This window comes from Oryx dammah, unplaced genomic scaffold, assembly GCF_014754425.2.
Source record: "Oryx dammah isolate SB20612 unplaced genomic scaffold, SCBI_Odam_1.1 HiC_scaffold_17, whole genome shotgun sequence".
Taxonomy (NCBI): Eukaryota; Metazoa; Chordata; class Mammalia; order Artiodactyla; family Bovidae; genus Oryx; species Oryx dammah.
The window spans coordinates 24936770-25513485 of record NW_024070201.1 but is presented as its reverse complement, the minus strand read 5'-3'; the positions used below and the strand labels follow the sequence as shown (position 1 = coordinate 25513485).

The 576716-nt window shown below is 42.7% G+C and overlaps 1 protein-coding gene and 1 long non-coding RNA gene across 7 annotated transcripts; one reads left to right on the top strand and one right to left on the bottom strand.

The window, feature by feature from the left end:
* Positions 1 to 199570: 199570 nt before the first annotated feature.
* Positions 199571 to 552879, top strand: CADM1 (cell adhesion molecule 1). Of its 6 annotated transcripts, XM_040258041.1 has the most exons (12): positions 199571 to 199736; positions 484238 to 484384; positions 485933 to 486085; positions 493039 to 493176; positions 495652 to 495810; positions 509143 to 509242; positions 512491 to 512663; positions 517115 to 517195; positions 527758 to 527790; positions 535338 to 535391; positions 547756 to 547887; positions 549911 to 552879. In XM_040258041.1, exons 1-12 carry the CDS (start codon positions 199592 to 199594, stop codon positions 550027 to 550029), a joined length of 1434 nt encoding a protein of 477 aa, XP_040113975.1. In that variant the 5' UTR covers positions 199571 to 199591; the 3' UTR covers positions 550030 to 552879. The 6 variants fall into 6 exon arrangements, with proteins under 6 accessions (XP_040113975.1, XP_040113977.1, XP_040113976.1 ...); XM_040258043.1 differs by lacking the exon at positions 517115 to 517195; XM_040258042.1 differs by lacking the exon at positions 535338 to 535391.
* On the bottom strand, positions 344550 to 361403 carry LOC120876284. The gene is made up of 3 exons (XR_005724139.1): positions 361392 to 361403; positions 357397 to 357399; positions 344550 to 344692 (listed from the first exon to the last, which is right to left on the bottom strand). It is a non-coding gene; the product is annotated as an uncharacterized LOC120876284 (long non-coding RNA).
* Positions 552880 to 576716: the final 23837 nt, after the last annotated feature.

Below are 576716 nucleotides of genomic sequence, written 5' to 3'. Positions count from 1 at the left end.
CCAAGAAGGCGGAGTTTGAGCCATGAACTCATGTCGTGGAGGTTCATGGAGGTTCACATCTGTCTCCAGCACTTTTAGGCTGTGCCCCTGAACAAGTCACTCATCTTGCCTGGCCTCTGTTTGCTCATCAGTAAAATGGGAATGGTACACACCCTACCAGATCGCTGGGAGGATGAAATGAATTGGTAGCCATAAGGCATTCAGAACAGCACCAAGGGCTAATAAGCAGGAACTATAGAACCCAACCCAGAGAAGAAGGGCTGTGGGAAAGTGCCCCTTCCACCCTCACCAGCTCTGAGCTGACGAGGACTCAGGAGCTGGGGCAGGACCAGCAGGGCAGGAGGCTAGGAAAAAGTTGGAAAGGAACTCTGGTCCCCAGGGGCACTGCCATGGTACCCTGTGGGAGGGACTTCCTGCTGACGGAATGCTCCAGAGAAACAAGGAAAGAGCACAGCGCCCCGCTCTGACATCCTTGAGGGAAACACTTTCCGAGTTGATCCTTCTTTTTTTTCCCATCAACACAGGGGATCAAGGGATTAAAGTGACTTCCTCCAATGTCTCTATTCATTTGTTTCATATAAAACAGACAAAACCAAGTCTAAGCACTAACAATGGGTCTTTGGGTGTCCACCAAGGGGATGAAACCCTGTTTCTGGCCATCTGAGGTGGCCAGAAGGAGGTGGGGGAGGTGGTACCTGATGGGCCTGGACACCCTGAGCCCTTGTGACAGCAGAAGGAGGGGCTGAGGGCTTTGCTCTTCCCTCTCCCTAGTCTTCTCTGGAGGAGAAAGAGCAACCCCCTGCAGAGTTTGAATCCCACCACAGCAACTTGCTATCTGAGTGACCCTGGGCATGTTGTGTGACCTCTCTGAGCCTCAGTTTCTTCTTTTATAAATCAGGTCTCATAAAATGATTAAACAATCTTTCATGAGATTGACAAAAGGATTCCATGAAATAATGCACTGAGCTCAGGGCCCTGGCGCATCAAAGAACTTAACCCATGGCCATCCATTCCTTCATTATTATTATCGTTATTATTTCATGGTGCCATGATTAGTCCTACCACCGTAGACCAGATCTTAGAGGGGTGTCAGGAGCGGGTGACTTGTGAAGGGGTGGGTTCCAGGCCACTGCACATAGCCATAAGGTCTTCAGAGGAGAGGGGAGGGGGCAATCAGGAAGAGACAGGAATAAAGAAAATTCTAACAGTTGCAGAAGATGGGGCGGTTCAGAACCAGGGTTGCTGTCCCCGTGAGTTGCCCAGATATGAGAGACCGACTGGGACCTCTCTGAAGAAGGCAAGCTTCCACCCAATAGGGAGGAAATTCTACCCTCTTCTTTCCAGCATCCTCCATGTGCTGTGCTTAGTCACTCAATCATGTCCGACTCTTTGCAACTCTATGGACTGTAGCCTGCCAGGCTCCTCTGTCCATGGGATCCTCCAGGCAAGAATACTGGAGTGGCTTGCCATGTCCTTCTCCAAGGGATCTTCCCAACCCAGGGATGGAACCCAGGTATCCTGCATTGCAGGTGGATTCTTTACCAGCTGAGCCACCAGAGGAGCCCAGCATCCTCCATAAAGCTTATTTCCAGGAGATCCCTTGTGGTCTTGGGGTAAGAGCCACTTGTTCTCTGACAGAGGCTAACCTCAGAAAACTGCATTTTTAAAGATTTTCTGGTATTGACCTTCGGCAAACCGCCTGCCCATGGCTCATCTCCCTTCTTTGTCCTCTTGGCTCCAGTTCATGGGGCTCAGCCTGGGCGTGTTCTGCTAACCAGGGCTCCTGCTGTGGCCACGATCCCACCCTGCATTTGCTGGACAGCTGGGTTTAGTGTCCTCCGTCTGCTTTCGCAGCCCCTGATGCCAGCCCGGCCCCTCTGTTGCCTTTGCTGCTGCCCCCTCATGGCCTCAGCCACCTCCCAGCCAAGGCAGGTGTCCCCACCTCACTCTGTGTTGTCCTTTTTCCCAAGCAGCTACAAGGTCAGGCAGCAAAGAAGCCAGGGAAGCCAGAGGGAGATCAGCCACACCCCTAGTCTCTGGGTCCAATTTCAAGTTTAATTCAATGCAATGGATATTTATAGAGCGTCTAACACCAGAAGGCTCAGAACCTGTGAGTGAGGGTGTGTGTGTGTTGAGGGATTCTCTGAGGGGATAGATGGAGACTTACCTTTGTTGGTTCAACTCATATCTTTCAAAAAATGAAATTCAGGACTCCTTTGAATGTTCTGTAGAACGCACTGCAGCCAGCCAATACTGACCGATAGATGAACTGAGTTTTTGAATCCCAGGGCTTTCTCGCAAGTTGGGTCCCCAGGGTCGGGAGGAAACCCTACCCCAGCAGACTCCAGCTGCTCCAAATCTCTCCACTAAGCCTTGGCTTTGCCTCCTGTGGCTCACTGGCTGAGAGCTGGTAGTAATCAGGATAAGTCTGCAATTAACAAGGTCTCCCTCCTGGTCTAACCTTAAGAAGGACAGAGACAGCCAGCGCGCAGCCTGCCCTCGCTGCCTCCGCAGTGCTGTTTGTTAGCCTCACAGATTATTATTAGAGGCGCCGCAAAGCTAATCACCTCCCTGGTGGACACCCCGCCTCCCCCCACCTCCCCCGGCTCCTGCTCCTACATCGTCTGCATTTGACCTGACATCCCTGGGCTCCCAGGCTGCCTGCTGGCAGCTCCCAGGGAGGAGCAGAGGTGAGCCCACCTGGGCAGGCCTGCAGGATCATCTCCTCCAGGAGGATGACCTTTGCCTGGAGCCCCCAAGGACCGGGGCTGGGGACATAGAGGGGTGGGGAGGAAAGGGAAAGGGGAAAGGAGAGGGAGGAGGGATTTTGGAGAAGTGCTGTAAGCTGGAAATGCCTTGGCACTTATTCATCTCTGGTTAAGCCCTTGTTAGTACATCCAGAGGGATACACACAGGGAAAGGCAGGAAGACTAGGCGACAGCCATCTCCCCTCCCACAGATCAATGTTGGGTAATGGAGGAAGGTCATTAGCGATTCTCTCCTTCCCCCAAAGACTGCAGAAGAGAAAAACAAACTTCAGTTCCAGCAGAAGAAATTTAAGTAACCCAGGGGAACGACTTCCTTGTTGTGAGGAGGATTTGCATCCCTAGATAATTTCCATGCCTCCTTCTGCAGCCCAGCGAGCCCTTACCAGTTTCCACCTGGCTTTTCCCTGCTCAGACCTCCTGGGTGGCCTCCAGTGGGTGAGAGGAAGTCCAGAGGCAGGAACTTAAATCTGATATAGCCATGCCCTTGTCATTGTCACCTCAGGGCACTCTTTTAGCCTATCTAACCTAATCTAATACCAGACCACCTGACCTGCCTCTTGAGAAATCTGTATGCAGGTCAGGAAGCAACAGTTAGAACTGGACATGGAACAACAGACTGGTTCCAAATAGGAAAAGGAGTACATCAAAGCTGTATATTGTCACCCTGCTTATTTAACTTCTATACAGAGTACATCATGAGAAACGCTGGACTGGAAGAAACACAAGCTGGAATCAAGATTGCCAGGAGAAATATCAATCACCTCAGATATGCAGATGACACCATCCTTATGGCAGAAAGTGAAGAGGAACTAAAAAGCCTCTTGATGAAAGGAAAAGAGGAGAGTGAAAAAGTTGGCTTAAAGCTCAACATTCAGAAAATGAAGATCATGGCATCCGGTCCCATCACTTCATGGGAAATAGATGGGGAAACAGTGGAAACAGTATCAGACTTTATTTTGGGGGGCTCCAAAATCACTGCAGATGGTGATTGCAGCCATGAAATTAAAAGATGCTTACTCCTTGGAAGAAAAGTTATGACCAACCTAGATAGCATATTCAAAAGCAGAGACATTACTTTGCCAACTAAGGTCCGTCTAGTCAAGGCTATGGTTTTTCCAGTGGTCACGTATGGATGTGAGAGTTGGACTGTGAAGAAGGCTGAGTGCCGAAGAATTGATGCTTTTGAACTGTAGTGTTGGAGAAGACTCTTGAGCGTCCCTTGGACTGCAAAGAGATCCAACCAGTCCATTCTGAAGGAGATCAACCCTGGGATTTCTTCGGAAGGAATGATGCTAAAGCTGAAACTCCAGTACTTTGGCCACCTCATGTGAAGAGTTGACTCATTGGAAAAGACTCTGATGCTGGGAGGGATTGGGGGCAGGAGGAAAAAGGGACGACCGAGGATGAGATGGCTGGACGGCACCACTGACTCAATGGACATGAGTCTGAACGAACTCCAGGAGATGGTGATGAACAGGGAGGCCTGGCGTGCTGCGATTCATGGGGTCGCAAAGAGTCGGACACGACTGAGCGACTGAACTGAACTAAACTGAACTGAACTGAATCCCCACCATTCCTGCAAAGCCAGCTCAGGATCACTCTAGCATTCTTCTGGCCTCAAGTTCATCTGCCCCAGCCTTGTTCCCAGGGTAGGACCCATGCCTCACATATCTCTGAGCATCCTCCCTCCTAAGAGCAGTATCTTACACAGAGAACGTGATCAACATATACATGTGCTTAATGTGAGGGTCAGTGTGAGTCCTGGTATTCTGGTCATTTTAGGATGTTATAGAGTTTTAGAATCACATGGAAGGAGAGCAAGAAAGGGAATGATCAATCAGTGACAGGACTTTACATCTTCCTTGTGACCACCCTATTGGGTAGGCATTATTATTCCCATTGATGGGCTTCCTTGATAGGTCAGTTGGTAAAGAATCTGCCTGCAATGCAGAAGACCCCAGTTCAATTCCTGGGTCGGGGAGATCCGCTGGAAAGGGGATAGGCTACCCACTCCAGTATTCTTAGGTTTCCCTTGTGGCTCAGCTGGTAAAGAATCCGCCTGCAATGCAGGAGACCTGGATTAGACCCCTGGATTGGGAAGATCCCGTGGAGAAGGGAAAAGCTACCCACTCCAGTATCCTGGCCTGGGGAATTCCCTGGACTGTATAGTCCATGGGTCACAGAGTCCAACTCAACTGGGCAACTTTCACTTTCAATTTCACTTTGATGTATTTGCAAACTGAGGCTTAGAGAGGTAATTTGCCCAGGGCCATATAGCCAGTAAGTAACAGTTCTGGGATATGAATTGAGGCCTAACCCAAAAGCCTAACTTTCCTTCACTATGGGATGTCCGCCTTAGTCCAAACTCCCTTAGATGTGAGGCCAACTTGACCTTGTTGTTGTTTAGTCACTAAGTTGTGCCTGAGTCTTTGCAACCCCATGATCTATAGCCCACTAGGCTGCTCTGTCCATGAGATTTCCAGGCAAGAATACTGGAGTGGGTTGCCATTTCCTTCTCCAGGGGATCTTCCCGACCCAAGGATCGAACTGGGGTCTCCTGCATCAGACAGATTCTTTACCACTGAGCCACCCAGAAAGCCCTGACTTGACCTAGCCTCCTATTATAGAACTCACACAGGATTTACAACAAGGCGAAACAAGTGAGATATCACATTTCATATCACATCCATAGCCTCACCGCCCCTTTGGAAGAATCCCATTTCAGTTAGTGATTTCTGAAAGTGAAAGGTACTCACTAATTCAACAAATGTTCAGTAAGTAAACTGAGTGCATACAATGTGCCAGGTTCTGCTGCAGGTGCCAGGAATACAGCAGTGAACAAGACAGATAAAATGCCCTACTCTCTCAACAACAACGAAACAAATAACCTGATTAAAAAATGGGCGAAGAACTTGAATAGAAATTTCTTCAAAGAGGAAATACAAATGGCCAATAAGCACATGAAAAGATGCTCAACATCACTAATCATTAGGGAAATGCAAATCAAAACCACAATGAGAAATCACTTTACGCCCATTAGGATGGCTATTACCAAATAAACCAAGCAACAAACAAAAACAGATGAGGATGTGGAGAAATTATAACCCTTGTGTCCTGCTGGTGGGAATGTAAAATGGTACAACCCCTACAGAACGCAGCGTGGCAGTTCCTCAAAAATTAAAAATAGAATTGTCACTGAGCCCACGCCTGCACTACTTGCCACAGGACAGGCCGATAAATTGAGAGATAAATCTGGGGGGTGAGGAATAGCGACTTTATTTGCAAATCCAGCAGACAAGAGATGATGGACTAGCATCCCCAAACACCATCTCACCTGAGTCAGAATTCAGGCTTCTTTTATACTACAAGGGTAGGGGGTGTGGTTGGTGGGTGACAATTTCTTGGTGTCAGAATCCTTTGTTCTTGCAGCTATCCATGTCGATCTGGTCATAACGTTCCTCAATCAAAACAAATGTTATTCTCTCTTCTGCAACTTTTTGTCTCTGTATGAATGAGAAAGGGTTATACCTTTCAAAGTCAGAGCCCTGAGAATAGGCTGCCCTGTATATTTCAGGCTATAGGCAACATTCTTTTACAAAGGTGCAGAGCCAGCATGACTAAGCACAAGCAACAAAGCACAAGGGTTAGAGCTAAAGCAACAAATCCAACATGGAGTCAGGTTTGTTCTGTTACAGAATCATCGTATGATCCATCAATTCCACTTCTGGGTATTTATCCAAAAGAACTGAAAGCAGAATCTTGAAGAGATATTTGCATATGCATGCTCACAGCAGTATTATTCACAAGAGCCAAGAGGTGGAAGCAACCCAAGTGTCCATCCAACTGTAAACAAACAAAATGTGTGGAATTTACATACAATGGAATATTGTTCAGTCCTAAAAAGGAAGGAAACTATGATTCATGCTACAATATGGATGACCCTTGAGGATGTTACGCTAAGTGAAATAAGCAAGTCACAAAAAGTCAAATACTGTATGATTACACTTACATGAGGCACCTAGAGTAGTCAGCTTCATAGAGACAGAGAGCAGAGTGATGGATGCCTGCAGCTGGGGGAGGAGGGCTGCAGAGTTATTGCTTAATGGATCCAGAGCATCAATCTTACCAGATGAAAAACTTCTAAAGATTGGTTGTACCACAGTGTGAATATATTTGACACTACTAAACCGTACACTTAGGGACAGTAAAGACTGTAAACTTTATGTGTCTTTCACGTAATTTAAAATTTAAAAACAGTATTTTAAAGAAATCCCCTGCTCTCATGGAGCTTCCATTCCTGCACTGAGTGCATGCCCTGCTGACTTTCTCCTCCCAGACCTCTCCCTTCCTTTCCCCTTCCATGAGTGGGAGGGGTCAGGCAGGAAGTTAAGCAGCCATCAAGGTTCATAGCCCTGCCCTGCACACTCACACGTGATACCCCCACTTTCTTTGTGTTCACGCATGCTAAGTCACTTGAGTCGTGTCCGACTCTTTGCCACCCTATGGACTGTAGCCCACCAGGCTCCTCTGTCCATGGGATTCTCGCAGCAAGAATACTGGAACGGGTTGCCATGCCCTCCTCCAGGGGATCTTCCCAACCCATGGGTCGAACCCTCATCTCGTAAGTCTCCTGGGTTGGCAGGCGAGTTCTTTACCACTAGTGCCACCAGGTCTCAACAGACTGGAAGGGTCAGGCCAGCTCCTCTCCTGACCCCCTGTTGTTTGCTCACTCTCACTGGGACCTCTGGAGGAGAGTTATCACAGCCAGTTATCACCTCCACTATCGTGGAGGATAGTGGTCATCACAGCCCCGCCGGAGGCTCCTTGAAGGTACAGCTCGAGTTCACCTCTGGAAACCAGAGGCCTTCTTGTTCTCACGCCTCCAGACTCTTGGGGCCAGGAGTTTGTTAGCTTGTCACAATCACTCGAGGGGTGTGTATGTGTGTGCACACACACAGCGTAGGGGTGGGAAGGTGGAGGAGGGAGGGGTCCTTCCAGTAGGACCACAGATGTAGCCAGCTGCCCGCAGGCCTCCAGCAGCCTGGCCACTCTCCAGAGAGCCCACCTGCCGCTAACTGTTTGTTGTTCTGCAGCCGAGGCAGCCTCTCCCCCAAAGTCCTCTCTGTCCAGATGTTGTCGTCGGCCAACCCCATCAGGCGGGGCCGGCCGGGGGTCTGGCTCTCGCCTGTCAGCCCTGACATCTTCAGTGGATAATGGAACGCAAGGATGTGAGAGGCAGAGCAGGTGCATGCTAATGAGGAGATCAATTTTAATTATGATTTTAATTAAACACCCGATCCAGTAGGAAATATGACAAGAACTGGGCTGGGGTTGTGCAGCCTGGAAGGAGGGAGGGCTGTGTGGGGAGGGAAGGCGCCTCAGTCATCCTCAGGATTTAAAAGAATAAAGGGCAGCACTGATAGGAAATCGAGAAAAACCTGTGCCACCTGAATTTTGCACCCAGTGAGGCTTTTCCTTCAAAGAGCGCTCAGAGGGAGACCTCGGAGAGGGCCAGGCCTGCTCTCTGTTCACCTGGGGAAATCGAGGCCCCAGGGGCAGGGGGATGTGACTGTCTCTCCTCTGTCCCTATAACGTGCTGTCCGGGCCTCTGATCAAGTACTGATCACAAGCATGTTCCTTACCTCCTCCCAGCCCCCATCTGCTTACATCAAGTGTCTACAAAGCAAGGGCTGTTTGTGCAATGCAAGCCCTTCAGGGGCAAAATCACGAGCGGACAGAGAGAGTAGCTGATGCTCATGGTGGTCATGCCTCCTCTACCGCAAAGGAATTTGGTGTCATAAAGGATCATCCCCAAACTCCACCTTCCAGTGGTACTCTTGAACAGTACCCAGCATGTAGTAGGCATCCAGGAAATGATGTGCAGTGAATAATTACAGGACAAAGAAAGTCCCTGAAATGTAAGGAGAAGTCAGGAGTGCACCTGATTAATCAGTTATTCTCAAGTCAGGATATCAAACTTCTCAGTGCTGCTTCATGGAAGAAAGCACCATGTGCCCTAGGTGTGTGCAAGTCTGTATGCACATTGCCATGTTTTGTGTGCACACGTTGCTATGTGTTGTGTGCTGTGTAAGTGGTGGCAGATGACAGCAGCTGGTGGGGTGAAAACCCAAGGGGCCAATGGAACTAATGCTGCAGGACTCTTGATAGCAGATAATTCAAGAACAATAGAATGGCAGAATTGCCAGAGACCCAAGTAGAACTTTTAGCAGTGACAGAGATGTTCCATGTCTATACTGCCTGATACACTAGTCAGTGGCCACATCTTACTATTGAGCATTTGAAATGAATTCTGTGACTGAGCACTTGAATTTTGTATTCAATATCAATTCATTTCAATTCAAATAGCCACACGTCGCCAGTGGCTACCATATTGGACAGTGCAGTTGTAGATCACCTAGTCAAATTCTCTCTTGGTCCAGCAGAGGAAACTGAGGCCCACAGAAGTAGCCCTTGGACATCACCCAAGCTCATGCAATGGCCTTCACAGGCAGTGTGTTAAAACTCCTTTCTGAGACTTCCCTGGCAGTGGTTAAGACTCCATACTTCGAATGCAGGAGCATGGGTTCTATCCCTGGTTGGAGAACTAAGATCCCACATGCCTTGTGCTATGGCAAAAAAAAAAAGACTCCATCCTGTGTAGATTTCTGGGTACATAAACAGAATGCCTGTCAGGGGGTTTCACTCCTGGGAATGTTGATAGAGTCCCTTTGTAAGGCCTAAGGACCACTGCCAAAAAGATTCTCTTCAGTTCCCCAGATAAACTTGCCAGAGAACTGGCAAGAACCCAGTAATTGCTTCTGCCTGGTCTCCATCACCACCAGTGCCCCAGCAGGCAGGGCCCATCTGGTTCTTCCCATCTAGGTAATGTGAGGTCTTCCTAGACTCTCAACTCACAGCTAAATTCTTGTCACTGGAGTGAACAGAGAAGCTGAGATTGGAGATGGTGGCAGAAGTTAATTGGGATTAGATGCGTATGTTCCATGGTTAACAAAAGCACAGATGGTCCAGAGCCACTTCTTAAGCCAGATCATCTTCTAACTACTCTCCTCTCCTCCCTCTCTGCTTCTTCCTCACCCTACCTCCAGTGATCCGCCTCCCCAGGTGCTCTGAGAGGTATCGATTGGGCTGTTTCTCCTCCTTGCAAGCTGTGACTCAATATCAGTTAAACCTTTTCCATAATAAATGAGGTCATCGCAAGAGGAATGGAGAAAAAGGGGACTTCAGGCCTCACTCGGACACACCCATCAACCCCTTCTTCCCTTCTCTCATGTCTCCTGCTGTCTGCTTCACTCCTTGAGCTGCCAGTGGAAGAGACAAAGCCAGGAGACCCACAAATCACTACTTATAGTCAGGACACGAAGGATGTCTGCTGTCAAAACACATTTTAGACTCCCAGACTGGCAGCGACCGCAAGTCAGGGAAAAGCATTGGCTACAAATCCCCAGAGAATTCCCCCAGCCTTCCCCAAGGCCCCTCACTGTTGGGGCAATTGAATTCCAAGCTTCAGATGAACTCTGGTTCTCAGTCTGGGAGCCAGTTCACCTTCTCAGGAAAGACCAGTTCCAAATTCACTGTTTGTTTCATGTAAGTAAGGGATCAAGAGGGCTTCCCAGTGGCTCAGTGGTAAAGATTCCACCTTCAGTGCAGAAGACTCACCTAGACTCACCTTCCATCCCTGCATCAGGGAGACCCCCTGGAAGAGGGTATGGCTCCTACTCCAGTATTCTTCCTGGAGAATCCCATGGACAGAGGAACCTGGCTGGCAAAGGTCCATAGGGTTACAAAGAGTCAGACATGACTGAAGCAACTGAGCACGCACACAAGGGATCAAGAAGAACAGAAAGTTAAGCAATTTCCATCTGTGATCCAAATTGTTCCTTCCAAGTCTGAGCACGTTCCCTAGCAGCTGGACCCTGGGGTGTGGTCACATTATCCTTAGACCTGACTCCGATTCGTGAGTTCAGGACTCATCCAAGCAGATCCGAGGCAGCCTCGCTGTGGACACGGCAGTCTTCCTGCAAAGGAAGGACCCTGCCTGTCAGAGACCTGTTAGCAGAAACGGACAAAAATGTAAGAGACAGCCTGCTGACCTTCTGGAGCACGAGGGGAGAGAGGCGCATGCACGGCGAGGAAGCAGCGTGGCGGCAGGCGATGATGTCATCATCGTGCGAAGGGCCAGGGCCAGACAGAGCTAGTCACCTTGCACACTGGCCCTTCTCACTCTAAGGGAGGGGGGGGGGGTCTCCGTAGAAGAAAGAAATTCTCTCTCTAAAAGAACTGACAGAGAGGTTTTACAACTCCCAATCAGCAATTCCTTTTATCTCTGTCTTAAGGAACTCCTTTCTGAGAGCAGAGTATCCACTAAAGGAACCAGTCAGTGACCCTCTGATGCCGGGGCCCAGCGCTCCTGCCTTTTCTCCATTTATTTCAGTAAAGTCATGGAGCAACTGCTCTGGGCTTTCTTCTTCCCCACACCCAAGGACCTCTTCCCTTGCTAGAACAATGTCTATTTCTTTTTCAATAGGATTCCAGACTTCCCTGGTGGCTCAGATGGTAAAGAATCTACCTGCAGTGCAGGAGACCCAGGTTCAATCCCTGGGTCAGGAAGATTCCCTGGAGGAGGACATGGCCAGTATTTTTGCCTGGAGCATTCCACGGACACAGGAGGAGGCTACAGTCCATGACGTTGCACACAACTTAGTGACTAACATGCTCACACAATAGGATTCCACTTCTGGAGAACAGTGGCTCTGGAGAGTGAAGTGGGAGTGGGGCTGTGGGTGGGGAAGCAAAGGGAAGAGCAGAAATGGAAGCAAAGAAGAGGAGTGATGGATGCCATGTCTTAACTAGTGTTCAGATTCTTGCCTGAATCAGTTTTGTCCCCAGCATTAGCCTGTCTCCGAGGGTTCTTCTGCTTTGGTCGACCTTGAGCACCCCTGAAGGTGAAGGCTAAGCTCTGGAAGACCTGGATGGCCACCCCAGCTCACTTGCATGTACTCAGTCAACTGGAGATGACGCCAGGCTCCAGACCAGCTCCAGGTGGGCATGCTTGCCACACATCTCCAGGGTACTGCTTTCAAAGCCAAACAAACACACTGTTATTTTAAACTGCACGCCTACACAGTGCTCCTAGGAGAATCTTGGCAGGGAGACCGGCAGAGAGACGAAGATTTCAGCCTGACAGCCAGAGAGACCCACATCTTGCCCCTGACCCTGAACGAACATGTTTTTTTTTTTTTTCCTGCCTGGAACTGTCTTCCCATTACCATGCTTTGCTGGCAATTAGCAAGCCCTGACCAACACGCAAGAACTTTATTAGGACTGATAACATCTTCCATCATCCCAGGCTTTCTGCCCAAGATCACCATATGCCCCATAGACAAGATCCTCTTCTGCCCCTCTCCCCTGGGTGGGGCAGGTATGAATGGAGTTGCTCCTCTCCCAAATAGAAGATGTTGCAACCAGGGCTCAGAGCTTAAGGAAAATGCTGCCAGTGAGAGAATAAATCCAAGTGGAGTCTTGATATCCTCATCTTTGAGCTTTTCTCACACCTACTGACTGCAGCAAATCCATCAACTAGTATTTAATAAGCACCGATTACAAATGAATGAGGCATCACCGGAGACGCACAGATGTCTAAGATGAGACACCCCTTCTCACTTAAAGAAATTTACACTTGTTTTTTGAGGAGATATAACCAGGGCACACTAGTGGCTGCTGCTGCTGCTAAGTCACTTCAGTCGTGTCCGACTCTGTGTGACCCCATAGACGGCAACCCACCAGGCTCCTCCGTCCATGGGATTTTCCAGTCAAGAGTAGTGTAGCTTAGAAGGTTGATTTGGGATGATTTGGTTGAATTGGAAGGAGATGGATGCAGAAGATATTGCAGTGAGTAAAATCCCCTGAGACAGGAGATCTGGTTAGAAAAACCCAGAAAGAGTTCAAGAGCCACTGAAAAGAACCATTTGGCTAGAAAGAAGAGCTTATGCAAAACCTGTTTGCAAATGTAAACTGAGGGCCAAACAACCACTACCGCACAATTGCACTCACCTCACATGCTAGTAAAGTAATGCTCAAAAGTCTCCAAGCCAGGCTTCAGCAGTACATGAACCATGAGCTTCCTGATGTTCAAGCTGGTTTTAGAAAAGGCAGAGGAACCAGAGATCAAATTGCCAACATCCGCTGGATCATCGAAAAAGCAAGAGAGTTCCAGAAAAACCTCTATTTCTGCTTTGTTGACTATGCCAAAGCCTTTGACTGTGTGGATCACAATAAACTGTGGACAATTCTGAAAGAGATGGGAATACCAGACCACCTGACCTGCCTCTTGAGAAATCTGTATGCAGGTCAGGAAGCAACAGTTAGAACTGGACATGGAACAACAGACTGGTTCCAAATAGGAAAAGGAGTACGTCAAGGCTGTATATTGTCACCCTGCTTATTTAACTTCTATGCAGAGTACATCATGAGAAACGCTGGACTGGAAGAAACACAAGCTGGAATCAAGCTTGCCGGGAGAAATATCAATAATCTCAGATATGCAGATGACACCACCCTTATGACAGAAAGTGAAGAGGAACTAAAAAGCCTCTTGATGAAAGTAAAAGAGGAGAGTGAAAAAGTTGGCTTAAAGCTCAACATTCAGAAAACGAAGATCATGGCATCCGGTCCTATCACTTCATGGGAAATAGATGGGGAAATAGTGGAAATAGATGGGGAAATAGTGGAAACAGTGTCAGACATTATTTTGGGGGGCTCCCAAATCACTGCAGATGGTGACTGCAGCCATGAAATTAAAAGACTCTTACTCCTTGGAAGAAAGGTTATGAGCAACTTAGATAGTATATTCAAAAGCAGAGACATTACTTTGCCGACTAAGGTCCATCTAGTCAAGGCTATGGTTTTTCCAGTAGTCATGTATGGATGTGAGAGTTGGACTGTGAAGAAGGCTGAGCGCCAAAGAATTGATGCTTTTGAAGTGTGGTGTTGGAGAAGACTCTTGAGAGTCCCTTGGACTGCAAGGAGATCCAACCAGTCCATTCTGAAGGAGATCAACCCTGGGATTTCTTTGGAAGGAATGATGCTAAAGCTGAAACTCCAGTACTTTGGCCACCTCATGCGAAGAGTTGACTCATTGGAAAAGACTCTGATGCCGGGAGGGATTGGGGGCAGGAGGAGAAGGGGACGACAGAGGATGAGATGGCTGGACAGCATCACTGACTCGATGAACGTGAGTCTGAGTGAACTCCGGGGGCTGGTGATGGACAGGGAGGCCTGGCGTGCTGCAGTTCATGGGGTCGCAAAGAGTCGGACACGACTGAGTGACTGAACTGAACTGAAACAACCACTACAGAGCCCCAGGCTGAACTCTGTGCTATTAGAGACCTGCGTCCTAGACCTTCCTAGAAATGGCAAAGGGACCTTGGGTTTGAGTTGAGCCTCGAGGCTCAGATGGGGATTAGTGGCAGATACCCCCGGGTGGCTGCCCATGGTCGTTGGGCTGCAGGGCTCTGTTCAGCCTCCATCTTGAGGCCATCTCCCTGCCTCCTCCTTGCCTGGAGTTTCATGCCCAGCATCTAAGGACGGCAGGAGCAAGCTTTGCCACTCACCACATTTCCACACTTCCAGTAGAGCCCTGCCTCTTCTTCCTGCCCAGCAGCTCCCTGGCATCTGCACCCTCCCTGCCTCCCTCCCATCCCAGTGGAGGTAGAGGCCAGCCCTCTCTCTGTTTCAGATCTCACTCAAACCACTGATTTTGAGTGAGGGAACTGTTGCACTGATTATGCTTTCTCACCCTCGAATTATCAATTTCCCTTCCCTACTCGAACTTTCCCATCACTATTCAGATATGCTGTAGAATCCCCCGTTTTAAAATCAAATCCTTCATTGACACTGCATCCACGTCTATCGTCCTATCTCTGTATTTACTCCCTTCACAGCCAAACTGCCCCCAAAGGCTCAGACCCAGATGCTTCTCCCAGTCTTACTTCACCCTCCCTCCCGCTGCGTCCTCCACATTTCCTCCACACACACCGCGCAACACACAGGCCTCGGAAACTGCTTTCGCCAGGACTACCAGTGACTTGCGAGCTGCGTGTTGAGTCGCTTCAGTCATGTCCGACTCTTTGCAACCCCATGGACTGTTGCCAGCCAGGCTCCTCTGTCCATGCGATTCTCCAGGCAAGGATATCAAGCAGATTGCTGTGCCCTCCTCCAGAGAAACTTCCCAGCCCAGGGATCAAACCCACATCTCTTTATGTCTCCTGCACTGGCAGGCAGGTTCTTTACCACTAGTGCCACTAGTGACCTCCAGGTGGGTAAATCCCATGCCGTTTGTGGTATCTGCATCCTCTTGACTCTTCAGTAGCATCTAACCGGTGAATCCCTCCCCCCTTCTAGAAACACTCTGCTTTCAGTTCCTATGATGTCACATTCATTCCCCTGGATTTCCTCCTAATGCTGTTGCTTTTTGCAGCTTTCCTTTTCTTGAACAAACATGACTCCCTATTATTTACACAATTCCAAACACTTTATATTTTAACTTCTTTAATCCTCCAAACAATACTATGAGATGGATAGTTTTTCCCCTGTTTTCTAGAGGAGAAAACCAAGACACACAGAGAACCTTTCCCCTAGCTTGCTTAGCTAGAATTGCAAAAGACAAGGTTTGAACAGACAGTTAGGATCTGACTTATGTTATTGGTCTCTACATCTTGCTGTCTCTTTAACAGATGATATTAATAAGGACAGAATAGAATAGGCTGCAACAATAAACCACCTCAAGATCTCAGTAGCTTAATGGAATGAGAGTTTATTTCCATCTCATGGTATCTATCCAAGACATCTGTGAAGGATCTGCTCCACACAGCCACAAGGACCTGGCAATAAAAGTCTTGCCATCTTATAACTGCAGGAAGGAAAGGAAAAGACTGGGGACTCATATTTGGGGCTTTCTCCATCATTTCTACTCATGTTTCCTCGAATAGAACCAGTCACAGGGTCTCGCTTAACTGCAAAGGGATGGGAAATACTGGGGCGTAAATGGCATATTTACCGAGATAACTCCACTTGCAATCACAAACTTTAAATGTTGGAGCTTCTCCAGCCTCAGTCTTAGGCCCTCATCTTTCTTCCCTCTGTACTCATCTGTTCCCAGGGCTTTGGTTATCTCCATACTGAGACTTCCCAAATGGATGTTTCAGCCCAGACCCCAGCCTCATTTCTGAGCTGCAATCTTGTCTGCTTACTTGATACTGTTTAAAACTGTACCTCAAAATCTTCAAAAAGAGGAAATGCAGATGGCCAACTAATCATTAAGGAAATACAAATTAATCACAATGAAATATCACCTCACACCTGTCAAAATGGCTATCATCAAAAAGACCACAAGTAACACGTGTTGTCAAGGATGTAGAGAAAAGAGAATTCTCCTGCGCTGTTGGTGGGAATGTAAATTGGTGCATCCACTATGGAAAATGGTATGGAGATTTCTCAAAAAGCTAAAAATAGAAGTACCATATGACTGAGCAATTCCATTTTTGGATATATATACCCAAGAAAAAACCAGAACAGAAATTCAAAAAGGTGCACACACCCCATTGTTCACACTAGTGTAATTTACAATAGCCAAGGTGTAGAAGCAACCCAAATGTCCATTAACGGACGAATGAATAAAGAAGATACGGTGTGTGTATATATATGTATATGGTATATATATGTGTATATATTCTACTGTGTATATATATATATATATATATATGTTGCTACAAGTGGCAAAATTTCATTCTTTTTATGGCTGAGTAGTATTGTATTGAATATATCCCTATACACATACTGTATATATATACATATATATACTATATATACTTACTGTACTGTATATATATATATGCTGTATATATACATATATAAATATGGCATTTATATGTATATATACAGTATATATATGTATATATACTGTATATATATATGTATACACAGTACAATACTACTCAGCTGTTAAAGAGTGAAATTTTGCCACGTAGCAATATAGACCAACTTGGAGGGCATTATACAAAGTGAAATAAGTCAAACAGAGAAAGACAAACACTGTATGGTAGCACTTACATGTGGTATCAAAACAAATACAACAAATCAGTGAGTAAAACAAAAAAGAAGCAGAATCACAGATATAGAGAGCAAACTAATGATTGCCGGGGGAAGGGGGAGAGGCAAAATAGGGGTTCAGTTCAGTTCAGTCGCTCAGTCATGTCCAACTCTTTGTGACCCCATGAATCGTAGCACGCCAGGCCTCCCTGTCCATCACCAACTCCCGGAGTTCACTCAGATTCATATCCATCGAGTCAGTGATGCTGTCCAGCCATCTCATCCTCTGTCATCCCCTTCTCCTCCTGCCCCCAATCCCTCCCAGCATCAGAGTCTTTTCCAATGAGTCAACTCTTCGCATGAGGTGGCCAAAGTGCTGGAGTTTCAGCTTTAGCATCATTCCTTCCAAAGAAATCCCAGGGTTGATCTCCTTCAGAATGGACTGGTTGGATCTCCTTGCAGTCCAAGGGACTCTCAAGAGTCTTCTCCAACACCACAGTTCAAAAGCATCAATTCTTTGGCGCTCAGCCTTCTTCACAGTCCAACTCTCACATCCATACATGACTACTGGAAAAACCATAGCCCTGACTAGACAGACCTTAGTCGGCAAAGTAATGTCTCTGCTTTTGAATATGCTATCTAGGTTGATCATAGCTTTCCTTCCAAGGAGTAAGCATCTTTTAATTTCATGGCTGCAGTCACCATCTGCAGTGATTTTGGAGCCCCGCAAAATAAAGTCTGACACTGTTTCCACTGTTTCGCCATCTATTTCCCATGAAGTGATGGGACCGGATGCCATGATCTTCGTTTTCTGAATGTTGAGCTTTAAGCCAACTTTTTCACTCTCCTCTTTTACTTTCATCAAGAGGCTTTTTAGTTCCTCTTCACTTTCTGCCATAAGGGTGGTGTCATCTGCATATCTGAGATTATTGATATTTCTCCCAGCAATCTTGATTCCAGCTTGTGTTTCTTCCAGTCCAGCGTTTCTCATGATGTACTCTGCATAGAAGTTAAATAAGCAGGGTGACAATATACAGCCTTGACGTACTCCTTTTCCTATTTGGAACCAGTCTGTTGTTCCATGTCCAGTTCTAACTGTTGCTTCCTGGCCTGCATACAGATTTCTCAAGAGGCAGGTCAGGTGGCCTGGTATTCCCATCTCTTTTAGAATTTTCCACAGTTTATTGTGATCCACACAGTCAAAGGCTTTGGCATAGTCAACAAAGCAGAAATAGAGGTTTTTCTGGAACTCTCTTGCTTTTTCGATGATCCAGCAGATGTTGGCAATTTGATCTTTGGTTCCTCTGCCTTTTCTAAAACCAGCTTGAACATCGGGAAGTTCATGGTTCACGTATTGCTGAATCCTGGCTTGGAGAATTTTGAGCATTACTTTACTAGCGTGTGAGATGAGTGCAATTGTGTGGTAGTTTGAGCATTCTTTGGCATTGGCTTTCTTTGGGATTGGAATGAAAACTGACCTTTTCCAGTCCTGTGGCCACTGCTGAGTTTTCCAAATTTGCTGGCCTATTGAGTGCAGCACTTTCACAGCATCATCTTTCAGGATTTGAAATAGCTCAACTGGAATGCCATCACCTCCACTAGGTTTGTTCATAGTGATGCTTTCTAAGGCCCACTTGACTTCACATTCCAGGATGTCTGGCTCTGGATGAGTGATCACACCATCGTGATTATCCAGGTCATGAAGATCTTTTTGTACAGTTCATCTATGTATTCTTGCCACCTCTTCTTAATATCTTCTGCTTCTGTTAGGTCCATACCATTTCTGTCCTTTATTGAGCCCTTCTTTGCATGAAATGTTCCCTTGGTATCTCTAATTTTCTTGAAGAGATCTCTAGTCTTTCCCATTCTGTTGTTTTCCTCTATTTCTTTGCATTGATCGCTGACAAAGGCTTTCTTGTGATGGCATTCCAGTTGAGCTATTTCAAATCCTGAAAGATGATGCTGTCAAAGTGCTGCACTCAATATGCCAGGAAATTTGGAAAACTCAGCAGTGGCCACAGGACTGCAAAAGGTCAGTTTTCATTCCAATCCCAAAGAAAGCCAATGCCAAAGCATGCTCAAACTACTGCATGATTGCACTCATCTCACATGCTAGTAAAGTAATGTTCAAAATTCTCCAAGCCAGGGTAAAATAGGGGTAGGAGACTTTAAAAGGGGGTTATTATGGGATTATATGAAATAATGTGTGTATGAAGCCCTGTAGAATTTAAAGAATCTTTCATTCAATAGAAAAAAGTGTTTTTAACATTTATTTTATTTAAATATAGTTGATTTACAAACTTGTATCAATTTGTGCTGCACAGCAAAGTGATTCAGTTATATATATTATATGTGTATATATATGTATATACACATACACATACATTCTTAAGAAAAAATATACTGAAAAAATAAAAATATATTTTTTTGGAAGCTTCTTCAATTTAATATACTCAAAACAAACCCCCTGGAGCTCTTCCCCCACCACACTCTCTCTCCTCCCCCAACCTGTCTCATTTCATCCACATTGTCACTTCTGTCAGGAATCTAGAAATTACTCCTTCTCCCTCCCTTGCTTCCCATATCCAACCTACGGTCAAGTCTGGATGAGTCTATTTTCAAAATAATGTTAAATCTACTCAGTTATCACCAATGCTGTCATTTTTCTCTAAGCCACCGTCATCTCTTGCCTAGACTTCTCCCGTAGCCTCCTTTCCCTTCTCATTATTTCTTTCCTTATCTTCTTCTGGAACATCTTTACAAAGTCCCATTTGGACATGCCACTCATTTTTCTCCATAAGGATGCCCATAGAGCTCAGGGTTGTGTACAACACCCCCTACAGTCTATCCCTTGCCAACCTCCCCAGCAGCATCCTATGCCTCTCTTCTGCTCTGGCACCAATTTCCAGTCCCACAGGTCTTCTTGGAGGTCCTGGACTACGCCACACTCTTAACCAGATGCCGGCCTTCTGACATGATGTTCCCATTACTTGGAATGTTCTTTTCACACTCTTTACAAAGTCTTTCTTCCACATGGGTCCAAGCCTAAATGTCACCTCCCAAGGGACCTTCCATGAAACCCCCAATGTAATTGAGGTCCTCCTGTTGTATTATCACACTCTGTTATTTTGTTTTGTAGCACTTACAATAGTTTGTAAATATACATCTACTTTGACTTTTGTTTAATATCTCACTGCCACAGAACCATAAGCTCTATGACAGCCATGGAGGAGTACACAACCACTCACCATTATATCTCCTGCACACAGCATCTGACATATAATACGTCAACTGTGGATAATTGTTAAATGAACAATCCAATGAAAAAATCACCACTTTCCCCAGAATATAAAGTCAATGATCAGCAGATGCAGCCTGCAGCAAACTGGCTTAGCATCTCCCTATCCCTTCATTCCCATCTGATGTGGTTATGACCAAGTAACAGTGATCTTTTGTTTCTGAACTCTCCGAAGAACTTGCAAGTCTTGACAACCTAGAGTGGGCTGTCTGAGCCTGGTTCATGGGAGACTTTGGGTAGCATCTCTAGGGCTGACCTGCTCTGGGCCACAGACAGACTCAGCAGGGTTGCAGCCTTTTTGTTAATTTCTTAACTGATTAATAAGCAAATTCAGTTGAATATGTAAAGTCTTTCACAAGCTGACCTATTCTGCTTTCCAACTCCACTGCTCCTATAAACAGTTGCTACAAATGTAGTGACTTAAAACAACACAAATTGATTGTCTTGTAGAGAAACATTGGGCTTCCCTGGTAGTTCAGATGGTAACGAATCCGTCTGCAATGCGAGACCCCAGTTCGATTCCTGGGTCAAGAAGATCCCCTGCATAAGGGATAGGCTACCTACTCCAGTATTCTTGGGCTTCCCTGGTGGTTCAGACAGTAAAGAATCCACCTGCAATGAGGGAGACTTGGGTTCGATCCCTGGGTCAGGAAGATCCCCTGGAGGAGGACATGGCAACCCACTCCAGTATTCTTGCCTGGAGAATCCCCATGGACAGAGGAGCCTGGCAGGCTACGGTCGTAAAGAGTCAGACATGACTGAGTGACTAAGCACAGCACATTGTTTCCAGAGTTCAGCAGTCCAAAATGGATCTTACTGGGCTAAAATCAAGATGTTGGCAGGGCCACATTCCCTTCTGGAGACCAAGGGAAGACTCTATCTCCTTGCCTTTTCCAGCTGTTAGAGGCCACTCGCACATTTCATATCAAGTCCCATTTTTCCATCAAAGCCAGGACGATGTGACAATGTGGTCATGTCAAAGCCTGGTGGTCGAGTCCTTCTCATACTGCCTTCTCTCTGCTTCTCTCTCCCTTCTGTCTCCTCTTTCTACTTATAGGTACCCTTGTGATTTCACTGGGTCCAGCTAGACAAGCCAGGATAATCTCCCAGCCCAAGGTCAACCGATTAGCAACCTTAACTCCATCCGCAACGCCTTTGCCACATAACCGTTTATCCACAGGTTCTAGGGGCTAGGACAGTGGTACCCTTGGAGAACCATTATTCTGCCTACCATCAATCTCACTTCCCTCTACCTCTTATTCCAAACTCAACATTAAAAAAATTTTTTTTTATTAGACTATAGTTGCTTTACAATGTTGGGTTAGTTTCCACTGTATAGCAAAATAAATCAGCTATATGTATACATGGGACTCCTTTAATTTCCTTCCCATTTAGGTCACCACAGAGCACAGAGTAGGGTCCTGTCTACATTAAACCACAAAGAATTCGAGACTTTGAGCCATTGTTCTGAAGAGCCAGGGTTTCAGGAATGAGGATCTACAGAAAATCACATAAGGTATCTCTGAAGATTTCTCTAATATCGTCTGCCTCTTTTAACTCTTCCTACTGTGGGTCATCATCTCCCACTTCCAATTTTCTCACCTGAAAATGAGGAGAAAGATGCCTGCTTCTCTGGGTCATGTGAGGATTAAATGTATTAACATTTGTACAGTGCCTAAAAAGTCAGTACAATGAATAAAAAAAAAAGCTTATGCTCTGACTTCAGAAGTCTGGGTTACAATTTTTATTTCCAACACTTAAGACTTATGTGACCCCAACAGAGTATTTAATCTCTGTAAATTCCCTTGAAACCTCTATTTCCTTAATTGTAAAGAGAGGGTATCAATAATACCTATCTTAGAGGGTGCAGTGAGGATCAAATGAGATAAATTATGCAAAGTGTTTTGGCATATAGTAATTGCTCTATAAGATTGGGTATTATGATTATTACACCAGAATCCCTAATAAATTGTAGCTGTTCTTTGTTGTGATGGCACTTTATTTCATTCCTTTATCTAACAAACTCTCAAATCTCAGCTTAAGTATTACATCTTCAGGAAAGCCTTCTCTGCCTCTCCCAGCCAGAGGTAGTTAGTTATTTCCCCTGTGTATTCCTACAACACCCAGCCCACGTGTCTATTACAGCATCAGTACACTAGATTGATTTAGTGTCTGTGTACACCCCACTCCACCACCACCACAAATGCAGGAGGCTGAGCTACTTGAAAGTAGATTCCAGGCCCCGTTCACCGGCATATACGCAGTGCCCACTTCAGGCCCTCGGCAATACTGGTGGTCCAGTGGCTAAGACTATGCTCCCAATGCAGGGGGTCCAGGTTCGATCTCTGGTCAGAGAACTAGAATCCATATGCCCCAACTAAAAAGGTCCTGTATGCTCCAACTAAAGATCTCTCATGCCACAGCAAAGGTCTAAGATCCCATGTGCTGCAACCAAGACCTAGACAGCCAAATAATAAATAAATACAAATATTTAAGAAGGAATGTCTATTGACTGAACAAACAGAATTCTAGGTTACTGATTAGAAATTACCATAACATAAAATGCTTGCTAATTTATGTGTCTAAACATACGTGTGTATGTTAGGTCGCTTCAGTCACATCTGATTGTGTGACCCCACGGACCGCAGCCCACCAGGCTCTTCTGTCACGGGATTTTCCAGGCAAGAATACTGGAGTGGATTGCCATGCCCTCCTCCAGGGGATCTTCCCAACCCAGGGATGGAACCCATATTCCTTTGTCTCCTGTATTGGCAGGTGGGTTCTTTACCACTAGGACCACTTGGGAAGCCCCTAAACATACATAATATTACTCTATTCATATTCCAATAGGTGAGGTGCACACTTCTTTCCCTGCGAGCAGCATTCCTTGGCAAGCGAACAGAACTGGATCCCCGAGGGAGCTGCAGCCGGAAAGGAAGTTTCCCGCCTGTCCGGCCCAACCCTGAGAGGAACCCTCCGGGCACGGCTCCCCTGACCATTGCTCCTACCTGCAGCTTTGGGGCTTCCCTGCTTCAGCAACTACGCCCTGCAGAAAAAGTCTGCCCCAAGCAGAACAGGGCTGAAAATCATATTTTCACGGGATGTCAAACCTCCTCTCCTACCTTAAATGAAAGGTATTATTTTTGAGAAGAGAATGTCACACTCTACCACCAAAATTCTGCTTCCTCGGCAGAAACCCTGGCAGTTTCTCTGCACGGCTGGCAGCTCTCCATCCAAGGCCAATGCTGGGAAATTCACCAGGCCCAGCGCAAATCATGGGAGCACAATTCCTCTGTGATTCAAACAAGGGAAAGCAGTCAAGAGGCCTTATTCCCTTTGCAGAAATGGGGCAGGAACAGGAGGTACGGTCCAGCCACTCCACCCCAGGACCCAGCGCAGGTCCTAACTCTTCTTGGGAAATTCACCCATCACTTTGCCAAATAAATAAATTATCCCCAGCTCAGCAACCTCTGGGCCTTTCCTGTAATAGATGATATCCTTTCAGCTTCATCTTTGGTATCTATAAAAATATACCCTTCGTAGCTGCCAACAAGCTATCAGTCCCTCATCTCTAAGCAATTCATTCTAGAGACTGAGGCCTCTTTCTGATTCACCCACACTGAACCTGCCCTGGGATAAAAGGCTTTGTGCGGAGCTGGGAGGGTGGAGAAGGTGTCAGGCAGCGAGTGGATTCGAAGAAATGGGAAACTGTCTCTACTTTTTAATGAGTGAGAAGGTGCCTGGGAGAACAGGACAGAAGCAGCCTTCTGTCCCTTGAGCTTCCTGTTGTGTCAACTTCTGTGTGTGTGGCCTGGGGGCTGATCAGGCACCAAGGCCCCTGGAGTCCCAGCAGCCCTGGCTGCTTACCTAGCTGCCAGGCCTGAGTACGGATGTGTGGCCACGGTGGTTACCTTTTCCCAGATCTGGGGGATTTAGGCCCTACTTAGCCTCTGCAGCTACTCCCAGAGGCTCCTGTGTCCTGACAGAAATGTGAGTCAGCTCTGGGCAAAACCCAGATGATAAGCTCAGGCGTTCTGTGTTTCTGGGGCTCTGTGGCTGGGCTCAGGTGCCGACCTGCTCCATGCTGGCATCCTCCATGTCACAGATCCAACTACTCTGAGACCAGGAGGCCAGATGTTTTGCCGAGATGGGTTCAGGGGCACAGGTGGTGACCTGTGCATGGCCTTTGGGCTCTCGTGACGAGGCATCTACATCAGGATGCTCCCCCTGGCAAGTACCTGGGCACACCACGTTCTTGCTCAGCGCTTTCCAAGGGACCCATCTCTGAGACCACAAGTGCCTCCCTTACCAAGGACTCTCCACTCAGAACTCTCCAGCCTGCTCCTCAAGCTCCTCACTCCACTGCGTGATGGGGCTGTATGCAAACATTTGCTTTGATTTGTAAAATGATCCATATAATTAGGGAAAAGAGTTAAATAAAGGGACTGATTTCAGAGAGCAGGCTCTTAATGACACTAATACCTGACAAAAGGGGTCATTATGATGGGCTAATGGGCCTTGCCTGGCGTTCAGTTCTCTCAGGACACAATCCAACACACTCAATTATCTGCTAATCAGGGCCATTTTGTCAGAGGTTATTGCCCTGAAGTATCAATTATAGGAACATTATTAATACTTTATGGAGAAACCACTTGCATGAAAGTGTTAAACTCATGGGGCGAGCCCTTCACCCCTCCCCTCCCCACTAGGACCCACCATCTGCCATCTCTTTTCACCCCCATTCAATTCTCCAACTGGGGAATCCCATTTCCATGACCCACTGGGTCTCCTGGGAAGGAGCCAGGGCCACGATGATGTTCCAAATCCTGTCACCTGTGACCGGACTAGCATTCCCATCTTTTAATGCCACCAGCTGACAACAAGTGGCTTAACCCGAAGCCAAGCCATCACTGTCTTGGGATGAGGGAGGGAAGCTGAGGGCCGTGGGGCTGAAGGAACAAGATGGCTGTGTGTGTGTGTGTGTGTGTGCGTGCGTGTGTGTGCACCTTTCTCTTTGTCTCTGTGTCTCTATCTCTCTCTCTTTATCCATCTCCCTCCCTCTGTCTTTGTCTCTGTGTATATGTCTTTCTATCTTCCTCTCTCTCTCTTCCTCCCTCCCTCCATCCTCCTCCTTCTCTCTCTCTCTCTCCAATATTGTCCTTTCAAAGAAACAAAAAATAGATACACAGGGACTCTTATTGCAAAATACTGCCTGTTCAGGATGCTGTCTTTTCTGTTCCCTAGAACCCACTTCTTCTCCATACTGGACACAGATTTCTCACCATTGTGGAGGCACCATCAACACAGAAACTGGAGGAATGACTCTAAAAAAACCAGTGTGATGTAGAGGACCAAACATGAAAAAGACTTAAGAGAAAGATCAATGAGAATTCCAACCCCACAGCTGGCAGTGGGATCTCAGGCAAGTCGCCGAACCTCTCGGAGCCGTGGTTTTCAAATCTCCCAGGATACAGAATAACTTAGAATGCCAGCTGGACCACTTACTAATTGTGCAAACTTGAGAAAGTTATTCCACCTCTCTGAACCTCAGCTTTTCGCACATAGGATAGAAATAGTTCTGTCCATATGCTGGAGCTATGATGAAGGTTAGATGAGAACGTGCACAGAAGCACTGGCCCAGCACCTGACGCATTCCATCCACAGGGAGCAGGATACTCAATCTGCAATGGAGCCCTGGGGTTGAAATACTTGCTTTGAAATACACAATGAATGTAAATGATCAATGGCAGTAAGTTCTCTCAGCTCCTACATCTGTGAATAATTACATAACTGCCAGGAGGGGAAGGGTTAAAGGCTTTTCCCACCTAGAACAGAGAGCAGAAGTAACCCCTGGAAACCCCTTCCAGGGTTCTGGCATGTGGGGTGGTGCCCAGACTGCCTGGGAGGAGTTGGCTTTCAGGAATGGATGAGAATCTCCACTGTCATGACCCAGCAAGCCTAGACCTGCCCTTCACAATCAGGCACCTCACCAGCAGAAAGGAGATTCGACCCCATGTGGGAATCTCCTATAATCTGGCTCATAGGCCAAGTTTCGTCTCATGAGAAAAAAAGAAAGGCAGGGAGAATTTGCTAGAACTTTGATAGAATTTCCTAGAAAGGAAGGGAGAATTTGCTTTGGTATTTAGTGGTCTCTCCATCACTGTCAACCCCATTCTGTGGTTTAGAAAAGAGACGTAGAAACATGGTGTGTTCATGCGTTCACTGATAGTTGATGAGTCCAGGAGTATGATCACGTGGGAATGGGGAAAACCAACTCAGGAACAGATCAGTTAATTATCTATGCATGTTTAAAGCTTCTTGTAACTCCTGATCAACCTAAAGGACTATGAGTTAGTCCATTTGGGGAGGCAAAGACCAAGAACAGGAATGCAACACCCAAGAGTTGGAAGAATGTCCAAAATTTTTCATCATTCCCAGTTCAACTGGGTACAGATATCAAAGACTGAATGTCATTCATCACTGTGAGGTTCGGGGTCAAAAATGTCAACCCGAACATAGCTTAAAGTGCAGAAACAAGTCTGCCATCTCTTTCCTGGAGACCGAGGGCAGTCAAGGTGTTTGGCCGACTTTGGGAGAAGCCCATCCAATGAAGAGAGATGGCCGACACGACATGCAGCATCCACGGCATGGGACCAGAAAGGAGGAATGGACACTTATAGACAAAAGACCTCCACATCATGCTCGGGGCAGCCCGACCCGGTGAGCTGTGTTGGTTGAAGGCCTAAGGTGCTGAAAATCAGTCCTTCCACTCCTTGATCACGGGGTATAAATGTGCTGTTCGGTGGGCCTGGGTAATTAGCGTTGGTGGCAAGCAGTTATAGGGTTAAGTGCTACCAGGGGTTTGAGCTGGGCTGACAGAGCCTGAGCCGCAGAGTGGGGTGGTTGCCTAGCAACACCACCTGTAGCACATTAAGCAGCCAGTCAGCTTTGTCAACTTCTAGCAGGGGCTTTGTAGAGCGGAAGGTGGGGGTGGAAGAAGGATCAGGAGGCACAGAAGTGGAAAGCTGGACAGTGGCTCTCAAGACGGAAGAGGGTGCAGAATTGAGAGTCCCGCCAACGAGGCTCTATGCCTCTTTTCTTCAAGCAGAAGCAGGTAGGCAGCTAGGGTGGGAGTCCAGAGTAGGTGTCAGTAAGGCTCTTATATCTTCCTAAAGACCCTCACGGGAAACACCAAGTGAAGCTGGAACCCCCTTCTTCAACCCAAGCTCTCAAAGAAGGCATTTTGGGATTTGCTAATTTGGGGAGGGTCTGGGAGAATGAGGAGGAGGCATTCTGTGGTTTTGTTTTCAGATCCGGGAGGACTGGGAGCTCATTCTGGTGATTCATCTTTGAGGAAGGACCACAGAGAAGCAAAGACTCTGAGAGGGTAAAATCTTTCTCACCGCTTTCCTTTCACACCTTCCCACGAATCTCTCTGGACCCCATCTCATGCACACATGAGATACAGCTGAAAAAAAAGAAAAGATTTGGGGAAGGACAGAGAATTTAATAATATTGCTCTTTATAGAATTCATGGTCTAGCTAGCCCCTTGATTTTTCTCACAATTTCCAAGCTGCCTGAGAAGGCGGGGGGCAGAGAGTGGTGTATTTGAGGGGAGGGGCCTATTCTTTTGTAGCCCTGACAACCAGAAGATTTGGAGTCAACCCCAGCATCACTTGTAAGCCATGTAGCTTTTGGCCAATACCTGCACTGAGGCTCAATTTTCTCATCTGTAAAGTAGGGGGTTATTACAGCTGTCCTACTTACCTTATGGGAATCAAAGAACGCCACCTTCTGCTCCTTCTCATTCTCCCAGGCCCTCCCCAAATTAGCAAATCCCAAAGGCAGTTTAAGTAGAAGCATGTTACAAACACTATAAATTCTCCTACATGTATAAAGCATTGTAATGCAAAGATGCCCATGTATCTGCTTTTTCGGTCTGACCTATTTGCTGTTTGACCCAAAGCAGACAAGAGAGGGGCAGCCTCGTGGTGGTTGCTGGGTAACTCGGTGGCAGAAGGGCTCTGAGAGAAGGCCTATTCAACTATTCTGCTCTAGGTTCACTGGTTTGAATCCAGCCCTAGCCCAACCACTATGGTAATCATTGGGTTTGGAATTCAGAGGGTCTGACTTTCAGAAGACATTTGGCTTATCTACTACACACTGAATTTTCACCATACACTCATGCATGACGTTAATGAGGGAGTCTGGAGAACCTGGTTCATGGGCCCAAATGTGCATCTAACCCTCCCTCCCCTCCGCAGATCAAGCTTCTCTTTCTCGATTATTGTAAAAGGTGGTCCAGTGACTTCCCAGGTGGCTGAGTGATAAAGGATCCGCCTGCAATGCAGGAGACACGGGTTTGATCCCTGGCCTGGGAAGATTCCCTGGAGAAGGAAACGGCACCCCACTCCAGTATTCCTGCCTGGAAAATCCCATGGATGGAGGGGCCTGGTGGGGTACCATCTATGGGGTCTCAGAGTCAGACACGACTGAGCATGCACGCGCCAGTGAGTAGGGGCGCGAGTGTGTCCCCTTGGATATCCACATCAGCATGCCAGCCACAACTGCCGCCGCCTGAGGATCCCCCTCCTACCTTGATCCTCCCTTTATGTCTGAAAAAGCAGGCAAGTCTCCCTTTCCACACATCAGTTAAGATAGATGCTCCCCAACCCTTGAAGTCACACCACATCTGATTAGGAAAAAGGAGAATGTGTGCGGAAACCAGTAGTGTGAAGCCCACCCAGGCCAATGTAGCTTCTTACCCGCCCAGGAGCGACCAGACCCCTGCATGGTTCTGTGAGCCTTCTGCCTGAGTGGCCGTGGGGTCTGCGGATGCCCCGCCACCCCCAGGGTGACAGATAGTGTGACTGCGAGATGCTCACTCCACGGCTTCTCCAATCCCCATGTTGTGCCGTTATTTTCATGCTCTGGGTTATATTTAACTCAAGTCATAATATTTGGAGGGGGGTGTGTGTGGTTGGAAGCCTGCTGTTTCACCAAGAAAGGCATTTGAATATTCTCGGTTCCAGAGAATTCCAAGGGCTCCGGGAAGAGAGTGAGGCGGCTGCCCCAGATTTGTCTGACACATCGCGGTCACGTGGACTCCATTAGTGGATGACTGAGGCAGTGAGCAGGCAGCCTAAAGGAATGTTGTAGAAACGATGAAGAGGAGTCAGTGAGTGATGTCAGCAGGAGGCTGATGCCTCTGGGGGTCCCAGGGCACTCGCCCCACACATCCCCACAGGGAGGGAATCTCTTAATTGGCAAGAGCGCCTGCCTTGTCAGCCACCCCACTCTTACAGCTGATGTCAGTCTGAGGGGGAGGCAGAACCAAGTCCCAGGTGACGTGAGTAGCACGCTCAGCTCATCAGCCACAGAGGCTCTCACTCCCGATGCCTCTGATAAGAAAAGGATGCATCCAGAGGGAACCCATCCTCATCCTGGGGGGGAGGTCAATGCTTCCCCCCAGAGAAGCCCCAACAAGGTTGTTTGTGTGCGTGCTCAGTCACTTCAGTTGTGCCCGACTCTGTGAGACCCTATTGTCTGTAACCTATCAGGCTCCTACGTCCATGGGATTCTCCAGGCAAGAATACTGGGGTGGAGGTTGCCATCCTCCAGGGGATCTTCCTGACCCAAGGATCGAACCTGCATCTCTTACATCTCCTGCACTGGCTGGCAGGTTCTTTACCACTGGCACCACCACCACGGGGCAAAATCCAGGGCAGTTCAAAAACTGTAGAAACACAGCTTCCTTCCAAGACAAAGATATCCCTGAAGACCTAAATTCACCTGTTTCCAGATTGTATGGACACCCCATAGTTACTTTTAAATTCCGAATCTCTAAGTATATTTTCCAAAAGTTCTTTGTGTGTTACGTTACACAACACATTTCTCTGGGAGACTCCAACTTTGGCTTTTGGGGTTTTTTTTGGCATCACTTCCCTGAGCCAGGAAGGGCAGTTTGGGCGGAATCGCAAACGCACGGAGGTGGCGTCTCCGAGTAGATGGAGAGTGAAGACAGGCGGGCCCGCCTCGTGTTTCTTATTATGGTGTCTAGACATGGGTGGGTCTCGAGCTGCAGGAGACAAGAAGTGTCATGTCCCAGAGCACCAAACACTTTCCAGTGTGAGCAGACTCCAATCCCCTCACCAGCGAGGGCAGCTGGCAGGAGACCCGCAGAGTGTTCCGTGAGGACAGGTCCTACTCATGCCTCTAAGGGTCTTGCCAGGCAGAGGAGTCCAGGATTCAGTGACTCAGGGGTTGGAAATTAAGGAGGCCCTTACAGTTGGGGGCTACCCCTGTCCCTGGCCGTGGAGACCACCATCTCCACTCCAGTCAGAACGAAAGCACTAAAACCAGCCTCTGCTTCACATTCATGGGAACTGACATATGGTATAATTTTTTTTTAAATCTTCCGAGTTCCCTAGGCAGCTTTGACGTGAATATTAATACTAACATAATTTCATGATGATTAGAGAACACAATTAGGGGCTATTAATAATGACACAAATAATGACATTTAAGGCCTCATTTTTAATTTGAGTAATATTCTGTCTGGTGGTATTTAAACAGTCCTGTCTAGCACAATTAGGGCAGTGCCAGGGTATAGTCACTGCTCACAGAATCCATCAGGCCCACCTCACCCACCCACCTGTGTGGCAGAGGGGATGGATGGGGGGTGCTGGACCTCAGATGTCCCAGCCGCGGCCCCTCAAGACAGAGGGCCTTGTGAGTGGATTGCAACACAAGAGTCCAACTCAAGAAAGTTGGGTGGCAGCTGGAGTGGAGCCCACGAGAAGCGGTCACTTTCATCCTGAAACACTGCTCTCCTCCTGAGAGCTGGAGGGACCAGAATAGGTGTCCACGTTTGCATGTCAGTCCTAGTTGTGCTGCAGAAAGTAGCTCCCATTTCCTCCCGGAAACCTCTCCAACCCATCTTCCGTCACATTGCCCTGTCTTAGCATCCAGCACATTTGATTCTAATTATCTGTTTGCTCACCCACCTCCCCAGCAGTCTGCTCACTTGTTGAGGGCTGGAGTGGCTATTTGCTTTTACCTTGTCTCTTTGCCCTCAGTTTCCAGGCACATAGTAGGCTATCTGTGAATATTTGTTGAATGACTTAATGACCAAATGACAGTGTTCTGCCTTCCATCCATTGGGCACATGTTGGAAGCTGAAATCCCATGCCTGCAGGAGCTCTAAACCGCATCATGTGGGCATTTCTGCTGCTGCTGCTGCTAAATCGCATCAGTCGTGTCCGACTCTGTGCGACCCCATAGACAGCAGCCCAACAGGCTCCTCTGTCCCTGGGATTCTCTAGGCAAGAACACTGGAGTGGGTTGCCATTGCCTTCTCCAGTGGGCGTTTCTAACTAATGCTAAACATGTGGAAGATGATTGGGTTGGTCGATGGGCTGCACAGAGAGGAAATGTCTGTGAAATACAAAACTTCAGGCAGAAGCCAGGGATGGTTAGGATTTAACCCAAAGTCCTTGACCTTGGTTAAATGGCATTGGGAAAAAAACATACTCTAATTTCATGATGTATTTTGGTGTTATAGACTTGATTCTATATGATGAAAATTGACAGCTAAGCCTGAACTAAAAGCTGGATTTTTTTTCTCCCAGTTTGGGATTCTGCAGCAGAAAGGAGGAGCCAAAATAACAAACTTTCTGTTGAGTGAGACTCTTCAGTGAAAAGTAGGAAGAAGACGGGGAGGAGGAGGAAGGGAAAGGGGAGAGGAGGACGAAGAGGTGGGGGCTGGGGAGAGGAAAGAAAATCAGTGAGCGTTTATCCTGGGCCGGCATCTCAGGCACTTGACACCCACTGTCTTCTTTAATCCTCATAGTAATCCTACGAGATATAGATTATTATTACTGTTTTCGTTTCACGGACGGTAGAACTGTAGTTTAAAGAAGTTAAATCAACGTGCCAGGTCCCACAGCAACGGGTGCTGATCCCAGCCGCAAACCCATGTCAGTTCGACTCCAGAAGGCAGACGGTCACCACCCCACTGAACTCAGACAGGTGACTGAGGGGGAGGACAGGTGGGGTGCTGAGCCTCGGCAGAGGGATGGGAGAGGAGGCAGCTCCTCGATGCCCCTCCCACCTGAGGCTCCTGTGGGGTCTGCAGGGGGACAAAGGGAAATCCACTGGCCCCGGGACAGAGCAGGCAGCCCTAGGACCAAAGAGGGCAGGAGCCTGGGCTCCTGGATGGGTGTCCCCAGACATGTCCGAGGACAAAGCTGGCAGGCAGCCGGCTCCAGCGCAGGCCGATGGGGCTTTGGCCGAGGCCAGTGAGGCCACAGAGGCCGGGGCAGGGTGTGCAAACAGCAGGGGAAGTTAAGTGGAACCTTTCTGGGTAATTGACTCTGTCTGCCCACAGGACCCCCTGCCAGGCCCAGGCAGGCCCAGGCCTGATACGCTGCAGCCTGTCTGGAGTCTGTTCTGCGAGGCGGAGCGCCTGGCTGACAGCAGGCTGGTAATTTTGTTATAAGACTCCCCCCTTCTGTCTGCAAGCCTCCTTTTGTCTGAGTTCCTGTGCCCACAGGCAGGATGGGACTAAATGGAGGATGGGGGGCTCAGGGGTGAGGAGTCCAGGCTGAGCCCCCACACCCACCAGAGGCCCTCCAGCCTCCTTCAGCATCCTTTCCAGGTGTTGAGCTGGTCCCCACACCCCTCCCAGCAGCAATGCGGGCGTGGGGTATTCAGAAGGGCACTGGGTTCCCATCAAGGGGTTCTTGCAGCAGCAGGAAGCCCTCGACAGCCCCCAGAGCTGGTCACTTATCAATGTCCTCCTCCTAGGGTTGAACACTTATTTTCTGCTGCTACTTACCACCATCCCCCAAATCCTTCCCTCTCCTTCCTGGTCTGCACAGCCTGGGCATTCTGCCCACCCAGCCCTCAGACTCAGTCTCCCAAGGTAGCAGCAGGAAACGTGGTCTGCCTAGCAGGTGATCTTGGGATCACCATGCCTGATCATTTGGAGAAGTAGATGGAGAGGTTCATGTAGGGGGCTCGGGAAGGGCCCAGAGGAGACGGGAACACCAGAATCAAGGGTGGCATGAGGGCAGAGCTTCCTAGGACCCAGGTGGGGAACAAAGAGGCAGAGCAGCCATGTAAAATAAGGCAGGGGCAGGGCTAGGCTACCCACCTCCCACTCCAGCTCCTCTACTGGCTCTGGGGTTGCTTTCCACTCTAGGTTTATATGGGTTTAAATCAACATTCTCATCTTCCTCTGCTCACCTGTAGCTTCTCCCAGTGCCCCGAGGTCTATGACTGACACTGCCATTCTCCCAGCTGAGAGACTCCTGATGCGCTCCCACAGTCAATCAGAAGCTGAGTAACATGGATTCCCCCTTCTCCATGTCTCCCTACATTCCATGGGTACCAGTTAAGGAGAAGCCCTTAGACCATCTTGCCCAGACTGTCACAAATGCCCCCTTGCCCACCTCTGGGACTTCTAGTTCTCCCCTACTTCACCCTCTTCTACCTATACCATTATCAGAATTAAATTCACAAAAGGTAAAGTTATCATATGTTCAACATTTACAAAGAGCTGACCATGTGCCGGGCATTATTCTAAGCACTCCACAGACATGATTTATTTGATCCTTACAACAACTTCATGGAGGTAAGTACTGTTTATCATTCTCATTTTACAGATGAAAGAACTGAGGCACGGAGAGATTAAATAACCTGCCCAAAGATGCATAGTTAGCTAAGCAACAATACAGCCAGGAATCAAAATCTCCACTCTTTCTCCTAAGAGTAGCAATAGTCACATTACCCTCTTTTTACTCAGCAAATTTTCAGGGTTTTCTCACTCTCTGCTGCTGCCGCTGCTAAGTCGCTTCAGTCGTGTCCGACTCTGTGTGACCCCAGAGACAGCAGCCCACCAGGCGCCCCCGTCCCTGGGATTCTCCAGGCATGAACACTGGAGTGGGTTGCCATTTCCTTCTCCAATGCGTGAAAGTGAAGTCGCTCAGTCGTGTCCGACTCTTTGCGACCCCATGGACTGCAGCCTACCAGGCTCCTCCATCCATGGGAGTTTCCAGGCAAGAGTACCTACCCCAAATCCATCTCCTTAGCTTCTACACCTTCAAAACCCTGTCCTAACCTACCTTCCTACTCTTATTCTCAACCCCCACGTTCCAGCCCGAGCCGCTGCATCTTCTTCCCCAGGTGCTATTGAGCCTGGGAAACCTTGATCTCAATGTAGCTTCTATCACCCCGTTTCTGCTTGCCCAAATCCCTCCCTTCTCATCCTCCAGCCCAGCCAAAAGTCAGGCTTTGCCCTTTTTGAACTCTTCTTAGATTGTTACAATGGCAAGAGGATTGGCCTGGGACCTACCAGGTTAAAATACTTAATCTCCTTAATGGTTCCGTCACCTTAAGAAAGCAAATTCACCTCTCTGAGTGTCAGTTTCCTTGTCTATAAAATGGGAGTGATGATAGAGTACTTTATTTTCCAGAGTTGCAATGGCTAAAGGAAGTGATTTGGGGAGAGTGTCTGGCTCCTAGTGGACCCTCAGTAAAGGTTAACATCCACCCCCTGCCTCCCAGCTTCTTGCCCTCACAGCTTTCATCATGTCTCCCTGGCATTTCAGCTGTTCAAATTCTCAGGAAACTAAGTTATCTAAGGGCAAGGATAACCCATCAGTCTCCGCATTCTCCTGCACTACTTGCCAAGTGCCCAACATCGCTGGTGCTCCATCAATGAATGAATAAAGGTACGAATTCATCTAAATGTTTGGCCAGGGTCAATTTAAATGTTAGAAAGGGGACCCACCTACCAAAGGAGATAGATCCAGATGATCTCTGAGCTCTCTTCAACAATCTCTTTCTAAAGAGAATTTCTGTAAAACACAAAATTCTCTCCCTATCTCATCAAGACATGAGCATGAAGTCACATTGACTCCTCAAATCCATTTCCAGCCCACTCACACTTTTTCTCCTCCAAATTCTTTTTTCCAGGGGTCTGGCATTTCCAGTCCATACCAGGAAGCTGAGGTTCTCCGGTGGCCCAAAGCACGGCGGCCCCTGGCGGAAAAGTCAAACCAGCAAATAGAAATGTCACTCAATCATTTCCCCGTGCTTTCCTCTCATTGGCCTTCTCCACCACATATAATGAGAACTGCTTTTTGCCCAAATATTGTTTGAATTTCAAATACACAATTTCCCCCAGGGGTGACCAGATGAAAAGAGAACTCTGGTTTGCAACATGAGACCTCTGTGTGGAAGTTGCCTTGAATGAACACCGAAACGAAATTTTTATTGAGCTCCTTGAAATGACAGAAGCACATCAAGGCAACCAGGCTCCCTTCCCACTGTGGTGTGCTAAAATTATTTTAAATGAATACCAAGGAAGCACCCCTCAAGGGGTGAGGAAAGAAGGAAAGGATTTTAAACGCAGTGGGCAAAGTAATAAATCCGTTCATGGCATCTAACCCATCCCTACAAGCACCCCAGCATGTGTCTTCCGATGTGTCTCTCTGTACAGACTCTGACTGTCCACAGCTGGGGCTCTTAATCGGAGGGAGAAGGACAGTCTAAGAGGCCCTAGGGCAATGATTCTCAATCCTGACTGCATTAGAATCTCCTAACGTGTTATAGAAAAAACAGATGCCCAGATCCCACCCTGGACCATGTAAATCAGAGTCTCTATGTGTAAGGCCCAGGCCTCAGAATTATATAAAAGCTCCCAGAGGATTCAAATGTGCAGCCAGGGTAGGGAGTATGCTTCAATTCAGAGGGTGTAACCCCCAGAAATGGCAGCTAAACTTGTGTATGTGTGAGAATAGGTGTGTGCTTCTGGGGCAAGACATCATAGTGAAAGTCACTCCGTCGTGTCCGACTCTGTGACCCCATGGACTATACGGTCCATGGAATTCTCCAGGCCGGAATACTGGAGTGGGTAGCCGTTCCCTTCTCCAGGGGAATCTCCCCAACCCAGGGATCAAACCCAGGTCTCCTGTACTGTAGGTGGATTCTTTACCAGCTGAGCCACCAGGGAAGCCCGAGGGGTCAGTTTCAGACAATTCTTTAAAATATCTGCAACTCTAAACAGGTTCTCATAATACGACTATACCTTATGTCACGGGTTCCTTCCAACTAGAAAATGATGTGTACCTAAGATGTTGCTGAGGGTTAGGAGCTAAGGGGCAAACAAAAGTTCTCTGGTTCCTTGAACAGTGAGCTTGTTGATCAAGATCCCACATGGCAACAAGCTGTCAGTGAGGGGCTCAGGGACACTGATGAGGGAAGGCCCACTGAAGAACAGAGGGAACCATTCTCACAGGCAAAAACTGGGCCCTGGTGTAATTTACTATTTCGGCAGCCCTGCCTGAGGCTCAGCTGACAGCTGTGCCCAGCTTGGCCTTCAAATCTGGACATCAGAAGCCATGACCAGAGAGAGGGTCGAGTGCCCGGGATCTCCTATTTTGGGAGCTCCATAGCTCTGGCTGGCCACTGCACTCCATAAAACTGTCCTGAGAGCCAGCTAATAAGTGTGTGTTGGGGACCGGAGGGAGGCAGATGATGGTGGAGTCCCTAAGCAGCATCCGCAAGACTAAGAGGCCCCTTGGAGTTTTCAGTACCATCAGAACATGATTTCAATAAATCCAGGGAGGAGACAGGGCAGGGGGCAGAAAGTGGGGCAAGGAGGGAAGATGCTGGGCTCACCAGCCCCCCAGAAACCCTCCTCCAAGCCCTGGAGCCTATTCTGTTAACAGCACCACTCGCAGCCCCTCCTCCTGCCCGGCTCCCACCCCCACCACTCAAGGCTTGGTGGGATATCAGAATTTAGGCTCCTCCAGGGTACAGCCAGGCCTGCCTGTGGCACCGCCACTGCCAAAAGGCAAGAGGGCCAGCCTCGGGGGCTGCCCAGCCCCAAGTCAGCTGCCTAAGTGCTCAGCCCCGCTCATGAAAGGGCCCCCTCTTCCTCTCTTCTCAGCCCTGTGCTCTAATTTATCCTCGCCTTTGATAACCAACTCCAAACACATTGAGTCGAGGCCCGGCCATCAGCGCACAAAGGCCTGTGCTCTCCCGGCTGAATGCGCACTTCACTCTTGGGGGGATTTCTATAGAAGGCGAAATCCACCAAACAAGCTATTACACTTAAATCAGACAATGCCCGAGGTGACGGCGAGGAGACCAGCGTTAATGACTCAGCTAGCAGCGGGCTTCTCTGTGTGGAAGCTCTACCGCAGCGTGGCAGAGCAACCCGCTGCCCTTCCCAGCCTCGCGGCCAGATCCCTCTCCTGCTCCCGCACTAGAAAGTTGACCCTCTGTGTCTGCCAGTTCTCTGAATCCTGAGTGTTGATTCCCCCAGGCCCACGTAGACTGACTCTTGATTCCCTTTTTTGCTTAGGAAAAAGAACTGAGAAATGAGGCCTGCCTGCCCCCTTCTCTCGCCTTCATTCTGAAGATGAGGAAACCATGGGGATTGTTGAAAATCACATAGGCAGCTGGAGACAAAGCCAGGATTAGAATCTCTTGTTTCTTGCCTCGTCCAATTAATACAAGAACTAATATAAATTAAGTGATGCACATAAGGCACTTTGCATAGTTTCCGGCACAGGAAAAAGTGCTCGATAAACATTGGTTGTTATTCGTTGTAGTAGTAGAAGCATTTTTATAAGTCGCCCAACTACTCAAGGAGGGCTTATCATGAGCCAGACAGTCTTAGGGTGCTGAGCACAAACAGTATGCAGAACGCAGCCCTGCCCTTCTGGAGCTCCTACTCTCATGGAAGGTTCAAATTGAAAAGACTCAGACAATTATATAGTGTATAGTGGTATACAGTGGAGAGTGACAGCACAGGGGAAGTAAAGGATGCTTCGGGGTGTGCAGGGAGAGCTCCTGATGCAGGCTTAGGAAGAGAATCTGGTGTCTCAGCTGAGAGGGAAGGAGGAGTTGGATCTAGCCAGGTGAAGGGAGGTGGGAAGGAGAGAGACTGGTTGGGGAAAACAGAGACTTCTAGGAGGAGGGTACAACTGAGTTGTAATTGAATGTGAGAAGGCAAATAAGGAATGTAAAGGTACATGAGGGCAAGATGCGACAGGATAACTGACTTGGATGTATCAGGGGAAGCACACCGACTGAAACCGCCCATCCTGGCCAGACAACCATAGTAACCATTTGCCTGGGTTATTTTATGACAGGATGTCCCAGTCAGGAACACGGAACTAATAAGCCACCACCAACCAGAAAAATTCAGGAAAGGTCAAAAGGAGAAGCCACGTGTCCTACCACCTCCCAGAATCCTTCTTGCTGGCAACCATCTTGGCTGAGCAACCGTCTTGGCTGAGCAACGCATTCGCTACCAGGAAAGACCCTGCTGCTGCTGCTGCTGCTGCTGCTAAGTTGCTTCAGTAGTGTCCGACTCTGTGCAACCCCACAGATGGCAGCCCACCAGGCTCCCCCATCCCTGGGATCCTCCAGGCAAGAACACTGGAGTGGGTTGCCATTTCCTTCTCCAATGCATGAAAGTGAAAAGTGAAAGTGAAGTCGCTCAGTCGTGTCCGACTCCTAGCGACCCCATGGACTGCAGCCTACCAGGCTCCTCCGTCCATGGGATTTGCCAGGCAAGAGTACTGGAGTGGGGTGCCATTGCCTTCTCTGAGGAAAGACCCTGGGTCAGAGTAACTGACCAAAGAAAACCCAGAAACTAATCCCATCCACATAAAACCCGAGACTAAGCGCCACATGGCAGAGTAGTTCTACTGGGTTCCCTTACCCTGCTGCTCTCCGCCCAGGTGCCCCTTCCCAATAAAGTCTCTTACTTTGTCTGCATGTGTGTCTCCTCGGAAAATTCATCTCCAAGTGTCAGACAAAAGCGCACTCTCGGGGCCTGGAAGGGGTCCCCCTTCCTGCAACAGATGGGGTGAAGACAGGGTGGTACAGGGAGGAAGGCCAATGGTTGTGAGCTGTGAGACTGGAGACGCAGGCACAAGTCATCTCACGAATCACATGAGAAGCCATAGGAAGGAGCCTGCGCTGGAGGAGTCAGGGGATCACAGGATCCACAGGCATGCAGAGGTCACAGGGAAATGGGCTTGAGGGTGGTGGTGGGTGGGTACGCACGGAGCAGTGCAGGGAGACCACTCAGCAGGTCAAGGCCCAGTTTAGCACTCGTTCCAAGTTTCATTTCAACCCACTGCATGCCTGCAAGCATGCTAAGTCGCTTCAGTCATGTCCGACTCTTTGAGACCCCATGGACTATAGCCCACTAGGTTCCTCTGTCTGTGGGGTTCTCCAAGCAAGACTACTGGAGTGGGTTGCCATTCGCTCCTCTGGGGGATCTTCCCGACCCAGGGATGAAACCCGCATCGCATGTCTTCTGCATTGGCAGACGGGTTTCCTTCACCACTAGTGCCACCTGGGAAGCCCTTCAACCATTGTGCGGTTCTAATCTTGAGTCACCAAACAAGGCCCACCATTAGGAGAACTCATGGGAGGGGGAATAAGCTGAAAGTAGACAGCTCTGGCCACAGGAAGAGAGAAATCAAACAACAACAGGTTTCCCTGGCCACTTGGACCATGATCCAAAGCTTGGAGCATCCAACAGTGAGAGCAAGTTCTTCCCCACCAACCAGATATGTGACCTTGGGCCACCTCCATTTCCCCATCTGCACAATGAGGACATTCACTAAGTAAGTGGTAAGCTGCCTTGCAATTCTCCCATTCTGTTGTTCTATTACTCGAAATATAGATCATATATTTTTATTCTAAGAAGGCTTGCTTTGCATTTTAATGTTTATAAAAACAAGACAAATGGTTTGCATGCTATAATAAGGAAACATAGCACATCCAGATCAAGTGTCATGCACAGCAGACATTTCCTCTTCTGGGTCCAAGAGACCCAGCTTTGACAAGGTCGAGGAAAGGCTGCTTGGAAGCTGTGGTTCTGAATGTCCAGGCTTCTTCTCACAGCCTGTGCACAGTTCCCTGGTCTTCAGGGAACCCTCTTCCCAAGGCCATTGCCCTGAGGAGCGAGGTTCTACAGAAGGCCATGTCTCTCTCTCTCTTACACCCAATAGCCCTGGCCGCTGCTAAGGCAGATACCAAAGTTCCAAGGACTGGGGGCAGGCGAACAATACAGTGAATTCAGGCTGGGGTGAGAAAAGAAAAAAACCGTTATCAGAGCTGTTTTTGGCTGGAAAGTTGCTCTCTATCCCGTAGCTTTAGGACGCCAGCAGCGTAGCATCCAGAGGCACACAGCTGCATGGAACAATTCAAAAATTGCCTTGTTGGACTACAACGTGCCAATTTTTCAAATCTAGAGCCATTTTCACTATTACAGTCTGTGCCGCCTAAGCCCAGAGAATTTTCTTCTGGGAGGGAAAATTGATTCCGAGGTTACCATTAACCCCCATTAGCACAGCATGCCCCATTCCAAAACCATTCTTGGGAACCAAGGGGGCCAGAGGAAGCTCGAGAGACCCACAGCGAGGTTGGTGCCCAACATCTCGGGTGCTAACAGCCAAAGTCCATTAGCCCCATCCTCAGGAGGGCAAGAGAGTGCATGAGATGGAGAGAGGTGAGCGAGAGGAAGCAGAGAAGAATCTGGGCATGAGTTTTCCCAGGAATTCCTAGGCTTTGGGAGTTTCCTGGCACAGCTCACTTCATTTGGGTGGCTTGGGAACTTACATGAGCCAAAGAGCAGGAACCAAGGCTGAAATCTGCAGAGATCCTCTGGATTTCGATCTGCAGCTCTCACCTGTGACTCCGCTCTCTAATAGGGGCCAGCGCCTCAGAGGGAAGTGTTCTCCAGGAACTGGTTTGGAGGTGCCCATCCACCCCCATTCCTTGCACCCAGCTGCTCAGGGCCCGGGTCTCTGCCAGATAACACAGCTCTAAGGCTTTGTCTGCCCTGGTGCTGTATATGGAAAACCACTCCAAGCCATTCTAAGCAGTCAAGAGCCAGCTGCCTTGATCATGGGATGTGCTGTGACCTCCATCTCCCCAAACATAGAGCAAAGACCCACCAGTTCAGCAGAGAAGGCAGCGGTGACAGCGACTGCTGCAAAGCAAGGAGAGAAAGACAACTGTGGGAACAAAGGGGGAACAGCGGGCGACCGAGGAGAGCAGCACATCCACTGATCTCTCAAGCGTTATTTTTCACACGCCAGTGAAGAGCAGTAGGCGCTGGTCTTGGATCCGGCGAGCCCGAGAAGGAATTCTGGCTCTGCCGCTTGACCTTGGACAAGTTACTTACTCTTTCCGAGTCTCTGTTTCCTCTTCCCTAGCCTAGGAAGTAAAACATAGCCACCCGGCAAAGTGGATGTCAATATTAAGTGAGATAATATAGGAAAGGAGTGATTATAAAATAGTTTGCTCCAAAATATGTCTGTATGTACATACACGAACAACTAAGGAAGCCCACCCTCCATTCGAAAACATCTCTCGCTTGTTTACAGAATGACATTGCTTCGTTCTTCTTGCAAGAGTTGGCCTCAGTGCCTGAGATTGTGACTAGGTGGATGACCAGCTCTGAACTGGTCAGAGAGCTTATCAGCTTCCTTAGGGCTCCAGTAGTGCCTCTCCAGCACTATTGGAGAGAGGAAAGCGCTCTGATACAGCATGGCTTCCCTCCACAAATATTGAGAGCATCTTCCAGATGTTAGGTCCTCTGCTAGGCACTGGGGCTCCAAGACGAACCATATCTGGGCCACTCCCAGCCCTCCAGGGTGCCAAGGAAGCCAACACAGCAGACCCATAAATACAGCTCATCACAACCTTGCCGGGAGAGGGCAGGGAGGGCTCATAACAGGGTCAATAGCAGGGTGGGTCAAAGAGGGCGCCCCCAGGGGCGGGACCCGGCACAACGGGTGCGTCTGTCCCTGCAGACACTGGGAAGTTGACCTCTCTGAGTCATGGGGTGATTTGTGCGGGAGGGGAGGGGAGCGCGCAGGGCTAAGTGCTGACGGGACGTCCCTGTCAACACAATGTTCCGCCTGGCCGGGCCTTCATATATAAAGATATTTAATGAATTAGTTAATTAATGAGAGGAGTTTGATTGATAGATCATATGGCGCTCGCAGCAGGGTGAGTCTGACCCTCGATATCGCCGCCTCGGCTGCAATCCGTCCCCCTCATTGGTCGGGAGAGCGCGGTCGCTCTGGCAATTTGCATGCATTTAATGTAGCTCTTTAATAGGATGTAATGTTAGCAAAAGCCAAAAGCGCAGCAGCTGTAACTTAAAAGACAGCCCCATTACTGCAAGCCTTATAATTAGGGTAAGAGGGAGACTCGGTCTGCCATATGTTAAACTCTTTTGAGGTTAATAGCTCTGTAAGATTTTTGCAATTTAAAAAAATTTCACTTGAAGGATGATGACAAGCCTCATCAATGAGGCACCTCTCCACCGGAGGAAAGGGACAAGGAGGAGCCCAGGTCCCCCAAGACCGTCTTCCCTGGGGGACGTGACCAGGTGGCCCCTCTCCCGCCGCAGGGCACCCCGTCCCCGCTGGCTTCCCGCATCCCGGCCCCATTAGCGCGGGGCAGCCGCCTCAGCTTGGCGGAATCGGAGCTCGCCCACCTGGCTCCGCGCAGCCCCCCCCGCAGCCTCCGCAGCCTCTGGTCCCCGCATCCTCTCGGGGAGGCAGGGCGGACGCCAGGCGATCCGCGCGCCCCAGGCAGAGGAGCAGCACGGCGCGTGCTTACCTTGCAAAGTCCCGGGCAACTCGAGAGCAATTACGGGTCCCCGCAGATGCCCCGGGCACTGACTGTACAGCCGGGACCCGAATCAGGGAACACGCGGCGAGCGCTGCCCGGGGTGGGAAGAGGAAGTCGCCGGGAATTTGCTTGGTAATTACCGGGCACAAGGCCTTGGGGGTGTTTGTCACCTCTGTGCCACAGCCCACGGGGCAAGGTTGGGGACGGAGTGAGGGGCGAGTGGTAAGGAGCCCTGGCCTGCGCCCGAGGACCCTGGAGCGCTGGCCCCTGCACCCTGGCCGCGACGTAGAACAGAAAGGCCTCCTCACCAAGCCCGCATGAGGCCGACTGCACCCTCCCAACCTCTGGTGTCTTTCCTGAGGGTCCCTTCCCAGCGACCTAGGGGCACGAGTGGAGGGGGTGGGGTGGCAGGCAGCGGGAGTCAATCTCTGGATACCTGAGCAGCCTCCTCCCGCGGCCCCTCCCGCCGCCTGCGCTCGGCGGGGAGCCGGGGCCGCCAGGCACATTTTCTCCCTGAGGAGTTCTGCCTCCCGCATCTTTCCCTTCTCCCTCGCTGCCTCGCGGAGTGCGTGGGAGTCAGACCAAATTCCCGATGACAGACACTCCAGACAAAACAACAACAAGGAAAAAAGAAGTAATCCCTCTTATTTTCTTTTAAAGGGGGCTCTTGTTAAAAGGAAATTACAGGAGAGATCAAATTACTGCTAATTGCACAATTACCTGATTATCTCTGATACCAAAAATACATGAGATCTTTTTCCCCTTCCCAGCCACTTTAAGAAGTCTCAGGGACATCTCTGGGGAAAGGACACCAATCTCTTTGGCCCAAACACCAAAGAATATGCAGAAAGGGGGCTTGTGGGTAAGGGTAGCAAAGAGAAGCTTCAGCGGGGCCAGGGTAAGACCCCCAGAGAGGAGAAGGAAAGGTTCTGAATTGGGGAAGAGTTGGAGCCGGGGAAGAGAAGTGGGAAAGATCATAGAAACGCGTCTTCCAGTGAAGTATATGTCAGAGCTCACAGGGCTTCAATCTGGTGAGACCCATGGCGATCAGGTCAATTGCTCACAGTTTTTGGAGCTCTCCTCAAGGCATGGGGGCCTGAGTTTGAGCTGGTGTTGGGTGGAGAGCTGAGGAAGCTGTTGAAACCTTCTAAACTCTCATTGCCTTTTGGGGAAAGAGATTATTATGGTTGGCTTCTGCAACCCGGGTACAAAAACCTTATTCATATTACAAATCCTGATTTGAAAGGCTGCTGATTGGGAGCTGCTAAAAACAAACAAAATAGTAATAGCCAACTTTTGTTCAGGCTCTATGGTTTATAAAGCATTTTCCCATCTGCTTTCTCACAATTCTCTCACCTACCCTGTTCCGTCGGAATCCCCATTTTCAAACGCGCTAACAGAGACCCAGATGATGTGAAGAACTCCCCAGACATCTCATGAGTTGTCATTGGAACACCCAAAGCTCCAGGCCCTGCATCTTTACCCTGAATCTCAGAGCCTTGTCTTGGGGAGACAAGTGAGGGCTTAAGAGGATTTCTCTGTGTGGGACTGAGGCCGCGTAAATAAGGTGCTGAAGTTGGGCTTTATTATCTTCTTTACCTTCATTATTTTTTTTTTTAAGTTAGTGGCCCAGGCACTCTCTGCTTGAATCTGGAGCCTTTTTTCCCATGGGAAAGGACTTCAGTTGACACACCAGCCTGAAATGTCACTTTCAGGTCACCAAAGATGCCTTGGCTCTTTGATGAGGAAAGGCGGAGCAGGTCCTGGTTGAAGAGTTTGCTTCCTGTTCACCCCCTCCCATTTTGCCAGCCAGTCAGAATGAGGAATGAGACCCTTCCCTCAGTTCCCCACCCTCTTGGCTGCCACAAACAGGGGAGCAGCAGGTGAACAGGCTTCAGCCCCAAGAGCCGTCAGAGCCATGCAGACATGAGGGCCACTGCAACTTTCCAGAGGCTCCTTGGCAGTCAAAGCCACTCCTCCAGAAGCACCACATCTCGCACCCGCCTCCCTATGGAGTAGCCATGGCAGCTTCAGACTCACCATCCACAGATCAATAGCTGGGCAATTACGGACCTTGCAAGCAGCCGGCTGGGCCCTCCTCCGGAGGAGCATGGGGTGATGGGCAATTACGGACCTTGCAAGCAGCCGGCTGGGCCCTCCTCCGGAGGAGCATGGGGTGCATGCAGGAGCAGGAGCGGAGGTTCCCTTCATTAGGGCAGCCAGTCTCAGAGTGACACCAGAGCAAGACTGAAGACACCCACGACTGGGGGCTGGGAGGCATCTTCCCAGGAAGAGCTTTGGACTCAGGAGGAGTGAGGAAGATGAGGGGGTGAATTGGCCCAAGAGGGTCTCTCAGAGGAAGAGGCTGACCCCAGGCTTGTCTCCCCTTGCCACACCCCCTCTCTCTGTCTAACCAGCTCACAGCATCCTCTACCCCTACACACAGACCACTGGAGGGAAGTTAATGAAAAGTAAACAAACTGATTTTTCCCATCAGCTTCCCTTGGCTAGAAGGTCCTGTGGCAGAAGGGGTCAATGGGCAGTCATGCAGGCTGTCTAAGGCCAGAGCAGGCAGAGGGCTTGAGCCTGGGCCTGTTTCCCAATAAAGGCCTGCTTGACAAAGGCCCCAGGCTCTAAGACAGGCCCTTTTCTCGAAGACCAAGCCCTCCATCTATGTATTAAACGTGGTCCCCACAATATAGATGCTGAGGATTAAAGATGAATCAGACTTGCCCTGCTTAGAGTCTAGAGTCTTGTGGAAAAGGCAGACACATGACTGCTAGACTTGGAGAATATCAGATATCTCAAGTCATTGAGAGGACGAAACAGAGGTTAGGAGTGAAATGCTTTGAGCCAGGTTTCCCAACTGGCAGCTGGGTCTCGCTGAGAATCAGGTGTCCTGAGTCCCTGTCCAGTCCTCCTCCCTCCACAAGGCGGAGCCGAGTGGGAGGCGGTACTGCACTTAGCCCCTGTCGGAGCAGCTCACTTTCCTTGCTTTTGCCCACTCCTGCCACTTTCCTCACCTGCTGCTTTCTCCTGGGTGAAGATGCATAATTAGCAGTTGCTCCTCAATCCTTCCTGCCCAGCAAAGGATTTGATAACATTTAAATTACTCCATTTATAAGGAAATTTCCTCAACACTTTCTATTCTCAGGCAGGAGAGCTTGGCCAGGATAAGACACAGGAAGACTGGGGACACAGGTCCATAGAGGGGTGATGGACCACAGCAGGAGTCCTCTCCTGGCCACCCGAGGGGAATGCATTTTTGTACTGTGCTCTCTTTTTCAGCGAGAATGGGCTTGGGAATTCCTTGCTTTTCTGCCATGTCAGCCTGCCTCCAGCCTCAGGGCCTTTGCTCTGGCTATCCCTCTATCTAGACTTTCCCAGCTATCAGCATAGCTTACTCCTTGACCTCCTTTAAGTCTTTGCCCCAAAGGCAGCCTGTTGAAGGAGACCTCCCTTGACCTCCCTACTTAAAACTGAAATCCCCTTCTCCCAGTGTTCAGCATCTTCACCCTGCTTTCCAGTTCTCCATAGCACCTGACAGCTTCTAACTTATTGTATAATGTATTCATTTGTCATGTTTTGTGTATGTCCCACTTCTGCCACCCCTAGAAAGCAAATATCAAGAGGGCAAGGACTTCCTGTGTTTTGTTTACAGTAGTTAGAACACTTAGCAAATAGTAGATGCTCAGTAAATAAAGATAAAGGGGAGAATGAAGTAATGAATCAAGAGTCTTCAAATATGAGAGCTAGGAAAGACCTTGAAAATGAGCTAACCTCAAAACCTCGAATTGTGGATGAGGAAAATGGAAGCTGGAGAGGATAAGAGGAGGACTCCTGGAGGAGGTGAACTGGACATGAAACAATGGACTGGTTCAAAATTGGGAAAGGAGGAAAGGAGTACGTCAAGGCTGTATACTGACACCCTGCTTAGCTAACTTATATGCCGAGTACATCATGCAAAATTCTGGGCTGGATGAATCACAAGCTGGAATCAAGATTGCTGGGAGAAATTTAATAACCTCAGATATTCAGATGACACCACCCTTATGGCAGAAAGGGAAGAGGAATTAATGAGTCTCTTAATGAAGGTGAAAGAGGAGAGTGAAAAAGCTGACTTAAAACTCAGCTTTCAAAAAACGAAAATCATGGCATCTGGTTCCATTACTTTATGGCATATAGATGGGGGAAACAATGGAAACAGTGACAGACTTTATTTTCTTGGGATTCAAAACCACCGTGAATGGTCACTGCAGCCATGAAATTATAAGACGCTTGCTCCTTGGAAGAAGAGCAACCAGACCTAGACAGCATATTAAAAAGCAGAGACATTACTTTGCCTACAAAGGTCTATATAGTTAAAGCTATGGTTTCTCCAGCAGTCATGTACAGATGTGAGAGCTGGACAATAAAAGAGGCTGAGTGCCAAAGAACTAATGTCTTCGAACTGTGGTACAGGGAAAAGACTCTTGAGAATCCTTTGGACAGCTAGGAGATCAAACCAGTCCATCTTAAAGGAGATGAACCCTGAATATTTATTGGAAGAACTAATGCTGAAGCTGAAGCTCCAATACTTTGGCCACCTGCGGTGGAGAGCCGACACATTGGAAGGGATCCTGATGTTGGGAAAGACTGAGGGCAGGAGGAGAAGGGCGCGACAGAGGATGAGATGGTTGGATGGCATCACTGACTCAGTGGACATGAGTTCGAGCAGACTCCGGGAGATGGTGAAGGACCGGGAAGCCCGGCGTGCTGCAGTCCATGGGGTCACAAAGAGTCAGACACAACTGAGGGACTGAACAGCAACAACCTGGAGGAGGTGACATTTGAGATAGACCTTCTTTCCCATCTTCTTCTTTTTCTGTTTCTTCAACTAGTTCATTTCATGCATTTGTTTTTTCATTTATACATATTCATTGGACATTTACTACTTTCTAAACACTGTGCAAAACATAATTGTAATGTGAGACACATATCAATCCCTTTATTCCATTATCTTATTCAAACAAGCCTATAAGCTTAGTACTATCATTATCCCCATTTAACAGATGATAAATTAAGGCTCAGAGAGGTTAAGCGACCTGCCTAGTCACACAGCTAGAAAATGGCAGAGGTGAGACCTGGACCAAGGTCTGTCTGACTCCAAACTTGTATATTGCACTACAACATCTTTTTTTCCCTTTTTTTCTTTGCCTTCCTGTCTGTTGGGTCAGACTAAATGGCCCAACCAAGGTGGCAGCCAAGGTCACCCAGATTAAAACCCTTCTCAAGCAACACAATCCTCCTTCTCCAAGTACCCGCATGAAAACCCCTCTCTCAAACCCATCTGCTCGCCTCCTCCTGGCTCCACACTCTGAGCCCCACATACCGGCGCTGGTATGATTCACAGCACCAAGATCGGTCCCTGGGAAGGAAAAAAGGCTCATAAAACCTTACAGCAGTTTTATGACATATTCTTAGCTTTTACAGGCGGTCTGGGCAGCCAAGGCAGGCGAACAGCAAGTGTCTTGGGCAGATGAGTGGACCCCATGAGCCCAGCTCTGGTGAGAACAGCTGCAAGATTTTTGTGAAGACAGCACCATCTTTTAGTGCCCAAATGGGGAAGGGCAATATAAGAAACAAACTTATCTCTGGCTCTCTATTGTTTAAAGAACACTTTGATGTTTAATGCTACCAGGCAAAGCAGGTATTATTTCAGATTCACAGATGAGGAACCCTGCAGAGAGATTGCAGAGACTCCAACTTTCCTTTCTGAGTTCAGATCTGTTGCTGTGTTTCTGGGACCCCTGGCACAACACTAACTCTCAATGACCTCTGCTGTTTCTGCCAACAGAGGACAGGTCCCAGGCAGTCACTTTTTATACAATCTCGGTCCAGATGCCATCACTCGGACATCCCAGAGCAGCTCTTGAGTAAATAATTTCTGCTACTAACATCCAAGTCTTGGGGAACCTCTTACCCATGTCTGTGACCCTGGAGCTCTTGCTCGACTCTTCCACCTCCCTCCATACTACTGCTCCACTTCTATTTTGCAAGCCACCCCATCTTGTCATTTCCAATGCACAGCTCATGGCAGCATCAGATGAGGGGGACTCAGGGAGATGGCAATGCCTCACGGATGCAATCACCTCCATTCTCTGATTTATTTGGATCATTCCTGAATTTCTAATGAAAAATAAATAAAGCGGGTCTTGTCATGCCTCTTTGACAGATGAGGATACAGGTTCAGAGAGGTCAAGCAATTTTCCCCAAGTTACACACCTGGTGATAGAGAAAACCAGGGTCTCAATCAGGCATCCTGACTCAAGTCCATGTCCCCTCCCTTTCTCCTAGCTAAGTTTCTGAGAGTCTCAGGTTACTCCTAGCTGTTTAGTGCGGCAATATTTCAAATTCAATGGATGTCTTACTTCCTCCTCAGTTGCAAGCTAGGGCCAGTTTTCTTGGTTACTTTGACCCCGTGTGTCTGGGCATATTTTAGCTTGCGGTTTTTCCAGTAGGTGGGTGGTCTTCCTTAGGTATCAGATGCCAACACCAGCCCCCACTGAACACAACTGCCACCGCGAAGACCTCCTCACGGCGTGGCCTGAGCTAGGGGCCCAGTTAATCCTCCGTAGGGCAGGGATGCTGTACCTTTGGATTACTAAATTCAAGAGGTGTCATAAGTGTGAAAATCATTGCCTCAGTCATCTGGCATGGTTAAACTCCTCTTCCGTGGGAGCTTCTCAGTGAGGCTTTTCTGGGCGCGGCCCCTTGACACCCCCTGAAGTATGGTGAACAGGACCTCACACTATTCTGGGCCTCTGCTATCCCTGAAGCCCCATCTCTCTGTGCTTTTCTCCCCCTCTCTCCTCTGGCCCCCAACTTCCCCCTCACTGGCACTGCCTGCAGCCTCTCAGGGACCTCTTGCTGCCCCACCCTCCAGCCCATGCTGCCCCCTCACATCTATGTAGCCCTCCTGCCTGGATACCCTCCCTGTCTCCTTTGCCTGCCAATCACCTACTCATCTGTCAAGAGACAGCTCAAAGATTGCCTCCTCTGTGAAGCCTTTCCTGACCCACACCCCAGTCTCTCCAGCCAGAGAACTCCACCACCCCTCGTGTGTGCAGCCCTCACTGTGCTCCAGTGAGGGAACTAGCTCCCTGCCTGGGTCTGGGAACACGTGGAGAGCAAGGATGCTGTTTGATTTCTCTCGTAATCGTATCAGAGAACCCAGTACATGGGAGATGTTCTATGGGCACTCACAGAGTACAGAAACACACACATGAACGGATGACCACGGCTACAAGCATGTGGAACAAGAAGAAACTACGCCATCAGGGAATGTAAATCTTCACCCGCGTGTCCACTGATGGGTGAACTGAAACAAAATATGATCTATACATACAATGAGGTATTACTCAGTCTTGAAAATGATGGGAATTCTGACTTGTGTTACAGCCTGGATGAACCTTGAGGACATTGTGCTAACTGAAATAAGCCGGACACAAAAAAGACAAATACTACTGATAAATGTGCAGGAGAGGGGAGGCTGTAGGCCATTTACATGAGGTACTTATATGAGGTACTCGGAGTAGTCCAATTCAGAGACAGACAGTAGAATGACAGCTGCCAGGGGCAGGGGGTGCAGGTCGAGTGGTCAAGAAGTCTCCCAGGAGGGAAGGACATTAGACGGGAGCTTTTGGGTATTCCCTCAAAGCCCTCCATGGTAGTGAAGCAGTCTGCCCCTCCTCCACAACCACAGAACATCCCATAACATTGAGCATGCCCGTGTGGGATTGAGCTCTACACTAGCCCTCCCCTTCCTCAGTGTAACCAGTGAAAAGCTGCATCTGACCTCTGCCTTGAAAACCAGCGTTCAGCAGATATAGACACACCCATTTCTCTTCCATGAGTTGCACTAAAGTACCGTGGTGCTCAACTGGCAGGCTTTGCATTTCTGGGCTGTCTTGCTTTGCTTGCCTCAAACCATTTAGCCCTTGAGAATGATGGAAAACCCAAACAACAGTAGTGTCCTTGGCCTGAACCCTTGAACTCTTACCAGGTTTTCCTCATGTGCAGCTCTGCGGCCCTCCGCCATGGATGGCCGGGTGCTGGCAGCGAAGTGATGGGATCCAGGCGAGCCTCTACTCAGGGGCAGCAGGGGAGGGCTGGCCTACAGCCTGCCCTTTCCTGCCTAGGCCATGAGGAGGAAAGATAGTTAGGGCTGGAACCTCAAATACAAACTGCTTGGGAAGAACCCGTCACACAGGGAGCTCCTGCCAGGAAACTCTGATCCTGAAAAGTCAGTGTGGTACCAGAGGGCTTGTTTACTGAGAACCTATTATTTCAAATGCCCTGGACTGAGGTGTACCTATAGTCTAGAAAGGCAGATGCCAAGGACCCAACTGGTTGTAATACAGGGCCAGTTACAGTGTCAAGAGGTGAATTTCAAACACTGGGCTCAAAGGGTTCAAAGTGGAGTCGGTTGCTCAAATCCTGGTAAGGTCTCCAAGCCAAGTCAGCCTATAAATACAATTAGCCTGAGGGGCTGTCTTTCCAGGAGAGCAGGGAGAACACTGAAACACAGGCAGGATCCATTCTTCTGGAATAGAAGACGCATTATTTGACTACTCCTCCCCAGGCAGGCAGCTGGGTTTTTCCAAGCCTTGGAATGTGAAGGAAAGAAGATAATGATGTCCCAACCAGTCTGGAAAACAAGATTTAGGCTGGGCAGAAACAAAGCCTGTCTTTAGGATCAGGTAGACGTGCCTTCAGTCTTGGCTCTTCTACTTGCTAATTGTGTGGTCTTGGGAAGGCTATTGAACCTCTTTGAGCCTTAAGTTCTCCATCTGTAATGTGAGGATGACAACCCTTCCATCCCAGGGGTTGTTACAAAATAAAGAGGTGTATGGAAAGCCTCAGACCTGGGAAGGAGTAAGTACTCAGTGAATGAGAGTTGGTATTTTTATTGGTATCCCTAAAATATGCTTGGGTGTTCTTTTACGGCCCCTGGTTGATTTATCTGGTATCCAGGTAGGCCTTGTAGCCCTAGAAGTTTCCCAGTACTTTTGGGAGATTCCATATTTCTGAGCATAAGACATTGGTGAAGATGCCCCATGGTCCAACATTAGTTAGTACTAACATAGGATCCTGATGAGGCTGGAATGAGCTACCTTGTGTAAAGAATGTCTAGCAGTATTAGATACAGAGGAAGTCCCAGATGGTGTAGATGTGCAGAATGGATTCTGGAAGCAAACCCTGGGTTTGAGCTACAGTGTCACTAGTCACTAGTTGTTATTTAAGCTCTCGTGACTTGGTTTCCTCGTCTGTGAGTTGAGGATAGTAATAACAGTGCTCATTTCGCAGAGTTGTGGAGAGTCAATGAGAAAATAGCTACAGAGCACGTGGTAAAGTCGTTCTCAGTAAGGGCTCTGTGAGTGTTTGCTATCATGATTATGAAGTCCTGTATCCGTCTTTGCTGCTGTTGTTTGGGGCAAGAGCAATGGACTTGAATTCGGAAAACCCAGGTTTGAGTTCTGGCTCCAACAATCAATGGCTCCCTAACAGTAGGCAGATGACAGCTTCTCTGAATCCATTTCCTTGTCTGAAAACCAGGGACAATAATGTTCACCCCTTACCTTGATGGCTTAAAGTGAGAATGAAAGCACTTTGAGTTTATAAACTGTAAAGAAAAAGAAAATTATAATAGACAAATGAAAAATAAAGTTGTAGTACAGTGTTGAAGTATCTTTTAAATTTGTGTATGTGTGCTAAGTCGCTTCAGTCATAGCCAACTCTTTGAGACACTATGGACTGTAGCCTGCCAGGCTCTTCTGTCCATGGGATTTTCCCAGGCAAGAATCCTGGAGTGGGTTGTCATTTCCCCTTCCAGAGAATCTTCCCAACCCAGGGATCAAACCCAAGTCTCTTTATGTCTCCTGCATTGGCAGGTGGGTTCCTTACCACTAGCACCACCTTGGAAGTCCCTTTTCATTTGTGGGAAAAAGAGAAATGCAGAGATAAACATGCATGTTTATACAGAAATGGGAAACTTCTCAAAGGATAACTAGTGGGACCTCAGTGATGAGAATGGGCTTGAGGACTTTTACATTTTACTTGAAACCCTCTGTACCACTTGAATATATTTTTTTGAAACAAGCATGTTTTCCTCGCCCAACTTAAAACCAAAGCCATATTTTTCTGGACATTATGGATTGTTAGTAGATTGCCTAGAACTTCAGACAATTCGAATGCGTGTCCCGGTTCTGAAGTAGAAATGAACTCGTGGCCTCAGTTTTTTCCATCTCTGAAATGGAACAGCCATCCCCTTGTCACCACTCAGCTTTTCAAGGCTGAGGGGAAGATAAAGATATGATCCCAAGTGCAAATTAACATGAAGACAGCTCAAAACCTTTTTCAAAAGTAACTTGATTACCTCTAACCAAAAATCTGTGAGATTCTAGGCCTGTCCAGATACGGTACAGCTCCCACCCAGAGCCTGAGGGAAAGAAAATGCACTATTGTTCCTAAACTGGGGCTCGGCAATGGTGTTCACAGTGCCTCTGACCCTGCACACAGCCCCTGAGCAGGCCAGGGCCCTTCCCTCCCACGCAGATTGCCAGAGGAACCCACCCCCTACTCACAGAGCCAGTTCAAGGATCCCGAGGGAGCGAGCCCAAGACCCACTGCATCACCTCCAACCTAAAAGCATCTAAAGATGGAGCAGCATCTCTGCTGCTCCAGAGAGGAGAGGGGAAGCCAGGCTGGGGAAGTGGCTTGAGCCCCCAAACCTCAGCCCCCACACCAACCCACGCCCCCTCTCCTCTCCCAGCGCCTTCTAGAAGCCGGTCCTCTTCCCTTCCCTGGGGCAGTGGCTGCTTGGTATTCACGCCATGTCTTCCTTGCCCGTCTCCGTTTGGAAAAGTCTCTTTTTAACCTCTCTGTATCTCTCGGTTGCCTTTGTCGGGGGGAGGGAGTGAAGGGGAAGGGAGAGAAAGATCATCTCAGCATTTACCCAATTAGTGGTAATTAGAAGGCAAGGCCCCGGGCGCGCTCCTCACAGCTGCTCCGAAGGGCAGAGACGGCTCCAGAGTAGCTGCTAAATGGCCAGTGGACACACTCTGTCTGCAGGAGCTCCGACCAGCCTGCTCCTGGCCCATCAGCCCTGCCTCACTCCCCAGCCAGAGGACACCCTCATCTTTCTCCCCACAACTGCTTCTCCCAGGTTATTTCTGGAGCTTGCCCTGAATCGTCAGTCCCCAAGAAGCAATCTTGGGCTGTGTCAACCAGGGCCCCCTCTGGGCCTGTACCTGGGTTTAGGCCTGGTTCCCATGGTAGCTGAAGCCCCACCCCGAGAAGAGTGCAGCTCCCTGAAGTGGACATCTATTTTCCCAGGGCACTTACTGCTTTGATTTCTAGCTAGCCTTGAGGTGCTCTGGTCTGAGGTAGGACAGCTGATCTGAACTCTATACTCTTGGATCACAGTTGGGTGACCTTCAGCTCACTTGGGTCCAGACAGCAGGTCTAGAACTGTAGTGAAACTTTCAATGTGATGGTATCTCAAGAGGTCAGCATGCCTACCCCTTCTCAGCAGGTAGATCTCAGTAGGCGGAAGGGAATTGAGAAGACATTTTTACTAGGAGCATGGCCTGCCCTGACCCCAACATAAGTAGCCAGCTGTTTGGGACTGTCCATTCTTATAAATGGCTCTGATTACCCTCCTTGGAGATCCATTATCTCCATGCCAGGGACTATATTATTAATTCCCATCTGTGCCGGATTACTTACAGTTAGTGGTTGGTACTTTTCCACGGTCTCACAACACATCTTAATCAGATGGTGAGTGGGTTTAATTAGCCGAAGTATAGGTTTTATTTTTTTATTCATATAACTACTTAATCTAATGGAAGCCTATTATCTGTGGCTTTTTTCCCATGCATAATTATTGCCATTTTTAATTGATGGTGCATCAGGGGTTGCGGCTACAATATGGCAGCTGGAACACAAAGTCGCCTCTCCCCAGAATGAAGGTTGAGAAAATGAGTTGTCAGTGAGGCATCAGATTTCTTGTTTTCACTGAGATGTGAACTCTCATGTGGAAGCTGCTGGCTCCTGCCAAAAGGAAGAAAATGTGGATCTCAGCTGGGCAACCCCTGGGCTTCACTGCTGCAAAATGCCCTTCAGGAGCCCTGGGGCTGGAGCCAAATCAGGAACAGCTGGGGAAGGTAGCTATTTGTCAATCCAACCAGATCATAAGCAACCCCAGGGCAGGAACCAGGTCTTTTTCTTGTTCTGCCTCCTCCATCTCACGGGCCCTGGGATGGGCTCAGGTACCTGTGTGTTCTCCATAGGCAGGCAGTGAATTAAACTCAGGGCTGAGATGGTGCAGGAAACTCAGACTCTTGCAGAGAGAGTCACTGTCTTGAATGTGAAGATGATCCTCAAGTTCTCCCCGCTGAGAGAAGGAGCGACGTTCAAATGTGAACTGGGACTCTCAGCCAGTCCATGAAAGATCCTAGCCGTTCCCATTCAGAAATCAGAACCTGGTCTTTAAATGGGATGGGCTGCCAACATTCCAGTGATCATTTGGGACAGCGTAAGATCTCTAGGAACCAAAAAGTGCCCATTTACCCAGATTGTAAGGGAAATGAGCAGAAAAGTGCAATGATACCTGGTCAAAAGTAGGAATCCATCCATTTTCTTTGTGTCTGCGTGTATATGTGTGTGTTTATTGAAGTATAGCTGATTTACAATGTTGTGTTAACGTCTGCTGTACAGCAAAGTGATTTGGTTATACATATATAGACATTCTTTTTTATATTCTTTTCCATTATGGTTTATCACAGGATATTGAATACAGTTCCCTGTGCTATACAATAGGACCTCGCTGTTTACTGTTCCATATATAATAGCTTACATCTGCTAACCCCCAGTTCCCACTCCCCCCTAAGCCCAACCCAACCCCCTCCCATTTGGTCAACTGCAAGTCTGTTCTCTGTGTCCACAGTCTGCTTCTGCTTTGTAGATACGTTCATTTGTGTCCTAGGGAATCCATTCATTTTTCTTTTAATAACACTAGAAGGCTAGGGCTTCCTAGAGATAAGCTATCTTGAAGGCTTGGTAGGAGAACCTGGCAGCCAGTTAGCAAATCTCCTAACTGACCCAGAATGAAAGGATTCTGGGGTCTTTGATGAATTTCCAGAGTCCCTTGGGCTGAGCAGGACAGGGAGCCCTATTCACCCAAGAGAGGAGCTGAGGTAGTGTGCACAGGAAGTGGTCTCCCTGACTCACCCTCACGTGCCCACCCTCACTCTGCCTCTTGCCTCCGGCTCTCCCTGACCTGTTAGCTCCAGTCAGAGGAAATCTGCACAGCTGGGTTCAAAGTTTTATTTCCCCTCCTGCTTGTCTTTTCTTGTTAAATAATGTGACACAGAAAGGAGGCCACGAGAAGGAAAGGTGCTGGGGCTTTGGGGTTGTACCGTCTCTTCCAGGAGCCTCCAAGTTACCAGGGCAGCAGGCATGGACTTTCTCTCCTGGCCCCCCGGCTCTGGCGGGCTACAGAGCTCTGGTGGCTCTGGTGGTGGCATTGGGTTTATTCCTTCCTTCCCATTTTGCAAAAATATGTGTACAGAGACTCCTATGCCTGACCCACAGTCAGCAGCAGACAGGAGCCATGGATTCCTCTTGCAGCGTTTTACAGGGTGACGGATCAGATAATGTACACTTAGCGAGTGCACAAATAATGTGAATCAGGGTTGGCATAGTGCAGTGAGGTGTAAAAAAAGCAATTTGAATTGTTCTTGGGAGACGCCAGAGCCGCTCTGACATGCTTGCTTGCCAGAATGCTGCCCTATGCCCCTCTGGAGGGCTGAGCTCCAGGCTCCGGCCGAAAAGGCAACGAGGCTGCCCAGCATGGCTGGTCTGGAGGGGAGCTCCCCTAGAGACAGGAGAAGCTCTGCACACATGGAAGGGAGAGGGCAGAAGTGAGCAGATGAAACAGAGCTTCAATTTGTGCTGGAGGGGACAGTTGGACCCACAGAGCTGTCGAGACAATTGTAGGAAGGAGGGAGGGAAAGAGGAAAGAGAGAAAATTCTGCATCACTGGCAATGGCCACACCTGGGCAGCAAGTTGATGTGGACATGTGTGTGCTGGGGTAGACCTATTCTTAGCCTCCTTGGACTCCATAAGTCTTCCAGTCCATCTCCCTGCCTCCAGACAGAATGATGCCTCCTCTCCCACACAATAATGGGTTTTGAGTTTGTTTCAAAGCCTCTTCAAGAAGAGGAGATTTCACATCCTCTCTTAGTCACCTGTTCCAAGCGTCTGAGAACACCCATCCTCCAGAACTTCTTCGCATGCTAAGTCCTCCAGCAGCCTTCAGCTAACACATTTTCACAAGGGTCTGGCTACCCTTAATCTATTGATGGCAATCAAGATTACCTGTCCCCAAGCAGAGACCTGTCCCCAGTGCCATGGCCTCCCTCTCCTGGTAGGAGGGGGGCTCACGAGGGGGTAACCAGCTCATCTCTCAGGCCAGCTTTCCCCTCGCTGTCTTTCCAACCACCCTGGCTGCCCTGAGCTGCTGTCGGGCTCCCCTCGCAGTCTGGCTCTGCAAGCCGATTGCCTGATGACACTGTGCAGGTTGACGAGGCCGATCCTCCTCTGGTGCTGTCCCCATCAGCCTCTGTCCTCACCGCCCCTCCTCCCCCTATGCTGCTTCCATGAGGTTTCCTGTCCTGAGCAGGAGACAGGCTGCTTATCACTGGGACACCCACTGGGCAGCCTTACCTCACAGAGCCTCAGTGTCTCTTCAGTCCTCCCTACCCTCACCTCCCCCAGCCCTGACCATCATTGTCTTCTGGCTCCTGGGGCCAGGGAGCCCAGTCTCTGCACACAGAAGATGATCAATAAAATGGTTTGGATTTATTTTTCAATAACAGCAAGCAGGCATTGCCAACCGCCTCCATTAAGTGCCCCAGTCAAACCAAGCTCCAAGCCCGAAACTCGGCATCTGGGTGGTTTACGAGACCTGGTCAGAGGGGAAAGTGGTAGGAAATCTCTTGATTGTTTCAAATGAAAGCCGATTACAGGGAGCAAGGGAGTTTCTTGGTGGCTCAGGAAGCTGAGAGGTTCCGGATAATGGATGGCCGGGCTGCTGCCTGCCCACCTGCATTAGTGACTTCAGAGTGGCCGCAGGGAGCCCAGAGCAGATTAAGAACCCAAACAAAAGGGAAGATAGGACAGGCCTGGGGACACGCAGCCTGCTGAGGGACTGGCTGAGGCCTCCAGATTTTTTTCCCAGGAAATCTGGGGACACATTTCCATGTTGTCTTTGCATAAATTTGTATGCTGATTTGCATTCATTTGCATTTTTGCCTTCAAAACACCCAAACTCCCAGAATATAAAATAAAATGCAATTAATTAATTAATTGGTATGATGAATGGCAAATGCAGCCATACTAAAAATACAGGATCGGTGAGGGACCTTGATCAAGGGACAGATTTTTGAACTTGTTCCCCTAAGCCAGGATGGATCCCGGGGATATGGCACAACCTGTTCTGAAGTTGTCTGTCTCCCTGGCTAACAGTAAGCCCTGGGGAGCAGGAACAGACAGAACTCTTTGATCCCTGCATCCCTGGGCTCCAGCTCAGGGCTTGTCATATACGAGACTATTAATAACTGTTTGTAGAATATGTGACTCAATGACCAAGTGCATGAGTGACTCCCCTGCAAACTTATGATCAGAAGATAGGATCAGAAAGAACTGACAATCCATCCGCCTAGGAACCTACTGGATGGGTTTCAGAGTTGCCCTCAGAGGAAGAAGTCTTCACAGGGCGGCTAATCAGGGACGTGGCTCAGAACAAACCCTCTGGGAAGGAGTTCTGGGAGCAGATTGGGGGTGAGAGCAGAGCATGTGGGCTGCCCAGCCCAGGGACTCTTGGTCCTGAGTAGATGTAGACACTGATCTGGACCCCGTGATGGCATAAACCAGAGGATGAGGTGAAGGCAGTGGAGTCTTCCCTCTGTGCCCAAACAATGAGGCTTTAATGGTTTTTTGAACCAAGAAAGGACCCATTAAGTGACCTGGCCCATCTGCCCTCTGTTCCTAACACAAGGCTTTACACGGAAGTGACTCTTAGCAGGTTTTTACTAAAGCACCTTCTACTGAATACTCAATGAATATTGATTAATCTATTGATTGGCTGACCAATCGATTCTCTGGTCACCTTTCAGCAGTCCTTAATCTTCTCCCCAAACCCAACAGCTCGCTCAGTAGATCCCAGCCCTCCCCCACACTTACAGATACAAGGTTTTCACGACTCCAAGAGAGCTACCATCTGGTACCAGGTAGCCCACACATATGATGCTGTTGACCCTACTGTTAATTCTTTGAAATAGATAGTTCTACCTGGTAGCTCACCTAATCCCACTTACTATGACAAAAGTCTGTTCTTTCTGATTCCAAATTTTGCAGAAGTATCAAGAAGAATTGCTTTCTGTCCTACACATATCCTCCATATGTTGATCCACTGTGAGAGTCAAGAGAATGGACTTCGGAGCTGGGTGGCCAGATAATTAATAGAATCCTGGCTCCACCCTCCCTTGCAGAACAAGTTAACTTCATCTCATCTGTAGAATGGAGGTAACAATGATGTGATTCCATAGGGTTGTCATGGGGATTAAATAAGACAATATCCACCTCTTAGAACAGCGCTGGGCACATAGTAAATGCTACTCTAGTGTTAGCTCTTCTTATTGGTTTACAATAGACCCCTTCGCCCTCTCTTTGGAGAAAAAGAAGAAACAGAATTGAAAGTAATGAGGAGATGAAGGGAGTTTCACAGAAGTCACTCCTCAGGATGCAGAGGGGAGACTGAATCATTTTCTCTTCACTATGTATCACTCAAAATATAAACTCAGAACCTCACGCCTGGAGAGAAGCCAGGATACTGTTTGGATAAAGAGGTGAGAGGTTCTCAGAAGCTGACCCAGGCATCTTTGGCAGGCTGGGACAGGTGGCCTAATCAGGGACACCAGTAGAGCCTGGGATTTGGGGATGTGCCCTCCGGCTTCGGGGATCAGGCTAATATGAGGCTTGGAGAGTGGCTGCAGAGGAAGCAAGCCTGCCCCAGGATTAGCAACCTGGGCATCCTCAGGCTTTGGGTGTTGGGAAAGACAAATAAGAAAATCCTCAGTTAGAGGAGCCTGGAAAATACCAGAAGAGGCACTGGTGTTGACACTGTTTCTCTTCTTGCCTGGCTCTAAATGCAGGTTGGACACATGACCAAGAAAGAGGAGAATTTGAAGAAGAAACCAGCTTATCCATAAATTCCAAGGAAAACACCAAGCAGGGATGCCAGAGACTCAAAAATTTCCTTACTTGATGTGAAGGGCATCAAGAAATAATCAGGTTTCTACCATGAGGCCAGGTCCTTTTTTGCTGACTTTACTTCATTCTTTGCAACAACTCTGAATTGTAAGTATTATTATTCCCATTTTACAGATGAGAATAGGAAAGACTATAGATTTGGTGAAGCTCAAAAGAGCTAAATTGAGGATGCCATATTAGAGGCTAGGTCTACCTAGTTCCAAAGCCTGTGTTCTGTTTACTACTCTGAAGGAAGAAGAGTACAAATTGGAAAGAAAAACAGGAGCAGAGGTGTTGAGAAAGGAAGGAGATGAAAGTACTTCGTAGGGGTTGGGGAGGGGAAGAAGCAGGAGCTAGGAAGTTGTGCACATATGACGTTATGTGAGATGTATGCAAATGAGATGCAAACAACATGCAAATGAGTAAGTGGGAATTTTTTTTTTTTTTTTTAGCCAACCACTCAACTCCATTTGGCACAATTGCAGCATGAGGCATACCTGGCCAAAGCTAGCATTATCTGTGCTTCAAACAAAAATAATGTCTAGGCTGCTGAGGTCTCCTTCCTCCCTCCTCCTGCTCTGGTCCTTCACTCCCTCACCCCTGAGGCCAATCACACCAGCATCCCTCCCTCCAGACACCCTAGAAGATAACTGGCCTCGTCAACCTCCTAATGGAGTGACCTCTCACCCCTGATCTATCTCCACTTCTGTTTACCTTCACTGGGAGGCTTTCTGGCCACCTGGGATCAACAGCTGCCATTTTCCTGACCCCGCTTGTCAAATGAATCTCCCAGCCCAGTGCCTTCCTTTACCAAATGGCAGCAGAGATGAAACATACCCTTTTAAGGGACTGCCTCTGACCCTGACCACACTCAGCAGCTTCTTAAGCTCAGTGTGACAGCTGCTTCCCTGCTGCTAGTCTCTGGGGAATCTGGAAGAAAACTTACAAGGTGATCTTATGATGCCTTAGGTAGACAATTGTTGGTAGCCCCTCCCTTTCTTAAAGGTGCTTGAAAAACAATCCAGGGCCAGTCCTGGCTATCCATGCCAATTTTAATCCTTTCCTTTCTATTTAGAAGTTCTTGCCAATGTCTACCTTATATCCTCACATTCATATTGCTAGCCTATTCTCCGCTATTTTGTCCTTAGAGGAGATGGAGAATCTCTGCTCTCTCACCTTTTAATGTAAGAAAGGAATGGGGAATTGGAAAGAATACACTTAGCAAAACAGAGTTGAAACACTTATTGACAAAATACTGGGCTTTTATTTTCTCCTGCCTGCCCAGAAACCATAGCTTATGTCAAGGGCTCAATGCCAATGGTCCCAGAGACCTCCTGGCTCTTAGCGTGGGCAAATCATGGAATCCAAGGAGGACTGTGATCTCTTTGCACTATGTTCTTTATGTTTCCAAAAGGAGCTCAGGGTAATCATTTTGTTTTTAAAGTCAATGTCAGAAGAGCCATTTGCAAGATAGACTGTCCATGAGGGAGGTCACTGGAAGGCAGTATCTTAGTGGCCAAAATGTTCTTAGCAGTTGACCTGGTCCAGCTTAGAGGCCATTTTCTTTGAGAAACCTTCCTCCTTTCTCTAGGATTCAGATCCAGATTCAAGTAACAAATATTAGTTGTATTTTGTACCAACCACCACTGTGTTAGGTACCTTCACATACATTATCTTTAATAAAAGAAAAAAAAACTCATCATCATGGGGGACTTCCCTGGTGGTCCAGTGGTTAAGAATCTGCCTACAAATTCAGATGACACAAGTTCAATCCCTGATCCAGGAAGATCCCACATACCGAGGAGCAAGTAAGCCCATGTGCCCTAGCTACTGAAGCCCACTCACCCAGGGCCAGTGCTCGGCAACAGAAGAAGCCACTCAGGGAGAAACCTGTGCACCACAACTAGAGTGTAGCCCCCGACTGCCACAACTAGTGAAAACCCACATGCAGCAACAAGGACCCAGAAGAGCTGTAAATAAACAAATAAAACTGGGAAGCTGTAATAATATAGTATGGTTTAGACACAGGAATGACTGACAACCAGTGGAATAGAATGGCCAATTCAAATACAGATCCATAGTTGTGAATAAATTTAATAAAAAAGAAAGAAAAATCTCATCTTCACAAATGCGTTCAAGATAGGTAATCTTATCCAGACTTCACAGAAGAAGAAACCAAAGGTCATGGCTAATTTAATAATTCCTCAGTCTCTTTGGGGACCGTAATATAGGCAGTTTAACCAGATATCTACCTAAATGCTTTCTTAATGATGCTTTCTTCTCATCACCTTCTGTTCTATTTATAGAAATCAGACAGTAAGCTTAAACTATCTTGGTGACACAAGGTTGGAGATGGTTGCAAATCCCATTCCTCAAACCCTGCTCCATCCCCCAACATTCAAACCCACTCCTCCATCTCCACTGGAAGGAAGGCAGCTCCCCAGAGAAAGTGAGTGAGTGGTGGTGGAAAGACCCTGTGGCAGGGTCACCAGCAAAGTGCCAATCCCTTGTGACTCTGTGGCTTCTTTCTACAGTGACTCGTGATTCCAACTTCAGTCATCATCTCTTTCTTTTGATCTTGCCATTCCTGGCATCTTCAGCAAAGAGGCTGGGGAAGCAGGCTGGAATATTAAGGGGACACACGTAGGCTGGTGACTGCATTAAATGCTGTGACTTTGGCATCAAAGTAGACTGCCGTTTTGATAAATAGAATTTCATTTTCTGAATCTTTCCATCATTGGGCTTCTGTCGATCTAAGGTTGGGCTGAACTATGTATGAAGTGAGTGATACAGATACTGTTCTGTCCTCTGGGAGTTGAGGTCTGACCCCTCAAGATGGAAAACTTCATCAGTTGACACAAACACCCTAAATGCATTGCAACTACAAAGCATGAAAGAAATTAAAGTTATTAAATTGGGGTAGAGCAAAAATTATGAGGCTTCCTCTAGGCCATTAGAAAATTTCCATTTTCCCCTGAAAATTGTCCTATACTGATTCTTCTCCATACGTGGGGTCTCAGGAGCTAGAAAACGTTGGGACACAGAGTAGGCAATGCATATATGTTATGAATGGCTAGATGAATGGATCTTAGGTGAATGAATAAATACAGCTGAATCAAGAGACGGTGTAGAGAAAGTCTTCTCCAATCTTCTAAAACACCATCCACATTTGGGCAGATGACCTTGTCTTATCCTCTAAGTCCATCCACGCTCTGCCTATACCAGCCACCAGGGAACTTGGCTGTGTCTTCCTCACATCTCTGCGGAGAGACACTTTAGACACCTCTTTCTGCCTGGGGAAGCTTGTCTCTAAGCCTGGGGACATCTGGGATTATCCCTGGCCCGAAGTTCTTTATAAGGAAACCGTAGACAATGGAGGCCCAGTTCCTTGGGAGCAAAAAAGCTTTGTTTAAAAGACAGCTAGTTAGAGAGTGGACAGTATTTTTAAACACATGAATGTGCTGAATAATTAAGCAAAAAGTTTTGTTTTCATGGAAAAATTTCCTCCAAATGTTACATCAAGGAGGGTACTGAATTTGCCACAGGCAATTGTTGGCAAAGATAGTGAGGCTGTGTTTCTTCCAGTCCAGGGAAAGGGAATTCAGATCAGACCTCCAGGCTATGGCCCCCAGTTCAAAGACAGCCCATTCTTACTGATGCAGAACAGTCACTCTGGGAAAATCAGATAAGATCTTCCAAAGATCATTAAGCCTTTCTCCTGCCTGGTTACCAAAATCATTGAAACTCTTCCCCTGTCTAGATTTTCATTGGGTCATAAAATTTTGAAGCAATCCATCCAGTCCCTCATTTTACAGAAGAAAACATTGAGCGCCAGAGAAGTTAAGAGATTTGCCAAAAGGCCCACAGCAAGTGGATGGCAGAACCGATTATTTTAAATGTCTGATTATTACCTTTTGCTATCTTCTCTGCCAACAGAAATGCAACCCATCATTTAATACCATGCTCAAGTCTCCCCTCCTCCTCAAATACTTTTTGAACCGAGCACCTTACAAATATCTCTCCCCTGTTCTCTGAATTCTTACAACAGATACTTCTTAAATTCTTAAAACAGAACGTCTAGGGGCTTTCCTGGTAGCGAAGCTGGTAAAGAATCCGCCTGCAATGTAGAAAACCCCGGTCCGATTCCTGGTTCGGGAAGATCCTCTGGAGATGGGATAGGCTACCGACTCCAGTATAGTTGGGCTTCCCTGGTGGCTCAGATGGTAAAAAATCCACTTAACAATTCGTGAGACCTGGGTTTGATCCCTAGGTTGGGAAGATCCCTGGAAAAGGGAATGGCTACCCACTCCAGTATTCTTGCTTGGAGAATTCCCTGGACAGAGGAGCCTGGCGAGCTACAGTCCATGGGGTCACAAAAAGTCAGACACGACTGAACGACTTTCACTTTAGAACGTCAACCCTCAGCATCATTCATGAGATCATTGATTCCCACTAGGCCGTATGATTAGTGAACAATCATCTGTCCATATCTTTTTTCAAAATTTATCTGGGGTCTGGGTCTTCATTGCTGTGTACAGGCTTTATCTAGTTGCAGCAAACAGTGGCAGGGGGGCGGTGGGCAGGGCTATTCTAGTTGAAGTTGTGGCGGACAGGCTTCTCATTGTGGTGGCTTCTCCTGTCGTGGAGCACAGGCTCTAAGTGTTTGGATTTCAGTAGTTGCAGCACGCAGGCTTCAGTAGCTGGGGTACACAGGCTTAGTTGCCCCATGGTATGTGGAATCTCCTGGACCAGGGAGATTCCTGCATTGACAGGAGGATTCTTATCCACTGTGCCACCAGGGAGGTCCCTGAACCCATCTTTTTGATGAACAGATTCCAAGGTCTTAAAAGGAAGGAACTCTCTCTTACACCTCTTTTGTATCTCCCTTCATGGTAGAGCATGTAACTGATACTTGATGGATATTTGTTGAAAATGTAGCTCAATGGGCAGATGGATGGATGGACTAAGAATGAATAGAAATATTTTAAAGGCAGTTAATAAATGAGAATAAATAAAATGATAAAATAATAAAATTATTCCACATAGTCTAGTGTAAGCATTTGCTTAAAGACGCAGCATCTCTTTATTGTAATATATATGCGTGTATAAATGTACAATATATATGTGTACCTATGTATAGGTACATACACACACACACTTATAGTGACTAAGAATAACAGTCCTCAGCCCATTTCACCTTATATTCATTTTCTAGGTAATGAAACTAAATCACAGAGTAAAGGGGAGAAACCAGCCACCCTCCCATGGCCAGGAAAAGACACAGGAGGAATGAGAGACCCAGTTGGAAATACACAGTGCATAGTCTACCGTGATGAATTTTTGTTTCTTTAGAATGAAGGATGAATAATAACCTAGGACACCTTCCCATGGGTGCTCTCAGGCCCTGGGGGGCTGAGAGAAAATCTGCTCTTCAGAAAAAGAAAAAAAAAAAAAAACATATAGTTACCGTTTCTTCTTTATACCCCAGATTACAGGTATGACTGGTGGGTCATTAATTATAAAACTACCTTCATAAGCTCTGATGGAGGCATTTTTAAAAAATTCTCTAAGTAGTTGTAGCAAATTTTAGCATTAAAAATTACTCGAGTCAAAATTATTTACCAGTATGGTAATTCTTTCCAAGACATCTCTAGGCTTGAAGTCATTTTCCTTACCAGTACCACCCGATAGAATCATTGGCTGCAATTAGCGAATGACTTTGTCATTCCTCCCAGAATCTGGCTTCAGCATCCGTGAAACACTCGGATTCTTTTCTCTTTCCCAACAGGGACTCAGAGCTTCTGCAAATCTTGTCCTCCCTGTGCAATGCATCACAGAATCACAGAGATGGAGGGGGCTTGCCATCGCTCAACTCAGAGTTCCTCAGAAGATGGGACCAAAGGTAATGTAGGTGATACACAGATGGGCTTTGAAGAAAATTAATAATTAAGTTTCTTGTAATCCACATTAGAAAAATAAAAATGACTTGCACACCAAACCTGCGTATGTTGCATAGAATGTTTAGAGCGAGGACAAAATTTTTAACTAAGCCCATTGAAAGAAACATTTAAAGTTCTGACAAAACTTATAAAAATACTACTTAAATAAATTGAAGTTTGGAAAATACCGATAGCCACATACCCTCATCTTTTGGGACCAGAAATGAAGCCCAGAGAAGCAGCTACAGGACCAGAATTCAGCTCTGAGAATTGCCAGACCAGGCTTCCTCTCCTCTAGAGCCTGTAACATCTCCCTTCACCCCGGAACAGCTGTCAGTAACAATGTGAGGTTGGCAGAGTTTCCTCGGTGTCTAGGAAGCCACATTTCAGGATTGTTCCTCCCTTTCTCAGTCTTCACCCACTCTTTTCCCCATCCCCCAAGGTTCTGATCCCCCAGGGAATTAACATATGTTCAGATCGTTTCAAAATCCACCATCTTATACACACACATATATACCACAGCTTCTGTATCCATTCATCTGTTCATGGACATTTAGGTCTTTTTAAAATAATGCTGCTATGAATATTGGGGTGCATGTATCTTTTCAAACTTGAGTTTTCATCCTTTTCTGAATATATGCCTAGGAATGGGACCCCTGAACCCTATCATAACTCTATTTTTAGTTTTTTAAGGAACCTCCATACTGTTCTCCCTAGTGGCTATACTAAATACCAATAGGTTAATGTGCTGCTTCCCAGGTGGCTTAGTAGTAAAGAATCCACCTGCAGTGCCGGAGACCTGGGTTTGATCCTTGGGTTGGTATGATCCCCTGGAGACATGAATGGCTACCCCACTCCAGTATTCTTGCCTGGAGAATTCCATGGACAGAGGAGCCTGGCGGGCTATAGTCCATGGGGTCGCAAAAAGTTGGACACAACTGAGCAACTAATACTTGCTGGTTATGTCAATTGGATGATGCTATCTCAACTGGCTAGGTTTGGGGTTTTGGTGATCCATTCTATGAAACAGTTGCTTGATTAACACTGCTTTTCAGATAGTTTCCAGCTAGGGGACCCTTCTTGCTGGCATTATCCTTCTTGCCCTCTGGTTTGAACTGCACAGACTGTATTGATGACAGTTTGTAAGGTTTACATACATCTCATTGAATCCAAATACAGGGACAACCAGGTCACTGACCCACCAGGCCAGGACCTTCCAGGAAGCCAGAAGAAAGACAGCACTGGTTGATTAGCCCAATCCACTGACTAGCAAAGGATGCCTCATTTGGAGTTGGGGCCTCAAGGACACCTGTCCCCTTTCAGAGTTTGGTCATCTAGGGGAGTGTCAGTCTCATGATTGCTCCTTAACCATCTGGCCAGTGCTGGCCTCCTTAAACCTCTTTTTATCCCAAGTCTGGGTCTAACAGGGGAAGATGTCCAATTCCTGGCCTCCCCCAGCCAATTCTCATGCAGTTTCCAGAAGGTGAAGTAGAGCTGTCTGGGGGCTGCGGCTGTATCAGCATGTTTCAGCTGCCAAGTGAAGGCAGGGATGAGACCCACCCCTCCCAGGCCTGTTTCCTTGACTTTAAAATGAAGGGATTTGGTTTAGAGAATGTCTCGGGTGCCCATCCAGCAGTCCTTGACCTCTCCCTATCACCAGGCTTTCAAACATTTTTCTCTTGCGGTTTCCTTTCTGTGTCTCGTAATCGCATTCCCCGTGAATGATAAAAGCGCTCCGGGTCCATCCATTAGATATCTTGACAAAGAGCTCTTCAGAGTTGCTTCTTGGCCTTGACAAAGACTTTAAAGCTGAAAGAGTGACAGCATTTTTTTTTTCCCTCTTGAAGGCCCAGGTGTTAGAGAACAGAGGGCATGAAGGAAGAAATTACCCTAGTTGGGAGGACAGGCTGTGGGGTCAGGCAGACCTGGTTTCTGAGCCCAGCTATACCATTGCTGGTTGAGTGCTGGGAGCAAGTTACTTAGTCTCTGTGGGCCTCAGTTTCCTCGTGAGTGAAATAAGGAAAAAAATGGCACCTAGTAACAGAGTGGCTGTGACCGTAAATGAGATCACTTATGTAGCCGATACATGGAAGGTGCTCGGCTGGTGCCAACTGTTGGGTTTGAACAACTCTGCCGAGAACAGAACTGATCCCCGTAAAATCAGCCTGCTTTGGTTAAAGACATTCCCCCAAACCCCAGACTTGTATTGAGTTTTATCCCAAAATAAACGAGGGAAGGGGGAAAGACTGGATCAAATAGATAACAAAAATAACAGTGTTGGGGCTTCCCTGGTGACCTAGTGGTTAAAACTCTCCACTCCCAGTGCAAGGGACAAGTTCGATCCCTGGTTGGGGAACTAAGATCCCACATGCCATGTGTCATGGACAAAAATCATATAAATTAAAGGATGTCTATCACTTCTATTCTCATAATGTAAAAATAAGGAGCATTACTTTCTTTAACATTGACAAAAAAAAAATACAGTGTTGCTCCAACTCAAATGACAAGGAACTGAGAGGGTCCCCGGAAGTCTAGTTCCAGGTTTCAGAGTTGCTACTTAAATCTGGAATCCGTATGCCCACCACTATCCACCCCCATCATCCCTTTTCATCCCTCTCCTTTCAATCAAACACTTCAAAGAGGAGCCTGGAGAAGAGAACTGTGAATTCTCCGCTCACTAGTTTTCATGAGACGAAACCAAAGAATGTTTCTTTTTGAAACTGCATCTGCTCATCCAAACCAATTTTACTAGCTAGGGGACCTGAGCTCACAGGCAGGCTCAGGGGCTGATGAAATTCAGATGTGAGGCTGCAGAGAGACTTCAACACTAACAGGAAAGTGGGGGAGCCCAGCGTGGCTGGGCAAGTGTCCAGGCAGTGGGGGAGGGGATTCGGAGATGGAGAGAGAGGTACCCAGGAAGAGACAGAGAAGAAGAGAGGAAGGGATGAGACAAAGCCCAAGAAAGCATTTTATTTTTCTTCTTTAAAGAACAAAAAACAAACATGCTGTTTCAACTGATGGGAAATGTTCGTCTGCCGAAGGCATTATTAGGACGAGAGATAAGGAAACTACAGAGATAGGAAATAATTATTTTGTATCTGTCTTTATAAATGAAAATGAAGGACATTAACTGAAATAGGATTTAGATTTTCAGGGACAGAAGGGAATGAATTAGGGAATATTCTGATAACACAGGAAATGTTTATTAACAGGTCAAGGGAGGGGGACTCTTGAAACTGACAAGGATTCCTGGGCCAGATAAAAACCAGCTAGACTAAAAAGGAGACCAAGAGGACCAGAGCTGTGGGGTCAGAGGGCACCACTTGTGCGAGATAACTCAGATCTGGATGAAGGATGGATGGAAAAGGTGACTGACCCCTTCACCCTACTTGGCAGTTGGTGACCTAACATAACAGGTGTGGGTCAGGCAACTGTACCCTGAGCAAAGCAGATGTGGACAGAGGTATCCAGGGCAGAGGCATCCCTTCTCCTGATTTCTGCTCTCCCTGTAGCTTGTGGATGGGTGGAGTTTGGAGAAAGTGTGTGGAAATGAAGAAAGGGAGGGAGCCATATGAGTGAGAAGGCTAAGCTCACAGTCTCAGAGAATCCCACACTCTTTAGAGACTCACTAACCGACGAAGTCCTTAACACACGTCTCTTTGTCTTCTAGGTGTATACCCAGCCAGGCCAGACAGAACTATCTTCCCTATTTCCCCACTCTGTCCAGGGAGACAGTGGAAGGCAGCAGTTAGGAGTCCAGGCTCCGGCATCAGATTGCCTGGGTCTAAATTCTGGTTCTGTCCCTTTCTAGCTGTTGGCCTTGGATAAGTTATTCAACTCATCTGAACCTCAGCTTTCCTAGCTATAAAATGGAAATCTAGTGGGCATATCTCTTCCATAATGTCATTGGCGGGATTAAATGATGCCATAAAAGAAAGTTCTTAGACTAGCAAACAGACTATACAATAAAATATAGTTATTATAACAATTTCTAAAGGCGTTCTGGCTTACTTTCAAAGCCTAAGTTCTTTATGTCTAAATTTCATCCCTCTTGCTGCCATTTGAGCCTCTCCTGATTGAAATAAACACCTGCTCATGCCCACCTACACAGCTTCCTGCCTTGGACCTGGAGTTCTGTCTGTCCCGAAAAGGGCTCTTCCTCACACCCTCCTGTCCACCCACTCTGACATCACCTTCAAAACCCCAGCAAGGCTGCAGGTGGAAAACTTTTTGACCACTGAAACCAAATGTCTAGTGGTGTTAAAGTCTTTACAGGAGAGAGAGCCAATGGATGGGGTTTAGGATGGAGGGAAGCACAGACCTGCCCGCTAACCTGCCTGAAAAATCCCAGAACCCCTGGAAGATGATCACTGCTTCCACCTCCACTTCTGCACAGGACCTGGCGATGCACGCCCAGGATGCTTCCCAGAGGCAAGACTCACACAAGGACCCTCTGCAGGTGTCTAAGCTTAGCGTCTCCTGGAGCAAATCTGGGGGCTGGCTCCTTGGACTCGCTGAAAGCTCTCTGCTGACAGAATCAGATAATCAGCTAATACCCGACCCCGCGGCATCCTGAGCCTTGGGATGGATACATAACAATGTCATCAGGCCTGCCTTCTAAGAGCCTTAGCCAGCTTACTGCCTTTTTGAGTGAGTCTGCCCTGGGTAATTACTCCAAATTCTGCCCGTGAGGAGGGCTAAGTGTCATGTCACCGTAATCCTCTGGAAAGATCTGCCATTGGCACCATCAAAGGGGCTGCACACAGCCTCTTCTCTACATACAGCTCTCCTGAATTTCTGTGGTAGTTCCTGGAGAAGGTAGCTCACCCCTGATTTTCTCCATAGATTGTTTCAAAGAAAATGGGTGAAAGGTTGCTTCTGGGGTCCACAGGGGGCAGAGTCGGACCTCCAAAGTACCTCCCATTCCAGAAGTCTCAAGCTGGAGTCAACACTTCCCAGCCAGCCTTACAAATAAATAGCCTCTGGCCCACTCCTTCAGGTCCAGGAAAAACTGGTACAAACTGAATCAGGACATCTGACTGCCTCCTTCCAGGGCATTCTTCTTCTTCTTCTTCTTTTTAATTTTTAGCTGCATCAGGTCTTAATTGCAGCATGTGGCTTCTTCTTTGTGGGGCCCACAGGCTTCTCTCTAGTTGAGGCTTAGTTGCCCCTCAGCATGTAGGATCTTAATTCCCTGACCAGGGATCGAACCTATGTCCTCTGCATTGGAAGCTCAGAGTCTTAACCACTGGACCAACAGGGATGTTCCCAGTCCAGGGCATTCTGAGGAAGGGAAAATCTGTGATATGGTGGTAAATCAATATTTGTGTTCGTGTGCAAAACTGAGAGAGTAAACTGCTCTTCCTTCTGCAGGGAAGAGCAAGATATTGATGTGATGATACAGATAATGACAATGATCATACCCCGCTGCCGTAGTAAGAATGGGGTCTCGGGAGACAGTTCTCAGCAGAAATCCCAGCTGGGCCCCTCCCAGGCTGTGAACTTCCTTCCCTTCACTTCTCTGAGTCTCATCTGTAAACAAGGGGATAATATGGTACCAACCTCACAGGGAGTTTTGAGAGGATTAAGTGAGCACGTGCACAGAACATAATGGCCAGCACATCGTGAATGCCCAATACATTTTAGCCTTCCTTAATTGCTTTTACAGTCATTCAGTATTTTACAGTTTACTAAACACTTTTACATGTATTAACTAATGTAGTTCTCACCTCATCCCCGGAAGAAAGTCATGATGGCTCTAAGTTTTACGTATGGAACACTGAGGCTCAGAGAAATCTAATGACTTGTCCCAAAGGTCCATAATTCACATTTTAAAACAATCAAATAGATGCCAGAAGCTTGGGTAAGATTTTGACCATTTGGTTCAGGCCTTGAGCGTTCAACACCAAACGAGCATCATGACCCACTCCTTGAAGGTCTGGCCCTCTGGTGTGACAGAGATTTTCCCGTTCTCCGGGCCTGCAGCTGTACCAGTCAGACCAGAACGCAGCTTTGTCAGGGCTATTTGCAGGCCTGGGGAGAGATAAGTGTCACAGAGCAAAGTAGTTCAAAGCCACTAGGATTCTGGGCTCTGTTGTAGCTCAGCGGAGAGTGTGCCGAGGGCGTGACAATGTCACACATGAATAATGCATAGAAGGTGCTAAGCTTCAGTTTCAGTACGATCCAAATGCTCATTTCATCTTTGATTTTCCCTTCTGGCTGCGCCATTCCCTACAGCCACTGATCCCGGGGGCTTCGCTGGAGCCGTCCAGCTGCCCGCTAAATTGGCTGTTCTTGATGGTGAATAGAAAGTGGGGGGGCGCTGGGGACAGAGAGAAAAAGAAAGATAAGTTGAGGGGAGGGGATTAGGGAAGATGAAAGAGGGAGATGAGAGAAGGAAGATCTTTCGCTGGACTCCTCTTACGCAGACCTCCACGGCCCCCGAGAACTTGGGGAGGTTTTGTTCCAGGAGAACTTTCCTGGTCTTCTCACTGTGCGGTTGTCACAGACTGAACTCTCATCTTCCCAAGAAGTGGGAGGGGTGGAGGGCCAGGCTCCTGCCAGAGACGGAGATCAGAGGAAGATGCCTGCCATGGTGTGCAGGGGAAGGAGAGGAGAAAGAAGACCCTTCTGGCAGGACAGGACTGACCCAAAGTCCAGCCCAGCAGCTGTGTACAAATACAGGAGGAGCAGCATGGGTCTGGGGATGGGATGCAGGTAGCGTCTGTTCTAGCTGCAAATCTGAAAACAAGCAAGGGCTACAGCCTGACGTTTTGGGTCTAGTGAGAAGGCAGACACTAAAGCAGCAAATGTCACCCTCCCTAAGATTCCCACCAGGCCTGGGAACGTGTTGAGGCCTCTGTGGGGTCAGAGGGTCAGAAGGTCAGAGCCCACAGCAGCATCAAGGGGAGGGCCCAGAAAGCCTTTTGAGTCGAGTCACCCCTTTGTGGGGGATAGAGGGGGTCTTCTTTAAGGAGGTACTGTAAATTCAAACCCAAGGCAGCGGGGTTTGACAGTCACAACTGAAGATACTTCCTGTTGTCCTGTTCTTAAAAATCAGTAGGCAGCCTACTCCAGGGTAAACCTCCCATCGCTTTCTTTTCTTGGGGCAGCCAGATGAAGCAGCTGCAGCTGATTTTAATGAGATGTAATAATATTCTCTCAGTTCTGTGAGCTATAGACTGAGCCCACCAAGGGAACCTGCTCAACCCCCCAACGGATCAGACTTGTCAAAATATGATCATTTTGTTCCTTATTATAAATGAAAAGAAGATATGATTTAAGTGTCATCCTCTGGGCGTGTAAGCCAGATTCCTATAAATCAATCATCCAAAATAAACTCTTTGGAGTGATTTCACTACAAATGTGCTGGAAACAATTTCTTTAAACAAAGCATAAAAGTATTACTGTAGCTCTCCAACATCAAAATGGCTTTAGACATGCATTATTGGGTTGCTGGTGTATTCTTTGCTTAATATATGTTATTTATGGTTTTGTGCCTGACAAGCAGTGTCAATGCTTGTCTGCAAGAAACCTCCTGCTTACTTCACGTCAGGTCCCCACAGTGAAACAGGGAGAGATGGCAGGAATGGCTAGAGGTCTAAAGACCAGGCTGGGGTCCCTAACCTCTGCAGCTGGGACACTCCATTTCCAAACTGGGTCCCAGTGAGTGGAAGAATAGTAAGCCTTTAGTGGCAACCTACATCCTGCTAGGATACGATTTCCAGGTGTGTTACTTACTAGCTCTGAGATTTGGGCAAATCTTTCTTTCAGTTTTGAATCTTCAAAATGAGAACAATGAGGACAGCATGCATGTGTGCGTGCTAAGTCACTTCAGTTGTGTCCAACTCTTTGTGACCCTGTGGACTGTCCGTGGAATTCTCCAGACAACAACGCTGGAGTGGGTTGCCATTTCCTTCTCCAGGGGGTCTTCCCATCCCAATAATTGAACCCACATCTCCTGCACTGGCAGGCAGGTTATTTACCGCTAATGCCACCTGGGAAGCCCGATGAGGACTGTAATAGCAGGTAATTCATGAAGTTGTCCATGGGTTACAAAGAGTGGAACACAACTTTACGACTAAACAGTGACATGCAGTTGTCATAAGGAGCCAAGAGGAGTTAATACAGTAAAGCACCGAGAACAAAGTCAACCATGTGTTGGCACTAGTAACCTTCAATTGAGTTCAGTTTAGTTCACTCAGTCATGTCTGACTCTTTGCGACTCTATGGACTGCAGTACACCAGGCCTCCCTGTCCATCACCAGCTCCAAACTCATGTCGCCTGAGGCAGTGATGCCATCCAACCATCTCATCCTCAGTCATCCCCTTCTCCTCCTTCCCTCAGTCTTTCCCAGAATCAGGGTCTTTTCAAATGAGTCAGCTCTTCGCATCACGTTGCCAAAGTATTGGAGTTTCAGCTTTAGCATCAGTCCTTCCAGTGAATAGTCAGGACTTAACTTCCCTGGTGGCTCAGATGGTAAAGTTTCTGTCTACAATGCAGGAGACCCGGGTTTGATCCCTGGGTTGGGAAGATCCCCTGGAGAAGGAAATGGCAATCCACTCCAGGACTATTGCCTGGAAAATCCCATGGACGGAAGAGCCTGGTGGGCTGCAGTCCATGGGGTCGCAAAGAGTCGGACATGAATGAACGACTTCAATTTAATCAGTTTCCTTTAGGAGGGACTGGTTGGATCTCCTTGCAGTCCAAGGGACTCTCAAGCGTCTTCCCCAACACCACAGTTCAAAAGCAACAATTCTTCAGTACTCAGCTTTCTTTATAAGAAATCATAGCTTTGACTAGACGAACCTTTGTTGGCAAAGTAATGTCTCCGCTTTTTAACATGCTGTTTAGGTTGGTCATAGCTTTTCTTCCAAGGAGTAAGCATCTTTTAATTTCATGGCTGCATTCACCATCTGCAGTGATTTTGGAGCCCAAGAAAATAACGTCTCTCACTGTTTCCATTGTTTCTCCATCTATTTCCCCAGAAGTGATGGGACCGGATGCCATGATCTTCGTTTTCTGAACGTTGAATTTTAAGACAACTTTTTCACTCTTCTCTTTCACTTTCATCAAGAGGCTCTCTAGTTCTTCTACACTTTCTGCCATAAGGGTAGTGTCATCTGCATATCTGAGGTTATAGATATTTTTCCCAGCAATCTTGATTCTAGCTTGTGCTTCATCCAGCCCAGCATTTAGCATGATGTACTCTGCATACAAGTTAAATAAGCAGGGTGACAATACACAGCCTTGATATACTCCTTTCCCTATTTGGAATCAGTCTGTTGTACCATGTACAGTTCTAACTGTTGCTTCTTGACCTGCATGCAGATTTCTCAGGAGGCAGGTCAGTTGGTTTGGTATTCCCATCTCTTGGAGAATTTTCCTCGGTTTGTTGTGAGCCACACAGTCAAAAGCTTTGGCATAGTCAACAAAGCAGAAGTAGATGTTTTTCTGGAACTCTCTTGCTTTTTCTATGATCCAGTGAATGTTGGCAATTTGATCTCTGGTTCCTCTGCCTTTTCTAAAACCAGCTTGAACATCTGGAAGTTCACAGTTCACGTACTGTTGAAGCCTGGCTTGGAGAATTTTGAGCATTACTTTGTGAGTGTGTGAGATGAGTGCAATTGTGCAGTAGTTTGAGCATTCTTTGGCATTGGCTTTCTTTAGGATTTCTTTAAGACTGGAATGAAAACTGACCTTTTCCAGTCCTGTGGCCACTGCTGAGTTTTCCAAATTTGCTGGCATATCGAGTACAGCACTTTCACAGCATCATCTTTCAGGATTTGAAATAGCTCAACTGGAATTCCATCACCTCCACTAGGTTTGTTCGTAGTGATGCTTCCTAAGGCACACTTGACTTCACATTCCAGGATGTCTGGCTCTAGGTGAGTGATCACACCATCGTGTATCGGGGTCATGAAGATCATTTTTGTATAGTTCTTCTGTGTATTCTTGCCACCTCTTCTTAATATCTTCTGCTTCTGTTAGGTCCATACCATTTCTGTCCTTTATTGAGCCCATCTTTGCATGAAATGTTCCCTTGGTATCTCTAATTTTCTTGAAGAGATCTCTAGTCTTTCCCATTCTGTTGTTTTCCTCTATTTTTTTGCATTGATCACTGAGGAAGGCTTTCTTATCTCTCCTTGCTATTCTTTGAAACTCTGCATTCAGATGGGTATATCTTTCCTTGTCTCCTTTGCCTTTTGCCTCTCTTCTTTTCACAGCTATTTGTAAGGCCTCCTCAGACAGCCATTTGGCCTTTTGGCATTTCTTTTTCTTGGGGATGGTCTTGATCACTGCCTCTTGTACAATGTCACAAACCTCTGTCCATAGATCTTCAGGCACTCTGTCTATCAGATCTAATCCCTTGAATCTATTAGTTATTTCTACTGTATAATCATAAGTGATCTGATTTAGGTCATACCTGAATGGTCTAGTGGTTTTCCCTACTTTCTTCAATTTAAGTCTGAATTTGGCAATAAGGAGCTCATGATCTGAGCCACAGTCAGCTCCTGGTCTTGTTTTTGCTGACTGTATAGAGTTTCTCCATCTTTGGCTGCAAAGAATATAATCAATCTGATTTCAGTATTAACCATCTGGTGATGTCCACGTGTAGAGTCTTCTCTTGTGTTGTTGGAAGAGGGTGTTTGCTATGACCAGTGTGTTCTCTTGGCAAAACTCTGTTAGCCTTTGACCTGTTTTGTTTTGTACTCCAAGGGCAAATTTGCCTGTTACCCCAGGTGTTTCTTGATTTCCTACTTTTGCATTCCAGTCCCCTATAATGAAAAGGACATCTTTTTTGGGTGTTAGTTCTAGAAGGTCTTGTAGGTCTTCATAGAACCATTCAACTTCAGCTTCTTCAGCATTACTGGTGGGGGCGTAGGCTTGGGTTACTGTGGTATTGAATGGTTTGCCTTGGAAATGAACAGAGATCATTCTGTCATTTTTGAGATTGCACCCAAGTACTGCATTTTGGACTCTTTTGTTGACTATGAGGGCTATTCCATTTCTTCTAAGGGATTCTTGCCCACAGTAGTAGATATAATGGTCATCTGAGCTAAATTCACCAATTCCAGTCTATTTTAATTCACTGATTCCTAAAATGTTGATGTTCACTCTTGCCATCTCCTGTTTGACCACTTCCAGTGTTCCTTGATTTATGGACCTAACATTCCAGGTTCCTATGCAGTATTGCTGTTTACAGCATTGGACTTTACTTCCATCACCAGTCACATCCACAACTGGGTGTTGTTTCTACTTTGACTCAGCCTCTTCAGTCCTCCTGGAGCTATTTCTCTGCTCTTCTCTAGTAGCATATTGGGCACCTACTGACCTGCAGAGTTCATCTGTCAGTGTCCTATCTTTTTACCTTTTCATGCTATTCATGGGGTTCTCAAGGCAAGAATTCTGAAGTGGTTCTGAAGTGATTCTCCAGTGGACCATGTTTTGTCAGAACTCTCCACCATTACGCATCCATCTTGGGTGGCCCTACATGGCTCAGCTCATAGTTTCATTGAGTTAGACAAGACTGTGGTCCATATCATCAGTCTGGTTAGTTTTCTGTGATTGTGGTTTTCATTCTGTCTGCCCTCTGATGGATAAAGATAAGAGGCTTATGGAAGCTTCCTAGTAACCTTAGCCACTCTTGTTGTGTGTTGTTTTTGTTAGTAAGCCAGGCATTTCCTGTCCCAGGGAAGTGCCATGGAACAAAGCTTTGCTTGGATTTCCAAGGACTCTGTCATTTTTCTTGACTTTGATGTTTTCACTTCATTCTATGAAGGGAAGTAGACTTGCAGAGGACAGTGAGTGGCCCAGTGCCATGGAGCTTTGAAGCCCCATTGGTGTTAAGAAAAAACAGTACAGTGAATGGGCAGGGTCCTCAGAGGTCTTCCACAGAGTAGGATTTGTCTCTTGAGCCCTCCGTCTCACCCCTTCCCATCTCTCTGTGCTCACCAGGAGAGGCATCATCTCCACGCTGCATTTTGTAATGCTCCAATCCATCCGCATTTTAACAACCTTGTACCTCAGTCGAGATAGAGTCTGAAAAGTTTAATATCATGTCAAATGAGAGAGCCAATAAAACTTGACATTATTAATAGGATGTCAAGGGTTTTTTTCCAACTGCTTAGGGAAAAAACATTGTGTCCCATTAAGTGTAGCTCCTTGCACTGAGAAATATTAAGTGACTTTTCAATGACTACCAGCTGGAACTATTAGTTTTTCTTCATAAGCGTTGATGCTGTCGATTCTGAGAGGCCAGTTGAGAACCTTTCAGGAAGACGCGGGATGAGCCCATGCAATCAGAACAGCTTTGAGGTTTCCCTGGGACCTTCTCTGTAAGTGGGCCTGAATATGGAAATGGGGCTGTGAATCATAGAAAGACTTAAATACCCTGGGTCGAGTAAGCACGAGATTTCAGACTCCCTTTTGTCCATTTATCCCCTAAAGAGTGCGGTGACCTATCAGGGCGATTTGGTGTAGACTTAGAAACAAGGCCAGTGCCTCGAGAAAGAGGGAAAAAACAGGGCCTCCTGTCCCTGCCCTGCTGCCCCACCCCAGTGCCCCAGCCTTCAGTGGGCTCTCCATGGGCCCAGAGCTGCTGGCACTGCCCCGGGGAGGGAGTGGGGTTGGTGTCAGATGTTGCCGCCTCGGCCGACACTGGGCTTAACAAGGAGGAGGCTGGCAGGGAGCTGCAGGGGCCTCTGTTTCCCTTGGCCTGGGGCCATGGTCGCCTTCCAGCACGTGGCTTTCCAGGCCAGAGTCCCTTCCCCGGGAAGAGGTCAGGCCTTAAAATAATCTGGCGTGACTCATGTCTGAGTTGGGAATGCTTCACACAAGTGCCAGCCTTTCAGGAACTGCAGCTGGAGCAGCTGAAAAGAAAACTCCAGAGGCTCAGACCTGCGATTCTGGAGTCTTTGGGCTGCTCAAGCCCAGCCAAAGTTGTTTTGTCTGTTCCCACCTAGGTTACCTGGGAGCCAGCACCTTTCAGCCTCCCTGTGCATATGTACTTAGCCATATCCGACTCTTTGTGACCCCATGGACTGTAGCCTGCTAGGCTCCTCTCTCCATGGGATTTCCCAGGCAAGGATACTAGAGTGGGTTTCCATTTCCTTCTCCAGGAGATCATCCCAACCCAGGAATTGAACCTGCATCTCCTACAGCTCATGCAGTGCAGGCGAATTCTTCACCACCAAGCCCCTCTAAGCCACCGCATCCCCAGAGAAATAGATTCAATAGCATTTATCCCCGTTTGCATGCCACCATTTGGCCCCACTGTCTCTCTACCTTCTCTGTGGGATGTCTTTCATGGTTCCCAGCCCAGCTGCTACAGCCTCCTAGGGCATGTACCTGTGTGTTCATTCTTAGGAATCCAGGGCACTGGCTAAAGAGATGGTCAAAGGCCAGTGCTTATTTACATAAGGCTGCAGAATTTATTGGAGAGTTGTGTTCCTTTCAGAAGATCAAAAGGAAGGCCTGGACGGCCAATAGGACAGTCCTTATTTATCCTCTTCTGATGTTCTAATCGACATGCTTCTCTTTGCCTTTTGTCCCCTGTCCTGTACCATTTGGGGGCACCTGACCCCTAGAGTGGACAGATGGAAGGCAGCTTGTGCTTCTTAAATGTCACCCGAGACTTGGGAGACCCTGGGGAGAAAGCCCTTGGGATGACCCTCATGGCACCCGGAGCGCTTACACCGCAGCTGCAGCTGTCAGGATCAGCGACAAGGAGAATCTCCACTGGTCGATTCCTCTTTTCCCCATGGAAGCTCAGGACTGAGAGATTCAGCCAAGAGCAAAGGAGGCTGAGGGAAAGGTCTGCCTTTTACAGCGTAAATGGCAGTGGCAGCCCCTCTGTTCCCACAGAGCTCAGGACAAGGGGGAAGAAAATTATTACGATTGTGGAAGAGACTTAGGTCAGATGCTAGAAGGAATCTCCCAGCTCATAAGATGGCTCCTGGATGAAGCTATGGAATTGCAATTTCAGGTGTAATTGGTCCCTTTGCTCTGAGCTCCTATCTGAGCTCCTAGCACCCCAGCTCACATCTGATAGTGACTAACTGGCCCCTTTCCTTTTATGGAACATGATCTAAGAGGTTCAGATAACTGACTTGGGACTCTCAGGCGGAAACTCCAAGAAGATGGGAAAGAGGTAAGTGATCCTGGGATAAGAAATGAAATATTCCGTTGGCCCAAAAAATTTTGTTCTAATTTCTCCATAAGATGTTATGGAAAAACCTGAATGAATATTTTGGCCAACCCAATACAACCAGTGTTACGCACCTGTGTTAGTGTGGAAGCAGCATGGTGTTGTAGAGAGGATGGAGACTGGAAGCAGGAGGTCAATAGATCAGGAGCAAACTCATCTCTACTCTCTCGGTGTTGATGTCACTCTCAGCAAAGTGAGGAAAATAAGACCCGCCTGGACCTACCTTAGGATGATTGTTATGATCATGTGAGATAATAGATACAAACTCTGAAGGGAAAATGATAAATTACTTTAAAAATATACTCTAATCAGCCCACCCTTCCACTCAGAGGTAGAAGCAAGGGTGTCCTCTGATGTCAGGTGGCAGAGTCAGGTGACATTTAAGCCCCCTTGTGGCTCTAAGGGTCTGTAGAGACCTCCTCCTCTCCCCCTACTCTAAGTTTCCCTTAACCCACTCTTCATTTGAGGCAGGGCGAAAAACAGTGCATAAGCTGGCAACCCTCCGTTTATTAAGAGGAAAAACCTGACATTAGGGGGTACATCCTGTAACATGGATAAATCGTGAGGACATTGTGCTAAGAGAATTAAACCAGTCACAATAGAGAAATGCAGTATGATTTCACTTGCATGAGATACCCAGAGTGTCAGATTCATAGAGACAGAAAGCAGAACAGTGGTGGCTGGAGGCTCGGGCGGGGGTGGGGGGGTTAATATTTAAAACCATGATCCCCAACCTTTTCAGCATCAGGGATGGGTTTCATAGGATGGGTTTCATGGGGATGGTTTCAGAATGATTCAAACACATTCCATTTATCGCGACACCACTGATTTACTGTGGCTGGAGGCGGAGTTCAGGCAGAAATGCGAGCGATGGGGAGAGGCTGTAAATACAGATGAAGCGTCATGCCCGCCCCCACCACTCACTTCCTGCTTATGGAGCTGGGGACCCCTGATTTAAAAGGTAGAGAGTTGTAGTTTGGGAACATAAACTAGTTCTCAAGATGGATGGTGGTGATGGTAGCACAATGGGGTGAAAGAATCCAATGCCCCTGAACTGTACGCTTAAAATGGCAACTGTTACGCTATGCATATTTTACCATAATAAAACCAAACACTGGCATCAGGTCAAACAGCTATCGAGTCATTAATTCTGATTGATTCGCACTAGGACTAGCTTTAGCCACTAAAATGCACTCTCATAACAAAGTGACCTGCCACAGTCCCTTTGTTGGGAAGTTGGGAAGGCTATCCTATTTGCTGTCCTGTCGGTGAGGGAGTAAGGCAGGGTTCAACATTGGGGTGGGGTGTCCTTGGTGCCCCTGCACATCCCACACAATCCGGGGTTCTCAGAAAGCGCCACAGCTGCACCATCATAGCTGGGAAAGCCCAGTACCATCCTGAGCCCAGCAATCGGAGCCTTTCTCCAAGGCGAATGGAAGGGAATTGTTCCCACTCCCTCTCACTGCAGCTCAACCTTCCTTCACCTTCCTGCTTTAATGTCTTAATCAAGTGGCAGATGAGAGGAACTGATCCATGCAAAGGACAGAAGGTTCGACAAGATGTGTGGAACCTACTGCTGCTCTTATCCCCCTCCCGAGTCCCCGCCCCACCAAAGCAAAAGACAGGGGAGCCAGCAAAAGAAAGAGAAAAAGGCGAGAGAGATTTTGTACCCTTAAGCCTCCACTGCCGCAGTTCAAAAGACCAATCTTTACTGAAAATAAATTTAAAGGAGAATTTTTGATGTATATTACGGTCTCTGGTGGTAGACAAGAGCGCTGCCGGCGGTATATGGAGTTATGCAAAGCCAAAGTGGGATTACTTAAAAGTGTCTGTAGTGCTTTGATTAACTGGTGTGTGTTTTATTTTTTATACGACACAATCACAGGCCTACATTGATAGTATCTTGCTATTATTGTTTGACACTTGAAGCTCTATTTTTCCTATGACTTGGAAGTGGGCCTTGTTCAGTTTAGGGCAAGGGTCAAAGGATCAAGATGATCCCAAAGGGGATAAGATGGAGACATGCCCACCTTACTTTTTTTTTTTTTTAATGCAATGAGCAAAAGCCCTAAGACCTACCAAAAGTGAAGAACTGGGAGAGCAGACGTGGTGACTCAAGGAGCACCTGAGTGCATGGGCTATAAGAGAGTCCAGCTACCTTCTGAAGTTCCTTACGTCTGTCTGGAAAATGTCCCCCCATTAATCCATCTTCTGGGAATAAGGCTCCAGGCTGGTCATGAAGCTGCAAACCCACCTTTCTGTGTTTTGCTTTGTAATGCTGGGACTGGGACTCTGTCCTGGGCTGGGACTCAGCACACTGATTTTCTCCTGCCACCCCACCCCACCTCCAACCCTTAACCCCCACCCTCACCCCCCCAGATCTTGTTTGGTTGCCAATAGAGGGAGCTAGAGGGAGACTGGAATGCTGAGGCAGGGAGATAGCTCTTTCCTGTTCACTTGCTGCTTCTTCCCCAGAATAGGAGCCCTTTGCCCAGAGGCTGTAGCGTTTCCAGGCATCCCCTCAGAGGTCTCAGCACCAGCCAGGCAGTGCCCCTTCTCAGCAGATGGAGTCCCAGCTCTGCAGAGCCTCTCCTCTGAACTCCTGAGACACGGGCAGCCCTGGGGCCCTCCTTCAGGCTCTAGTGTGTCAGAAGCCTGTTTGCCCCCACCACCTCTCCACCCCTATTAAAGTCTAGATCCCAGCTGTGCAGGGCCCGTCCCAGGAGCTTCTGGGTTGGGACAGCCCCAAGCTCTATTCTCATCCAGACCTAAGTAAAAACTGTCTGCGTCTGTTAAATCAATCCCCTGTGTCAAATCATTTCTGTTAAAATGCCTGGCTTGGTTTCCATCTGCCTAACCAGACCCCAACAATATAAACTCCTTGAAGCAATGTTATTCTGAGCACAGAAGGTACCATTCTTCCTCGTCCCTGAGGCAAAGATGATGCAGACTGATGCTTGGGAGTGGCTGGGCTGCATCTCTGAAGCTCACAAAACCCAGAAGGAGAGGCCCACAGAGCCACATCAGAGAGGAATCGGCCGGTGGCGGAGAGTGGGGCGGTGCCGGGAAGGGGGGTAAGTGCATCAATTTGATGGCCAAGAGGCTTGGAAGGAAACGAAAGGATGGCTGCACCTGTACAATGAGGCCGGGGCAAATCCACCCTGGGAGCCCCTCTGACAGCAAGATGGACCCCGGACCACATCTGCTCCCCTTGTCCAGTGAGGCAAAGCTGCTGTCTTCCTGCCCAGCTTTCCCTGCCTGAGTCTCCTGCCACCTGCCTGTGGCACTCACAGGACAAACTTGGAGACGATTTTCCTTCTAATTTCCAGAGCCTTCTCAAGGACAGATCTGCTCTCCCTAGACCCTTGCTCCTCCTCTATCCCCACTCGTTATTCTCATGAGCTCACACAGGGCACCACGGAGTCTTGTCTGAAGCCTGGGCAGAGAATTCTATTGCGGACTCCGACATCTTCGTCCACTGGTCTCTGCAAAAGGAGCAAACCTCTGTCCTCACTGGGCTACGAGGCATGTGTTTGAAGCCACAGAAGTCACACTTCTATGTCCATGGCTATGGCCTTCCTGCCTGCCCAGCTACCCTGGCATGAATGTGGGGCCTTCAGGGGTCATTTCATTCCCCCACCCTCAGCCAGAGTCTCTCTCTAAAATTCATCCAAACACAGGAAGGAGGCCCCTGTTCTTGAAATGCACCCATGAAATTCCTTTAGCTTTGACCTGTGTCTCTTTCCTCCCACTCAGGTAGAACTGCTTTTAGCAGAGTGAAGTCAGGAGATGGAAAATCTGGGTGAAGACTGACTATTTCACAGGGTTGTTGTGAGGGTCAAATAGGATAATATATGTGAAAGCATTTTGTGCACAGTCAAGCTCTGTACAAATGGGAGGAAATATTATCACAACAGTTGCTACCCAAACCACTCACTACATTATTATTATCTAAGTCCTCCTTCTGGTGCTTTAAACTCATTTCTTTTTGCTCTGTCTGCTTGGGTAATGGCTGTAGATTTCTCCCTGGGGCTCCAGCTGCACAGATAGAAGAAGGCCGAGGCAGCCATGTGTCTCCAGCCCCGATTCTCAGAAACCCCTCCAGGCCCCGACCAGCCCAGCTCCCCAGAGCGTGGCCCCGGCGGTCCCAGGGGGACCGTATTTTCAGGCCTATCTACTTCCAACTGTGGAGCCTCTTCAGGCCAGTCTGGCAGGAGCCCAGCCAGCAACTCCATGAATCATCTGTGCCCGTGCCCTATTGTGCAGGGCAGGGCGGCTGCGGAGGAGGCCAGGGCCCTGACCTCAGAGGTTGCTGGATTATTTATTACCTTTGGCGTCATAGGCTAATTTGGGTCTGTGCTCAAGCCCTGGGGAAATGGCTTCATCCCCCTTTCTCCCCATGAGCTCAGGGAATTCCTCTGTTTATGTTCTGCTGCTGCTGCTAAGTCACGTCAGTCATGTCCGACTCTGTGTAACCCCATAGACGGCAGCCCACCAGGCTCCCCCGTCCCTGGGATTCTCCAGGCAAGAACACTGGAGTGGGTTGCCATTTCCTTCTCCAATGCATGACAGTGAAAAGTGAAAGGGAAGTTGCTCAGTCTTGTCCGACTCTTCACAACCCCATAGACTGTAGCCCACCAGGCTCCTCCATCCATGGGATTTTCCAGGCAAGAGTACGGGAGTGGGGTGACATTGCCTTCTCCACTTTATGTTCAGCCTCATAGGAATAAACAGTGGGGAGAAAGAAAAAATGTAAGCACTCACATATACTATACCGAATTCTGCAGTTTAAAAGAAAAACAGCAACAACAGATTGAAGGGACACCAGCCTTCCAAGAGCTTATAAGGAGAGTGAAAATAATCACCCATGGGAACCATGCTAGACCCTTGCAATCAACCCAACCCAGCACCTGTGCTGAAACAGTACCAAGCAGTTGGGGCCTTCTGATCTGGGGAGGATTAAGGGAGAGAAGAACCCACCTGCTAATGCGGGAGACATGGGCTCAATCTCTGGGTTGGAAAGATCCTCTGGAGAAGGAAATGGCAACCCACTCCAGTATTCTTGCCTGGAGAACCCCATGGTCAGAGGAGCCGGGAGGCTACAGTCCAGGGGTGGGTCACAAGAGTTGGACACGACTGAGCACACACGAATGAGAGGTAAGAGTAATTAGGGAATATTTCTTAGAAAATGTCCATTTATCTTTCTTTTTGAACATGTACTTTGCAGAAAATGAGAAAATGAATAAGTAAAAAGAAGAAAAAAATTACCCTTAATCCCTACCTGAAGATAACCATTGTCTACAGGTTGATATATGTTTTTTTAGACATTTTTTGATGCATATATTTATATTCATACAATTTTAATAAAAATCGAATTATTCTGGGTGTACTATTTTATAACCAACTTTTTTCACTTAATTTCCTATGTCAATAGATATATATATCTTCATTATTTTTAATGACTACTAAGTATTCTATTGTGTGACTATAAAAGAGAATGTGTAATTTCTTTAACCAATCCTCTCTTATTGGACATTCTGGGGATTTGTTTTGTGCCATCTTAAACAATGCAGCGGTGAACATCTTGGCATTTACCTCTTCTTGTATATGTGGTTTTTTTTTCTTTAGAATAAACTCCTAGAAATAAATCACTGAGGCAAGGATTAACGTATTTCTAAGGTGCTTGGAGAAGACTTTGATGCTGGGAGGGATTGGGGGCAGGAGAAGGGGACAACCGAGGATGAGATGGTTGGATGGCAACACTGACTCGATGGACGTGAGTCTGAGTGAACTCCGGGAGTTGATGATGGACAGGGAGGCCTGGCGTGCTGCGATTCATGGGGTCACAAAGAGTCGGACACGACTGAGCAACTGAACTGAACTGAAGGTGCTTATAGGGGTTCCCAGGTGGTGCTAGTGGTAAAGAACACTTCTGCCAATGCAAGAGACATAAGAGATGCGGGTTCAATCTCTGGGCTGGGAAGACCCCCTGGAGGAGGGCATGGCAACCCACTCCAGTATTCTTGCCTGGAGAATCCCATGGACAGAGGAACCTTGTGGGCTACAGTCCGTAGAGTCACAAACAGTCGAATATAACTGAAACGATTTAGCACACATGCAAGGTGTTTATTATACTTTGTCAAATTTTGGCATATAATATAATATATAGTTTAAATTTTGCACCAAGATCCACTTCTAACCAACAGAAAAATATCAAGTTTTAACTTAGGCTTTGAGGGTATGGAGGGATATGGACTGGACACTAGTTGGAGACAAATTTGGCAGCTACAAGGCACAGAGATGCGATCTAAACAAGCCGTTCCTTTATTCAACAAACATTTGTTTAACCCTAATTGTAAGCCAGGCACTATGTCACTCAGCTCCGAGGTACAAAGACAGCAAGACCTTTGAGAAACTCACAAAAGAATGGGAGTTGGAAGAAGTATGAGTTTGGCTTAAACAGAACATATATGTTGAAAGAATGGTATGTCGTGGGAAGTGCCTGGCAGTGATGGGCTTTGAGGACATGGCCGAGGGATGGGATGCCAGTCAGGTTCTGATAGTCTGTGGAGTGATGCTGAGCGGTAAGAAGGAGGTGGTGAGTTACATAGACCTGGGGTGCAATCCTGGTTCACCCACTGTCTAGCCCTATGGTCCAAACAAGTAATTTAACCTTTTGAGTCTCATTTCTTCTACTATAATATGGGGAATACTGCTGCTGCTGCTGCTGCTGCTAGGTCGCTTCAGCTGGGTCTGACTCTCTACAACCCCATCAACAGCAGCCTACCAGGCTCCTCTGTCCCTGGGATTCTCCAGACAAGAACACTGGAGTGGGTTGCCATTTCCTTTTCCAATGTGTGCATGCATGCTAAGTCACTTCAGTCGTGTTCACTCTGTGTGACCCTATGGACAGCAGCCCACCGGGCTCCTCTGTCCACGGGATTCTCTAGGCAAGAGTACTAGAGTGGGTTGCCATTTCCTTCTCCAATGGGGAATACAATAGCTACCATATCTGGGTGTTGTGAAGGTAAAACAAGGTGTGCTAAGGGCATAGCATGGCATTAGCCATCGTTCTTGTGTTGAACAGAGGTGGACAGCAGGTTGATGTGGATCTGAGAAGGTGTAATGGCCCCACATGTGGGGCCCAGAGGCAGGCTGTGTTTTGGTCAACCTATACTTTCTGTAATCTTAGGGGCCCCTTTCATGTGGACCTTATAAGGGTTGATGTGAGGTGGTTAGCTCTCTGAAAAAGGAAAGAAAAAAGCAAAAAGAAATAAAGCTGGCAAAAAAGAAAGAAAGAAGAACATCCCTGACCCTAAGAGACCCATGAAGTCCTTGGGACAGGAACCCACGCTGGGTGACTCCTGCTCCACCCAGCACGCCTCCTGCCCACCTGTCACAATGCTGGCAGAGTTCTGTGGAACCCCCACCCTCCAGAGCCTGGCCTCGAGTTTCCCAAGCATCAGGCCTTCCAGGCATCTCCTATGAGTCTGTGATCTGTCTATTTGTCCAGTGACTACCTGTCAATCTCCCACGGTGTCACTTCTGATAAACAACTTGGAGAGAGTGACACCTTGATACATCAATTCCATCTGAGGTTTCTCTGACAGGCCTCCCAGCTCCTGAATCACCATGGATGATTCATGGCCAGGCATGAGCACTGAGGGACCCTTCCCTCCTGGCTGGGCTCCGTGTCAGCCTCACATTGTCAAAGCAAACTCCAGCCTTCTCCTCAGGCTAGTTTTACCATCTCTTGCCTGCATCCCAAGGAGGAAGGGGGTTCTTTTCTGCATGCATGCACCCATCCACCCACCCATCCATCCATCCATCCATTTAGCAAATGTGTCTAGGAAAGAGCAATGTTATCAGGAGGCTCAGAGGGGAGGGAAGAGAGCTGAAGTCTGTCACAAGATCTGGGTTCCGCCAGCTCTTGAAAAGTCATTTAACCTCCTTTAGAAGTATGTGCTCAGTTGGATAGCCTGCCAGGCTCCTCTGTCCTTGGGATTTCCCAGGCAAGAATACTGAAGTGGGTTGTCATTTCCCTTCTCCAGAGGATCTTCCTGACCCAGGGATAGAACCCATGTCTCTTGCATCTGCTACACTGGCAGGCAGATTCTTTACCACTGGTGCCACCTGAGAAGCCCCTCCTTTAGATCGTATAACTGCAAACACTTCTGCTCCACAGATAAGAAGATATATTATGCAATCACAGAATGTTAACCTAAAAGCGGAGATCTTCAGGATTGTCAGGTTTAAGTGTGTTTATATTCACCCATTGAACAAATATTTATTGAGTGTCCATTTTGCATCAGGCACTATTTTAATACTGGGAATATTTCAGTGAACAAACAGATGGAAAAATCCTACACTCATGGGGCTTATAGTCTAATGGAAAGAGACAGACAGTAAATGAAATGAATAAGTACAATACATAGTATATTAGGTAGTGATAAGTGCTAAGGAGAAAAATAAAGCAGAAAAGAAAAGAAATGGAGAGCATTTGGATTTAATTTTAAATAGAGTTGTTGGAGAAGACCTCACGGAGAAGGTGATCTTTGAATGGAGGGAGGGGGAAAAATCACGTGGCTCTCAGAGAAAGGAGCATTCCATGTGGCAGAAGCAACAGCCAGAGGAAAGATGGCCGTGGGTGCCGGGAAACGCAGGCCCCAAGTGACTGAAACAGAACGCACATGGGAGAGGTACAGCTGATCAACACTCACACGGTCTTGGAGGAAAAGGACTTTGGGTTTTATCCTGAAGGAGATACTGAAGATTTTGAACAGAAAGGTGACAGGGTCTGATTTATACGTATATTATTTTTGGCTGCACTGGCTCTTTGTTGCTTCACAGGGGCTTTCTGCAGCTGTAGTGAGCAAGGGCTACGCCCCGGTTGCCGGTTGTGGTGCACAGGCTTCTCTTTGTGGTGGCTTCTTTTGTTGCAGAGCACAGCTCTAGGCACACGGGGTTAGCAGCTGTGGTAAACAGTCTTAGTTCCCCTGCAGTCCATGGGATCTTCCTGGACCAGGGATCGAACCTGAGTCCCCTGCATTGGCAGGGAGAATCTTAACCAGTGGACCACCAGTAAAGTCCTGACTCATATTTTAACAGGATCATTCTGGTGCTGTGTTGAGACTAATATAAATCAATAATAACAGCTAATACTTACATAGCACTTCTTATGCAACAGCCGCTGTTTTTTTCTAAGTCAATCCTCACAACAACCCTATGAGGTAGAGTCTATTGTGACTCCCATTTTATAGATGAGAAAAGACAAGCATGGAGAGATTATCGAGAACCTGGCCCCACAGCACAGATTTCTCTGGTGACTTCAGATGGCAAAGAATCTGCCTGCAATGCAGGAAACACAGGTTTGACCTTTGGATTGGGAAGATCCCCTGGAGGAGGGCATGGCAACCCACTCTAGTACTCTTGCCTGGAGAATCCCATGGACAGAAAAGCCTGGAAGGCTAAAATCTATGGGGTCACAGAGTCTGGCACGACTGAGTGACTAACACTTGTTTTCTTTTTGCCTTTGGCCACACAGCTAGTCAGTGACTGAGCCAGGGATGGAATCTAAGAAGGGGGGCTGCAGATTCAGAGCCATCCACATCCTACCCTACTGCCAAAACACACCGAGGGTGGAGGCAGTTAGCAATGCCAGTGGTCTTCACCATGGGGCTGCTGGTAGAGAGAATGGCGAGCTGTATTTGAAGGTAGAATCAACTCGTTTTGCTGTCAGATCAGATGCGGGAGCGGAGTCATATTGTTGTTGTTGTTGTTGTTGAACTTGATCAACTGGACAGATAGAGTTGCTTTAAATTGAAGCAGAGAAAATGGAGGAAGGGAAAGAGCAGGAGTTTGGGATGCTCTGATTGGAATCCCTGTCAGACATCTAGGTAGTGGGAGATATAAGCTTAAAAGAAACAAAGGACCTGAGAGTCTGGAATATTTGCTCCATGTCAAAGAACTGGTTAGTGAAAGGGGGTTAAGCCTTCGAATATGACCTTCTCCCCCTCTTCGTGCTTCTGAGCACCTTTCCACTTGCCAGTCTACTGTGGCTCATCGTTTGTTTGTCAAAGTGGAAGTCAGGTGCTAGCGAAAGCTTCTCCTTCCTCCTCTTCCCAGGCTGGGGTGATGGTGTGTGCCCTTGGTGGTCTGGGAGGGATGAGGGCACTGATGGAGATGGGTAACCCAGGTAACCATCTCCTCGGGTGGTGAGGGAGAGCCATCCCTAAATGTTTACAGTATTCTACCGTTTCTCCCTCCTCAGAGGGAGGGACCCCTGAACCCACTGGAGCTGGGTGTTTGGCCACCCAGACGTCCATCCCATGTTAACTGAGAGGTGGGCGATTGTGGGGTACCACAGCAGCCCCTGGCGTGCAGAGCTGGAGGGAGCTGCCGGTGTTTATTTGGGTGGCGAGTTGCTATTTAAAATCAGGCTTTGTTTCTGAAAATGAGACAGCTGGGGCTACATTTGGTGGATAAAGACATTTTGTTGAACTTTCAAAATGGGGTATTATTTTCCATTTACACTTATTTCACGGAGAATTGTAAGAAGATGAGATTGTAGACGTGTCTGTGATATGCAGTAATGAGTGATGGATCTTTGAAGGTAAAAATATCTCTAGGATATTCTTTTTCTTTTTTTTCCTTTTTCTCTCCTCTCTCTCTCCTCCGGGCCTCAGGTTGGGAGTGTTTAGGTTTGGTTTCGTTTTGTTTTTAATATCGAAATGGAGAGAGTATCTCTGGTGGGAGTATAGACTCCTCTCAGCTCAATGTTTGTCTTAATAAAGGTTAAAAGAAATGAAATAATATTAAAAAGGCTCTCAGAAGACAGGCACACCAGATGCTGCCTACTCCCTAGATTGTTGGAGGAGGAGGCAGAATAGCAGAGCTAGGGAACCCACAGGTATCTGGAGCAGTTGATCCCACCAAGGCAAAGAACCTCCGGGAACAAAGAAACAAGAGAAGACCAAGAGGACTAGAGAAGAAGAGGACAAAGAGGGAGAGGAAGTCAGAGTCCAACAAGACACCACCATCTTCTTCCACATTCAAAGCTCTCTCCTTCTCTAGGCCCTGCCATTGCAAAGGGTCCACATTTCAGAGGAGCCAAATTCAATATCTCACCCCCTGATGCCCTCTACCTTCTCTTAATTGCCTTGGAAGGAAACCAAGAAAGAGAAACTAGAAAGATGGATAATGTTCAGCTTGATTTTCTTGCATAAGAACTTAGATAAGGAAATCCATGAGTGTTTACTGAATAAATAAATGAATGGATCATTAGCCTATCAGCTACTATAGCAAAGAACCAATACTTGAATCGGGGAATGAATTACAGAATCAGGGAATCTGGCACAAACTCTCAGATTTCTTAACCTCCTGCTCCTGAACACAGACCTCTTTATCTTTGTCTATTGACAAAGTTGACATTCTCAAAAAAAAAAAAAAAAAAAAAACCCTTGGAATTTATCACCATCAAAGGCCTATGTCCAGCTATGGCCTCATAAAAATACTGTACATAAGTACTAGGTATTAGAAACAAAAGTTTTAAAGCAAGAGAAGCAAATATTTTCCACTATACTGAGTTCAGCCCTGGGATATCTTTGGAAGGAATGATGCTAAAGCTGAAACTCCAGTACTTTGGCCACCTCATGCGAAGAGTTGACTCATTGGAAAAGACTCTGATGCTGGGAGGGATTGGGGGCAGGAGGAGAAGGGGACGACAGAGGATGAGATGGCTGGATGGCATCACCGACTCGATGGACGTGAGTCTGAGTGAACTCCGGGAGTTGGTGATGGACAGGGAGGCCCGGCGTGCTGCGATTCATGGCGTCGCAAAGAGTCGGACACGACTGAGCACCTGAACTGAACTGACACTGAGTTCAAACCAGACACTGCACACTTGCAGTCTAACTTAATCACTGGGCAGGGTTAAATTTCAGAGCATTGCCACTCATGAATGTCCCTCCAACTGTGCTTTCCGCCTCAGTGTGTTTCAGCTATAACCATCTTCCAGGTGACCAGTACTGAATGGTGTCATCAGTATTCCCTTCTTCTTCACGAGCTCCTCTGGGAACAAGTCTGTGTCTTTCTCCTCTTGGTGTTGCCCAGCATCTCCAGTGCCCAGTGATGGCTCCAAGGCCATCAGTAGCTGCCTCTTGAACTGAGCGTAGTGATGTCCAGAGTTCCAGTTTTCTCCCAAAGACCATTCTTCATTAAGCTTCAGCAGATGTCAATCGATGGTCAATTGTAAATAGCAACTTTGTTTTTCAAAGGCCAAATACCCTGGAGTCATACTTAACTTCTCCCTAGGATATAATCCATAAATTCCACAGGCACTGGTAAACCAGCCTGAGAGTCACAGAAACTCGCTAATTAACTCTTCCTAACTTGAGATAGCTGAGAACTTGGATACCTAAGATCCCGTGAAGAGAATGCCTTGAACTTTCATCTGAGAACAATAGACCATACACAGAGCAAGAAAGGAAAAACTATTTGTCTTTGAGAGCAAAATTTATATTCAATAAATTGAGAAGGACCACCTGGAGGTCAAATACCAAGGAAGGTGCCAAAAGAAATTCTCCAGTCTGGGAGGAACTCCCTGAAATCAGAAAATGAGCTGGAGGTCCTGAACAGGAAAGATCACATTTGTGGATTTGGGGGACAGAGGATAGAGTGACTTGCTTTAAGTTTTCACCTGTGTTTAATGGGAAAAGGGAGGGAGACCGAGTGGAAGAAAAAGATGGGAGAGAGGCAACAGGCTACATGGGAGTAACACTTAGGGTACCCCAATTCCTTTTCCTTATCTAGAAGCAGAAATGACCGCCTTCTTTGATGTTAGGCCATGCGGGGGTGGAGACATTTGGCCTGAAGACTAGAGAATCCCAGGCTGTCAAGTAAAGAGCCCCAAGTGATCATCTCCCAGCTCCTCTACCTTATAGATGTGGAGGCTCAAGCTCAGAGAGGGGGCAGTAAAGTGCTCCACCTAGAATCACCTCCCCTCACAATGGCCTCTCCAAGGTCCTCCCCGCCATGCCCATTCTCAATCGGAGGAGGAGACTGATGCTTCTGGAGAGCATACCACATCTCTGGTCGCATTTTTTTTTTTCCCTACTGCCTTTCAAAGGAGTCCTGGATTTTGAATATAGTCTCCAGCCCTGACAAGTTTGAAACTGGTCCCCTTGAGTCCTCTATTAAGAAAGTAAGAGGGACAGCAAGGGTGTAGGGTTCCCAAATGCCAGTCACCTAGGAAGTAGTTGGAAAGCCTATTAAAAATGCAGAAGGGGCTTCCCGGATGGTCCAGTGCTTAAGACTCTGCACTCCCAAGCATAGCGGCTTCCCAGATGGCACTAGTGGTAAAGAACCTGCCTACCAATGCAGGTAGATGTAAGAGACGTGGGTTCAATCCCTGGGTCGGGAAGATCCCCTGGAGTAGGAAATGGCAACTCACTCCAGTATTCTTGCCTGGAGGATCTCATGGACAGAAGAGCCTGGCAGGCTACAGTCTATAGGATAGGGCAGAGTCAGACAAGACTGAAACAACTTAGCATGCACACACGCACTCCCTGTGCAGGGGGCCTGGGTTTGCACCTTGGTCAGGGAACTAGATCCTGCACGCTGCAACTAAAGATCCCACAGGTGGCAACAAAGATCTCACGTGATACAACTAAGACCCAGCACAGCCAAATAAACTTTTTTTGTTAAAAATGTTACTTTAAAAATGCAGATAACCTTGCCACACCCCTGAAAACTGACTCCGTACACCTAGCGTGGAGTTCTATAGTTTCCACCAGCACGTTTGGTGACTCCCATCCACTGAGTTTGGGAACTCTGTCCTAGAGGAGAGCAGGTAGATGAAACCCTGTTTGTGGATGGATGGAGCTGATTTCAATTGTCCATCCATACCATGGGACCTGCCCTGTGAGTGGGTAAAAACAAACACAATCGATGGATCAAAACAAGACCCTGAGCTGCTCTGAAGATGCTCTGCATACCTACGTATTATTGATTCCAGGGTCAATTATCATCAGGTTTATCGTTCATTCCTTGAGGGAAGGCTAACCTGAGACAGCACCATAACTGCTCCAAAGTGACCCTGCACTCCACGGTCCACCTTTCGCCAGCCCCACCCAAAACACATATTTCAGCAACTGACCCCCATTTTGGATTAGCCCTTGATTTAAGGCCATGGGGAAGTAATTAAAGATAATTGAGGGTGCAGCTTGTAAATGAAGACATACTGCCAACCGGGCAGTAATTAATCATCTCCTCTACCCTCCCCCACTTCCCTCCCCACAGCTGGCATTTGGTTGAGACCAAACTGGGCTCTTGTATCCACAGACTTCCAGTTTTCTCCTAAACTTTGACATGGTTGACAGGCTTTGATTACCGCCACCACTCATCCTCCATGCTCCTCACTTAAAACTCACAGTGCTCCCCACACAACATGTGCATGAGCAGAAGCCCCCACCATGGTTTCTGACCATCTTACTTCCCTAAGTCTACTGTGGAACTTCCAGAAAAGATAAACAGCAATGTTTTCTGGTTAGTAAAAGTCAACCACACAGGTTCTCTGCACAAGCCCTGGGTTTTACGTGCCCCACAGTATACTAAGCTGATAATAGTGATAACCCATCTGGCCATGGCCTGCCTTCCCTCCCAGGGTGGGCAAGGGATTATGGCTGTTTTAACACTGGGAGACTTGGAGCTTGTAAAGAGCCCTGTGCTCTGAACAGGGGGACTGTTATATAAGTCCACCGAGTTTGGCACTGCGGGACGGCAGGCTCCCAGTGGCATCCAATTACTAGGAGGCTGATGGCCACAACTGAAGATACTGTCATAGGACCGGGGTCTTGGCCCGATGATGTCCCGCCAGCAGTTGCAGTAAAACGGAAATTAAGTGCAGTGTCATGGCCATTTAGGGCATTAGGAACGGAAGGCGCTCAGGATCTGCTTCCTGGCCCCGTGCCCACCTTATTAAAAAGGTGCAAACAAGGACCTCTGCTGGGAGAGGGGAACAACTGGAGAAAAGAGACTTTCTCTGCAGGTAGAGATGTGAGGGGAGGAAGGAGATGCAGGGAGGCTATGTCCCAAATCACCTTGGCTGAGAAGGAAACTGGCTTGATAAATGAAGAAAAGACATCGAGCTCTAGATGGAAGTCTTTAAGGAACATTTTCCAGGTTGCATATTTTCTCCAGGTCCTGAATTTCCACTCTGCCCACAACTCCTCACCCCAGCACTCACGGATGCACAGCGAGGTGCTGGGGAGAAGCTTAGGCAGAGGATCAAGTCTGCATTCTTTGACACCACCCCTCACATCATCTGCAACTTGCTGGAGGCCTTGAGGCCCTGCAAGCCTTCACCAGCCTGCCAAGTTCTCTAGCTCTGAATCTGGGGAAATCCTGCCCTTGGCCACCAGCCAGCCCTGGATACTGGGGCTATTTGCTAAATAAAGACCAGAGGTCCCAGCGCTGGAGGAGGGGCTGAGGGCTGCCTGCTTGCTGCTCACTTGCCATGCCTGTCCCCATTCCCATACACTCCAGTTTCCTCTTCTCACTCATCCCTCACTCATCCTGACATTTTTCTTTTATTGAGGTAGAGTCAATTTACAATTTTGTGTTAGTTTTAGGTGTATAGCAAATATATATATTTTTTCAGTTATATATATGTGTGTGTATATATATATATGCACATTGTGCTAAGTCACTCAGTCGTGTCTGACTCTTTGAGACCCTATGGACTATATCCCACCAGGCTCCCCTGTCCATGGGATTCTCCAGGCAAGAATACTGGATTGGGTTGCCATGCCCTCCTCCAGGGGAACTTTCCGGCCCAAGGATTGAACCCACATGTCTTATGTCTCCTGCATTGGCAGGCGGGTTCTTTCCCACTAGCACCTTCCAAGAAGCCCATATATATATATATATTATTATATATAATCATTATATATATATATTCATTTTCAGATTCTTTTCCTTTATAGATTGCTACAAGATATTGAATATAGTTCCCTGTGCTAAACAGTACCTTCTTGGTTTTTTTTTTCATTTATTTTTAACTGGAGGATAATCATTTTACAATGTTGCATTTGTTTCTGCTGCACAACAACCTGAATCAGCTATAAGCATACAGATGTCCCCCACACTCTTGAGCACCATGACCTTTACTTCGGGTCTTGGTTGATTCCTCCTAGAAAAGGCAGATCAGAAGATTTGGGGAAGGCAGCAGAGGGAGGGAACACCACGGTCCCCTCTGCCTCTTTTTCAGCCCACTCCTACTGAAACACACACACACTTCAGGGGCGTGTTTGTCGCCTCTTGCCCAACTCAGTCTGGCCTTGAGAGGACCCAGAAGCCCCTACACAGCCAGCCCGAGCCTTCCATTCTGTGCTCTGCTGTCTTATTTCTTTGCCAACAGCTGTAACAGAGGTGAACTGGGGCAGGGGAAACGCCAGCTCCCTTTGGATAGGGGAAAAAAATTAAAAAGCCCGTTTTTCTGTCCTGTCAGGTCTATTTAAGTATTTAATGAGGTGAGATAGTACCAATAAATTTAACATGGCACAATAACTCTGATGATGTGGGCCACAGACTAATAAGCTTCCATCCCAGGGACAGGAGAGTGATCTCGCCTTCGCTAGATCTTATCGGGTTTGATTGCTTTGTTCAGATATTAAAAAGGTTGAGCAAGGACTTTCGGGCACTGCCACAAATCTGTGCGTACCCTCCCGGGCGAGATAGATTGAAGCCAGGCCTCGGAATACAAGGCTGTTTATTTTAATTGACAATCGAGAGGAGTGGAATAGGTGGAGGGTGGTGGCAGCCACAGGGGCGCCCGCTGATTAGGTGGCTGGATTGTGTGTTTTCTCCTTCTCTTCAAAGCTGTGGCCCAGCTTCAAATCTGAAAGTCTGTTCCATGGAGTGTCTGCTCCCGAGGCTTCACAGAGTCTTTTCTCCACTTGTCTTGAGCAAGGAGACAGGCCATGGACCCATGCTGGTGACCCATGCATCACCAGTGGTCTCTGTCCTCATCTCCCGTGGGTGAGGCCTGTAGCAGGCGTTGCCCAGGGAACTCATGTCCAGCCCAGTCTGCTGCCCCTAGGGGCACAGAGCCTGATCTCCCAGTCGTCTGCAGATTCATGGGTCTCTCACTAAAGCTCTTTGAGGCCAGAGACCACATGCCCCACTTCTAATCCCCCCACCACACACAGCAGAGACCAGAACTTCTAGAGGATGACAGGAGGCACACTCTGGGGGCAAGTGCAACAACTTTACACTCTTGGCCAAGAGCATCCCCTTTAAGTTACCATTTAGGTATATGTCTTAATATTAATGGTGTATAAAGCCTAGTACCACAGATTTGCCAGTGGTCATCTATTTGTCCTACAGTTTTCTTTCCTAGAACTGGTTGTTAACCACCCAAAGCAGTTTTGAACTGTACATCTGACCAGATCGTTAGCTTTTTCTGTTTCACTTCTTTTGAGAAATCTGAATTAAAAACATCTCAAAAAATTTAAAAACTATATATAATTATAGCTTATTGTGTATATATATGTATATATACATATATACAATTGCACACACACACACACACACACACACACACACACATAGTCACAAAGGCTTCCCTGGTGGCTCAGACAAGAAGGAATCTGCCTGCAATGCAGGAGACTCAGGTTTGATCCCTGGGTCAGGAAGATACCCTGCAGAAGGGAATGGCAACCCACTCCAGTATTCTTGCCTGGGAAATCCCATGGACAGAGGTGTCTGGTAGGCGACAGTCCATGGGGTCACAAAGAGTCAGATACAACTTCAAAATCACACAAAACTTCACAGATATTATTATTCAGGATGAGGCAAATGTAGACCATAAGTTTTAAAGATGAGTCAAGTTCAAGTAAATTACTACAAGAAGAATACAAAAGAATCAAGTTTGGGAAACACCATATTAGCTGATTTACTAATTGACTCGTTGGTTGGTTGCTTGGTGGCTTTTTAGTTGACAGATATTCTTTCCCCAACATTTTATTATGAACATTTTCAAACATAGCAGAAAAGTTGGAAGAATTGTGGGGTGAACACCCATACACTCAAGAATTAGATTCTGAAATTAACGTGTTGATGTATTTATTACAGAACTGTCCATCTAGCCATTTCCAATCAATCTGTCTTATGTTTTTTAATGCATATCAAGGTAAACTGCAGACATCAGTACACTTCACCCTTACATACATGAACATGCGTATCAATAGAGTTCAATATTTGTTTATGGCTGTTCCTTTGTTGTTGTTGTTGAAAGTAAAATTTATATACCACAAAATGAGTAGGTCTTATGTGTATCAATCAATGAGTTTTGATAAGTGCATCCACCTGTGTAATCCGAAACCCTATAAAATTACAGAACATGACCATCACCCCAGGAAGTGATAATCATGGCCCTTCTCATGCCCCTTCCTTCCTACAGAGACAAGCACCTGTTGTGACTTTTTTCACTGTATATTAATTTTGCCTTTTGGAGAACTTCATGTAAATTAGAATAGTACACTGTGTACTCTTATGTAAGACCTCTTTCAAAATGCAAGGCAAAATATTTTGCCTGGTGGTGTATATGTCAGCAGCTTGTTCCTTTTTATTGCTGTTTGGCATTCCTTTGCATGTATCTGTGCTCCCATTGATGGACACCTGAGCTGTTTCCAGGTTGCCGCTATATAGTCAATAACGTTATTATGAACATTCTCCTACAAATCTCTTTGTAAATACATATTTTTGTTTCTCTAGGATAAATCACTGAGTCATATTAGTGACCATAAGATAGGAGTATGTTTGGTTTTAGGAAAAAAACTCCCAAATCTTTTTCAAAGTGGTTGTGTACTGCCATCCACAATGTCTGAGAATCACTGACACTCCAGTTTCTTTGCCAACATTTGATGTTGTCAGTCTTTTTAATTTTAGTCACTCTAATGGATGTGTAGAAGTTGAGCACATTTTCATGGGCTTGTTGGTCAACTGTAAACTTTCCTTAGTGAAGTATCTGTTCAAATCTATTTGCTATTATATTTTTTATCTTTTCATCATTGAGTTGTAGTAGTCCTTTTATATTATGGATACCAGTTCTTTGTCAGATGGCTTTTACACTTTTGTCAAAAATCAAAAGTCTCTATATGCCTATTTCTGGGCTCTCATTTTTGCTCTACTGGTTGATAGATTTTTAAGAACAAATCCTTAGAATGTTGGAGCTTGCAGAAGAGGTTGAAATTCCTTAGTCTATTGGTTTGTAAAAATTTCTTGAATAAGACCTCTTTTAAAATGTAGTGAATATTTTGGATCATCTCTAAAGAAATTGTATACAGATATATATGTTTGTATATAATTGGGGGGTCATATAACTTTGATACCTATATCTCAACTCTCATATTAGATAGAAGAGAGAACTGATGTGATTTAGCCAAAGCTATAGAGTTTAGCTAACAAGAGAGCTCAGGCTAGGTCCCAGAGTCTTTCACTGTGCTATACTGTCCCCCTCAAAAATGAATGGCACATTCTCTTTTATCCAAGAGCTTATGTTTTAGTGACAGAGTCCAACATATTCACAACTAACCATTAGAGAACATGTTTTCAAATAAGAATCAAACCAGGAGTATGTGCCACAGGAACATGGAGATTCTGGGTCAGAAGGGAAGGGTCCATGGAGAAGGAGGCCTCTGAGCTGGACCACAGATATGCAGAAAGAACACTTCAGTCCAGGGTACTGCAAAATGAGCAAAAGCTCTGGGGTAAAAAAAGACTAAGCTCTGCAATGCTAACGTCTAGATCCATGTAGGTTTGAAGCAATAGACACTGGCATTTTAATAGAAGCATTTTGATGGTCATAATAATCCTCCTCACATTCCTTCTGATGGAAAAAAAAAGTCGGTGGCTTGGGAAAACTTCCTACAGGTTGATATTTTTTAACACTCTGTCCCTGAGATTATCACAACTCTGAGTTGAAAATCCTGTGTTTCTGAGCATATTTAGAAAGGCAGGTTGACCAATTTCAGGGTAAGAAAAGTGGAGGCAGCGGAGCAGAAAGAATTCATAGGCTGGTGTCGACAGACCTCAAACTGAAATCTGTCTTTTAAATTTACTAATTGTGTGATCTTGCACAAGTCATGAAATCTTTCTGACCTCTCATTTCCCCATTTGTAAAATGGGACTAATCTTAATACCAGCTTCCCTAACCTGTTGTGATGTGTCAAAGAAATAAAATTTGTGAAAGCACATTATCGTGGGCAGAAACATGCAAAAGAAAAGTAAGTCATAATTATCATAAGGAATTATTTGGGCCTCAGTTCTAAGAACTCAGACTACTGGGCAATGATTCAGGCAGGGAGTAGGGACCAAAGAAAATGAAGGTGCCCATAGTTACAGCCAATCCCTGAACAATGCCTTTCTTCCTCAAAGGCAAAGAGTTGGTGAATACATACATGGATAGGCTTTGCTTTTCATCTCTTCCATTTAAAGCTGTCTTTCACATTTATTTAACTCTGTCTATACTGTGTCTTAGGGTCAGGAGTGGGGATGGTCTTAGGAGAGGAGAGAAAATAAAACATGTCATTATTTCCCCAACTGCTTTTACTCCATCAGTTAGAATAGGCTAGGTTATGCTGAAGCAACAAATAAACACAAAATCTTACCAACCTGGAACAACAAAGGGTATTATTTTGTAAGCACTATCATAAAATGTAGAACTTAGCTGGAGACTTTGTTCTTTATATCCTCACTCCAGGACTAGACTAACAGCACAGTCACCACTGCAAATATTACTAGTCAGTGCGCCAAAAGAAAAGCCAGTTTGGGAAGATCTTGCATCAGTAATAATATGCTCTGGCCCGGAGTGACACTGCTCACAATTCATTGTCACATGGTGAAACATTCGAACCCAACTCTAAGGAGGTCAAGACGTGCAGTCCCACCACGTGTTTAGAAAGTGCAGAACTGGAAACGGGATAAATACGTATTACAACTGCCCTCTTCACTGGGCCCATCACGCTGTTTCACAGTCAGTGGCTTTGTATGTTCTGTTTCTTCTGTTTGGAATGCCATTATCTCTTCCCAGAAGGCAGCTATTCATCCTCCAAGACTCATTCAGATGTGTCCCCCTCTCCAAGCCACTCTACAACTCCTTATCACATTGCATTGCAATGTTGAATTTATCTGTATGTTTCTCCACTACACTGAGAATCCCTTTAGAGAACAAAATAAATACCTGTAGGCTGAATAAATGGATTCTGATCCTCCTTGCCCAACATGGCCTGATCTGAATTCCCCCAACCCCATGGTAGAAATGGCCCAGAATGTTATGGAAGGAGTTTTGCCAAGTCCTTTCCCTGTGCTTTCATCGTAATAGCTCACATGTAGGAAGCACAAGCTTGTACTGGGCACATTTAAGAGTGCTGTTTATATCATCTCATTTAGCCCTCCCAACATTATAAGGCCCATTGTGTTAAGAGATTACAATATGAAATGTTTAGAGAGGTTTTGCGACCTGTCCAAGGTCACACAAATCGTGAGTGAGAGAACCAGGCCTGGAACTTGTTTGATCAGAGGATAAAATTTGTGCTTTTAACCATTCACTGGGTTGTGTCCACAGGTTACAGAGATACACCATTGATACAGGCCCATCCCTGAGGGACTCCGATTGTTCCACTTTTCCGAAGCATGCCGCTGGCAACAAAGACAGAGAAATCCCTCGTTCATTGTCCCTAATCAAATGTGTGCAAAGTTTAGAGACTGAGAATATACTAGAAGCCTCACCCCATCACAGTTCCATTTGGTTGGAGCCCAAAGGAAAACCCAACATGGAAACTAGCCTGCTTGGACCACAACAAAGAGAAGATTGGAATGAATAGTTCATTGAATTGAGATTATTTAGCCTGAAAAACGAAAGCTAAGAGTGACTTAATAAATGTTGGTTGATGACCAGCTGTTCACTAAACCCACTGAGGATAAAAAAGACAGCACTTAAAATTCAACGTGGGGGATTTCAATTAGGCAGCAAGAAGACTTTAAAATATCTTTAACTAGTGAGGGGCGATGGAGTCTTCTCTGAGTCTAGAGGCCTATTTAGTTATTTATTCGTTTATGTGTTTAGCTATTTATTCATTCTTCAGCAATCATTTATTAACCAGATACCAGAAATACAAGTATGAGTAAAAAATAATTCTCTGCCTTTGAGACTTTCTTCCTGGAATCTTTTTGCAAGAAGTAAAATGTCTTTGAAAGATACACAACAACTCAAACACTTGAATGCAAATACGTTGTTACATTTCCCAGAGAGGCCTTGGTTACCAGACAGGTGTATATTGCTGAAAAGGGTAGAGGCTGAACAGAAAGGGAGAGGAATTTTTGGGGGATTAGAATTCTACTGGTTTCCTATGGCTGCTATAACAAATTACCACAAATTTAGGGGCTTAAAACAACATGTTGTTTAGTCTCTTACAGTCCTGGAGGCCTGAGTCTGAAATCGGTTTCACTGGGCTAAAGTCATTTCACTGGGCTAAAGTCAAGATGTCAGCAGGGCTGACTCAGTCTGCAGCCTCGGAGGGGAGAATCTTTTCCTTGACATTTTCCAGTTCAGGTGGCTGTCTGCACTCCTTGGCCCCTTCCTCCATCCTCGGAGTTCATCACCCCAGTCCTTTCCTTCTATCATCACATCTCCTATCTGTGACTCAGATCCCTCCTCTTTCTCTCTCAGGACTGTTGTGATTACACCCTGCCCATGGTGATCATCTCAAGGTTCTTCACGTTGTTATATCTGCAAAGTCTGTTTGCCGTATAAAGTCACGTTACCGGTTTCTAGGGATTCGGATATGGACACATGGTGGGGGGTGGGGTTGGGCATCATTCAGCCTTCCACAGGAACAGATTGACTATTACAGCAACTTTGCCCATTTGACAGTTGAATCGGGATTGACCCTGACGTTCTACATCACCGAGGTCACCATGGATTATGGGAGAATGTCTTGGCCAGTGGCACATAACCAGCGGATCCTGGCAGATTCACTGGATTTACCCCATGATATGGTCAGCCCTGTAGTGGAGTTTAGGTATTGTACTGGTTAGAGGCAAGAGAATAGATGAAAGAAAACTTTACATCCATTCCAGTTCTAGAATGATGGCTAACACTTATGAAGCATTTATTTTGTGCCAAGTACCATGCTAAGCATCTTACAGCTTTTGAAGTTATTTACCAAAGTAATGTGCATACAAAGTAACCTTATCAAAGTCTAAAACAATAAATAGTGCTAAAAGACTCAATCAGGGGCTTCCCTGGTGATTCAGTAGTTAAGACATCACCTTCCATTGCAGGGGGTACAGGTCGGATCCCTGGTTGGGGAGATAAGATCTCATATGCCTTGGGGCCAAAAAACATAAAACAGAAGCAATATGGTAACAAATTCAATAAACACTTTAAAAATAAAAATGGTCCACATCAAAAAAGTCTTTAAAGAAACATATGATTTTTTTTAATAAATAAAAGAGTCAAACAACAGTAGTCATCTCTTCTACCCCTCCTCATCTCCTCTGTCCCACAGAATTAATCTCTCTCAACTCAGTACTTCCTACTGGCCTTTACCTCCAATTTTAAATAGCATGCTTACACTGCTATTTCTTGAGTTCTCAGATTCATACAGTCTCTACTAAATTCCTATCATTGCAGTTGAGGATTTCACTCTCTCGGACAGTACCATCTTCTTTCTATCGTCTCTCCTCTATTCTTCTAGTGTAACTATGTAACAATTTGGGATTAAATTAGTAGCCTGTTTTTATACCATCATGACTGCATGAGTATTATTCACTGTTGAGCCAGATAGCTTACCATAATTATGTGTCATTTCTCATAGATTGTTTTTCCTGGAGTTTCTAATTGCCTACTTTTTAAAAAAAATTGCTGCTTTATGAGAACCAATTATTCTGCTCTTTCTTCCAAATGTTCCAACTGATCAATCACCTAGCAATAATTTTCAAAATATTTACATCCACCAATTTCTTTTCTCCCCATGGTCCTCCATTCTCCCATTCCAACCTGCACTTTTCCTGTTGAGGTAGGTGCAGGACTGTTGCCCCAGGACTTGGCTCTTACCGTCTTCCTATACTAGATATCCAAAGGCCCCACAGCAGGTAAGTGTTAGACTTCAGATTTGAACCTAAGTGTGGCTACATGAAAATCTCATACCCATAGCTACCATGCTATATGGCTTCTATAATTCAAGCATTCTAAAGAGTGGCTATAGTTTGAGCTGGAGGCAACTATTATATGGAAATAGTTACTGTTGGTGATTGTGTTGCTTCTGAACTCTACACTTGCACGAACTTTCAAAACAAATGACAGTTCTCAAAGTGTTGGGATTTGCTCTTCACACCTGGAATAAACAGCATGCAAACAGGGAATTTTTTTTTTAACCTTGCAGACATTTCCATGTGAGTTTGTTACCACTTTGGGAATCCTTCTTTCTTACTGTAAGGCTTTGTTCAGAAGCAACATCTGGTGGCTGTGGGGTGTTTTTTCCTTCCTGATTTATTTATTTTCTCTACCTTTCCCCTGAGGTCTAGGAAGATTTCCAGTGGGCATATAGTCTGCCCAGGCAGAGAGGCAATGTAGCTTCTATCTGAATCAAGTATACCTCTCCCTACCTACCCCCTCTCACTGTGTACTCACACAAATACAGACTCCTGGGCACTCAACTCCAATGCTGTTGAAGACAAAAGAAGGGTCTGGTCAGTGTCAGAAGATAGGAGTCTTGTCAACTTGTTTGGACTGCAATCATGAGAGTGAGGGACACAAGGAGGAAAAAGAGAAAGAAACTAAGAGGGGATTTAAAGTTGCTGCAAATATTCCTAAACGCCATTCTGCATCTTCTGTTCGATACTTCCAACTCCACACAAACCTAGACCAGATACCATGGAGAAGCCAAAGGTACAATCAGATTTTACCATCTACCTAGGTGACACCTCAGAGTCCCCACGGGGGATAAATCCTTTTGGAAGCAAATGACCACTGATGCATTTCCACTGCTCCAGCTCCACAGAGCTCTCTCCTACTTTCTCTTTTGTCCCTTCTCTTCCCCCTTCATTTTTCCTTACTCTCCTTCCCTGTTTTTCTCTGGTGCTCCTTTCTTTAAAAATTTTCAGTCACCCTCTTGTTTATCTGTGTGTGCTCTGTGCAGGGAGCTCGGGAACCTCCCCAGAATAGTTTATAATGGCTTTTCTGTTTAGCTCGACTGCAGTCTAGCAGAGGTAATACAATCATGTCTCAGCTCCATATGGTCTCGGAGGCTGACAAGCAGAACAACCTCTGCTTTGTTTGTGTTTTACTTATGGTATTATGGGAGCCACGTGGGGCTGCTGGGCTAGGTTCCTCCCGCAGGACATATCAGAGAAGGAGCCAGGCTCCATGTCATCCCTGCCTGCTGCCTTCCACACACGCACACACGTGCACACATACACACACACAGTCCACAGCAAATCAGGGCATGGTGGAGGTGAGAGAATAAGGGCCAAACCCAGAGAACATCAGGGGACACACAGGGAAACAGGGAAGGCAGAGTTTCAGGGACGGTGGAGGTGAGAGGGGAAGTGAAGTCATATTTATTGAGGCGTACACATATTCTGCTAGATTCTTATGTAATAATACTCATACATCTCCTTGGAATATATATTGTGCCCCATTTTCTCTCAGAAAACTGAGGTCAGGAATCTACTTGGCCTTTTCCCTATTAACTAGGAGACCTGGCATTGAACCCTTGTCTGTTTGATCCTCAAAGTCATTCACAGTTCACTACAATGTTCCTGTGTAGAGTGGGTGGTGGGTACAATTCTTGATAGCTCTTCTCAGTGAAGAGCCCAGATACTATAGGCAGTGACATGGGATAGATCAGCACGCTCCCAAACTTGAGCCAGAGCATGGTTATGCAAAGTCACAGAGTTGTACCATCATCTTTAGACAAATTCCGGCAGGTACAGGCTCCCCCAACCCCAGTCACTAAAACAAATGAGGTTCTGTGTCACAAAAGCATTTTGAAAATGGTGAGATTTCAGTGCCGCATGCTCACAAGGTGGTGTTATCATTGCTGCAATTACAGTAATGAGGTTTCACCTAAAAATGCAGACTATGACTTGGTGGGGAGGAGTTAGGAATATGCTAGAGATGAAACAATGGAAGACTCAAGCCACAAGTAATTACTGAGGTACTGAGGTAATTAAGGTACTCTTTGTGACCCCCTGGACTGTAGCCTGCCAGACTCCTGTCCATGGGATTTTCCAGGGTAAAATACTGGAGTGGGTTGCCATTTCCTACTCCAGAAATAATGGGAGACTCAAGCCACAAGTGATTACTCAGTGTCTTTAAGGTACGAGGTGCTAAAGAAAAAAAATTAATTTTAAGTCATGTGGTAGGTAGATCCATGGACCACATTGCTTAGATTTTTCCGGACAATTCCAATTCTAAATATTCTCTTTAATGGAAGAGAACCAATGACAGGCACTGGAAGGTCCGCAATCAAGCATCTGAGCCATATGAAAAAATAACAACAGGTAATATCTGTTCCAGGCTCTCTGTGGGCAGGTTTTGTGCAATTCATTCGCTATGTCATCTAATCCGTGCAACTACTTGTGATGCAGATACTATTATTAAAATTACCTAGCTCACAGAAGTGATCAAAAAATATTGTTAAATGAACATCACCCCTGTTTTCTAGACTAGACCCCAGAAAGATTTCATAGCATGCCCAGCATCACACAACAGATGAGGGCTGCGTGAGATGTAAACCCAGGTAACCTAACTGCCACCTGCCCCCTAGGTCCCCACCTGGCACAGCCTGCATTTCTAACCCCCTCACTCTGCTGTTTCCCCATAAGGCTCTCAGATGGACCTTTCCACCTGAAAGATCATATGCTCCAGTTTCTAATTTACAAAATCTGACCACCCTATGTGCAAAAAAAAAAGGGGGGGCAAAGGGATCCTGTGCGGCTCCAGGGACAATGGGAAGCCTCCAAAAGTTGAAGAAACATTAAAAGGGTGAGAGCTGCTTTCCAAGTAGATGCAAACTGTTTCCCTAGAGAATACTGAGACCAGCTTAGGCTATGCGCACCACCATTTGGGAAGACCCAAGGGTGGCTCCTGGGCTTCCCTGGTGGTTCAGATGGTAAAGAATCTGCCTGCAATGTGGGAGACCCGGGTTCGATCCCTGGGTCAGGAAGATCCCCTGGAGGAGGGAATGGCAACACATTCCCATATTCTTACCTGGAGAATTCCAGGGACAGAGGAGCCTGGTAGGCTACAGTCCACAGGGTCCCAAAGAGTCAGACATGACTGAGTGACTAACAGTTCGCTTTTCTTCTTTTCAACGGTGGCTCCTACTGATTCTGGGCCTAGAGGAGGAATTGGAGGAGAGCGTCTCTGTTCTCAGGAGGGTGCCAGCTCAGCTCAGGAAATGCCCCGGTCCCAGCCATAAGCAATGACTATCTTCTCCTTTCCTCTTTGAGCCTCAGGCCTGAATCACAAAGGGTGGTCCTAACCGCACATTTGTATCTAGAAGCCTTCATCAACTTTACTCGCAGCAATGGTAGTGTTAAGAGTCAGCATTCACAGGGCACTTCTTATGCGTTAGTAACTATTTACATTGACTCGTTCATTCTCCTCACCCGCTTTACGAGATCGATTTTATGAACACCATTTTGCAAATGAGGAAACTGATATATTAGAGGTTAAAACCAAGGTTACACAAAGAGTTCAGCATCCAAATAGGAATAAATAAATGTTATGGGTAGCCTTGAAGAAGAAAAATAATTTTTTAAAATCATACTTAGGACCTTAAACATGGGAGAAAGTAAGAACAGAGGGTTTTTTCCTTTCCCCTGGAAGCAGGAGAGGGTTATGGGAGGGTGACAGGTACTTGAGCACCTGTATTTTTTAGTACAAGCTAACTGAATGCCCTGATTCTCCTCCACCATCTGTGTGCCAGACGTACAATCTTCCTCCTACCTACCCCCTCAGCAGCCCATCACTATAGTAGCCTGGAGCCCACTGTAGCTCCTAATCTCACCAGAGCCAAGAAGAAAGTTTTGCACTCTCTGCACCCACAACTGGGTGCTTCTATAAGAGTGTGCCCACAAATGAACTTATCTACAGAACAGAAATAGACTCATAGACATAGAGAACAGACTTGTGGTTGCAAAAGAGAGGGGCAATGAGGGAGAAATGCATTGGGCTTTGGGGATTTGCAGATGCAAACCAGTATATATATGTAGGATGAATAAACAACAAGGTCCTCTGTATAGCACAAGGAACAATATTCAATATCCTGTGATAAATCATAATGAAAAAGAGTGTATATATATATATATGAGTATATGTGTACATATATAACTGAATCACTTTGCTATGCACCAGAAGCTAACACAGCATTGTAAATTAACTGTACTTCAATAAAATAAATCTTAAAAAAGAGGGTGCCCAGCATTCATTCATGCTACAAATATTTGTTGAATCTCTGCCATGTACCAGGCACATTTCTAGGTACCAGAACAGACCAGCGAACAAAGAAAAGAAAAAAAAGACTCTGCCTTCATGGAGATTATGTTCTACCAAAGAGATTATAGCACTGGGGACCATCAGCCCACTCACCTTCATCCAAGAAAAGTCAATCCACCAAGGAGCCCAGAGATAGTGCTAGAGCTTTAGGTGCTAAAGCTCTACATATGGCGCCTGTTGCCACATATTCTCAGAGCTGCCCTTCCCTCACCAGCCTTTCGTTCCAACAGGGTAAGGAAATTCCAATTCCCCCAAGTCAAATTCCGCCCTCCAGAGCCTCTGACTCGGCCCCTCTCAGCCCCTGTTCTGGAACCCTGTCTCCTCCAATGGTTTGCATCATAAATGTATAATGCCAGTCGAAGGAAGGCACCCAGCCCAACTTGCTCTGCCTTGCATCCATAACAACCTTATCAAAGGGTTTTTTCCTGAGCACGAAGAACAGAGAGCCCTCCAGGTTTTGATTCATAGCAGGTGAAGGCTGGATGTGCTGAAAGCTGATTGAAATCAGTGAGGTCAACAAAATACAGCTGAGAGTGCACAATAATTGGGCGAGAAGCACTGCTTCCTTGTTTTTTTTTTTGTGATCCCCTGCACTTTAGAGCTCCCGCTCTTAAAGGGAAGCCTTTGTCTTACACGCTTTGTAGCATCGGTGTGTGCTGTATTTGTATAAACTCTGGGTTTTGCTGACCCACAATTTCCTCTCCCTTTGTCCTGCAGTCGACTGGGTATTTTGTTTGGGGTGGGGAAATGGAGACTGAAGAGGGAGGGAGCTTTAGACTCTAGATTTTCATGATGGGAGGAAACACACCCACACATCTTCAGGTTTTGATTCAGGAGAAGAAACTCAGTGCTCCACCGTAGCCCTTTGGTGTTGATAAGAGTACTGTATAGCAAGGGCGCAATTCTAACCAACTCAAGGGCATATTCAAAGTCTGCATCCACACATCCTCACACACACACACATACACTCCATTTAAAGTGGTTTTATCTGAACTGAGCGGTCCCTGAAGGTAGGATCTTGGTCTTGCTCAGGGTCTCCCGAATACATATCACAGAGCTCAGCACAGGGTAGTTGCTTGAATGGATACCTGCCCAGCTGAACCTCAGTGATGCTTCTAAGTATCTCCTGAGCCTCTGCTATGTCAGGAGAGATGCATCTGTCGGTGAGCTTTTGTCCTCAGAGGAAAAGAGAAAACCATCATGCGGCCACTGCATTGAGGGGGGATACTGGTGAGGCAGCAGCTAACCCAGAGCCTTGGAGGCAAGGCAGTAAGGACTTAAATGGAATGTGACATTCTCTCAACCAGGTCAGCACCTGGGGAAGTAAATGCTACGTGTTGGAAGGTGATGCTGATGGGGAGGATTGTTGAGACTGGTTTAGGCAATTTTATCTGTTGGATTCCACCCAATCTGAAGGAACTCAACATCCTGCTCTCCAATGTGCTGATGATTTATTGCATCTCATTCTCCACCTAAAGAAATCTGCTGTCTATTTGAGCCCCTCTATGTGAAGACAACGCCTGCCACCTTAATCCCTGGTCACAGAGCTGAACTAAGGAAGTTCTCACAACCATCTGACCCCAGAATCTGTCAATAGCAAACCCAGAAAGATGTTCCTTCTTTGATTAAAAGCTCTTCTTGCTGGCTTAAAAGGGGGCCTGAAGCACATGCTGCCACTCACATAGAGGAAGTGGAAACTTCATTGTCATGGTAGAACACTCACCTCCCCCTTGGTAAATTGCTTAGAGATTAAGTCAAGAAGTTTCTTCAGTCAGTAATAACTTGAGCCACATAAGCAGCCATTCTGCCATCATCATTCACATAAGCCATGAAAAAGACCTCCTAAGGGGACTCCCCCTGTGCCTGTCTATGTTTCAAACTGCTGCCCTGTAATACTCCTGAGAAACAAGTCTGGCAGATAATAACAAGTGTTGGGAAGGACATGGAGAAACTGGAACCCTTAATATACATTGCCAGTGGGAATGGTACAGCTGTTTTGGAAAAGGTTCAAAAGGTAAAACAAAGTTACCATATGACCCAATGGTTCCACTACTTCCTAGCTAAGAGAAATGAAAATGTTGTTGTTCAGTCAATAAGTCATGTCTGACTCTGCAGCCCCATGGACTGCAGCATGCCAGGCTCCTCTGTCCTCCAGTGTCTCCCAGAGTTTGCTCAAATTCATGTCCATTGAGTTGGTGATGCTATCTAACCGTCTCATCTCATATGCTTACCTTAGAACTTGTACATGAATGTTGACAACAGCATTGTTCACAACAAACAGAAGGTGGGAAAAAAACAAACATCTGTCAACTGATGGATGGATAAATAAAACGTGGTATAAGACTTCCCGGAGGTCCAGTGGTTAACAGTCCTCCTGCTAATGCAGGGGACAGGGGGTTGATCCTGGTCTGGGAGGATTCCACATGCCATGGGACAGCTAAGCCTGTGTGCCACAAATGCTGAGCCCGTGCTCTAGAGCCTGAGCTCGGCATGAAGAGAAGCCATCTCAGTGTGAAGCCGGTGCATCACAGCTAGGGAAAGGCTTCGTGCCTTAACCAAGACCCAATACAGCCAAAGGTTTTCTTTTTTTTTTAATGTGGTATATCCATCAATAGAATATTACTCAGCAGTATGAAGGAATCTTGAAAGCAATATGCTGATGAAAAAAATCAGTCAGAAAAGGGTACATGTCATTTGAGTCCATTTATATGAAATGTCCAGAGAGGGCAAAGCTATAAAAACCAAAAGTAGATTAGTGGTTGACTACACACACAAAAAAAAAACATTGCATAATAGGTGAATTGTATGGTGTGCAAGTTGTGTCTCAGTATTGTTGTTGTTCAGTCTCTCAGTGGTGTCTGACTCTTTTTGACCCCATGGACTGCAGCACACCAGGCTTCCCTGTCATTCACCATCTCTCCCCGAAGCTTGCTCAAACTCATGTCCCATTGAATCAGTGATGCCATCCAACCATCTCATCCTCTGTCGTTCCCTTCTCCTTTTGCCTTCAATCTTTCCCAGCATCAGGGTCTTTTCTAATGAGTCGGCTCTTCCCATCAGGTGGTCAAAGTATTGGAGCTTCAGCATCAGTCCTTCCAATGAATATGCAGGGTTGATTTCCTTCAGGATTGACTGGTGTGATCTTGCAGTTCAAGGGACTCTCAAGAGTCTTCACCAACACCACAGTTCAAAAGCATCAATTCTGTGGCACTCAGCCTTCTTTATGGTCCAACTCTCACATCCATACATGACTCCTGGAAAGCCATGGCTTTGACTAGATGAATCTTTGTTAGCAAAGGGGTGTCTCTGTTTTTTAATATGCTGTCTAAATTTGTCATAGCTTTTCTTCCAAGGGGTAGTATCTCAATATAATTGTTACCAAAAAAAAAAAAAAAAGAGGTAAAAAGTTAAATCTGCTCATATCCCTGCTGAAGACTTTTCTGACTTCCCATCACCCAAACATAAAACTCAAGCTCCTGGGGATTTCTCTCGTGGTCCAGTGGCTAATACTCTGGGCTCCCAATGCAGTGGGCACTGGGTTCAATCCCTGGTTGGTTGGGAAACAAGGAGTTTGGTCGCGGCAGTTTAGTTGCTAAGTCATGGACTGTGGCCCACCAGGTTCCTCTGTTCATGGACTTTTCCAGGCAAAATTACTGGAGTGGGTTGCCATTTCCTTCTCCAAACTAGGAGTTTACATGCTGCAACTAAAAGATCCGACCTGCCACAACTAAGACCCAATGCAGCCAAATAAATAAAAATAAATATTAGAAAAAAAGAAAACAAGCTCCTTGGCCTGCCACCAAAAAAGTCCCTTAGCAGTTTGGCTCTACCCTATTTTTCAGCCTCATCTTCCACTCTACTTGACAAGTACCCAAACCCCAAGTCTCTTTTGTCCTGGAACAGAGAGTGCTGGTGGTGTCCTGAGAACGTGCACTTTCACCTTGTGCGATTGCAACATGGACTGCCTTTCCCCAGTCTGCACCTGAAGATGCTGCTTTATTCTTCAGGATCCGAGATGAACATCACCTCTTCTGGGAAGCCTTCCCCAGCTTTGCCAGGGATAGCTTCTCTCACTTCAGGGCTGCCACAATATGCTTTATGGTCTGTTCTGGTGCTTATCACATTTTATTTTAATTAGCTGTCTACATAATGCCTTCCCCACTAGCCTGAGCTGTGGCCACTTCAAGGACAGAATCTTTGCCTTGTTTATCTTCATATCCTCCTCTCTGCCCCACTCCCACCACATACCGATAAACAAGTGCACAAAGAGAGAGAGAAAAAGAGTTAGGACCTTGCACAGCTACCATTCAACCCATAAGTAGTTAACAAATGTAAGAGGCAATTTTTTTTCTTTTTCTGTAATTGAAGTACATTGACTTACAGTATGATGTTAGTTTCAAGTGTACAGCATAGTAATTCAATGTTTTTATAGGTTAAACTCCATAAAAAGTTATTATAAAGCCTTGGCTATATTCCCTGTGTTGTACATCACATCCTTGTAACTTACTTATTTTATACCTAGTAGTCTTACCTCTTGATCCCTTCACCTAAGAGGGAGCATTAAATATTCCCAATGTTAAGGAAAGCAAGTGAAGGAGACATTGGCACAGAGAAATAGGATTTGCATCTCATCCACTTGTTTAGACTGAGTTACCTTGGTGGACAACTTCTATTTTCTGTCACGAAAGATAATACATAGCTGGGTGGACTGATGATCACACATAATAACAGTAGCTGAGTGGTGACCCTGTGTTGGTCACTCGAGTTAAAGGAGTCTACATTAATCCCTGCAACAAACCTTTGAAGGTTACTGTGCCCATTTCACAGGTGGGAGAGCTCAAGGCATTCAGAGTTCTGTTTCTGGCCTCTAAAGCTAGAGTTTTTAAACACCTTGACAATTTGCCTGTATAAACTGCTACAGGCTACTGCTTATTCCACTTTCAGAGGATCCTAGTAGTAAAAAGCACTGGATACCATCCTAAGAACAGCTTCCTGACTTGGACTGGATTCAGTTCCAACTGAGCATTGGTTGACCAACCCAGGTCTTCCAGACTTTACCCCAAGGCGAAGTACAATGTCAATCTGCCTGCCCTGCTCTCTGCCCAGCCAGGCCTTACTGACTTTAAGGACCCAACTCAACGCAGTCTCCTTGTAGACATCTTCTTAAACACTCCTGTATTTTTCAAGGCCTTACACTCGGAATCACTTATTTTAACCACAGCCTCTAAATTTCTTCTTCCATTCATAGACAAAATTGTCGACTTATATATCTACTTCCATCTCCTAACTTCCCACTGATTGGCTCGCACCCTGCAATATAGATTGTATTCCTCACCACCCCATTAGAACTACGCTCCGTGATGTCAGCTGCAGCCCCGCCTCAGTGCATCCTCGGAGCCAGTCTGACACATCCTCCAGGGTGCTGCTGCCTGCTTATCTCAGCATTTGACACATGAGAGCCCTGACTCTGCCTCCTGGACCCTCCCCCCTGCCCCCCTCATCTGACATCCCTCCTCCACTGGCCCTCCCTCCCCATTCCCGCACTCCTTCCCCTCCCTGGGCCTGCCCGAGGCTCAGGTGTATAGTCCTAGACCCTCCAGTCTGCACACTCTCTGCCTTGAAGTGCAACATCTTCTGTACCTCAGGCTCCAGCCCTGTCTTCCTTCATTATCTCCAGTTGAGCATTCTCCAACTGCCTTCTGGATATTTCTACTCAGATACCTCACTGTCACTTAGCATTCAATCTTTCTGGACCCTGTGAGTGCTACTTTTGTATAATAAGATCTGTAAATATCTTGAGAAAATATAAAACACCTCTCTCGTTTTTCATTAGTCCACAGTTCAGTTCAGTTCAGTTCTGTTGCTCAGTCGTGTCCGACTCTTTGTGACCCCATGAATTGCAGCACACCAGGCCTCCCTGTCCATCACCAACTCCCGGAGTTCACTCAGACTCACGTCCATCGAGTCCGTGATGCCATCCAGCCATCTCATCCTCTGTCGTCCCCTTCTCCTCCTGCCCCCAATCCCTCCCAGCATCAGAGTCTTTTCCAATGAGTCAACTCTTCACATGAGGTAGCCAAAGTATTGGAGTTTCAGCTTTAGCATCAGTCCTTCCAAAGAACACCCAGGACTGATCTCCTTCAGAATGGACTGGTTGGATCTCCTTGCAGTCCAAGGGATTCTCAAGAGTCTTCTCCAACACCACAGTTCAAAAGCATCAATTCTTCGGTGCTCTGCTTTCTTCACACACTAACCTGGTCTCTATTAAACCGTCACATTAACTTGTTTATGCTACCAAATGAGTCAGCTGAGATGAGAATGTTCACTTTTTCAAGAAGATATCTAGACCTATCTAGATCTGTCTTAATATTTATCTATCTAGATCTAGATCTGCCTTGATATAATATACCTATACCTAGATCTATATCTATATCAAGTGTTAGGCATTCAATCATGTCCAGCTCTTTGTGACTTCATGGACTGTGGCCCACCAGGCTCTTCTGTCCTTGGAATTCTCCAGACAAGAATATTGGAGTAGGTGACCATTCCCTTTATCAGGGGATCTTCCTGATCCAGGGATCAAACCCAGGTCTCTTGCATTGCAGGAAGATTCTTTACTGTCTGAGCCACCAGGGAAGCCCATCTATATATCTATATCTTTATCTATATCTGTCAGTTCAGTTCAGTTCAGTTCAGTTCAGTCGCTCAGTTATGTCCACCTCTTTGTGACTCCATGGACTGTGGCCCATCAGGCTCCTCTGTCCATGGGATTCTCCAGACAAGAACACTGGAGTGGGTTGCCATGCCCTCCTCCAGGGGATCTTCCAAACCCAGGGATCAAACCCAAGTCTCCTGCATTGCTGGTGGATTCTTTACCATCTGAGCCATCAGGGAAGCCAAAAATACTGGAGCGGTGAGCCCATCTCTTCTGCAGGGTATCTTCCCAACCCAGGAATTGAACCAGGGTCTCCTGCAGGGTATCTTCCCAACCCAGGAATTGAACCAGGGTCTCCTGCAGGGTATCTTCCCGACTCAGGAATTGAACCAGGGTCTCCTGCTTTGCAGGTGGATTCTTTACCAACTAAGCTACCAGGGCAGCCCATCTATATCTATGTGCTATGTGCTAATCTCTTTAGTTATGTCCGACTCTTTGAGACCCTATGGACTTACCTTGCCAGGCTCCTCTGTCTGTGGAATTCTCCATTCAAGAATACTGGAGTGGGTTTCCATGCTCTCCTCCAGGGGATCTTCCCAACCAGGGATCAAACCTGTGTCTCTTATGTCTTCTGCATCAGTAGGTGGCTTCTTTACCACTAGTGCCACCTATATCTATATCTATGTCTCTATCTATATCCCTATCCATATCTATATCTTGTCTGAGATATCGGGGCCTGTATTTTGTACCAGGACTCCATCAACAAATCATCAAGAAATCATTTGGTACCTACTCCGTGCCTGGTATTGTGCTAGATACATCTTGAGACACAATGGTGACTGCTACATAAAACCTATCATCAAGCAGATTACAGTGTGTGCCATCTCAAAAATAGCATCATATAAAACCAGATTCACCATCTTCCCCCATGGCTGACCATCATTTCAGTCATCCATGTTTATAACATGAAGTTTTAAAAACAACACCAGTTTAAAAAAAAAAAAAAGAGTGTTTTCTTGGTTTTGCTTTGTTTTGTTTTTTGGTCCATTGCTTCTTGCCCCAAATCTGATCAATCCCCTAAACCTGTCGGTGCCTCTTCCTTAGCATCCCTTGTACCCATCCTTTCTTCCTCTTCACCTTGGCACATGAATTTAGGCCCTGCAATTGAGATCTTTCCCCTGCACATTTTTCCACAACATCTTACTCTCCTAAAGAAACTGTTGCTCAGATCTTCCAAATTAATCTTCCTAATCCACCAGCTCCAGGAACTCACACCCTCTCATTAGAGCAGCCTGCTCAAACTATGGAATCCTATGTGCAGGGAAAACCATGTGGGTCTTTGAGTCAAAACTCCTGCCCATCATCACTGTCCTTCTCTCTACAAGGCAGCCCCCTCTGGAATTTACCCAGAAATTAGGAACTCACTCAATCTCAAGTGGCCCATTCTATTGTCAGCCCTGAATGTTAGAAAAACCTTCTCAAGCTGCTTTGACTGTCATCTTACCATTTCCACCCATTGGTTGAAGTCCTCTATTCCCTCTTCCTACTGCTTTCTTCCATTGCTTTCGTCTAGTTCCCTAACCCCTCAGAGACATTCTCTGCCCTCAGATTGCACTCCACCCAGCCTCTGCCTGCCTCAAATCAGCTTTTATCCTCTTTGCCCCCATCTGTTGGGCAAAGAAAGGAAAAGGGCAGAAGGCTGATTGTAAAAAGAACATGGTATCTGTAATGCCAACATGGGAAGCACCGCCTTCCTCCCTCTATATCTCCCCTGCCCATCTCTCTCTCTCTCTGTTGGTGTTTGATGCACTTGGCATGTAGTCTGTGGATTCCTATGCATGCAGCTCTGTTCAGCTGAGTTCCATTTTCCATGTTCAACCAGTGTTCTGGAGGATGAAATCACACATAAGCAATGCAAATGTTGCATGATGCTGAAATTGTTCACTAAAATACCAATCACATTGAAATAAATCCACCTTTAATCAGAGAAGACTCTTCCAGGCATTTACAATTGCACCCACCCACACACACGCACACAGAGTACCTTATAAGAGCCAAGTTTAAAAATAGAGCCATAGGTTAATACTAAATAAATAAATAAAGCTGAGCTGTTGTTTACTTCACTGTTTACTATGGTTGAATCTGTAATACTCTAGACCAGTGGATCCAAGACAATTACCTCCACCACCAGGGTCACATGTGGCAACGTCTGAGGACATTTGCGGTTGTCACAACTGCGGGAAGTGCTTGTGGCATTCGGTGGTCAGGGATATTGCTAAACATCCCAGTGCTCAGGACAACCTTGTCTCCAAAACAAAGAATTATCTGACCCAAATTAGAGTAAGTCGAGGAACCCTGCTATACACTTACTCCTCTATTTTTATTTTCTTCTCTTGGGTTGCCTAGGTTTGAAATCCTGTGTAGCTGGGATGGGTCAGAGCACTGGGAGATGGCCAAGGGAACGCCCACTCCCAGGGAACCTGGAGGTTTGTGGTGTGACCTCTTGTTCATGCCCTGACCTTCCAGGCCCCAGGCAAGCCCATTCAGATAATCAGGTTAGAAAAACAGGCGCTTGGCTGACTACCAGCTGCTGTGCCCTGGCTGAGTTTCCCCTGAGGGAGTGAGGGCAGAGGGCAGAAAAGAAAATAGGCAGGAGAGCAGAGTGGGGGAGAAGCCCAGGGAAGGCATGTGGACGAGCTTGCGACATTACGGGACGCCTGAAGGTTTCTCATCAGCTAATATTCATGGGAAGGACTGATGCTGGAAACTGAAGCTCCAATACTTTGGCCACCTAATGCAAAGAGCCAGCTCACTGGAAAATACCCTGATGCTGGGAGAGACTAAAGGCAGGAGAAGAGGACAACAGAGGATGAGATGGTTGGATGGCATCACTGACTCGATGGACATGAGTTTGAGCAAGCTCTGGGAGATGGTGAAGGACAGAGGAGCCTGGCATGCTTCAGTCCATGGGGTCACAAAGAGTCAGACATGACTGAGCAACTGAACACCACCACCAAATCAACTAATGATAAAAACTTGTCTCCTTACAGCTTAGTCAAGCCTTATAGGTTGCAAAGTGTTCTGCACCTATTAAACCTCATTTAATTCTCATAACCAGCCAGCAACACAGTGAGGTGGTCACAACTGGCCTGTGGATAGACGGGGAACCAACTATTGGGGAGACTCCAGATCCCAAAGTGAGCTCAGCACCAAGTTGGTTCAGAAGAAGTACTTAGAAGACAAAGAAAAGGAGAAACAGAGGGAAGAGAAAAAGGAAACGAAGTGAATGTCAAGCAAGTAGAAATTCTTTGACTATAATAGATGCTCCATGAATGCTTAAGCTTCACTCATCATTTGTCTTGCAGAAGATGAACTCTGTGTTAAGAAATGAGATCATTACCTTAATAGCACAATGAAAGAACTCTAGACTGGGAACTTGAATCCTGGGGGATACCCCACTTTTGCACTCCCTGACCTGCTGCCTTACCTGGCTGGAGCAGGTTCATCTGAAGATGGGATAGTTAAGTTCTACCATTTCAGGGGGCACCTTTCAATTCTTCGATCTCCTAGCTCCTCTTTTTTCAACCTCCCAAGCTTCTCAGCCCCGACTTCACTTGGCCACAAGGTCTGGCCTGAGTCTGCAGCAGCTGGACAAGGATGACAAGGCAATAGCTGATACCCATATTTGTAAACAGAGCTTGCTACCTTCCAAAGCACCGTCACAGGCATTGCCTTTCCACGGGATCGTAGGCCCCTCCCTTTCTGGGCAGAGGCAGCGCAGAGTAGCAGGAAGAACATCAAATGAAGCATCAAGAGGTGTCCTCTTCCCAGGTTGGCCCATTCCCTTGCTCTTGCATCCTTCCACACTTATAGCACTCCAGAGATTCTGTTTGCCATTAGCATGACACCTAGTCTCTTTGCCTGGACCCACAAAGGGTCCCCAAGACCCAGACCCTGCTTATCTTTCTGATTAGGTCTTCCATCACTCCCTGCTTTGCCGCTCACTCCAGCAACATTGGCTTTCTTTCTATTCCTTGAAGACACCAAGCTTAGTCGCTTTGTAGAGCCTTCACCCTGGTTGACTCCTATCTTGAGAGTTTTTCCCCAAATATTCAAGGGGTGGCTCTTGCCCATTATTTGGGTTTCTGATCAAAAGTCACCATCTCAGGAGCCTTTCCTAACCACTCTAGCTAAAATAAGCCCAATGTTCCCATGCTCACCTGTTATTTTCTAGCCTCTGATTTTATATTATTTCTTCACAGATTTAGGAGGGAACACCACTGATGTTTCCTTACATGTAGGGGGTTCCTTGCATTAGACAGGGTAACACTACTCATCTCTCTCCCTAGCTTTTATTCACTTCTCCCCGGGGCAAGTGTCTTACCTGATTGGTGAGCTTGGAGAAGATGTTGGGACCATCTGGTGTGGTCCTCTCTTTCTAGGATCTGCTGCACACAGAGGGCGTGAGTACTGCTCTGCCCTGGACCAAGAAGTAGGCTTCATGGTAAAGGTTCTGACCCTTGGAGGAAGGCTTGTGACTGACCATCTCTGCCTGGGACTGGATTACAAGTCTCTCTGATTCCGGGGTCAGCACCATGACGTCAACCCATTGCTACTGCACTCCAGAGCCTCATCCTCCAGCCTAGCTTTGATGAGCCATAAAGCTGCTATTTGTGTCTCCTCTGACTCATGTGTCTGTCTCTCCAGTGGTTCAGAACTCGGTCTGGGAACAGCTCTGTCATTAATGGGCTCCACTAAACCACAATATTTCCCTCTTCCTGAAATCATATTTACTGGTTGATTCATTTGTTTATACATCTATTGCTTTCATTCACACACTCCCCACTCCACCAACACACACACACACACACACACACACACACATAAACACCTCCCTCTTCTACCATCCTCTACAGAAAAATAAACAACAGGAATTCTCTTTTGCTCATAGATCTTATGCCTGGAACAGTACATGGCTCAAGTAAGAGTTAGAAAGTGTCTGTTGAATAAATGAAACAATGTCCCAATGCCTTGGCCCTGCATGAGATCCCAGGGATTCTGCATCATCCTGAGATGGGGAGTCTCATTGATAATTAAGACTAAATTTCCAACTTGCTCAGAAGAATGGAAACTCAGATTTGGATTCAAGTTGATTTAAAGAAATTTTTAGAATATGTCTTATAATCCTAAACTGCAGATGAGATTGCTATCTGTGAAATATGATTTCCCTGAGATTAGGAAACCGAGGCACACTGAGGTCCACTTGCTGAGGACCCTCAGCCAGTGGTCAAGCCTGGATGGCTGCTGCTTTTCTCTTCATCCTTCTGCACCTGCAGAGGCAGGCTGGGCTCCTGCCACTGCCTCATCCAGAGAACCAACAAGGCTGATTTCCCTCAGTCCTCGCCTTCTGCTGGGTCTCTCAGTCCCGGCAGGGTCTTCATTCCATTGAGTCATGTGCCCTGAGGACCTTTACTCTGCAGGCCCAGACTCTTCTACTCTACTCTTCCGGGTAGAAGCTGACTTCACTCAGGGGCACGTGAGAACTCCACCCGCACCCAGAGGAAGGGCCTGGGTTTTCCCATCCTAAACCCAGTGTCTCGGGGCTTAGGTCCCCCATGTTCTCCCTGAGCTTCAGCAGGCCCTACCCGTGCTGGCCTGGGCAATGCAGTGGGTTCCTGTTCCTATTTCCTGCCTGAGTCTGGGGCTGGAGAATGACCCTGACCCCTTCCCCACTTGGCCAAGGGTCCACCATCTTACCCAGCTCTGCCAGTTTCCTGGCTCCTGCTTAAGGACTGTGCCCACTCCTGTTTCTGAGCTACTGCAGAGGGCTGTGTGTCAGACTCCAGAGGCCTGCCAGAGGCCAAGTTCTATCTTCTGACTCACGTGCAGAATCTCCACTGTCTACATCGTCCAGCTGTGGGTGAAAGGCCCAGCGTGGCACTAATCTGACTTCACCCCGGGGGTGTGGGCCTAGGATTCCTACACCCATCATTGCTCTAGAGGAAACACTTCAGGACCGCCTGGTCCACCTGCCAGCCTCATCCACAGCTGCCCTTCCTGTGCATCGGGCCTTCAAGGGGCCATTTCTATTTAGGGCCTGCTGTCTGGCCAGCCAGAGGAGCAGCCCTGCCCCCCACTTTCTCCCTCCACTGGCTGGCCATTCTCCAAGAAGGCTCTCTTCCAGAGCATTCCAGCTCTCTGCCTCAACTTCTCTCTCCTCCCCCAAGTCCTTCCTGTAAATTTCACATTTGAAAAAAATATCGACTTCCTTACTAATGCCCATATCCAGGGAAGTAAGACACACACACACACACACACACACACACGCACACACGCACACAACACAGATTGCCGCAGAAAACAAAAAACATGGGCCTGCTACCACTTTTGGAAATGAATGAGGTGCAAATATGGAAAACACAGAGAAAAAACAATGTGGTTTCTAGCAGAACACAGCAGCTGCTATTATTTTCTAAGTTTCTCCCTGACCCTGGCACTGAATTAAGAGCTCAGGTGGTGTGGTGAGTGTTGACTGGGAATGAGTGACCCAAGAGGGTTGTTTTTCCATAAAATTAAAAACAAACAAAAACAAAAAAAGTGTTGTAACTTTTCCCTCTTGTTATCAGAAATGAAGAGAAAGCCCACATTCTGCTTGGATTCCGTGGCGGCAAGACTCCTGGCCTCGGCTCTCTGCCCTCCCCCTCCCCCAACTCCCTTTTCCCTTGGCTAATAAGTAATCCTGAGAAGGTTTGTGCACTTTGCTTATTGTATTTGGCTCAGAATACATTCCCTTTATCACCCCCAACCTCAGGCAAATGCTTTCTGCTATCCATTTATATGCCTGAACACACGGAGCAATTGGGTTTAATGTCATTTTCTGGGTAACAGCAGGAAGCGGAAGGTCACTGGGCACAGGGCGAACCTGGCCCCCCTGGGGGATTCGAGGCCCAAGGCCTGGCCAGTTCTTGTCTCAGGCTTAGCCACCTTCTCCCAGCCCCATTGACAGGCCTCCAGGGCACCTAACCAGTTCTACATCTCCAGCCTGCTCCCCTCCTGGGTAAGTCTGGAATCTGGAATCTGCCAAAGACCACCTCACCTACCAAGGAATTTGCAGAGAGTAGGCAATTTATTGAGACTTTAACAAAGCAGAATAACTGATTCCAAAATTACCTGAGTCTTGTTTTTCTCTGCAGTACACAAAGGCACGAGAGGTATTTCCTTCCCTCCTCCCACCCCTCCTTCCAAGCCCTCCCCAGCCTTTTGTGTCCTTGAGGTCTGAATTTCTTCACTTGGTTAATAATTTTTACCTCTGTTTTGCAGCACAAAGGAGGAGTTGCCAGGGACAATCTAGTGATTAAAGGGGATTTGTCCTCCAGGGGACAAGCCTGGTGGCTTCCAAGTTCAGGGTTTTGAAAAGAAAGGGCTGGTGGAGAAGGGCCTGCCACTGACCCCAGGGAGGATGACTGATGCTCAGGAGTGGGAAGGAGAAGAAGGAGGAGGCCAACAGCTTCCAGAGAAGCAGAGAACTGAGCCCCGAGCCCTGAGCCCCAGAGAACACAGACCTCTGGGTAGGGAGGAGTCAGAGCAGGAGAGCTCCCTGGGTGCCTGTGAGAACCAAGCACCCTGGCTGTGTCCTTGGGAACTTTCATGAAGGGCCCCCCCCGGCTGAGCTAGCACTTCTGCATCCATTCATCTGTGTGGATCTGGACAAGGAGCACAACCACCATGAGGCAGCAGGCAGATTGGCCCCCCCTCCCAGGGTAAAGCGATTGGAGATTCATTCACTATGGACTGAGACTCCAAGACAAGAACAGCAGGACAAGTAAGGGGAAAGGCTGGATCCTGCCCAGACTACATAGTTCTCATTCTCAAAGTCAGGAGAACCACACAGGCACAGAAGAGCTCCTTGGAGGTCAAAGGGAAATGATGCTACCTAATGCCAGGCTACCCACAGGTCTCTTTGGTAGAATCCAGTTTGGCTAAGAGATGTGTGCACACACATGGGAGGATCCTGAGATATACCAAACATAAACTGTGAACCGGGCAAGTCAAAATGATTGGCCAAAGGAAAACCTGAAGAAATATCCCAAAAAAGTAATTCAAGCTGCCATGAGAGCACATGGGATGAGATCGTTGGATGGGATCACTGACTCAATGGACATGAGTTTGAGTAAGCTCCGGGAGTTGGTAATGGACAGGGAAGCTTGGGGTGCTGCAGTCCATGGGGCCGCAAAGAGTTGGACATGACTGAGTGACTGAACTGAACTGATGAGGGCACAACTAAGAGACTTGCCCTCTGAGCATGTCTATCCACACGTACTGTACTTTTTTCCCCTTTTGTTGTTGTTTATTTGCTAAGTCGTGTCCCATGGACTGCAGCATGCCAGGCTTCCCTGCCCTTCACGATATCCCGGAGCTTGCGCACACTCATGTCCATTGAGTCGCTAATGCCATCCAGCCATCTCGTCTTCTGTCGTCCCCTTCTCCTGCCTTCAGTCTTTCCCAGCATCAGGGTCTTTTTCAAGGAGTCAGTTCTTCGCATCAGATGGCCAAAGTATAGGAGCTTCAGCTTCAGCATCAGTCCTTCCAAATGAATATTCAGGACTGATCTCCTTTAGGACTGACTGGTTTGATCTCTTTGCAGTCCAAGGGACTCTCAAGAGTCGTCTCCAACACCACAGTTCAAAAGCACCAATTCTGCAGTGCTCAGCCTCTCATCCATACATGACTACTGGAAAAACCATAGCTTTGACTATACAAAACGTTCTTGGCAAAGTAATGTCTCTGCTTTTTAATATGCTGTCTAAGTTGGTCATAGCTTTTCTCCCAAGGAGCAAGCATCTTTTAATTTCATGGCTACAGTCACCATCTGCAGTGATTTTCGAGCCCAAGAAAATAAAGCCTGTCACTGTTTTCATTGCTTTCCCATCTATTTGCCATAAAGTGATGGGACCAGATGCCATGATCTTCATTTTTTGAATGTTGAGTGTTAAGCCAGCTTTTTCACTCTCTCTTTCACCTTCATCAAAAGGCTCTTTAGTTCCTCTTTTCTTTCTGCCACAAGAGCCATGTCATCTGTATATCTGAGGTTATCGATACTTCTCCTGGCAATCTTGATTCCAGCTTGTGCTTCATCCAGCCCAGCATATCCCATGATGTACTCTGCATAGAAGTTAAATAAGCAAGGTGACATTATACAGCCTTGAGGTACTCCTTTCCCAATTTGGAACCAGTCCATTGTTCCATATTCGGTTCTAACTGTTGCTTCTTGACCTGCATGATGTTTCTTAGGAGGCAGGTCAGGTGGTCTGGTATTCCCATCTCTTTAAGAATTTTCCAGTTTGTTGTAATCCACACAGTCAAAGGCTTTAATGTAGTCAATGAAGCAGAAGTAGATGTGTTTCTGAAATTCTCTTGCTTTTTCTATAATCCAACGGATGTTGGAAATTTGATCTCAGGTTTCTCTGCATTTTCTAAATCTAGCTTGAACATCTAGGAGTTCTTGATTCACATACTGTTGAAGCTTAGCTTGGAGACTTTTGAGCATTATTTTGCTTGTACGTGAAATGAGTACAATCATGTGGTAGTTTGAACATTCTTTGGCATTGCCCTTCTTTGGGATAGGGATGAAAAATGACCTTTTCCAGTACTGTGGCCACTGCTGAGTTTTCCAAATTTGCTGGCATATTGAGTGCAGCACGTTTTTCCCCTCTTAATAAATGCTTTACTGTGTCAACAAGTTTTTTCTCTAAGTCTGTGTCTCCTTTGCGGCCCTGCAAATAGGTTCATCAGTGCCATCTTTCTAGATTCTGTACACGTGCATTAATATACAATATTGGTGTTTTTCTGACTTACTTCACTCTTATAATAGGCTCTAGGTTCATTCACTTCATTAGGACTGACTTAAATCCATTCTTTTTCATAGCTGAGTAATATTCCATTGTGTATATTTACCACAATTTCTGTACACAGTAGGGAAAGGAGAGGGTGGGATGAATTGAGAGAATAGCACAGAAACTTATACATTACCATATGTAAAATAGATAGCAATCAGGAATTTGCTGTGCCAAGCAGGGAGTTCAGCCCAGTGCTCTGTGATGACCTAGAGGGGTGGGATGGAGTGAGAAATGGGAGGGAAGTTCACAAAAGAAGGTGCATATGTATACTTGTGGCTGATTCATGTTGATGTATGGCAGATGCCAACACAATGTTGTAAAGTAATTAGTTTCCAATTTGAAAAAAAAAAAATACTTGTTCCACTGCTTTCCATCTTTGTGGGAATTCTTTTCTGCAAAGTCGAAGGCCAGGGCCCTTGTCTCTGACCGCTGGTCTAGTGGCTAGGACCTGGTGCTCTCGCCACCGTGTGCCACCTCAGTCTCTGGCCGGGAACCCAAGCCCCGCTGCAAACCATTGCAAGCTGAGGTTACTCAAGATCAGTGTGACTCCACAGACCAAGGACTTCCGACCAAGGATACCTCACCTCGACCTTCTGACATCTGAGAAGCCCACCTCCATTTTTACTAAATGAGAGGATGCCCCAAAACATACAGACATTGGCAGCCTGGGAGTTTGTTCTGGGCTTGTTTGTATTACATGCTCACCCACCACAGACCCAGGGAGTTAGGGGGTTGCTGCTTGTCCCTGGAGACCCAGCAGCAGTGGCTACCCTCTGGGGCAGAAGTAAGAGGGGCCTCCAACAGTCACGCAGGTTCCCAGGAGCTGCTTCAGGACGTCTGCAGCTGGAGCCAGCAGGCATTTAACTGGATTCCTTGTTAGTCTGACGCTGTTTATCCGATTACTGGACTTTGCCATCTTTATTTCCTCCCTGTGTTCTGTTGCTTTCTGGTCTGTGTTATTCTCTGATCTTTGTGTCTGTGATCCTATTACCTCCCAATTAGATCTTCATGTATCCCCTATTAGTTTCTGACTTCAACCTACTTGCCTTTAGGATTCAATATATGCTTTGGGTCCTTCTTATATTAAATTTTAGCTACTCTTGTTTTTCAGCCTTGGGAGCCTAGCTTCACACTGGAACAAATATCTGTGCTCAGCTTTCCTCCTCTCTGGAGCCTTTAAGCCTACTTCCAGGACCCACAGTGGTCATCTGCTGACCTCAGTCACTCTCAGAGATTACTGAAGATCTTTGACCTCTGGCTTCCTCCCACCTGGACCTCTGTCATCATCCCCACAGCTTCAGTCTTCAAGTGAATGACTCATCTAATAACTCTGAAGTTTCTTGACTTCTTTTACTTCGACAAATTTAGCCTCCATTCCATTTAAGTGATCCACTCTTGCAGCAGCACCCTCGAACTTGTCATCACCTAAAATTGTTCCATTCCCAACTCCTAAGTTCAAAAAGCCCTCTCTCCAAACCCAACCTTTTATCTTTTCATATGACTCCTTTAGAAATTTCATCCTTTTATTTTTTTTTGTTTTTTCTTTTTAAATTAATTAATTAATTTATTTTTAATTTTTACTTTACAATTCTGTATTGGTTTTGGCATAGATTGACATGAATCCACCACAGGTGTACATCCTTTTAAAAAACTTTCTTTATTACTTGTGTGTCTGTAGATCAAATGTAAATTCCTCCCCCCACCTCCCCAGGAAATGGATAGATTCACAGGATTTCCAAAAAGATTCTTTAACCAACTCAGATAATGGAATCTGCGACTGGTTGTTGGAAGAAACCTTGACTGCATTCCCCAGACAGTCACCTAGAGATGAGAACAAAGATCTGACCAAATCTTTGGCCAAAGGCATTACTCCAGGGAGCCTTGACCCCATGTTTCCGTTTCAACCTGCTGCTTAAGGAAAACAACATCAGAAATCCACTGATGAAGGTAGGAACAGGGGATCAACCTTCCAGAAGAACACAAGGCAGTGAGCTTAGGAAAGATATTTTTAACTACATTAATAGAATCAGGATTCAAAATTTTAAAAAACACGGGATTCTATATCAACAAAGCCAATAAGAGCAGGCTCTCTTTTTGATCAGTTTGGTTTATACCAAGACCCCAAGACCGCCAATCTCTTAAATTCTTCCATCTTCTCTTGGCTGGTCTTTCTGATTTCCCTTCCTTTAGCTCCAGTCCAGCTACATAGCTATTTGTCTAAAAAGAGCGACAAATGCCTGGCATTATTTGTGGCTAAGCCTAGTGAGCGCCCTTTCTGTATATTAACTTCCCTCATCTTTTTCATCAACTTACAAATGAAGAAAATGAACTTGAGTAACTTGCCCAAGGCCCCAGCCAGAGCTAGCTACATAATTTGTAAGGTCCAGTGAAAAATGAAAATACAGGTCCCCTTTCAAAAATCAGAGGGAGAAAGAGCCCCTAAAATACTAATATATAAGGGTTTTCCTTTGAAAGACTTTATTACTTACAAAACATAAGGAGATAGGTCATCATTCTAAATAAGGTAAGAAGTTTAAATTATTAGCACAAGTTTTACTGTTTATATTGTGTAATGCCAATTTTAAATGCAAATAGAAGTGTTTAACTCTCATGCAGCTTGTGCATGCATTTGCATTTCACTCTTATCAGAATAGTGAAAACGCTGCACAAAACTAGCTATTTTTATTTCACTTTTTGATATGCACACATTCTATAAACACTTCTTATCTTCAACTGGAAAGACTTAAAACTACAAGCAACTCTACCTTTTCCTCATAGGTCATGATTTTCAATGTAAGTGACTGGCTAACGCAGGAATGTGATGCAAGTAAGAAAGGATGTGAGTGGGCTGCTCCGTTGTTTGGAAAAACGCCATTGCTTTTGTGTTCCCAGTAAGTTCTGGTTGATAGGAAAGTCACACCTGGTTGGGGCTGTCAGTGCTCCATTTGCTCAGTTCTAGATTTGTTGGTATGAAGCATAAGAATACAATTTAGTGGACCCGCAATGCATGTGAATTCAGCAAGACTCAGTGATTAGAAATCTAAATATGTTATGGAAGCTGCAGGGCATCTGGAATGCTACCTGCAAGCGAGACAGCAAGTAACCAGGGCCATGCACATGTGCTATTTCCTCTGCTCATATGCACACTCCGGGGTCCCATCCACCTTAACAAAATACAACTTCAAAGGCATAATTATTAAGAATTTCAAAACAATGTCAGCAGGGCTTTTAACCAAGTGCAGGACCTTTCGGAGAGCAGGACCCTTTCAATGGCACTTTTTGCACCCAACAAACCAGCACTGTCCTTAATTAAGTGGTGGTATCAGGATTTGACAGGTGGTGCTCATGGTAAATGCAGGAGATGTAAGAGATGCAGGTTCGATCCCTGGGTGGGGAAGATCCCCTGGAGAAGGAAATGGCAACCCACTCCAGTATTCTTGCCTGGAGAATCCCATAGACAGAGGAGTCTAGCAGGCTACAGTCCATAGGGGTTGCATACACAACTGAAGCAACTTAGCACTCCTGCAAACAAGTCAGGATTTGAACCCTAAGTCCAGAGCCTAGGCTCTGAAGCACTATATAGCTACACACTCTCTCAATGATATCACTTTTCTTACAGTGTTAATTTAGCTTTGTCCTCCTCATCACTGCTTCTCTGTCAAAATTATTGGCAATAATCATATCACTAGTTGTTTGGGACCATCAGGCTACTTGGCATTCCATTTATCAGACTCCAGCAAGCTCCCTTTCGTGTTTCCATGGTGGCGATCCTAAATCAGTTTTCAAACCTCTTCTCTAGATTTGAGTTGCCTCTTTCCTACTAAACCATAATTGTTCTGTGTTGATACATTGTTTTCTTAATTACCGCATATTTTGTCCAAATGATATACCAGAATTTTCTCAGCCATTTACCTATTGCTGTCTATTTAAGTTATTTTTACTTTTTCTTTTAACACTACAGCACTGCAATGGAAGGCACGCATCCCTTATGAGATGAACTTGCTTTCAATTTCACAGAAGAAAATGGAACATTACATGAATGAAATCCTTCTTTCCTAAATGTAGATACATTTCCATCTAAGTGAATTCTTTCTGTCACTGGCTGGGTTCACTGGGAAGCAGACTCTGAGAAGGAACTTAATATTCAGGAGATTTTTTAGAGGAAGTTGGTCTCAGAGGCAACACCTGTGTGGGGAGGGACGCAATCAAGACTGGGCAGAGGGAGAAACTGGGCTGTGGAGCCATGACTGTGTGGTCTCAGCCAACCCTGCAGAGGCTCTGGAGCTGGGATGGTCCTTAGAATTGTCTGGGTCAGAAGGGTGGAGCTGTCAACCTTCAATGGATGCCAGATGCCCCAGAGCAGGGCTGGGCTTGCTTGAAGTGACTCCTTTCAACTGAGGCAATTCTCAAAGAAGCTGGGAATGCCCAGCCATGGAAAAGATAAATAATGCGGTCCTGAAGGGCAGCTGTGGGCAGCACAACCTAGCATCCAAGACACACCCCCACCCCAACCCAACCCCCGTGAGAGAGACGTCCTTCCTCCTGCACTTCCCTCAGATCTTCTCCAATTAATTGTCCCCATTGTTCCTTATCTCTTCAATCTCTTCTCTCATAACAGCTCCTTTCACTCACTCTAAAAGCCTCAGTTCAGTTCAGTTCAGTTCAGTCGCTCAGTCGTGTCCGACTCTGTGCGACCCCATGAATCGCAGCACGCCAGGCATCCCTGCCCATCACCAACTCCCGGAGTTCACTCAGACTCACGTCCATCGAGTCAGTGATGCCATCCAGCCATCTCATCCTCTGTCATCCCCTTCTCCTCCTTCCCCCAACCCCTCCCAGCATCAGAGTCTTTTCCAATGAGTCAACTCTTCACATGAGGTGGCCAAAATACTGGAGCTTCAGCTTTAGCATCATTCCTTCCAAAGAAATCCCAGGGCTGATCTCCTTCAGAATGGACTGGTTGGATCTCCTTGCAGTCCAAGGGACTCTCAAGAGTCTTCTCCAACACCACAGTTCAAAAGCATCAATTCTTCGGTGCTCAGCCTTCTTCACAGTCCAACTCTCACATCCATACATGACCACAGGAAAAACCAGAGCCTCATCCCTTAATATCCACAGGGGACTTGTTCCAGGACCCTTGTAAATACCAAAATCTATAAATGTTCAAAGCCCTTGCGTAAATGATGCAGTATTTGCATGTAACCGACACACATCCTCCAATCCTCCCATCCTTCCATGTACTTTAAATCATCTCTAATCACAATACTTAATACAATGTAAACACTATGTAAATAGTTGCCAACTGAGTGGCACACTCAAGTTTTGTTTTTTGGAATTTTCTGAAATTAAAATCTTTTGTAAATAATTGAATGATTTGAGTTGGCTGAATTTGTGGATATGGGGGATGTCCTATTGTTCTCAAATTTCCTCTCATTAAAAATGTCCCATTATTCATCTCTGCTTTAATGCTAATGTCCTTTCATCATTCTGCCCACAACCATCCTTCAAAGAGTAGTTCCCACGTGTGATCTCCAATTCCTCACAATGCGTTTACCACCCAATTCATAGTCATCTGGCTTCTGTCTCTTGAGCTCTCCTGAATCTTCACTCACTAAAGTTATCTGCTCATTTTTATGTCCAGGAATTGCTCTTCCAACTTTCCTGACTTCCTTGCTGTACACAATAGAATCGATCACCTCTTTATTTAAGACTCCTCTTCTAAGACTTGTGTTTGCCAAGGGAGATGAGGGGTGAAGGAGAGATGGATTTGGAGTTCGGGATTAACATACGCAAACTATTATATATAGAATGGATAAAAAACAAGGTCCTACTGTATAGCACAGGGAACTATATTCAATATCCAGTGGTAAACCATAACGGAATGTGAAAAACAATGTGTATATATGTGCAACCAAATCACTTTGCTGTATAGCGGAAATTAACACATAATTATAAATCAACTCCACTTCAATAAAATAATTTTTCAAAAAAGACGCCTCTCCTGTTTTTATTCTTTGTCACAGTACACTTTTGCTCTTGTTCTACCATCATTTCTCCACTGTTCCTTCTCAGGCTTCTTCACTGACTCCTCTTTATTAACTGCAAAGGTTGATGTTCTCCAGGACTCAGTTTTGCTCCTCTCTGCTCTTCCTAGTTGATTTCATCCACCTTCACCTGTAAGTCAATGACTCCCAACTCTTTGTCTTCAGTGCCCATCTCTTCCTAAGACTCAGATCTGTTCATTTTGTAAAGAATAGTCTTGATTATCCAATGCTTTAGATTTTAAGCCATTTTTAAAAATAACACCAGTAACACTTGGTTTCTACCAAAGATTGGGACATGTAGGAAAGCCAAAAGAATATAAAATGCAAAAAACTGAAAGTCAAACTTCCAGAGATAAGCGCTATGATATTCTGATGTATCAAATACAACTGTTAGTCCATACCTAACTTTATGGACTTTTTCTGTGCAAAATATTGAAATTTTGGCATAAAAATGTCTCATTTAAAAAAATGTTGGTCATACTTTATATATGACTTGGCAATCTTTTTTTTGTTTTTGTCTTTCAATTACTAAATATAATTCTACAACATCATTTTAAAGACTGTACAGCATTTCAAGGTACAGCTGTATCAAAATTCTTTTAAATTTTTCTTCCAATTTTTATACATTAACCTCATTTCAACATTTTCCACTACTATAAACAACACAGAGTAACCATCCTTGTGACTGAATTTCTGGAAGCAATCATACAAATATTTTTAAGGTCATCTATAGATATTGTCAAATCACTCTCAAATAAGATTGTATCAATATATATACCAGCAGCAGTGAATAAGCGTACCAGTTTTCCCAAAACCTTACCAAGAATAGATAACAGTATTGTTTTTAATCTTATCTATATATGTTCCTCATTACTTCAATAGTATTTCTTAATTTTTCCTATTTGTTGTCCATTTGTATATCTTTCTTTGAAAATTGCCTGTCTGTTTTCTTTGTCCATCTTATTCTATAGATGTTCTTTTATTTATGGATCTATATGGAACACCTATTCTTTTTAAGGACTTACAAGTTGGCAATAACTAGGTTTTCCCAGACCACTCTCAGACCAAAATTTCCACAGCCAAATTGATTGTCTCTTCCATGAAGACCAGTTAGCCCTGTTTCCCCTCTCCCTCTGTTAAAAGCATCACCATCTCTCAAGTCAGCCAAATAGAAAGAAGCATATCTCCTCCCCTGCCTCTTCTAATCCAGTTACAAAGTCTTGTCCATTTGCTCTCAAAGAGTCCTCAGGTCTCTCCCATCTCTCCTATTCTCCCCACCACTTCTTTAGCCTGGCAGTCATCACATGTTAATCTCATCTCTTGCTCGAACCCCTGCAAAAGCCTCCTAACGATAGCCAGCTGTAGCCTCCTCTGTTTTACCCTCATTCTGACTCAAGAGTACTTTTTATCCTGATACAGAATAGGAAAAACAAATATAGTGGTGTCGGCCCCCTCAAAGTCCTGCAATGTCTCTCCATCACCTCCCATGTAATATGACCGTCCTTAGCATTGCACATGAGGCCCTGTGCAACGCCATTCCCAGTTACTTTCACATTCCTCTACACTATTCTAGCCTTTGCACCCACAGCCAGTCCTACTAAATACTGTTCCCTCCAAATGTCATGCTTTTATACAACTTCATGTCTAAGCATTTTTGCCTGAAGCCATCTGGTCACGATTCAAGACAGCATATCTTGCCCCTGGAAACCCCTAAGAAATAAGTCAAACACATACAGACTTTGGATCTCTAGCTAACTGGGAACTCGGATAAAACCTGACTCCTTATAGCTGCAAACTTGACTCCAAACAGCTGAAGGCGTTATCCTCGGCACGCACAGTATCTAAGCAACAAACTGCTTGAGTTCAAACCCCAGCTCTGCATTGTACTGATCCAGGGCAAGTTACTTAATCTTTCTGTGTCTTAGTTTCCTCATCTTTGAAATGGTAATCACAATTATTATTCCCTATAGGGTCTCTTAAGTTAATACATGTAAAACACTTAGAAAAGAGACTCTCATGAATTAGGGTGAGCCATTACTCAGTGTCACTCAGACAGATGATATACTTGGGGCAACTAATGTTTCTGCCATCTGACTGTACATGTAAGTGGTTAATTGGATGAAATGGTAAAATGTGAATCCAAGTTCTTTGAAAACTTTAAAGCACTAGGGAATTTTCCAGTATTACTATCACAATACCTCTCTGTACATCCAGGAACGTATACATCAGGATCTAAATCATAAGAGTTAGATCTCATTACAAGAATTAGAGATTTAAAATTACATCTACACCTATATACAATAGAATATTATTCAGCTATAAAAATAATGAAATAATGCCATTTGCCGCAACCTGGATACCTAGAGGTTATCATACTAAGTGAAGTGGGTTAGACAAAGGCAAATATCATATGATATCATTTACTTATATGTGGGATCTTAAAAAAATGATACAAATAAATTTATTTACTAAACAGAAATAGACTCACATAGAAAAGAAACTTATGGTTACCAAAGGGGAAGTGGGGGGAGGGATAAATGAGGAATTTGGGGTTAACAGATACATATTATTATATATAAAATATAACAACAAGGACTACTGTATAGCACAGAGAGCTATATTCAATATCTTGTAATAGCCTATAACACAAAAGAATCTGAAAAAGAATATATGCACATAGCATTCCTAATCAGGCATAAATGCTAATTGAATGGTAGATGTATATGTGCGTGTGTGTGTGTATATTTATATATGTAGATACTTTCATGCTAAGTTGCTTCAGTCATGGCTGACTCTTTGCAACCCCATGGACTTCAGCCCACCTGGCTCCTCTGTCCATGGGGTTCTCCAGGCAAGAATACTGAAATGTGTTGCCATTTCCTTCTCCAGAATCTTCCCCACCCAGGGTTCGAACCCACCTCTCTTGTGTCTCCTGCACAATGATTTCTCCAAGGTCTAAAGATATTTGTGAGGCACTGGGCGTTCAGAAATGATCATTGTTGTCATTTGGTTGAAATACCACATCAAGACAATCTTGGCAAAAGAAATAAGGCAGACACTCAGAGGAAAGGATTAAGTGTTGAGGGATGTTGAGTGAGTTCAGAAGAACTGGAGGAAAATGACCACACTCCTCAGGTCGCCAACCACTCAGCCCAGATTCAGATAGCAGCAGACTGAATCTCCAGGCAGAAATCATTTCAAATGCTGCTATTTAGGGTTATTCCATCCAGCCTTCTATCATAGTTAATTATTTCTAGGTTTGTCTTCTCCATTAAACTGTATCTTCCTTGAAGTCAGTGACCTCATCTTTGTAAACCCAATACCTGCAGAGCACATGGCATTCTGAATCAGGCATAAATGCCTGCTGAATGAATGGTAGAAAATAATACCATCTGCCCGGTGAACTCTTACACATGTGTTCAGGCCAGTTCTTTCTAAATGAAATGAATTATGCAAAGAATACAGAATTCTTGCTTGAAGAGAGAAGTAATGAAGGACTTGGATGGAAAAATCCTAATTCTTAGAGAAATGTTTCTGGAATCATGGGGATTCAGAAAAATTCTGCCAAACTGGACTCTACATTTATACATGTAGAGCTGGAACATGGCTGGAAGAGCAGCTGGTGTTCTGAGATCTTGCACAATGGCAGAGACAAGCAAAACTACAGCTACACTGTAGTGCTGACTATGGTCCCAGGAGAGCTTGGTGGGTGAATTCTGCTACCACCCCCAGCCCATCCCCAGCATCCCCCACTAGCTTTGAAACACACTCATCGCCATGAGAGTCAAAAATCTCCAGTCTGCCAGATAAGTTTCGGGTTCCTAGAGTTTCCAAGGGACACTGGATTTCTGTATCGATGTTCTTTCTTCGGTTACTCCCTTTCCTTTGTTTTCTGCTGATCCTGTTCAGCTTAACAGTTGCCCTTCCGAGAAATGGTCAATAATCAGAGGTAAAGTTGCTTAAAAAAGCAACAAAACACAGCTACTGAAAGTTTCAAAGTATGTGTACCTCCAGGGGTAATAAGGAAGTCCTATCTTATTCCGTGGCTTCCCTGGCGACTCAGTGATGGAGAATATGCCTGCCAGTGCAGGAGACGCAGGGCCAATCCCTGGGTAAAGAAGAGTCCCTGGAGGAGGAAATAGCAACCCACTCCAGTAGTGTTGCTGGGAAAATCCCACGGACAGAGGAGCCTGGCAGACCACAGTCCATGGGGTCACAAAAGAGTCAGACAGGACTAAACAACTAAACAACAAATCTTATTCCACAACTGTGGAACCATTTCTCCCTGCTAGGGGGGACTCTTGATCCATAGCTGATCTGGACTCGGGAGATCAAGCCTGATCAACTCTGATCAGGAGATCAAGTCTGATCTAACTGGATCAAGATCAGCAGCTTGATCCTGATCCAATTAGATCTGGACTGATATAATCTCAGGGATCTAGAACGTTAAGGATCCCCTGGGTGATCCCAGTGATCTCCAGAGGTTGCATCTGACCAGGAAGCTGGTGGAGGTAAGACAAGGAATAAGCATTGATCCTACAGAATGCAATACAGCCAGTCTGGGCAAAATGGGGTCCAAAGCCACACATCCCTGTGTGTTTTCCTTTCCCTTTTCTTCTACGTTCCTTTTCTCCTTGTGAATGTTTTCTTTCCCGGAAGTGGGGAGTCAGATGAAAATTGTTCTTTTCTTCAGTATTGTAGCAACTTGCATTCAGATTGGCCCTACCGGGTTTTTTTTAATATAAATTTATTTATTTTAATTGGAGGTTAATTACTTTAAAATATTGTATGGGTTTAATCCAAGACATTTGCAATTCCTGACGCCTTGGGTCCTTGGAAAGCCAGCCCCAGATCACATCTCTGTGGTCTGTCAGGAGTGTGTCAGGGCCAGATGGGGGAGCGGGTCACACATAGGGACCTTTTGTCCCTTGGACTCTGCATTAAAGTGAGTACAAACGTGACATTAAAGAAGAGATAAAAGGCGAAGCTGTGCTGCATCCCAGTGTGAAGAAAACAGCCTGTTCTGAAGTTATCGGGGTCCAAATACAATGTAACTTCTCTTTGGGCAGGGCTCCGATAGCCTGACCAGCAGGAAGGGCTGGATGCCAGGCACCCTGACTGAGGGACAGGGTACAGTGGGCCTGATGTTGCCATCCCCAGCCCTGGGCTCAGGTTCCTCTTGGATCCCTCTTGGGGCACAAAGACCACTGGTGCCTTCCTTCTGGGCTTGAACTCAATCTCCAGCAAACCTCCTCTAAGTCCAGCCATGCCTGCCTCCCCCTTGCCTGCTCTTGAATCCCAGCCATACTTTGCCGCTTTGGTCGGGACTGTAAAGAGTCCTCCAGACGCAGAGATGATGTGGGCACCTGAAGTTAGAAGAAAATTTCTGCGAAGAATTCCAAAAGATCCAGGGATTAGGGAACACAGGGAGTATTCGGGTAACTCACTGGTCCTTGTGGTAGCTTCCTCTAAAACCCTTGGGGAGACTTCCCTGGTGGTCCAGGGGTTAAGAATCTGCCTTGCAATGCAAGGGACAGGGGTTCGATCCCTGGTGGGGCTCTTTTCAGGAACAGAGGAAGGGAGTGATACTCACACCTCTGGTCCCCTGCCTGCCACAAGCTCTAGGAGGAAATGGCTCCAACGTGGAGTGAAGGACTGTGGGGCTGAACTAAGATCCCACATGCCGTGGAGCAAGTGATCTCCAATTGCCACAACTGGAAAGTCCATGTGCCGCAATGAAAGATGCGGCAACGAAGATCCCTCAGGGCATCTCTAAGACCCGATGCAGCCACATACATGAATAAACATTTTAAAAAAAATCACACCTTGGGGGTATGATTTCTTGTTAAAGCCTTCACACAAAGATTCATCCACCCCACTCTGTACCCCATTCTAGCACCTACAGACCTCCACATAAGCACCTCCCCTTCTCCCTTCACCCTGAGTCCCCTCCCTACTGTGCTGATCCCAGAGAGCATCTCGTAAGGAAGAACATCTCCACCCATATATACAAAAGTTTCCACTACCTGTAACAGGACCCAGAAATCTGGGAAATTCAGAAGAAACTAGCCACAGACGGGTATGGCCAGCAGCATCCGTTGTTTGTCGTGGCTCAGCCTAGGCTGAGTGAGGTAACAGGGGCACAAGCCAGGTGTCACTTCAGTTATCTGGGTCATCGTGTCCGAGCGACCCTGGTCACAGAAGCTGCCTCTCCTGCCCTGCCAAGTCATGAAGGAGAAAACACTCCATGGCTGGGTCTCCGGGCTCCTCTTGGGGAACAGAAGGGAAGGACTTGAATGACTCCCCCAAAAGAGGCCTGAGACTTAGGAGTCCAGCTGGGGCCCATGACACCTCCTTCAGCAGGAAGAGGGGTGTGGGGCTCTTTTCAGGGATACAGGGAGGGAGTGATGCTCCCACCCCTGGTCCCCTGCCCACCACCAGCTCTAGGGGAAAATGGCTCCAACGTGGGGTGAAGGGCTGTGGGACTGAACTGACATGAATCTGTGGCTTGGCTGTGGGCAGCCCACAATTTTTCTTAATTAGCTATGGCATCTTGCCCATCATCGAAATAAATAACAGGTGTCCCCTAAGGACACAACATGAGAGGCGCCATTTATCGCCGCTCTGAGAGGAAACTGACAACATGACGGCTGACATAGCAGAAATAATGAAGAAAAATGGTGGCGTGCAAAGAAGGGCCCCATGGAGGAGCCTTGCAATCAGTCCCCAAGGGGAAGCCTCCTGGCCAGCACCTCCCTCAGGGGAGCTGTGCCACCCAGGCTGACCCTCAACTCCCGGCGAAACTGACGTCTCCCATTAGCGTCAGGCAAGTGCCTCGTGGAGCACTGCTAGGTGACCTGCCACCCCTCCTGTCCCAGCATGGGTCACTGTGAATGTGGGTCAGAGTCCTTGATGTGCTACTTGGAAAGTTTCATTCTCTTAGGTATTTCAAGTTCAGGCCACGCTTATCTGTCTGTTGTGGATTCTCTCTGCCAAACAGTAGGCCACTGACCAGCCACCTGACATCCTCTGGTCCCTCGCCTCATCCAATGGTTGCTAGGTCGAGTCCAAAGGCAAGAAGGTGGCCCTCTCCTGGTGAAGGCGTAGTTCACCACCTGTGCTCGGCATCCCAGGCCTGCTGCTGCACCAACCATTTCTCTCCATCAGTCATGCTCTCTTTAACTGTTACCGACCAGGGCTCCTGGCCTTCCTTAATCAATAGAAATTGATAAAAGGCCAGACAAGAAATTCAGGCAAGGCTTTATTAGCGCTCCTGCTGCAGCAGGAAGGAGTGAAAATAAGTAACAGATTCCCTTGCTTGTTCACTAAGAGGTGGGGCATGCGACATTGCTCCCCGCACCGCCCCCCCCCCCCCCCGTGTACAGATGTTGGGCTGCAGGCATTGCTTCGGTGGTTTGCTCACTTCTCTGGTGGTGTTGTATGACGTGTTTATGCCCAGCACCCTGCTTTTGCTCTCAACACCCTGCTTTTGCATGGGGCTCTTCAGAGGTGGCAGTTGGGTTTTTTATCTTTTTGTATCTTGTTGTACACAATTTGCCTCAACTGAGCATGCATGCAGTTATTTTTAGTCTCTAATAGTTTCTTTGTATTCTGTTGTTCAAGGAGACATTTATCTTGCAGGTGCAAGCACTGCAGCAAAGGACCCTAAGCCCCAGGTTCCAGCCTGTCTCATAACCACTATATTTAACTCTCTGCTGCTGCTGCTGCTGCTACTAAGTCGCTTCAGTCGTGTCCAACTCTGTGCAACCCCATAGACGGCAGCCCACCAGGCTCCCCCGTCCCTGGGATTCTCCAGGCAAGAACACTGGAGTAGGTTGCCATTTCCTTCTCCAATGCATGAAAGTGAAGTTGCTCAGTCATATCTGACTCCTAGCGACCCCATGGACTGCAGCCTACCAGGCTCCTCCATCTATGGGATTCTTCAGGCAAGAGTACTAGAGTGGGTTGCCATTGTCTTCTCTGTTTAACTCTCTACTTCCTTCAAAAGACACCACCCTTATGGCAGAGAGCAAAGAGTAACTAAGAGCCTCTTGATGAAAGTGAAAGAGGAGAGTGAAAAGTTGGCTTAAAACTCAACATTCAAAAAACTAAGATTATGGCATCCAGTCCCATCACTTCATGGCAAATAGATGGAGAAACAATGGAAACAGTGACAGACTATTTTCTTGGGCTCCAAAATGACTGCAGATGATGACTGCAGCCATGAAATTAAAAGACCCTTGGTCCTCAGAAGAAAAGCTATAACAAACCTAGACAATATATTAAAAAGCAGAGATGTTACTTTACCAACAAAGGTCCCTATAGCCAAAGCTATGGTTTTACCAGTAGTCATGTATGGATGAGAGGCTGAGATCAAACCAGTCATTCCTAAAGGAAATCAGTCCTGAATATTCATTGGAAAGACTGATGCTGAAGCTGAACTCCAATAATTAGGCCCCTGATGTGAAGAACTGACTCCTTGGAAAGGACCCTGATGCTGGGAAAGATTGAAGGCAGGGGAAGAAGATGACAGAGGATGAGATGGTTGGATGGCATCATAGACTCGATGCACATAAGTTTGAGTACACTCCGGGAGTTGGTGATGAACAGGGAAGCCTGACATGCTGTAGTTCATAGGGTCTCAAGAGTTGAACACGACTGAGTGACTGAACTGAACTTCCTTCAGGGCTCAAAAATATATCAATCCTTTCCATTAAAATCAAAACAATCAAACCAGCCCTCTTTGTAGTTTAAACTCCTCTTCAGCTACTACCCCCCAACATCCCTTCCTTTCTCAGTCAGCTTTTCCCAAAGTACCCTCTCTTCTTACACTGACTCCACGGCTGACTTCAGGTAGGCTCTTGCCCCTCAACCACTGAAACAACTCTTTCCAAAGTCACCAATGACGTCATATGACTAAATCCAGCAGCCACTCTTCAGCCCTTATGTTACTTACCATTCCTCTTTCTGGAAATTCTTTTTCCTCAAGGATTTAGGGCAGCCATTCTTTTCCAATTCTACTTCAACTTCTCCAGTTACTTCTCAGATCCCATGGTAACTCCTTTCCCACCCCACATCCAGTAAGTGCTGGGAAAAAGAGTCAGGCCTCAGATGTCGCTTCTTCTCTTTCTGTGTGGTCCTCAAAAACAGACACCCAGTTTCAACACTCTTCCATGCCTTGATGACGACTAGGTCTGAGGCCGCAGCCCAGACTTCTGCTTTGAGTCCTGCCCTCGTATATCAAATCACCTACTGAATAATCTCTATGTGAATGTTCTAGAAGCACCTCACTTTGACTACATCTCAAACTGGAGTCCTCATTTGCTCTCTTCACACTCATGTACATGCATGTACACACACACATCAGCCAAACCTCATGCTCAAGAATGATACCATCAGCTACCATTAAACAGGGGAAGGGTGGAGAAAGAAAATCAATAGCCACACAGTTGTCACACTGCTTCACGTAATCAGAGCCCTGAGAGCAGCTGGACAAACTTTGCTGGCTGGAAATTTGAGATGGACCCCAAAAGTGTGTATATGTCTGCTCACACAAAACTGGGCTGACACCTCCCAAAGATCAGAGATCAGCAAGGCCAAAGGGAAGGGATGCAGCACTGATAATCTAGCCACATGTAACAAGACTCTAGTAATGGGCAGAGGGATGCAAAGAGATGGAATCCACCCCAGGAAACACAAACAAGAACTTTTAGACCCCAACATGGATGAGTTTCAGGGCAGCAGTCCCAGTTGGGGAAAGCTTGGTCTTTCCAGACAAGGAGTCCAGAAGAGAAAGTGCCAAAGGGTGGCATTAGAGCTGGACAATGGACTGAGTCATAGCAGACACATAAGGACACGCTCGGACTAGCAGGCTCCCGGGCACCCAGGACTCACTGAAGGGAACACAAATCAGTAGCAATCTCAGCAGACTGTCGGACTGATGCCATTGCATCGGTGAAGATTGCCTTGGAAGCTAGGGAGGCTCAGCTGCAATCCCCTTTAGAAGATGGAGGGATGGGAGAGAACTAAGACAGGATAACAAGTTAGGGAGACTGAGAGCCCATGTGCTCCACAATGGGTGACTTGTCTGCGTTCTCCACTGTGGCATGTGAGGGTCAGCTCTCTGTGGTGAGCTGGCCTTCTCTCCCCCTGTGTGCAGTTTGGTTGCGTGTCACATGTTTGAGGAATGAGTCGCCCAGGGTGCCTCAGGGCACTTTCTATGGGCAGCAACAGAAGGGTGTTGTCCTGCCAGAAGTTTTGGCCTTGGACCCATGGATGGGCCAGGAGGGGCTTTCTCTTATTTCAATTGAGTCCATTGAAGACAACATCAGGAAAAAATAGCCTTGGTGATGTAATAAATGTGGACGCCGAATGCTAAGTATGGACACAGCGGGGATCTTTATGTGTTGAGGACGTTTTTTATGGGGGTGAGCTGCACTCCAGGCTCCACTCTGCCTTCTGACAGCAGCACAAAAAGGAGAGGCCTGGGAGGGGAAAATTAAGAACTAGGGACAAGAAAAATAAGTAATGCTTTCCTTTTCTTTCAATTTTCTGTTCCATTACTCCTGGATGTAAAGCTACCAGGTAGATAACTTGGCTTCCCTTGTGGTTCAGCTGGTAAAGAATCCACCTGCAATGCAGGAGACCTGGGTTTGATCCCTGGGTTGGGGAGATCCCCTGGAGGAGGGCATGGCAACCCACTCCAGTATTCTTGCCTGGGGAATCCCTATCGACAGAGGAGCCTGGCAGACTACATTCCATGGGGTCGCAAAGAGTCCGACATGACTGAGCAACTAAGCACAGCACAGATGTTACAGGAAAAACCTCTGCTCTCAGACAAGTCACAGATTTGGGGAAATGGACATGTAAATGGAACATCCTGATAGTACAGCACCACGTGACAATTGCAATAATACAGTGATGATGACACCTGACATGGACTGAGCCCTTATGATGTACCAGCTACCATAGAAAATGCTATAAATGCACTCAGCTCTTTAGCCTTCCTACCAGCCTTGTGAGGAAGACGACATTATTATTTCCACGTTGCAGATACGGATGTTGTGGCTTCCACAGGTCTAGGTCAGGGAACTCGTCTGTCTGCCATCACTTTGCTACAAGTTGAAGCGCTAACACTCAAACCCATGATTTGCGTACCTGGTGGTGGTTTAGTCGCTAGGTTGTGTCTGGCTCTTGCAACCCCGTGGACTGTAGCCCGCCAGGCTCCCCTGTCTATGGGATTCTCTAGGCAAGAATACTGGAGTGGGTTGCCATTTCCTTCTGCAGGGGATCTTCCCAACCCAGAAACTGAACCCAGGTCTCCTGCATTACAGGCAGATTCTTTACCAACTGAGCTACAAGGGAAGCCTGGAGCCTATACCATCAACTCCTCCACCTGCTGCTGCTTCCCTAGGTAAAGGCAGAGGAAAACAGAAGAAAAAATGAGCAACTTTTCCCAAAGAGTTCAGAGATGGCTACAAAGAGGCGGACTGAGTTGAATCTTGATAAATTAGTAGAAGGGTGGGGAGCAAAGCGCCCTCCAGGTAGAAGGAGAGCTGAGTAAAAAGGTGAGGTCCATTTGGAGGACTAGGAAGTATCTCCGCCCCAGCACACACACAGACACACTCACATGCTCACACACAGACAAGTATATATTCACACATTCATGTATGTATGCACACATACACATATTCTTTATTGGAGTATAATTGCTTTACAATGTTGTGTTAGTTTTTGCTGTACAAGGAAGTAAATCAGCTATGTGTATACATATGTCCCCTCCCACTTAAGCCTCCCTCCCTCCTCATCCCACCCCTCTAGGTCATCAGCGAGCACTAGTTAAGCTCCCTGCACATGTATGTGTTGTTCTTACACATTCTTTCACATATATATGCACTCACTGTCACACACAATTACACACACAGTCAGACCTATGGGCATGCACAGATGTATGAACACACTACTTGGTCTATGACATAGCTGCCTGAAGGGAATGTTCATTCTCATTATTCCTCTCTCTTTCCCAGTTTCAACTCCACTGCTCCCATGAGAGTAATAATAATTGTCCATCGAGTGCCTCCATGTTCCAGCCACTCTGCTAGGTGTTCTCTATACATTCTCCTAACACAAGAAACCAACAAACTAGGTATTGTGATCCTTTTCACCTGAAATGCAGGAGACCTGGGTTCAATTCCTGGGTTGGAAGATCCCCTGGTGAAGGAAATGACAACCCACTCCAGTATCCTTGCCTGGAGAATCCCATGGACAGAGGAGCCTGGCAGGCTACAGTCCATAGGGCCACAAAGAGTCAGACATGACTGAATGACTAACACTTTCAATTTACAGATGTGGTTACAGGACCTCAGGCATGCTTAGGATCTCCCCAGGGGCCACATAATTCATGAGTGACTTTCAAACCCAAATACATCTCTTTCTAGAGCCTGAGCTCTTTAAACCACCAAGCTGACTCTCAGACGATAACAGCCCCTAGAGCAGACTTTGTCCCAGGAGAGAGTGCTCCAGCCCATACAGCCTGGAGAGCAATGAGCTTGAGTGGGATGTGGAGTGTTGGACCCCATCAAGGCCTCCCCTTCTCCCTTCTAGCTGTGGCTCCTGTCAGTGACAGCCTAGATGTTGGAGAGTCACTGAGAGATGTGAGTGCTTCATATCACTGTGGAGACAACAGCCATCATCACAGAAGTCTGGAGTTCAAACTGACCTTAAAGGATGAGGAAACTGAGGTGCTAGCCAAGGGTTGCTGCTGCTGCTGCTGCTGCCAAGGGTTAATGGATTGGAAAAGACCCTGATGCTAGGAAAGATTGATGGAAGGAGGAAAAGAGGGCAACAGAGGATGAGGTGGTTGGATAGCATCACTGATTCTACGGACATGAACTTGGACAAACTCCGGGAGATGGTGAGGGACAGGAAAGCCTGGCATGCTGCAGCCTATGGGGTCGCAAAGAGTCAGACATGACTTGGTGACTGAACAACAACAGGTCCAGAAATCCAGAGAAAACTAGGAACACATCTGATTCCAGACCCATTCCACTGGCCACACTGCCGCCCAGCATTCCCAGGGCACCTTAGAAGTCTTTACCATGGGTACTTCTGATTAATTAACTTGCAGGAGTAAATATGTAGGGTTGGGGTCATTTGCATGTACGAATTTGTTTTGTTTCTCTAGCACATGCTCTAGTTCCCAGGAAGGCACAAGGCTGAGCAAGACCTGGAGAGAGCCCACCTGAACAGATGGCCTAGTTGTAGCCCAGTGAGATTAGCTGAAACAAGAAGCTTAGAATAACATCTTGAAGACCAGAATCTAGATCTCCTTTGTCCCAGATCTGGCCCTGCTGGATTGGTACAATTTTTTTCTCTTCTTGTTATTTCCTCAAAAGATCACTCTTCTTCCTTCCTCTGATATTCCAGGTCCCATACCTCAGGTCTGTATCCTTCCTAAGTGGTTATTTTCCTTCTTACTGGATCCCTCCTTGAGTTTCTCACTCTGTACTGAGCTGATTTATAGGCCAGAGTCATTCCCTTGGCTGGGGCAGAAAAATAGCAAGTAGACAGATTAATGATCCTTTTAGCACCCCCAGGAAAATGCCAGCCCAGGAGTGAGACACTGGTCCAGCAGAAGCTGAAACAGCCTGCATCCCAGTCCTGCGTGTGACTCACCGAGCCTGATGTACTCAGCTCAGGCCAATGCATAGTCATGGGAGAAGGGAGGAAAGATTTAGAGTAGCTCTGAGCATCAACTCTATCTACTGCTTCCTTTATTATTAAGGGTGAAGGGAAGATCTGGGAGAGCAGTGAGAGAGCTGAAAAAGGGGATGGTCCATAGGGATTCCCTAGAGAATCTGAACTCCCAAAGTTGACATAGATTAAAGTTTCCAGATAAAAACCTTTGCTACACGGCTCCCCAGTGGCACGACACATCATACATTCACACCCGCAGTTGTAACACATCTTAACACACACACATTTTTCTATACACATATCTGCATGCAAAGCCATGGTTCCTGGCCTTGGATCCTCCTTGACTTGAGGACAGGGTCTGCCGTGTTGGGAGGCACCATGGCTGGAAGAGAAGAAAGACACGGACACCTTGGCAGCCCCGTGTCCCCAGCACGCAGCCCTAACTCCCTCCGAAGCCCTGGTGGGCTAGGACAGCTCCCCTCCTTCCTCCTTTTCTAATTATGACAGGCCCCGGGGGGCCAGAGCGAAGAGAGGGGAAGGCTGAGTGAGGACTGCGAGTGGGAAAGGAGGGCACAGGAAGCGGGGAGAGAGGGAAGCGCTGAAGCTGTCGTTTTGTTCTGGGGAGAAGAAACAGGACGCGGCTCGAAGACACGGAGAGTGGCCACTCCTCACCTTCCCTGCCCCCTCGGGGCTGTGAACCCGTAAGAATCCCATGGCCATGTTTGCCGATGGAAAAGGGAAGATCCTTTAGACCTGAGGTTCCATAGTAGGCTGATTTGTCTCAAAACCATAATTAGGTTGAATGTCATTTATTCCTCCAGTCCCTCTGTGAAGCTGGGAGACACAAAGGGTTTTATCATTACTTACATGAAGGTAGCCTGAGTTGCCAGAACCACTTGACTAAAACCACAGGATCCAGGCTCTTTGCTCCCAGCCCAGGGGATATGTCATTGCTCTACCATCTTGGAGAAGGACTGGCTTCCTCTTCCATCCTTATAGGTGAACAAACAGATGTGCAAAATCACACACCACGGTTTATTAATATAAACAAATTCATAGTCACTGATCTAAACGAGCATATTTTTAGTGAGCATCCTATTTGCCAAGCATTTTGCTAAGTGCTGGAATGAAGGTCTGGATGAACCCAATCTTGCCCTCATGGCCTTTGTGATCTCATGGAGAACAGATGAAATAACAAGCTGTTATTTCATGCACAGTCTTAAGAGCCCTACTAGGGCTGGGACCACAGAAAGATGCTCACACCTTCTTAGCTAGAGACGGAAGGCTTCCCTGGTGGTCCAGTGGTTAAGAATCCGCCTGCCAATGCAGGGACATGGGTTTGATCCCTGTCTGGGAACTTCCACGTGCCATGGAGCAACTGAACCTGCGTGCTGCAACTATCAGGCCAGCGTGCCCAGAGCCAGCCATCCGCAACAAGAGAAGGCGCTGTAATGAGAAACCCGAGGATCACATCTAGATAGAGTAGCCCCCACTTGCTTAAACTAAGGAAAGCCCGTCTACAGCAACAAAGACCCAGCACAGTCACAAATAGATACATCTTTTTAAAAATTAAAAAAACAGAGAGAAGGATAACACTGGGGAGGAGGAAATCACCATGACACCCACTACTGTCTCGGCAGCTCCTGGTTAACCCAGTTCCCCAGACCCCTTGTCGTCCCCAAGACCTAGAATTAAATCAGAACATCAACTCCTCTCCAGAGGATGGAATTTCTTCTCTTCCCAGATCTATTTTGTTGTGGTCATGAAGACCTACCGGCCAAAGATTCGGAAATAGCAACTCTCCCAATTATGTAAAATGTGATTAAAGGAAGTGTCATGGCCCTTCCCAGGCGCCTTTCACTTAATTCTTGCCTCGCCACCCTTGCTTGGGCTGACAAGCATAATAGAGCTGCTTGATACATCTTGTGCTAAAATAAAATGTCTGGTCAAAAGTGCTTAGAATCCGTCAAGGCTGGGGTTGGCTAATGATGTCATTACTCCACAGGGCCCAGCGTTATTTTTAGGATGGCCATTTCCTCCCCCATTAAGGCTCATTAGGATTTTTTTTCCTCTGTAGTACTCAACCCACACAATAGAGGTCACACACAGGACTGAGGCTGAAGCGGGCGAGGGTCACTTAGCCTTTCTGAACAGCTGAGTTAACCAGGAAGGCCACTTGATGCTGAAGGAAGCTTTTCTTTAAGAGTAGGAAATCAGACCAAGGTCAAAAGCTGTCTGGGATGGGCTTGCATAGTTGGCTTCCAATATTGCAACAGCCAGGTTTAGGTCACCTATGCCCCACTTACCTCTTTTGCCTTTATTCCTCTCAGGTACTAGCCTCTATAGGTCTTTCCTAGTGGCTCAGTAGTAAAGAATCCACCTCTTATTTCAGGAGATGAGTGTTCGATCCCTGGGTCAGGAAGATCCCCTGGAGGAGAAAATGGCACCCCACTCTAGTATTCTTGCCTGGAGAATCACATGGACAGAGGAGCCCGGCAGAAAATGACAACTCAGCCTTTGATCCTTCTTCCGTTGCTTGAAACTCGATGTGTGGGAGGAGTTTCAGGATTGCACTGGTGGCAGAGGTGGTTGTTTTGAGTGGGTCTGTAGCTGTGCTCCTTGTTTGATCTGATGAGATCATTTGAGCATGAAGGCCAAGAAAAGGAGATTCAGTAACCTTGGCACTGAACCCACTGGTGAGTGTTCAGAGGGATGCTCCTCCAGCACGCAGCGTGCTACACTGGAGTTGCAAAGAGTTGGACACAACTGAGTGACTGAGTGTGCATGCACGCACACACACACACACACAAGCATCTTTAAGACACTTCCAGCCTGGCTCAAATCACAGAGTTAAAATAGTCCTGCAAATATTCCATCATCCACAAGATGAATTCTCTGCACTCCAATGTAAGGCAACCTCCCACCATGCAGAGAAAAGCATTAATCTGTATTTCTACCAGCATTGACTTTGCAATCAGGTTGTATCTAAGTTCAAATCCTAAGGCTGCCATTGACTGTCTGTGTGACTCTGGTCAAGTTTCTTAATATTTTTGAGTTGATTTGCTCTCTCACTAAAAGGAAAGTAATAATACCAACTGCCAGGACTGTTGTTGGAAAGTAAATAAGAAAATATATGTAAGGCACTTAGAATCTCTGGTACCAGAAGAATACTTGTTACATGCAACCGTTGTTGTTATTCATCATCATCTCTAGTATTATTATAAACCACCAATCTGCAATTTTGAAACCCCAAAGCGCTGAATATTGAAAGATCCCTTGTAACTCATTTGGCAATAAAACCTGACCCAAACTGACCTGGGTTTCTTTGTAGACCTCATTTATTCCGTTTCAGATGAATATTTGCTGCAGAAATCGGCATGATTTTTCCAAGTTGCTGCTCCTGACTCTGCTGCAGGTTTTATGTAACATCTAAGATCTGTAGCATATTACTTTTCAAAAATCTAAAGAATTCTGAATTCTGAAACACATCTGGCCCCATGGGGGTTTGATAAGGGATTGTGGCCAATATTCTTTTTCAAGTCAGACAAATCTCACAATGCAGGACCCACACCAGCAATAGTCCTTCTGACCTAGAAAAATAGTAAGGATTTCTTTACGGTTGCATCTTCCTGAAAAATCACAGGGAGCCCCCAGGCAGAGAAATCTTCCCACTTTGTTACTCACAGACCAAATATATTACTAAACCTATACTGGTAGCTTTTGGCAAATCTGAACCAAAAAAGCAACAGAACATCTTGGAATCATATATTCTCATTGTGCTCCCATATAAGTAGCATTTCCATTTACTGAGCACCTCAGAGGTTAAAGTGTCTGCCTCCGGTGTGGGAGACCCGGGTTCAATCCCTTGGTCAGGAAGATCCCCTGGAGAAGGAAATGGCAATCCACTCCACTATTCTTGCTTGGAGAATCCCATGGACAGAGAAGCCTAGTAGGTTACAGTCCACGGGGTCGCAAAGAGTTGGACACGACTGAGCGACTTCACCTTACCTTATCTTACCTTACCTTACCTTACTATGTGCTTGACTCTTTACATACACTTTAACCTCTAAACAAGAGAAAAGAAGGCATTACTATCCCCACTTTACAGATTTGTAAATGGGGACACAGATTTGTAAATGGAGACACATTTGTAAATGGTGGAAACTCAGTCAGTTTTCACTCTGATTTCAAAACCACTGTTTTCCTCTATAGCATTGCTTGCTGATTCTCAAAAATCACAGAAAAAGAACAAAAAGGGAAAGCTTATTTCAAACTGATGTTAGTCCCATTGCTATTATATTTTACATCTGTAGCATTAAGACCCAGACCCCAAATAAGGGGTCAGTTTGTAAGTTTGGGAAATAGTGACTTTTCTACTGCCAATGGTACCCATGTTCTCAGAAAATGACAACGGTCTGTTATTACTCAGCCTTTGATCCTTCTTCCGTTGCCTGAAACTCAACATGTGGGAGGAGTTTCAGGATTGCACTGGTGGCAGAGGTGGTTGTTTTGGGTGGGTCTATAGCTGTGCTCCTTGTTTGATCTGATGAGATCATTTGAGCATGAAGGCCAAGAAAAGGAGATTCAGTAACCTTGGCACTGAACCCACTGGTGAGTGTTCAGAGGGATGCTCCTCCAGCACGCAGCATGCTACACTGGGCACGAGGCTCTATCCATGACAACTTGTCTCCCTGGAGCTGAAAGTAGAAATCAAAGGCAGCAAAAAAGATTAAAAAGCAAGTGTTCAAAACCAGAGAAAGCTGCTCACCCTCCCTCATGACACTCGATGAGACAAAGACCACGAAGTAAAGATGTCGTGCCGTCCGCAGATTAATCTACCCTATGCAGAAGTGGTCAGAGTCCTCCTTTCCCCCATAATAAGATGCCTGGGAAGCCTCACAATGAATGCTTCAGTCAACAAGATAGCAAGAACTCCGGCAGGCGGGCAGTGGATTGTTTATCGGCTACCTGGGGCTTTGAATTATGAAAAGATGTCTGAAAGAGACTTTGTTATCTCATTGTACTTCTGCAAGTTGCCGCTCAGTTCCATGAGCAGCAATGCTCCTCTTAGAATTCCTGACTTTTGATTTGAGGATGTGATTGTTCCTCAGACTGACAATGGTAGGTAGGCTTGAAACTCAAGGGTGGCCACCCAGCCTGTGGTCGCAAAAATGGAGGTACAGCTGGGGCTTCTGACAGGCCCTGGTGAATTCCAGGCAGCCTGCCAGGTGGCATGGCTGTCAGTGATCCATGAGGTCACTAAGGTATGAATCAACGTTGGCGGCATCCATGGTTGCATCCATAATGTAGATGGTTCATGTAGCATGTCACAGGCCAATGAGAAAGTGACTTGTCTTGAAGAATTTTTTTCTTTTCTTTTTTTTTTTTTATTCCAGTAGCAGAGAAAGCAATCATCCAAGAAATGGAGAGTGTGAAACAGAAAGCCCTATCCAAGTGGGATACTCCTGTGGCTCTGATATGTGGTCTTGGAAGTGGCATAAGTTCCAGTCACTGTGCCCCAAACTATAAAAACGTTATGACCCCTTTCTTTCCCTATCACAAATAGTTAAAGCCATTCCCCAGCTCTGCTTTCTCAGTAGCTGCAAATCTCATCAAATAACCACATTCACAAATGCAGAAGCTGAGGACCATAGAAACAAAAGGGACTTTACCCAGGTCACAAAAATACATGGTAACAAACCAAGGTGAATGTCCTCTTTTCTGATTCCCAGTGCTTTCCTTAGCACCACCCCCTCAGAAACAAAGACCCTGAAATTTTCTAAGCCTGAGAAAAGAAGCATTTAAGCAGGAGAAGGTTGTAATTTAAAATGGAAATCTGCTCTAGAACACTGATGACAACTGGTGACTACTGAGGCGTCTGCAGATAGCTCGACACTGAGAAAACCAAGTGTTGAGCTGTGAATAAGTGTGATGCTAACAGACGATTCTCCACAATACAGTTTTCATGAGCAAATGAGACGATAGGAAATATATATTGCAGGAGGCTGTGTTAATGTTATGTTTGTTTATGCTGTAGCAACCGGATATTCTTTGCATTGTGCCTTCTCTGTGCCTGGAGATGGTATGATGCTGAGAAACCTGAAGCCGGCGACAAACTTTTCACAAATGCAACCGAGGGTCTGTCCCCACCATATACACACACATCCACTGAAGGCTGGCTTCAAAAGACGGGTCGATAGTTTGGCAAACTGGTAAACGGTAAAGAATTCCCTCCATTGTGGATCATCATCTAAGAGTCCTAGCTGGTTGCCATTTCACTTTGGAAACATCCTTCCCAAAGCTCCAGTTCTCTTCTGCCACCCCTTACACTACTTGCATATTGTAGTCACTCAACACAGCACTGCTCAGTGCTCAACCCCAGGCCAGAACTCCTCAGGGGAACTACATACGCTGTGTGCAGGAGGAGGAGCCAGTCTCTAGTCTCTGGGTGAAGCCCCAGATGTCCCCAGTGAGGCCCTTGGCGGTGGTGGCAGTGGCTCCCTCCTGGGACATCCCTCTCTTCTGGCACCAAGGAAGGCAAAGTTAGACTGACAACAACACTAACAAAGATTAATTCCTGTGTTTGATGAGAGTTAATTTCTCTGATTAGAGGACTCTCAAAGATGTGCAGTGACTAAATCCTGACTGGAAATATTCAAGTGGCAGAATGATGGGGCCCAGAGCCACAGTCACACACCAGCGGCAGACAACAAGACCCTTTGGGGACCCGGCACGTTCTGAATCAAACAAAGAATGAGCATGCAAGGGCAAGCTGGTAGGTGTTTATGTATTTATCTATCTCAGTCCATTTGTTTGTTTATTATTTATTTTCCTCTCCAGAACTTCTTGGAAAGTCTTGTCTGGAACTGCATGCATTCAGAAAGAAGAGATGAGAGGTGAGGAGGGCATCCACCTGGAGAAATACTCTCTGGTCCCCGGAAACGGATGACTAGAAGGCCTGCTGCACTGGTCCATCAGTCACCCCCTCCCCCAGAATTTGCTTTGGATCATGGAAGGGGGAGAAATTGATGGATACCTGAGATGATCCCCCTCTAGACACTACCTAACTAAGGGCATGTGCCCATTAGGCAGGCAGGCGGAGAAGGTCAGCTGTTTAGAAACAGTTGACATTCAGAGTGACCTCGGAGGGATCCGTGGTCAGAAGGAAAGTGGGAGGTGTTTAGAGAGATGGGAGCTTGGAAGGCAGACCAACTTGGATTTCAATTCTGGCGCCATCATTTACATCTGTGTTAATCTGGACAAGGCATAATTGCTTCTGAGAGGCTTAGTTATCTCACCCAGAAGGAATATCACCCCATCTCTGTTAATTCCTTGGCATACACAGTTTGTAAAGAGCCCAACAACAAGGTCCCCCCTGTCCAAATGCCACTCCCCACCTTTAGAACTTAAAAAGAGAAAGGTCCACTGCCTTCACTCCAGGGAGACAGGGAGACCATGGCATCTGTTCCTTAGCAGAGAACCATAGCTATTTCTGGTTAAGGGAGAAATAAAGTCTTCCTACTTACAGGTGCGGGGCTTCCCAGGTGGCACTAGCGGTAAAGAATCTCCCTGCCAATGCAGGAGACGTTAACACACATAGGTTGGATCCCTGGGTTGGGAAGATCCCCTGGAGGAGGCCATGGCAACCCACTCTAGTATTCTTGCCTGGAGAATCCCATGGACGGAGGAGCCTGGAGAGCTGCAATCCATGGAATCTCAAAGAGTCAGATGTGACTGAAGCGACTGAGCACGCAGCCATGCACTGGCAGATGCAAGGCCGAGGGAAAAGCTACTTTTCCTTATCACTCCCCATCTCCGCCCTCCCCTTCCCCTTTAGCCCTCCCTGCATTCATTCACCTCATAAGCACATACTGAGTGCTTACCCAGGGCCAACACCATGCTAGGAACTGTTCATAATGTGATGCTCCAACTCCTTTGAACAGAAGATTCCCCACCTTCCAAAGATGTTTGCTAATTCTGTCAGCGTTTATTAAGAGTCTATTTTGGGCTAGGTACCAAACTAGTATCCCCCAAGATAGGGAGACAAAGTCTCTCTCCGAAGGAGCTCGTAGACTACTGATAGAAAAGAAGCTGACTTCTGTCTGAAGGTAGTTCATTCCTTGGGGTTTGGGATGTGAGTGTCCAATGCTCCGCTCTTGAACCGGGCTAGTACAGATGTAAAGCTGCAGTCAGCACACCGCTAATGGGGCTTTGAAAGTCTCTGCTTTATTAGGGCATCCAGGAAAGCCGATTTCAGCTGCAAATGCCTTCATTGCCTCCCCAGCAGAAATGGCTAATACCTGCTTTCTGGGACGCGCTCATCAAAAGGAGACTCTCAAAGCCCCATTAGCAGTGTGCTGACGCTGGCTGTACATCCTGAAAGAGCAAAGTCCAGCGGCGTTAAAGGAATCTAGCCTATTTGTCAACACTTGCGTGAGTCAGAGCTCCCCACACATCCCAGCCCACACCCCATTCCTTACAATTTCTCAGCAGGGGGCTCTGCAGTCCTACAACCCACACACTCCCCCCCAACCCCCACCCGCCCTCTTTCAGCTCTCCAGCCTCCCTCCCTGCCTGTCTCAATTAATCCTACAATCCTGCAGAAGCCGAAACACCCAGCGCAGAGCTGCACACCCAGAAGTTCCCCTTAGCCATCGTCAGACTCCACCTAGAGAAGCTCTTGGGCTCTGCTCCAAAATCACCTTCAGGAGCCCCCCCAGGCCAGAATCTTGAGTTTGGATGGGGCCTTAAAAGTCAGCACCACCCATATGTGGTCAGTTGGTTTCCTATGGGGCAAAGATGGCAGTCACCAGAAAGCCACTGGAAGCACACAGACTTTCAGGTCCAGATTTGCACACAAGCTGTGAGAACACCCTGGTGCACACGGGGCGAGTAGGGAGAGCTGCCATTACTGCATGGAGATGCTAGGAATGCCATTAAGATGGTCTTGTCTGAGATTTCCCCTGCCAGTTCTTCCCCACCCCAGACCTCCTAAGACATCATCTCAATTTCTGCAATGGTCCAAGCTCAATGAAAAGGATACCCAGTACTGAGCAAGACTGTTCTTGCAGACCTCAAGAAGAAAGAATTGAAATTCTCTCCACTTTGTTTATTGTCCCATTATTCAGTAGACAAGCAGGGTGACGTGGGCTACTAAGGAACCAGAGTCATTAGAAAGTCTAGCTACGAAAATAAGATTTCAGCAACACAGAGCAAGCCCTGCTGTGCCGCAGGCATGTGCAAGCCCCTGGGTGTACGAGGCTGAATAATAAACTCGAACTTTTACGTTGAGGACTCAGAGCTTAGTGGGTGAAGACAGGCAGAAAGAGGAATTATACGTAGCCTGAAACACGCTTTGTTAGCCGTATGAACAACTGGCTCTGCTTTGTTCCTTATCTGATTGGATGTTGCCATGGCATTTGTCACTGTTGACCGCAGCCCATTTCTTAAAATTCTCTACCTACTTAGTTTCTGATTTCACTTTCTCCTGGGTTATCTTTACTTCTGAGACCACTCCTAAGTCTCCTTTATTGAATCCTCTCCCTCTGCTGACCCCCTAAATATCGGTACTCCCTAAAGAATCCATTTTCTCTCTTTACCATTCACTCTGCAGCTGACATTCTTCCTGGAAAATATCTTTTGCTCCTAAGTCCTGACGACATGTATATACTGACAGTTCCCAAATCCACATCTCCTACCCTCACTTTTCTTGGGTGACACCTCCAGGACATATATTCTTTGAACAAACATTCTTTAAAATACCAATATCAGTAATATTCTAAGTGCTTTACAAATGTTAACTCTAACAACATAACAACCCTATGAGGCGGGTGCTATTATTATCCTCATCTTAAAGACAAGGAAATTAAGGGACAGAAAAGTTAGGTAACTTGTCCAAGATCACACAGCTAAGGAACACTGAGGCTGAGTTCCAAACACGTGTAGTCTGGCTCTAAAGGGTGTCATGCCAAGCTGCCTCTTCACCTCTACATATTACAGGAATATGACATATATTAGGCAAGTATAAATTGGTTATCAAGAAAATTTATGGACTGAAATAACATAAATATGTGTGGGGAAAAAAAGAAACTTGGTTATCTTCTCCCCAAGTCTCCTCTTCCATTTGTATAACCAAATCTTCCACTTCTATAAATGGCATCATCCTCTCTTCAGGCTCAAAGAAAGAAACTTAAAACCTGACATGTTCAGTGAAGGCTTCTGAGTTATATTGAATTGAACTATTCTAAACTGAATTGAACTGAAGCATGAAGGGAGCTCAGAGTGAGGACTTCCACTGGAGAATTCAGAAAGATTTTAGAGAAGTGACATGTGAGCTGACCAAACTATAACACATTATATCAAACATTTCATATTCATAGGCCTGAGAGATCAGGCAGATCTAGACTCTCATTTTACAAATCGTGAATTTCGGGGAGGTAAGAGGAACCAGCAATGGCAGCAAGTTGAGAACTGAGTCGAGTAGCCCCTTATTATTGAACGCCTTGTCCACAGGCTGGTGGGACCGCTGATATTGTCATCACATCAAAGCTTCTTCCCAAAGACCTTGTCAATCAGAATCTGCATGTTAGTACATCTCCAGGTAATTTATCTGCATGTGAATGTTGGAGAAGCATCTCCGGAAGGAATCAGATTATTTAGTCAAACCTCAGGATCCTCCAGATCTCATTGCTCCTAGAACTCCTCTAAGTGTTGCTAAATACATCTGTTTTCTCTCTGCTTCCTGCCCCTGACAACCTCATGGAGATTAAGAGCAATATGATTGCATGCGCACCTATCTCTACTCCGTAGAGAAAGTTTCATCCTCAGCTGCTCAAAGGAAGCACAGCTGTGAATGACGTTGGTAAATGTTCAGCAGTTGGCTTTGACAAAGGAGGGTGGGAGGCAGAAAGAAAGAGGAGGGGTTTGTCCATGGCATTAACCCAGTCCCTGGTACTTGCAGTTCGTGGCGATACTGGGCCGGCTGCAGTCTGAAATTAAGTGCGAGGAAGGAAGTGAAGAGATCTTGCAAGAGCCAACTGCTTGATTAATGTGGTTGGGGGCAGGGGGTGTTGGCTAAAGTCCTGGAACCTGGAGCACCAGGACGACCTTAGCCTCGGAGTATTAATGAGAGCTGGATGGAGACTTGAGGCTCCCAGTGGAAAAGAAACTCAGGTCTCGAGGCCTGGGTTTGTATCAAAGGTGGATGCCATCAGGATGGGAAGGAGGGAATGCCTGATAGAACCAACAATGAAGGGTGGCAAACAAGATCAGGAATCAGGGGAAAGTGTAAAAGAATAGGCTACAAATAACAGGGAGGAGATAGTTAATTAAAACAAACAACCTTCAGCCACAGGGGCTGTGTCTGAGGTCCATTCAGTGATTGAACACAGATCCAACCTTCTTGGGGATAGAAACTGTTACTGATAAAAGGGGGAGTCTTTCAGACAAGCTCTTCACCCCCAAAGTTAACTCTTTTCCTGTCTAAATCCACAGAAGATGATAAAATCCCTTCTTCAACAGCTGGGGAAGACATTCATAGACACTTTGCAGAAGCATTTTGTTGCAGAAGGCATTCATGGAACAAGTTTAGGTTGGAAGACAATTGCACCTCCTGAAATTCCTGCATTTGCATGAATATGTGCACTAGCAAACACAAGCAGAAATAGCTAAAGTGGAAGAAATTCAGGCATCTGGGAGTGAACAGTTAGAAGCTGACTACAGTTCTGCAGTTGGCCTATCAACTCTGCTGCAAGGAAGGGATGGGTCCAAATTCCACTGGCTGGGGATGCAGAAGGGGACTTGTGGCCAGGGCTAATCCAGCAGAATACAATTTAGGGAACATGAGGACCAGAGGTCTGGGGGTATCAGGCATAGGATGGAATCCGAGTTCTATCGGTGTAGTAGGTAGAGTTGTTACCTGGAGATAAACTGTATTATTCTTTCCACAAAGTAGAGCCTGAACTGATGCTCCTTGTTTCTGCTCCTAAAGAATTTAGAGTTTGGGGGGGAAACCTTTCAAGTGTTAACAGCTGATGGATATAATCTCCAAGACAGAAGATTAAAAGGGTAGCATCCGTCTTCCTGTCCCACGCAGTCTCCAATCTCCTTCCCTTACCTCCCTACCCCCATCTTTTCTCCTTTTCTTGGCTTTCTTCTGACTCTTCTGGCTATAAAACTAAACCAACATTTTTTTCTTATTATTTATCACAGAGAATTTTATGTTTCCTGGTCTTGGTTTAGAAAATGCACAAGCGAAGCCGCTTTATTTATTGATACATTTAACTAGACTAAATTAACTCGACTTTTATATTTTGCGTTCCTACCCCTCCCACCCTTTGCCCTAAATGATGGCACTGTCAATGCCAAGATGGCATCTGCCCGGGTCTAGTACTAACACAGCACTTGCAAAGGATGTTTACAGAGAATGGTGTTGTAGATGTCTCCTGAGCTTGCCTGGTAATTTCAGCCCTTCGGAGGGTAACAGAAAACCTCCTATCCAACACAATGAACTGGGGATCGAGCCAGGGCATATAGACAGGCAAGTCAGGTAGCAATTCAGCTGTGTCCACTGATTCTAGGGTTCCCTGTTTAAAGGTCACAGAATTCCTACTCACTCACCTCTTAAATCATTTGCTTCCATCTGTAGGTGGTGACAGAGACTCCAATAAAGAAAAAAATGAAAATAGTCATCTTTCAGGGTTAACAAGGAGCTGCTTAGAAGCCCCAGCATGATTGTCAATAGCCAATCCAAGGGAGCTGTCAGCGGCTCCCCTGAGGAAGGGCTTCAGCTAATGCAGAGAGTAAGGCTGGGGAGCCCACATGTGGGGAAGAACCAGCTATTTGGCCTCCAGGGTGGGACCCCAAAGCTGAAGGCAAAGGGGTTGGGCTTTGCCATTCCCCCAAGCAGAATGGACCAGAATGGGCCCCATGGGACGTCTACAACCAGGGAAAACTTGCTACGGCCTGGGGCTCATTCAGTGAAATCCACTGCCCTTTCCACATGATAGGGGTTCTCAGTTAAATTTCTCCTGTGGTCCCTTTTCTCCCCTAGTGATCTGGTTTTTTGCAAAACTTTTTTTTTTTTTTTTTCCTCAGCTACTGCAAGGTTGACTCAAATGGATATTATAATTGCAGTTTGGGATCAGATTTATAAACATAAGTTTCAGTTTCCTTATTTATAAAATGACAGAGTGGGCAAATCCAAAAGGAAAACACAAATCACTCAGCCCAACAAGAACATGATCAGGAATTTTTTTGGAAAGAGAGTCATTTGAGACTAATGAAAATTAAAAGCTTTTCCTTGGGGCTCCTCCATAATCTTTCATCTTCGAATTCAGTATAGGAAGAAAAGGAGAAGAAGAGCAAGTGACATCATGTCAATTGACAGCAGAAAGAGAGCAGAACCTCTCAGTTCCTTTTACTTCCACCTTCTCTTCTTCCACAGAGACTAATCTAGGTCTGGGAAGGGTAGGATGAACTCAAGTAGAAACAGCCTGAAACCTACAATGGGCGAGGAGACAGTAAAACAGTTCAAGTCTTCAAGCCTAGAAAAACTGCCTCCCAGACAGAAGGGGCTAGGGAAACTACAAGCTGTAATCTTAGAGAAATAGTCTAAACGAAGAGGTGCCAAGTGACTGGCAATAAGCACATTTGTCCCAGTTTTCAAAGAGAGGGAAAAGCTGCATGCTGGAAACCATAAGCTGCTGAGCTTCATAACCAACCCCTCACAAACTTCTAGATTGCAGGATTAAAGAGAAGATTGGGAACAGTTAGTAAGGCAAACAAGAAGCTTCAGACGCTGGCCTGGGGCCATTAACACAAAGTCATTCCAGGGATGGTTGTTCTGATAGGATGTCAAGTTGGGACAAACAAGCAGGATGCTTTTAAAGTGTCTTTACTAAAGATTGTATTTAAAATGCTATTCATTCATTAATAAACTTCTACTAGAATGTAAGCTTCATGTGGGCAGGGATTTTTTTGTGTGTGTGGGGTGGGGGGATCCTGTTTTATTCATTAGTATACCTAAAACCAATGCTTGGAGTATAGAAGGTACTCAATAAATATTTTTGAATAACTCAATTTATGTGCATAATAAAATACTGGAAAGAGACATAGCAACAGTTAATTGAGATTATCCCTGGGTGGTTAGAGCTTGGTTGGTTTTAATTTTCTTCTTAATACTAGATTTTTTTTCTCTCTATTTCCCATTTTCTATAATAAGGCTAGGTTGCTTTTGTAACCACAGAAATAAAAATACTATCCTCTTTGAAAGAGTCATAACAAACTGGCTTCATTTTGTTCTCTTTATAAGTATCATTGTGGGCTTCCCTGGCATCTCAGTGGTAAAAGAATCTGCCTGCCAATGCACATGACATGGGTTTGATCCCTGAGTTGGGAAGATCCCCTGTATAAGGAAATGGCAACCAACTCCAGGATTCTTACCGGGGAAAACCCATGGACAGAGGAGCCTGGCAGGCTACAGTCCATGGGGTCACAAAGAGTTAGACACAACTTAGAGACTAAACAACAAGATCACTTTACTGGTAAGCCAGGGGAATGTGGATTTCCATGAAGTGTTTCTCAAAACCTCCTCTGTTATCCTTTGACCAAGATGGAGAATTATGGACTCAGTGATGGCTTCCCTGGGTAGATTTGTTAAATGACTAAATCTAAATAGTATTGATTAAAAGATCAATGCCAAGGAAAGTCTCCAGTGGTTTGATAGAGGGATCTGACTCATTCAGCATGTTCTTCAGAGGCTCAGATGAAGACTTTCCTTGGAGAAAGACTGACATACTTAAGACGCAGGCAACAGATAGGTGGGAAACCTCGCTCATATGTGGGAGGGTAGAATTCAGATCAAGAGATCTCAACAGATATTATGGACCAAAACCAATGAAGTTAAACTTGATAGGCACTATGCTCAGGTTCCAAAAATATCTACAGCTCAGATTCTGAAAGAAAAAGACCTGCTTAAGGATGGCTATGTGGAAAAAGACCCAAGCAATTTAGCCAGCCTGAAGCTCATGATGAGTCCACAGAACTGTGTAGATGCTTGAAAAGCTAATGCAATCCTGAGTCCCATTAACAGAGTTCTTCTCTCTAGATTTAATCTTGATTCCGGATATAGCATTTTATGATCTATGACAGCCTTTTCCAAAGTCTTCTGGAATATTCCATGTTACATGGGAGTTTGATGGTTACAAACCACTTTTTCTGGGTTCCCCTTTAGGAGATGCACAGAGTTTATTAGCATCTTAAAGGTGGTGACAAGTGCTGTAACAAAGGTCTTCCTACATTATTTTGCCAGGAAATGGCTATTTGGTTTTTGTTTTGTCTTTTGTGTTGTTGTTCAGCCTCTAAGTCATGTCTGACTCTTTGCCATTCCGTGGACTGCAGCACATCAGGCTTCCCTGTCCTTCACTATCTCCTGGAGTTTGCTGAAACTCATGTCGATTGAGATGGTGATGCCATCCAATCATCTCATCCTCTGTCTCCTCCTTCTCCTCCTGCCCTCAATCTTTCCCAGCATCAGGGTCTTTTCCAATGAGTTGCCTCTCTGCATCAGGTGGTCAAATTACTGAAGCTTCAGCTTCAGCATCAGTCCTTCCAATGAATATTCAGGGTTGATTTCCTTTAAGATTGACTGACTTGATTTCCTTGCAGTACAAGGGACTTTCAAGAGTCTTCTCCAAGACCACAATTCAAAAGTATCATTTCTTCAGTGCTCAGCCATCTTTATGGTTCAGCTCTCACATCTGTACGTGACTACTGGAAAACCATAGTTCTTTTGTGTGACATCTATTAACAACCAGAGCAGGCTTTGGGAAAGCCAGATCTACCCTAAACTACACTAGGCATGAACTATATCCTATATATCTTTGTCCTCCTCATCAAATAGCACAGGGTAGGGCACAAAGCCAGTCCTCAGTGCATACTTATTGAATGAAAGAAAAAGAACATACCAGAGCACAACAGGATCACACAATCTCCAGATCACATTGTGGAGAAGGCGCACAGACAGCTGGTGCATGTCCAAAGGAGAGCTAACAGGGTGTTAATTTGGAACCTTGGTTATCCAGGGTAGGCTTTGCCTGGAGAAGAAAAGATTGGTCAGAGCAAAAGCCCTGGTAGTAGGAGGATGGGCTAGACTGAGCCTGGTTGGGATCTGCAAGTGAGAGAGACCCACCAGGAAACAGTGGAGCATCACAAGTGATTAGTAAAGTCCCAAGGTGAAACCTGGGTTGGGAAGGGCAGTTTAGATCCCCACGGTGCTGGTACTTCTGGGGAAGAGACCCCAGAGAGGTCATTTGGTCCAGTGATTCTCAACTTTGGTTGCACATATAAACCCCCGTATCATATTTTTAAAAATACTGGTATCTGGGCATCTTCCTGAACCAAATTCATTAGAATCTCTGGGTGTTGGCCTTGCAGTCCCAATCTGGCAGAATTGAGACTAGGATGAAGCAAGCCAGACTCCTGTGGCACAAAATGTAAGGAAATATCATTCTTGAGGTCATACAAGTGAGACGTGGGCCCCAAGAGTGATGCCCTATTACCCTAAGGGCCTGATTCACCTCATCCTAGTCCTTGTCATGGGAACTGGTACTCTGTAAAGTTTCCCTCAGCTGTTTCTAAGTCGTGGCTTCCCTGGTGACTCAGACATCAAAGAGTCCGCCTGCAATGCTTCAATGTCTGGGTCAGGAAGATCCCCTGGAGAAGGGAATGGCTAGCCACTCCAGTATTCTTGCCTGGAGAATCCCATGGACAGAGGAGCCTAGAGGGCTACAGTCCATAGGGTCACAAATAGTCGGACATGACTGAGCAACTAACACATACATGCATAAAATTTCCCTCAGCTGTTTCTAAGTCGTGGCTAGTTTTTATAACACTGATATACTCAAATGCATCCTATGTATGGGCTAGAAATAGGGAATCAGAGGTCAAGTAGGAAGTTGATGTCAACAGCTGGGCCAGAAAGGATCAGTGGAGTCTGGCAGCAGGTAAGGGACAAAGGAGAAAAACTTGGCATCAAACACTGGGACTCAGCCACAGGGATGGGGTTTGACTCCAGTTCTAGGAAGGCTTTGTGAGGGAAGATCCAATCCAAGGTGGGGAGTCCCAGGCAGGGAGCTGAAGCAGGCATCTGGGCACGAGAGAATAAACATAGCTTTAGGCACAGGAGCTGGACCTCATCATGAGCAGACATGACCTAGTGATGGGCTGCAAGGGCAGTGCAGGAATTGGGACCTGCAGTTCAGGGACCCTCCGAGCTCCTTCCTGCAGTCCAGCCCCTGAACAGAGCTGAGCTGGCAGGACAGGGCTCCCCAACACAGTGGGAAATACAAACATTTGGATGGAATCATATGGAAAAAGAATCAGATTTATTCCAGGGCTGGGGTTGAAGGCCGGACTCAGACCAACAAGAGAAATGCGACTTTGCCCCATGATGAGGCATTTCTACCAATTAGAGATTTCCAAAAATGGAGTCAAGCAGTGTGTGTGATTCAAGTGAAAGGATTAGGGGATGTTTGAAGAAGGCGACTCCACTGTCTTGGTGGGGGAGGGGGTTGGTGGTGGCACTGCTTCATATTAAATGGCTGCTGCTGCCTTTCAATTCAAAGATTCCAAATCCCTGTTTTTAATTTTTTCTTACCCCAAGGAGCTCTGCTTGGATTCTCCAAAATGCTCTATCCAGGTACACAAGCTTGTAAGGAAGACCACATGAGGTATTTGCATGCAATTAGATTATGAAAGACTGAAGTTTGAATACACTGTGCAGTCTATTCACAGATAATTTTCAGGTTAAAATTACATCACTGCTCCCCTTATAGTCATCATCCTTTGATTCTCGCTTCTGTTTCTCCTCCTGTACCTATTTACATGGACCCAGATCAAAGCTAATCAAATCAGCCAGCATTCCTGGCGTGTTTGCTGTGAACCGGGCGATGCACTAGACGCAGAGAGAAGAGGGAGCCCCTGCAATCGGGTTGTTGTTATTCAGTCGCTAAGTCTTGTCCGACTCTTTGGGACTCCATGGACTGCAGCACGCCAGGCTTCCCTGTCCTTCACCATCTCCTGGAGTTTGCTCAAACTCATATCCATTGAGTTGGTGATGCTATCCTACCATCTCATCCTCTGTCATCCCCTTCTCCTCCTGCCTTCAATCTTTCCCAGCATCAGTGTCTTTTCCAATGAGTCAGTTCTTTGCATCAGGTGGCCAAAGTACTGAAGCTTCAGCTTTAGCATCAGTCCTTCCAATGAATATTCAGGGTTGATTTCCTTTAGGATGGACCAGTTTGATCTCCTTGCTGTCCAAGGGACTCTCAAGAGTCTTCTCCATCACCACAATTTGAAAACATCATTTCTTCAGTGCTCAGTCTTCTGTATGGTCCAGCTCTCACATCTGTACATGACTACTGCAGTCAGACTGAGGGGGAGTAAAGAAAGTCAGAGTCTTAGGTGAGCTTCCTGAAGCCATGAACCTTCTCTTCAACCTCTAAGAGCCAAAGTCAAGACCATGATGCATCCTGGGAAAACCAGAGTGTACCCACGGAGCTTCTGCAACAGAGTGCAAAAAGGAAGGCTCTTGGGCCAAAGAATCAGAGTGGTCAGCTACTGGGCAGAGAGTGTGAGTAATGCTGAGTATGGAGGAAAGATGTGGATCAAGACTGACCTGCCCCAGGACAATTGCCCATGCTGCTCCACTGAGCCTAAATCACTGTCATGCCCTCCTGTCTCCCACACCAGCACCCAGAATCCCTTCACCTTACTTCCTAAATCCCTTCCTCCTCAAAGCATTCTTGATCCGCCAGATAAAGTTGATCATCTCTCCATAACGGCTTCAAATTTCCCCATGTAATGTTTATCACAATCATACCCAGTAACCAGTTGTATCATTTTCTTCTCTCTAGACTACAAGCTCCTGGAGATGAGGAATCTTGAGTGAATAAATGAATGAATACCATGAGTCAGGGGTGTGGGGAAGAGGAAGCAGCAGCTGGAAGCAAGAGAAGCAGGCAAACTGAGGCACCAAAGCTGAAGTCTTGGCTGGAGCTAACAGGAAAGCAGAAGGGCAAAGCCTGGGGTCAGATGCACATCACATAAGGAAGGAACAAGGGCTATCTGGGTAGGGCCATTAGGACAAAGCCTGCAAATACCAGATTGCAATAGTATCCCTTGGAGGGAAAGTTTGGTGCTCCTTTCTTGGCACAGGGCAGGCTTTAGAGAGGAGGGCTCACACTGGACACCCTTGCTTCCACCCCAGGCAAGATAACCTTCCCATGGAAGAACTAACCATCCAATATAAATTAGGCTGCATGCGGGTTTATGGGACATCTGTCTTCACACCACAGGGATTTGAGATCCCTACTTAGCAAGGCTGCCATGTCTCGCTTACAGCTGCCCTAGCCTTCTGTTGACTTTTTTTTTTTTTTCAACTAGAGCTAAAGGAACTCTGTCAGCCCCTCTCTCTGTACCTCGGATATCTGATGCCCTGAGTACCTCTTGATTACCCAACTGAGACCTCTGTGGGAACTTAAAGATAGGAGAAGGACGGTGAGTCCCAAGGGAGAGGCAGAGCCATATCTGAGGACACAGCTGGACGTGGACTGATTAACTGCATTAGGACAGGGAAGACAGCAGGAGTGTTGCAATCTGGAATTAGGTTCATCTACTCAGGTGGGGCAAACACTGACGTGAGAGCAGAATGACCAGCCCAGTGCAGGGAGCACAGAATGCAGCGTTTGACAGATGTGGTAAGAGGCCACACGACAGTGGGAATAGAAGTTAGCTGCGGGGTTTCCTTGGAAAGTACCGGGGGCCACCTCCTGGGTGGATGGGCACAGCGATGCAGCTGAGAAAGAGCTCAAATAAGGACAGCACTCAGGAGTCCCGAGAGGCAGGAAGCCATCTCCAGGGATGCCTGTTTGCAGGTACAAGGGCAAAAGGCAAGATGCAGACCCCAAGGGGACTGGAGACCGCCACAGCAGGACACTCAAGCAAGGAATGAATGTTCTCGGCCTCTGAGGGCCTGAGAACCAAGAAAATAACCAAGGCAGTGACTTGGGGACAGAGGTATATGTCAGATCATCCACTTGTCAGAATGAGTCACAAGATGTGGGAAAAGAAGCAAGTAGCCAGGGTGACAAGAGCCAATTGATATTGTTGGATGACAGCAGCTTGAATTCTCCCAGCCTGAAGTCAGAATTGCTCCTGGAACCTGGGCAGAGCCGAGGCTGCAGACCTGGCAGTCAAGTGGATTCAACATTGGGAGGAGAGGGGCACCAAGTCTGGGTACCAGGTAAGGCCTGATGGGACACAAAGGATGCCAGTTCTGCCCCAGCTCTTTCTGATAGCCTGACTTCTTGCTCAGTGGTTCAGGAAGGACGAGGAGTGAGCTGACTTGGGCCTTGGAAGGTAGATGCTTCCGGCCAGGAGTAGGAGAACGGGAAGTGAATGTGGGTTTGTCAGAGTGCCTAGGTGTCCTGAGGTGCTGAGAGGGCCCTATCATCTGAGAGACCTGTGATTCAGACCCACAAGAGGGTAAGTCCTTCATCTGTGGGAAGAATGTGACTTCTCCATCAAGACAGAAAAGACTTCTCACTTGCTGAAATTGTTTTATACGTGGTTTCTTATTTTTCTTTTCTGTGTATTTGCTCAGCTTCTTTTTTTCCCACTAGAAGATGGCAAGGGTTTGGGCCTCCTTGGTTTCTATAACCTTGATGTCTATAATGCTGCTGCTGCTAAGTCGCTTCAGTCGTGTCCAACTCTGTGCGACCCCATAGACAGCAGCCCACCAGGCTCCCCCGTCCCTGGGATTCTCCAGGCAGTAACACTGGAGTGGGTTGCCATTTCCTTTTCCAACGCATGAGAGTGAAAAGTGAAAGTGAAGTCGCCCAGTCATGTCCGACTCTTAGCGACCCCATGGACTGCAGCCCACCAGGCTCCTCCATCCATGGGATTTTCCAGGCAAGAGTACTGGAGTGGGATGCCGTTGCCTTCTCCAGATGTCTATAATAGTTAGGCATAATAAGGATTTGCTGAAGGAAGGAAGGAAAGAAGGAAGAAACTTATAGTTCTGCAGTCATTATGCAGACTTCAGGATTCATGAAGAAAACTTTCTGCCATGTTTCATGTTTTCTGGAGTGCCCAGATGCACTTGGACCAGCCCTAGGTCTAGAAGTGCTGGCCTCTATAACGGAGCCACCTTCCTCCTCATATGAAGTGAGGGCAGCAAAACCCACATCCAGAATCAGGCTCCACATGCAGGTGTCCAAGGCTGCCTCCTCCTTCTCAGGTATAAGCCATCCGGATGTGCTTGTGAAAATGTGGAGCAGCTGCAGAGAAAGACGCGCTGACCAGCTGGGAAGGACTGGCTTTTCATTACCCTCCATGGCCAGCCAATGCGTGGCACGTGCCAGCATGCAGAATTCTGAGTGAGAGATCCAAGAACAGTTCGTCATTCATCCTGCCAGGTAACTCTGGGCTGGAGGGAAGGAGGGTCACCACTTGAAGTGAAATGTTTCAAGGAAAACAAAAACAAAAAAGCAACAACAATGACAAAACGACGATCGGGGTTAGTGTTGGCAATTGATTGATTTCCTTTGTATGTGTAAATTATAAATGGGGTGGGAAAGGCCGTCCCAGCCGGCAGCCCAGACTGTTCTATACTCACAAATCTTGTTTCCTTTTCCTCCTAGGCAGATTTTCCCCAGCTCCTTAGAGAGAGGTGCTACCATATGACTGAATTCCCAGCACTGAAATGTGGACAGAGAAGATGTTTTCCACTTACAGGTCTGACCCATAGACCTCTTCTCCTGTAATCCACTGTTTCCATTTCCTTTTTCTAGTTGCATGAGGAGGATTTTGAAGTTCTCCTTCCATAAGAGGGAAGGAGCCTTAGTCCCTTCATGATTACCTAGACTAGAAGCAGCTTCACTGACATATAGTGTGAATGAGGAATGAACTTCCATGGTTAAACTACTGAGATATGGGGGCTTATCTGTTACAGCAGCCAGCCCTACTTATCCCAACTAATACATAGATTGCCTTCACCAAATTCACTCCAACAAGCCCCAAGAAGAGTCTTACTCTATGCCAGGCTGTCTAATTTCAGATGAGAAGAAACACCACAGTGCATAAAATGCCCATTTCTCTCCTTGAACAGCATTCTACCATTGGAAGTTTCCACAGATTCCACCACTCCCTCTCAAACTTAGAAGAGCCTCAATATCTCTTCTGGAACATTTTGGATTGCCTGTTCTGATGCCCAGTTGATGGGATTACAAATAAAGTCTCTAAACAGAAATAAGCAACTAAAACAAGTCCTTTAATTCTATATTTTTGCTGAATATAAATGTTCACATGAATGTGACCGTGAAATTGTTCAGGAAAAACCACCTAGAGATGAAGTAACTAATGAGAGAAGACTCTTGAGAGTCCCTCGGACTGTGAAGATCAAACCAGTCAATCCTAAAGGAGATCAACCTTGAATATTCACTGGAAGGACTGATGCTGAAGCTAAAGCTCCAATATTTTGGCCACATGATTCAAAGAGTTGACTCATTGGAAAAGACCCTGACTCTGGAAAAGATTAAAGGCAAAAGGTGAAGGGGCCAGCAGAATATAGTATCATCAACTTAATGGACATGAATTTGAGCAAACTCCAGGAGATGGTAAGGGATCGGGAAACCTGGCGTGCTACAGCCCATCGACTTAGCAACTAAGAGTTGGACTTAGCAACTGAACAACAGCAAACTAACGGGAGACATAATATAGTCAGTGAGTTCTAGATATCAGGGAAAACTTGTCTAGCTACAGATAAACTGAGCAGAGATTCGCTTCTAACCAACTCCCCCTGCCAAAATAAGTCAGACAGCATCATCTCTTCCCAGTGCCCCTCACATTAGCTCACAGAGCACACAAAGCACAGCGTTCAGCTGGGGTCTGTAAAAAGATAATATTCTTGGGGTTTTAGGTAATTTCATAGAAAACTCATAGAATGATTATAGAAATGGTTCTGTATTGCATGGATCAACACAGTGGCTATTATAAACAGCGGTAGCTAGACCTACAGGAATACAGTGAATGCAGATTCTGTACTTGCAGAGAAAACTAAGAAGTTGCTGCCAGAGAGACTGAGAATTTTTTACAATTAGCATAAAAGGGGACAAACATTCAAAATTAGATGGACTGTCTATAATAGCAGGGAATATAGTCAAAGATCCAGAACAAAAGAAGACGAAAAAAAAAAAAATTCAAACCAAAACAGGATTTGCTTGGCTAAAGATTTTTAAAAATTTCCTCCTGAAAAGGGAACTGGAGTTAGAACCACATTAAACATGACATTCTGCTTGAGGTATGTTTACAGTTAATTGGATCAGGTATCATTCAAGATGCATGCCTGAACCCGTAGACCTGGGTGAAAATTGCAATCAGGTTTCCTGTGTCCCACAGTGGGATATTCAACCCTACAGCTCTCTAAAAGAAAGAGAATACTACCAGGTTTTATTCTGTGAGTATGCTGCACATATTACATAATTTCTTAAAAAAACACCTCTAGATTATCAAAGCTCTTACCCCACAGATAGCCTTTGTAGAATGCCCAGTTAAATGTCAGTCATAAATGTGACTTGGGCAGTAAGATTAGGAAGTGTTACCTAGATTCCAACAAAGCCATCTATCAATTCTCATTTTTCTTACCTTGTTCTCCTTTCTCTCCCCAAATAATCCCCACCTTTCAGACTCCCTCTCACTTTCCCATCTTCTTCTCCAGCCCAAGTCCTTGGCTTTCCTTGTGTAGAGATTCTAGAAAGGATGACCCTGGACTCCTAGTCTATATCACATTGAATATGTCCCAGTGTACCTGACCTGACTAAATGGGAACACCTTTCTGCCACAAAGGACTGTGACCTTCTGCTGTAATTGACAACTATCCGTGATGGCCCCTCCTGCCCCTTAAGGCCTCAGCAACTGGTGTGAGAACAACTCTGCATCAAAGGACCCAGGATGAATACCAGCGGCTCAGCTAGGCCCTCAGCAGACCTAAGGGAATTTGGCTGCTATCCTAAGAGACAGAAAGAGCCGAAGGGGCAGGAGAAAGCAGCAGGCAGAAGGTTGGGAGGTAGACTCGAGGGAAGGGGGTCCTTGTGATAGAACCTTCCAGAAGAAGCAGGCTGTGATGAGCTGAGAGTAACTCTCCCTCTGGGTTGATAATGCAGAGGAAGCCCTATCCCTGCCTTCAGAAAGAGAACGATTTCAACACTCTATTCCAGGACTTCAAAGGATTCCTTCAACTAATTATTATGGAGATGTGTATTAATTGGGAGGCTGCAGCAGCTTCTTAATACTTGCTCTATTACTGGCTTGAAAAGGAACTCTGAGGAGAAAATCCAGTCCAAGGTGATTGGGGTGGTGGGTAGCAGAGGTTGGAAGGGACTGATGCTAACCCTCAGAGCATTAGCAGAACAAAACAAGATCTTAGCAGATTCAGCAATAAGATCAAAACTACGGCCAGTATGAAAAAATGGACTTGTCAGCTTCAAAGTCCTACCATACCTCCAGCCTTCCTGACACCGCACAACTATGTATTCTAAGCAAAATAAGCCAGACACAAAAGAACAAATAGTGTGTGATTTCACTTACATAAAATATCTAAAATAGGCACATTCATAGAGACAGACATAGATTAGAGGTTCCTGGGGGGCCTGTGGGTGATTGCTTAACGTTACAGAGCTTCTATTTGGGTTGATGACAACATTTTGGAAATGTACATGATGATTCTACGTTGTGAGCATAATTAGTGCCACTGAATTGTATCCATGTAAATGGTTAAAATGACACATCTATGTTATCTATATCTTACAATTAAAAAAATTAATAATGTAATTGAAGCATACCCATTGGATCCTATACTTTAAATAGATGAATTCTATGGTATAGTGAATTACATATCAATAAAGCTATTTTTAAAAAAAGAAATCTACTAATGACCCTCAGCTGTAGGCAGATTCAAGCCTCTTCCAGCTTCTTCCTCATTCAATGAGAACTTTTTATCTGCCAGGTACTCTGCTACACATGGATGAACAGAACAGACACAGCAAGAATTGTTTAAGTAGCTTACATCTTCTTCTTCTAACCATCTGATGGTTTTAGTATTGAGTATCCTTTTACATTAATACTCAGGTTTAAATGGCAACCCACTCCAGTACTCTTGCCTGGAAAATCCCATGGACTGAGGAGCCTGGCGGGCTACAGTCCACGGGGGTCACAAAGAGTCGGATACGACTGAGTGACTTCACTTTCACTTTCACTTTACTTTCCTAATGTGAAAATCGCTCAGTCATGTCTGACCCTTTGCGACCCCATGGACGACACAGTTCATGGAATTCTCCACGTCAGAGTACTGGAGTGGGTAGCCTTTCCCTTCCCCAGGGGATCTTTGCAACCCGTGGATTGAACCCAGGTCTCCCGCATTGCAGGTGGATTATTTACCAGCTGAGCTACCCAACAGCATAATTATATACTTCCAGCTTTATTTCTGAGTTTCAGCTCACTGGCAGCCCCTTATTCTGGTACAGAGGTCTCTGTTTTCACCTCCACCCTGGGTTCCTATTCCACCACCGGACCAATCTCCAGTTGCCCTAGAAGACTATTAGTAAGTCCCTTTCTAACCACCCAAGGACAGTAGTTCTATCTTAAACTTCATCCACTGTCTGGGTCCCCAAATCCTGTAGAGAGACCTCATTGATGCCCGTCTGTCTGATTTTTAACACCCAGCTCCAGTTCACCATCTTGTTTTTACCATATTCTTTTCTTTTGACAGGTAAGTAACTTTGCAACTTTCCCATGGACCCTCTGTTATTGACTCAGCATCTGTAGTGCTATTAGAAGGACTGTTTTTCAGTCTTTCTTGTAAATAAGTTACTCCCTCATCACATGTCCCAAAGAGTGGGTCTTGGTAGAATCTCCTCCCTCTTGACCCACTCTGTGTATTGAACCATGGCCACAGAATCTCGAGATATGGCAATTGTGTCCAGTGCTATATCTGAAACACGGCCCTACTTAAGCTTAGAGATTCCTTACAAACACACTGATGCATCTGGAACAGTATCTCCCAATCCTTGCTCAGATTAGAATCACCTGAGACTTTTAAAAAGTGCTGATTCTAGGGAGCAGACAGTCTTCAAGTTTTCATTTGCACTGTGTACTCTCCTGGGTCTCTCGCCTTCTAGCCTTCACAGAAGATTTTGGATTTGCCAGATTCCATAATCATATGAGCCAATCATATATATATACTGACTATACTGATTCAATCCTAAAGGGAATCAACCCTGAATACTCATTGGAAGGACTGATGCTGAAGCTGAAATGCCAACACTTTGGCCTCCTGATGTGAAGAGCTGACTTATTAGAAAAAACCCTGATGATGGGAAAAATTGAAGGCAGGAGGAGAAGGGGACAACAGTTGGATGAGATGGTTGGATGGCATCACCAGTTCAATGGACATGAGTTTGAGCAAACTCTGGGAGATGGTAAAGGACAGGCAAGCCTGGTGTGCTGCATTCCATGGGGTCACAAAGAGTTGGACACAACTGAACGACTGAACAACAACAGCTAGACCTTATCCTCAGAAATGCTGACTTAAATGGTCTGGGATGGGGTCCAGGTATTCAGTTCGATTCAGTCACTCAGTTGTGTCTGACTCTTTGCGACCCCATGAATCGCAGCATGCCAGGCCTCCCTGTCCATCACCATCTCCCGGAGTTCACTCAGATTCACATCCATCAAGTCAGTGATGCCATCCAGCCATCTCATCCTCTGTCTTCCCCTTCTCCTCCTGCCCCCAATCCCTCCCAGCATCAGAGTCTTTTCCAATGAGTCAACTCTTCTCATGAGGTGGCCAAAGTACTGGAGTTTCAGCTTCAGCATCATTCCTTCCAAAGAACTCCCAGAGTTGATCTCCTTCAGAATGGTCTGGTTGGATCTCCTTGCAGTCCAAGGGACTCTCAAGAGTCTTCTCCAACACCACAGTTCAAAAGCATCAATTCTTCAGTGCTCAGCCTTCTTCACAGTCCATCCATACATGACCACTTCTCACATCCATACATGACCACTTCTCACATCCATACATGACCACTGGAAAAACCATAGCCTTGACTAGACAGACCTTGTATGGGAATGTTTTAAAAGTGCCTCAGGAGACTCTAGGGTATCCAGGGTTAAAAGCTACAAATCTCAAAGGACCAGATGATATACAAATATATTTATTCACTTAACAAGTGCTTACTGAGTATCTACTATGCACCAGCCATAGAGCCTAAAGATACAGTGAACTAATCAGTAAAGTTTCCTATTCTTCTGGAATTTTCAGTGTTTGGTGGGGAATGGGACGGGGGAGAAGTATAATTAAAAATTTTTAAATTAGAAAAAAGTATAGATAGAAGTAAGGCTTCCCAGGTGACTCAGTGGTAAAGAATGCAGGAGACTTGGGTTTGATCCTTGGGTCAGGAAGATTCCCCTGGAGAAGGAAATGACAACCCACTCTAGTTTTTTCTTGCCTAGGTAATCCCATGGACAAAGGAGCCTGGCCAGCTACAGTCCATGGGGTCACTAAAGAGTCAGACTTGGTGACTAATAACAACAATAGATAGAGATAGAGCAACTATGCACTCTATAAAGTGGATTTGAAAAATACGTACACGCGTCTCAGGTACCCTAGATTTAGGTTATGAGAACATACTAGTGGATGACTGGCACTGGGGATGGAGGTATCTCAGTGGAGACCAACCAGGATCCCACTAACTTTGGATTTAAGTGCGAAGTAGGAACGTCTTCCTTTAGAGAGTCAGAAACTCTTTCCCTGTGTCTTATTGTTGGTCAGTCGCAAAGTGTGTCTAACTCTTTGTGACCCCATGGACTGCAGCATGCCAGGCTCCTCTTCTACTGTCTTCCTGAGTTTGCTCAAATTCATGTTCCTGCGTCTTCCTGAGCTTTAAGCCATTCATAAAACAAGGGCAGTAGTTGGAAGACACAGCAGCTGTGTTTTCATGGGAGAACGAGCCAATGACAAAGCTCTCCTTGGTACAGGGCTTAAAAAAAAAATCAACAAAACAGGATAAACAGGTTTGATGGCAGCCTGTGGAAGGCAGAGGGGGACTGAGCCTTCCGCTTCCTTCATTCCACAACTGACACTTTCTTTTTCTTCCATTTCAAGCTGTTAAGAAGGAAACAATAGGGAAGGGGCAGGTTTCTTCAGCTCATTCTCCCTCCCCTGAACTCAGCAGGGCTTTGATTGGAGATCCCAGGAGACCCAGACTGACTCAGACCATGCCAGCCTATCCAGGCACCAGATCCTGTCAGTCTGAACTGGGATCTGTGAGGTAAAATTACCCAAGCAAGATAGCAGTTAGCTGGTGTGCAGACAACCATTGGAGCCAGTGTTTGACACGGCCATTGTTGCTTTGAGGAAACCCTTGCTCTCAGGGAGCTTATAGTCTGGTGGGAAATTGAAAAATAAAGTGCTAAACCAATAGAACATTGGATATTTGCAGGAAAGTGGACTGAGGACAAAGTAGAGTTCCATTTTAGATGGTGTTTTCAAGGAAGCTTTCTCCAAGGAAGTGATATTTAAGAAAAGGCCTGATCGAAATAATAGATCCAAATTCCCAATAAATAGAAAGCCTCTCACCAACATATGGCGCTTCCTTTTACCTACGCAAATAAGAAAATCTGCCCTCCTCCAACTAGCCCCAATCCCAAGTCTTCTCCCCAGAAACTGCTTTCCAATGGTTTGGGGATATAAGCCTCCTAAGTCTGGGATCTTGCTCCACGCATCCTTCAGTGAATATCTCCATCTACCCCTCATCTACAGTCCCTAATTCCTGCTCTGAGTTCAAGTTTTCTTAGAGAGTTGTGACCTTCCAAACTGATGCTCTTAAGGCTTCGAGCCAGCTCTAACTCTTCTTCATAGATGGAGCTGGAAACCCCTTTCCAAGTGCTCAGATTCCTTACATGTCCTATGTTATCAGGGAAGGATGGTTTCCCCAGATTAACAGAGCTGATCACAGTCCTCAAGCCATCAGCCTTGATGCTCATTGTCAGCCCTGTTAGCTAGAAGTGAGGGAATGAGGGCACAGTGGTACCTCCTCTGACAGCCTCCTTCTCCCAGAGTCTGGGCTGATGAGGCCACAGTCTCTTCTGTTCCCCAAGGAATGACCTTGGGAAGTTTTTCTATGTACTTAACTCCAGTCTCTTTTCTTCGGACATCCCCTCTTCTATTGCCTTTACCTGTGTCTCAGCAATGAGCTAGACATGGAAGGGGCAGGTCTTGCCCAGCCCAGTCTATGTGTGCTCAGTTGCTCAGTCATGTCCAACTCTCTGTGACCCCATGGACTGCAGCCCACCAAACTCCTCTGTCCATGGGATTTCCCAGGCAAGAATGCTGGAGTGGGTTGCCATGCCCTCCTCTAGGGTATCTTTCTGATCCAGGGATCAATCCCGCATCTCTTGCATCTCCTGCGTTAGCAGGGGGATTCTTTACCACTGGGAAGCCCTACCCAGCCCACATTCACCCCCAGACTTCTCATGATTCTTCTGTTGGTGAAGAATAGACCTGAGAAGAGGCTGGCGGAGAAGGGAAGGGTGGATTGAGGCCCTCCCAGCTGCTCTTTCTAGAGCGATGGAATTCAGGGCTGGTGGGCATGTCACAGCCAGAAGGATGATATAGACAAATTAGATAAAACTCAGGAAAGAGCAACACACCAAAAAAAAAAAAAAATGATGAAGAGGCTGGAGGGATTGAATGATGAGGAGAGATTAAAAGAACTAAATATGGACAGACTGGCTAAACGCCGATTAAAAGCCGCGATCAGAACTGTCTGCGGGTATCTGAACACCAGCAGGGGAGAGGGGCCTCGCTGGCAGGTGTGGGGTCAGGCAGGGGGGAGGTGAGGTGGACTGAGAATAAATGAAGGGAAAGTGTAGCAGCAAACTGCTTGGCGGTGAGAGCCTCTATTAAGGGAAAAGGAGGGGGTGGGGAGCAAAGCAGGGCAGTGGGCCTAGAAGAGGGGACCTTTAATACCTGGATCTCCCTCGGAGACTTCTAAATATACCCGGTGATGTTAAGCCAACCCTAAGGGAATAGAGTGCATGCCCCAGGAGACCCTAGATGTGTTACGTGGACTGTGTCCTTATGTAACATCTAAAGCCATAAAGGTGAATTCCTGCCAGCCAGGGTTCAGGATGGTCAGCAACCAGGAAGGACAGGATCACTAGTTGGAGCACTGGGACAGCGTAAAGATCAGACTGTGTGACTGTCCAGTGGATACTGACCTCTCATGCCCCCTTTTTGTTTTAAAAGTAAAATCCTGAACCAGAAATATTCCCCCTTCTGCAGAGAAAGAGGCAGCGGGTCAGCTTGACAGGCGGAAACTGCAGCTTTCTCGTTAATGTGCAATCCTGAAACGGTGATGTATGGCTGGTGATAGATCATGTTGGGTTTCCGGAGAGCAGGGAAGGCTAAAGCCAGAGCCTAATTCATGATGCATGAACGCATTGATCTTCCTGGCTCTGAAAATACAGTGTAATGAACCCCCGCTAACACATCATTTTTATTCCACTGCACCTTGCTAATATCTAATGATTTCACCTTCTACTGTGATCAAACATAATTGTATGGGAGTTTCAACTTTGTTCTTTGATACGGGAACACCGCTGCCCAGCTCTGTTTTGCTCTTTGCTAGTGGAGAGCCAGTCTGAAACTTACATGTGCGATGATTAAGATCCTACCAATGAGCTGCTCTGTGGGCTTTTCAGGGGCCCTGTGTGTATGTATGGTCATGTGTGTGTGTGTAGGTAAGCACAAAAATGTGTTATATGTCTGTTGAGCCGAAAGCTAATTGAAGGGGGGAAGATATTCGGAAGCAGGTGTATCTTCCTTGGAAAGGCTATACTCTTTCCCACCATCCGGCTCTTGGGAAATAACAATTACTTAGAATGGAGATTATCTTGTAAATGTTATTGTTTGTGGAATCCCATCTGCTGATTGAAATCTCTGTAATAATTTGGTTTGAAGTCCATGAAGCTTCCTGAGGGCCTGGTGCCAGCCTGTCCTTGACAGCAGCCCATCCTGTGTGCATCTCATGTTTCTTGGATAGAGCTTTCAATTGCACGGCTCCATTCTTCATTCTAAAAAGCACCTTTTGGAAAAAATTAATAATAGTTTTATCACTCTAGCCATCTGGCCTGAAGGTAGTTGGTTTCTGCTGGAGGAATTGACATTTATAGCCCTTCTGTGAATGAGTTGAGCTCTCCTTTGCCAGCACTGTAGTTGGAGGCAGTGGCAGGAGACCACTTCTGACCTTGGATAAATCACTTGACCAGTCACCTCTTCTGGATCCCAGTTTCTCCCAGAGAAAAGGTAATTCTGATGGTCTTTCCTTGTCTGAATGCAGGTGGCTGAACCGGATGATTTTTTTAATGTATCTTACAGCTCAAGGATTCATAGTTCTATGACATGGCACCCGTCCATCCTGAAACTCCTTTCTCCCTTGTGTCTATAATGTCAACATTCCTTGGGGATCCTGACCCTTCCCACAATCAGAGTTGGATATGAATAAACTGTAACCTCATAATTCGAAAAGCGAGAGATCTGTGCTTCTGTTGTCTTTTTTTTCTTAGTCTTGTTTTCAAAAAGAAGAATGACAAAACAAGAGTGAATTAAACAGAATGGTTGCCCAATTATTTAGATTCTTTAAAGAATCTGTAGCAATATTAAGTTAATGCAAAACTCAGTTCTCAAGGTCAAGTTCCAGCACAGCTTAGTAGGTGAAACTCTGACCCCTGTCCAGGCCTTTAATTTTGGCCTCTGCTCTGTTCCATGAGTTGCTGCTAGAAGGTTAATACATAAAAAGCTGGTATTCCAGAGAAATACAGTCCAGAGCTTGAGATGTGGGTCAGGGTACAGTATCCGACTGCAATCAATATGCACTTAAATGTTTGGATCATCTAAACCTCCACTTGGCACAAAGGATCTCCAGAGAGAGCTTTCTTAGGAGCAGAAAAATTGCTATTCCAGAGGTGACAGTGGGTCTTCTCAGCCCATTTGTGTTTCAAGGGAGATGCTAGTGAAAGGGGCAAAGGAGGTTCATTTGGAATGAATTGGCTGGAAAGTAAATAGACCAGGGAGTAGGCAGCCTTGACTCTAATTCTGATCAACAGTGCTGAGAACAGTTTGGCCCAACTCCTAATTACCGTCTTTCACTCTCTGCCTCTGCAATGGGGGAATTATTGAGACGTGTTAACCAGGTATGTTGAAACCATTAGATAGAAGACAGACAGTATTGTTTATAAAAACTCACAGACCTTGACAGAGCTTGAAGAGAAAACACTTGGAACTTCCAGCCATCCATTGTTCTAACTGCAGGAGAATGGAAAATGTCATCTATTTATTTTTATCCTTGCACTCCCAAATCCAGCTAACCCCTGACCAGAATTGGATTAGAATTCTTTATTTTAGTTTTCAATGGATCACAGACCAGAGCTGGATTAGAACTAGAATCTTTTTCTTATTACTTTGCAATTTCTTGAGAGACGTAAGGAATCAAAAGTGGAAAAGAAGTAGATAGACCCTTTAGAAGCTTGGGATCATGACCAAGAATAGGGAACAGGGGTGCAGAGTTAGCCTTGGGGTTGAAGGAGAGAGACCCTATGGGCTCCTGGTTTGGTGAGAAACAGAAAGAACAGACCTATAGCAAGATGAATATGTATTACATTTATCATATATGGATGTCAATTTATATATTTCCTTAAAAGTTCAATGATATTATTAGGAAGATCTTTGGATGGGAGTGAAGCGTAATTACAGGCAATATCCCAGATCAGAGCAATGTGGCTGGTGGGTGTTTTGGAAGAAGTTGAGAGAAATGAAAAGGATAGATTAGCGGCAAAATCTTAAATTGTAAGGCAAGAGTTCAAATAGGCAGAATCTCCTGGTGTTACTTACAGACCAAATCAGAGCAAGCAACTGCAAAAGCTAGAAAATCTCCTTCCATGATCATTTGGAAATGTGACACCCTTTCCTGAGTGGCTTGGGTTTGCTCCCACCTAGACACTTGGTATTTGACCAGACAATCTTGTGAGGTGACTTTCAGATGTAGAAGCAATGAAGGTAAGCCTTGGTTCAGCCCGTGGATCAGCGATTCACCTTTTCCCTTCCATTCATTATCTGGCCTTTTTATTTCACTCCATAAATATGTTTAAAAAAAAAACAAACTCAAATGTGAATGCAAAACTTGGAGACGCAGGAAGGATGTCAAATATACAAGCATCAATCAGAAGACATGATGTCTTTGCTGAAGGATTTGACCCCAGTAATCTAATTTGCTTTAAATGTGAAATGATCCTTCATTCTCTTATTATAAGGCGCCATGTCGTTGGCTTTTAAAGATTACAATTTCTTTTCTTCCAATTGTAATAAATCCAATTGGCACACCCTCTTGACTTGGAAGTCTGCACAACAGCATGCAAAGGGCTGCGTATCCCTGAGGTGGCTCTTAGGAGGGTGTGCTTGTCTCTTCTGCTGGAGAAAGATGATGCCAGACTATAAAGTGAATCTCTCTCCCTTCCCCTCTCTCTCCCCATCCCACAAACCTCAATATAATCTGTGAAAAGAATACTATGTCTAAATTATAGCTGATTCCTCATTATCCGGCAGTAAAAAGGTTAGGAGAGCCAGAAAGCCAGACTGACTGTAGCTTCACATTTTATCTTTCCGCCTGGGAACAGTTCAGTTTCTCAAATCCATTTGAAAACACTTCAGCTCATTCTATCCAATCTAGGGATTTTAACCTTTTTCTTCCTTTCTTTTCCTTAAAAAAAATTTTTTTTTTAAACTGGCAGTTTAGAATTATAACTGACCAGCCTATAGCCTGCATATCTGTCTATCTGTCTATTGATCAGTCATGGGTCTAGTGTCTTATAACTGAACTTGACTTTTGGATAACATTTGGTATTGATTCGGGGCTAAATTGGATGGATCTTTGAAGGACTTGGTTGTACGATCAAGGGTTTTTTGAGTGATAAATCATCACAATAATTATAACACTTGATATGAACTTAGTAACCATAAGGCCTCTGGCACTCAGCAATCTTGTTTACCAACCAATAACTCTCTTTATACAGATGAGAAACTTGACCTCCAAACTACCACAATTTGTTACAGTATTTAATATGAAACAAAGGAACCCAAGTGCTCTGATCAGACCTGAAGCTGGAGGGCAGAGGGCCGGGAAGGAATCCTGGTGCTCTAGGAAAACAGTAGCTCTAACCCAGACAACACGGTTCAGTCTACAGGTAGAACCGTTATTAACAACAAAGACGCATCTCAATGACAGAGCTCTCTGTCATAAACATTATTACCTGACATAGAAATATATAGACAGAAGAAGTGTGGGTGCCAAGATACTAGACCACAAAGATTATGACCAAAACAATATTAAATACGAACTAAAATATAAAATGGTAACTAAAATAACAAAGGATGGATCAGAATACCTAAACTGTGCTGTCTCCCCGGATAGAGGGAAGGCTGGGGGAGAGCACATTTAATGTTGTGGGGGGACCAGGAGAAAGTAAGAGGAGAGATTGAACCCCCAGGATGATTCTGTGTTGGGTGCTCACCAGAATCATCAGCAGAGCTTTTGATAAATCAGTTTCCTTCCCAAAGACTCCAAGTCAGGAGGTTTGGGGTGGGGTTCAGGAAAAGCCCCCTCCACAGAGGCTCTGATGTATTTGGAGCCAGCTTGAAACCACTGCACTAGACCATACATGCTGTGGGGAGAACAAGTGTCTGCTCACCATTGGCCAAAACGTTTGTTTGGTTTCTCTGTAAGATGTGGTGAGAAACCTGAATGCACTTTTTGGCCAGCCCAGTAATTTGTTCACGTTCACATCCCAAACTGGAAAAAGGAGTCAAATCTAAGGGGCCGGGGAGAGGGGCAGAGAGAGGGTCTGGAACATTGACCATTTCAGAATTTCTATAAAGAAAGGATGTGCAGACGACAATCTGAGTGGGGTTTGCAGACTAGCCCCCAAATTCTGTTGGCCATGCAAAGCATTGACTTTTACCTCTCTGTTTCCTTGGGGAACTTGACAGGGGAATGAGTTATGGAAATTTGGGGAGAAACATTCTCCCGCTTCATCTTATCCAACTCCCCAGCAAGTCATTGGTTTGGAGGAAAGAGCTTGACAGTTCCCTGCATTCTCTTAATGTCTCAGGGAGACAGAAACGATAGCTCAGGGTTCTTTTAACTTCCCTCATTTCTCTCTGTCTGCCAGCTAATGCCTGAAATTTATGTTAATGAAGAAAAAGTTTTGGTTCTCGTAATTAAATATGAAAGCCTTAAAATACAAATGTGATTATATATTGCAACTCATTCACACTAAAGTCAATCTACCGATAAGAGTAAATGACTGATAGCAGACACTTTCTTATTTTGAAAGGCAGAGGGAGGAAAGAGCATGCCTGACATTTGCTACCAAGGTGGAATAAAGAAATCTTCCACTTCTTCAACAGAGTTGCCTGGGATGAGCCCTATTTACATTCATCTGGGAAGGGACAAATAGAAGCTGTGCTCAGAGGTATTTTTGTCATGGGCAGCTGTGAATACATGCAGCTTTTCTTCAAATGATTTATGAAGAGTTTTTTGTTTGCTTTTAAAACGTGAAATAAAAGAGCTCCATTCCCCGAGGCTTCATTAACTGAGGTACCACCATCCCCAAAGCTGCCTATAGAATCTGCCACGTGCTGAAATCACCTAGACGGGAATCGGGGCTTGGAATTCAAGAAGCTCAGCTCTGCCCCCACAAGGCTAGGGTCCTTGAGCAAGTCCCTTATTCTTTTAGGATGAGAAGGATGGGACCTGTGTTCATGAAATAGTTATCAAATATCAGTGTGGGAAGTATTTTCCCTGCTTTATCTCAATGAATCCTCATAATAACGTGACAAAGTACATACTCACATTTTTCAGTTTTAGAAATGAGGAAATAAGTCTAACTGAGTTGTTCAAAGGAAATAGAAATGGGAAGACAGGGTTTGAGAACGTAAGTCTGTCTGACCCTAGAGTCCATTGCCTTAGATACACAGTGTTATGATACTATTTCACAGGGAAGTTATGAGGATAAAAAGAAGTGATCTGAGCTAACATGTTTTGGAAAGTTATGTTAATACATACATGCTCACATATTGTGATACACATACATATATACATATTCATGCTATATATTATTTATATGTGTGTGTGTGTGTAGGCTTCCCAGGTGGCACTAGCGGTAAAGAACCTGCCTACCAATCAGGAGACATAAGAGACACAGGTTTGATCCCTTGGTCAGGAAGATCCTCTGAAAGAGGGCATAGCATTCTCCAGTACTTTTGCCTAGAGAATCTAGGAACAGAGGAACTTGGCGGGTTACAGTTCATAGGGTCTCGAGTTTGTGTGTGTGTGTGTGTGTGTGTCTGTCTGTCTGTCTGTGTGTGTGTGTGTGTGTATACATACATATTCATTTAACACTGTCCCATGCAGCCCAGATTGGTTATGTTATTTAGTTCTAAGATAGGCATATAAATCCATTTCTTGACACCGGTGCTTTTCAAAATGTGGCACCCAGCTCAGCAGCATCTGGGAACCTGTCAGAGATGCAAATCCTAGAGCCCCCACCCCAGGCTACACAATCAGAAACTCTGGAGGTGGCACCCAGCAATCTGTGTTTAACAAGCCATCCGGGTGAATCGGATGTCTATTTCAGACTTAGAGCCACTGAGTACCATTAAGCAAACGTGCTGAGGGTCTGTTCTCAACCAGTGACTATAAAGACACCAGACTGCGATGTGCTTATCCACTGAGCTCTCTGCTGTCCTACAGAGGAAACAAAGGCTTGTCTTCTTGCCAATTATTTGTATTGTTGTTTGGACCTAAATGACCAAGAAAACATTGTGCCTGTAATAGTACTGAATTTACCTTGGAAAAAAAGAGAATGACTATTTTCCTGAGTGTTAAAAACTTGAAACAGAATTACAGATGGGTACATTTTTTTATATTATGGAGGCCATGGTAATTTGCACTGTATCCTGGGACAATTGACCAACATTTCTAGAAAAAGTGGCAGGAAGAAGCTGGTTGAAGGCTTGTCATGACATCCAAGGATCTGGTGAGAAGCAAAGAGCTATTGTAGAGAACCATCTCCATAAAGATGATGTTGAAGAGAGTACATATGTGTCTGTGCGTGTATGTGTGCTGTGCAGTTCAGTTCAGTCGCTCAGTCGTGTCCGACTCTTTGTGACCCCATCAGCACGTCAGGCCTCCCTGTCCATCACCAACTCCCGGAGTCCACCCAAACCCATGTCCATCGAGTCGGTAATGCCATCCAGCCATCTCATTCTCTGTCGTCCCCTTCTCCTCCTGCCCTCAACCTTTCCCAGCATCAGGGTCTTTTCAAATGAGTCAGCTTTTCACATCAGGTGGCCAAAGTATTGGAGTTTCATCTTCAATATCAGTCCCTCCAATGAACACTCAGGACTAATTTCCTTTAGGATGGACTGGTTGGATCTCCTTGCAGTCCAGGGGCCTCTCAAGAGTCTTCTCCAACACCACAGTTCAAAAGCATCAATTCTTCGGCACTCAGCTTTCTTTATAATCCAACTCTCACATCCGTACATGACCACTGGAAAAACCATAGCCTTGACTAGACGGACCTTTGTTGGCAAAGTAATGTCTCTGCTTTTTAATATGCTGTCTAGGTTGGTCACAACTTTCCTACCAAGGAGCAAGCGTCTTTTAATTTCATGGCTGCAATCACCATCTGCAGTGATTTTGGAGCCCAGAAAAATAAAGTCAGCCACTGTGTCCATTGTTTCCCCATCTATTTCCCATGAAGTGATGGGACCAGATGCCATGATCTTCATTTTCTGGATGTTGAACTTTAAGCCAACTTTTTCACTCTCCTCTTTCACTTTCATCGAGAGACTCTTTAGTTCTAAACTTTCTGCCATAAGGGTGGCGTCATCTGCATATCTGAGGTTATTGATATTTCTCCCAGCAATCCTGATTCCAGCTTGTGCTTCTTCCAGCCCAACGTTTCTCATGATGTACTCTGCATATAAGTTAAATAAGCAGGGTGACAGTATACAGCCTTGACGCACTCCTTTTCCTATTTGGAACCAGTCTATTGGTCCATGTCCAGTTCTAACTGTTGCTTCCTGACCTGCATATAGGTTTCTCAAGAGGCAGGTCACGTGGTCTGGTATTCCCATCTCTTTCAGAATTTTCCACAGTTTATTGTGATCCACACAGTCAAAAACTTTGGCATAGTCAAGAAAGCAGAAATAGATGTTTTTCTGGAACTCTCTTATGTGTGCTGTACATCCATACTATTTACCATATATCTGACAATATAGAATGAATTTCAGACTTAGACACACTTAGTTCCAAGTTCCTAACTGGTTCCACCACTTACTACTGGTTATCTTAAGTAAACTACTTAGTGTTATCAACCCACAGTTTCTTTATCTGTGGTTAAGGAAATGTGGATAAGAATAGTGTTTCACAATAAAACATAATGTTAGATATGATAGATAAACCCTGGTGTGTGTATGGCAAGTGTTCAACACATTTTCATCATTCTTCTTAATAGATATAGTAGCAACATTAATATTGTTCCCCAAATTAGAAAAGTTTCTTGGGAAAGATGAAGTTTTAGTTGAATCTCCAAGGAGAAAAGGGTGGTACTGAAGAGAATCCACTGACAGGGCCCCAGAAGTTCTACCTGAGCTTGTTCATGGCTGATGCCCGTCTCCTTTGTGAGAACACTGGCTTTTCAATCATCGTTTTCTCCTAATCTGTGGATTGCTAAGCATGGGCCGTTTCCCTCAGCCTTTCACAGAGTCTTTACTAGATTCACTGCAGGCTGTATCTCTTTCTTCCTTTCAAAAGTTTCCCCTCTTGCATTTGATTTTGCTCTTCTTCCACTCTTTGATCCCCTGCTTTGGTTGTTTCCAATTATCTTGTCAGTATAGTCCAACTGTCTCTTGTGGACTTTTTTTTTTTTTTTCCAATTGCAATCTTTGGTATCTAGGTGTGTCTCCTTTAGTAGGAAGCGGTCCTCTGAAAGGTTTTTTCTTTTTTTTCTTTTTCCTACAAGAAAAGCTAGGTTGGATCCTATTCACAGCCCTTTGCTCCTTCTTATAGCCCCTTCCACTCACAGCCATTCTGGCTCTCTTCTTTGGCACCAAGCTATGCCTTCGGACAGTACAAACCTTAACACATGGTATGCTATACTGTAGGGGCCTGATGAACGCTTGTGGCTTGAATAGGCCATGTAGCAGTTTGCAGTTTAATAGACAAGAAAGAAGGAGACCTAGAGAGCTCAGCCCCTAAAACTGCAAAAGGATTGGGAAAGAGGGTGGTGGGGAGAAGTGGGGATAAAGGCACAAAAGGAAAGAGATGAGGGGCTTTTCCTCTTTTTCCTGCCATCACAGATAACGACTTCAAGAATGGAATATCGTCTCAGAAGACAATGCTGGGAGTCAGAAAACCCTCATCCAAAGCCGATCCCTGTTTAGGGCCTCACAGGCAGCGTACCAGTTGGGACTTGTTATCTGACAGCTCCCCATGTGAATTACCCCAGGGAAGAAGTGTTGCCACAGGGCACACCTCCCAGGCTGGGGAGGGAAGGCAACAGCCCTTCCATATTCTGCCAGTGGTTTCTGGGCAGCTGGCATCCCCTCCCACCATGCTGTGTATTTACCCAACTTCAAAGGCCAGGGCAGTCATCAAAGGGAGGAAGAGGAAACAGAGATGAAATTAACTGCCTCCCCCCATCTCAGCCTCCCTGCTCTATTAGAAAGCCTCCTTTGCCAAAATGTTAACTAGCAACGCACGCTGTCACCATCAGATATGTGAGATTTGCAGCAGTAGTGCAGGAGGAAATTTGGAGTTTGGGGCCAAGATACAACTCCTGCAGCCAGGTAAGGGTTAAGCCACAGTGCCTGTCCCAAAGGGGACCTTCAGCCCCAAATCATTGTCAGTTTCCACAGCAAGAAGGCAATGGTGTTTTGTTTTGTCAGGATCTGAGTGTATGTGTCGGGTTAGAATAGAACCTGTGAAGTAGACAAAGGGAAAGAAATCTACACATGTATGTGTTGAAGCTGGTTCTGTTTCACCTCAGGCTGGGTTATCCTCCCCTGACACAAGCATGACTGCCAATCCACAGGAACGAAAAGCACTGAGAAAATATGACCTTATATGAAGAGCATGGGCTTGTGAACTGAGATAGATCTGTGCAAATTGTTTAACCTTTCTGAGCTGCATTTTTCTCATCCACATAATAATACTACAACTCAGTTGTTGCAAGAATTAAATGAGATGTTTTATAGAGAGTAACGGACTCGCAGCGAACATTCAATAAACATTAGTGTCTGTATTAGTTTCTTGAGGCAGCTGCATCAAATCACCACAAACTTGGCAGCTTAGAAAAAGAGAAATGTATTTTTCTCACAGTTCTAGGGGCCAAAAGTCTGAAGTGTGTTGTTGCTGTTCAGTCACTAAGTCGTGTCCAACTTTTTGCAACCCCATGGGCTGTGACATACCAGGCTTCCCTGTTGTTCACTATCTCCCCAAGCTTGCTCAAATTCATGTCCATCGAGCTGGTGATGCTATCCAACTGTCTAATCCTCCGCTGCCTTCTTCTCCTTTTGCCCTTAATCTTTTCCAGCATCAGGGTCTTTTCCAATGAGTCAGCCCTTTGCATCAGGTGGCCAAAGTATTGGAGCTCTAGCTTCAGCATCAGTTAGATACTGAAGTGAGTACCACTGCCAAAAGCAAGGTGCTGGCCAGGCTGCACAGTCTCCAGAAACTCTAGGGGAGAATCTGTTCCTTGCCTCCTCCAGCCTCTGGGTGCTACTATTATTTTTTTGCAGTGGTCTTCAACATTTTTGGCACCAGGGTCCAGTTTTGTGGAAGATAATTTTTTCACGGATCATGGCAAAAAGGATGTTTTCTGGATGATTTTCATAAGGAACGTGCAATCTAGATCCCTTGCATACACAGTACACAGTAAGCTTCCTGCTCCTACAAAAATCTAATGCCACTGCTGATCTGATAGAGGTGGAGCTCAGGTGGTAATGAGAGCTATGAGTGAAGCGAGCAGCTGTAAACACAGATGAAGCTTCATTGGCTCGCTGCTCACCTCCTGCTGGGCGGCCCACTTCCTAACAATTGGGGACCCTTGATTTCTTGGTTTGAGGCAGCGTCACTCCAGTCTGCAAGACTAGCATCTTTCAATCTCCCTCTGCTCCTTCTATATACAGTGAGCTTCCCTGGTGGCTCAGACGGTAAAAGCGTCTGCTTTCAATGTGGGAGATCCAGGTTCCAACCCCGGGTTGGGAAGATCCCCTGGGGAAGGAAATGGCAACCCACTCCAGTACTCTTGCCTGGAAAATTCCATGGATGGAGAAGCTTTGTAGGCTACAGTCCATGGGGCTACAGAGAGTCAGACAAGACTGAGTGACTTCAGTTTCTGCTGCTTCTTTGCATCTCCTCCTCTGTGTGCATGTTCCATCTCTTTCTGCCTCCCTTTTATAAAGATAACTATAATTGCATTTAGGGCCTACGTGGATAATTGACCCAACTCATGATCCTTACTTTAATCACGTCTGCAAAGATCACTTTTCCTTATAATATGAAAGTTGCTTGTGAAGGAATGTTCACAATTTCCAAGAATTCAGTTCAGTTCAGTTCAGTTCAGTTCAATTGCTCAGTCGTGTCCGACTCTTTGCGACCCCATGAATTGCACCACGCCAGGCCTCCCTGTCCATCACCATCTCCCAGAGTTCACTCAGACTCACGTCCATTGAGTCTGTGATGCCATCCAGCCATCTCATCCTCGGTCGTCCCCTTCTCCTCCTGCCCCCAATCTCTCCCAGCATCAGAGTCTTTTCCAATGAGTCAGCTCTTCACATGAGGTGTCCAAATGGAGCTGGAAATTCTAGGGGGGCATTCATCAGCCTACTACAATGTCCTTCAGGCTTTTGAATGGCAGGAAAGGAGTGAGAAAAGAGTAGAAAAGAAGAGGATACCTTGTCCTATGAAATGAAACTATATGTAAACTTTGCATCCTGTTCTGATTTTTTTCCCTCAAATTGGCCATTCAGAATAATAAGGTAGATATGGGCTTCCCAGGTGGCGGTAATGGTAAAGAACCTGCCTGCCAATGTGGGACATAAGAGACGCAGGTTTGATTCCTCGGAAGATCCCCTGGAGGAGGGCATGGCAACCCACTCCAGTATTCTTGCTGGGAGAATCCCATGGACAGAGGAGACTGGGGGGCTACAGTCCATGGGGTCGCAAAGAGTCAGACACTTAGCATGCATGCATGCTCATGAGTAGATATATGATTTGGATGTACAATTATAGTAATGTTTTCTAAAATTTGACTGTATTTATGGCCAACTACATTGTATAAAACTTTTCATTTTATTTATGTAAGAGACATAAGCAGTTTCTTGAAATAACTATATCTGTACGATAAGAAATCATTTAACTGGATTCTAATATATTTGCCTAGCTTTTCCCCTTCTACATATCAGATGTTTTTCATATACTGCCTGAAGCAGTTACTTAACTTTCCACAGATCTTGCCTCTTTAATTCAATTATAAATTCTTCAAGATAAGATATCATGTCTTGTACACTTCATATCTTTCTTAGTGCCAGAACTGGTATATTCGTCAATAAGTATTTGCTTGATTGATTAATTTTAAAATACCCAGGAAAGCAATTGTAAAGGAAGATGAAGGCAGAACCATTTAACTTTTGAGCTTCATGAAAAGAGATATTAGGAAAAAGTACTTTAACCCTTAAGGGAAATATTGATGCTTTTCTCTCTTAGTCCATGTGTCTCAGCCTTGATTAAAACGTGTACACCTCTGTCAAAATGAATTTCAAACTAACCAAAGAAAAATAGTTCTAAAGCATTTGAATACAGATTTTCTCTTATATCCATTATATCCAGTGATAAATCCAGTGAAGCAGTTTGACAATCTGAATCCCCTCAACAAAATTTCAAATAACATTCCATTCACCTTTTTTTTTTTTTTTTTTAGGATCAGAATGAGCCTATTTCAAATTTGTCTGCCAGAAGGGACTTTTGTATGATACGCTTATCAGTGGAGAGCTTTCAAAAGAGAGTGCATGACTCACGTAAGGCAAAGAAGCACATAGTCTGGCACATTGTGTTCTAAAATATCAGTTTCTTCCTGTTGTCCTGCGTTTTCACCCTAATAAACAAATTTAAAAGTCAACGTAATGAGCAACTAACCTTCAGAAAAATAATAATTTCTTCTAGAGTCAAAGGTTTAACTGAAATGCAAAGTGTCTAAAATGATGCGTTTTATCGCAACTGCAAGACCTAAAAAGACATCCTGTAAATACTCTGAAACAAAAAAGACTATTTAGTAGTGACTAGGGTGCTATGGTGGGATTCTCAGGTGGTGCAGTGGTAAAGAATCCACCTGCCAATGCAGGAGATGGAAGAGACAGGATTTTGATCCCTGGGTTGGGAAGATTCCCTGGGGTAGGAAATGGCAACCCATTCCAGTATTCTTGCCTGGAAATTCCATGGATAGAAGAGCCTGGTGCAGTACAGTCCATGGAACCACAAAGAGTCAGACACTACTGAGCAACTGAACACACACAGACACACATACACACAGGGGGCTATGGTAACCATCCTTCTAATGTGACTTCTAGGTTGTTCTCCTGGTGTCCTTTCAGTGATTTTGAACTGGGGCGCTTTGTGAGAATACCAGGATCAAGAGTACTAAGCTCTCTTGGATAAAGAAGATGTGTACATATACAGTGGAATATTAGCCATAAAAGGAACAAAACTGCTATTTGCAGAGATGTGGATGGACCTACAGACTGTCATACAGAATGAAATAGTGAAGTAATTCATAAAGAGGAAAAGCAAAACAAACGTGGCATAATATCATTTATATGTGGAATCTAGAAAAATGGTACAGATGAGATTATTTGCAAATCAGAAATAGAGACACAGATGTAGAGAACAACTGTATGGACACCAAGGCGAGAAGTAGGGAGTGGGATGAATTGGGAGATTGAGATTGACATACACACACTGCTATGTATAGAACAGATAACTGATAAGAACCTACTATATAGCACAGGGAACTCTAATCAATGCTCTGTGGTGACCTAAATGGAAAGGAAATAAAAACAAAAGAGGGGATAAATGTATACATATGGCTGATTCATTCTGCTATACAGGAGGAAATAACCACCATTGTAAAGCAACTATACTCCAGTAAAAATTAATAAAAAGAATACTAAGCTCTCTTTAGTTGGGTCTTTCAAGGGAGAAAATGGGTTTTTTCTTTTCTTCATCTTATTTATTTGCAGTGCCTTTCAAAAGTAGAGGAGCAATCTTTTGAAAATGATGAAAATATAGAATTGACCATTGTAACCTGATTCAGCAAACCAATTCCATATGGGGTGGTTTTTAGCCTGCCTCGGAGAGACAGAAATGGGCAGGATGGAGTCTCCCCAGACCCCAGATAATTGAGTTGAGCTACAGTTGTGTACTAGATATTTATGCTTTAGCTGCAGCCCTCTTGCCCTCTGCAAAAACAGATCTCTTTTCTCAATTATTCAAGCTAAATAAATCAATGATACTGTGTTGTTTTTTTTTTTTTAAAAAAGGAGAAGAAACACTAGAAATACTGTCCCCTCTGTTTCCATATGGAAAGCAACGTCTAAACTTCAGTGATTTTAAAGACGATTATAGCGAGAGGAGAGAACCCATCTGTATGGCTTGGCAAATTAATTTTGAACATTAGAAGATAAAAAGACTGAGTTCCTAGGAACTGGCATTAAAAGTCACCATCCCTAACAGTCTGAGGGATTCATGACAGGGGCTCTTTTATTTATTCCAAATACGTCTTTATCACTGGTTTCGAAAGAATATGGCTTTTTGCAAAGCATTTCCAATTGGGAAAAGAATCAGATAATGAAGAAGTGATGCTCCCATGATGACACGCCTTTAGGTCCTCAATAGGATTTCTTTTAAATCAAAAGACTTGTTTTATTAGCACTTACGATGCAGGAGGGGGGAAAGGAAGGAGGACGGATTTTTCTTTTTTTCATTTTCATAACAAAACACATATTGAGTAAAAGCCCCTGGATGAGCCACAATGCAAACCCAGAGGGTGGAAGACATAATTTTGTAAATTGTAAATCAGAAATTCTATTTGCAGTAGACACTGAACATATGTAATTTACCAGCATAACATTGTGATGCTGGATACAAGTGCAATGGATGCCCTGTAAGTTTGAGAAGAGGGGACAGAGCAATTTAAACATCAAGCATGAGACTTCTAGGTTCTCTGTGATTTCAGCCTCCCTGGAAGATCCTTTAGGAGAAGGAAAAATCCCACAGGCATTGCTTGAAAATGGAAGGCTGACTGAGAAACTCCCCTTTGGGCTTGTTTCACTCTCAAAACAGAAATGGAGTCAGATGCAGGGAGTTGGTGGTATCTGATATTAAGATGACCTTGCTTTACAAAGTGAATCTTTAGGAGACTAATATGCCAAAGACCTTATCAACTTGGAATTACTAACCTTTCCTAGGTTTGAATTGACTTCATGAGATTTTTTTTCGTCCTTTGCATTAGCAAGCAAAACAGTCCTCAGGCTGGCAGTATGAACTGAGAAGCCTGGTAATTGACTTTCCCTTGGAGTAGCTCTCTAAGAGAAGTATAGTCATCCCTCGGGATCCATGGGGGACTGGTTCCAGGTCCCAGTTAGTTACCAAGATCCTTTATATGAAACAGCGTAGTATTTGCATATAATCTCTTGCCTACTTTAAATCGCTTCTGTGTACGTGTGTATGCTTAGTTGTGTCTGCTTCTTTGACACGCTATGGACTGTGGCCTGCCAGGCACCTCTATTCATGGGATTCTGCCAGCAAAATCACTCTTAGATTCCTTATAATACCTAATAAAATGTGAATACTATGTAAATTGTTACTGGCACATGGCAAATTCAGGTTTTGTTTTTTGGAGCTTTGTGGAATTCTTTTTTCCTGAATATTTTCGATCCGAATTTGGGTGAATCTGCAAGCCTCAGAATCTGTGAATACCAAGGGCAGACTGTAGGAGTTTCTAGGGTCCTGATCCTTAATTTCTCTTCTTTATCCTAGCGTGGTAAGCGGCAGCTCTATGCTTTCCCCAGTGGCAATGCTATTTCTGGGCCAAAGCTGACACAGACAAGAGGAACACTTTAGATGAAAGATAAATAACAATTATTAGAAATCATGAAGACTTTTTTTTTTTGGTAATTGAAGTCATGAACTGTACTAATTGCCTCTGAAACTATATGGTTTTTACTGCATTTTATTAACTGCAGCATATGAGAGTATGCCTATTCTGTCTATTGGTATCTTGTAGATATATTGAGATTTTTGCATAAATGTGTTATTCATCACAGACCAAGCCACATAAATAAAATATATAGAGAGATATTAGTACTGTAACGAAAGTCTTAGAGAAATAGCTTAGGAAGTGACAATGCTGTCAACGAACATGAAAGATTGAAATTAAGCCTTGCTTTTCTTCAAAACATGGTCTTTAAACAAACCAAACTTTAGTTCTTCACTCTGGGGACAGGTAAAAGGCAATATTCAAAGCACCACGTGGGGGTCCTGCTAGCTAATAGAGGGATCTCTTTGGAGAGCTGAAATAACTTAAAAAAAGGGGGGGGGGAGTGCTATTTAAATCTGCAAAAGAGTAAGATGAGTATTCTCCTTCTGGAACCCTTTGGACAAGCCCCTACAGTTTCAAAAAGTTCATGAGACTTGGGCAGGCACTGGCTTTAATGTAAGCTACATGGCTACATTACGTGTCATCCTTTGGAAATTGTGGGTTTGGTTGTTTGATATAAGTCCGATGATGCTTTGGTTTAACTTGACAGTTTGAAGAATGAATAAACATGGGCACTTTGGTGCAAAACTCAAAATCTCAAAGTGACCCACTAGTCAGGCAGAGATAACCAGGAAGAAGAATGTAATATAATATCGATTCAAAATGTAGCTGAAGGATTTACATGTCATTTGAGATTAGAAGGTCAAACATGAAAACTTGGACAGGGCCATCATAAGACCCCCAAGGATGGGTTTGTGAGATCATTTTCCTAAAAGCTTTTCCTGTTTGGGACTGCAAGATAAATGATCAAGACAATTTCTATTCAGAACTTGTCCTGTTTACAACTCACATTACAAAAGTTATATTACCATTGTCATATTTTAGCAGCATGAGTGATACAATCTCATATTCATAATATGGCTATTTTATATTTGCAGCTTTATGAAAATCTATAGATATCAATATCTGTCTTTAATGGATCTTGCTGAAATCCTGCTGCCGGGGAAGTTATGCTGTACTGCTATGAAATTATCACAAAGCTAGATCTGACAATTATGATATCATATCAGGGTAATGTGACTTTTAAAAGTGTTGGGAAAAACTTTTACAGCATCATGACCAATCATATTTTAGTTTGAAAATAAAAACTAAAGTTACAGGTGATAATTAGTTGAGTTACCTCAGTTGCAAGGCTCCCTGTATCCCACCCAAGGCTGTCTGTCAGTGTCAATGAAATTGAATGTCAAATTGAGAAAACTCTAAAGCTATTTCCTCCATACTAGAAAATCACTAGCAAATCACATCTTCTTGCTCTAACTGGCAAGATAAGTAAAGTTAGCACATATCTCTCTCCTTGTTCTGTCAAACTTGAATCAAACTGTTTACATGGAAGGTGAGATTGGTCACATACTGGACCTCAGCATTTCATCTCTATTGTCAGCTCTTGATCATTCTTGTGAATGTACTTTTTTACTGGTTTGTAGCCACAAATTAACATGCCTCTTCCGTATTTAGCTCTCTTTTTATTGTTACTCCATTTCCACGTTTCTCTTTCTCAAGCTCCATCCACTCCTTAAATAACTGGTTTTCATCAGAGTGGTACACCTAACTCATTTTTCAAATGTCCTTCGATATATTCTCCCTAGGTGACTTCCTCTTTCCCTTCTCCTCACTCCCTACTCAAGTCCATGGCTTAGCTTCTGCCTACATGTCCTTGACTCCCAGCTCAGTCAGTTTTCTGAGTTCTAGACCAGAATTTCAGACTTATTGCCTGGCTAAATACTTCAAAGACACCTTGAAGTCAATTTGTCCCAAAGTGAAATAATCACCTTCTTTCTGCTGTCCTTCCCGTAAACAAAGAAGAAGCGATCAAATGGACTCGTTCCATATTCTTGTACTTGTCTTGAGTACCAATATTTACTAAAATGCTGAAAATACAAATCCAAGTTTCATTTTAAGACTTAAAACAAACAAACAAACAAAAAATATGATACCACTAGCATGGACTTCCGTGGTGGCTCAGTTGGTAAAGAATTTGCCTTCATTGCAGGAGACTCAGGTTTGATCCTGGATCAGGAGGATCCCCTGGAGAAGGGAAAGGCTATCCACTCCAGTATTCTTGCCTAGAGAATTCCATGGGCAGAGGAGCCTGGTGGGCTACAGTCCATGGGGTCACAAATAGTTGGACACAACCAAGTGAATAACACATACCACTAGCATAATTCTTCTAGAATATAAATCTGACCATGAAATTCTCTTTATTCAATGGGTTCCCATTACCTATCATCAACAATTAAAACTTCTTAGCATATCAGTAAAGGCATTCCCTGGTCCCTGTATATTTTCCTTGGCTTCTTCTCTTGGCACCTGTCCTCTGGCAACCTATGATCCTAAACTTTCCTAAGAGATCCATATTTTCCTAACATTTGGGGCCTTGTAAATGACCTCCCTAGTCACATCTTCTCCCTCTATCCTTGTCCACTCTGTGGTGTCTTTTTCAATGTCTAGCACTCAGCTTATGAATATTCTGTGTGAATTTTCCCCTGATACACAGACATTCACACTTGCCTCTTGGGTATAGTTATGGTTCACATAGTCCTGTGCACATATGATAAAAACACTTATCATATATAAAAACTGTGGTATTCATCTGTCTCCCCAACTATCCTCTTAAGTTCCTTGACAGTAGTTTCTTATTCATCTTTGTATTTCCATAACTTAACAGTGACTGTTCCACTGAGGTGTGCCATATATTTTTTCCCTTTTACTGAATATAAATTTGGATCAGCCATGTTTACCTGTACATATTCCTAGATATGATGGAACAAACTATGACATGTGTCTCTATGACAAATTACCCTTCCATGGCCATCGGGGCTGCTTCTTGACTTGGTGTTTGCGTAGTAGTTTCTGCAACCTACTCTGGTACCTCCCTTTCCTTCACACTGATATTCAACTCTTGATATTCAAGGGTTGATTGTTAACTTTATGATTCTAGAAGAATAAACTTGTGGGTAAAGTGTTTAACTACTCACTTAAAATTTTGGATCTAGGGGACTAATCTGCTGCTTTAGTGGTTAAGAAGCTGCTTTCCAACACTGGGGATGTGGATTCCATCCCTGATTAGGGAACTAAGATCCCGCATGCTGTGGGGCAATGAAGCCCATGATACTGCAGTGAAGAGCTCATATGCCACAACAAAGAGCCAGCACAGGCAAAATAATAATAGTAGTAATGATAATAATATGTATCTACCTGGCTTTATTTTTCACAAAGATTCACAGACTCATGCTCCCAAAGATGAATTGCTTGGTCTTAATAATCTACGTATAGGTGAGATGTCTACTAGGTAGACCAAGAGTCTCTCCAGTCCAATATCTAACATACAGCTAATTTAATTTATAGAAGACTTTCCATAAAAATCTGACATTTGTCATAATTTTAATACACCTTCTGACAATGGAAGCTGAGGCCTAGGGATTATTTTAGGGTGCTTGGCTGCTATAACAAAATGCCATAAGCTGAGAGGCTTCAATAACAGACACTTATTTCCTCACAGTTCCGGAGACTGGAAGTCTGAGATTAGGGTGCCAGTGTAGTTGGATTCTGGTGAGAGCCCTCTTCCTGGCTTGGGATGGCTGCCTTCCAGCTGTACTCAAATGACTTTTCCTTAGGTCTGCATGTTGGAGAGAGAACACCCTGGTTTCTCTTCCTGGGGCATTAACTCCATCAGGGGTGCTCCACCATCATGACCTCATCCAAACCTAAATAACTCCCAAAAGTCCTGCCTCCAAATATCACCACATTAGAGGGTGGGGTTAGAGCTTCAACATATGAATTCGGGGATGGGGGTACAAAAGCATTTAGTCCGTAAACTGATTAAACCACTTTAATGAGTACTCAAATAATCCTGGAGCAAGGCCAAAGCTGATGCCAAATATTGTTTTCTTTTCCCTAATAATTTGTGTTGTTTTAATACATGATTTCCAGTAGTCATGTATGGATGGATGGCATCACCAACTCAATGCGCATAAGTTTGAGCAAAGTCCAGGAGATAGTGAAGGACTGGGAAGCCTGGTGTGCTGTAGCCCATGGGGTTACAAAAAGTTGGACACGACTCAGCGACTAAACGACAATACACAGACACTCAAATAATTAGCATTTTTAAAACAGAATGTCACTAGTTCTCATTGATTGTCTCTGATGTGTTCCCCAAACACAAATCTTCCTTTCATGTTTATTTTTCATTTATGTTTACCCTTGTTTCTCCACTGTTTTAGGGAAGGCAAATAATGGAGGGTCTCTCTTTCTCTTGCCCTGTCACATTTTCTTATGGAAATAAGAAAAGAGCCAGGCTCTTGGTGCTTCTGGTAATTTTATTCTAATACAAGCAGCACCCAGATTGTAATTCTGATAACTATTTCAGCTCTTTCTTAAAAAATTAAATTCACAAAACAATTGATTATCAGTTATAAATAGCAAAAACACCATCTGGTTTTCAAAATTGGTTAAATTCATGTAGCTGGAGGAAAAATGTTGGAACTCATTGCTGGCGAGGAGTTCTAGTCCACGAAGCAGAAAATGACGAGCTTTACTATGAGAAAGCCAGAGTAGTCATAACTTGTATTTAGCGGCTGCAGGAATTTTGATACGTTCTTCACATGTTCCATATGTTAAATCGTTTGGCGAGATCTTCAGTGTGAAAGAGCTGAGGGTGGCAGAGGAGTGTGGCTAGTGGATAGGGTTGCAACAGCTTCATCCTAAATTTTCAGTTCTGGTTCTTTCCATGAAGACCTAGCGCTCAAGATGTCCTGTGACCTGGGAAATCGGATGTGCAAGTTCCTCAAACTTATGGCAAGGGTGGCATTTTCTGGTGGAAGTTTCTAAAGCTATTTGTATTCTTCTGGGGAGGTAAGTCATACAGCATTAGCATTTCCTACAGAAATGTCCCATGTTGTTCTTTGCCAACTAGAAATCTGCGTAGGTGTTCATTTGATATGCCAAGAGAATGAAGGGAGATGAAAACACTCCGCATCTTCCAATGTCCCCATACTGTGTTCCTCGTGTGGGAGGGCTGGGCCTGACTAGATTTTCTTGGAGTTACAGCCTCATGAGGAATGCTTTTCCTTAGGAGTATAACGCACTCCTGTTATTTATTTATTTATTTTAAAAAACCACGTTTCTGAGTTGCTGGCATATTTTCACCTTATGTTAAAGATGTAGCTTATTATTCATGCCCTGTAATGTGAAATTTATTCATTCATTTAACAAATATTTATTGAGGCCCAGTATAATACAGTGGTTAATTGCATAAGCTTTGCCTGCACCTCACAAACTTTGACCTTGGGGCAATCACTGAATTTTTCTTCATTTAAAAAATACAAGATGGGAGAGAACACTATGCCATGAGGATTGTTCTAAGGATTAAATGAGATTACTCATGCAAAATACTTAGAACTCTATCAGTGCAAAGTAGTAATAATAATATAGTAAATATAAATTTATACTGACTAATGCTGAAGCTGAAACTCCAATACTTTGGCTGACTGATGCTGAAGCTGAAACTCCAGTACTTTGGCCACCTCATGCGAAGAGTTGACTCATTGGAAAAGACTCTGATGCTGGAGCAGGAGGAGAAGGGGACGACAGAGGATGAGATGGCTGGATGGCATCATCGACTCAATGGACATGAGTTTGAGTGAACTCCAGGAGCTGGTGATGGACAAGGAGGCCTGGCGTGCTGCAATTCATGGGGTCGTCAGACACGACTGAGCGACTGTACTGAACTGAACTGAGGGGTCTAGGTTTACTGGGATATAGGACCTTGAAAACCTGAAACTAAGTTGCTCAGTTGTGTCCGACTCTTTGCAACCCCATGGACTGTAGCCTGCCAGGCTACTCTGTCCATGGAATTCTCCAGGCAAGAATTCTGGAGTGGGTTGCCATTCTCTTCTCCAGGTCATCTTCCCCACCCAGGGATCAAACCTCGGTCTCCTGCATTGCAGGCAGATTCTTAACCATCTGAGCCATGTCTTTCAGCATACATATGGTGTCAGTGTTTTTCTCCTGATCGTGGTGGGACACTGCTTTGCATTTAATCTGATCGAGGTAGCTTTACTTCCGGGGGTGATAAGAACAGGTCGAACTTTGCCGACTGGACATTATCCCAGTGACCATGTGGTGATGGTTTCCAGCCTCCTGTAGTGCTGTCTGCCTGCTGGAGCTTTTTGACTTCTGGAGGACTGCCTGCGGTTCATGTATTAGGGCCTGTAATTACAGAGCAGAATATCCAGGGCTGTGAAGACAGGGCAGTCTTGAAATTAGTTTATGCATAATGGATAATAGGAGGCTGTTTTTAAGTGTAACTCATTTGGTGGGTTGGCAGATCTTGATTTCCTTTTTGATATGTAACATTTATTTATTTATTATTATGTTTTTTTTAGCAAGATGAGGACAGAGGGCTCCTCTAGACTATAGCTCAAGACAGCAATTTACATTCAGTAATCTCTTGGTCATTTAGCCACAGATAATTTGTCATGGTTTGTTTTAGCTGTTGTGATATTGATATTTATTATGCAAATTGTATTTCCTACATCTTATTGTTCTGCATTCTATGAATACTTAAATTATTATAAACCTTTACACTTAATATGGCTCGTCCTTCAATTTGATGCTTGAGCAACAGAGGGTCAGAGCGCACACGATCTTCTAGAGAGGAAGAAAATAAGTAATTAAAAAGCAGACAAACAAGAGAGCCGGCTGCCTGGTTGAGAAGAAAGCAAAGGCAATTTCGGGGAGGGAGAGCGAGTCCGGAGAAGCGAGTCGCTTCAGCCTAGAGCTTCTTTCTCCCAGAGACGCGGGAAGCTCAGAACACCTGTTGGTCCCCAGCCATCTGAGGCGCGAGTAGGGGCAAAGGGGCGGCAAGGGGAGTGGGTTTGAGTCCTGAAGGAAGACGATGGCAGACCCTGTCTTCACATCCCATGCCTCCGCCCTCCACCCCGAAGTCTTCACAGAAAAGATTTTCTGTTGAGTGTGTGTAATCGTAAATATCTAATAATACATGTGCATCATGTAAATTCACATCTGTGACACATATATTAAAGCGAGGTAGGAGGCTTTCAGCATGCTGGGGGGATCCTGAGTCAACCCTCCTCGATCTACCTTTCCCGAGAATCTACCGCAAAGACACCGACTCGAAAATCCGAAAGCCGAATTCCGGCTCCTTTCTCCCAACTATGCCCAAGTCTACCGCTAGGTTGTTGAGCGGGCTCTCCCGCTCTGCCGGACGTGCAAAGCACGCATGCACTTCTCCCAGATTGTTTTGTCAATCCGGGGACCTGCCTTCTCACTCTCTACTCTCGAACAGCCCCCGATTCCCAAAGATCTATTCCTTCGGTGCAAGGTGAGTGACGGAAATTTGCAACGTTTGGTTTCCCGGCCGGTTGCACCCGGTATACCGGGCAGGGGAGCCTCCCAGGGAGATTCTTATCGTCGGTCTCCTGGAGCGATGGCTATAAACATTCCTAATAAAGGTGTACAGGAAGCTAGACCCCGCCCCCGGAGCTGAAGCCCCTTACACGCCAGGGGCCCAGGAGAACACTTTTTCCTGGATCCGGGGGAAGCGAAAACGAATTTTAACATAAACATATTTGCATACGCCCCTCCCCCTGGCCCCGCCCCTAGGTGGCGCGGGCGCGCCGCCGAACGCCAGCGCCAAGGGGAGGGGTGGGGGAGGGGGCGAGTCCTCCGAGAGCCGGGTTCGGCTCGCGGCGACGTGATTGGTCGGCCGGGACTCCGCCTCCAGCGCATGTTATTAGCATCTCATTAGCTGTCCGCTCGGGCTCCGGAGGAAGCCACCGCCGCCAGTCTGAGGCAGGTGCCCGACATGGCGAGTGCTGTGCTGCCGAGCGAACCCCAGTGTGCGGCGGCGGCGGCGGCGGCGGCGGCGGCGACGGCGGCGGCGGCGCCTCCCGGGCTCCGACTCCGGCTTCTGCTGTTGCTCCTCTCTGCCGCGGCACTGATCCCCACAGGTAGGTGTGGGCACTGGCTCGTTGGCCCCCTAAATCTCTTAAGGCGCTCCAGTGGCCGTAGCCATGGAGGGGGGAAACGTTTCCATGACAACCTTCCCCCACTTCCTAAATCCAAATCGGAGGGAGTGTGAAGAGAAAACTCAAGGGCTGAGATGGAAAGGGTTGAGGGGATCGGTAAATCCCCTCTTCCTTGCCCACCTCGGTGCGAATTAGAGCCCTTGGGGATGGCTGCACCCACACCTTTTCTCCCCTGCTTGGTTGCGGAGTGCAGTGAGAATGAGGGGCCCCGGGGGCTAGAGAATATAGGGGAAGGGGGTGGATCGAAGGCACCCCCCGCAAACCTTCCAGACCCTCCCAAACTCGCTTCCATCCCCGTAACTTGTAGGTCTTTCCGCCTCCCAGAGCTGCCCATTCGCCCCCACCTTTCCAGCGGGCCCCCCATTCCCCATCCCCGTAACCTCCCCATGGCTGACTAGCGGCCGCCTCCTGCGCGATTCCTCACTGGTCCACAGGACATCCCGACTCGTCTGGTCTGATCGCTCCCGCTTTCCCCGCGCTTTGCCTTTGCTCCCCTGTCCCCAACCGCTCGCCCCTCGTGTCTCCCTCCAGCAGGATCGCGGCCCCCCCGCCCCCTCTGCCTGGCTGCGGGCTTCCTTGGCTGGGCTCCAGGCAGGGAAAGTTCCCCGGGCCCGGCCCCATGGAGAGGGGGGGCGGTTGCTGTCGCCGCCTCTGCGGGCAGAAGCGGGAGTCCGCAACCCGCCTGCCCCACGGCGTCCTCCGCCGCTAGTAGGGACACCGGATTTCCAGCTCGCCTGTCATTTTCGGCAGCTCGGGGGTGGTGGAGGGAGCATTCGCGGCCTCTGCGGCCAGTCGGGCACCCTGCGGGCCTCCCGGCGCCCTCTGTGTGCGGAGCGGTCTTGGGAATTTGCCCAGGGGCGGCTCTGCACGCCCGGCTCCTTCCCTGAAGACGCCGAGCACTCGGCAAGGAGCACGCTGTGTGGCTGCCCGTGTGCGCGGCGCGTTGGCGCGGTCGGGAAAGAAGAGGGCAGTGTTTGCTTTTGCTAACAAAAGGGAGCCGGAGCTCTTCCCCAGCGGAGAGCCGAGCCGTGCTGCACCCTGCCTCCCCTTCCCGCCACCGCCGCGCTCCGCGGCCGCGCGGCGTCCCCGCGCCCCTGGCCGCCCGCCGCGGGCCGGGAGCGGGAAGCCAGGACTCCCATGCTCAGGGCTGTGGGGGCGGGGAGGTGCTGGAGGGGCTGCAGCAGGGCTCGGCGCCTGCAAAGCCCCTCACAGCTCCGGAGCCGCAGGACCCGCGAGCAACAAGTGGCGGAGGACGCCGAGAGCTCAGCCCCCACCTGCGGAACCCCCGATCCGGGCGGGCGCAGCTCTGGGGGCCACGGTGCGGCTCCCGGGGCGCTTCTCCACTTGGGCTGTGCCTTTTGTTTACACGCTAGAGGACACACAGTTACGTAAACACCGCAGGAGACACGCCGTAGGAAATTGGGAGATCTGCGGAGCGCTAGCTCTGGATTTGGGGGGAATGCTGGGGTGCTTGCTTACCCCACTCCCCGGACAGGTCTGCAACGGAACTCGGCTTGGGAAACCTATCGGGGATCCATTGGGGTGGAAATCTGGCGGCACCTTCAGTTCCAGAGCTGAGGATTTTTTCGTCCCTGCCACTGTCTCCGGATGTTGTTTATGTTTTTCCACTGTGAATTCTTAATTTATGAGTTACGGGATAATTGGGTTCAGCCGATGCCGTTGTGGTTACAACTTAATTTCGGGTGAGGTCTCTGACTGGATGGGTTCAATAAAATGTTCCTGAACGAGATCCCGCTGCTGCTGCATTGTAAAAAGCGCCAGTGCTGTTTAAACGTGAGCGTGAGTACAGGCTCAATAACTGGTGCATAATAAAGGCAACAATAGACTTGTATTGGCTGCAAAAAAAAAAAAAAAAAGGCGGGGTGTGGGGAGCGCTGGCCAGGGATATTGGTTTTGGAGTAAAAATGGGAGCCGTGCAATGCCGCTGGGCAGCAGAACAGGATCAGATTATACCTCCTCTGTCCAGCCTGCTCATTGAAGGCTCGGGGTAGTAGCGGCAGTACTATATTTGTAAGTATCTCGCGGTAAGAAGTCGCCTTCCCCAGCGAGGGCTGTATGCTGACTTGGAAAGGAGCGGTCTGGAGCTCAACCGTGCATGTCAAAGCTACAGGAAAACTCTGTTGCCAGTTACCGTGGAAGCAGCTTCTTGCTCTTGTGTGCATCCCTGTTTGTACGCTGGTCATCAGATTGTGTTCAAATTAGAAAGTAATTGGGTTTGATCTGTAGTGAGGGGGTGAGACAACTTTCTTTTTTTCTTTGTTTTTAACGTGTATTTTGGTTCTCAGTTTGAGAAGGGGTTTTGGCCTAACCCCAGGTCCTAGACCCAGAGAGTAGATTTCAGGTGGGGACCCAGGGACTTCTCTTCCTCACTCTTCTTACTTTCAGCTTTCTCCGAAGTCTCCAGTTCCTACTCCAGGATTAGAGAAACCTGTTGGCATTGCCTTTGAACTTCATTAGGTTTGTTTCATTCACAGCCTCACTGGGGTAGCCACCCAGGGCTATTGTGCAGTGGGGTCCGGGTTCTCTCTTCCCCTGTAACTGAACCCATCTATCCCCTGGAGAAAATCTCCCATCCTTCCTGTGGTGTTTGGAAGAAATGGATGTTAATGGAATGCAGCTAAAATGGGATCATCAAAGCTCAGTCAGTGTAAATCATGACCGTTAGGTTTGGGGTGCTGGCATGCTATTGTTTTTGACCCTCAGTGAGCCCCTGGTTGGTCACCCTCCTTTTCCCTTTTTCAGCTGTAGAAAGGATAGCCAATGGGTAGGGGTGTGTAGTCTCCTGGGGACCCCAGGGGCTGAGTTTTTGCTTGTCGTAGCCTGTTGGGGCTTGTGTACTGGGGGAGGTTAGGGACTTTACAAAAGTGCTGCCCTGCTATTGTCGCCTTTCCCTGCATCAAATCCAGTAGCTGCGGGAGGGACTCACACTTGTCTGTGATAGCTTTGATAAAATATCCCTCATTAATGCCACTTTATATTTACAGTGTGTCACTGGAGACGCACAAGGCTTCATTTAGTGACTTGTGTGACGAGACAAGCTTGCATTATTTGCCTGGGACATTTTGGTGGAACAAGAGACCCATTGAGCAATCTTTTGAAATGAACAAATACGGAAAAGGGGGGGAAGAAAAGAGCAGGCAGTGCTCCGGAACAAAGAGCTTTATTCATATGGATGTTGTACATGCTTTATCCAGTTTTCCCCAATGGCCCTCCTGGGAAAGGGGAGTGGGACAGGGAAGAGCCAAGGCAGGACACTGGCGCTTCCTCTCTGGTTTCCTGACTTCATATTCTTTTCCGACTTGGTCCTCGGCTCCCTGGACTCCCTGCCTGCTCTGCTCAGCTCGCTTGGTTCCCTCTAAAACCCCCGAAGGTAATGGTTTCCTGGGTCTAAAAGGGAGATTTTGAAACACTTTCTCCCAGCTCTGCATTTAAGCGGAAGAAAGTGGAAGCTACCTGTTGAGATGGATGGTTGTTGGTGGATATATTGGTTGAATGGAAAGAGATATCACTTTTCTATGACATGAGTCAGAAAGTGGTTGATAGTGACTGTCACACGGGTAAGAGGTCTTGCAATTATAGTGTTAGCCTTATTATTTATTTTGAAAGAAATGCTTTGAAAACTAAAATCCAAAGTTTTCATGATCATGGAAGGTGCTTTTGGAGTTTTCAGTGCCTTTTGCCCATACCTGGTACATTTTGGCCTTAAACATAAGTGAGGTTTTTTTAAAAAATTATTCCTTGGTCTATATTGCTAAGTGATTTTCTGGCTTTAAAAACTTTATAATATTGCTGTGAATATAAACGCAATCTCTCGGTTTCTGGTTTCTGTGTGTGATATTTTGATGCTTAACTGGCCACTTAGAATTTACATTTTAAAAATGGTTTTGTGTGTGCCTGCGTGTTAACAAAAGGCCCATTTTTATGCAGGGGAATCTCTTAAATTGGGTCTAACGAATCAATGCTATGATTTGAATGGAAATTTACCAGCATATGAAGAAATTTTATGAGAAAGAAATCCAAAGGATTCAAATATTGTATGTCTTTCTTGGGAAGAATAGTACTGACCATCACGCTGGGCATTTTTAACAGAAAATCCAGGACAGAAAGGAGAAATCACACAGCGACATCTGTTGCAGTATAGAAAATTTGCTGCTTTGAGTTGTAAGCAATTAGTCCCGTATAAGCACCTGATGATATCAGTTAGCCTGTGTGTGCATGCGTTTGTGTGTACTCACACAAATATGTATACAGACACATGCATGTGTGTATATATATGCACTTATACAGAAGTTCACCCAGTATTCATAGTCAGTCATATTTAAAATTATTTAATAGAAACTTGTAACATTTTAACGCAAGGTTCTTTTTCTTCATATCACCTGTTGAGGAATCAGAGTGTCTTACAGTCATGGAATTTTGGAAGGGAATTAGAAATCATCGGTAAAATCTCATTATTTTGCAGTGTGGGAGCCAAAGCCCAAAGAAGGAAGGACGACTGAACTGAGGCTAAGTTAGCTATGCTTCCTGGACGAGGAGCTGGTCTCCTGATGTCCAGCCTGTGAACTGTCTCTGCCATCTCCCAGCAAGGATGTCCAGTAAGGAATTTGCATTGTGGGTTAGCCAGCATCGTTGGCAGGAAGAGTTTGTATTCTGAAGGCAACAGGAATAATTGTTGTTCTCGGTAATAAACTAATGGATCAGAGGTGTAATCTCTGGGTAGAAAGGGCCAGTTTTTGGTAAGGTTGTCTGTGGTGTTGACAAGTGAATTTGAAACCTGTGGACTTTATCTGGCAGCCACCATGTGAATGTTGTTCAAAGCACCTGTGGAGGGGAGAACTCTGGATTTGTATTGCGGTCCTAAGTCAGATACGTGAAAACTAGGCTTTACAGAAGCTTCAGCTTTAGACTTTTAAGCTTCTGTTTTGTCATTTCAAGGAGTAATGTTAACAGTTGAACTGGTTCCATGTAACTAAAGAATAAAGGAACGGCCCTTAAGAACAAAAAAGGCATCTTTGATTTTCTTACCGGGTACTTGTCCTTTGCATTAAGCCTGGGACAAAGCTGAGAATTTCTTAAAGACAAAAATTATGTTATTGTTGCAAGATGACCTTTTTTATGTTGATTGTATTTTCTTTTATTTTTTCACTTTATTATGGAAAATTTCAATTATACAAAAAGGAGAAAGAATGCCATATTAATCCTCTGTGCAAATCATATGGTTTGATAATTATTTACTCATGGTCCATCAACCTTCCATATACCCCCTCCCCGTCCCAGGTAATTTTAAACAAATCCTGCATATCCTACCAGTTCTTCCATAAATTACTTTAGAACGAATCTCTTTAAGATACGGCTCTTCCTGTACACCCGAAAGCACGGTATCATTAGCTGAATGTACGTTTTATCCACTGGTAGAAGTTTCGCCCTAGTCTTGCTGCACCCAGGAAGGTGGAGTGAAGGCTTGATATAGTGGGTAGGAGCTGAGGCAGGCAGTAGAGAAGCCAGAGCGTGATTACGTGATTACCGCCTGCACTGAGGAGACCTTTTCGTGTGGTTTGGTTTATTTTGAGCAAGGTTTTGTTTGGATCGGATAAGATGAGTTTTATTGTTGTGTAAATATGGTTGTGTAAATATGCAGTAATTGCAGCTAATCCCTCAACTGTGGCAAGCTATGGAAATCACCCTTGGCGAGATTGGCCATTTCTAGACTTTCTCATAATGAATACTTTGCATTGGAAGACTTCTGTAGGAAAGGCTATTTTAGTTTGATGGCTGTGAGATACCCTCATTCTGTATATTTTTCTTTAAATGTCTCCGTGGTATAAATGCCTTGGCGTTTTGTGAATATATGGCTTAAAAGAAGAAAAAAATGTTTTTTTGGATTAGCTAAGTGCTAATTTCAGCTTCTTTTCAAAATGCCTTCTTTGGTGTGGGAAACCCATCCGGAGCTGTAAGTATTTGGGCTTTGTTTTTGTAGAATGAGGGTACTGGGTGGTAGGAAGAGAAAATGTTAACTGTTTTTACTTCTCAGTATTTGTCCATTAATTTAAAATGTAAATTACAAATTTCAGCTAGAAATGTTCGAATATTTCGGTGTTAATTTCGGAACTTTTTTGGTTTCTCGGAAAACAGGTTGGTTCCATTTCCCAAGGTTGTTGAAATGTGAGGGTGTGTGTGTGTGTGTGTGTGTCTTTTATTTAATTTAATTTTAAAAATTACTTTTTACTGGAGTATTGTTGCTTTATAATGTATTATTTTCTGCTTTACAGCAAAGCGAATCAGCTATACGTATATCCTCTTTTTTTTTTGGATTTCCTTCCCATTTATATCACTGCAGAGCATTAAAGTAGAGTTTCCTGTGCTAACTAATGAGTAGATTCTCATTAGTTATCCTACTCAGTGTGTGTGTGTCTTTTAAGAGCTTCTTACTGAAATGTTTTTAACGTAGACTATAAATCTGAAGCATTTGGGTTTTTGGTTTCCAGCCAAACAAGTAATTACACATGAGATGGTTGGGTTGGGTGTGGTTGGAGCAGCCTTGGCCAGGTAAAACCCACCTCCTGTACCCCTTTTCTGAGTTGGCCTGGGCACCAGAAAAGCACAAAGGAATGCCTACATTCAGGGTTTGGGGAGCACCACCAAAATCGAATAAAAAGCCTTTGTTTGGAAACCATCGATGAAGGAAGGAACCCACTGGAATGTTTGTAATTACAAGTGGCACCTCCTTGTTTAAATTTCAGAAGCCACAGTTTCTTTTTCAGAGATTTAAATTGCAGGTTCTAGCCAGCAGCTGCTGTTGTGGTTAATGGGCACTTTCTCTTTGAAGATCTTCCAGTGCTGGTTCTCAAAAGCTTTGGAGCAGTTGGCCTTGAACTAGGGTTAGAAGAAAGGGAGATGGAGGTATTTATATACATGCACAGCAAAAGTGACATGTGGCCTTTACTATTACTCAAAAGAGGAACTTGACGGTAAGGTTTCAAGAAAGACGAGCAGGAAGGAAAAAATCTATTATGACTGACAGGTGTCTTGAATGGGGTGATTATCTTATGAGAGATGTAGGGTGGGGGAAATGTTTCTTTCAGTAGATGTTTTACTGGAATATAGTCATTTGACCCAACATTTTGATCTAGATATTTCAGAAATGTTAAATAGGCTTGAAATGAAAGTGCTCTGATATATATTTAAATGCTACTCAGTGTTTGAAGTTGATATTCTAGTGACATGGACTTTTAAAAATGCTTAGAGTAAGTAGCTTACTCTTGGCAGTCTTCCGTGGTAAGGTAGGCAGGTACTCTAAATCCTCTTGAGCCATCCCTCACTAGACGGCAACATCAAGTTAGAATTAAGTTATGAGGTCCCCCAAGGGGGCAGGGAGGAATCTGCCTAAAAACGAAAGGTTCCCAGGCTCCATCTCTCCTTTTGTCTGTAGCACATCTCCACTTGGCTAGCAGTAATCTAGAAGTTAACATGTCAGAAATTGAACCTTTCATCCTACGTCTCAACTTTCCTCAGAGTCTCTATTACTGCCAATGAATGACACCATTGTCATCCTGGTCTCCAAGACCCTGAAATTTGGAGTCTTCCTTTTCTCTTCCTTAGCTTTCACCCTTGGACAGAAACAATATGGGATAAAATGGGGCTGATTATTTCTCTACTATATTTTCGGGACGCCTTTAACGTCCTCTCCAAACCACATTTTACTAGCAGAAGCTCCCTACTGATTTCCCTACTCCCAGCCTCTGTGAGTCAGAATTTAAGTCCACCTTCTATGACTGTGGGGTTCCCTGGTGGCTCAGTGGTTAAGAATCAGCCTACCAGTGCAGGAGACATGGGTCGGGAAGATCCCTGGAGAAGGAAATGGCAGTCTACTCCAGTATTCTTGCCTGGGAAATAGCATGGACAGAGGAGCCTGGTGGGCTGCAGTCCGCAGGATTGCAAAAGGGTTGTACTCGACTTAGTGCCTAAACAACAGCCGCAGCTGTAGTTTTTTCCTGGACAGGATCGTGACACTGCCCCAGCAGAAAACCTAATCTCACATTCTTGCTCCTTGCACCAGATTCAGAATCCACACTGTTTTGTCTTTAGGTTGTTCCTTCCTCACTTGCTCTTTCACTCCTTCTCTAACTGCCCTCGTTTTTTATTACTTTTCAGCCCAATCCTGATGAGACTGGAAGACTGGTGATTCTCCAGTGAAACCGAGGAAGAAAGTGGTTCCACTGATCAGCCTTCAGCTGGTTGCCTTTGTATAAATCTGCTCTCTGTTCAGTTTTTCTCTTAACTCTTTTGGATTATAATTGTAGGACGGCTGAATCCCTTTGCCCACCTTGAGAATAAATCTCTTTCCTTTGCATCTTCCAGTTTAACTAATACGTGCTTATCTAAAATGTATGCCGACACAGACGTTTCTTTTTCTGCTTTACAGGTGTAGACATGACTATTTCGTTCCAGTAAGCCACAGTGTGTAGATATTATCACCAATATATTAATGAAAAATTTAAACCTTAGAATGCTGAAAGTGTATTATGCCTGTTTGGCAATGCGTGTTGGAATACGGACATTTACTATAGCTTGAAAAGAGCATAATTGAATTAACAAATTACAAGCTGGCTAAGTTAAGATTTTTGGGCAAAATGTTAAGCCTTGAGGAGCTGAAGACTTTGGAAGAGTCAGAGTCAGGGGGCTTCGTCTGGAACTGCTGACTTGGCCCACATGAGATCAGCCTCCCTGAAGATTCCAAAAGACACAGCCTTAGAGGAGCAACAGGTGCTCATGCTTTTGGTGCTATGTCAGTTATTAAGAAGTTCCTACCCCAGGGAGCCAGAAGGAAGTGCACTAAAACCCAGATCTTTGCAGCCCCATGGACTATGTCATCCACTGAATTCTCCAGGCCAGAATACTGGAGTGGGTAGCAGTTACTTTCTCCAGGGGATCTTCCCAAGGCAGGGATTGAACCCAGGTCCCCCTCATTACAGGCAAATTCTTTACCAGCTGAGTCACCAGGGAAGCCCAAGAATACTGGAGTGGGTAGCCTACCCCTTCTCCAGGGGATCTTCCCAACTCAGAAATTGAACTGGGGTCTCCTGCATTGCAGGTGGATTCTTTACCAGCTGAGCTACCAGGGAAGCCCAGGTCTTTATTAGCTAACATTAGCGTTGACTTTGGGAGCAGCACTGCCTTTCTAAACACAGGCTTCTCCTTCTATGAAGGCTGATCGCATTTTAGTTGATTACATCCAGGTTGAATTGTTATTGGCTTAAGAAAAAAAATGAAATCTTTCTCAGTCTAACTGCTAAACTTGTTATCTGAAGGATCTTTGCAAAGCTTTTATCTGATACGAATATCTGCCACAGCTCTTCTCTTATTTTTTTTTTCCCCTCAGCTGGTATCCTGCCTCTGCAGAGTTCAGTTTTTGCTACTGGAAGGCTTTGTAGCACGAGAATTCAGTGATACGAATACTTGATTATCATGGAGTATTTGGGAACAGTCTTGGGGGAAAAGGTTGTATGTCAGATGTGGTATGTATTTGGCTGTTTGTTGATTATCAGCCTGGGATAAGCCGAGCCGTGCAGAGGTTACTACACACCATCAGCTTCTGAATAGAAGAGGACCTTGCTTCTTGCAGAAACACTTAAATAAGGAAAGCTTCGAAGATACGGAGGGAAAAAACAAGTTAATTCAGTCCTAAATTACTGCTCAAATGGTTTTATCTCTGAGGTTTGAATAGAGATTAGCTTAAATGACACTGAACTTCACTTTTCCTTGTGCATATCTTGTGGGCATCATTGTGAAGAGACCTTTCTTTTAGTTTTGTTAGTAATCACATGAATGTTAGTTGTTGTTTGTTTCCTTTTCCTGAAGCAAATCTCTCTATCTCTGGGCCGGGTTGGCAAAAGAATACCCGGTTTAGGTTACAGAACAGTATAAACCTAGTGCTTTTGCTTATGTGCTAAAAACAGCCTATCCTACAGGGTGTTACAGATAAAATAAGATCACAGATATAAGTGTTCTTGACAAGGAAGTATTTTATATATATGGCTTTTATTAGAACAGCCATGGTTTAGTGATGGGCATTATGTTTCTGGCTACTATTACTACTAATCACATTTGTAAATCCCTCACACATTTGAGACTATTGAAAAATTCTGTGCTGAAAGGATTAATTCAGGATGTAGTCAACTGTCTCTAAGGTGAAACTGAAGAATAAGGTGGCAGTAAGATTAAGATCAGAGAAAGCAATGGCACCCCACTCCAGTACTCCTGCCTGGAAAATCCCATGGACGGAGGAGCCTGGAAGGCTGCAGTCCATGGGGTCGCTGAGGGACAGACACGACTGAGCGACTTCACTTTCACTTTTCACTTTCATGCACTGGAGAAGGAAATGGCAACCCACTCCAGTGTTCTTGCCTGGAGAATCCCAGGGACGGGGGAGCCTGGTGGGCTGCCGTCTATGGGGTCACACAGAGTCGGACACAAGTGACTTAGCAGCAGCAGCAGCAAGATTAAGATCCCACCCAGAGTTGAATGGTTTTTGGAAGTAAATAGAATTATCCAGTCACCTTGGAGAAATAGACAGTGATTGTAATCTCAAGTTTTGGGTACTTTTAACACAGACGAGACTTTGTGATTTTACTTACTCCCTGTATTTTATATATTATATTTAAATCAAGAACTTGTATTTCTGTAGCTAAACCATAAGGCACTTGGTAGAAAAATGAGAATTTAAAAATTATTGTGAACTCAAGTTTTTATACCAGGCATTGTCTTTGGTGCAGTCATCGTGGGGTATGCTGACTCCTGACGGATATGGTTGCATTTTATTCTCAGTTTTTATTTTGAAAACTGTCAAAACCACAGGAAAGTAGAAAGTATAAAGAATGCTTGTACACTCCTTGCTTAGTTCATCAACTGTCAACATTTTGCTCATTTGTTTTATCTCTAGCTCTCTAAATAATGTATCCACATATCTTTTTTTTGTTGTTGTTGTTTTTCTGAACCATCTGAAAGCAAGTTGCAGGCATAGTAACATGTCATCTTGAATACTTCAGCATGAGATTCCTGAGAATAGGAACATTTTCCTCCTCAACCTCATTACATTCAAGACATTTAATATTCACTGTTATTATTTGGGCTTCCCTGGTGGCTCAGACGGTAAAGAGTCAGCCTGCCATGCAGGAGACCCAGGTTCAATCCCTAGGTCAGGAAGATTTCCTGGAGAAGGAAATGACAACCCACTCCAGTATTCTGGCCTGGGAGGTCCCATGGACAGAGGAGCCTGACGGGCTACAGCTCATGTGGTTACAAAGAGTCGGACACGACTGAGTGACTAAGCACAGCACAAGAGTAGCATTATTGTTTAATGTCTAGTCCATATTCAAACTTCCCCAGTTATCCCATTAATATTCTTTATCTGTTTCTTTGTCCTTCATGGTCTAAACTCCATCAGAGATCACATATTGGATATGGTTTTCATGTCTCTTTTTCTTTTAATCTAGAACCATTCCCTGCCTTTCAATTTTTATTTTTTTGGTTAAGATTCTTTAAAGGAGTGTGTGTGTGTGTGTTTGTGGCCGGGGGGGTGGTGGTGGTGGGGTGGGTGGTGGTGCGGGGCGGATGTCTTCCATGGCATTGACATTTTGTTGAATCCAGATCTGCTGTTTTGTAGAATGTCCCATGGTTCTATGGATTGTTTTCTTGTTTCCTCATAGTTCTATTCAGACTGTAACCCTAAGCAAGAACATTGCACGGCTGGTGTTGCCGCTTTTTAACATCACATCAAAAGGGACATAATTGCAGTTTGTCCTGATTTTCGTGCTGACAGGTTTGATCCCTTGGCTAACTGTATGTTTAATCACTTGGTGGAAGTGGATTTACAGAATTTTTCACTTCTGTCCCTTTGTCATTAATAAGTAATTTGTGGGATATTTTGAGATGGAAGATTCTGTTCTCAAACAGTTCGTGTAGTGGTTTTAGCTGCATTGATAAACCTTGTCTAAATCAAGTATTGCACCAGTGTTTAAAAAATTGTACTTTTTCTAATTGTCATTCCTCTGCATTGGGTAGAGGCCTTCTTGAGTAAAGAAGAGTTTGCCTTACCCTCACTCTCTCTCTCTTTTTAAAAAATCAGAAGTGAAGTGAAGTCGCTCAGTCGTGTCCGACCCTTTGCGACCCCGTGGACTGTAGCCCACCAGGCTCCTCCGTCCATAGGATTCTCCAGGCAAGAATACTGGAGTGGGTTGCCATTTCCTTCTCCAGGGGAATCTTCCCAACCCAGGGATCGAACCCGGGTCTCCCGCATTGCAGGCAGACGCTTTAACCTCTTGGCCAGACAGAACCCCTTCATTCTGACTCTTGTATCCTTTTGACTTATGTCTATTGATTTTTAAGTTCTTTCTTATTTTAGGTCACAAGAAGATGTCCAAGCTCACCTTGTCTTTTCCCTGTTCCAGATCTGGAATCAGCTGTTTACCCGAGAAGTCATGGGTCCTTTTAGTGAGTGTGTGAAAAAGTGAAACTGTAGCCAATCAAGCTCCTTTGTCCATGGAATTCTCCAGGCAAGAATACTGGAGTGGGCAGCTGTTCCCTTCTCCAAGGGCTCTTCCCCATCCAGGGATTGAACCCTGGTCTCCTTCATTGCAAGCGAATTTTTTACTGTCTGAGCCATGAGGGAAGCCCCTCCTTTTAGTGGAGAAATGGTATTTAGATACCAAAGAGTTGTTTTCATTGTAGTTGACTTGTTTCAGTGGACAGAACTAGGAGATTACATGTATATTTATTATTATATGAATAAATTTACGTATCTATCTAAAAACATTTTTAATTTATACTTATTTATTTAAATGATGAGTTCATACTGATGTCTTCAATTCTAGTGTAAGACTAAGATTTTTTCTTCCTTTCTCTCATTCCTTATTTGTATTTTTTCCCCATGGTGTGAACCTTGGTTCCTAGCCGTATCAGTGTCTTAAAATTAATGCAAAAATAGTTTTGGAATTACTCCACAGTGAACAAGGTAAACAACAAAACTACCAAGTGAAGCTGAAGATTTTTGCCATTCTTTTTGCCTTTAAAATAGATTCTTTCCATCTTTGAAGGTTGGCGATCAGAGTACTATGTTCACAAGTTCACAAATTAGTTCCTTCTACGTGTGTGAGATCAATGAGATGTATACTTAGGAGCATTAGTTTCTGTTTCTGTTAAATTTTAGTGTGTTACCTATCCTTTTTGATTTAGTTTTTTATGTTGAGTATATAAATTATTACCATGGCTTGAAAATCAAAACTGTATAAAGAAGTGTCGCTCCTTCCCCTGTGCTTTCGGGCCCATTCCCACTCATCTTCCTATAGTAGCCAATTTCATTATTTTCTCATGTATTTTTCCTATTGAAAAAATAATAAGTAGTGCTGTTCTTTGTTTTCATACTTTTTTATGAACCATGTTAGCGTCTGCCTGTAATATCTTCTTATTTGACACTCCCTGGTTTCTCTTATTAATTTGATGATTTACTCTCATTTGGTTTTATTTTACTTTGGAAACCATTTTTTTTTCTTTTTTACTATATTCATATCTTTTCATTTCTTCTTTCTAGGGTATTAGTTCTTTTCGAGTAGTCAGAAGAATTCTGTATCTTTTTTTTTTTCCAATTAATTCACCAAATTGCTTGTAAGAAAATAGGGACTGCCCCTTTTTATATAACGCAATATGTGTCTGATGTTTAATAAATGTGTCTGCTTTGCTTCTCAGCAGTCATCATTTACCCTTCTCATCCAGTAAACTGGCAAATCTGTGCCTCAAGTCCCAGTGCCACAGTTCTTCCTACCTCCCCTTTTTTAAAAAAGATTGTTAACACAACTCTACTTAAAGTAAGTAAACATTTTACTTACTATGAAGTGTGTAACCTGTTGCATCTAAACCTTTAGATCATGATCCAAAGCTGCCCATTGAACATCTCAATCTGATATTCCACAGTTATCTCAAATAATATTAATGACAAAAGACCAACTATTATTTAGTAACTTTATTCATGAAATTTAATCCCTACTGTCACCCTGGAAGTAGTTAATCTCCTTGCTTCATTTTACAGATGAGGAAGCTGAGAGGATAATAATAGGTCTCTTGCCCAAGAGGCACAGATAATAAGGGATAGAACCAGGTCTGTCTTCAAAACCCATCATTTTAAACATTCAACTACATTTTCCTAAAGCTCAAGATGTCTAAAACTGAACTTAGCATTCTTACTCCCCAAACCTCCTGCTGTCCTGTGTTTTCTATCCTGATGGAGATTATCACTGTCCACCCAATGAGTTAAATGAAGCTGTGAGACATCTTAGAGGACTTCCTCCTTCGCTGCCCTTTCCCTCTCTGTTGGTAACTGAGTCTTGCTTATCTCTTGCATTCACTCTTGTCAGTTTCACAACCACTGTCTTAACTACCCATATCCTCATTCCACAGATGAGGAAAGTAGATTTAAATTGATCTGAACAGTCTCTTAGGGGCTCCCAGATGGCTAGTGCGAAAGAATATCTGCCAGTGAAGGAGACAACTGGTTCGATCCCTGGGTTGGGAAGATCCCCTAGAGAAGGAAATGGCAACCCACTCCGGTATTCTTGCCTGGGAAATCCCATGGACAGAGGAGCCTGGCAGGCTACAGTCCATAGAGTCGCAAAAAGAATCAGGTATGGCTTAGTGGCTAAACGACAACAATCCCTTAATTGGTCTGTTTACCTGCAGTCTGATCCTCTCTAATGCATTCTTTTCACTGCTTCTAGGAAGATCTTTCTAAAACACATTAAATTGTCACTTTCTTGCATAAAATCCTGAAATGTTTTCTTGACATGTTACAGAGGGCGCCTGTGCTTTTCTGCCTGGCCCGCGGCGCCCTTCATCTCTTCTGTCTTCCTCTCAAGCACACCTCTTGCCAGCTGTGCACACGATGTTCTTCCTTTAGGATTTGCTTTAGGAGCTGCACACTGTGTACTTTACTTAACCAAAGTAAATGTGTCCTAGATACGCCATGCTCTCTCAGGCTTTTTATATGTCACCTCCTCCTCCTCAAGCACCCTTATCCAGACGGCTGATTCCTACATAACTTTCAAGATCAAGCTTCCAATTTCTCAAGGAAACTTATAGGACCTCTCAGGTGGGTTAGGTGCCTTTTCTTTGTGGCCCTCTTCTCTACTTCCTTAAGGGCTTTCCCAGTCTTTCTTTCTTCCTGTCAAACATTCCTTTCCAAATCGCCCCAGGTTCCATCTCTATACCAGTGTGTTTCATGCTTGTCCAACTTGTTTTTACCACCACGCCCCTCCCTGTGGTCTCCAGGTCACCAGGTTTCAATCCTGTGTATACATAAGACCCAAGTGCAAGTGCTGCTTTTTCAAATCTTAATGTGCTTTCCAGCATAAAAGTAATATTTTCATTCAACTTCTGTTACAATTTCTCTTGCCATCTCATGGTATTAAACACTTCTTACATTATTATGCTTCCTAGGTAGTGCTAGTGGTAAAGAACCCGCCTGCCAATGCAGGAGACTTAAGAGACCCAAGTTCCATCCCTGGATTGGGAAGATCCCTTGGAGGAGGAGGGTGTGGCAACCTGTTCCAGTATTCTTGCCTGGAGAATCCCATGGACAGAGGAGGCTGGCGGGCTGCTGTACAGTGGTTTGCAAAGAATTGGATGGTACTGAAGTGATTTAGCACACACACACATTATTATATGTTGACATGTGTCCATAGATATGTGTTTCCTAGCCTTTCTATAGGAGGGACTATTTCTTATTCATAACAGCATAGAGTGAATGCCCTAGGCAGAGTATGTGCTCAATAAACATTTGCTAAAGCTATGAATAAATAGAGCTTCCCTGACGGCTCAAGATGGTAAAGCATCTGCCTGCCATGCTGGAGACCTGGGTTCGATCCCTGGGTCGGGAAGATCCCCTGGAGAATTGAAAGGCAACCTAATCCAGTATTCTTGCCTAGGAAATCTCACGGACAGAGGAGCCTGGCAGGCTATAGTCCATGGGGTCACAAAGAGTCGGACACGACTGAACAAGTAACACTAAAAGCTATGAATGAATTGGAAATTAGGTATCCATTAGCTATGAAATCATATCTAGCCCTGCAGTATAAATGTGAACAGAGAATGTGGTGGTGGTAATTCAGTCTTGAAGACCAATGTAAAGATGCATCATTTCAAAGGTGGTTTATTTACCCACTGTTTTCTTATTGCTGTTGTTCAGTTGCTTAGTCTTGTCAGAGTCTTTGCAATGCCATAGATTGCAGCGTGCCAGGCTTCCCTGTGGCTTCACTATCTCCTGGAGTTTGTAGTTTTCCTGTTATACAATCTGATTTCCAATATGTATGTAGCCTATCTTTTCTCATTTGTCATGAATACGGGTAGTTGGGGTTTAGAATTCGCACTAGGCCTTTGTGTATGAATTTAGTGTATTTCTAATGACCAGTTTTTAGAACTATAATTCTTGGTAGAAGTTGTTCTTTCATAATAGATGAAGGGCTGTCACAGTCTGATATTTTCATAGCCTGAAGGACTGACTTCTGGTGTGTTTGTTCATCCTTGGTTGTTGGGTGGTCATTGGAGACAATTAGATACCCGCTCAAGTAAGAGAGCCTCTTTCCATTTACTTAATCACTGTATAGTCCTGCCGTGGCTGGACTTCATGTCATTGCTAAACCAGGAAACTTCTCTCTGAGGCCATCTACCTATCCCTCTGCCTCTCAGTTTTCATGAGAGTCTTGTCTTAAAACAGGCACGTTCTCAGGAGAGGCATGGTGCACATAGGGAAATTTAAACCTCAGGGTAACAGTTTTCCTTGTACCATAATAAAGATATATGTGGAGTCAGTGACTTCAGGATCAAAAGATGGATCACAGTCGTTGGATCAAACATGAGAAATGGCTTGTTGTTGTGTTTTTAAAAAAATGAGATGGGTAAGGCAGTCTGTTTTGTGGTGATGTTTCCATTATTTGTGTTACTGTATAGTTGGTGCTAAATAAGACTATGGCAAAATCAAACTTAAAATAAAGTTAATTGCCTTCAACTGCTCTAGTTTTAGACAGAAAGAAGATTTCCTATTGTTTTTCCATGGAAGATGGGAGAGATTTCACATACAGGCAGAGAGGGAGAGAGTTTCCTAACATAACCTTTTAATTTAGGAGAAGTTTGGAGTTCGTTCTTTACTGTGAATATAGAGGTGGAACCCACTCTAACCAGAGTTTATTGCTGTAATATTTTTTAAATGCATTTGTGACACTGATATATCTGTGACCTTGTCGAGGCGTTTTTGAAGGGGAGGGGGTGGCTAGCCTTTTTCTCACTGTCATAAGTGATGTCTGCTCAATAACTCTAACTTCCTGACAGTATTGGGAGGGGAGGAGGACCTATCGTAACTTGTTTTTATGGCCTTTTTCTAAAGTGTTTCCTTCATATTCACATCCATCCATTTAGACTTGTCTTCTCCCTATCTAAGGCTTGCATCGAGCCTTGTCTGTGTTTGGTGCTTTAAATGCTTTGAATTATGGAGAATCGTAGCATTTTATTGATGCTTCCCTTGTAGCTGTCTAGCTCTGTATTGTCTTAGGTTACACAGCTTGCATTTCTTAGGCATTGTGCATGGATTATTGCAATTAGTTGAGGTTTTGAGTGGAATGACATATCTTCCTTGATTTTGTGCCATTTGCCATTTTTCCTTTCGTAGTAGACATTTTTTCAAGGATTGCCTTCTTAAGAAATCCTTCAAGGTAGAGGCATTAAACCCTTCCTTTTCACTGTAAATCTTGGTAAATATATCTTTATCACTGTGACCTACTGTCAAGTTAATAATGATGTGATAGCGGTGTTCACGAAAAATTGTATCTTTGAAACACACATTTTGTCAGTGTGTTAATGTATAGTGTATGATTGGTATTACCCAAGAAAAAGAAAAGATTAGTAAATCAGTTTCTTCTAGCTAATGAATGTTTCAAGCATCCTATTTAAAAACAATTACTTCTAGGTCCTGTTGGCAGGATTGCTTTTTTCGTTATTCTGGTCATTTGCATGAAAACCAGTTGATGATTCTTTAAATAACCACCACCTTCAGTCTTCTTTTCCTCTTGAAATGTTATTCCTCCAGGATTGTATTCCATTCATGCAATAGCATGAATATGGTCTGGAAAGTTAGAATTTTAGGCTAACATAGTAACAGAACTTTTCTTCACCTTTATTTTTTTTAAACCAAAAATGATGTCTCATTTTCATATTAATTTAGCCATGATTACATCCCTTTATCCCTGTTTCATAAGGTGAGTGCTACAGTTATGCTTTAATAGAATATTTTTCAAGGCCTTAGTATTTTTTTTTTAAATGAGGTCATCACCTTGAAGATTTTGACCTGAACTTTTCATGAACTAAAGGAGCAAGAAAAGGATAGACTAAAAAAAAAAAAAGATGAATATATAATCTACTTATAATGGAATAACTGATGAGAGTTAAATTCATTTTATAACATTTATCTGGTGCTAGTTCATAGAGCACTCTACCGTTTCAGTAAGAGAAGCCCCACATTTATATGTTGGATCTCTATAGGAGTCCCTTTGAGAAAGTGCTTTACTCTTTTAAAAAAGGTATGAAAACTTCAAGATCTAAACAGAATGAGTCCTTCAGATTCAAAACAACAAGGCTGGAGAGAATGACACCCCAGATCCTGAGATTACAAGCAGGCCATAGACAGAAACAAGGACTGCTCATCCACCTCATCTTTGCTTTCCTCATATTCTCTTTGGGGGCCCCTGAAGGTATGACTGTGGCCACAGGAGAAGACTGGATAAGGAGCTGAGATTGCAGGTCACTCATCTCTGTCTTAACTTCAGAGGGCTATAAGGAAGGGAGCTAACATGGAGTTGGGGTGTTTTTGGCTTTTCATTTAAATAAAGTCTTGAAAGCACAGGCAGGGAGGACTTTCACCCAGAAAGAGGTAAGGAGAGTACATTCCAGGTTGAAGGAGAACCATGTGAATATAAGCTTACAGTTAGGAGAGCTAAATTGGCATGTGAGAGGTGGAGTAAGCAAAAAATAGCTGGGGGCCAGATTATGGGAAAACTTTGAAGGCCAAATTTCGATTTAATTCTGGAGGTCACTGGGAACTATTGAAGGGATTTTGAACAGGGAAGTAATGTCAGATTGGTGCTTTAGGACTATGAATCTGGCACTGGTTTGTGATTAGATTAGAAATGAGAGATTGGTTAGGGGTATAATAGTTCAAGTATGACTTTATGAAAACTTGCATTAGGGCACTGGAGGAAAAATGGAGGTGGAATTAACTGGAGAATGGGAATTGAGGGGAAATGAAGACGAAATGAAGAGGCATGTTTTGATTTTGAACTTGAGTGGCTTAGAAGAATGGCTCTTCCAATGAACAGAAATAAGAGTCTTATGGCAGGTTTTGCAAGGGAAGACAATGAACTTGGTTGTGGACATGTTAAACTTGAGCTACCATTAGAACATAGTAGAGATTCTAGAAAGCCATTTCAAATATGGTACTTGAGTTTAGGAGAGAAGTTAAGAGTGGAGCGAAGAGATAACAGATTGGAAAGTCGTATGTAAAGAGTCCGTAGCTGAATTCTATATGATGCACTCATCCAGTTATTTCTTTGATACACGTGTACTGAAATGCCTGATGTGTGCCTTTGTGTTAGGGGCTGGAGAGGAATGTATGCGTGACCCTGAAGAGGATCATGGCGGTGGAACCTTGAGGAGGGCCTGTTTTTAGGCGACAGGAGGAGAAGAAGGAACTGTAGTGAGCTAGTCAGGTTAATGCTGTGAAATGAGAAGGGGTTGCAGGCAGGGCTGATGAAAGCTTGTTAACGAAGTTGCTGAAGAGACTTGAAGGAGGCAGGATCTTCTTGGAAGTGAATGAACTCTGGGGAGGGGGTATATCAGAAGGAGAGTAGCTGAGATGTGGGAACACTGATTCCTGCTCCAGATTTTTGGACTGGAGTGTACTCCATTGAGTGCGGGGCTCATTGCAGTGCAGCAGTCTACCACTCTGCCTTTACCACGGTATGGGGGGCTGTGAGAGCCTGCTCAGTCTGTCCATAGAACTTGAAGGGCTTAATTATGATTCCGGAGGTTGTGGTGTTGAATAAAAAGCACATTAATGAACCTCATGGTTGTCGTTGTATTTCACGTAATGAATGACAACTTTGGCAGGTTTAAGCAAGGAGGCAGAATAGATGGAAGCTGTTTTTCTGGTAGTGTGCTTCTTTAACAACCACCACCAGAGAACAAAAACAAATCCTAGTGTAGCGCAGGGAGCACTTTCAGGATGGCAGGAAGAATCTAGGTCAGCTTAACGGCAACTCCTATTCTTTAGGTAGATGAATGTTTGCTACCCTAGCTTTCAGCATGCTGCATAAAGTCCAGAAAGACTGGACATGGTTCCTTAGCGCTTATTAGTCAGTAGGGGGTCACGAATTAAACTGATGTGTGGAAGCATTTTGATTTACAGTTTACGAGTGAGAGTGTAGCTCAGGCCTAATATGGCAGCCTGCTGAGTCGTCCTCTGCATTTCTTTAACTCTTCCATGTAAAAGATAAATCCTTGTGGAATTTTTGCATATTACCTTTAGGGCATGATAGGTCTCCTTCTATAGGAAGAAGGATCAGAAAGGAACTCTGATCTGGCAACTTCAGCTTCTTTTTTCCAGCCATGTGTCTCCAGCACTTTGCAGTAGAACTTTCTATGATGATGGAAGGATTCTTTAATCTGTGCTGCCCAGTGGCGTAGCCACTAGCCATCTGTGACCACTGAGCACTTGAGATGTAGTTCGTGTAACTGAGGAGCTGCATTTTTATAATTCTTTTTAATTTTAAGTAACTTACATTTAGATAGCCCCATATGGCTAGTGGCTCCCATATTGGACAGCATAGCTCTAGACTAAAAAGTAAGAAGCCAAATTCTCATGCTTACTGTTATTGTAAAGAGGTTGGGTGAGGGTATTAACATTCACGCCACATTCAGTAGATTCATATTGAATCATGGATTCAGCTGCTGTGGGTCTCCAAACTGTGCATTTCCTCTACTCTTCTCTTGCTTTTCAAACCTAAAAGCTTCTGGAATATCTCAATTTTCCTTTCTTCATCTGACGAATTATCCCTTTTGGCCTTAGAGTGTAGCTTATCTAGTTCCCAGATTAATAGCTCTAGCTTTTTGTCCTTAGAAAGCGAAATCTTGAAGGTTACTGTTACACGACTGTACTGCCATATGCCAATTCACATTGTTATCTTTTTTTCTTTTTTTTGGATGATGCCAAAAGTGAGTGAAATGTGAAAAAAACATTATTCATTTTAAATAGTTTTGACTGCCAGGTTAATGCGGCTCTTAAGCAGAGCTTCATGAGATCTGGCCACAGTAACTGCTTTTAACTTGATTTAAAGTTCTTAAACATTCTGAATTGCTTCACCTAATCTTTTTATACTGAACATACAATTTTCAGGCTCTTTTTTATTTTCAAATCCATAACTGACAGCTGCTCAACACCTCATTCAAATAGTTTTAAGAATTTTAGAGAAAAGTTGCGACAGCCTGGATTTACTGACATCAGTTGGATTGAGATATTGTGGATTTAAAGATGATAGAGAGGGAGAAAGAAAAAATATTGAAATAATTATTGCATGTTCACTGCTTGCCCAATGACAGTGATTTGAAGCCTTAATAACGAACCAAACTGAGAGATTAGCAGAAGGACATTGGAGTTAACTTTCAAAACTTAACATTAAAAATGAATATTCCATTTGGAAACAGAATTTTCATGTGTGGTCCCATTTGTTTTATGACATTTTAAAGAATACGGATGCACAGAAATGGATAGATACCAAAAACTCACCACAAATTTTTTCTTGAAATATATTCTACAGATTCTGAGACTATAAACTCCTGAAAGGAGTGAACTCTTTAGGAGAATCTGTGATGTCTAGTGCACAGCTATATTTCTCAAGTGAAATCAACCATTTTATAGGAGAAACAGAATCATAAGTTTCCCACCTTTACTTCTCATGACAAATGGAACCTACTCCACGACTCAAGAAGGCTGTGTGCTATAGTGAGTATAGAGAAGCTTCAGGGTGTGATGTTTGTCTAAGAGTTAAAATTAATGTGACTTTAAATTTTGTCCTCAGCCTTTTAAGTAAATACTGCGTGCATATCTGTGTGGAGTGTGGGTGCAGGTGTGTGTATCCCCTACTATGTGCTGGACTCTGATATAACTACTAGATTTACAAGGATGAATTATATAGGGTTTCTTTCCTTCAGAGACTTACATTTCAGATTCTTGTGCAGGAGATAGTAAAACTAAGAACGCTGTGTGCTTAGAACCGTACAGACATAGTTTGGGAGTACTGCATAAGTGTGAAAGAGGAATTCCTAAACTCAGTTTGGAGACTGAGAGTCAAGAAAGAGTTTGAGAGGTTCTTGAGTTGGATCTTGAAGGAACAGTAAGAGAGAGCCATGTGGGTGGTATTAGGGATTTTTCCAGGTAGAGAGATGACATGTGGACAGATGTGGTGGCATCAGAGATACAGGGTGTTCTGGGAACTGCAGATAGTTTGGTGTGGTCAGGGGGAAAAAGCCTTCGAGGGTACAGCAAAAAGTGAAGCTGGAGAAGGCACATGGGAATCAGATCCTGAAGGGTCAACTTGGTGATAATGAGGAGTCGAGGCTTTGTCCCAGGGAGGGTGTCAGTGGAGGTGCAGAGAATCCGATTGGCTATGCATGGAATGGATTGGGGATTAGAAACCAGAGGTAGGAGAGCAGTTAGGGAAGAGCTGGGGGAGGGCAGCTGGGATTATGAGGGCTTTAGCTAAGGTGTCTGTTGGGTAGTTTGGGAGGGACTGGTTTCAGGAAGAACATATTTTGAAGAGTATTTTGAAGAGCATAGAATTTCACGACTGAACGAGGAGCGAGAAGTTGGGGAGTCTAGACGAATGATCAAGTGCTGGCATGGTCACTTAGATGGGTGATAGATACACTACCCAAGATAGGAAGTTTAGAAGGTGGACAGGGTTGGGAGTTGAAGATGCTGTGCTTAGCTTTGGAGGCAGCTGTCACATGTCCAGGTGGAGACATCTCCTGTACTTGTTTGGAGCCGTGGCTGTGATGAGCTCTCCTAAGATTGGATAAGGAGAGAAGAGGCCAGAACCTGAGGGAACGTCAACAGTTAAAGGTAGACAGAAGATGATGTACCAGGGGCAGGAGGGAAGAAGGAACTGTCAAGTTTTGAGGAAAACCAGCTAAGACTCTTGGGATCCAAGAGGGAAGGGAGTTCTAAGAAAGAAAGAAAGAAAGAAACATTCTCAAATGCTACAGGGGGATCAGATTGCATAAAGGAGGCTGTTCATGGACACAGCACATGAGTATGTACAGGGAAGCTCAGTCTAACAATTTCAGCGCTGAGTGAGTGTGGAAACCAGGTAGCAGTAGGTGAGGCAAATGGGGAGTGCGGAACAGTGCGGAATAGGAGAGTGGATATGTGTTTCAAGAGATGCAGCTGGTGAGGCTAGGGTGAGAGAGGAGGAAGGGGAAATAAGGAGATGTAGGGGAAATAAGGAGATGTAGGGTTGAGGGAGATTTAAGTATATGTGTGTGTGTGTGTGTGTGTATATATATATATATTTTTTTTTTTTTTTAATTGGGAAGACTTGAGAAGGTTTATATAAAAACCAGAGGGATAGAAAGATGAAGTGGTAGTGATCACTGAAGGAAGGAGGGCCATGATGAAGGCCAGGATGGGATGTGGGCAGTGGGGGGGCCTTGCTTTGGAGAGGAGGAGGGAGAGAGAGCATTTGTCTTGGGATGGAGGTAATGAGAAAGCCTTGAGAAGTAGTATGGGTATAGGCTGGACTGTATGTGGAGGAGCTGAGGACCCAAGAGATGGAGGTTGTTCTCTTTGGGAAAGTTGGAGTCCATGTTGTGTAAACCTGCTGATGTTGGATGTAATACCGACCAGGGTTCTTGGCCTTCCCCCAAACAATAGAAATTGGGCTAGAGGCTGGACAAGAAATTCAGGCAAGGCTTTACTGGGGCTCCTGAGGCTGCAGGAGGGAGCAAAAACAACTGACAGGTTCCCTTTCTTGCTTCTCAAAGTGGGGTGAGCTGGTTCCTAATAATGCGTGAGGGTAGGGTATGTCCAGTGGTTAGGCCAGAGGGGCCCGCTCCTTTGGTGGTGTGGAGTGCAGGTGGCATGTAATATCCTGTTTTTGCTCCAGTTCTTCAGAAGGGGTGGTTGGGTTTTTGGCCTTTTTGTATCTTGTGGCCCAGAATTTGCCCCAACTACGGAGGTGTGCAGTTATTTTTAGACCCTTGTAGTTTCATTGTATTCTGTTGCTCAAGGAGATGTTTGTCCAGGTGCAAGCACAGCAGCAAAGGGTTCCAGGTCCTAGGTCCCAGCCTGTCTCAGATGGAGCTGGAGGGAGACATGGGAAGGTTTGAAAGTCCCTCCCGGGGTGAGGTGGGGGCTGCTCAGAAGATTATGGAGAACATGCAGCTGTGGGTGGCAACCTCACATTGCAGTGACCTGGCCACAGTCCCCCTGGCCTCTCAGGGGTAGTAGACTGAACCCTCCTCTTTCCCAGATGGACACTTTGCTCTGGAGGAGTCCTTGATCTTTCTTCTCTTTTAGAGGGGTAGCAGATCATTATATCATGATCATTTAGAGCCAAAGGGACTTCAGAGGGCATACAGACTAGCCTTCCCATCTTATAAGTCAGGAAACTAAGGCTCAGAAAAATGAAGTGATTTGCTCAAGTCCAAGGCCAGGACTGGGGCTCTTTTCTGTATCCTTGCTGTCTCCTTGATAAGGATTATGAATAAATTCCATGCATTGTAAATGCCCTTAATATCCTATTATGGGGGCTTCCTTGGTAGCTCCGTTGGTAAAGAATCCCCCTGCAATGCAGGAGCCCCTAGTTTGATTTCTGAATCGGGAGGATTCCCTGGAGAAGGGATAGGTTACCCACTTTGAGTGTTCTTGGGCTTCCCTGGTGGCTCTCAGTTGATAAAGAATCCGCCTGCAATATGGGAGACCTGGGTTTGATCCTTGTCGGAAAGACCCCCTGGAGGAGGGCGTGGCAACCCACTCCTGTATTCTTGCCTGGAGAATCCCATGGACCAGAGGAGTCTGGTGGGCTGCAGTCCAGGGGGTCTCAAAGAGTCAGACACAACTGAGCAACTGATCACACAGTACACACACATCCTATTATGAACACTGTGAATCCAGTGCCATTTTCTTTTTTTTCCAACTTGTTTCCCCTCCTCTCTGCCAGGTTCAAGCAGTTATAACCATACTCTCAGCTGCTGAAAATAAGTAGGCTTATCTATTTTTTCCTAAGTGGAGCTGATGTTTGATTAGATGAGAATATTATTTGGGACTTGTAAAAAGGTAGAGCTTAAATGGTGAAATGTTTGAAATTTCTAGTCTTAGAAACTATCTAATTTGAAAGATAGATGGATTTATTCATTCATGCATATATTCATTCTAAGTTTCAATTATTCCATATTTCCAGAGTAAATGCCTGCTAGGTGCCAGGCACTGTGATGCTGTAGTTGCGTGAATTCCCATATCTGTCCAAATGCCTGTCGAGAGTTAGCTCTCCTATTATACCCTCTCCATCTAGGATATCAAGTTTAATATCAGTAACTTGTGAATGCCTCCTTGGGATCTGCCACCTCCAGCCTTGGTCTAGGCAAGAACTAAGAATCAGATAGTAGCATGTCTTTTAGTTAAACACAGACTTGGCAGGAGTTATTTAGTGTGGAACAGGGGACCTTTAATTAATTACCATTGTTTATAATACATTTTCCTCCTTTGTTTCCAAGAATAAGAATTATTCAGCAATATGATTAATTAATAAAACATAAAAGGTCAGTTATGGTTGCCCTGGTAACTGTATTTCTCAGCAAGTATTTTGTTTGCCATGAAATATGTCCTGGGTGATTTACTGGAAATCAGACTCTGAATGTCATGACTTTTTGCATTTGAGTTTCTTATGCACTCATTTAGGAGTGACAGTTTTGTAGGATTTTTTGGGGGGGTGTGGATTTTAAAGCTGTGTGTGTGCTGGGAATCCTTGTGTATGTATATTTTTCTTTTTTTGGTAAACGCACAGGAAACTGTGATTACAGTGAATCTACTTGAATCAAAAAGATCTACCAAGTCTAATGTGGGACTTAGGAGGATTTGAATAATTTGGGGAGGGTACATGAAATTTCTTAAAACTGGAATATTTTTCTGTAAAATTATACAAAATGTATTTTCTAATAAATGATCAGGAATGTGTTAAAACATACCTTTTGATTTAATTCCTATGCAATTAATTTTGAGTAGAATAAATTATTCTTAAAAAAGTATTAAAGATGAAAATCAAAATCATTAAGCAATTAAAGCAATTGCTACCTTGAAGATTTTTGGTAGTATGAATTAAAGTTAAGTGGATAATTAAAAAAAAACTTTAGCATATTCTGTGACCCCAAACAAAAACCTACTTCAAGGAATTCAGCTTACAGAAATAGTTTAAATAAACACAGTAGGATGTAACTGCTGCGTTGTTTTTAATGGCAAAAAAATTGGAAATAACCCACATGTCCATCAGTAAGAGATTGTTAAGTAAATTATGGTCTGTCCATATAATAGAATACTGCGCAGCCATTGAAAGGAGTGATGTTGATCTATGTCTACTGACAGGAAAAGATTTTCAAGATGTATACCAGTAGGTTGCAAAAAAGCCCCTTGCAGAACACTATGATATAGAATTATCCTATTTTTCTTAAAAACTTATGTTTTGTGTATAATCTATAATGCATACTAGTTAATTAGTATATTCATTTAAAATTTGAAGAACAAACATAAAGCTGTTAAAAAAAGGTATGTCTGGAGAGTGGGATTATGAAGGACTTTTACTTTTTAAGTTATACTTGCATGTTATTTGAAATTTCTATAATGAATATGGAATACGTTTGTAATTAGAAAGAAAAGATGCAAAGCCTGCTGTTTAAAAGGTCTAAAAAAAATCTGTTGAAATGGACACTGCATGTAAATATAGTAGGCTTTATAGAAACCTTATATTTATGGTTTGTTTTTGTCTAGATACCTTGGACTTTGAAGAAGTGTTATGTTTATGTCTCTATACCCTTTACACTTGGACGTGAAGTTGGCAAACTTTGGGAGATGGTGAGGGAAAGAGAGGCCTGGCATGCTGCAGTCCATGGGGTCGCAAAAAGTTGGACATGACTGGGCGACTGAACAACAACAACCCTTTATACTGACTGATATGTAACTCTTTCCTAGATATCCACCAGCTGTTTTATTTTCTCATATTTCATTTCCATTCCAGTGTACCTTTCTCCGTAGATTATCACTTTGCAAGGCAGCCTTTTTTATTTCTATTATTTTGCTGCTATCATTTATGCTTTGATGTCTTGCTTTTTTCGTTAAAAGAATTTTTTTCATGGCCCAAATGCTGGCTTTCTTTTATTTTAAAGTTATATAAACTCTGTAAACCATGGAATTCAGGAATAAAATTTGTGGTCTTCAGGATTTCATCTGCTTGTGATTTGCTAGCTCCTGACTCTGTTGCACCAAATGTCTAGGTTTCTCTGTGTGTGTGTGTCTGTCTGTTTGATCCTAGTCTCTTCCTGGACCCCAACTGCATCAGCAGTCTGGAGAAGAGGCTTGTGTAGAACAATCAGTTTGTGTTTTTTGGAGAGGAGTCATCAATGCAAATAGGATTAGGAAGAAACTACACATGGGCCAGCTCTTTATGGCCATTTTCAGTGTATAAGCTCAGTGTGTTAGCACACGGAGTGGAGCAGAAAAGACCCTTGCTGCGAGTGAGGCTGTTTCAGTACAGTGATGATGTCTGGGAGGATAAAGCTGCACTCTGAGGAAGATCTTAGGTCACATTGCTGACACTGTGGGTATGTTTTACGGATCTGGTGACATAATACAAATTTAGCTTTACATTTTTTATTTTCTCCCCTTCTGCCTTGGCTACATAAAGTTAGATAGGTAATTCCTTTTTTTTTTTTTAAAAAAATATATATCCATTAGATTCTTGTCCTTGGGAAGAGTGTAAAAACATGCTTTTGAAAAATTTTAAAACAAGCGATTATTATACCAGGGGTTAAGATTTAAGGCAGTGCTTTTTTCAAAAAAATTTAGACCACAACCCATGCAGTCATATACACAATAAATTGCTATGTTCAGTGTGCCTTGCTTTTTTAAATGTGCTTTCATGTTTTTCTTTTCCCTTTTCTGTCGGTCCTAACCTATCTCTGTATCTTGTCCACTGTAATCTCTCCATTCATTTCTGTATCCTGTCTTACCCTGCTGTACCCTACTCTCTTTTCCCCATCCATTTCTAGTCTATTTCATTTAAACAAATGCTGGGTGGGACCCATTCAATTTAAGGCCCACCATATGAAAATCACTGATGGGAAGGATGACAAATTGCAGTAAATGAAATTGCCAAAGGGCTTGGATGTTATATTTAGTTCTTGAGTGTTGTCTGCCATTTCCTGTGGAAGTCAGTGTGTTAGCTCTCAGTTATGGTTTGTCCCCATGGCTTGATTGAGAGTGTAGTAGGATGCAAACATTAAGCCACCTCATTTTGAGATATGTAATTGTTGCTCTAAGCCATCTTTCTTCTGGGAAAGTTTTTAACCCGGACATCTTTATCATCCGGAGGCTCTTATCATGTAAATGTTGAGCAGTCCAAGTAGGTAATGATGCTAATAAAGTCTGCATTTTCTCAGTGTGGGTGATGCACTACGGAGTGTTTAATTCCGGGATCGGTTTCTCCTACCACCCAGCATGCTTCTGGTCCCTTCTTGCTGCCATCTACTAATTTGCATAGTGAATGGAAATCCATTGTCCTGTCGGACTAAGCCTCTGGGCCTAAGCCTCAAAAGTGAGGTAAATATGCTTCTGAGGGGGGAGAAAAAAGCAAACAAACAAGCAAATCCCCAATCCCCCCCAGTATACTTGAAAGCCACATGGAGATGCTGGCCTCAGTCTTCTTTTATTAGTGATAATTTAGTGTTGACTTTGCTTCTGAATAAGTCTGTAGCTGAATTTTTAGTTTTTAGATTATAGAATCAGAACATATATTCTTGAGACATTGGGTAGAGTACAGACACTCTGTATATCTTTTATTTACTGTAGAAGCCAGCTCTGTGTCAGAACATAATTGATCCTTGATAGTGTATTGATTTGATTTGAATGTGATTGCATATTAAATCCTGAGACTTGCTAATACTGTGAGAATTTTAAAATTTATGGAGTGCTTACTCTTAGTACATATTCATCTTGTTGTGTTCTCACAACTGCTCGAGGAGGTTCTTTTTCTAGTGATAACTTTGTTTAATTGATAGTTGTGGGAATTTAAAAAATATTTACATAAACTAATTTTTTTTTTTTTGAGAGTGCCAGGCCAGAATACTGGAGTGGGTAGCTGTTCCCTTCTCCAGAGGAGCTTCCCAACCCAGGGATCGAACCCAGGTCTCCCACACTGCAGGCGGATTCTTTACCAGCTGAGCCACCAGGGAAGCCCGCTGTTCTGTAAATGTTGGCAAATGCACTATGACTACCACAGTGAGGATTCTGCTCCCTCACTTACCTACACCCCCACCCTTTTAAAAGAATTTGTGGTTTAATTTGATTTTTAAAAGACATGTATAGTATTTTAATGAAATAATTTGTAAAATAAACCTTTCATTTTGAATGTGAGTCAATAAAATTCTGCAGTGATGCAAAGTGAAAATATAAAGGAAGCAGTAAAAATTCACATTTTTAAATTCAGAAGACATATCTGAAAAGACATTAAAAAATATTCATATACTTTACCTTTATTTTGTTCTTTATGCAGAGAGTTTACTAAATTTGCCAAGACTACCATGAAGAAAAAAAAAACCCACTCTTTGACATCTTTTGAATTGATACTTGGAGTACTGTGATTAATCATGATGTATGCATATCTGCACCTCTTCTCAAGAGGGTAGAAAGTCTGCTTCCTTTAATGTTGAATTTTCTCATCTAAGCCCTTTAGTATACATTTAAAGAATGCACTTTAGTCCACCTGACTTTAATTCATCAAGCTCTGAAATAAGTAGCCACCAACCTGTTCTCCATCTCCGTTCCTGTAGTTTTGTGTCTCTTCTAGCGTGTCATCCAAGTGGAGGGCTTCCCAGGGGGCTCAGTGGTAAAGAATCCACCTGCCAAGCAGGTGACTCCTGTTCTATCTCTGGGCCAGGAAGCTCCCCTGGAGAAGGAAATGGCAACCCACTCCAGTATTCTTGACTGGAGAATCTCATGGACAGAGGAGCCTGGCAGTCCACAGTCCACGGGGTCGCAGAGAGTTGGACACAACTTAGTAACTAAGCAGCAGCAGCAGCAGCAGCAGCAACAACAGCGTATAAGTGGAATCATCCTGGATACAATCATTTGATTCAGTCTTCTTTTACTTAACCTTTTGCATCTGAAAGTCATCAGTGGTGTTTGTTATCAATCAGTAGTTCATTCCTTTATATTGCTGTTATGTTCCATTGTATGGATGTACTGCAGGTTATCCATTGATCTATTGACAGACATTTAGGCTGTTTCCAGTTTTGGCAATCTCAGTAATGCAACTATAAATATTTGCGTACAGCTCTTTTTGTGGATATAAGTGTTCATTTCTCTTGGTTATATGCCTACAGGAGAGAAGACCAGGCCATATACTAAGTATAACTTCTAACAGGTTTAACTTTAATAAGAACTGCCCAAACTGGTTTCCAGAGTGGCTGCACCATTTTTCATTCCTACCAGAATGCATAAGGATTTCATTTGCTGTGCATCCTCATCAGCACTTAAAAATATTCAATGTGTGTGTATGTGTTAATTTTAGTCACTGTAATGTATAGTGGTGTCCCATTATGGTTTTATTTTATCTTTCTCTAATGACTGCTGTTGTTGAGCATCTTTTCATGTGCTTATTTGCCATCTGTATTTCTTCTTTGGTGAAATGTTGTCTATTCAGATATTTTGTCCATTTTTTAAAAATTGTTTTTTGTTTTTTTTTTTTTTACTGTTGAATATTGAAAGTACTGGATGTAAGCCCTTTGTCAGCTGTGCGATTTGCATTTATTTTGTCACAGTGTGTAGCTTGTCTTTTTTTCTCTTAATAGTGTCTTTTTACTGAGTTTTTAGTTTTTATGAAGTCTAGTTTATCAGTTTTGTCTTTTATGGATTGTGCCTTTGATGAAGTAACTAAGAATTTACTGCTTAATCCAAGGTCATGAGGATTCTGTCCAGTTTACTTGTAAAAGTTTTATGGTTTTACATTTTACGTTTAGGTCTGTGATTCATTTTGAGTTATTTTTTGTATAATATAGTAAGTATGGATTGAAATTTATCTTTTTGCATATGAATGTTCACTTGTTTCTGGACCATTTGTTGAAAAGAGAATCCTTTCCTTTGAATTGTCTTTGTACATTTGTCAAAAATCAATTGGCCATATTTGTGTGGTTCTATTTTTGGACCTTCTTTTGGTTTAATTGATTAATATGAATATATTTTTGCCAGTTGTGGTAAATACTTTTTAAACTTCAGATTACTGATGAGGAAACTGAGTTTCAGTCAAATTAAATACCTTATAAATGGTTGAACCAGTGCTCAGACTGGTTTGTCTGGCATCAAAACCCATGTTATATTGAGAAGTTGTTTTGCCATCTTAGTTATTTTGCTCCTGGTTTAAATTTTTGGTTCTAAGGAACTGTTTGTGCAGTATGTTTCTGAAAGGCTCGATGTGAGAAGTAGATTACATTGGATTATCTAAAATGTGAAGTCAAAAGTTTTTTTTTTCTGCTTGCGAGGCTATTAAAATTACCAGACTATAATTATCAATACCTTTGACAAGGTATAACCTTCTTTCCTAAATCCAGGAAACGGTATGTTATTTTCCTTTAATTTAAAGAGAGCAATAGAAATACATGTTTCTTGTATGGCAAGAAAAGAATGTTTAGGATTTGTGAATGTGAGAACACAGATGGGTGAGAGTGACTTAATCCAGATGGCTTATGCAAGGAACTTAGTAAGAGGTGAGAGTGATGCTACTGTGGCAGTGAATAATAAATTAACATTTCAATATTGGCAAACTGGGGAGTTTTGAAGAATGTCATATTTAGTTAACTTCTGATTTTTAAAAACCAAGCTGTGCATCGATAGGTTAATACCTGGGAGCGTGTGCATGAGTGTGTGCACATGCACGCACACACACACACATGCCTATAAATGTGTAGTTTTTGAGAATTATCTTTAATGACTTCAGTCTAGGCACGCTGTGATTTTTCTTGTTTTTAAAAACTGAGATGTAATTGTTACATAATTTATTAATTTCAGGTGTACAACATGATGATTTGATATTCATACACATTGAAAAATGCTCACCATAGTAAATCTAGTTAATATCCATCACCAACATAGAGCAATTTTTTTCTTTTCTTTTTTTCTTGTGTTCAGTACTTTTAACATGGCACTCTTTAAATGGCTTCCCTTGTAGCTTAGCTGGTAAAGAATCTGTGTGCAGTGTAGGAGACCTGAGTTAGATTCCTGGGTCAGGAAGATTCCCTGAAGAAGGAAGTGGCAACTCACTCCAATATTCTTGCCTGGGAAAGCCCATGGACAGAGGAGCCTGGTGGGCTACAGTCCATGAAATCACAGAGAGTTGGACACGACTGAGCTACTGACACTTTCATTTCACTGTTCTTAAATATGCTCCTCCTTGTGAGAACCCATTTTTTCACTTGTTTCCTGAGACTAATGACTCCAAAACCCTTACCTACATCCCTTTGTTAATCTTGCTTTTGCTCTCTAGCCTCTAATGGCTAATTCAGGAGAGGATACAACCGTTTGGATGATCTTTTGACACTGGAAACTTACACACAAAACTGAGTTGTCTTTCTCCTCCCCCTCACAAATTAGCAACCATTCTCAGTTTTCCCTTTATTTTTTGTAAGACGGTCTTGCTCTTTGGAACCTCAGAATCAGCTGGACCTCTCTCTTTCCGGCCCTGGTATGGTTAAGTCCATAGCCATTTTCTGTTCGTTGTTTCTGCACGGGTTAGTTTGGACCCGGCTCCTCTTACTTCTTACCGTTTCTTCCGGGGCCCCTTGCCTCTTTGTCCTCCCTTGATTCATGGCCGTCAGCTTACTTACTTCAGTGCCTTACTAGCTCCTATGCAAGCACCTCATGCGTTCCAAGCCAGATCTCTCTCTCTCTCTTTTAGCCAATTTTCATGCTACTCATTCCACCCAGAATGCTTCCCTTCTTCAGTATCTGCAGATTGAAAACGAGGGCATAACTCAGCTACCCATTCATCTTTGAAACCCTCCGGTCCTCTCCAGTGGGCATGCTGCCTCCCTCCTGATCCTGGAAGCTCTATCAGCAAGATGCTCCAGCTAGCAGCAGCAGGGGCAGCACCACCTGGAAACTTGTAAGAAATGCAAAACTCCAGACCAAGAGGAACTTGATGCAGGGATGGCAAGGGCCTAGGCTAGCAATCTGCATTTAGAAAGCCACTCCTTGATGCTCACTCATTTGATAACTACAGCCCTCTGTATGCTCAGTCCAAAACGCTGCATCATATTACCCTACTTGTTAGGTCACCTCCATTTCTTAGCGTGTCAGTTTTTTCATTTTGAATACCCTCTTCTCTCTTTTGCAACCACTTGTAGTTCCTCATGTAAAATATCAGGCTGAAAGTTCTCTTCCATGAGGAAGGCTCAGCTTACCCGCTGAGTAATAGGTGTTCGGTTGTGCTGTTCTCGTTTCTCCTTGAGCCTGCTCTTTTGGAATGGCTTTGGTTGATTGCTATAGGTGTGCTCCGTTTTTTCATCAGGGAGGATGACGTGAGGTGTTTCCTTAAACTGGCATAGAATGTATTTGGCACATATTTGTGATACATCGATTTCTCTGGAATATTTGAGAAAATTGATATATTAAATATAAAATCATTGAATACATATTATCATAAAAAAAAGAAAGTGAAAAGCGTGTTGCTCAGTTGTGTCTGAATGTTTGTGACCCCATGGACTGTGATTCACAGTCTTCTCTGTCTGTAGAATTCTCCAGGCAAGAATACTGGAGTGGGTTGCCATTTCCTTCTCCAGGGAATCTTCCTGACCCAGGGATCGAAACTGGGTCTTCTGCATTATAGGTGGATTCTTAACCGTAGCCCCCAGGGAAGCCCTGTATATTACCATATAGAATGCAAAACATAACATGATTTTCCAAGGTAAGTGATACTTGTATTCAGGTAACATTTGGCTATGTCTTAAGCTGCTTAGAGTCATTAATTCCCTCTCCTATGATGCTTGAGGTATCCTGGATAAAAAGGCCGGGGCACTTTGGATGACGCGAGGTAAGGGGAAATGCACTGCAGACAGTGGGCCTAGTCTTGACTTCTGGGTCCTTCACTACTTATAGTAATTGATGTACATGTTTGGCCTTAGTTTCCTCATTTGAAATATCAGGATAATGCAGCCCACTAAATGTGATTGTTGTATTGTGGGGATTAAGTACGATTTCATAGGTAATGTCCTGTACAATCCCTGTCCTACATTAGGGGATTGATAAATGGTACCTTTTATTAGTAACTCCACTAGAACGGGGAATTTTTAAAGAAAATGTCAATCCACAGAAGCAGTTCTGTTCTCTGCATAGTAGGTACTTAGTAAATGTATTGGCTGGTGTATATGGCATTTTGTGGTCCTGCTGTACGCAGGAATCCTGATTGCACAGAGCTTTGAATTTTTAGTGCTTTATAATTGTTAATGAATAGTAAGAAATGTTACTTCTTGACAAATCTATTGCATTTCTTAAAAATTTTCCATTCAACTTTAGTTTTAATGAATGATAGCCTACTTTCTAATAGTATCTGAAAGGCTTTTATGTTTTTTCTAGTAGAATAAATTAGGCTATCTAAATGGTTTTTGGTTTTTTTTTGACACAGTGCCCTACCATGAATGTTGTTTCATAGTCAATGGCTAGTTTAATCAGTGTTACTTGAAGACAGTTTCAAACTACGCTGGGTACTTGGTTCTTTATTTAGTTCTAATTCTTTTTCCTACCACATCTAATTAATTAAACTGTCCAGTGGTCTAACATGAAGAAGAGAAGGTGGCATTATAAGAAGGTTGGCTGGCATCACTGACTCAATGGACATGAATTTGAGCAAACTCTGAGAGATAGTGAAGGACAGGGAAGCCTGGCGTGCTGTAGTCCATGGGGTTGCAAAGAGTTGGACACGACTTAGCGACTGAAAAACAACAAATAAAATGACAACTAACATTTCAGACAAATGTTGTAGTTTACAAAGTACTTTAACATTCATTGTATCATATCTCACTATCATTTGAAGTGGGCATGGTTGTTTTCTTATTTTACTAGTTACAGAGATGATGTTCAGATTAATGACTCATCTAAGATCTCAGAACCAGAAATTAAAGGTCATATGGTTAAGGTTAGCAGTACCACTTCCTCATGGGGTTAGATATAGAGATGAAGTACAGTTTCATGCCATCCAAAAAGCACTGTCTCTCACAATTTATTTATGTGACACAGGAGTCAGACCACATGGGGTTCAAATCCTGGTCTTGCTACCTCCTTTCTGTGTGACCTTAGGCAAGTCACTGAACCTCCCTGCACCTCAGTTTCCTCATTTGTCAAATAGGGAGGATACTTGTATCTACCTCATAGAACTGTTGTATTAAAATTAATAAGTATAAAACTATTAGAGCTATCCCTGGGACATAGTATGTACTATATGAGTGTAAACTATTATTTTTATTATTATAGTGGAGAGGCTGAAGTGCCTTGCTTAAAAGGTAAGTGATTGTCCTTAGACAGAACTAAAATTATAGAAGTGGAAATCAGGGCTTCCTTCTGTAAGAGTTTATTTTGACAGAATTGTGTAATTTGTAAGCCAGCCTCTGTTATGGTAGAATATATACATTTTAGGCGGGTATCATTTCCCATCTGAATTTTCATATAGACGTAGTTCATTTATTGCTCTGGAATAAATGACCATTTGGAGCACCTGATTTTTGTGTCTAAAAACTCAGCCCATATAAGCAATACAGTAAGGTGCACCCCTGCCCCCAAACCAGCAGACTCTTTTGCCTTCTGAAAGAAACACACTCACACCACCCACATGGATACCGTATACACACACACACACACACACACACACACACACACACACACACACAGATACACAGCCTAAGATAGAAATAAGGTACATTAGCCATTTCCATGATAACTAAGTTGTTAATTGGTTTCTTTAGAAATTGTAGTCTTTCTTTTAGGATTTTCGCAAATGAAACAAATATCCTATTCATGAAGTTTTGTCTGTTCTTTTCTCCTGGATTTGGCAAATCACTTGTTCCAGGAGAGCCTTCATTATTGTAGAGAACGCTCCAGATTTGGCTGTCTTCAAGCTTTTTTCTTCCCAGTCCTCCTGTCTCATTTCATATAATGTAGTGCCAAGGAGTACAAGACTGACATTACAGTACTTACAGCCTTTCTTTTTGGTAATTTTCTATGTGGCTGGAATCTTTTTTCAGTGAACATGTATTTGTTTTATACAAGGTGGAAAACTCATTTAAACATTAAAATTCTGGTAAATGTTGAAAGTAGAGAATTAACATTTGGAAAATTGTAAATTATTCTTAAAGTTTATACTTACCTTTCATATAGATACTATACACAGGATGCTTTTGCATTAATGAAGTCTATTTGTATATAAAAGTCACAGGCTGAGTGTCGCACCTGGTTATGAAATGAAATACTTATAGAAATGTATTCACTTTTAATTTATTAATGGCTATAATCAAGATGAAAAGCTTTTCTTAATAATTAATGTCAAGAAGACAAGTGTAAACTTAAGACAAGTTTATGACTTCTCTCCAGAGGATGTACAGATGTGACTGAGTTGATTAAAACAATTTTTTTTTTCATTTCATTTGATTCCCCCCCCGCCTTTGGTTTGGAGGTCCTTACGCGTCAGCATTGACTTGCTGTAGAATTAGGAGCCAACCCTAGTGTGCTTATAAACTCGATCACCTAAAGGGTGAGAATGCTTTAGATTTCTTTCCTCCTTTAAAGAAATTGTATGCTTGCAATGGTGTTGGTCCGTGGTCCCTGCTACGTATGGGTCCTCTCTTTTCCATGCTTAGCTCAGCATGTATATTTCTTAATGTCTTGAAATACCTAGCAAAACTCAAAATGGAAATGTCCTAGAAATCAAGCTGCTTGGGTGGCCCCACCAGCATTTCGGAAACCCTATGTGAAGCTGTTTGTGGGCACCTTTGGTGCTGGTTCTGGTGCTTCTGTCCATCACTAGGGGGATCATGGGTCTTCTAAGGAAAGAGTAAGCTTGCCCCACCCACTCAAGACTTTCTACCTTCAATCAGTTGGGTGTGCGTATTGGAGCATATTCCATCTTGTGACTGGCAGCCTTTGTGTTAGGCACCCACTCTGAAGTGTTCCATGTCGTTTAGAAGGTCGAAGTAGTCATCAGTGACTGAAGCCTAATTTAGATTCTTAAATCGAAATCATTGTTGAAGAATACTGCTCCTCCACTACAGACGTCTTCTGCATATCATGAGTGTGTTCATCAGAGAACAAGCTCTCACCCGGTCTCTCATAATATAAAAGCGTTTTTTAATCCCTCTTAACAGGTGCTGCTGCAGTTTATTTATAACCAATGCATTAAAATGAAAAATACTGAAAGGGTCCTAAGTGGAAGGCGGCTATTGAAATATTGCCGTATTTAAATTATAGAATTTTGTCAGGCTGATTTGTGGAAAGGACGAGTCAATGTTGGCTGGTAAGTGATGTACTCACTGGCTTCCTGTAAGTTTGGAAGGCGCTTTCTGCAGTGTACGAGAGAGTCGTGCAAAATCTGGGTCTTGCAATTGAATTGATTGCTCCCTTGCATATTTATAATCAGATTCATATTTGGCCAGCTTTCATGCTCCTTGACATTTCTGATCTTTCTGAAGTATGACATGTGTTAGAACTCTCTTGGTCTTCTAGATTCACTGCAGCACAAAGACTGGAGATCCTTCACTGAAAGAATTGTCAAGAAGGTCTCATTTAACCCCTTTCATCCCAGTCCAAGCTTGGGCTCACACACGGGGAAGGTAAATGGACCCTTTAATATTGTGCAGCACATTGAAATTCTTGTTGATTTGTATTTCTACTGCATTTTCTCCTTCCTGAAAAATGTCGCCAGAGACTGAAGTAGTTGGGCTGTATTAATGGATGTTTATGTTGTCCTGTGACAGCTGGTTTTGCTAATTTGTTTTTACAGGGCAGTTTATAGTAAATGAATGGCATGCTGAATATTTTACTGAGATTTCAGATTATCTAAAGAATATTTTCCGGTTTACTAATTGGTAGATAATGCTGAGTACATTGATGTTGACATGAGCAAATGGATTTAAAATGATTTGAAGTGAGCTTCATTAAAAGATGTTCTAATCACAGTCAGCAGGAAATGTCAAACTAGTTCTGCCTTCATTCACTCTGGTGGGCCAGAACCCTTGTAGACTCCAGGTGCTACAAGCCCCCATGGTCCTGGTTTTAGGGTGCTCCAGGCTGAGAGAAGTGATAGAGGCTTTTTCATAGCATTTTTGACTCTTAAAGTAAATAACGTATCAATTATTAATTACCTGTATGGTTAAATGAACATTCTTTGAAAATCATGGTTTTACTGCTGGAGTCCCATAATGCATTATGGATTGGATACATGGAAATCATATTTGTTGCCCACTCTGACCTGCAAGGCAGTAAATTACTTGGTACCCATTCCAGCAGAAATGTATTCTAGAATTAATGCTACTGTGCTCATCAAAACATCAAGAAAAACCTAGGCAAATGCATTCTAAATTCCCAGGTTAAAACTTACAGCACTGGTTCTACTTGTCATCCTTAGAAAGAGCAGCAGAGGCTTTTTGATCAAAACTGACCAATGGGGAGGAGAATCGAAGGATATTAAATACAAGGAGTAAGTATACCGATGAAGAAGGCAGACTCTGGAATCAGACTTTTCAGAATTCAAATCTCACTTTCCCCATTCCAGTTGTGTGTATTTGTGCAAGTAACTTAACCTGTCTGTGACCTAGTTTTCTGATCTGTAGAATGGGGATAATATCTCCTTTGTAAGGTTATGGGAATATCTGTGTCAGTATTTATATTTCTGTCTATATAATGCTTATCAAAGTACAAGGCACTTGGTAAGGGCTCCATCAGTGTCAGTTACTGTAACCAAAGTAAATTTATTTCCTCTTTCAGATACCTATGGAAAGGCACTGGGCTTCAAATGCCAAGGCATTAACCAGTCATCTTCTTTTTATTAACTAAGTTTTATGAAAACCTCTTCTGCCATTTGGAACGCAGCTGTCTAAAACAACTGAGAAGTTCCTGATGAGGATATGGTATTGGCTGTGATGAGACTATCCCCAGATTCATGGAGTAGGTTGTGGGGGAAGCTTGCTGTAGTCATCTTATTTTTCTTTTTGAATCCCATCAAAATGCCTTTTTTCCTTCCATCACTGACACAGTGTGCTGAGGGAATAGTGCTCCCAGGTGGAGATCAAGGGCTCTAATTATTTCCCGGTAAAAATAGTATGACGCAGGAATTTGCCTAATGCTAATGAAATCTAGCTATGTGGCAAGCAACTTGTTCTTTTCAGTTTCCTCATTAACGTCAGATTTGCACTGCTAAACAGCTGTACAGTTGGGGTATCTTCTGAAGAGCAGTCGTGGGGGTCAGCCTAACGTGCAACATGGGAAGCTCTGTGCTCGGCAGTCAGGAGGGCCTCCTGGTAATCACTTTACAGTATCAGACCAGATTAGGAGATTGATATGGAGAAGGCAATGGCACCCCACTGCAGTACTCTTGCCTGGAAAATCCCATGGACGGAGGAGCCTGGTAGGCTGCAGTCCATTGGGTTGCTAAGAGTCGGACATGACTGAGAGACTTCACTTTTGCTTTTCACTGTCATGCATTGGAGAAGGAAATGGCAACCCACTCCAGTGTTCTTGCCTGGAAAATCCCAGGGACGGGGGAGCCTGGTGGGCTGCCATCTATGGGGTCGCACAGAGTCAGACACGACTGAAGTGACTTAGCAGCAGCAGCAGCAGCAGCAGGAGATTGATAAAGTATGCTGATTTGTTGTTGATTAGTCACTCTCGCTCAGTTGTGTCCGACTCTGTTGAGATCCCTTGGACAGTAGCTCATCAGGCTCCTCTGTCCATTGGATTTCCCAGGCAAGAACACTGGAGTGGGTTGCCATTTCCTTTTCCAGGGAATCTTCCTGACCCAGGGATTGAACCTAGGTCTCTTGCATTAGCAGGTGGGTGCTTTACCATTGAGCCTGTTCTGGACCACACAAATAATATCCCTAAGTGTTGATAATCAGTCCCTACGGTTGTTGATTCTGAGCTTCTGGCTGTGTTACATGTGAATCTGGGTTGTGTGCTTGAGTAAAAATCATTCAGTTCATCCATGCAGGGTTCTGCAGGGTGGGGAGATGGTTTTTCCCTCCTCCTTAATGCCACGGTAAGTTTTAAAGCGGAGAGAGGGAAAAACAAAACAAAAATTCTCCCATGAATGACCTCTCAGCTTTTCACTATTTCCTATAAACTATGCTGGAAATGTAATAATCCTGCTTTTGAGTGCAGGACACAGCCCCTGTTGACAACACCAAATGTGAAAAATGGCCCACCAGACTGTAGATGTGGTTTGTGGGTTAGTACAGACTTCGCTCATCAATGGGGAAATGGGGCCTAAGTCGGGCTTAGAAAATGAGAAAAATGCTTAAGGGACGTGACTAATGTCTGCCATGTGCAATATGCTACATAAACCCATTATGTGCTTTAATTTAACGTTCTCTATAAAGATTCAGGACCTGTCAGGAGAAGGAAAGAAACAAACGATCCATCTTCAGCGACTTGTGAATAGATTTTTATAAAAATACACATTCACCTGAAACCTGCTTTTCCCTTCATTCCATTTTCTCCACGTCTGGTCCATTCCCTATCTGCCACGGCCACTCCCCAGGCTGCTTGTGAATTGTTTTGTTCAGTGAAATAAGACTAATGTGTTAAATATTTAACATTGCTAATTGATTCAATGTAAAGGGAAAGGGAAGAGAGGCAGAATGCCCCACGTCCCTGTCATCCGAACTTGCGTGAACAAGGCTGCGGAAAGTCTGAATTGAAGATGATTCATCTCCGAGGCTGTCGGCCTCTGGATAATATAGCATTTCTTGCAAGTGGTGATGGGGCTGAAATGGAGAAAAGATTAACTTCCACCTGGGAGCTGGAAAACCGAGTAACTGTTTTCTACAGAGAATTTGACTCTAATTCTACTTTTTTTTTCCCCTCCCTCAGAGCCTTTTGTTTTCAGGCTTCAGATACAGACTGGGAGATGGGCAGGTGATGTAGACTTCCAGCAGAGTCATCTTTTTTGCATGTTGGGAGCATTAAAACACTTACCTCTACTTCACTAAAGCAAGCTGAAATTTGCTGATGATTTTAATTGATGAGTGAGGAAGCAGAAACCCCAGTGGGTCAGAGAGAATTTTTCCATTATAAAAACATAACCTTTCAGAGAGTACCCAATGGCAGTGAAATGTCAGGTACCGGGATTTTACAAAGGAAAGGGAGGCAGGCCTGCATTAAGTTTCCTATAATATGATTCTGAAATATGAATGTACATATAGTCTTCATTCCTTCTTGAAGGTATTTTGTTGGTCACTGTGTATGGGTGAAAAGCACTTGTGACAGTGATATCAGTTTTGGGTTTGAATTGATTTTTTTAATCTGAGAAGTCTAATGGCACGGTAAGAAATTACTTAGAACCAGGAAATATAAATGTTGAAGCAAATGATGGTCTTAGGAGTTAGTCCGAACTCTTCTATTTTTCTGGATGAGCAATGTTAGTAAACTGACGCAGGGATAGACTTGTTTCTGTGGTTGTGGTTAGAAGTATAGGTGCTGGAAAGAATCAGTTTGGTGACATCAAGCATTGGGCTCCTGTGTGGGGTCCATGAAATCCCTCAGGTGATACATGCATGGCCTTCAGCAGGTCTCTTGAGTTTCCTAAATTACATGCCATGTTCAGTGTGCATTTTTCTGAAAGGATCTATGTTTTAATAAATAAATATACTGAGGTTAAGTCACTCCTGCCAGCTGTCTCACATGCCTGTTTTACCGGTTGACATGAAGTTTGTGTGTTGCGTTCTTTCCCTTACCTGTCACTGTCTTCTGCCGAGCACACCTATGTCAGCCCCCGCCCCCTGCTATCCCCTTCCCTTCTTTCTCCTCCTTTATCCTTTACACCACTGCTTCCCTTATCAAAAGGATGATCTGGGTGCTTGCCAGATTGACTGACACACAAACTTCAGGGGTCTTTCTTAAACTATCCTTGCCTTCAAGTCAAGGAAATTGACTCCCAGGCTCTGCTGGGGCAGAGCCATTAAGGCTTGTTTGATTACATCCCTTAGCTCATGGCTACTCAGATACTTTCCAGCGTAATGATGGTTTTCTGACTTCCCTTTCCCTCCTCCCTCCAACTCCTCCACATCAAAAAGAAATTACGTGTAGAATATTTAATGGGTTCATGCGGCTCTGCACCAGCGTTAGCTGTTTTCATTCTGTATGAGATGAGATGAGGCACTTGTCAGCAGGGGCCACTGATGATGTCGGACCCCCTAATGGAGCACAGGTCACTGTGGCTGGCAGACCTAAATTGGGTGGATCAGCAGAGGAGCTTCATGCTGCGGAGTGGGAGGACTTCCTGGTAACTCGAGGTGCCTCTGGCTGTTCTGCAGGTGAGATGCCGGACTCTCTTTTTCCAATTTAACTGTTGCCTCTCTGCTGCTCTCCAGCCATCCTTGTGTCCAGCTAAAGCAGTCAGCCTTCTGAGCTGGGTCTCAGAGTTTAACTTCTGCCCCCTCCCTGGTCCTGAAATGATACTTTTGAAGGTCACCAAGCACCAGAGGTCCTTAGTTAGGCCTCATCTTCTTTGCCTGCCTTGAAATCCTTGGCACTGTTAACTCCTATTTCCTTTGAAAAATGCCACCGTTTCTGCTGCAGCACCACCTTTTAGGTTGGCGCTTTTGGTGGCACTTGTGTCGACCCTTTTTCTTTCTTCTCCAGCTGCGTTTTTTTTACCCAGTGTTTTGTTCTCAGTGGTTTTGTTTTCCAGAGGCCCTCTTTGGTGTTTTGAATCTCATTCTATATCTCATTCACTCCCATACCTTCAAGTGTGGCTTTTCTCTCCAGCCCGATTTTGTTTTTTTAATCCCTGCACTGACAATGTACTGCATTGTCAACTTACTGCTGTTCTTGTCACCCCTGGAACCCTGGGAGTCCCATTGCCCCTCAAACTCTGATTTCTAACAGTTTGTCCTGCACCTGTTCCTTGTCTCAGATCACAAACAAATATACAAATACACCCACCAAAGACAAAACCCCCGATTGGAAAGGCTGTCCCTGCAACCCCTCCAGAAGCAGGCAGCTGCTACCCAGGTCATTGTGTGTTTCCCTTTTTCCTTTCATCACTCACCACCCTTTTCCTGGGCAGCCCTAGGCCTAAGGCTCTGCAGACATCTTTGTCTTCCTTCTGCACTTAGTGTATGTGCAGGAACCAGGTTCTCTTGACCTTTCTAAAAAAACCTTTCTCACCTCACACTTCCCATTGCGATGGCTCACCGTCAGCTATTCATTCCCTTGTGGCTTTTGTCCTTACAGACCCTGTCCATCCCATGGACTGTGGATGGGTTTATTTTCCTGAAACCCTCTTCTGATCACTCCCTGGTTCCAAAGCTTCCTTGTTTTAAAAGCAGAATTCTTTAACCTGCTGGACTCGCCAGATTCCTCCCTGTGCCAGTCCGTTTGAGACAGGCTGGGACCTGGGACCCTGTGCTGCAAAGCTTGCACCGGAACGTACCTCTCCTCTAGCTACAGATACAAAGCAATTATATGGGACTAGAAATAATGTGGGCATGTGCAGTTGGGGCAAATTCTGGACCAAAAGATATAAAGAAAAAAAAAAAAAAAACAACAGCCAACTGCCATTTCTGAAGAGCCTGGAGCAAAAATACTGGGTGTGTGACCCCAAAGCAGGATACTGCATATGCCCCTCTGCCCTTAGCACCACAAAGGGACGGACAATCCACCTAAGCCACCCCTGCAGCTCCACCCCTGGGCTCACCGCTGCTCTCACCCTTATTTTAAGGAACGAGCTCACCCTGCCTTGGGGAATGTGCAAGGCAACCTGTTGTTCTCACTGCTTCCTGCTAAAGCAGGGTCCCCAATAAAGCATTGCCTGAATTTCTTGTCTGGCCTCCAGTCAGTTTCTATTTATTGAAGAAACCCAAGAACTGGCGGTTATCATGTTGACCCAACTTGCCATCATCCATGGTTTGTAACTTCTCACCTTACAGAATTTTTTTAACCTTCTTCCATGTGCTTGCATTGAGATACTATTCATCTTTCTTCATCTTTTATATTTCTGTATGAAGATGGAGCCTTCCCTGATTGCCTTGGCTTTATCAGAACTACTATTCTCACTCTTTTATGAGATCTATACTACTTAAGTTTGTTTAGAGTTATATGTATTTTCATTTTATCATCCTGTTCTGTGCTAAGTCTCTTTAGTCGTGTTAGACTCTGTGCGATTTTATGGACCATAGCCCACCAGGCAAGAATACTGAAGTGGGTTGCCATGCCCTCCTCTAGGGGAATCTTCTCGACCCAGGGATTGAACCCTGGTCTGTTATGTCTCCTGCACTGGCAGACAGGTTCTTTTCTATAAATACTAGACTAGGAGCTTTATCTATTTTATATACACACACACACACACACACACACATATGCTGCCTAATACAGTACTGTCTACATGTTGCTGCTGCTGCTGCTGCTGCTAAGTCGCTTCAGTCGTGTCCGACTCTGTGCGACTCCATAAGATGGCAGCCTGCCAGGCTCCCCCGTCCCTGGGATTCTCCAGGCAAGAACACTGGAGTGGGTTGCCATTTCCTTCTCCAATGCATGAAAGTGAAAAGTGAAAGTGAAGTCACTGAGTTGTGTCTGACTCTTCATGAACCCATGGACTGTACCCTTCCAGGCTTCTCCGCCCATGGGATTTTCCAGGCAAGAGTAATGGAGTGGGGTGCCATTGCCTTCTCCAGTCTACATGTTAGGGAGTCCAGTAAATATTTATTGAAAGAGTGAATGAACTTCCACACTGAAATTCTGCTTTATGTTGGCAGTCTAACCCAAAGTTACTGAAGACCTCTTCCTACTAAAGATTTCTTGACTAATTGTTTTTGGAGTCTTTCTACTTGGCCATGCAAATTAGCATGGGTTCATACACTCAGAAACTGAAGTAAATTAATCTATACTTGAAAGAAACCAGGCTGTGACTGCAAAAGGATTTTAGTAAAAGAAAGATGGGGAACAGAGAACCAGTGACCAGTAGTTGATATAAGTGATAGGATCTTTTTCTGTTTTCTGGCACATGGGTAGAATGGGTAGCTTTTACATCCAGTGACCCAGACCAGAACCACATATGGTTAAAAGAGCTGAGACGTGGGAGAATGAGATCCATGAAAGGAAGAAAATAGAGAGGCCCTGACCATGTTAATCACTCAATAAATAACTTCATTGTTATTACTATTGCTGCCCCTGTATTTTCACCATGTATTGTCATTAAAAAAAAATACTGCGTACAGTGCACTTAAAGATCTTCAGAGGGAATGATGAAAACCGAGTCATTAAAGGTTAATGCTGCTTCTTAGGCCCTTAGACATATTTCTACAACATTTTGTTACTGGTGAGGGAGAATTTTTTTCAGATTTACCAGTAACACTATGTATAACTAAGGTGTATTGTTTCGGGCTATTTGTAAATGATATTTTGTATGACACACTTCCAGCACCTGGAAAAGCCTGACCTTTGGGACTGGTCCGAAGAGCTGTTTACAACTGTGGCAAACCAGTACCCATGGCCAAAGGGAAAGGTTTGCACTGGGAGTCAACTTAAATGAAAAGGGAGGGTGTGTGGCTTCCTTAACCCTCTGTTGCATTTGTTGCCAGAAGATAAGATTGAGAAGCTTAGGAAAGCCTCAGCATTGATGAGAGCTCCTCTAGAAACAGAAATCTCTTGTGAGCCTACCTGCCAACTGGAGAGAAAAGGTGCCAGGTGTTCAGGGGCTGCTTTGCAGCTACCAGAGCCCCTTAGTACATGTCCAGTTCCAAAATTTAAATCCTATTTGTGGGAAATCAGTAGAGGGTTTAATAGAAGTTTAAACAAATTATTCATATACACACAGAAATAGTCTGGCCTGAGTGTGTAGAGGCCGGGAAGTCCGAATGTTCTGGTGAAGTACTAGGAGGTAATTTATTTTTACAATTTATTAAACCCACTGAAGCATCAGTGTTGAGGATAAGAGAAGCCATATGCACACATGGCCCAGAATAAAATTTTTCAGATTTCTAAGATGGTTGCATTCAACGACTAAGCCATTTTGAATGAACTTGGTGTGTGAAAGTCCTTCTGATTTGGCCTCTTCAGGTTCTCTAGTGGTGGAGAGACAACTAATGAGGCATTGATCTGGTTAGGGGGACTTGCAGGAAGGAAATGGGACCCTTCTCATCCTGACTCCGGGCTGCTCTCTTAGGAATAGAAATGGGGTGGGGTGGGGGAAGAGATCTCTGCATTTCTTTTCTGGAGAGCAAGGCAGGTCTGAATGAAATTTTATTCAAAGCTTTTGGTCTCTCTGAGGAAAACTGTGACACTGGATTTAGAAATTTTACGTCTTAAAAACGTAAAACTCTGTCAAGAGACCAGACATGGTTTCGGTCAAGTTTGAGAGTTAGGCCTTTGGTTGGATGCGGGAAGTAGGTGCGGTTAGTACATTTGTGGTAGAGTGACATCTGCAGGAAGAGCTAATCAGAGGAAGAATCTAGAGGATGGATCCGGGAGATGAATCACTGAGCCGGATACAGAAGGGCATTGTGTGGCAACAACACTTCTTGCCATTCATTATTGCAGTTATAATTATGGAACCCAACATATTTAATTGGCACGGTGTACTCTTCTCTACTGAATAGATTGCATTGTTCCTGTTGAAAAAACCCTTCTGCATCGGCGATCGGTGCACATGCTGCTCATGGGCTCTGGAGAGGTTTCTTTGTTTCCATGATATGTGATTAACTGCATTGTGGAGCCTTGCTAGGCATCATCCACGAAAATGAAGAGAAAAGGGCGTATCTGCCCTGCTCTAACTTTGAAGGGCTTTGATTAATTTAAAAAAAGTCTATTAGATCTTTGTAAGTGTGTACGCCTTACTTAGAAATATGTAAATGGAAGGATCGGTTGAGTTTGAGGCTTTCCTTGTGGCTAAGACGGTCAAGAATCTGCCTGCAATGAAGGAGACCTGGGTTCGATTCTTGGGTTGGGAAGGTCCCTGGAGAAAGCAATGACTACCCACTCCAGTAATCTTGCCTGGAGAATTCCATAGACAGAGGAGCCTGGCAGGCTACAGTCCATGGAGTCACAAAGAGTCAGATGTGACTGAGTGGACTAACACTTTTTAGTCTTTTATCTGATTCCCAAGGCCTTGTTCAAGGAAATTCTGCCTGCTAACCTGTTATTGGTGTGTGCAGTGGGATTTCAAGTTGCAGAAGTAGTGTGTAAATTCAAGAATCCTTCAAGAGATGTGTGGTGACTGAACCCCTATAAATGAGAGTGGTGCTGAATGTGAATGGAGAGAAAAGGGACCTTATATAGGACTTGGTGGTAAAGACCGGAGACTTTTTCCCCTAACTTGCAAGATGAAATGCAGGTACAGACTGGGGCAGGGCATAACATACTTATTATTATTATTAGAGTTTTTACAACTAATATTTACAAGCATACACTGTATCCCACCAGGCTCCTCTGTCCATGGAATTTTCCAGTCATGAATACTGGAGTGGGTTGCCAGTTCCTACTCCAGAGGATTTTCCCTACTCAGGGATGGAACCCACCTCTCTTGTGTTTCCTGCGTTGGCAGGTGGATTCTTTACCATTCTTTACCTGGGAGCCCTGCTGCCTGCAAAGCACCGTCCTAAAGCATTTTACCTTCATTGTTTCACTGAATTATCACAGCTATTCTGGTGCCTACTGTTGTCCCCATTTTACTGATGAAGAAACTGAGCCTTAGATAGATTATTTCATTTTCCTGTCTGAAGATCACAGAGTTAACGGAGAGGGGTTCTTGATTCCACTCGCTCTCTGCTATAGCACAGGCTGGAAAGGCATAGCTCATTGTTTTAAAGCCTTTATTGTTTTAGTCAAGTTGTTCCTCACTGCAGCTAAGTCACTTCAGTCGTGTCTGGCTCTGTGCGATGGCAGCCCATGAGGCTCCTCTGTCCCTGGGATTCTCCAGGCAAGAACACTGGAGTGGGTTGCCATTTCCTTCTCCAATGCCCACATCAATCTCTGATTTGCTCTTAGATGTAGAAATACTCATCTAAGAGCGAATCAGAGCTTGATGTGGTTGAAGCATCTCTGTGGAGATTTGGGAGGTATTTAGCACCCCTGGAACATCAGTTTGTTACTTCACCCAGAACTGTGGGTGCCACAGGTAGTCCTGCTGCTCTGGATGCGAAAGGTCTCTAGTTCAATTTCTTGCTGGAATGGATTCTTCACAAATAAGGATAATCTTTCATTTGATGTTTACTCACATGAATTCCTTCTGTATTCTGTGCTGTCCACATCAGGCTTTGCAGTTTTTATATATTCTTGCCAGAATGCGCTTATTCATTAGCTATTTTTATTAGTGTTACGGTTGAGATGACATTTTCCATTCGAAACTCCAATTTTCTGTGGCTTTTAATTTTACAAAACAATTACCTATCAGACTGAAACTCCTTAGGCTGGTTTTCCTCTCAGAAAAGAGGTTTGGGGGGAGGTGTTAAAGTCTGTTCTACTTTTCTTGGCAGCCTAAGCATTTAGATTCATGTAAGTGCTCTTTAAATAAAGTTACAATTGCTTAATTATTTAAATAAACGGGAGCTGAATTATTTAAGGGTTTTCTGGCAAGACAGAAGATCCTTTTCTTTCCTGCCCCTCACTCAGGATTTGCCATCCCATTTTGTGTTGGCCAACAAAGAATGAAGTTTTCACTCGTGTTTTGCTTTTGCTTTATCTGCGAATCTAGGTGCATTTTGGGGAAATCTTACCCAGGCTTAAGCTCACGGATTTTAAAATTTCAGTTTGCAATTTTAGTTTGTTGTCAAAATGCTTCCTTTTAAGTTATGTCTTATTACGTCACATGGTTAAAATGAAGCCTTTAATCAAATACGACTCCTTGGGCATCTGCAATATGAAAGGGAGAGTAGCAGAGTGGAAAGAGGACAGTTTTGGAATATGAAAGACCTGGGTTTGGAGCCTAACCTTGGCGCTAATGTAGCTTTATCACCTTTGCAGGGTTATTTAAATTTTCTGAGTGTCAGCTTCCTCTTCTGTTACCCACCTAATAGGGTTGGGGCACGGGGGTTAAGGAACCCTATAGGAAAGTCTGGTGGTATCTAGTGTTTAGTAGACACTCAATATGTAGTACCTATGAATTCTGTGCCAGGCACTTTGCCAACTTTTAGGAATTCTGAGGTGGTTAAGACAGAGAGATTCCTGTCTTTACTGAGCTAGTGGTAGTCTGGCAGTGGCGAAGCAGAGGAAATTTCAAGCAGGACTGGTCTGAGCAGAGGTAGGTTTGGAACCATGAAAGTTGGTTTTTCGGTGAACTGTTAATGTTCCAGTGTGTTTAATCTTAACATCAATATAATTGGAAATATTAAATTGATGCGGTGTTTTTGAGGTATATAATACACATGACATATATTGTTTCATTTGATCCTTGCAAAACCCCTGTGTGGCAGAACGAGATTACCGTCTCTATTTTATAAGGGATTTGAGTGATTTACCCACATTCATATAGGTAATGGAAGAGGCAGGATCAGAGTCTGGGTTTTTGCATTTCCTGTATCATTCAACTAGTGGTGTAGATCATCTGTATACACAGATGCTAAGCCTTTAATGATGATTTAATGAGATTTTAAGGATGTTCTTTTTGCTTTTTTTTTTCTAAACTCAAATTTGTTTTTACTCAAGTTCATCTGACTTAAGATAAAATTATACAAAATCAAATTGAGGTTTTACTTTAGTCTTTGTATGTAGGTCACTTGCGACCTTGTAATTAAAAAGAAAATAAATAAATAAAGTTTAGTTTGGACTTCCCTGGTGGCTCATACGGTAAAGTGTCTGCCTACAATTCGGGAGACCTGGGTTCGATCCCTGAGTCAAGAAGATCCCCTGGAGAAGAAGTGGTAACCCACTCCAGTACTCTTGCCTGGAAAATCCCATGGAGGAGGAGCCTGGGAGGCTGCAGTCCACGACTGAGCGATTTCACTTTCACTTTCTTTCTCACCGGAGTAATGTAGAGTCAAAATCTCACCCTTGAATTTTACTTAAAGTGTCGGTTCCTTTTTGTATTAATATGTTTTATGTTTTCTTTTTTACTGAATGGACATATCACTAGTTAGACATTCAGATTTGCTGAGTGTACAATTAATAGCCTTATCCATCCAGTTCTGACTGTTCTCCATTAACGACAAGAGTACATATCTTGGGGGAGATAGTCCCTTTAAAGGGCCACTTTTGTTTCACTATACTTGATTCAGACCCATTGGATTTTTGTTGAAATTTTTAAGATTATAGCTCTTGCACCATCATTGATTTTTAAAAGTAAATGCATGGATGAGAAACTAACCACCTCCACTCCCCACCTCACCCCCAACCACTTGCATTCTCTTTGCTCTCCAGGAACTGTGCCACCGTGCCAATTATAGGATGCTCAGTACGCAAGGGAGAAGTATGGCCCCACTTCTTAGAGAGTACTTACTTGAACCCAGGGAGTTGGATTTGGATCCTGCCAGTTATTGGCATTCCCCAGTGAGAATGCAGAACATGCCGGTGCTGTCAGCTTGGTCTTTGAATACGAAGTTGCTGTGAATGGATGCAATGCTAATGTGCCAGCGATCTGTGAAATACTTTACCTTGTTGGGCACACAGCAAATTAACAGGTTCTTTCCTTTGCTGAGGAAGAGAGTTTGTAAGAACTGGCTGCTTCAGGGTTTGCAGGGAAGATAATTTGCAGTTGTTCCTTTCAGTCAGGAAAGAGGTGGCTCAGGTATACGGGTTGGCTGTGCTGGTCACAGAACTTGAATGGCCTTCCTGGAATACGGAAGGATTTTTTTCAGGGACTTGACTCTGTTGGAACCTTTTCCACAGTTGAGAGAGTCATTGAACATTCCAGAGGCTTTGTTCACATTTTGAATTCTGCTTTTTTTTTTTTTTTTTAGAAGAGAGAAATATTTATTTAACATTCACTGGTATTAAACACTTGTCTTAGTACTTCATTAGATTTGATCATCATAATAAATTTGATTCCCATTTTACAGATGAGTAAAGCATAACTTAGAAAATTTATAACTTTATGCTTAAAGTTGCATAACTATTAAATGATAAAAGTGAGAGTTAAAAATTTTATTGAACTATATAGAAAAGGTACACATTATTCATGCATGTCTCAAAGTATTACAAAGTGAATTACTAGTGAAGCTTGTTGTTCAGTCACTAAGTTCTGTCTGACTCTTTGTAACTCCACGAACTGCAGCATGCCTGGCTTCTCTTTCCATCACTATCTCCCTGAGTTTGCCAATACTGGTGTCCACTGAGTCAGCAGTGTCATCCAATCATCTCATCCTCTGTCGCCCCCTTCTCCTCTTGCCCTCAATCTTTCCCAGCATCAGGGTCTTTTCCAATGAGTCGGCTCTTCGCATGAGGTGGCCAAAGTATTGGAGCTTCAGCTTCAGCATCAGTCCTTCCAATGAATATTCAGGACTGATTTCCTTTAGGATTGACTGGTTTGATCTCCTTGTCTCAAGAGTCTTCTCCAGCACTACAGTTTGAAAGCGTCAGTTCTTCAGTGCTTGGCCTTCTCTATGGTCCAACTCTCACATCTATACATGGCTCCTGGAAAAACCATAGCTTTGACTATATGGACCTTTGTTGGCAAAGTGATGTCTCTGCTTTTTAAAACACTGTCTAGGTTTGGCATAGCTATTCTTCCGAGGAGCAAGTGTCTTTTAATTTCATGGCTACAGTCACCATCTGAGTTGATTTTGGAGCCCAAGAAAATGAAATCTGACACTGTTTCCACATTTTCCCCATCTATTTGCCATGGAGTGATGGAATCGGATGTCACGATCTTAGTTTTTTGACTGTTGTTTTAAACTAGCTTTTTCACTCTCCTCTTTCACCTTCATCAGGAGGTTCTTTAGTTCCTCTTCACTTTCTGCCATTAAAGTGGTATCATCTGTATATTTAAGGCTGTTGATATTTCTCCTGGCAATCTTGATTCTAGTGAAACTAGATTCTAGTGAAACCAGGAATTCTAAGACCATGGGTTAGTTGTCTACTTCTGAAATTTATTTGGTTTTTTAAATTGAAGTATAGTTGATTTTTTACAATATTGTATTTGTTTTGGATATACATCGAAGTGAGTCAGTTATACATATATGTTTTTACATATGTATTTTTTCAGGTTATTTTCCACTATGGATTATTATAAGATGTTGAATGTAATTCCCAACACATTTTGATCTCTTAGCACATTTTTATTTAGAGTACATATGGTGATTTTTCACCAGACACTTCCTCTGTGTCTTTGATCTGTATTTTGTTACCCGTTGTTTTTTTTTTTTTGTTCCCCCTTTAAAGTACTTCTGTTCTTAGAGGTACTCCTGCTCCCTTGCCATACAGGCCTTTTTTTTTTTTTTTTTCCTAAATGCATTGAAGATTTGCAAAGAAATGATTATTGAACTTTTCAGTGGGGGTTTCTCATAAGTTTTTTTTGGCTTCATGTATGAGGCTTTTTGAGTTTATTTTGACTTTGCAATTGTGAAAAAATGGAAGGGCCTAAAGCTAGGAGCGGGTGCAATCCAAGAAGGAGTTGCCATATTGATAAAAAGAACCTGGAAAAGAGAGCCCAGAAAGAGTGACTTCCCCTCCTTTGAGGCCTTTTCCCGTTTTTCTTGTTAGGGAAGTCCCTCTGCCATCTCTGGATGGAAGGAAGGTCTGAAACTTCCTCTCCAGTCCTTCCAAGAGAGCAAAAGGTTTTATTTTATAAGCCTTCCAATTGTATATATTGTCAAGAAAACTGGGTAGGGGGCAAGGAAATGGTTTCTTTATAAAATATCGGAAGATGGGGTGCAAGACTTGTCCCTTAAGATAGAAGGTAGACAGAAAAGTAACAGTAAATGACACACCCTTTAGGATGAAATTTGCCCAAAGAAATGGTCTGTGACCCTTTCTCGTGGTGTCCTGAAATGAACTCTTGAAAAGACCCAGAGTCTTAGCTTCACAGAGAGGAGGTGGGGTCTGGACAGCAGGCAGGTGGATCCTGACCTCCATTGGAAGGGCAGGCGTGTGCCTTACGTCCTGTCTCCTGCTGGAATTTAATGGGCTTTTTGATTTGTCATTTTGCCAGGAGCTTTCAAGGAATTTGAAACGTGATATGATCCAGTGTCATTGCATTTTATGAGGTTACGTTGAAACTCTTTTCCTTGACCCCCCGGCAAAACCAGCTTCTTAGGGTTTGAAGATATTTTTAAAACAGAGCACAAAAGTGAATATGAAACCCTAAAAGAGAAATGTCTGCCTGGCAGATTGTGATTCTGCTCCAAGAGGAGCAGTTTACTTCCACCTTGATTTACCTGGCAGGAGAGTATCTTTTGCAGGCTCTACTGAAGTTTTTCTTAAATTCCTCTACTTTGAATTGTGTCTCTGGGAGCCATTCATCTTTGTCACCTGCTTTCTTTCTGCTATTTTTAGCTGGGTGCCAAAGACCTTACAGCTTTCTCAAGTGAAGGATAAAGAATTAAGATCTGTTGTAAACAAAGGCTCATCACAGTATTGTTTTTCTGCTGTTAGAGTTCCTTCAGGTTTTCCTTTGAGTCAACTTTAATTGCCTAGAACCTAGAGGAGTTAGACTTTCTAGGAGAGAGGCCTTTGTCAATTTTGCTTCCAAATCCTTGGAGAGGTAAGGGCTTTTTTTTTTTTTTTTTTTAAAGAGTATTCTAGTAGTAGTGACTGCTACTCTTTCATCCCTGTTCTCATGTTATGTGTGCTTAGTTGCTCAATCGTTTCCAACTCTTTGTGACCCCGTCAACTGTAGCCCGCCAGGCTCCTCTATTCATGGAATTCTCCAGGCAAGAATACTGGAGTGGGTTGCCATTCCCTTCTCTAAGGGATCTTCCCGACACAGGGATCGAACTTGGGTCTCTTGCATTGCAGGTGGATTCTTTCCCATCTGAGCCATCTAATGATAGATTATATATAGTCATTAAAAAAAAAATGAAAGTGCCTTCCAGATCTAGGTGACTATTTCTTATATGTTGATTGATTTTGGAATTTGCCAGTATTTTTTTAGCTCAAGGCTAATCTTGGGACTAGGGAATTATAGTGTTTCAACTTTTTTAGGCTGCTGTGTGTTGGGGGAAAATATTCATGAAACCTTGCCTCTTGGATTTGGAGTTGTGATCAGAACGTATGTTTTTGGTGTATTAATACTTTGCAACCACCTCTGAGAAGAAATTAAAGACACTTGCCCTGTGATGAGTGTCTTTCATTCCATGTGACCAGTGTATTTACGTGACAACTAGACTAACTAGACAACTAATGTAATTTTTTCTAGGAAATTAGATTACATAAAATTAATCTAACTAAACTAATATAATTTTCCATGCAAATGTTAGATGTTTACAGGTTTGGTTTTTCCCCTCTAAGGAAGTGAGTCTACCTCTGAATCATTTTTTTCATCTAAATGTTAATCACTCCCAACTTCCCCCCTTAAAAATTATTTTGGAGACTGAATTATAATAGGTAATTCCCAGTAGTGATATTTCTTCCCCATGTACTTCATACTTATATTTTTTCTTTTTTAAAAGACAACAGATATACAGTGAAATATTACATAAACACGGAACCCCAAAATTGTATTTTACTCTGTTATTCTTCCAAGTTGAGTTTTGTTCTGTTCTTATTTTTATCTCTCCATCTATGTTTGCAGGGCTGTCTGCTTCCCCCAAGTGTTAATGTAAATACATTTTATTTTGAGACAGATCAGTTCACTTCCCTCTGGAAATCCACTCCTATAATGTGGTAAACCTCAATATAACTCTCTGGTCCGAATGACATTTCATAACTGTTTACAAATCAAACACACTGTTGATATTAAATGACAACATTTAATGCTAATGTCAACAATTCACTTAAGTCTCATTTCATTAAAATACTCCTGATCTGGAAAGAAGCCGCTTGTCTGAGCAGATAAAGCACTTGACTTTCACCTCTAGTTTCCAGGTGAAAGTGCAGTTGGTGAGCTGTAGTTCAGATGGATTTCATAGCTTTTGGCCAAGGGGATTGATACTGAAATCTAGTTCACATAATCAGAGTAAACCTTGGGTCATCTGGACGAGAGAGAGCATCCAAAACAGAGATTTTGGCTTGATTCTGTGTGTAAATCAGTTTGTCTCTGCAGGTGATCCTCCCCAAATCTCTGATGTAAGAAATTTAAATAAGAAATTAACATAGTGAAGAAAGTTAATACATTTCTCTCCTTATTCTCCCTCCATTTCTTATCCTTCACAGTCAGCTTCAAACCACTCACACTTGCCTTGAAACTATTCTGAGAACCTTTCTGGTCCCTTCTGGCACTGGATACACTGCTGTCTCTACCCAGAACCTTCTTTTATTTTTATTTTTATTTTTTTTTTTTACCCAGGACCTTCTTAGGAGACTGGCTTTTAGTGTACTGGTCTTTTATCCACATTTACCCCTCTGATAGTTTCTCTGTAGTTAGGAAAGAGGCCCAACCCTATTAGGAACTCCATCTAATGCCTACATTATCAAGGACAAGTGTTTCGCACACTTCCAAGGTCATGGTATGTCTACTTCAAGAGTAGCCTCTTTGTTGGGATGACGCGGGCCTTATGCCGAAGCCTATGAATAGTCTATAACTTGAAGTGGTCTATGAGGGACATTTGCATAAATAATAATAGTTGCTGCTGTTCTGTGAATAATCCTGTTTTTGTTTCATATAACTCATTGAAGTGTAGGGCTGGGCTGCAGATCACCATCTAATCCCTTTTTGTGTTGCATCTCCTGAGAGCCCTCAGCCAGTACAGGATAATGGGGAGGGGAGGTGGCATGCGCCTCGTGGCTGGGAGTAACTGACATCCTCCAAAGGCTGCAAGTAAAACTCTGAGGTTGTGCTGAGTGTACACATACCTGTGTAAACGCAGAAAGACCTTGAGATAAATTACAGCACTTTCCATAGTGGAACCACGGCTAAGTGAAATAAGTGGCTGTTAGGCTTCTCTCAGGTCTTGATAACTTAGGGAAGGCAGATAATTAATACAGTCACGATGACAGTGGGCCATAATTGGCTGCGTGTTACGAAGTTTAGACATATCCGTCCCTTCTCTCTCCGGGAGAAAGAAATTGCTCTAGCATATGTGTGTGGAAGACATAAAACTTGCTACAGTGGTATTTTTATTTCCAAATTATTCTTAAAGCTATTTAAAAGTCACCACAGAATGTGCTTTACAGAAGCAATTTCATGGCTCCTTTAGGTTTTTGTGCAAATCCAGATAACTGAAATGTTAGCCCTGATTCATTATTGAAAAGGAAGGAGGAACACCAAAGCAGATGGCGAAGTCCAGGTACAGTATAAAGGACCTAGGGGTTGGGGGTTGGATCTCATCAGAGACTCTTCAGTTCTTTCAAAGAATCTCTGTTGTGATTGCTAATGTAAGGGGCATTTGGAAGATGATCCTTCTTTGAGAAATGTTTCTGAACTTCTAACTTGCCTGCTTAGAGTCCTGTTAATACTCACTGGCAATGATATCCATTTTCCATTCCATGAGATCAATTTGGAACTTGAGCATAATTTTATTTCTGCTTCACAGTTCTTAAAATCCTGTTTGGAAATGTCATTAGGAGGATAAGGGCTGTAATGAAAAATACGTTTTCTCATGTACCAAATCAAAGTGTATAGTTATGGAGCTGGCTATCTATACCAAACAACAGTTAACGAAATGAATCGGCGGCTTTCTGCATTTGAAGTTGTATAGTGTAAAATTCAATGAAACATTCAATAACTGGAAAGATCGCATCAGCATCAAGGGTGCATTTAGCAGGTTTCCTCCTCCCATATTACCAGAGTAGAGGCATAGTTTAGAACCAAGAATGAAAGCTGCGAATGGAGTTGAGAATCGTGGGAGGCCTGGAGGTAAAAAGCAAGTAGCAGTGACTGTGCCTGGAAAGCCAAACTTGCATGCAGGTGGAAAGAAATGGACCGAAAGATGGGCCTTTGGGGACTAGTATTTTATAAGAATAGGGCTCTTGTCACATCTTCTATTGAAGCCTTGAAGTCATATTTTGAAACTGGCATCGGTTAGACCCCTCCTTAGGGGAAAGGATCTTGTTTTCAGCAGTTCAGCTTGCCAGGTCAAACAGAGTGACTGTATCCGTTTCTCATGTAGTATGGAAAAACGTAGGGTGGATGAAAGGAGCTCTCTTTCTATCCAAAAAAATTTTAACAGATTTTTAGTGTGGGAAGTTATTCCATAAATAAACAAATTGAAGGACTGAATGAATGAATGAAAAAAAAAATGGCAAGGTTTGTTTTTTCCTAAACAGGTTTTATTTGCTGTCAAGAGATCTGGCATGATCTTGTTTTCTCTGGTGTAAAATGAAAAATCCAACAAGAACGCATACTTTTAAGGGGTGTGTTTGTGTTTATACGTGTTTGTTTCACTATATTGTATAAGAGACTGTTGAACTCACTAGAATGCTTGAAACTCTAAAGTTAAGCCGTTTTGAAATCTTACCCTGTTACACACTGGTGTAGAGAAGTACATGTTTTCATATGAAACACCATGAGCATTAAGTGATGCCACTGCTGGGAAGCATGCCTTGCCATCTCAAGCAGTAGATGCAACTTTTAAGAATGCAGATGTGCAACACTGACAGTGGAAAATTATAGGAAGCTCACATACTCTCAAACTGTTTCCATCTGAGCTTTCAGTAGGGGCTGCTTCTGCTTCTGGCTCTTCTCGGGAGATAAAACAGTTTTACAGGACTGACCTGAGTGCAGAATGGACAGTAATTCAAAGCCCTGAGGGGGCTTAAGAAATGAAGGTAGCTGATTGGTTTTGGCAGGGGAAGGGTTGGCTGGTAAGACCGTTGAGCCCCTTAACTGAAACACTGACAAGGTGAGCAGAAAGCATGTGTGCTATAACCAAGCGCGATCATTATTTTCATTGGCGAAATGTATTGCTCACAGTTTTGGGTAGTCTGTCCGTTTTGTAAGTAATTTAATCTAGGTCGGAAAAGGCATGGGGTGGAACTGCTATTGTTGAGCATCCCTGCAGGCATCGCTGGCAGGGTCCATTCCAACTTTTAATGAGGAGCCTTGCTTTATGTTGGGGTCCTGTGGTGGCACACAATATCTATTTTGGGGTGTTTTAACATGGGGGTTAGCTCTTGAAATCGGACAAGGTGCCTGCCTAAAAGATGATGAGGTTCCCCCCACCCCCATCCAGTCTCCGCTCCTGTTAAATAGATAATTAAGTGAGACTTTCAGACACAAGTAAAAATATAGATGACATGGGATTGTGTCAAAGGCGACATAGCTTTTCTTTCAGAGGAAGAATAATTCTGAGGATTAGAAATAAAGAATTTGAAGACAGAAACTTAATACATTTGAGATTTTCTATTTTTATAGTAATTTCATTTCAAAATATGTGCCAACAATACATGACACCTTGAATAATGTATTTTTACACTCCTTTACTTAAGAATTAAGCCGGTACATTTGCAAGATGAGGAAATACATGTTGGCTTTGTAATATTGCTGCTAAACCCACTGTTTCTTCCCCTGGACGTGGTGCTCTCAACCCCATCCTCTAACACAAATTCATCAGTTATTCTAGGATAGGTCATGTTCTGTATTTTCTATGGTTTTTCAAAATATTGTAGTTTATTATTACCATGAGTTGAGACAAGAGGAAATAAAATGACTGCTATTTAAATTGTTTAACATACTAATGAATTTGGTTCTTTAGGTCATTTTGGAAATATCCTTGGCATGAAAAAGAAGGCATTTTCACACTTTGTCACATTGTCTTAGGTCAACCAAGGTAGTCGCAAAAAGCATTTTCTAAGCTGCATGCTGAATAAGGGACAGTTATTTGGAAGGTAGTGTTCTTTTTTATTCTGTTCATATATTGGACAGAAACTTTTGGGGCATTCTTTTTCTACTTGTTCATTACTCCACTGACACCATGTAGGGATTTTTGTAGTAGAAATAAGTTCATGTTCTGGTCAGTAGAATGAAAAAGGGAAACGATTGCATGCGTTTTAGGAATAGGGATGAGAGAAACTCCAACATACATGGTGGTTACAAATTTAGTTACTTAGTCATGTCCGACTCTTACAGCCCCATGGACTCTTAACTACTAGGCTCCTCTATTCATTGGGTTCTCCAAGGCAAGAATACTGGAGTAGTTTGCCATTCCCTTCTCCAGGAGGTCTTTCCTGACCCAGGGATCAAACCTGGGCCTCCTGCGTTGCATGCAGATTCTTTACCAACTTGAGCCACCAGGGATGTGCTGTTTATTAAACATAAACTGTATACATCAGGCACTAGTCTGTGAAACTGTATTAATCCGGGTCCAAGTAAGAGAGAGAAAGCACAGTTATTTCAAGAGGTAAAGACTTATTCACTTGAACAGGGCATTGTCATAATGAGGGATTTGCTAGTACGATTTAGAGAGAATTCTAGAGTATAGGAATAGCAGATAGAGAGTAGCCACTGTGCCGAGGTGGGGATAGAGACCCTAGGAAGAGCCCAGCCTCCTACCCCAGGCGATACTGCAGTGGGCACAGCTGTGGCACCCTGTGGCAGGGAGGTTGCTGTGCTGCTATGGAACTGGCTGGAAACTTGTTCTCTAGGATGCTGGGGGAAACTGTTCAGTAGACCCTGTCTCTTAGTAGACACTCTGATACAGGATTTGCCTAAAGAGCATGCTGGGGAAGCTGCAAGCCTCTGACCGTGCTTGGTCAGTCAGCTCTGTTGGACCTGAGGAATCCATGAGCACCTCATGAGCTGGATGCTGAAACCCAGTTCCTTCTACAGTGTCCCTCCAGCGCTCTTAACAGTGTGTCAGTGGGTAAAGGAAGAACATTTAAAAGGCTCAGATCCGTCTTCTCAGAGCAGGCAAAAAAGGGTGAATTTGAAGTTGAGAGGCAATAAACCAATAAAGACTCTTGAGAATCCTTTGGACTGCAGGGAGATCTAACCAGTCAATCCTAAGGAAATAAACTATGAATATTCATTGGAAGGACTGATGCTGAAGCTGCAATACTTTGGCCACCTAAGGTGGAGAGCCAACTCATTGGAAGGGACCCTGATGTTGGGAAAGATGGAGGGCAAGAGGAGAAGGGGGCAACAGAGGATGAGATGCTTAGATAGAATCACTGACTCAATGGACTTGAATTTAAGCAAACTCTAGGAGATAGTGAAGGACAGGGAAGCCTGGTGTGCTGCAGTCCATGGAGTTACAAAGAGTCGAACACAACTTAGCAACTGAACAACAACAAGCCAATAACCAGCAAGGACATCTGTGCTGCTTCTCATTTAATCCTAAAGAGAACAGGACTAGCTATTGTTTATTCCTCTTCAACAGGAGAAATTGATTTAAGATCAAAGAGATTAAATGATGTATTCAGGGCCATATAGCTAATAAACGGCAGAGCCACACCTCAAACTCAGATTTATAACTTTTAAGGCCTATGTTCTTTCTACTGGCCTCTTTGAAGGGCAGATGTTTACAGTCCCATGTGGAAGCTGATAATTGTACCAAATACCCTTATCTAGGTAATATATCAGAGATCATATATTTAGTTCATCATATAGTTCAGGTCCCACTGGACCTACGGACAAGAGGGACCATGTGGAGAATCATTTGTTCTGTTTTTACTATAGTAGATCATATTTTATGTTTTAAAGTGATAGGTTGTACATATTTCAGTGGCATCCAGAAGCCTCATTAACTGTATTGTAGTTGAGTTCGGGCTGCATACCTGTTTGGCCAGTTGACAGCTCCCAGGGTCTCAACCTGGGCTCTCTGGAGGGTAGGAGAAGATGGTGGTGAATCTTGGCTTTTTATTTGAAATGTTACTTTTTCTTACTCCAGCCTTTCTCCCCAAGACTGCCTTTCCAGGATACTATGCTCTTGTTTGTTTGCTGGTTGAGGCTGTATTTGTAACCCTGTTCTTCTGGAACGTCTCTGGTCCTGCTAAGCTTCTTACTTTCACCTCATTTGGGATAACAGATTTATACTTAAGATTTTTGTAAAAGAAGTGTTATTTTCATACTGTTATAGTATAATTTTTACAGCTGCTTTATCTTTTGACTTTAGGTGAATTACTTAACCTCTCTGGGGCTTAGTTCTTTTCTTTCATCCATTCTTAAGTCTGTAAAGAGGGGTGGCCTTTCTAATGCTCCTCTCATCTTAAAAACACTCAGTGGCTATTTCTAGTTTAACATCTTTTGGCAGCAGTTCCAAACACGTGAGCTTTTGGTTGCTGATCCTGTCCCTGGCAAGTAGTTAATGAATTACAAATAAATGGAAAACAGTATGATGTACTGGTGAGAATGTGGCTTTGAAGTCAGATCCATGGGGGTAGAAATCTTAGTACTAAAACTTCATTGTTACGAGGCCTTGGACAGTAATTTTTTGTGTGTGTGTCCTAGACTGTTACTTTGTGTCATAGCCACAGCAATGCCTTGCTCATTTTATTCATGTGATGTAAGAGAAATGATATAATTAAAGCTCTTTATATAGCTATTGGCACATGGTAAGTATAAGCTCCTTAAGGCCAGGGTCCCTTCTTTTTCTTCAGTCACTCAGTCATATCCAACTCTTTGCAACCCCCGTACTGCACCACACCACCAGGCTTCCCTGTCTTTCACCATCTCCCAGAGTTTGCTCACACTCATGTCCATTGAATCAATGATGTTATCCAACCATCTCATCCTCTTCTGCCCTCAATCTTTCCCAGCATCAGGGTCTTTTCCAGTGAGTCAGCTCTTTGTATCAGGTAGCCAAAGTATTGGAACTTCAACTTCAGCATCAGCCTTTCCAATGAGTGTTCAGGGTTGATTTCCTTTAGAATTGACTGATTTGATCTCCTTGGAGTCCAAGGGACTCTTGGTCATCCTTGAATTGCTTATGGGCACTCAGTAACATCCTTACTTTGAACTAAGATGCTTACATCCACTAGGAGAGTCCTTTCCAAGCTGAGTATCTTTGTCAGGTAAACACTTTTTGTAGGAATAATCGCCTTGGAGTTTATTTTATAAGCTTGAGTATACACATGATTGTATCTTTAAGCAGTACATCAGAGAAGGCAATGGCACCCCACTCCAGTACTCTTGCCTGGAAAAATCCCATGGATGGAGGTGCCTGGTGGGCTATAGTCCATGGGGTCGCTAAGAGTCAGACACGACTGAGCGACTTCCTTTTCACTTTTCACTTTCATGCATTGGAGAAGGAAATGGCAACCCACTCCAGTGTTCTTGCCTGGAGAATCCCAGGGACGGGGGAGCTTGGTGGGCTGCCGTCGGTTTTACAGAGTCGGACACGACTAAAGCGACTTAGCAGCAGTAGCAGCAGCAAGCAGTACATCTTTATAATTTTATTAAATTTCTTGTCAGTAGTTTTCTGTCTGATGACATGATTTTTTTAAAAAAACCACTTTTATATGGCATAATAGTAACAATAGTAACATTTTTAAGGATTCACTGTATGTTAGTCATCAGTCCAGGCAATTTACATGCACTAATCCTTTAATACTTACACCCTTCTTTTAATCTTCACCTAGACAGGAAACTGAGGCACTCACAAGTTGAACAGCTTGCCTCAGATCATGCAGCTAGCATGAGGGGGAATAGCCATCTGACTTCTGAGCCTCTCTTCTTCACTCTGATATTGAATTACCTAGTTCAGCTTGAGTTTTGAAACACTTCATCAGAGGTCACTGATGAAAATCCAATCAAATTCAAATCAGCCCAGTCTAGAATGAAAGGGAAGGTGTACACTTCAAAGCAGCTTGACAAAATCTGTTTTTAAGCCTTTAAATGTATTTCTGGGGGATTGCCTTCCTCTTTCCAGATATCTTTTGAGATCAGGATGAGCAAAAGCCGAGCACATGTAACTGTTATGTTTTAATGTTAGAACTGTTTTTGACGCCAGGGTCTCTTGCAGTAGGGTTTGGTCTTCTTACATCCCTCACACTTAGCCTCCCCTCTCCTCTCCACATCCCTGTCCCTGAAAACAGAGCAACAGCAATAACAGCCTCAAGCTCTGTGCATGTCCGTCTTCCCTGTGTGGGGTCTAGGGTTAGTTTCTCCCTGTAGCGTCCTAGTCTGTTTACTGACATTGTCTTTGCTGTGTGAGTAGTCTTTTAAATATGAGGACGATAAAGAGGATTTGATTTCCTACTGATAATGTGAAATATTAGTAATTTAATTTCACAATATTGATGAATTTAAAAAAAGGGACCAGTGGCTTACTCTCATATTACATTAATGAGGCCCCAAAAGTTGTCTTCTGGCTCCCGCCTCTAGACAATTTGGAGATAGAGACTCAGGAACTCAGGAACCTGAATGAAGTATGTGTCCCGATGCCAACAAGCTTATTCTGTTTCTCCCTTTATTTTAGTACCAGCATGATTTGCACTGTTAGGGAAAAGATAGGCTTGGTAGACTTCAGGAACCACTTTAGTCAGTGTGGATAAATGAAAAAACACAAGTGATCAGCTTTCATCATGACAAATGGAAACTGTCATTTAATTTTTATCCCCAATTATACAGCTCCGGGACCAATTTTTCAGGTGGAATGTTGGAGCCATTAAAAAGAAATAAGTAAACTATGCCATATTCCATCATTTTTCTGGCAGCTCACCAATGATCTGTAGCCTTATTACATGTACGTTTTTATAGAGATATTTTTCTCTTAAGTTTGTAGAAAGCTTTATTAACTCTTTACTGATTTCTTCTGGAATGTGTTTTTCCAAATGAATTTTCTCTTTATCACTGAGTGTTGGTTGGGATTTACTTTTGATTTTGACTGGCAGCTATTTTCATCTTTTATGTTCTTCGATTACTAGAATTGTACGGAGCAGTGTTTTTCTTAATTTCAACTAGAGTTATGTTAATTGTCCTAATGTTGGCTACAGACTATGTTCATTTGGATTTCAGAATTGATTAGAAATAAAGTACATATATAAAACTCAGCCACTCACCTCTCATCTTCTACCTTGACTTGAAAAAACGTGGGTATTCCCTTCTGTGCTCCTATAACATTTTGTCCATTCTTCTATTGTAGCCCTTCACATGTCATGTTATACTATTATATCTGATTTCCTGTTTCCAAGTATTCTGAAATTTCAGGACTATGGGCAGCCTTACAATTTGGCTGTTTTATCCTTGCATCCACAAACACAGCAGAATGCCTGGTACATGTTAGATAGACAAAAAATATTTTTCTGGGAGCCTGATTCAATGCTTTCTATTTCTTCTTTGGGAGATATTTGTAATTAAAAGTTCTTCAACAATATTGAGATCCAGCATCTTCTGAGGGCATTAAAATCCTTTATAACCATGTATTTAATCATTTTTATTCCATCTAGAAAAATTTTGCACATTACAAGTAGTCTTTGAATTTTAAAGGTGAGAGAAATTGAGATTACAGGTTACTAATGATTTGCCAGCTATTAAAAACGCCAGTGATAGCACTATGTGTGAAATCTAAAATATGACACAAAGGAGCCTATCTATGAGACAGAAACACAGACATAGAAATTAGACTGGTAGTTGCCAAGGGGTTGAGGGATGGGTGAGGGAAGGATTAAAAGTCTGGGATTAGCAGATGCAAACTGGTATAAATGGTTAAAACAAAAAGATTGTATTGTATAGCACGGGGAACTATGTTCTATATCCTGTGATAAACCATAATGGAAAAGAATATGAAGAAGAATGCGTATGTATGTATAACTGAGTCATTTTGCTGTGTATCAGTAATTAACTAACACGACATTGTAATTCCAACTATACTTAAAAAAAAAGAACTCTGGAGAGAGGCATTGCTGGGATTAGAACCATTGACTTCTGGCTTCCATAACAAAAGAATTTTAGAAAAAACTCCAAGTTACACTGCTTTGGGACTTTGTGCTCAGATTGTACACTTCACCATTACTTGTATTATCAAAAATACCAGTGATCTATTTTGATGCATAATTAATGTATAAAGTGGTGGTCACAGTGATGGTTTGAAAACCAGGTTGTTTGGCTTTTACACAAGCTGGTTAATGGATGGGGCCTATTAACTATGTTTATCTGCATGAGGATTTTTTTTTTCCTTGGTACAAATCTTTTCCCCTTCATTCATCTAATTAGTAAATCCTGGGAGTCTTTGGCTCGGAGCTGGAGAATGTTTGTCTGCTTGATGTTAGCATCAGAATAGTTAAATTTAGTTTTCAAGAGAAGAGGTCCTGGAGTGTATTGTGAACAATACGCAGCATTTTCTTCAGCTCTGTGCCTTGGCATATGCTTGGAAGAGAAATGATACCCTCTTGTACCGATGTACAGATCTGTCATCTGGTACTGTTACCATTAGAATATGCGAGTAAGCTTATAAACATGCTGATGAGAGGACTCATGGCTTGGAAACTTGTTAAGTAAAAGGTGTTAGATCATGTATCTTGTCCTCAGGGGTTCTGGGCTAAATAGCTGCACTTATCCTTATTAATGCCTGCAGACTTCTGCTTCTGAAGATGCAAATGGCCTGTTGTAAGAGTTGCTATAGTACGAAGTTTCTTTTAGACAAGCTGTTTATTGGGAATATTAACAGCCTGATATTAGCTTGGCAAAGAGCAAAAAACTTAGCAGTTTGGGAAATAAATGTACATGATTGCTGATCTGTCATAAATCATTGCTTTTGGTAGGTATCTATTTTTAAGGCTACATTAGGTCTTCCGATGGGAGGAAGAACTTTTGGATTTGGCTAATGTACCTGCACTGATGGAGAGAGGGTAATATCCTGTCTATTCTCTTGTGTTACAAATGAGAACTTTCCTTGCAGAGCTGGAAGAGACCTTAGAGACTATACTCAGCATAAAGCTTAGAAGCGGCCTTTTCAGAGAGTCACAGATGTAGAAAACAAGCCATGGTTACCTCGGGGGAAGGAGGTGAGGGATAAATTGGGAGATTGGGATTGACATACACACACTACTCTATATAAAATAGATGACGAGTAAGGACCTACTTACTGTATAGCAGAGGGAAGTCTACTCAGTGCATACTCTGTAATGGCCTATCTGGGAAAAGAATCTAAAAGAGAATGGATATGTATATGTACAACTGATTCCCTTTGTTGAACAGCAGAAACTAACACAACATCGTAAATCAACTATACGTCAATACGGTTTTTTTTTTTTTAATGTAGGCCTTTTCATGTTTAGATAGCCATATTAGAACGGTCTTATGTATACTATGATGATAGTAACTACCCCCTGTAACATCCACTCCTCTCTCCCTTTGCTTGCATCGCAGAGTCTAATCCTTTCTTGTCAATTGTCCATTTAGTGTGACATCCTATCAGATTATTTTTTAGATTTTATTTTTTTTTAATTGAAGAAGAATTGATTTACAGTGTTTTGTCAGTTTCTGATCTGCAGCTATGTATGTATGTATTTGTTTTCATATTCTTTTCTGTTATGGTTTGTCATAGGATATTTACTGTAGTTCCTTGTGCTATACAATAGGGTTTTGTTGTTTATCGATCCTATATAAAATAGTTTGCATCTACTAATACCCAAACTGCCGATTCAGCCTCCCCACCCCACTTGGCAACCATAAGTCTGTCCTCTGTGTCTGTGAGCACGTTTCTGTTTTGTAGCTGTGATCGTTCGTGTCACGTTTTAGATTCTACACATAAGCAATATTGTATGATATTTGCCTTTCTCTGACTAACATCACTTAGAACGATAATCTCTAGGTCTGTCCATGGAGCTGCAAATGGCACTATTTGCTTCTTTCTATTATGGCTGGGTAGTATTCCATTGTATATATAACTTCAGCTGTTCACGCATCTCCACGCCGTTGTCATTTGCTGTGCCCTCAGCCTTCGTCATCCTGATCGTTGAGTCATGCAGTTCAGAAGCCAGGGACTGGGCTCCTCTGTTGCTGTCTTTGTTTCTCCATCCCCTTGGTCCCCAGGTGGAGTTAATGAGCTCCCCGTGTTGTGCCCCACACACACTTCCCTTCCCATGTGGCACATGGTCTTATGTGCCTGTCCTTTCTGTATACTTTTTTATCCTTTCCTATTTGTTCACTGGGCTCCATGCTGGACTGAATTCTGTGAAAGCAGGGATCAGACCTTAATGTATCATAAATTTATGGTTCCTAATATAGTGCCCAGCTCTTAATAATATATGTTACTGAATGTGTGTTGCGCCTATCAGCTTGAAGTAACTATCACTTTTGTTTTTTTTCCTATAGGTGTAACTTTAAAGATATCTGATTATGCATTGTTCGTTGAACTTAAGATCAATTGAAACTCTTAAGACCGTCATAGTTGCCTGGTATAGGGTTTTATATGATATTAGAGATTGTAAAATAACAAAAGGGATGCTGAAGGGGCCCCTGAACAACTTTTCACTGACTTCAGAGTCCATATTTCTTTCTGAAAATATTAACCTGCAGTATCCAGGTAACTGGTATATATTTGCTCACTTTCTATAACGTTTGATCATTTTCACAGATTGACTAGTGCCACGAGCAGTTTTCTCACTCAAAAAAACCCCTTATCCGATCTTCAATGTCATGAGAAAAATTCACCTGTTACTTACTCCCAAGTGGTGAGCCTAACCTTTTCTCTAGTGTTTTTGCAGTTCCATATAGAAGTTAAAATTATTAAATGTCTTGATAGAAATCAAAGAATGCTCTAGTTTTCTTTCAATCTTGTTTTTGTCCCATGGCATACTAAATATCTCTGTAAGTTTCATTTTTTATTCGAATGCTCAGACCTTCAAGGCGTTCTCTTCATTGTTGAGCTCCACGTGCATATCCCCGTCTATTCACATAAAGGGAGAGACCCTCAATCAGCACCTCCAGGGACAGGCCTGAGAAGGCAGGCACTTCACTGTTTTATCGCTTTTTGTTTTTTGTCCCCCCCCCCCAGGAAAAAGATGCATTTCTATTCCCTATTTCTAAGAGTCGTGACTGCTAAAATTTTGAACTAAACTTAGACTGAAAGTGAAATCGCTCAGTCTTGCTGTGACCCCATGGACTAGCCAGCATACTGGAGTGGGTAGCCGTTCCCTTCTTCAGGGAATATTCCCAACCCAGGGATTGAACCCAGGTCTCCCGCATTGCAGGTGGGTTCTTTACCGGCTGAGCCACAAGGGAAACCCAAGAATATTGGAGTGGGTATCCTATCCCTTCTTCAGGGGATCTTCCTGACCCAGAAATGAAACTGGGGTCTCCTGCATTTAAGGTGGATTCTTTACCAACTGAGCCATCAGGGAAGCCCAAACTCAGATTATTGTCCTTGAAAAATGAAAGCCAAAGGGCCACTGAGTATCCAGTTTTCTCAGAAGTTCCGAAGGAAAACTTCAAGAAGCAGAGTCCGTTGGCTCATTATTTAAATGGTGGTCTCATGGTCCCATTTGACCTAGCTGCTCACTCCATGGCATAGTGGTCTTTCCCCCAAATTCACCTTTGCTGCCTTTATGGAGTTTATACACACATACTTGCCTATGAGGAGGGACAGTTCACATCTCTCTGAAGTAGTAAAGCACCCTATTGCATTTAGTTGATTCCTTAGAGATTTTCCTGGGTGGAGTGTGTCATTTCTGTCTTTGTATTTGCTTTCTTTTTCACTCCAGAATTCAGCAGGTATTTGCTGAGCACCCATTGTGTGCCAGGCACCTTGCTGGATATTGGGATGCTGGTTAACAGGCAGATAGGATGCCTTTCCTATAAGAGCTCAGAGTCTAGTGAGAATAAGGCCCTGAACAGTTATCGCATATTATGTGTGATAAGTATAGGGAAAATCTCTGTCAGGGGATGAAATGTGTGCTGTTTGGCATGTTGATGCAGTGATGATATATTCTGAACCAAAACCCCACAAAAGATTATGAAAAATGAAGGAGATTATGCCAAATAATTTTTTTTTCCTGCCAAAATCACATGTGGATGGAGATATTGAAAATATAGTTTGGACACTAAATTATATGAAATTCTGGGACATTTCAATCACCCTGGTGGGCTCAGATGGTAAAGAATCTGCCTGCCATGCAGGAGACCTGGGTTTTATCCCTGGGTCAGTAAGATCCCCTGGAGAAGGGAATGGCTACCCACTCTGGTATTCTTGCCTGGAGAATTTCATGGACAGACGAGCCTGGCCGGCTACAGTTCATTGGGCTGCAAAGAGTCAGACTTGACTGAGCAACTAACACACACACAAACAAGTACTAAGGGGGTAGAATATTTGAAATCATTGCTGCCTTGGCAAATTCAGGATAAGTGTTTGCTGTTCTTTCTGATTTCTGCCACTTGTAGAGCTGTTAATACAGGGAACAGATTTTTTAAAAAATTTACAAGTGTATAATAAAAACATAGCAGAGTTTATTAAAAATATGATTTACTTTAGAAATTCTGAACCCTACTCCAATGTTTTGATGGGAAAAAATAAACTAGAAAAAAGTGAGCAATTGTTCATGTTCTTCGTGCAGATATTATGAAAAGACCTTCTGTGCTGCTGCAGTGTAATGGATTCCCTCTCTCAAATCACCGCTTGGCTGTGCTTTGTCACTAGAGTTGATCTGACAGTTTCTCATAGATAACTTTGAAATGAGTTTACATTCATGACTTTGCATAATAATTGTATGCCTTTAATATTGCTGAGGTCAGCATGTGGACATCTCTGCAAAACATTAGTTAAAGAATTGGTTCTCTTAAGCTGCAGTCTGTCAGCAGAACACATCCTTTGAGGCCATGAATAGAAATGTGTACTGCTTCAGTATTTGTTGTTGTGATTCAGTTGCTCAGTCGTGTCTGACTGTTTGTGACCCCATGGACTGAAGCATGCCAGGCTTTCCTGTCCTTCTCCATTTCTGGATCTTGCTCAAACTCATATCCATTGAGTTGGTGATGCCATCTAACCATCTCAGCCTCTGTTGTCCCCTTCTTCTTCTGCTCTTAGTCTTTCCCAGCATCAGGGTCTTTTCTAATGAGTCAACTCTGCACATCAGGTGGCCAAAGTATTGGAGCTTCACCTTCAGCATCACTCCTTCTAGTGAATATTCAGGATTAATTTCCTTTAGGATTGGCTGGTTTGATCTCCTTGCAGTTCAAGGGACTCAGTGTATTAATCCACAGCAATCAGTGAACCTCAGACCAACAAGAGTGGTCTCTTGTCTTTAGTCTCTGGTGAAAGAACTAGAAGGGAAACATGTTTAAAGTCATGAACGGGTTCTAGACAAGAGCATCTATCTGGTCTACCTCTTAACCTGCAGTCAAAGTTACACCTAAATCATCTAAGATGGATGGACTTGCTGGGTGGTGCTGGTGGTAAAGCACCCACCTGCCCATGCAGGAGACATAGGAGATACAGGTTCGATCCTTAGGTTGAGAAGATCCTCTGGAGGAGGGCATGGTAACCCACTCCAGTATTCTTGCCTGGAGAAGCCCGTGGACAGGGGAGCCTGGCAGGCTACAATCCATAGGGTCACAAAGAGTTGGACATGACTGAAGCAACTTAACACACACTAGGCTCTTTTTAAGATGCCATGGCACCAAATCTTTGAGTATATGGTCTTCCTTCTGCCTCTAATATCATCTCTCCCTCCACCCCAAGGTGGTAGTGGTTAACTTTTCATTATAAAATCGTTGCACCTTGCTGAAGTACTGCTGGAGGGTTATAGGTTGCGTGTTTGAAAAGTCCTTTGAGTTGGAATAAGTTTTGTAACTGCTTTGCATGGCAGGAAGAAGCCTCTCTGATGACTCACTGAGCCTCTCTCGGAGTAGGTGCTCTGATGATAATGCGTCACCTTTAATACTGCTTGACAGAATTTAACCACACATGCAACAAATCAATGCACTCTAGAGCACAGATGCACTTGATCTATACTGTTTGTCTTCTTTTGACTGATGCAGACCAAAAAAAAAAAAAAAAGAAAACTTGATAGCTTCTTGGTTAATACAGCTTTGGTCTGAAAAGCAGGCTGTGATGTATTTGGGGGTGCGTATGCCAAGGCCTGAAACAAAGAAGATATTTACCAGTCTGGACAATAAATAGGCAATATCCAGCTACACAGTGCTACGGGAGGAGCCTGGTTCTTTGGCACACACGATGTTATGTCAGAGTTCTCTAATACATTATTACTGTCATTGACAAATACAGCTCACTAAAAATCATAAATGATCATTTTAATGAAAGCTGCGTCATTTGTGAGTGGTACTTGCCTGTACTTATTTTTAGAACTGTGAAAATAAATTAGAAATAAGGCTGATGGTTCTACTTTCTTCTTTTATTTATTTTTTGCCCCTTCCAAACCTTCATGAACAGTTTTGACTGTCTGATTTGTTTCATCGTTTCCTTCCACTGCCTGTATAACATCTGTTGGAAAATTATGCTTGTCCTGTCAGTTTCCAGAATCAGCAGCAAACCAAAGTGTGTGTTCAAGGTGGGTACCAGCATTGCACTGCTGCTGCCACCAGGCTCCTGGAAAGATGGGATTGATCCTACTGTGGTAAAATTCACTTTTAAAAACAATCTGGACACCTCGATTCAGGAATAGGACGTTCATCCCAAAATGGACCAAGCAGAACACCAGCAGAGATGTGATTTTGGGGCTGAAGGCACAAATACAGGATGATTATTGCCTGTTATTTAGTGTATGATTCTTTGTTCTAAGCCTAGGTGATACTGTTTTTGCTGGAAGCTCACAACAGATCAATAGTAATTTTGTTATGGGCCAGATGTCAAAACAGAAATGTGCTCTCAAATCCCACTGACTTGCTATGACAACTAGTATGCTAAAATACATTCGCTCAGCAGTCAGGCATTTCACGATACTCCCCTAGTTCTGGTTTTTTTTTTTTTTTAATTTTTTTATTCATATGGAGCCTTAAAGCTAGGCGTTGTTAGCAGAGATTCTCCTGTATTTGTTTTCCTTTCTCCAGTACACACTTCTTTTGACTGAGAGGAGAGAAACCTCCTCAAACTCTCCCTTTCTCCACCCTGATAATGAGTTAGGTGATGTCTACACTGTAACTTCTGGTGACAGGTATCATTTTCATGGCAATAAATAAAAAATCTGCAGTAGGAAAGTGGTTCCGAAGGAAAGCCAGCCAGCAAGAAACATGTCCTTTGTTTAAGTTCCTCTCTCATCCGACTTTGAAGTTGTCATTTCAGTCTGATTTGGACTGGGGAGTTCAACATTTTGGGATGAGAGGAACTTCAGGGATATTACTAGCCTCTTGCTTTGGGGGGCATTCCTCTTTCTTTTTTCCGCTCCTCTCTTTAGTGAAGTTGCTGACTATCCACCAGCTTTTGGGTGGGATTAGGACAGCATTCTGTAGTCATGAACACTTCTTCTTGTGCTGATTTGTTATTATAGAAATATTCAAGATGAGTCAGGTGGCAACAACTGGCAAATTTGGGCACATGTTTTCTCAATGTAATTTAAAATGGTGTTAGTTTCTTAAGTCCATTTGATCTTTTCCTTGTGTCTTATAAATCTGGGCCTAGCTTTTTTCTTCCCTTTCCCTCAAATCAGAAAAAGAAAAAGGGAAAGGCTTTCTTTTTCAGATCATGAAAGAACTGAACAAGCTGAGAATTATTTGTTCAGTAATGTGATAGAGGGACTTCCCTGGGGGTCTAGTGGTTGAGATTCTCTGTGCTTCCAGTGTGGAGGGTGTGATCGCTGGGATTGGGTTTGATCCCTGGCTGGGGAACTGGATCCCACATGCTGCATGATGAGGCAAACAAATAAATAAAGTGATAGAACTTTCCGTTCTACCTTTGGGCAATTTTGCATTTCTTACCATTATTGAATTTTCTGGGAGAAGTATCTCTAAGTGGGAAGAAATATTTCATCCAAGGATATAAGTGCTCTGAGAGCTTAATACTCTGCCAGATATTATTGTCTGCTCTTGTTTGGTCACTAAGTCGTGTCCAACTCTTTGGGAGCCCATGGACTGCAGCACACCAGGCTTCCTTGTCCATCACTATCTCCCAAAGTTTGCTCAAAGTCATGTCCATTGTTGTCTGTTAGGACATGTAATTCTTGATGCTGCCCCACAGATTTATCCAGCAGATATTTTACTCACAAAAAGGATTACTTGGATTCTATTGTTCTTGCATATCTTTATTGCCAGTGCTATCTAGAGCTCTGCAGCTGCTAGGACTTAAGAGAACAAAGTTCAACTCAGACTCAGGCACCTTTTATAGTAGCTCTTCCGTTTATTGACTGACCACCGAAAGAGGACCTTTTAAAAGCAAAAATTAAGTGCGCTGTTACTGCATTCCAGGCTCTGTGTTAGAAGTAGAGGCGATGGCATGATCAGTAAGTCAGTCCCTCTCGTTTCAGAAACAAGCACGTTGTCATACTCGGGACACTGCTCTCCTTCTGCTGGGGTGTTGGAGAGGGTGGGTTTGCTTTCATTTATCCCCATTCTCTTAGTTGTTTCTCCTGAAAACTAAGTGCATGAATTACTGAATTACAGGACAGAGCAGCTAAACAGTCCACTGAGAATTAAGTTCAAAACTTGGACTCATGGGCCAGAGCTTACCAATTACACTTATTGTCATTGTTATGACCTCAGATATATATAAATCCAAAAGAGTCAAAGTACATGACAAAGGAACTTGAGACCTAGAAGAGTCAAGAAGAGAATGCCAGGTGGGCTCCCCACCCCAACAAAATTCAGAAAATAGGTGGGAGTTGAATTCGAGACGAACACTTAATTAACTGAGAGCAAACCAGAAAAGACACTCAGTAGGTGACTCATGTTTCCAGGAATACGTTTGGAAAAAGTTGTAACTATTCACATTAAAGGATATAAAAGATTTCAGAATTGGAAAAAAGATATGTGACCATCTTGACCCTTTGTGTCATGTGATAGACATAAAATAAGCATTTAAAAGAAAATTGAAGTCTAGTTGATTTACAGTATTGTGTTAGTTCCAGGTGTATGGCAAAGTGATTCACTTATATGCGTACTAAGTCACTTTAGCTGTATCCGACTCCTTGCGACCCCATGGATGTAGCCCACCAGGCTCCTCTGTCCATGGGATTCTCTAGGCAAGAATACTAGAATGCGTTGCCACGCCCTCCTCCAGGGGATCTTCCCTATCCAGGGATTGAACCCATGGCTTTCATGTCTCCTGCATTGAGAGATAGATTCTTTACCACTAACGCCACCTGGGAAGCCTGAATCTATCTATCTATCTATACACATAATCTAGAGATAATATATACATAAATATACATATGTATACTTTTTCAAATACTTTTCCATTATAAGGTATTACAAGATGCTGAGTATCGTTCCCTGTACTATACAGTAGGTCCTTGTTTTGTATGAGATGTGTGTATATGTATATATACATATATAAATACTTTTTTTCTTAATTTATTTTATTGAGTGAAGTGGGTTAGTGCATAAAATGAAGAGCAGAAGATAGTTAACTTTTTCATATTCAGAACCCCCCATCACTGTGATATCTATTATTAGCCTAAACCCTGTTGCCTAGTGTCTTTGTAGAGATACTGAAGCAGTACCATTTATGGTTTTTCAGAGGGTTTTGTAGATTTCTGTAGATTTTTGTAGATTTCACCGTCATGTATGAAGCTTTTTCTAAACCAGAAAATACTGGTCTATACCAGGAATTGGAAAATGTTTTCTGTAAATATATGAGGCCTTTTGGACCACAGATTTCTGTCACTGAGTTCACTCTGCAGTTGTAATGTGAAAACAGCCATAGGAAATGCATATGAGTGTGGCTGTGTGCCAATAAAACTTTATTATGGATACTGGCAATCTGGATTTCATGCAATTTTCATGTGTCATGACATATTATTCCTCTTTTGATTTTCGTCAACCGTTAAACAACATAAAAATCACTCTTAGCTCTGTCTGGGTTTGGCCCACAAATGGTAGTTTGCCAACCCCTACCCCAGACCGTCTACTGTTTATGTTTCCCAACCCATGCCATTAGTTAATCTGAAGCTTTAGCATATTATAATGGAATGAGGTAGCAACTATGTGAGAAAGCGAAACATTCATAACAATCCTCAGAGAACTGGTCATCTAATCGGAACTCAGCTTTTCAGAAAATCTTGTGTAAGGAGTGTTGTTTGTTCCGTTTGATTTCGGGCCAGTGGCTTGAAGAATAGGGAGGAGAGGTGAAAACAAGCCAGAGTGACAGTCCTTGCTCTTGCTGCGCGCAGATGACCTCATTTAATCCCCCTCTCCTGAGGGGAGAACTATTTTCAGCCCATTATACAGATAAGGAAATAAGGCATATAGAGCTAGGGAACTTGAAGGTAAAATAGTAAATGGCAGAGCCTGGTTTCTAACCCAGGATCTCTGAGGCAAGGGGGGTAGTTGGAGCAGGAAACAAAAATCACTTGGCTGATTTAGAGCACTTAGCCCTGGCATATGGTTGGTCCTGGCTATGTATTACTATTATTGATTTGTCTGTTGCAAAGGAGAAGGGACGATGGGAGAAGGGTGATGAAGGAAGGGATAATGAGGCTTTAGAGACTAAAGAATACGGTACCTTTGTCACAGATTCAGTTGAACCTTGCAGTCAGCCTGTATCTTGTCAAGCCAGAATATGCTTTTGGAAGCCAAAGAGGAGTCATAAAAAATAAAAGTTCAGAGAAACTCATGTGTTTAAAAATGTGGCAAATCATAGATGCAGAGAACCCAGTGTGAAGGTCCTTACTCCTGAGTTCATGAACTCCCATTTGATGGCTGGAGTGTCGTGTTTTAGAAAGCTAGAGGGAATTTTTTGACTCATCGCCAGTCATTTACTTAAACTTAAAAGATCTTTGCATTAAAATTACTTACTTGAAGTGCTGGCAGGCTGATAAATTCAGGGGGCTATTTTAAACATTGTCAATCTAAAATGTAATCCTATTAAAATAATGGAGTATTTTCTGAGTGGAGAATTCCCTTGTCTTCCTGTCCAAGGCTCACAAGAGAACAACATAAAAGGCATCCCAGAATGTCCTCTGAACATCATTGAAACCAACTGACGTGTTTTCACAGCTTGCTTCTCATCAGCAGAGAATTTCCTTGCTGCACCCCTTTAAAAGGCAAAGCCCCACCGTAGTGACAGGTTTATTCTAATCCTGGAATAGGGGGATTCTATTGCTATTTGGAATGATCCCTTGTAGGTTCTGGAAACCTTCTTGGTTTCTTCATTTATGCTCATTTCTGTGTGTGATCGAAGATCCTGTATAACTTGAAACATTAGCATTTTCTTCCTTCTGTTCGTTTCTGGGGCTCCTTTTCATCCAGCAGTGTGGGTTACCTTGAGATAAATTGGTTTATGGCATGCCATTTTCGGTAAAACTCTGCAAAAGAAATGGTCATATAACTCAGAAAGGTTTGCCCTTGGAGTGATTTAGTCATGCTGAATGATAGCTGAGGAGGCTTATTGACTCTGAGCTCCCTTTGGAACCAGATTCAGAAAGCTGTGCACTTCTGTGGCACCTGGGAGACACTCAGTTGAATAGAGCTACGGAGAAAAGCATTTCAGTTATTGGCATCTTTCCTAATGCATTTTGTATGTGTCTATACCGCGGGGAGAAATGTGTGGTTATTGTTGAAATATTATCTACATGGCTTTGCAGAAGAAGAAAAGGCCTCGTACAACAGTCAACACATTAAGTCTCGTGATGCTGTAATGGTTTGGGGGCTGTGCATCTCTCCCCACCAAACACCGGTGCAGATACATGGCCACATCATTTGGATTCCCTCATTAGACTTAGAAAAGCCCTTAAAGGGACCTTGAACTTGACAAGTTGAACCTTGAACATTCCATAATTTGGAATGTTGTTTAAACATTAGTGTTTGTGTTGTTGTTATTCACCTGATTTTAACCAGGAAGCTAGGCTTTGATCATCTGAGTGTGATGTACGAATCTAGGTAGGATGTCAAACTCTCAGAAGTGCACAGAAATTAATTTCTCCTTCTGCACAGATAGACTCCTGTTCAAATGAAAACGTGTGTGGACAGATTTTTGTTTGTCACGTGTGAACTGGGCATGTTGCGTTGGTCTAAAGGGAGCAGTTTTAAGTGGGTGGATGTGTCAGACCCTCCGGCTATCAGAGCCACCTTTTTTCCACAAATCTCTTTTCATATAACAACATTGCAGGAAGTTTGGATAATTGATTTTCCTGAGCAATACAAATATTGGGATGCTTAATCATTCCAAGAGATGGTCAGAGCTACTGCTTTTATATTTTTTAAAAAACATTTGTTTACTCTGCTCAGGCATTCATCAAGCACTTATTGATCAACAGTGAACCATGGGCCAGGCTCTAGGCTAGATGATGAGGATGCTAAGGGGGAGAAAGGCATAACCTCTGACCTCATAGCTCACCAAGGAAGGCAGATCCCAGATGGATAATTGCAATGCATGCAACAATTAATTTAGGATATTTTAATTTAATGAGTATGTGCTAGGTGCTGAGTGGAAGAAGCCAGTGGTAAGCAAAAGCAGATTTGGCCTCTGCCCTCATGCACCTTTCAGTCAAGGAGCAATTATTAAATATACTTAATATAATTATTTATTAAGCAAACGTTGCACAAATGTACAGTTATAAAGTGGTCCAAGTGTCATGGAGGAGAAACCTATAGTTCAATGAAATCATAAACTAAGAGAACTTGATGTGGTCTGGATGGCCAGAGTGGGAACCACAGAAAAGTGATGATTGACCTGTGACTGAAGGGCCGGTGTAAGTTAACCAGGCCATAAATTGTCGGAAGTGCTTTCCAGAAGGAACCAAGTGCGTTAAAGGGATTGAAGGAAGGCCCTTGTGGCTGGAGTCAGAGGGCGAGTGGAGAGGTGGTAGTGGTCAGGCTGCTCAGGGCCCTGTAGGCTCTGGGAAAAATTGGGGGCTTTATTCTAAGAAGCATGGAAGGGCTTTGAGAGGGTTTAAGAAATTAGGAAGGGGTAACATGATCCTAGTCATTTTCTGAGAAAGAGCACTCGGGCTCCAGTGTGAAGGGGTATGAGTGGATGCTGATGGGGCCCCATAGCTTAGGAGGCTACTGTCTGGACAAGAGGTTGCAGTGGCTTGTATTAGGGTGGTGGTGTGGGGGCAAGGAGAGAAATGGGTGAAGTTGAGCAGTATAGGGGCCATATCTGCAAGCTTGGTGATGGACTGAATATGTTCTTATGAGGGAGGTGGATGGTCCCAGGATGATAGAGTCAGAGGTCTTTTAGTGACACTTTATTCTGACACTTAAATAATCCAGAATAATTCATATTTTACTGTTCCGAGATGATACTGGGAGTATTTCTAATAGAAGTTGTCAGTCTGTTTTCCAATTTTCTGGGGCTTTTTTTGTATCTTTAAGAAAGGAAATCACAATTCTTACCCCTCCTGTTCCTTTTAGTATAATTAAGGCCGTAGAAGTGCTCAGTTATGACTCTAGAAAGAAGTGCAAAAAGACGCAGACCCAAGCCAGAAGATAATAATATCAAAGTGAAATATTTCCAGTAATGTCAGCAAAATGTAAAGATGTCATCAGAAACAAACATGTGCTCCCTCCCACCTTTCCTGCCGATTTTAATTCAGAAAATTGAAATGATTTTTCTCATATCAAAAATGAGTGAAAATACTAGGGAGTCTTTTTATTCTTTATAAACTGAAGTCAGAGTAATTTATTTTATCTGGAGGAGAGTATTAAATTAGCTGTCAACGGTGCTACACAGGTGGATGGTAACTTTGGAATTGAAATGACCAAATCTCCAGTCTTGAGGCATTCATTTTAATCTCCACTTTCCATTGAAATAGGCAAAACATGAAATGTTGAGATAATGGCACTAAAATTCCAAGTAATTGCTTTTGTTAGCTCAACTCATGTTTACTCATATTAATTACTGAAATTTGATAACCTCTTTGTTTTCTACTTAGCATGACTCTGAATGCAGGGACAGGGCTATCAATCAGGTAGGCGGTTCTCACTGAAGGCTGGACTCCTTTGCTTTGATGTTGGCAGCTTAAGGCTAATTCCTTCCGCTTGATAGGTTTATAATTCAAGAAGATGTGATTTAATGTTGATGGAATTTATTTTTGAAACACATTATAGGACGAAAGCCTTTCAAAGTAAAAAATGAAGTTTTGAGGTAAATCTTAAGTAACAAGGGCTGTCAGGCTCTCTCCACACCCAATGTTAGAGATCTCTATAGAACTGTGGACCTGTGCCGCGCATGTCCACCCTTCAGTTGGAGGGGATGAGGTCATGAAAAGAGAAAATGCAGGAGCTCTTGAGTCTTAGGAAGAAGGTAGGCAACTAAAGACATCGACTTTTTCTTTCCTCTCCTCTTTGTAAATTCGTTTCACGTTGCCTTCTCTTCCTCATACCTTTTCATTTATGGTATTCCTTCCTTACAAGTTGTTTTCCCAAAGGTGAACCTGAAATATTAAAATTTTTAATATTTCATTCCAACTCTACTTTAGGTTTGTAGAGTTTGAAGAGATCCTGAGTCCACTTGTTTTCAGTCTGCTGATTCATACATTTCTTCAGCCTCTCATTCATTTCATTTATACATTCATGCCCTCCAGATGTGTTGAGTTCCAGGCACTGCTCTACGCCTGGGAACTAAGCAGGTAACAAGCTACAGTCAGTCTTTGCCCTCATCTTTCTTTTGGACACTACTAGTATTAGACCCTGCCTGCCAATGCAGGAGGCATAGAGACTCAGTTTCAGTCCCTGGGTCAGGAAGATCCCCTGGAGGAGGGCATGGCAACCCACTCCAGTATTCTTGCTGGAGAATCCCATGGACAGAGGAGCCTGATGAGTTACAGTCCTTAGGGTCACAAAGAGTTGGACATGACCGAAGCAACTTAGCGCACACACACACACATTATTAGTACCACCTAAAATCACCTTGGACACAACTGAGCGACTGAACTGAACTGAACTGAAAATCACCTTATTCATTTCTTCTTCTTTCTTTGGTAACGTCAAGACATTGACAACTCAGTAGAGCTCACCAGAGAAACTTAATGCCTGCTGTTGGATGAAAATTGTCCCAAAATGGCATACACAATTCTATGCCTTTTAGAAAACATAGGAGATTGAATTTTGTTTTGTGTGAATAACCCAGGATCTTGTAGAATGCTAATCAACTTATTCGAGTCCATTCATATGGATTGGTTGTTTTGTCCATTCTGCACTCAGAGAGATGACTATGCCTTTCTTAGTTCTCAGTAGTTTTTAAAAATGGTTTTTCTTGTCTCTTCTTTTGCCCTCAGCTTCTTCTTTTAATTTTTTAAAAATCTGTTTTGATTTTATTATAAGCTGGAAAACTAGATAACTAAGACTACCAGATGTATATGAAAAGTATGTTAATAGAGTAAATGGTGATGGCCCATCATCTTCCACTGAGGAAAATCTTGTCTGCGACTTGCTTAGGGCTTAAGTAGGCCTGTGGTGTTGGCGTGACTTAGTGCCCGCCTCTGATGCTCTAGGAAGCTGGACTTGCTGGATACCTGGCCTCATAGATGAGACACTGCTAAAAGTATCTTGCCTGAGATACCAGTCCTTTGAGGTGATAACCTCCGAACCGTAATGAAGTATAATGTTTTATACTTTTATCCTCTCTGAGTTTCCATGTGTGGGTGGAGACAGACAGACAGACACGCACACACAGAAGTAGCTTTTTTTTCTCCACAGCCAAGCTTTCTTGAGTGAAGTCTTTAAAATGATATTTCTATATTCTGTCAGTTGTATGTTACGAATTATAACAAAGCGCAGGGTTGTGAAAATAAGAATTGAGGAGCTCATAGACAATTGCAAAGCTTCTAGACTGGATGCTAGATTACACGAAGGCACAGCATATTGATTTGGGGAATAAGAGCTATCTATAGTTGAGATACAAGCTATGACAGATGGGGGTTCACTAACAACAAATCTGATGACTTCTAGGCACATTTCCAAACACAAAAAATTCACCAGATGCAAGGACTCTTGCCATTCCTAATGGATTCACTTTTATATAAATGAGTCCCATTTATATATTTTCTCCCATGGCCAGTTATCCTGAAGGTGTTATAAGAACTAATATTTTATTATTTTTTTCCATTTAATGGATGTATTGCCATGCGGTAGTAAGGTAGTTATATTGATAAAGTTGGCTGTTTTCTAAAGGAGCCCATAAATATTTAGATGTTTAAAATAAATGCCTAGATGTTTTAAACTTACATAAATTCACAATCCACCAAAACTATTTTTTTCTAGGTATTTGTATCCTTGTCTTGAAATGCTTTTCAAAAGTAACACTTTTAGAGGAGGTAGAATCAGTTCATCTGCTGGTCCTTTGATAGAGCTTGAAAGGCTCAGATGTATTTCCTTTAGTTCTTGATGTTGTCCCCTTCAGTTGGCTCCCAGTTTATTATAAATATATTTTTTCTTTAACTTCTAATTACTTAAGAAATATATGTTTCCCTTTAAAAGTATTTTAGAAAAGGCTGAAGTCCTCACTGAGGGATGCCTGGTTGGGGCCCGCTGACTTCTCTTTTCCTCTGTATCTGTTCACGTATCTGTCTACCTGCCCATCTGTCTGTGTGTATCTGTGTCTGTCCATCCGGATGTAGATGTAAACATACGATTCATGGAAGTGCTGTGGGATGGCACATGTGCCAGCCTGCCGCACGCATCCTCTGCAGCTTACTCCCTTCCTCAGCAATGTCCTAGAAGCCTGGCCGTGCTGTGACATGCAGGTTTTGCTTGCTCCGTTTACCCGCTACCTTGTATTCCAAAGTGCACATATACCTGTTTATTCAGCCATCCCCCTGTTGATAGGCATATGGGTTGTTTGCAGACTTTTCTTCCTTCAGTGAAGATTCGTGTTCGTGTCTCCTTGTGCACGTGTGCCAAGGACACCCACCAACAGAGAGCATTGCTGGTCCTCAGAGTCTGCACATGGAAAACTTTCTTTGATATCTTCGACGTCTGACTGTTGGTCATTTTCAGCTTTCTGTTGGTAACTAGGTGGGTTTGTTTTGAGTTAACAGAATGGACCGAGTGATGTTCTCATACAGAGCAGAAAGAAAGATGAATTTATTAAGTCCTCCCGAGTTCCCCCACCCTCTGGATCTGTAGCATTCTTAGAATTTTGAAAAATTAAGTGAAGTTTGTTAACATACATGCCTTGGGAGACATGGCAGTGTTTTCCTGGCTCTTGCTTTATCTATCCACTCTCTCTGTTTCATCTTAGTCTGTCCTCATGAATGGTAGGGATCCAGCCCTGCCTTTCCACCTAAAATTATCCAGGTTTTAAAAAGAACTAAAATAGGTCAAACAGTCTAAGCTGTGGAAAGACCCAGAGGAAGCAAAGGAAGGGATGGTGAATGGAAAAAGAGCTTCATGGGTGACACCCGACGTGGTGCAGCAGACTCCCAAAGACCTTGCCCCCCGAGGGAGTGGAGGCACTTCTCCAGCCTGGTGCCCCCACACCAGGTGTATCTAGGGGGCACCTGGAGGCAAAACCCTTTGAACTGCTTCTCTGACCACAGGGGTGCACCTAAGAGGGGGAAGGATTGCTCAGCAAGCCAAAATGTCAGGTAGGGACTGAAGCTGCCCTGGGACTCCCACCCATCTCTGCCTCCGAAGAGAGCAGGCAGCTGCACCTTCAGGGACACTGAAAGGACAGGAAACAGAGGCTCTGGGTCCCCAAGAAGCTGAGGCTCAGAATCTGGCGCCCTGTCTGCATCCTACTCTGGAGTGTGATTAATATCCTTCAATTTCATATCCTGTGTAAGAGAGATCATTCAGCCCCATTGATTAGTTCCCTTCAATTCTATATCATCTGTGAGAGAGACATTTAGCCCCATTGACAATCTGAGGTGATAAAACATTTTCTGGCATCCTCTAATCATGTAGGATAAAATATTCCTGAAGCTCAAAAGAAAATTCATGTTTGGGAGATGCCTCGTGCCGCCTGCTAAGATTTATTTTCTTTGTAAAATGTCAGTGTCTGTTGCCTTTCTGCAGGTACCCCTCCTGCCTCCCCATTGCCTGAGTCCTTCAGTATCTCAGGTCGGGCTGCATCTGTTCCCGCCGTGCTTTTCCTTTCTCCAGCAGAAAGCTGGTTTGTTTGGCTGACAGATGGGGTTCCCGCTTTGGCCTAGATGCGCCTAGTTAAAGGGTTTCTGTTTGAAGCCCGCAGGTGAAGCCCAACTCCACACAGACCCCTGCTTACACAGTTCCCTTCATGGTCACGTAAAGCAGTAAGGAAGTTTTTAATTGACATTGTCTACTGTTAAGAGGGCAGAGTGTGGACATCTTTCGAGAGGGTTTACTTTCTCTGTGAAGTATCAGGCTATCAGTTCATTGGATGACGCAGTGGGTTTGCTCTGGGGAAGAGAGAAAGATGTTATTGTAGTATATCTTTTAGAATCTCTGCACATAAAAAAAATCCCCTCAGAAGCAACCATCCTCAAAACCTATGTCGCAATCAAAACCAAAGCTTTAAACTGTTTGAGTGATAGCTATGGTTAAAATAACAGTATTTAATGCCCAAAGCACATCAAATTTGGGCGAAGAGGATGCATAATGCTGGGAAATGTCTCGTTATGGTGTGGTTACCTAGCAACAAGTGGAAACTATGAAAATGTGCTGCTTATCTGTTGTTGGAGTGGGTGCAATGAAACTTATTATGCTAGCCTGTTTTGCTTGGCATGTTATTAAAATCATAGCTAATGTGGAAAGAGCTGGAGTCTGTTCCCATTTGATACAGAAGCAGTGTTAAATGCAGCTACTGTAAAATGCCAAGACTGGTCAGGAGCGTAGGCACGTGCAGCCTCCTTAAACACCCAATATTGAGATGTTAGGATTTGATTTATATTATCAAAGGTTTATTAATAATAAAAGCAGACAGAACCTTTAGGGTACTGAGGAAGTGGCTGGTTGTTTAGATTTCTAAAAAAAAAAAAATCCTGAGACCCATTTATAGTTTTGTCTGTATCTGTAATAATAGCTTGGTAGAGCTCCGCTTCTCCTCGCCAAATTGTATTTAACTGTCTGCTGAGCTTATCGACGCATCCTAACCACACAGCCTTCTTCAGTTTGTTTAAGTTACAGAACCAGGATGCACTGTCACCATTTTTAAAGCTTCTATTTTTATTTAATCACTTTAAAACAAGCTGCAAATCTTTCGCAGTATATACCAGTATCTATTTGGGGCAATGGAAAAGCTTCTTGTCTTTGGGTTATCCTGGAGCTTTGCTGTCATTTGTGTTTCAGAGAAGTGTGTTTTGCCCCAGGCCTGTCCGACCGCTTTTTTGTGTATACTTCAGATGGCTTCGTACTGAAGTTTTATCTCACATTTATTTTTTAGTGTATGTGCTGCCGAAGCAAGCACGTCTCACATTTATTTTTAAAAAAATCGAACTGGGAACACCTACTGAAGTATCTTCTTCTGTGGGGAGCCCGTGATCCGAAGATGATATAGCACCAGTTACCCCACAGAGGAAGAAAAGTTCACGTACTTCCTGTGCTCGTCAGACACCTGTGATGACACACAGAAATCTGGCATCCAGGACTCAACTCTGCTAGTCGTATTCTGACATGACTTCTGGGGGCTCTGGAAGGTGTTTATGTGTAGCAGATGGAGCTATTAGTTAGCTGTGCTATCTTGAAGAATTGCTTTCCCAGGTAATCAGCTCCGCTCATTTAGGAAGTCATTTCCCCACCTCCACTTGTCAGCTCAAGAAGCAGGAATGATGGATCGCAGTGACCGGACAGTTAACTGGAGTAACTCTGTAAGGGGATCCATCCCCTGATGCTTTGCAGTGCTCTGAGGCCCAGCAAACAAGATGGAAAGGATGACCAGGATGCTTCCCAAAGCTTACCTGTCAGTGTATAGAGTTGCTGTGGCAACCTGAAGATTTGCAATTCATAGGAAGTGTAGAGCGAGACAAAACCTTAAGTCATGGCTGTCATTACAGTGGAATGGGTGCCACCAACACCTGGCAACCTCTATTCCTTCAACTTGTTTCTTTTCACGCTTGGAGGAATAAAATGCATAAAAGATTAATATGCATAGTAAACCTTTTGGTAAAATATGTATGTGTTCTGCATTTCAGATGAGTGAAAAACTTCAAGAGTTCCCTCTCCACTTAAATCAATATTAGTTAATAATGTTCAAAGTGAGCTTGTTGTCATACTCTTGGAGAGGAGAGGGGCCATGATGCAAGGCTAGAGAACATACCACATTCTCTTTCCAATTAAAAAGAAGGGATCAATTGCTATGTATTTAAAATTTTGCTGTCCCTCCTGGAAATGCTCATAATGTATTAATTGTGTCTCCTCTGTCCCATGTCCCCTGCCTCATAGTGATGGGTATTTTAAGTTTATCCAGGTGCTAGTACAATCCATAAAGATGAGAGAAAAAGCATACCATTGAAGATTTTCTTTTGAGGAAAAAAAAAACAACCACTGATATTTCTAAGTATGGTCACATCATTTATGCATATTCTGCCATTTCATCACTTAATGGAATTTGTAGGACTTCCAGCATCAAACTAATGTTAACAGTTGTCCTACATAAGGGTTCCCTTGGATGTTGGAGGTGGGTTGCTACATAAATTAGAACATATTTAAGCTTTACCTTATTGTCACTAAGGCTCAGCTTTTGTCTTTGCCATCTTAAAAATGCAATATTTAGAAAAAGCAATGTCTGCAGCATTTTCTAGGTCTATATTTTACTGAACTTAGTAACATGCTATCTTTTTTTTTCTTTTGGGGTGGAGAAAAAATGTTTTCTGTAGAGAAAATGTTTCTTTTTTTCCAAGTGTGTTTTAAAAACAGTTAAATTGAACTTTACTTGGAATTTTCTGGGGTGCAAATCTTTTGAGAATTTTTTTCTGAATGCCAGAAGAATGTATGTTTGCAATAATACCATCACAGTCAGTATCATGACAGGTGCATTAAGGCTGGAATTAAATCTAAAGGGCTGATGTGTTAAAAACACATTAAATATTTAATATTAGAGATCAGCTTATAGTTTTCTCATCTTCTCCAAGGGCAAAGTTAACCATCGATGCCCTTCTAAGGAGTTGCACTTGTGAAAGTGACTGTCCAGTTTCAACTGGGATCCAGAAATCTAGGTTTATGGTTAGGAGGATGAGAAAACAAATAAGAGGTGTTCAGGTTCTACACGAGGGACTTGATTGCTTAGCCGCCATGTTGCCCCTGTTGAGATGGGAAAGCCTTTTGACTGGTACGTTTCCACCCAGCACTACACTGGGCGTTTCTTCAAACCAGCACTGTGTTGTAATTGGAGATCATCTTCTCGAAGATGGAAGCTTTTATTTTTGTGGCTTTCTGGCGAGTTGTAATGCCTGCCTGCTTTTCCTTTTAATCAGATGTTTGAGAGCTGCAGCTTCGGGTCAAACAAGCATATCACACCTGATTTTTACAGGATTTTCAGTAACTTGAGTATTATGTTTAAATGGGAAACTATTCTGGATAGTCCCCTTTTAGGAAATGGTCTGCCGGGAGAGTAGCATTTTCCAGCATTTGGTGGATTTGAGAGAAGGCGCTGACACCTATAATTGTAACCCAGTTAAAATTGTTTACCTTGTCTGGGCACACTTGTAGACAAGGGGAGAGCTGCTTATTTAAAGTTTAGCTGTGTAATTTTTACTTGTATGCCCAGATGTCCTTTAATTTACTTTCAGGGGATTTGATAATAGTAACAAGATGTTAAAGTTAATTGCCAGATTCCAGTAAGGATTCCCATGAATGGACTGGAAGAATACCCCTAGGGCATACGTCTGTGTGCAGATATGTGGCAAAGTGCTAGTTCTGAGTTCACATAATCTTCGTACAGAAATATTTAAGATGAGGCTCTATCAAGTCTTATCTGTTGAGACGTGATCTCTTTAGTATCTGGCAGGGCTCGTGCAACAAATTTTCTTTCTTTTAACTGATCTCTGAAGCTGTCAAGTTCAGTTGAGTGAACTGTGCTTGAGGGAAACATGTACCATTTTCTCTGGCAATGGCATGCTGCTGATGACATATTTTTAGAATTAGCTTTTTCTCTTCCCCCACCCTTCTAGAAACTGAACTTTTATTTAAGCTCCCTGCTGTTAACATTGGAAAGAAAGTTTCCCGTGCCAATGTTTGCCCAAATGGAAGGAAATGTTTGCATTTTGTATGCAGTGTTCATAAACTTGATGAGTCTAACAATTTGGCTCTGCTGATGAGCACGTCTGCTTTGAGTTCTGAAGGGCAGGCAGAAAGAGCGTGGAAAAGCAGTGTAGCTGTGGGAAAAAGGTATGGCTGACGGTGGCTGAGAGCCTCCTTTCAGAGGCTGGAGGCCAGAACTCAGGTTTCACTTTTTCTCGTGCTTTGGAGATCAGCACTTAGAAAAGCGATCTCTGGTTTTATCAGGTAGATGTGAGCAGTAGAATCCTTTCTTCCCTCATTCATTTGATCAAGGTTAGCTGAAACTAGATTCATTTGATTTTTCCAGGCAGGGTGCAGGGTGTTCTAGGAAAGCCTTTTGACCCTGTCTTTCTAGGCATTTGGTTTTTGTTGTGAAGATCTTGTCAAACTCTGCCGGGGTGCATTATGTTTTTTAAACTTTTGTTCTAGAAACTGGTGCCAACATATTAAGTATCTGTAACATATTATAGGAACACTGTAAAAAAAATGTTGTGGTTTGATTTCATATAAAGTCAGATTTTTGTGTGTTTGGGATGCAGAATTCAAAGAACAAGAAATTTGAAAATTCAGAACCCTACACAAATGAGTCATTTGCATAGAGATGCACTATTGGATGATAAGGAGGGTGAATGCATCAGGGAATTAACTGATAAGTGTATGGCAAATGACCTAGCCAAGGATCCAAGCAAGAACGATTTGCTCCAAGGACCTGTGTAAGACAATTTAGGAAGATAACACTTTTCTTTGGCCCCCATCCTACAGCATTGTTGAATCAGGTAAATGAAACTGTTTGGCTTTGCTTACCATCAGTAAGCCAAGAAGAACATGGCATGGGTCATTAAGATTTACAGATGAAATGTAAATAATTCAGGGCCCACAAACAATAATTAAAAAAACCAACTGTGGCACTGCTTAGAGTCAGGTCCTCTGGGCCTCCTTTGAGGGGGAACCTCTCTTGTTTTGGCTGGAGACCTGTCCATCTGGGTACAGATGGCTGTAAGAGCTTTTTAATGACCTTTACTAATGCCGGTGAATGTGTCTTTGGACACCATCATAACCAATGGATGAGGAGGGTGGAAACAGCAGGATGGTGGCAGCTGAGGAATTAAATGTCCTGAATTTGTTAGACATCTGCAGAAACATGCAATTTGTTGGGCAGGAAATTGTAAACAAAACAGACCGAGTCAATTATCAATACACCTGTGACACTCCAGGATGCCAGCTCTGGTGGTATATGGCAACTTTCAAAGTCCATACCCCCTGGGGCAACCTGTTGGATATTTCAGACGAGTGCCAAGGCTACTGGATGCTTCCTTTGCCCAGGGGGCCAGAGCCTGGCTGACACTTTAGCCAGCAGAGGAGGAGAGGATGCTCACCATCAGGAGGAAGTCAATTTGAAATTCTCTGCTCATGACTGTCTCCTTCCTTATGGGGTAATCCTGTGGGTCTTTGCTTACTACTTTATACCCATTGTCTTCCATTCTAAGTTAGTGGTGCTCAAGCAATGCTGTGCTTCAGAGATGTTTAAGGAACTTAAAAACCATACCCATTTGGGTCTTCTTCCTGGAGCATCTGATTCAGTAGTTGTGGTAGGGAACCCTAGGCACGTGCATTTCTTCTTTAAGAGACCCCTAGGTAATTCTGACGTTTGCACCAGTTGAGAAATATTCTCCTGAGTGTCTCCGAGGAAGCGTGGAGAGTGTAAGAGGCTTTAGACCAGGTCATGGGAAGCCTCACACTGAATCCATTGATCAAGAAATCAACTCATTATGCAGAGAAATATCATTTGGGTCTTGGGCACAATTGATATGAAAGAAGCTAAGGACAGAAGTGTGTTCCTGTGACTCATCTCTGTAGAAGAGCCACGGCACTGAATTTGGGCTTGGATGGAAGCCATTTCCTGATTCTAGCATCTGTTCCCAGCTCTGGATCTCCCCCATGTAAGGTCCATTCTGTCATTGTGTTCACCCAGTTTAACTAATCAGATTACTGACTCTCAGGGGCTCATTTTCAGGTTCATGGTCAGAGATTTCTTAGTTCTCTAGAGGATTCAGTTAATTTCCTACTTTAAAAGACCAGATGGGGTATTGGCTTTATGAACCTGAAAACATAGCTTTCATTAACTGGGAGATTTTTGCAAACTGGGAATCTCTGGTGATAGTAATTTTTAATGATTATTAGGAGTAGTTGGGAGTTTAGAAAAATTTAAAGTAATGTATCTATTTATAGTTTTTTTTTAAGTTTTTTTTTTTTTTTAATGTGGACCATTTAAAAAATCTCTATTGAATTTGTTACAGTATTGCTTCTGGTTTATTTATTTATTTATTTTTTTGGCCAGAAGGCATGTGGGATCCCCAACCTGGGATGGAAGCCACACCCCCTGCATTGGAAGGTAAAATCTTTACCACTGGGAGCTTCCCTTGTGGCTCAGCTGGTAAAAAATCCGCCTGCAATGCGGGAGACCTGTGTTCGATCCTTGAGTTGGGAGGATCCCTCTGGAGAAGGGAAAGGCTACCCACTCCAGTATTCTGGCCTGGAGAATTCCATGGACTGTGTAGTCCATGGGGTTGCAAAGAGTCAGACACAACTGAGCAACTTTTTTTTTTTAAACCACTGGACCACCAGAGAAGTCCCTATGGTGTGTTTCTTAAAGGCAGGGGATGGGCATCAGAGGGAGCAACCAGCCTTGTTTTTTTTTAACCTTTTCTTGGGATTGGGAAAAGAGGGCAAAGGGTAGAAATGTTTCAAATTACTGGAGTGTTTAAGAGTGTTTCTAGGGGATTGTGAGAAGAGTGGTTAGGAGATCAGAGCAAAGGGGTAGCCTATGTTGGAAGAGGCAAATGATGGGAAATTCTTGAACTGGAGAAAAGATAAAGGTATGTGATCATGACATATAAGGGTGGAATGAAATGGGAAGGGGATTCTTAAGGATAAAAAACTTCAAAGGTGTCTGTCTGGAAAGTACAATATGCTGTCAGTAGCAGACCATGGCAAAATAAGAATCACATTTTTCTTTGTGTTAATATATTTATATTTTCACCCCTTATTAATCTTGTCTCTTGCCTTCAAAAGAACCTTCACTGCACATTCATTTATAGGACCCAGTTAGCGGTGCGGTCTCTTTTCCTTCCCTCCTGTAATATTTGTATTCTAAATTATGGTTTAATAGGTTTCTGAATCTTTTATCTTTAGTAGATTATGATGTTGTATAGTTTATGTAAATATTTGTCTTCAGGTGCTTTAAGTACTTGCTTCTATAAAGTCTCACATTTGAATTGTTTTACTGCAGTCACTCTGTTTAAATTAAGCCCTAATCTCTTCAATCCTATTGTCAAGGCCTCACTCTTGGCTTGGGTTTAATGGAGATCAAATTTGGTTGGTTGCTTAATGTGGTATGTTTAATTTAATTTTTCAGGTAGTGATAAACAGTAGAGTTTGGGCTATAGGCTCTTTCACATTAATATGTATAAACTCTGATCTCAAATATGAAGTGATTTAAAGTGTTACACTGAATACAGTTTGCAGCAGTGCCTTTTTTTTTTTAAAAAAAGTATAATATAGGGTAAATTTCTGGTTCAGATTCTGCTGAAGCAAACCCCCAATGGCTCATGCTTTCCTGAGGCTAATAGAAATTTTAGGGCAGCCTGGAAGGGTAGTAGTTTGATATTTATCTCTCAGTTCTCATGTACTCTAGGAATTTTCTAAATATAGCCATCTTGACTGTAAATAGATCACACGAAGCAGTAGAAGAGTGGATGTCCCTTCTTGTTGAGCTAATCGTATAAACCACTTGAGTGGTCCACTTGCCTTACACCCTTGGGCTGTGTTATTAAAGAATTTTCCTTTTTTGTGTGTGCATTTTCAAAATATACAGAGCATCAACCATAGAGCCTCAGGTGACCTTTGTGTTCCAGAATGAGTCAGGCAAAGGTTTCTCTCAGTGTATCTGTTAAATCTTACTTTGTTGAAGAAAGACTTGTTTTTATTTGTGCAGGCTGGGAGAGGGGTGGGGGAGCAGGGTTTTTTTCCCTCAAGTTAAAGCCCTTTACTACTCACCAGTATTGCTTCTTTTATTTTTGTGTTTAAAACTTGTTTGAGGTCTTTATTGAATTTGATGTAGTATTGTTTCTATTTTATGTTTTGTGTTTTTTGGATGCAAATCATGTGGGATCCTCTGACCAGGGGTTGAACCCCCATCCCCTGCATTGGAAGGCAAAGTCTTAACCACTGGACCACCAGGGAGGTCTCACTGATACTGCTTCTTATCCACTTCTGAATAAGGTGTCAGAGAGTCAGTGCTATAGACCTTGAGGTAGATAAGTAGAAACAGCATCTTTTCACTGCAGGTATCCTTGGCTTTTAGTTGCTATGTTAAAGTCTGAGTTATTTCTGTCTGGGGTGATATAGTTACCTTAGCGCAGTAATGAATTGCTTCACAAATTTCCTCTAAACAGTGAGCTGCCTTAGTCATGTATTGCATGATTCAATTAAAAATGTTTCGATTTACATTTAACTTTGCAGGAATTGACTGTCAAGGTGATATAACAGTTTAATGAGCTACAGGGGGAAATTGTGTAGTCTCTAGCCAGACAGTTTTCAAGTGAGTTGAAATCTATTTTTCCCCGAATGGTGAAAGAAAGACATGTATTGGACCACATTTTCACCTAAACATTTCCCCTCTTCTGTGTTTCTGTAACTGCACCCACACTTATATATTAAAATTATTTTAAAGTCTGTTTATAGTTAATAAATGTCCATCTCAAAAAACACTCAATTCATTGAAACTGCTTTTGCTATATTGTTTTACAGATTTTTTTTCCCTTTCTCATCTCTATGTTAAATTGAATGCCCTGTGGCTGATAAGATTGAGTCTAAACAGTAATTATCTGAATAGTTTAAAAGAGCCAGAAGAGTGTATAGAACATTTTCTAATTTTATTTCTTGACTAGCTGATCACATCTTGTTGCTTGCCTGAGTTTTTAGACTGAGTACAAAGTCGGCCAGTTTGTGCTTGTGCGTCTGTAATCCTTGCAATTAACCAGCATGAAGGGGGTCAGTGGCTACAGTCTCAGAGAGTAGACCCAGCATGTTAGCATGGTGATTGTATGTTGAATCCGAGAATAAGCCATCTCGGTTTGTATAGGACAGACGACTAGGGCACCAGAACAGCAGATGAATTTAAATGGTGTGGTGTGCTTTATCTGTGGTTGCTGGTTCTAACTGTCTCTGCTGCTTAAATACTGATAAGGAGAGTCTACAAGAATACTCGATGTGATTTGTGCTACTTGAGTTTACTGTTACCCAGCAGATTTATTCCTCCCTTCCATGTTTACAATCTGAGCAGTTCACTTCATATCAGGGTTTAGTGATTCTGATGGGCCAAAATAGAAATACATTGTTTCGTATTTTTTCACTCTGGAGATACAATACAGGAAAGCAGGGGACGATTGGCCAAAGATGCACAGCTTTTGAATATGATTCCTGCTTTTCACAGAAATATGCCTTTGATTATCTCTTCATAAATGCATGATGTGAAGCTAAAATTTTCTGTCACTGTCTTCAGTGGCGTTGTATATTAATGGCTTGACTTGGCATTATCAGTAGATGAGCTATGCCACTACAGTATTTACACTGCGTGCCAGAGATGGCAGGTGGCATGGTAGATAATAATGAATTGGATGTCTTCACAAGCCCCATATTGCTTTGTCACCATTTGTGTTCTGGGAACTCCTTTTACAGGGACAGAAAGGGGGCAGGATGAACAAACATATAGTGAAGTGGATGTAAGGTCTTTCTGATTTAAACCACTCTGATTTAATCTTTCTTTCATGCAGCTTCTTTCAGGAAGTCTACCTTGATTATCCTAGTTGGAATGAAACTATTTCTTAGGAGTTCCACTATTTCCTGTTTTTACAGCTTTAATATCATATTACTTATTTGCCTCATGTGCTAAATTTTTAAAGCAAAACCTTTTTGTTATAAGCTTTGAAAACTCACAACTCAAGCAGACTTTTAAGAACAGACACTTTGTTTTAGTTTTTGGTTACTTCCCTCAGCCTCTAAGGTATACAACTAAAAGTCAATCAATATGTAATATATGAATGATGAATGCTTGGTGAAATTGACTGTCAACTCATGGAGATGGCAGTTGAGAGTTTCAGAATAACCAGCATGTTGTCACTAGCCATTCACAGACAAGTGTGCTGTCTCATTGCCTCCCCAAATGAGCACCATGAAGTAGGGGATACTCCATTTTCTAATTATGCAAACTGTCTGAGACAGGCCAAGAGATTGTCCCAAACTCACTGTGGCTATTGTGCAGTTCAGCAGGGATTAGAAACCAGTTTTTTCAGACTCCAGACTCTTCTTCCCCTATTAGACTGCTTTGCTAGGAGGTATACTAGTTCTCCCTCGTACCACTCTGAAGTTGTGAATTCCTTTTAAAATGCAGTTTGGGTACAGGAGATCCTCCTTATTTGAGGATAATTGATGCCTGGAAAAGGTCACTGAGGTGAAGTCACTTAAAGCAGGTACCAAAATTTCATAGTAAACAGAGTTAAAGAGATTTGATTGAACTTTATCGTGGACAGTGAAGGTAAAGTGAGGAATATTATTTTATCTTATATTTAACAACATTTAAAATATAATTGCAAGTCTGTAATTCTTAGAATGAGCAAAGGATCAAGTGTTAACTGTTTTTGCCTTGCAATTTTCCTGATAGATTGGATGACTGAATATCCCTCTCATCTCCAAGTGTTTAGCCTGTTTTTATCCTTTCCAACTTTCCAAAACCTGGTTTTATTTGGTTTAACTTTGCCAGATGCTCTTTGACTGGTTAGAATCTTGCTTATGATCCAAACAATCTTTATCATAATTTTCATTGATTTCATGAAATTCTGTGTCTTTGATAAGAGCTACAATTTTCTGTGGATCTTCCCGAACCAGGGAACATAAAATTGTAGCTCCTGGGTACTGAATTCTGGAGCCAGTCCTGCCTCTTGCATTTATTAACTGTGTGTTCGTGTTCAGGTGGTGTGGTCTCATTGTGCCAGTCTCCCTGTCTGACTGTGGAAATACTTATAGAGTCATCCTCCTAGACCTGTTTTGAGAATTAAATAATATTTGCCAAGCATCTAGAATGGGGCCTGACATGTAGTAAGCGCTTGATAAATGTTAGCAGTTGTGATTCATTGTTTTAGACTATTATGAATAATTTCGAGGTTTTGCCCAAAGAGGATCCCTGAAGAAAACTGGTTTAAATTGGGCTGAGAATATTGGCCTACCTTTTGTTTTTGTTGTCCACAAAATAATAATCTCATAAACATTTGTTGAAAGAAAAAAGTATGATTTATAAATCATTATTGATTTGCTATATATTGAATGACATATGAGAGCTCATTGCACTTTTGAGCACATATTTTGAGATCTTCTAAATATTTAAATGTAAAATGTACCTTCTCTCAACTCCCCTCCATGGGTAGATAAAACCAGGCATTTCTTTACATTTTTACCAAGAAACCTTAAGGTGACTAACTTAATGGCTGAAGGAAATAGTAGTTTTAAAATTTCTTTTCTTGTGTGTAAACACAGTGGAAGTTCAGTGAGAATTTATCTTTCAGTTGATTACTTACTTTGGATTTTAGTAGTGATGATGACAGATGAATAGTAATTGAAGTGTGAATAAAATTTTGGAAAAGATAAGTGATATCATTTATTGTGGAAAATATTACATTCTTCCATCAGGGTGCGTGGCTATTTATTAGCTATTTTTAATGGGTAAGAGCTCTTGCTGCTTATAAAACATCTGTAGTTTTGAACTGGCTTGGGATATGTTAGTGGTAAGTGATGCTGTGGAAGTAGATGCTGGTGGTCCTAAAGGACAGACTGAGTGCAAAACAAATTTCAGCAACAAGACTTTGCTTCTCTTTTTGCCGGAAGGATAATGACTCACAGGAGGGCTGTGTTACTGAAGTGCTCACTGCCTCCCTGGTCCTCTACTTTAGCATCTATTGGGAGACTCTATCTTTCTCCCTCATATAGACGTGAAATTGTGAATCATTTTTGAAAAGCAGATTCAATCAATTTTTAAAAAATACTGAAGTTTGCTTCATAAAGCTGTTTATAAGAGCAGGTTCAGTATTCATTTTGTAAACTGCTTCTGTCCGTTTCATATGCCTGTTTTATACTTTGTCACATCAACTTGATTAGTCATAAACAAACAAACAAAAGGCTAAAGTGAAACTAGAATATTTCCAAACATTACATGAAGAAAAAAAATCTTGAAGTCTATCATTTTGGGTTTTGTAAACATTTTTGTTTTTAGTCTGGTAAGGAAGTGCTCCACAAAAATCAGACAACAATTAGAATGAAGAGACTTAATTATAGTCTTAAGTTATTATTTGCTTTCAAAGCATTTGTAGTGTTTTAATTGACTTTGTTTGTCCTGTTATTAAATTCTGGTTTTGTTTGGAGAAGGGAAACTTCAGAAACATAGGAAGTACCACTTGCCAGGGTTGTTTAGTTGCTCAGTCGTGTCTGACTCTTTGCGACCCCAGGGACTGCAGCACATCAGGCTTCCCTGTCCTCCACTATCTCCCAGAAATGCCAGTTTGCCCAAGAGGGTGTGTAAGATGACGTGGGTGCATGTACGTGTGAATGGCTGAGTCCCTTCGTTGTTCACCTGAAACTATCACAACATTGTTAATTGGCTATAACCTAATACAAAATAAGTTTTTTTTAAAAAAATGCATTGACATGCAGCAAATGACTGATGATTGCCTTTGGTTTTGTGAAAGTCTTCTAAATAGGATTTCCATCGTCTTCCACTTCCTTTGACCACACTTTTTAAACTGTTTAAGAGTGGAATTAAGTCAGAGGCTGTATGAGGTCACCAGTGGGTAGACTTGTTTTGTTGTTTAAATATCAATGGCAGATTGGAGTCAGGCTCTCCTAATTCTTAGCCTATCTCACTTTTTATTAAAGCTTAAAAATATAAGCACTTCCTATCATTCCATAACTAAATATAGTAATGAAATTTTATCTGAAGTCAGGAACATTATCCAAATCTGATTTGATGTGTGTAGGACACTGCACATTCATTGAGTGATACAGATTGTGTTAAATGGGCCTGAAATAATATTCAGGAAAGAGAATCACTTTCTATTCTTCTTGACACAAACAGTTTGTCACAGATATGCGTTCCTATCCCTATCTTGTTAGTATAGTCGTTATAGTTTTCATTGTAAATTTTATGTAAATCTAGTTTTCCTTGATTAGGTTTACATGAATACATTGCAGTTGTAGACTAGGTGTTATTAATATGTGTGATTAAACTTGTAATTAATATGTGTAATTACATAGTGAGAGGTATACTGTACTGGGCTCTATGCTGATTTACTGTATAAGTGCTGCGTGCACAAAGACATGGTTAGACTGTTATGGTCAACGTTTACTCCCACAGTAAATCTGCAGTGGTTTGTCGCTGGGGTACATGCTCTTTCATTTGAATGCAGGAGAAGCACTTTTATGGTCTTGGGAGTGACTGGGTCACGATTGTCTTTTACTGTGGCTATGTCAAATATTCTACCCAGGGAGCCCACAAAAGAAAGGTTTGGAATGATGTTATGGTCCTTCCTGAGTGTGTGAACCCTGTGCTAGGCTTAGCCCAACTTGAGAATATACAGATTTTATATTTTCTCAAATTCTATTTTACTGAAGTGTAATGGATTTGCAGTATTGTGTTAATTTCTGCTGTAGAGCAATGTGATTCAGTTTTATATACATATTTATATATATATGTATACATATTTATATGTACATATGTATATAAACACATTCCTTTTCATACTCTTTTCCATTATGATTTATCACAGGATGTTTATATAGTTCCCTATGCTGTACAGTAAGATCTTGTTGTTCGCCCATTCTGTATATAATTGTTTGCATCTGCTAACCCCAAACTCTCAGTCCATCCCCCTTCCGCCCACCATCGCACTTGGCAGCCCCAATTCTGTTCTCTCTGTCTCTGAGTCTGTTTCTGTTACATAGATTAAGTTCACTTGCGTCATCTCTTAGATTCCACATATAAGTGATATCATATGGTATTTGTCTTTCTCTGACTTGCTTTACTTAGTATGTTTATCTCTAGGTCCATCTGTCCATGTTTCTACAAGTGGCACTATTTTGCTCTTTTTTTTATATATCTGAATAATACTCCACTGTGTGTGTGCACCACAGCTTCTTTACGCATTCCTCTATCAGTGGACATTTGGGTCATTTCCATCTCTTGGCTATTGTAATAGTGCTGCTGTGGACAGAGGGGAGCATTATGGTTTCCATATTAGTTTGTCCTCCAGGAGTGGGATTGTTGGATCATATGTCAAGTCTATTTTTTGTTTTTTTTGAGGAACCTCTGTGCTGTTTTCTGTAGTGGCTGCACCAATTTACATTCCCATCAGAAGTATCAGAGGGTTCCTTTTTCTCTATACCCACTCTATAATCTTTCATTTTAATTAATTGATGAAAAATTTTAACTCCATATTAAATTTCTTTCTTTTTTTTTTTTTTCCAGTCAGATGTGTTAGCAGAAAATCTTTTCATCAGTTATTTACTAAACCACTGAGGAACAGCAACTTTTATAGATCAGGATTACAGAGGGCTTTCTTAAAGAAGGATAAGAATCTGGCAGAGTCTGTATAGTAAGTAGGTCTGATTTATGATGTTTTGCCTGACAGGAACAAAAATATCAAGTTGCAGTGGATAGAAACTATGGCCCACTGTCTGGGAGATCGGATGGATAGACAGATAGCATGAATTTTAAACTCTCTGAATTCAAATATTCATTGTCATCCAAGTACACGTAACTGTATCTTTTAAATATGTTTGGTTACTTTGAGCTAAGGGAGCTGAACTACCCCCTTTTTAAGCATCTTGAGAGTGCCTTTCTGTTTTAATTATACCCATCTGTGCCCATCATACTCTCACTCATGTCAGCATCATTGCACATTGTTCTGAAGCTCTGTAAACAGGCAGAAGGTACTCTGTTTCCTTTTCAGCATTTATTCTATTGCTCTTTCCCCATCCACCCCCTTCCCTCCCTTGACTGTGTATTTCATTTGTTTTTAAGAGAGGAATTCTGACTTAAATTATGCCAAGAGTAGAAAAATGGGAGAGACAGGATTAGAAAGGGCTAACAGGGAATAGAATCTAGTGAGATTACTGAACTCTACTGGATGTGAGAAAGTAGCAAGGGGAGCCGGAGTTGTTTCTGGGACATCATATGTTATTATGCTGGCCAGAGGCATGGTCAGCTGGAAGCTAGCAATGTAGTTGATAAGAGGCGGAAAATAGCAATTGAGGGCATCCTTACACTTAGTGTTCTTACTGAGCAAAGCAGTTCAGGTCATAGTTGATTGGAGTCTGCTCAAAACCTCGTGTGGAATGTTCTGTTTTGGTTAGAATGTGGGAGATGACCCAAGGGCCCAATAACTACCAGCATATAATTTTGATTTCAGTGCTTATGTAGATATGCTTTCCTGAAAAAACATGAGCATTAAAGGTTGACTTGGATCCGTAGTCGGCTTGTCTCCAAGGGGGACCTGGTAACAGATGTGTTGTCTGCTCTGAATGCATCGAGATCCATCCGTGTTTTGCTTACAGACCCCCTTCTGTCTGGTGCACTCTGCCCTCTAAAAGCTTCCTCAATTGCTTTGTAAACAAGGCAGCTACTACAGCTGCAACTGTTGGATTTGGACTATTGCCAGCTTGAAATTTATCCCTGCCCTAATGCTATATATCTGGGAGCAGGCAAAGTGGATTTTTTTTAAGCATGTGGAAGCATTCCCTGAATAAGACTGTATTGAGGGTAAAGAGCCCGGATTCCTTAAACTGCACGCTTTCTCCATGGGTTTATGTTGACTTTACTTCTTTGCCACTAGGTCAGATTTCAGCACCACCCCCCTCCCTATTACTTAGTCAGTTCTTGCTTCATTAAAAACTCATCATCCCAGTGCCCTTTTTCTTGGTGGGCCCCATGGGTTGAAGAGGACTTTATTTAGCCCCTTGAGTGAGTGAAGATTCTTTTTTCAAGATTCCTTTCTTTAATATGCTAATATTTAACAATGAAAAGAGAGAAAGAGAAAACAAAACAAAATGAAAAGCCAAAAAACAAAAAAGGGATAAAGTAGAGAGTGCGATTTCTTAAGAAATCTTGTTTGGGGATTAGCCCTACCTGGAAGTTGCTTCAGTGACTACATGCTACAGGGATTTCAGGATTTCACATTTCCTTTGTATACGGAGAGGTGTAGCGACAGCGTCTCGTTTGAGTGCTGAAACGCCTGTATTCTTGCAAAATTGAAGTTTAGTTTTGCTTTATTATATTCTTGGCTTGTTGATGAGTTTTTCATTTAAGCCTCTTTCTTTGTCCTCCCTTATCTAGCTTTTGAAGTCTTCTGCTCAGGTGGACTCCTTTATACCTTCTCACTAGATCAGGATTAAAAAACAAAGTGCACTGTTCATTTCTTCATATACTTTATAACTGCCTGGGCTTCTTTTCTGACCTCTTTGAACTGATGTGTGACATTGGGCAGCTAGAGTTAGTATTTGCCAGTCTGTCTGCTTTTGGTTTGTTTCATATTACTGGATTAGAATTCAAATCTATTTCATTTTAGTTGCAGCAAAAAGCACAAAATCTTGAAGTTTCTGCCAATATCCTCTTCTTGGAACAATTTCAAAATGTAACTTTTCTGTTTGGAGTTAAGTATTTTCTGGCCAGTATCTCCCCCTGCCCCCAGCTTCTGTGCAATGAAATAATGCTGACTTCCTTTACTGCAGGACTTTGATTACTTAGAAAGCCCTTCCACATAAGAGTGATGTCTTCAGTAATTTTCTTAGAGTAGATTTGATTCTGCACAAGTGCTAGGAGGAGGAGCTAATTAGAACCTTTGCGATACAATATAGCATAGTAAAGGGAAATTAAAGGAGATTTCCCGGGATTTTGATGGGCACATACCTTTCCCATGTCATGTAATTTTAGATCACTGACCAGCACAGTTGTGAACTCCCCTGCTGCTTTTGGCTGCTCCTCATCTTAGGAGAGTCTGGCCTGCTTGGTGGGATAGAAATCCAGGCCTTCACTGATTTATTCCTTTTGGTTTCAGTCCCAGATCTTGAGCTGTGCCGTGATTTCAGCTGATCAGGGATGGCCAACTAGCTGTAGTATAAAGAAATGAGCTATTGTGTTGGGGAAAATATGTTGTTTGAGAAACTAAGATTGACACATTTTCTTTAGGCAGAGGGAAGTTAATACATTGGATTGCTATTTTTTTTTAAGGGGAACATCATTGCTTCCTTCTTATTCCCAGTGTTCACATTAAAAAAAAAAAAAGTGTGGCTTTTGTTTAAGCTGTTGCCAATACCAACATTTACCACCCCCTCCTTCTAGTTTTTTAAAGGACTCTGTTGACTGAAAATTTGCTTAGGACCAAAACTTGTCATTCAGTTTCTGGGCCAATGGGCAAATTATTCCCCCTCCCACCTTTAGAGCAAGGAGAATACTTTTTAGAAATTTGGTAGCTAAGGGGCTTATTTGCTATTTAAAATTGCTTATCCTTATTCAATATACAAGAACTAAAACTCTAGCTTTAGAAAACAGCTTGTTATTTCAAAGTGAATGTTGAAATAAAAGTCATCCTCTTGGCATGGGTTTTGGAATCATTCTTGACATCGACTATCAGATTGTTGGTGCATATCTAGTTGTTTTAGCAGCATTTCAAACGCATGCTCTATCCTTTCTCCACTGAGATGCCGCTGGTCCAGCCTCCATACCAGGGCTTCAGTTCTTTTTCGTTATGGTGGTGGTGGATTTGCATTGAACTGTCTAGCAGTTCAACTTGAAAGACAGTAAGCCAGGGGTAGGAAACCATAGCCCTGAATTTTTTTTTTTCTGTGTGAAATTAATATGTGGGAGAAATGGACCTAGGTTCCTTGTCTCAAATTTAGTTAATGTTATTAACCCATACTGGAGTAGGTTGCCATTCCCTTCTCCAGGGGATCTTCCTGACCCAAGGATTGAACCTGGGTTTCCTGCATTGCAGGCGGATTCTTTACCATCTGAGCACCAGGGAAGATAGCCATCACCATCAACAAAAGAGTCTGAAATGCAGTACTTGGACGCAATCTCAAAAATGACAGAATGATCTCTGTTTGTTTCTAAGGCAAACCATTCAATATCACAGTAATCCAAGTCTATGCTCCAACCAGTAATGCTGAAGAAGCTGAACAGTTCTATGAAGACCTACAAGCCCTTTTAGAATTAACACCCCAAAAAGATGTCCTTTTCATTATAGGGGACTGGAATGCAAAAGTAGGAAGTCAAGAAACACCTGGAGTAACAGGCAAATTTGGCCTTGGAATACAGAATGAAGCAGGGCAAAGGCTAACAGAGTTTTGCCAAGAAAATGCACTGGTCATAGCAAACACCCTCTTCCAACAACACAAGAGAAGATGCTACACGCAGACATCACCAGATGGTCAACACCGAAATCGGGTTGATTATATTCTTTGCAGCCAAAGATGGAGAAGGCCTATACAGTCAACAAAAACAAGACCAGGAGCTGACTGTGGCTCAAATCATGAACTCCTTATTGCCAAATTCAGACTTAAATTGGAGAAAGTAGGGAAAACCACTAGACCATTCAGGTATGACCTAAATCAAATCCCTTATGATTATACAATGGAAATGAGAAATAGATTTAAGGGACTAGATCTGATAGATAGAGTGCCTGATGAACTATGGATGGAGGTTCGTGACATTGTACAGGAGACAGAGATCAAGACCATCCCCATGGAAAAGAAATGAAAAAAAGCAAAATGGTTGTCTGGGGAGGCCTTACAAATAGCTGTGAAAAGAAAAGTGAAAAGCAAAGGAGAAAAGGAAAGATATAAGCATCTGAATGTAGAGTTCCAAAGAATAGCAAGAAGAGATAAGAAAGCCTTCCTCAGCGATCAATGCAAAGAAATCAAGGAAAACAACAGAATGGGAAGACTAGAGATCTCTTCCAGAAAATTAGAGGCACCAGGGGAACGTTTCATGCACAGATGGGCTCGATAAAGGACAGAAATGGTATGGACCTAACAGAAGCAGAAGATATTAAGAAGAGGTGGCAAGAATACACAGAAGAACTGTTCAAAAAAGATCTTCATGACCCGGATAATCACGATGGTGTGATCACTCATCTAGAGCCAGATATCCTGGAATGTGAAGTCAAGTGGGCCTTAGAAAGCATCACTACGAACAAAGCTAGTGGAGGTGATGGAATTCCAGTTGACCTGAAAGATGATGCTGTGAAAGTGCTGGACTCGATATGCCAGCAAATTTGGAAAACTCAGCAGTGGCCACAGGACTGGAAAAGTTAGTTTTCATTCCAATCCCAAAGAAAGGCAATGCCAAAGAACTACCGCACAACTGCACTCATCTCACATGCTAGTAAAGTAATGCTCAAAATTCTCCAAGCCAGGCTTCAGCAATACATGAACCATTAACTTCCAGATGTTCAAGCTGGTTTTAGAAAAGGCAGAGGGACCAGAGATCAAATTGCCAACATCTGCTGGATCATCGAAAAAGCAAGAGAGTTCCAGAAAAACATCTATTTCTGCTTTATTGATTATGCCAAAGCCTTTGACTATGTGGATCACAATAAACTGTGGAAAATTCTTTAAGAGATGGAAATATCAGACCACCAGACCTGCCTCTTGAGAAACCTATGTGCAGGTCAGGAAGCAACAGTTAGAACTGGACATGGAACAACAGACTGGTTCCAAATAGGAAAAGGAGTACGTCAAGGCTGTATATTGTCACCCTGCTTATTTAACTTATATGCAGAGTACATCATGAGAAACGCTGGGCTGAAAGAAGCACAAGCTGGAATCAAGATTGCCGGGAGAAATATCAATAACCTCAGATATGCAGATGACACCAGCCTTATGGCAGAAAGTGAAGAGGAAGTAAAAGGCCTCTTGATGAAAGTGAAAGAAGAGAGTGAAAAAGTTGGCTTAAAGCTCAACATTCAGAAAACGAAGATCATGGCATCTGGTGCCATCACTTCATGGTAAGTAGATGGTGAAACAGTGGAAACAGTGTCAGACTTTATTTTTTTGGGCTGCAAAATCACTGCAGATGGTGATTGCAGCCATGAAATTAAAAGACACGTACTCCTTGGAAGAAAAGTTAAGACCAACCTAGATAGCATATTGAAAAGCAGAGACATTACTTTGCCAATAAAGGAAGGTCTGTCTAGTCAAGGCTATGGTTTTTCCAGTAGTCATGTATGGATGTGAGAGTTGGACTGTGAAGAAGGCTGAGTGCCGAAGAATTGATGCTTTTGAACTGTGGTGTTAGAGAAGACTCTTGAGAGTCCCTTGGACTGCAAGGAGATCCAACCAGCCCATTCTGAAGGAGATCAGCCCTGGGATTTCTTTGGAAGCAATGATGGTAAAGCTGAAACTCTAGTACTTTGGCCAGCTCATGTGAAGAGTTGACTCATTGGAAAAGACTCTGATACTGGGAGGGATTGGGGGCAGGAGGAGAAGGGGATGACAGAGGATGAGATGGCTGGATGGCATCACTGACTCAATGGATGTGTTTGAGTGAACTCCAGGAGTTGGTGATGGACAGGAAGGCCTGGCATGCTGCAATTCATGGGGTGGCAAAGAGTCGGACACGACTTAGCAACTGAACTGAACTGATTAACCCATCGATCTCATAATCTTAGAAAAGTGCAGTGAAAAGCTAAAGGGGATCTTATTAGCCTTTACCCAAAACTGTAGCACTTCTAAGGCTAGAATGTGTTGACCTTCTAGGTGTTGAGTCAGTATAGTTACTTGTGAAAGTCAGCAACAGTAGTGTATAACCCAGTGTGATATGGAAAACTCCTTCTTTAGCATATATACTTTATGCTGGATTATTAATTTTTTTCATGCTTCCTCAACCATTGGGTATTTCACAGTTATATATTACTTTTCAACATTCAAATTGTACAGTAATGTATAACCTGACATTCATTATGGAAAATGCAATTTTATTTGGTTATTTAATCTCTTCTAAAGGCATTGTAAATGAGCTGATTTTTTTAAAATCAAATTTCTTTAAAACATTTTAACATTCTGATTATATTCTGGGGTCTAACATACTCTAGAGGGATTTGGTTAAATTTTTTCTGAAGCAACTGAATAATATGAATAACGAGGGAGGAAGTATTTGGGTACTTTTAAGGAAACAAAATTAGAATATGGAGTCTAAAGATGCCCTATATGTTTTTATGCCAATATAACCAATATAAAAATTAAGAAAAAGGAAATAACCTTCAAAAACTGCAAAACCCCATCATAGGTAAGCAAAATCCGATTGAAGAGTCATTGAATAATAAAGGCCCATAGACTCCTGAGAGTCCCTTGGACTGCAAGGAGATCCAACCTGTCCATTCTAAAGGAGATCAGTCCTGGGTGTTCATTGGAAGGACTGCTGCTAAAGCTGAAACTCCAGTACTTTGGCCACCTCATGTGAAGAGTTGACTCATTGGCAAAGACTCTGATGCTCAGAGAGATTAGGGGCAGGAGGAAAAGGGGACGACAGAGGATGAGATGGCTGGATGGCATCACCGACTCGATGGACGAGTGTCTGAGTGAACTCCGGGAGTTGGTGATGGACAGGGAGGCCTGGCGTGCTGCAATTCATGGGGTCGCAAAGAGTCAGACACGACTGAGTGACTGAGCTAACTGATACATTATTATGCATATTCTTTTTGAAATTATATATTTTGCATTTATTTAAAAAGCTTGTGGAAAGTAATATAGGAAATACAGGTGTATGTCTAGCTTTGTCACATCTTAACACTTTGCCACGTGTGCAAAAAATCTCTTTTGCATTTGCCCTTCCCTCACCTCTTTCCAAGGGTTAAGCTATAATCCTGAATTCAGTGTTTTTTACTCCCATATCTTTTTTAGTCATTTTCATGCAAACGTGTCCATGTATGGTATGCAGTAAGGTTTGCATGTTTTTAATAAAGTGTTAAAAATGATATAAGCATCATGCTGTGAGATTCTGAAAATTGTTTTTTACCTTTACCCTTTATATGTAAAATTTATTCATTTTGATGCATGCGAAAGTGAAGTTGTCAGTGTTCTTGCCTGGAGAACCCCAGGCACAGCGGAGCCTGGTGGGCTGCCGTCTACGGGGTCGCACAGAGTCGGACATGACTGAAGCGACTTAGCAGCAGCAGCAGAAGTTGTGTCTGAACTCTTTGCAGCCCCATGGACTGTAGCCCCCAGGCTCCTCTGTCCATGTACTTCTCTAGGCAAGAATACTGGAGTGGGTGCCACTTCCTTCTCCAGGGGATCTTCCTGACCCAGGGATCAAACCAGGGTCTCCTGCATTGCAGGCGGATTCTTTACCGCCTGAATCACCAGGGAAGCCTTTTGATGCATGTAGCCCTGGTTTGTTTATTCTCACTGCCGTATGATACGTCATTTTGTGAATATACCACTATTTATTTACCTTTTGATGACCTTCTAGGTTGTTTCCAGGTTTTGACTCTTATCCCCAGAAATAGGATGAACGTTCTTCTGTGGAGCACCCTGTACAAGTCTTCTACTTTTGAACGTGTATGGGAATTTCTCTAGGCTACTACCCAGAGTAGAGTTACTTTGGACACCCCTCACTTTTCTAGATAAATCAATCTATAGCTTTCCAATGTAATTGTGCTCACTGGTCCTCTCACAGGCACTGTCTGAGAGCTTCTGTTGCTTCCCTTCTTCTCCATCCCGGTAGTGCCAGATAATAACATTTTTTTTACAATTTGATGGCAGTGAAAAGATATCTTCTCGGTTTAATTTGCATTTTCCTGACCTGTGAGGTTGAGTATCATTTCATATTTATTGGTCGTTTGGGTTTTTTCTCCTGTCAGTTGCCTGATCAGATCTTTTTTTTTTTCTATTGGATTGTTTTGTCTTTCTGTTTGATATGTAGAAATTCTTTATGTTCTGAATACTAATTCATTGTTGGTTATATGCATTTCAAGTGTGGCTTGCCTTTTTACTTTCTTCATGCTATTTTTTATTATACAAAGTTTAATTTTAATGTAGGCAAACTCAAGGTCATGAAAATATCCTCTCTTTTTTCTAAGAATTTCAGTGCTGTTTTTTACTTTCAGTTTACTGATGATAAATTTTTGTGTATGGCATGAAGTAAGGATCTAATTTTAATTTTTTCTATGTGAATGTCTGATTGTCTCAGTGCCTTTTTTTGAGTTACTTTTTTTTTTAAAAGAAGCTGTTTTTATTTTTTAAGTAAAAACATTAACATAAAAATAACTTTAGACTTGCAAAAAGTTTCAAAAATCATACAACAAATACCATAGACTTCATCCAGGTGCCCCAATTATTAACATCTTATATAACCAAAGTGGGCTTAGGGGTATCAGCCACAGTTTCCCACAAAGTTATAGTTTTTATCATTGCCATTTTAGTATCTATTCTTGCTTTCAGTGGTTGCCAAATGTTTCTTTATTTCCTTAATTATTCATTTGTTTATTGGAATTATACTGGCACCACTTACTGAAGAGTCTGTTTTTTCTTCACTGTCTTTCCTTGTACCTCCATACCAATTTAGAAATCTACGTTTCTGCTGTAATGTGCCAAGTCCTGTTCTTCAGGAGTTTGTTCCATTTTGCCTTCTCACCAGCAGCAGACAAAGGTGCTGTTTCCTCTTTGTCTCACAAACAAAATATGTTGTCAAACTTTTGGATTTTTGCCAATCTAATCAGTGAAAAATGAATACATGTCTCTTATTATGAGTAACATTGAGCATCTGTTCCTATGTTTTGGGCCATTTTCACTTACTCTTCTGTATGCTCCCTATATATATTGCTTGCTTATTTTGGGGGTAGGGGGATGTTGGTAGTTTTCTTGTAGATTTTGTAAGGAGCCTTGTATGTGACAGATATCATTATCCCTTTGTAAGTTGCAAATATTTTTTTCAAGTATATGATTTCCATTGTGGCTAGTGGCATTTTTTTGCTGTGCAAAGTATTTTAATTTTAAATACATTTTTATGTAGACATATTTGTTTATCTTATATTCAATTCAGTTGCTCAGTCATGTCCTATTCTTTGCGACCCCATGGACTGCAGCACGCTAGGCTTCCCTGTCCATCACCAACTCCCAGAGCTTGCTCAAACTCATGTCCATCCAGTTGGTAATGCCATCCAACCATCTCATCCTCTGCTGTCCCTTCTTCTGCCTTCAGTCTTTCCCAGCATCGGGGTCTTTTCTAATGATATCTTTTATTATATTTGTTTTATTTTTAGTTATTTTTCACTGAGGTATAGTTGATTTATAGTATTATATTAGTGCAGGTGTACAGCATAGTGATTCGGTATTTTTTATAATCTTTTGTTATCTATGGAGCTTCCTTTTCTCACTCCGTTTATAATGGAGTTCACTCAAGTTTTCTTTCTCTCAATGATTGTGTGATTTTACTTTTAAGTTTAGATATGTAATTCATTTGGAATGTACTCTGATATGTGATGTGAAATACAGATGTAATTAATTTTATTTCAGTGACTATCCAGTTGTCCAAACACTATTAAAAAGTCCATTTTTTCCTCCATTGATTTGAGATGGTACCTTATCATATACTAATTTTCCGTGTATACTTGAGTCCATTTCTGAGCTTTTTGTTTTGTTCTATTGGTCTATTTTCTTATGGAACAAAACCACACTATTTTACTTATAAAAGCTTTCTCATATGTTGTTCTGTCTCTACTTCGACATACAGGACACATACACACACACACAGAGCTTTTCTTTCTTGAGTTTTCTTGATACTTCCTTGTTAGGTTTGTTTACTTTTAACTTATTTAAAATTTGAATTTAATTGCCAACAGCTCTAGTTGATATCCAAGTAGTTTTTTTGCTATTACCAGAGACTTTCTTTGCCATCTAGTACTGACCAATTTTTCAAATGTCGTTTATCTGTTTGCTGGGTACAAGCTTTTGTACATATATTGCTAACATTTTTAAGAATTTAAAATTTATGTGGGTTCTGAAGCAATTGAAAGCATGTTTAAGCTTCAGAGATATCCTGCATCCCAGGCTCACATCAGATATTAGTAATAGGGTCAGTGGGTGCAGGAGGGCTGTGAACCCACTGAAGCTATATGAAGGAGATGTCTCTGTATAATTTTACAGACAGAGGATTCATCAGTCTTCTGACATCTCAAAAAATTAAGACTGTGATGGTAAATGGGATTATTTCCTTAATTTCTCTTATCTTTTGTTGATAGTGTATAGAAATGCAACAGATTTCTGTGTGTGTATTAATTTTGTATCCTGCAACTTTCCCAAACTCATTGATGAGTTCTAGTACCTTTCTGGTAGCATCTTTAGCATATGGTCGCATACTGTATGGATGGTATCATGTCACTATAATGACAGTTTTACTTCTCTTCCAGTTTGGATTCTTTTTATTTTTTCTCTGATTGCTATGGCTGGGACTTCCAAAATGAGTCTGACATTAACAAATACACTGTATTAAATATAAAATAGCTAACCAACAAAGGCCTTCTGTATAACACAGAGAACTATGGTGTATATTTTGTAATAACCTATAAGGGGGGACTGAAAAAGGAAAAAAAAATAAAACTGAGTTACTTTGTTATATACATCTGAAACTAACACAGCATTATAAATCAACTCTACTTCAAGACTATTCTAAGTTAAGGTGAATGAATTTAAATACACAGTAATGAAGAATGAGAGCTGGCTTTTGAAGAACTGAGAGATATGAAGAGCTAGCTCTTTATGCTTACTGTGCTCAGGATCCATTAACTGTAAAATGAAAGTAAAATTTTGCATTTCTGTTTATCTAGGTTGTAGGAGGTCAGTGTTCCTTATTAACAATAATGGTGTTTTCTCTCGTCTTTCTTTTAGGTAAGTGGCTGTCCTCTGCTTGGATGCATCAGCTTCAGAGTGGGTGGAGGTTTGAGGGCCCCGTCTGCTGTCTTGATGCTGTGGTAGTAAGTTTTGGTTGACATGCTCTGGTCTGCTGTGGGCAAGGGGGTCACCTTGACAAAAGAAACTACACAGTTTCCTTTAAATTCTTTGCCTCTTACTTGTTGTACATGTTTGTTAAGAACTCTTTGTACGTGTAGTCTCTCAAGATGACATAGAAAAATTAAAAGCCAGGGTTCCTGCTTTCAAGAAGCCTGGATTTCAGTAAGAATATAGCCAAAAGAACTTGAGTTTTGGAATTGTGTTGAGTTTGAATTTCACTCTTCTGTTACTAATTATTGGGTATCTTCTTCCTCAAGATCTTCATTTATGAAGAACATATAAAAATACCTGCTTCCTTAGACTGCTGGGAAGATTAAATCAGGGGATAGTTGTATCTATCACACTATTCCAATGTGTAGACGTGTCCCTCATTTCTTCTTCTCAACTCTAGCTCTTTATCCAGAGTCTCAGAAAGAAACCGAAAGGTCTAGAAAGCAAGAAAATAGAGATCAGCTGTCCTCCTCTTATCTGAAGTGTCTTTGGCTGAGAGTTAGGGAATCTTGCACACCGAGCACCAAAGGATTTTGTGAAGGAATCTGTAGTACATCTAAGAAGGAGCTTTGCAAAGCAGCAAACATCTCCTTGAACTTCGTGTCACTCTAGAAAAGCCTAGTTAAGAGCAGCTTAGGTGTTGATTTATAGTGGGCCTTAGTGGAGTCTCTGAGAATATGCTGGAACATTATGTTGGGAAAACATTCCTTTGTTTAATCCAAGATGGAATTCAAACAAATGACTACAGAATGTAAGCTGAGGTCTTTTGATCTCATGTGATTCTTTAAATAATTGTCACATTGTTGTGTTCAGAATTATCTAGCTGTCTGCCTTTAGTAAACAGAAGAGTGATGTTCATCGAGAAGGGGAAGTACCTCTAAGTTTGAAGTAGAAGGGAACTGTGCCAGAGTTGGAAGGACACAAATCAGAAAAGGTGGAGGGAACTGCACAGGTGAAGTGCATCTGAGTTGGTATGACTGAGGCCTCTTACCAATGGCAAAAGGCCTAACTAGAAACGTCCCTCTCTAAGGAGAGGCTGAGGCCAAGGGAGACTACAGTTCATTGCACATTCAGAGATTAAAATATCTCCAAATTAGTTCCAGTGAATCATTTTAAATTATTTTAAAAGCTCTTTATATTTTAATCAGAGCCTATTCACGACCAGATAATTTGGATGGCACTTTCTAAAATTACTTTCCTCCAATGATGTGTTGTGCCGTTGCCTTAGAATGCAGAAAACCTCATGGAAGAGGGAAGTAGGGAAGTTCGAAAGTACTAAGGAGCTGTCAATCTTCATTAAATGTTTACCTGTTTGAGAGATTAAAATTTGGTTCTTGCCACCTGATTTAGAATGGATCATGTTAACATTGCTGCTTTTGCAGAGTAAGGCAGGGAATCCACAGGATGCCAGAGATCTAGCAATGTGCCCACTTCCCCACGTACTTGGGGAAGACTGGATACTATGTGTTTGCCCTTTCATTCTTGGGGGTAGACTTTGGTTTAGTGAAGGACTTACTTGTTTAGCAGTCTTGGGTCATCTCAAAATGTTTGTCCACCATTTTGGTTATCTTTCCTACAATTAGTGCAACTGCAGGCCTTGCACTTAATGCATGGAACTCTTCCTTAGTCATTAAGGTAAATCTCCTGGAGTACAGTGTTCTTTATTGTAACTTCAGAAGCAACAGAGGCGTATATGGATTTTACATTATCCCAGTTGAACTTTTATGTCTCATGCTTAGCAGTCCGTTTCTGTACCTACCATCCCATATACCTTAATAATAGAGTTTTCATTGTGGGGAGAAGGCAGCATCATTTTCCTGGAAGCTGTTCATTTTGTGATGAAGGTAGAGGAGCCAGTTCTATTCAATATTTCCTTACTTTTGCCCCCAAAGCGTTAGATGGAATGATCAGACTCCATCTTGAATGTTGTATATTATCCATTAGTTCCCTTTTGCAAGGGAAGAATTAAAACAGGAGGAAAGAGCTGGACAGGATGAGTTTTTAGATCATGGCACTGAGTAGCAACTGCTAGTCAAGTTTTTTTTTTTTTTTTTTTTTTGGCAGTTTGCTAGAGTCTCATTTTAAAGCAATAACATACTCAGAGTTGTATTCAAACACTGAGATAAATGCATCAACCTAAATTCATGGTTTTGTTTTTTTCCATGTAGTTGCTAATTATTGAACATAACGAGGCTTATTCATAATTTCTTTTCTCTTGCTTGATAGCCGTAATCCTGTATTTGTGCTGCTGTCATTCCCATGGTAACAGACTAATGTCTAAAGCATAAAATTATTAAATACAGAACAGTACATTAAAATAATGCTAAGGTTCTGACTTAACAGAGAGACTTTCACTCTGGGGCAAACTTCAAAAAAGAGAACACTTATACAAAAAGCAATTTACTCGGCCAGTAATGTTTAGTATTCCCATAGCTATTATGGAAGAGATTTGTTTGAATTATAGCCTCTTCCTTCCCAGCCCATCATCTCCTTTGGCTTTGCGGCCAAGTCTTAATCTGGTGTTTATGATGTCAGTCTGCTGCCATGGGAATTATTCTGTCACAGATGCATCGTGACTTCACTGCAGGATTGAGGCAGAAGAAAATTTAGGCCAAAAGAGAACAACTCTAAATTTCTAGCATATCTGTTCTGCCAAGAAGTATTCCCTTCACCTTCATCTGCTATTGAAAAAAAAGAAAGTTAAACGGTGCTTTGTCGAAGGTTGGTCTGGCATAAATGTCGTTGAAATCACCAGAATGCCAAAAGCCAACACAGAGGGAAAATGTTTTGCAGCTTGACCTTAGGTCTTTGAAGAGTGGCCCAGATTTATGTGTTTAATTCTAGGCTACAGTAATGAAGCAAACCATGTTTGTAGCACATAAATTGATGCAGTGGTTCTCCTGGTTTTCTCTAAGAGAATCCCTCGTATCTTAAGTGGAGTGTGATTGCACGCACAAGGGCATGCTTCTTGCCTCCTGCCCTTTGCTTCCACCACCAATAACAACTATGTCTTTACTATTCACGGAGATCTGTGGAAGCACTGCCAAACTCAGAGTGTCTTTGAAGCCAAATTTTATAGTGCTCATAAGCATGTTAGCATTTATGGTCCCTGTGGGGCCCCTTCATCATCTGGTATCTGGGACATTCTCCCATTTGGATAGCATAAAAATAGTCTATACTCTTTCCTAGGGGTGAAAGATTTCTGCAGATTGAAGCTAAGTACACAGGTGGTGCTCTGTACATGATGAACCCTTTGAACGTCATGAACCAGTAGTACAAACAGAACACATGTGCCTTACTCATTTTTTTTTAGAGATGCAGCGGAAAGAAGGAACAAGAGGTGAAGACAGTGTTATTTAATGAATACGATCTTTCTGGACATCTTTAAGTATTATGAACATTCAGAACATTAGCTGCAATGAATCCTTTTTTTAAATGGAATTAAGGCTTTGGGATTTTCTTCCCTCTCTCCTTCTGCATATTTATACTTAACAGAAGGTTTTAATGTCCTTTCCCTTATTAGAATAAAAACCAAGGTAGGAGTCTAAGCAAGCTGATGTGCTTCAAACATCTCTAATTGCTGCTAGTTTGTCACTGGAAAGCTGTGATAGTCACCTTGGAATCTACATCACCTCATTTTGAGTTTATAATAAGACACTCTCCCTTCTGCTCCTTCACCCAAATCAGCATCCTTCTCAAAGGAATGATGCTGTGCAGTATAAACTCATGTCAGCATAATGTGCCGTGTACTTTGATAATGATTCTTTCCAGCATTTTGTTGAGCCAGCTTCAGTAACAGCAGTGAGTATATGTGTAAATGATTTTCTTTAAAAACAGGTATAGATTAATGCATTGGTTGAGTGATTTTTCTTTTTTTTTCTTTTTAAATTCCCTGGAATGACAGCTATGGTAAATCTCAAAGGAGAGATAATTTATTTGGTTTCTGTACGGTATGTCAGTGGTTCCTAAACCTAGGGAGCTTCAGAAACTCTGATGCCTAATTTCATTCTTCAAAGATTGTGGTCTACATTACTAGACAATTATGTAGACAAGTGTATATATATATATATGTAGATAAATATGTATATATATGTAATAGACAACTACCAAGGACCTATGATAGTTAGTTGCACAAGCAACTATACTCAATATCTTATAATCATATAAAAAGGAAAATCATCTGGAAAAGTATATCTGTATTCTTGTGAACAAGTAAAACTGAATCACTTTGTTGTACACCTGACTAATACAACATGATTTGTAAATAAACTATACTTCAATTAAAGAAAAAAAGAGGGGGGGAAAGAGCTAAAAGTAAGTGGAACAAAATGTTAGCAATTAATTCTGGATGTGTTGATGCATGTTTTTTTAGAAAAGGATTGTAGTTTATTTGGAAGTCAGACCTGGGCTTTGGAATTTTTAAGAGCGCTCTAGATGATTCTAACATCCAGACAAATTTGGCAATCCTCAGTTTTATATGTAGTAATGGCCAGAAATTGAAATATCAAGGACAAGTTGAAGTATCACAGATGTATTATAATTTTTATAAATCTGCTTTGTCACTCCTTACTTTAGCTTAATGAATCTCCCTGGTACTCTCTCACTTTCTCTTTCATAAACACACACCATTAAAATAATCCAAAAGTTCTGACCCCCTATTTTGTCTTTTCTTCTGGAATGAGAACAGTGGGTGAGAAGTAATTACCTCTGATGTTTTCTTTGACATGCTACATTTGTCTGTTAAAAAAATTGACTCCAAAATTTTAGAACATTTTGAATTAAGACTGCAAAAGAAAATCAAAGCACGCAGCTAGAAGGGAAAAGAACAGAGTTCCTGTTTTAGAAACTTGATTAGCACTGGAAATTGAACTTGAGTTTTTGACATTGGGTTCCACACGATGCACCATCGTGCTCAGCCTGCATGCAAATTGTTTTCTTTAAGCTCTTTATAAATGATGAGATGACATTAAAAGAATAGTTTAATCATGTTTTCGTTTTTCAATATGTAACGCTAGAGAAGAGGAAAAGTAGATTTCTTCATCTCATAAAACAAAATATTTTTGCAATAAAGTTCTAACTAAACCTTAACCTGGCATTTTTTCATTTACCTTGGTTATTGCTTTTCACATGTCTCATGGTTCTTGTAAACATGCTTTTTTCCCTGTGGAGCTAGATTCAAAGCAAAGGTTATGAAGGAAAGTCTTGGTATTGGAGCATCTTGCTTCTGATGTTTAGCCTTAAGAAACAGATTTGAGCTTAAAAGAAAAGTAATGGGCTTACTTGAATTTTCTTACCTTTCTTCACATTCGCTTTTACTGCCTCTATGGATAGCCCTAAAACTTGGTTTAGAGAGAGATCTGATGTAATTTCATGAAGCACTGCTGTCAGATGACGGCAAAGGATGTTTATATTTGTTGACACAGTTCTGTAGGTTTCCTTTCGAAAGAGCGTGTGCAGATATTACATTGGTAGGTCTCTATGTGTAGGCACAAATGTTTTGTTTTGAATGTTTAAATTTGTTTTAGAATTGTTTAAATGATTATTCTGCCTGTACAGATATTTGGGGGGGGGGAAAGGGCTTTCCTAAGAGTTTAGATAGTTTTCCTTCTGACCATCTGATAAAGATAGAGCTTTTTTTGTTTGTTTTGTTTTTATAAATTCAGCCTTTTTCCAGCAGATGATCGAAAAGTCCATTTATTGTCAATAATTTGTTTATGGCAAAGGACACATGCCATAAATGTTTTGTATTTTCTCTCGCTCTTTTTTTTTTTTTTTTTTTAAAGATTTGTTCGTCTTTCATAGCTTCGTGAGTTAGGAAATAAAACGATTCCCTGTCAAATTCCATATTGAACTTTAAAAGAAAAATTCTAAGAATATGCTCTTGGAATGAAAGGACTTATAGAGGTTATTCAGGGCTGTGGTTTCTTAATTGCTGCTTTTTATTTAAAGGAGATTAAGGGTGTTCTCTTTCTTAAGAATGCTACTCCTGTATTTTTGCAGATACTTCTCTAACATTTACTCCTTTTTTTTTTCCCCCAAGACTTTTCAAGATTTTATTCTTCTTGCTAATATGGACAACTCATAAAGGCATATTTTGTCTCAACTCTTCTATGAAATCTTTCTTTCATTTAAATTTTCTTTCTATAAAGGTAAAACATGTTTAAAATAAACAAGAAAACCAATGACCATACAGAGAATAAAATTCATCTATAATCCTACCACTCAGATAAATACTCTAGATATTTCTGCCTTCCTTGCATATCACCCTCCATGGTTCAGAACAGATTGACTTGTTTTCATTTACAGTAAGTCCCTTACATACGAATCTTCCAAGTTGTGAACTTTCAGAGGTGTGAACGTGTGTGTATGTCCAGTCCTGTGAGTTAGTTCACGTGTCTGGTATACATTGTCACTCACGTGCATCCTCTACAGGTTGTGCCTTTGTGTGCTATACAGTAGTACAGTGTTTTTATTTCAAGCCGAGGATATCCCGAAGCAAGCGTAAAAGCCACTGCGGTGTAACTGGTCCTGCTAAGATGCACCAAGCAATAATGCTAGAAACAAAGGTGAAAACAATTCAGTGGAGCTGCAGGAGGAAGTAGCTGAAGAACTGAAGAGATTCATGATGCAGGAAACTGGCAGGGGGATTTTCTTTATTTGAGGAGGCACTGTTAGCTTTTGAGGCACGGGACCTGAATGTAGAATGGTACATGAAGGTTGCAGCAGCTGTTCAGAATGCAATTCAATGCTCCCGTGTCATTTATGACGAGAGAAAAAGAGCTACTACCCAGACATCACTGGATCGTTTTTTCAAGAGGGTAGATAGAGTTGAATACAGCAAAGAAGCAGGACCTGGGCCATCAATGTCAGGTGTGAGCGAAATTGCGGCTTACCCTCCATCTCCTGTTGCTGACTCCCCATCTCTGTCTTCCACCTCCTCTCCCTCCTCCAGTCAGGAACTCTCTGTCTGTTCACTTGATGCCAGACCCTGTATATCAGCTGTTATACTGTAATGTAATGTAAATAGGCTTTTTATAGTTAAGATAATAACCCTTTCCTGCTGCTGCTAAGTTGCTTCAGTCATGGCCGACTCTTTGCAACCCAAAGGATTGTAGCCCTCCAGGCTCCTCTGTCCGTGGGATTCTCTAGGCAAGAATACTGGAGTGGGTTGCCATTCCCTTCTCCAAGGGATCTTCCTGACCCAGGGATTGAACCCTTTATCTGTCCTATTATAACTCTTTAAAGGTTCCTTGCCTAATTCTTGGCTTTTCTACTTGAATAGGAAGAGCTTTAAGAAATCATTTAATTTGATGAATGATTCATTCATTTGTATGACATTTATTGAGTGTCTATTATATGTGCTGAGATACATTAGTGGACTGAACAAATATCCCACCCTCTAGAACTCACAATCCAGGAGAGCAGAGGATGGGGGAGTGAGAAATAAGCAATTAACGTAATAAATGAACAAATCTTAGAATGTTTTGAGTGTGGCAACAACTATAGAGTGGAGAATGGGAGGGAGTAGTTACAGTTTTAGATGGGATGATCTGCGTTGGGCATAATGAAAATGTATGACAGCTGAGCAAGATTTGAATTTATTGTTTTTACTTTTGTAGAACTGTATCCTTACTGGTGTGATTGTACCTGTAGGCCAGGAACAGTCCAGGTTTAATTGGGTTTAAGTCTCTGCTATGCAGGTTATCTCATTTTTAGGATGGCTGACAGAAATCCATCACCTTGGTCTAGAACCTTACACATTGCTGGAGGGTTTTTGAAGTAGGTCTTTTTGTCTGAATGCCTTCATCCTTGGACACTCTGCTTTTGGGGCCCTACCAGCTGCAGCATCAGAGTGATGGCTTTGTGGCCTCCCTATGTATAGCTTCAAAGAAGTTTTATAAATGTGGAGTGTGGGTAGGCAAGTGGTAAAACTAGAGTGAGATTTATTCACCACTTGGAAAGAAAAAATCTAATCTATCCCACAGTAAGTCCTAGTGTTAATGTTCTGTTTCAGAGGAAAACAGGAAGAACAGTGATGGGAGTGAGTTTTCCCTTCATGTGTTGAAATTGCAGGGGTCCCCCTCCCCCTCTTTTTTTTTTTTTTTTGCCTTTTCCTCCTCCTTTTATTTCTACCGCCTTTTTGTGCTTAATTTTAGAATTTGATAATGTGGCTCCGTGTTATTTATTCTCTGGCATAACCGTTGCGGTTGCCTCTTGGAGCTGTGTTCCCAGGCTATTCATATTTGAGAATGGAACTATGTTGTTTTGTCATGCATCACTCAAGTCTGAAAGGCCATTGTAACCATTTTGCTGATAAAGAACAGGAAATGCGAAGAAGAAATAGTGGTAAACTAGACAGCCCTGTAAGCTCTGCTGCCTTGAAAGGGAACATGGGATTGTAGAGGCACTCTTTATTTCTGTTCATTCAAATTGATGAATTCTTTAAATTGTATGTCTTAATTGTCTTCATTTTTTATAGTTAAGTGCAGATAGGTTATAAGATTCTAGAAATTAATGCACATTGATTTCTTTCACAAGTTTGGAGACAATTGTTGATTCATAAAACATGACAGGAACTTTGGGTAATTGTCAATTGTCTGACTATTTTTCTTCTTTGCATTCCTATTGCTTTGCTATCGGCAGTCATTAAATTGATTCAATTGAAATCTGAATGAGAAATTAGTGTATTCTTATGAATGTACCTCACATAAATTTTAAATGAAGTGTTTGACTTTTTCATCCAAATCAGGTTGGCAAAAGAATGTTAATTATTTCATTGGCTGAGTTCTGAGATTCAAAGTTCAAGATTACTCACACCAGAGTATATTAAGAAATAAATATAATTAAATGCTTGCAAATGTGTGTATCTTAAACAGGAACTGAGCTCTAATAATTGTTTAATCTAGAAGCTTCCTCTTTTGTTTACTGTAATTCTCTTAAATTAAGAATAAAAAAAAAAGGAACCCTTTAATAACCTGACTTTTTGGCAATGACTGTGGGAGACTCTTGTGCTGTTAGAAAATGAATGGTGATGTGTTTCAGTTTTCCTTTCAGCCTTTCAGTTAACCAAACATTTACATCTCATCATCTTCATCTACTTTTTTTCACTTTTCGCCATGCTGTGTGGCATGTGGGATATTAGATCCCTGACCAGGGATCTAACCCGTACCCTCTGAAGTGGAAGCCCAGAATCTTAACGGCTGGAACTCCAGGGAAGTCCCACCTGCGTCTTAAAAGCTCCGATGTTTTCTCCCCGCTCCTGTTCCTTCCCTTCCTATCTGCCCCTTTTCCCTCCCTCCCCACCCCCCTCCACAACATACATACCTGCTCGCATCCCTCCTTTCTCTCCCTTCCCCCACCCCCATGACTACCACAGTGAGCCCTGTATGCAGAGGCAAGTTCCCTGCACAGAATAATCGGGCTGGACCATTTCCCTGTGGAGCACCAAAGCTGTTGACTAGGACTGAATTGAAGGATCTCAGCTAGAGTGTATGCTCTCCAACATCTGAGCAGGAGTAATGAGAAGTGTACTCTTGAGCTCGGCCAGGTACAGTGTAGTAGACAGAGGCCCCCATCACATGCCAGTCCCTGTTGGTGCCCTGCTTCTCTTTTCCCCTTTTTTAAGGTCAGGGGTGTGTGTAGGGGGTTGCAGTGGTATAAAGTGATCTCACCATCTTCCCATGGCTCAGAATAAGGAGAAAGGAGGCATCTGTGGCTCATGCATGTACAGAGTCACCACCTTAAATAAATTCTACTAGAGAGTGTCTCCTAGCATGACTCTATTCTATTTCCCATCTTTGAGACCAGAAGTAGGTCAAATTAAATTTGGATGGTTGAACATCCACCTTAAGTATACAGTAGGTATATGAGGAACTTAAACTTATTTCTGTTTACTTCTACTGTGTTATTTATTCTAAGAATAAACCTTATTTTTATCATAGCATTATGACACAAGCATTACATATTTGAAATCTAAAGAAAGCAGAAGGGAAAAAAGTAGTCCATAAACCATCTCTGGGAGAGAGAACCAGTGTTGGCATGATCTTTTTTTTTTTTAAACTTTTCTCTGATTTTTTTTCTCTTTGCTTTACCTACATGAGATTATACTATATATCATCCTTAATCCTGTTTTTTATTATATATTTCCAGTTGTTATTATATACTTTTGTATGCGGATTTAAAGGCTGCATAGTGTTGAGTTTATGTAGCAGAATTTTATTATCCCATTTTTTTGTAAATACATGTGTCAGTTTTTTGCAGTTATAAATACTGTGACCAGCATCTTTGTGTGTAACACTTTCTTCACATTTAAGTGACCTTAACAGAAATAAAGTATGAGATTAGGAACACTACATTAGTCATTTTAAATTCTCTGGGTCATTTGGGGGAGCAGTTTTTTTTTTTTTTTTTAACTTTTTGGGGAAATAGTTTGAAACTGACTGAAAAGTTGCAGCAATAGTACCAAAAAACACCCATATTCCCTTTACACATATTTGTCTCTTGCTGCCCTGAACTCTGCATGCTTTATGGATCATGTGTTTAAACACTTCTTTTCTCTGTTTTCTTTCCCCATCTTTCTCTATTCAATTTTTTCCTAAACCATTTGAGAGTATGCTGCATAATCATGTCCCTTGGCTTCTAAATACTCAGGAGTGTATTTCCAAAGAATGAGAATATTTTTTGGTCTAACTACAGTATACTTACTAACTCCAGGAAACTTGACATTGATACGCTATAATCTTGAGTTCATATTTCAGATTGGTCAGTTGAGCTAATGATGTCCTTTCTGGCATTTTTCCTCCTATAGTACTAGGTCCATTCCAGGATCACACATTGCATTTAGTTGTTATATCTCATTTAATGGGGCTTTCTTTTTTTGTTATGACATTGACATGAAAAAATATATAGGACTCTCTTCTTTTTAAATAAAAATGTGCTCATTTGGGTTTGTCTAATGTTTCCTCGTGGTGAAATTAAGACCATACATTCCCAGCTGAAATAATTAAGTGATGTGTCCTTATTGGAGTATTACATCAAGAGGAACCCAGTGTTCTTCCCTTCATTGATATTAAATTTGATTATCTGCTCAAAGGATTATCTATTTTTTCCACTGTATAGATACTATACTTTCCCTTGAAATTAATAAGCGATCTGTGGCAACATGCAAATATCTTATTCCTCTTCCAGAATTTCCCTTTAGATTTAACTTCTCTTGATGATTCTTGCATGAACTAGTCTTTGCTATGATGATTTAGAATTAGAGCATCAGCATTTACCAGTTAGCAGTCTGCATTCTGTTGCAAAGAGAAATCCTTCTACCCGCCCACCCACCCATCCATCATCCATCCATCCATTCTCTCTTCTGTTATTGCTGTTGACTCTTAGACTCTCCATTTTAATGGTTTATTACTTTTACTTTTCTTAAATATATTTATGCTCGACTTCTAGATTTAATCAATGATTGTATTTAATCAGATTGCATCACCTGTGTTCTTTTGACATGCCTCCTTTTTTTGGGGGGGGCACTAATTTTCTGATATAAGACACTGTAGGCTCATCTTGTACCTTCTCTACCATAGCCCTATAGTCAGCCATTTCTGTGCAGATTTCTGGGTCCTTTTTGAGGACAATGGTCTTAGATTCTGTTACAGTGCTGGGTGTGCTACTTACTAGTGGAGAAATTTTTTTCTAGGCCATCTTTAGGAGTCAGTGAGGAAAAATACGTACATGCATGCTTGCACATATGTACATAGTTTAGAAATCATGTGTTTGAACTAGTATTTTTACTGCTGCTACTGCTAAGTTGCTTCAGTCATGTCCAACTCTGTGCGACCCCATAGATGGCAGCCAACCAGGCTCCGCCGTCCCTGGGATTCTCTAAGCAAGAACACTGGAGTGGGTTGCCATTTCCTTCTCCAATGCATGAAAATGAAAAGTGAAAGTGAAGTCACTGAGTCGTGTCCAACTCTCAGTGACCCCATGGACTGCAGCCTATCAGGCTCCTCCATCCATGGGATTTTCCAGGCAAGAGTACTGGAGTGGGGTGCCATTGCCTTCTCCGGTATTTTTACTGAGCCCAGGCTTATCCTGCTTGCCCCACGACAGGCCAATAAATTGGAAGACAAGTTGTTATAACAAGGAATAACAATTTTAATTGGAAAGCTAGTGGATAGAGAAGATGGCAGACTTTCATCTCAAAAAACCATCTCCCCATAGTCCCAATTCAGGCTTCTTTTATACAGAAAAGGGGGAGGGGCCCACTGTGACACCAACCAATCACTGAGCAGGACCACAGTCACTGGTTGACAGTTGCTCCCTAACAGTCTCTTGCTTGGGGGAGAGGCCCATTGCGGTGCCAACCAAAGGCTGAGCAGGGCTGCTATAGGTAGCTCTTGCCTGCCCCGTGCTTTACAGTACTTCCAAGTCCAAACCGTTTCCAAGGAGGATGCCTACCTCCGTTCTATCAATATATTTGATTTTCCTTCTTCCACAATGAAAATCCTGGCTCCTAACACAGATACTCATTTACTCAGTTTTATAGTATGTCTAAAAATATTTTCAAAACTGCTTCACTCTTGCCACTACAGAAAACTACTAAAAACAAGCATTCAGGATGTGTTTGCTGTTTTCCCTCCATGCTTCCTCAGCATGGAGAATATAGTAAAATACTGAGGTCATACTTGTATCTTTTCTCCTCTCCCTTCCTAGTGATTATGTCATTAATTTGAGGGATATTTGTGTTCATTTGGTTCACTGTGCTTTCAGTTTAGGTTTTTATTTTTTCCCACCCTTGTTTATTTTAACATTAATTCAGGATTCCATTTATTTTTAAATGTATTTATTTTTAATTGGAGGATAATTGCTTTACAATGTTGTGTTGGTTTCTGCCATATATCAACCTGCATCAGCCACAGGTATACATATGTTCCTGCCCTCGTGAGCCTCCCTCCCACCTCCCACACCAGCCCACCCCTCGGTTATCACAGAGCGCCAGGTTGAGCGCTCTGTGTTATGCAGCAATTGCCCATTAGTTACCTGTTCTACATATGGTAATTATGTGTTTCAATGCCACTCTCTCCATTTGTCCCACCCTCTTCTGCCCCTGCTCTGTCCGTGAGTCTGTTCTCTATGTCCGCATATCTGTTCCTGCCTTGCAAGTAGGTTCATCAGTAGCATTTTTTAGATTCTAAATATACGCATTAATGCATGTTATTTTTCTCTTTCTGATTTACTTCAGTCTGTATAACAGGCTCTAGGTTTATCCACCTCACTAGAACTGACTCAAATTCATTCCTTTTTGTGGCTGAATAATGTCCTTTTGTATCTATGTACCACAACTTCTTTATCTATTCATCTGTCAAGAAACATCTGGACATCTAGATTGCTTCCAGGTCCTGGCTGTTGTAAACAGTGCTGCAATATGTAAAACATTATTAACATGTTTCCCAAATTCCAGACTCTATATAAGGTATACTGAGACATGTGTCACTGTAGGAAGTTGGTCATTTATTTTAAGGAAGTGCAGCTCATTCTCTTGAAGTTTAAAATCATCTTCTTATTTTATTATTCTAATTTTTTTCATAATCAAGGCTATTTCTTGGGAATTAAAGGGAACAAGAACCTATCTTGATTCTTGCACCACTCCTAAGTTTTTGGTAGAGAAGATAATCAGAAGCATTTGGTTAACAGATGGGGCAAATGCCTGGTAATTTGTGGCATGCCCTTTCTTAGCCCATTTGTCTGTGTGTCTTGGGGACCAAGTTCCCTGATTCTATACACTATTGTTACCTGTTTGACTTTTTTCTGACTCCTTTGTAAGCTTACCAATGATACATTTTACTAATTTCCACCCTTCTAGTTTCAAAAAATACAACTTTTAGAGGTGGGCGTATCAAACGTGTGCATTTTTCAGGAGTTAAGCTCCTTATTTAAATATCTTTTTTTTTTTTTTCAACAGCAAAGTTTAAAGTATGTTTAATATGAAAAGACTGACATATACTTTAGTTCCACATGGAATATGAATATGTTCTCCCATTTTGGGTCAAGGTGAAAAGTATAGTTTTTCTTTATTAAATATTTGGAGTTTGTGAACTCATGAGATATTCTTTTATCTTCTTTTTGTTCAAAATTACAATTGGGGTTTGTGGATTTTGTGGATTGATAGACTCAGAACAGTTAATCCTAAATGCCTAAATGAACTGCTAGATAGCTTCAGGTAAAATAGTGTTCCAGGACAGGCTTGATTTGTAGAAATGAACTTCACAGTTCATTTAGGTCCGGCAGGTAATTTTGTTAGAGGTAACCTATGTAATCTTAATATTAGAATGTGTCCAATTTTGTCCTTTTCTTATATAGGAAAAATCCCAGTGCACAGAAAGCAATAAAGCAGCTTGTATACCAAACACACTTCAGAATTAGTTTCTGAGGGGCTGTCAGCCAGCTTTATTTTTATTTTTGATACAGTTGTGATGCTTGTAAGTCAAATAATTAGAAATGGATATGAAAGGAGGCTGCGTTTGTGCAGCCCATTAGCTATTCTGAGGAGCCTATTTAAATGTTGAAGTTAAGGCTTTATATGTAAGGGTTTTCTGACAGATTATGAAATTTTCTTAAGTTAGCCACTAGGCTAAAATGTACCTAACTAAGGTGGGTGGCTTGTTTTTTTTTTTTTCTTCAATCCTTCAAATTTTCCTAGCTATAGCAGTTAAAAATTTGTCTTCATATTAATAGCCCTCATATATATATTCCAAGACAAATTTAAAATAAAACCCATTATTTTGAATGCATGTCTAATAGAATAATTGAGGTGATCATCAAAAGTCTGTCCCCTAGTAATGGTGTATTAATAACACTGGACAGCCAGAAGGAAGCATTTCTTTATAGCCTGTTTCAACTATGAGAAATGAGTAGATGGAAACCTGTACTGAGAAGTACTCACTTATAGGAAAAGTGTTAGAGTTTCTTTAGCATTTTACTCAGGAGCAGCAAATCTTATTTCTACACTTCTATATTTTTTTAACATGTCATGTTGCTGAGCCTTTTTTTTTCACCTACATTTAATGTGTTTGTTTTTATCTTGTTCTTTGGAATATTTTAATTGCAAACTTATCTGTTTCTTTAAAAAAGTCCATTAAAAATAAATATATATTGTTAAGCTGTGTGGTACAAACTAAAATGAGTTGAATGTATGTTTTCTGTAAAGGTTCTGAAAGCAATAATGGGATCTCTTTAAGCTCTACTGTATAGGAAGGCGAGCGATCCATCAAAAGCACAGTCTTAGATTTGGGTCTTCTATTTAGATTAGGAATGTTAAGAAAGATGGATGGTAAATGTCTTTTAGCTGTATTGTCCCCCAAACATGAAATGAAATCTAAAGACTCTCAAAGAAGGTTTCAATTACACTAGCAAATGACTTGAACAAGGATTGGGTATGGGGAGGTCACAGGCCAGTGGGATGCCAGTTGTGGATTTATATTGTTTAAAATGAAAACATTATTTCCATTAACCCCTTTCCACTCACATCTCCACCAGAGTTATTTTCAGATGGTACTTTCCTAGGTGTTAGTCATACTTGATAGAAATACCTTATCGCTAGTGTGAATTGCACAGCCTGTCCATGGGTATATTTTTTTCCCCTGGCCAATTCACAATCCAAGGTTTCATTTGGCTAATCCTCTAGAGAGATACTGGCATCCTTATGTTCTCCAGACTTGATTTCAGAATGTAGCAGTAAGCCACCCAGTTGCAAAGAAGCATTTATAAATATTTTAATTAAAAACAAAAAATGGATTCCCTATTGTGGTTTTCCAAGATAACGGCTAATCGACTGCCAAATCACACCATGTACGTGAGTTGAGGGAGGGAAAATTCTCGTTTTCAGGGTGACTCTCAATAGATTTGTCCTTAACTGTACCTGTGGGTTTTTAGTGTGGTTTTTGCCCTCTTATTACAAATAGAGAAAAGAGTTGGTAAGCAGAAGAAGAAGCATCCTTTTAATGAGTCGGCTATAGTGTGCGCTCAGGGCAGACACTTTAAAAGAGCACCATTAATTTGAATAAAACAGGAGAAGGAAGGTACTTTGTACATCCGTAAAGCACTGAAGGGGATAAATCCAATTATCTGTTCAATATTTAATGGCCATAAAGTTAAAAATTTTAAAGGCAGTACCTCGGAGACTGCTTAGTCAATTCCGTCCATATTATTTTTGACATTCAGAAGTCAAGGTAGACTGGCCGCGTTGACAGCAGCACTCATCATGTTGGTCTGCCGATTTAGTGGCGATAACCCTGGGGTTTGTATTTCTCTACACAGTTGAAAATCAGTGGCTATTTTTTTTTTTGGAACTCATAGGGAATTTTTGTGGTCTCCTGAGTTGACATCTTTTTTTTTTTTTTCCAGTTCCTTTCTGTTGGTTTTTGATACAAAAGATAATTAAAAATGATTGATGAAGAAAGCCAGAAAACAGAGGAACCAGAATAAAGATCAGCTGTTTGGACTAAAATATTGCTTTTAAAGAAAACAGGATTTTTAAAAATATATTTCAAAAATTCCTGTCTAAGAAATTCTTTTAGAAACTCTGTTGAATCCAAAGCCTATTTTTACAGATTTTTCTCAGTGTGCGTATTTCCTAGCAAGTTGTGAAGAAAAATGATAATTTATTAATTCTGCAACCTCCATCCATTTCTCTTCTAAAGCTGTATTTAGCCAGCGATGCAGGTGGGCACTGCTCTGACTGTGGTTCAGAGGCAGCTGAATCATGAAGCTTCTAAGAAAATCAATGTGCTAGCGACATTTGGAATGAATGTCAATATGACAGTGATTTTGTGATATGCTAAAGCTTTATTCTTCTTTCCTATTAGCTAATACAGGATTCTAATTAGCCATTAACTTGCTCTTACCTTGTATGGTCCAAACTATAGAGGCATAGCTTGTGTCTCAGAGAATGTCACTGCTAGTTATCTTTTTACTGATTCTGTTTTATATATTACCTTTTGCACAAAATGTTCCCCTTTTATATGTTTTGGCTATAGAACTCTGTGCTCCCTGGGCATTAAATCTCTTTCAGCATGGTTTCAGTTGTCTGTATGTAGTTTTTTATTTATTTTTTTATCAAAGAATATTTTAAACTAATACTGTGTATAGATGAATTTTGATGTGATGGAGGGTTACTATTAAAATGTTGTAGAGGAATCATGCCAGAAGACAACTTCAACAGAGATTAAAGAGCAAAAGTTAATATATTGCATGAATTATGTGATAAGAGGACATTTGTTTTGTTTTTAAGATAGGTACAAGTTTCAAGAAGGTTCTGTCTGTTTTGAGTGCTTTTAAGGAGTCTGTGGCTTTCCTTGGGAATACATATGAAGTGCTTTTCTCTTATTTTGCTATTCATTTCCCTTGAAAAAGTACACTTAGTTTGTTTTACTCGATTTTCAAATGCAAATTCAGCTTATTCTTGTGGCATGTAGAGTCTCTAAGGATGAGACTTGCTGAAATCTAAAACCATTTCACATTCTTGGATCTTGTAGTTTTAAGTAGATTGCTCCTTGTTTTGTTCCAAGTGTCTTGAGTGATTTGGGTGTTAAACCAGCAGAAACCTTTGTTTTCTTGGTTTCCCATAAAGAAAATAAAGGTGAGAAAAGAATGATTTCCTGGATAATTCAAAGAAGATTTAACATACAAATCCCTAGCATGCTACTATACAGGAACTTCCAAATCAGCTTATGTTACAACTCAGCATGACAATTGTTAAACTCATTTATTTTAAAAGAGCTTTTATATGTGATACATGTTAAAAGAACCAAGAAGAGGGGGACTTTAACACCATTCTTCTGAATATGACTCTGAACTTGAAATATATGGCATATTTCATTTGTTTGCTCACTTGTGATCTGCACAGTCCTTAGACTAAAGTTTTAGATGACAGAAACCCTCTTGTGTGTGTGTTCATATATATGTATATACATGTGTGTGTATTATGTATATATTTATATATTTAACATAGTATTTCTTTCCTGTATTTTTTGCCTTAACTTTATATTGCCAATATTATTATTTATATACTATTTCCCTTTAAGTTGATTAATCTTTTTACTCACCCTCATCCAAATAAATATTTGCCATGAAATTATAGGGTTTGGGTGGGAGCTGTATTTTCATACAAAATCTCAAATATTAAAACTTTTGAAGTTTTAGATTCCATTTAAAATTATTTCATGATTCACATTTGAGAAACTGTGTCCTAGCCTTACACATTGAGCAAATATTTTTTTAGTGTAGGTGGGGAATCCAACCAGTTAATCCTAAAGGAAGTCAGTTCTGAATATTCATTGGAAGGACTGATGCTGAATCTGACGCTCCAATACTTTGGTCACCTGATACGAAGAACTGACTCATTGGAAAAGACCCTGCTGATGCTCGGAAAGATTGAAAGCAGGAGGAGAAGGGGATGACAGAGGATAAGATGGTTGGATGGCATCACTGATGTGATGGACTTGAGTTTGAGTAAGCTCCAGGAGTTGGTGATGGACAGGGAAGCCTGTCGTGCTGTAGTCCATGGGGTCACGAAGAGTTGGACCCAACTGAGCGACTGACCTGAATTTAGGCGGGGAGTTGATTTATGGTGTACTGTACTTACTGTGTCCAATACTGTTTTCAATAGTTTGATGTTTTCTCATTTAATCCTTTTAATAACCCCAATAAAGAAGATATTACCATTTTACAAATAAGAAACCCAAGGCTCCGAAATGTTAAGTGACATTGCTAAAGTTAAGTAGCTGAATACAAATTAGAACTGAGATATGAACCCAAGGCCACTGGATTCCAAATTCTATGCTATTTTTGCTACATGTTGCTGACTCCCTGTTGGCTAATAAGATTAATGAGTTAACCTTATGCATGCATCATATAATGGTTGGTTTTACCCATTGTTACTCCTTTGTGGTTGAAATAGTTTCCTCTGAGTGGTATTTATAGTTTGTGATTTTCCTCTGGAATTGCATTTTACATGATCTTGAAAGTTGTTGTTATCACCTTCCTTTTAGGTCTTGTGTGAAAGGGAGCCTCTAGCACTTCTGAGGAAATCTGCTCATTTTTTACTTTTTAAAAGTATCACTAATTAAGAGTTGAAAACAAATATTAAGCTCCTTATTTAAGTTAATGTCATCTCTGTAGTTTTCATTTTATGTGGCTTCAATCATGTTTTACTTTGGAGATGAAGCTTGATGATCTGATCCAATTCACCAGCCTTATTCAAAATGAGTGCTTGAATCCCTTTTCAGCACACATGCATGATCCTTTGCTTGATTACCTCCAGTTATGGAGTCTCACTGTCTACTCTGTTAGTGAAAACTGATAGAGGGTTTCAGTTCACTTCAGTTCAGTCACTCAGTCGTGTCCAACTCTTTGCGACCCCATGAATCGCAGCACGCCAGGCCTCCCTGTCCATCACCAACTCCCGGAGTTCACTCAGACTCACGTCCATCAAGTCAGTGATGCCATCTAGCCATCTCATCCTCTGTCATCCCCTTTTCCTCCTGCTCCCATCCCTCCCAGCATCAGAGTCTTTTCCAGTGAGGCAACTCTTCACATGAGGTGGCCAAAGTACTGGAGTTTCAGCTTCAGCATCATTCCCTCCAAAGAAATCCCAGGCTGATCTTCTGAATGGACTGGTTGGATCTCCTTGCAGTCCAAGGAACTCTCAAGAGTCTTCTCCACCACCACAGTTCAAAAGCATCAGTTCTTTGGCGCTCAGCCTTTTTCACAGTCCAACTCTCACATCCATACATGACCACTGGAAAAACCATAGCCTTGACTAGATGGATCTTTGTTGGCAAAGTAATGTCTCTGGTTTTCAATATGCTATCTAGATTGGTCATAACTTTCCTTCCAAGGCGTAAGCATCTTTTAATTTCATGGCTTAGGTGACCCTAAACCCAGTACTATGGCCACCTCATGCGAAGAATTGACTCATTGGAAAAGACTGATGCTGGGAGGGATTGGGGGCAGGAGGAGAAGGGGACTACCGAGGATGAGATGGCTGGATGGTATCACCGACTCGATGGACGTGAGTCTGAGTGAACTCCGGGAGTTAACGACGGACAGGGAGGCCTGGCGTGCTGTGATTCAAGGGGTCACAAAGAGTCGGATACGACTGAGTGACTGAACTGAACTGAACTGCAGCTTAGTACTTCAAGACAAATTTCCTAATATTTAAGAGTTGTTAGATAGCCTAATGCTTGCTTACTCAGTTTATTTATTTTGGTGGTAGAAAATAGAAAAAGGTTTTAAAATTATTATTTGTCTTTTGATAAATTAAAAAAAAAACACTTTTTATTTCTCTTTAAATTATTTGGTTCCCATTTCAGATCATTATTAGAGTTTCCTTTACATTCAGCTGAATGGCATATCAAAAGATTGTTTAATGGGATCACTTACATTGATGATGGTTTGGTATTTTGAATATAGCACACCATAGCACTTCTAAGAGAATGGTCAGGACTGGTACGTGAGGGATGTGAATTGCTTGAGCTGGACATCTCAGCTCGTGTAAGTGCACTTTTGTGGAACTTCTCTTCAGCTTCTGACCCAGAGGACTTTATATTTCTTTTTTTTTTTTCTCCCAGATTGTATCCTTCTTGATTTTACTGTCTGGCTTCCTTACTGTATTCATTTTATATTTTCTAAATTATGGGAAGTGGGGAAATAGAGGAACTGCATACCTTGCTTTTTGATTATAGATTTTAGCTGCTCTGGTCTTGAGTAGGATGGAGGTACTGGGTCCTAGGAATCAGTGTCTCATGAGAGTTGAAGTTAGTGCATCTTCATAGCCAATGTCAAATAGGTTGTTTCCATGCCATTGATTTGGCGTATATCTGTTGATTTTAGTATATAGTTTATACTGTAGAAGGAGGAAGAAGCTGCTATTTTATTATGCCCTCATAAAATTAATTGGTGCCTAAAACAAATATTATTAAAGATACTGTATTTTATAACATACCAAGATGACTGATACAGTTTTAGTATGGAGTTTTATGTTCTGTGAGTTTATGTCAATAAATATATAAAATCTGGAAAATGAAACGAGCCAGAAGTTCGTTTTTAGTCTGAAAAGGTAAAGTGAATCAGAGGTGGTGACCACCTAGTTCCCCCAGTGACTCAAACAAACAGATGATTCAACATGCCCACCTAGAATATTGCTCATTTCAAGAAACTGGTTCATGGCTCCTTCCCTATTCCATGTCGAGAATTTTAGCTTTATTGAAGCGAAAAATCTAGTGCAGCTTTTTGTCAGAGGAATATTTTGAGCTTCCATGTTTTGCCTGTTGTTCCCCCCCCCCCACAAATGTGTGAAATGTTGGTATCACAGGAAAACCAAGCTATTTTTGGTCTTCTAAAATGTGATTCCATGGTCCCCATGCTGGACTGAATTCTTTTTAATGTGCTGTTTTCTTCAACCTAACCTTTCTATAGGGAGGAGTAATAAGTTTATTGTCAGTATTGTGGCTATTTTAATTGAAGATAAACGAGTTTTCTTTTTAAATGTCTTCCATATTATATATCTTCGGTTTTATTATCCTAATTTCAGTAGATTGGCAAAGCCAGATAAGCTTAACAACCCTGACCTGATTCAGCATTCATTACTGCTGCTAAATCAAATAAGACCTGGTTAATAGAAACAGGGCTTGTGCAGCCATTTTTCAATTTAATTAGAATATTGTCCACTGTATTGTACTTATATGTATATACCAAAGACAGAATTTGATCATCAATTTGGAAACATTCCTGCTGTACCCTCCAGCTAGAGAATTTTATCATTTATTGTAAACTCTCCTCTTTAAGGTTGGGGGAGTCTTTAAATTATTAAATAATCAAGATTGCTTGAAGGTATGAAGATGAGACTCTCTCACTTGATATGCCATCCAAGGCATGCAGTTTAGGTACCACTTCATCGTAGCCGAGGTTGGCAAACTTTTTCTGTCAAGGGCAAGGCAGTAAATGTGTTATACTCCTGGAGCCATATGCAACCAATGAGCCTGGATATGTCCCTGTAAAACTTTATTTATGGGCACAGAAATGTGGATGTCATGTAATTTTCTTGTCGTGATTTTAGCATTATTCCTAAAAAAAATTTTTAAACAATTAAAGCTGTAACAACTATTCTTAGCACATGGGCTCTACAAAAACAAGATGGCAGGCTGGATTTGGTTTCTGAACCTTAGTTATTGACCCCTGAGCTGTCGGATCCTGTTTCTTATTCTATCTACCTACCTATCTAGCTAGCTATTTATTATACATGCAGATATATCCATCCTTTTTCAGATTATTTTCCCATTTAGGTTATTATAGAGTATTGAGCAGAGTCCCTTGTACTATACAGTAGGTTCTTGTTTACAATACTTTTATTATACAGTAGGTTCTATTTTAAATATAGGAGAGTGTACATATCAATCCCAAACTCCCAATCTGTTCTCCATACCACTCTTCCCCTCTGGTTCATTCACTAAGCCTGAAAGTTTGTTTTTGTTGTATCAGCTTTTTGTTTAGATTCTGAATATAAGTGATAGCATTTGTCCTTTTCTGTCTGACTTCACTTAGTATGATAATCTCCAGGTCCGTCCTTGCTGCTGCAGGTAACATGAGTGTGTTAGTTGCTCAGTCACATCTGACTCTTTGCGACCCCATGGACATGTAGCCCGGCAGGCTCCTCTGTCCATGGGATTCTCCTGGCAAGAGTCCTGGAGTGGGTTGCCATTCCCTTCTCCAGGGGATCTTCCCGACCCAGGCATTATTTTATTTTTATTTTATGTATTTGTATATTTACTGACTGACTTCAGTGATTTGCTCTGTATCTCTGCTCGTTCACTTTCCACAATGCAGGAAATGTGGGCCGACTGACTTTTTCCTGTCATCCCATTATCTGCCAGTCTCCGCTTGATGGGGGAAATGAGAATCCGGTGTTGAGCCATCAGTGAGAGTAATTTCTGTTATCAGTTGGTAGTTGCTGTTTAATTCTCGAGGTGCAGAAAATGCAGCAGAATTGACTTATCTCATTTTCACATTCCGAGACATGATGTGAGGATGCCGTCATTTGTCCAGGGTTCCTTACCCTGCGTGGTCATTAACAGCAGCGGAGTTCATAACTTGATCCCAGATTTGAGTTGTAACTTGTTGGCCCTGCAGACTTGATGGACAAACTCTGCTGTCTGTATTTGTGTTGATGGATACTCTGAGCACGGCTTCCCGACTGCAACCTAACTGTTTAGTGTCCATGACAGTAGATTTTTAGGTTGTGTTGTAATAGTGTTCTTGTTTCGGAAATTTGCTATCAGACATATTCACCTCAGATTTTTATGAGGCAATGAATCATTGAAACTTAAGGTTGGCGTTGTCTTTTTAAAATGGTTTTCAAGAAGGACTGGATTAATTTATAAGATCCAGATTTTGAGAAATTATTTTCTCTTATAGTGAAAGTTCAATTTGCTAGTAAATCAGTGAAAACTCTGTCGTTTGACATTATGGATGCTTGTCTCTTTATAAATATAGAATTAGTCATTTAAGCTTGCCACTGGCATCTTTTGCAAGAGTGGACATGCCCTTGTCTTTCTGTAAGATACCTCTGAAAAAAAAAAATGGAAGTGTTAGTCTCTCAGTTATGTCTGACTCTGCAACCCCATGAACTGTTGACCGCTAGGTTCCTCTGTTCATGGAATTCTCCAGGCAAGAATACTGGAGTGGGTTGCTATTCCCTTCTCAGGGGATCTTCCTGACCCAGGGATTGAACTTGTCTCTTGCATTGGCAGGCGAATTCTTTACCATCTGAGCCACCAGGAATCCCCAAGATACCTTCTAGATTTACTCGAAAAAAAGTGAGTCTACTAGTTTTCTCTCTTGGTTGGTGGAACTTAAAGATAGCTTTCATTCCAGTTCAGTCACTCAGTTGTGTCTGACTCTTTGCGACCCTGTGGACCACAGCATGCCAGGCTTCCCTGTTCATCACCACCTCCCAGTACTTGCTCAAACTCATGTCCATCGAGTCAGTGATGCTATCCAACCATCTCATCCTCTGTTGTCTATAAGTGTATGAATTATTACTATTGACATTTTTGAATGATGACTATTCAACTTTGGTAATTGCAACCAGCCTATTTCTAGAATTGTTTATTAAAACATTTATCTAGCTCTCTCTTTTGTAAGTTTAGCTAAGTCCTTCCTGATCAGAAGGACTGCAAAACTTTTATTCCTCCTGCAAAAACTTTTATTCCTTGTTTCACATCATCATGGAAGAAAAATCAACAAAAAGCCAAGTGTTTGCTCTAACTCCTGGCATTTTATTTTGGTTCACTTTTCTTGTTCTGTGGTCTCTGTAAGGTGATTAGAACATAGCTGACTTCTTCAGAAAAGTTCTACCATTTCCTTCTCCCATCCATAAGCAAATTATTTGCAAATGACTTGAAAGTAACTCCCAAGTATTGGAGAGCGTTCTTGGTAACCAGTGCTGGTAGTTTTTAAGTGGTACACAAAGTTCTGTAGGTCAGCCTGAAATCATAATGCTTGCAAGGAAAAAAAAAATTAAAATTGACTTCAAAGGACAACTCTGACACGGTCAATTAATAATTAAAACAGTTTTTTAATGAGCTATGCAATTACCTGTATGTCCCTGGAGATGATGGTTTATGGTATTATTGCAGTGCCCTTTCTTTAGTCATGGTGCATGACATTTGTAATTTAAAGCCGGCTAGACATTAAAGTGACAGAACTTTCATTAACCTTGTCTAAAGTTTGCTGATGACAAATGACTTATAAAACATGCTGTTGTCAAAATATAGCACATCCTTAAAAGTACCTTAAAAGTCCTGTGGGCTCTGAGAGGCTGTGGAGCCTCAGAGAGAGACCAGGGCCAGCACTGTCCTCCGGAATTACCTGATGGATCCCCAGTGACTGGCATTATGCCTTCATACTCAGGTAAGTGGTACCTGCTTCAGACAAGAGCTGATATACTTTACATGGCTCTCTGGTTCAGGGTGGTTTCCCAAGGGTTTTGCACCGCATGACCTGATTCTGTTGACTAGTGGTTTATGACTATGGAATAATTTCTTCTAAATCTGCCTTGCAGTTTTGTTTTTTCAGCCTAGAACCAGTGATTATGTTTTGATCCTAGCTTTTCTGGTGTCTTGCTTTTACATTGTTAGCCATCTACTTGTGCTGTGTTCTAGCCCCCTTTATTTTTGTGTATGATTTTTTTCCCCCTCTGATTTTAAATGAAGCATTCTCTTCTTTTTGCAGAGCCCATGATGTATAAACATATTGTATTTGCAATTTTCTTCATCATATTTCTTTGAGGAAGATTTTGAAACTACCAAGGGAGTTATTGCAGAGGGGTATCCTTTTATAATTGCAACAGTAATAAATACATGGCGATTAGCATTTAATGAGCAGGTGCTGTATGCCAGGCACTGAGCTAAGACTTCTGTCTCATTTAATTCTCATAGTAACTAGGTGTGATGATATCACTCCGTTTACAAATGTGGAAACAAAGGCACAAAAAGATTAAGTACTTGGATGTCTCAGAACTTGTAGATGAGTGAGGATTCCTGTCTAAGACTGAGGAACACCAAGGATCTTGCTTGTAGCCATTTAGCAACATGACTTTCAACTCACTTTGGCTTTTTCAAAATAGGTTACGTGTTTGTTAGCTTTCATCTTTGTGCAGTACAGTAGATTTATTAGTTTTACCTTTGTATACTATACCAGTAAATAAATGTAGACTGGTTAGTATACCAACAAAAAAATTATAAGTCAAAGTTGAGTATTTATACTTTATCTAAAAGAATAGTTAAAAAGTTTATAACCATCTTTTAACTCAACTCATGATAGGTATTTCCTATTATTTTTAGTGTATTCCTTGTATTTAATATGTTCTGATTCTCTCTTATGGTTAGTTCCTATGAGATTAAAGGCTGTAATATAGCATTCACAACACACTATCCTTTTTCCTTTTGATGAACGTCCATAAATTTCTTAAACACTATGGGAATATTATGCATTATGGAATACTAAGTATTCCTATCCTATTGATTAATTATATTGATGAATTGTAACCTAGATTCTGCATGCTAGTCTTAACTAATTTTGGTTAATGTACAACAACAGAAAGTTGCATAAAATATAAATGCTCAGTAATACCACAAAATAAGCACTGCATAACTGTTATTCAGCTCAAGAATTAGACTTTAGCCTATATTCCAGAATTCTCCCCTCATGCCCTCTCAAAATTGCTACTCTTTTCTTCTCCTCAAAGATAACTTTACTGCCATAATTTTGTAGTTTTCGCTTTGGACATTTTTAAACTTCTTACTGTGAAAAATGTCAAACATACAGAAGTAGAGGTAATAGTGTATTGAACCCCCTTATGTTCCCATCACTTAACTTCATCAGTTATTAACTCAAAGCCAACATTATTTCATTAATAATCTCATCCATTTCTATGCTTTCACACTGCCAAATCATTTTAATGTCATCTCTTTTAACCTATAGCTTCTCCCTCATCCTTTTTTCCCCCTTGAAGTGTATTTGTTGAAGAAACTAGACTGTTTGATCTATAGAGTTTCCCACAATCAGATTTTGGGTTTTATGTCCTCATGATGTTGTTTAGTATATCTGTCTCTTGTTGTTCAGTTGCTGAGTTGTGTCTGACTCTTTGCAACCCCATGAACTACAGCACTGCAGCACACTAGCCTTCCCTGTCCTTCACTATCTCCCAGAGTTTGCTCAAGCTTATGTCCATTCAGTCAGTGATGCCATCCAGCCATCTCATCCTCTGTTGCCCACTTCTCCTCCTGCCCTCAGTCTTTCCTAGCATCAGGGTCTTTTCTAATGAGTTGGCTCTTCACATCAAATGGACAAAGTATTGAGCTTCAACTTCAGCATATTTGTTCTTTCTTAATTTCCCATAAATCATAGTTGAAGTATATCTGATTTGAGTTGGGCTTTCTTTCTCTTTTGGTGGGGTGGGTAGGTATATGAAGGGCAAGGATACTCCATAAATAGGCACATTATAAATGATGTTGGTAACTATTCAAACATCAGGGTTTAGATTCTTCCAGTAGAGCCTACAAGATAGTGGTAATCTTACTTTGTTATCTCTACTTCATAAGGAGAAACTTCCTTTTATTATCTTAAGGTGCATTACGTATAGGAAGGACAAATAAATGATTAATTTTCCAAATAATTAGTTGGTTCTCTGGTATCTGTTAAACATAATCATGGGGAGTTTGTTTTGTTTTAGTATTATTTTGAACTCATAGCTTGAAACACACTTTCATGTATTGCAATTATATTCTATTGATGCTCACATTATCCTGTTTTTGCCTCTTCATGTTGGTTCCTGAGACCTTTTAACATGACTCTAGATTCTTTGTTAATATCACTTTTCCTGATATGATGATATACTCCAGGTTTGTTTCATAAGGTTTATTTTTGGTTTTGTTTCCCCCTTACACCTGGAATCAGTTATTTCTTCTAGGGACTTATTCCTTTTGGTGGGAAATATTATTTAGAAACTATAATGTGGTCACTAGGGGATGCTTATTGCTTCCAAGTAGATCATTGTTTTTAGATCTTTTTAGTGTACAGAGCTGGGGGATGCATTGTTGTTATTGTTGTAAAAAATGCATGATGACTTCATCTTGTCTCTTCTAGTTCAGGACTACACAGATTTTACTTAAAAATCACACATTTACTTAAATCACATATTTTTTCCCCATCTACCAGCTCTGTGGCCATTTCTGATTTCTCCTTGAACAGTGCTGCAAGGCTGGAAGTGGCTTATGCATGCTGCCCTGTAGAGCATGCATTTGTGTTTTCATTTATTTGTTTATACCTCAAATCCTGGTTCCTAATGAGATTAACGTAAGAGGTTCTCAGTATCAGACACACACTGATGTAACCTCTGGTGGATGAAGTTTGGCATCTGCATTTTGAATTTCCATAGGTGATTCTAATACCAACATGTAAGAACTGCAGATCTATTTTATGAAATACTTTTATGGTATAGATACTTAACTGTGCCTCCAATTATCTTCTGAGAAGTCCCCTTCTCTTCCCCCGCCCTTTTTCTTTTTTGATTGGCTGTATTTTTGATGAGCCACCTGTGTACCATCTGAAGTCTCTTTTCTTGTTTAACTCATTGCTCTGTACATCTCCTAGAAAAGACTACAGTTATTAGTATTGCACTCCCATAGATGCTAGGCCGCTGTTACGTTTGACCACTCGGAATGCTAAAATACGGGTGAACCTCACAACTAAGACTGTGCCTGAGGCCAGAGGGAGAATTCTCACTGCTTAGAGCAGAGTGCCTGGTACTGGAGTAGATTTGCTTAAGGGCAGTTCTTCATTTGATCAAATATCAGAGCAATTTATGTCCTTGTACCCTTGTTCCCTTCCTTTCCTCTTATGCAGAAATGTTAATTGACAATCAAAGGAGTAACAAGTGCATACCTGAATTCACAAGTCTTAGGGGGCCTCTCTTTAATACTTCTGCAGAGCCAGTCCTGGTTTGGGTTATGCCTTCTTTCATCCATGCTCACCTGAGAGTGCCAGTGTTTTCCTTGTTCTTTTTCTGCATTCAGAGCTCTGAAATCGGACTGTGTCTGGCCATTTTATTACTCCTCTCTTAGAACATGCTTTAGTTTTCTGTGGGTCCCTCCAGTTTTGAATTAATATTAAAAACAGGGGGAAAAGAGTTAATCTGGAAATGACTGCTTCTTAAGATCAGATTTCGGTTTAAAAATCTAACCACAATTTTTATAATCCTTTAGTTTCATTTAATATTAGTTTAGCTTTGTTTTGCATTTGTAAACATTCACATTTTATTAATGTTCTTAAGGGAGAGACGAAGTGGCCACTGTTACTCTCACTTTATGGTGCAAAATGAAACTTCAGAGCTTTTATCAACCTTTGTAATTTAGGTCGCACATGTCACAAGTGGTGGAACAAACTTGCTGCTGCTGCTGCTGCTGCTAAGTCGCTTCAGTCGTTACTCATATCTTATTCCTGATATTCTTTCTGTTGTAAAATGTGACTCGTAAAGAATCCAAAGTAGTTTCCAGTGTTATAGTGCAAGCAAGACAATTTTAGGAGACTTCAACAACCAGTTAGAAGGAGAGAGTGAAAATAAGCCTAAGTGCGGGGGAGTGAATTTAATTTTAGACTTTGGCACTAAATTGAGCTTTGGCTGTCTGATTGTTAGCCAAGACATAAAAGGAAGACTTTGGCTCCTATAGTACTTACGATTAAAGAAAGCAGATGAATTCACATGGAATCCAGACATTTTCCAGGCACTGAATTATGTAAGGAGAATATAAATTGAATATATGTCTCTCTAAAGGATATTACAATGAATTATACCTCCCCAGATGATTTTGTAAATGATATAAAAATAAATTCAAAAGAGCTACTTTCATACTTCTCTTAACCACTGTTATGTGAATTCTTTGATAGAGTTTTATGTATGAGGTATATTATACACTAGATATACAGTGCTTATGGGAAGCATTTATGCTAGCTTTTAGTATAGACATGAGAAGTCTTTTTCCATCTTTATTTTTAACCTATTTGTGTCTTTATATGTAAAGTATTTTTCGTGTAGTAAGTATATAGCTGAGGCTTGCTTTTTGAGAAACATGCAGTCTGGCAGTCTCTGCCTTTCAATTGGAGTATTTAGATCATTTACTGTTAATGTGATATTGATATAGTTAGGTTAATTCATTTTGCTATTTGTTTTTATTTGTCCCATCTGTACTGTCTTCTCCTTTTTTTGCCTTTTATGTTAAGTGAGTACTTTTATGATGCCAGTTATCTCCTCTGTTGGCTTATAGCTATAATTGCTTTTAGAAACATTTGTGGTTATTTCAGGGTTTATATTATACATCTTTAACTTGTTAAATCCGTCTGCAAGTGATATAATAACCCTTCATGTGCAAGCACCTTAAATCCTTCATGTACAAGGACCTTAAATCCTATACTTCTAATTTTCTTTCCCAGCTTATATGCTATTTTGACCATACATTTTACTTTATCAACATATGCTAGAAACTTCACAGCACATTATTATTTTGTGTAAATAGTCTATTAATTTGCTTTAAAATAAATATGTTAAAGTATCTTTTAAATAGTAATAGAACATTCTTATTCATTTATCCATTTATTATTTTTGGTATACTTTATTCCTCTTTGTAGAGGTATATCCAGGTGATAGAAACTTCCTTTTGCCTTATCAGCTTAACTTTACATTCCTTGTAGCTCAGATCTACTGATGATTACTTGTTTCAGCTTTTGTATGACTAAAACCTCTTCTTTTGTTTTCAGAAGATCAGTTCACTGGATATTTAATTCTAGGTTGACAGATTTCCTTTCTTTATATGCTTTAAGGATACTGTTCTACTGTCTTTTTGATTACATGATCCTAATGATAAATTTGATGTTATCTTTATCTTCCTTTTTATATAAATAGCATGTCGTTTTCTTTATCACTGATTTTGAGAGATTTTAGAGTGACATGATTGGGTGTAATTTTCATCTTGTTTCTGTGCTTGAAGCTCATTGAACTTATTATGTCTGTGGTTGTCCCACAGCTTAATGATTATTTTTGTTTTGTTTTATTTTGTTCTGATTTCTTCCTTTGTTTTTTTTTTTTTTTTTTTCTTGTCTCTATTTCATTTTGGAAAGTTTCTATTGCTTTATTTTCAAAACATTTTTTTTTCTTCTGAATGTCTAATGAGCTGTTAATTCCAGTGTATTTTTCATTTCACCTCTTGAAGTCTATTTCTAGATGTTTTATTTGCACTTTTATTTTATTTATTTATTGTGGCTACACTGTGTGCCTTGCAGGATCCTATTTTCCTGACCAGGGATTGAACCTGGGCCCCAGCATTGGAAGTGTAGAGTCCTAACCACTGGACAACCAGGGAATTCCCTATTTGAGCTTTTTTTTCTTAAAAAAAATCTTTGTCTCTATTTTGAACTCACCTAGTGCAGTTATATTATGTCTTTTAATATCTTTGTCTGCTAATTATATCATTTGTGTCAATCTGTGTCAGTTTTGATTAACTGATTTTTTTTTTCCTCTACATGGGTTTATTTTCCTGCTTCTTTGCATGCCTGCTAATCTTTAATTGGTTGCTAGACATTGTGATATTTCCTGTTTGGTGCTGGATATTTTTGTGTGTACTCTTGAACTTGGTTTTGGTATGGAGTTACGTTACTTGGAAAGAGTCTGATCCTTTTGGTTCTGCTTTTAAGATTTGTTAGGTGGAACTGGAGCAGTGTTTAGTCTATGACCAATTATTACCACTACTGAGGCAATGCCTTTCTAAGTGCTCTATGTAATACCTGGGAGTTGTGAGGTTTTTATTCTGTCAAATTCCCAGCTTGATGTGTGTTGCTCACCATTCCCTCTAACATTTCAGATAGTTTTTTTTCTCCAGCTCCAGGTAGTTAATCACACTTATGCCCTGATTGGTGGTCTTCTGCTGAGTACTTGAGAGGGACCCTCTACAGAGCTCTGGGATTCCCTTGCTAGGCTGTTCTTTTCTCCTCAGTACTTGGTCCTGCACAGTCTAGCTGCCTTTGTGTCTCTGAACTTCCCCTCAGTTTGCCTTCCCTAGGCTGTGTCCAGGAAACTCTTCTAGAAAGTAAGATTGGGACAGCAATAAGGCTCACATCATTTGATTCCTGCCTCTCAGGAACCAGTGTCCTTTATTTCCTCATGTCCAGTGTCTTGAAAACCATTGTTTTTTCACTCACTTTGTTGTTGTTGTTTCAGGTAGGAGGGTCAGCCTGGTTCCTGTGACTCCATATTGGCAGGAAGCAGAAGTCTTAATTAGTTTTAAATGTAGGTTAAGTAGCCAATAATTAATGCTGACTTCTTTAATAGCAGAGTTGTGATGGTATTAGGTATTCACCACGGGATTCTTCTAACTCTTCCTTCAGAGGTGGGTACGTAGGAATCAGGGAGACCAGCTTTAAATCCAAATTAAGGGTGCAGCTGTGATCGCTTGAATTCTGAGACCCTTTCCTTTGGCTGTTTGGTGAGAATAGGCACCACTTCCAGCCTGTTGAGTGTTGCTCACCATTCCCTCTTACATTTCAGGTAGCTTCCCCGTAGCCCCAGATGGTTCGTTACACACATGCGCAACCAGTGCTGTGGGTCGGTGCTTTCTTGCGGTGTGCTCTCATGACCTCTTTGTGCACAGAGGGGGAGAGGAAGCTCTTTGGTGTCTCTTCTTATAAAGGCAGGAATTCCATTGTGGGAACTCTACACTGATGACCCCCATCAAACCCTTGTTATCTCCCACAGATCCCATCTCTAAACATCATCATTTGGGGGTTGTGGTTAGGACTTCAGCATATGAATTTTATGGGGATACAAGCATTTAGTTCACAACAGCAGCCATAAGGGAAGTATGAGTGTGAAAGTTGCTCAGTCATGGTGCGACTCTTTGCGACCCCATGGACTATAGAGTCCATGGAATTCTCCAGGCCAGAATACTGGAGTGGGTAGCCTTTCCCTTCTCCAGGGGATCTTCCCAACCCAGAGATCGAACCCATGTCTCCTGCACTGTAGGTGGATTCTTTCCCAGCTGAGCCACAAGGGAATCCAAGGGAAATGTAGTGTCCAAGAACCTGAATCTTTCTCTGTGTAACTTGAATATCATTAAGGCCCCCTGAACCACACATCTGCTCTGATCTCTCTTACTGCTCTAGCAGGCTCTGTGGCAAAATAAAGAACACTTACCCATCAAGAGACTAGAGCCTTACCTGTGCTTTTCTGGCAAGATATTTTTTTGTTCTCATAATTCTTTTTAAAGTGCCAAGAACTCACTTCCACTGGATTAAAGAGAGCAAAATTATCTGCTTGAATCAGGAGCAACTTGTGGGAAGAGATCAGGGCTATGAAGCCTGTTGGGAGATCTGCATTTATAAGAAGATGGCTTCAGCAAGGATAAGTCATATCTTAACATCTTAGTCTTAAGTGACAGATTTGTTGCAAAGAAAATGGAAGTGGATGGAATCAGTTCTGTGTCTTTTTTCCTGTGGCAGCATTTCAGAATAATGTATTGTAGCTCGATTTTTGCTTGTGCTTCTTCCTTCGGTTAATATTAGAGTCAGAAGCCTGATCAGACATGGTGCTGTTTTTTTCTTTCTAATCTGTGCTTGTGGACAGGTGAAATCTGTGAGAATTAATAAAACAAAAAATCATCTGCGAGTGAGGTGGCTGAATTTTATTTCAGTTGTTAATGTTGTGAATGCAGATATACTTGTTTTGTTACAGAGATTCTGGGGAGCCAGTATGCCTTTAGCTTTGTTTGGAATTTTTTGTGGCATCAAAATTTTGTATTTTAATTTACTCTTTAGCTTGTTAGCTGTCTTTCCTCTGCAAGTCTGAAAAGTCTGAGAGTTTTCTTTGCAGTTCTAACAATTAATTGAAAAATAAAATGATGACTATGTTTTGTTACTAATGCATCTTCTGCCAGCTTCTTGTAGCAAATGGGATTATAAAATCTTGCATGTCCAGTTTATATTTCTTTCTCTGAACAAATGATTAACCATGCCCATAGAATCCTAGATAGTTTAAAAATAACTGCCTCTCCAATGTTTTGAAGGTTTGCCTACGGGTTGCAAAGAAGGTACCATAAGAAATAATTTTGGATTGTGGAATTTGTTTTTCTTCAGGGGCTGCTCTGCAATGAGACTGGGTTGTTCTGCTCCTTTCAGTGATTCCACGATGCCCTTATTAAGAAAAAGAGGCCTCTCTTAGGATTCATCTAAAAAATTATTATTGCAAGATAAAGCAAGAACAAGGTTCCTCTCGCTCAGCTGAACAGTGAGGGGAGGAAGCTGTCAGAAGGACTGACACATTTCTTTGCCCTAGAGCTGCACTATCAAGCCGGATAGCCAGTCGCCTCCCGTGGCTATTGAAATTTAAAACTAAAGTTCATTTCCTCAGTCGCATTAGCTCCTTGACAAGTGCCTGATAGCTGCATGTGGTTATTGGCCACCGTGTTGACAGTGTAGATAAGAACCTTTCTCTCATGGCAGAAAGTCCTCTTGGATAGCACTGCACAAGAGGTTATTATACTAATTCATTTATCCCCAAATGTGGTGGTTGTAGTGCTGTTCTCAGTCTTAGAATCACAGTAACCAGAAGAGAGACAGGAAAACAAAACACAAAAACATGCTACACGGAAAATTACCATGGGTTATTGATGTGTTCTTGTCACTATATGTGCTGCTAACATTAGGATTCCCTCCCCCCAATATTATTCCTCCCAAAGAGAAGTCGTTATATATATTCAAGTTTATTAGAAGTCTCCCATAGATCAGTCTCTCAGTTACTTTGAACATCAAAACAGCCTTCATGAATGCTTGCTGAATATGCAGAGTCAGATTCAAAAAGAGAGATAGAAATTTAACACAAGCTTAATGATTTAGGTATGACCTCTAGATGACATGTTGGATATTATTATACACAAGCCTTTTTTAATCCCTTAAAATTTTTTTATTGAAGAAAACTTGATTTACAATGTTGTATTGGTTCCTGCTGTGCAGCACGGTGACTCAGTTATACACATATACATTCTTTTTCATGTTATTTTCCATTATGGCTTATCACAGGATATTGAATATCATTTGCTGTGCTATACAGTAGGTCCTTGTTGTTTATCCGTTTGTATGTACTAGTTTGCATTTGCTAATCCCAAGCTCCGTATCCATCTTTCCTTCACTCCTCCTCCCCCTTGGCAACCACAGGTCTGTTCTCTCTTGTGAGTCTGTTTCCGTGTCATAGTTAAGTTCATTTGTATCATAGTTTAGATTTCACAAATAAGTGACATGACACGGTATTTGTCTTTTTGACTTACTTCCTTAGCATGATAAACTATATGTCTATCCATGTTGCAGAAAAATGGCATTATTTCATTCTTTCTATGCCTGAGTAGTATTCCACTAGGCTTCCCTGGTGACTCTGATAGTAAAGAATCCGCCTGCAATGCAGGAGACCCAGGTTCAGTCCCTGGGTCAGAAAGATCCCCTGGAGAAGGGAATGGCCACCCACTCCAGTATTCTTGCCTGGAGAATTCCATAGACAGAGGAGCCTGCCAGGCTACAGTCTGTGAGGTTGCACCGAGTCAGACGTGACCGAACGGCTGATACTTTCACTGTGTGTGTGCACCATGTCTTCTTTATCCATTCATCTGTCAATGGATATATAGGTTGTTTCCATGTCCTGGCTATTGTGAGCAGCGCTGCTATGAACATAGGAGTGTATGTATCTTTTTGAATTATAGTTTTGTCCAGATATATGACCAGAAGTGGGATGGTGAGATCATATGGTAACTCTACTAACCAAGTCTTTTAAAGAACAGATAAAAGGTATTGCAGATGTCTTTGCTAGGAAGATCTCAATTGTGTGCCTGAAAGATGTGTGAAAAACTGCCCTGCTATTTAGTGACTTGGTGCTTGTGGCAACTGTGTCATACATGAATTTTAAAAGTGCTATGTGTAAAACACCCTCTAAGGAGAAATGATTGGCTCAGGATGGTGTCCCTAAAAAAAAGTAGCTCTAGGCATAGTAAGACAATTTTGTGCCTGAGGAGTTCTTCATGAAATGTGAAAGGAGAAAACAATAAAGCACTTTCCTAAATATACTCTGCAATATTCCATATGATTTTGAACATGTCCATTAGCCATCTCAATCTCAGTCCTAAAAGGTACTACAGTCAAATTAAAAACAAAACAAAACAAACCTTCATATTTTGAGGGGATCATCTGATGTGGAAAAAATGGTAAATTTTCTTACCTTTAAGATTCACTTAAATTTGGACCTATCTACTTCTAGAGATCTCACTGAATTTTTTTTCTAAGAAATTTTTTTGTTCACAGAGGAGAATCATCTCAAATTTATTAAACCAATGAAAAGAAAATCAGAAGACAACTGAATAATCCCCTTAAAATGCTGTTAAAATTTATAAAATTGATGCATATATTAATGTGCTAAAAATGCACAAAATGTTAAAAACCTGGAGTAAAACAAAATGCTAACAGTGGTTGACTCTGAATGGTGAGATTTCCTGTGATCTCTCTTTGCTCCTTTAATTTTTTCTGTTTCATTTTCTATGATGAATATGCATTCATCTTATAATTACAATAAAAGAAAACTTAAATTATCACTTAAAAAAGAATGTATTAAAGTGAGCTATTGATTTGATTTATGGGTTCATACTTCGTACATTAACTCAAGTAAGTGGGAAGGAGCTTCTTTGAACAAAGACTGGTTCCAAGTGGGCACTGCACACTTTTCTAAAAGAAAACATACTGTCTAGCCAGTTGCTATTGTTTGTTTTCATCTTTAACAGTACTCAGAATGTCATGCAAAAAGTAATTCTTGACAATTTTTATGTAAATCATTGAGACTTTTGTTTTCCTCAATACATATATGAGGGCATGACCCATCCAAGGTCTGAAATATTCTACATTCCCACTGCCATGATGCTAGGATACTAGGGGGAAGGATTGACTGCATGTAAAGTAGTTTCAAAGTGTTCAGCTCTTTTCAGACCGTTTCACATTAATTCCTGGTGAAATAATGTAGAAAGATTACTTCTGAGGTGAAGGTAATTTAGGACTAGTATATTTTTTTTGGCATTGACTTACTATGACCTTGAGTAAGTCAAATTATATGTTTCTCTTTTCCTCTGTATTATATTCTTCATTTGATTTCTTAAGGAAGCTTTTTTTGACAAAATTATTTGACCTACTTGGAAGAAATGCATGTTCTAAGAAATTTGAACACATCTCTTCTTGGAGTTGGTGATGGACAGGGAGGCCGGGCATGCTACGATTCATGGGGTCGCAAAGAGTTGGACACGACTGAGCGACTGAACTGAACTGAACTGAACTTCTTGGTATGCAATTTCTCTTCTTTTCTTCTCTATTGCCACTTGTTACATCACACAGACTCAGTAACAAAAAGACTTACTGCTCTGCATGTTGTGAGGAGTAAAAGAAAAAGATTAGAAACTTGCCTCATTTCGAAGGAGACTTTTTTAAGGTATCCCAGGGGATGTGGACTCAAGGTCCTACAAGACTAACTCTCTTTACAGCCTTACACGAATGCAGTACAGATGACCTGCATGTAAAATACGCTGCCTGTTGCTTTGGACACCACTTGACACTAAAAAGCTATGCATTTTGGATTTTTTGCATGTCAGAATCTTAGCCAGAGGAATTAAAAATAAATATTTAAGTAGGTTCCCGACTTTTCCTATCAAGGAGGCACGGAGACAGGCAATTTGCTTAGCAAGTCTTTTTGTTCGCCTGTTTTTGTGCCGCAGAGAAGTGTGATGTTTGCTTCTGATGATTCCAAATGCGCATGCATTATATGATCAGAGCAGCGTCTAGAGCATGCCAGCGCTATCTGTGGAAGGCTGTATGATAACATGTGACCCTGGTGACAGGAATCACTGGGTGCTGGCAAAAAAGGAGCCATTAATCTCGATGAAAATATTACCACACAGGTGTCGATTAATCCTGGCCCTTTCATGGCTGCAGCCCTTATGCAGAAAACCTACTCCGTGCTCGCACAAGTTGCCAGGTCACTAGATTGCTAAACCATGTTAACTGTGATGGTTGGTGGGGGGTGTGGGGGTGGAGGGCAGAGGCACTTGGGTAAAATCCTCCCATATTATCAAGACTGAGTTTCTAAATGTTCTGATCCTGAAAATTGCTTCCTGGTTTAAGCAAGATTAGCAGTGTGACCATTTTAGCATTTTGACTTTGATACTTTGAAAATACTCACAAATTATGTCCCCCCTCCAATTTTTCTTTTGCTGCATTAGGGTCACCTGAGCTATCATATGAGGTCATTAAGAAGTTACAGTAGAAGTTTTCTTGTCCAGTTTGGTTAATTCCAATAGTTGACCAATCAAAAAATTCTAACATTTTTTAGATTCTGACCAATCTAAAAATTATAAATACATACTTTCAGCTTTTTAACATTTATAGTTATATTTATCATGCATATAGATATTTTCATTTTTTATTTGCCAGTATTTGATGTTAAGTCAAAAGAGTCAGACATGACTCAGCCACTAAACATCTACAGCAACTAAATAAAGCACTTTCTTTGCTGGTTGGACCTCCCTGTGTCTTTCTTGCATAAACCACACCCACAGTGCAGCCCCTTTGATTTCTTTTTTTTTTTTTTCTAATCCATATTTATCTGAATCAAGCACGTTACTTAAAAATACTGTAAAATAGCTACATGCAGAATCCTTCTAGACTTTTATTAAACTTCCACTGAAACTTGTATCTAACTTCCATGTAGTCAGTGATAATTGTTAAATGACTCATCTGTATGAAATTCTTTCAAATATTCTGCTTAATTTTGATAGAAACAGCAAATCACTCTCTTTTTACACTCATATTTCATTGATTTATATGGTATCATCTGTTCACATATGATTTAATTAGATTTTGAAATTACATTAACAAAGAGAACTAGAATAGAAAGGTTTGGGGAGCAAACCCAGTGAACTCATGGTAACTGTGCAACTCAGCTGGTAGAGAATCCCACATGTATGACTCTGCAGAATACCCTGAGCTTCGGTTAGCATGTTCTACAGGGAAATAGGGAGCATTGTTTAATCAAGCCTATCAAGGTTTTCTATGCTGCTGCTGCTGCTAAGTCGCTAAGTTGTGTCCGACTCTGCGACCCCATAGATGGCAGCCCACCAGGCTCCCCCTTCCCTGGGATTCTCCAGGCAAGAACACTGGAGTGGGTTGCCATTTCCTTCTCCAACGCATGAAAGTGAAAAGTGAAAGTGACGTCGCTCAGTCCTGTCCAACTCTTAGCGACCCCATGGACTGCAGCCCACCAGGCTCCTCTGTCCATGGGGTTTTCCAGGCAAGAGTACTGGAGTGGGGTGCCATATAAACACCTACAAAGAGCTACAGCTGAAAACTGATAAAAGATTTAATTTTTACCATCGTTTTCCTTTTCTGTTTTTCAAATTAAAAGCCGGATATAGTGATGTAGATGTTAAGGAAACCATTATTAAATGAGCTACATGTCAACATTGATATTATAAGTTCTGAATTGGTAATTTTACTACTTTGAGCATTTATTATATATAGCATATTAATTACTAGATTCGTGATGCTATTTTAAAAGATTTAAGAGTACAGAGTGATAGCTTGCCAAACGTGTAATAGAGTATGAGAGGTGAAATAGTCGATGACTTACGTATAGGACCAACTGTGACATTCCGGAACTGCCATGGATATTTACATACTCTGTCAGAAATATGGTGTTGCCAGAGTGGATCTGATCCCTACCAAACAAGTTAAATAAATGGCTTCTCCTCCTCCCCACCTTCATTTCCTTCTTCTTCTTCTCCTCTTGCTTTATAACTTACTCTGCTATAGAAAATGCATGGGGGACTTTTAAAATGGTGATATTTCTGGTCATAATAGAAGTGTGCTTCCACCAGGGCAAGTCCAGGTGTTTTCATTAGAAATGAAAGGAAGGAATTGATTAAACAAATACCTCCTTGAAAACAAAAAGGAGAAATGAAAGAAAGATATAAGAGAGTGTTGATCGGGAGGGTTTCATGTATAAAAGAGACTTAATGATGGGTCTAAATGTAAATGTTAGGAACACTTTTGAAAGGAAAACTTGGCCTTAGAAAAGAGTTTATAGAAGCAAGTATTTCAGGAACTGAAATAGGTTTTGAAAATGAGAGACACTCGATGCCAGAATAAGAATGAACATATCTTAGATTTCACTGAGAGGGATCACACGTGTATTGAAAATTACCAGAAGGAACAGTCCCAAGATCATTTGATTCAGGCCCCGTGAAAGCCCTGGAATAGTCCAAGAATCTTAGCCTTTCCTATTAAAGAGCAAAGTACGTTCTTCAGCTTTTCCTAGTTGAACTGATGAACTGATCAGTGGACCTTGAATCTAAGGAAACAAATTTCTGTTTATCTTAAACCTCCCCTATTGTGTTTTTGCATGCATTCATCTTATTCTTTCCATTATTCTTAACTTAGTCATCCAGATTGCTGTTTAAAAAGGAAAATTACCTTAAAATGGACTTGGCAAATAAACAGATCTATCACTGTCTGGAGTTTCTGAATCTTTCTTAACATAATTTCTTATAAGAAGAGGAGGAACTGTTTTCTTTAATATTGAAAAGCCATTACCTGGAGCACCCCTCATCAACCTTGGTCCACAAGTTCAGTCATTCGGTGGAATTTAGAGGGCTCTGACATTCAGAGAACAGCGGCCAACTGTCAAAAAACGGTAGGAGATGGTAATAATGACCTCCATTTAAGGTCACTGGTGCTTGAATGCATGCGGTACTTTGGCACTAGTTATGCCATGTCCTGCTGATTGTGAAACTGGTGCCAGGTGTAGTGTATGGGGCCAACGGAACTTTGTAGCGACAAGAGGCAAAGGAACCTGAGCTCTCAGCTTGTACTGTTGATCCTTATGGGAAGATTTATCTGGATTGGGCATGTCTATCTGATTTTTCTGTTGGCAGAGACTTGAAGAAATGAGTGAATGAGATAAACATTAAATTCAGATCCTTTAGCAGATAATAGCAGCTTTCTCTGTGTTCCTGTCACCTGACACGTAGTAGGTGCTTGATTATTGAATGAAAGCTCAGTGGCGCAACATTTTCTGGATAAGACCCCTTGTGTTGATGTCTAATAAAATGGGATTTGCAAGAGTGATGATGGAACTATGGATAAGCAATAAGGTGTACTTCTTTTGAGGTTATAAGCATAAAAATACTCAATGACCTCATAGCTTTATTAATGCTTATTTGTGAAGAAGGATTAAATAGTATCTTGCCTCTTTTACTTTGCTTTTAATCATTCATTGTTAAATACAGGCTTAGGCCATCTGTCTCTGACAAGATCTGCCTAGATATGGAAGACTGTATTATAGAGATACTTTAAAAAAAAAGACAAACTCTAATAATCTGTTTATACTGTTATTCTCCAAGCATTTTCCTAAAACAGTTTTCAGTAAATTTCCTACCAGCTAAACCACAAATTTGTCTGTAATTAAAACTATTTTTGTTGACTAGGTCTCAGCACTCTTGAGGCCTGTGGGAATTGCCTTTTGCTCTTTTTTCTCTTGAAGTTAAGATGGTAAGAAAACCTTGTCAGGTTTAAAAGGTAAAACACAAAACTGTCAGTTTTCTGATATCAAGGTATATTCTTTTGAGAATCAACATTCCAAATTGCTAATCTAGTTAATTCTCAGTGGTACAAGATGGGGGCAAAGGGGGTTGACCATGTTTTGGAGCCTGATTTCATTTTAGTTTATACCAAGTGCTTCTTAGGCATTTCTGCCTCATCAGTATTCCATAGGGGTAGGTGTCATTAACCTCAGTGAAGAGTTTATTACAAGCTATTGTTAGAACTTGTTTTTGAATAATATTACTCCGTCATGTAAATGAGACATACTGCACCAACCTATACCCATACTGAACCAACAGAGTTTAAGCCTGTTCTGGACATGGAAGGATCAGGTTTGAGTATGTGATTTGGGAAAGTGTTGCTCGCTTGTATGTGTATGCGCAGGCGCATGTGGGCATGGGTGCACGTGTGCCCCAAGGCATGAACAATCTGAAGATACAGTATGAATTTTTCTTGGCATAAATTCAGTTCTTAGAATTGCTTCCTTCTCACTCAGATGCAAAATATGGTGAAGAACTATAAGCAGTCCTAAATAATGGCTGTATACACGATTCAGGGTCACCTTCAACAAGACACAGAGACTACAGCGCTGAATCTACTCTGGGACTCTTAAAGTGTTTCCTGTGAGCCCTGGCTAGTCATAGGTAGAATCTGAATTATGCAGTCTGATTTCCTTTATGAGCTGGAGGTTAACTACAGCACTGACTGCTACTTCAGTATAATCCTACTGACTTCTCTCTGGTGAGAGAGTTACCAGCATGCCCAGCTTTGCATGTGTGGAAGACTGTTGTAGCACCGTTTAATGATATTTCAGAGACAAATAGTAGATATGGAGGGTGATTCCGTGTTTTATGCTGCATGAATGGTGTTTTACTTGCTTTGGTGCGGTTTTATTTTTCATTTTTTAGTGAAGTCCCCCCAACCCCACCCCATGCCCCTCAGCCTTTTGTCATTTTAGCAGAATTTGAAATCCAAGAAGCAGAGCATTCCCAATTACATTTGGACACAGTCTTTTAGAGATTCTTAGTCAAAATGTAAATTATAGGTTAAAATATAGCTTGAGTACTTTGAAGGCCAAGTCCATTTGTACTTGGTAAATATTAGTGATCGCCAGGAGGACCACAAATGTACCCAGGCAGCTTCATCTTACTGTCAAATGAAAATCTCAAAAAAATAAATTCTTGTTGAATCTTGTGAGTAGGCTGCAGGGGCCCAGTAAGACTTTAAAGAAAGAATACCTTTTAGAAGGGGCTCAAGGTCACAGTCATCAGCCTTTCTTTGAAAACCTGTGAAGTGCCTCCCAGACACTTTTATTTCGCTTTCAGCGGTGTTTGGTCGAGGGGCTCTGCTGACGGCTTGACCACACACTTAGCGTTCCCCTTCTGTGCATCAGCACAACCCAAGACTGCCGGGCTGCTCTCGGCCTTTAGGATTCTGTCCTGGAATGTAAGGAATTTGCAACAGGAAATGTATCTAGCTTTGAAATATTTTCGTCTGCTGCAGTCGCTGAACCTGCACGGCTTTTGGGTGTCAGCATTTCATTCTAGGATTTCATCTGGAATGTGTGTGTGTGAGTGTGGTTTTCTCTCTTAAGTTACTCATTGGATGCGGTTCATGTACAGTCCCCGTTACCATTCATAATCACGTAAGCAGTGTTAGCAGGTTTTGGCAAATGCTCCATTTCATCTATGCCTAAGAACGGAAACCTTTGATCAGCAAGATAATTTAATTTCATCGTATATTTTTGGTTAGGATGCAGCCACAAAGTCAGCAGAAAGCTCAAGTTGTTTTCAAGTAGCTCATTTGTATTGTAGTTGTGTTTATATAGTTTGGCTGCTTTTTGAGTCTTCAATTTCAAGTGCAACACCACTGTCAGCTTTTTCTATGGACTTTAAGCAAAAGTCAAAATAACAGGTGTATTACTTTGTTGCCAAAGAAAGGCTTATGTATGCCCTTCTCTGTGTGATTAATCTTCTTAGCCAGCTGACATAGCAGTGCTGGGCATGTAGTAGGTACCCAACAAACAACAATAGATCCAGCCATTAATGTGGTTGTTATTCCAAGCCTCTCAAAATAAGTTTGAGTGAAAGAGACCAAGGAACTGAAAGATCCCGCTATACTTTTTAGTGTATGACTTATTTTTGAGAGTCTCAAACTTAACCCTACTAGAAGAATTGTGTTTGGAACAGTACAAAGCCTGTGTGTGTGTGTGTGTGTGTGTGTGTATTTAAACTAAAGAAATTTGGAGCATTCGACAAAGTTTGAGTCAGGATCATTTTGTCTTATGTGTGTCTGTGTGTGTGTGCGCGCGCTCAATTGTGTTCAACTCTTTGCAACCCCATCAGACTCCTCTGTCCTTGGAATTTGCCAGGCGAGAATACTGGAGCGGGTTGCCTTTTCCTTCTCTGGGGGATTTTCTAACCCAGGGGTCGAACCCACATCTCTTCCATCTCTTGCACGGCATGTGGATTCTTTACCACTTCACCACCTGAAAGCATTTTGTCTTACTTGTGCTTAAAAGAGCCTTATTCAGTGCTAGGCACAGGAAGTACTCAGTAAATTATTTATTGGCCATCTAGCTCAGGAGTGAATACATGGGGGACGTGCGATTTCTTAGAATGACTGAAAATGTAGAATCCACAGACTTCCCTGGTGGTCCAGTGGTTAAGACTCCACGCTTCCACTGTAGGACGTAGATTCAATCCCTGGTTGGGGAAGTTCTGCATCCCACCACAGTGGGGGCAGAAAAAAGACAGTCAATGAAAATGCAGGATTCATTGTAATCAAGAAAGGGACCCATTTCTCTAAGGAGGTTTGCAGTATGACTATGTCTTACCTTTACTTTGGGCTAATCTTCTATTGAGGTACCTATCATGTACCAACCATTGTACTTAGTTCTTGAAATGTATCATCTCACCTTGGTATATGACACTAGTTAGAACTATAAGAAATTTCATGTTGAAAGATAATTTTTAATCCAGATTTTATATCCTGACATTACCTAGTTGTCTATCGGAAGCCCATGCCTTTGAGCAGTGTACTTGAGCACTCAGCTAGAAAATAGTCAGTCTTCATAGGAATAATATTTTAGATCCTAGAACATTGATGGAATAGTTTCTCAAAAATCCCCACCATTTTATGACAAACCATACAGATTGTCTCTCATTTTGTAATATTTTTTTAAATGGTAATGCATGTATGTATACAGAGCTATTCTGAGAGTCTGCTTTGATGATTGATTCAAGATTACTCATCTTAGTTTTGCCTACTTGATGTGAGAAACAAAAAACATTTCTCCTTCTGCTCTGGCAGTAAAAAGAGTGGTCCATATGAAATACCCAAAGGGGACCTGAAACACTGAATGTTGGGAGAAAGTATTCAGCGTGTTGTATTTGGGAGGCAAACCTTTTGCAAAGTGGTTAATTCTAGATTGATTTGTACTCCTCAGAGTGTAAAGGGGTGAATTTAGTGGGAGAGATGAGATTTGAAGCAAAAGGTACAGTTTTGTGTGTGGTGGAGTAGATGAGATGACCCTTTTGTCCAGTGTGTTTTAAAATTACTGATGAAATATGAATGAGAATTTCCCAGGTGGCTCAGTGGGTAAAGAATCCAAGCGGAAGACGTGGGTTTGATCCCTGGGAGGAGAAGATCCCCTGCAGAAGGAAATGCAACCCACTCCAGTATTCTTGCCTGGGAAGTCCAGTGGACAGAAGAGCCTGGTGGACTACAGTCCATGGGGTAGCAAAAGAGACATGGCTTAGCGACTAAACGACGACAGGAATGAATCTCAATGTAATTGCTCTGAGTGAAATAAGCCAGGTAAAAAGAGTACATATTCTATGATTCCTGTTATATAGAATTCTAGAAAAATGCAAAAGAAACTACAATGAGGGGGAATAAAATGGATTAATGACTGAGAGGTGTTGGGGAGGTGGTGGTCCCCGCAGGAGGGATTCCGAGTGTGTCCAAGGACATTCAGGAGCCAGTGCATCAGTTCATTATCTGGATAGTGGTGATGGTTTCACAGCTGTGTGTGTTATGTATGTCAGCTCCATGTACATTACCCATATGGAGTTGGCTGTGTGTCAGTTACACCTTAATAAAGTTGCTAGGAAAAATACATTCTTATGGCTGTTACCTATAATCCACTAATTTCTTTAGCATCTTTCTCTTATACTAGACTGTAAGCTCCAGAAAGGTGGGCTTTTGCTATTTTGTTTCTGTGTCCTCAGTGTTTACTGCGAGTGGAACCTACTACGTACTCATCTGAGTGTGATGAGTGACTCAAGGGATGTGGCACTCATTTCACGTGACACACAGCCAGCCCTCATTCACAGATCACTTGCTATGTGCCAGGTACTTTGCTAAGCTATTTTATTAATCTTCTCAACGTATTTTTTGAGAGAGACAATCTTTTGGGCCCCATTTAACAGAAAGGATAACAGGGCTCGGAATAGTTAGGTGACATGCTGGATATCACTGGCTTGAGGATGGAGGGGCAACTAAGGGCAAGCTGTCTGAGTTAGTCTGTGATAACCTTTGCCCTTGAACCCTGTGGCATTTCTTTATGGCTTATGTGGATTTTTATGAAGCTATCACAGGGAAATTTGCAAGAATATAAGACTCAGTTCCTGGCACTTCACCTTCAACACAATAGAAATTCAGTAGACATTTAAAAATGAATGAATGAACCTGGTGCTGAAAGGTCTTCTTACAGGAAAATCCTTTTCCTTTTGTTTATTTTCCCAGTATTAATAGAGCAAAGTTGACATATTACACGTCTCTCTGTTTGTACTATGTGAAACCTGAATGAGGTGCGGGGCCAGGCAAGCAGAGGAAAGCCCTTCCAGATGGGCTTTTGCCCACACCTCCAATGGGGGCCTCCTGAGCAGGTCCTCTCCATTGTCATCTTGTGAGTTTGTGCCAGGAGGGGAGAAGAAAGCCTATATTAAATTTCCCTCACAGTTGTATTATTTGTAAGGTTCTTCTAAAAGCCAGTTGATTTTTGTAAGCTAACATTAGAATTCCAAAAAGGGATTACAAAAATGTTTGCATTGTACTATTATAACATGGTTGGAATACATTCTTTTCCCCTTTTGGTTATAATACCCATCCTGTTTGAATTGTAGAATACAAAGAATGGATACATTGCTGAAAATACATACTTTTTTCTTCTTTTTTAGGTAATTATGTGTGGGTTTTTTTTTTTTTAAGCCTGTTATAACATCCATTTATCTCCGGTTTGTGTGTGTGTGTCTTTTAATGGTAGTACATTAAAGTTGCAAAATCTGCCAACATTTTTTGAGTTTAAAAGGAGTAGTTCCTGAACAGTGGTGTCATTTCTTATATACTACTAGGTAGGGGTCACTTTGGGATTTTATGTGGACTGCTATTTTTTCTATAAGTGCTACTTACAAAAAAAAACTATGCTTTATAGCTCCACTTTTTAAAAACAGTATAATATACCATTCATTAGATGCATCATTCATTGACATTTTCTTATTTGTCCATCTATTCATTCAGAAACTATTTATCAAGGCCACATTCCTTGCCAGGGTCTGTGTTAAGTATGGCCAATATATGGTACATTCATAAATGCCTTCTGCTTTCATGGAGGAAATTTGTCCTTTCTGCCTGTAGTTTTGCTTTTGGAGATATTAGAAGCATCAGAATTGTTAATCCTTTTATATTGACTTGTCAGCTCTGCCAAAATCACAGGTTATTTAGGTCAAGTTGCTTGGCCTTACTGCCCTTGTTTCTTATTTTATAAAATGGGCATAGCAACTGCTTCTCCCATGTGAGTTATATAACAAATAATGTACTTCAGGAAGAGAGTTGTAAAAATTCACAAGGTATAAGAGAATAATTTAGTGATTAACCCACTTTCTGAGTTTGTGCATGTGATTGTGTGTGTATGTGTGTGCAAGCATGAGATCTGAAGCTGAATTAAGTCGGTTTAGTTTTTGATTTTTAGATAGTTTGCCTATCACTTGATTTCTCTTGAGATGACCTTTGAATTAATTATTTCCTTATCTTTCTGTTCTGGATGGAAAATGCAGAAAGTTTGGGGGTTTGTAGTTTGATAATTTCAATTAGTATCATTTCACCAAATTATACTTCTCCAAGATGCATGGGAATGTTTTTGTTCAAGTAGAAGGGAAATTAGCACGGACACGATTCCTTTTAACTGACATAGGTGGATACATTAGAGATGTTTAGGGAAATCCTTTCTGCAGTGTATCGACGGTGAATAAAATGAATGCATAATATGTTATAATTAAGTTAATGATCACTAATTTGTAGAGAGTCCTTCGTTTTAATGATATCGAGAAACACTCTGGAGACTCTGAGGTGGTTATCCTTAATTTCAGTATTTTTGAAAAATTCTAGTTACCATGGTGCTATAGTTCCCAGGGAAATTTCTTATGCACATAAACTTGCTTTTTCTCATGACCTCCCTGTTGCTATTTAGGGTTTAATTTATCTTAAATTGTAATTATCTGGCCACTTGCAGATCCCTTAAAGGCCGAGATTATGTCACATTAAAGTTTGTGTCTCCAGTACTTTGATCAAGGCCCTTTATACAGTCAGCTTTAGAAACTGTTGGCTCACTTAACTGAAAGGTCCATCAGAAAATGCTCAGAAACCTCATAGTATTTCTTGATCCTCCCCCTTGTCCTGCTTTGAGCAGTTGATTCCCAAGACTTGAGAATCAGGATTGCCTGGGTACTTAAGAATCCTTGGTTTGAGATTGCAGATAGATCTAAGCTTGCTTATCTCCTATCAGCTGCGAGTCCTTGCGTAAGTTATACATTCTCGGGGTCTTCATTTTTTTAATTTGAAAGCGTGAATCATCATGCTTAGTTTGTAGACTTGTGAAGGCTAAGACAAATAATGATCAGCATAATGGTTGCACATAGTGGGTCTTCAGTAAATGATAGTTTCCTTTTAGAAAATGGTTAACCCTCTTCAATAATTTAAGAAGTCTTTCTTCACACCAGATTATAAAAGCCTCGTGTTTCCCTTGATGTTTTCAGTCTCCTCTGCTTTCAGGTCAGGTTAGATGTAGCTGCCAGATTAAATATTTATTAATTATTGACTACATGATATGCACTAGGCTTTTTCTGTCCAGTTCATGATTCTAAATAAACAAAGAACCCGTCACGGCTTTGACCTAGAGACTAAAATTTACTTAGATTGGTAGTCAGTCTGAACCAAATCTAGTTATCTAGCCTCATCTTCTTTTTGCCTTCACTCTACAATCCTTACAAATTGAACCCTCAGTTCTTCCTAGTCGTTAGGGATTGGGATGAGATATCCACGGACCCAGGCAGGTTCAGACCCTGTCCTGTTAATCACTTCATCCACTTACTACCCTCTCTTTCCAGAGCAAGAAGGTACAGGATGGGAATCTTAAGTACTAGTACTCGAGACTCCAGTGCAGAGCTCTGATAGAAGCTGGATAGGATCAGAGGTTTAGGCTTGAACCCAAGGGATGCCTTCAACTCCTCTGTCTGTTCCAAGTCTTAATCTTGGAATCTTACTGCTTTTTGGCAACCACACTAAAGACAAACTGAGACTGAAGGAACAGCTAGAGCTCCAAAGTGAAAGTGAGTACAAATTGGACAGCCAGTCTGCCTCAAGAGATGAAGCCTTTTCTAGCTCTGCTTACTACATGAAGCCAGGAAGCAAGAAGTTAAAGAGAGTATTCAAAATAGGTGCCAACCTTTAACAGCCAGTGCCTATCCACTTGGAACCCTCAGTGACGTAGACTCTGTCCGACTGAATGCTCTCATTATAGGAGAAAAAATCCTGCTTAGAGATGAGCTGGATGGTTATCTAGAAAGGCAGTGGGTAAAAGTGGATGGCATGGGAAAAAATGGGATAAATGTTTTATTCTCTTGACTCCTGTTATATGACATGAGCTGATAATTGATAACGTTTGTGATATTCCCTTTGCTTAAAATTTACTGTAGCTCACGTGCCCCTTAGGATGTCTTCCCGATTTATTCTTTATTCCTTTTCCTGTCAGCCCAGAGCAGTCTACAAGTTCTTTGTATCCATTATGGCAAATATAACTTCCATCTGTCATTATCATTTTTCTTATATTTTATTTAGTTCAATAAGTATCTCTTCATGCCTACTGCCTGAGAACTATTGTGCTCAATTCTGGAGATATACAATGTAGGGTTCCTTGAAAAAATTAAGGTCTACAAACATGTAAAGAGAATTTTGCAAGGTGTTTATTAATTCCCCAAAAGATTCAAGTGAGTGATGAGGCTAGAAAGATCATCCCTGGCTAAGTTACTGTGTCCAGGAGGTACCATACTAAGGAGCTTGATAAGAACGAGAACTCACTGAAGGATTTTAACCGAAGTGTACCCAGGTCAGATCTACATTTTAGGAAATTCATTCTAAGAGTTTTGTGAAAGGTGGATTTTAAAGGGACAATACTAGAGAAGGAAGCCCGGGACAGAGACCGTCACAAAGATCCAAATGAAATGAGGCACTTACTGGACATATACTATGTGTCAAATTTTGGACCAAAAAAAATGTGTATGTAGTATGTGAGTATAGCTTTTGTACATCTTTGCTTCTGATAAGAAGAGCAAACTCTTTGAAAAAGACCCTGATACTGGGAAAGATTGAATGCAAAATGTGACGAGGGCAGCAGAGGATGAGATGTTTGGATGGTATCACCGACCCAATGGACATGAATCTGAGCAAACCCTGGGAGATAATGAAGGACCCTACAGTCCACAGGGTCACAAAGAGTCGGACACGACTTAGTGACCGAACAGCAATAACAGTGTGCTTTTGTAATATTTTGTGTTTATCCTCATCATAGCCTGTAGTAGTTGCTCGGTAATATTTTTGAATGAATTAGATGAAAGATTCCTGGAAGATTATTTGAGAAATACTACTTAGAATGAAAATAATTTCTGTTGACTCCGTCACCCCCCCACCAACAAACACATATGCTTGCAGGAAATATAGATGACACTTACAAATTATCAAAGACTCTATGTATGTCAGAATACTTGTTATCACTTTTATGGCAAAATGAGTAGTTATTGAACTTTGACTTGTGAACTCAGAGGCAGAAGGTTGCTAAGAGATGACTTCACAAAGGGTGACATCTACAGCATCTTATATTTCATTAGCTGAACATTGTCTATGTTATAGAATGAAACTGAAGTGTAAGTAGCAGCATGTGGCTATTTACACTTAGACTTCAGTAAAATGAAAATTTCAGTTCCCCAGTTGCTCTTGTGACACCCCAAAGGCTCAGTAGCTACACATGGCTAGTGGTTTTTGTATTGGACAGTGCAGATGTTGACAGTCCCATCATCACAGAAAGTTCTATTGAACCAGTGCTGTTACGAATAGTGTAACACGCTCTGACACGAACTGTCTGACCTTGCAGTCTGGCTGTGCCAGGCACTAGTTGAATGAAACTTAGTTCTGTCTCAACTCAGCCGAAAGATGGGCATAATAATACCACTTTCATAGGCGGTTGTTGTTGGTCAGTCTCTAAGTCGTGTCCGACTGAATGCGACCCCATGAACTGCAGCACACCAGGCTTCCCTGTCCTTCAGTGTCTCTCACAGTTTGCTCAAAGTCATGTCGATTGAGTCAGTGATGCCATCCTACCATCTCATCCTCTGTTGCCCTCTTTTCCTCCTGCTTTCAATCTTTCCTTCCAATGAATATTCAGAGTTGATTTCCTTTAGGATTGAGTGGTTTGATCTCCTTGCTGTCCATAGGCAACTGAGTGGGTGAAACTAGTTAATTCGCGTAAGATACTTCAAACAGTGCCCAGCACCAAACAAATGCTATGTTTTTCCCGTCATCACCACCACCACCACCATCATCATCATCATTTTCTCTCTTCTTATTAAGAAAAACATGCTCCTTGAATATGGAAGAGAAATGAGTTTACTTTGCTCACTCTTGTTTTTTTTTCTCCTGGAGATGTGCTCTTATCTGGCTTCTGGGGGAAAAAAAAGTAATACATCTATTTCAGCCAGTACTCTACATAGCCTGTGTCAATTTAGAGGTGCTAGAGGCTGTTTTGGAAGACTCTTCCATATAAATTGTTCATTCGTTCGTTCATTCAACAAGTGTGCAGGGATTGCTTCTTGCGTGCAGGGCGCTGTATTTGCATGAGCTGGGGACACAGTGGCATCATTCAATGCTGAAAAGCCCTGTGCCGAAGGGATATCTACCCTTTGTACGAAGCTGAGATAGACTTTCCTTTAAGGTTTGTTGTGAGACTCTCGGCTGAGATGTTGCACTGAATTCCCTTCTGTAGATTTATACTATTTGGGAATTTTTGTTATGGTAACTTAGGGACCTGTAATTTTTTTTTTTTTTTATGAGGTTTTTTTTTTTTTTTCCTGGATTCTTTAGGCAACATTCTTTTCACCACTGCACATGTACAATTTGTTATAGGTGTTATTGGGAATTTCTGTTGTTAAACATTGTGTGACTTTTGGGAATATTAATAAGCCTCTTAAAGCACTTGTTCAATTAGATTCACTGACCTGCTGTCCAGAGGCTGAGGCATCATTAACTGAGGAAGCTTTCTTTGGTTTAAGTGGTGGTGGGGAAAACCATTGTTTTTCTCCTCACCTTTGTCTTGCCTGTTTTACTGACTGTCTCCCTGAGAGCAGGGGAAGAACAGGGCACCCTATTCTAGAGCTCCACAGGGGCTTTCATGCCCTAGAGAAGGAGAGAGGGAGAGCCAGTTAGGTTTTATACTGTTGTGCCTATTTTTGATTTTAAAATGTTTGCTAAATCCAGAGGTTTGAGAGATTAATAATTTGTTTTACTTATATGGAGAATTGCGTCTTTCTGCCTCAGGCATCAGAGTCAGAGTGCCATATTTATTTGCATACAATTGAAAGTATTTTCTTTCAGGTCTTGAGGAGTGAGTTTGGAGACTTAAATTGTTCTCTGGTTTCAGTCTTACTGATGCTGGGCCTTCAGATCAACTTGCCTAGAATAGAAAAGCTGTTTTTTCTTTAAGGACATTAAATACTGTCCTTCGGGACTCCCAAGTGGCCATGAAATACTTGGGCTGATGTTGGTACCTCATGCTCTCAGCCACCTATCTGTTGTGAAACTCTTCTGTTGTCAGATTTGTAGTTTCCTTTTCAGATAATAGAGCATCTGATTTAGAGCATGGAGATACACCTTCCTAAGTTTCTATGACAGAAAGATATTGAGGATGAGGGAGAAAAGCCAAATACCAGACCTCAGACAAGCTGGCAGGAAATTGCAAACATGGTGGAATTTCCAGTGCTTTCCATTTTTTGAAGTCATGGATATTTTAAAAAGTACTCGCTTTTACTTTTGTTTTGTTTCTTTGCTTGGAACCACGTCTATCTGCCAACCTTTCTAAAATGTCATGATGTAATTATTTTAACAGGCACTGTATGCTCCTTTATTTGGGGGATATTAACCTTTCTAAACAAAAGGAATGTTAATATACACTGGAGACACAACTAATGGGATTTCATTTTTCTTGTTAGGCAAGAAGCTTGATTTTTTTTTTTTTTAAACTTCTCGTAAAAGAATGCAGCAAGTGAAATAATTGCCTTAAGCTAATCCATGATAGCGATTTTAAACGTGACTTTCCAGATCACTTTTATATGGCTTAGAAAGAATAATGTGATTTTCTTGTTTTTGTTTGCTTTAGCTAAACAGTGTGGAAGGGTGATATAAATTCAATGAATTCAAAACAAAGAAAATGCTAATTGCTAATGTGCTGAGTTCTTTTAAGGCATGAAATATAGTGTTTAATTCATAAGCATTGTTTAATTTTGTATAGATTTAGTTAATTTTTTGAAAGTTAGTATAGGGCAACCTCAGAATAAATTAGCTAGCTAGCCATTCTCGTTATCACTGTGTATCCTTGTTTGATGTTTAAATATATATGGCCTGAATATGTTGTCCTTTTAAATAGAAAGATAGTGGTCATAGGCCCTGAGACAGGAAGTGAGAGCACTTTTAGGATTTTGCAGGGTCCTTCCTCTCTCTGTGGTTCTTCCCCTCCTCCCATCTTCCTTCCCTCCCTTTGGTGACTGGGATCCACTGAACCATTTTCATGCACTTCCGGAATCACCCTTTGACTAACAGCGTGGGACTGTGATTGGCTGGCTAGCACTAAAGATGGTAGGGCAGTGAAACAGATGAAAACAAATTGGTCCATGTGGGTGTCACGCCCATGATTTTGACCTTGTAATTAAGGACTCTGTCACCAAACTGCCCAACCTCACAGTTCTGTGGACATGTACCGTCTGAGTGAGAAATGCATCATTAATCCCTCTGCTGATGGGAGGACCTAGACCAGTGGGATGGGGACGAGAGGGAGGAGAATGTTGTTGGACTGAACTGTGATCTTCTCTGCCAAGTCCTGGAACAGCTTTCCCTTTAAGCCACAAAGATGACAAGTTTTTGCTATTTTGGATTAGTGAGAAGGTCTGAAATGATTTCCCTTTCCTTCCAGGCAAAAATACCAACAGAATCCGCCTTTGATACCAAAGTGCTAATTTCATTTGGTGACTTTCAGACTTGAAATATGGGCTTGAGCAGGGATTGTGCATTAGTCAGCTGAGGCAGTGGAGGTTATTTTTACAATGCTAATTATTATTTCATGACAGTGATTTACTTTATGTTGTCTGCCGTTTACACCCGCAAACTAGCCATTGTTTTGGGAACAGAATTGGTTGGGCTGTCAGGCTCTTTTTCCAAGACAAATCTTACTGTTTTATGGGTGTAGATACTTTCTTGCCATAAAAAGGAGAGCTTTCTCACATATGAAATGCAATCTGGATAAATATTCAAAACTAATAGGTTTATATTTTAGTCTTGATTTGGAAAGTATATTTTTGTGACACCATAATCGTCCACCTTTGTCTGCATTAAACTTCATCTTTACTGGGATGTTTTATGAGAATGTAGCTAAATTTTTGTTCCTCACATTGAACTTAGGAAGGAGGGCCACACATAGTTAACAAATAAATACAAAATGAAATTTAATATAACTCCTTGATGCATAGAAGAGAATGAGTGGAAGACAGAGTTGATTGCATGTCTGGAAGCATATCTGCCTGATTTATGCTCTAATTTTAGTACTGAGTTTCCTTTGTAATAGTAAAATGTCACATTAGCATGTCCGTTTTAATAATCTAAGATGCTACCAGGGACAGTGAATCCATGCACTGAGGCTCACTGAGAGTTTCTCAAACTTCGTAGCCCTGTGACCCTTCCCAATGTAGTTAAATTGTCCAGATAACCCTCCTATCGTATATTTTTAATTGTAAAGCCCTTGAAATTAATCATGTTTTATTTCTTTTTTAAGTAAGCACCTCAAGTGCAGTGGTGAGCCGTTCTGCTCAGGACGCTTATCCACTCTTAAAGAAAATTAAAGGTTGGAAAGGGCCCGGAGCCTCAGTGGCAGCCAGGCCATCCATCCACGCTGGGGGACAAACAGCACAGATGAGAACTGCGGTGAACACTTCTCTCCACAGTCCCTTGCCTGCATACTTAGTGAAAATTGGCCTCAGCGAAGAGAATAAAGTAAAAGCATTTTGAATTATTACTGCAAACCTTCAAGTGGTCATAATCCAAGATTTCAAGTACCTCAGTTGAAGGCTCAGGTTTTCTACAATGTGTATGGTAACTGAGTGTCTTTCATTTAAAGTACACTGAGCTAATCTTTTGGAGAATTGGAATCTGCCTCTGAACTAATTATGATTTACAGAAATTGATAATTTGTCTTCTCCATGTGCCTGCAGGAAGGAATTACTATTCAATTTGATTAACAAATGACAGGTTTCAGCCTGGTAATTTGCCATCTTTATTAGCAAACTTAGAAAACTTCTAATAGTGATCTTTTTACTCACAGCAACTCTGTTCTGGTAAAGCTTATCTAGAAATATCAGAGGTGGTATGAACCCACCTCACCTTTAACAAATAATTCTGGGTGTGATTTCTCTTTTCAGTCCTCAAGCACAACCTAACCACTCAAACTGAATTCCCGTGAAACTTGAAACTTAATAAAATGTAATTAGCTTCCAAAAATGAATGCTCCCTTCTTTTGAATACATTTCTGAAGAACTCCCTCAAAATACATAATGTTGTATAAAAGGAAGCAGAGCATTATATTAATTTTATTTTTCATGCCCCACTTTGTCGGATGTCTTTCTTTCTTTTTAAACGGGTTGTAGTTGTGTGTAATGGACAAAACTGTTGTTCAAAGCTCAGCCATAATATGCAGTTGACATTGTGAATAATTCTGAAACCTACTTTAGAGGTACACAACTGAGATGTAAAACTATTGTAGCATGGCAGTAAAGAAAGGGAGTTCAGCTTTCTTCACATGGGTAATATGGTACAGTGTTTAAAAGTATATTAGTGTACATATGCTTATACAGTTGAAAAAAATAATACCCTGCCCTGAGCGGCCTAGTAAAACTGTCAGTGTGCTTACAAATGTCCTTTCCTATTTTCATGTCAGAAGAATCTTATCTTCCTGCATGTCAAAAAGGGAAGTTGAATTGTTAGGCTTTTCAAGACCCAAAGGTAAAGTTTAATTTTATAATGACATGAAATAACTGTTCTATTATCTGAGTAATAGTTCACCAGAAAAGTCTGAAACAGCCTCCTTTCTCAAGGATGCAGCTTGTGTGTGATGCTAATATTAAAATGGACCTGCCAAATTGAGTGGTGGGAGGTGCTAATAACTCCAAGTGGGGAGATGCAAACAACATATTGCACACACCTGCTTTCCGCTTTACGTCAGTCTCATTAGGTTCTTGAATGGGTGAGTGTAATGCTGAAGGAGGGGAGTGAGACGTATGCTAGGAAGAAGCTCTGAGAGGGGCTGATGCTCTGCAACATTACGAGTAACCTGGGTGTCTTTTGCTTAGAAGCTTGGATTGTTAATAGCAGTCTATCATGGATAGATGTATTGGCGGCGAGCATAGTTTTACTTATCCATACCCCTGGCTCAGGTTGGTGTTGCATTGAAAATGTATACTTCTATGACTTCCCTGGTGGCTCAGACGGTAAAGTGTCTGCCTACAATGCGGGAGACCCAAGTTCAATCCCTGGGTCAGGAAGATCCTCTGGAGAAGGAAATGGCAACCCACTCCAGTACTCTTGCCTGGAAAATCCCATGGACAGAGGAGCAAGGTAGCCTACAGTCCATGGGGTCGCAAAGAGTCAGACATGATTGAGTGAATTCACTTTCACACTCATTTTATTTAGGTATCCTCAATTTTCTTCTATCTTTTTGACTTTTGAATGAATCTATAGGTATTTTCCCCTGAAAAGGTAGGGGATAAATAGGGCTGTATATCATCTAATCAGATAGAAAGAATTACTTTGAAGAGTTTCCTAGCAGTTGTTTCTAGTAATGGTCATAAACCCAAACCTGAACAATATTTTAAAAGTCTTTATTGAATTCGTTACAATATTGCTTCTGTTTTATGTTTTGGTTTTTTAGCTGCAAGGCAAGAAGGATCTTAGTTCCCCGACCAGGGATCACACCCACATTCCCTGCATTGGACAGCAAACTCTTAACCACTAGACTGCCAGGAATGCCCCAAACTAGAGCAATTTAATGACAAACAAAATATAAAATCCTCTTGAAACATGATGGATTCTGGAGGACTCCAGAGGGGAGTCCATCGCCCCATCTGGCCCAATCTAGGCCTCTCCCTGGCAGCTTCTATTCATCCCAAAGAAGCCAGGGAAAAGTAGTGTTCCAAAAGAATGCTGGTCAGCTCATTATTCACCCCAACAGAAAATAATCTTTGTGAAATGTCTTTTGACAGTGGATTCCTATTAGAGTTGATTTTGTGATGTATTATAAAATTTACCCATCTTGCTTATTTTCACATTGACATTCATTTACAGTCCCTAAGCCCTAAATGTCTGAAGACAAGTCCTGCCACATGCACGCTCAAGTTCAGTTGTGTCTGACTCTTTGTGACCCCATGGACTGTAGCCCACCAGGTTCCTCTAGCCCACCAGGTTCCTCTGTCCATGGGATTTCCCCAGCAAGAATACTGGAATAAGTTGCTGTTTCCTTCTCCAAGGGATCTTCCTGACTCAGGGATCAAACCTGAGTCTCCCAAGTTGCCTACACTGCAGAAGGATTCTTTACCACTGTGCCACCTGGGAAGCCCAATGCATCAATGTGGGATTAAAAAGGCTGTCTGGGATAATGTTAAACTACATGTGGATATTTGAGAGGGGACTGTGTTTTCTGTGTCACTGTCTAGCTTGCAAACTGAGGATTTCTAGGAAGAGGAACTTTTTAAGATAATAAGATTCATATGAGCAAAGGGATTCATCAGAGGTGATATCTGTTTTCAGTGGTGATGACCAACAGATACTGTACTGAATGTGGGATAAAAAGAAAGGACATCCATAAAATCTAATGAAGAAAATTTCAGATTATATTTTCAGAGAAATCAGTTAGACGCATTTTCTTTGTAAATTTAGAATTCCAAATATAAATAAATAAAATGGAAGTGCAACCAAAAATAACTGAGTAAAGAAATAGCATCTGGGAGGTAAAGCAAGAGGGTCCCTTGTTCTTAGCTTCTGGTAGGGTAAGGAGCACCATGGTAAAAGAAACTCTGACAAACAGCATCCCTGCCCCTGGCCCCTGTCAACAAGAAATGCTTCCTGGAAAGAATAATAAAAAAACAGGATGTAAATAAACATCAGCAACTTAAGTGCTCGCCAGCTCAGTTGTTAGGAATGGAGGTAAAGCTAAAGATTGAAGACAGCTTGACAAAATCCTACACACCATCCAGCTGGGCTTTACACATTATGAGATGTGGTAGGACAGAATGAGGGTGTTTAAAAAAATTATTGCTCTTATGTTGCTGCAGGGCGTTGGGCTGAGTTGGGAATATGCCAGGAGAACTTGTGCTGCTTGTGTAGATAAACTTGCAGGACTTCAGCTTTCAACTCCATCCAATCCTTCCTGTCAGATTCTCTTAACCTTGTCCTGTCCCTTGCTGAGCACTGACATTTTCAGAGCAGAAGAAAATCATGTTAAATTTATGTATGGGGAAGGGGGAGATCTGTGTGTTTTACTAGACTCTGGTCTTAAGTGTTTGGGCTCTTTTGATTAGTTCTGCCCTGGGTTTGTTTTGTCGTCTGAGAAGAGCTTATAAATCAGTGCTGGTTAGGAGTTTAATTTGGATCCTCATGTTCTCTGGCCAGCAGGGCTGTGGTTGGTTCTTTGTGGTGGGTTACAGAAGAGCCTCAGCCCCTTCTGAGCAGCCAAAGGGCCCCCCGAGTAGCATACTGCTGCTGGACCATTAGGTCTGTTTCAGCCCAGGCAGTGATGTTTTTGTCATTTGAACTTGTTGGCTTTTTTGCCCAAGATTTCATTTGATGAAAGAGTTTAGAAACAGAAATATTTGAAAAGGTCTGATATTGGAGACTTAGGAGAGACAGGCCTAGAAAGGATGACTGGGCCAAATTGTAGAGGCTCCTGAACATCTGACAGCAGTAACCATGTTTTTCATTTTCCCTGAAGCCACTGAGGACGACTGGGCTGGAGAGAGACGATGCAAGGATAAACTGGAGAGTCTGGTTAGAGGACTGTTGCGGTAGTGCAGTCGTGCCATGATAAATGGCTTGTAGAAAAGAGACAGGACTAGTCATGGTTAACAGTGTGGAGACCAGGGATGAGAACTGGGTTTTATCTTATATCCCAGCTCCAGCCAATGGCTGTGGCTCCTTGGAGTGCTACGATAGTATGGATTGTAGAGCCGTGTCTGGGCTCAGTCGAGGGAGTTCCGTGATCTGTTAGTGATGTCTGTCATGGGTGAAAGGATAGGGGATGGTGCACGTATTGTGTGCATATGTTGCCTCTACTAAATATAACCCACAATCCAGTAGAAGAAATATTAGGGATTAGTGACAGCCTGAAGTTGAGAATCAGGATGTTGGAGAAATAAACTGTGACTGGACCTGACTTAGAAAAATGCCAATTAAAGGAGAAACATCCAGTAAATAGAGCTACAGTATTAAAGTTTGGGACAGAAATCAGCACCAGAGACTTAGACTGGAGATGGTTTGTAGAGATGTGAAATTTATTTTGCTCTTACAATTTGATTGGGGATGGGGAGCAGAAGGCTAGGGATAAATTAGTAGAGACAACTCAAGTTGTTAAGTCCATATTGGTGCTGAACTCTGCATGTGGATACTTTTACATCTCCAGTCATATTGCAAGCAGATCAAGAATAATGTTGTAATTAATGCTGGTGTAGTAAGCATTTGGAAGTAGATGTTTAGGGTACTTTATCTGGACAACATATAAATTTTGTTAAAACTCCATTGAAGTTTTTTTTTTTTTAAGCTCTTACCTGAACTGTATATTGTTTATTAATTGGCCAATTTAAGTGTTGACTTGAACAAAAGTTATCTTCTGTACTATCATGAGATTATATAGAATATTGATGCCAAGAAGAAACTCCATCTGAACTCTTATTATAGAAGGAAAAACAAGGGCTCAGAGAGGTTATGATTTTAACTAATGTCACCAAGATAATAGGTGGTAGCTTGGATCTGAAACTCGGGTCTTCTGATTCTCCTTCCATGTGCTTTTTCTCTTATTCCATGCTATCTTTTCTAGAATGTATATGATACAGAAATAAACTTTATGTGTAAAAATAAAGGATAAATGATGTGTATATTCTGGTGGAATAATTTGGAGAAATGGAGATACTGGCAGTCCCTGCTTTTTTGCCCTTTACATTTTGCTTCTTCATTCATATATTCATAAATATTTATATTTAAGCCAGTCTTTGAATAAGTAGGTTCTAGTCATTTGTTCTTTTAAATAGGAAAAGAGAGCTAGACTGTCTAGGTTTAAATACAGGGCTTACCATTTCTTGTCTATGTGATCTCTGATCAGTTTCTTAACCTTTGTGTCCCAGTTTCCTTATCTGTAGAATGGGGACAGTAATACTGCTGACCTTAGAGGGTTCTTATGAGCGTTAAGTGAGGATGGATGTGTGAGACATGGTTCTGTCCCTGGGTCGGGCAGATCCCCTGGGGGAGAGCATGGCAACCCACTGTAGTAATCTTGTCTGGAGAATCCCGTGGACAGAGAAGGCTGGTGGGCTACAGTGCTTGGGGTCCCAAAGAATTGGACATGACTGAAGCTACTTGACATGCACCCACACATATAGTAAGAATATAGACTTTGGAGTCAGACCTTTGAGGTTCAAATTCTAGCTCCATCTTATACCAATTGTTTGACCTTGGACAGTTACCTTAAACTTCTCTGAGCTTATATAATAATATTTTTCTTATAGGGCAGCTATGAAAATTAAGTGAGGTAATATAGATAAAAGTGCTTTCACAGTGCTTGACTTAAAATAAGGATACAATACATGGTAATTGTTTTTATTATTGCCTTCATAATCATTATAGTTATGAATAATGTTGTAATGAACCTCTGCACACATAAACCTTTGTATGTCTTTGTGAATGTTTCCTTAGGGTAAATTCTTAGAAGTAGAATTGCTGTGCTCCTCTTGATTTTTTTAAATGTCCTTAACAAACCTTCATATGCTTTCACAAATGGTAAATTTCTCTTGAGCATATAGTGTGTGCAATTTACCGATCTAGGCATAGGAAGTTATTCAAGAATGAACATTTACTTATTATAATGACCTTATAATCTAACGTGGGCTTCGCAGATGGCTCTCGGGATAAAGAATCTGCCTGCCAGTGCAGAAGATGCAAGAGACATGGATATGATCCCTGGGTGGGGAAGATCCCCTGGATGAGGGCATGGCAACTCACTCCAGTACTCTTCCCTGGAGAGATAGCACAGACAGAAGAGCCTGGTGGGCTACAGTCCATAGGGTTGCAAAGAGTTCGACATGACTGTGCATGCACGCGTGCACGCACGCGTACACACACACACTCACACACTTGTGAGAATTAAGAGATTAAACTAAATGTGATAAAATATGCAACATAACACTTGTCATTGAACAGGAAGAAGTTCTATGGAGGAACATCAATTAGAGAGACTACTTTTTGCCTGGGGAAAAATTAAGAAAGGCTTCATGAAAGAGATGAGTGAATTGAATATTGGTGGCACTTAGTCTTTTGATAGGTGGAGAGCAGAAAGGTTACTCTTGACAGAGCAAGACTTGCCATCTGGCTGTTTCTGTCATTGAGGCCCTGGGGTTTAAACATATATACTAGCCATTACCTTTGGAGACTTGAAAACTGGTGAGAAGCTTATCTTCTCTTCTCACTCACTGTTCCTCCACTTAGATTCTCTTTATCTTCCCTCCATCTCCTTCAGAGCACAGGCAGTTATTGGGTTTCCTAGTTTCTCTTAGAAGAGAAGGCAATGGCACCCCACTCCAGTACTCTTGCCTGGAAAATCCCATGGATGGAAGAGCCTGGTAGGCTGCAGTCCATGGGGTCACTAAGAGTCAGGCACGACTGAGCGACTTCACTTCACTTTTCACTTTCATGCATTGGAGTAGGAAATGGCAACCCACTCCAGTGTTCTTGCCTGGAGAATCCCAGGGACAGAGGAGCCTAGTGCCCTGCCATCTATGGGGTTGCACAGAGTCGGACACGACTGAAGCGACTTAGCAGCAGCAGCAGTTTCTCTTAGAAATACGATACTACATCATATGTTGCAAGTGTGCTAAGTCACTCAGTCGTGTCCGACTCTTTGCAACCCTATGGACTGTAGCCCTCCAGGCTCCTCTGTCCATGGGGTTCTCCAGGCAAGAATACTGGAGTGGGTTGCCATGCCCTCCTGCAAGGGATCTTCCCAGTCTAGGGACTGAACCCATGTCTCTTGCGTCTCCTGCATTGATAGGCGGGTTTTCCCCCACTAGCACCACCTGGGAAGCCCTCATCATGGGTCACTCTGGTCTTATTCAGGCTAGACTACACATGCAACTCTTGAACTCCTCAAATTGAAATTCATTTCTAAGTTTTCTATGATTTTTGCATCTGATTTCTCTGAAGAAAAGTTAATCTCTTGTTTTTTTTTTTAGTTAATCTCTTGTTACAGTGTTATGGTGAGACTTTGCAAGTAGAAGTATTTTAATGTAGTCAAAATTCTTAAGGTAAAGCTTTGCAGTTGTTATTTTTTTTCAGTGACAGTTGTGAGAAATGGCTGGCATAATTTATTTGTGCTTTGTAGATGGGTCTAACTGGGGATCTTCTATATCAGGTGTGCATTTTTTTATGAATTCGTAAAATTTCAGATTAGATGCTAAAGCTTTTGTGTTGACAAGCGAGAAGTAAATTGTTTTCTGATCCAGTGTGTATAATCATGTGCAACCCATCTCACCATGTTTGTATTGGTGATTTTGCATTGCTGTGAGACTTAAGCCACATGTATAAGAGCGGACAGTCATTTCAGCATGTGTTAGACTTACATTCCAGAAGGTAAAGGAGAAGTTCTGGTACTTAATTTCTGTTCAAAACTGAAAAAAGGATCCTCATAAAATTCTCTTCCACATTCTGGTAAATCCACAGTCTAACCGAATCCACCAATAACCAATGTTGTGAGCTGCTTGTTTCCTTAAAGCTTTCATGTGACAAATTTATAATTTTATATGTTATTTCTAGGCCAACAGTTAGATTAATGTTTTATCTACTGAGCAAAACACACTGCTTCTTTGTAAACTTTCTTATCTTACTCAAACTGAAACTGCAAAACAAAGAATTTTCTAGTTCTCACATTCCTCCATGGAGAGCTTTGTTTACATAGAGGTTATCTTATTTTCTGTTCTACTTAAGTCTAAATTTTCAGCAGGTGGAATAAATATCCTATTTAAGGCTTTCAAATCTTATTAATTGAACTAGTTAGTAGTCATTACTGATTGTTTACTCACTTTTATTTATTTTTGCTTTGTTATAGCCCAGCAGGAAGCTATTTAAATTGTTCAGAATATAAGCCCATTCAGCTCACTAAAATATACCCAGTGCCTGGCCACAGAAAATACTCAAGAAATGTTGAATGAGTAAACAGATTACATTTCTGAGTTAGGAGGATATAAACCTAGAAAAGTAGTTTAGAATATGCAGACCTGTCCATCAGTCTGAGAGCTAGTAACTTTGGGCATTTTCTTTTTCTATTTGAGTGAGTATGAATTTAATTTTTTTTTCAGGTAGGATATGTCACCAGTTCTTAACTACGTACAAGAGCTCCTCTTCATGTTATTTTTGAAATATATTGCCTTTTAGGACTTCATACCAGTATTTTCTTCCATCTGCATGGATTGAAAGTTTATTTTGTTCTGTAACTCTCAGACTACGGGAAATTTGATTTTAAATACATCTCATTATCTCACATGGATTATGCTCTGACTTTTTTCTTTCTGCAGCTCCACCCTAAAATTCTAGTACATTTTGGCTACTGCATAAACCTCATTATTTAAAACTCTTTTCAGTATAGCCAATTCTAGCTGTTTGTCAGAGAGTTCCTAGAAAGACACATCATAAAAGGAATTGTCCTAAAGGGTTTTGTATCTCCTCACAGGAACAATGGAGCTTGCATTTGCAGCCAAAGATACAACTAAGATAATTGTAGTTGTGACCCAAATGCCATAAAAGCAAAAATGCAGCCATAAAGCTACATGTTACTTTAGCTTTCTTTTTATTTAATAAACCACTTAGGTATATTGGATAGGAATCTCTTTAAGTAGTCACTGTTCTCAAAACAGCCTTTCAGTCATTGAGGGAGAAAGATGGATCAGAGTGGACTCGGAAATAACCATGTATGAAGTCAGCCAGAGTTCAGTATGCAGACTGGGTCATTTGGAATCCTGTCCTTATAATTCAGATGCTCTGATTAGGGTAGTGACGCTCACATGTCAAATAAATTTATTTTGTAAAATAAACTTACTTTAAATTTGATGCCAGGTAATTTGGTGATCTTATTGGAAAAACAGACAAAATTTAGAATACCTAGAGAGATCAATACGTTTTTCCTCTACCTCCTTTCAGCTAAAACATAATGAATCTCAGTTGGGCTTATGAAATGGAGATTGAAGAGGGTTCATGCCTGAACTCTCTGGTAAAAACTTTGATGGTCTTATTCTGTGTTGTAGACTGAAAGGAAATTTGTTCTTTTATTTGATGGTTAAGAAAATTGGCGAAACTAAAGTCCCCCAACTGGTAATTAATTTTGGAGCTAATACTCTTTTCTGCATTCCCTATATTCTGATATTAGGTATCTACTTGTATCATCATTAATCATTGAATGGAGAATTTAAAAATGACAACTAAATTCTGAATTAAGTAAAATGAGCAAAGAGGCAAAAAAGGTAAGGGCAGCTTCTATAGAGCAGGTGTGACCAAAAGCTCCGTGAAACTTAGATGAGATGTGTTTGCTTTTTAAATTACATCTTTAAATGGTAAAAAAGATGGAACAAACCTCTTTAATACGAAGGTATCGGATCTTATAAAATGTAGAGCACTTGCAGTCTTCTTCCCCTTCCTTAACAGCTCTATGCCAGGAAGGACTGAGGAATCTGGATATTTGGAGAAAACACAGAGGGAGATGTAATTGCCCAGTATTTAAGGAGAGTTGAGCCGTGGCAGAGACCAGAGTAGGGATGCTGTGACCAATTATGGCAGCAGGCAGAGACAGTGCTTCCTGCCCAGTGTGGCTCCTGTGTGTGGGCATCTGCCATGGGTCACTAGGAGCCTTCAGAGGGCTTAAGTGATTATCATTCTTGAAAGCCATGTTGGGTTCACGGATTTCTAATATTCTTCAAAAGACAGCAACGTCAAGGTTATGGGGAGAGAGTGCATTAGTGTGTGCTCTAGATATTAGTAGTTCCTTAAATCTTTCTCCAAATGATAATTTCTCTAAAATTTGAGACAAAAACACTAGGTAATTTAGTACTGGACAAATATTTTGAACATTTAAGAGAATTTATTGCCTCCCAGCTTTACTGTTTAATAGCTGTGTAACCTTAGGCACTTGCATATTTTTTTGAGTGTGACTTAGTTTTCTCATCTATAAAATCCAATTACAAATTCTCGGAGTTTTGTATTAAGTGAGTGAACATGTCAGGTGCTTAGAATAGAGTCCGGCTAAGAGTAGCGCTGTAATGTGTTAGCCAGGATGGTGGTGATGATGAGAATGAGGATGCTGGTATTCTCCTCTTCCTCCTTCTTCCTCTAGTATATATAGAAGTGTGAAAGTGTTAGTTGCTCGGTCATGTCCAACTCTTTGTGACCCCATGGACTGTAGCTCCCCAGGCTCCTCTGTCCATGGAATTCTCCAGGCAAGAATACTGGAGGGGGTAGCCATTCTCTTCTCCAGGGGATCTTCCGGACCCAGGGATCAAACCCAGGTCTCCTGCCTTGCAGACAAATTCTTTAGCATCTGAGCCACCAGGGAGACCCATAGAAGTGTCAGTCATTCCCTGCTTTAGGAGAACCAAGCTGCCAGACTAGTATTTTATATCCCAAGATAATTATAGTGCACTTAGGACCAGTTGGTATGTCACCAGCTTTGTGCTTATTCCCAACTAATCTCTTGGAGGCAAGTCTTACAAATTCAGTCTTTGTTCGGTAATGGTAGTTGCTTTTCTCTGGTTATCTTGGAAGTGATTTATTACTACAAGCACCAGTGTGACCCTCTTAAAACATGTTTATCTAATACAAGTTCCTTAAGAAATGGATTTTTAGTAAATCTTTATCACAATTCCATAGAGTATTAATTCAACAACATTTGCAGGCCTCTAGTTTATATATACTGTTGTGATAGAAGTTGTAGGAAATACAAAGAAGGCAAAAACAATTACAGCTTCACTGCAAAGATACAGCAAGTATATATGGACGGTTAAGTAGCATTAAGAAAGATAAAGACAGACTTCCCTGGTGGTCTGGCGGTTAAGAACCCACCTTGCAAGGCAGGGGATGCAAGTTTGATCCTTGGTCCAGGAGCTAAGATCCCACATGCCATGAAGCTGCTACTAAGCCTGTGTGCCACAGCTAGAGAGTCTGTGCGCCTCAAGAAAAGTTTCCACATAATGCAACGAAAATCCTGCATGCCAAGACTAACACCTGATGCAGCCAAATAAATAAAAAAGAGAAAAGAAAGATAAAGAGTGAAGGGGCAGATAGTAAGGAGACAGAATACCTACGTCCTGTCTTGGGGAAGACTTCACAGAGGTATAAAAGGAGGATTTCAACAGGCAGAATCAAGGGGTGCAGGCTGAATGGTAGAGGAAGACTGAAGAAATCTCGAGCCACCTAGTTTTAACTGTAAAAGAGAGTTTATATCGAAGAATAATTGAATAGCAAGTTGGTAAGCTGTGAAAATATACAATATGTGGAAAGAATGAAATTCGTGTTAATTATGAGACAATGTCTATAGAACATCAGATTAATACAGGTATTTAGCACTGACTTCACCAACTACATCTCCATAGGAAGCTACCTCATTGGAGAACATCAGGGATCTATTCACAGGTACCTGTGAGAGCTGCTGGCCCAGAAACCCCTGAACAGAGGCAGGAACTAATAGGTTCATCTTTGGAGTCAGTCAAGCTTAGATAGGCTGGTTTTCTTTATTTATTTTTGTTAATTATTTATTTTTAATTGGAAGATAATTGCTTTACAATATTGTGCTGGTTTCTGCCATACATCAACATGAATCAGCCATAGCTATACATATGTCCCCTCCCTCTTGAACCTCCTTCCCACCTCCTACCCCACTCCACCCCTCTAGGTTGTCACCGAGCATCACAGAGCATCGGATTTGAGCTCCCAGCATCATACAGCACATTTCCACTGGCTATCTGTTTTTGCATAATGTACATGTTTCAATGCTCCTGTCTCAACTGCTCCCACCCTCTCCTGGCCCCTCCCCCCACCCTCCACAAGTCTCTTCTCTATGTCTGCGTCTCCCCTGCTACCGTGCAGATAGGTTCATGAGTACCATCTTTCTAGATCCCATATATATGTGTTAATATGCAATACTTGTTTTTCTCTTTTTGACTTATTTCCCTCTGTATAATAGCTCTAGGTTCATCCACCTCATTAGAACTGACACAAATGTGTTCCTTTTTATGGCTGAGTAATATTCTATTGTGTGTGTGTATATAAACTACAGCTGCTTCATCCATTCATCTGTCAGTGGACATCTAGGTTGCTTCCATGTTCTTAGACTGGTTTTAAATTCAGCCTGGGTACTAACTACTTGTATTAGTAAACAGTTAATTCTCTGAACCTCAATTGCCTCATCTGTAAAACGGTGGTAATGTTAAAGGAAAGTGGCAACTCTGGAATGTAAAGATTAAATGAGGTGCATAATATATGTAAACCTCTTACAAATTCAAACATATCTAGTGAGTACTTAATTAAGGGTACCTTCTAATAACAGCAACACAGTATGTTTCCAACAGAGAGAATAACTTTGATTCATTTTTTTCCCCCATATTGAGATGCCATGTAAAGTGTTAACTATTTAGCGTTCCACTTCTTAAGAAAAAGTTGGAACGACACTCCTGGTATACACTTATTTTTTAGCCTTACTGCTGTGAAATGATAAGTGCTTCCAGTTATGGCTATGAGATATAGTAATGCTTTTAAAAGAACTAAACTGTGAACAAACACTTCAGGAAAGGACTTAAATTTGATATTTTACTAAGTTCATGTTTTGGTCCCGATTAAAATATTTTAACTTTTTAAGAAGAGTAGGCATCAAAAGAGCACGTTTAATGGAAGAGTTAAGGATAAAATTAAATACGAGTTTCCCTTTACCAAGTGTTTTTGTCACAGAGAGATTTTTCTGTACTATGAATTCCTCCTTCTCATTTCTCCCTACATTTGTCACTCAGTTTGTTTTTAAATATCATCATAAGTCCACTTGAATTTTCTATGCAGTGTAATAAAGTGAAAAGAATACAGACGGAATAAAACCCTAAGTTAAATTTCCTCTGAGCCGTTTTTAAGCTTTTTTCAAGATTTCACTTTCTATAAACTTGAGTCTCACTTTCTATAAAATGAGGATGGTCAAGATACTTAACCTACATACTTCACAAAGTATTTAGGATTGACTAGAATAATATATTTGAATATATATATATATACACACATATATATATATAAAATAGGAGTCTTCCCAGGTGGCACTAGTGGTAAAGAACCCACCTGCAATGCAGGAGATGCAGATTCGATGCCTGGGTCTGGAAGATCCCCTGGAGGAGGGCATGGCAACTCACTCTAGTGTTCTTGCCTGGAGAATCCCATGGACAGAGGAGCCTGGTGGGCTACAGTCCACGGGGTCACCCAGAGTCAGACACGACTACATAGACTTAGCATAGCCCATGACATAGCATATATTGAATATATGTTTCATATCTTTTACAAACTCAAGTGTGGTTTTCAGAGTGTGACCCATGGATACCTGGGAATCTCTGAGATCCTTTTGGGGATCCATAAGATAAAAACTGTTCTTACAGTACAAAGACATCATTTGTCTTTTTTGACTTGTTGATATTTACACTGATGGCACAAAAGCAGTGGTGGGTAAAATTACTGGCACCTTAACCTGTATGAAGTCAGTGGCAACCAAACTGCCCTAGAAGTCATTATATTCTTCACCTCTACACATTCCACTCTCAGTAGAAAGGAATGTCCTGGTGAAGCAGTAGAACTTATTATCAAATCTTGACCTTGAGTACACCTCTTTTTAATAGTCCATGTGATGAAAGGGCAGGTACAGATGGAGTACTTCTGCCTCGTGTCAGTATGATGCTTCTCTAAGGAAGAATATTCCTGAGATTGAGTTACAAGCTGAACTAGCTGAATGTTTCATGGAGTGCTGTTTTACTTTAACAGACCACAGGTATTCAAAATTGGGTGTTACACAAGGTATTTTCTTGAAAGTGAAGTGAACCTGTCATTTTAAGTGAAACAACGGACAGTGTTTGTTGTCTGTAGTAAAATTCAAGCTTTCGAGTGAAAACAAGAATTTTAGAAAACTTGAATCTGACTGTGAATTTGACAGCTTTCCAGTACTTAAAGACTTTTCTGATAAGCTTGGTGGTGATAAATGTGTGTAATTTTTAAAAATAATAATGAAGTATGTCAACGTTTGGAAGATCTGTGTAACTTAGTGAACTAGTGTTTCTCAAAGGGCCAATGCATGATGCCAAAAAAAAACAAGCATGGGATGGTTTTTATCTTCCATTCAAAATGCAAGACAGACCAATGGATTTTAACGTAGCAGCATAGGAAAGTTCTTACAATAGGGTTTCTGATTCTACATTCTAACTTAGCATTAAGCAACTACCCCTTGTTGAGTTTTGGCATAGTATCAAAGAAGAATATTCATAATTATCTGAAAAGACTTAAAATATTTTCCCTTTTCATCTACATATCTGCATGAGGCTGATTTTTCTTCATTTACTTCAATCAAAACAATATATCACAACAGATTGAATAAAGAGGCAGATATAAGAATCCAGGTCTCTTATGCTAGGCATACATTAAAGAGATTTGCAAAAATCTCTCCCTATTCTTTTTGCTTTGGACAATATAGTTATTTTCACACAAAAAATGTATTATTTATGTTAGCCTGTAATGGATTTATTGGTATTTTAATTTCATTAATAGAAATATGTAAGCTTTTGGTTTTAAATAATGTGATAAAATTGATAGATATAACCCACATAAGGGCTTCCCAGGTGGCTTCAGCAGTAAAGAATTCTCCTGCGATGCAGAAGACGCAGGAGACATCACAGGTTCAATCCCTGGGTTGAGAAGATCCCCTGGAGAAGGGCATGGCAACTCACTCCGGTATTCTTGCCTTGGAGAATCCCATGGACAGAGGAGCCTGGCAAGCTACAGTCCATAGGGTCACACCAGATCAGCCACGACTGAAGCAGCCTGAGCACACAACCCACGTAAACAGGACTCTTTGGGGTCCTCAATGATTTTGAAGAGTTTTAAAGGGCCCCGACATCCTGAAGTTTGAGAACCCCATTTCTAAAGAGAAATTAAGACAATGATTTTTTTACCATTTACTAATGCATGATATCGCCATCTCGTGACAAAATAGGGAAATGCAGGTGTTTTAAAGCACTCAGTAAGGCTCTTTTAACGTTTTAGAATGACTGCTTCTTGGAAATTAATCAAGAGAAAAAGAAAAAAAAAAACAAGAGTTCATATTTCCATGGGATATGTCTTTAGATATATGTGCCCAAAATATTAATTTTCAGAAGTCAAGCAAAGAACAGGTAATTAAATGGTTATTTTTAAAGGCTAACATTGGTTTTAGGCCAGTCTTAAATAAGAACATGCTTGGTTTTTGTATTCAGTAGGTATATTTCATAGTATATAAGAGCTGCCTCATATATGGTGTCATAGGCTATGAAACATGTTATCTACTGTTTGAAATTTACTGATTACTGTTTGGGGCGGTATTTCATTTTGGTGGCATCATCATCTGTGATTGATTTAAGATTAAGTCCTTGGTCAGTAACACAACTTTGATGACCACATCCTTCTGAAGGAGGATGTGATCAATTTTTTATGATGGGGAATTTAGGCCCGCATTCGTGAAATTTGGATTTGCTGCCGTTGGATACGTCCTGGCAGTTCCAGGTGTGAGTCCTGTACAGACACGCAGTGTAGGCATTTGTTCCTTGCCTTCTAGTTTCTGAGAACTAAAATATACCATGTAAATATGCACAAACATGTTGCAGGACATACAGACCAAGTCAAAACCAAATTGCGGAAGATGCAGCTGCGAGAAACTGGCTCATGAATAATGAACATTTATGCTATGGAATAGCTTCAATGTGCCTGTTTTTGCATCGATGAGCTATGTGAAATGGAAGGAACCTCGCTTCATTTTCATTCAGATAGAGGAAGGCCCACTGGCCACTGTTTTTTTTTTTTTTTTTTTGACTCAATTCAGCTGATTGTTTTCAAAATAACCTGTTCTTTTCAAACAGTTGTGTGTTTAGGGACAGCTGCACTCCGATGAAATGACTGTGAGCCCTACCCTCTAACTACTGTACTAATTTTCTGCCTATATTCACTATGTACCCACTGACCCTGCTGATGAATATTTTAGACATCTGCATGAATAATCAGACTGCCCACAGGAGAGCCACTTGCTTGTTTATGAGGCTGGAAATGCCATCGAGATGCTGCTGACTCTAATTCTGGGTACCAACGTGAAGATAATAAATACCTAAGTAAATTCTTAATCTGGATTGTCTTTGAACATCCACAGATGCCCTGAAACTGGATGCCAAGTTGTACATGCAGGTAGATGGTGATATTTATGTTTTGGAGAAAACTCCAGAGCTTTTATCAGACTCGTCCAAGGGATTGTGACCCCACAGAAGGCTAAGAAAGTGCTTCTACATACATTTTTATTTGATTCTCCCAACAGTTCTGAGGGAGACTTGGCAGGAATTCTCTCTCTCTTTCTCGCCCCTTAAAGGAGAAACATGACTGGGAGCTTCGGTAGATTTGAATTTCCTCCTGTAGGCATGGGGAGCCATTGGAATTTTTAAGTGTGAAAATGATCTGATAAGATCATTGTTAGAGAATGCCCTGTTGAGGGTGTAGAGGATGTTTCTGAAGAGTGAAAAGCTGGCTAGAAGGTCATTTAGAAGATCAGGTGAGAAAAGATGATTGACCCTAAGTTTGTGGTAGTCAGATTTGAAAACATGATGAATTTTCAAAATCAGTGAAATCCTTGGGATTTATTTACCCATTGGTTTTGTAGGGAGACCTGAGTTCGATCCCTGAATTGGGAAGATCTCCTGGAGAAGGAAATGGCTACATGTCGGTATTCTGGCCTGGAGAATTCAGACACGACTGAGTGACTTTCACTCACTGGTTTTGTAGGAGTGGGGATCCCGTGTAAGGGGGGGCAAAAGTTTTTGAGGATCACTTTCTGTCTCTCTTGATGAAGTAAATACAAGCAGGGTTGATGGGGGGAGAGCAGGAAGGTTATAAACTTAGTTCTAATCATGCTGATTTGAAGAACTAATGGACAGCCAGAGAGAAAGATGAGTGATCAATTTCGAGTGCTGGGCTGGGACTGGTGAGGTGAGGTTGACACTGCTTTGAGTGTGTAGGCGAAGCAGGGAAGTGTGCCAGGGAGAGAACTGTGAGAAGACACCAGCCAGTGAGATTTTAGGGAAGCCCCCGGGAAATCCAAGAGGACCATCACTTCATTTTTTCCCTCTAGTCCCGAGTAGAGAAGTAGGAATTAATGATTCTTCTTGACTCTCTTTATTTACTATCAGATTACTCCAACATTGCTGAATGACTTTTTAAAAAATTATTTATTTTAATTGGAGGCTAATTACTTTACAATACTGTAGTGGTATTTACCATACATTGACTTGAATCAGCCATGGGTGTACACGTGTTCCCGCTCCTGAACGCCCCTCCCACCTCCCTCCCCATCCCATCCCTCTGGGTCATCCCAGTGCACCAGCCCTGAGCACCCTGTCTCATGCATCGAACCTAGACCGGCGATCCACTTCACATATGATAATATACACATTTCAACGCTACCCTCTCAAATCATCCCACCCTCGCCTTCTCCCACAGAGTCCAAAAGACTGTTTTTTACATCTGTGTCTCTTTTGCTGTCTCGCATATAGGGTCATCGTTACCATCTTTCTAAATCCCATATATATGCATTAGTAAAATTTCCATAAATCTGATATCCCTGTAATCTGTCTTCAAGTCAGTGGAGACATCAAGCCAAGGCTGTGTTGACAGGACTCCCAGGTGGCTCAGTGGGTAAAGTACCTGCCTGCAGTGCAGGAGATGCCAGAGATACGGGTTTGATCCCTGGGTTGGGAAGATCCTCTGGAGGTGGAAATGGCAGCCCACCCCAGTATTCTTGCCTGGAGAATCCCATGGACAGAGGAGCCTGGTGGGATACAGTCCATAGGTCTCAAGGTCAGACACGCAGTGACTGAGTACACACATGCGTGTTCTTAGATGTGGACATTGACACCGTATCGACCATATGTAATGTCGTACCAATCCAATTTTAAACACCGCCCCACTCCCCGTAGGCTGCTCACCTTCCCAGTAACAATTCCAGAACCACAATCACTTGGAGAGTGTCTCAGTGTCTTCAGTGATTTTTAAGGCAGGCTCCTCACTAAGTGTGTATAGCATTCCTTTTGATGACTCTGCTGATACCCAGATCTCATAGTTCTCCTGCCTCCGCTGAAGTGACCTTCATCTCCAGTCCACTTCAGCTGTGCACACACACGCCACGCCTAATAGGCCAGCTCCACTTCCAATATTTCAAACTCCATTAGGCTCCTGTTTGAAAAAGCCTCCTTACTTCTATCTGCCCACACCCCGCCCCCACTTTTGCTCCTGAGTTTGCAGTTTTCTCTCCTCCTCCCTGTCCCTGCCCTCATCCTTTCTTCTTTGTTTTTGGGTGGTGGGGTGGACGTGGGCAAGCAGAGGCGGGTTACTCCCTTCAGCTGTGTCCAGCTCAGAAATAATCAGACGGTTGGCATGACTGCGCTGTGCCTCCCCTCACACAGTGCGCTTTGATCATTTCCAACTCAATTCCTTCCTGTCACCTGCTTTTTTTTGGTTTGTTTTTCCCCTCCTACTCTCTGGCAATGGGGTATTGTTAGAAAACCTCACGAAAACTGGGGCAATTGGATCAATAAATGTATAGTGAATAAAGGAATCTATCAACATCCCCCCCTTGCTTGCAACACATGCACACACACTCAGGGAGAAGGGGAGGATAGAGCTGTGCTGAAGAAAATAGATCTGTATTTCATTTTAGTTCATTTGATCATTGTGTGTGTGTGTGTGTGTGTGTGTGTGTGTAAACATATTGTATGTATCAACTGATATCTCAAAAATTTAGGATCTTTGTTTTTGTTAGAAAATCAGTCTTTGTACCGTCATGTTTTTCCTCAACAGGTATAGATGGGATAAAAATCTAGGTGAAAATTTCCCCCAGATACTTACCCTTTTCCAGTTAGGAATGGGACTTTGCAGATGCTTTTTCTTATTTCTAAACTCTGAGCGATACTTATTTATTTTATTTTTGTCAGTCGGCTCCATGGTTCATGAATTCTTTATTATAGCAGGAGTCATCAGTTGGATGGAGAATCATTGAAATTGTAAGTTTAGGACATTAGTTGGAATAATCCGAACTATGTGCTTACCTATTGGGCCCTTAATTTAATTTAAAATTAAATGAGTGTTATGATGGCAAGCTTCACAGATATGCCTGCAGGGTTTGCAGGCTGGAATTGTGTGTCTGTGTGTGGGGAAATCTTTGCCCCACAGCACTCATTGTTTTCAGTGTATAAGTAACGGACCATATTGTTGGTGAGCAAGTTTCTTTTGAGATTGAACCACTGACTTCCAGGAATATAGCAGAGTGGAAGTGCTGTGAATAACGTCTTCCTTATTTCCTTTCTAATTCCCATGAAATTGTCTGAAAAGGAAACAAAAAAAGGTCTCCCACAGTGACCACAGTGAGAGTCAAGCATGGAGCCCATTCTAGTTTCCGGGAGGCATTTTGCTTCTTCCTTGTGGTTGAAAACAGAGGAAGAGATGCCCCTTCTTCAGTGACCCCCATCCTGACCTGACCCCACCGCCCCCGCAACCCCCACTCTGGTCTTTTTCTGCCCCTCTACCTGTACCGACCTGTTTTCCCTTTTGCTCACCTCCAGTGCCGCTCATTGCTTAGCTGAGTTGGTAAACCTCAGCTACCTGCTCCTTCTGCTTAGCTGTTGCGTGGGGTTTAGGGGAGGGAGTGCAGACTGATCGCACTACAGATAGCCTCTGGGCCCCCATCCAGCTTCTGGCTTGGTCTGTGGCGTTTGGCCCTCCAGCGTTTGCACCTGCCACACCCTCCGCTGGCCACCCTTTGTCTCCCTTCATCCAGTGTGCATTTCCTTCATCTCCCGGGTTGGCGAGCTCCATAAGGGCTGGGAAGGGAAGCTGGAGGGGTGGTGGATCCTTTCTTGTGGAACCCCCAGCAGCTTGCTCAGCTCTTAGCGCGTGGTGATCATTGAAGAGATTGTCAGATGCGTTAACAAAGCTCAGTCATTGGTAAGGACTTTAAAGCAGTCCTCACATAGGGTAAGCATTGAAGACCAGGGTCAACAGACCAAGCTTAATGATGTAAAGACAGAAGCAGTGCATGTATTACCGATGACTAATTAAAACAAAAAGCAGTAAAGCTCTAAAGCAAAGAGGTTGTAGGAATCTGCAGCAAAATCTTTCAGAAACAGATTTGCTTTATGAAACAAGAATCTGTCAGAAAAGCTCTTCTGTGTAAATTCAATGAGATTCATAAAGAGGTTGCATCTAGTAAATGAGAATTTTTAGAAAAGGTCTAATGAAATGAAAACTATAATAGGTGGAATAAATCTTCGTTGTAAATATTAGAAGGAGACTTCATTTGGAAAATGCAGCCAGCACGGGGGGAGCTCAGCTTGGTGCTCTGTGATGACCTAGAGAGGTGGGTTGGAGAGCTGGGAGGAATGCTTTAGAGGGAGGGGATTATATGTATACTTACAGCTGATTCGTGTTGTATAGCAGAAACTAACACAACATTGTAAAGCAGTATCCTCCAATTAAAAAAAGGAAAGCACAGTCAGTGATGGAGAATAAAGTTCACGAAACTGCCCAGAATGCAACAGAGAAGCCAGAAAGATACAGCTCCAACCTAGAAATGACAGGGGTATTGAGAAAGACAGTGCAATGCCAATGTATCAACTGTGATAATTACTGGAGGGACATTTTTCAGATCTACCTTGATCTTAGGTATTGATCCTACATTCCAGTAGAGTTTCTAATTTCAGATCAACACAAGAATATTCTGATGACTTTTTCTTTTTTAAGTGGAAAGCTAGTAATAGAGTAAGGAAAATAACAGTGCTAAATTATGAGTCTTCCAATAAAAGATTAATGTGATATTTTGGGGTTATGTTGAGAGTAGATACATAATGTTTTCAGTTCAGTTCAGTCACTAAGTCGTGTCCGGCTCTTTGCAACCTCATGGACTGCGGCATGGCAGGCCTCCCTGTCCATCACCAGCTCCCAGAGCTTGCTCAAACTCATGTCCATTGAGTCGGTGATGCCATCCAACCATCTCATCCTCTGTTGTCCCCTTCTCCTCCTGCCTCAGTCTTTCCCAGCATCAGGATCTTTTCAAATGAGTCAGTTCTTTGCATCAGATGGCCAAAGTATTGGAGTTTCAGATTCAACATCAGTCCTTCCAATGAAAATTCAGAACTGATTTCCTTTAGGATTGACTGGTTTGATCTTCTTTGTAGTCCAAGGAACTCTCAAGAGTCTTCTCCAACACCACAGTTCAAAAGCATTAATTCTTCGGCACCTAGCTTTCTTATGGTCCAGCTCTGACATCCATACATGACTACTGGAAAAATCATAGCTTTGACTAGACGGAAGTTTGTCGGCAAAGTAATGTCTCTGTTTTTTAATATGCTGTTTAGGTTGGTCATAACCTTTCTTTCAAGGAGTAAGCATCTTTTAATTTCATGGCTGCAGTCACCATCTGGGGTGATTTTGGAGCCCAAGAAAATAAAGTCTCACTGTTTCCATTGTTTCCCCATCTATTTGCCATGAAGTGGTGGGACCGGATGCCATGATCTTAGTTTTTTGAATGTGAAGCCCACATAATGTTTTAAGACTTATTAAAAGTTTTTATAATTAAGTAAAAAAACAGGATGCCTATAAAACTCAGTACAGAAAATATAATAAAATGAATACGATAATCCCGTCCAGGGATAGAAAAACAGAATAGTTATAGAGAAACAGAATAGTTTTATATTTCTTTCTTTTATTTATTAGCAGACTCATTTTTATATCTCATTTTCAAAGAGAGATTGAATTTTGAAATATAAATATAATATGCATATATACTTTTAAACAATACATGAATAATTAATTTGACACTTAAAAGTTTTAAATATTCTTTTCATACAACTTGTGTGATCTAGGCAGACAACAGAATTTAGTGTCTAAGCCTTCATCTTTTCATTTCAAAAGTATATGATCCAACTACTATGGTACTAGTTAAAGAAATAGACAAAGACATATATAAATTAACTATATTCTTGGAAAATGTAATTTCATCTACAAACAACAACTTTCTAAGTAATTGTTCTGTTACTCTTGCATTATAAGAGAGATAAAATTTTTTTTTTTATTTTGAAATCTGGACGAAACATCTGTCCTGAGGTAAGACATGGAGGAGATGTGGAGATTAGCATGCAGTAATGAACATGTTGGTAAGTGCTGGGGAAGGCAGAAATCAGAATTTAAGTAAGTCTTAATTTTTAGGCTCTCAAAAGGTTAATTGAGATTGTTCTGGATGTCGTCATATCAGAAAGATTTGGCCAATCTTATAGGAAATCAGAGGTCAACAGAAATGATTAAGCAACTAGAAAAATCAGGCTCAGAAAGAAGATCTTAGTCTGTAATTTGGAAAAAGAATTCGAATCTCTCTAAGCCTAGAGAAACAGAAGGATAATTTAGAATGATTTGGAGAGCTGTAGAGCTGATAGCATAAAATTGATTTAGAAAAAGTACTTATTGAGTGTAAGACAGTTCTTAATAGACAAATTAAAGAACCATATAGCATCCAAAGAAAGTAGTAAAGATGTTTTGATAAAATCTGGTACCCCAAAGGGGGACAGCAGCTAACATTTATTGAGTGCTTGCTGTGTGTCTGGCATCCTATATGCATGACTTCATTTAACCTGCTCAGTAATCTATAAACTAGATATTAATTGCCTCCTTTGTTAAATGTTCATGTTGACGCTTGGTCACATGGCTGGTAGGAAGTAGCACCTATTTTTCAGCTCCTGTCACATAGCCAAATCCCAATTACCATACACTTCTGCCTTCCAAGCTAGGCAGTTGGGTATATTGTTGATATATGGAACAGATAAAATTTGCAGAAACTTGACCCAGTTGGGTATATTTAAAAATTTTTTATTGAAGTATGGCTGATTTACAATGTTGTATTTATGCTGACTGCAAAATGACTAAGTTATATACATATATATATATTTTTTTTTCATATTATTTTCCATTATGGTTTATCACAGGATGTTGAATCTAGTTCCCTGTGCTATAGAGTAGGACCTTGCTGTGTATCCATCCTATATGTAACACTTTGCATCTGCTAATCCCAGACTCCTAATCTGGCCCTCCCCCTTGGCAACTGCAAGTCTGTTCACTATGTCTGTGAGTCTGTTTCTGTTTCATAAATATGTTCATTTGTGCCATATTTTAGATTCCATGTATCAGTGATATCATATGATATTTGTCTTTCTCTGTCTGACTTACTTCACTTAGTATTGGGTTGACCAAAAAGTTCATTTGGAACTTTTTGGAACCTATAGGAAAACTCAAATGAACTTTTTGGCCAACCCAATATGATAATCTCTGGGTCCACCCATGTTGCCACAAATGGCATTATTTCATTCTTTTTGATGACTGAGTAATATTCTACCAGATACATGTAACATCTTCTTTATCTGTTCACCTGTCAATGGGCATTTAGGTTGTTTGCATGTCTTGGCTATTGTAAATGGTGCTGCTGTCAGCACATATCTCTTCAAATTATAGTTTTATCTCAGCAGTGGGAGTGCTGGATCATATGGCACAGAGTTGGGTATATGGAACAGGTATATTGTGCAGAGATTTGAGAGAGTAAACCAGCTGCTCTTCCATATGCTAAATAGGTGATCTCAGCAATCCATTTTTAATCGAGTAAAAAATAATAGTAATAGTAATCTCTTCTGTAGTCCCATCAAAGTTGCATTTTTGTTCAGTTTTCTGGATGAATGAATCCTTACAGAAAAAAGATCTGTGTACTAGAAGACTTACTTAAGGCAAATGTAAAAGAAATAGACATTAAACTTTTGGACTCAAGAGAGTAAGCAGTATCCATCAAGTGTCAGCCCTTCAGGAGGTTTTACATGACAGAAAATTGGCTGCACAGTAGTGTATAGAGGATTGGAGAGCTAGGCCTGGGTGGGGAATTCTGCTCTACCTTTCATTTGCTCATGACCTCCAATAAGTTATCTGACCTCTCCAAGGAAAGCAGTAGCTTAGCTTATGGCGTAGGAAATTTCATATTGTGATGTATATGTAAAGATAGCATGAATATATGCAAGTAAGGTAATTTATTGGGCTTCTGTGGTGGCTTAGTGGTAAAAAATCCACCAGCAAGGCAGGAGATGAGGGTTCCATCCCCGGGTCAGGAAGGTCCCCTGGAGGAGGGCATGGCAACCCGCTCCAGTATTCTTGCCTAGAGTATCCTATGGACAGAGAAGCCTGGCGGGCTACAGCCCATGGGGATGCAGAGTTGGACACGACTGGAGCGAGCGAGCACAGCACAGGGTAGTTTACATGTGAAGACGGCATGTAGATAAGGTACCATGTATACCTCAGAACCATGCATTTATACGTGCAGGTAAAATGCTCAGTGTCCAGCACATAATAGCTGTTCAGTTCTTAGCAGTCGGTGTTGTTAGTGTGCATTGTTCAAATGTAGTCCTCAGGGAAGTACTTAAGAAAATACAGCTAAGCGGTGCTGTAAGGTGGTAAGTTTTCAAAGATTAAAAATTAAAAAGATTTTAGTTTCATGCAGTACTCTCACCTGATGTATTGTAAAATTTCACCCTCTGTGTAGCTTTTTCACAATTTGGCAATTAACAGAACACTGTGGTGCTTTCAAGGCAGTAGTTTGTTCACCGAAAACATAGCTTATGACAAATTCACTGGTTGCTAGGCTCTAATATGTTAGCAGGCAGAAGCATGCTTTTAATATTCATCATCTTTAAGTGCTACCAACTGACATTCAGTACTAAATGTGCAGAAATGGGTGCCGAGCAAAACAGAGCGAGGAAGAGGACGTGCTCATTTGTATTCTAGATGGAAATCTTAAATTAGTTTCCAAGATTTTTAAATGGATTTTTAAATGCTGGGCACATAGGAGATTGAGTTCATATTAATATTTATAAGGTTGAGAAGATATTTAGTGAAATATTTGTATAATTTAATTTTGGTCATAATCAAGTAGGAAACAGTAACCAGGACAGGTTTGGGGACTGTTTTGTGCCTCAGTATTTGGAATAGCCTGAAAAACCTTGGACGACAGAAACATGTTTCAAAAGCCCTTCTTTCTTAGAATCCAGAAGTCTGAGGTTATTTGTGTATAAATTCCTTGGCTTGGACTGTTTTATGTTAATTTCATTTACGTTAATTAATTTAGAAATCAGTCTTGGTAATGATTTTTTAAAAGCATTTATTGACAATTCTGCAGAAGTCTGTAATCTCGCTGCTTTTATATTCTTCATTACACAGAACAGCTCCTACGTTGGTTCACAGAAAACCTGCTTCCTGTAGTTTTGCTTAGGGCTAATTGAGTTTAATGTAGTTTTGTGTGCAGAAGGTATTGACTTGTGCATCGTATTTAATTTGTGTAAATATGTGTGTATGTAATGTTTTGCCCCTCTGAGTTTTATTTTAAATGTAACCCTTGAAACTGGGATAATAGAAATTCTTAGCTTAGGCCTGCTAGCAATTGCAGGTGCCAACGGTTTAAACTGCTGTAGAAATACAATTATGAGCAGCCAAGAGCAAATCTTGTTTTAAGGTCCATGTGTAATGAATGCCTGTTAGTATCATAGAATACAATTAAAAAGAGGTTTACCTCTCCTGAGCTGTGATTGGTTCTTTCTGATGGAAAGTGTAGAGTCCCATGAGTAGCATGTGTATTCAGCTCCCGGTGATTTAGACACCAGTGAGCCTGGCATGCTGCAGGCTTGGATAAATTCAGGGCAGTTATAGTCAAGCAGAGATGGCAAAAGACTGAAAGATTAATGAGGGAGCTTAAAACAAAGCTCCAAAAATGAGAGCAGTGCACTGCTTGGTCTTATGTAATTGTGCCGAATAGAAGTCAGCCTTGGCTGCTGTTTAAAATTTTTAGGAGGTTGGCAGGAAATGTTTGTTTGTTATAAAAATTGGATCTAGAGGAAGGGTAGTGAAAACCTGGGATGAAATATCTAACTCTAGCAGCAAGAACCTGCTTGCTTCTGTCCTCAGAGACACGCCCTTCTCTTCATCCTCCTTTTATCCCAACTTGACCAAACCTCCTATCCCATCCCCACACAGCCCCCAGCTCATCACCACTGCTTGTTTGAGGCAAGGACCCTGATGGAGGTGGCACTGAGATCTGACCCGTGGCTGCCTGCCAGAGCAGGGCCACCAGGAGATGCATGTCTGAAGTGTATTTCTGGAAGTGGATGCTCTTTCACCTCAACGCCTGAAAGACTTGGAGCTTATAAGGGCATGGGAACCCTCTGAGAAGGTAATCCAGAGGGTTGATTACCTTATTGTTGATTACCTGGGGCTATTGTGGAGACCAGAAACAGGTTTTTGTTCTTTTTCTTTCCTGTTGGTGGCTGTAAGTAGCAGTTTTGTAACATTTCTTCCTGCAGATTTTAACTTCCGGGATCCAAACTGCTTTAAAATGCTATTTTCCCTTTGAAAATCCTTAATAGATGCTGTAACGAACCTTCCATGTATCCGATGGACACAGCTGAGCTGTGTGCAGTGAAGATGGTCACACTGTTAATGTGAAGCTAGGCACTTCACATTAGCGGGGAAAAGAGAAGCGCATAAATAACGCGATGTGGGTGAATCACTTCTGAAATTTAAAGCTGGCCAATACAAGTGAAGAAAAGCTGCCCTGAAAGAGAAATTGTCAACTAACAAGCAAATCCTTCAGCGCTTCCCTCTGGACACACATCAGCCCTTTAACTCGGCTCTCTGCGTTCCCTCTTCAAGGAGTTTGGCGCCACCTACCGGCAGCACGAAGCACGGAAATCAGTGCAGCCACCCTCCGTAGCACCTGGGGTTCTCCCATTGGTCATTGCTCATCTTTAGTTTTTATAAATTTGATCACTTGCTCATCGTATAGTATTTATCAGGCTGCTTCTTGACCATGGAATGAAGCTAAGCTCAGTGGAAAAAAGGTTACATCTGTCCTAGCGGTTTAGCAGGAGATTGGTCACCCTTAATTGCTTTTTAAGGTCTGTTTCTGCTGTCATGCACCATATCCACGGACACTCCAACAGAAGAGAACAGAGATGGATTGGGAGCCTGGAGTATATCGCCTGACTGCTGACTGCTTTACAATTTTGCTTTTTTTTTTTTTTTTCATTTCTTACAGAGAATGTGGCATCCAAATCATCATGCTTATTGTTGATGCCGTTTTTTGTTTATTTGTTTGTTTTTGTTGTTTGTTTTATTTGTCTTATTTGGAGAGGAATGTTATGAAGCTTAAAAAACCTACACAGAGAAGAAAGTTGAAGGTGCATGAGTCAGTTCAGAGAAGTCTAAAGGGAGACACGTGATCACTTTTCAAGGCACAATCGGAGCATCAGTTAGTTTCATTCATCAGTATCTCATAACTATATCACTGAATCAACTACTCCATTGTTTTCAACGAGAATGATTTGGTTTGAAAGGAGTTAAGAACAATGTTGGGCTTTTCTCTGTTGTGTGAAGAGACTGCGGTTCTTTCTTTTCCCACACCTTATCCTGAGCACTGTCTTGCAGGGTTTTTTACATGGCTCTCTCTTCTCCTACCCTGGAACAGCACTTCACAAATACCAGACCAAATCCACTGTGGCCCAAGTTGGATGAATCCCATTTATTTTCCTTTTTCATATCTCTTTCTTTAAAAGAGCAACAAAACCCATTACCATATAACTGGTCCTCCTTGAGTGGATCTGCTTTTTGATTTGCTCCTCTCCTCCTGCTCCTGACCCTTCCTCTTTTTCTGGGCTAGTGACACCATAATTCATCCACTTTCCTAGGAAATAACTCTTGTTGTTGTCCTCCTTGTTTAGTCATTAAGTCATGTCTGACTCTTTTGTGACCTCATAGTCTGTAACCCTTCAGGCTCTTCTGTCCATAGGATCTTCCAAGCAAGAATAATGGAGTGGGTTGTGATTTCCTTCTCCAGGGGATCTTCCTGACCCAGGGATGGAGCCCAGGTCTCCTGCATTGACAGCTAGATACTTTACCCCCCAGCCACCTGGGAAACCCCAGGAAATAACTCTTAGTCATCTACAAAATCTCTCCACACTACTGTCCAGAGCTGTTGTTTTACCTCTCTAGCATTTCCTGGATTTCTTTGTTCTGAAGCTGAATTTGTCCTTCATTTTCTTCACCATCATTTCCTCTTGCCTAATCACTCAGTTGTGTCCGACTCTTTACAACCCCATAGACTGCAGCCTGCAAGGCTCCTTAGTCCATGGGATTCTCCAGGCAAGAATACTGGAGTGGGTTGCCATTTTCTTCTTCTCATTTCCTCTTACTGAATTTTAATTCAGCCACTTCCAAGGCATTTATCTTCTTTAGAAGTTCTTATTAGTTGACTTTTACTAGATTTGGAAAATGAGCCATTGGCTAGAAAGAACATACTAGTCAAGTGAAATTTCACTCACCCATTCTTACTCCCCAACCCACATTAAATTATGCTACAGAATTTTAAGTCATTTTTTTTTATTTGGACGTATATGTTAGTGTTTTTATTTAAACATCAAAAGGAACTTTAGGGTAAGAAGATATATTCGTGGTTTGATGGAAAATGTCACACAGTGGTGCTGGAATATCACAAATATAATGCTTCATAGATTTCTACCAAATGGTTGATTAAAAGTTGTACAAAATATATAACACATCTCTCGAAAGAAGATATATAGTTGGCCAATAAACACATAAGCTCAACATTATTAGTCACTAGAGAAATGCAAATCAAAACCAAAATGAGATACTATTTCACATCCACAAGGATGACTAAACTAAAAAAAGACAGCCAATAATAAGTGTTGGCAAGGATGGGGGGAAATTGGAATTTTCATGCTTTGCTAGTGATAATGTAAAATAGCTAATTTGGGAAACAGCTTGGCAGTCCCTCAAAAAGTTAAACATAGAGTTACCATATGACCCAGCAATTATACTCCTAACTGCATACCCTGGAGAACTAAAACATATGTCCACACAAAAACAAGTACATGAATGTTTATAGCAGTATTATTCATAATAACCAAAAAGGTGGAAAGCACCCAAATGTCCAGCAGCCAATGAATGAGTAAACAGAATGTATGCACGCACACACACACACACACACACACACACACACACACACACACACACTGGAATATTATTGAGCAGCAAAAAGGAATGAGGTTCTGACACATGCTGTAACATGGTTGAACCTTGGAAACGTGATGCGGAGTGAAAAAAGCCCGAAGGTCACTTATTAAGTGATTCCATTTATATAAAATGTATAGAATAAGAAGTCTGTAGAGACAGAACATAGATCAATGGTCTGCTAGGGGCTGGAGGAAGAGAACAGAAGTAACTGGTACTGAGTGTAAAATTAGTTTTGAAATGAAAATAATCTTCTGAAATCAAGAGTGATAGTTGCACAACTTTGTGAATATACAAACAACAATTGAATTGTATACTTTGAATGAATTGTATGCTTATGAATTGTATTTAATTAAAGCTCTTATATACACATAAAGACATGTGTATATACTTATGTGCATATATGTATACACACACATATATCTCATTAATAGCTGTGCGTGCTTGGAGTCTGCATCTGATTCATCCTTTTATCTTCTAAAGTACTAAACCGAATGCCTTGCAAAAGTAAGCCTTTGATAAATGGTTGAAAAATGAATGCATGAATGAATGAATTAATGAAATAACAAACAAAATTGTGAGTAGTCTTATAATGTGCACCAGCAAACTCCAGCAGACAGTGAAGGAGAGAGGAGCCTGGCATGCTGCAGTCAATGGGATTGCAAAGAGCTGGACACGACTTAGTGACTGAACAGCAGTGACAACTTATAATATGTGAAAGAATTTTTTTGGCAAGTACTACAGGAAAGAGGTAAAGACAACGGCCAAGAATTGAACCTTCTGGTCACTCAGGCTGACAGTTCAGCTGTCCCGTCATTGATCTGCGACCAGGACTGATAGAATCATGTGATACCTTGATGTCAGCTAGTTGGTGTCTTCCTATTTTCCTTTGAGTGATAGGTTGACAAAATATACTGTAGCAACTGTATGTTATGCGGATGATGCACGATGCTCAGACTCTGTTGTGACCTTTATTTTTATGAGCTGTGAGAATTGAGAACCTACCAGTTTTAGTTTAATTAAGCAGTAAGACAGAGCAGATGGTGTGTTTGTGGGTGATGATTGCATTCCTCTGGTTCCCTCAAGCAGGGCTCTAACCCCATGGAATGCGTTGCCTAGAGTGTCACACCACTGATGCAAAATGACTTGGAAGACAAACAAGCGGCATTAACATAGTTAGAAAATCTTAGGGAACATTTTGCAACAAGATCTGACCACCACAGGAAGTTCTAATAGTTAGCAGCTCCTGGAACTAGAGGCTCCGAAGAGGAATCCGTGACGTGCCCTGGTTGTAGTAGTTTACTGCCTATCTTTATTGTCCAATATTTGCAAGTAGAGCATTGGAAGATTTTTATTACCCTGGTATTCTTTTATGTAATCTGGGTCAAACAAGAATGCATTGGAATACGATTTGCATGTTTTAAAGTGCTCAGAGAAGCAGGTAAATGGGGAAGCGTTGAATTTATGGCAGGTTGTTTTATTATGTTTGCTTTTAGTCACTAGGAGAGCCCAGAGAGTGTCCCACAATATGCATTTTTTTTCTCCCCAAATACTGTGTGCTTACCGCTAGCATATTCACTCCAGAGGATGTTTAAAAACATACATAAGCAGGGAGAATATGGGATTAATCCAGTGCTTCTCACTGGTCATGTGGCTCTTTGGGGAGAAAACTGAAATGTTAAGTTGAATTGCTTCCTCTTTATTGTTAAGAGAGAATATCTGTCTGGTTCAGATTTCGTTTCCCTTTACTGTTTTGAAAAACGGAATTACTTGAAAGCTGGTATAAAACTTGTAATTACACAATGTTTTAGATCCTAAGATAATATACCTCGATTTTTCTCATTAATAAAATATATGAAATCATCAAAATGAAATACAATCACTTACTAGCTATAATGTTGTTAAAAGTATGAACTGTGTGGATATTCTAAAATATAGCTATCATTGCTTTAGGTAGAAAAAAGCATTTGTCTTGTCTCTTTGCTACAAAGACTGGGATTCTAGTTAAATCATGAACTTCAAAAGTAATATTTTAACAAAGAGGATATAATTTCTCTTTGGGAAAACCCATGTTTTATACTGATTTTTTTAAAATTATAAACAAAGGATTTCTTTTGCTTTTTAAGGTTGTTGTCACCACAAAAGCCAAAACTACATCATCCTTCCAGATAATCTTCTGCTGCCGCTAAATGACTTCAGTCATGTCCGACTCTGTGTCACCCCATAGGTGGCAGCCCACCAAGCTCCCCCTTCCTGGGGATTCTCCAGGCAAGAACACTGGAGTGGGTTGCCGTTTCCTTCTCCAGTGCATGAAAGTGAAAAGTGAAAGTGAAGTCGCTCAGTTGTGTCCAACCCTCAGCGACCCCATGGACTGCAGCCTTCCAGGCTCCTCCATCCCTGGGATTTTCCTGGCAAGAGTACTGGAGTGGGGTGCCATTGCCTTCTCTGAGATAATCTTCTAGAAGCCCTTTTAAAATTAATAAAATGAAGCATTTCTTTTCTGGATTCCCACCAACTCCAGCACATTCTGGCATTGAAGTTATGAAATTGAAGATGTACACACTAATCTTGCAATTTTTCTTGTAGGAATACAAGATTTTTAACCTTTTAGTTAAAATTCACCAGTGTGTAATACAGGGAAATATCTATAAACACCTAACAGCATAGGAAATCCAATGTAATAACTTATTTTAGCTTGTAAATTATTAATGATTTTGACAGGAGAAATTACAAATTATTCTGTTATGGAAATATACTTCATTGCAAAATCAGTAGTATTTCATTTCTTTACAGAACTGGATTTTTTTTTTTTTATCCAACTAAAATTTAGAAAAGAAGGGACTAGATCATTTCCCATTTACTTGGTATATAGGTAACTTGCCAGTTCTTTTGTAGTTCTGCTTAGTATATATATTCTTGTTGTTCAGTTGCTCAGTCATGTCCAACTCTTTGCACCCCAAAGGACTGCAGCACTCCAGGCTTCCCTATTCTTCACTATCTCCTGGAGTTTGCTCAAACTCATATCCATTGAATCAGTGATGCCATCCAACCATCTCATCCTCTGTCGTCTTCTCCTCTTGACTCCTCTTCCCAGCATCAGGATCTTTTCCATTGAGTCAACTCTTTGCATCAAGTGGCCAAAGTATTGGAGCTTCAGCTTTAACATCAGTCCTTCCAATGAATATTCAGGGTTGATTTTCTATAGGATTGACTGGTTTGATCTCCTTGCTATCCAAGAGACTCTCAAGAAATGCTTCATTTAATTAATTTTAAAAGGTTTCCTCGAAGATTATCTGGAAGGATGTGGTTTTGGCTTTTGTGGTGACAACACCCTTAAAAAGCAAAGGAAATCCTTTCCATATATATATATATATTTTTTTAATATTCTACAGGACTCCAAAAGAAGACCTTACCAGGAAGATAAAATCATGCCTGATAATTTTAGGAACGTTAGAATTATTTATTTTCATTCTCTAAAATCAGTAATATGTTAATTCTCTAGCATCCAGATTGTTTATCTAACGATAATACTACCCTTTTATGATGCTGCTGAATAGTTTGCATTATTTTTATATTAGAGGAAGTAATAAATTCTATCAAGATGTGTATATACCAGTAATCGACAATCTGCACATGTCGCTTGATTCTCTCCTGAGTGGTCTGACCATTTTGTTGAGAGCATAGGACTTAGAATGAGACTTGCCTTCAGATCCTGGCTGTGCTACTATATCGTTTAGGAATTCCTTTTGGCTCTACGGTAGATTCCCCCAAATGATGGCTTAAATACTAGGTTATTTTGTCACCTGACAGCAGTCTGGAAGGGGGCCAGTTCAGGGCCTCCACTTGGGCTGCAGGAACTCAGCCTCCCACTTTCTGCTTCATAGTCCCCAGGTGGTACCTTCTAGTGCAGGATGACTGCGGGGGCTACAGGTAGAGCTGCTGCCCCTCAGGCAGAGGAAAGACAGTGAAGAGTACTCCAGGCAGAACCAGTTTCTTTTCCCGTCCCACACAGCCCTTGCACTGACAGTGCATGACCTACCCATGAGGGAGGTAGGAGATGCCATCTTCACCGCAGCCAGCTGAAAAAGAAGGCTTCTGTTAACCGAGCGCTAGGGAAGAATCGGAGAAGGCAATGGCACCCCACTCCAGTACTCTTGCCTGGAAAACCCTATGGACGGAGGCTGTAGTCCATGGGGTCGCTAAGAGTCGGACACGACTGAGCGACTTCACTTTTGCTTTTCATTTTCATGCATTGGAGAAGGAAATGGCAACCCACTCCAGTGTTCTTGCCTGGAGAATCCCGGGGATGGGGGATCCTGGTGGGCTGCTGTCTGTGGGGTCACACAGAGTCGGACAGGACTGAAGCGACTTAGCAGTAGCAGCAGCAGGGAAGAATAGATATTTGCTAAGCAACTAACATCCTCTGCCATAGTGACCTTGAGTAATCGAGCCCCAGCTTCCTTGTCCTTAAAAATGGTTGTAAAAATAGAATCTCATTCATAGACCCTAATATTTCAAGTATCAAGTGAGTTCATACATCTAATGCCTTTAACACAATGCCTGACATATAATAAATAAGCCATAAGTGTTATTATTCTTTCTAGCTATTTCCTTAATATCTCTAGGTTAATATCCCATAGATATTGCAAACTTGAAATGTTCCAATGTATTACAGATGCTTATTGCCTTCCCTTGCTCACCATCTATCTAGTCTTACAAGCTAGAAACCACAGAACAGTCTCTGAATAGCTCTCTGTTCCCATTTGTACTCAGCAGTCACCAAGTATAATTCTGCCTGCAAAATTGTTCATGGATTTCTCCACCCTGTCGCTCCATGTCCATTACCACTATTGGAATTCAAGCTGTCTTCATCCCTCGCTTTCCACAGGTCTTCACTGTCTACCAGGTAACATCCAAACTCCTGAGAACAATAGTCAAAGTCTTCGTATAATCCCTGTAATCTGACTGCGATATTGGCATTGCCTTGATTCAACCGCTCCCTGTGAGTTTTTCCAGATCACACCTTTCTTGTTCTCTGGCTCTGCTGAAAACTCCCTCTTATCCAGATGGGACATTGTGACTCTCATTTCGTCTCCAGGATAGCTGTTGAAGAATTCTCCAGTTGAAACATGAGGAAACTAAGCACAGATTTTGAATATCTAGATTTGCTTTCTGGCAACTACTTTGGGATTTTGTTTATGAGGCCAGCGGATAGATAGGTACACCAGCATGGCACTCCTTATCATAACTAGGTACCTAAGTGTGTACGGATAAAAGAACAAAGGGCCCTTGAGTGAAAGGAGTGGGTGTGGGGGGAGGGGAGTTGATGTCTCTCAAATGGATAGGTTAGCATGTTCAGCAATTTTCAAAGTATTGGTTTAGATCTTGAAACTCATTATTTTTGCTTTGCTAGACAATAGCGTTAGTTTAGGTACTTAATGTGAATGCTATGGATGCGTTTTGCTTTCAAATTGAAATGAAGTAGAGAAGGTTAGCTTTATTGAGGTTGTGTGTGTCTCTGTGTGTGGAGTGCCTAACGGGATGTATAATGTAATTTCAAAGCCCTCTGATGCAATATTTGGAAAACTAAGTTTGTAGTACAATTAAAACATATCTTTGGTCATAGATTACTTGGCCTTTTGCCATTCTCGTAGGCAATGTCCTACTTAAATAGCCTGGATTGGCTGAGAAAAATAATTGCTGCTATGAAATAATTTTGCAATTACCGCTGTAATTAAGGGCAGTTTGTTAATGAAAGTGCTTGGTGAATAATGACTGCAGGGCACTCCATCTTGCAGCTTCATGCCAGATGATTGGTTCATGTGGTGGAGGCAGTTAGGGAATTAGTGACACAGCTGTCATGGTTACGGGATGGATGTAAATATCCTTTGCAGTTGATGATGAAGAACCGTCATTAGCCTCCTGCCCCTTGGGAACTGGTCAGATGAACAAAAATAAACTTAACACATGATGGTAAAAGCCATTCCTTCTGTCTCCTTTTCTTCAGTTTGAACAATTAACATTCTAATAGAAGCTGCAGAGAGAGTGTAGATGAACCCTCTCCACTTTTCCAGGCATGTTAGTGTGATAAATGTTCCTCCTGGTAGGGCATTGGTTGTTCACAGTTTATAACTGCTCTTATTAGCTTATGGGCCAGTTAAAAACTGCTCTTTAGAGACCCACAGGCCCCATTTAAATTTTTCTTGTTCATCTCCAGGTGGTGTAGATTCAGTTCGGCCCTTTGAAGAGTGCCCATGGATGGATTTTTGCATGCTGTCTGCGTGGCTGCAGGGCCAATGAAAGATCAATTTTCTGTAGTTGGGTTTATTTGCTTGTGTAAAATTTATGTTGTTATGAAGATGACCTGGATGCTTGTCTGATCTTGCTTTGTAGTTTGAAAAGTCCTTGTTGAAGGTTGAGGATCCCTTTTTTTTTTTTCCTCCTTAAAATAAGACACCCTAGGTGTCTAAGTGTGCTTCCTATTTATATTCATGCCACTTCCTTGGTGTTTTGATGTTGTTTTTCATTGTAAATTTGCTTAAGCAATCTTTTGTAGAGTAATTTCATAACATGCACACACGGTGGTTTTACATTGAGATGCTCGTGATCTGCAACTCATTAACTTTTGCTGACTGGGAAGTCAGTATTACAGTGTGCATTTTCTCTTGCTTTATCTTGCTATCTAGTCAGTTTTATTCCTTGTAAGAGATGTTCATTGAACACTTCCAAGGAACTTAAGCACAACTCTTCTTGATGTCCAGGATACTAAATCTTCTTTTTGGGACCCTAAGGAGGGATCCCTGGAGTTTGTGTCATTACATCAGAGTCGATCACCTACCCTTAAACAGAGGACGTCAACAGGTTTCTGGGTTTGAGTTCACAGTGTCTGTTCATGGTGACACTGTGCGTAAGAAGAATGGGTTTCTTGCTCCTTGTGTTTGGGGGTTTCTTGCACTTGCCTAATGCTGTCTTTGATGCCTGGGTCTCCTCTTGGCTTCAGCAAGAGGTGTTGGATGGAAGGGATGAGGATTCTCTCTCTCTCTCAACACACACATACACACACTGTGGCCCAAACCTCTGCCTCTTCATTTTGCCTTCATTGGCTGTCAGAGAGAATGAAAAATGTCAGCAAGTTGAGGTATGAACAGAGCCCTGTTCTGATATTGAACTGCTTCCTTGGCTACTGAGTCATCTGACTCTCTACTTCAGATGAACTCCTTACTCCTTTTCTCATCATTTGTCGATAAGTGACTCTAGAGATTCTTGTAGCCAACTTCATTGTGATCAGATATTCTCAGATATAGGCTAGCTTGCTGGTCCCAAATGGTGAGTGCCTAAAAGTCAAGTAACTTGAAAAACCTCACATTTTGAACATTTAAAAAAAGATGTGTGTGTGTGTGTGTGTGTGTGCGCGTGCGCATGCAAAGTGATTTGGGTTCTGGTGGAATGTGACTTTCCAGGCACTGTCTTCACAGTGTCCGGGTGCAGGGGGAGCTGGCAGCAGGCTTTGCATTAAATCAACAGCGGAAAGCAGGCAGAGAGGACATGTGCTAGAAAACACCTTCCAAGCCTCAGGAAAACTGCACTTCTGCTTTTAGCTCGAGTATGGGCTTTTGTGGTAGGTCAGTTCAGTTCAGTTCAGTTCACTTCAGTAGCTCAGTCCTGTCCGACTCTTTGCAACCCTGTGGACTGCAGCAGGCCAGGCTTCCCTGTCCATCCCCAACTCCTGGAGCTTACTCAAAACTCATGTCCATTGAGTCGGTGATGCCATCTAACCATCTCATCCTCTGTCGTCCCCTTCTCCTCCCACCTTCAATCTTTCTCAGCATCAGGGTCTTTTCAAATGAGTCAGTTCTTCACAGCAGGTGGCCAGAGTATTGGAGTTTCAGCTTCAGCATCAGTCCTTCCAATGAATATTCAGGACTGATCTCCTTTAGGATGGACTGGTTGGATCTCCTTGCAGTCCCAGGGACTCTCAAGAGTCTTCTTCAGCACCACAGTTCAAAAGCTTCAATTCTTCGGCACTCAGCTTGCTTTATAGTCCAACTCTCACATCCATATAGGACAAGATAACTGCAATAGGAAAGGAAAAAACGATTGTGTCTTTAATTGGTGTGGCTTGAGGTAGGGGTATTGGGGAACTTCTTCCTCCTTCAGGAGAGATGTGACATGCTGCAGTGCTTAGATACTCAGTGTGTGTTCCCATTTTTGTTTGGTTTGGTGACTGTTTTTTTTTTTTGGCTAAACATATGAGACATGAGTTTAATTGAATTTCCAAGCCAACTCTGCAGGTGCCCTCATAAAGTATATTTAAAGATGCTTTACAGACTTTTAAGAGAGGCGGCCATGTGAATCTAAGAATCTGTAGGGGGCAGGAGGGCAGGTTCTGAGTTTGGATCCGTAGTTGAAATTCCCTAGCAAAATCGAGTCTGTTCTCCTTTAGTTTTCTGGGCTAGTTTGGACAAGAATCGGAGTCTGCCTTTTTCACATAAGAGCTCTGTAAAATTTACCTCATTTCTCCAGGACAAGTAAAAAACTTTCATTGGTCACCACAGTGATCACGAATCGTGTCGCATTTTGTCCTATTGCCATCCTTTCTATGAAAGCAACACTAATTATAAAAATTGAACATAAATTTGTACTGTTTAATAGGTTTGGGTTTAATTTTGCCTCAGTGGGAAGGCTTTCGATTAAAAGAATCTTTTTTTTCCTCTCCTCCTCCCCCCTTTTTCTTTTGGTAGAACAGTTAGTTAAAGGCGTAGGAAATTGATTTTAGTGTCACAGAGGACATTTCTGACAGGAATGCACGTTGAAATGATTCAAAGCATCTGTTTCTCTTGCGTGTGCCCAGCGCAGCTGAGAGCTGTACCTAAATTAAACTGTTGAACGTGTCAGCTCTGAATCGGATCACAATTTACATCCAGTGGCTTGGTTGGAATTTCTAACATTTCATGAACTTCCTCCCTTAATTTACGAAACGAGTTCTCACTCAAAGTGACCATTTGTTCTAGGTGCCAATATGTCATGGTCAAAATCGATTGAGCTTTAGAGTTATTTGTTTTCGTACGGTCACTTTGCCTATGAAACGAAATCCTGTCTGCAGTCTGTATTTCTCCTGGCAGGGTTGGTGGATGATGGTTTGGTGGGTGTTTTTGTTACTTTTCATCTTTACCCTGATGCTGTGTCTATCATGCAGTCTGGCACCAGGAATTCTGCTGGTTGGTAATAGTTCCTGAGCACAGGAATTACATGTATTCTATTGACAGCTGTATCCAGGGCATCCAGCGTAATACCTGCGAGGCACTAAATGAGTGAAGAACGAGCGTTTTCTACATGACCGTGCAGTCGTCTTAGACTCTTGACTCCGAGGGCCCGCTTGTCTACCCTGCTTGGGTTTCTTAGGAATTAGGAAGGCTCACTTGTATCAATTATAGTGAGGTATGTCCTTTGAAGTTGAAGGACAAGGGCAATTATTTTGTGTGTGTGAACTTTTTACATTCACAGAAGAAATAATTTACTGGGAATGAGAAGGAAAAGTGACTCTGTTGACGCATAATAGGGACTGGAGCTCGTTAACTTAATTACTTAGTGGTTCCTGACAATGCTTTTCTCCCCTGTGTTCACCCTCTTACCCTTAAGCAGTATTTACCGGTGGATTTGGATTAGAGAATCCTGAGCAGAGTGGCTTCCACCCCTGCCCTTCCCTGTGCTTGTGGGTCCACACCCAACTGAAGCTCACGGTGCTGTTTGCACAGGGGTGTCCTGAGGCGCTAACGCAGCATGGACTCACTCTGTTGACCTTGACGATTAGCAGGTCACTCCTGACGAGTCGGTTGAGAGCATTATTCATAATTTTGTCATGGATACTCTTGCATCTCTAATAGCAGTTTTCTGAGAACCTATTAGTGAAGTTAGAAAGCTGCAAATTTTGCAGTGAGTTGGATATTTAGAAATTAAGTTTCCTTTGCTTAATAGTTTGAGTTGGATGTTCCGGTTCTATGGATAGGCTAGCTCTACCCAGCCATTCAGTGACCAAGGCTAACAGTGGCTCTGCCACCTTCTATAAGGAGATTCTGGAGTCGTTCCAGTCATACCCTTTTAGCCTCTTGTAAGGGGGAAAGGGAAAGGGGAGGGGAGCAGACTGTTCTTCGGACACACATCCCTTCTGCTCACTCGGGCAGGACATAGTCACAACCTAGCCGCGGGGACGGCTGGGCAATGCAGAGTAACAGCCACTCTTATGCCAGACCACCTGGATGAAGGTGAGAGTGGGTGAGTGACAGACAGCAGGCGCTGGGCCACAGGCTTGCTTGGTCTTGCAAAGTTCCATTGTTTACATAGACTTTACAGTGTCTGATTATCCCCTCCTTTCGTTCCTTGGGGTCAAGCTGTTTATGAAGACGATGATGTACATCACTGGTCGAGCAGCTATCTTATGTCCTTCTGGTTAATATCAGTGCACGTATGTATTTTTTTACACTTTGAAAGCAACGTCAATCCTCTGACCAGTTTATCTGCCCATTTTATCACATGGGAACGCTTGTGTAATTTCCCTCCACTTTTTTGTTTTTGGGAAGTGTGGTAGTATAGAGACATTTTGGTAGATTTGTAATCCCTTTTTCTTCATCTGGGAAGATATTGTACATACCATTGGTATGTTCATCGTTATTCAGGAAAACTTGGATGGCATCAACACTGTTGTCTGCAAATATTATTGTCTAGTATATACAGATGGTCACTGCCTAATGTAAAATTAGGTTTTTATTCAGGATCTTTGTTCAGAAACAGTTCTTGAGTTGACATGAGAAATTGTTGCCAGTATTATCGGTTTTGACTTTTCTAGTATATTTCCTCCAAGGATCGACAACAGACTTTCGCCTACCTTGATTAGATTTTAGAGACAATGTCTGATTCTCTGCTCACACTGTTCAGAGAAATTATACTCCCAGCCATCTCCTGATGCTTTAGGATGGACTATGTCAAGATCCTTAAGGCATTTAAACCTGTGTTGAGATTGTCTTAGTATCCTTTGCTACTTTACCACAAACGAGGGATTGTCAGTTCTTGCTGTGCAAGAAATGTTATTTTTAAAGAGAGGATTTAAATGATAGTCATCTGACTTTTAAAGTCTTAGTTCAACTAGACAGTTTTGGTTTTATGCAGACACAAATCACCTTGAGTTTTGTTTTATTTTTGGTGAGAGAGGATCAAGAAATAAGTTAGGTATATTCTAAGCCATGGTCAGTAGATGTTCTTTATTTTATGTAGGGGATAGTTTCATTTTAAATGCACAATATTTTGATACATCTTGTTGCTCCAGTATTGATAGTGCATAAAGTAGGAGTTGCTGTTTTGTGAAGTGCTTTCTGAGTATGATTCATTATAAGGTCACAGTTCTGTGATTTCAGCTGTATTGAAGCTACTATTAATGAATGAGTACATATCTGCAGTGTATTTATATAACTTCCTACCCTCCAGTGATCAAACCATGAGATGCTTCAGTGTAGAAGGGCTTGCTAAAGGTGATGGGCAGAAAACACCCTCTTCCAATGGTGATATTCATATGTCTTCAGTGTCTTGTGAATGGGCTTAATGTCTAGGGTATGGGCGTTATTAACATAGGACTTATCCAAAAATAAAGTTCTTGAAATGTAAATAAAGTAGCATTGGAGCAAGAAACAGATCATTTTTTCCCCTGGTATTTAACCAGTTGCCCCCTTGCCTTGCTCACTTACTAAAGCATCTCAAGTGACTGTCACTGCCCTGGCACATCATTCTGTGACTCTGTTTATATTTCCGTCTTCCGTACTAGACTGTGAGCTTCTTGGAAGAAGGCGACATGTTCATTTCAAGTTTGCATGGCACATCTACCCAATAAATGGGTAGAACTAAAGGAGGGATAAGAATGGAAGAACTAAAGGAGGGATAAGTATCTTCAAGCAGGAAAATCTTGTCCTTATGTCAGTTGTTGGAAACTAATCTAAAGACCCTCAGAATTTTGGGGAAAAAAATGTTACATATGTTTTCTGGACACCGAGAATCTTTCGTTGTCCATCTCTGCTCATCTGCCCTTCTGATTACTTAATCTTTTCTTTAAAAATTAAGAAGAAATACACACTAGGTAGATTGGTCTAACATGATGAACCTGTTGTTTTTATTCTCCTCGTTGTAAAAGCAGAAGCTTTTTGGGAGGGGGTTTTTCTCCTGTGACCCACCCCTCTCCCCTGCAAGCTCGATGCCCACCGTGAGCCTGTTTACTCCCCTGTGAAACTGACAACCTCACCAGGCTCTGTGTGAACCGGAGGAGACACTTTAGTCCAGGGGCTCACGAGTACTAAGCTTCCAGCATGCATTAGTTATAAGGATAACGAGGATAATTATGATTTGTTCTTTTCCTCAGAAGTCTTCCTTGTTTAAATATTTACAATGTCTATTACTTATTTGTGGTTGTTTTCCTTTATTATGCTCTTAAACAGAACTGTTTCCCTAGAAATCAAGTGGCATCCTCCATACCTAGGAATAGGGCTTAGGCAAAGTTAGGTGATGTTGGTTCTGTTCTGTCACGGAAAGCAGGATGTAATAAGATCACCTTCTCCCTGCTTTATAGAGGTATCAGATCATGCATCGGATGAATTATGTAAAGTGGCACTTGTTTGTTTTTTTCAACTTATAATGCCTGTAAGGAATAGAATCTCTTCCTGTCAGATGGTTCCGTAAGCTTGCTCAAAGCCCAGTGAAATGATAAGATGCCACAGACTTTTGTGTTACCAACAAATATTACTCTTTTTTTCCTTCGTTTTAAAGAACAGATTTCTAGGTCGACAGTTGTGTTAAGGAATTTTCTATTCTGTTTAGGCTCTAGTGACGCGGTGCAGTGCCTCCTCGCTTATCTGGAGGTCTTACTATCAGATGACCTCGGCTATCTGGAACACAGCGGCGGGGACCCTGAGTAGACCAGAAAAGCCTCTTGAACTGCCTGCCATAAAAAATGTCACAAAGTCTTTTGTATTAAAATGTATGCAAATCACTCAAAGAAAGCACCCCAGGGTTTCACCAAGACCAAATTATTTCTGAATTTTACAATCCTATAGAACTTGTACAAAATCTTATCTATCTTGTTATTTTTTTTTCTCCAGTGTCCATACATTGGAGTCAGAAGATGGGAGATTTGAGAGGTACAGGGTAGGGGGATGTTACTAGATTCTAGTAGCCTCAAGTAGAAGGCTGATAATACTGGGCCAGATGCCTGTGTGACCTAAACTGGCTGCGAGAGTGAAATTCTTTTTATTTTGCTCATTTAAAACGATAGGTATTATATAAACTTGTAGAACACTGTCCTCAATATAGTTTAAATAAGAAAGAAACTGATTTTATGGAACACTTCATGACAATTCCAGATGAATCAAGAATTCTCCTTTCTGTCTGGCATTTTCTGCTATTAATAGCATGGCCTTCCTGAGGCATAAATCATGGTCTTTTATTTTCGAGTAAGTTTCCTCTTCTGCTTTTCCCCATTGTTCGTATATGATTCTCCTCAACCTTAGTTTTCCCCTTAAAGGATTTAAAACAGATATTTAGATAGCTATAGAGAAACTTAAGGTGTCTCGAATATTTGAATTTGTCAAAGTTTGATTTTTTAGTGTTAAGCATCCTATCCTGCATTAACACTCTCACCCCAAATACAGAACTGTATTAATGTCTACTTCCCCTCCGTAACTACAGTTACAAACTTGAGGCAAGGGATTATTCTACAGAGCATCACCAGAATCTAGCACCATGCCACCCACAGAGACAGTGCTCAGTAATCCTTGCAGCAACAATTGTTTGAGATAGAAACTGTTTTTATCCCCATTTACAGATGAAGATTTGGAAGTTCAGAGAGACTGAGTGGTTTGCCTCGCATCACACAGCCAGAGGGTACAGCCACATCAAGCATGGGCAGTAGTCCCTGTTGCCAAGGCTGTATTATATTAGCTGCTATGCTCACTGCTCAACTTCAAGAGAAGCTTAGAGTTCCTGGACTTGCCATTTCAATTCTTTATAACTTAGAAGAACTGAGTTCCTGTTTCTTAATTGACAAAAAGGAAAAAAAAAAAAAAGACTGATTGAAATCCATTATTAAACTTCTCTGGTTGATTGAATTGGCATAGCTGCCTAGCTCAGAAAATGAACTATTTTAAGGGACCTGAGATTTCATGCTTAAACCACCCCACCCCACCCCCTGCCCCACTCAACTACTCTTTTCTTTTCTTTTCTTTACTTTGACAGAATTCTTGGGTTATACACTGAAAAGCCCATGAGTTACAGCTAATCTGTATGTTTAAAATTATACATTGACACTCCTTTTGGTTTTCCTTTTCAAAACTTTTTTTTAGAGGGTTGACAACTTTAAAAGAAATGGCATGTTCCTTTAACCTCAGGAACATTTTATTTAAATTTAGTCACTGGTTTGGGGAAAGAATAAACAGAACCTTCACTTAAATGTTCCCATGTCTTGGAAGAATGAATGGGTAGTGATATGATTTATAGCTGGAATAAGAATAAAGAAGATAAAAAGAAAAATGAAACCTCAAATTATTGGTTTCAGCAGAGCATTTCTGATTTAATTCAAAACTGTGAATACCATTTATGCCCTGCTCAAATGTTTCCTGCCAGGTTGTGGAAGCAAATCCCTACCATTTGTGTAAAATGTAGCATAATTCAGTGCTCATTGTCTATATAGATAATTTAAAGTGAAAAGAGGTAAATCACCACCCATAAATATATTCAGCACAGTGCCTCAATAAATATTTGTTGATTGACTAAATAGAAGAATGAATGAACAAATTTCATTCAAAAAGTAAAAATTGATGTATTAGCATTTAGACTATGTGTAACAGTTATAATTTACAAAAGTTAGTGATAAAAACTGGAAAAAAAGTTTTTTGTGTCATTGATACCCGTACCTTGCTACAAGAAAACCCAAGTACTAAAAATGGAATATGTTGCTTTTATTTTTTTTTGAATATGTTGCTTTGTTAAAGAATTCACTCTTAAGATTCTAATATTTTCCAAAGAGACCTCAAAGATCAGCTTTGTACCAAGTGGAAGTTCTCTCTTCTGGACTTTTAAACACTTTCTAATATATTTAGTAATTGAAAACTAAGATTTAGAATAAATAATGGTTACAGGTTCTATGTATCTAAGTACATTTACTGCTGTCTATGACTTACTCTTCTTAAGTCTGAACTTCAACCATAGGTTGCCCCAAAATTACTTCTAGAAAACAGAGTTGGATTTATTCAGCTGAAGATAGAATGTTTTGCTCCAGAGTGTGAAAATTTTCTGTTGTGATGTTTAAAACTTCCTCCAGTTAAGGACAAAAATCTTGTTGTAAGTTAAAAAAATACATAATATACTTTGTGTTTTTTACAGTTGTCATTTTAGAAAGTCACATAGTGATATTTCATTGAGGCTGTCATTGAGTAAAACCTTTTTTTTTTTTAACTTCCCTTTATGCTTTTTATTTTGGATTATTTGAATAGTCTCAGCAGTAGCAGATCTTTATCCTTTGGGGAAAATTAATACATTTGGAAGCAGCCCAAAGTCACTTGAAATCATGCTTTGAGGTGGGCATTGTAGTTGTGGCTTTTTTCAAAAGGAAAGGCCAGGTATAGCACTGAGACGCTAGGATACAAGTGTGTCACGTTGACGGTTGTGGACGAGAAGATAAAAGAGTAGTTCAGCTTTGGGGGGGTCATGGCAGCATAAATTGGGTAAGCAGATGGCCTTTCAAGGCATAAAATAAAGCCAATAATAATAATAGTAATATAATTTTAAAGACAATATGCATTTAAATTTTTAAAGCTATAAAGTCCAGTGATTTTTCTTGGATGTTTTAACCTCATTAATTAAAGCCTCACCCTATAAAGCCTTGAACAGTGGTGTGCAGCACTAGGGTGAGAAAAACCTAGGTCCTTAGGACTTGTTTCATCACTCAGTCGTGTCTGACTGTTTGTGACCCCATGGACTATAGCCTGCTAGGTTCCTCTGTCCACGGCATTTTCCAGGCAAGAATGTTGCAATGGGTTCCCATTTCCTTCTCCAGGGGATCTCCTGGCCCAGGGATCAGGCCCACGTCTCCTGCATTGGCAGGCAGATTCTTTGCCACTGAACCACCTGGGAAGCCCACTTCGCACCTGGTTGGTCTGAAAGACGTGAAGGAGGACGTAAGGTTCAACATCAGCCTTGGCATTAGATGGCACTAGTAACTGGGCCACAGCATACTTTTTTTTTCTGGCTTCAGTAGTTGAAAATCCATTTTAGAATCTCCTTCTGACCTTGTTTTTTGGTGTTTATATTTTTTGCCTTCTCATCTCATTGGAAACAGTAATTGCTCTCTGGTCCTCTTCCTACTGATGGAAGGTAAGGCTTTTTTTCAGAACGTATTTCTGAATTTCATATTTGCAGAATATGGCCACCAAGGGCATTTTACCTTTCCAAGTTGCTTTTTGCAAAGGAAAACTATGTCGTCAAAAAATTGTTTAGGCTCTAGTGATCATACATGCTTACTTCTGCTTGAAGTTTTTATCAAGCAAGCAAGACCAACAAATACTTTTAATTGGTTCAGGGAGAATCTACAACAAATATCTCTACAATGTGGGAAATTAAATCTGCCCTTAAGGATGGAAATCCAGATTAACAGAAATGAAAACATTTAAAATATATGTTATATATATCTTGTAACAAGCAAGTGACGGGTCTGAAATACTTTCTTTGTTGCTTGCTTACCCGATCGATTATTCATGGGCAACTTAAATCTTTCTCATTTTGAAAAGTGAAGCATGAGTAATTAAATGATGCATCCATAAGTTGGAAATCAGTTTTTTACTGAGGCCCAATAATGAATAAAAAGTGCATTAGCCAAATTAAAACTCTTGCCTGTCTATATATTGGCTATTGATGTGACTGTGAATTTCATTACTATAGAGTGGAATCATGTTCATCAAAGAGCTTCCCAGAATTTTCCCTTGTATTAAAGTTCTGGTGTATTTCTAAATTGGTTCAGTTCAGTTCAGTTCAGTCACTCAGTCATGTCCGACTCTTTGCAACCCCATGAATCACAGCACGCCAGGCCTCCCTGTCCATCACCAACTCCTGGAGTTCACTCAGACTCACGTCCATCAAGTCAATGATGCCATCCAGCCATCTCATCCTCTGTCGTCCCCTTCTCCTCCTGCCCCCAATCCCTCCCAGCATCAGAGTCTTTTCCAATGAGTCAACTCTTCACATGAGGTGGCCAAAATACTGGAGTTTCAGCTCAGCATCATTCCTTCCAAAGAACACCCAGGGCTGATCTCCTTTAGAATGGAATGGTTGGATCTTCTTGCAGTCCAAGAGACTCTCAAGAGTCTTCTCCAACACCACAGTTCAAAAGCATCAATTCTTTGGCACTCAGCTTTCTTCACAGTCCAACTCTCACATCCATACATGACCACTGGAAAAACCATAACCTTGACTAGACAGACCTTTGTTGGCAAAGTAATGTCTCTGCTTTTGAATATGCCATCTAGGTTGGTCATAACTTTTCTTCCAAGGAGTAAGCGTCTTAATTTCATGGCTACAATCACCATCTGCAGTGATTTTGGAGCCCCCCAAAATAAAGTCAGTCACTGTTTCCACTGTTTCCCCATCTATTTCCCATAAAGTGATGGGACTAGATGCCATGATCTTCGTTTTCTGAATGTTGAGCTTTAAGCCAACTTTTTTACTCTCCTCTTTCACTTTCATCTAAATTGCTTAGGGGGTGCTAATCCTGTGACAGTTCATCTTGCTCACCAATTTATGTAAGATAGTTCTAATTATCAATGACTCAGAATTCTAAAAAATAAAAAGGTACAGGTGTTTTCTCATGAGCTGTATTCAGTACACAAATAAACGTTTCCTCAGATTTTGGTCTATATCGATGGTCTATATATGGGAATCTTTTAGATGGTGCATTGCTAATGTGAACAGATGACTAGTGGTCTTAGTAGGTGACATGTGTGTGTGTGTGTGCTGTGTGTGCATATCTGTGTATTTCTCCCACAAATACACCTTAAATAAAATTTTAGGTTATGTAATACTTATTATTTAAAGTGATTTGCTGCTTAGAAAAATGTGTTGAAATTGAATATAATAGAAATAGGATATTACACCGCCTGAAAGTTTGCACTGCATATTCTTTAGTTTCATTTGAAACAGAATTTTTTTCAGAACTAAACATCCTAAAATGAATAATGAGTAGTGTTTCTATCTTTAACACAAGTCACAGATAAAACATTGAGTGCACTCTTGGCGCTTCACCCCTTTGAATGCTTTAGCCCATCCCCACAAAATTTAAAATCAAGATGCCAGTTACCTATTGCCTCCAGAAAATGCAACAGTGAGGGAGATAGTGATGGTGGAAGGAAGTAGGTTTTAATAGAACTTTAAAGAATCCCTCTTTCACTGTGGCCAGCCAATGCTCTATTTATCCTTTATCTCATTGTGCTGTGACTCTCCAAGCTAGAGGGGAGAGAAAAGCTTGTGAATCAAAGTGTGGATAAGAAGCAGAGACCAAAAGGACAAAAAAGCAAAAACTGACTAGAGGAAGCAGAGGACTGCCAACACAGAAAAGGAGGGGCATTTCAAAGACAGGATTGGTTGGATGCATGTTCAAACCAGAAAGAGAAGAAAGTTCTTTTGGGTAATGCAAACTGGGTTGAGCTCTGTGTACATAATCAGCGACTTGTCTGAGCTGGAAGAAGCCCATGAATGGGAGTCCAAATAAATCTTGCGGCCTTCTGGGAGCTGGATGGCAGGTGAGACGAGAATCTAATTTTTTTCTATCTTTGACGTCATCTCCCTTAAGCACCTGTCGCATAGTGACTTGAGGGCTCCAGGTGACTCGGATTCTAGCGTAACCCTCAGAAGTTGGTTTCACCCTTAGTTGAATGAGTCTTCATTTCACTGTCTGAGCTTCTGTGCCTGCCCCTAAGGTTCTGTTTCTTCCATGGGGAGATGATCGTTGCCGTCTTGGACCGCTGTACCCGTGAATAGGAGTAGTCATTCCTTCACTCTCCATCTATCATCAGAGATGGCAGGTTGATAGGTTTTCCCACTGTTTGCATAATTATTGTGCACAACTTTGGACACAAGGCAGTACTTGCATATTACCAGGTAACTTACCTTGTCCAAAAACAAGGACAAAAATTGGCTCTATAAACATGGGGACTTAATAAAGTGAAGCTTGTCATGGGTTTTGTGTTCCTTATTTGAGTTGTGAATTGAAATATATTTGTTACCCATTTTATTGATGTTTATGTGTGTGTGTAATGAGGCTTTATTGTAGGCAGTTTTTAATTCTTTGTATGTCTGTATACTTGTTTGAAGTGTGCTACCCAATAAGATTATGTCTCTGATAATTCCGAGATGAAATGCATAGGTAGTGGCTGTGTCCTTTTCAGCACAATGTCTCTATTTAAGTTTCCTTTGAAGCTAGGAAGTTTGGGCATAAGCTGTTTATTATGCCATAGTTGTATCTCTTCCTAAAGAAAACCACCATTGAATTAACTTTTGCATAGTGTATTTCTATCAAAGCATTTGATCCTTGTTTCTGCAAGATAATCCTAAGAACTTTTTATTTTGAGAATAGAAAACCATGATGGATTTAATTCATAAAGGGAAGCTGCTGCAAGGAATGTAAATGTAAGCGCTTGATAAGGTAGGATTTCCTAGTTGCTATAGCAACCTTTGGGTCATGAGCCTGAGAAAATATAAAGTAAGTCCTGAAGCTGTGAAGATGATTATAAAATTTAACTGTCATTCTTCATTTAGAGTTGATGGCAAACATTATTTACTTAAGTTTATCTCAAGGCAAGTAAGGATCCGTTTTTAAAAATCTGAGACTCAGATCACAAAGGAATCCATGTTGCACATGTCTAACATTATAAAGCACATGCAGCATTTTATTATTCTAACCAGACTATTTGTACATAATATCCCTGTAGATTTGGTCACCTTCCTATGGAAGCCAACAGTTTTCGTCTCTTGAATTCTTAATGAAGACTGTAGAAGGCAGCTGTATACATTGAGTAATTTTACAGAAATGCATGTGTGTTCCATGCCAAAAAGAAGGCCTAGGGGATTGTGTGGAAAGAAGGCCTTTGTGCCTTCTTTTCAGGTTCAAATATAAATAAACTGTTTGGGGTGGACAAATGCCAGGAAGGGGTGTTAATACAGTTGTATATTTTCAAAATATATCACAACCTGGAGACTAAAGAGGTGGATTATAATCTCTTTCATTAACGCTTCCCTGCTCCCTTCCAGGACATGGTGGTGGTGAAATCCATTTTTTCTACTATGGAAGAATGACTACAAGGCATCAGATCTCTAAATTGAAATATGATGCTTAACCATGTAGTATGACAAAGTATCTGCTTTTCTTTCTTTATCTTTTACAGAATGCTGTTAATTTGTACTAATGACCTATGAGACCCATTGCAAATTACCCAGTCTTGCAAATTAGTGAGTATGTGAACAAATACTATAAAACTATCAGATACAGCATCAAACAAATGTACTTTATTGCAGGAAGAAAAATAGACTTGCATATTGAGAGGGAACATATTTTTACAACCAGATAAGTGCTTTCCTGTCGTCTGCTTGCCCTTCGGGGAGCGTCAACACATTATACGGTCTGTGGCAGCCAATGGCTTACTGGCTCTTGAGCAAGAAACATCATATATTTTTTTAAAATGCAGGCATAGAAGATCTCGGTGATTACATGTATACTGGAATCTGGTGTGGAAATTTTTTCCGATATCCTTTGCCTCCTTAAAAAAAAGGTGCCTCTTTCCAACTTTGTATGCTGAACCTTTACACCAAAAAGAACAGAATTTAAGGTTATTAAGAACAGAATGTATACTTGGCTGGCTTTTCTGTACCGCACCCATCTGAGTCTGAACCTGCAGGATTATTCATCCCCTCCCTTTTGGAGGATGAGGGAGAATCCAGCCCACACACCCAGCAGCATATACTCTGCTCATCAAAGCACTTTTCTCAGTTGGTTTGTTTTCATGTCTAGCAGCAGAAATAGCTGCTCTTTTTCTTCCCCTTTTTTCCCTTTTCTTCTGGCATCTTATAATTGCAACTGGTAATGTGTCTTCTTCCTAACCTGGGAGCAGCACAGAGACAACTGCACTCTCCCACTCACACACAGCCCGGCTCCCAGCTGGAGCCCAGTGGCAGTTGGTTCAGCTCCGTTTCCCTTTCCATTCCATCCCCCTTCATCAGTGAGCCTTACCTGGGTCTACCAGTTGCCTCCTTTATTTGTATCCTCCTTGTTCCTCATATTCTTCTGACTTGCTGATAACAACCATAGCAACAGCCTCAGCAGCAAAGGCCCCATTGGTAATGGGCACTTTTAAGTGCCAAGTATATGCCAGGAACTGTGATCAGTTCTGTGTTGTTTATTTGTGTTTATTGAATGCTTTACCGAATGCTTTACCCAGGGTTGTATATGTGTGTGTGTATATACATACACACAGACACACACATATTATATGTTTAAATTTTCATTTTAAATTATCATACAGTAAGATTTCCATTTTTTTCCTTTTTTTGTGTCCAGTTCTGTAAGTTTTAACAAATGTGCATGCATTCAGGCTTCAGAACATTTCTGTCACCCCAAAGTTTATCATGTTACATGATAAACATTTTGAATGTGTTTTATCCTCATGATGTTATGGGATAGTACCATTATATCTCTTTTTAATTTTTTTTTTAATGAGGAAAATAAGCATCAGAGAAATGAAGCAACTGAGTCAAGGTTGTGCACCTAATAAAGAATAAAGCCAGGATTGGAACCCAAACCTGGAACTTGAGACCCAGGTTGCCTAAAGTCTAGAACCCCAGCTCTCAGGCACTGTTCCCTATTACCAATTACAGAAAGCAGCTTGGGGTCATATTCTAAGGTCTTCATATGAGTCTTAAATGATGTTGCACCTTGTAAAGGATCATGGATATTTTTGTTTGATACACTCTCCAAAGACCCTAGTAGACTAGGGCTTCAGGCATTTATTTTTTATCTTTATTTTTTTTTATTGGAGTATAATTGCTTTACAATGTTGTGTTAGTTGCTGCTGTACAAGTAAGTGAATCAGCCATATGTGTACATATATCCCCTACCTCTGGGACCTCCTTCCTTTGTTCTGACTTCAGGTAAGACTGGTAAGAGGCTTCCCTGGTGGCTCAGAGGTTGAAGTGTCTGCCTCCAATGCGGGAGACCCGGGTTCGATCCCTGGGTTGGGAAGATCCCCTGGAGAAGGAAATGGCAACCCACTCCAGCATTCTTGCCTGGAGAATCCCACGGACAGAGGAGCCTGGTAGGCCACAGTCCATGGTACGCATAAGAGGACTGAATTGAACATCTTTTTGGTTCACCTAGAAACCATGAGTGCTTTCTAGACCAGACCAAACTGCCCAACACCCGCGTCTCATCCCTGTCATGCTGCCCTTCCCCGGCAGGCTGCGGCACCCAGCTACACAGAAACCAGAGCTGGGCTTTTCCATTAGCCATGGTCAGCTCACACTGTCCTATCTCTCTTTGCAAAAATAAAACCTTTTTCTGTAGCTGTGGGCTCTTCTGTGAGGGTGAGTCAGCTTTAGGAATAATAACTAGAGTCTTTCATCCATGCTTTCACTCTAATGTGCTGATGCCCGAATCATCCTAAATATCAATACAGAATTTTGCTTCAGACTGGGGATTCTTCTGTCATCATCCAGTATAAATCCCCTGAAGTGCAAAAGAAACTATGAGCAATAAAGGAAGTAGTAAAGTTGTATTTGGAGAAAAATTAGGGGGCAAAATCCTTTGTTCAGGGATAGGCGAATGCTTCGTAGATGGTCAGAGAAGCTCCTTTCTAATGGAAAGGAGCTACAAAACTTTCCTAGTGTAGAGTGCCATCTTAAATTGAGCTCGAGGAGGATAAATGTGATTATAACCAGAGCATACGTGCATGCTAAACAGTATTTACCTCTTTGGGGTGGCCACAATCGCTGATAATCACGGAGAAACCACATATTCTCATTTTCTTATTTCTTTCTCCTAGTTTTAGTTTTAATACAATCATAATAGATCTAGGCTGAGATACATTGCAAATAAAAAATATGAGCATCCCCTTTACAAGTTCAGGAATATTCCTCCTGAAATTTTGTTTTGAGTTCTTCTTCAGGACAGAATTTGGATAATACTTCCTTTGTGTGATATACATATATGTGCTTAAGAAATAAGATCCACCTCATTGATAAGAAAAAAAGGAAAGATGCCTGATATTAACGTGAAATCTTTATTTTTAGATTCTTTGATCCCTTAATGTGACCCTTCCTTCTCAAAGCAGCATCGTAGACCTTTCCTCCTGTTGGAATAGACAGATGTCAAGGTCTGTTTTTAAAGTGAGGAAGTGAGTATTAAAAGTCTAAAACCAGAAAAAGAGTTTCTTCTGTTTGTAAAACTATTCATGATGAAGAGGGTAGGAATTATTGCCATAATTTAGCTGAAGGAGCCCCCTGAAAATTCTTATCTTGCAATAACTTGTCCCTAGTAATGTTATTCACGATTATCATTGAGCAGCTAATAGTACTGTGCGTTTTATGTGCCTATTTAGGCAGGTATGGGTTATTTTTTATTATTTTACTATTTTACTTCCCTATTTGTAGCCTCATTTAGACTGGATCAGCTGAAAAGTCTGTTGCATTTGCTTTTTATAATGCATTTAGACTAGCTAATCTGAAATCACACTTTTCAATCAGAAAGGAATATTGAATGTCTTTATGGAAAGATTACTACAAACTAAGTTTTCTTTCCTTTTTTTCTGATTTAGATTCTTTGAGTGCTCTTAGCTAATGTTTGAACATTGAATCCAACAGTATGTTTCTCCCATTTTTAAACATTGCAAATTCAGGATAGGGGCCTCTGCTTCTGTCTTCCAATGAATGAGAATACCATTTTCAGGGAAAATGGCTGCTAAAGTGTCAGTGCTCTGTATCACCTCTATCAAAGAGACTGATTACAATGTTGATGGTGATTTTCAAGGCCATCTCCAACTTGCTCCTGCTTCTTAAGAATGTATAATGCCGTCCAACCTTAAGACAAATAGGTCAGACTGCAAACTCTGCAGGAATGGAAGAATGAATTTCAAAATAATAAAGCAGTCCAACTTCGAGATTCTATATGCTGTATAAATATCTCTTAACTGAGAGGAAATACCTGTTCAGCGGCTTTTGCACGATGATGCATATTGGTGTCTAGGCTGCCATCTCACATATTTTTAGCTCTTGTTTCTAAAGAGTTACTGATGTTTAATCTTTAATGATGGTTGAAGGGGGGAAAAAGTCCATATTCAGTGTTCGCCAATTTTTGCTGCTAATGAACTCTGGAAAAAATAAATTATTCTCCTGTAGGGCAAGAAAACATATTTTTGAGACTATCCCAGCTGCAGATGAAGTAAGTGGCCATTTCTGGACCTGTCAAAGATAAAAACAAATGCAGTGTTCAACTGTATTAAATACCGTACTTGAGCATAAGGGAGAGTGCATTTGTCTTATTGCATTTGTCCTCCCAGCCTGTGCCCATTTAGCACTGCAATAGCAGTGAACTTCATGGGCAGCCAGGCCTACTCTTTCATGTTTCCCTCCAGCTCTAAATTGAAAATATTCCTCTTTGAAAAGAACTATGACAAAAGCAATTTGAGTTACTGATATCTTGAAAGAGAACCTAATTTAAGATTACCTTTGTGGTTGGTCATTGTTGCCTACAGTAGGCAGATGTCATGGTGATCTTCTTAGCATTAGTATTCCGAGAGAGTCTGACCTGGCAGTGTTCAGGTAGCATCACAGACTGGGCCATCGTATTGAGATTTCAAGCGGGTGTGCAAAGGGCTGCTCGTGGAGATCTACTCAGCACAGTGACTGAAGAAGAGAGCCGTGCTTTTCTCTTGGCTTGTGCTCTGCGACATACTTTTATATTTAGGAAAAGCCGTGTGGCATTGAGTGGCTGATTAAAGTGTGTTGGGAATGGGCTTAGCAACCATAAAGTGGAGAGAAGGAAAGGGGAAAACATTGAGGTGCCTTAGCCGGTTTTCCACCCTGTACATGAAAATGTTGTTTCTCTCCATGTTCTCATCAAAGAGCCCCCCTCCCAACCCACCCTGTGCTGGTATAATGAAATCAGACCTCTCAGAGCCATGCCCTTACAGTTGTCGCAGGATCAGTGATTCATGAACATATGGAGCTAAAGGCTTTTACAAGATAAAGTGATGACTCTAGAAGGAGAGATTGTTGTTAAAGAGGCCATCTGTCTTTGAAAGTATGATTTACTGGGGCATTCACCTCTGCCCCACGCCATAAAAATAGTCCTAGTGACTGGATCTCTCTCTCTCTGCCTTCTTCCCTTTCTCCTTGCCCTCCTCAACCTAGCCTTACAGCCAGAAGTCAACAGATTTTGTGAGAAATGATGCTGTCGTGAGTCATATAGCTTCTTCTAAAGAGTGGGATGCCATATACCGGCACCTTACTTAATTCCTAAAATCCCTCCCAGACAGACAGCAAGTGTTATAGCTGTCTCCGTGTGTCAGAGGAGGAGCCCAAGACAAGGAGATGAATTGGAATGCCTGACACAGAAGGGTGTCGGGAACAGTGCTGAAGTGCTGAGAGTCATGCTCAAGTCTCTACCGTGTGGATTACTCACAGCCACTGTGATTCCCCACAGAATCCCTAATTACCACCTACATCCCTGTCAGTTGGTGTGTGATCAGGGAGTCTGCTCTCATTTTAAACTATGCACAAATGAAATGAGAAGCCAGCATTACTTCTAAGGGGCCATGCAGTGCGTGAAAAGTGAAAGTGAAAGCCGTCAGTCCTGTCTGACTCTTTGCAAACCCATGGAGAGTAGCCTGCACCAGGCTCCTCCATCCATGGGATTTTCTAGGCAAGAATACTGGAGTGGGTTGCCATTTCCTTCTCCAGGGAATCTTCCCGACCCAGGGGATTGAACCCAGGTCTCCCGCATTGTAGACAGACACTTTACCGTCTGAGCCACAAGGGAAGAGCATACCAGAGGCAAATAGGAATGATATTTAGCGCTGCCATTTTGACTGGTCCCCATTAGCGCAGCTCTCCTTTCTTCTAAATAATCAAGAGTTAGTCCCTAAGCCTCCGTATCCTGGCTACTGGCTCACAGTTTACCTTCATTTTCCAAATTTGCCATCCTGTAGTTTGCTTGGCTTTTAAATCCACTTTGGCACTTACAGTTTGTGTCGTGTTCTTGGCCCTTGGGAATGTTTCAGATCACATAGGATACACTATTGAATATATATTAGTTTCTTGATCTCAGCAGAGTAATGGATGCTGAAATATTTCAGAAAGATGTATTTTGTAAAGATTCACGAACTGCATACTCTGCCTGTGTCAGAAGCACAACATGTATGATTTTATTTGTGGCTTAATCAACAGGAAAAAATGCCAAGCGGCTTTGACTAGCTGGCAGTAGATCTGTTTGTGTTTGCCTTATTTTCTCTATAAGACACCTGGTGGAGATGAGAGCCGGCAGAAACACCGAGTGGGTATCCAGGGCTTCATTACAGCAGTATCTCTAATGATCACAGAAGCCTCTTTACACTGTCTTCTTCCTGGTCATGCAGCTGGGTATCTGTCTACCTGTCTGTCCACCTTTTAATTGCATCATCCCCGTCTCTCTGATCCTCAACGGTTCTGTCAATGCAGCTCAGCTTTCTACCATTTCTGATCATAGTTAACACAAAATTTTCTGCAAAGCAAACCAGTAAAACCGAGAACTTTGTAATAAACGTGAACCAAACCAGTTTAGGAGAAGTTAATTTTCTATTGCAGATCCAGTGAGGCCCTTGTGCTAATTTATCCTTCAAAGCCAAATACTGTCTAGCAAGGAGGAGAGTGTGGTTTAGGAGTACTTGAAGCATTATGTTTATTGGATACAAAAGGAGCTCATTCTCAGATGCAGCAATCTACTAAATACTGATTCATTTAAAATAATGACAGTAGAAAGGCAGGAATTTAATTCACTCGATTTGTTCATTTGTTAAACACTTATTAAGACAAGCCCATTATGTGTAGGACTGTGTGCTTCATTCATAAGTGAGATATTGCACCCATTCTAAAAAGAGATGAGCTATGTATAGATTAATTATAAGAGAAATGTTATATGTTGATTTTGATAGAAAAGTACTCACAAAGTGGTCTGATATTCAGTGGAGAAAGAACTCACTTCTAGTTGAGTGGGTCAAAAACAGCTTCATAAAAGAAGAAACCCTGAAGTTTGGCATTGACAAATGGGGAAGATTGTAACATGTAAGATTACAATTAGTTGAAGATACTCTAAATAGAGGGACCAGCATGAGATAAAGCATGGAAGCAGAAAATCCCAGCTCATGTTGGGAGGATGGTGTGTTACAGGCTAGTTTATCTGAAACCTGGGGAGACTAATCAGAAGAAATAACGCAGGAAAGGGGGATTACAGAGGATCCTTTAAAGGTGTCAGTATTATGTTAGCAGCTCTGGATCTTCCTCAGTAGAAACCAAGAAGTTGTTGAAGACATTTAAGAAGGGGAAATAGTGGAAGTACCTGTGAATTGCAGAAGGGACCAACTGAAGGCCAAAGGATCATGGTGGTTCAGCCAAGGAGTAGGGAGAGCTTTAACCAGCGCCAACACAGTGAAGGACAGATATGACCTCCAGAGTGTAGCGTGCACAAACTCAGGGCAATGTGAGGGGTCAGATGACTTGAGAGGATGCCCTTAACTGGGGCCAGGAAGAGGGCCAGCTCTGTGGATGGATGTGATAGTCTTTGTTGCTGACTTCCTGAGCCCTCATTGACCCAGGTGGAAATGCCCCAGACTCTGTTGTCATTATGGACATGGGAGTGGATGAAGTGTGTTAGGCTGATGGGGAGGGATTTGAGAGTCTTCTATATACAATTAATAATTGAATTGATAGGAAATTTTTGATAAAATTTGCCTATGGAAACTATATTTTTTAAGTAATAAACATTGTGTCTCATTGAGCTGATTTAATGCTATCTTTATCGCAAATACGTTCTGAAAATTTGACAGTTATCTGAGATTCCTCTCTTTATATTGCTTATCAGGATCCTTGGGAATAATTGTTGATACATTTAGTAGACAAGAGGAGGAGGTGAGTTGAGGAGGAAGGAACAAAAACCAGAAAACTTGGCAGGAAAATGGGGACTCCCGAAGTTGAGGGCAGGAGGAGTCTTGAGATGGGAGTGGGTCAGCGCAGGGGTAAATACTGGATCCTATAAAGGTGGATCAGAACAGTCTGTTGGATGTAGTGTTCTGGGAAGATGTTGTTTCGAGAGGGTAGGTTCTGTGTGTTGTTAGGAGTTATAAGAACTGGCAGCAACTATGGAGAACAGAATGGAGGTTCCTTCAAAAACTCAAAATAGAGTTACTCTATGATCCAGCAATCCCACTCCTGCGCATATATCAGGAAAAGGTGAAAACCCTTCATTTGAAAAGATATGTGTACCCCAGTGTTCATAGCAACACTATGTACTATCGCTGAGACATGAAAGCAACCTAAGTGTCTACCAACAGATGAAGGGATAAAGAAGATGTGGTACATATGTACGGTGGAATACTACTCAACCATGAAAAAGGATGAAATAATGTCATGTGCAGCCCCATGGATGAACGCAGAGATTCTCATACTAAGTGAAGTAAGTTAGAGAAAGAAATAACCATTTGGTATCACTTAGATGTGGAATCTAAAAAAATGAGACAAATGAACTTGTTTATGAACCATAAGCAGACTCACAGACATAGAAAGCAAACATACATTTACCAAAGGGGGAAGGGCGGAGGGATAAATTAGCAGTTTGGGATTAACATATACACACTGCTGTATATAAAATAGATAATCAACAAGGACTTACTGTATAGCATAGGAAACTATACTCGGTACCTTATTATAACCTGAAATGGAAAGGAATATGAAAAAGAATATATATATGTGTGTATCTATATATATACAAGTATATACATATATATGTGTATATACATATATGCATGTGTGCTCAGTGACGTCAGTTGTGTCCAGTTCTTTATGACCTATGAACTGTGGCCCGCGAGGCTCCTCTGTCCATGGGATTCTCCAGGCGAGAATACAGGGGTGGGTTGCCATGCCCTCCTCCAGGGGATCTTCCCAAGCCCGGAATCGAACCCATATTTCCTGCATCTCCTGCATTGCAGCCAGGTTCTTTACCCACTAGGCCACCTGGGAAGCCCATATACATATACATGTGTATTTTGTGGGTGTGTGTAAAAAACTGAGTCACTTTGCTGTATACCCTGAAACTAACGCAATGTCGTAAATCAACTGTACATCAATTTTAAAGAAAAATGTAGAAACTGAGGGGAGGAGTGTTTGGTGAGGAAGTAAAAGCCGTGAGTATAGACACTAGTGGAGAGCAGGCTAGATTTTTGTGGGGTGCAAGCCTCAGCCTCCTCTCCTATGCCTATGACTCGAGATTCTCCATGAGGAGTCTGCAGGGGCCCATGGTAGGGGCCTCCTAGAGGCAGCATCTGAAGAGGCAGACTGGCTCTGATTATGTTTCCTTGCCAGTAACCATATGAGCCCGGTCCTGGTTAGTACCTGTTCTGCCAAGATACATCTCGCCACCTGGTGCTCTAAACTGTACTGTGGCAGCCCTTGGGAAGCCATATCTCAAAACTTGGCTCTCTTCTTTGTGCTTGTGAAATAACTTAAGATGTGTTGTCTTGATTTTCTTATTTACGTCTCTTAATTATAGAGCTTGATCCAAAAGATTGTTTATGAGGTATAACCAGCCTAATGGTTTAGAAGAAAAAAGATTTGCTTTCTGTTCTGTTCGTAAGCCTGAAATGAGGACTTAAATTAGATAATGTTGATTACTAATCGAAATCAGAAAAAAATCCAGGGCTGTTTTTTAACTTAAGCAGCATAATAGTATCAGAACTAATTATAGGCGATAATAAGAAATAGTATTAAATGATGATCAGACAAAAAGTACTGTTTATTTCATCAGCAGTATTAACTGCAGAGCAGTACAGTATAGCATTTATTTGTTTGCTTCAAAGTCATTGTTTTGAGTTAGATGAGACTGTCATGTAGAAGGTACAAGTTAGCTTTAGGTACAAGTTAGCTTTTGTTGTTCATGTAGTAGAATAAAGGATAAGAACCCCTGAGATCTTTAATGGGTTTTGTGGGATCTCTGTAGAGCAGAAGAGTTATACTTAATCTTTTAGCTATTAAAAAAAAGTCATTGGAAATTTTGACTTTTCTGCTTATTTCCCTTTTTTCATGTGTTTTCTTCCCGGTAGTTTAAATGACAGCTAACCGTGCTGCAGCATTTGGTAAATGTCATGTGCCCTACTTTTCTAAAAGCGGTGAAGTAGTGTAAACATGTGGCTTCCTTTTTCAGAAGATCTATCCAGTAATTATTCTGAAGGCTATTACAATATGCAAATAGCAAGGGGCGTCCTTGTCTCCTAAATTGGAATATCAATATTGATTCAACATGTACAAAAAGAAAACAATATTTTTGACCAAATGTTAACCCCGTCTCAGGAGAGTGAAATCTGGATGTCCAGATTTGATCAGGGGTTGTGTTCTAACCCCAGCGAGTGATCTTCTGTGAGGCAGTAGCTGAGCTGCCACCTCTAGGGTCGTTTTCCGCATCCATGGAACGGTTGTTTGCTATCTGTCCTGCCCAATACAGGCTCCTAGAAGGATCAAATGTGATGACATTCCTAGTACTCCATAATATACCAGAGAAGTGTAGATTATTACTATTTCAGAAGAAACTTTGTCATCTATGAATTCTTAATTATCACTCATTTAAAATGTATGAAGCATCTGATTTGTTCTGGCTTCCACAAAGAATTTACATTGGCCTTGGATAAGGATGTGATGGATTTCCACTCTCTCTTGTTAGGGAAACTGAGGCACGTAGAAATAAAATCGACTGCTTTTTGTGTTCCATTTGAATCGTTTTCTTTTGCCTATTGTTAATGAACTTAATACACTTAGTAGAAATGAAATTTAGCTTGCCTGAAATTGCTGCATGAAGCTACAACAAAGAATTGCTTCTGAAAGTTAAACGATAGTCTTACAAATGCCTGCCATTTTAACGTAAACAGGACAGCTTGCATTCTGTTCAGTTCTCCCATCTGGCTGTGCATATATGTATTTGGAATCCCTGAACTTCAGACTTGAACAAGGTTGGCAGTGACTGTTCAGAAATGACTGTTTTTGCCATCATGCTAGGTCACCGACCCCTCCAGCTGTCGTTTCAGTGGGTGGTAAGAAACCAAGACAGGCCCCCAGTCATCATGACTGTTAGGCTTGAAATTCTCCCAGTGTGTTTTCCATAGGTTCCCAACATACAGATTACTTGCTAATGTCACTCAGATACCCATATTCTCAGAAGTGCCAAAGAAAGACTTCTGTAAAATCTCCGAATTATTTTCCTGGCTGAATTTGTTGGGCCAAATTTAAAAGAGCAACATGTAGTTAGACACCCATTTTTATTTATTTTTTTTAATTCACTTAACTGCTCCAGATCACAGGTTTTATAAGATTTCTCTGACTCTGTAGCAGTCAACTCTGTTTATTATTATTACTGTTCATTAATGTTCCTTTTCAGGGTCAAGTGATTGTGCGATTTGGCTGGCCATTTTGGCAAAGGTCCTTTCAGTGGAATATTCTGGAAGGGTGTAATGATAATATCAAAACTGCATTTAATTCGTGAAGAGGAGGGAAGGGTAGCACATGAGAGACAGAGATCTGCTGTTCTCTTTGTGAGTGAAAGGTCATGTACTGAGCGCTGCAGGGTGGATTGGTGAGAAATGAGCTCCCGTTTGCTAGGAATTAGAATGAGTCTATCTGATTTTCCTTCACTTGTGACCTTTAAAGATGCAGCTTTTAGATTGATAAGCAGGTGGATGCTTTTAGTAACCCAATGCAGAATTTGTTTCATATAAAAAGACTATCTTTCAGACACCGAAGATACTGCTTCCACAAAGGGTTTTTTTTTTTTTTTTCTTTTCCTTTTTTTCCCTCCAAAGCCTCTGGAGAAAGAAATTCAATGATTATATCTTATCTGTCACACAAAAAGAAAATTCAGAATTACTGTATGTTCAATTAGAACATTTTTTCCCCCTCAAAGCATTAATCATTTTCTGGAACATGCATCCTCATGCTAAGCATCTCCAGGAAGGTTTGACAGTGGGCAGTCCTCAGGGCTCTCCCCTCCAGATCTTCCATCCGGCTCCACTCTGCACAACCTCCTCCAGGCCGATAGAAGAGCTTCCTGGGTTGCTATAGTAATCCTTTCATGTTGGGCCCTGCGCTATCTTGAAGGCAATCAGAGGAGAACAAGGAGTGGAGAGCGATGCAGAGTTAATGTCAGGTGGCCAGAGGGGAGCTGCAGTATTATATCTGGAGATGTTTTGGTTTGCTGAAGACTGGATGGCGGTCAGTACAAACGCTCAACCCACCCTGGGCCCAATTTGATGTTTGGATATTTAAAGCAGATTTTTTTTTAATGATCTAGGTAGACTCTAACCCTGCCCCACTTTGTATTTAAAAAGGTTGACATAGCTTACTTCCCATGGCCAACCAGCTCAAATTTCTCATCCTCTCTACTTGTTTTCAGTTCTTAATTACATCATTCATCTTATTGGTTCTAATTTCCTCTTTTTCTTTTCCTTATCCCCTCAGCCATCAACAGTTCCAGCCCATCAGCATCTGTTTTATTTTGTCAAATGCTGGTGTTTTATTGGGCTCCTGTGCTGTTTCTGCTCCTTGTTTGATATTCCTCCCTGATAATAAATTCTTCATAAAGCACCCCTGATCAGATACATTGGATCTTCTTTCTTTTCCTGTGTACAGGTTTTAATTTCCTACTCAGAATCACAAATGAGGTTTAAAAAAAATGCATGCCTTCCTGCTCTGTGTATCCAACTTTTGAAATGTTTAGAGAGAGCAGGGAACCTAGTGACTTGTGTCCTGCCAGCCTCCTTGCATCAGTCAATAATAGCAAGATTGGTCAGCGGTTAGAGTCAGCTATAATATAAGAAAATTTTCCTTCATTTGAAGATATTGTTTAAAAAAACAAACACAGTTGTGTGTTGTAGAGTCTGTGTAGAAAAATGGCCCCATCGGAGTAGAAAACGTCACTGTGTCTGCAGTCAGCGCAGCAGGGCCTCTGCAGACACAGTCCTCACCCTCTCATCCTTCAGCTATTCATGGGTGCATGGGTGCACACGTGATTCCTTAGACACTCACTGAGAACCTCCCAGGAATGGGCTGTGAGCATGACGAACAAGGCTCTGGTCCTGGTGGAACTTATCCGAATCAATCTGGACCTGTCTGAAGGAGAGGACATCATGATAGAAAGTTCGAGAACTGTACTATGCCTCACAGAAGCCACTCCGTCCCATATGGGTATTTGAATTTAAGTCTAGCAAAACTGAATACAATTAAAATTCAGTTCGTAATGCACTCTAGCCACACTCCAAGTGCCTCAGGCGTCCGATGGCTACACTGTTGGACAGTGCAGGTGGAGAACAGGATAACTTCCAGTTATCACAGGAGGTTCTACCATCTGGGCTGCTCTGGAACATCCCCATTTCTTATGGCTACATAATGATCAAAGAGGCAAACATGTAAATAAATAACACTCTTAATCTTTGACCTCCAGAAATGTTTAACCTTCTTTGGGTTTCTCAATTCTTCTCGAGAAGAGTCATCCTGAAACACCATTTGTAAGCAAAATCAGCGTGGGGCTCGTCGTAATCTGGGGGCAGGGTGAAGTGGACTGGCCCAGGACCAGGAGGAGAGGAGGCCCAAGAGAGCTGAAGCTGCCTGTGAGCTGTCTGAATCACCTCCTCCTGGTGGAGTGAGCAAGGTTAAGATGGGAAGGCTGAGCCCTATCCAACTTTTCATCCATCCCTTCCACAAACTTTTCTTACGCATTGAGAGGTCCTTGCAGTGAAGGAAGTAAAACCCTTGTATCTAGTGGAAGGAGGCAAGTGCTAACCTGTGACAGGACAGAATGGTGGCTGCCGTGGCGCAGGAACGCATGGAAGTCTCCTAGGGCCTTGACCCCGCCTTCCGGGCACGTGGGAAGAAGGCGAGAAGTCGGGGGAGGCCCCTCGGGGAGGGTGTCGGTCTGTGAGTCCCCGGGGTTTGTGTTCAGTGTGCACTGCTTTAGCATAAGCTAGTTTGAAAATCTAGGCTCTGTAGAGACAGGGCTTGGTGATTGCCAATTATAATAAAATAAGCCATTATCAAATTCTTCAAGTAGCAAAGTTCAGTAGTTCATTTGAAATATTTGCTGTAAAATGTAACTTTTCTGCTAGTGTTCTGGAAGGAGAGTATTATTTTATTTTGTTGTAGGTGTGAATTCCTAGCAGATGAGCCATTTTTCTCTCTGTTGCCATCTCTTACTCTTGGCCATGCTGGCTTCCTTGCTGTTTCTGGAACACACTAAGGCCATTCTCCCCGTAGGGCCCTTGCTTTATTGCTCCGTTTGCCTGGAACTAAAACATGCTTCCTCTCAGATATCCATTTTACTCTCCCACCTGTCCTCCAGATTCTGCTCAAATGTTCCTTCATCACACAGGCCTTGCCTATAGTATAAAGGCCTCTCTATTAGTAATATATGAGGAGGGCTATGAGGCCTACGCAAATCTTAGCCTCCCACCCATGGTACTGCCCACCTCCCCTTAACCTGCTGTATTTACAAAGCACTGATCACCACCTGGAGTATTATGTATTACTGTCTCTTCATGGTCTGACTCCCATCTTAAGAACATAAGCACCATGAAGACAGCGCTCCAATTTGTTCAATATCATATGCTCAGCAGTCGCTAGAGCACCTGGCATAGAGTAGGTCTCAATAAATACATGGTGAGTGAATAAATTCTATCTTGATATTTATTATCAATTCCGAAAGGAATGGTTAAACTATTCTTTTGATTATTTTTTATAGCTTCTGAAAAGATAACTGATACTTCCCTTTTATAATTCAGTGATTCTCTATAACCAGATCAGAGTCTACTCCCATTTTCACTGCACCAAGTAACCATTTGGCCAAGCTGATGCCCTGTACTGCCCCATCAGACACCAAGGTGGACTCCAGCATGGCACCTTCAAGTACAGTTTGCTGCATTTGAACAATGGCACGTGACTGGAGTGCTGGCAACGTGTGGCCAGATCATGGAGCTGTCACAGGACCACCCTGTGGCTCTGATCTTAAGCCAGATGGTCCGGGCTTGCCTCCTTCCCCTGCCCGCCTTTCTTCCTCCCATCATACTTTTCAACAGAATAATGACGCTAACAGTAAAACAATCCCTATCAGGTCTCGCGTTCAGGTCACAGCCCCGAGAACCTTGTTACTAGTGTTGTAGATTATCCATGTAGAAACACTGGAGGAAAAACTTTGGTGCAGGACATACGCGGCCCTTTTCTTGCATAGTGTCCTCCTAAGTGAGAGGCCACAGTTTGCTCTTGCCTCTCTTTAGATACTTGGGCCTAAATCTAAACAGGAGAGAAAAGGAGAGGCGATATCTCAGACCGGCAATCGTTAGGATGAGGGGTCGAGAGAACACTGCTTCTCTTTTATTGATTTTGTGAAATTGTTTGAAGAATAATTCCGCATTTTGGGGTATAAAAATAACAGCTTCAAGTCACTCCTCAATTAGGCGAATGTACTTTCACTGAAAGGTTCTGTTGTTCTTGAGACACACTTTCCTTCTGTTCTTTCCGAGCCTCTTTAATCAGTCGTGATGCGTCAGGAGGTGCAGCCACCTTCCTGTCACCCCCTGCTTCTTCCCTTTCCTCTCTCTTTTGTGAGGCTGAGTCGCCAGGAAAACTGATTGGCAAAATTGTTCCTTAACTGGAGGGAAAGGTAGTTCTCTGAAGACAGGCACTATCCAGAGCATAACAAATTGAACTACCAGAGTGTATGTTTTACCCGAGTCAGGTTTTGTTTCAGCTAGAAGTCCGGAGCGTCCATGGACTGGGTTTAAAGCAGGCACTTATCTGAACATTAAAATATTACCGAGGTTTAATTTTTTTAGATTATTATTTAGAGCACGGTAATGAGAATCTTGTTTCATTATTCTGTCCATGGTCAGGTCACTGTATTTAAATTTCCCTTAAAGTGCAAACAGTAATGAGTTTTGTATATAAGTTGAATGCCCTGAGCCTTAACAAAACGACTAATAGGTGTTTCCATGGCCTGAGAAAAAGAAAACCCCCTTTGATGTCCTTTTTTGTTTGTTTGTTTGTTTGTGGGTCTGTGTGCATGGAAAAAGATATTATAATGTAGTATTATATTACCCCTCACTGAATATTTCAGTGAGTGATACGTGTTTGCTTAGCATACAGAATAAACCTCAATGGGCATGGGCCTAGTAACAGTTTTAAGTTTTCTGATTTTTAGAATAAAAAGAATTAGTTATACACATCTAAAATATCACTCCCTTCAGAAGAAAAACAGAAAAGCTAAAAACTCATTATGCTGATTATTCTTTATACTTTACCCATGTCTTTGACTCTAGAGGGTCCATGATGCTTTCTGAGAAATTAGTGCAGCATCTAAGAGAGGTGATGCATGTGTTACTCACCTTGATTGTAGTATGTGTACATGTGTCTCAATGCTTCTTGATAGTATTAAGGAGAGCTCATTTATATGTATACAATGACAATGGCTAATTTATACGGATATAATGCTAATTTATATGTCTACTGTGGCAATGTATACATACATTAAACTATCATGTTGTACAACTTTAAAGGAAATTGTGTTGTATAACCTAAATATATGGGGGTTCCCTGATGGCTCAGCCATAAAGAATCCACCTGGAGTGCAGGAGACACAAGAGTCGCAGGTTTGATCCCTGGCTCGGGAAGATCCCCTGCTGGAGGGAATGTCAACCCACTCTAGTGTTATTACCTGGAAAATCCCATGGACAGAGGAGCCTGGCAGGCTACAGTCCATAGGGTCCCAAAGAGTTGGACATGACCACGTGACCAAGCACACATACAGCCTAAATATATATAATATATGTCCATCAGTTATGCCCCAATAAAGGACATCAGCCCTGAATATTCACTGGAAGGACTGATGCTGAAGCTGAAGCTCCAGTACTTCCAGGCCACCTGATGCGAAGATCTGACTCTTTGGAAAAGACCCTGCTGCTGGGAAAGACTGAGAGTAGGAGGAGAAGGGGGCAACAGAGGATGAGATGGTTGGGTGGCATCGCCAAGTCAATGGACGTGAGTTTGAGCCAGCTCTGGGAGATAGTGGAGGACAGGGAAGCCTGGGGTGCCACAGTCCATGGAGTCACAAAGAGTCAGACACGGCCTAGTGACTCAACAACAAAAGCTGGGTGGAAAAATTATTTCCTCTCACAACAGCCACACCTATGATAATTTTATAGATGAAAAATGCTGAGGCTCAGACGAGTTAACATCACCAGGTGAAAGCAAATACTGAGTGTCAAGGTTTCAGTTTTTGGCTAGGCTCAGAGGACTCAAGGTCCCCAAGAGCCAAGTTCTGTCCTGCAGGAAGGGACCTGCAGTGGGTTCATCAGAGGTCATGAGTTCTGGTCCTAGCCATCACCACCTGTGTGCTCTCATACAGATGACTTAATTCCTCTGTCTCTTCGTCTATCAGAATGAGGCTACTGATACCCACTTTGTCTTTGTCCTAGGATTAAATGAAATAAGTGAAAACATTTAATAACCATTAAGCAAAAGTTCATTTTTTTCTTATATTTCTATCCCAAGTCTAATGTTTCCCCTGGTAACCCCACTTTGCATCACAGATACCACACGTATAAACCTCCATCAGAGTTTCCAGGCTTCAACACTTACGAGCTGGTGACCTTGAACAAGTTGTGCCTCAGTGTCCTTATCTGTAAAATGGGGATAAGAGCACTACTTCATTGGGTTTTTGCTGAGGATATACGAGTTAATGCAACTGACATACTTTGAATAGCTCCTATCAGAGTACGTGCTCAAGACATTACTGAATATGATGAGCTATAATATTTTTCTCCTTTATAAATTGAATTCACAAATATTTTTACTGTGCATCTATTAAAACATTTTAGTCAGTTCTGATGTGTCTGAGCTTATTTTAAACCTGAGTCTTTGGACTGTATAAATCACAGGGTTGGCAATTTGGTTTCTGATTCCTTGGCATTGACTGATCAACATTTGGTTCATTGGTGAGCATTTAAGAACCACCAGTGAGAGCGTAAGAAATTAGCAATCCTTCATACTGTCAGGAAGCATTGAGATTGAGCTGTCAGAGGCCGAGGGTGAACGCTTCATTGGATTGAGTCACTGAACCAGTTGGATTCTTTGTCTTCCATGGCATTCTTGGATAGAGTCCATTTAACTAGGAAGTAAAGACTTTGGTCAGTTCATTTAATAGGAAAGAAGTCAGAAAACCCTGTGTTAACCATTTGGGCATGTTGGAAATAGGAGAATGTTAGTTATTAAGCTTAGGAAAATACTATGGCATGAAGGAATATGTAACCTTTGACTTTAACATACAACCTAAATTGTACCTTTAAGGCATTAGAAAAAATTTGTTCCTTGGCTTTCTTATGTAATTCATCAAAGTGACTGTTTATTGGATGCTGGGGTAGAGTGGTGGTGAGGGGAAAATGGGAAAGAAGAAACCGAGCCACTGGCATTGTGACTGGAGACAGATTCTAAACTTATGGAATGTGCTTTATTCTTTCTTGATGACTATCTTCCCCTGTGTTTTTCCTTAAAAGAAAAAAAATAAAAAACCCACAACCTTGTCTGACTGACTATAACCTTTAAATAATTGGTAAACTGAAGCACTGAAACTGACATTAAAATCTAATGAACAGACTGGAAGGAGGGAGCTTTATTCTAGTAAAGGGCTGGCCAGCCTGGTGTCCCCATTTCCTACTGAGTGGGAATGATTTCTTCTGGCAACAGGCAACATCGGCAGTAGTATTAAAATATTTCAATCTATTTCTGTTAGTAATAATACAATAATACATAATCTCTAGGCCTTGAGATGAGTGACCCATTTTAGGAGCAGAAAGTCTTCACACTGAAAGTGCTTCTCTGTCCAGCCCAGGCTATATGCCTTGCCTTTTCTCCCCAGGCACATGTGCGCTCACGCGTGTGTACACACAGAACCTGTGCTCAAGAGCCTCTGCCCTGATTCCTGAATGTCCCCCTGCCCTGAATGCCTCCTTCAGCCTCAGTAATTCTGTCATCTCTAGGAGCTAGTCCAAGGCCAAATCCCCTTAAGAGCTTCTCCGTATTCTTCCTCCCTCCCTAGATTGTGTTCAATCCAATTCTAGATGTATGTCTTGAGTGTGAGAGACCCTGGAGTTCCCACACTGAGCAAAGTGTGCCTAGCCTCTGCTCTCAGAGACCTTAGGGCAGGGGAGAGGAGGGTGAGGTCAGGCTTTGCAGCAGCACGGCAAGTGCTGAGACGTGGGGTATGGGGTGTTTGGAGAACTTAGACGGGGCGCCTGGTCCAGACCTTGCCCAGTCTTCCCACAGATCTCACCTTGCGCTGAACATCTAGAGTAGCTCTAGAAGCTTCCAGGAACTGGCATTTAATTTGATGCTGCCTTGCGAGCTCTCTTTCTTGTATGCTATCTCCCCAGCTGAATGGTAACTCCTTTGAGGGTAATGGCCTTATTTTAATTTTTATGCAGATTTTTAACACTAGTGGATGGAAAATACACAGTAAACACCAATTTACTTGCCTCCTCTTATTTACTTGCCTCCTCCACCAATTTACTTAGCACCTCTTCCCTTGCCTCCTTCTCTTCTGACTTTGCACAGGAATGCTTCCCTTGGCTGCATTCCTGCATGAGTCCATACTTTGAAAATGGTTGTTTTCTGACCCTTGTTTACTTCTGGCCAGTGAACTCCAGCAGGTTGGTTCCCAGGCAGAAATGTGAATTTTTTTTTTCTGCTACTACATCCGTTTGTCCTCATGAAAGAGAAAAAGTAAAAGTGTTAGTCGCTCAGTCATGTCCAACTCTTGCAACCCCATGGACTGCAGCCCTCCAGGTGTCTCTGCCCTTGGAATTCTCCAGGCAAGAATACTGGAGTAGTAGCCATTCCCTTCTCCATGGAATCTTTCCAACCCAGGGATCAAACCCACATCTCCTACTTTGCAGGCAGACTCTTTACTGGGGCCCATCAATTTAATCATATTTCAGGCTCTCCCGGCACAGAGCTACCATGCCCTCTTTTGCATAGCCTCTAAAATGGTGTCCTCTTTCTGGGACTGTTTTCCTAATGAGGGTAGAGCATAATTTAAGGGCTTAATTTTAGAAAACTATATGAAGCAGAACACCCATAAAATGTTATGATTCACGACCACTTGTTTTGTTCTCATAATGCAACCTAAACTAAAAAGCCATTCCTCAAAGCTATAAAAACTGTTCATGGTTGTCTTTAGTATATCACATGGAGTGTAATTCAGCCCACAGAGAAGGCAAAAGATGGATTCATGGGGCCATTTGCCTTGGTCTACAGTAAAGGCCAGTAATTTCTAAGCTATGTGGAAGACCCTATTTTACTATAAACCCTGAGCTCTCTCTTAATCCCACTTGGTTTCCCTTTCCATTTTAATATCGATGTGTCCTCATTTATAGACCTTCTCTTTCCCCTATAAATTATTGCCAGGACCCTGACTGTGCCCTCATCCATGGCCCTTCTAATATCTGCTGTCTTCAGCTGTTGAGGTTGGTATGTGACGATGCATTGGCTAGAAACCCAAAGTGCAGCCTCATGGAGAATCACTTTGGTCATTTATCAGCTCTGACAATCCCTGGGAGAACCTGTGGTCCTCCCCTCACACTTCTCCAACATTTTCCTGGAAATGAATGAAAGAACACTGTCCATAGTAGAACCTCAGTGTTTACTGTTAACCCAGGTTGCTAACTCTAGTGTCCTCAGTAACACTTAAGATACCTCTTGTATTGTGATTCGTATCTGAACACCGAGGATAGATCCTGTGTCTGACCTTTTATGTTTCTTCATGATCACGTTATCTAGGTCATCACACTTAAGAAAGTGCGTATGTGATAATATTCTGGAAGGTAAGGGTTTAGGCCACAGAGTAGAGGAACCTGGGTTGGAATCCTGATGTAGATATTTATTCGGCTGTGTACCTTCGACAGGTTACTTAACCTCTCTGTTTCTCACGGGCAAAATGAGGCTAGTCGCTGAACCTATCCCATGAGATTTCTGTGAAGAAAGCATGGCATAATCCACATAAAAATCACAATAGTGCTTGGCATACAATAATCACCAATACTTCTTTATCAGCTCTTATTTTAGGAATAGCTGTTAGAAGGAGAGGAACTCAGAAGGGACTTTTCAAATTCAGAGAAACTCGGGAGTTTCAGTCAAACTCCAAGAGGGATGACTTGTATGTCTTTGATCCATGCTGTACTTGATGAAGCCAGTTCAGAACATGGTGTAAATAGAAGTCCACCTGAAAAATGAACTAGTTATTTAAATCCATGATTAAATGTCAACGGTATGGTGTTTTGTCTCTTTCTTCAGTTAGCCATTAAATGAAGTAATATGACTTTTACTCCTTGCACATCACTTGTTTAGCTGAAAACTAAACTCTTTTTATGTCCTAGGAACTAAACTTTTTTTCATTGTAGTTATAGACAGCTCATGTATTTCCACTTAAGGAGTACCTTGTACTCCATATTTGCCCTGAATCTGAAGATCCATCTTTTTTTAGCAGGCTCATTTCAAACTCCCATAGAACTAAGTGATTTCCTTGAAGAACAAGTTTTACTATTTGGTAGATGAAACTGGCAGTGGCTATTCAGAATCATAAGTGGAGAGCAATGATTTTTTAAACCTCAGCAACTTTGAAATAATTTTATGCATTAGTAATAATAGGATAGTGTCTAAAAAATATTGGAGAATTGTTTTGAAAATGTCCTCCTTTTTAAAAAGCCCATTCCCCACCCCCAAAAAAGTAAAATTAACATTTATCTTGATATTCTCTTTAAGCTCGAGTCTTGAGGGGGAAAACTTTCCCAGAGCCAATCTCTTGATTTGATGAAATTAATACTCCCATTGTTTATTATTTATTTTCATTGAGGATTCTGTGGCCTTCCCTGTATTTCAAAAGAGCCCACCTTCTGTGCTTTAGAGAAGTTTGGTAGCTCAGAATGGCTTGACATAACTGTGGTCAAGGGTCTTCCGTGAGCCATGGCTTTAGGAGGGCTCAGGCAGAAAGACACAGCCCGGTTCTTTTTTGGTCCTTTTCCATAATGAGGGAAATAGATTCTGCTTGGTACTTGGGTGGGTTTCCTGATCTACTGGGAGTCCGATCCATTAATAGCCAACATTAGGTCATGGCCAGAGGGCTGTGGTCCCCGCAGTTGTCATTAGTGAGTTCTTATTTCTGTTCCATTGAGAAGCTGAAATTGACAAACTGTCTGCAGAGCTGCATGGCTCTTTGCTGCCTGTTTTTGAGCAGGACACATTAAGGATAAGTCACTTGTCATGGTGGAATTGCTCATCATTAATCACAAGGGGACCACATTCCTAGGTAAATCAGTAACCTTGTTGATAAAGCCACATCTTGATAGAAAATGTACCTTTTTGACACCCCCTGTCTGCCGGCCTGGTCTGTAGTGCTGCCGCACACCGGAGCCAGCTGCCTTATTCCATCCTGATGATGGTGATACACTGTGGATCTGTGAAGATCTGAGTCATCGCTGCTGGGTGAGGCCTGCTTTGATTTGTATACAATATGAATAACTGTTTGTGTATTAGGCATGCCGTAATTTTTTCATCTTCTCCGCCTACAGGAACTATATTACCATATCAGGGTAAAGTTCATTCTGTCGGACTGATAATTAATCCCCTGTTCTTTTTCTCTTTTCTGCTTTCTTATCTGGTGGCTACATTATATATAAATTCTAGCATTTTTCATCACTATGCCAAATAAAGCAATTTGGAGATGCAAGCAATAAAAAGCTTATTTTTATAAGCCCTCTAGAAAGAAAACTGCACAGATTCCATTTTGGTGAAAAAAGGCATTCCATTATGTCCTGCCCAGACCACGTGCTGGACACATAGGACAGCCAGCTGCAACTGGGACAAGTGTCTGGTCTTCTGAGAGTGACCCAGAAAAGATGGTGAATCTGTTGGAGATATTTCTACTACCAGTGCAGTTTCTGCACATCCTCCACTGTCTGTTCTCCTTCTCTTGCTTCATAGTTTTTAAAACAGAAATAAGATAGTCTGTAGAAGGTATTAACTTGAGGTTCACATTCTTAAGTGCGTAGCAGATGTCTTACTAATTGAGGCTTGTATTTAACTGGGTTAAATGCAGTGGTTTGATGTTAGGATACAGTGTGGCCAAGTCCATTGTACTTTGACGGGAAGGGCTCAGCTTTGTACCACCCTGCAGTATGCAAGTCTCATATTCGTCCTAGGATACTGCTTTTGCTGTAATTTCATTTGGGGACCAGGGAACATTGCAGCATGGCGAGCTGGGTAAGAGCTAAATATTTCAGCTGGAGGAAGGAATATTGTTCTAATTAAACTGAATCTAGTGCCTGTGGCAAAATATGTGCTTAATGTATTGGGGTATGTGTGAAAAATTACATGTATTTTCATAAATTGGTTTTTCCCCCCTCTCTCATCCTTGCTGAAGGGCTTTTGTTTTGGATATAGTTTGCACAGAATTATTTCATTACTGACATGGGACAGCATAATAAAATCTGGAAAGTCGTAACAGTTACCCTGGCCCTGAAATGTTTCTCTTCTTTGGATGAATAGGGAATATGAGTTCAGACTTCTTCTATAAGGTGGAAAACAAAAGTGTGTTATTTTTTCTCCATTATCTAATGCAGAGGGCTTCCCTGATAGCTCAGTTGGTAAAGAATCCGCCTGCAATGCAGGAGATCCTGTTTGATTCCTGGGTCAGGGAAGATCCCCTGGTGAAGGGACAGGCTACCCACTCCAGTATTCTTGGGCTTCCCTGTGGCTCAGCTGGTAAAGAATCTGCCTGCAATGAGGGAGAGCTGGGTTTGATCCCTGGGTTGGGAAGATCCCCTGGAGAAGGGAAAGGGTACCCACTCCAGTATTCTGGCCTGGAGAATTGCCATAGAAGAATTATTTCATTATTGTTATCAGACAGAATAATAAAATCTAGAAAGTCGTGACGGTTACCCTAGCTCCGAAATGTTTCTCTTCTTTGAATGAATAGGGAATATGAGTTAAGGCTTCTCCTATAAGGTGGAAAACAAAAGAGCATTATCTTTTTGTGCTTTATCTAATACAGAATCCCATGTACAGGTCCGTGGGCTCTAACTTGTTTTCATTTAGAAAAGAAAAGCAACTTTAGGATAAAGTAGATCTTGAATATTCAAGAGAAGGTCAAAGCGGAATACAGGATTTTCGTCTTCTTAGCCTGACACTTTTCTGTTAAATGTCCTTTGTGAAATATTTGACTTAAGGGGTCAAAAATGTTAAGTTTGGCCAATTTCAGTTGATAGCCCATTGATAGGCATTGATTGCACCCAAATGCCGTTCTTGTAACCTTGAAACATCTCTATGATGATACTGTAATTAGAAATAAGGGCTAGTGCATCTAATTTTCTGATTTGTGGGTTGTTATAGGGTCTGTTGACGAAGGGCCCAGTGAGAGGTGAGCTTGGAAGGAGTAACATTTTTAGTGACTGTCTTGCCTGATCCTGTTTTGCCTACTCTCCAGTGACCTCTGAGGGCCTGATTCAATTGTCATGTTGGTATACATGACTCCCAAGTCTGCATCTTTCTTCGTCCTGTGAAAATGTAGAGCTACACATCACTCATCTGTTCCTCACTGCCCATATCCCCTAGGCCTCCCATCTTCACGGAGGAGTCCTAGCCCTTCAGACTCACCCTTGGCATTTACCTCCGCTGTCATCATGCTTCTCCCACACCACTGTTCAGAGATGGACCAGGTTGTATAGCTTCTCCTTTGTGATTCTAGGATCTGATCTTTCCTATTTACGACTGCTGCTCCTCCCACCCTTGTTCAGGCCAGCCTCGGCCTGCCTGGCGGTGCTCCAGTAACTTCTCAGCAAAGTCTCTCGCGTCCGTGGTCCCTTTCTTCCTACACTCACCACACACAAATGTTCTGTCCATCTTATCTCTGTAGAATCTCTCTTCCTGAGTATGGTGTGATATATGATACCTCTTACTCCATTCCATCCATACTCATAAGCTTAACTACCTCCTCTCCCTCTGCAGCATCCAAAGATTACAGTCTATTTTTTCCCAAATGTTCAGACCCCTCCATAGTAACCTCCAAGTAAGGCCTTGCTTCGCCCACCTTAAGGCCTACTCTCCTCTAAAATATTCACAGAATCTTTATCATACCCTATCTTTTATCCTAATTCTCTGAAGACCTGTCTTGTCTATCCTACTAAATCTTGAATACCTGGAGAGCAAATTCTTTTTCTTTAGTTTACTTATATCTACCACGTGTCATAGCTACCATGTAATCAACAGATCAATAATAAATACAGCTGACATTCACTGAGCATTAACTATGTGCTGATTACAGTGCTATTCAAAGTGCTTTACATACAAGTTTTTTTTTTTCTCATTTTAGTTCATGAAAAGGTATTATTATTGTTATTTCCTTTTATAACAGTGCACATGGAATTCAAAGAGGCAGACAAGATCACTTCTTTGCAACATAGTCAGGCACGGTTTCGTGATAATCCATAGGGTATAGTAGGGAAGAAGTTTATTGTGCAGATGAGCAGCCACGAAACAGGGGCCTGCTGACATGATCAGAGAGCAGGCAAGAGTTGCAGAGTAGGCGGAGAAATACATGGGACTGTAAATACGGTGTCAGGGGTGGAAGAAGGCACCGATGGAGGAGAATACTGCACGTTGGCAAACACCGGGGAGAGGGATCCCACAGAGCTCCGTGCCCACAGCCCTCACTCAGTACTTTGTATTCTTCTGCTCCTTTTTGCTTGTCTCTCCTATCTCTGCCCCTAGCCCTGAGGTCCTGTAGGAAGGGCAGCCTAGCGGATTCATTTTTGTAGTTTCAGCATTCACTCATCCTGAAGGCACGATCAGTATCATCTGATGATGACCGCGGTGCAAAAAATTAAAATATCATAACAGGCAGCCTTCCCTTTGTTAATAGAAGGCTCCTTCCTGGGAAGCAGGCAGAATAGTGTGGAAACCCTGTTTGGAGGAGGACTTTGCGGAGTGCAGAAGGGCTTCGCAGTTTTCCCTTTTTACCCATTTGACCATGCTCGTAGTGCTGTAACCGCTGTTGTCAGAAGGGATGCGTTGGGGTGATTATAACTAGCTCTCCTACTAGTGAAGTTCTGGTTTCATCTTGACATCCAGTGGGATGGTCGCCATGAGTTCAGCGGACTGTTCTGTCGTCGATATTAATGATGGAGTCCTGCAACCCTGTGCTGCTAAATTGAAGAAGAGAGCGTACCTTGCTCTTCTAGCCCGCATTTCAGAGAGCTGTGCGCCCTGTGTGTTTTGTGAGGCCGTGCTTTCGTCAAGTCTCGGTAGCACCATTAGAGCGTGGGGACTGAACGCCTGCTTTCAGGGTGCCCATGCCGTATAATGATACAAATGGTAAGAGAAACAAAGCAAAAGCTCGCCACAGCAGAAGGGATTTCTGGGGCCGACTTTGTGGCGGGCACGGTATCGCCGGTCAGCGATCTGTTCTTGTCTACTCAGGCTGGCTATTGGCTGCCAGCTGTGAGATGCTCCCGTGCTGACAAGCCTCCCCGACTCTGTACTCTGCCCTCAGGCTCGCAATTTACTGGATGCAATCTTGTTGAGAAAATGTGGTCTTTATTAGTGTTCGGCACAGATGGACTTTTCTCTGCCCGCTTCCGCAGGACTGGTAGGATGCTTCGGTGTGGGAGCGAGACGGGACGGGTGACAGTAAGGGGGCGGGAGAACGGGAGTTTTCCAGTGCTCGGAACCGGACTCCCAGCTTCACACAGAGGCGGCCTGAGCACGCGATGGAGAGGCAGCTCATTGGCACCCACGGGGCTTTGGGGGTGTTCTGATCAACGACCAATCACAAGGAAATGCGCGTCAATAAAAATGGACTAACTTGGTTTCTAGATACCTGAACAGTAAATTTACCATACATGTGAGTGACAGCTTTTGCCCTCTAGATATATATATATATAAAATGAGAACTCAAAACTAATGTGCGTGTTGATAACCCTCCAAGTGATATGGCGGACGTATACATCTTTATATATAATATTCTCTTTTTCATTGTGAGGACGTATCCGCCTACTCTCAGATACACATCCCTATCGTCCCCACCTAACTCTGTCTGCTGCCTTGGCTCTGCTATGTTGGTCTAATGTATTCCGCAGAGAGATTTGTGAGTGGCGTGTTGCATCCCATATGCTGCCTCTTTAACAAATGTCCACATGTGACTTTTTTCCCTCCTAATCCTGATGGTGCCTGTTGTTTTAAACAGTTCCTCGATTTATAGGTGTGACTGGGTAGGTTCTTAAGCACAGATACAAATGCTTTGCGAATAGAAGTTAAAATGCCAGAGAATCTGTAAGAAATAAAAATCATAGTCGTTTAAAATAGTCATTCTATAAAGAACTGTAGAAATGTGAAATTAATAAATACTAGCATAAGCATTAAATATTCACTGCCTACTACTTCTGAAATGGTACAACAGTATCATTTTTTAATGATGGGTAATGATAAAACACATCAATTTTAAATAACCTGTTTTCTCCTTCCCTCTTTCCAAAGCTATGAGTTGGCAAGCTTGAAATTAAATACAAGTAATGGTAATAACTAAGCTTCTGCTAACCTTAGTCATGGAATAGACACTTTTCCTGTGTTTTCTAGAAGGTCTGTGGCTATTTGAAAAGACTAGAAAATTGAAAATTGCTGCTAATGGGATCAGCTTGAATTTGAAGAAAAAAATACATCTCTGTTCGTGGAAAACAAGAAATGTAGAACGTTAACTAGCAAATGCACCATTATCCTCTAATGCATTCTTATTTGTCTCCTTATTAAGGCTTACTGAGTCCTCTTACAATAGTTAAAATGAATCTTTAACTATAATACATTTCTATTCCTTCCCCTCCAACCCCCCCTAAAATCCCTTTAAAAATACCTTTATTTTTAGTTATGCTTCACTTATTATTTAATAAGGGACTTATAAAATATAAGAGGAGCAAATAATGATAATATTTTGAATTTTTATGTTTCTTTGCTATCAAAGAACTGTAGATACCTTTTATCTTCAATCTTATTTGCCACGCAAATTTAGTTGACAGATTTTCCTCTCTATCTTATAGATGGGGAACACTGAAGCATCTGTTTCCTAAGGTTGTGTTATAAAGTGATTAAACAGCTTCTAAGTCCCAGGACAGGGAAACAGAGGGTGCCAAGGGACCTACCCTCTAGGGATCCTGAGCCTGTCTGGAGAGGATGGAGTCTGGTCATGTCTCATGAAGGAAATGGTATCTGAGCCAAGATCTGCAAAATGAGCAAAAGGGTGAGAAGTAAGTAGGGAGAGAGCAGGTTGCTTTTGGAACACACAGAAATAGCCGAATCCCTGCAACCATGGCGAAGCTGAAGGGGCATCGTAATGTTGTAAGAGGACCTGATTCTGAGCAGTGAGGCAGCACAGGAAAGGTATACTTGTGGAGTGAAAGGAGCTGGGTTTTTCCAAGTGTTTTTTGATGATTCTCCATCTCGAGCTGGCTGAGAGAATGGTGGGTGACCCTTCAGAGTGGTTGAAATGAGTAACTATATATATATATATATATATATGGCTTTGCTGGGTCTTAGATGAAGCCTGTGAACTCTTAGTTGCACATGTGGGATCTAGTTCCCCGATGAGGGACCAAACCCAGGGCCCCTACATTGAGAGTATGGAATCTCAGCCACTGGACCACCAGGGCAAGTCCCCAAATGGGTAATCTTGATTGATGGGGAAAAAAGACCTCGCATGCCTCTGCTGAAAGGGGCCATGGTGGGGATGGAAGGGGTCCTGAGTCAAGCTCATGGGAAGGGGGTTTGAAGAGGAACCAGTCCCTGTGAGAGGAGTCAGGACAGGGACGGAAGGAGAAGCGCTAGTGGTGGCGCAAGTCCAGGCTGGGGAGAAGGCACGAGGTCTGCACTCCCGCCGCAGCTGCTGGGCCCCTGGGAAGCAGACTGCCACCCCCACCCTGGGAGTCCTGGTACTCACAGATGCTTGAAGCCTTCAGCTGGTGAGGAAAGATAAAGTGAAGTTATTAACAGCGTGAGGACTGTATACATCAACGTCTCTTCGGAGGGCTCTGCTTACTTCCTTTCTGTGCCAGTCCAAGAGCTGGTGATTGTTCCCCCAGGTTTTGATGCTTTGTTGTCATCCACCACCCCCCACCCAGCCACCCCCCAGTTTTTAGGCACCAAGCTATAAAGGACAGAAACGTTGCCAATAGCATTATTACCCTGGCCCATTGTCAAGATTTCATATTAACAAGTTTGTGTGAAACGGAAATGGGGACAAGGGGAGAGGCAGACTCTTTTAAGCCCAGCCATTTTGTTTTTCAAGGGACAAATCTCCCTGGGTGATAACTACCGGATTGATGGGGAGAGTGAAATGGCACTCAGAAAGGAGAACTGTTAACACAGTGTGCGAGCCGAGCTGGTGCCCGTGCTTAAGCACCTGGGCCGTTGCGTGATTCAGAGCAAGAAATAGGAAACGAGCCCCTGCCGTCTACAGAGGACTTGGCAGGAATAGTCCCTGGGTTTCCGTCTGAACACAACTCCATTAAGAGATTACTAACTAAGAAGCACTAAGGTTTGTGGTTGAATAAGCAATTGAAATCAAACCCGCAAGCTCATCGAGATGAATTCACACGTTCCTGTACCTGCAGAAGTTGGCTGGAGTTGTACACATCTGATGGCAATGTTTAGGAGCGTGGGGCAGGGGGAATGATTTTCCAGGGAGGAAAATAGACCTTGAAACCCCACTGAAATGTACGGTGATCTGGAGACTGTTCTGGAGGGAACGGGATTTCTATTAAATGGGTATGAAGATCACCACTTCAGTAAGTCAGCTGTATGTTTTTCAGTGACACTTCTTTGTCATGTACTTTCAAAGATGGCATTAAATTTGTCACTAGCTCTAGCCATCTCCTTCTTTCTCCAGGCGATGTTTTGATAAATGTTGATGAGTTTATAACTGTAAAACCAAATGACATTTATAGCGTGATACATGCTTTACCCATTGCATAATTATATCTAATGGCTTCACATGTAGGAAGGCATTTACCATTTACTTCTGTGTAAAATGACAATCTAAAGCCTCAGGCCTGAAATTTTTTTTTTTAACACAAAGATAAAGACTTAATTAAAAACCCAACACAATTTATTTTTGTATCTGGCATTTAAGGTACCTAGTTCTTTGGTTAAATCTGTGATAATCAGGATGCTTCTAGTAACAAAGATCAGTGGGTTTCGTGTTTTTCTCCTTTCTCTTTGAAACATGGGTGAACTCATTTAATTATCAAGCTGATATCTGCTGCGACTTCTTGTTTCTCATTTCTAGTTAAAAGAGCTATTTTGAAATTTAGCACAGAATTGAATAATGTGTTCAGTTAATGAGGAACATTTAAGAGGAGTTTCTAAAATTAATGTGATAGCAAAATGATAAACCACTGTGGAGGTATAGACAGACAGTGATGATGTTTCAAGCCTGTTGGTTGTGCTCAGGCCAAGTTTTGTGGGCTTTTACATTTTGATTTGATATTTTCTGTATTCTGACATCTAGGCCTTCCCTGGTGGCTAGTAAAACAGTAAAGAATCTGCCTGAAATGCAGGTGACATGGGTTCCATCCCTGGGTCAGGAAGATTCCCCTGGAGGAGGAAATGGCAACCCACTCCAGTATTCTTGCCTGGGAAGTCTTGTGAACATAGGCGCCTGGAGGGCTACAGTCCGTGGAGTCGCAAAGAGCCAGATGCAGCTGAGCACACATGCACGTATGCTGACATCTAGCCTGGAGAGAGCCGTTTGGACCTTTTAGAGCAGAGGTCTCCAATCCTTGGGCCACAGACCGCTACAGATCTGTGGCTGTTAGGAACAGGGCCACACAGGAGGAGGTGAGTGGCAGGTGAGTGAGCAAAGCTTCGTATTTACAGCTACTCCCCATTACTCCCATTACCTGTCAGAGCAGCAGCAGCATTAGATTCTCATAGCACCTTGAACCCTACTGTCAACTGTGCATGTGAAGGATCTCGGTTGTGGGCTCCTTAGGAGAGTCTAGTGTCTGACGATCTGATTCTGCATGATGGTGAACTGTATAAGTTATTTCATTATATATCATAATGTAATAATACTAGAAATAAAGTGATGGTAAATGTAATGCACTTGAGTCATCCTGAAACCATCCCCCGACCCGTGGTTTGTGGGAAAATTGCCTTCCACAAAACCAGTCCCTGGTGCCCAAAAGGTTGGGGACCACTTATGGTCATAAAGGAGACGACTTACTACAACAAAACAGCCTCCTTCTCTGGCCTTCATGGCAGACCAGAAATGCAGCTTCCAGTATCTGGCTCAGAAGGCGATGGCAGCCCACTCCAGCACTCTTGCCTGGAAAGTCCCATGAACGGAGGAGCCTGGTGGGCTGCAGTCCATGGCGTGGCTGAGGGTCGGACACAACTGAGCGACTTCACTTTCACTTTTCACTTTCATGGTTTGGAGAAGGAAATGACAGCCCACTCCAGTGTTCTTGCCTGGAGAATCCCAGGGAAGGGGGAGCCTGGTGGGCTGCCATCTATGGGGTCGCACAGAGTCGGACACGACTGAAGCGACTTAGCAGCAGCAGCAGCAGTATCTGGCTAGGATATCTACTGTGTGTTCACAAGGAGACAGCTGAGCAGCTTTCAAGGAAACAGGCTAGTATAGTAGTGGTTTATCTTTCCAATGCTGTCTTGACCCTACTGCCCCGAAATGAAGGCCTCTGGCCTGCTTAGCAATGAGCAGAAGTTAAAGTTGTCTTCTCTGTTTGCTTTTCCATTGTATAGACTTTGTGATGGTTTTTTCTTTCTCCCAGAAATAAAGCTCAGTCAGAATAGGTGGCTTCTAAAGTGTTTGGTCATAGGAATATTCTTGTTTTGAGTCTCTTCTGAAAAACAATTACTGAATGATTCCTGAATATTGTGGAATCTGACACCCTGAAACAGTTCATGTCGGATCCTGTTGAAAGCTTAAACTCCGTGGAATTCTAGAGGGGTTAAGATTTTCTTCTTTTGAGGTTATACTCATCACAATCTAGTTAATAAGTTTCATGTATTGGGTTGGCCAAAAAATTCATTTGGGTTTTTCCATGGCTTACAGGGAAAACCCAAACAAACTTTTTTGGACAATCCAGTAGTTCTTAGTGACTTTTAAATTAATTGCTTGTTTTTGTTTGTTTGTTTGTTTGTTTTTGCATGTTAAAATAGGAGTACCAGCTATTTATATACACCTGACTAAACCTGAAACCCTAGTGAACTATTTGACAGCAAATAAAAATTCTGTTTATAGTGCTTGAGCTCAAAAAAAACCGATTTCTGAGCTGAGATAGAACAGTTGAAGACATGTTGCAGCTGACTATAATCCCTTGGCTAGGAGGCTTAATAGAAATGAAAAATGCACTGACTACAATTAAAATGCAGGTGTGAGACTATTGTCTCAGGTCAGGATTTTAATAACACATCTTTGAACTGCTTTCCTTCGCCCTTAACAAAATCACAGGGCAATAGTCTTTGCAATTTCCAAAAAAAAAAACTATAATAGAAGAAGTAATGTTAAACCAACTTTTAAGACCTTCCAGAGAGCCTTCAGAAGTTATTGGAAAAAGGAACAGAATAATTTTTTGTGGAAGAGTGATTAAGAAGAACCATTTTCATGCCTTTAGTCTGGGACAGGTGGTATAGATTAATGTTGAATACATATAAAATCTATTGAGACTAATTAAAGATGCATATCCACATGGAATACCACATCTCAGTGGATCTTTGGCAGCCAGTCCAACCAGCACATAGAGTGTTTATGCCAAGCGTTTTTCTAATTTAGCCAAGAATGGTATTAATGAAACTTCTGAAAACTGCCTTGAAAATCCTTAGTCTTTGTATTGTAGAGTCTTCTCTTTTAAGAGTCTCCATCTCCAAGAAGTACTTCTTTGAATAGAAATAATTTATAACTCGTGTTCACCTATAATGGATACAAATATACAGCAGTATAGAATAAGTAGTTGACTGTAGCTAGCCCTAGATCTTATATGTAGAAGAACTTCAATTTAATAATTTGGCAATGGCTATAATTATATATCTTGGCCCTTTACTTCCTGGGAAGGCATCCATTTCTAACCTGGTGCTTAGCCCAGTAAAGATGAAGCTGTGTTAAGGACCTGTCTCTGGTGTTTAATCCAGGACAGGGAATTAACACATCAGTCCCTAAGCCTCTGTCCCTCATCTCGGTTGGCTTAATACCCTTTGGTGACTTGGTCGTTTCTCACAAATGCTAATGAACAGTTCACTTTGACACTGTAGAAAAACACAAGCTGTCGGTTGTATTCAGATGTTTTTTGTACCTGCTAATGAATAAATTCCCCATAGTTCACAGGTAGCTGAAGGAAGCCACGACTTGAGGTGTGTCCCCAAAATGATTTATTAACTGCCTTAAACCAAGAAAATGGATTTTAGAGAAAGTGGGAGAGTTTTGTGTTTGTTTGTATTTTTTTTTTCAATTGTAGGAATAAGGAGGATTCTATCTTAAATAAAGGAACTTAATCATCTTAGACTGTACTCCATATTGAAGTTTTTATTGGGAGTAGAGGTGAGAGTCAGAAGGATATACAGACAGATAAGAGTGCCTGTTTATCAGTTCATAAAAGAGGTATCGACATTTGTCCACAGAGCTTTCTTTTAAATAAACATTGAATTGGAGCTGTACAGGGCCATCACCTACCCAGTCAGTAATGGGCTTCAAAGAGGCTACCCTTTCCAGTCCTTTTAAGGTTTAAGCCAATAAAGCAAATCCTGTAGATGCAGCGAGAATAAGGGGGAAACGTTCTGGAAGAAAAGGGGAGGGGGCCGCCGAGAACTTATGGAGAAGAGATTAATATTTATAGACATCAGCGCTGGTCTCTTACCACCATTTATAACTCCAACAGTGGCAGATTGAGGGCTGAATCAACACCCCCCCCCACTCTGTAAAATAATAAATACAGTAAAGGAGCTCTCAGAACTGCCTTTATCATAGGGATAAATCAGGACAGTTTGTGTTGCAAGAGAGACTTAAAACTTATAAATATGTTGCCCTTTAGGCTACTATTCATCAAAGTGTCTGATAGGAAATCTAGACTAAAGGCTTTTGTTATTGTGTGTCTGCTTATTCTCTTTTAGAAGTATAAATTGGAAAGAGCACTGTCATTTTGGTCACACTGGCCTGCTGTGCTGCTTAAATGCACGTCCCTTTTGGGATGTATTTGAGAAGGAAATCGTGGGAGCTGACTACTGCACGGTTTCACACAAATCCTTCGTCACCTAAACCTTCCTCGCAGAAGGCATAATTTCCAGCAGGAAAAATACAGCACATAACTGCCTGACAAATGGCCTATTTTGGTGCAGTCAACTCTTTCTAAGATACTTGAGCAGAGAAGTTATTCCTTAAAAGCCTCATAAAATCCAGAGGGACCCAGCTTCCCTTCCAGGGGCCCCTATCCAGCTGTGTCAGTGTGCATGCATACTTCCACTGTGCAGAGGGCAAGCAGGCCAGGCAGGTGACAGATGCTTTCAGTCACGTGACTTGATAGGTATTATTGTGTGTGAAATTCACACTACTTTGCAATTCTGAACCTGAATTTCTTGGCTTCTGTGGTTGGGAGTCAGAGTGGAGGCTTGAGCTCTGCTCTCTGCTCCCCCCTCACAGCGCCTTTAGATGTTGCATCACATATGGCGTGTGGAATCACCTGCCGTTCGGAGGCCCCCACAGAGTATGTACTAAGCAGTTTTCCTTTTTGAATGTGTAATACTGCTCCTGGTTTTCAAGAATAACTAATTGGGAGCACCAACCTCACTGTGCCCTTGAATGGTTTGCAGTTTAGGAGACCTGAATAACGGAAATGGAGGATCGACAAAGGAAGCATTGAAGCAGGCTGCAGTTTGATGGTTTGCCCACTTGGCCGGGGAAAGCTGCTGGTATAGAGTTGCCCTGGGAAGGAATGCCAGGCGCCCAGGTCTGCGGGCTGTTTCTGACAGTGGCTAGGGGGAATTTAGGGAGCTGGGCTGTTCTCACTGACCACTCAGGGTCCCTCTCCTGCCGTATAGGAGCACAGCGTGGGCACCAAGTTAGTTTGGATTTACTTGCATGCCAGCATGTTGAAGGTGCTTAATCGGCCTGCTGATGTCACACCATGATGCTCAGTCATGTGTGGGGATAGTTACTCTGTTTTCTTTCTCTCTCTCTCTCGTGTGTGTGTGTGTGTGTGTGTGTGTGTGTGTGTGTGTTCATGCCTCATAGCTTGCAGAATCTTAGTTCCCCGCAGGGATTGAACCCAGGCCATGGCAGTGAAAACACAGAGTCCTAACCACTGGACCACCAAGGAATTCCCACAAGGGACAAGTTATTCTTGGAACACCAGTCTAGGAGCCAAGAGAAAGACTTCAAATCAGGGCATCCAAACATACTGGTCCCCATGTGATGGCCAAACATGTTCAGCCCTTGCTGGTCAGTGCAGCTAACCAGAATGGGGCAGTGATGTGATGTCAGCTTCACGCGTGTACGAGACTGAGAGGAGGCCACCTCAGGGGCCACCTTGGCAGTTTGACTTGCCAAGTCAAATTTCTTGTCCTCCGTACAAGTCAGAATGCCCAACCTTATCACCGGTTAACTGACTCTAAAGAGGGCCTCAGGACCGGGAGAGCACATGTTTTCTCTTTATCGGATGCCTTTAAAGCCGCTTCACAGCACATCCCTGTGATTGCTAACACCATTATGAAGATTGACAGTTTCATCAAGAAAGCAAAGAAGAAAATGTGCAGACATGAACAGACGCAGTGCTGGGCCTGGCTCTGGGTCCTCTCATTCCTGCTTGCAGGGTCCTGAGCCGGGGGGCCAGCGATCCTTTGTTCCTCCCACATCTGGTGCTTTTTTAATGAGCACAGAGCTGGAGGTTTTTGGTGGCCCCTTTCCTGGGCTTCCCTGGTGCCTCAGATGATAAAGAACCTGCTTGCAATGCAGGAGACCTGGGTTCGATCCCTGCATCAGGAAGATCCCCTGGAGAAAGGAATGGCCACAAACTCCACTGTTTTTGCCTGGGAAATCCTGTGGACTGACGACCTAGCAGGCTACAGTCCATGCGGGTCACAAAGAGTCAGACACGACTGAGTGACTAACACTTCCCTGGCACTAATAGGTACTCTAAGAGTGACTGGGGAGAGGAAGGGAAAGTGGTTTTGTTGTGATGGTGAGAGGTTTTTTCTTTTTTCTTTGCATGAAAAGGATGGTCTCAGAATAAGCCTCCATCATTTTTTCAGCATCTTTTCCACCTCCCGAGCTGAACTACATATCCCCAGGTCTGCGAATATTTTAGTACAGTGGCCAAATCAAATGGACCCAAAGATCAAATGTAAAAATCAAGATTGTCTTTATGGGGAAGAAAATTTTCTTTTTTGCACAAATCAGAAAAACACCTACTATACAGAGTTTGCTTGTTGAATTCAGCAGCTGCAATGGACTGGTAGTGTTCATTCAGATTTTAAAATTTATCTGAATCTTGGTTCAAGTAATTTGGAATCTACATTTAATGTTAACTAGGTTGGATACCTTTTATGTTTCCACATGTATACATGGGCTCTTCCCACCCTTTTCAACCAATACCCATTAGTTATTGAACTTTGTAAACTGGCTTTGAAGCATGACAACAGTGTTTTATTGCACCAGTTTTATAAACTTTTACAGTGCAATACATGTTAGTTTTCAGAGGCAAACCAAAGGTTAATTCCTCAAAGTTCTAGCTGTTTGCTTTAGTAGCATTTGATGAAGACTCTTTTATATACGTTTGTGATAGATGAGAAACCAGATTGCAAACGCTTTGTGTTTTTTGAAGCAAACTATGTACCAGGTTTTTGGTCCAAACGGTGTAGGATAAGTTAAGTTGCATTCTATTAACCCATATGAGTATATTTCTGTAAGCATAGTTATGTTGCAATAAAGTTTTAGAAAGCAAAAAAGAAAGAAAGAAAGGACACAGAGCATCTCTGTATTGTGAGTAGATATCCACAGCTGAGAATCCTAGGCACCAGCCTCAGCTGCCCCCTAAATGTGTGGGTTGTCGCCTGCAAGACCAGCAGTGTGAGCGATTCAGAGCAAACCTCATCACCACCACCAGCAAAACGATTCTTAGTAAAGGCTCACTGCAAGATGATTCTGAGAAACCATCGGCAGAAGGGAGCCGCTGTGTGACATCACCACTCCTCCGAGTTTGATACGTGTTAACGATATAGTCTCAGAAGTAAATAACCCTTCTGTTCACAAGACCAACCTTAGTTACCGAGTCTTGTTCCCCTGAGGTTTGAATTCAGCCCCATGACTGTATCATAAACACCGTTCTGACCTCCAGGGGGCAGGGTGGAGGGGGGGTGCTGTTCCTAAATCTTCCTTCTTTTGAAAGTGTTCTTCTCAAAGGTTACACTTTCCACCCAATTCGCTTGCCTTTCAGTCACCATATTCTTTAAAGGAATCAAAGGGGTTAATTGGTTTCTTCAGGGAGGAGACTTCTGCAGAAGAAAGCAATTTTAGGTTTGTTTGTGTAGTAGCTGGGGAAATGCGCTGGAAGGGGTGGCACGTGTTTCTGTTGGGCCGATAACCCACATACAGCTTTAGCAATATGTGATTTCCAGCGTGGGCTAAAATAAGAAGTGCTTGTTTGATTTATCTCCCACAATGGTATGGCATTCTCTTCTTAAGTGGCATTTCATTCGCAAGCCAGGCACTGTAAATTTGAACTGAATATGTAGGTAAATATCCCTCAAGGAGATAGCAGACTGGCTGGCCTCGCCTGAGAACACACTGCTCAAAGTGCAGCTCTCCGCTCTTGGGAAAAGGCTCCACACCCGAAACACGTTAGCTTCCAAAAAGGGGCAAGGTGGACCAGCCAGCCCAACCAGTTAGCGGTTAGTCTGAGCTGTATTTATAGAGTCACCTACAAACAAAATCACACTTGAGTGATGTTACCTACATGTGCCCTCAAGCCCTTCAACTTACGTTCAGTCCATTGGAACTCTGCTTTAACTTTCTTGTTTGGGCACATCGCCTTAGTGGAGGCAGCTCGGTACATTCTAGCTTTTACCGTAGCATCTTTGCATGGCAGGAACAAAGACAGTGACAGTGTTTTATCAAGTCCTAACAAGATTGCCTCTGTGCATAATTGTTAAACTAAAGGGCTGTCGATGCACTGATGTGGAACAGGCGAGAAGCTTAAAGAATGGAGAAAGCCCATAATCGCAGAGTAACTTGTATTCTGATTTATTATTTATCACATCATGGTTAAAACAATTTCCTACAGTTTTGTGTATTTTTAATATTATTTTGACATTGAATTTTCAATGTCTGATGCAAAGGCGGGTTTCAGAAACTTTTTAAACATTTATGTATTCAGGTAGTTAAGGGGGAAAATCCCTTTTTTATTAAGCTACAAAATGCATGTTTATCAAAATTCATCTCAGATTCCATTTAGAAATAAAGATATCTCAGGTTTGAAAGAGCTTAGTGAACTACAAAGGATGACAGATATTACTGACAGAACAAAGTTATGAATGATGAAAGAACCCAGGAAAATGTTTATACTCGTGTGGCTATAAATTAGCGAGTAGTAGAAGAAAAGAGTGCTGTTCTTTGGTTTGCATGGAGCAGGTATTAAGTTGGTAAATGTGGAAGATAACACACGGTGTATGTCGTGGTTTGCTTCATGGTGAGGTACCCAACCTCCTCTGTGGTCCAGTCGTGCGTGGCTGGAGGTGTGAGCCCACCACCGCCACTGGCTGATGGATGCTTCTCTCCTCTCTCCTAACAGGAGGCCACGGGCAAGTAGGGTAGCACAGTAAGTGTTGTTCAGAGATCCCAGCTGAGAACCAGAATAACTAGGAGTTGTGAATGTTAGGTATGGCTCAGAAATGATGCATTTTGTGGTTATGAACAGCATCTGTCAGAGACACTCTAAAGGATAGTTGCCTGATATTAAGGCACAGCTGATAATGCTGTGTTTATCTTAATGTAAGTAACTGTTTCACTGGAGTAACTGGTGCACCCAGACACTCTGCACATCCTTGGTTGATGCCCACGGTGCACCGGATGTTGGCAGGTAGAGGCTACCCATCTACACTTGTACATCTCATCTGTCACCACAGTGCTGCTCAAACTTCAGGAGTCATCAGACTCGCCTGGAAGTTTATTGAAACAGATGGCCGGGCCTCACACTGAGAGTTACTGACTCAGTAGATCTTGATGGGAGCCTGAGAATTTGATTTTTAACAGGTTTTCCTTATACTGTGAGAGACTGTGGTCCAGGGACCATAGTTTAAGGATGGTGTCCTGCTAGTTGAGTTATATGCTCACTAAGAAGCAACCTCACTGATTCTCAAATCACTTGAAAGAAAAGGCTTGGATTTTACATAAGAGGTTGGTCAGTAAAAGTACAGCTCTATGGTTTTTTAAAATTTATTTATTTTAATTGGAGGCTAATTACTTTTAAATTAAAATATTTACAGCATGTATTATTTTCTGTGCTTTCTCATGACGCCATGTTTTTGACCAATGAATTGATGGCCCCCAAAACATCTGATAAGACATTCTGTACTGTAGGAGGAGCGTCTGTGTTTAGCCACAGGCAGGGATTGTCAGTGGCGGAGAGGAAGAAGTCTGCCACAATATTATGAGGGATCAGTGAGCTGGGGCCTTTAAGAACATAAGACATATATGCAGAAAAGCATTTTCTTTTTGGAGGGAAACAGGGCAGTGGCTGCTTTTAGGAGGGATAAGACTGCAAGAACTTAAAAACATAACAACAGTAGGCATGCAGCAGCCACAGGGCCCAGATTTTGGCATAAGACACAGAGGCTGGGCATGATTAAAACCAGGCATTCTTCTCATTTGCAGCAACATGGATGGGCCCAGAGATGATCATACTAGGTGAAGTAAGTCAGAAAGAGAAAGACAAATATCCTGCGACATCATTTCTATGTGGAATCTTAAAATACAATATGACACAAATGAGCTTATCTACAAAACAGAAACAGACTCACAGACGTAGAGAAAAGACTTGCTATTGCCAAGGGGGCGTGGGGTCGGAGAAGGATGAATTGGGAGTTTGGGATTAGTGGAGGCAAACTGTTACATATAAGAAGGATAAACAACAAGGTCCTACTGTGTAGCACAGGGAACTATATTTAATATCTTGTGATAAACCATCATGGAAAAGAATCTTAAAAAAGTGCATAAATCTGTATAACTGAATCACTTTGCTATACAGCAGAAATTAACACAACATTGTAAATCAACTATACTTTAATACTTTTTTTAAAAAATTTATTTATTTTTTATTTTACTTTACAATTCTGTATTGGTTTTGCCGTACATTGACATGAATCCACCACAGGTGTACATGCGTTCCCAAAGAGCCAGGCGCTCTTCTAGGTGCTGGAGAAGGAACCAAGAACAAAACATACAAGTTCCTCCCCTCACAGAGGTTAGACTCACCTTTATTGAATTCCTAAAAACAAGTGGACGGATGTTAGGATTCCTTGATTTTAAAAATTATCAGACCATTGTTCTCCAGATAAACCCGAGGCAGTCTAACCTACTTCAAGTGCAAATACAAGTCTGCTTCATGCCATAAAGTTTTTTTCTTTCTGACCAGCTTTTCATTACTAATGGATGTAATGGTTTTGCATATATCCATTTCTTTGCTAAGAGACAGGGAAGTGCAACCATCTGCTTACTTCCATAGCATTCCTATTTGGTAACTGAAGTCATCCCACTTACAGCTTATCCTCGTGTTTTAAGAAGTGAGAATCTTAAGAGAAATCATCATTATTATTGTACAATCCCAGTGTTTATTGAACCCTTGTATTGTCAGGCCCTAGGCATAATCATCCCTTCATTTAACACGTTTGTTATCTATATCTTTGGGTCTATTACTGTTCATTTCTGTTATTTATTTTTTTAAATTCCACCTATAGCAATATCATTACAATATTTGTTTCAAAAGTTCCATTTCTGTAGATGACAAAATTGAGGCTTAGGTGGAATTACTTCCTCAAAGTCACAGAGCTTCACGTGGAAACAGGATTTGATCCTGGGTCCATCTGACTTCACCGTTCCCCTTCACAGATGTCCTTGTACAGGAGCTTTCATTGTGTTTATGGAAAAACTAGGTCTCTTAAACCAGTGTTTTGTACACAGTGCTTTTCTGTGATTTTGAGATAGGGTGCACCTGTCCTTGGTCACTGCAGTAGGTACTGGGGATGGAAGTGACTATTTTAGAACTGTATGTGCCACCTATTAGCCCATAGAAGGGAGCCGGTTTTTTAATGTTTGTTTTTTCTAATTGTGTGTGTTAAGTAAAGTGATTGGACAAACAGTCCTCTCCTGCCTGCTAATCTGCTATAAATCAACCTTCAGATGTTAATAAAACAAGTCAAGACAGACAAAGGAAGTTCCATTTGTATTTTAAACTCCCAATTCATCAGGGTCTCCTCCTTTAGATCTTCTGCGAGAGTGTCCTTGGTCTTAATGTAGCTGGAAGATAAAACACAGATAAAAGAGCCATTGTCTCAGAAGAACATTAATAAAAAATGAATGTTGATCCTAATTGAGTAATATTTAAACTACAGAGTGGAGGCTGCAGTCTGCAGGGAGCATCTGAGTCTCTTAGAATTTGACTCTCTATCTCATCTTCCTCCTCTTATTAGTGTGTTCTTACCTCCCAGCTGCCTTATAAGAATGTAAATGGTCCTTCTCACTGGAATTAGAAAAGGTTTCTGTAAATATAGTATTATGGCAGATTCCCAAATCTTTTGTTATTATTCTTATTTTGAAGCAATGATGTACTCTTCCTCTAATTATCTTTTTCTAAAATCTGTTTCAAAAATGATGTTCGATTGGCTTTTTTTTTTTCCACTGTTATGCCTGTTTTCACTGGTTCCTACTAACTTAGTTTTAAGCTCTCCCTAATTTTGTTGGGCCAGCTATGATAGAAAGAGCACCACCTGGCCAAGATGGAACAATTTGCTTAATAATATTAATCATGATAGTATTGGATTAAAATCAAAGAATAAAATAAACATCCATTTGAGTCCATACTAATATAAATAAATATCTGAATAAATAAATGGTTAGGAAGAAAGGGAAAACTCTTCTATGCAAGAGAAATTCAATTAAAGGAGAAGGAGAAATAGAAACTTACCACTTGAACACCACAGTAGTGATTGCTACAGGCAAGATCCATCCATGAATGCGAAAATTAACGAGCAAAAGTTGATGGAGAAAGAGGGTAGCTGCATGGCCTCAAAGTATCTCCCCCCAAATATTAATTACTCTAGTGATTTCAACGTGTATATATATATCCACAAATTCTTTAGATTTCTGCCTCTAGGAAGTAGACCTAGAGGTTCTGTCCTCTCATGGACAGAACGTTAATGACTCTAATTCTACCAGAGAGGGACAAATGGTTATTTTCCAAGGTGAAACCTGGCATACGTTAGCATAACCAAGTGGCCAAGGTTAGCATCCCCAGTAGAAACTGATACTGTGTCTAGGCTGACATGATGTGAGAAGGGCTTCCCCAGTGGCAAGTGGTAAAGAACTGTCTGCCAGTACGGGAAATGCAAGAGACGTGGGCTTGATCCCTGAGTTGGGAAGATCTCCTGGAGGAGGAAATGGCAACCCATTCCAGTATTCTTGCCTGGAAAATCCCACGGACAGAGGAGCCTGGTGGGCTACAGTCTGTGGGATCACAAAGAGTCAGACACGACTGAGCACGCACACATGCAAAATGTTGTCAGAAGGGCACATGACCTCTGTGGTATTCTTACCCCAGACCCATGACCTCAGTCAATTTATGTGAAAACACCAATGAAACCTAAGTGGAGGCCCATGTTACAAAATAGCCGACCAGCACTCTTCAAGCTGTCCAGGTGATGCAGTGGCATCGACAATGTCAATTTCGCAGTTTTGATCATTGTACCCTGTTTAAATAAGATGTTCACATTAGGAGAAAGGAGGTTATAAGAACTCTACTATTTTTGCAACTTTTCTGTAAGTCTTAAAGCATTTCTAAATAACATATTAAGAATATGACACCTTAAGGACATAGAAACGGAGAAGGCAATGGCAACCCACTCCAGTACTCTTGCCTGGAAAATCCCATGGACGGAAGAGCCTGGTAGGCTGTGGTCCATGAGGTCACTAAGAGTCGGACACGACTGAGCGACTTCACTTTCTTTTTTCACTTTCACGCATTGGAGAAGGTAATGGCAACCCACTCCAGCGCTCCTGCCTGGAGAATCCCAGGGACGGCGGAGCCTGGTGGGCTGCTGTCTATGGGTTCGCAGAGTCGGACACGACTGAAGCGACTTAGCAGCAACAGCAGCAAGGACATAGAAAAGTTGAGGTTAAAAAAAAAATGGTCAGTTGAATTCTCTTTTATTCACTTATTTATTTTTTCATTCATTCAGCAAATATTTGCTGCCAGACACTGTGTGGAATCCTGAAGATATGGTGGTGGTATAAAAGATACACACATGCTCTTCCTTTGCAGAGCTTGGGACAGTGCTTCAGTTCAGCTCAGTCGCTCGGTCATGTCCTACTCTTTGCGACCCCATGGACTGCAGCATGCCAGGCTTTCCTGTCCATCACCAACTCCCAGAGCTTGCTCGAACTCGTGTCCATTGAGTCAGTGATGCCATCCAACCATCTCATCCTCTGTCATCCCCTTCTCCTGCCCTCAATCTTTCCCAGCATCAGGGTCTTTTCCAGTGAGTCAGTTCTTCACATCAGGTGGCCAAAGTATGGGAGTGTCAGCTTCAGCATCAGTCCTTCCAGTGAATATTCAGGACTGGTCTCCTTTAGGATGGACTGGTTGGATCTCCTTGCAGTCCAAGGGACTCTCAAGAGTCTTCTCCAACACCACCATTCAAAAGCATCAATTCTTCGGCACTCAGCTTTCTTTATAGTCCACCTCTCACATCCATACGTGACCACTGGAAAAACCACAGCCTTGACTAGGTGGAAAGTGCTTGGGTCAGAGGAAATATTTGGTCATCCCTTGTTTCTGTTAGTGTCATAGTTTCAGGGGCATGTAGGGGTTTAAACAGGTGCTGAAATAGGACAAATGTGTGCTCATGGGAGCACGTAAGAGTGGCACTTAACCCAGCTGTGAAAGACTAGAAGGGTTCCCTGGTCACCCTTTGCAATATGAGTAAATGCATTGTTTAGTTTTTCAGTTAAGGGGTTTTCAGTGTTTTCTATAAGAACAACATACTTATGACCTAAATTTAGAAGTTGGTTTCATCTTCTTCGTTTCTGAATGCCTTTAAAATAAGAATAGTGTCATAATTGTTTTTGTGTGCCTCAGATCCAGAGGAATGCGGCACAGTTTTTTCGTGTATTTGTTTTTTAGTTAATTTCCTTGTCTGCTTCGAGTCTTCGTGGCGGCACGTGGGACCTCCCTTGCATCATGTAGCATCTCTCATTGCAGTGCACGAACTCTCTGTGATGCATGATCTCAGTAGTTGTGACTGCCTGGGCTGAGTTGCTCTGCAGCACCTGAGATCTTAGTTCTGCAACCAAGACTCGAACCCATTTTCAGGTGGGTCCTTAACCACCAGAGAAGTCCCACTACATAGTTTTTGTATGAGACTGAAGCATCTTCAAATCCCTTTGGGTTAGAATCATTATTATTATTCCAACTCAAAATATGTAATAATAAGCTATATGTAAAAATATGTAATATAAGCTATATAGATGCCACTGTGATTTTTAAAACAGTGAGTAGTAAAACTACATTGGAGTCCATGAAATTTTTGATGTAAAAAGATGTTCTTGATATACACTGAAATCAGAACAAATATATTTGCAAAAGGATTTTCTTGTAGCATTTGTTAGAATCATAAAATTTAGAAGCAATCTAAATTTATAACAAGAGCAGGATATCTAAATTGCTTTTCTGGTATACTTGTATGATGTATCAATAATTTAGTAATTAAGAATTTTATACACACACAGGCAGGCACGTACACAGATTCACATGTACACCCCATTTATGTAAAGAACTACACTAAAATATTAATAATGATTACTTCAGAACTGTGGGATTTTTTGTTTGTACTTTATTTTACTCAGAATATGCATGATTTTTATAATTAGAATAAATTTTTGAGAAGAATATTAGTTCTTAAAAGGGGTCACGTAGGGGTCTCAGGACTCCTTAATGCAGTGGTTTAATAGCAAATGCCTTCAGTAAGATGGGGCTTCCCTGGGGGCTCAGATGGTAAAGAATCTGCCTGCAATGTGGGAGACCCGGGTTTGGTCCCTGGGTCAGGAAGATCCAGGAGAAGGGAATGGCTACCCACTCCAGTATTTTTGCCTGGAGAATTCCATGGATAGTGGAGCCTGATGGGTTATAGTCCATGGAGTCACAAAGAGTTGTACATGACTGATCAACTAACACACCCACAAGATGAGAATCCTTCCCAGAAAATTCGTAGGAAAGTTAGCCTCAGTTGTCTTGTGTGGCATAAATAATAAGCTCATATTAGCTTCATTTTTGTGTACCTTTTCTCAGTATGTTTTTAAATAATGTCTTTGATAGTTTCATGCAGAGGGGAAAAACACTGCTTCGGTAGCACTTCGGTAATGGCTTCGGTCCTGAGGTACACTCTCAGGACACTTAGCCCACCTCATGGCTCCTGTCTCATGGGTTGTAAGTCTCAAGCATTGAAAAGTATTTGGCCTGTGTAACAAGTGAGTGAATTTTACATTGCAAATTCCTAAAAGGTGCTGACAGTCTCATTAAAAGCGCTTGGAAATCTTTTCTGAAAATCAATTATAACCTGGTAAATAAGCATGATTCCTCACCTGTCAGTGTCACGCATTCTCATATGCTATTTGTGGCCATTTCACCTTGGTCAGCAACTGTGGCCATCATTATTCCAAAAACCTAGGTCTGACCCAGGCCACTCGGGTCATCAGGCACAGACAGAGGTCCACTGGCCACACTGAGAGCTTCCTGATAACAATATGCTTGGGTGTCAAACCAAGGAAAGGACCAGTTCTTAAAATGCTGAGCCCCGCCTGCCCAGACTTATTCTATGTCCTTAGATCATTAGAGGCTGTTTTAAGATCAAGCCAGAGAAGCCTTTCTAAGCACATGCAAGCAAGAGGTTGAAGAAGAGCTGCCGTCTTGAAAATGGAGTAGATGATGGAGAAGCAAGTCAGTTGATAAAGGCACCAGGACTTGAGACAGAACTAGGCAAATGGGAGGCTGGCACCAAGGTGAAATGTGGAGGAGAGGCATGAAGCCAGAGGCAAGGATGCAGAAGAGTCCAAGAGCTCTCTGATTTCTGACAGGATCGTAGTCTTTTGAGGAAACCTTCCTTTACCTCCATTTGGGCTGTACTCAGACTTGAAAGTGTAGACGTTTAAGAGGCACACAGGGACCCTTCAGTTCAGTTCAGTCACTCAGTCGTGTCCAACTCTTTGCGACCCCATGAACCGCAGCACGCCAGGCCTCCCTGTCCATCACCAACTCCCGGAGTTTACCCACACCCATGTCCATTGAGTTGGTGATGCCATCTAACCATCTCATCCTCTGTCATCCCCTTCTCCTCCTGTCCTCAATCTTTCCCAGCATCAGGGTCTTTTCAAATGAGTCAGCTCTTCACATCAGGTGGCCAAAGTATTGCAGTTTCAGCTTCAACATCAGACCTTCCAATGAACACCCAGGACTGATCTCCTTTAGGATGGACTGGTTGGATCTCCTTGCTGTCCAAGGGACTGTCAAGAGTCTTTCCCAACACTGCAGTTCAAAAGCATCAATTCTTCAGCGCTCAGCTTACTTTATAGTCCAACTCTCACATCCATACGTGACCACTGGAAAAACCATAGCCTTGACTAGACGGACCTTTGTTGACAAAGTAATGTCTCTGCTTTTTAATATGCTGTCTAGGTTGGTCATAACTTTCCTTCCAAGAGGTAAGTGTCTTTAATTTCATGGCTGCAATCACCATCTGCAGTGATTTTGGAGCCCAGAAAAATAAAGTCAGCCACTATTTCCCCATTTATTGCCATGAAGTGATGGGACCGGATGCCATGATCTTCGTTTTCTGAATGTTGAGCTTTAGGCCAACTTTTTCACTCTCCTCTTTCACTTTTATCAAGAGGCTTTTTAGTTCCTCTTCACTTTCTGCCATAAGGGTGGTGTCATCTGCATATGTGAGGTTATTGATATTTCTCCCGACAATCTTGATTCCACCTTGTGCTTCATCCAGCCCAATGTTTCTCATGATGTACTCTGCATATAAGTTAAATAAGCAGGGTGACAATGTACAACCTTGACGTACTCTTCTTCCTATTTGGAACCAGTCTGTTGTTCCATGTCCAGTTCTAACTGTTGCTTCCTGACCTGCATACAGGTTTCTCAAGAGGCAGGTTAGGTGGTCTGGTATTCCCATCTCTTTCAGAATTTTCCACAGTTGATTGTGATCCACACAGTCAAAGGCTTTGGCATAGTCAATAAAGCAGAAATAAATGTTTTTCTGAAACTCTCTTACTTTTTCGATGACCCAGTAGATGTTGGCAATTTGATCTCTGGTTCCTCTGCCTTTTCTAAAACCAGCTTGGACATCTGGAAGTTCATAGTTCATGTATTGCTGAAGCCTGGTTTGGAGAATTTTAAGCATTGCTTTACTAGCATATGAGATGAATGCAATTGTGCAGTAGTTTGAGCATTCTTTGGCATTGCCTTTCTTTGGGATTGGAATGAAACTGACCTTTTCCAGTTGTGTGGGCACTGCTGAGTTTTCCAAATTTGCTGGCATATCGAGTGTAGCACTTTCACAGTATCATCTTTCAGGATTTGAAATAACTCAACTGGAATTTCATCACCTCCACTAGCTTTGTTCATAGTGATGCTTCCTAAGGGCCACTTGACTTCACATTCCAGGATGTCTGGCTCTGGCTGATTGATCACACCATCGTGATTATCTGGGTCATGAAGATCTTTTTTGTATAGTTCTTCTGTGTATTCTTGCCACCTCTTCTTAATATCTTATGCTTCTGTTAGGTCCATACCATTTCTGTCCTTTATTGAGCCCATCTTTGCATGAAATGTTCCCTTGGTATCTCTCATTTTCTTGAAGAGATCTCTAGTCTTTTCCATTCTATTGTTTTCCTCTATTTCTTTGCATTGATCCCTGAGGAATGCTCAGCAGGACCCTAGGCCTGCTTTTCTCTGTAGATAAAGCAATTTTCCCTTGGAGAAAAAAAATCAAGTTAGAAAGTTGACTTGCCCTCATTAAAACAAACAAAAAAAGTTTTTCTAGGGTATCTATAACTTCCATTTGGTTTTCTTAATGGATTGAGTTACAAGCATTTAAAAAATGAAAATATTGTGCTTTTTATGTTCATTTTTGTCTAAACTAAGACTTTTCCTATTGAAAGATGGATGGAGAAAACAGCAGGTATGTAAAACCTACCATATCTCCTTAGATTTATTTAGCCTTTGCCCTCAAAGAGCTCAAATAATCTTATTGATCTTGGCTGAGTGTTATAATAAAAATAGATTTTTAACATCTTTTGACCTTAAGTCCCATGACAAAGGGTCACCAGAGGTGGTGTTGGACCCAAGGCCTAGTTCTGAGCCCCACTATATTATATGGCCCAAATCCTCAACAGATAGTTGAGCTCCAAAGCAGGTTCTCAGTTAGGTAGGGACACCATGGTGACACAGTGCCTCTGGAATTCTCCCTTTGACCTGTTCACAGGCCTTTCATTGAGCCTTGTTTACCATGGTTTTCTTGTGGTTTGTGACAGATAAGAACTGTATTGATTCCTAGCATCTGCTGGCAGTAACCTTTGAAAGGGCAGGCGATGCATCACCACAGAATTTTATCTATCAATATCGGAGTAATAGAAAGACAGGGATGACATCTAATCACAACACTGCTGGCAGATCGTAAATCTGTGCTAATATGGTACTATAGTAATGGGCAGTAGAAAAGGGACACGGATTAACATTTGGATAAAGTCAGGGGGATGTTTAGAGAGAAAGGGACAAGACTTGGCCATAAGTAAACTCCTAATGGGAATGGTCATCCTCACGGAGACCTGGAGAAGTTAAGTATCTTGATGTAGATGGCTATAAAGTATCAGAGCTCTTCTCAGAGCCTCAGTTTCCTCGTCCGTAAATTGGACGCAGTGAAGGATTCAATAAGCTGACACATGCCAGTTCTCAAACTATGGTCCCTAGGGTAGCAGCTTCACATCGCCTGGGAATTTACCAGGAATGCAAATGTTTGGGCCCTGACCTGCCAAATTTAAAACCCCAGAGTGGGGCCCAAGATTCTCATGCATGCCAGAACACGTTGAGAACCACAGGTGCAGCAAAAGGATCAACATGGTGCCTGGCCCAGAGCTATGGTTCAGAGAAGCAGCATTTAGTTGATGTTTATTATTATTATTATTTAACCCTACCATTTATATTAATAATGTATTCTGCTTACAAACTCTACAATTGTCATACTTTTGTTGACTCACAGATGAATTAGGGAAATGACATATTTTCTGACATATCGACATCGGGGACATGTAAGCAGTGCCATAGAACTGGATATCTAATTCCAGCACTCTGAATTACAAGGCTAGAGGACACCAGCATCCTAAAGGTTAATGTTCTAATGTGTGCTTTGGACATATTAGTGCTTTTGACATGTCAGGAAGCTTCCAGCCTGGATAGTGAATAGTGCAACAATTTAATAACATAAATGGAGTCTGTCTGATTCTGCAAAGAAACGTCCTTCCTTAGGGCCCAGAATATATAGTCCCTTCTGTGGCTATACTCACAGTATTTTTAATCATTTCATGTTTTTATTATACCCCAAGTACAAGGTGTTACAAAGAGTCCCTGGTGCTGGCAGTCACTCAAACATTGACAAATCTAAAAAGTGAATAGAACAGCAAGTAGCCCATTAGAGGTTTTCTTTTTTACTTCTCTGTATTTTTTTTTTAAAAGGAACACCTTATAATGTCGGAAGAGTTGATTTTTGCATCTTATACATGAAAAGTAGTAGTAATAAAGTTCCGCAATTGTTGGTCTTTTCTCTGCAGAAATTATGGCTGTGCACAACTGTGGAGTTTTAACTGTTTTCCACCAAAGTCCGTAATTCACACACTAAATGTGACAAATGTGACTAGCTGTAAACCTAACAACTTTTTTTAAGACTGAAATTCAGAACAGTGTTCTCCCTGAAACTGCACTTTGGTAACCCCACAGAAAACCCTTCAGAGATCTGCTCCCACTGCAAGAAAGGCATCTGGGTGTGCCAGCAGTCAAAATCCTGAAAGCTTTCATATAACACACAAGTTAGAGGAATGAAGTGAGAACCGATTGCAATCACCGTTTATTAAGCAACGAGAAGAACAGAAACTCAGTGGTGGCAATCACTGTTGTGCTGGTCCATCCTCTCTTCCCTCCCACCAAAAAAAACTATAAAAGTTTGCTAAGAAACTTACACAGTGGTCAAAATTCTTTTTTTTTTTTTTAAATGTTTTAGGCATTTTATTTTAACTTTTTATTTTGTATTGTAGTATAACTGATTAACAGTGTTGTGACAGTTTAAGGTGAATAGCGAAAAGATCCATTCTCCCCCACACTCCTTTCGCATCCAGGCTGCCATATAACATTGAGCAGAGTTCCATGTGCTGTACAGTAGGTCTTTATCGGCTATCCATTTTAAACATAGCAGTGAATAAACTTATGGTTGCTGGGGTGGGAAAAGGTGTAGCTGGGGAGTTTAGGATGGACATGGTTAAAGTTCTAAGTATATAAAGTTTCAGAGTGATAGGAGAGAACCTTTCCAAGCTGAGGTTCTTAGGCTTTAGGTGAAGGCTTTGCTTCTTTGCTTTCAAGGTAAGTGTCATTTCTTTCGGTGAGCAGCTGCTAAGGATGCTGTTAGCCTGCATCCGGAAAGCAAGGCACATTCGCTCCAGCAGCCGGTCCAGGTTGATCCATGGATGTTCATTAAGAGGCTGGGGAAAAGTGAATCTCCTGTTTACCTTTTCTTCCCCTGAGCATTCTATGAGGCTCTTTCTGTGCCCACTTTTTTCTGCCTCCAGCTTAAGACTCATTATTTCCCTTAAACGTCTGTTTATGTCATCACCTATATTTTTGCAGCAAATTTTATCTCCTGGACAGAGAGTGAAAAGGCCTACTCTAATGGGATAGTGTAGCTTTTTCCCCTCCTCCCTTCAGATCATATAATTGAATCTCATCACTTTCGTAACAAACCTAGGCAGCCTCTTTTCAGTTTTCATTTTGGCCCGCTTGTTTTATTTTCTTGTTTGTTGTTTTGTCTTCACTGGCTCAGTGCACACGAGCACAAAGCATACAGTAACAATAAAACTGAAGAAGCAAAAGTTAACCAGGGTGCAGCATGCAAAGCGACAAACCCACTGAGTGTGAGAGCACTGGCGGGAAGAAGTCAGGGGTTTTTTTTTGCAACTGAATGCAGAATAATCTGTTTGCTTTGGTTGCAGTCAGCCACCTGCTTTGAGAGAGGATTTTTCATTTATGTAGTGGTTGTTCTGTGAAACTTGAGGAAGAACCTGAGGTTCTAGTTCCTGTTGACTTTATGAAGCACCCATGTCCCATGTCAATTTATCACCATGATGCAAACTTGAATTTTTAAGTCAGTGTTTATATACAGAGAAGTCGCTGAAAGCTGTGTTTATCCCTGGAGGTGGGCCTCACTTGGCCGTGGAGATTCACGTTCTTCTTCATCCCATGACTCACTGATTACTAGTTTCCTTGAAAACTATTGTTCAGGAACAGCACACTTCTTTCTGTGATCTTCCTTGCTTAAGCCATCCGTCTCAATGTTTATGATCATGACAGAATATTGCACTCTAGGCCAGAGCTCCTCCAACTGTAATGTCCATATGAATGATCCAGGTCTCTAGTTAAATTACAGAGTCTGACTCAGTCGGTCTGATATGATTTAAGAGTCTGTATTTTCAATCGTCTCACAAGGATTTTTCAAAACTGCTGGTCAACCACACTGAATAGCAAGGCTCTGCTGGGGATGAGGGCTTCCCAGGTGGCACTAGTGATAAAGAACCCACCTGCTAACGCAAGAGACATAATGAGACATGGGTTTGATCCCTGGGTCGGGAAGAGCCCCTGGAGCAGGGCATGGCAACCAACTCCAGTATTCTTGCCTGGAGAATGCTGTGGACGGAGGAACCGCACGGGCTACAGTCCATAGTCACACAGAGCTGGACATGACTGACGCAACTTAGCACACACGCGTGCACACGTTGGAGATGAGGGGTGGGGTGGGGGTGGGACACCCAGGTTTCCTGATTCCCTTTTTGGTACAAGTGAGGCCACAAAAACCCCTCTCAGGGGTGAACACTGGTGATCAGTGATGAGAATGGGTGTGTAATCTGCCTTCTAACTCCTTCTGATCTTTTCTTAGAAGGTCACTAATCACTAGCTGGAGTTAAGCAGAGATGACTGAGGAGTACTCAGGGCCCCCTTGAAGAAGCTGAAAGCCCACTGATGTGCCTCACCTGGAAGGGCTCCCTATCCCTCCTAATCTCTCCCTCCTCCCACCCTGAGTTCTGCCGTCCCCCTCTGGATTCCCTTACTTGGCTCTTATCAGCTGCGAGTACTCAGTGACTGAAGTCTCTTAACTGATCTTCTTGGCTCCAGCCTTTTTCCACCTCCTGTCTTCCCTCCCTCTCTGCACAGACATTATCTTTCAGAACACAGGTGTGATCATATCACTCCCTGGATTAAAATCACTTAATGGCTCCCTATTAATTACAAGATAAAGTGCAAATTCCTTAGCCTGGCATACAGTGTCCTTCAATATCTGGACCTAATGACCTTTCTAGAAAGCGCCCCTTCCTGTGCCTCTTCAGAGCATATCACACTCTTCCCTTTGTTCTAAACGTGCCAGGACCCTTCTTTCCAAGGTTCCCTCTGCATCCTCTCTGGAATATGCACCCCATCCCAACAGAGTCATTACTGCCTCCTCCAGGTTCCCGTAGTTCATTAGCATCCTGTGACTAACTGTTTTCACCACACTGTGCTATCCTCGTACATACCTATGTCTTTCTCTCTCAGAAGGTCAGGAACTTCTGGAAGCAGGGCTGGTTGCTCTGTTGACTGGAGGCACATTATTAAGGCCTTTTCCTTTTCGAGAGCCTTATGAACGTGGTCAAGCCATGGAAAAGAAAATGATTAGCTTCAGAATACAACAGATGGTTGGAATTAATCATTTCAAAGCAAAATTATGAAACTTCTTGATATTTTTAATTCTTACTCACAATTTTATTTAATGTGAGATATGGGTACAGGGCTTCCCAGGTGGCTCAGTAGTAAAGAACCCATCTGTCAATATAGGAGATGCAAGAGACTCAAGTTCGATCCCTGGATCAGGAAGATCACCTGGAGTAGAAAATGGTAACCTGCTCCGTTACTCTTGCTTGGAAAAGTCCATGAAGAGAGGAGCCTGGCAGGCTACAGTCAATGGGGTCACAAAGAGTTGGATACCACTGAGCACATTTAATTACGATGGTGTATCATTCACCTAGAGCCAGACACCTGGAATGTGAAGTCAAGTGGGCTTTAGGAAGCATCACTACAAACAAAGCTAGTGGAGGTGATGGAATTCCAGTTGAGCTATTTCAAATCCTGAAAGATGATGCTGTAAAAGTGCTGCACTCGATATGCCAGCAAATTTGGAAAACTCAGCAGTGCCCACACAACTGGAAAAGGTCAGTTTCATTCCAATCCCAAAGAAAGGCAGTGCCAATAAATGCTCAACCTACTGCACAATTGCAGTCATCTCACACGCTAGTAAAGTAATGCTCAAAATTCTCCAAGCCAGGCTTCAGCAATACATGAACTATGAACTTCCAGATGTCCAAGCTGGTTTTAGAAAAGGCAGAGGAACCAGAGATCAAATTGCCAACATCCACTGGGTCATCGAAAAACCAAGAGAGTTCCAGAAAAACATTTATTTCTGCTTTATTGACTATGCCAAAGCCTTTGACTGTGTGGATCACAATCAACTGTGGAAAATTCTGAAAGAGATGGGAATACCAGACCACCTGACCTGCCTCTTGAGAAACCTGTATGCAGGTCAGGAAGCAACAGGTAGAACTGGACATGGAACAACAGACTGGTTCCAAATAGGAAGAAGAGTACGTCAAGGCTGTATATTGTCACCCTGCTTATTTAACTTCTATGCAGAGTACATCATGACAAATGCTGGGCTGGATGAAACACAAGCTGGAATCAAGATTGTAGGGAGAAATATCAATAACCTCAGATATGCAGATGATACCACCCTTATGGCAGAAAGTGAAGAGGAACTAAAAAGCCTCTTGATGAAAGTGAAAGAGCAGAGTGAAAAAGTTGGCCTAAAGCTCAACATTCAGAAAACGAAGATCATGGCATCTGGTCCCATCACTTCATGGCAAATAGATGGGGAAACAGTGGAAACAGTGGCTGACTTTATTTTTCTGGGCTCCAAAATCACTGCAGATGGTGATTGCAGCCATGAAATTAAAAGACACTTACTCCTTGGAAGGAAAGTTATGACCAACCTAGACAGCATATTAAAAAGCAGAGACATCACTTTGCCAACAAAGGTTCATCTAGTCAAGGCTCTGGTTTTTCCATTGGTCATGTATGGATGTGAGAGTTGGACTATAAAGAAAGCTGTGCACCGAAGAATTGATGCTTTTGAACTGTGGTGTTAGAGGAGACTCTTGAGAGTCCCTTGGACTGCAGGGGGATCCAAACAGACCATCCTAAAGGAGATCAGTCCTGGGTTTTCATTGAAAGGACTGATGTTGAAGCTGAAGCTCCAATAATTTGGCCACCTGATGCGAAGAGCTGACTCATTTGAGAAGACCCTGATGCTGGGAAAGATTGAAGACAGGAGGAGAAGGGGACGACAGAGGATAAGATGGTTGGATGGCATCACCGACTCAATGGACATGAGTTTGGGTAGGCTCCGGGTGTTGGTGTTGCACAGAAAGTCCTGGCATGCTGTGATTCATGGGGTCACAAAGAGTCGGAAATGACTGAGTGACTGAACTGAACTGAATACATACACACACACGCGCAAATGCACACGCACACACACACACCGGTACAACTTAATGTTTGATGTTAAGAGACTTGTCTCCACAAATGAGAGTGCCTCAGCATAAAGGTTTTAACGCCCTTCATTAGTAACTCCATTCAACAAGCATTGATTGAATACTTGCTCTATAAACTGACTCTATATTATGCTTTGAGAATACAAAGATATAGATACTATAACTATTCTCAAGGAGCTAAAATAATAATTTTTAGACCCATTTTATATGTGTAAAACGTGAGGCTGCAAGAGCTTAAGTAACTTTTTCAAGATTTAGCTAATAACTGGCAGTGCTTGCAGTTGCATCTAGATCAGAATTTTTAAGAAAAGGAAACCAGCCTGTAAAGAATGATCAAAGACCTGTTCACTGTCATAAGCACCAAGGCTGACAATTTCAATGCACTGTGAACCAGAAGTCTAGGAACTTGGGGAGGTATCAGAGCTTCACAGGGAAAGTGAATGACTTCCAGTGGAATCGTGCAGCATCCTCCGTGGTCAGTTTACCTGCCTTTAGACACAGATTAGATGGATTGGATCAAATAGCATGAATATTAGAAATTACTGTCAGGAACAAAGTAGTGTCAGTTACCAAATTTTATTGCTTTGCCTCCTGCATTCAAAACTATATTTTCCCCTAAGAATGTCTATTAGTGTCAAAGTATAATTATCAAACTAAGCCAACTATTATTGTTAATTAAATTTTGTCTGCACACTTTTCTTTCCTCCAGTGTTAAATGAAGGGGGAAAGTGACAGCCCCTTCATGCCACAGTAACCTAACACACCACTTAGTGAGGTTAGGTTTCTAGAGACCTCAAACATCCCAGATTAGTAAGCAGGAAATGTCTTAGCACCAGTAGCTTTCTCAAAACTCTTGCTGTTAGTAATCAAGGACGGAATTATCTTCCAGAAGTGACAGGCAGCATTGGAAGGGAGCAGCAAGGACATTCACAAGCCTAACAGGATGCGATTGTGTACGGAAGGGCCACCTAGGCCTACATATGTCATTAACTCATGGCATCTTCTCTAGATTGAAGCACAGGACAAAGAAAGTGGCAAGTCAGCAAGCTTTGTGAAAATTGTTTTTGTTTCGTTTCATTTCGTTTTAATTTTGGCCTTCAGAGAAAGACTCAATGACATGGAAAGCTCTCGTTTGTGGAACAGCGTATTTGGTAGCTAGGTACCTGAGGTGTTGATGGTTGAAGTTTTCCAGCGAGGATGTCGTGTGTTGCATGACTAACCTAATGCAACCTTAGAGCCGGGAGAGTGTTCATTGAACTAATTATGGCCATATAATTAAAGGAGAGAAACCAGAAGGTAAATCAGACATTGAACCTCATTTCAAATGTCCAGTCCTCTGCCAACATCTGCTATTTACCTTATACTTTTCTTAGTGAGAATGGTTTTAGTTTGCAATTTAACATCAGTGATGGAGATGTTTTAATTTACTCTGTGCTTCTTAAAGTTAGCCTTAGATAGCTAAAGCTCTGAAATTGAAAAAAATTCCAACATGTTATGGAAGCTCCTATGAAGCCGGATAGACAGAGGCTGCATGGAGATAGTGATGATGCTAATGAAGAAGTTGGAGAAGCAGATTGTATCCTTTCGTTAGCATTCATAGAGCCTGAAAAATAATTTTACACACATATTCTGACTCGATTCTCATAATCCCCTGGGAGGAGAGACACCATTTACCCTTTGTAAAATGTGAAAACAAATTCGGAGTTTTTCCCAGTTTCATCACCAGTAAGCTCAGAACTACAGCACCTATTCCTGTTTTTCAAGTCATATGGTCTCATTTTCCTTAGACACACTCTTAACAAGTAAAAATAAGGCACAAGTGATGTCCTTATCACATAGCCCTAATTTCAATGATGATTAATCAGCAGCCCACATTCAGATGATACTAATCAAGTTATTTTCATAATAACACCACTTCGGATAGCTGCAGTGCACGTCTGACTGATACTGGCTTTACACTGGGGACTTGGTCCAAGTCAGGAAAGTAGAATCTGGAATCTCCTTTAACCGCTGTCCGTATGCAATCTTTTCATCAAACCCTGGCTAAAGAAGCGCCTTCTAACCTGTATGTTTCTTCCCAGACTCACTGGGACCAGCAACTCGGGCCCAGAGGTTAAAAGAAAAACAAAAAATCACTTGCCTTAGTAATAATAATGAGGGCCTTAGTCACAGAACCCGACTTTCCAGGTAAGAAATTGTCATTTCATAAAATAGTGCAAAGCTGCTTGAATTCCTGATAGGAGATGTGAGTTGAATGTTGCCACATTACCCAGCATGATGATAATCATGGCTTTACAGGTGTTTCTTGAACAAACCGTATTACACTCAACTCGGCGTACTCTCTAGAATAAGAATGTGAACGTCCGTCCCCTCCCATTTCCCCGTTTTCTGTTTCTGTAGACATGTCAGTTGAAGCTGACATTCACTCTGAGTCCATATCTGATGTGTTCCAACTGATATCCTTACTTGCTTGTCCTGTCGGCTCTAAGCTTTAAATTTGGAAGGTTTTCAATGGCTCTTGTTGGAAGGAAAAAATGAACCAGGAGATGTAGAGAGAGACTGCTATTACAGCCAAATTTCAGTCACATAGACTGTCAATACTAATGAATGCCCTTGAAGCAGATACTGTAAGTGCCTGAAGTTGGAGTTGAACTGCTTTATGAGTCAGAATCATTCGGCAGAACAGACACCCTCTCTCTAAATACTAACGGCCCAATATTTAGACTCTGGTTATAGAGCTAATTGAATCGCTGGAGCATATTGTAACATGCTGATGGCTGACAGGCTTCAAATTCCTTCTATGCTGAAAATATTATTTTAGTTTTATTCCTAAATTATATAAACGAGATACAGTAGATTCTTTCATTAGTTCCCCACCACTCTTTTAGCATCATAAATTAAAGCCTCAGTTGCTGCAAAGCTGCTAAGTCACTAAGTCGCTTCAGTCGTGTCCGACTCTGTGCGACCCCATAGATGGCAGCCACCAGGCTCCCCCGTCCCTGGGATTCTCCAGGCAAAAACACTGGAGTGGGTTGCCATTTCCTTCTCCAGTGCATGAAAGTGAAAAGTGAAAGTGGGGTCGTGAAGAGTTGGACATGAAAGTGAAAAGTGAAAGTGAAGTTGCTCAGTCACGTCTGACTCTTCGCGACCCCGTGGACTGCAGCCTACCAGGCTCCTCCGTCCATGGGATTCTCCAGGCAAGAACACTGGAGTGGGTTGCCATTTCCTTCTCCGAAGCCTCAGTAGCATTTGTAGTAATTGTGAATAATACCAGAGTTAAGTAGAGGGAGAACCAATATCCAAACTTGGTCTCTCTAAATCTTGGTCTCTCTAAATCTCAGTTTCCTCATCTGTATAATGGGGCTAATGATAAGATATTGAACCACATAGGACTTTGTGAGAATTAAATAAGATAACATAAAATGGTAATATAAGATAATTAATGGTAATATAAGATAATATAAAAAAACAATGCCTGGGACATAGAAAACATTTTAAACATATATTAGCTATTGTTATCATGCACACAATTAAAATAATGCCCCCTCCAGAAATAATGGGTGTTTTCATGATATTAAAAAAATTAAAATAATAATGAACCCTCTAGAAAAGAAATAATTTGTTTCTCTTGCCTCCAGACATAGAGAAAAGTAGTCACTTCCCTTTTCCTTTCTGTGTGTAGTAATTATTGTTATATGTGATAGTGTTGTGATTTTAAGTATTTTACACTAATTGTTAGACTTTTAACACCCTGAAGGCAAATGTAAAGAAAAAAATAGCTTTTATTAAGTTGAAGCAAGTGACCTGGTTTAATAATGGTATCTCTTATCAATGGGAAAGGTGATATTAAATTAGCTGCTTAAAAGCCGGGTATAAAAAAATAAGGGAACTACAGGTGCCATCTCCATTGAGATTCTAAGGAAATTCAATATAAAGCACTTTCTAGAGGGACAATTATTTAACAGCAAGTATTGCAAACAATCTCCATCTCTAATATGCTTAGAACTCAAGGAAATTGAGAAGTAGCAGTTAAGAAGTGAGCATAGTAGAGCTGGCTGTGTCCATAGCTTTGAAATCCTAAATCTCTTTTCATATGGTTAGAAAAAAAGCAACATTATACTTTCTTACAGAGTGAGGGTTCATCAGAGACTGCTTCAGCGTGTATAGTAAATGGCTTGGCTACCAATATCTCTTCTGGGGTATGGAAGAAGTCCCAGTTCCCTTAAATCTTTAGAGGAATAATAGAGCCTAATATGTGTATTGTTTGTGGTTTTCAAATATTTTAATATGTATTTTGCATTTTCATCATGTAAACCTTTTGTTTTAGTTATGAATAGCTTATGATTTGAGAAATGTAGATAGTTCTATATGTGAATTAAAATCATCCATTCCCATTACCTCAGCCCTCAACTAATTTTGGGATCAGTGACCACCCCACTGGATGCTGTGAAGGTCTGTGCTTCCTTAGTTACCAGCTTCTTCCTACAGAGATCATCCCTTTTAGAATGTGATTTTCTTTTCCAATAGTCCATGCTCATGGACAGCAGGATTGTACTAGTTTTCACTCACAAAGTAACCATTTAATACACCCCAGGGAATAGAGTATCTATTATAGGTTCATTAGCAAAGTGGTTTGTGCAGAAGATCAACAGTTGGCCTTCAGCACTGTTTCATCTGAAAGAGACAATGTATTTTGAAATGCTGGAACACTCCCCAGCTTTGAATTGCTACTGAAGCAGCTCAATATAAAACTGTTCTTTTATTCTTCTTTTGCCATAAACTAGCATCACAGAATCAAATCCATTGAGAAGAAATTCCTTGCTTTGCCAACACAATTTGTTTTGTAAGAAGCCTCTGTCTTCAGATTGTTCTCCTCCAAAATCCAAGTTGGATGGCTGTGGTTATTTTTTAATTAATATTTTTTTAAGAGCCCCTTTTCTCCCAAGAGCCTCTAAGCAGATTTAGCAGGCTTAAAATGACTCTTCCACAAGGTGATTTCAATGCCATCTTACAAGCAAATAAAACAGTGACTTTCCTACTTTATTGGCTCAATTTTTCCCTCTCTCTTTTAATTCTCCAAAATCCTGTCCACTGGAGGGAGTTTTTCTTTAGGGTGAGGATATCTTCTCTCCAGAAAAGATGCTATCTTTTTGATGAACAAAAAGACCATGAAACCCATCCAGCCATGAAAAGGAGTAAGAGGAGAAAAAACATTTCTGTGTGAGGAGCAAAAGGATTCAGTGATTATTATTATCTTGCATGGTTTATTCTTTATTCTCTTTCTTTGATTGCCTTTCACTTCTTGGATAAGTGGATTTTAATGGAAAAGCTAATTCAGATCTTCACGTTTAGTGAATGGGTATCACTCCCCACAAACATTGTATAGAGGGCATTGCACCTCTCCACTTTATGGAATCAGGCAGCTCAGATCATAAGCATCGTAATTGCTTGGACCCCTTAGTGCTGTGGGCTCTGATTAAAAAGTCCTATTGAGCTCAGAGTCTTTTAAGAGGAAGGCAGCTAATGTGATGGTTAAAATTGAAATAGCATAGGCGAAGATGCTGTAACTACTTTCTTTTGTCACAGTCTTCCTGGAAAAGAGTTTTCGCACATCTAATCAATGTTTCCTTTCACAAAAGAGATTCTCATCCTATATGTAAATATCAGTTGGACAGTGCTTGACCTCAGTTCTTCAGCTTTAATGCTGAAAACCAATAGACCCAAAGGTAAAAAACAGCTTGATGCTTATTAGCCTTTAAAGTTAAGATTCGGGTCACCTTGGGTTTGGCATGGTATAAGGGCTCATTCTCTTGGCAGAGAAAAGCAGAAACAGCTCTTCTTACAAATGAAATAGCTCAAGATTAAAGGATTTCATGGGGACAAGAGAATCTTGACATCATCCTGTACAATAACCTTTTTCTGTTTTCAACCCCAGCCACTTTCCAGTTTGTAAGTTGATGGTGGAATTATAAAAATCTATTCATTAGGTAGACTTTGTTGGCCTTGGAACCATCAATATCTTGTGTTTGGAAATTTGAAGGCAAAATCTGGCCTTGGCTGTTTCAGAGCTACCCCTTCTAAAAAGGACATTATTACAAGACGTGAGATTTGCAGAAGCAGACCTTTGTGTAGTTGGCGTGGCTGAATGTGCTGTGGGAAGTCACCACTATGTGCATCAATATTCTCAGCTGTCCCTCCTTCATTCGCATTTTGGAGTTAAAGGTGAAAGTCCATCTTTAACCCTCTGGTGGTTGTCTGAACAGTGATTAATGAACTCGATATGATTCCTTGCAGACTTTTCAAAGGGTGGATGAAGGATGGAATTTTAGCCTCTTTTTTGAAAAAAAAAAAACAAAAAACAAAAAACAAAAAAACCACAGGGCTTTTGCATCATACAGCTTTTAAAATTAATGTCCTTTCTTGAATGCCAAGAAAACAAAGGGAATTTCTCAGAAGTATATGCAGCTTGACACAATAGGCCTTAATTGGTGTCAAGGAGATGTTGGGATGAATGAGGAAATGCCCATTTAGCTGATAAGACTTAAAAGTGGAGCCTTGTTATGAGCTGTCATCTCAACGTGTATTTAAACTATAGCAAAACTGAAACATATTTGCCATATAGATCATAATGACTCCAAAGGAGCCATTATACTCTATTATGTAATTACATAATCAAAGCATGCATAGTAATCAGCTTTTGGAATTCAATGCTAATCAAACATACCTATAGTATGTGTTTAAGCTAAAATAGAGAGCGTTAATTTGCCATTAGTCAACTAAACAAGAATGTGTATACAGAATATTCATGAATAGCTTAATGTTGTGTCAGATATTTTTTGTTTTGTATTCAGGGGAAATCAACAATTTTAATTGAAGAAAAAACCAGCACTGAAGGAAGATTACTCTTTAACTTGCTGTTCAAAAATTTGCCTCACCTTTTACTGATTATAAGAGGAGATTAGATTAAATTCAATTTTTTCCCTCCATAAGCTCTAGTGATACAACAGTTCCTACATTACATGAGATTCTTAGGCGATCCTGACTATCTCCATGCCATAGGATAAAATGTTATGAATACTACACTTGAAACAAGCCTTTAATAAATATATAAAAAAACCTTGAACGTGTATTACTTTTGTAATTAGAACAATCATCAATAAATGTTATTTAGAAATAGCCAAGAAAGGAGATACCTTGATGAGCCATTAGGAACTGTGGCCTCACTCTTGCCGCATGATCTTACATATCTCTTCCCTGGATCTCACTGTCTTCATCTGTAAATGAGAGAATTGATCGGCAGATTCCTTTTAGTTGTGTTGCTTTGATTCCTCAAGGGTTCTATGAGAAAGAAGATGACATAAAGGAAATGTTTTGGTCCATGTCACATACTATTGCCCACTCAGTTATTTATTGAATTGGTTTAGTTTAACTCTAAGTTTATGAACTGTATGGTTCGCATTCATAATTATTTTGACCATTGAGTAGACAGTCCTTGGAGCAGACAATCAACAGATTCTACTTTACTGTTTGGGATGGCAAAACATGGGTGAGGATCAAAAAGGTTAAAAGTAGCTTTGTAAACAGCAGACAGATTGAATGCTTTTGATTTTAAATAAATATTCAAGTATTCACAAAGGTTGAAGTATTGCCTCTCTTTGAAATAAAGAGCTGTATTTATGTTGAAGTGTGCTCACCTTTAACCTTAATACATGGTTGATGGGCCCATCTTTTTTGACACTGGTTCTCACTGCCTTTTATTTGCACACTGGCTGACCGAAAATGTTACTGTAATATTGAAAGGGGACTAAATTCTTTCATCAAAAGCTTTCATGGCTTGAACTTCATATAATTTATTTTCAAATTACTTTTACTGTAATTCTTATTAATTCAAATAGGTTTCTGATTTGATATAAAACTCTGTAAATGCAAGGAACAGTTTAATGAAATGAAAGATAGGGTTGAGTCTTTTAAAGGAAATGTACAAAATATGCTGACAATAATTGCTTAGATAGAAATCAAATCTTAATGGCTCTGTTAATGATTTGTAGTGAACACTGTGTTTACGTTGACTTGGGGGAACATAAGCAGTTAGCAAAAATTTTCCCTCTGGATTTCAACAGAATCTTCTCTTGTTTTCTCTCTCACTTCCTGAAATGTACTCAGTTCGAATGCAAGCTCAGAAAAGTTAGCAGGAATCGCAGTGCCTCTATGGGTGATGGTTGTATTTGGGTTGGGGTAAGGCTTTTTTTTTTTTCAAGTTGAGTACGTAACTGACATGGTTATAAAAATGGGATCCAACAGAAATGAGAATGGGGGAGAAAACATTTGAAGTTTTAAAAGACACAGAGCTCACATACAACAGGAAAGAAGGGCTTCAAAATCATGCAACTTTTTTTTGACTCCGGAGAATCTGAACTCAGATGCCTCTTAAAGGGAAAGAATTGATAATCCCAAACCTGGAACTGGCATGAAATTTCAAGAACTCTGGTGGCTTTTTTTAACTAGTTACTACCATGATCGTTAGTAAAATGGTTTTTTTGTTTGGTTGGTTTTTTTTGGACAGCCTGTTCTTTTGGTTTCACTTTTGTCTATTCAGACAACCTGACTGTGCTGATTTAATGTTAGGGTCAGTCTTCCATACAGCAGAGGGTAAAAAAAAAAAAGTTTCCCTAATATGATTTTGCTACTAAAGGAATAGGCAAGGCACTTTATTTGCTCTTTCTCTGGGCAAACTGTTCACAGTGAAGAGTCATTGGTGCTCCTTGAAGTCAGTAAGAGTTTACATAGTTGCTATAGTATAAGCTGAATCCTGTTCTAACTGTGACATGCCCTTTTATTATAGACTTGACTGGAGAGACTCCCCCGGTGTAAATGAAGTGCTTTATTTATTAACAGCCAGGCGGCGGAGGCCAGAGCTCTCGGTGCTGGCAAATGCCGGCCATGCAGTGGTAATAAAAGCGTTCTCCAGGGGCAAAGTGTGCCGAGTGCTGAAAGAAGGAAGCAGTAGTAAACACGGTGTTTTACATTCAGGACAGATTCTCTCTCATCTTGAAGTGTGTAATTGTGTTCTGGATAAATTATGGAAATTAAAAAAAAAAAATCAGAAGTTGCTCATAGGGAAATCACCCTCTTTAAAAACAAGTAAATTTTCCAAGGCAGAGCCAGTAGAACCTTGGCAACAGACCCTGAGGTTGGCTGGTTGAAAAGTACAAGCTGTATGGGCTGGAGAAACTGGCAGAACTGGATTCTAACACCAGCTCGGCCACTTAGCTTCATTACATTAGACAGCTTATTTCAGCTTCTTCGTGTCTCAGGTCCTTAAAGTGGGGATACTGAAAACTCCAGGAGTTTGAGAAGAAAACACATTCAAAGCCACTAAGAAAGCGCCTAGCATCAGATGAACTTATGTTTCCTTCCCCCACGTGCCTGTGCCTGAGAATGCCGTTTCTCCTTTCAGCTCCTTGTTTGAAGATTTGCGTCATCCCGCAGTTCAGGCAGTTCTCTTGTTGGTGCAATAGATTCCAACCCAGCCTAGTGTTCTCCGTGATGCCATTTACATAGTGTCTGTAACTAAATGAGGTTTCAGGAAGGAATCCAGGAGTTAAGTCAATTGATGATTGAATTAATGGGAGATTTATGAGTCCACTGCATCCACTCCAGCCCGAACCACCTCAGCTGAAAAGGTCTTTAGTGATCATCAGAATAAATTTTAGCTTTTTTTCTGCTTTAGATAAGATGCTTTTTCATTCTTGTCATGAATATCTTGGCAACTTCTAGAGTACTATGGGAGACTTGCTTGTGAGTGAATGGGCCTCTCTAATGCTGAAGTTTTGTTTTTAGAATTTGTGGGGCAAGTAGGCATGTTAGAGGGAATTCAGTTGCTGGTATAAATTAAAACCTAGTTTGGTTCTGTCTCTTAAACCTCACCCGCATATACCAGTTAGCAGTCAAAAATGTCTGTACGTGTCAGACATTGTTCCACCCTTAAAATAAATTACCTTGCTGCTAACAGCTTTATTTAATGGCTACGGTTATATCGTGTGCCTGCTTGAAGCCTCCTTGATTTCTTTTGCCCAGAATATGTGCTGTTTTCTACCTTGACAGTATATCTGCTAATTGAGTTTTAGAAAATCAGAAAGGTTTTTTAAATGGATTATTTAAGAAAGGCACTAGAGTTGCCTGTTTGTATCCTTCTGCTACACATCAAATTGTGTTTTGTAACAACCTAATTGTCATGATATCTATGTCAAGGGGAAATTTATCGAGTCACAGTACATCCTTCTGTTTGGAAGAAATATTTGAGGATGTGAGCAGAAATTATTTTTACATAAAGGCTTCAGGCGGTTAAGAGGACTGACATACATATCGTATTTTCATCACTGTCATTCACTTCCTTTGCCTCCAATAAATAGGTCATTATTATTCCATTGCAGCCATCTTCTGATGCTCCAAATATGGAGCTCTGTTTAATATAACTACTGTCCAACTGACCCGTATAATTTATTGGTGATTTTTACAGACCAGTACCCTTGGGACACCACCATCCATCAAGGCACTTTGATATCTTTCAGCACTTATAATTTTTTAGCATTAGTATTGTAACCATGTTAACATAGCTAGGAACTATCATTTTCTGAGACAGTGGACTTTAGGTTGGTCTTAGCAATTTCATAAAAAAAAATACAGTAATGATGATGATACCGCCATGGATTTGCAGAGCATGTTATGTTCCAGAGCACAGCAAGGGCAAACATTTGCAGATGGCAAAAATTTTACCTGAATGATTTATTCAGTAATGACACATTAAAGGGATCTGATCTTATATTACTTAATTGTAAGTAATAAATAAGAATGTTGAGACTTTTTAAGAAATGAACAAAGAAATGAAAACTCCTCTGGTTCTGTTGTAATACTTATCGTGCTTAAAATACAAAATCACGGTTAACTCCTCTGCTTCCATCTCCTTTGCAGATGTTTCATAACCTTACTATGAATACAGACCAAATATACTAGGGTTCTGAGTAAAGACTAAAATTAGAGTGGATAGTTATTTCCGCAGAAACCATCCCCTTAGAGCATAACTGAATTGCAGTTGGCTTCACGTCCTAGTATCTGCGATGGTGTGTGTGTGTGTGTGTATGTGTGTGTGCTCAGTCGTGTCTGACTCCTTGCAATCCCATGGACTGTAGCCCACCAGGCTCCTCTGTCCATGGGATTCTCCAGGCAAGAATACTGGAGTGGGCCATTTCCTACTCCAGGGGATCTTCCCAACCCAGGGATCGAAGGCACCTCCTGCATTGGCACTGAGCCACCTGGAAAAGCCTCCTGCATGATGTAGTCAGGATCTATAAGGCCGAAGGGATTAAGGCCTTTTGCTAGATAGCTTTCCATGTGTTCCTTTTGTAAGTTGAAGATTCTTATTTGTTGCTAATAAACTTCCTTGTGGTAGAAGAAATCTCCACAATCCAGCAGACCAGTTTGGCATTCTGATCTCAAGGCAAGTCCCATGACTTGACGCTGTATAGCATTGGAATCATGCAGTTTAATGTTTCCTTAATTTTTGTACTAGATTGGGTTATCAGAGGAAATAGGGCATTGTCCTTTCTGTACAGACCTTCTCAAGGGCCAGCGAAACCGCCATGAAAAGCATGCTGGATTGGCAGGAATTCCCTGTCTCGTTCTGTTCTCAGATCTGGGAATAAGCTGCTCCCTCCAGCTGGGTTCTAAGTTCTGTGTTTGTCACGGTAATACACCGAGGGAAAAATAAGCGTCTCTCCTTTACCTCTGATCACTCTTCCTCTCTGTTGTTATTCTCTCACACTCTTCAACCCACTAAGCCTTCACTGCTGGATCAAGCTGGGGAAAATTTACCTTTTTACTCGCTACAAGCCCTGTGGGCCTCGTTCTCACACCCAGGTTAATTCCCTGGATCAGAGGCCTCAAGGTTGGGTTTCATTTTGGTTTGCTCCTCAAGCATCAGGAATTTTTGTTTATCTGTGGCTCTAATAATTTTTTTCCCCCTTATCCCTCTAGTTTCCTCTTTTCTAATCCTCTCCCAGAGGCTGGTCTATTTCTAGTTGGATTTGGCTTAAAGCCATCTGAGACACCCCTTCTCATACTTCCCTACTGTGTCCTGCCAAAAAAGGATCCTTCAGCAGAAATATGATAGCAGGTGGAAATCCTCTGTTTACTCTAATTGCACCTCTGTTTATGCGGTCTCACTTTTTTTTTTAGAATAGTATTTATCTTTGACCTTTGTTTCTTAATGTGACAAAGTTTTTTTTAGAGAGTGAATAAGCCGCCCTGAGCTGATATATAATTACCTAGAGTAATTGAGTGCAGGGATCATGAGCTTTCATTCTTGTATTCACACCACTCCCAACACGTATAGTTGCTTAGTTGGGATCTGACATCTAGAGAAGGGATGATGGTGATGATAACAGCTCCCATTTATTCAGTTTTATGAGAAGCCAGACACAGGGCCAAATGCTTCACATTTATTATCTTTCTTAATCCTCTCAGCAGCCCCGTGAGATAGCTTTTCATTACTGTTCCCATTTTGCAGATGAGACACTGTCTCAGGGACTTGAAATAGTTTACCTAAGATCTTAGAGCTAAAGCAATCTCTCCTGTCCCCTTCCTGATTGGCCATCATACGTATTGCCTGTACCTACCTTTTGTTCTGTAAGTGGGGATTAGAGATCAGTTTTCACCAATACTGCAGCTTCTTACAGGCTGGGACCATGTCATGTACTTCTGTAACCCCTGCTATGCCAGATGCAGAACTGGACATTCAGCATTATCTCATCTTTTGCTTTTGAAGTCTCCTCTCCTCCTACCTGTGCTGTGGGTCATTTAGGACATTTCTGAGGTGCCCTGGCTGCTTCACTTGTCTTAGAAGCAATAAACTAGAGCAGATCTGGAGATAATCCAGGTATCAGTGGACTGAAAGCCTAGACTTTAGGAAATTTTCTGGGGTTTCCCAGGTGGTAAAGAATCCACCTGCCAATGCAGGTTACACAAAAGACTCGGGTTCGATCTGTGAGTTGGGAAGATCTCCTGGAGTAGGAAATGGCAACCCACTCCAGTATTTTCCAGTATTTGCCTGGAAAATTCCATGACAGAGGATCCTTGCAGGTTAGAAACCATGGGGTTGCAAAGAGTTGCACACAACTTAGCCACTGAACAACAACAAAGAGATTTTCTAACTGGCTGGAAGAGTGTAGTCTGTAGAGAGGACCTGTTTCAGGATTGCCTGGGGCTTTGGGTGAGTCATGAAGAACAGCATAACAAACTGAACTGTAAGCCTTCCTAGGATTTTATTGAGATTCCAAAGAGTCATAGTCAGTTCACCCCTACACAATGCATAACAGCCTATATTCTGAGAATCTTGACATCCACTAACAAGGTGAGATTGTTTACTGAGCCCTCCCTCCTACTTCTGTTAAGTGGCGCCTTGAGTTTTCTGTGAGATGACCAAATAGCTAAAGGATGTGAGGAGGTTGAGTACAGTCATTCCTTCGTATCCACGGGGGATTGGTTCTAGGTTCGCCATAGACACCAAAATCTCAGGATGCTCAAGTCCTTTGAAATGTTTACTTTAAGTCATCTCTTGGTGACTTACAATACCCAGTGCAATGTAAATGTTAAGTAAATAGTGGTAAATACACGTAGTGAAAGTGAAGTCAGTCGCTCAGTCGTGTCCGACTCTTTGCGACCCCATGGACTGTAGCCTACCAAGCTCCTCTGTCCATGGGATTTTCATGTAAGTACTATATAAATAGTTGCTAGTGTATTGTAAAGTCAAGTTTTGCTTTGGAGAACTTTCTGGAATTTTTTGTTTTCTTTAGTATTTTCTATCTGTGCTTGGTTGATTTACAGATGCCCAACTCTCAGATAAGAAAGGCTGATATCTGTGTATTTCCCTTACTCCCTTTGTGAGAGCTGCCGTCCCTCATGACAGCCAATACTCTGCTTTCCTTAGCTCTCCAGTGTACACGCCGCAAGTAAAGACACCAGAGGCTGGAGCATGGGCATCATAACTTCTGGGAGCACATTGATTCCAGGCTTCGTCGCATTTTGCCCCTAGATCTATCTCAGCTTAATAGACTCATTTTGTGGACTATGGAGAAAGGTGTGCAAGCCTTGGCAAATGTTGCTGTTTATGTCTATCTTCTATTTGGGTCATGCGGCTTGCAGAATCTTGGTTCCCTGACCAGGGATTGAACCCAAGCCTTTGGCAGTGAAAGCATGAAGTCCTAACCACTGGACCACTAGAAGATTCCCATTGTGTCTATTTTCTAATTTGCTTCTTGTTTCTAATTTTAATTGATCCTATTAACTAAGTTTTAATTGATGGAATTTTTTTTCTCCTTTTTTTAAAGGTGATGGACAGAATTTGTTTACAAAAGACGTGACAGTGATTGAAGGAGAAGTTGCAACCATCAGCTGCCAAGTCAATAAGAGTGACGACTCTGTTATTCAACTACTGAATCCCAATAGACAGACCATTTATTTTAGGGACTTCCGGCGTAAGTTTCTATCTCTATAGCATTAGATGACAATTTTTTTTCCTACATGTTGTCTTGATAAAGAGATTGAGAAGGCCTTCTTTTTTTTTTTAATTTAATGTTAGATGCTTAAAGTTTAATCAGTTCTTCAGAGGGAAGAAGAGACATGCAATCATAATCTTCCTACTTAATAGAAACCTTGAATGGTCCTTTTTAAAAGTAAGGCAGTCTTCCTTTGCAATAGGAATTGATTGTAGTAATTCAAGGTGAATTGCAATTGAGTCCCAAATACTTAGCTGACACAAACAACTCAAATAGGGCTAAGCAAGGAAAATATACCATTCTCAAAGGTAATCTGTTTGAAGACTGAAGTTTTCAAGGCAATCTGTGCCCATAAAGACAAAACCAAATCTCCTGTCATCTTAGCCTATGGAAGATGGAGGTGCCCATGGGCTGAAATCCTTCCAAATATAAGACCATGAAAGCCAATAATTGAAACTTAATTGTATACTGTAGCAGTGGCTCACATGGGTGCCAGGGCTTGGCAAGAGCAAGAGTCAGGTCTTTCGAAAGATTGCTGTTGAGAGCACTGCTGCCTACAAAGCGAGTTCGGACATGTCGCTTCCTACCTGCTTTTCTCCATTTTCCCCAACGCCTCAGAACATTCATGACCTGTGGAAAGAGTCGACAAACCTAAGGAACATTAAGGGGATGAAGGAGAGTAAGAGGAGAGAAGCCAGCTTCTCATTCTGAGAATGAATTTTTGTCATTAGGATATACTGATCTAACCTTTATCAAATTAATAAAAGGATTTTACATGAATGTTAGAAATCAGTAAAAAGCCCACATATGTTATTTTTGTGATGACTCTGAATTCCTACTTTATGCCTAATCGGTTTCATACTGTGAAGCTGAATACAGATAAGAACAGGGTCAGAGCTCAGGGCCCCCTGAGCCCCAGGTCACAGACGTTTAGCAGCTCTGCCTCAAATCACATCAAACGCAAAGATGCGTCCCGGTTAAATTGGATTGTTTTGCTATAAAGTTTTTTTTTTTTTTTAATGATTTTCATTTTGCTTTTGAAATTACTAATGATTTTTTTAAATTTTTCTCTCATAACATTAGGACCTCTATTTCTTTTAAGGCCTCAGATTTTTAGAGACAATTTAAAAGCCCGTGAGTTCTACTCCCTGAAATTTCAGTGTCCAAAGGGGCCCCCTGACCTGCTCTTTCTTCCTGTTTTCATTCTGCCTATCTCTGATAGAAGATTTGAAACAATTTATGAATACGTGCTCAAAACTGACAGCAAGAGGTGTGTGTGCAAGTGTGTGTGTGTGTGTGTGTGTGAGTTTCCTTTTCCAGCAGGGATGTTTGCTACATGCAGACAATGCAGAAACCCTAAATAGGAACTCAAGAAGGACAAAGTAGTACCCACCAGGTGCAGAATGACTTAATCCGTGTGTCTACTCTGTAGCTGACTTTCTAGTCCCCTGGCTTTTTCCTCCCCTCCGGAAGGCAAATAGACAGTCGTCTTTCTCACATTCACTAACTCTGTGTTTTGTTTCCCAGCTCTGAAGGACAGCAGGTTCCAGCTGCTGAATTTTTCGAGCAGTGAACTGAAAGTGTCGCTGACAAATGTCTCCATTTCTGATGAAGGAAGATACTTCTGCCAGCTCTACACTGACCCCCCACAGGAAAGTTACACCACAATCACAGTCCTGGGTAAGGAATGCATCAGGGCTTGTCCTAGGAGATGAGAGGGGTAGCACTTACTGCCAGGTGGCTTCCAGCAGCTAGGAAAAGGTTAATGGTAAATTTTACGGTTTTAGGAAGACTCACCGCCCATCTTGCTGAATTTTAAAAATAGCCTATTTTACCAAACACTCTAAGGAATGGCAATCAGCAGGCTTTATAGATTCCACCTGCTCTTGGGTTTCAACCCTCAAGCTTCAGAAGCAAAGATCAAGAGAATTTAGAGCCCTCAAATGAATCACCACATGCAATGTCATTGCTTCTAACTTCCAGGATTTTTTTTTCCTTCTGTGCAGAAGAGGGGGTGATGAGCTCCTCCATCTGCACCCTGTGGCAGAGCTCTGTGATGAAATCCGCTTAATGATTTTTCCTTCTGAGTTACATCTCGTTTAATATTGTTGATCTCCTTTTCTTCGGCTTGACTTATTGCCTTGTTTATTGCTCATACTCAAGATGATACTGTAAAAATCATACCCCATGAACACATACTTTGCCACAAATTGCAACCACTGGACATAAAAGAATGAAGAGCTTCTAGGGAGAGAAGGCTGATACTAAGCAAGGACTGTGGACTGGCTGTTGGGTACACTTCTTCCTCTAACAAGTTGAGTGTCTTCATTCAGTGGTCCCCAGCCTTTTTGGCACCAGGGACTGATTTCGTAGAAGACAATTTTTCCATGAACTGAGGGTGGAGGGGGATGGTTTGGGGATGATTCAAGCACATTGCATTTATCGTGCACTTTAGGGAGCCTTCTCTCCCTAGAAGCTCTTGCCCTTTATTTCTAATCTAATGCTGCCACTGATCTGACAGGACATACCAGTCCACGGCCCTGACACTGGGGACCCCATCTTCATGTATGATCACTAGGTTGTGACTTTCAGCAGAATCCGGTAGCCACGTTTCCATGTGTGTGTTTTGACAGAATGAGCAGATATTCCTGTGGTAAAGGTGGTCTGAATTAGTCACCTTTTAGACAAATATATGCTCCAGTACATAACACCAGCTGTTTTTGAAACTGAGTTTTCAAGGACGTACATATAACAAGAGACAATATCTCTGATTTACACCTTTGGGAAGATGATGAATCAAAGTCTATTTGAGGCAGCAGACTGCAGCTTTTCAGTGTAATGATATGAAGATTAAAGGGGGAAGATAAATATGAAGGACGTTTTTGCTTAGTGTGTGTGAACATATATGTATTTATGGATGTATGTATTCAGCTGCTGCCTCATTGCTTTATTTAAACACAGCTGTAATAGGGAGCATTTTTTTAAATTCATTGAACTAAGACCTATCCCTAATGCTTACATATATGTTATTGATAAGAGGAACACTGATTTTAGAAAGTCGTGTTTTATGTCCAGCCATTCTTCTTCCTCTGTGGTCTGTGTTTGATGGTGTATATATATTTATCTCTAATTGCACCTTTGATCCCTTTTAGACGGACAGAAATAGTAAGTGTGGAAGGTTTGGCTGGGATGACTATTTTGGTATTTGGCAGATACACCAAAAGTTTTCAGTAGATGTCTTTGTTTGCTTATTGGAGTAAGTCATTAGCTGCCTAACCTTCAAACTGACCATATTCCCTTTGACCCACCATTGTCTATGGCATGCCCACAGAAGAAAACTAGATGGAATATACTTAAGGCATTTTGAATTTTCAGAATGTTTTGTTTCATATACCTTTAAGTATGAATGTCTTTATTCAAAGAAAGAGATAGCAATAGATGTTAGCCATCTTGCCCAGGACAAAACACATGGTGAGAATCAAGAATTTTAGAGTTTGAAACAGACCTTACTCTTCTGGCTCATAGCCTCTGGGTCTTCTAGTCTAGGTTGTTTTCAATAAAATCCTGAATGTTGCTGTTTCAAGTTTTCCCTCTGAAGGTGACATATTTTGTTTGCAGGAGTGTATCTGGTGTTTGGCAAGCAGGTCCTGCCTGTCAGTTTTCAGTACTTGGTACATTTGTTCTCAGACCCACTGGATCGGTCCAGTTGGGCTGAATACACCCAGCACTAGACTTTTGAGAGGCATTATGTCTATAATTCTTTTGGAGGTCTGCTTATTCTAGAAGTAATAGATTTCTTGCTTATATTGTATAGAAGCATTAACTTAAAGGTACTTGAACGTAATACTGCTAGATGCACCTTTTGCATACATTATGTGTTCATTTAATATTCCTTCCATTGAATTTATTCTAGGATTCCTTGATGGAATCAAATTGTTATCATCAGTGCTTGAGTCTTTCATATTCCAAAATCTGACAATTTGCACTGATACTCATGTATTCAAAGCTTCCTTCTAAGGTTTAGCATTTTCAGATATTATAATGAATGAAGAATGATCTATTAGCATCATCTTCATTTCTATCTGTGGTTCTCTGAAAAGGACCCCATATGTACTTACACAGCTGTCAAACTTCTTGATCGGTTGAAGATGCTCATTTTAGTACATGAATCTTTATTAGTTGCTTGAAGCTTTCAGCATAATTATAAGATATAGAGATGGGGATTTGGTAGTTACTATTATGTTTATTATCTTACCCCTGTGAAAACTTAAAACTCTTCTATGATATTTTACATGCACTTTGGTGCCTTTTAGGATATTCATCCACTCCTTCCACTTGTGATGAGTTTGTTCCTGTCTCCAGATCATAGTGCTGTTGCTTAGTCATGTCTGACTCTTGGAATTCCATGGACTGTAACCCACCAGGCTCCTCTGTCAGTGGGATTTCCCAGGCAAGAATACTGGAGTCACCAGTTCCTTCTCCAGGGTGTCCTCCCGACTCAGGGACTGAAGCCATGTCTCCTGTTTGGCAGGCGGATTCTTTACCGCTGAGCCACCTGAGAATCCATAGGCATCGTAGTGTAGGACTCTCTTCATACTGCTGTTCATAAGAGGAGATGAACAAGAGAAAGAATATACTGCTTTATGATTACTATAGTTACTGATAATAATCACTAATATTATTACAATCCTGTCCTTCTAAGATTAGTGTTCACTCTTAAGATTCCAGGAACAGGAGAATCTAATTATTTTAAAGGGTCTTAGAGTGAGATTCCACGTACTGATCAGCTTTAAGGCTCCTCTTTTGTTGTAATTAATGTGGCTCATCTTGATATTGCTGATTTTTTTTTAATGTTGTAGGCGTAATGTTTATAATTAGCACTCATAGATTTGAGGTTAGCTAAGAAGAACCTCGGCATTTCTCTGCTATTTTCTAGTATTTCCCTCTCTGTGGCTTTTATTTATATTTACATCTCTATGCATCTCCTTACATATATCTTTGGTTATTTTCATTAATGGCTGCAGTTTTTACTAAATGTGTCTGTTTAGTGTACCATGTGTAAGTGTATTCTCTGGTTAGTAGCAGTTTTAATTCATTTTTCCTTATAAATGGATTTTTATACTTTACTAACCTCTTTCATATTTGAATAGACATTATGAAGTTAAAGGGAAAACAGGGGAGAATGAATAGACCAAAATAAACTTTAAAATTTTCTTGTCCAAACCACATTTTCCCCCAAAATATACACTTAAATCACCTCATATTTTCTAACGCTTTCTTGCTTTAAAAAAATCTGAAAGAAGTCAACTTCATAACTGATATCAATGAACCATTCTGACTCACATTATTGGATTTTATTTTGTATTTGTATACCAAACAACCCCTACTATACTTGACTGTTTATTCTTCTAAACTTAGTAAAAATCAGAAATACTGCTCACAATCTTGAGAAAACTATTTATAGACTTGGAAACAGTCATTCAGCCATTTCTCAGGACGTTCTTCTCAACAATAAACAAGTCCTTTATTTTTCTACACTGGTCATATTTTCCAATACTTTTGAAGTTTTCCACATGTTTACCTCACCTGTCAAGGAAAAGATGATGTCAGCTCTGCAGAAGCAGCTAGCATTGGTACAGGAATTACCAGGAAGGGTTAGGGAACTGTAGATTGTACCTGCTGCAGTCGAGGAAGTATTAACATGGATAATACTAAACAATGGGTGATCCAGATAAGGACCTATTTGCTGCCAGTCATGCTCTCAGCCCCTAAACAAAATCTAAGAGACATTGGTAAATTTTCCTCTGGCCTAATTTATATGTTTTTGTTGTAATTTAGTCACTAAGTCATGTCTGATTCCTTTTGTGACCCCATGAACTGCAGCCTGCCGGGCTCCTCTGTCCATGGGGTTTCCCAGGCAAGAATACTGGAGTGGGTTGTCATTTCCTCTTCTAGGGGATCCTCCTGACTCAGGGACTGAACCCATGTCTCCTGCACTGGCAGGCAGATTCTCTACCACTGAGCCACCAGGGAAGCCCTGATTTATACCTGCCCCTCGCCATGTCCTTACTTTGAGTCCCTGGATGTTACTGGTAATGGGAAAGAACACACACTCATCCTTGTGCCGATCTCCAGCTGATGGAGAGGATTAAGTCCTGCTTTCACTAGGAAACACCGCTGAAGGTGAATTGTCAGTGGCGGTTAGAAGGAGCCTGTGAGGAGGAGTCTTCAGCATCATGAAAAGAAGATGACGGGAAGATACCAGGAACACAGAGGAAACAAATACCTGACAAACAGTGTGTTTGAACCTTAATGCCATCAAGACCCTGTCGATATTTGCTGGAACCTTTCAACAGCTCCTGGATCTGCTCCCCTCGGGAAGATGACCAGAGACTGTCTAGGTGTTTTTCCCAAAGTTATCCATGCACGCTGGAATTGTTTTCATCCCTCTGTTTTATTTCTGCCTGGACCTTGAAAAGAATTAATACTGTTTGACTTCCATCCCTACATTTGTTGAGAAGACATTCCTAACTCTTTTACTCCTTACTGAGTCCCTTTTTGTCTAAGCCTCTTATTCTCTTCCTCACAGCTCACTGAGACCTTATTTTCCTTAGGCTCAGACAATCTTTTTGTCTGACATTTGCTCTAACAATAACATTTTTTTCAATATTCCCATTATACTTCACTCAGAATTTAGCAGTATTTGTTGGCCCTACACATCTAGTCCCTCTTTACATCTCTTGTGTACTCCACATCAGCCATCTCGGTACGTGTAATGAAAATCTATGACCTACCCGACTGTCATCTCGGAAGACTAAAGTACACTGAAGAAATAACTAGCTGAGGCCATCCCATTCACCTTCTGTCGCTTAGAATACTGGCAGACATGCAGCTCCAAACTGGATCTTTGCCTGTGTCTCTTTATGCTTATTTTTTCTTGAAATGTAAACTAGGGTAGTTCTTTGCCATGTTTAACTACTCATTGGGGGCAGTGTTACTTTAGCAACACATCCCGGTGAGCAACTGCATTAGTTTCCTGTGGCATAGGCAACAAAGAAGAGGCTTGCTTTTGCTCTGATGGTTATGCTCCCCACCCATCCAACTATCTTGCTGAGAAACATATACAACATCATTTTCCTTTTCCTTTTACATCATTCTCTATAGGAATTTTCAACCGCTTCAATTCAGTGTAAAATTCTTCCTGTGGGTAGAATTTTCACATTGGCCTAGAACAGTTGGAAATCTCAAATACATGGTTTAATCCCATAATTTATTGAAGCTGTATCAGAGATTTATTATTCAACTTGATCGTCAGGATGGCATGTTTATACATATTTAATTTCTTGTTTCTCTTCGGAGTTGAGAAACTTATTAATCATAAGTCTTAGAACCATCTTAGCTTATTCATGGTGGTCAGGGCACATATTCTTAGATTCAGTCTGCTGAATGCAGTATTCTCACTGATTTTTATTTCTAGAAGCTCAGTTGTAAGGTAAGGTTGCACTGTATATGAAGCTTCCCTGTCACCTCACTTTCAGAAAAGAAAACATGCTTTCTTCATCATCACCATCATCCTGCATACTTCATTCAGCCTTTTAAGCCCCAATATTTTGTTCTAATCATTTTATTACATATATGTTTAATATGCTTAGAGAAGGGTGGTTTTCATTCTGAAGATGACATTTACTTACAAACTCAATAATCCTTTTCACCTTTGGTTTTCCAAAATCTGGAGCTTTGGCTTTCAGCATATGGAAAATCATTGCAAATTAACTGGCGTTTCCTATATTACTGCATCTTCATAGCTAACAGATTTTATTACTACACCACCCATCAGAGGTCACGATCATATTCTGGATTTTATGAATAATTTTAATTGAATGTAACTGGTTATGAGGCACAGTTTTTCTATGGATGTCTATGGTGAATGATTCTTTTAAGGGACTCCTTGTTTTAGATCTTTGCTGGTTGACTGCAGAATTGTTCATATGAAGAGTGAAATCTAAGGGTTAAATTCAAGGAGAAATATTCTTTTCAGAGACTTCCAGATAAGGAGGATGTCAGTAGTGTGATTTCCTCTTATTTTTTTAATCTACTTCCCCTGGTCAGTTTTCTAATGACTGATTGATAACTAACCTAGTGTCTATAGAGGCTTCCCTGGTAGCTTAGATGGTTTGGAGACCTGGGTTTGACTCCTGGGTCAGAAAGATCCCCTGGAGAAAGGAATGGCTACTCACTCCAGTATTCTTGCCTGGAGAATTCCATGGACAGAGGAGCCTGGGGGGCTACAGTCCGTGGGGTCACAAAGAGCCAGACACGACTGAGGACTAACACTTCCACTACTTTCACTAGTGGCTGTATTATTATAGCTTGGTCACGCATAACTTAGGAGTAGAAGACTTGTCATTTTATCAGATAACTTTAGATACAAATTCTAATTTAAGCGATTTTACATAACTTTATTTGATGATGACTTTGTCTTTCTCCTGTTCCCTGCAGTGGCAGTTTGTTTTAAATTCCCAGCAAGAATGTCTATTATTTATCTCTTTTTCTTAAGAGCAATGGTCCTAATTTCTAATGAATACAAAAATATGCCCAGAAATAGATTTTAAGAGGATATGTTTAATTTGTAGTCCCACCACGTAATCTGATGATCGATATCCAGAAAGACACTGCGGTGGAAGGTGAGGAGATTGAAGTCAACTGCACCGCCATGGCCAGCAAACCAGCCACGACCATCCGGTGGTTCAAAGGGAACAAGGAGCTCAAAGGTGAGTCATGAATTGCCCAGGACTGAGGCAGCCAGTCCACACTTGGTCCCAGAAGGAGTACATCTTTTGGACTTAAAAGCAAACACAAAACACACCCCAAAACAAAAACACTCATCTATATATGCTTTGTCATCAGTTACTAAGTGTGTGTTAGCCCAGAGTGTAATTGCATTTTATTGTTCTATTCATATCCTTATTCTGTTGTTTTGAGGGTTCATGATGATATGATGCTTGGTGATAAGAAGCATCTACGTTGCTAGATGCTTACTCAAAGGCTTAGCGAGAACCAGACCCATAAACTATTGGGTTGGCCATAAAGTTCATTTGAGGTTTTCCATGAATTGAGATGGAAATTATGGAAAAATCCGAGCGAACTTTCTGGCCAACCCAACAGAGCTCTCTAGACCAGTTAGAATCACTGAGTTACCCTCTGAAATCAGACTGGCCCTGTCTGTACTCTTGGTTCTCCTTGCTTTTACCCCATGACCCAGAGGTAGATCAGGACCCCAAACTTGTGTTGTACATTGGGGAAAAAAAAAATGCATAGCAGTTTTGGCCATAGTGAATACCAAGGCATTCTAATATCTGTTGGTTGTTTTGACAACCTCCTTTCCTGAAAGGGTGGTTATGCTAAGTGGACTAAGAATTTATCTTAACTGTAAACTTGGAGGCACTGCCGTTCTTGTGAAATCTGTGACTCACTTGCCCGCGTCAGCATCCTGTTCTTTTGCAAGATTCTGATTTTCTGCTGGCAAGAGAGGCAGCTCTGTTAACCCCACTTGCATTGTCTCTCCCTCGGAACTGGGCCATCCAGATCTGATTCCTGGATCCTTGGATACCTGCCCTCTTAGGCACTGCGTTGGCTGAAGGATACAGCTAGTCCCCTCTTGATCCTGTTTTTTTTTTGTCAGTTATCCTAAGTTTCTCATGCATGTCTGCATTCTGATTCCTTTCTTTGCAAAAGATTGTCTTGCAAGTAATACCCAGGACAGAGGACTCAGGGGCTGAACACCCCTGCCTGGTCATTTGACAGAAATGCTTACTGTGTGCCTCAGTTTCCTCTACAGTGGAGATATTAATGTTCACATACCTTGTGTTATTCTTATAAAGATGAAATGAGTGAATATTTGTAAAACACAGAGCTGATGTCTAAGCTGAGGTAAAGTGCTCTCTATGTGCTTGTTAAATAAATAAAGAGTACCAGGAAGAAAAGAAGTCCTTTTAGAAACGGGATATAAAAATCTATATCTAGAAACAGAAAAATCTATATATAACGGCTTAAGTTTCAAAAAGCTTGCTCTGTTTTAATCTCCTATTTCCTAGGTATGGTTTTTGGAAGGAAGGCGTTTCTCATTTCCCCTCTGCTTTTCTGTCTAAGTGAACTGAGCCATTAAATGTGTACCGATAAGTACAAAACATTAAAAGAAAGTTAATGGTGCACCATGTCCCAGGGAGTGCTGAGTTCAGGAAAAGGGCCTCCTTGGCCTATTCATCTGATCCGGAAGCCTCCTCCCTCCTTTTTTGGGTGTTCTTGGACATGGCTCCCTTCTGGCCTGAAGCCTATATCTCACTTTGCTCTGCCCACTGCCATTGCACTTTGTTGTGTTCTTCCAAAAGTCTCCGAGTTTAAACATTTCAATTACAATTTCAATTATGCCAATCCATTTAGCTACTTTCCCTCTTAATTATTGCTGATGGGGGTGGGTGAAGGGGGTTGTTTATATCTCTACTCCAATTGAATTACTTAGGGATGTGGATGATGTCCTGTAATTGTTAAACTGCATGACAGCCTAGTAGATGTGTTAAGTTCAGATGGTTGTCAGGGAAAAGAGGTGCTTCTCTTTTCCTCCTCCCAAATGCCTTGAGCAGTCAGATGTCAACATGGGTCAACTTGCAGCTGCCTTTTCGTGGGAGACTTTTAAGACAGAAGAAGCATGTATTTAAATAAAAACAGTAAATAGTAGGCTTCCCTGGTGGCCCAGTGGATAAGAATCCACCTTGCAATGCAAGGGACACTGGTTCAATCCCTGGTCAATCCCTGGAAAGACCCCACATGCTGTGGGGCAGCTGAGCCCATGCAGCACGACTACTGAGTCAGCACTCTGGAGCCTGTGCCCCACAGTGAGAGGCCCACACACTGCAGCGAGAGAGCAGCCCCTGCTCACTACAACTGGAGAGAGCTGGGGCACGGAAATGAAGACACAGCACAACCCGAAATATAAATAAAGGAATAGTAAATAGTATGTGGAGGTGATTTTATCTTAAATACTTTCCCATGAGGCTGAAAAGTAGGAAATTATCTTTTTACCAGTTATGTACCCCCAGATTACCCTTATCCCAAGTGACTTCCATTATGTGTGTTTGTTAAAATAGTAGTATTGGGCACACAGAGGGAGGGGGGGATACTTAAGAAAAGAGTGAAATTCACTCAGCTCTGGTTTCCCGGTATGTTTCCTGTCCACCCCCGCCCCCCAGGCAAGTCAGAGGTGGAGGAGTGGTCAGACATGTACACTGTGACAAGCCAACTGATGCTGAAGGTGCACAAGGAGGATGACGGGGTTCCAGTCATCTGTCAGGTGGAGCACCCTGCTGTCACCGGAAACCTGCAGACCCAGCGCTACCTGGAAGTACAGTGTGAGTAGCTGTCCCAGTCCTCTGGCTGCGGTGACAAGCAGCCACAGGCTGGTGGCTCATAAACAACAGAAATGTATTGCTCCCAGTTCTGGAGGCTGGGGAGTCTAAGGTCAGGTTAACACCATGATGTTGTGGGTGAGATCCCTCTTCCTGGTTCGTGGCTTGTGCCTTCTGCTATGTCCTTGCATGGTGGCAGGGCTAGAGATCTCCCTGGAACCACCTTTATAAGGGCACTAATTCCACTCGTGAGGGTCCCACCCTCCTGACCTAATCACCTCCCCAAGGCTCCACCATCACACTGGGGATCAGGATTTCAATGTACAAGATTTGGGGGGACACAGATACTAAAGCCATAGCATTACCCAAGTATTTTATTCTGAGGATATAGAGTAGCAGTTTTTAAAAAAAAAAAAAAAACACTTCAGAAGCCACTTATTAAATACATATGTTTTTATATAGTTTAGATAGAATTTTTATCTTGTTGTCTTGGTAGGAAAATAATCAAAGGATTATTTTACTGAAACACTGCCATATTACAGAGTGCCAATGAGGATTTTGAAAATGCTGCATTTAACCCAAATGTAAAACTTGAAAATATTTCCAATCTGCTCTAGCGCATGACTTAATTAATTAAATTTTGTGAATATTGACTGTAATCATTTCTATGCCAACTTCAAAATCTAGGGTAATTTCCACCCCCTGGCTTTATTAACCCCATCATAAGTGCTGGATTTTTTTATAAAAGGGATTTTATTCCCAGTGAACATCAGCATCTTGTTTTAAATTGCACATTCTCTTCCATTTTAGCTTAAATTATACTGACGAGTTTAAAAGTGGAACTCTTTGGGATGGGTGCCACAGTTTTGATGGCTTCATCAATAAAAGCTGGATCATGATAAGTGAGGTCTCTCCTCTCTGAGCCCTGTCTCCTCATCTTCTCCTCTGGACTCTCCTACTTGTGGATAAGAATAATGTGTTTTCTGCACACAGTTATTCTTGCACTGAGGTTGTGGCTAAGTAGTCAATTTCTCAACTTTTTATCAAAAGGCTTCTGTAGCTTGACCTCTGCAGATCCAGGTGCTATTTGAGTGTGCATAGTGAAAATGGTAAACGAGTTTGATTGGATGACAGTAACAGAGCATTGAATAAAGGAAAAGCATTACTCTCTATGATTATTTTATTAATTTCCTAGGCCTGCCATAACAGATTACCTCAAATTCAGTGGCTTAATAAATAACAGACATTTATTCCCTCACAGTTCCAGAGGACAGAAGTCTGAAATAAAGGTGTTGGCAGGGCAGACTCCCTCCAAAGGCTCTAGGAAAGGATCTTTCCTTTCCTTCTGTAGCTTCTGGTGACTCCAGGTTTTCCTTGGCCTGTGGCCACATCACTCCAGTCTCTGTCTGCATATTGACCTAGCCATCTTCTCTTCTTTATGTGTCTCTTATAAGGACACTTATTGGACTTAGGGCCCACCCAGATAACCCAGAATAGTCTCAATTCAATATCCTTAGCTTAATTACATCTGCAAAGATCCCACTTCCAAATAAGGTCACAATCACAGGTTCCAGACGTTAGGAAGTGGGTCTATATTTGAGGGGCCATCATTCACACCCCCTACAATTTTTATCACTTATTTAAGTTGCAAAACAGGGGATGGGGAAAATGATAAAAAGTTGCTTCTACCAGGCTATCCCACTGCAAGCTACCCTATGAGCTTGGCTCAATTTAACATTACATAATGCAGGTTTTTCTTGTTAACTCGTTTCATCTACTTCATTATGTACCTTCATTATGGGCACCATGCTTATAATTTTCATATCACTAAAACTATTGTGGTGTAATGTCCCTATAATGGGAAAACAGAAACGATCAGATATTACCTAAATTGGCAGATAGTAGATTTCTTGTGACTTTGTTAATATGTAATTCATTTAAGCAAACTTAATATCCATTAACTTTCCTTGTAGGGGCCCATTAGCTTTAATAATGCATTAGCTCTTTTGTGAGACTTGAGTAAGCTATTCACCCAATTCCCACCCCTAAACCCTATTTTCCTACAGTGTCTTCTAAATAGAATCTAGCCCTACCCACCTAAAAAATTATGCTCTCTCCCAAATGCAAAATATTTCAAGCTCTACACCTCCTACCCCTTGGAAAACTTGCTAATGATCTTTATAAAGCCTTTTCTTTTGAAGAGTCAAGTGAGATTTGTCCTTCTAAGAAAAGGAATAAAGCTGCATATCTGAATCCATTTGACTTCAATCTTACAAAGTCTTGCTAGCCCTTAACTGCAGGAAAGTGACTGTAATGCCTTCCTCAAATCGAAGACATGTCTTTGGATCCTTTTTAGTTCTAACATGGCACCTTTTTATGGGAGCCTGTATTCTTTTACTCAGCATAAGCCATGCAAACATCTTATCCTTGATATTCTGCTTCTTGGAATGTACGTGAGAGAAAATGTCATGTCTTTTTGTGTAAAAGAGGGTTAAGAATTACAAAGTGTTCGTTAATCTGAATGGAATTCATAGTCTGGTTTGGCACCTTAAATAAGATGCTCTGTTCTCAAGAAGGTCACCTGGCAGTTCTTTAACCTGCCTTCCTAGAACACTACTGAAAAATGTGCCCAGTCAGCCAGAAATTCCTTAAGTAGCATCCTCAGACATGATCAGAATTCTGTACTTCATTACCTACCAGCTTTACTCTGCTTGAACACCAGCAGCTATGGATAACAAAAAGCCTGCTGCTTCAGATACCTAAAGCATTCAGTCATTGTGTGCTAGAACTTTCTCATACCTTGGCCAGTGGTGTTGGAGGTTCAACTCTATTCCTCTCATGGTTGCCCCCACTCTACATTCAAGCCACACCATATCTTGGTGGCCACACCATATCTTGGTGGCTTGAGAAAAGAAGAGATGCTTGAATGAATGCATAAGATTCAGTAGCCAGTCTTCCTGGGTGGTGAATTATTCCAGATACTCTATGAGGAGTAACATTAGACTGTTATTTTTTTTAATTGGAGTTCATGGATTTCCCAGGTGGCTCAGTGGTAAAGAATCTGCCTATCAAGCAGGAGACTCTGATTCGATCCCTGGGTCAGGAAGGTCCTCTGGAGAAGGAAATGGCAATCCTAGTACTCTTGCCTGGGAAATCCCACGGACAGAGGACCCTGGCAGGATATAGTCCAGGGGGTAGTGAAAGAGTCAGACACAACTGAACAAAAACAACAACCGCAATTGTTCCATTTACAATGTTGTATTAGTTTCAGGTGTATAGCAAAGTGAATCAGTCATACATAAATATATATATATATATCTACTATTTTTAGATTATTTTCCCATATAGGCCATTACAGAGTATTGAGTAGAGTTCCCTGTGCAATATATTAGGTCTTTATTAGTTACCTATTTCACTGCAGCACTATTTACAATAGACCATTATTTTTTTAATTGGCCCAAACCCTGGCGTCAGCAGTTCTTAACCTTTTGTGGATCATTGACCCCTTTAAAAATTAAATCCTTTTCCAGCTATAGAGCTGGAAATGATGAACATTCACCACGTTTTGCTTCCAGTATAAGGAATCTATTTATCCTATACAATTTTACTAAGTTTAGTTATTCAAGGGCCAATTTCATCACAAGCTTTAGCAAATCCACAGGTCATCTGTGTCCTTATCTCATTTAGAATTTTTCATTTTATTTTATTACTTTAACCTAAGCAAGACCTGTGCAAAAATACCTATAAAATTATGAGTTTTACTTGCTATGTGTATGCTATCCAGTAAACATTAAAATAAGCATACAACTATTATTTTTGAATTTCCTTTCCTTTGCCAAGTAAAAAGATTTCTTATAGTATTGGTGATAAACATTAGTTTATCACCAGGACATCCTGAGCTGGTCCATGGATCTCAGACTAAGAATTACTCTACCCTGGGTAAATGAGACTACCTTGGAGGCAAATCTGACCTGATAGGATTGGTATTAAAGATATTCAGGGACTACCCTGGTGGTCCAGTGGCTAAGACTCTGAGCTCCCAGTGCAGGGGGCCCAGGTTCGATCCCTGGTCAGGGAGCTAGATCCCACATGCTACAACTAAGACCCAGAGCAGCCAAATAAATAAATTAAATTTTATAAAAAAAAATAAAATAAAATAAAAAAATAAAGGTATTCAGTTCAACCCTGGCCCTTTTGCTGCAAGAAATTTTATGGAAGCCTCTCTGTGCCTCTTCTAAGATGGATGGATATTAATCAGGATAAGAACAGAGTAAAATGACACCTAATGGATTTGAATACTATATAAATTATGTCCTTTTAGAAAACACTATTTCTAAAAAGGAAATGAAATAATGAAAACCTACACTGTATGCCATTGAATATCTTACTTTTTAAATAACAGGAGCAAGGAGGAGGGATAAAATGAAGGGAAGGGTTGCCCACCCCCTGGACACAGAGTACCACCATGTTGCCTGGAAGACAAGGCTTGAGCTCCAACTTGGAAATCCTTTGCTCTTGTGGATTTAAGACCTAATTAATTGAACACAGAATTTTGCAGTGTTTGTTTGTTAGGACACTTATTTGTGGTACCAGGAGAATTTTGTTGTGCCCAATTACGTGAAAAATCAGCCAGATGTGTATGCTGTCATACTTTTAATAATCCTTACGTTTTTGGTGAGTACAGCTATTAATTGTGTAGTATGCATTGAAGTGATTAACATCGATGTAATTTATCATCTGGAGATTTCTGAACATAAATAAATGAGTTGTTTTGTTCAGCAAGGTGTTGACCTCTCAGAATTAGTGAATTAAAGTCCCCCCTCCCTTTTTTTATTATAAATATGAAAAGCACCACAATCAGCCAAGTGTTCAGTTATTTGATTTTCTGGGGCATTAGCCGCTCTTGTTTGTGACATTTCCCTGTTGGGTGCTCGTTTGCAAGCTCATTAATAAGGTTTTCTCATAGGACCGTTGCCAGGAAGGAAGAACGTACAGTAGGGCTCTTAGTTTTCCAGCTTTCATTCTGAGACTCAGCAAGGATACAGCAGCAGCACGCAGTTAAATGTTTAAAACAGAAAATAATTATGCTCGCGAGCTGGAATTCAAAGCTTTCTTTCTTTAGATGTTAGGCAGAAAACAGTTTTGCTCTTTAATGTTCTTGAAATGTATGACCCTAAACTCTTTCTGTGTGTTGTTGTTGTTGTTGTTTTCTTTCTTTCTTTCCCGTGTCTGTGTGTATAGCGTTGCTGAAATTTACAACAGGGTTGATTATAGCAGAACGTGGTAGAATTGTAGCACGGTTAGTGGAGCTTCAGATCTGAGCCAACACTCTTGTCAAATAAAAGCCTGTTTAAAGGAGAACAGTTCACTGTCTGAGCGTTAAAAGAAAACTGTCTAAATAGCATCAAGGTGGCAACACACAGTGACATAAGCTGGGAATTCAAAGAGAAGCTGTGACCCTCAGTGTGGAATTCAGATTGCTGTGCAAGGGGGGGAAGCCTTACTCTGGACCGGTGAATCCGAAGCTCTGGAATTACTGTTATGTGTCTTTTGCTTTCTCCCATCATAGCCTTGCTCTTTAAAATGTTTTGCAAAAACCCTCATCTAGTGAAGGGTTTGTGTGTGCTCATATCTGAAAAAAAAAATTTAAGAGATGAGTTTTGAAAGGGCGAATGAAGACAAAGACTCTAAAAATGGGTGTTTTGAACGCCTTCCCTACTCTGATTATCATCTGCCAGTTAATCATGTTCATGGGCATCATTTTCAAAATGAGTTTTATTGACTTGATGTAGCCAGGTATTTTGTAAATCCATATTCTTGTTCATCCAGGGGCCACCGAAGGCTAGATTTTTTTTTCTTCTTTCCCTCCCTCAATTGGGGGAAAATTAGGCATTGAGGAGATGATCAAAACCTGTTCTTTATCTGGGCCAAAATAAATGTTTTTCTTGTATCGATGAACGCTGCGGTGAAGGAGGGAGAAAAGCCTGCAAACAGGAAAATCTTTCCTCTTTGGAGTGGAGGATAAGACACTGTTTGCCGCAGCAGCTCCCGTGTCCCATCCTCTCCCCCATCAATTCTATTCCCAGCTTGTATTCTTCAAAGCATAATAGCTGGCGTTTTCCAGATTTGGCCTGTTTCTCTGATCTTTCTCTCTCTCTCTCTTTTTTAATAGAATATGCTCTTCCTCCCACTCTCCCCTTCTTTTATTTTTTTTTTAAAGTGATGAATTGAGTTTCAGGGAAGTTATTTCAGTATTTACTATTCCTTCTGAAAATTAACGGGGGACCCCCTGATTGAAACTAATGTTTTAAACTGTTGTTTCTTGTGTTTACACAGAGTAGAGGCAGGTCCAAGTTTCCGATGCTATTAACTCTTCGGCATGTTAGCAAGGCGTTTTGCAGTGCCCAAAGGGGCAGGAGGCTGAGTCACCAATACTGAAAAATCAAAGAGAAAACACTGGGTCACAATCCATTGTGAGCAAGACTTGAATGACGTGACTCCCAGGGAAGAAAGCCTTTGCCGTCATCCCTGCCTCCTGCAGGCACACCCTGTAAAAAGAGGCTTGTCTCTCCACATCTCACCTAATGTCTCACCTAATGTATTTAGGAAGGATGAGTCTCTGAGGCTGTGAACGCTGAATACCGTGTAGCGAAACTAGTCTTCTAATGTGCGCTCTCAATGGTTTTTAACTCAAGGTCAGATTTTGAGTCTGTGGAAGTGTAAATGGTTGTAGAGCTAACATCTCAAAATCTAAAAAGAATGCTCCAAAGGGGATCACAGGGGATAAGGGGTGGGAGAGATAAATTAGGACATTGAGATTAATATATGCATGCTAGTACATATAGACTAGATAAGCAACAAGGATCTACTGTGTAGCACAAGGAACTATACTCAGTATTTTGTAATAACCTATAATGGAAAAGAATCTGAGAAAGAAAATATATATGTGTGTGTGTGTATAAAACTGAATCACTTTGGTGTACACTTGAAACTAACACAACATTGTAAATTAACTATACTTCAATTAAAAAAAAAGTTTTAAAAAATATTGAACAACCAAAGAAAACTTCCTATACTTAAGGTGATTAACAAAAAAGTAAATAAAAGGAATGGCTCAACACCATCCTTTATGATTTCCCTTCAGATACCACCTTGGAATAATACCCAAAATGCTAAAGAAATGTGTAGTGAAATGAAAGTGTGTAAATCAGAACACATGGGTTGAACCTCAATTTTGGGGAGCTAGATTGTTTTGCAATAAGAGCTGTTAAAGTGACTAAACAAGGAGGCCATTAGACCAGTCTAATTAGGTGATTCTAAATAGATGGGGAAACAGTGGAGACAGTGTCAGACTTTATTTTGGGGGGCTCCAAAATCACTGCAGATGGTGACTACAGCCATGAAATTAAAAGACGCTTACTCCTTGGAAGAAAAGTTATGACCAACCTAGATAGAGACATTACTTTGCCAACAAAGGTCCGTCTATTCAAGGCTATGGTTTTTCCAGTGGTCATGTATGGATTTGAGAGTTGGACTCTGAAGAAGGCTGAGCACTGAAGAATTGATGCTTTTGAACTGTGGTGTTGGAAAAGACTCTTGAGAGTTCCTTGGACTGCAAGGAGATCCAACCAGTCCATTCTGAAGGAGGTCAGCCCTGGGATTTCTTTAGAGGGAATGATGCTAAAGCTGAAGCTCCAGTACTTTGGCCACCTCATGCAAAGAGTTAACTCATTGGAAAAGACTCTGATGCTTGGAGGGATTGGGGGCAGGAGGAGAAGGGGACGACAGAGGATGAGATGGCTGGATGGCATCACCGACTCGATGGACGAGTGTCTGAGTGAACTCCGGGAGTTGGTGATGGACAAGGAGGCCTGGCGTGCTGCGATTCATGGGGTCACAAAGAGTCAGACACGACTGAGCGACTGAACTGAACTGAATACCTTGGTAACTTATGTCAGCAAACCAAAACCTAAACCAAACCCAATGCACTCCAGGACAATAAAACCCAGCCAAACCAGGCTTCCCAAATAAGGCAACTGCTTAGCTCTAGCCAATCAAATAATTGCCTTGCTTTTCTTCCATGTCGTCTTTATAGAAACCTTTCCCCCAGCTCCTTTTGAATTATTGTCAGTTGGACTGCCCTGTTGAACTGGACGTATGCTCAAAGAAACACTTGAAAATTTTAATATGACTTGTCTATCTTAGAACAGGGCTAAGGTGGGTTCATGGTCTCCTAGTTTTCGTTTATCCAGTAACAGAGCTAGACTTCCATTCCCCAGCATTTCCCAACTTTTTCATTCATTCATCTGCTTGGTAAATACATAGTAAATGCCTACCATGTTCCAGTCACTGACATTATTCTAGGCACCAGGGATACAAAAAACGAAAACTTTTCTTGTTACGGAGCTTACATTCTTGTGCGGACACTCTTGCTATGAGGGTTTTCTCCCCCAGTGTTCACTTTCAAATTTTGAAGATTTCTCAAAGATCTGGAAGAGTGCTATGTGGGTGAGTGTGCACCCAACTTCAAAGGCACTAGGAACAACTCTCTGCCACAACATCACAGCATAAAATTTGATTTTGTTGGGTAAACAGTCATTTCAGTATCCACAAAGCTACTTACAAGTTGCAACAAGAGGAAATTGTATTTTACTGTGTGATGTGGCACATGCTCTCCGGTCCCACATCCGTCCTCCAAGGCCTGACTCATCCCACTCATCATAGCTCAGCTCTCTTCAAGAAGTGCCGTTTAAGTGCTCCGATTCATACAGCAGATGTAACAGCAGGAGGGCCTTCACCTTGCAAACAAACAAAATAAACGGCAGTGAAAATTATTCATGAATGTGTGATGACAATGGAAAGCAAGCCTTTTGCAAGATGTTCTCTTTAACTCCTCGGAGAGCTTGCTGTGACTCTGTTCTCTCACTAGCCCCAACCTCCTTGTGTCACTAGACATCGCCCTCCTTCAACGCAAACCCAGCCTTGCCCAACAGTTTAGGCAGCTGTGTTATAGGGGTCCATTCTTACCCCTAACCCCTCAGGTTCATCTTGGCATCGCCATGCTCTTCCAAACTGCAGTAATCCTCCATGATTGACAAAGACCCTCAGGTAAAGCTTCCCCACCTGAATGCACAGGCACTGACCCACACTGCCCTCCTGCCAGTCTGATTCATCTGGGCCCCCACCCTGCCCTTGTCTTTGCCCAAAACAATGAACACTTGGTCCAGAGGCCTCCAGTCTCACGTAACAGGTGTTTCAGAATGTTGGAGGAAATCTCAGTCACATGAAGAGCCTGGAGAAGCACATTGGTGCTCGGGTTTCTAGACCTGCTTTGCAGTCAGCGCATCAGCAAACATGTGAGGTCCACGTCCTCTGACTTAAATTCTCAGGCAGGGAAGATGTCAGGAGCCTCTGGGCTAACAGGTCTTCTCCCGCCATGCTGTCTTATTTCAGCAATGCTCCTCTCTGGTACCTGGGAAAGATAATATCCCAGGCAAAAGGAAACCACAGTGTCTTTTTAAAAATAAGAAATTGTAAAGACCTGATACATTAGCTCAGTAATCTAGAGATAAGGAGACTGTGACTTTTCATTTACATGGGAAAGTGAAATACAGGTTCCAAAGTCTTGAGTTTCATCTTCTGAAAAGATCATAGAATATGGTGCAAGGTCAAACTGGCATGAAATCAATTGTAAGCTGCCAGCAAGCCATTCTAACCTCTAAGAGTTTCCTTATATATATATATATATTTTTTTTTTCCCCCTTTATAGAAAGCGAAGTCCATTTAAGGAAAGTCTCATCAAATCAGAATGTCTTTCTAATATTGTTTTTTTAATTGGCTGCTACTGTAGTGTGACCTAAAGTCTCCTGGTATTTAACCCTCTATACGACTTTGACTAATGGCCAAATTTTGTCTGCTATAGCAGTCTTGCTAAATGTCTTTTAGGGGGTTTTTAAAAATTACAGGGTATTATGAAAACCTCAGATCCCTCAACCTAATTGATTGTCTGTTGGTGATGCCATCTCTGTAACTGTAATGTTCCATGAGTGCATAGACCTAACTATTTTTCTTATTTTTATACAGCAGCTCCATTTTATAATGACATTAAGCCATTCTGAGCGATACATTTCTGGACAGTTATTGCACTTGGGCAGAAAGTGTCATCTGGCTTTTAGCCTTGTGCCTTCCAACACCAACTGAGGCGTAAAATGATCACCCAGAAAATGTACTAGGCCTTACTTAGCTCATTACTTAAAAATAAATCTTGGAGTCTGATTCTGTTTCAGAAAAGATTTGGTGGGTTATAACATTTGATTTATGAACATAATTAAAGCATAAATGATGAGCTCTGGACTATTCCATCAGCCATCTGGATTGTTCAGTATTTTGACACACTCAGATTGTAGTCAGGATCTTCCTGGGGAAATCTAACAGCCCTGGGTTCTAGAGGTGCCAGCAGAGCCCCAGGGTTTCTATTCCACCTGTTGAGAGGACTCAAGTTCCTCTTTCAGGACAAAGGATTGGGGATCAAATTTGTTTTCTAAGTTTCCTTCACCCGGAGATGGATCTTGGCACATAAACTCTCTGTTTGGCGTAAATATAGCTCAGCTGCCCACAGTCGAATAATATGCCTATACATACTACATGTGTCAACAGAGGAGGACATTTTTCTGTATAATACAAGTGAGATTAATGTTCACCTTTCTAGCCAGCTATTAAGGTAACTGTGGCAGCTGTACCTATAAGTAGATGGTAGATGTTTCTCCAGAAACCTAAAGAGTAAATTGGGAAAATCAGTTATCACAATTGAAAGTGTATTTTCTAAGGCTTAGTATATGATTTTTTTTTTAATGTAAATCCCAGGTATAGCAAGACCTTAGCATGTTCTTCCTAATTTATGTGAGCCATTGACAACTGGTAAATAGCCATTAGAAGCATAAAAGGCATTTAACTAAAACAAACTCAGTGGTACTGAAAAGGCAGCGTGGATAGATTTTCAACACTGTCTTTATTATTAATGGAAGTTGAGCATGTAAAAACCCTTAGTGCACTGTGCTGAAAAATATGCTCTCTGTTTGCTTGTAAATTACACAAAGAAGAAAAAGGACCAAAAAAAAGCCTTCCACATCGGCCAGCAAGCACTCTGCTTCTCCTTAATTAATGGACCGAAGTCATTGGTGCATGGAAAATGTAGACCTTGCTTGGATCAGAGATTAACCTATAAGCAAGTATTACATTTCAGCCCAAATTTGAGGCTTTGAATTTAGCTTTCCTCAGAATGGTTCCTGGGTAAGGATGACAGTGGTTTCCTAACCAGAAACTCCAGAAGTGCTGCTGTTTTTGAGTATAAATTGAAAGGGAGCCAGGATTTTATTGTCTGTGTTTTCAATGGCATAACCTTCTTCCCCCTCCTTTTTTTTTTTTGTTATCTTGTGGGGTTTTTTAAAATAAATTTTAACACCCAGTTCTGTGTGCACAGGTATTATACCACCAAAAATAACAGACCCCCATATGTCATCCACTGGTTGCATATAGCCTACAGTATTATTAACTCTCAAAGGAGGGTGTCCAGGAGCTCTTGGCCAGCAGTCAGTGTTCCTTCAGGGCTCTCCTGTTTATGAGTATTTCTGGCTTTCTTTAATGACTAGCATCCCCACCCAGTTAGCAGTATCTGGAGACCTCTATGCCATTTTCCTTTGCCAACAAGTCCAAGAATAGAATCATGTTGCTTGCAGGAGTCAGCTGGAGCTTTCAGTCCTGTTAACTTATGTTCTCTGGCAAGTAACTTAGCTCCTCGGAAAGCATTACCAGTTCAGCGTGTGCAGTGCGCACCGATGCACAAGAAGCCTCTCTCAAAAGGTTTTGGATGCCACATGGTTTTCAAGAGTCAGAAAGATCTGGTGCTAGTAACACGACTGTAAAAATGCATCTGCAATGCAGCCATCCCTAGAGAGGACCTCATGTGGCTTGTTTGGCTGTGGGCAGGTTGAGACAGTTGAACCCCACCATATTTCTTATTGCGCCCTGATTCCATAGGGTGAATGATAATGAGCGAACCACTGCTTATAAAAGGCCCAGGGGCTGTTGTTTGAATGATGTGATTGTCCAGGAAAGTAAAGTTATGGAAATTGGCTTGACCTTTCAGCCAGCTGATGTCTTAACCTCTCACATGTATTACCTCTTGGGTACATTTCCAAAAATATACATTTATGGAGCCACAAAATTAAATGAGAAAACTGATTTAGGGATCACTAGCTTGTTCGTTCAGTATAGGGGGACAAAAACCCTCCCAAACCCATTCAGGTTTTATTTGTAAATATATTTGTGTGTGCATCCAAATTAATTCTAACCCCTCCCTCCCCTCCCTAGTCCCTGCACCTCCTAGCATTCCTTGCTCATTCCCACACCCCACAAACGCACAGTTTCTAAATAGATAGTAGAAGTAAGTTTCACCTATTCATCGTGAAACTTTGACATCATGAAAGTTCTCTCCCTTAGGAGAGTGTCACTTCAGAATACCTAAGTACTTGACTGTATTAGGAAGCTCTGCTCGATACACTTGGCTTCAATTATGGATTGCCATTGGGAAAGGTGGTTTGAATTCCTATAAACATACATTTCTTGGGACTGTCTCATTATGTTATCTCTATGACCTTGGATGACCTACATCATTCTCTAGGGTACCTACCAGTGTTCTCATCCCTAAAATGGCATTTTCCACCACCAGTGGTGGTTCCTACCTTAGTAGACCCTCAGTAACTGTCAGTCTCCTTCCTTCTGATGTGTTTACCTTGAGATGGCATAGAGTTTCTTTAGGGGCCAGCACAACCTCCCAGGTCTTTATACTTGGAGCCATTTGAATGGAATTCAGAAGTTTTGCCTTTCCTATTTGAAACCAAGAGGCAAACTTATTAATATGCAGTGTCACAACATATTGTCACATGGTAATATATGATCTATGATAAAATGTATCAATTCTGAGCACCACAAATATCTGTGGCTTCACCTCAGCATGAAGGCAAATGAGTTTCCTTTAGCTTGAGTGAGTCTGGAGAGAAACTTCAATGTAACAAAATGCGTTTCACAGGAAATGTTTGATATGGCACAGTTGGCTTATGAATCTCTTATCTATTTGTGGTTCACTCCTTAGAGTTATTAGGCAATTTAATTTGAGCAAATGCCAGGATTACTCACTAATTAGAAGGATGCTACTGAAGGCATGAGGATGGGGAGTGTGTGAGTGCTGGTAAAATGGGGTCTGTGACAGCATGCAAGTCTGGTTCTGCCTGATGATATCATTTGCTAAACATTATACTTTGTGTTGTTGTCACACAGATAAGCCTCAAGTGCATATTCAGATGACTTACCCTCTACAAGGCCTAACCCGGGAAGGGGACGCGCTTGAGTTAACATGTGAAGCCATCGGGAAGCCCCAGTAAGTTCCGAAGGCCAAGGTTGGCAGAGGGTCATGAGCAGTAAATGTCACAACACAGACATGTGCATTCACAACTCACCGGCCTGTCACCTGTCTCCTGCTGTAAAGGGTGGAAGATCTTTTTCAGGAAATAAAAGAATATTCAGTGAATAGTGGAATAAATAGCTGTGGTTCTTAAGGGTGAGGATCGGGAGAAAAATGAAATGCCAGCTAAGATTGAAATCTCAGCTAATTCTATTTTATTATCATCAGCATGATTGTCAGAACTATTTTCTCTTACCCACATAAAATAATCCTAATAAATTTTTAGTGTGCCCACAGTCTATTGATATATCTGCTACCTTCTGTGCTAATGTTTTAAGCTGCTGGAAAGATGGTTTTCAGACTTAAATTAAGCTGCTGTGTTTAGGGCCAGCTGTAGGCAAATGAATTTTCCTTACTTTTCATTTTGCTTCTTCCCTCAAGGAAAAGTGACTCCTAGAAATATTTTTATTAGTAAGGAGTGGTTTGGGAATTTTTCTCAAGGAACGTGTGTATATATATGTATATATATATAGATACATATATATATACATATATATATACATATATATACATATATATATACATATATATACATATATATATATACACTATTGCAGAAGCGAAAAGAACTGACTTTTACTCTTTATTTTATTGAAAAGTGTAAAAAAATAAAAAGCTACTTCATTTGCCCCTGCTAAATAAATGAGTGAAAGTGAATTAGACAAACTACACGTTACCACTGATACAGCAAAAGCCATGTGGTGGTACCACTTTAGCTCTTAGTTTCATTTGGGGAGGAGGAGGAGTCTTTTCATCTTTCTAAGAGAAAAAAAGATTGTTTTTACCTGGGAATAAACAAGCTGAGGGCAAAGACACTCTGTGGACTCACCACGTGGAGCCACAGGTCAGTGAGGGGATCCAGAGCACTCAGATTTTTTTTTCATCCCCAACAAAAAACAGAATTGAGCTCCCTCTGCTGTCCCCACGCTGCGGTTATCTCCCCCTCTCAGAGGTTTGCTAACCAGCATCTTTATCACAGTTTTCATACAAGGACCTCAGAGCATCTTCACATCTTCACAAAGCTTCCTCCAAGTCTTTGGAAAGAATTCTTCCCGTGACAGCTAAGCGATGAACTCTGAGAGAACAGAGAGCCAGAGGGGGCCTGTGGGCCCTCTTCCCACGCCAACCCTCCCTATTTAATGCGTACTTCTCCAGGGCCGAGAATTGGCTTTTCTCTTTACTCACCGTTTGGAGCTGTAAAAATGACCTTCAGGAAGGAGGAGGTGGTCTTCCTTTTGCTTTCCTTTTCCTCAGGTGTTTCGAAGTTATTTGGTTTTAAGTGCTTCCAGCTTTAGCAGAGCAGTCTTCTTCTCCTTTGAACACTGCAAAAGCTTCAGCTGTTTCTTTGTGTAAAATGTTTGAATTAGGTCCCCGTTAGCAGCTTACCTCCCCTCCAAAACCATCCAGTGGCGGAAAAAAATAAATTCTCCCCGGCCTCTTGCCACACATAGTACCAGCCACATTAACCACATTTACAGAATATGGCTTGCTAACCTATATTTTGTTTCTGTATTTTTTTTTTTCCTCTGAAGAAGGTACTGTGTTCAATTGAATGTGCCACGGGGACAGTAAATTACATGTTTCCTTCGGGACATTGATGCCAGAGAGGGTATTTGTTTGTTCCTCTCCAATCGGCCTGGGTGCACGGTTTTCTGAGCAAGCACGCGTTACTCGCTGCTGGCCCTCCTAGCATATTACCTATTTATTTTCTCAAGAAATTGCATACAATAAAAATGGTAATTTAACTTGCCATTAAATGTTGTGAATGTTCTCGGCGCTTACCCCCACTGATGATTTCAGCTGTCAAGCAGCGGGACAGTAGGTCTGATTGCCAGGCAGACCCATTCGCCATTGCCTGCAAGGAAGACATATGCAAGGCTCATTTTAAAATAATTTACTGGGTGGTGATGACAAACCCACATGTAATTAAAGAAAAATCATGACTTCGCATCCCCCTGGAAAACTGGAATGCTGCTTGACAGGGCTCACTTGAGTGTCCATTCATTATGAAGCATGGGTCTTTGGTCCTGATGCTGCTCCTGGAAGTAGTGCATGAAATGAAAGGAAGCTACTTCTGTGCTCGGATCCCTGTGACCCTGCCTTGAAAATGGCAGCTTTCAGACCCAGTCCTAGATGTGGCCTCAGTTTCATAGGGGCTGCCTTGAAAGATCATAAATTCAGTGAGTTAGAAAGAGACTCTGTGTGTGTGTGTGTGTGTGTGTGTACAGCTGAGGCTCTGGAGTACCTTGTGAAATTTGCTTTTTCCTGATGGATACAAATGTGGTCTCTAATCATGAGAACACACTTGCCTGTGATGAGCCAGTGCTGGAGGCCCCCAGGGGTCCACATGGAGGGGTCATCACTCCACAGCCACCGATCTGGGAGCCTGTCCCCGGGCGCCTGCAGATGCACACGCTGGGCAAGGGCAGCAGCACGGGGGGCCCTGGAGAGCCGCGGAGGGCAGGCACCTTGCCCAGGAACATGTAGATCGGTGGATTTGGCCTAGGAGGGTGTGGTGGCATCTTGGGTTGGTGGAGGGTAGGTTAAGGGTAGGGAATAAGGGGACAGGAAGTGACTGCATCTTTCCAGAATGAGAAGAGGTGATTTTTTTTTTCTTTTTCAAACAGCAGAGGCCAGAGAAAGCACTATTCAGAGGTAAAAGTCCATTCCTTTCTGCGAAACAAGAAATCCACTTACGTATCACAACTCTCTAAGCCAGTATCTCTGTGTGTTAGTAACCATGAGATTAATGCATGTATCACTAGCCCAGGATTTGATTTTTTTTCCCCCTATTAATGAGATGATTAACAATGGATGAGCTCTGTCCTGTCTGAATTGGTGTGAAACCACACAGCAGGGCATAAAAATAGGGCACATGGTTTATTTGCTGGTTTGTTGAAGATGGATTGGAAATAATGAGACTCCTGCTTGTGGCCTGTTGAAAGTTTTTCAACATCTGATAATATTTTTAAGAAAATTATATTCCAAACAGATTTGTGGAGCCTTCACAGCTGTAATTCTGTGAACTTAAAATTATCTCCAGTAGGTCCTCTTTAATTGTGTCACCCTGCATGGGATTCATTTACTGCGTGGGTGAGAAGTTTGATGCAGACATCTTGGTGGGAAGTCATAATGCAACCTGTCTCTCTCCCTTCCTTCTGCAGGCCTGTGATGGTGACTTGGGTGAGAGTCGATGATGAAATGCCTCAACATGCTGTACTGTCGGGGCCCAACCTGTTCATCAATAACCTAAACAAAACAGATAATGGTACATACCGCTGTGAGGCTTCCAACATAGTGGGGAAAGCTCATTCGGATTATATGCTGTATGTATACGGTACGTGAGAAGATGAAGCCCTCTTCCATTTGACTCATTTACTGTGTAGCTGCTGCTTGTAATTCACTCCTAAAGCTTTTGGTCAAGTTGCAAGCCAAAACGCCAGTTTGTTTCCTTCCAGAATTAAAGAAGCCTGGCCCGAGGTGGACCCCAGTGCCTCCACTAGGAGGACAGCGCCTTTTCTTTCCCTTTTCTAACCGTGGGGGTTTCCCACTAGATCACAGACTCTGGTCATGCTGAGTAGGAAAGCTGTGTCCTCAGGCACAAGCTATGGAGATTATGTTAGAAATAATGACTGCGAAATTCAGCCTTACCAATTTATGGCTCTTCAGCTCAGAAAGTCTATTCCCAGTGGTGTTTTCTGATGATACCTGGGCTAGCCTTTCTCCTGCTTTGATGAGCAGAACTGTCCTGTTTTCAGCATGAAGCTATTACATCCCAGATGTCGCAAGCCAGTAAATACTTGGAAAAAAATAGAAAGTCCCTGGTAGCTCCGTTAACCACTATAGCCACTGCCTTAGACACATTTTTGTTTTTTTTTTCTTATTTGTCTGTTTTCTTAATATCTTTTTGCAGGATTATTAAAGCACGTGATCAGGAATTTCACTCACTAGTCAACAAATATGTATTGTGCATCTACTTGTACCAGCCATTTTAAACTTATTTCCCATTTACAGCTTACAGTCAATTTTGTGTCTAGTGAATATTCTCTATTTAGCTGAAGAGTACACTGCTTGTCTAGTCTTATGATGACAAATTGAGTCTCTCCTGTCCAATTGAATCTCAGTTAGTTTTGCACCAGGAGGAACAGTCATGAGCTGACTTGACACAGAATGAATAACCATACACATGACAATTTCAGTGTTGTGTGAATATATGAACAGGAATGTGCATTTCTCTCGTGTGAGCCATGTAAATAATCCAAGAATAAGTGTATGTGATACATACACACACAAATCTACCCATGGGAAATCTACTCCATAACATCTTAGAACCTGACCACTTTCCCTGTGAAGAAAATAGGAGAACTATCTTTTTCATGAACTAGAAAAATCATTTAATGAAATGATGTACCCCAGGTTTACATGGATATTAAAATATAGTCCTTAACTATACCTGAGGTTTTCTTTCTTTAGCATAAAGCAGAAGTAAAAGTTCACACCTAATCACTTTGTGTGTAGACTTCTGAGGTGTGTTTTCTTTACACACAACCCATTTTGTCTGTTGTCCACACATTATAGCACTAATTCTCCCCAGTAGTTCAGGAGATCAGAGTGAAAGGAATGGCTCTCCATGTAGGTGCAAAGAGGCTCTGTGTGCCCCACTTTCAGCCACCCCCGCTTTTTACTTCTCTGAACCACCCCCCCGCCTTAACATCAGGGTTTGAGCCTCATGCAAGGCCCCAACCTTGCTATTATCCAGGTTTACAGACTCTCTTTCAACTCTTTAAAAACGGCAGATGTTAAAAAAGCAGATACAAATTTTCACGAGTCTATTATATGCTTCCTTGATTCAGAAGACTAAGTTATGTGGAAAAACAACTTTGATTTACTGTACCCACTGTTCCAATATCTTAAGATGAGAAACGTTTTGTGGATTTGATGGACAGGTAGTTTTGAATAATTTTGGATCCCAGCTTCTGGCTTAGCGTTTATTGAGGGCTCTCTCACTTCCTTCCACGTGCTAAGATGACAGTCTTACATGCATGATCACCTCTAATCTCCACAGTAACAAGATGACCAGGTAATGTCATCATGCTTCCATTTTAAAGATGATAAAATGAAGCTGAGAAGGGTCACATAGGTCGGCCAAGCACAAGTTTACTAAGTGTGTTTTAGAGTCACTATACTTTGACTCCAAAGTCTAGTGAAATGTGTGTCTTTCTTTCTTTGTAGTTCCTCTTTTTCTCTCTGCTTCCTGGTAGAACAAGATTGATCCCTGGGAATGAACTCTGGGCTAGAGTGCATTATTTAAAAGACAAGAAACAGAGACCCATCCATTTAGGCGAGGGCATGTATATCCACCTATCTCCCCAGCCCGGCATGGGGCACTTCGCCTGGTGTAGGCAGTTGGCTAGATCCTCAGTATGCTACCGTCCTTCTGTAACCTGTGCTAGCAGCAATGCTTGGATACAGGCTAGAATGTGCACTCCAGTTGTTGCCGCTCTAGTGATAAAATATTCTAGCAATTTGAGAAGATGGTAAGTAGGTTTTCTTTTCAAAGCCAATTGATTGCACTACTACAGTAACTTTCAAAGTTCTTTACGAACTCAGAGTTAACGTGCCCTTAAAATGTTTAATTCTCTGGAAGTAACTTCTTTACTTGGAGAATCTATCTAGTTAGTGCCTCAGCCCCAATTGGTTTTGTTCTTTTAGCCTCCATGTGTCAAATAGCTTATTAGCTCCACTCTGTATTTTCTTAAATAGTGACCTCACATTGCTCTTAACACTAGAAGTGATCTAAGCATTATACCTGGTAACGGAATCTAATTCATTTAGGTCACTTGAGCCACATGTGAAGGACAGATTACCCCAGTAGTGGTAAAATAATTGAAAGTGTGTGAGTTTCACACACTGAAAGGGACTGGTGACCTTTGTTTCTGAAGTCTCTGCCCTCGTTAGTCTCTGTATCTCTCCGTGTCCATAATCGTAGTTTCAGATCACCTTCAGACGCACTTTGATTGTGTGGTGGACATCACACATTTTGTGCCAATGCATTTAGAAATAGGGGCAGAAATAACTTTATAGTAGATCAGGGGAGGTCTCCCAGCTACAGATGTTCCTTTTGAGTGATAGATATCGTCACTGAATCAGAACAAAGAAGGCAGGTCTCCGGGTGCGGCTGAGGTGGGGCATGGGCAGAGCAGGATCTCTTGAGGGACCAGTGCCCTCGCTTACCTTGCGTCCCCACCTCACCTGTCCCTGCATCTGCCTCAGGGTGTGCGCGCATCCAGTGGTCTGCCGGGTCACAAAGCGCCTCCCCGCCTGTGGCCTCCGTAAGCAGCTATCCACAAAGCTCGGCTGGACGTTCTGTCTGTTCTTCTAAAAAGGCCGTCTGAAATTATTAATTTAATCATTTCTACTTCTTGGAGGAGAATGGATTTTTTTGTTTAACAGATTCCTTTTGGCGCTTGTGTGAGGCCGCTTTCACTAGTAGTTCGCCGGCAGCCTCAAATAAACAGAGTCTCCCCTAAAACAGACCTGTCTGCTGTTGACTCTTCCCTGTCAAATTTGCGCATTTGTGTCTGTGTGAGAGAAGTTTGTGAGAAAAATGGAAACCTCAGATTATTAATCAGTGGTAGAATCTTTTAAGTAGACCGTCTAACCAAACACCAAGATAATGTTTTTGTAAACTTCCAGGAAGTTGTGCCAACAATAAAGGTACAATATATAATTAAAGTTTGGATGTATTAATTAGACAGTCTGAGAGCTCACTTGGAGATGAAAGGACACCAGATGTGTCAAGGAGAAAAAGTTGACGGGCTTTAGATAAAATTTAAAATCAAAAGCCTTCAAGTCATCTAATGTTCTATTATAGCAGAATGACTGCTTTAGTTCAAAGTCTTGCTGACAATTTAACACATTCAGTTTGATCATTTGGGTCAAAAATTTTTTTTCTCTTTCATATTAGCCTTCCCTTTTTTTCCCCCCCAAATAATTTTTGAAATTATAGAAGAATATACAGTATATCAAAGAGCTGACAGAGAATTTCCTACCAGATTTCCTGGTTTTAGGGTCAAGTCTTGTTTATATTTAGTTCTCTTGTTTACAAGATGGAAATGTTCTTCGGTGTTTATCACTGTCGCCCACGTAGGTCAGGCTTAAGCAAAGGCAACGAACTCATGAATATTTATCAGTTGTAAAATTTATTGACTTTTAAGAAATAAAATCTCGGTAAAATCTCACATGCCTGGAACTTGATATTTAGTGGTGACATTCTCTCTTCTTTGTATTTATTACAAGTATAGAAGTAGTTTTACTTCCTGCTGGGATGTATTGATGGAGAATAATGAAGTTAACAGTCAGAGAGCAAGAGGAGCCCTTTAGATAGAGCAGCGCCATCTCCTCCTTTCCCCCCACCGGTAAAAGTATGAAAGAAATTGCAGACATTGTACCCTCTCGGGGACTGAGTCCGTCTAACCCCACCCTTTGAAGTTGCATGGGAGGGTGTCATATGTGTTTATTTTTTCCTCCCTTTTCTACTTCTCGTCTTCTCATCCCTAGTTCACTTCATTAGTACAAGTTTCCTTTTCTTCTTTTCTTAGCTCTTCCGGATAAGGCTTTGGGATGTAATTAGAAGACATAAATCTTTGTGGGGGGATGGGGGTTTTGAGTCTTAAAGAGGAAAGTCATCAAACAGACATCTCAGTGTCTTCATGCCTTTGTTTTGTCATTACTGGTCATTATTGTGTTCAGCATTGTGGGTTTGATTTTCCTTTTTTTTTTATCCAGATCCCCCCACAACTATCCCTCCTCCCACAACAACCTCCACCACCACCACCACCACCACCACCATCCTCACCATCATCACAGGTACGGTACCTTCATTGCCATTGAAAATGTCCTGAATGTATATTGTCTTTCTGGTATGTATAAAAAAAAGAAGCCTTAAAAAGGTCTCTTTGAATCCTTGGAATTGAAGTATTCCTTCATTTGGTAATTTGAAAGACATTACATACTATGTTCTCAAGTTGAATCTTAAGGACCTCAGAAAAATCTTGAACATCCAAGCAATTTAACAGTAGGATCAGCTATTTTGCATCATCTTTTTTAAGCAAAATGCTAGGGAAAATGGCAGCCTGGCTCTTAGAGGCTGGATAGCTTGTGTTTAGCCACGGTTGGCAAAATGGTAAGTATCCTGGCTTTGGATCCTCTCCTTGTCTTAATTTCATCTTAATCCACGTGAAAGAAAATACCCAGCCTTTACCATGCCTGTGTGGGCCATGTTCCTAAATGCATCATCCCTTTTTGTCCCAGAGAGTCCTGCTGAGAGTGTGTCACCTGGGGACCCACCGTCCTTTCCACGCTGGGCACTCCTGTACCCCTTGCTGCCCTCCATTAAACGTTGGAGGAGTGGAAGAGGCAGCCACAGCAGTTATCACTCTGTGGTTTAGCTCTTTGGACTCTCTGAAACTTATTCAAAAAGTTTCACTGTCTGCTATTTCTGACCATCACTGAGGGAGGAGATGTACCTTCCAGTCCCTTCTTCCTGGTCCTCAGCAGCTCTCAATGCTTGATATTGCTTGTCTGGGAGGCTTGGGGTTTTCTCTGCCAGCCAGGGTGGGAAAGGTTACAGCCTTACCATGTCAGCTAGTCATGTAAGATTTCCTTATGTAGGGCTGCACCTACCTGCTGTCGACAGGTACCTGCCCCAGAAACACGGAAAAGCAATTATTCTGTGAGACCCTCCCCCCCACCAAAAAAATCTCTTTAAAAATTAACTTTTGCACTCCATCTCTGAGCCATGTGCTCTGGTGTACAGTCCTATCACTGGACTTCTTTAAAATCGCTGAATAGTATACTCATCTTTATCCTCCTTACCACCCTAGATATGGCAAACATCCTTCACATTAACTTTCTGGAGATATTTTCAGTTTTCACAGGACTCGGTGAGATAGACAAAATGAAAATTCTAAGTGGTCAGTGAAAGAGGAGGCCTCATCAGTTTATGAAATATAACAGGAGATGGTCTAATTTTACTTTTCTTCACCTTTCTTAAGTATTACAGTGGAACATAGAAGTTTGAAATAAGCCACTAGTGAGGATGGTTTGAATGGTGTTTGTGAAAACATCAGTGTGTGCCCTTAATTGAAAAGCTTCTGAAAATCCATCAATTGGTGTTTGTGTCTCACTCTAAACTCAGCTCCAGCCAGGCTGCTTCCTAAATTCTTATCTGTGTGTATTTCCCTTTTAGCTTTCTGTTAGTTTCTTCTGCTTCTTAAGTAAATTCAGTTTATGAGTAGAGCAAATAGATTCCTCCCACTTTCTGTATCGTTAAAGACAGCAAAGACGCTCCTTCCTGACTCTGATTTCTAGAGCAACCATGCTAACATCTCTCCATGCTATGGACCAGGTGTTTGCCTTTCATGATTTCTTACTTCTCATCCCAGTAGTGAGCCAATTAAGCTTGAGCTCCTGTTACCAGGTTTTCATGAATTTTCCTATGAATGACCCTTTGAATGTCATTGTAAATTAATCAGCCCACTCGCCACTGCCCTGCCTGTGTGAATCCATTGAGAAAACCCAGTGATGGTCTTTTTTCTTTACAGAAGTTGCCCAGGTATGAGCCCACCTTGATTACCTCTCCTTGTAGAAGTTTCCATCTAGGTAACCAGTCAAGTTTACAGCATGAGTGCCACATTTCTCCTTAGTGTGGAGCCACTACTTTTCATTTGTGGCTGGCCTGTCACTAGCTTAGGCTATTTTTGTTTGTTTTTAAAGACCCTTCTTAACAGCCCCTCAACTCCTCTCCTCTCACCGTCAATCTCAGCAACTTGGCAGAGGCGCTTCAGTCACACTCCTAATCCTTCAGTGCAGACTGAAGCTCATCGCAGGTCCTGAAACAGCTACAACTCACTGTTATCACAGTTCCAACCACAGAGACTCCATTTGAGAGGAAATTTTAAAAACAAGCAATGCTGTGTTTCTGGCCACATCACAGGTACCTTTACAGGGACTAGTCTGCTCCTCCTCCTCGTCTCCTGGCCTCTCAGCTCAAGGTCACGAAAGATGGTATCGCAGATGCACCTCTTGACATTCCTAGCTGAACCCTCTCTACACACAAATGCCCTGGTGGTGAAGAATGCCCTGATTTCTCAGTGGCACACCCGAGAGTCGTTAAAGTAAAGCTGCCTCTAAAACAACACTGGAGAATCCGTTGCCTTAATGGGTGTGATCTCATAGGCTTGCTATGTCTTAACAAGCAGTGTTATATATATTTATCTTGCCCAGAAAGTGTACTTGTGGAATTTAACATTTGCTCCTTTCTTCAAACAGATTAAAGGTTATAGAGCCGAATGATTCCACGTCCCATTTTAAAGGTCCAGGCCGTCCCCTAGATTTAGATTGGTTCCTAAAAAATCTTCCAGACTGACTCTTGACAAATGGAGAGCTAAATTAATTTCTACTGCTCTTCTTTCCTGTAACTGTTTGGTATATTACAGCTAACCATTAGCCTTAAAAGCTTCAACAGCTAAATCTAGTGACAATAACATAAAGCGTTGGCTTAAAAAAAAAAACAAAAACGAAGAGGAAGCCTACAGGCATCTTATTTATTTTCAGGCAAATGCAATGACTGAAACACATTCCCTAAGTCAGAGTTTCATTACAAGCAAAATGTACAAATGCAGTCGAAAAAAATGTTTTTAAACTCAAAAGGTCATAGATGATTTCTGATGTCTCTGAAAGGAAGTGTTCCAGCATTGTCTTTTATCTTCCACAACCGGAATAATCGAATTGTTCCCCTTGTTAGGGAGGCAGGCCTCCATGAGTTCTCAGTCACCTGACTCCCTCAAAACACATTAGCACTTCATTCTGGAGGCCCTGGTAAAAGAGGAATTGTGAGCCCAACCTGGGGCTTCCTACATGGCTTGGTGGTAAAGAACCCACCTGCCAATGCAAGAGAAACAAGTTCGATCCTTGAGTCAGGAAGATCCCCCAGAGAAGGAAATGGCAACCCACCCCAGTATTCATACCACGGGCAATCCCATGGACAGAGGAGCCTGGTGGGCTACAGTCCATGGGATCGCAAAAGAGACAGATATGACTTAGCTATTTAGCAACAACAGCCTGACTTGATGCTGCCCACCCAGAATCATAGGTAGGTGGAGGAACAGGGCATCCCTGCCTCACATCCATTCTGTGTGGGGAAGCTCTCCTGACTTAGATGTAAAGGCCACATCTAAAGGTAGCTTCATCTTTGGAAGATTTTTGCAGGCTCTAGAGTCCTGACCTGAAAGGATGATTTGATGTCAGTTTGCCATGTGAGCATTGTTGTGGCTTTGTAACTAGTCACCCACCATTAGAATCTTTTTCTGAATAAGAAGCCATTTGAGGGATGGAGTTGGGATGGGAGCCGCACAGAGCATCCTGTGATGTCCCTTAAAATTCTTTGGTGTCTCTGCTCTCTTTCGTGTACATTGATATTCTAACCACATATTTCTGTTTTGACTATTGCTACTGGCAGGCCCCCACTTATTTTTTTTTTTCTTTTAACATCAAGTCTGTGTGGTTTCATTCATGGAGGATACATGCTATAATATGAAAGTGCAAACTGCATAATTTAAATTGTCCCTGGCATCCTCTTCTAAAATACAGAGACAGCCAACCATTACCCATGGTAACAGTCCTCCATGGAGATTCCTTTCAGAAACCAGAATCAAAGAAAAATCTATCGCCATAGAGGGGGGAGCATTGTTCTGTTTTGTTTTGAGCTTTCTTTAAAATTGGTTGATTTTGTATATCAGATGTACATAAAAATACCTGTTTTGTGTTTGGGGATAGTGTTGCCCCTGTCTGCCAGTTGGGTCAGTCCCCTTAGGGAAATACTCTGTGTTTCCTTCCGTAGTTAATGTGGATATTGTACTGGATCTGCTTGGTTGTGCCCTGGGTTAGATGCTTGATGAGAAAAGTACCATAGAGAACAGTCAGCACTCAGTTTTAAACACCCTTAGCAGCCTAAATATAAAATTCAGGCCGGGAGGAGTTCAACCTGTAGGTCACACTTATACGTGCAACTGTCATAAATTAAAAAATTAAAATCACCTTAGAATAAGAAATGAATAGCTATAGGGCCAAAATCTGAAACACATTTAAAAATCCTTTCATAAGAATGAAGTAGGTCATTTCTAAATGAATTTTTCTCTTTTTGAAAGTACATATCCAATTAAAATATTTTGTGTTTCTTGGAAAAGAAAACAGCATGGATTTTCTTATTGGCATCTGTGCACCCAGCATTCAATATACCTTGGAGAAAGTGTGTCCCCCAGGCTCACACTATTATTTTGGCTTTCATAGTCTCCTATTCGTAAGCTTTTCTGTGTGTAATGTGGGTCAGATCACATAAATAAAGGAGGTGAGAACAGCCTTTATCCTTCGGGGATATTTGTAGAAGATGCCAAATTGGGGAAACTCAACACCCTGGCACATGTTTTTAGTTTCCTAAATGCAAAGGAAAGAAGTACACCTGTCTTAAGACTGACTATAGAGCTTGGCTCCACATTGAGCTGTCTGTTCTCCAGGGTCCTGCCTTCATGATCCCTACACTCTGCTATTGACGTTTGCATAATGTCAAGGGTAATGCTTATAGGGCATTCATTCACCAAATATCAAGGACCCATAATATGTATAGCGGCGTGCTAGCACCCATGGAGACAGTAAATTCCTGGAATCCCTTGAAATATAGCTGAGGGAATAGATGATACCCACCAGAACTCAGTAGCAAGAGATACTGTGCACTTAGGGCTGATGCAGAAGATTGACGAGATCATCACAGAAGTAGAAGTCGGTTTGTGCCATCAGGGAATGTTTAGAAAGTGGATACGAAAGGATGGCATTTTGGAAATTAAGCATGAAGACCTAACCTTACCTCAAGCATCTATCTTCAGTGTGTGTGCCTGTCTTGTGTGTGTTTATATCCTGGGTATATACTAAACCACTGTTGCTAGGAGATACTCATCTCTCATCCTAGAATGTTTACTAAATTGCCTTTCTTCTTGAGTTTGTATCTACTCCATTAAGACTGTTTTTCATTCATCATTTACTGAATGCTTATCAAATGTTACTGATATATATGCCAGTATGTCTGGTGACAAGAATATTATTAGGGCCCTAGCAGACACTCAGGAGCCATCTTTGTTGTAATGAGCTCCTTTTTCAGGTTTTTGCCTCCTAAGTGCATTGACCATTTTTTTTCCATACTGCCTCAAGTGTGCCCATTTTTATTTTACTGCTGCTGATAAGCTTATTACAGATACCGTCAATAGCCGACTGGTTTTGACCCATATTGACTTACGAGAGAATGGAAGAAATTAGTGATGAAGGGCACCTGATCCTGCATTTTTTTTTAAACGGGATGAGGGATAGGAAGTGAGAATTTTTCTAATGCTTCTAATCCTCATTTCTGTCATCATCCATACTCTTCTGCTCCTTGTTGAAAAAGAGTCCAAGAGAGAAGGAATTGACATGTTTTCATACTGAAGACTGATGCACAACACTGCAAAAAAAAAAAAATCATCTCACTTTAAACACAGGTTTCTTAGGATTAGAAAGTTGGAGCTATCTCATTGTCGGGAATTGCAGGGCTTGGCAGGAAGGACCCAGCCCTGGGAGTATCTGCCTGGGGACGGGTATCAGCTGCTGCTTCGAGAGCTGCTCCCCACTGTCCACCATCAGCCTTCTATGTCCCTATCTTCTCCCGTCACCGTGCCTCACCCCTCTCTGCCGCGCCTCCCACCCGGCATTGACATACAACGTGGGAGAGGAGTTGTTCTCCTTGTTAAATGAAACCACGGTACAGATCCCTATTGTTGTCAGAACATCTGGCTTGCCTATGCAAGGATCTCAGGGCATAGCAGCACTCGTGAACAATCCTGAAGAAGCTTTTAACAAAACTTGAAATTCGCCAAAGGAAAAACCAAAGCTAGTCCCCCTTCTCACAGATCCTTGGTGCACGGCTTCTCCTCTCAGAGGAGAGGCGATGTGAAGACGGAAGGGAGCTTCCTGTGGGTCAGGCTCTGCCCTCCGAGGAGAGGCGACGTGAAGACGGAAGGGAGCTTCTCATGAGTCTCATACTCGGGCCTATTAGCTTCATTCCTATCCGCTTCGCCCATCCCTGAGAAATGGGAGTTTAATTAAAACCTAACATAGATGGGAAGAAAATTAACTGGGAAATGGGTAGAAAATAAATTTCAAAGTTTAATTTTTTAGCACGTATGTTTGCTTTCAATAGATTTCAAGTATGTCAAAAAGAAAGAAAAGAAAAAAAAAAACTGTAATATATATTGGCTAGTGCGGCACAACTGTGAGAATAAAATTGTCAGGGGAATATCCTCGCCTGCCCCGGCATCCAGATTTAAAGCAGTTCCATAACACAAACTGAAGAGGAATTCAATTAAGAAAACCCATTGGCTCCTTATTGACTTTAGTTAAGAAAATAAACCAAGGGAAAGTGTATTAAAATATGTCTGGACTGCTTAGTATGCTTTCATCTAAGCTTATGACAATCAAAATGGCAGAATTTAAATTCTTTACAATTAAGCTCTGCTTTTGAGCAGATTGGGTTCTCTGGGTTATTACCCTGAGCATTTTTTAATGTATACCCTACTCCCACCCCTCCCTGCCCCCCCCAAAAAAGGCAGCCTTGCAGTGAATCTGGGTATTGTAAAGCAGGACCACCACAGAGCAATTGGAGAAGAAAAAGTATTTAAGGTTGTAAATTTAATTTTGTTCTTGGATTTTCATTTTCATTTATGGCACCCGTTGTGTTTGAGACCACGGACTAATTTATGGATTAGTTTTAAACCCCCAGTCTGTCACACTCAATGAACAATTCTAAGTTGGAGAGAATCCATATGAAAGGATTAGAATGTGCCACAGTGGAGCTTACACATGACTGTTTCAACTAAATAGTGTCCAGCTGCCTCACACACATTTTTTGGTGGGTTTTGTTTTGGGGATTTTTTTTTTTTTTTTTTTTTTGCTTCTTGGTTAAACAGCTAGAGTCTCTAATCCGACATATCGTCCGAGGCTTTTGATTTTGAAAATATACTGTCATGTGAAATATAGGTGATGTTTAATTTATTCAAGGTAGAGTTCCATAAACTGTTTGTATGGCTGGGAGACTGAAAGTCGATATTTAGCGAAATGTTCATCTTTCAAACAGCAGTGCAGGCCCTGCCCTTGGTTACCTTGTTTAATTATACTCATAAAACAGCTAGGGAGTGACTATTAAGACCATACACACTTACTGGCTTTGCAAGAACGTGGGATTGTTTCTTCTTGACCATATAAAATAAATGTATGATAAATTACTCCTTCATTGTAATTAAAATTAAAATAGAGACAATAGCTCAACAAGGCCTTTTTAATTTCATAGCCCTATACCACCGTTAAGTCCACCTCAACTTTCTGTGACCTATTTTTCTCCTAGGCTTAGTGCAAAGATTATTTTTTAAAGACAGCCACAGAATGAGGTTTGAAGAAAACCTCCGTTAGGGCAATTAGGCACTCTCATTTTTCAAGTTAATTACAGCCTATGTTATCTTCTCCTGGAAAGTTACTGTTTGCGTCTTGCCTATGCTTAGAATGTTGTAAAACAATATAGTGACCCCACAAGTCAATTCACAGGGGTGGGCTAGCACGTCTCTCCAGCCTTCTGATTACAATACCTTAACAAATCCTACTGCACAGAGCCACGCTCCACTTCAGAGCCAGGGTGTCTATGGTTTCTGCGTGAAGTCGTAATGCAATTATGAAGGAGAATTAGATGCTGTCACAGTGCTGTCCTGTGGAGAGCACAAAGTCACTTCTAAAGGGTTTTTTTTTTTTCATTCTTTACTTGAAATAGCCCCTGTTCAGATACCACACCAGATGCTCTTAGAGAAATGGAATCAGCAACTCCCCCAGGATACCCTCCATCTCGGTCTCAACTTTGCAGCCAGCCTGTGTGTCTGCTGCGGTCTCTGCTCCATTGCTGATCCCTGGTTTTTGCCACTCCCAGCTGCAGTAACTGTGTCGTTTACTTGAACATGTGCTTGCTTTTAACTGTTTTAGAACTGTGTGTTTTCCTTCTCAACTTCCCTTTCTCTTCCCTGTTGGGTGCAATTGATGGATTTTGCATCCCTAGAACAGGGAGGCAAGCTGCACTGTGAACTTCTTTTGTTTATCCTCTGGTACCCACAGAGTAGTGTACACGCAGCTTCTGTTCGTTGGATTTTGTCATAAAGCCAACATGATGTTGTGATGTAGGAAGACTTGTCTTCCTACAAGTCATCTGTTAATGCTAAGACATTATTTTTGAGAACCCTTAGGTTTTACCCCAATCCTTTTCTTTCATTTTATATCAATGATTTAATTGGTGAAAATAAAGCATATTAGAATGCTGCTACAAAAATAATGAACCAAAATGTTTACTGCTTTTTAAAAAAATATTTTGGAAAAGAACCAGTGTCTATCCATAAAATGTATAAACTTGCATTTAAGTGTTTCTGTACAAATGTGCATTTGATTTTGCCCCTCCTTTAAAAGCACCGCAAACTAACGTTGATTTGGATGTTTCAAGTAAGGAGATGTGTTGTGAGCATCTGATGTAGAGATGTTTCAACTGTACAGTTTTCGGTATTGTTTTTTAACTGCTATTTTATGCACACAGATTTGTCAGTAAGTATTGCATTCTGATGTGGTTTATGTTTTTCTTTCCTTCATCTGTTCTTCAGAAACTCAGCCATAAGTTATATTAAGCTGCAATGGCCTCTCAGACTTGTAGTTAATTCTGTCTCCTTAGAAGGGTTCTAATTTTTTGATGGTCTAGGATCCTGATGAGGGCATGCCAATGAAGGGAAACACCGGTGTGAATTCATGTGTCATATTTATAAATCAGAAGCACCAGGCTCCTTGGACCAAATACAAAGTCACATTTTGGCATTATGGCGCATTTAAACATTGCCTGTGTCAAGTCCGAAAGAGTCTTTTGGAGTCTCTCAAACTCATGAAAATAACTACCAGCTGCATGATTAAAAAAAAAGTACAGACAACTACTCAACAGTGTTAACCCCAAATCCCACTTCCCCTCGACATGACCAGCTTGTTGTGTGGGTGTCACCACTGCTCTGGCCAGAAGGGGACCATGGAGGGAGACACCTTGAGAGGTGGAACTGAACGTTAAAACCCGGCCAGACGGGTTGATGGCAGAATGGAGTTGGCTAGAAGAGTGGTGTGAAAATGACTTTGGAAAAAGAATGTCACCATGCATTTTGTTAGATATTTATCCCACTTCCCCTGTAGCCAAAATGAGAAAGGAAATTTCTGGAGCCCCTTGGGGAATTTTCCATGAAGAGGAGCCAATATAGCAGGCCTGATTTCGAAGCCTGAAAGCTTCTGAAGGAGAAAACTTGAACTGCATTAGAAACAGAAGAAGAAAGACAAACCATGGTTTCTTCCACAGCAAGTGCATCTGGCAGTGAAAAAGCATCATGTGCTATCTCCTAATTCACCCTGGAGGCAGGACTCCTGGCAGCTCACAGCAGTCAAAGTGGTTCTGGATCATGGGTCTGGATGACTGGATGCTTTAACTTTGGGAATGTCACATGACGAGAAGTGGCGTTTCACAAATTACGTGGACCTGGTTGTTTCCATGCCAGACTTCTGCCCTTACGAGTGTAACATAGTAAGATCTGCAGAGGAAAGAATGGGTGAGTGGTGAGTGTCTGTGTGTGTGGGTGTATAAATATCAGTCCAAAAACCTTTAACATGTTCATCCCCATGGCCTCCAAGTTAATTTAACTTTCCAGCTGAATTCTGCTGAAATAACACACTGGATGAAAAACTTGAACCCCTGTATTCATCTGCAGGCATCTGCCTGTGAGCCGTAAAAGGATCCTAAATGTGCAACTGACTTCAGTGACGCCTGATTGGGAGTAAAGCCCAAGTGCCCGGGTGGGTTGGGTTAAAACAAAGGCAATGTTTGAATGTATGAATCTGTGGTTCAGCCAGCCTCTCAACTGAGTGTTTGTGTCGCAGTCCTGAGCCTTGATGCGTTCAGAGCCATCCACCAGTCACTGGGTTTGCACTGGTGTTTCTCATCACTTTGCATGTTCCCCTGACTCTTGACTAGCAAACAGATGTGTCCTGGCAAGCCGCCCAAACCAAAGAAGTTACTGTTATCCTCACTGGCTCGCAGCTTTGAGCTGAAGGCATGTCTTAAAACAGTGCAACTCACTTCAAATGCTTTTGGCTTTTCATTTATTATTGCTTGTCACGCGATGTTCTTTGAAAGCTTGCTCATATATTATCTGTTCCATTTTTTTCCATTTTCCCTTTTTTTGCATGCCGTTCCTCCTGTTTCTTCCCTTCCTCCAATCCTCTGTTCCCGTCTGTAGACACCACGGCGACGACAGAACCAGCAGTTCACGGTTGGTACCACATTACTGTTTATCTACTTTCTCAGCACTGCTGAGCGGCAAGGCAAGCCTGGGAAAAAGAGAAATGTAGTCTTCAAGGGAAACTGTGTTCCAAGTAGACTGATCTCATAAATGTACTCTAATTTGTGAGGCTTAAAAGGATGTCGAGTCTTGTCATTTCTGTTGAAAGTTCAGTGGCCAATGGTCGCAGTCTGAGATGAGGCCGCCTCTGCGTCGGCTAGCTGGGTTAGAGGAAGTTTTAGCTGCATGTAGCCCTTATTTCTACAATGCCACCAGACCCTGAAACATAAGGGACTCCAAAAAAAGAACTAATATTTGCCTTAAAATCATAACATCTGAATTAAAGGCCCAGTTGCTTTCTTCATTTATAGGCTAGAGTCCCAGGCACATCTTGAAGAGGAGTCATTTGTAGGACAGATCAAGGCGAAAGATTCCTGTTTCAATGCATGACATAGGAATGAGGAAGAAGTTTGTTCTTTAATTATACTCCCAATTGTATTTACCTCCATGACCACTTGTGCTTAATCTCCGTGTGTGCATATAAGTTTATACATTTGGCAGAAAACATCTCCAGACTAAGAAGGATACCATACATACATTTCAACAGCATTAACTGAGACTTGAAAAAGATCATTTGTTGGGGGGGTATCTTGTAGACAAAATACTGAAAGAACAAACTCATTGTGATTTCAGCCAAAAGTGGATAAAAATCAAGTAAGTGAAGCTCAGGAGCAGGTATCAGGGAATCCTTTTCCCAGTTTCTCCTCTGACTTCCTAGGTTGGAAGAGGTATTCACTTTTCTTTGTCTCTCCCATTAGAAAATGAGAAATGTTTCATCTGTATATTACTTAGCTCAAATCTCACCCTGCTGATATTGTACTTTGGAGAGAGAGACGTTAGTTAAAAGTAGGCTGAATTTTAATAACTGAATCCAAGGGAATTATTTGGTAAAGGGCCTGCTTAAATCACTTTGCACACTGTGGCAGAGTTGAAATCCATCATTTAAATGACAAAAGGTGATCAGCCAAGCCTATGTTGTTCATTCAACTTTTAGAGAAACAGCTCTTCCAAGCACAACTGACCTTCTTAAATAGACCTACATTTAGACCTTAGCAATTAGAAATCTCTGGCAAAACCTGTGTAAGCTGGCCTTGAAGGTCAGGCCTTGATACTTGGCAGACCACCTCCATACCTGGACCTTCTGATGAGAAATTCTAAGAAAGCAGAACAGAGGTGGGTATGGGGTAATACTCTTTCAGGCCCTCATCCACCTCTCCCCACCCTTTTCTGTTATTGGCATAAAGGGAAAAGTTCATAAAATTAGTTAAACAGCCAGATACACCAACAATCATGAGAAATCAATTAGGTATAAAACTTCCACTTTCCAAGGTAATGCCCCATAGTGCCTGCTACATCTTAGGCATCACACTCCATTAAGCTTGGTTATTTGTAGGTTTCATCATTAATTGAGCACTTCCTGACTTTTATTGATTATTCTCAGGGCTTTAAGGGTATTTTAATGTAGTTCAAGAGATTTTATTCTATTCTTTTTAGGATGCTTTAAGTTCTGAGCTTTCAATAATTAACTCCAGGGTCAAATGTAACCATAAGATTCCTGATTTCTGTGAGTTCTTTTGAAGAAACATTGATCATTTATCTCCTAAGACTCCAGAGTTCTGTTTTCTAGGTCCCTTTAATAAAATTAGTGTAGTTATATGACTCTAATAGTTTTAGGTCTTGGAGTTGGGTGGGATAATCAAGGTAAAAAGTATGTCCCTTGACCTGAAAAATGAGAAATTAACTTTGGGGCCAGTCCTGATTTTAGGATACTAATAGAATCAAAAAAAGATCACCTTCACTTTCTCTTTCTCCATATGATCATATATTTCTCTGTGGAGAAAGAGAAAGTGAAGGTGATCTCTTTTGAGGGTATAATAAAGAGACACTTGGAATAGAACTCACATTCCTGTGACAGGAAACAAGAGATGCCTGTGTACCGCGAGAAGCAAGCACTTTCTTACTAGTTCAGGGACAGTGTTCAAGCCTGCAGTATCTCAGGTAGGATGCTGTTGACCAGCAGTGCATGAGAAGTATACCTTGAGCCAAGAAATTCGGGGAGAAAAAAAGGAAATAAGAATAATATGTGTGTATATGTATCTATATATATGTACATATATGATTCCTTAACAGCAAGAGGAGAGACGTGATAATCCAGGTTGATTCCTATAAAATGCATTTATAAATACATGCCCCCACCTATCTAAAACCCTCATAGCATCCTCACAAAGGGACCCTACCACTTTTAAACAGCATACTTTCCAGCCCACAGCAAAAAGCTTAAATGAAAGCCAAAGTCATATCTAGAATTTGACTTGACAGAGGGGGAAAAAGTCTTCCAGGTCAGTTGCCAGGATAGAAAAGGTAATAGAATGTGATGGAAGTTACAAAGCAGGGGACCAGATTTCCAAGGAGATGAGGATATAGAACTGATTTTATTGAAGTGATTTATCAGTAAACCCATGTGACTAAGATTCACTCGAGACTTATCTTGAGGTGTTCATGTTGGGGATCTGGGCCTAGAAAAATGTGGTTTGATAACTTGGCAACTTAAATGACAAGACATACGAGATCAGCCAGTTGTGACCATTGTACTGGCCCTAAAGTATTCATAGTGGGTTTCCTTCCATATTTCTCCTTTCTAAAAAGGAAAAAAAAATTTTTTTTACAAAATGCTTTCCCTTTGAAGACTCATTAAAATGTTTTATTCAAGCTTGTGTTGCTAGAGTTATGTATGAAGTATATCAGTTGTTGATGTATGTTGACCTTTTGTTCTTACCATTATCTGATTGAAATAAGCATGTATTGGAAGGTTAGAAGTGCATGGGCATGATTCAAAAGCAAATGGATTTTCTCCAAAAAGAAACCAAACAACAATCAGCCACAGTGTTTCTTTAAGGATCTAATTGATAGTAAAGATAAATGTGAGTGTAAGAATGGGATTCCTAGACTAGGGTGACTGAAGGGATCTTCTTTGAAGAAGGATCTTGAGCATTTGTGTTTTTGGAGCTCATCCTTAAGGCCTGGACAGGAAGAATCCTGTGTCATGCGTGCATGTTGAGCAATGCCAAAAAAAAAAAAAAAAACACTCTGCCAAATCCTGGTACCATATGGTCTGAAACTGACGGCAGAAATGCATGAGTGATGTAAGCACGGATGGTGTCGTCGTTCTTATGGCTCTTGATGTGTGGGTGTGTGTGATGGGTTTTGTTGTTTGTTCCCATGTGGGCGCTTCTCCGTAAGTGTCTTGTGCCGTGTTCTGTTTGTGCCCTGCGTGTCCCCTCTCTCTTCCCCACCCGCCTCCCTCTCGTGAGGTTTGGGTGATAGCATGCCCATGGTCTGGAATAGTGCTTGTGCTTTTGCTGCACTGCAGTCAGCTGGCTTCCTCTGGGTTTGGGGTTCTCTCTCTGTCTTTCTCTCTCTCTATGCCCCTGCTGTTTTTGTTTTTTTTTTTTATTTCAAGGCTACCTGTCCTTTTGCTTTCCACCTCTTAATACATTAGAGGCTGATGGTCTCATGATTTATAGCCCCAAATGAGGTAACTAGTTTTTAATTCAGTCTGCAAGTGTAGCAAGACTCACACTGGGAACCCCTCTGACATAACTGTTCATTTTCAGTTTTGGTTCCAAAACGTTGGCCCCATACTAGATCCATGCTCTTCTCCTAGGCCACTGCCCTTAGGTAACTACCCCACAAATCTCTCTTTCCCTGACTAATTTTATAAGTAGTGCAAGCCGTGATGGAAGTCTAAAATCACATGAAATTTCTTATCTTTCTGCTCAATTGTGGGGAAATTCTGAAGCCCATTTTTAAGGAGCAGTAGCCAGCAGTGCGCATTATTACAACCTCTAGTCCACCACCTGTGTATGCACCCCTCTGCACATCTCTCTGTTTGAGTGCACAACAATGGCATTCGAAGGCTGTCATTCAGTCAAGGGACTCTGCAGACATGTGTGTTCTACTCAAGAACCAAGCTAAAGAGGTTTACGAATGGCTGCAGGACCTGAAGATTGTGTTTCAGCCTTGCTATGCAGTTTGCAAACAATATGCTACTGTTTAACGGCGTGAACCAAATTTCTGCTAATGGGATGAAGGGGAAAACTCTCCAGAAAAGCTGACAAAGCAGGAAGAACAGGATGACTGACTGAGCTTTTAGAATAAAACAACCGGGGGCGTCTGAACTCTTAATGGCTGGTGATGGAAGTAACAGATTCCATAATATGGCCAAGTGATCAGATGTGTGCTGCTTAGGTAAGAGAGAGACCATCGCCTACTTTTTCATAATGGGAATAATACTAGGGCCAGTGGGAAGTTATTTGTTTCCTAGAGATTTTATTTGATCATTCTGTTTTGGAAGTTTCAGGAAAAAAAGGGGGAACCCTGATGAACTCAACCCCAAACATTCAGATTTTACTTGACCTTGAATTTATTTAAATATCTCTAGGATTTCTTGCTGTTTCTAACTTTTGAAGTTTTCCTTAACCTGGTTTAAAATTGCCATGCCATTCATAGCATTTTTAGAAGCCAGTGAGTTCTGCTGGAAAGGAGGAGTAACTATCCCAACAGCAGAAGCAGTGTCTGCAGAAAAGCATGAGATAGGCAGCCCATAATCGCATCATGAAGGAGTGAGATTCCTGTCTGTGGAAGAGATGATTCTCGTGTATTAAATCATCATGTTTGCACCTCAGGATTTTCTTAATTGCTCAAAAGAAGATTCCATGTGGACCAAAAGTAAACTTTCATTTGTTTAACAAAGTTTAGAAAATGTGTTGAATACATTTTAATTGAAGTGAGGAGGAAAGGCTTCAACAAGTGATAAGTAAGAGCAAAACTCAGAAGTAATTTCCCACTTACTGTTAAATGGCGGAGTTTCCTTTTGAAGACTATTCTCTGCCTCATAAAATGCATCTTTGTCTTTTTCTTTGAGAAAATGAGAGCTGTATAATTTTTATCATGAAAGAAAACTACCTAAGCCAAAGCAATTTTAGGAGGTAAATTTTGCTTGTCTTTACTTGTACACTCAGTGCTTCAGTAAACTCTTCCTAATTATATTTATTCTGAAATTAGCCAGCTATGGAGGAGCACTATAGATTCATAAGATGAGCAATAGTTGTGCAAAAATAAATTTAACACCAGTAACCTAAATGGCTTCCCACTTTCAGATGTAATATGAGCAGTCGATTCCAGATGATTTGGTATATTTTAAAGTTTATGCCATTAAAAATGACAGTTTCATCTTTAATGAGGTGTGTATAAACTGTCTGTCACTTTTTAATGGGAAACTTTGCATATCAATGATATTTCATAAACATATTTGTCTTTATTTTGTAAAATTAGCTTTCTAATGCCCTCCCTAGGGAAACAAGCCTTCAGCAGTAAAGCTGCCTACTTGAAACATCCTCGTCTAATATGGTTCAGTGGGTGCCAAGCACGTACGTAGAACGCTTTGATATTCATTGGGCCACGTAAAAGTGAGGGATTAGCCTCCTGAGAACTGCAAATTCATAATTAACTACAAAGAAGTTCTTTATGTTGCCCATTTATAACAATTATTCAAATAATTGTGTTCATCAGTCTTTATACAATGAATAAAGGCAATTAGAAATGGGAACACTTTCAACCAATCAGATTTCAGAACCAGTGCATAACATCCCTACCCAGTTGCCTCTCTAATTTATCGCATTACTCATTGCTTTCCCATGGTTGCCTAAATCCATAGTTTGGGAACATCCATGAATTTTGAATCCTCCCATGTTTAATTGGCACATGTCCTTGAATATTGGCACCCAAGGATCATGATAGAAATTCTTCAAGAGCTCATATGACTCTTTCACAGCACCAACCTAACTATCAATATTCATTTGACTTCTTTATAAAGGGGCTTCCCTGGTAGCTCAGTTGGTAAAGAATCAGCCTGCATGCAATAGACCCTGGTTTGATTCCTGGGTCTGGAAGATCTGCTGGAGAAGGGATAGGCTACCCACTCCAGTATTCTTGGGCTTCCCTTGTGGCTCAGCTGGTAAAGAATGCGCCTGCATGCAGTAGACCCTGGTTCGATCCCTGGGTTGGGAAGATCCCCTGGAGAAGGGAACAGCTACCCACTCCAGTATTCCGGCCTGGAGAATTCCATGGACTATATAGTCCATGGGTTGCAAAGAGTCAGACATGACTGAGCTATCAATATTCATTTGGTTTCTTTATAAAACAACTTATATAATCCAAGCTTTTACTGTCCATTTTTACATAAGTGTTTCTGTTGATTTGGGACCTTTTGAATCATGTGATCAGTTTGACATTGCTTATTTCCAGAGCATTTGTTTTAGTTGCTGTTATGCTCTTGCTGGCAGTTCACTGAGCATTACTCCCAAATCATTAATTCAACAAATACTTACTGAGTACATTTTGTGCTTGACCATAAGAGAAGAGAAAGATGGGGGGGGGGAGGAAGCACGCCCCTCATTCCATTTTCACAGGTCCACAGGTATCTTCAAAAGTGACAAACCTCCACGGAGAAATATTAGCCAATTATTGTGCAGACAAGGGGACCTGGAGCAGGCCTGCTCAAACCAGACAGGACTTTGAGATAAACAGGGAGAAACAAGTAAAGGCCCCCTTAATTGCCTAATATTTTGTGGTGCTTTTAACTTCATTAAAGGGAGTAGCCTGCAAATACAATAAGAGGAAAGGGAGGCCATCTACTCGCTAAGCCCCCCATGGTTTATGTTTCCACCTTCACCTCTTTCCCGTCCAAACACAGCTAGCTGAGAGCCGTCCCAGCTGGCCAACATTGGTGCTAACTCAGATATAGGCATTTCAGGCTCCAGTTGATTATCTCCTGACCTAACTGCTTTTTCAGCTTTGAGGGTTTCTTTTTTTTTTTTCAGGAATACCACTGGTTTTTTAAATTCTCTTTTTGAAAAATATTTTGCAAATCAGATTTTCTGATGAAAGCATAACCTGCAATCTGCAGTTAGCAGATGCCGCACCATTTTGAAATAAATGATCCAAGATCATCATCAACTGATAATGAACTGTGTTTGTCAGTCTTGGCCAGGAATTTCAATTTATAGTAAAAAATGTGAACTAAAACTTACATACATCAGTATGTAACATCTAAATATATTTATATTTAAGAGCTCTATCAGAGCATCGACAGTGAACAATCAGGCTTTTTTTTCTTTCTGCATGCTGTTATGAATGAGTGATTTGAAACATTCACCTTCATGTTTCATGTGCTTTGAAAGTGGAGACTGAGGAATCTTTCTGCCTCGATTATGTATCCATAACAAAATGAAATGATTGGAGAAATGCACTTATGGATTAATACATTTAAACTCTCCAAAAAAGAGAGAGAGATGACAAGAGATTTGGCTCATGTTTTTTTTTTTTTTAATTTTTAAGAAATTCATCCTCAGTTTTTAAGTGTTTTGTTTATGTCCCTTGAGGAATGAAAAGAAAAACGATTTGTTTTTACTTGTAAGGCCTTACTCAGTTGCCCAATTCCGCAGAAGAACTGGACAGTGAGGACCTCTCAGGTAAGGGCTAGTTATTAGGTAAAAGGCTCTGCAGTGTCCAACCTGTGGGCCCTCCGTCCACTTCCACAACATGGCCATTTGGATCACTGAGCAGTTAATTCAAAACTGTGGGTTTTGAGACTAAAGAAAGAACAGATTTTTATTAACACTTTCTTCCTCCCCACCCACCTCTCTTCCCTGTGTATTTCTCTGATTGTATATTGCATGTATGTTTCAGATTGGGGCTGACTCTGTAAAGCGATAGAGGTCAAATCATCTTTGGAATTGCGCTGAAGCCACTCTGTTCAGTGGCTTAAAATAATTTTTATGTTCTAAGTATATAATGGTTCATGAAAATTTGTTGCATTTCAAAGCTTTTTAAGGATGTTGGATTATGAGACAAGATCTTTATTAAAAAAAAAAAAAAAGCTCATATTGATCATCCCCTTTTGTGGAAGATACTAGAAAAGCCAGGTCATAGTTAATCTTAGGAGGGGGCAGAGAGGGGAAGAAAGGAAAGGAGGGGGGTAATTGTTTTGTCACACACCATGATGTAAACTAATTATCCACCTCAGACCTTTTTCACAGCACACTGAGCTCTTGCAAAAGTAGGTTTCATGCTTGATTCCAGGATTTAGGTGTTACTAATCCAGAAGAAGAAGCATATCCTAAAAAGGAGGGGAAGGAGATTTTAAATGGTCAGAGCTAAACAATTATATGATCTCCCATGATGTCCTGGTACTTCACTGCCAACCAGCTATAGCTTCTGAAACATTTTGATCAGTTGCTTAATAAGTCAGTAAGGAAGGGCCCTTCCTCATTAGGAGAAACCAAGGCATAGGACCATAGATGCTGACTCCAGCCATTTGGAAACAAGGGTTCCATGTTGCCCTTCTTGGAGAGATTTCACTGCAGCTCCTGTGAATAGTTGGTTGAGGTGTGGCTTTAACTATAGGTCTTACTTATCTAGTGAGAGAATGAGATAGTACCACTGTCTTTCACAGTCAATAGATATATTGCCTCCTCTGTGCTTCTGGCAAGCCTCAAGGATGCCTTTATTTTTCTGCTATGTAGCGTGTCCCAGTTTGAACTTGAACTGTTGGATTCTCCTGCAGAGTGGAAGCTCCAGGAGGCCATATTGGTTTCGTTCACTGCTGTACACCTGTTGTGTTGTAAGCTCTCAACTGATGCTTGTTGGATGAATAAATGAATTCCAAATCCCAAGGAATTTAGATAGATAAATGGAAGATTAGAAAGATAGCTGGCCATCAAAGCAGTGTTTATTTTTGCCTCCCGTTTGTGATGGATTTAGAAAAGTTGCAAAAACGTTAGCCTGATCTTTTTTTTGAAGTGAGAGAAGATGAGTCCTCTCCCTGCTTAGAATATCGTGCTGAGTGTAAGTAGTCCATTCATTTCTGACCCTGACCCTAAATAAAACAGCCCTGTGACACAGTGGCAATTGGATCATCTCAAGGATCCTAAGAAGGGACTGAAATCTCCTTGGCCCTGATCCCTCTGGCATATCAGCCAGACAAGGATCACTCAGATACACAGAAGTCATTTTTCTTCTCCCTAGGAAAATGGGACTAAAGCAGCCATTACCCCTTCCTCCAGCACCATCAATTAAAGACTACTCTGGGTCTCTCAGCTCTGCACCAAGTCAGATGCAGCCTTGCCGCAGCTCTATCAATCACCCCTGAGTCGGGAGCAATAAACCAACAACTGTTTGTGTTCATAATAATTCAGTCAAATTAATAATTACGTTGTCCCCCCCCTCCCCATCCAGGAACACTGCAGTCACACATTGCACAGAAGCCATAAGTCAAGTAGAACCCTGATGATCCATCAGGCAGGGGCTGGGCTGCCTTTGCATCTGGTTTGATGAACTAATCAAAAACTGATTAGCACCTTTGTTCAAGGGGGATGCTGATTAATCAATTACTATTGATTGTGAGCATGGCTTCACTCGGCAGCAAAGAGACGTCTGAAGGGAAAAAAAAAAACACCCAATAAAAATTGAGCAGCTGTCATAGTGTTTAAATTTATTAAAACAAAATACATTATTTTTTATGAAGCTGTCTTGAAATGGGTCACTGAAGGGGAGCATATTGATTGAGAAAGGATGAACTTCTCAAATTTCTGTAGCCTGGAGACTGAATTCAATTATAAGACAAGACAAACAGGTTAACACCCGTCTTAAACAGTCCATCAATAAATTAGAGGAGGTGTTGCACATTTAATGCTAAACTGTGGTAATGAATAATATTACCATCCATTCCCTGCTCCATCTGGGTAGAAATTTCATTCTTTCCTTGTTATGGATAAATGTTATATCCTGCTTTTTCCCTCAGAATAATGCTGGTCTGTCTTCTGCTCACCCCCTGTCCCCTCCTCCCCCGTTGACCACTGCCACCTCAGCTAATGACAATTTTATAAGCACCATATGGTGCCCCAGCCTCACCCAGCAAAGCAAGTTGCCCAGCTGATCCTCCTCTTTAATCTGCATTAAAAAATTATGCTTGTGTGTAGTTCAGTGATTTAATTGTTGGTAGGCCTGGGGAGCTTCTCCAGTTTACTTTGAACCCTTTCATTGACTTTTTGGGTGTTAACTTTATTGATGATGGATCCACAAGAGTTTTCAATTGTTTTATCAATTACATCTGCTGTTTCCTTGTGACAGCTGGTGGTTATTGCCACCCATGTGGAATAGAATGGCTTCAAGCCTATTTATCCTTCTATTTTATTTTAAAACTTTTTAAAAAATGTCTCCAACTGCCTTGCTCCCTTCAGCAATGGAAGGGCTTTTGGGGACTGTTTAGTGGAGTACGGTGGTAAATATACAGCGTGCCAGAGAATAGCCCTCCAGCACAATCAGAGCAATCCATCAGGCTTCTGCTTTTGAAGCAAAGGCACCAACAAGAAATTTCAGAGCTCTCATGCTTCCCAAAGACATGTTTTCAGTTCCGGTCCTAATACAAGAAAGTGATCTGGAAGGAAAAACTTCTCCCTCACAATCCATAGGAAAGTGTGGATGGAAGGCAAATTCTAAGTAGCCTTGATAATTCATGTTAGTTGTTAAGGAAGGATCTAGGTGAGCTAGCTCTAGTCCCTTAAATGGGTTACAGAGAAAACACGGGCTTAAAATATGGTCTCGGTTTAGTTAATGGGGCTTTCCTGGTGACTCGGAAAGAATCCACCTGCAGTGCAGGAAACCTGGGTTTGATCCCTGGGTTGGGAAGATTCCCTGGGGAAGGAAACAGCAACCCACTCCAGTATTTTTGCCCAGAGAACTCCACAGACAGAAGAGCCTGGCAGGCTACAGTCCATGGGGTTGCAAGGAGTTGGGCAGAACTGAGCAACTAACACTTCATTTAATGGAAGCCCTGAAAGGCCTTCAGATCCAGATTGTCAGTTCTGAGGTGGAATATACGACCATCTGTCTGGTGGGTGTCCTCAAAGTCTGACTTAACTTGCTTAAAATATGTGTAAAGAACTGTCAGTAGACCTAGTATTTGGGAGAACTCTTTCCTTACTGGTTCCCACATAAAGTATGGCCTAGATTTTGCAAACAGGCAATTGCATTTTTTGTTGTTGTTGTTAGACCTGTAATAATAATGATGATAAAGAAAAACATCAAAACCCAGCTGGACTATGTAGACAAATTTAAGATATGGCCCCTAAATTTCAAGTGAGGTCTTCTTTAGCTTGTATTTGTATAGTGCTTGAGCACTTAGAGAGCTCATGCGCACACGTAATCCCAGTGATCCGCATTCGTTCAGCAGTTGTTTGAACTCCTATGTGCTGGGCCCTGGTCTGGGCACCAGGGATGCAGCAATGAACAAAACCAACCAAGGGCTGGAGCTGCCCCAGATTTCACACGCCAGGACCCTGCCCTCATACAGTTACATGCTTGTCCGGGAGACAGGCTCAAAGCACAATGAAATTTTAGGCTACTACTGTGAGAAAAATACACCTGGGTAAAATGAAAGCGAATAACTTTACTGGGAAGAGGTGGAGGGTACAGATGCGCACCAGGGGAGGCCAGTGAGACAGGAAGACCAAGAGACGAGCGTGAGCCAGCATGGGAGGCTTGTCCCAAAAATCCTGTGAGATCATTGAGGAAGGGCTGTTTACAAATCAAGACGCTGGGGCTCCTGAGGTTAAATGATTTACTCAAGAGACAGAATCAGAATTTAAACATAGAATTTCCTGCCTTTTTAGGATAAAGAGACTTTGGTTTAAAAAGTGACTCTCCTTCCCCTGTGAAATCCACACTTCCTTTTGTTCTGGGATCTTGAGAATCCTTTCCTCTCGGGCCCTTTTTGATTCAGTCTGTGCTTGGAAAGAAAGAGGCAGGGAAAGTTGGTTTATCCAGAGCCCATCAGGCATATTGCTGACAACCAGGAAAGATCTCTTCCAGCATTGAATCAAGCTCTTTCCCATCCAGTGGCGACCTTAAACTCTGCTAAGTTGCTTTCAGTACCATTATCCCATTGATCTCCTAAATTGTGGGATGATTTCCCCCTGAGCCGGTCCTAAATGCCATGGGAAGGTGTTGGGTTGCAGAGGATTAAAACATGTAGATTCCCTTATTTCAAAATTCCATTTAATACAAGGCAGTAGACTGGCAAATCATACTGGGTCCATGCCAGCTTGGCCATGACTTTACCACAACATGAGTTTGAATTTCTTGATGTTGCTGATCTTCCCATAATCCAACATGCTACTGTTTCCCCCATGGGGAGGAAGGAGACCATCAAATAGGAACTTTTCCTTCCAAATTGATAAGTTGGCGGGCTCCAACACAAAATGTGAACTCCAGTTCTACAGGTTGGACACTGCTTTGGGGTGACTTCACCATATTCATTAATCCATCCTCACACCCCCAAATGCCGGAGGTCCACTGACGCATCTTTCTCCAGGGAGAGATTCGAGTGGGAAATGTATGTTTGGAAATACTTCACAAATCTGCCCTCTTTATCAGATGTCTGCTCCTTTAAGGGAAACTCCAGTCTCATCGTCAGTGCCTTCCTGTTGCTTCAAATGGAAAGGGCAAGCACACTTCTAAGTCCTCATCACTAGATGAGTAGAGAGGACTCAGGAGTGTGCCTTGTGGTCTGTCTGGTGACGCTTAATGCCTTGGGAGCGTTTGCATCCTGTTGCATCAAGTCACTTCCACTGTTGGTTAAATTAACAAAATCAAGTCACTTGAGAAGGGAGAGAAATCAGCACTTGAAAAAAAAAAAATCTTGTTCTCATGCTTAGCTGACAATAAGAGCTTAATATCCTGATGCTTAAATGGTACACCTGAGTTACGACTTGGACGAGGTGACCTTTGACAGGCCCACAGCCTTGACCACCACCCTGGACCACCAGTCACACTGTGTGCCGTTCTGCATAAATGAAAACAAGGGGCTTGGTGATTTCACCTCAGCAAATGTCTCTGGGGCATCTTAGCCTCTGAGAACAGCACTAAGTGTGCAGTACAACCCTTACTCCAAAGTGCTGTAAGTATTTGCCTGGAATAGTGATTAGAACTGGAATAAAGCCCGCCTTGGGCTTTATGACAGTGGATTTCAATTTTACGGACACCTGTTGAGTGCCTATGACATGCCAAGTCCCAGCCCAGAGAGCCTCCTTCATATTCAGCAACATACTGGCTCCTCAAAACAGTCCTCTGAATTGTATGTCTGCTCAGTGGCTGAGAGTGGCTCATTGACCTGCCTGAAGTCACACAGAAAAGCAGCGAAGCCCAGCTTCTAGCCTGGGCTAGAAGGCTGTGCCCAAGTCCAATGCACTTTCCAGCAGGCCACACAGGAGGTGAGCTCCTACCTCTTCTGGCATCTGCTGTTCAGGCCTCTTTCTGGAGGAAAAAATAGACAGTACCTGCCTAAGAGCACGGGTCCTGATCATTGTACAACCAGAGCCCGTGAGCAGGACTTCTGATGTCAGTGAATGCCTCCAGAGCTCTGGGCGGCAGGATGATGGTGATGATGATGACTGCAGGTTTTCTTTAAGTAGCTTAACATAGTTCTTTTGAAACGTTAGCATAGCTGGAGTTACACTGCTAGACTGAGATGCAGCCAAGGGATAGTCTTAGATGCGTGGGATGCTGTATGAGAACCTTCGTGATTTTCTTGCCTTACATTTATTCCTTCCCTTCCACTCTCTCAGAAGACAGAAAAGAAAGGTTATGCTGCATGGAGGCCGGTGTGCTCCAATATGTATTAACATCTTAATGGGAAAGCTGTGCATGTACTGTATACATTTACTACTCTCTGACAAGAGGGAATTAAATGTCAGAAGGATTTGTAGCATCTATAATTGAATTGGTGCTGAGAAAAGCAAATCTTAAAGAAGAATAACATATTAGGATTAGCAAATAATGTGGCATTTTGTCAGTGCATGCCATTCAGTTTGTTCCCCTTCAGTAATAAAGTTGTGCTTTTTAAAATGCACACTTATTTTTGTTGTCATGATGGGAGCTACAATAGGTGATGAGAATGAGAAGCTGCAGTTCTCAGATGGTGCCAGGTTTGGGGACTGGTTTTATCATTGAGGTCAGATTCTGGTTTCGTCCCGGATATGAAAAATCCACTTGTCAAGCTTTTTCTTTCTTTCTGGTAAGAAGTAGCAGATGACGTCATAATCATTAAGCATCCTCTGAGATCTAGTAATCCCTGTAGCCCTAGGAAGCAGGGGGCAGCATTTCCGCTATGAACACTGCTTCTCGAAGTCTCTTATTAAACTCACTTGTCCAATCAGACCTCAGGCCAGGAAAAAAGAATAGAACGAAAGCAAGTGAAAAGTGAAAAGTCAACAGTTTCACTTTTCCCAAAGGTCAACAGGCAGTTCATAGAGAAGTGGCAGAAGGTTAAATATAGGGTAGTCCAATAAATACAGGTAGGAAGCCCCATCTCCTTAGGACCTCCCCCATGTCTTTGGAATTAATTTTAAAGAAGAGACCTCAGGTAGTTTATAACCTTTGTTAAAAAATAGTATGTGTATTTAAGGGGAGTGTCTAGCTGTCCCCAAGTTTTTGAGTATGCCTTCTAGCCAAGGCCCAGGGAGGGTTGGCATGTGAAGGAAGCCAAGGGAGGGTGGTCATCCCGTCCCTCTCCGTGTGTCTGAACTGCATGACTCTATCACACTTCAGCTCCTCCAGGGTGACAGTCTTACTGTCCTGTCCGTGTGGCCTGGGCCGAAGGTCGCCCGGCTGCAGCTGCAGTGGGCACTTGGCTCAGTGACCCCCCCCCCCGCCAAGGTCCCCGTCTGCCAGGAGCTTGTCTAGGACATCCTGGCCATTCCATGGCTATCCATGGATCTCTGCCTCTGGCAGCGGAGGCGTCTAGGCTTTTCACAGATCCATGATTAAGGCATTCACATAGTAGTTGATGTCAAGCGTCCAGTACCAGGTGGTAAAGTAGCCATAGAAACCGGGATCTGTTAAAGCACCCTGTTTTAACACAGGTGGTGTGACTGCCAGAGCCCAGCGCTCAGGAGACCCTGGCAAGACATTTGAGAAATAAGAGCAAGTAGAGAAAGGGGAGGCCCTTGGAGGGAGAAGAAGGAGAACGAAGTTTCCTAGCAGTCACTTTTCTTGTCAGGCCCTAGGGAACAAGTGCCTTTAGAATCTACCCCCTGCACATTGCCCATGAGAAAAGGATCAAGCCAGGTCACCCGGCCCAAAGTAAAGAAAACTGAGCAGGTCCGGGCATCACTCTTGGGACAGCCTTTGAAATTTTTTGGCCTTGCAGTTTCTAAGATGCTAATGGGAACCCCAGGTAGTTGAAACTGTGACCCAAGCAGCGGTAGCCAACTTAGTATTCTGTAAGCTGCTCGTAAACCCTCACCTGGAGTCAAGTTGTCCCAGCTTTTGGCCCAAAGAAGAGCTAACGCATGGATATTAAACAGTCCATGATTGATCTATCCTTACAGAGTCTCACATCACACTCAGAGCCTGCAGGGCCTGCAGCATGGGACAATGCAGGAAGGATTGTGCCCCATCTCTGAGTTGACACTTCCCAGCAGCTACATAGTGCCCCTGAAAATCCGGCTCACGGAAGGACAGGGCTTGAGTTACCTGAAGTCCCATGAGAAGTGATTGATGAGGAACTCTCAGCAGAAGTGAACACTTACACCCATACTAAGTGAGAGGGACAATCGTGTCTCTTAAAGATAGGAAAACACTCCCTTCTAAACCAAGAGCTGTCCACTGCCCGAGGATCAGTGCTTTAATGCACTTTAATGCTTTCCTAGTACTTTAATGCCCACATACTTTTTTTAATAAGTAATTTTTAAATTTTTAATTGGAGGATAATCACTTTACAATGTTGTCTTGGTTTCTGCCGTATAACAATGTGAATCAGCCATAAATATACATATATTTCCCTTCCTCTTGAGCCTCCCTCTCACCCACTCCCCACCCCTCTAGATCATCACAGCACCGGGTTGAGCTCCCTGTGCTATACAGCAATTTCCCAGCAGCTAGCTATATTATACATTAGGTAATGTAGAAGCTAGGGCTTCCCTGGTGGCTCAGCGATCCACCTGCCAACGCATGAGATATGCGTTCAATCCCTGGGTCGGGAAGATCCCCTGGAGGAGGAAATAGTAACCCCCTCCAGAATTCTTGCCTGGGAAATCCCATGGACAGAGGAGCCTGACAGACTACAGTCTATGGGGTCACAAAGAGTCAGACATGACTTAGCAACTAAACAACAACAGTGTAGAAGCTGAGGGCAGCTGTAGAATCTGTAAGTTCCCTTCTCTGCCTGATGTGAAAAGCGAGCCTGAAATCTGAAGAGGATGTTCCCCAGGAAAGTTGATGGGACTCTAGGGAAAGGCTCTGAACCCTGCACGGAGCCGGATGTGTGGGTGATGGTGAAAGGCAGGGGCATTTCCACAGTTTTCTCTGTGAGGTAATTGCTCAAGGAACAGTTGTGAGCAGGACAAGGAAGGTCACTTGGCCAGTCGACCTTGTGGGAACCTATGCTCCTATTGGTTGGCGACACTGTTCTGGGCTCCAATTCGCACTCTAGTCCTGTAGCCTGGTTCCTGTCTGTATAGCATCCTGTGTGACTGCTTAGGGCTGTGAGCAAGGCACCAGCCCACAGCATCCAGGGGTAGGGAACCAGCCTTCGCCTGGGCCCCCCACCCAAAAAGTGAAAGTCGCTCAGTCACATTTGACTCTTTGCGATCCCATGAACTATAACCTGCCAGGCTCCTCTGTCCATGGAATTCTCCAGGCCAGAATACTGGAGTGAGTAGCCTATCCCTTCTCCAGTGAATCTTCCTGACCCAGGAATGGAAGCAGGGTCTCCTGCATTGCAGGCAGATTCTTTACTGAGCTACCACCTTGGACCAACCAACGACACTAGAAAAACTCCCCACTCAGCCCACACGTGGACACACAAAAAGGAATGAGACAAGTCTGGAGACAGCACCACTCTTCATAGAGGATGCCAGCCCACACCAGACGCTGGAGGACGGCCAGGACTGTATCAGGGCCTCCCGCAGTAAACCCCAGGGCAGGCCAGGAATGGAAAGAGGTGGGGCAGAGCTGCAGCCCTTTCTGTTCCCTGTACATTCAACACCACTTCCTTCTGTGTCCGTCCACAATAATTGAAGGCAGGAGAGATGTCTCAGTGATTAAGTGGTGGTAGTAAACTTTCTGATCAAAGTGAGTATCGGAATGTAGCTGGAGAGATTACCCTTATAAATAAGTATCTATAAAATATGTACGTCCCTGAGGATGGGAAAGATAACTAGAACCCAGGTATTTAATGTGGGCACAGGGCAAGGAGAAATGAGCCTCTTCAGCTCTGAGTTCCTGGAAAGCAAAGGTCAAGTGAATGATTTTTGGCTGGAGAAATTAATCCCCAGACACATACCCTATGATGTTGGTGGGTTGGTTTTCTCTTACCAGAGCTTCCCCCTCCTTCTTCATCTCTCCCCTCCCCTCCCCACTTCTCTCTCTCTCTGGCTTTCTTCCCCTAGGCTTCTAGGCTGGTCCTGCGCCTCAGCATGGAGGGGGCAGTCTTGGAACAGAGAGCACAAGAGTGCTTCCCCCAGTGGGTTAAGTCTAGAACGGGCAGCTTCTCTCTGCTCCATCTTCCTGGGACTGGACCTCTCTTCACCTTTCACCTCTTGAACCCAGCTTTCCCCGCTGCTCAGTAGCTGGAATCACTTTGTTTTTCTTACCCCATTCTAAGACACAGGGAGTTAGTTGAAAGAGCCTCATCTTTCAATAGGTCTGAAGCTCGTGGCCATTGGAGAGGAGTTAATTCTCATTCCCACAAGAGCCCCTATTTTGACAGCTCCCTAAGGGAAGCACAGCTTTCTGGCTTATCCATGACTTTGGTCTCCCTATGAGCAATTTTGAACCTGTGCAGCTGGGGTGAAAGTCTCTGGTGTGTAAAGCATTACCCTCCAGCAGATACCATGTGTCATGGTGCATCCTCCTGGGAGCTCACCCCTTCAACAAGCCCTGTTGTCTTAAAAGAAGAAAAGGAAAACAAAAGTTTCCGTAGCTGAGTTCTGCCTTGTTGAAATGACTTTCAAGACACGGAGGCTGCCGCTTCTGCAGTAGGCAGCACTTTGGGATGCAAGGGGAGACTCCTCTCTGCCACATTTCAAGGCGAGCTTATTAGATGTGTGGCTGGAGGGGCCCGTGCGTCACGGAGCGGGCTAATTGGCTGCAGTGCACTCTGCCTCCAACCCATCTCCATTCTGCAATTAAACTCCCATCATCCTGTTGTCCTGGGCGACCCGCTGCTGCCTCTGATTCCATCCACATTTCTGTTTGGGTTTGGAGTGGGGATTTTTTTTGGGGGGGTCGTCCTTCCAATGGTAACTTAATGAAACACTTTAAATACTCCATTTTTTAATTTAGACTCTTTTAATTAAAACACTTTTCATGGAACCCTCAGTCACGAGTTATTTCCCCACATCCTTCAGTACTTAATCTCAGAGCAGAATTGGAAATATCGATAGAAAGTGTAAATCATGCCCTCCTGCTGAAAGCGTTGTATCAGGTTTCGGCTCAAAAGAGCACCATTACCTTTAGCTGTCACGGATCTGTACACTTGATCGATAAACTTCAAATATTATTAGAGGTGGAGGCTTCAGAGATTTGCTCTGTTCTTTGGAGAGAGACAGAGATAAATCTTTCTTAAAAATTGACTCGAATTTGCACTCTCCGTCTTCCTGGTGAAATGCATTTCTCTTAGGCGTCCAGCAACTGCTACGGGGACAGATTTATAGGCCATGTGCTTCTTGTACTGAAAGATTTAAATGGTAAATCCTTCACATATGACTTCACAAATCATGTAAAGTTAAAAGATTTTTACCATTTCTGTTGCTGCTGTGCTTAAATTGTAAGGTACAGCTAGTAAATCATTTTAATGGAGGTGTCGTACTTGACTCAATAAAAAAAAAAAAGACAATGGTTTAGCTTCCACTCGAAAATGTTAATGTATTAATCAACGGGAGAATAATTGTTTTTTACTACATTATAAATCTCGGGTGCCATTAGAATTTCAGCAAGGGGTGATGTAGCCACATTCCTAAATTAAAATTGTTTACACTGCCATACATCCATTCTGCATCGCCATAGCTCATGCGGGGTTCATTTTGGAGTTGTTCCCCAGCCAAACATGTCTTTCCTCAGTCGCAAGAAGACATCCCCAGGGAGTGATGCTTATAAAGGAAAATTAATTGCATCATGGAGTGTTAAATAAATAAAAGAAAAATCGTCTGTGGCAATGGACAATTATTCCTTGCTGTCTTTTTTTGAAATAGGTTTTTAGGTTTTTAGACAGAGGCTTACTCCCTCATACATCCTAAATGTAGCAGGCATGTCACTTGTCTCTAGTCCCCTAAACCTTGTTTTATCTCTAGGCAGCTGGGGCTTTTGAGCTCCTTGCTTTTCCCATGCAAATGCCTAGTAGGGAATAAGTTGCCGGGCATCTCTAGAAAGATGCTCCAGCCCCCCTTCCACAGCTCCTGTAACTGCCTGAAGGTGCCTTTCTGAGCTCCCTTAAATAGTTAGGTCAGCCTCCTGCATAGGGTCTGCAGCTGGTTGCAGAGAGGGTGAACGCCAAGACCAGGCCAGGATTGGGCAGACTCTATTTCTTCTCTCTCTGCTCCCTAAGCGTGTTCACGCGTGTTAGCATCCGAAGCTGCTTAGAATGAAATTGCCTTGAGGGGAGAACAGGTCATTTCAGCACTGGACAGGTCCCCTCGGTGGCACCCGATCCATCTCAACTATCCTGACTCCTCCATTAAGAAAGAAGGTGACCTCTGATCCTGGAGGCAGTGTCTCCAGGGTTTCTGGTGTCTCCCAATAGACTCTACATCCCTATTCCTCTTCTGATCTCAACAGATTCTCGAGCAGGTGAAGAAGGCGCGATCAGGGCGGTGGATCACGCCGTGATTGGCGGCGTCGTGGCCGTGGTGGTGTTTGCCATGCTGTGTTTGCTCATCATTCTGGGGCGCTATTTTGCCAGACATAAAGGTAAGCCAGGGGGCCTCCTGTAAGCTTGGGCAGCCAGGAGGCCTCATGTCACCATGGCCCCTGCCTTTGTGGGACTTGGCAAGCTTGTCCTTGAATAGGCAGTTTGGTTTCTGGGGCCACACAGCCTCTTTGATTCTTGGAACTGGGAAAGAAAAAAACAAAAATCTTAGCAGCCGCTGATTAGGAAGGACTCTGAGAGTTGATGAGTAGCACTCCTTGATTTGGATTTTTCTCTAAATAAAAAGCTTTATAGGTTTGTTATTCTACAATCCATCATCGGGGAAAGAGTAAAAAGTCTAAGGGGCTGATGTGTGAGGTGTGGCATGAACCCCAAAATGATAAACAGGGAAAAAGCACCCCCGTGACCTTCTGCTTTGCGGGAAACGTGGGCTAGCCCTGTGCCCCAGCCCCCAACGCTGGATAAGCTGGTCACAGCGGCTGGAATACTTCCTTGGTTTGATGTGCCTTAAAAGCCACATAAATATGTATTTTTAAAATTATCAGTGCAATTGATTTAAATTGCCATTAATCATCACACTTATCAACCGTGCAGTCTGGATGGGCAATCATCTTTGCGAGCGCTCCTCCTCTCTACCCCACGCTGCTCTAAGCCTCTTCTCCCTCTCGGTAATTTATTCTTCCTTTTCTTTTTTGGCCCTGGTGTTTCTCGGGTATTTTTCTCAAGTGCTATGCAGTGGGCTTCCAGGCCTTTCCTGTAGTATAAACTCGAGGTGCTGGGAGACTGCCGGATGGTAGACCTTGGGTTCAGGGTGGGTCCCCTGAGCACAGCAGTGGAGGTCCAAGGTGCTTGACAGTCACCTTTAGAATCCAAAGTGCCCATCTCGAGTGTAAAACAGTTCGTGGCCCTCCGTACTGGGGGCCCTTCTGTCCATGCCCATGCTCTCTATACACTCTGCCCACTCCCAAGAGGCAGTCTGTTTGGCAGAGAACTCCCAGCCTCTTGGTGTTAAGCTTGATAGAGCCAGGAAGGTCAGGTGAGAAAGCAGGGCTGAAGTCTGCCCAATACTGTGACTTGCTGGGAGGAGGGTGTACTCTACAGAGGAAAGAGGGACATGGGAGGACCATCCGACTGCCTGCCTTCTCGGATTTGTCACTCTGAAAATGTGAAAGTTCAACAGCCTTTTCTTACTTAAGAATCTTTGCGAGCACAATACCTAACGGGAGGAGGGTGATTATGGGCAGTGCCAGCTCTACCTATATTTCATACAGAGGTGCAACCCTTGTCTTTCTCCACGTAAACCGTTGGGACTTGCTGATAAAGAATGTCACCAACTCCGTTAATGTTCTGTCTATTGTCATTATAAAGTGGCTGTGCCAATTAGCAAATCCATGAATCTGGGTCCTGGCTAGAGTGACGTCAGAAGCAAGAATCACTTGTTTCTTAAGGCAGATCCCATGCCTTGCTTCCAGCTGATACAACATCAAATTATTTCTCGATCTGGAACCCCACTCTGCAATGGGCGGCAGAAGAAAAATCAAACCTACTTGTGCGGGTTCAAGCACATGCTCACTAATGGACAGGCGCCAGTGCTTCCTGAAGACAGGAGGCGAGGGTTCAATAAATGATGTGAGATGATGGTAGAAAATCAGCAGGGCCCTAATTCATTTATTGGCTAATTGCTCTTCCTTGCTTTGGTCTTTAACCATGTACGTGCACATGTCTGGCCATTGGTCCTGGGCGTTTACTGTCAGCAGCTCTCCAGCTTCCTGCATTTTTGCTCCCACTCACGTCTTCTTCTGCTGACACCCTCTGGTCATAACCACGGCTCTAATGTCTCATTTGCTGAATTATATCGCAGCGGTTCAGTTGGAGTGGTGCCTTTGGAACCCCCGGATCCCCATTTGTCTCACCCACCTCGCTCTCTTCTTCCAATTGTTTTTTCCCCTCTGCTGCCTGCACACCACTTCGGCTGATGATGGCCATAAAGCAAGTTGCCATCTCTGTACCACTTTACACAGCGGCCATCAGACAGTCACGGTGCTTTACCCCTTCATCTTTCAGGTACATACTTCACTCATGAAGCCAAAGGAGCCGATGACGCAGCAGACGCAGACACAGCTATAATCAATGCAGAAGGAGGACAGAACAACTCTGAAGAAAAGAAAGAGTACTTCATCTAGATCAGCCCTTTTGTTTCAATGAGGTGTCCAACTGGCCCTATTTAGATGATAAAGAGACAGTGATATTGGAACTTGCGAGAAATTCGTGTGTTTTTTTATGAATGGGTGGAAAGGTGTGAGACTGGGAAGGCTTGGGATTTGCTGTGTAAAAAAAAAAGAAATGAAAAGAAATGTTCTTTGAAAAGTACACTCTGCTGTTTGACACCTCTTTTTCTGATTGTTTGGTTTTTCAATTTTTATTTCTTCCTACCAAGTCAAACTTGGACGCTTGGATTTAGTTCGGATAGATGGCAGAAAATTCTGTGCCTTGTTTTTCGTTTGTTGGTTGCGTTCCTTCTTTTCTTTTCCCTCCCTCCTTTGTGTGAATTTATTTTTCCCCAAAAAATTTTTGGATTTTTTTTTTTTTTTCCCCAAAAAAATCTCCTCCCGTTTTGGAATTTGCCTGCTGGGATTCCTTAGAACCTTTTGACCCTCCTTATTTTGTTATTGTTGTTCCTTTCCTTTGTTTATTTTTGAAGCTTTCTGTTCAAAATTCAGTTTCATAAAAGGAGAACCAGCACAGTTTAGATTTCATAGTTCAGAATTTAGTGTATCCATAATGCATTCTTCTCTGTTGTCGTAAAGATTTGGGTGAACAAACCATGAGAACTCTTTGCTGCTGCCCATGTTTCGAATACTTTAGAGCAGTGAAGACTAGAAACGTAGACTGTGATCCAGAAACTGTTCTGTTTGCTGTGGAACTACATTACTGTACAGGGTTATCTGCAAGTGAGGTGTGTCACAATGAGATTGAAACTGTCTTGAACTCTGTATCTGTAGACGGCTCAGTATAGATAATCCCCCATGCTGTCCAGAAAGGTTTGGGGCAGAAAGGGCTCCTCCTTTTTCAGCGCCCTAAACAGACCTGACAGGTGAGGTCTGTTCCTTTTATATAAGTGGACGAATTTGAGTTGCCACAGGAGGGGAAGTAGGGAGGGGGGAAAGATAGTTCTGCTCCGGTTATTTCTGTTCCAAATGATTCCATCCACCTTTCCCAATCGGCCTTACTTCTCACTAATTTGTAGGAAAAAGCAAGTCCATGTGGTGTGTGAATGACTGAATGGGACAGGTTTTTTTTTTTTTTTCTTTCTTTTTCTTTTTTTTTTTTTCCTTTGTGCTTAGTTAGGAAGGCAGTGGGATGTGGCCTGCATGTACTGTATATTACAGATATTTGTCATGCTGGGATTTCCAACTCGAATCCGTGTGAAACTTTCATTCCTTACGATTTGGCTTGACAAAGGCAGGAGGTACAAAAGAAGGGTCGGTATTGTTCTCAGACCGGCCCGCCGTCCATCTCAGTTCTCGAAAGGTCAGAGCAGAGGTGGAAAAACAGCATGTAGGGGTTTTTCAGTTACTTAATCAAAACTCAGATGTGAGTGTTTTTATCTTTTTACCTTTCATACACTAGCCTTGGCCTCTTTCCTCAGCCTTAAGAACCATCTGCCAAAAAATTACTGATCCTCGCATGATGGCAGCCATAGTGCATAGCTACTAAAATAAGTTACCTTGAACATATCTTAGATGGGGAGCCTTGGGAAAAGGAAGAGGAGTCCAGTTACCATTGACATTTTTTTAAAGAAATGGGATTTTCATTGAAACGTCTAGGAAATCTAGAAGTAGTCCTAACGGACGAAAACTAAACTCTTACCATATGCTTTGGTAAGGCTCCAGACTCCAGAATACAGTCCCTATGGAAAGATGGCATCAAAAAAAAAAAAAAAAAAGATAGATCTATATATATATAAATATATATTATATAACATTTTCAGTGAGTAATTTTGGATTTTGCAAGGTGCATTTTTACTATTGTTACATTATGTGGAAAACTTACGCTGATTTATTTAAGGGGAAAAAGTGTCAACTCTTTGTTATTTGAAAGCGTGTTTATTTTTGTCTTTATTTTAACCTTTGATAGAACCATTGCAATATGGGGGCCTTTTGGGAATGGACTGGTATGTAAAAGAAAATCCATATCGAGCAGCATTTTGTTTTCCCCTCTCCTATCCCTAGGCACTTAACCAAGACAAAAAGCCACAATGAACATCCCTTTTTCAATGAATTTTATAATGTGCAGCTCTATTCCGAGCCCTTAGCACCCATTCCGACCATAGTATAATCGTATCAAAGGGTGAGAACCATTTAGCATGTCGTTGAAAGGTTTTTTTCAGCTGTTCTTTTTAGGAAAAAAAACAAAAACAACAACAAAAAAAAAAGAAAAAAAAAAAAACTCTCCCATCGCTCATCGAATTGGCATCTCATCTTCGGGGACCGCCCGTCTTTCTGTTTCGACACGTGTACAGTAGTGCAGTGCCCCGACGTGACTCTATGGCTTAAAATGTCGACATGTCTCAGGTTCATGTGTTTTGATTGGTGTTTTCCGTCTCAGGTAGATTGCAAAGTGTAGGCCCCACGCATTGGAAAAGTAATAATAATAATAATAAAACAAAGCAAAAACAGGAAATTATGGATTTTAGTTGTATATTGGTTTATGTATTTTTTTCTTAAGTATACAGTGCACTGTTTGAAATGTATTGTTGAGTATTACTTTGTACAGGTTGATCACTTTTTTTAGAGTGAAGAAAGAACAAACTTGTTTTTTGTGTTTTTTAAAGGAATATAAAATAATGAAGGATGTATAATTGATGCCAAATAAGCTTGTTCTTTAGTCACACCGACGTCTGACTTTTCCCTTTAGGCCAGTTCTGTTTTTAAGGTGTACATGAACGATGTGACGGTGTAAGAAATTCCATATCCATATGTTCCATTCGCATTTTGTATTGGTTCATGTATACCATTTTTACAAAAAAAAAAGAAAAAAAATAAGTACTATAAAATATCTGTCTTCTTAATAAAAAAAAATTAATGTTACAAAGTGATCCTTTCATCTCATTATGGACTTCTTATGGACGCCTCAGCCTGGGAGAAGATGGGTCCCTGGTCCAACGTCCACCTTAGGACCTCGCGCAGGGCCGGAAACACGGGCAGTAGATGCTCGGAGGTGCTATTGGCCGGGCTTCTTGGAACCGCCTTCTTTTCCTCTGCTCATCCTTCCTGTTCTTGTTCTCTCCTCCCCTCTTAGCGGCCAGGTGGGCCAGGTGTCTGGCATCACGCGGGACCCAGTGATTTGTGCAGGCATGCCGGCTGCAGTGGCAGGCCAGCGGGGAACGGCCCCTCCGGTGGATCCGTCTCCTGCCCCCACTCCCCTGTTCCACCCACCACCCCACCCACTCCCCTGTGTTGGCTGCTCCACCTGTCTCTTCCTTTGGGATTTCGTGTCTTCACAATCATCCTTCCTTCTTCATTTCCAGTACTCTCTCCTTTAACAAAAAGACAAGATCTGCAGAGGACAAGCCTGGCTGCCTGCGGGAGATCGTTCTCACTTAACTGTCTAGGCTGCCGGGGCTTCCAGGCCGGGTGGACCACCTGATTCGGTCACTTTCCCCCTTGCCTTGCAGGCCCAGGCGACTGCACTGTATGGTGACTGATCTCTCAAATGCTCAGATCACACGTGAGCGGCCCCAGACGGCCCTTTCCCACCGCTCACCCAGCTGTGGCTGAGTCCGTCCCCTTTTTCTCTCTTCAGGCAGGTGACGGGGAGAGCTCGGCAGTGGGAGAAAAGGTAAGCTCCAGAAAGTCCAAATGAGGCTGTGGGCCTCATTTCAGCCTCTCCCATCCCGGCCTGGCCTCTCACCTGTCTCTGTAAAAATCAGCAAATCAGACACGTGGTTATGGAGCTCCTGCTGCACGTTCAGCCTTGTGAGAAACACAGGGAAGTGTAAGGTCGTTCCTGCAGACTAACCGCGGCATCAGTGACACCCACAGGAGAGCAGGAAATGGTCCCCAGCCATGCGGGAGGCATCCCAAATATAAGGAGCCCAGAGAGTGCCAGGGGAATTTCTTGGAGAAGGGAAATCAGAGGAGGCTGGAGACTTAAGACAGTGTCCTAGAGGAGCTGGGACTCCAGCTGGACCTTTAAGGAAAGTTTAGTGAAAAGAGAAGTGAGTCCAAGGCACAAACAGCATTAAGCCCAGCCAGTCTGCTGATTTGCATGGGAAGAATAAAGCAAAATCAAGGAAGGCATGGAGGGTGGGATCAGTCTTGTGGGTGTTCTCAAAGTTCAGACAAGAGCTAAGATTCCAGAGGCCTCTCCTAGCCTCTGCCCCAGGGCAGGGAGCAGTGGGGAGCACTATCATCAGACTCTGTAAAAAGACCTGCAGTGACAGAGCCTAGAGACCAAGGGAGACTGGAGAGATCCAAGAGACGGCCTTGGTCCCTATCCCCACCTCATCATTTGTTAGCTGGGAAGCCTTGGGCAAGTTTCCCCACCTACCTGGCCTTGTTTTCCTGCTCTGTAAGGAAGGGGTCACCATGTTAAGAGAGAGAAGTCAGATTAGCTGGAAGTGCTTAGCGAATAATATGCCAGATGTGGTTACATGTTAGTCATAATACAGGATAGACGCAGATGGTGATTAAAGGTAGAAGGTTACCCAAGGATACCAAGATGCGGTTAGGGCTCAAGTGGAGGGAGCTATCTGGGCTCCTATGCATGTGGACACGCCATACCCTTGTGAAGCTGGTCTTAGGACATCCAAGGATCCCCTTGTCCCCACCACTCACTAGTGTAGTTATTCCAGGCCACATGCCATAGGGAATGTTTAGAGTCCCACACCCACTCCTCTTGTCTGTCACATGAGACTCCAGATGCAGCTGTGACCTGCAGAGAAGGGGGACCCAAGAAAGACCTTAACTGAACTGAGGCAAATGTGAGTTGGTGATTGAGTTCCACGGGGTAAGCAAAGAAGCATGGTTGCCCGAAGCAACCCATGTCAGCAGGAGCTTGATAAGTGGCCTGGTCCTTCCTTTGGTGTAGGAATGAAACGGTCCTTAGTTCCTCCAGAGAGTTTCCACAAATGTTTTGGCCAGCTTGTGTTCTCCAAATACATCAACTGGAACCCCCAGGTGCTATGTGGGTGTTAATTGGCGCAATCTTTCACTGTCCTCTGTCTACTTGCAATGTAATTCTTGCACTGCTGTGGACTTAACTCCATGGAAAAATGTTCCTTTGATTCTGCCATCCAGAGCCTTTAAACAACCAGGCAGTCGCCGTGCTACAGGTGGAAGGACCCTGCTAAAACAAAGGCATTTTGGTTTTATTATAAAATCATGCCTACTTAAGACCTTTTTTACACTCAGACCCTTTTCTCAGGATACTAAGTACATGGCCCTTAGTCATGAAGAATCGGCAGCCAAATTCGAGGTGAAATTTGTGGCCACAGCTGCACATATATAGTTGGGAAATATTTCCAGAATGAAGCACTTAGACGTCCTGACACACTGTACAAGAGAAGGGAAAGCGACTCTTGGCCGTCATCCAAAAGAACTTGTGGGCAAATAAATTGAAGTCAGTCGTAGGCACGTAGTAGGCACTCAGCAAGTAGTAGATCATTACAGGGAGACAGCCAAGCATCCGATTGCCCGAATCTCACTTTCCACTTAGTCTGAACAGGTCACCAATTCTGTATTTCGATCTTGACATTTATAACTCCATCCTCCATGTAGCAGCTTTCAGATTGGACTTGCAGTAACAAGCCAGCCGGCCCTATTCAACCCATCATTCTCAAAGACCTACTGGAACAGCACATCTGTCCTTCCCAGTGGGGGATGACATTTTTGGGAACAGCTAAGCAAATCCTCTGGTGGCTCAGATGGTAAAGCGACTGTCTATAATGTAGGAGAACTGGGTTCGATCCCTGGGTTGGGAAGATCCCCTGGAGAAGGAAATGGCAATCCACTCCAGTACTATTGCCTGGAAAATCCCATGTACAGAGGAGCCTGGTAGGCTACAGTCCATGGGGTCGCCAAGAGTCGAACACGACTGAGCGACTTCACTTTAAGCAAACCCTCACCCTTGCCCACATATATTGTAAAGAGCCTTTAGAGTGAGGTATGCCATGTTGGAAAAATACACACCCTAATCCTGCCTTGTGCTCATCTCAAAATTTTGCCTCCAGTAAGAGCCACAGTATTCAATACCCCCATAACTAACCCCCCAACCCCACCAACCACCCCCCCCCACACACACCACGGGCCGGCAAGAGGGTGATAGGCACAAGAATAAGCACCCCAAAACTGAGACTTGAAATCGAGAATTATTCTAAAGTCTTTCAACCCTCAGTTTCCAGGCAAAATCTGTTTTGTTTTTGTTGTGTTTTTTCCCCTTCCAAAGTGAACGTAGAATGTCTTCTGCCCCTGGTGGTCAGTGCAGGAAATGCAACTGGAACCTTGAAATACTGAAATATGGAATTAATTCCAGCAAGGAACTTAAAATCTACTGCTTTTTCTCTTCACACATGTACACACCCACCCTCAATTCCCATTTCACTCCCTCCTAATCCTTGGAGGTGTTGAGCTGTGGGTGGTGATTCCGGGGAAAATGAAGACTGTCACTGAGGGTGAAATCAACGCAGGACTTCAGCTGCCCTCTAGACGTGCACTGCCCACAATCATATTTCAGACATGATCGTCTTAAATCTTCCTTAAGTGCTATCTTCTCAGGTTAATTAATCACCAGGCTTAAACTTGCTGTTACCAGCAGGAAGTCCATCCTGAAGTCAGCAATGTTACGATTGCATCTTCTAATACTGTTTATCCTGCATTAGTGTTTACTTAGGGGGAAAATTGATCCGTAATTGATATTTCAGTCTTCCAGAGCTGGTGTTGGAAGAGCCTAATGCAAGCCTTTAATAGCAAGCAAATATTTAAATCCCTTAATGGTTACTGAATATTGAAATGTGTGACTTTATTACTCTTTTTGGTTTGTTTTCTCTGTAGTTGTGTATTTCATCGTTTAAACTTGCAACGGATGCTGGCAGGCTCCAGTCTAGCTAATCCACAAAAGCTGTTTGCCCAGACACAGCAGCCCTGATTAAAAAGTATTGCTATGGAAGGAAGCCTTCTGCACCAATCAGACTCTGTTAGCTAGTGATGAAATTACTATCCATCTCTCTCTCTCTCTCTTTCTCTCCCTCTCTCTAGGCCTGTTTTCTCTAACCTCCTCTCCCAGAATAAAGTGATGGGGGCAGCTATAGTGTTGCAATTAGGAGCATGAATCTTTTATCGTTTGGACAAGGAAGGGAAAATGCCATTACTGTCAACTGAAATGTCCTACTTGGGTTTTTTTGCTCCTACTTCCCTGCCAAAGCCCATTGCTGCTGCTGAAAGTGTGTAACATTCACAGCTGTTCTTGATGGCTTGATTCTTAACACAGCCAGAAATGTAGCCCGGGAGATGCTTAAGACAGTTTATGGAAAATAATAGATTTCCTTGCAGAGACACCAATGCATCAAGAAGGGTTCTGAGTCATGCTAGACCCAGCCAAGATCACCAATTTTCTCCCTCTCTGACTTCAGTAACAGTGGCTATTGCTTAAAAAAAAAAAAAAAAATCAGGCCCTCTTGAATCCTCTGTTTTCCTGGTTGATTTCTATCAGCACCCACAAGTCTCTGGCTACGGTGGCCTCTGTCTCACCACTCACCTCCAGCAGCCATGAAATCTGACCAGAAGCAGAGCCTGCCGACGCGGAAAGGGAAGGACGCTGCAGAGCAGAGAAGAACTCCCGGGGGAGCCAGCCGCTCAGAGCTGAGAATAGGTGTACCCGCAGAGCTCCAGAGACAGAAGTGGCCGTGTTGAAGGTCACGGCTACCGTTCTAGTGCAAAGGTGGGGGTCCTTCCCTGCATGGCACCCCTTACGTGGCCATCAGGAATGCCAAGAAGTGGCATAGGTAGTTCTGCGAATTTCAGCCATCCAGCCCCATCACCACGCTGCCTCCCAGAGCCAACCCTTAGTTAGGAACCTCTGGAAGGAAAAGCCCTCCCTTGGGCTGGTCAAGAGGGAGTAGCTTCTCCTACGCAAACATTTGGAAGGCTGCAAGGAGGAAACAGCAAACAGTGCGTCACAAGGTTGCAGCTTTCAGACTGTTCCTGCAAATGCATGTCCAAAGCCATGTGTCTCTTCGCCCCAGAGTGCCTCCTCAGTCGTGCCTGCAGGAAAGGTAGAGGTCGTTGGCCAGCTCTCCCCACCCTTCTGCCCGAGGTGCAGCCACAAACACCCCCAGCCGGGTTGCCGCCTCTCTCCCACTGTTTTCATTCTCAGCTTCTCCTAAATGGAAACCATTAATCATACTAAATTGTGCAATGATTCCGTGATAGGGAGAATGCTGATGGCAAAAATCATTCTCCTTTGTTGTGCCAAGCAGGCAAGAGGCAGAAGGATTAGCTCGTTGCCCTGCCTGGCTCCTTGCAAATGCTGACCGTGTGTTTGCCCACGCAGCTGCCTCTGTGCACACAGCTTATTTTAGCACTGGTTCTAAGGCATCCAACTGTTGACAGAATATGAGGCGCCCAGCCACTTCTTCCTGATTCTGAGGACCACTAGTAAATTTGTGACTGTGGGCGCTCCCAGAAGTCTTTCCAATCTCAACAGCCCTGGATCCAGGGGTAGGCATGCTGTGGGTCTCGTGGCAGGCCCAAGGTGGCCTCAGACAGGATGAGCTGGTGGGGTAAACTGCGCCCCCCATGCTCCTGCCAGCTGGGTTTCGGGAAGAAGCCAGGTGTGGGTACCAAGGAGGGTTTTTTTGTTTTTTTTTTGTTTTTTTTTTGCCTTTCAGAATTTGATGCCTGCTTCGCTTTCGACAAGCCTCTTTGTAAGCCACCCCTTCTGAATTAGAATCATTTTCCAAAAGCTCTTAAGCTATGATTAATGCCAGGGCTGTTTTTTAACAATCATCCTGCCAGTCTTAAGCTGTAGTCATTTTCAATAATTTGGAGTGCTCAAAGGCAAGCCAGGAGTTTGTTGACAACAAAACCCATAAGAGTACAGCCAGGAAGCCACAAAAGATGGAAAAGCCAAGGGACCATTTGGGCTTAGCTGGCTTTCTGCTCCCAGAGTTTCACCACTAAAAGTTTGATTGAACGCTCACAATGCATTAAGGATCCAACTGTGAACATGGCTCGGTGAGAGGGCTGCCAGCCTGGCTTTTGTGCGAACAAATGAGCAGTGTGTTTGGAGGGCTCTTGGTTTATTTATGGACACGTGTGGTTCATTCACGCCGTCCCCAAACCAGAGAACCCTCGTTTGTCTTCCCTTTGCCAACATCAAAAACGGGGGAAAGAAACGTGGTTGCTTTGCTCTGGGGCTGCATACTTACTGTGAATGCTGAGCAAGTCCTGGGCCAGGATTGGGGAATCCAGTCCCGGCCTCTTCCCCAGCCGTGTGTATTAAACTAGCGTTCTCTTTTTACTCTTGGCAATTTCATGCTAGCAGATCCATCTGTTTGAAAGCCCATACCGAATCTGTGTCTCAAAATGTCCATGATCACAGATCTACTTAGACTCAGCTTCCGATGGCACTTATTTCTAGCCCATTACTTCCTGCGATAGCAAAGGGTCAGCTCTGGGTGATGGAGTTTAAGCCAGTGAATTTTGGTGCGGTTGATAGATGTCTGTGTCTCAATTCAACATACTGTTACATAGGTTCCGTCGCTAGTCTGGGAGAATACAGACTTCTAGATATAGTTTGGAGCTTTCATGAGCTAACATCCAATAAACACCCTTCCCAACTATGAATCACATCTGGAGCCCCAGTCCAGCGTTCAACAGTCTTAGAGGTGCCCATCACGTTCCTTCTTCATTCCTGCTAGTTTCAAGCACCTTTCTTCTGAGGCCAAGTGGAAAGATCTCTAGTATTTGGCCTCTGGGCCATGTTTCTGTCTTGGCCAAGAATCCCCATAGAGAAACTCCTAATCTACTAGTGACTAAATTCCTACTTGCCACACCTCTTAAAGAGTTTTGCTGGGTTTTCCTGACCACTTTCCAAGGGCCCTACTGGGGCATGGCGCCTGCCTGAGGATCATCAGGTTTGGGGGAAATGAAAAGTCTCTCCTCCAAACCTGTTCCTTCTCTTACATCCCCTTTCTCAACGAATAACCAGAAACCTGGGAGTCACCCTTGAGTCCTCTCTTGCACTCATCTCCCACTTGCAACTGGTTACCAACCCCGCCCACTGTCCCTAAATACGTCTCCAAGTGACCCATCTCACCATCTCCACGGCGCTGGCTGGCTCCAGGCCCTTTCCTCCAATGGCAGGAGTGCAATGACCTCTTCCCTGGATCCCCGGTGCCCTAACAGCCCAAATCAGCCCTAACTGGAGTGCATGTGGCCCCTCCCCTGCTCGGAAACCATTCTTGGCGGACCTTAGACTGCAGAATAAGTCCAAGTGCTCATGATCTGCTATCAATTTAGTGTGATCCTTTTCAGCCCGCCCCGTGACCCTCCGTCTCCTCTCACACCCACTTTCCTACTTGCCCCCCTAGTCCCCACACCACACCTGACTTCCCCTCAAGTTCCATCTCATTCCTGGTCACACCTCGGTGCCTTTGAACCTTCCTGGAGCATCTGCCTCCCTTAGGTGACTTCTCTGTGCTTCCCCAACCTCTCACGCTTACTTCAATTTGTGTCCTTATCACATATCTGAACTGTTTGTTTACCTTTCTGTCTCCCTTAATAAAACAGTAAATTCCTTGAGAGTAGAGGCTGTATCTGATCTGACTGGGTATCTCAGAAGCCAAGCACAGTATCTGGCCCTGTGTTCAATAAATTATTGAATAATCAGAGAGAGATTTTTTTTTTTTCTCATCTGTGGTTGGATTGGTCTTTTATCTATTCTTCTTTTTTTTTTTCCTGGAACTATCCTGGTAAAGCTTGCTTTCTTTCTTTTTTCTAACCAACTATTCTATAGTTTTGAGGGCTCCCTCTGTCTGCTTTGTGAAATTTGTCCCCATGTGGTTTCGAGTCTGTTTCTTGCTGTCTTAATCAACATTGTTTCCGCCCTCCGCCCTCATCTCTCCCTTCCCCCCTCATCTCTCCCTTCTTCTAGCCCTCTGGGCTGTTTTAAGGTCAATACATATAGTGCCTATGCCTTATAAACATTTCAAGGGCCTGGAAAGAAAAAAATATGAGCTCTAAAAGGCAGAGAAGCAAAGTGTAAAATCAAAATTATTAAATGTTTAATTAAATATCTACAAAGCCATAACATTATCAGCCAGCAAACTTCAACCAAACTCAACTGGTAAATAATCGTGAATAAATTGTATTCAGTGTGGGAATGTAATATATTTGGATTATAATATATTTGTGGGACAAATCCTCCTTACAAAGAGGTCCTAGGGCCTACAAAGGTTTTTAAACAGGCCCACCTCTCTATTTTTATTTTTTCTTTTCCACTTTCTTCTTTTCCTCTCTCTCTTTCACCCTCCCCCATGCCCTTTCTCTCCTCCTCCTCTGAATCTCCCCTGCCAACCCTGAGTACACAGACCAGGTTCTGGAGGGAACCGACCAGAGAAAGGCGAGACCTGCCAGGTGGGCTGAGAACAAGGGCTGTGTGAGCCATCAGGCCCTCCTGGAAGGCTGACAGCTTGAAGAATCTGATGAATACACTCAGGAGCTCAGGTGGAAAGCCAGGCTGCCCCCAACAAGCATAGAACCCTATACATTCTCACTAGCAACTCCTTTTCCTGGCTTTAGCCCAACAGCAGTCTGTAAAGACCTCTGACCTGCACACCCAGCTCCCATTCTGTACAGCAAATTGTCAGCATGGACAACTTAGGCATAGGAGGGCATGTGACTTCTCTGGTCTGCTGCTGTCTCCCTACTTTGGGGGCTTGTTTTGGCGTGTGTGGGAAGGCGTAGACTAGTGGAGATGAGCTCTGACTGTGGGAGCCGGTATTCATGCCTACTCTTTCCAGCTGTCCCTCCAATTCAGCCCATGACCTTGGGCAAATCGCTTCCTCTGTGGGCCCTGCTCTCAGTTATAAAGAGCCTTCACCCCAAACTGTTTCCAGTTATTTGTTTGTGAAGTACTTTGACATCTCAGATCCAAAGCACGGCAAAAAAAAAAAAAAAAAATACTGCTGTCGTTACAGTGCATTTAAAATCCCAAATAAAATGTGTTATTGGTTCTTGAGTTGAAAATGAAAATGCTGTAATAATTGATGACTGATTCTGCTGCTGCTTTATGGTATCCTCGCCATGCTGAAACCATCCCCCTTTTGGCCATTTTTCTTTAAAAATAAATAAAGGTTCCTTTGCGAAGAATGGATTTCATTTAGTAAATAATTTTGACTTGTGTAATTACTTCTGTGACTTTTCTTAACAACTTGGCTTAGCCGAAGAAAAAGCCTCACCCTCCCGCCTTTGGTCCCTGGTGCTCCATAAAGTAATTGTGCAATTAGGAAGAAGTGGCTGGGGCATCACGTTTCTCTATATTTTAAGTTGGGAGTCTGACTTTGACTCCCCGCTTGCTGGAGTGGGTGAGCCAGCCGGTTATTAAAAAAACAATTATGCTGTTAAAAAATCAGGAGCTCCACAAGTGAAGAGCATCGATTGGAGAGAGCTGGTCAGTTATCACCAGAAGGTCCTGACAACACACTAATAGGTTTTTCTGAAGATCCAATCAAATTTTCTAGGCAGAGGCTTGAGGTGTTCCACATGGGATAATGCTTGTCCTGGCCAGTATTGATTTCACTGTGGCCCTCCCTTCTCTCTGGCTTGCACTCTTCAGCTGCTGCTACCTTTTGCTTTTCTTCTTTTTTTTTTTTGTAATAAAGACTTGAGCTTTGTATTTCGTGTTAACAGTTTGATGGGGGAGGGGCCCCCTAGAAAGCCTTGTCTGCCCTTGACGGCCTCTCCGCACCATCTCCTTTGTTACTCCATCCTTAAAGTCACACACAGCATCGCTGCTTCCGGCTCTGCTTCTCCCTGACCTTGCGGATTGTATTCTCCCGGCAGCTCCCAGCGCAGACAACCAGTCCTCTTAGAAGAGATTCAGTTAGAAAGCCTGCGGGGAAGCAGGGATGATGCAGGTTAAAGTTACAGAGGTTTCCAGTCCCGCTCTGGGAAGCGAATTCCCTGGGCAGGCAAAGGGTGTCAGGCCCACGTGTGTGCGCATGCTCAGGCTCCAGACATAGCGGTATAGGTCACTCCCTCGACCGGAGTGTCGGATCGAGCAGGTATGTGTGGACAGAGATTCAGCCCAACTCTGCTAGTGCAGCTTGGGAACGTGATGTCCAGTTGCACCTGCTTGGAGGAAGACACGCCTTTTCCCCACTCAACACAAAGATGCCATGTGACCTACTGGTGGCCTGGGGAGAAGCAGTGGAAACCTAGAGCTGCCAGAATGCAGAGGGGCCCAGTTATACAGGCTCGGCTCCATCTGAGTCCTGGTCGCTCCCCTTGGACAGTCCTGGACGGAAAAGTTCGCAACACGAAACACTTCTTGCAGCCATTGCACCATCCTGAGCATCCCTAGCATGCTCAGGAACCTCAGGGAGGCTTCTGGGGTTCAAGGAGTCGGCATGTACTTTGCCCACCCAGCCTCTTCGGTGACTTCCTCCCACCCAGCATCTCCTCGCTTGCATCGCCACTTGTGCTCCCCTGCCCAGTCTTTCACGGATGATGGGCTTTGTTCTCAGCAGACCTGGGTTTGGATCCAAAACTCTTCTCTTAATAAAAGCTGACTTTGGGCTGGACTCCAAGTCTGTTTCTTGCTCCTTAAAATGCCCACCTACCACCAGGCTATGGGTACCACATAGGTAAATGCCATGTTGTGACAAAGATGGTAGTCACAGGTTATTGCAAACCTCTAGGTTCCTCCCTGGGACTTCCCAAACCCTGCCTGGAGCCCCTCAAGAGACTCAGGCCAATTAGCACCTGGTTATAGGCTGACACATTTTCTTCTCATGGTGTCGAGCGTTGGTACTGTCTCCACAGCAGGCTATTAGTGGCTTTCGCAGCAGTGGGGTCACACCCCACTCTGGACCTGGAGTCACCAACTACTCCACAACTCCGTGACTTCCCTGGGCACTAGCTGTTACACAGGTTTCCGTTTGTACCACTGCCCACCAAGGAAGAGACTCACATGGACCTGTGGCTCTGGTTGAGTTCATCCAATCACAGACTGCTGAATGTCAGATCTACAGAATGCCTCAGAGCTCCTGGGCTGAAACCCCTCGCTTTAGATACCAGGGTAGCAGGCAGCCTCACTGACAAGGACCAAATAGCAGCTCCCCAGAGGTTGTGCTGTTCACCCCCCACCCCCAGCCAGGACTCCTGAGCCAAATTCAGGAGAGAAAGGCACCTTGCTGCCCACCACCAGGCAGCACACCACAGGCTAGTGGCTCTCAGATGCTGGGAACCGAAGCAGAGCGTCATCTGGAGCTCATTAGAAAATGCAGATTCTCGGGCCCCGCCCATCTCTATGGAATTGACAAACCAGGAATGGGGTCTAGCCATGTGCATGTCGGGGGGGTCCTCCAGGCAATTCTGATGCCTGCTCTAATCTGAGAGCCTCTGGTTACCATAGCAGAAAGGGCGCTGGACGTGAAGTCAGCAAACCCAAGTTGAATCCAGGTCCTACTTGCTAGGGAGCATCAGAGTCCTCGCTGGGAAAGCAGACGAGCTGCAGGGCCCACCTGGCCAGGCTTTCCCGACACCAGCCCAGGTGACCCGCCTGACACACAGTAGGCATTTAGGAAACGTTCGCTGAATTTGAATTGCCACTTGGGTTGGGTGAGTGGTTGAATGGCTGATTGCAAGACTGATTGGAGGACATGCAACTTTCATCACTTTCAGCAGGAAAAAACAAATCTATTAAGTGCCTAAATGCATGATATCCTGTTTTCTCCATTCTGAGGGGAAAAAACATGTCATAAACCTGGGAAGACATGGTAGAGTGCACAGGCCAAAGGCTTTGAACCCCGGAGGATCATTGGTCCAAAGCTCTTCCACTGTGGGCTCGCTGGGAGACCCCTGAGTCACACTCATGGACACCCTCATTCATTCAGCAGACACTTGGGGTCAGGGGCTCCTACTACATGCCAGGCAATGTGCTCGGCATGGAGAACACACAAGAGAACTAGCTGGATGAGGTCCTTGCAGCAGATCAAATATTCCTCTTGCTCACCTGTATACTGGAGCTTTGGTAACTCAGGTGGTTTAAAGAATCTGCCTGCAATGCAGACCTGGGTTCAACCCCTGGGTCGGGAAAATCCCCTCAAGAAGGAAATGGCCTCTATATACATCCTAGCCCCCTACCAGCTGGGCAGACAAGGTGACATGGAGCAGAAGGGACACTCAACATCTCAGGCTGAGCCCACGAAGTCCCTGCTCACACGTGATTCTCCAGTCTCTCCCTTCCCCTGCTGCAGCCTCCAGGGATCCTCGGTGTGCCAGATGGTGCAGCCACAAGTGTTAAAGCCTCCACTGTCCTGGATCCCTGAGTGACCAGGTAGAGCAGAAGCCTTTGCTGACCCGCATGGGGCATACAGCAGCCGAGAGAAATGTGAGATCTGGGACTTTTGCTTCCACTGCTTAGCCCAGCTTCTCCTGACTAATACAGGCTATGCCCTATGAGTCTTGCACTCTAATAAGACAGAAAACACACACACACACAGTTGAGTGTTTAGTCACCGTTGTAAGAGACGCCATGAAGGAGACACAGGAGTTGCTATCAAAGCATACATTAGTGGGGCCAAGAAAACTTCCTGGAGAAGTGCAGATTAAAACCCGAGGGATGGGGCTTCCCTGGTGGTCCAGGGGTTAAGAGTCTGCCTTGCAATGCAGGGGACACCAGTTCCATCCCTGGTTTGGGAAGATCCCACGTGCCATGGGGCAGCTGGGCCCGTGCACCGCCACTGCTGAGTCCGGGCTCTAGAGCCCGAGAGCCACAAATACTGAAGCCTGCATACCCCAGAGCCTGCGCCAGCGCAATGAGAAGCCCGCACACCACAACTGGAGAAAAGCCCGCACACAGCAACAACAACCCAGTGCGGCCAAAAACATGAAAGTCACTCAGTCGTGTCCGACTCTGCAACCCTATAGACCATACAGTCCATGGAATTCTCCAGGCCAGAATCCTGGAGTGGGTAGCCTTTCTTTTCTCCAGAGGATCTTCCCAACTCAGGAATCAAACCCAGGTCTCCCACATTAAAGAGAATTCTTTACCAGCTGAGCCACAGCGAAGCCCCAAAATAAGTAAATAAATAAATATTTTTTTTTTAAAAATGTAAGGGATCAATAGGAATTATTTTGGCAAAGCAGGAAGGGGAGGTCAAGCCCAGAAGAAATAGCCTGTGCAAGGCCCTGGAGCAGGGGGACTTGTGATGTGGATAAAGAACAACTTGGCGAGGTGATAGGATCAGGCATGAATAGAGGATGAACAAGCAGGTGGGTGAGAACAAGATTACGGAGGATATTATAGGCTCTTTAGGATGTGGGGCTTTACTCTAAAACAAAGGGTAAACTGAAAGTTTTGAACAGGGAAGCAACAAGAAATCTGCTTCTTAAAAATTCTTTGAGCCTCACCTTCCTCATCTGTGCAATGGGCATAAAAATATACATGCTTCAGAGACCTGTGAGGATGGAATGAAATAAGCTATGGGAAACGTGCTACCAGGTGGATCCAGTTTTTTATCTTTGGTTCCCTCCTGCCTGGAGTTTACTTCTTGCACAAGCCTTCTGCATGCTCTTTGCAGGAGATGCTAAGATCTGAGGAAGAGACTCAAAATACCTTTGAAAAAAAAAAAAAACATAGCTAATGTTTTTTGAGCACTTATGTATGCCAGATACTGTCCTATATATTAACTCATCACCATCCTCTGGGATAGGTATTATTATCATGCCCTTTTTATAGACGGAGAAACCTAGACACAGAGTGCTTAAACTATGTGCTCGGGATCACAACTGGTCAAAAGCAGAGCAAGATTTAAATCCAGACACTCTGAGCCAGATTGTTACTCTGTTTAGTCTCTAAGTCATATCCAACTCTTCTGTGACCCCAAAGATTATAACCTTCCTCTGTCCATGGGATTTCCCAGGCAAGAATACTGGAGCAGGTTGCCATTTGCTTCTCTAGGGGATTTTCCTGACCCAGGGGTCAAACCTGCGTCTCTTGTGCCTCCGCATTGGCAGGTGGATTCTTTACCAGAGAGCTACCTGGGAAGCCTGGTCAATAGCAAAGCAGGATTGAATCCAGACACGCTGAGGCCAGGTTCTCACTCTTAATTATGGCATTTCACTGTCTCTTTGAAAGACACAGGATTTTAGGGACACAAAGTGATCACAAGCAGCAGCTCAGGCCAAACCCAAAGGGGTGAGAGGAAGAGACAGACTCCCCCTTAATGCTGAGCAGCAATCTGTGAGAACCGTGGGTGCGTCACTCCCTGTCTGCCCTGCAAGGCACAGGGCAAACTTCAGGTGACCCAGGGTGTCACCCAGACCCCACAACCTGAGCTCTTCTCAGCGTCAGCTCCATCAGCTTCACACACCCCTTCTGGAGCTGATTCCTGCTGGCAAAGCCCCACTGCACACAGGTTCCTGCTGGGTGAGACCCTGGGAGCCACAGGAGGCGTTAGTGGGGGCAGTGGGCCTGGCACAGCCTGGGGGAAGGTGCCTGCGGCATTTGGCATGGGAGGAGCCCTCCAGGAGGGCCGGTCAGGCTGGGCTCTGAGACTGGCCGGCAGGACAACGGCCTCACACCCACCGCTCTCTGCAGTCGACCAGAAAGTCAGAAAATGCGCTCGGCGACCAGCAAAGCAGATGGCTGAGAATATCATGTGTATACAATATTTATGAAATGTGAGCCGAGCAGAGCTGTGGCTGAGACTCCCGTCCCAGGCAGAGTAATTCAGCCCTGTGTGATGAACAAGATTGTAATTGGGGTAGTTCCAATTTACTAACCATTTGCAAAAGATTACATACCTCTCACATATTATCCTCTCCTAATCTTACTTTAATGAACACTACTCTATCTGGATGTATAATTTCAGGGCGGGGGGGAAAAACAATTTCTAGCCTAGAAGGCAAAGCTGTAGCTAATACATTAACATCCAAATTAGAGAGAGGGAGAGTAATTGTGAGATCTATAGCTGAAGTCATTTAAAGCCTCCCTCCCGTTCCTCACAGTAACAGGCAGATGTACAGAGGAGGCGATTCCTGGGACAACCAGTCACGTGGATATGGGGGTTGAGGACCTTCGCTTCATGGCAGCCTCACCTGAAACCTCTCTCTTCATCTAAAGAGGGCACCTCCCAGGAATGCGGTCCTCAGCTGGTCTTCACTGCTGAACACGGGCTATCCTTGGATTTGGAGGGAAGCAAGTCAGACTAGCAGACGAACTTCCAGGGAGTAATGACTGTTGTAAACATGCTTTGAGGGCTTTTCCCTCAAAGCCCAAGGCTATCAGGGATCCGTGAGTTAATTAATCCAACTCAACCTCAGTTTCATCATCTGTAAAATGGGAATGGAATGGAATGATGACACTACTTAGTTCATTCCTTCACCCAACAATCTTTATTGAGACCTACGATGTGCCCGTCACTCTTCTAGGAGCTGGGGAGACAGAAGATAAAAAAAAAAATGAAGTTCCTGCTCTCATGAGGCTTACATTTTCTTGGGGAAAGAAATAGAAACAAATATCCAGTATATTAGATCAGGGATCCTCAACCCCCGGGGGCCACAGGACAGTATAGATTCATGGTCTGTTAGGACCCCGGCTGGATGGCAGGTGAGTGGCAGAGCAGTGAGAGAAGCCTCATCTGTATTTACGGCCCCCATCACCCACCACCTAAGTTCTGCCTACTGTCACATCAGCTGTGACAAAATAAATGTAATGCACTTGAATCATCCAGAAACCATCCACCCGCCCCTACCCCGTGGAAAAATTATCCTCCACAAAACCAGTCCCTGGTGCCTAAAAGGCTGAGGACCACCATATTAGATGCTAGGATGAGGACAGACCCCTGTGTCTAGGGGGACTCGTGATGGGCTTGTACTTCTTCAAAACTGAGGGTGCCACACCTGACTTCCCAGCCTTTGGAACCAGAAAAGGTCTTCAAGTCAGCACGCTGCCTGTAGGGTGCCCGGCACTGCCGTGTGTCCCCGGCCTTCCAGTGGCTCCCTTTACAAAGAGAGGTTTGCATTAGAAGTTTGAGTGGCATCCCAGATTGGGAGGAGGCAGTGCCGCTCAGCTCCACTAACTGGTCAGAGAGCAGAGGAGCCCCTACCCAAAGCTCTGCCCTGGCTGATGGAGGTAGGATGCCCCCTTCCGCCGGCCCAGTGGTTCATGGTGAGAGCTCGTGAAAGGTGCCAGGGGTGCAGGAGGTCAGGGAACACGGGCAGCCGGAGACAACTGTGCAATCCCAGAAACATCCCCCCAGAGTGCCTTCTCTGGTTGTCACAAGCAAGGCAGGGCAGGACCTCGGAGGAGAGGCACTCAGATGTGCTTGCTCTGTTCTTTATGATCCACCAAGTCCCCAAGAGGGGACGAAGAACAGCCCAGGCCCCTCTCTCAGGGCTGGAAGCCCTGCCATGCACCTGCTGTGTGCTGGGAGGGGAGGGTTTCCCACTGCCCTTCTCCGGCTGCAGCTCTGAGTCCCCGGTCAGAACCGGCCTGGACAGCGTGGCCCCAGCCCCTCCTGACCCTAACCCCAGGAAAGTCGGAAGAGAGAGGGCCAAAACTCAGGGACCCCTCTGTTCTGAGTCCCATCCGATCACCTCCTGCCTCGTCTCCCGCCCCTGTTCTCTCTTCCACTCTCACATGATTGCCTCTCAGAACTGTTGGCCAGGGCTCTGTTGGAAGATCTGGTCCATCAGACCTGCCTACTTGCAGAGGCACACACAAACTCACTCTTGCCCACACTCCGGCCCTTTGCTTGCTCTCCAGCCGCCTCAGGACACAGGGCTGGGGGCTGGGGCTCCAGCTCTCCACGCTTCTTCACGCCCCCAGTCACCTCCGGTCACCAGTGTCTCCAGGGCCACCCAGAGGGAGTCTGGACTTGATGAGAAATTGCTGCCTCTGTTTTCCCCAGCAAGAACCATCGCATTAAAAAGCGACACAGGTAGGCAGAGCCCCCTTCTGGACCCCAGGCCCTGCCTGCTAATCTCACAGGCTCCCTCACCCCTCTGTAGCTGGCCCTGGTGTGTCTGTGCCTGCCACTGTGAACATACTAAGGACCAAAGGGGAGACGGGAATCTTGGCTAAGTAAACACAAGAAGGAAGGGGTGGTGGGGGGGCGAGAGGGAAATATGGAGTGGGGGGATGTTGTGCTCCCAGCGCAGTGGGCACTAAGCGGCTGCATGTGTGACTGAGTTTGTGGTCCCACTGCTGTCTTCTCGGAGGTGGTTCTTGGTATAGGGTGACCAACTTTGCAGATTTGCCTGGGAATAAGGTTTCTTTTTGTCCTTCATTGGAAAAGTCCCTGATGCTGGGAAAGACTGAGGGCAGAAGGAGAAGATGTCAGAGGATGAAAGGGCTGGATGGCATCACTGATAAAATGGACATGAACTTGTGCAAACTCTGGGACATGATGAGGGACAGGGAGGCCTGGCGGGCTGCATCTGTGAGGTCGCAGAGAGTCAGACATGACTGGGGGACTGAAAAACAGCAACAAAGGAGGGTCCTGAGACAGGGGGCTTTTTCAGTGCTCCAACCAGGACCAGTTAGTTCGTGGTCCTGGTCCGTCTGGTTCCATCTCCTTGTAGCCTGTGTTTCAGAGCAAAGCCCTTTTCTAAACAAGGGTGGGTTCTCACATCCCACATGGAGCCTGGGGACAGGCTCCAGGGTCTTGGATGAGTGGGGAGGGATCATCTTAAAAAGAAAAAAAAATGACCTCATCTTTCTGTCTCCTGCTTCTGCATTTGTACCATTTCCTCTCCGATCCTCTCACAGTAGTGGTTTTGTATGGTGGTAGTCACTGGGGTCACAGCAATATCCCAGTGAACTGTACACAGTGCAGACAACCTGGCAGCCAAGTGCCAGTTAACTGTCTCTTTACTCCTTGATACAGGTATTATTATTGTTGTTTACAGGCGAAGAAACAGGATAAAAGAGTTTACATGTGCCTAGGCACCCAGAGCCTGCAGTTAGTGGGTGGAGATTTACTCAGTGTAGTCTGTTTCTAGTTGCCCTGCCTCTGGGCCCCAACCTGACAGCCCCATTGAGCACTAGGGCATTCCGGCTTTGTGTTCTTATGGGAAATAGAGGGTTAGGAGAAGCAGGATAGTTGGGTTTTTTTCCTCTGGGAGCCTGAGTGGCAGGACCTGGGCATGGGTCCTTGCAGCCACTGAGGCGCTCAGAGCCCCCAGGGTTATGAGTGGGTCTCTGGAGCTGCCTAGGAGCCCAGCTACCCTCCCATTCTTCCAGGGCTGATGGTCCCGCCTCTGTCTCCTAGGACTTAATGACCTGCTCCTCCGTGCTGTCAGGAAGCACGTGGAAGCAATTCTGCAAGCCCGAAAAAGAAGCAAAAGGAATATTTGATCACAGGTGGCTGCTGTCAACCCATAGTGTCTGAAGTCCTGGGCTGGGTGCTTCCCGCCTTCTGGGAGTCTACCCGGCCCCCCCTTTAAGGCCACAGCCCTCACCCAGGACTCTACAGCCACCTCGGTAAAGGCAGTAGGCAGGATGCGCCTCTCAGGTGTCACCCCTGTTTGCCGTGAAATGTGGTTTCTTCATCTGAGTGGTGAGCAGTTGTGAGCGGTGGTGAGCGGGTCCTACCCGAGGCTGCATAGAAACTCCCTCTGAGCCCTCGCTGCCCACCTTCCTCGCTGCCTCTTTCCAGTAAGAGATGATGCGGGCCTCGGCGAGAGAGAGACTTTTGAAACCAGTCAGACTCGGCTTCAGATTTAGCTCCCATGTACAGCCAGCGGTAACCTTGGCAAAGCCGCCAAATTCTGCATGCTTGTTTGAGGGATAAAACATCCACCTGCTAGGTCTGAATGGAGGGGTAATGAAACAGTATTCCCAGTGTCTGGATGTGCGCCCAGAGCATCGAGGAACTTCGTAGATTGAATTATGGTGAGTCAGGAAGCTCAGAGGGCAGTGGGTCCATCCACCATCGCGTCTCAGAAGAAGCACATGCCGAGTCTAGCCCACACTGCGATTCTTGAAAACGCTACCCAGTAGAAAGTTTTGCAACTTCCTGTTGGGTCCGGTTTCATGTTTTAACAATGCCCCTCTGGTGAGAATTCTTTTAGGTCTAGCCTGAGTCCATCGGGCTGCAACTCAAGTTAATTTTCTCTTGTCTCCTTTTCAGAAGAGAATGACAATCACCTCATCTCCTGATTTTTCTTCAGGAGTATAGAGACGTTTTCCTTCCAGCTGCGAAGCGCAGAACAGTGATGTTCACTGGGTCCTACGCCTGCTTCTGAAGTGTAGACTATTTGTCGGGAGAGGCACTTGCCCCACCCAGATTCATGAAGGCGCACCCCGCGGCAGGGGCAGGGAGCAGAATCCAGGTCCTCAGACTCCTCGAGTCTAGCTCCTGAGGTCCCGTCTCCTGCAGTCCTATGCGTCTGCCTTCTCCGCATTCTCTCCATTATAAAACAGCCTTTGCTCCTTTTCTTGGATTAAAAGAGGGGTGGCGGTGAACCGAAGGGGGGCGGGTAGAAAAGAACTTTCCATGAAGCCTAAATGTGTTCCCCATTCAAGGAAGAGACATGAGATGCCCAAGTGCAGTTGGGTCAGGGCCTGAACGCTGGGACCCGAGAGCTCGCCAGAGATGCGGGGCTGGGGGACCCAGCACTACCTCCCCGCACATCCCCGCCCTGAGCATCCATCCGCGGCCCGGCCCGCGCCGCTCCTCATCTGGAGGCGCCGCCTGCGCTTCGCAGCCACTTGCTGTCCCATAATCAGCGCCATTATCTCTGGATAATTTTCCCTTCTCTCGGCAATTCGGCCTGTGAAAGGAGCCCGAGGAAGGACCGGTGTTTCTGAAACTAGGAGAAGGGGGGACGTGGCCTTGATTGCAAATGAAAAATTAAGCGCGCGTGTCTCGCGTTCACGCTGGCATGATTGCGCGTCCCCCGCACGCCCACCCCCGGCTGCCTGAAGGGTAGCGATGCTCTTGTCTACCTATTCTTTGGCTCGCCTCGCGTTTAGCAAATCTATAATGCCTTTAATCTCTGAAAGCCACAGCGCTTTGGCTCTAAATACCTAATCTGCTGTCGAGAGCTCCTGCAATTCGCTCTCGGCCGTCCTGTCGTTGAACCCGAAGCTTTTGTTTGTCCCACCGGCGGGGCGCCACTCTGGGGTGGAGCGCGCCGAATTTGCCCTTGATCCCCCCTCTAGAGGGGGAGGGAAAAAACACAGGAGGGGCGGCTCGTGGGCTGAGGCCCCCGGCGCCACAAGCGAGCTGCCCAGGGAGGCAGGAGCATCCCTCTCCCACGCAAAACCTGGCCGGCGCTGCCAAGATGACAAGGAACCAGCTCCTTCCTTCAGGAACTGAGCCGCTGTTGCGAGGAAACAAACCGATACACGAATAACTACCACACAATGGAATCAATGTCTTAATAGAGGTGTGTGCCAGATGGTGGGGGGAGCAGAGGAGGAAGTGACTCCTGTTCTCTCTGAAAGCTGATGAAAGCTTCTGCAGCCGCAGGGTGAGCAGAAGTTCATCGAGTGAGCAGGCTGAGAACCCGGCGCTCCTGGTTGGGGACAGCGGGGCCAAGAGGGTGACCTGTCCTGGAGACGGCCACGAGTGGGGTGCCGGTGAAGCTGTGAGCAGAGAGTGCTGGAGTGGCGGTCACTGGGGAGGCAAGGAGGGCCCCCGCTTCTCGGATTAGGACCTGTTCTGACAAGGAAAAGCAATGGAGGGGCCCCATGCAAGATTATACATACATACACAGGTAGAGACAGGGCCCTAGATATGGAGGTATATTGTGTTTGCGTGAGCACTCAGTAGTGTCAGACTCTTTGCAATTTCATGGACTGTAGCCTGCCAGGCTCCTCTCTCCATGGGATTCTCCAGGCAAGAATACTGGAGCGGGTTGCCATTTCTATTGGAGTGGGCCAATTCATTTGGGTTTTCCTGCAAGATGCAATAGAAAAATCCAAACAAACATTTTGGTCAGCCCAATAGATATATAGATACACATACATACACATGTATATACATCTTTATTTTTAAGTATATATTTATTTTCATATTTATAACACTATTGTATGATTTAATTTATATATTATATTAGTATGCTAGAGCTGCTATAACAAAGTATTACAGATGGGGAGGGCCAAGGAGGGGCAGCAGGAAAGTTAAACAACAGAAATAGATTTTCTCACAGTTCTAGAGGCTGGAAGTCCAAGGTCAAGGTGTCTGCAGGGTCAGTTTCTTCTGAGGCATCTCAGTTTGTAGATGGCAGCCTTCTCCCTGTCCTCACATAGTCTTTTCTCGGTGTGTCTGTGTCCTAATCCCCTCTTTCCCTAACGACATCAGCATGCTGGACTAAGGCCCGCCCCTATGAGCTCTTCCATGACAGAGTGAGTGAGTAAAAGTCGCTCAGTCATGTGTAAACTCTTTGCAACCCCGTGGACCACAGCCTGCAAGGCTTCCCTTCTCCAGGGGATCTTCCCAACCCAGGGATCGAACCCAGGTCTCCCGCGTTGCAGGCAGATTGTTTACTGTTTGAGCCATCAGTCTGAGCTATCATGATGAGCTCTTTAAAAAATATATATATATATAAATATATATATATATTATAAATTATATTATAATATAATATAAATAATATATATATTAAATATATATATATATAGGAGTATAGCTGCTTTGCCATGTTGTGTTAGTTTCTGTTGTACAGCAAAGTGAATCAACTATATGTCCACACATATCCCCTCTTTTTTGGATTTCCCTTCCTTTGAGGTCACCACAGAACACTGAGTGGAGTCCCTGTGCTATGCAGTAGGTTCTCATTAGTTATTTGTTTTATACCGGGCTGCATGCATGCTAAGTTGCTTCAGCCATGTCCAACTCTTTTCGACTCCAGGGACCATAACCCACCAGGCTCTTCTGTTCATGGGATTCTCCGTGGATCCTGGAGTGGGTTGCCATGCCCTCCTTCAGGGGATCTTCCAGACCCAGGGATGGAATCCGCATCTCTTACATCTCCTTCATTGCAGGCGGGTTCTTTACCACTATCGCCACCTGGGCATCTCTAGTGATGTGTACATGTCAATCCCGATCTGCCAATTTATCCCCACCCCTTTCCCCATAATGGCCTCTTTAAAGGCCCTAAGTCCAAAGGCAGTTACACTCTGAGGTCCTGGGGGTTGGGACTTCACTATGTGCATGGGGGTGAGGCACAGTGGATTTACGCTGGTTGATGAATTTATGGACCGTAGTGCTTCTTCCAGCGGTGCTCCCCAGTCCTTAGCCTTCCCCAGCGGTGGCCTGATCGGGGGGGGAGGTACTGTCAGACATGCAGTGTGCCCCCTCCCCACCCCGGGCAGTCACCGTCTGCTTCTCACAACCAACTCTTGGGCTTTTGAACAACTCAGCCCAGTTGTTCCACTGGTCCCGGAAGCAGCCTCTCTTATCTGGTAAAATCCAGGTACCCCTCTGTTCCGAGGATTGGGGATCCCCAGATATGCCAGGCAGATTGTGGTCTTTCCTAGAGTGGAGATTCCACTCTGAAAGTGGCTCACCTCCCACCAGGATAGAAGCTGAAGCCAGATAATTGGGCTTCTTGACTCTAGTAACTGCTTATTCTCGGTCAATTAGGACTCTTCTGGTTGTCAGTGGCAGACCACAAGACTCCAATAGGCTTAAAATCAGAAAAAAGATTTTATTGGCATGTGTGCAGGCATGCTAAGTCACTTCAGTCTTGTCCAACTCTGCAGCCCTCTAAACTGTAGCCCTCCAGGCTCCTCTTTATGTCCATGGGATTCTCCAGGCAAGAATGTGGGAGTGGGTTTCCATGCCCTCTTCCAGGGGAATCTTCCCAACCCAGGGGTTGAGCCCATGTCTCCTGAGGCTCCTGGATTGCAGGTGGATTCTATACTGCTGAGCCACTGGAGAAGCCCTTTTTGGCTTTTCTAACTGCAAATTCCAGTGGGTAGAAAGACCTAGATTTTCAGGAGAGGCTGGCTTTAAGGGTGTGTGGCATTTCCACCCAGGAGCTCTGCTTTCTCTTTTTAACAAGTTTATATTGAATTTGTTACAATATTGTTTCCATTTTATGTTTTGGTCTTTTGGCCTCCAGGGATGTGGGATCTTAGCTGCCTAACTAGGGATCGAACCCACACACCCTGCATTGGAAGGCAAGGTCTTAACCACTGGAAAGTGAAAGTGAAGTTGCTCAGTCGTGTCCGACTCTTTGCAACCCTGGGGACTGTAGCCTACCAGGCTCCTCCATCCATGAAATTTTCCAGGCAAGAGTACTGGAGTGGGTTGCCATTTCCTTCTCCAGGGGATCTTCCCAACCCAGGAATTGAACCCGGGTCTCCCTCATTGCAGGCAGACGCTTTACCATCTGAGCCACCAGGGAAGTCCACTGGACTACATGGGAAATCCCTCTGCTCTCTCTTTTTATCTCAGCTTCTTTCTCAGGCAGGGTTTAGGTGGTGGCAAGATGACCGGCCTCAGCTCTAAGGCCACATCCTGCCTGGCCAAGTCCAATCGCACACACACAGAGAAAAACAGTTCTCAATAGGTTCATTTAAAAAAATTATATTTGAACGTCTTGTGTCTCATTGGATCTGCCCAGGTCCCAGGAACATCTCCAAAATCATCACTCTGGCCAGGGAAATAATTGACTATTCCAGG

What these genes read in the sequence shown, in the direction of transcription:
- CADM1 (XM_040258041.1), top strand. Translation starts at nt 199,592, where the DNA reads ATGGCGAGTGCTGTGCTGCCGAGCGAACCCCAGTGTGCGGCGGCGGCG. An exon ending in CGCGGCACTGATCCCCACAG is followed by an intron (nt 199,737 to 484,237) that starts GTAGGTGTGGGC and finishes CTTTTTTTAAAG; the next exon opens with GTGATGGACAGAATTTGTTT. An exon ending in CACCACAATCACAGTCCTGG is followed by an intron (nt 486,086 to 493,038) that starts GTAAGGAATGCA and finishes TTTAATTTGTAG; the next exon opens with TCCCACCACGTAATCTGATG.